This window comes from Myodes glareolus, chromosome 8 (assembly GCF_982192425.1).
Source record: "Myodes glareolus chromosome 8, mMyoGla1.1, whole genome shotgun sequence".
NCBI lineage: Eukaryota > Metazoa > Chordata > Mammalia > Rodentia > Cricetidae > Myodes > Myodes glareolus.
In genome coordinates this window covers 60,131,490-60,637,430 of record NC_142033.1, presented here as the reverse complement: position 1 = coordinate 60,637,430, position 505,941 = coordinate 60,131,490, and the positions used below count along the sequence as shown (strand labels likewise).

The 505,941-nt window shown below is 38.2% G+C and overlaps 3 protein-coding genes and 1 long non-coding RNA gene across 15 annotated transcripts; 2 read left to right on the top strand and 2 right to left on the bottom strand.

Moving 5' to 3' along the window:
* Positions 1-26,224: 26,224 nt before the first annotated feature.
* On the bottom strand, positions 26,225-27,361 carry Dcaf16 (DDB1 and CUL4 associated factor 16). The gene is given in 4 exon segments (XM_087909481.1): positions 26,225-26,424; positions 26,427-26,565; positions 26,567-26,751; positions 27,316-27,361. Coding segments are annotated over 4 exon segments (570 nt in total).
* A 4,276-nt stretch (positions 27,362-31,637) lies between these two features.
* On the top strand, positions 31,638-66,148 carry Ncapg (non-SMC condensin I complex subunit G). The gene is made up of 21 exons (XM_087909045.1): positions 31,638-31,815; positions 32,698-32,901; positions 33,257-33,485; positions 35,407-35,552; positions 35,778-35,862; positions 36,882-37,074; positions 37,499-37,648; positions 39,374-39,514; positions 41,189-41,312; positions 44,360-44,443; positions 44,694-44,873; positions 49,337-49,447; positions 53,400-53,519; positions 56,697-56,921; positions 58,289-58,470; positions 58,877-59,051; positions 60,709-60,871; positions 61,105-61,245; positions 61,589-61,663; positions 64,055-64,124; positions 64,982-66,148. The coding sequence occupies exons 1-21, from the start codon at positions 31,705-31,707 to the stop codon at positions 65,103-65,105; spliced, it is 3,033 nt and encodes a 1,010-aa protein (XP_087765171.1). The 5' UTR covers positions 31,638-31,704; the 3' UTR covers positions 65,106-66,148.
* On the bottom strand, positions 62,278-215,323 carry Lcorl (ligand dependent nuclear receptor corepressor like). Of its 12 annotated transcripts, XM_085691913.2 has the most exons (8): positions 215,020-215,318; positions 161,929-161,994; positions 142,105-142,184; positions 141,020-141,149; positions 111,068-111,319; positions 100,684-100,777; positions 87,942-92,716; positions 67,191-67,346 (listed from the first exon to the last, which is right to left on the bottom strand). In XM_085691913.2, the coding sequence occupies exons 1-8, from the start codon at positions 215,171-215,173 to the stop codon at positions 67,333-67,335; spliced, it is 5,565 nt and encodes a 1,854-aa protein (XP_085548039.2). In that variant the 5' UTR covers positions 215,174-215,318; the 3' UTR covers positions 67,191-67,332. The 12 variants fall into 12 exon arrangements, with proteins under 12 accessions (XP_048317602.2, XP_085548041.1, XP_085548039.2 ...); XM_048461645.3 differs by lacking the exon at positions 87,942-92,716 and having other exon boundaries at positions 62,278-67,346; positions 215,020-215,297; XM_048461636.3 differs by lacking the exon at positions 67,191-67,346 and having other exon boundaries at positions 83,806-92,716; positions 215,020-215,317.
* Positions 215,324-215,340: 17 nt separating this feature from the next.
* Positions 215,341-355,852, top strand: LOC125418031 (uncharacterized). The gene is made up of 3 exons (XR_015002735.2): positions 215,341-216,087; positions 218,165-218,261; positions 354,034-355,852. It is a non-coding gene; the product is annotated as an uncharacterized LOC125418031 (long non-coding RNA).
* Positions 355,853-505,941: the final 150,089 nt, after the last annotated feature.

The following is a 505,941-nucleotide window of genomic DNA, read 5'->3' as shown; positions in this document are numbered from 1 at the left end:
GAATGAAAATACCCTAAAATCCTGTGAACTGGTAGTAAATGGGACAGGTGAGACAGTGGGTCCAATACTTGCAGCCCTGATGCTGGAGGGTGAAGGTAGGAGATGGGATGCCCAGTGGCACGGGGTGGAAATAGGAGGTGCTGATTCAAGGAGGTTGGGATCCAGAGCTCAACATCGGACAGTGCTGGAGCCTCAGAACCATAGAGCAGGACTGACTGAGAGCTCCCCCCTCCCTCAGCTTGGAGAGGAGCCCGCTCAGTACTGAATGCTAGAGATCTCCAGCAATGTCAAGTCCAAGGCCAAAAGTGACCGAAACACGAAACAAAACAAAGCCCTACATAACTCTTAGTAGGGAAAAGGGTTAGCAGCAACACAGAGAAGTCATGAGGGAGGTAAAGAGGCTGGTAGTTGGTATAGGAAAGGAAGGCACAAGGAGCGTCAGATGTGGCTGAAAAGCCAAGTCTGTTCAGTTAAAGTGAAGTGGCCCATCAAACTGTGCCTTTACCTAGGACAGGCCTGAGGCTGAATCCTGTCACCTTTTGAAGTTGCTCCCTTTTAGTTTGGGAAGGAGATGGGTAGCGGGTGAGCTAAAGAACTGAAACCCTTTCTGACTTTCCTTGGTTTTAAGCAGTGCACTCTGGAAAACACGACAGGACCTTGGGCAGATGCTTCTGAAGTGTGAATACTGTCATTGTTATGAGTTTGCACAGCTAATATATTTTATTTTATAGACTGTCTGACCCCTCCATACTGAAGGTGACACTACTCATTTTTATAGGTGAGGTAAGTTAACAGTTGGGCGTGAAATGGAGACACGATACCTACTACTTTGGTTTTATACCCACTTCCCCAGGCAGTCACAGCACCCACAATAGCCACCAAGAGAATCTAAGGCCTTATCTTGGACTCCTTGGGACAAAATCTCTGACAATCAGTGCCAGCAGTCCATGTATTAAAACACAAGCTCCCTATTTAATTCCAAGTCATGTAGAATGGCATCTACAGGATCTTAATAACATGCCAGCTTTTACAGGAATTCAACCACTGTGCAAATGAGAAGAAAATTAGCCTTCATGGAACCACAACACAAAAGCAAAAATGACTCATCATTTTGAATTATCACACCAGTGGCCCTGTGAGTCATAGTATTTGGGTGTGAGTACACACGTGTCACAATGGCCACATTCCTGGTGAGTCTCCTAAAGTGTACTAGCATCTGAGTACTACATTGTAATAAAGTTAGTCATACATATTAATTAATTGTAAGCTCATCCCTTTCATTTCTTCTTTGCATTAATGTCGAGAAAGTAAAACAACTTTAAAATATGTGTCAAGGCTGGATATGGTGGATAACTCCTGAAATCCAAGCACTCTGAGCCAGAAGCATAGTTTCTCAATCTTCTCTCCCAAGGGAGATATAAAAACAAAACACCTTGTCACAAAAAGACATTTGCACTGAGATGTCATTTAACATATTCATGTAAGACAACAGAATATGGCATTTTGGAATAAAATGTGTTGAGGCAAAAATACAATTGGGTTATATAAAATGTTAATATGATTATTAGGGACACTACAATTTGTTTTGGAAACAGCTGCCTTTAAGTCCTTGGCAATATCATTGTTTCCTGCTTTCCTTAGACTTGTGCTAGAGGCCATAGGTGTGGAGCCCTGTGAAGAGAGAGGAGAGGCAGGCACACTGGCACAAACACCTTCTCCGTACAGGAAACAGTCAGTTTGCAAAGTACACTTGACTTTAGGGTACATGGGGAGGAATGGACCTGGCATTACTGTAGTTTTATTTCTGGTCTATTTTTAGAAGTCAAGTAAATGGAACTTACCAGTACTCAAAGGGGGAATAAGCTGAAGCTTCCTAGTTACATTTGTAACAAATGTTCCTCACTGAATGGAAAGCCAATATTTAAATGTAGTTAAGTATTGGCAATGTGGTTGATATACCTTTGAATATTGGAATACAGGTACATCATTTAAAATAAATTTAAAATTTAATATATATGGGTGTTTTGTCTGTATGTATGTCTGTGAGCCACATGCTTTCCTGGTACCTGCAGAGGCAATAAGGGAGTTACATATGGTTGGGAGCTGCTCTCTGAGTGCTTGGGAATTGAACCTGGGTCCTCTGCAACAGCCAGTGCTCATCACTTGGGAGTCATTCTCCAGCCCCCAAATTGTTATTTCTTAATTTCTATTTCTAGATCTGACCACCGCCTTATTGTGGTGTGGGAGAATTATCTGTATTCTGTCAATCATGTATTTTAATAAAACGCTGATTGGCCAGGTAGGAAGTATAGGCGGGAAAACCAGACAGGAAGTAGAGGTGATTCAATGAGAACAGGAGAATTCTGGGAAAACAGGAAACTCACTCCTCCATTCCCGCGCAGATCACCGAAGAGGCAGCATGTAACCTGTCCAGCTGAAAAAGGTACCAAGCCATATGGATAACATAGATCAGAATAATGGGTTAAGATAAGTCATAAGAACTAATAAGTAGCCCAACCTAATGAGCCAATCAGTTTATAATCTTATGGAGTCCTGTTGCTGGCTGTGGGGTCCTTGGCTGGACAGAAACCCCAACAAGCCGGCCCTCATGTTACATTATTGTAATCATTTTATACTGTCACTGTAAGGTACACACATGTGTATGTGAGCATCTGCATGCGTGCATGCTCGCACACGAGCGTGCGCTTGCGCGCACACACACACATACATTATCAAGAGCATTTACACGAAGCTAGAAATTTTCAAACCTCAGCAAACCCTCAAATCATTAGGAACTTGTTTATATGAGTACTGTGGTTCCTCACCTCAGAAACGTTGATTCCGTAAGACAAGGCTGAAGAAGTACAATTACTTCTCTTACACTGCTGCTGACACTGCAAACACTAATTTGAATATTGCTTTGATGACACAAGCAGGCCTTGGCACCTAACCCTATGTCTTCTTGCTTTGTAATGTTTCTCTCACCCCTTCTATTCCAGTTCCATCAACCTTCAAGCCCTGGCCAGACTGTGCCAGGCGGAGATCTTGGAGCTCCCACACAGGAGTCATTTGATGAAACTTTGGGAATATTACATTTTACTAATAGATTATAATTACTACTCTGATATTTTAGATGAAACAACAGAAACTAGAATAAATTAGAATTATTTTTTTTTCATTTTGAAATTTGTGATTCAGAAGTCTAGTTTTTAGTTCAGTTTAATTTCAACCCTGATTTTAATAACTGTTATAACTTAAATACCTATAAAATTTTATAAGCTCAAAGGATGGATTGCAGTATAAACACTTCCTAAGTTAAATGATCAACTATGCAACCATGTTCACCAATTTGTGTCAAAGAGTTTGTAGCAATTTTGTTCAAACTCAGTAGTTATGTCTCCCTTACCCAATCAATTCTTAGGAGTTATTCATAAACTATAGCATCTAAGAACATTTTTTTTTGTAATAGGTAATATGTTCACAAGGTACAGTATTCAAACACAAGAAAATGAAGTCTCCGTCAAAAGTGCTGTGTTAGTTTTCAGCTCTCTCTCCCGCAGACAGCCGCACCTGGACATTTAAAGCAAGATTCTGAACCGCTGTATATTAAATATCACATTGACCGAGGAGAAGCATAGCTCTCCCATACTGCATCACCTCCCATTCATCAGCCTTATTCGGTTAGAATTTCACTAGGGGCTGTGGGAGACATGAACATGAGGGCAGCAATAGCTATTCCTATTAGCTACATAACCTCTTCATTTACGATTTTTTTTAAAAAGTTTTTTTTAACCTTCTATTTTTATTTGATGTGAATGGTTGTTCTGCCTACATGTGTGTCTGTGTACCATGTGTGCATTGGATCCCCTAAGACTGTAAGTGTTGGGAATTGAACCTAGATCTTCTGGCAGAGCAAACAGTGCTTTTAATCCCTAAGCCAACCCTCTGTTATTAGGGTTAAATGAAGTCTGGGTCTGGGTTGGCATCAGGTTCTAACACTACCCTGAACAACTAGCTTTGACGCTTGCCAGGTGTAAATGGAGATTGTGTTTTTGTTTTCTGGTTGCCAAGATCCAAATAATCACACAGAAACTATATTAATTACAATACTGTTTGGCCAACGGCTCACATGTATTCCTAGCTAGTTATTAAATCTTTTTTTTTCTTTCTTTTTTTTTTCCGTTAGACATGTTTATTCAAGTATCCGAAAACACTCTTTCCACTTCCTCCCCTCCTCCCAATACCCTCCCGCTCCCCCCACTCCCCCCACTCCCTCTCCTCCTCCCTCACCATTCCCCAGAGAAGTCAGGGTTTCCTGCCCTGTGGGAAATCCAAGTTCCTCCCCGCTCCCTCCAGGTCCAGGAAGGTGAGCATCCAGACAGGCCAGGATCCCAAAAAGCCAGTCCATGCAGACAAAACAAGACCCAGTGCCATTGTCAATGGCTTCTTAGTCTTCATTTGGACCTTGGGGGCTCAGTCAGCCCCCATGTCAACCACATTCAGAGAGTCCGGTTTGATCACATGCTCGTTCAGTCCCAGTCCAGCTGGCCTTCGTGAGCTCTCATTCGATCAGACCCCTTGTATTAGTGGGTGAACGCACCCTTCGCGGTCCTGACTTCCAGTGCTCCAATGTGGGTCTCCGTTTTTATCTCCATCCATTGTCAGATGAAGGGCCCCTCTGATTTTGCTTTCCTTGCTCACGATCTCCCTCCCTCTGCTTCTCATTTGGGCATAGGGAGTTAAGTCCAGTGTTCCAATATGTGTCTCTATCTCAATCTCCATCCATCGCCATATGAAGGTTCTGTGGTGATATGCAAAATATTCATCAGTATGGTTATGGGCCAAGGCCAGATCAGGCACCCTCTCCTCTGCTGCCCAGAGTACAATCTGAGGACCTCTCCTTGGGCCTGGGAACCCCTCTAGAATCAAGTCTCTTGCATACCCTAAAATGGCTCCCTTAGTTGAGATATAAACTTCCCTGCTCCCATAGCCATCCTTCCTCCCTCCCCCCTCCCATTCCCCCAATCCATCCCCGATCCTCCCCCTCTCCCCTCTTCCTAACCATCTCCCTGTACTTCCACCCTCCCCCCGCCCCCCGTGCACCCAAGTTTGCCTGGCAATCTTGCCTACTTCTAATATCCAGGAGGATAACGATATGATTTTCTTCAGGGTCACCTTCTTATTCAGCTTCTCTAGGATCACAAATTATAGACTCAAAGACCTTTAGCTATGGCTAGAAACCACTTATGAGTGAGTACATACCATATTCCTCTTTTTGGGTCTGGGTTACCTCACTCAGTAAAGCGTTTTCTATTTCCATCCATTTACATGCAAAATTCAAGATGTTATTGTTTTTTACCGCTGAGTAAAACTCTAATGTGTATATGTTCCACACCCTTTTTAACCATTCTTCTATTGAGGGGCACCTAGGTTGTTTCCATGTTCTGGCTATTACAAATAAAGCAGCTATGAACATAGTTGAACAAATACTTTTGTAGTATGATAGGGCATCTCTTGGGTATATTCCCAAGAGTGGAATTGCTGGGTCCTGAGGGAAGTTGACTCCCAGTTTCCTGAGAAACCGCCACACTGATTTCCACAGTGGCTGTACAAGCTTGCATTCCCACCAACAATGGATGAGTGTTCCCCTCACTCCACATCCTCTCCAGCATAGGCTATCATTGGTGTTTTTGAGTTTAGCTATTCTGACAGGTGTAAGATGGTATCTCAAAGTGGTTTTGATTTGCATTTCCCTGATTGCTAAGGAGGTTGAGCATGTCCTTAAGTGTCTTCTGGCCATTCGAAGTTCATCTGTTGTGAATTCTCTGTTCAGTTCAGTACCCCCATTTTTTAATTGGGTTAATTAGAGTTTTAGTGTCTAGTTTCTTGAGTTCTTTGTATATTTTGGAGATCAGACCTTTGTCTGATGAGAGGTTGGTGAAGATCTTCTCCCAGTCCGAAGGTAGCCTTTTTGTCTTAATGACAGTGTCCTTTGCTTTACAGAAGCTTCTCAGTTTCAGCAGGTCCCATTTATTCATTGTTTCTCTTATTGTCTGTGCTACTGGGGTTCTACTTAGGAAGTGGCCTCCTGTGCTCATATCTTGTAGACTACTTCCCACTTTCTCTTCTATCAGGTTCAAAGTGGACAGATTAATGTTGATGTCTTTAATCCATTTGGACTTGAGTTTTGTGCATGGTGATAGATATGGATCTACTTTCATTCTTCTACAGGTTGACATCCAGTTATGCCAGCACCATTTGTTAAAGATGCTTTCCTTCTTCCATTGTATACCTTTAGCTCCCTTGTCGAAGATTAGGTGTTCTAGGTTTGTGGGTTAATATCCGGGTCTTCTATTCGATTCCATAGGTCTACTTCTCTGTTCTTATGCCAATACCAAGCTGTTTTCAATACTGTAGCTCTGTAATAGAGTTTGAAGTCAGGGATGGTAATGCCTCCAGAAGTTCCTTTATTGTATAAGATTGTTTTGGCTATCCTGGGTTTTTTGTTTTGCCATATAAACTTGATTATTGTTCTCTCAATGTCTGTGAAGAAGTTTGATGGGATTTTGATGGGGATTGCATTGAATCTATAGATTGCTTTTGGTAGAATTGCCATTTTTACTATGTTGATTCTCCCAATCCAAGAGCAGGGGAGGTCTTTCCATTTTCTGGTATCCTTCTCAATTTCTTTCTTCAAAGACTTAAAGTTCTTGTCAAATAGGTCTTTCACTTCCTTGTTTAGAGTTATCCCAAGATATTTTATGATATTTGTGGCTACCGTGAAAGGTGATGTTTCTCTGATTTCTCTCTCTGCTTCTTTATCCTTTGTGTATAGGAGGGCAACTGATTTTTTGGAGTTGATCTTGTATCCTGCCACATTACTAAAGGTGTTTATCAGCTGTAGGAGTTCTTTGGTAGAGTTTTTGGGGTCGCTTATGTACACTATCATATCGTCTGCAAATAACGAAAGTTTAACTTCATCCTTTCCAATTCGAATTCCCTTGATCTCCTTATGTTGTCTTATTGCTATTGCTAGAACTTCAAGCACTATATTGAAGAGGTATGGAGAGAGTGGACAGCCTTGTCGTGTTCCTAATTTTAGTGGAAAGGCTTTGAGTTTCTCTCCATTCAATTTGATGTTAGCTGTCGGCTTGCTGTATATTGCTTTTATTATATTTAGGTATGATCCTTGTATCCCCAGTCTCTCCAACACCTTTATCATAAATGGGTGTTGAATTTTGTCAAATGCTTTTTCAGCATCCAATGAAATGATCATATGGTTTTTTTCTTTCAGTTTATTTATATGATGGATTACATTGATAGATTTGCGTATGTTGAACCAGCCCTGCATATCTGGGATGAAGCCTACTTGATCATAATGGATAATTTTTCTAATGTATTCTTGGATTCGGTTTGCCAGTATTTTATTGAGAATTTTCGCGTCAATGTTCATGAGTGAGATTGGCCTGTAATTCTCTTTCTTGGTTGTGTCTGTGTGTGGTTTTGGTATCAGGGTAACTGTAGCTTCATAAAAGGAGTTTGGCAATGACTCTTCTGTTTCTATATTATGGAATACATTAAGGAGTATAGGTATTAGCTCTTCCTGGAAGTTCTGGTAGAATTCTGCATTGAAACCATCTGGTCCTGGGATTTTTTTGGTAGGGAGATTTTTTGATAACAGCTTCTAATTCTTCACGACTAACAGGTCTATTTAGATTGTTCACCTGTTCTTGGTTCAACTTTGGTATATGGTACTTATCTAAAAAAATGTCCATTTCTTTTACATTTTCCAACGTTGTGGCATATAAACTTTCGTAATAAGATCTGATGATTCTCTGAATTTCCTTTGTGTCTGTAGTTATGTCCCCCTTTTCATTTTTGATCTTATTAATTTGCATGTTCTCTCTCTGCCATTTGATTAGTTTGGTTAGGGGTTTGTCGATCTTGTTGATTTTCTCCAAGAACCAGCTTTTGGTTTCATTGATTCTTTGAATTGTTTTCTGTGTTTCTATTTTGATGATTTCAGCCCTCAGTTTGATTATTTCCAGTCTTTTACTCCTCCTGGGTGAATCAGCTTCTTTTTTTTCTAGTGCTTTCAAGTGTGCTGTTAAGTCTCCAATGTGTGCTTTCTCCGTTTTCTTTAATTGGGCAGTTAGTGCTATGAACTTTCCTCTTAGCACTGCTTTCATAGTGTCCCATAGGTTTGAGTATGTTGTGTCTTTATTTTCATTAAATTCAAGAAAGACTTTAATTTCTTTTTTTATTTCTTCCTTGACCCAGGGTTAATTTAATAGTTGATAGTTCAACTTCCATGAGTTTGTTGGCTTCCTGGGGGTAGCATTGTTGTTGAATGCTAACTTTAATCCATGGTGATCTGACAAGACACAGGTGGTTACTAATATTTTTTTGTATCTGTGCAAGTTTGCTTTGTTACCAAGTATGTGGTCAATTTTTGAGAAGGTTCCATGGGCAGCAGAGAAGAAGGTATATTCTTTCCTATTTGGGTGGAATGTTCTATAGATATCTGTTAAGTCCATTTGATTCAATACCTCCAATAATTCTCTTATTTCTCTGTTGGGTTTCTGTCTGATTGATCTGTCCATTGGTGAGAGAGGTGTGTTGAAGTCTCCTACTATTAGTGTGTGTGGTTTGATGACTGCCTTGAGTTCTAGAAGTGTTTCTTTTACATAAGTGTGTGCCTTTATATTAGGGGCATAGATATTCAGGATTGAGACTTCCTCCTGATGAATTGTTCCTGTTATGAGTATGAAATGTCCATCTCTATCTCTTCTGATAGATTTTAGTCTGAAGTCAATTTTGTTAGATATTAGAATGGCCACACCTGCTTGTTTCTTAGGTCCATTTGCTTGGAAAACCTTTTCCCAGCCCTTTATTCTGAGTAGATGTCTGTCTTTGTGGTTGAGGTGTGTTTCTTGTAAACAGCAGAATGTTGGATCCTGCTTTCGTATCCAATCTCTAAGTCTGTGCCTTTTTATAGGTGAATTGAGTCCATTGATTTTAAGTGATATTAATGACCAGTGGTTGTTGACTCCGGTTATTTTGGGGGGGGGGTAGTGGAGTGTATGTTTTTCCCTTCTTTGAGCTCTGCTTGTGAAGGGTCGCTAGATGCCTGAGTTATTGTAGGCAGTGTTAGGAATGTTGGATTCCTTGGTTTGTGATTTGCCTTCTAATACTTTCTGTAAGGCTGGATTTGTAGCTACGTATTGTTTAAATTTGTTTTTATCCTGGAATATTTTCTTTTCTCCGTTGATAGTGAATGATAGTTTGACTGGGTATAGTAGTCTGGGTTTGCATTCATGGTCTCTTAGTTTCTGCAGTACCTCTATCCAGGACCTTCTGGCTTTCATGGTTTCCATAGAGAAGTCTGGTGTAAGTCTGATAGGTTTACCTTTATAAGTTACTTGATCTTTTTCCTTTGCAGCTCTTAATATTCTCTCTTTAATCTGAATGTTTTGTGTTTTGATTATTATATGGTGAGGGGATGTTTTTTTTTTTTTTTTTGATCCAGCCTATTCGGTGTTCTGTATGCTTCTTGAACCTTCATAGGGATATCGTTCTTTAGGTTGGGGAAGTTTTCTTCTATAATTTTGTTGAATATATCTTCTGGACCTTTGATCTGCAATTCTTCTCCTTCTTCTACCCCTATTATTCTTAGATTTGGTTTTTTTATTGTTTCCCACATTTCCTGAATGTTTTGTGATGAGAATTTGTTGGATTTGCTCTTTTCTTTGGTCAGAGCGTTTAATTTCTCTTTGGTGTCCTCAGAGTCTGAGATTCTTTCTTCTATCTCTTGTATTCTGTTGGTTATGCTTGTTTCTGAAGTCTCTGTTCGTTTACCTAGATTTTCCATAGCCAGACGGCCCTCGGCTTGTGATTTCTTCATTGACTCCATTTCAGTTTTCAAATCTTGAACTGTTTCCATTACCTGTTTGATATCTTGGTTTCCCAGAATTTCATTTACTGATTTACTCATTTCTTCAAACCTTTTGGTATATTTCTCTTCCATTTCTTTACTCATTTCCTCAATCTTTTTGTTATACTTATCTTCCATTTCTTTACGGCAGATTTTTCAACTCCTGTTTAAGTTCCTCTATTATTTTCATAAAGATCCGCTTAGAGTCAATTTCTTCTATTTCTTCTGGAGTAGGGTGTTCATTTCTTCTAGTTTCATGATCCCTGGATTCTGGAGATGTCATGTTGCCTTTCAGGTTGTTGGAGGAATTCTTGCATTGGCGCCTGCCCATCTCCTCCTCTCTGGATGAAACTCCTCAGCACTCTCTGGATAGAACTCCTCAGCACTCTCTGGATAGAACTCCTCAGCACTGCAGCAGGGATAGCTGGTATTTCCAGGACCTCTCTGGATAGAACTTCTCAGCACGGCAGCAGGGCTAGCTGGTGTTTCCAGGACCCAGGAGACAAAAGGGTGGCCTAGTTATTAAATCTTAACCCATTTTTTTTAAATCTGTGTATTACCATGAGGCTGTGACTTACTGGTAAGGTTCTGGCATCTTTCTCCTTTGACAGCTACATGGCATCTCTCTGACTTTGCCTACTCTTTCTATATGTCCCTGTTTGGATTTCCTGTCTGGCTTTACTCTGCTAAGCCATAGGCCAAAGCAGTTTCTTTATTAATCAATGATAATAAAACATATTCATAGCATACAGAGGGGAATCCCACATCAAGCAGGCTATCCAGCAGCTGCCTCCTCTTATTCTGATACTCCCATAATTGAAAAGATCAAAAGCAATGGTTCTGTGTTAGATAAACACAGAACAAACTTAGTGACTGTATCATTTTATTCTCCCATCAGTAAAACATGGAAGTTTATTTTGGTATGTATATTTGCAAACACCTTATATTTTGACCTTTATTTGTTAAAAAAAAAAAGAGACTGCTCATTTGTTCCCAGCCACCCAGAACTGAATAATCACACAGAAATTATATTAATAACAACATTGCTTGGGTAATGGCTTACGTATATCCTTAACTAGCTCTTATATCTTAAATTAACACATTTCTATTAATCTATGTATCACCTCAAGGCTGTGGCCTACTGGTAAGATTTTGGAGCCCTTCTCCTTCAGCAGGTACATGGCTAGCTGAAGTGGTGAACATAACTCCACCATGTTGGATGGGGTAGAGCCAACAGGCAGGGTCGTGGTGTTCGTTCCAGTCATGTCTGCTTAGCATTTTTATAAAAAGGCACCCCTGGTCAGAAAATGATTACATATATGCAGTAAAGATGGAATCAGACAAAAATAAACCTCGGAATGGGTCACACATGTTTAAAAATTTACGTAGACTTGGGAGAAAGAGGAAAAGAGTACAGACAGTCATAGATGAAAAGAGTAATGATAATAAAATAAATATTAAAAAGTAATGGAGTTAAAAAACAAGCCATGTAAAGATGGGATATACACAGAGAGTCTAGATTGTGTATATTGTTGAGTTTTCTTTGAATTTTTTGACTGTGAATGAACTAAGTACATAGAGACATTTCATTGTACAGGCTGCTAAGCTAAACATATATAAATTAACTTTAAAATTTGAGTTTAAAGATATGTTACTTTGGAAAAGAGGTTTTTCTTTTGTTTCTTCAGAAGATGAGAACCAGTGGATTCCTTCCAGGCTAATGTGATTTGATGGAGCAAGACCCACTGAAAGATCACAATTAACCCTAAAACTACTTTGCCCAACAGACATCAGGAAGCAGTTTGGAGAAAACTATGACCAAAATCCCAAAATAATTGTTTATAAATTATTGTTTTCATCTAAAAGGGGTTGGGTAAAAATTGTAAATGGTCACAGTCAATCTCTTTTTTAAAAAAAATAGGGTGATATTATATAGAGATGAACACTTTGCATTGATATGGATCTTGGTCTATTGATATAAATCTAAGGTTGATTTTGTTACACTGTGTATATGTATTTCTGTTCTTGCTTAAGGTATTATGTTTGTGCAGCTAATTTAAAGTGTAATGTGTAGTTAAGAAATACAGATTAATATATAGTCATCTATATTAATCAAACATTTAATTACATTAGTTAGGTTTTCTTGATATACAGAGATAAATTTCAGTTTGATGGATATTCTTCACAAATTTCAAAGACCTACAGTATATGGTATTTAAAATGTTTTAAGAACTTAGACTTTGCTCAACAGTGAGATGTAACATGAGGGCCTGCTTTGTTGGGGGTTTCTGTCTTCCCACCAGGTCCCCACAGCCAGAAAGCCCCCCCAAAAATCACACAGAGATCTCCATAAGTTATAAAACTGATTGGCCCATTAGCTCAGGCTACTTATTAGCTTTTGTAGCTTATATTAACCCATTATTCTTATCTATGTTAGCCACATGGCTCGGTACCTTTCTCAGCAGGTACATTACCTCAAGGGACATCTTACATCTTGCTCCTTCAGTGGTCTGGGCAGAACTGTGGAGCGAGCTTCCTCCTTCGCAGAATACTTCTGTTCTCATCGCCCCGCCTTTAATTCCTGTCTGGTTGACCCACCTATACTTCCTGCCTGGCCAATCAACTTTTAATTAAAACATGATTGACAGAATACAGACAATTCTCCCACACCAGTGAGATATGTCTACTTCTGGCAGCACCAATTACTTCACAGAGGTTGATGGGCATTGAAGAAACTTGAAATTTGCCTTCAATGTAACAAGGCTAGCCATTTGGGCAAGAAACTGTTCTTTCCTGGACTGCTTGATGGTATGCTGTATGAACTAGACATGCAGAACCCACAGAAAAATGACTACTGAACTTGCCTAAAGAAGGTGAGACATTCCTTCAGGGTTCCTGCTTCATGAAAGAGTCTTCCAGACATTCTGCATAGCACAGAAGAAAATGCCTGTCGAATTGCCAATATAGGCAAAACAGTCTTTCAAATTTACTGCTTCATGGAAATGTCTGCCAGATACTATGAGTCAGTAGGCTGAAGATGATGACCCAATGTTACAAAAAAACTTTAGGTGGCTATCCTGGCAGCAAGATGTCTCTGTCAATTCTAGAGTTTTGGAAGTTGCTTACAATGCACTTCCTATTTACTTAGGTAATATTATATCCTTCTGTGATCTTTGATGGAGTTGAAAACCAGATAGTTATAATTGTAGTTTTCCTTAGTTATAATAAAAGATAAATTAGATACCAAACTTTAGACTCACAAAGATAGAATAGATGATATAGTATTGTCCTTAATTTGTCAAATAGTAAATAAACTAAATATTGTAACTCTAATTCTTGCTCAGTATCTGTTTTGTATATATATTTTTCTATGTTGAAGTTAAAACTCTCCTTTTATATTAGACATAAAAGGAGAGATGATGTGAGATGGCCTTCTGTATATGTGTTGCTTTGATTGGTTGATGAATAAGCTGTTTTGACCAATGACTTAATAGAGTACAGCCAAGTGGGAAATCCAAACAGAGATATACGTAGAGAGAGTAGGTGGAGTCAGAGAGATGCCATGTAGCTGCTGAAGGAGAAGGATGCAGAAATCTTATTCATAGGCCACAGCTTCAGGATGATATGCTGTTGGGGACTGCAGAGTTTTATAGATTTGAATTACACAGGAGAGAGTAAAGTGATGGTGGCTGCAGAATTAGGTATTGTAATCATCCCAGAGAAGGCTAGGATTGCTCATTTGGTGTTACTTCTATGTTTAAATCCAATAATCCTTTTGCAAAAGATCTAAGGGGAAATTTTGGTTTCAGCTCCAATGGGGAAACAGGTATATATTGAGTTTCAGAATTAGATAAGCTCCCCTCCTTGGAGTTAATTATTGATGGGAAAAAGTTTCCTGGTCTCCTTGATACTGGGGAAGATGCTTCTGTCATATCCACAATGCACTGGCCCAAGGCTTGGCCATTGCAGCAGGCACCTTCCATGGTACACTGCACAGGACAGGCCACCAGTCTAAAAATCAGTAGCAAGATGTCAACATGAGAAGATACAGAAGGGCATAAGGGAGTCTTTCAACCTTATGTGTTAGCTCATCTACCTGTAAATCTGTGGGGACGAGATGTGTTACAAAGCGTGGGGGCTGTGTTAACCAGGGAACCTGTACAGAGAATAATGTTTGATTAAGAGTATATCCCTGGGCAAGGGTTAGGCAAAGATCTTCAAGGGGATCTCCAGGCTGTTGCAGATGAAAGATTGACTGTGGGGTGTGTCAAGGACAAAGCAGGGTTAGGAAATGGATTCTGAGGGCCACTGTCGAGTCACAAATTGCAATCCCCATTGAATGAAAAGAAGCTAAGCCAGTATGAGTGGAATAGTGGCCCCTTTCAGAAGAAAGGTTACTGGCTGCTCAGCAGCTTGTGCAAGAACAGTTAGCTGCTGGGCATTTAGTCCCATCCACTTCCCCTTGGAATACCCCCATATTTGTTATCAAAAAGAAATCTGGCAGTTGGCGACTATTGCAGGATCTTAAGCAGGTTAACAAATGTATGGAAATTATGGGATCATTACAACCAGGGCTGCCAAGACATGTGGCTATCCCTAAGGATTACCACATGGTGGTGATTGACCTCAAGGACAGCTTTTTTACTATTCCTTTGCATCCCGAGGACTCACCCAAATTTGCTTTTAGTGTTCTCTCTATTAATTTCAGAGAGCCGCACCAAAGGTATCAATGGATTTTGTTGACCCAGGGCCTGGCTGGCTAATAGTCCAACTTTGTGTCAACTGTATGTTTCCAGAGCTTAATGTAGCCCTTAATGGAGCAACATACCCAGGTTTGCTTTGTGACCTAGTGTGTGGCCAATTTTTGAGAAGGTTCCATGAGGTGCTGAGAAGAAGGTATATTTGTTTATGTTTGGATGGAATGTCTCTTAAGTTCATTTGAAACATGACATTTGTTAGTTCCCTTATTTCTCTGTTAAGTTTCTGTCTGGCATATGTGTCAAGTGGTGGTGGTGGGGGGGGGGGTTGAAGTATCCCACTATTAGTATGGGCGTTTAATGTGTGATTTAAGCATTGTAGTGCTTCTTTTACATATGAAGGTGCCCTTGTATTTGGGGCATAAGATGTTCAGTATTGAGATTTACTCTTGATGGATTTTCCTATGACTAATATGAAATGTCCTTCTTTGTCTCTTTTGATTGATTTTAATTTCAAGTCTATTTTGATAGATATTAGGATAGCTACACCAGCTTTTTCTTAGGTCCATTTGATTGGAAATTTTTTTTTCCCAACCCTTTACTCTGAGGCGATGTCTGTCTTTGAGGTTGAGGTTGTTTCTTGTATGTAGCAGAAGGATGGCTTCTGTTTTCATATCCAATTTATTAGCCTGTATCTTTTTATAGATGAGTTGAGTCCATTTATATTAAGGGATATTGATGACCAGTGATTGCAGTTCCTGTTATCTTAGTTTTCATTGTTGGTGATGTTATTGTGTGTGTTTTCCCCTTTCTTTGGGATTTGCTGCTGTAAGATCATCTATTGTCTGTGCTGTTGTGGAAGAAGCTAACTTCCTTGGGTTGGAATTTTCCCTCTAGTACTTTGTGTAGGGCTGGATTTGTGGGTAGGTATTGGTTAAAAATGGTTCTGTCATGAAATATCTTGTTTTGTCCGTCTATGGAGATTGAAAGTTTTGCTGGGTATAGTAGTCTGGGCTGGCATCTATAGTCTCTTAATGTCTGCATAACTCTTGACCTGGATCTTCTGGCTTTCATTGTTTCCATTGAGAAGTCAGGTGTAATTCTAATATGTTTGCCTTTATATGTTACTTGGCCTTTTCCTTGCAGTTCTTAATATTCTTTCTTTATTCTGTATATTTAGTATTTGGATTATTATGTGACAAGGGGACTTTTTTGATACAGTCCATTTATATCTTTATATATCTTTATATTTTCAGAAAAGTTTTCTTCTATGATTTTGTTGAATATATTTTCTGTGTTTTTGAGTTGGACTTCTTCACCTTCTTCTATCCCTATTATTCTTGATCTTATAGGTTTGATCTTTTCATGGTGTCCCATATATCCTGGATATTTTATGTTAAATTTCTGTTATATTTAATGTTTTCTTTGACCAATGAGTCTGTTTCCTCTATCGTATCTCTAACTATTGAGATTCTCTTTGATCTCTTTTATTCTGTTGTTTATGCTTGCATTTATGGTTCTTGATTGTTTTCCCAGATTTTCCATTTCCATAATTCCCTCGGTTTTGTTTTCTTTATTGTCTCTATTTCTGCTTTCAAGTCTTGAATTGTTTCTTTCACCAGTTTGATTGTTTTTTTTCTTGGTTTTCTTTAAGGTATTTGTTTATTTCTTCCAATTTTTTTGTTTGCCTTTTCCTCCATTTCTTTGAGAGAATTTTCCATTTCCTCTTTAAGGGCCTCAAACATTCTCCTAAAGTTATTTTTAAGGGCATTTTCTTCTGCTTCATCTGTATTGGGATGTTCAAGTCTTGCTATTTTAGAGCCACTAGTTCTTGTTTGTGTCATGTTGTTCTTTGTGATGTCGAGTATGTCCTTAGCTTATCTAGCCATCCTTTACTCTGATTGGTACAGTTGGGACCATGTCTCTGGTGATCACTCTTCCAGATGTCAGTGGATTCAAGGCTGAGATAGTTGTTCCTTGTGGTGGAGTTGAGACAATGGTTCTTGTCATTCCGGATGTCAATTGGCATTCTTGGAGGTCACTTGGCACTCTTGGAGGTCGCTCTGGAACCCCGGAGGTCATTTGGGTCTGCTTCCATAGAGGTCACTTGCTTAGGCCTGCTCCTGTGGTGTTCACTGGCTAAGGCCTGATCCCATGGAGGTCATCACTCAGGCCTGCTCCAGGAGAGGTTGCTCATGGCCCTGGTCCTGCATGCATAGTTAGCTCACTCGGGCCTGCTCTGGTGGAGGTCGCTGGCTTGGGCTTGTTCTGGCAGAAGTCTGATGTGCATATCTTATATACAGTAGAAGTATGGGTCCTCTTTCCACAACCAGTCTGTTAGCATATGTCTTTTTTATAGGTGAGTTGATTCCATTGATATTAAGGTATATTAATGACCTGTTATTTTCTGACTATGTTGGTGGTGGTAGTGTGTTTGTGTTTTCCTTCTTTGGGATTTTCTGGTGTGAGATTTTCTATTGCCTGTGATTTCATGGTTGTAGCTTACTTCCTTGGGTTGCAGTTTTCTTTCTAGTACTTTCTGTAGTGCTGGACTTGTGGTTAGGTATTGTTTAAAGCTGGGTTTATCATAGAATATCTTGTTTCCTCCATCTCTGGTAATTAAAAGCTTGCTTCACTTGGTATGGTACTCTGGACTGGTATCTATGGTCCCTTAGTGTCTACAAAACATTTGTCCAGGACCTTCTGATCTTTAGTTTCCATTGAGAAGTCAGGTGTAATTTTTATAGGTTTGCTTTATATGTTACCTGGAGTTTTTCTTTGGCAACTCTAAATATTCTTTCTTTATTCTGTATGTTTAATGTTTTGATTATTATGTGGTGAGGAGACTTGTTTTGTTTTGTTTTGAGTCCATTCTACTTGGTGTTCTACAAGCTTCTTGTACTTTCATAGGCATGTCCATCTTTATGTTTGGAAATATTATTCTTTATGATTTTATTGAATATATTTTCTGTGCGTTTGAGCTGGAGGTCTTCTTCTACCCCTATTATTATTAGATTTTGTCTTTGCATGGTGTTCCCATGCAAAACAACTTCCTAGATGTTTTGTGTAAGAATTTGTTGGATTTGACATTTTCTTTGACTGATGAATCTATTTCCTCTATCACATCTTCAATGCCTGAAATTCTTTCTTCCATCTCCTGTATTCTTTTGATTATGCTTGTGTCTGGGGTTCTTGTTTGTTTACCCAGATTTTCCATTTCCATAATTCCCTCGGTTTGTGTTTTCTTTATTGCCTCCATTTCAATTTTCAAGTCTTGAACTGTTTTCTTTACTTTTTCGATTATTGTTTTTCTGGCTTTCTTTAAAGGATTTATTGATTTCTTCCATTTTTTATTCTTTTCCTTCATTTCTTTAAGGGAATTTTTTATTTCCTCTTTAATATTCATAAAGTTATTTTAAAGGTTGTTTCCTTCTGCTTCATCTGTGTTGGGAAGTTCGGGTCTTGCTGTTCTGGTGTTGCCATATTGCTCTTTATATTTTTGAATGTATTCTTATACTGCCTTCTACCCATCTGGGTTTGGGTAATTATAGTTACAGGCATTGATTCTTTCTCCAATTGGTACAGGCAGTGTCTGTACCTCATGGGGCCACTTTTCCTCCAATTGATGCAGGTGAAGTCTGTGCCTTCATGTGGCCTCTGATGCTGCTAGGGCTGGTGGTGGAATGGCCTGGCTGCTGTAGTCTTGCCTGCTGACTGGTTATTGGGGTCCTTCCTCCAATCAGCACAGGTTGGGGCTGTGTGTCTAGGGGCCTCTGATGAGGCTGAGGATGGTAATGGAATGTCCTCTTCCTCCAATTGATGCAAATGGGGTTTTGCCTCCATAGTCCTTTGATGCATCTGGGGATGGTGGTGGAGAGGTCCAGCTGCAGGAGACTTGCCTGCTGACCAGCTACTGGGGTTGGGTTGGGTGGGAGAAGTTATTTTTCGTTACGCAATCTTTTATTTTTGTTTTGGAGACAGGGTGACAGGGTTTCTCTGTATAGTCCTGGCTGTCCTAGAACTATCTCTGTAGACCAGTCTGGATTTGAACTTACAGAGCTAAACCTGCCTCTGCCACCTCCTAAGTGCGGGGACTAAGGCATTCACCACTACCACCTGTGATTACTGTTTATCTTTTCTGGATGGGCTGGGCATGTCTGGGTATCAACCCATAATAACCAGGTAGAGAATGCTGACAGTATCACAACATTCTCAATACTGGCGTTCCTAGTCACCTTTATTCAGCACAGCACGCAACTACCTTTAGTTCTGCTCTCCAGTTCTTGGGGTTTTGCTGTTATTTGGTTTTGTTTGTTTGTTTGTTTGTTTTTTGAGACAGAGTTTCTCTGTGTAGCCCTGGTTGTCCTGGAACTTGATTTGTAGACCAGGCTGGTCTCGAACTCACTGAAATCCACCTGCCTCTGCCTCCTAAGTGCTGGTATTAAAGGTGTGCACCACCGCCGCCCAGCCAGTTCTCAGTTTTGTTTGGTTCAGTTTCTTAGGAAAATAAGCGTTTTATATTTTGCTTGGACGTGGTCCTTGCCTGGCTAAAGATAGGCAAAAATGTTCTTTGAAAAAATTCCCTTGCTTTCAATTTTGCTTCTCACCTCCACCTTCTCAGGTCCTTCTCCCCTAAACCTTTGAATAGTCTGGAAAGCAGAACTTGCCTTCTAAATTTGTAGACCTTTTCCTTTTCTACACATTTATTTTTGCTATTTTTAAAATTGTGTTTGTGTATGTAAAAGGAGACTGGATCCCTTGGAGGTAAGAGTTTACAGGAGGTTGTTAGTCACTTGAGATGGGGGGAGGAACTGAGCACAGGTCCTGTGTAAGTACCCTTGCCATGGGCCCGCTCTCTAGCACCGTGTAGGCCTTTGCTGCTGTGGAACCTAAATGAACTTAGATAACAGGACACTGCTGCCTGTGCGTTTCAATATACAAAAGGGCAATACACCAGTTTTTCCCCCATGAGGAAAATGAATACTTTAACAGTCCACAAATAAGGATCACAAAGCTCACCTTCTTCGATGTACAACTGAAGACAGTATTGAGAATTGGAAATGATGTAATTGTTAATGAGGGTTACTTTGATTCAGTACCATGTATCTTCAATAAAGTCTCTGTTCTGCTTAACTGGATCCCCTCTTTAACCATTCAACAATTCTAATTTTGTATGATTTTCCCTTTCTACTAGTCAGGTATTTTATGACATCCAACCAAGTCCAGTGACATCAGCATATTCACAGGGCTGCCAGATAACACAGAAGCCAGTGATATCTGATTAGTATGTGTCCTTTATTTCATCATTTCTATGGCATTCAAATTTATCTGGGTGTCCTTTATATTTTTCCCCTCACTCCTTCCCTTAAATTAAAAACATTCTGTGATAGATGTTTCATTTTTATTTGCTAATTTTGCAACCTGGCACATTTAAAGGAAAACATGTATATTAAGTAAATGTGATCAACATATTGTGTTCAAAGAATAAAATTTGGCTCTGAATCATAGATTCATGCCACTATAAAGCCATCTTCCCTTCCAAGAAATCTAGAGTCCAATATGTAACACACTTTATTAAATTTTCCCGTGAAATTCACTGGGTAGGAACAACATTAATGGTCACCTTCAATGAATAAAGGAATTAGGATTCCTTCTGTAGTGATTGTCCCCTTGTTTGTGTTACCTGAGCTCTTTTACTCTGTCAGACCATTAGTTCATTAAAGGTACAATCACAAAAGTCAACCTATAGGGTCTTATTGGTGGAAGACTGTTATACCCTTGCACCCTTTCTGGAATTCAGAAAAAGAAGTTGTTGTTATTCGACCACTGCTCAATTAAGACACCATAAAACAACTGGTGTTGGATTTCCATGACCTGTTGCACAACAAAAATGGTAATGCAGTATTTGGCATGTGGTTAGCAGGTAAGCCAAGCATTACCCTTTACCCCTAAAACAGAAATACCAAACCTACCTACTTTTTAGTTTACTTACTTCTGGGCCCTGCTTTTCTCTAATGAGACACATCACTTTGACTGCATGTTTTTAGGAACTCCTTTAATCTTGTTAGGCCAAGCAAGATCCTGATCTACTGGAAGGCTGCTGGTTAAATGGTGTGGGATGCCCACATTCCCAAAAAAAATGGACTATGGATATTTTCCTTTGTTTAAAAAAAAAGAGAGGGAAGTGGTGTGCGATAATTGTCTGTATTCTGTCAATCATATTTTAAATAAATGCTGATTGGCCAGGCAGGAAGTATCAGCAGGTCAACCAGACAGGAAGTAGAGGTGGGACGATGAGAACAGAAGAATGCTGGGAAGGAGGAAGCCTATTCCCCCCAGTCCAGCCCAGACCACTGAAGAAGCAACATGTGACCTGCCCCGCTGTAAAAGGTACCGAGCCATGTGGCTAACATAGATAATAAGGGTTAATATAAGCTACAAGAGCTTATAAGTAGCCTGAGCTAATGGGCCAATCAGTTTTATAACTTATGGAGATCTCTGCGTGATTTTATTTGGGGTTTGCTGGCTGTGGGAAACTGGACAGGACATAAACCCCAACAAGCTAGCCTTCATGTTACAGTTAAATATGGCCTAATTTCTCAAGCAATTCCAGTAATTCTCCTGTCACATTTCAGTCATTTAACTTTTTTCACATAGCTTACCTCAATTGAGCCAACATATAATCCTAGTGCAGTCCTCCTACTATGTTGTTATTTTATTATTTTAGTTAATTACTTAATTATATATCTATTATTATTTTATCTCAAATCAGACATTTATTGTCCATATCTCCTTGACATGATCTGTGAAAGAAATAGACAATTTTCTGGATAGATACCACAAACCAAAATTAAATCAAGTTCAGTTGAATAATTTAAGTAGACCTATAACCTGCAAGGAAGTAGAAGCAATCATCAAAAGCCTCCCAACCAAAGGGGAAAAAAACCCCAGGGCCAGGTGGTTTCAGTGTAGAATTCTACCAGAACTTCAAAGAAGAGCTAATACTTATATTCTTAAAGTGTTCCACATAATAGAAACAGAAGGAATATTGCCAAACTCTTTCCATGAGGCTACAGTTACCCTGATACCAAAGTCACACAGAGATTCAACCAAGAAAGAGAATTACAGACCAATCTCCCTCATGAACAATTGATGCAAAAATACTCAATAAAATACTGGCAAACTGAATCCAAGAACACATAAAAAAAAATCATTCACCATGATCAAGTCAAGTTCATTCCAGAGATGCAAGGATGGTTCAGCATACAAAAAAAAAATCTATCAATGTCTTTCACCATATAAATAAATTGAGAAAAAAACACATTATCATCTCATTAGATGTTGAAAAATATTTGACAAATCCAACACCCTTTTATGATAAAGGTCTTGGAGTGATCAGGGATATAAGGAACGTATCTAAACATAATAAAAGCAATATATAGCAAATCAACAACCAACATCACATTAAATGGAGAGAAATTCAAAGCGATCTCACTGAAAACAGGAACAAGACAAGGCTGTCAACTCTATCCATATGTGTTATACATAGTTCTTGAAGTTCTAGCTAGAGCAATAAGACAACAAAAGGAAATCAAGGGGATACAAATTGGAAAGGAAGAAGTCAAACTTTCACTGTTTGCACATGATATGACAGTATACATAAGTGACTCCAAAAACTCTACCAGAGAACTCCAATAGCTGACAAATACCTTCAGTGATATGGCAGGATACAAGATTATCTAAAAAAAAAAAACAGTAGCCTTCCTATATGTAAATGATAAAGAAACTGGGAAAGAAATCAGAGAAATATTACCCTTCACAAAAGCCATAAATAATATAAAATATATTGGGGTAACACTAACCAAAAAAGTAAAAAATCTATATAACAAGAACTTTAAGTCTCTGAAGAGAGAAACTGAAGAAGATACCAGAAAATGGAAAGATCTCCCATGCTCTTTGTTAGATAGAATCAACATAATAAAAATGGCAATCCTGCCCAAAGCAATCTATAGATCTAATGCAATCCCCATCAAAATCCCAACACAATTCTTCACAGATATTGAAAGAACAATATGCAAGTTCATATGGAAAAACAAAAAACCCAGGATATTCAAATAGTCCTGTACAATAAATGAATTTCCAGTGACATCACCATCCCTGACATCAAGCTCTATTATAGAGCTACAGTATAAAAACAGACAGGTTGACCAATAGAATAGAACCGAAGACCTGGATATTAAATTAATCCACACACATATGAACACCTGACTTTTGAAAAAGAAGCTAAAATTATACAATGGAAAAAGAAAGCACCTTCAACAAATGGTGCAGGTATAACTGGATATCAACACGTAGGTTAATGCAAATTGATCCATATCTATCCCCTTACACAGAACTCTAGTCCAAATGGATTAAAGGCCTCAGTATAAATCCAACCACACTGATCCTGATAGAGGAAAAAGTAGGAATTAGCCCTCAATGCATGGTACAGGAGACCACTTCATAAATATAACATCAGTAGCACAGATACTGAGAGCAACAGTAAATAAATGGGAACTCCTGTAACTGAGAAGCTTCTGTGAAGCAAATGACATAGCCAATAGACAAAAAGGCAGCCTATTGGATGACAAAATATCTTCACCAACCCCATATCAGACAGAGGATTGATCTCCAAAATATATAAAGAACTCAAGAAATTAAACATCAAAATTCCAAGTAATTTAGATCTGGGGTTCAGATCTAAACAGAGACTTCTCAGCAGAAAAATCTCAAATGACTGAAAGACACTTAAGGAAATGTTCAACATTCTTAGCCATCAGGAAAATGCAAATAAAAATAACTCTGAGATACCATCTTACATCAGTCAGAATGGCTAAGATCAAAAACACCAATGACAGCTTATGCTGGAGAGGATGTGGAGTAAGGGGAACACTCCTCCATTGCTGGTGGGAATGCAGACTTGTACAACCACTCTGGAAATCAGTATGGCAGTTTCTCAGAAAACTGGGAATCAACCTACCTCAGAATCCAGTAGGTACTCTTACTTATTATTGGACAGATAACTCAATTTCTAAGAGAAGGCACTGTGCTAATACTGATGTCAAAAGCAGAAGGTCATTTTATTTTACACGCATTGGTATGAAAACAATGCAAGTCATTTGTAAGGCCTTCATTGCTTTAATTCTCCTCTAATACTGAAACATTATTTTCGTTACAGGGAAAATTTTAGGTATGTACATGATATGAGTCACAGTAGGAAATTCCCCTGGATTGTACCTATCTGTTGAGAGCCAGGCCAACCCAGGGCTTTCATAATACCCAAATGAAAGAACAAAGGGAACACTATTTCTGTGTCCTTACCCAGGGGCAGACTTGGCAGGGTCTGGTCTGGTGCCAGGTCTAGAGACTCTAAGGAATTAAGGTTTCAGTTCCGGGGAACCTGACTTTTCCTCCTGTAAAGACTGGAGTTATCAGTTCCAAGGCCCCTGAGTGCTTGGCCTGTCTGTGATGGACTTGATAGATACTGAGTTCTCTTTATGCAATTTTGCTTGATTAGCTTCCTGTTGAATGTGTTCCATTCCCCCTCCACCCCTCCCGCATACAGTGTACAAGGTGTTGGATTCCTCAAGAAACTTGCTTGCCATGAGCTTGTGGAAGAACTCCTGATTCCAAACTTCCCTGTTTCTTTACTATTTCTTATTCCTGCTTCTCTTTCCCATGAACTTAATCACTAAAGAACAACCTGCTGGTCCAGGTCACTACCATTTGTCTTCCTCCAGAGTATGGCTTTTTACTTTCCTTAGGAAACAGATGAGATTAAGACATGATTATGGATGTCTATAATTGAAGGTATCTGGACAACTTAACAAAAATATGCTTAATATCATTAAGAAAGATATAACATTTTGAAATTTCTTATTAATGTCACATAGTTAAGAAATCCTATTAGCGTACTTCAAGAACTATATTCATATATGTGTGTGTATATACATACTTTAAATATGGTATTATTTTCTTTTATCCTACTTGTAGTGAATACATTTAATCAGAAGCCCACATACGGGGAATGTGCAAGTGGCAAATTCATTCCAATATCCCAAACCCCCGGCATACAAGAATATGCAACAGTTTAAGGTTTTTCATTTTATACATCTTGAATTAAAATTCAGAAACAAAAATATTTTCAAACTTGGGTTCCAATGGAATGTGACTTTTTCTTCAAGAGTGTTTTTATTTTTCTCTTCTTAAAATACACCTCTTTATCCTGAAGACAGGGCAAATATGGTTCAGCAGTCTTTACTCTCCTAAAATTTGCTACATTACATTTACAGAATTATGATTTTATTACCATTTCAATTTTTACTTATTTTTGTACTCAATTATAGATTATATAAAAAACAAAACCAGAAGAAGATATATTCAATAACTTGTTTTCTGATTTCATTTATATGATCGGTTATCCAGGATCATACATAAATTTTACTATCTTATGGTATCAAAAGGATTTAACAGTCTTATGCATTTTCTTTATGATACTCGTTTTGACTCAAATAAACATAACAGACACATACACTAACTTTATTCAGCCAAAAAAGAAAAAAAGAAAAAGAAAGATCGAAAGCTTATCTACTTAGAAAACCATACTGCTAATAAAACTCTTAATTTCAGATCTGGATAGTTTTGCAGGAAGTATCTTTAGATTAGAGGGTTTCTGAAATGGTTGCAATGGATGCAAACAGAAACTTCTGTTCCAGGAAATTAATACAGGTAGAATATTTTAACCATTTTGCAATTAATACTGAAAACACTAGTTCTTTCTGGTGAAAGTTGGTTCTCTCCATAATCTGAATTTGTTTATTTGTTCTTGAAAAAGATCTTGGTAGGAAGATTTAAGAAAAATATCCCTTACAGAAGTCTGTTTAAATCTTGGGTATGATATAACAGGCCAAATTAGCCTGGTAGAGTCTGGTGGAGGCCTAAAATTCAGAGTGTTCATGAAGTATTTAGAAGTACCTTTATTAGGCTTGGAGTAGGGTAGGCTAGGTTTGAATTCACATTTTCCACATTCCACTCCCAAATATAAGACACAAGAACCCTTAAAAGGTGTCAGATGAAGATATCAATTATTTGTATAATTATTTCTGCTAATTCAATCTCCCCCCTAAGAATAATTTCTGAGAGGGCATGCTCAAACACTACCTTTTCTTTAGTTGGATGACAATATCTTGAGTCATTGAGTAGCAAGTAGCATTTTAGCTCGTCAGGAATACCATTTGGTTGAAAAGGCATCAGTTTTCCAAAGGGTCTGTGATTTACTTTGTAGTCTTTAAACATTTTCTTGGCTTTATTTACATGTTGAGTATTCTGCCTGCATGTCTGTATGTGTACCACATGCATGACTGGTACCCAGGTGAGTGTGAAGCATGTTGGCTCCTCTGGAACTGGAGTTACCGTTTTAAGCCACCATGTGGCTGCTGGACTTGAACCTGAGCCTCTGCAATAACAAGTGCTCTTAGCCTCTGAGTCACGTCTCCAGCCCCTATCTCCTTTTCTAAATAAGCAACACCAGTATCAAAGCAAATGCTTACTATTTTCATGAAGCAGTTAGAATTTTGTTAACTGCCTTCTGGAGATCAGTTTAGGAAATAGTGTCAAAAAGTTCAGTGCAGGCAGTTTCCTTTACTCCCTTTGTGAGGTAGTCACAGCAACAAGAAACACAAGAATCAGGGAAATGATTTACACATCCACGTTTGGAAATGGCTCTACTCAGTACTAGGCTTAGCTTTTTGGTGAAAACTGCAGTATTCCATTTAGAGTAACATGATGTCTAGTGTGCTGGTTGTGACTTTTAAGGGACTTTTGAAAAGCTGGGACCCCACAAGAGGCCAGAGAGGGTCACTCAGGAATTGGTTCCAGTTTGGGGACACAATGGGAAACAATGGAAGAGTCTTAGACCTGTCGCTTGAAGTTTGTGGAGTGTATTATTTTGTTCTAAGAGTTCAGCATAATACAATTAGGATTTGGGATCTAAACATTTCCAAGTTTTAGAATATTTTACAAGATCATTAACCTGGCAGGAAAGATTCTCAAGAAGTTTTAGGTTGGGCATCTTGGGGTCCTCTTCAGAGAGATTTCATCCTCTAAAATCACCATATAGGTAGACCATTCTTTCTTCTTCACCTTTTGATTCTGTTAAATGATCAGGAGATGAAATTGGGGGACCCACCAGAACAGTGGTTCTCAACCTGTGGGTAGCAACCCCTTTGCAAAAACCCTATCTCGCAAAATATTTACACTATGATTCATAACAGTAGCAAAATTACAGTTATGAAGTAGAAATGAAAATAATTTTATGGCTGGGGGCATGGTCACCAAACATGAGGAACTGTATTAAAGGGTCACAGTGTGAGGAAGGTGAAGAACCACTGATCGGGAACAAAATAGCATGTAAGCAGCAGAAAAGGTGACAATTTAAGGCAGAATGCAGACATTTACCCCTGGTGAACAGAAAAAAAAAAAACCTCTTCACAGATTTTAACTTGTCTCTCAGCCCATTACACATATAAGGCATGCCTCAGGCCCACATTGTGCAGTCCGGGAAGATAATGCTGCGTACTATCCATTCACAGGGAAGTATATTAGTCCTCAGGACCAGTTCAGTGTGCAAAAGTGCTAGTCCCTTACCAGTGAACTTCCTCCCCTCCGGACTCAAGCAGAGCTGAGTTCTCATCTAGGCAAACTGATTCTGAGCAGTCTCAGCTGGGAGTGATACTATGGAGAAACTTTGTGTACTTGGTTTTGTTGGCAGGGACAATGTATCCAGTTAGTAATTAAGGACCATTAGCTGCCAGTTGGGTGACTTTGCAGTAGCTATGATCTGGTAAAAAACTGTCAATAACATCTGTTGTTCAAAGATCTGATGTTTTCTATAGGTAATTCAATGACCTCTGAAATGGTATCTCAGTAATTGGACTATCTCAAAAGGTAGCCTCAACCTGTGACCTGTGAACAAGACTAAAGACATGATGTTAAGGACTGAATGTTCTAAGTAGCATTACCATCTAATTTTAGGGCTTTCAAGAAATGGACACAATTCAAGGCTTAGTTTTCTTATCCCTATCTTATTTTTTGAGGCAGAATCTTCCTGTTTCCCTAGAACTCACTATGTAGAACACACTCCCTTCAAACTCAGAGATGTATCTGCCTCTGAAGTGCTGGGATCAAAGAGTCCCATTTGTGTCTTACAGACTAAGACAATTTTGCTGTTGTGGATAGCTTACAGTCACAAAACTGGCTAAGAGTTTGGGCCATTTCATTCCTTTATTAATATATAACTGAACTGGTTTGTTTTCACCCCCAAAATTTTGTGGAAGAGCACATATGCCGCAAACTCTAAAGAATTTACCTTTTTACCTCAGATGTGTTTGTTGGGATGTTTTACTGGGCCTGTTCTGGTAGTAGAGTTGTTAGGTGTCAAGATTCTTGTGGTGACCTCTGAAGTAGCCGTCATATAATCAATTCTCTATAGACTATTAGGTTGTGAGGAAGCATAAAACTCCTTCTATAAGGGAGACACATTAAATGTAAATCTAGAGTCAAATCAAATAAAGGTAAGCTCACTTTATTTACAAAACTCAGGTGAGACAGTTTTATTATCAAGTAAGAGTTATCTAAGAAAGAACAGTAACTTCTTTGCATTAGTAAGGCTGACCAAACCTTGATGTGTGGCACTCTGACATACTACTGGAAATCTTAGTCAACGTTTTAAATAAATGATAATTTCACACTAAGAAAACAAAACCCTAAACATGTAATGGGCAGAGGAACCAACCAGTAACATGTATCTAAAAAGACATGCTCTCAGGCAGAATAAACGAGTACCTGGTATCTGAAGACACCAATTTTCTGTGATGGGAAAAGTAAAGGGAGCACTTGCCACCAGAGCAAAACAAGGTAAAATTCTATGACTTCACCTTCAAGAAACATGCTCTCAAATCTAGTAACATTATCTACTTCATTCTGAAAAGAATACTTTGTGATTTACCTTCAGTCGGCCTTTTAGTGAGATAGGAGGGGCTGCCTTTAAATTGGCCTGTCCTTTTATAATTTTGTTTTCATCTCAAATAGACTGCATCTGTAAGATTTCTCAAAGTACTCTTCAAAAGGCTAACTCAATCCCCCTTTTGATACGCAACAAAAGAAGTGTATTAAAAGACATAAATTCTACACATACAAGTGATCCCTCTGCTATTTTTCTTTTATAGTTCCTGTATACATTTCTGTATCAAAACAAATTATCCTCATCTATTCTAAACATTTTCATGCATAATTTAGTTTTCAAAAATTACTGATCTAAAATTCAGAATTCAATATAATCTTACAACTAACGTGTTACTACTTAGTTTTTGCTATCTAAAGTTTGTCAAAGACATGACATTCCTATACGTATTTGCTCTTTTCTCACAGAATAAAAGTAAGAGTCAAGACCTATGTAAGCGTTACAATAACACGATTATGTTGTTTGAATTCAATAAAGCATATTGGAAAAGCTCTCAGATTATAATGCTGAATAAGTCCCAAACCCATATAGTATTCTTTACTAAAACCCATGACTCCAATCAAAACAGTCATAGTGCCCTCTAGTGGCCAGACTCACTTTATTTCACTAATGGTGAAAAAGCCAGATAAAATATATTGTAAAGATGTATTTTAAGACATTTTTATCAACAAAGCAATAAAGGCAGCAAGTATCTACAACAGATAGAGACAATTAAAGGCCAAAAATTTTCATAAAATACTGGTATGTTCTGCGTTTGTTTGCCAGCTTATTTTACATTAAAAACAAACGATACATACTCACAGACTCTCATTTTGTTAGCATTTTTTAAAATTTTATTTTGTGTGTGGCACATGCATGTTTAGGACAGAGACTTAAACAGTGGGTGCTTTCACTGATTATGTCTTATTTTCTTTGAGACAGGCTCTCAGGGAATCTGGAGTTGCTTAGTTTGCCAGACTGGCCAGTCAAGTCCTGGGATCCACTATCTCTCGCACCCACAAGTGCTGGGGTTACAGATGGGCACATCTGATTTTTATGTGGGTGCTGGGCATGTGAGTTCAGTTTCTCATGCTGTCCAGCAAGCACTTTACCCACTGACCCATCTCCCCTCTTCTCTAGCGATCCCCAAAGTAAACAAGGTTTTGTATGTTCACCAGTCACATGAACCTACTAAGCATCTGAAGTAGCACTAGTGCAAAAATAACACCCAGAGATGCAAAGTCTTAGTAAGACAAGAAAAAAAAGCGTTATCTTTTTAATAATGTATACTGATTATATGGCTAGTGATTTTAAGCAGTAGCATCTAGGCATTCTTTCCCTGTCTTTCCTCCTCAGAATGCACATTCTTAACTTGTTTTTGCTCCCAGTGATTAACCTGGGGCATCTTTCTCCAGCTGGACATGGTGTTGGTTTCATTCCAAGTACCTAACACCACCACCATAGCTATCACTTTAACCAGCAAATTGTGTACCTATAATCTTTCAGAAACTAGGAATGAAACAGGAGGATGATCATGGCACATTCCTAGGATGAAATCTCGGGGCACCTTGTGTGTCTCAACTTACTCATCCTAAAAGGAGATATAAATAAAGGATTCAATGGAGTAAAGTGCTTAGAATAGTGTCTGTCACATGAAAGGAGTCAATAAATTTTGATAATATTAGCATATATGAATAAAGTTCTAAAACAGTAGGGGTTTTAAAAAGCCAGTTGCATTTATGGGTATTTATAGATGGTTAAAACACGAAAACCATTGAATACATTCATTCATTCCAACATTTACTTATGTGGATACAGGTAAAAATCTGGGTGGTAGAAATAAAAAACTTCATTCTAACAGGTTACTTCTGATAGGGGAAGGCATCCAAGCGGCTTTGGAATGTTCTAGCTTTCTGTGAAGACGGAGAGCATTCTTTTCCATCCTCACAGAGGATGCTGAGGTGCAGGACAAGTTCTTTGAATTATGAATTAAGTTGATATAAAACAAACCGCAAGGAAAACAAAACAAAACTCAGACAGGGGATTGCGGGGTGAACATGAAAGACCAGATGATCGAGGCATGAACACCACACACAGCTACAAAGCGGGTGGCACAAGCTACACAAAGGGAAGGAAACTCCGGTGAAGAAACATGAAGTCACCCAGTGAGAAGATAGTCTAGGGCAGCCCTCTTCCTGATACACTTCACCAATGGACACGGGACAGGAGGCTGCAGTTTTGTACAATCACCAGGCAAGACGCCAGATAAATTTCCCATTTTGGAGGGGTGTGTCCTATGCCCCAGCTGAGCCATTCCATGGGAGATAATTTTATATAATAACCAGTGCGTGTCTTCGCCAGGACCCCAAAGTCCTTTTGCACAGTCTGCGTTCTCCTCCGTCGGGAAGAGTTGTTACGCAGCGGTGTGAAGCAGACCCGGGAAGCTGGAGCACCTCCGAGCGGCTGCAGACTACATTTATTCCGCCTTTCTCTTCCAGGTCCCCCAGACTGCAAGGCCGCCGCCCCGCCCACTGCGTCCACGGAACTGCAGGAGCCCTAGTCCAGATCGACCTCAGGAACCCCTGGCTTTCCCGAACCCCGAGCGCGCCCTCCCAGAATCCCTCATTTGTCCCCTTCGCTCAGATTCCCGCGTCAGGCAGCAGGACTGGAGACCGCGTTCTCATCGCGGCAGGTTTTCTCATCTCCCGAGTAGACTACACCGGTGCCACCATCTCCGCGCAGAAAGTTGGACGCCAGCGTCAGCTCGGCTCCTTGACGACGACACCACTTCCGGCCACGCCCTCACCGAATCTTCACAGTTTGCCACCCCCTCGGCGCATGCGTGCCCAGCAGCGGCAGTTCAGATGGGGGTGGGGGACGGGTCGGAGAGTCGGGTGTCTCTCGGCTTCCGGGTTCCGCCTCTCGCGAAAATCCCGCGGAGCCTCGCCCTCTCGCGAGAGGTGTTTCAAAACTCTGGCGGTAATCGCGCCTGGGAGGCTCGCTGAGTGGTTGTGCGCGTTTGTCGTCGCGGCGCCATGGCGGCGGAAAAGAAGCGGCTTTCTGTGAAGGAGGCTTTTCGGCTAGCGCAGCAGCCACACCAGAACCAGGCGAAGCTGGTGGTGGCGTTGAGCCGCACGTATGGCGCGGTAAGCGGCCTGGCCTCGGCGCCGCCGTCCCCCTGTCCCCCCCACCCCGCCGCCCCCGCTCAGCCTTTTGCATTTGCGCGACCAGCGTAGGGGTAAGCTGGGCTCAGGTGCTCTGAGGCTTGCCCGAGGTCTCCTGGTCTCCAGCCAGTGATCGGGACTCCGGGCATAGTCCACACGGCGTCTTCCTTCAGTTTTCTCCACCCCCTTCCCTGGGCCCCCGGAGGAGCGATCCGTTATCCTTAGTTTGGCAGTGACTTGGAGACGTTGGGCTTCAAATTTCAGACGTCCTATTTTCCTTTGGGGTCTCTAGTTCATCGTAAGAAATCCGACTATGTTATTTCAACCAACTCCTAAGCTTAAAATCCAATTCATTTCACCAAATATTAGAACCTAGCCTTTCCTAGGTATGTCAATTGTTCATCGAGTGGAGCTGTGAGTCTTATAGGACAGCGAATTTGAGGCCGATAAATTATTTTGAAGTTCGAGAAAAGTAAATACGAACGTGATTAAGGATATGGACTAGGTTGTGGAAGTTAAACTAAAAGATAATTGCTGGATATTAGGAAGGCCTAAATAAAATGAGTTATTCTTGACGAAGTTTGTGTTGCATTAATATGGTAAGGAAAACATTGAGAATCCAAGAGGTTTGAAAGAAAAACAGTCAAAATTTATGCTTTCTACTTTCTCAGAGGTGCAGATTATATGCTGAAGAGAAGTTTGGGCAGGTTTATTTCCCCTTTTCTTGGTTTGGATAATTGAGAGTTTCCTAAAAATGATTTTAGTTTGCCCTAAGGCCAAAGCTTTCAGCAGTGTTAATGGTAGTGTGGGGAATAAAGAATCTTCATTACTGCAGCTCATGGAGGTGTTTCTTCCGTCTTTCAGATGGATGATAAAACAGCTTTTCAGGAGGAGTTTGTTCATTACCTTAAATATGCCATGGTGGTATATAAACGTGAACCTGCTGTGGAGAGGGTCGTCGACTTCGCTGCCAAGTTTGCTACTTCATTTCACCAGTCTGATCAGGAAGAAGAGGAGGAAGAGGAAGATGGTGGCATTTTAAATTATTTGTTCACTTTTCTATTAAAGGTACTGTGAAAACAGTACTTTGGGGGAAGTAATGAAGAGAATTTCTCCATGGTGTTTGTCATTTTCCACAGTGAAATATCAGTGGTAGAGAAAAATGTATGAGAATAAGTCTTTTATAGGAAATCTTGACTGTCATTAAGCTGAAAGGATAATTCTAGTTGTTGAGTTGTTAACTGCCTGTTTAAATTCTCATGTTTGTTGTGAAATTTTTCTGCCTTGAAGTAAAGCATTCCTACAGAGAAGAATATGCTTATTTTTTTAGTATAGCAAATATTTTTCCAGACCACTTGAGATTATATTGACTATTTAAGAAAGGAATGTGACTAGGAATAACTTTTTATCTGTTTTTGTGTAGTCTCATGAAGCAAACAGCAGTGCAGTCAGATTTAGAGTATGCCAGCTCATTAATAAGCTTCTGGGGAGTATGCCAGAAAATGCCCAAATTGATGACGACTTGTTTGATAAAATTAATGAAGCCATGCTTATTAGATTGAAAGATAAGATTCCAAATGTGAGAATACAAGCGGTTTTGGCTCTCTCTCGACTCCAAGATCCCAAGGATGATGACTGCCCAGTAGTTGATGGTATGTATGGTGTCCTAAGTCTTATTTCAGTACATTGACTTTGTTAATTTTTCAGTATTTGGATTTGATGTGTGCGTGTATACATGTGGGTGTGGGTGTGTATAGTCACATGGAAGCCAGAGGTTAGAATCAGATGTCTTTAGTTGCTCTACCTTATTTTTTGAGACAGCATCTCTCATTACATCTAGAGTTTATCTACTCAGACTCATTGGCCAGCAAGCCCCAGAAATCCTGTCTTCTTGTCCCCAGTGCTAAGATCATAGGTTCTTGCCACTATGCCTGGTTTTTTATGGGTTTGGGGAATGGAACATCTAGCCTCATGCTTGTACAGCAAGTCCCATACTAATAGATCCATCTCCCTAACTGAGCATTGAATTTCTACTTATTAATTATTTATGTCTCTATGTGTTAAGGAAGAATCAACCCAACAATTTAAAATGAGAACATATTTTAACTTTGCCTTGCTTTTACTCCAGTGGTATCCCTTTCTCAGAGATGGTGATAATTACAGTGAATTTTGGGTTAATTGCTCTATTTGCCTGAAAAACTAAACTTTAGACAATTGGTGTTTGTTTCAGTGTTAAATTTTGTCTGCTATTTTTTGATGGACCATACTACATTTTTGTGTCTTTTTTTTCCTTCAAAATTATTTCTAGTTTTAGCATGGTATATTTTTTTCTACTCTATTTTAATGTCTTATGGAGTTTATTCTGCATTTTAATGGCCCCTCTAGTTGTTTGCAATTGCTTTGCTTTAAAACAGTGCTAGAAGCAGGGTGTGGTGGTGACATGCCCTAGTCCCAGCACGCTGAGGCAGGCAGATCTCTGAGTTTGAGGCTAGACTAGTCTATGAAGTGAGTTCTAGGACAGCCATGACTACACAGAGGAACCATATCTTGAAAATCCATACCAAACCAACCAAACAAACAAAAAACCCCAGTGTTAGGATTTTTATACATGGTTTGAGTGCATAGATGAAAGAGTTTTGTAGAGTTATACTTAGGGATAGGCTCATAGGCCCCACTTTATTAGACTAGGTGGAGTAGTCTAAAAAACGATTTACTTATTAATAGTCTCAGTAATGGGGCATGAAAGTATTCATTGACCCATATCCTCTTTAGTTTCATCACATTTTAAAATTTGATGCCCTATATGTTATTGTTACCCATCTTCATATATTTATCATGTGATCATCATGAGTTGCTTAATGTTGGTGGTACAATTTGAGAAGTATTACTGTAAGTGATTTTTATAACACTGTAGCCTGTACTTGGACAAATGGATTGTAAAGTTCAATCACTCAGTGCGACTTCTGGTGCAGTCTAAAGTTCCACTAGACATGTATGAGATTACTGCCACTATATTTGACATGCTCTTGTATAGTCAAGTTTTTTTTTTAAAATAAATAGGAGTACACTCAAGCAATTGTAAAAGTGTATTGAACACATGAATTTATGACAGCCACTTATCAAGGTTAAAAGTGTAAAGTTAAATGTGAACCTTTGTAACTTTTCTTCTGAATAACTATTCTAACTGTATAGAAGTTCATTGAGTTGTATAGTCTTTGGGCTTGATTCTTTTTTAATTTTGGGGTATGATTGAGGGGGACGTAACATTTTTATATAAAGTTTAAAATAAATCAAAATAGGTTCTTACAGAAAACCATATCAATTTAAAATAAATTGCCTGCTCTAATCATCTCCCGACTTTTGAGGTTTTCCTTTTTAATCTCCAGTCACAGTATATTAATTTTTAGTTCCATTCTAAGAAAGTTATTAAAGTTTTCTTTTCCTTTTTTGCTAAAAGTGAATATATAAGAGTAGTACATGCTCTCTCTGTTATTTAAAAAATTAAATATCAGAGGGACATATCTATGACTTAAAGAGCAATTTTAATATTAAAATGTATTGCTTTATTTTTAGCATATGTTACTATGATAGAAAATGATTCAAATTCAGAAGTTAGACGTGCAGTGTTATCCTGTATTGCACCATCAGCAAAGACTTTGCCAAAAATTGTGGGGCGTACAAAGGATGTAAAAGAGGCTGTCAGAAAGCTGGCTTATCAGGTAAATAAGTTAAGCATCTTCAGAAGGCTTGTTTTTGAAAATGGCATTTTGGAAAAATCTTGGTAACAATGAATTTTTTTTCCAATTAGGACTTTTGAAAAATATAGGTAATTTAGGTAGAGTATTATTGTATTAAATGGGTTAACTTCCTGAATAATACAGTATTCATAAGTAATATATCTCTAAAGTGTATTGAGATTAATGGCTATCTTTTACCTTTTTAAGGTGTTAGCCGAAAAAGTTCATATAAGAGCTATGTCCATTGCTCAGAGAGTACTGCTTCTTCAACAAGGTCTTAATGACAGGTCAGGTAAGATACACATTTTTGTAAGTCAGACTTGAAGTTAATGAAACTATCATTTCCATAAATTTGATGAAACATTTTGAGGTTAAAGGCCTTGATATTTTGAAGGAGCAAGGCATTTCTTTTAGACTTCTCTGCTTTATGGAGGGGAAGACTATTCTAAATTTTATGTGGTTGCTTTTTTCAGAAGTCAGACAGAATCTTTCTTTTTATCTTGTCTTTCTTAGACAGTATTATTGTGGTTTTCTGTAACAACATAAATGTGTTCTGTGCATGAGAAACAACTAGGAATGAGCAGACCTGTATAATACCCCATCCTTCTCATAGGTCAAACTAGTGGATCTCCTTATATGAAAGATGTTCTAAAAATTCTTGGTTGGCTCTCATGAAACATTTAGTCTCAGTTTTGCTGTACCAAGAAAGCAAACTTGAGTTTGTGAATATGGATGCTTTTAACCTCAACCTCTGGGTCACAACCTCTTTGGGGGTTTGAAAACAAATCTTTACATTATAATTCATAACAGTAGCAAAATTAGAGTTATGAAGTAGCAGTGAAGATAATTCTATGTTTGGGGATCACCCCAATATGAAGAACTTTTTTAAAGGCTTGTAGCATTAGGAAGATTGAGAACCACTGCCTTAAATGATACAAATAAAATTTGTTTAGTAAAGTATGTTGTGATTTCAATACTGCAAGTTGAATTCATATAATTGAAGTCAGCAAGTGAAGTGGTAGATTTCTTATATTCTGATGCTTGATATTCAGTGAGGAGACAATATGAAGAATTTTTTATTCGGCTATATAGGAGTTAGGTTTTTACTGCTGAACTTCCATATGTATTTTGAAATAGTCATTATGACTTAGTAATACTGCATCTTTTGTTATCATGCTTTGTTCTGCTTATAATCTATTTGTATTGTTAATATCAGTGTTAACATTGACTCAATAAAAGTTCATTAAAATGGGGATAGTGGGGGGAAAGTCTGGAGTGTACACTGTTTACCTGTCTGAAATGACTCCCCAGATGCTGTGAGACAAGCAGTGCAGAAGCATCTTCTCCAAGGCTGGCTGCGCTTCACCGAAGGAAATATCTTGGAGTTACTTCATCGGTTAGATGTGGAAAATTCTTTTGATGTGGCAGTCTCTGTTCTTAATTCCTTATTCTCAGTGACTCCTCTCAGTGAACTGATCGGAATCTGTAAAAACAGTGATGACAGGTATATAATAAAGTATTTAAATTGAGCTTCCACAATTAAAATTGGTTTTCCCTCCTTGTACTTTCAGATTTCATCAGTACCTTTTATCTGTCCCTCATTTCTTTGATGAATGTCTTTTCCCCCTCTGGTACAAGAACTCATACTTTTCGTCAGCTATCGCTTCATTTGTGCCCTTTCATTTTGTAGTTTTATTTTTGTATTACATGTGCTGTGAAAACATCCCCAAATGGACATTCTTGCCACATTAAGCTTATTGGAAGCATCTTAAGTTTCTTTTCTTTTAATAATTTTTTGGATGGGTCATTTATTGACTTAGTAGTTAAAATACTTAGTAATTGAAGGAAATCTGTATCTTATTTCCATTCTTGTTCTGCTTTTCAACTGCCCGTAAAAATCCTGCTCTCTTATTCTTTTCTAAATGAAGGAAGTTGATTCCAGCGGAAACATTAACTCCTGAACTTGCTTTGTATTGGCGTACCCTCTGTGAATATTTAAAATCAAAAGGAGATGAAGGTGAAGAGTTTTTAGAGCAAATTTTGCCAGAGCCTGTAGTATATGCAGAGTATTTACTGAGGTAAAATTTTTCTTTTGGTTTGAACTGTACTTACATTGCTCGTGTGCTGATCTCATAGCCCCCTTATTTAAAGTCGTCTTTGGAAAAAAATTAAAAAAACAAAAAGGTTGTATTCAAGTAGGTATAAATGGGTGTGTTCATTGAGTGTTTCTCAAGAGTCTGTTGTGTGGTTAGTATATTGAATGTGTATACTATCCCTGTCACAGTGACTCAACATTAGCAGGTGATTAGTGTGGCTTTCCCTGATAAAACTTTACTTTTTCTTGGTTGAATGTGAATATTCACATATGATGAATTTTATTTTTTTCCCTAAGACAGGGTTTTAATGGAGTTTTAGAGCCTGGCCTGGAACTAGCTCTTGTAGACCTCTTGTGGCCTCGAACTCACAGATATCGACCTGCCTTTGCCTCCCGAGTGCTGGGATTAAAGGTGTGTGTCACCACCTCCCAGCCATGATGAAATTCTTAAAAATTATTTTGAAGTATGATTAATAAAAACTCAGAGAGAGAAATTGGGGTTTAGCCTAAAGGTCAGAAAAGCAAAATAGCCAGCCACTGGCTCTTACCTCTATCTTAATCTGAAAATGGCGATCCTGCCTCCAGGAATCTCAGAACGAGACTGAGTCAGCAAGCTTTCTCTTCCCATTTTATAATCCTCTAGTTTTGGGATTAAAAACAAGTACCACTGTTGCTGGTTTCTGTGGCAAGCTTTTATGTCTACTGGGATTAAAGGTGTGTATAATAGGTGGTTGGTTTTACTTTTCTGATCCTCAGACAAGTTTTATTTATTAAAATACAAGTGAAATGCCACTACATTATTCTTTGTAAGCTGTACAAAAACAGGTATCATGATTGTTAGATTTGACATATCCTATGTCAGAGTCATGGGATAGTGATGTATGGCCAGTTTTAGTATAATGTCTTTTTTGATTAATAATATACTAAAAATAAAACAACTTTAAAATTTTATTTTTCTAAATTATCTGTCTTGGCTAATTCTGTGTCCGCTTGACCTCAGCTAGAATCATTTTGGAAGAGGGAACCTCAATTAGAGTAATGCTCCCACTAGATTGGCCTGTGATGGTACATTTTCTTGATTGGTGGTTGATTTGGAAGGGCATAGCTTACCATTCTTGGGCTGGTGGTCCTGGTTCTATAAGAAAACAGGCAGAGCAAGCCATGGGGAACAAGCATTTCTCCATGACCTCTACATCAGCTCCTGCTAGGTTCTTGCCCTGTTTGAGTTTTTGACATAACTTGTGTGACTGTCGTGTGAAACAGGAAATAAAACATTTTCTCCCCAGTTGCTTTTTGTCATGATGTTTTATCATAATAGACACCCAACTAAGACAGTATAATTTCTACTTCACTGTAAAATTATGTTAAAAAATACTTAAAATTCAAATGTAGAGATAAATTTATTTTTTCATCCCCAGTCCCATCAATCATTGTAGAGTTAACGAAGCAATTAGGGTGTGCATTTTCAAATCTTTTTCTCTACGTGTTTTAAATGCACATGTAAGTTTCCTTTTGAAAATAGAGCATATTACATGTATATATGTATGTATGTATATGTATATATACTGTTTTCTGGTTTTTATTTTTTTTTAACCTGTATATAAAATCATTATTTGTTGGTATGTGGTATTACACTATTGTGAGTGCCTTGTGCGCTTTGTAAGTGCACTTCCACTGAGTTACATCTACTTTATTCTACTTATTTTAGTTACATCCAGAGCTTCCCAGTAGTTAATGAAGAACAGAGAGGTGATTTTACCTACATTGGAAATTTGATGACAAGAGAATTTATATGTCAGCAATTGATTCTAATTATAAAATCTCTGGATACCAGTGAAGAAGGAGGAAGGTATGTCTAAATGTTAACATTTGATCTAATTTCTTTTAATTTGATTTATTTAGTAACTTTCCTTGGTTTAATTTTTAAAAGATAATTCTGATTTTAATTTTAGTGTAACTATAAGTGATGAAGATGATATATCCTCTGGTTAATCAGGCTTTTTAAGTAATAATTTTTATTGAATAATTTTATATCCCTCTCAAGACTCTTCCCATTCCTTTTGATCCTCAATATGTTCCTTCTACCCTGGGCTCCTGCTTCCCCATTATGGGGAGCATTCCACCAAGTGCACTCCAGAAGAAAAATGATTCTCCCTCCCCTAGTAGCTATCTACTGTGGTGCCTTCTCAGCCGGGGGGTGGTAGGGCCTAAGGAGCCCTCATCCCATCTGTACTGGAGTGTTGGCTGCAGGTCATCTGCAGATAACCACAGCTGCTGTGAGCGCATGCGTGTGACAGTCAAGTCTTGTTTAGAGGGCAGCTGGGCAGCTTATCACTCCCTGGCTAAATCCCTGTGTTTAAATATAGTTTGTTACAGTATGACTAGATCTATCTAATCTAGAAGTGCTATAAAATTTTCTCTTTCCCGTTTCTGTATATTGAAACATTTACACACATATAGTTAGTTAATTAATATTAGGGTTTAATCTGAGAAATGTGTTAGGTGATTTTGTTGGTGTGCAAGCATAGTATATAAATTTAGATGTTATAGGTTAATTGTTCATTGTGGTCTTTTGGTATATAATTAGAAGATGACAAAGTATATATGAGGTTGCAAATATAACTTTCATAGTAGTAGTATGCTGAGTATATGCTACATTAATAGTAAAGATTACATTATAATAATTATATAAACCAGTAGCAGTCATTTAACATTAAGTATGATGTGTTGTATATAATTGCATATACTATACTCTTACATGTATGGCAACATATGTTTGTTTACACCAGCATCACTAGAGAAATGGCATTTACGTACAGCATTATTAGGGCTACTATATATCATTAAGCATTTGATATTTTCGAACTCCATTATGATTTTCTGGGACTTCTATTGGGTATGTGGCCTAATGTTTACTCAAATATTATGTGGCACATGATTGCATATGTATGCATGTTTCTGTGGGTATATATGTATATAATCCTAGTATAATTACCTCAGAGTAAGTAATTTCCAAGTTTTTGGTTTAAAATATTTATTGCAGAGAGAGCAAGTAGTGCAATCTAGAAGATTTGATTCACCACTTTTTTCCCCATTTTTTGTTAATTTAAGATCAAATTATAAAAATATAATTTATATGTGTATTTTTATATCAGTTGGAGAATATGAGTTTTTTTTAACATAAAGTTTGTATGTATGGAGTTTTGTACTTAAATTTATAAACAGAAGTAAAAACTAAAACAGATGTAAAGAGAAATGTTAGAGAAAGTGTATTTTCAGTTGGCAAGATGGCCTAGGGGTTAAAGGTGCTTGCTGTCAAACCCGATGACTTTCATTTGATTCTCGGAACCTTCAGGCTTAAAGGGGAAAACTAATTCCTATAATTTCTTCTCTGATCTCCACATTTAGTTCTAGGCATGTGCCCTCCCACATATACTCACAGAAAATAAAGAAAAAAATGTTTAAAAATATAAATAATGTATTTTGTCAGAGTGGTAGTTTAAAAAGGTCTTTTTGATTACAGGAAACGACTGCTGGCTATTTTGCAGGAGACTCTTATACTGCCTACAACCCCAATTTCCTTAGTTACTTTTATTGTTGAGATACTCCTCCACATCATCTTAGATGATAATAAAAGGATACAGATTGTAAGTGCTTTTCTTTTTGTTATAGTTAAGAAACTTTGATCAGTGACATCCAAGAGTTACAATTTCTCTTTAGCACCCTTGCCTTTGATTGTGTTGCAAAAAAGAAGAGTATAGAAGAAGAGTGTATTTTTCTTACACAGTTTAAAACACTTCTTTACCTAGCATGCCTGTTACTTTGTTGAATCAGTACAGAAGGTCTGGGAGGAGGGAACAATTGGGAGGAGGTTTTATTTATAATTATTGGGTACTAGTGTGTTGAAGGAAGACTTGAGCTATGTATTCCTCAGTTGTGGCGTTGGGCAAGTTTTTAAGCCTATTTTACTTACCTGCAAAACCTTTTTTTGTAAAAAACCTGATGTAACCTTTTAGTAATGCTCATAAAGGGTTTGATAGATACGCAAGTCTGTTGAATGTGCTATAATAGTTCCAGAAATGAGGTCTAACCCCTTGGGGATAGTTAGCAAAAAGAAATACATTTGTATTGGTTAATAAAACCAATTGCTTGTTGGTTAGTTCAAAATTAGTTTGTCCAAATCTCTCCTTACATATTTCTTTTTTTAAAGCTTTTTTTCATATTTTTTTTATTAAAAACTTTACTTTTTATTTTACATGTCAACCCTAGCTCTTCCTCTCCTTCACCTGCCTCCCTACCCTCCCCTCTTCCCATCTTCCTATACCATTCCTAATTAGTGGTTATCTAGAAATTCCTTATTCAGATGGGAGTTACCCTTTTTCTGAATTACCGAATTCCAAGTGACTCTGAAAGGAAAGTCATTATCATTGCTTATTGCTTATATATTGTGTACTAAAGGAAGAAAAAAAATTGTTTTTTTCTTTAAATTTAACTTCCACAAAACTGAAGAAGGAGTTAAAAATTTTAGATGATAGAGAGTAATCTTAGGGTATAATAATTCAGTTTTTCTACTTTTTCAATACTACATTAGTGATAATTTGTCTTTAGTATCCATATGACTTAAATTATTACTTGTTAGTCAAATAATATATCTGACTAAATTGTTCAGGTCTTTTGTTTGCTCATTTGTTTTTTTGTTTTGTTTTTATTTTTATTTATTTATTTTGAGATAGGGTTTCTTTTTGTGTAGTCTTACCTATCCTGGAACTTAAACTCACAGAGACCCTCTTGCCTGTGCATCCGAGTGTGGTGATATCTTATTTGTATAAATAAAGCTTGCCACTAGTTAACCATATCACTTCCTGTCTGTCTGTACAGACCTCCAGACCTCTATTGTTAGCTAGTGACTAGCTTCACCCTCTGATCTTGAGGTAAGCTTTATTTGTACAAACAAGATAGCACCACGTTTGAAAAATGCACATGGAATTGTGCCAGAAGAAACACTTGGGGCGGTGACTGCCTGAAGGCAGAGCCAGTCAGTCTAGGTAGGGTAAGTCCTGTGGCATTTGGAACCCAGGTGCCTGTGGAGTTTGAACTGTGGAGTTTGTTGCAGAGAGTCTGCAATAACAGCAATGACAAAAATCCCAAACTCGCTTAGATGCTTAGGAACAAAGTGAAGAACCTAGCCATCTGGGTGGTGACTCTGACGGGAGCCCTGCATGCAGCCCCAGTGGCTGCAAAGCCACAGACAAGTGACTTTTTTGTGCATTTGTGCCATATTGGGTGCCAAAATGAAGCGCAAGTTCTAATAGGTGTTAATAAAAGCTGAGAGTCAGATATAGGGTCAATGCTGAGAGATGAGAGAGATGAAGAACCAAACCATAGCTACGCTTCCTACTCAGCTTCCCAGCAGAAAAGAGACTGAACTCCCCTCTCCTCCCACCTTATTACTTCTTCTTTGTTGGTACAGACCTCCAGACCTCTACTGTTAGCTAGCGACTAGCTCTGCCCTCTGATCTTCAGGCAAGCTTTATTTGTACAAACAAGATAGCAGCACACCCAAGTGCTGGGATTAAAGGCATGCTCCACCACCACCTGGTGTTTATTCCAATCTTATTGTTGTATTAGCTGCTGTGTTGTTGCTATGACCAAATGCCTGTTGTAATGGTTACTCATATCAACTTGTCAAGATTTAGAATAAACTAGATGACAAACCTAGGTATGTTGGTGAGACAGTTTCTAGATTGGGTTAGACATGATGACACCATTTTATGGGCTAAGGTTCTGAGCTGACAGTGTAAACTGAATACCAGCATTCACTTGCTTTTTAATGCTAGTACAATGTGACTGTTCATGCTCCTTTTGCCATTCCCTTCCCTCAGTGGTAGACTGTCAGTTTCACACTGAACCAAAACAAATGGTTCCTTCCTTCAGTTGTTTTTGTCCCAGCAATAAGTAACTAATACAAGTGTCAAGAAGCATAAGGAGGAAGTGGGGGAAGGGAAAGGAGAGAGGGAGGGAAAAAGGGAGGGTTTGTTTTTCCTTGATGGTACAGTCTGTCATGATGGGGGAAGGCATGGTGCTGAGAAACATGAGGCAATTGGTCAGTCACATTTTGTCCACAGAAAGCAGAGAGGTGAATCTGATGCTCATTTAGGTTGTTACTCCTTTTTGTTACTCTAGCCTGTGGGATAGGAATGCCCACATTTAGATTGTGTCTTCCCTCAGTTAAACCTCTTCAAAACTACCGTTACTGGCATATCCAAAGGGCTGTTTCCTAAATGATTCCAAATGTAGCCAGGTTGGCGGTATGGATTAATTAACCTTTGCAGGCTATCTCTTCTCAAGCACAGTCACTTTACAGTCAGTTGTTCCCGGCAGGCAGCACTGCTCTTTTATTGCATCTGTATAACTGGGCTGCCCACTGAGAAGAGTCACCATCTTGGGGAGTATCTGAAAACACCCACAGTGACTATCAGGTTATACCAAGTCCAATCAAATGGACAAGATGAACCAGCACGGTCTTTACTTAGGATTGTGTAACAAATGAGTATGTATGACTTTTAGATAATTCTTCTGCTGTCTTTCAAAGATGACCTTTGCTTGTCAAGATGACAATTTGATGTAGCAGTTTGTTATCATTTGCTCGTATAAAACATGGATTACAGTTTGTATTTTGAATTATTACTCTCAGGTCACAGAAATTATTTCAGAGATTCGTGCACCCATCGTTACTGTTCATGTTGATCCATCTGATACTAGAAAGAAGGAACTCAAGGTAAGTCTCTTCTAAATCAAAGATATGCTCTAGTGATGTCCTTGCTGCCTCCTGCTGGACTGCTCAGAAATATATAAGTGTTATACTCTAAGGGTATACAAATCATTACCAGATTACAACAGATTCGCTGATCTGTGTTTTAGGAAAACAAAATCTTATATTTGACTGCGTCAATCCTGAGTCTTTTTGATACTGTGACAAATTTTCATGTTAATTTTTCTGTCGATGATCAATTTCTATCTTCCTTTAGATGGCTGAAATAAAAGTTAAGCTTATTGAGGCTAAGGAAGCTTTGGAAAATTGCATTGCTGTACAGGATTTTGACCAGGCATCAAAATTAAAAGAAGAGATAAAAACTTTGGAAGATGCCAAAATAAACCTGCTAAAAGAGACAGAGCAACTTGAAATTAAAGAAGTTCACACAGAAAAGGTATATGTCTTTTTTTCATACTAAATTTTAACTAGTATTATATCAACAAACTTATTTTCTTTAATTCATTAAACTACCTTAATGTATTTACTTTGGAGGGAGTTGTGTTAATAACATGAATTAAAATGAAAAAAGAAACTTTAATTTTGAAACTTCTGTTTTATATATTTAGACTTGTGATGTTTGAGACACCTCTTTACATAGCTCCGACTGGCCAGGAACTCGCTTTATAGACCAAGCTGGCCTTGAACTAATGAAGATCTACTTGTCTATGCCTCCACCTCCCTAGTGCCGGGATTTTAAAGTGGTATACCACCACACCACACCTGACATTTTTGGCCTTTGAAAAATACCTTTAATTTTTGTAGCTAAGACTTGTTTCTTTGTCATGTTTAACCCTGAAAATTAAATACGTTTTTCCTTCTCAGAAAACTGTTCCTCTAGTGATTTCCTTAGACGTTTATTCATTTATTTATTTTCAGTGAATGGTTTTTTTTTTCCGTGATTTGCATTTATCTTTCCCTTTTGTGAAAGGAGGTCCATGACCTTTTTATTGCTAGGATAAAACATCTTTGGTGAAGAAATACTTATCTTTTTTGGTAAATGGGCATATGCGTAGTTAGAAAAAAACAAAGCAGCTTTGTTATTTTTTTTTAATTTATTTATGTGTGTGAGTATTTTGCTTGCGTGTGTGTATGTGTACTGTGTATGCCTGGTGCTCTTGGTGGTCAGAAGAGAACATTAGATCCTCAGGAACTGGAATTTTAGAAGGTTACAGGTTGCTATGTGGGTGCTAGGACCAGATCTGGTCCTCTGCAAGAAGAGCAAGTACTAAGAACCACTGAACATCTTCCCAGTCACAACTTTGTTATTTATTTTTAATGAAACACTTGATATTTAGTAATATTTGAAGTTTTTCTATTTTTTTTTTAACTTAGCCATTTGACAAATTTTCTCTTAAAAGGATTATGTCTTTGGTCATCAATTTATTTTAGCATATGATAGAATGTATCAGTTTGTGTGTTTTATTTTTTAAAGATCTTGTCTTTGTATTGTACATACTTATAATTGCATCTGTTTTTGTTCATTTTTTCTTTGTTTGTTTTGTTTTTGTTTTTTTGAGAAAGGATTTCTCTGTGTAACGGTCTTGACTGTCCTGGAACTCGCTTTATAGACCAGACTGGCCTCAAACTCAGAGAGATCTTCTGCTTCTATCTTCCAAGTGTGTGATTAAAGCAATGCACCACCACCACCTGACTATAATTGCACTTTTGATTTGGGTAGTGCTTAAGACAGTGCTGAACAAGAAAGCGTACTGTGTATAAGTGAGTTTTAGAATTAACTGTGTATCTTTAAACTCCCTAGTTATAAACATATGCTAACCTAACACTTCACCTTTCCAGTGAGAATGTCACATTGATTTTTATGGTCAGTAGCTTATTTATAATCTGTGGCTTATCCTAGCCTATTAAATTTGAGAAAACAATAACAACAACAAAAATGAAAACAATTCAATGGTGGTGGCACATGCGTTTAATCCCAGCACTCGGGAGGCAGAGGCAGGCAGATCTCTGAGTTTGAGACCAGCCTGGTCTACAAGAGCTAGTTCCAGGACAGGTTCCAAAACTACAGAGAAGCCCTGTCTTGGAAAACCAAAAGTAAGTAAGTAAGTAAGTAAGTAAATAAATAAAATTTCAAATTGAGAAACTTTTTGAAAAAGTGTCCCTGGGTCAAGACCATCTTGGGCTATATAAGTGAGGCCCTGTTTTAAAGATCCAAGGAATGGAGAGGTACCTCCGTAATGAGAGTGCCTGCCTAGCACATGGAAGCCCTACGTTTGATTCCCAGCCCTGTCCTGACCCCACCTGCTTTCTCCCCAAAGATAAGGAAAGCATTTGTAAAAGTGGTCTGCCTGATTAATAATCTCTTGACTTCTTTGAATATTGAGTATCTTTTTGTCTTATTTGGGAGCCATAGCTATTATAATTCTAATGTAATAGATGTTGTGATATCAGGAAACCTGAAACTTTATTGAGAGATGTGTATATGTTGAATGCTACAGGTTTCCTCAGAGGAAGAAGTAGATTAGCCTGAGATGTGAAGAAATTTAACTTTCTCTTCTTTGTTATGAGACACTAGCTAAGAAAACAGTTGGGAAGAAAGGAGGGTTTGTTTTTTGTTTTTTTGGTTTTTTTTGGTTCATAGTTCAGAGGTTTCTACACATTAGGGTTGATAGAATGTGGTAGAATAGAGTGGCTCCTGTTGTGTGATGTTTTACTCTTTGTACTCTTTTGGGGTCCCGCCACCCAACTCCCAAATAAATTACACATGGAAGCTTATTAGTGAGAATGTTTAGCCTTAGCTTGGTTTATTTCTAGATCGCTTCTCTTAAGCATCCTGATTACCTTTTGCCTCTGGGCTTTTTTCTTTCTTCTGTATATCTTACTTTCACTCTTACTCCATGGCTGGGTGGCAGGCCCCTGATGTCCTCCTCTTCCTCGTTGCTCCTTCTATTTATACTCTCTGCCTGCCAGCCCCTCCTATCCTTGCTCCTACCTTGCTCTTGGCCATTTAGCTCTTTATTAGACCCTCAGGTGTTTTAAACAGGCAAAGAATCACAGTTTCACAGAGTTAAACTAATACAACACAAACAAAAGCAATATATCTTTATATCATTAAACAAATGTTCTACAACATAAAACAAAAGTAACACACCTTAAAATAGTATTCCCTCAAAGGCTCCCATCCTGACTGACAGGGAGCCAAAGGCCTAAGCTGTTTTTTCCTTTCCTGCCTTGTATTCTTGTTCAGGCGTCTACCCTGTGGGTTGGTGCCACCTGTATTCAGAGTGGGTCTTCCCTTCTTTGTCTTTTAAAAAACCCTCACAGATACATCCAATGATGTGCTTTACTAATGTTTACTAGCTGATTCTCAGCCTAATCCAAGTTATTTCAAGGTTAACTATCAGTCATAGTACAGACTAACAAGTTAAAGGATGGTTTTTCTGTAGTAAGCTAGTCAGGTGATTATCCCTTCAAGTTCTTTACAAATGTGAATTAATCATTCTAATTGCCCCAATCCTACTATCTTTCAAGCCTAAATAGTTAACTATAAATTTATACGTTTAACAAATGTTGTCTTGTCTCTCCTTAATGAGTAGTTAAGGAAATGTAGATGTAATGATAGTTTGATGACCCAGATTTTTAAAAAGGTGATTGCTTTCCTTCAAAACTTTAGGTTTACGTGGAGACAGTTTTGGATAGAAAATAGATAAATCAGAGGAACTATTAAGAACTATGTAAGGCCTCAGCTAGTCAATATTAAAAAAAACTACATTATTCAGAGATGATGGTGGATACAGGGATATTTTAAAGTGTAGAATGAGTACTCTGTCTTAGAAAGGTTAGTATTGTTTGAAAATAAAGAGTGATAAAGCCTAGATAGTCATATTGCTTGGCTGAGTTTTAGAAGTATAGCTTGAGATGAGGGCCCTGTGAATGAGGTGATGGTGAGTACAAATAGAAGAGAGGTGTGTCAGGCTATTTAAGATTTAGTAGTAGGAAGAAGAGAGAAATGAGTTTCTTGGCTTTTTTTGCTTTGGACAAATAGAGAGATGGTCATGATATGATAGAATGCATGAGTTAGAAACTTAGCAGTGAGTTAGTTCCATTTTGGATGTGAAGCCCATGGAACATGCAAGAAGTGTCTTATACTTGTATATAAGATGTTGAAATTTTTTAAAAAGCTGGCTATTATATGACAAAACTTTCCTAGGGAGATACAGTGTATACATCTTCTTACTCAGATAGAGATCCCACAATAAACTAAATAAAGTACAGATACCACCAAAGTCCAACTTGGTGAACCAATGAGTTTTATTGGAGTTCCTTACAGAAATATGAGTAAGGGATTACTTATAGGAGCAGAAATGACTCTCATAGACATCTGCATCACCAAAGCCCACCCTAGACTTGGTGACAGCTCACAAAGTTGGGAACCTGGAGCACACTCTACAGTCTACAGGTAGCTCATCAGGTTGGGGAATGTCTTTTCCAGGTGCCTCAGTTATTCTAATCTTCCAACAGGCAGCTCACCTGGTTTCTGCTTCTTCTGGGCTACTGGTCTGGTGTTTTTGCAGGTGACTTGTCAGAAAATATGTTCAGCTTTTACTTCTTACTCTGGCAGGGAGGGGCCTAGTGATTCTGGTCAGTTTGGGTAATTTCCTGTATCTATTTTGAGTTGTTTACCTTCTGTTTAAGGAGCTCCCCCTTAGAATGGACAGTTTCAATCTAGCAGGAAAACTTGACTAGCTCATAAATGAAAAATAGAATTGCATGTTTGGATAAAATAGCCTAGGGAACAAAGAGTGACTATAGCCATAGAAAAGTCTCAAGAGAGCAATTGTTTAAGTGATAGGCAAAAGTTATTCTTACTAATACTGGATATTTTGTCTTTTATTTTAGAATGATGCTGAAACATTACAGAAGTGTCTTATTTTGTGCTATGAATTGTTGAAGCAGATATCCATTTCAACTGGAATTGGTGCAACCATGAATGGGATCATTGAATCTTTGGTACACTGCTGGTCTCTGAGGCCTTTTACTCCTCTACCTTGTTATATAATATGTTCATTAATGCTTAAAATAATTAAAAGACAACCATTTGAAAAATTTGATAAATACAAATAGTGACTTATGTATATCCATAATGACTACTTCATAGTATGAGGAATAAATTAGATAATTCATTTTTATAGTCACCATTTAAAATAAAATATAAACTGTTTCTTTAGAATATGTTCATTGAATGCATATTATCTAAGAAATGCTTGAAATATAGTATACATAAAATATAAAACATATAGAATGCTATCCTGGATCCTCTGCTCAAGTGAGGGCAATATTGTTAAAAAAATAGATACTATGTATATTTATGTACTATGTATATTTATGTGTGTGACAATAGCAAAGAAGCCATCAATTTCTGAAGGGGTGTGGGGAGCATGCAGTGGGTGATGGAGGCATGAAAGGGGTTGAAGGGAGCAAAGGGAAGGGGGAAAGGTGATGTAATTAAAATATAAAAATTAGTTACTTAGGCTATTGACACTGGTTATGTAGATTTAAATGGTCACAAGTTAACTTAGTAATTGCAGGGTTTGACCTATTTGAGGATAACGATCCTGTTATATCTTAAGGTATGTGAAGAGAGGGAAGAACATTTAAAACCAGAGCTATATGTAAATATTAAAAACTAGTTTAGTGTAGCATGACGGCCAGCTTGTTGGGGTTTCTGTCCCGCCCAGTACTTCACAGCCGGCAAGCCCAAAGAAAAATCACACACAGGACTCCATAAGGTTATAAACTGATATTAGGTCAGGCTACTTATTAGCTCTTATAACTTTTGTTACCCCATTATCCTTATCTATGTCAGCCATACCGTACCTTTCTCAGCTGGGCAAGTTACATCCTGTCTCTTTGGTGGTCTGCTCAGGAGTGGCAGAGGAACTTCCCTGCTTCTCAGAATTCTCTTGTTCTCATTGCATCACCTCTACTTCCTGTCTGGTTTTCCCGCCTATACTGCCTACCTGGCCAATCAGCGTTTTATTAAAATATGATTGACAGAATACAGACAATTCTCCCGCATCATTTCCCTCTTTTTTTTTTTTAAACAAAAGAAAATACCCATAGTCCATTTGTTGGAAATGGGCGTAGTATTTCAGGCTACTTCCTGCTGGTTAGGGGCGCTGATAATCTTATGGGGACCTAAAGAAAATTTAGAATTATCATCAAGTCCTGACTGGAGTATCCTGTGAGTCTTCATCATCTCAGGCAGCAGTCTTGAATCTGTTCTGGATGTAGAATTCAGACATCTAGGCCATCTGTTCCTACTGGAAATTTCTCAGGTCTCCCTTGATCAAAGATGATTTTTCTTAACTCTGAATGAATCCACAACCTCTCATTTTCTGTGGAAACAAAAGCAAAATCTCTTCTCCAAAGTAACATACCTTTTGACTTCAGTTTTGAAGCCAAGGTATTTTCAAAATACCTATCTTGGATTAATTCTGCAGCATTTATAAGCAAATATCTTTTAGCAGCTGTTGCTCCTTCCTCAGCATTCAAACAATTCAAAGAGAACATAATAGTATACAGAATCAAGATTCTCTGTGTATTTTCCATCTTTATGTGGCTTTACTTTAACCTCTATTTCTTATATTTTTACTTTTACTTTTTGAGACAGGTTCTCTTTATATCTTTGTCCTGGAATAACTCTGTAGATCAGGCTGTCCTTGAACTCACAAAGATCCCTCTGTCTCTGCCTCCCCAGTACTGGGATTAAAGGCGTGTACTACCACACCTTGAGGTCACAGAGGTCAATCTGCCTCTACCCCTTGAAGTCACAGAGGTCAATATGCCTCTGCCTCCCAGGCATTGGGATTAAAGGTATGTACCACCACACCCTATTTCTCCCTTTCTTTTTTTATTTTTAATGACTTTAACCTTTAGCCTGCATATAGTTTTAACAAACTGTAAACCATTTAGAGGTTTTCTTCATCTTTAAATCTCTCTTTACTGCATGTCTCTCTTTTTCTGACCACGTGAGTCTTTAATGGGTAGGACTAAAGCCGTGACTTTGACAGTTAGATCCAGCCCATTTCTTAGCTTTCCAGCCTCACGGCTGAGATACCAGCCAGAGCTGTGTTCACTGCCACAACTCTATGGCGTTTCAAAGTCCGTGTCAGCAAGCAAGCTGCAACATTCTGCTCACAGACCACACTCAGTCATACTGCCTGCCTGAAAGAGTCAGAGTTTGCCCTGGTAGGTCGATCCAGAAAGTCGGCATTTTAAAACAATGGAGCTTTTGACCTGCTACGGCTGAAAACCCGAAAAGCATGCGTTCAGGTTTTCATCAACACCATTTAAATGTTTTGTGGCAGGACCTCTTAAAAGAACTGCAGGTTTTGCAGCTAAAGCTGAGTCAGGAAGCCTCTCTTAGATGAGAGCTCTTGCTTGCCTCTAGCAAGCAGAGCAGACCTGAGAAATTGCTGCTACCAAGAAAACATGCTTTAATCTATTCTTTCCCAAACTTTTTCAAGCTTTCTGTGGATTCAGTTATCCACGTCTGGGCGCCATATGTAACATGAGGGCCAGCTTGTTGGGGTATCTGTCCCGCCCAGTACCCCATAGACGGCAAAACCCAAAGAAAATCACTCACAATACTTCGTAAGATTATAAACTGATTGGCTCATTAGGTCAGGCTTCTTATTAGTCCTTGTAACTTATATTAATCCATTATCATTATCTATGTTAGCCACATGGGCTCAGTACCTTTCTCAGTGTGACGGCTTGCATGTTGCCTCTTCGGTGGTCTGCACAGGAATGGCGAGGGAGCTTTCCTGCTTCCCAGAATTCTCTTGTTCTCATTGCATCACCTCTACTTCCTGTCTGGTTTTCCTGCCTATACTGCCTACCTGGCCAATCCGCGTTTTATTAAAATATGATTGACAGAATACAGACAATTCTCCCGCATCAGTTTAGATTGATATATACTGTAATAATAGTATGGGAAGTCCTTCTGTATATGTGTTGCATTTATTGGTTAATGAATAAAGCTGTTTGGACCAGTGGCTTAGCAGAGTAAAGCAAGGCAGAAAATCAGAACAGAGATAGAGAGAGAGTCAAAGGGATGCTATGTAGCTGCCAAAGGTAGGTGCCCAAGAAGAAAGGTAACAAACCATGAGCCCTGTGGTAAAATGTAAACTAATAGAAATGGATTAATTTAAGATATAAGAGCTAACAAGCAATACACCTAAGCAATTGGCCAATCAGTATTGTAATTAATATAGTTTCTGTATGATTATTCAGGTCTGGGTGGCTGGGAACAAAGGAAAAGCAGTCTCCTTTTATATAGAAACAGTTTTAAAGATGGGAGAATATACATTTGTATAATAATTTTTATCATTTACATTCTGTAGCAATATTTAGAATATATAAGATTAATTCTATGTTAATCTTACGTTATGTTAAAAATAGTACTTTTACTGATTTCTTTTTACTTTAATGTAGATCTTAAAATAACCAAAATGACTTGTAATTTCTATTTGTGGCCTCTATTTTATTTCTGTTGGGTGGTACTGAAAAGGAGATATCAAAATCAGACAGTTGAACATGCTAAAATCACAGTGAAGCATGTCTGAAATGAGGATGTAGGAAGGATTACACCTTATATTAAAAAAGAATTTTGTCTCATTCTGTTAGCATTGGGAATCTTTGAATCAGTTTTAGCAGATGTCGGAATGTTACATATTAAATAGGAAAATTTCTCTGACTATGTTCTGTTTAATCAACTTTATAATTACCTCTTTTCATTTTTTTAACTGAAAACTTTCTTTTTTAATATCTGTAGTAGTATGGAAATGAAGTAGCCTTACAAAATCATATGGAAATCATCAATTTGACCTTGATTTTAATATGGCATTTTAAATTTTTTGCCTTGATAAAAATTATTTTAATTTTTACTTCATTGTAGATTCTTCCTGGAATAATAAGTGTTCATCCTGTAGTAAGAAATCTGGCTGTTTTGTGCTTGGGATGCTGTGGACTACAGAGTCAGGATTTTGCAAGTAAACACTTCATGTTATTCTTACAGGTAGGATTGATTTTTATGACAAAAATCATGTGTCTGTTTCCTGAAATACTCTGTATCTCTAGCCATATGTTAATATTCTGGATGTGTTCAGATACTTATTGATTGTGAATAATCTTTAGGGATTCAGTTTTTTCTTGATATCTTATCAAGACGTTCTTATAGAAGGAGATTGAAGTAACAGTTTAAGATGATCACGTACCGTGTATGAGTGCATATATTTGCTCTCAGTGTCCTCCGCTTAGGATAAAAACAGCAGGTAGGTGATAAAGAGAACCCACTTAAGTCTGTGCTGACGGGGAAACAATAGCATAGAGCATAGCAACAGCAGGAATAGGAATGAGAAGAGGGAGAGGAATATTTCATTGACGTGGCCTTAGTCATATTTTGACATTCAGGATCATAGAGAAAAGTTAAAAGAGCAGCCTTATAAATAACTTGGTTCCTTTTTTTTTCTTAAAGATTTTATTTTTCTGTGTATATCTGTCTGTGTGTAGAGTGTGTGTGTGTGTGTGTGTGTGTGTGTGTGTGTGTAGATGTGTGCATGCACCATGGGCCCACCATCCAGCTCCCAAATAAATTACACACAGAGAGACTTATTAGTTATGAAAGCTCAGCCTTAGCTTGGCTTGTTTCTTGCCAATTTTTCTTAAATTATCCTGACTACCTTTTACCTCTGGGCCTTTTATCTTTCTCTCTTTCTGTATACCTTTCCTTTTTACTCTGTGATTGCCTGGGTGGCTGGCCCCTGATGTCCTCTTTTTCTTGTTCTCTTGCTCCTCCGTCTCATTTCTCCTATTCTCTCTGCTTGCTAGCCCCACTTATCCTTGCTCCTGCCTCACTATTGGCCATTCATCTCTTTATTAGGATCATGTGTTTTAGGCAGGCGCAGTAACATAGCTTCACAGAGTTAAACAGATGCAGCATAAACAAAAGTCATACACCTGAAAATAATATTACCCAACAATTAATAGCTGAGCAACCTCTCCACCTCAGACGTCTCAGCTTATTAGTGAAGAGAAGAGCAGAGGAGAAAGATCTTGGGGTGGTACCTTGCTTTGCCTGTTGGAGGAACAGGAGGACATACCACTAGGAAAATCTAAGCAAAGTGATGGATAACAGGAGAAAGCTGGCAGGATGTTCATATCTTCGAAGAACTTACCCTGTAAAAATAGAGATTTCCACTATAAATGATTCAGGGAAGAACATTTATTTGGTTTTGATTCTTGACTCTAGCCTTCCTGCCCCATATTCTTTTACCTCTCATAACCCCCTTTCTGCCTTAATGTCACATGTGTCCTGTGTATCTTTTCTTGTGCATAACCCCACCCCACTTATATATACGTCCTATAAATACTGTTGGCTCGGGATTCAACAGATTATTTAATTATTATTAATTAATTTAATTATTTAATTTAACAGATTATTAAGTTAATCTCACTTAATACAGTTGTTGGGTCTGACCATGTTTTTAAAGTTAAAAGTATTTGTGGATGATAGATTGAAGGGGAGAAAACTTCTGAAGTTTGCCTATATTTTGTATACTATTCTGAGTTGTGATTTTTAATTTTTTTTATTTTTTATTTATTGTTTAGCCTTTTCTTAGTTTTCACAAGAGTTTGTGATCAAAAGAAGATAACTACTGAGTAGATTCAATCTTGTATCTTTATAAAGGTTGGATTATTTTTTTAACTTTTTTTTTTTATATTATGAGACAGGGTTCCTCTATGTAGCCCTGGCTATCCTGGACCTCATTTTATAGACTAAATTGACCTTGAACTCAGAGGTATGCCTGCCTCTGTCCCCAGAGTGCTGAGATTAAAGGCGTGCACCACCATGCCCAGCTCTTTGGTGTTTTTTTTTTTTTTAAAGTATTCTTAAGGCTTTCATTGGACAATTTTTAGATGAGTGAAATGTCTATACTGGGATTAGAAAAACTTGTTAGGTGCTAATAATAAAAATTGATGTAATATATAAAGATTTGTTATAAAATCAGAAGAGGGCAATTATTACATCTTAGAATCTCCTTAGGACTGAATATTGGTAGCTATCGCTGCATATTAGGGGCATGAGTGTAATAAGGAAACTGTGGACACTGAGGTAATAACGTATCTGAGAGCCATCAAAATGACATATTAAGAGAATTTGGTTTTGTTAGATTTACAGGATTCATTCTCAAAACATGTAGTGGATATGTTCTTGAAATTCTTGTCAGTTTTGAAAATAAGTCATTTTTCTAATTACACTAATTTGACCAACATAGAGGTGATTTTTGGTTATTTTAAAGATCAAATTACATTGAATAGTATAGTTGTTAATTCATAACAGAATCCCCCCTCCCCCCATGGTTTTGAAATTTACTGTGTAGTTCTCAGGATAGGCTTTAAACTGTTTGTGTACTTATGCAGAGATCTATGTTGGGTATCTTCCTCAGGTTATAGTCTGTATAACTTTGATACAAGGATTGCTCACTGAACCAAGACTCCCTTGATTTGGTTAGGTTAGTTGGCCAATGAGCACTAGGGATCCACCTGTCTGTTCCCCAGTGGTGGGGATATAGATGTGCACTGTGTAACTAGCTTCCTGTGTGGGTGCTGGTTATCTGAAATGCATATGTTTAACAGTCACTTAAGCAACTAAGCCATCTCCCTAAACTACTGTATTGAAGCATCTCGTTGACAGCTGAATTTACTATATGAAATCTGAATTTATTAAGTGAAGAGAAAAATTTTGCTTAAAAGGAACGTAAGAGTACTGACATTGTAACAAAGTTTTAAATTCATTAAAATGTACTGGTTTTTTTGTTTTTGTTTTTGTTTGTTTGCTAGGCAGAGAGAACAGTTTACATATAACTATATAGTTTTTTCTGGATCTTAGAAAATGACAAAATTTTACCATAGTTGAGTTCTATTTTTCTTATCAAAGGACGAAATAATACAATCAAGCTAGACTGTGACTTCAAAATCTTTTTCCACTGCAAAGATTGATTTAAGGACTAAAGTTCCATTATGAGATAAATAAATAATTTGTTTTTTAAAAGTGGAATTTTAACTATAATTCTGAAAAGTGTTTTGTTTTCACTTAACACTGTCATTGAAATTTAACTAGGAAAGATACTAATTTTACTTAGAATATAGTATTAAGTTGTTTTACTGAATTTTTGGGTGTTTCTAATTGTAGGTTTTGCAGATTGATGACGTCACAATAAAAATCAGTGCTTTAAAGGCAATCTTTGACCAACTGATGACATTTGGGATTGAACCATTTAAAACTAAGAAGGCTAAGACCGTCCAGTGTGAAGGTGCAGAAATAAACAGTGGTGATGAAGAAGAAGCAGAAGATGCTGAAGAGACCGCCACAGCTAAGAATGTCCTCAAACTCCTCACTGACTTCTTAGATAGCGAGGTAAGGGAGCATTCAGCTCCACAGTTATGAAACACTGCAGCCTGTGTTTATCTTCTTAGCTCTATTTTTTTTTTTTACCAAAGTTTACCTTTGATACAATATTATTTTAAAAAATATTAGTTTAAAATTTAAATTTTATGTCTTATTAGTTTTCATTATCAAATTAGTGTGCAAAGAATTGAAGGTTCCTTTGTCACAGTGTTTCTAACATAGTAACAGAAATGAATTAGAACAGATACTATTACAAATGGACACTTCTGTTTTTGAAAATATTTTTTAATATATATATTTTTTTCTTAATTTCCTTTTGGATTGTTCACTGTTCTCAGAACAGAAATTCAGCTAAGATGTGTGTGTGTGTAACTTTACATTTTGTGAATTGAACTGGCTTAGTAACAAGTAACTTTGGAAAGGGGAATTCTTGGGAGTTTTCCTCTGTGTAAAATTGTGTTGTTTCTGAATAGGTACAATATTTTGTTTCTTATTCAATTGCTCTGCTTCATCTTCTGTTTGATGGCTGAAGCAGATGTCCTTATCATATTCCTGGTTTTAAGGTGAAAGTTGTGAATCTTGTTAATAAATGTGGTATTGGTTATAAGGTTTTCAGGAATGTCCTTTATCATTTTGAGAGGATTGCTTTCTATTCTTATACCCCTGGCTATTTTGTGTTTGTATTTTAATAAAAAGATAATTTAATTTTGCTGAGTGTTCTTTCTGCTTCAGTCAATATGATCATGAGGGATTTTCTTCTTTGATTTGTTGATAATGGTATGTAACATTCATACTTGATTGTGGTATGCACCACCTGTGCATTTCTGTGATTAAATTCTTTTTGCCCATGATGCATGACCCTTTCACTGTGTTAATGAATTTGGTTTACTACTATTTTGATGGAAAATTTTTCATCTATTTTCATAAGTGACAGCATAGTTTTCTTGTTTGTGATGTCTGATTTTCTTTTTCCTTATTTTCTGTTGCTTACCTAATTCTAAACCTTGTTTGCTTTACAATCAGATTATTTGCTCTTTTCCTGTTCAGTGAGGCGTAATTTAGGTTATTGATTTGAGGTTTTTTTTTTTTTAATGTAGCTATGTCTTACTACAAAACTTGACTCTGACCACTATTTATTGTAATCCCCTAAGTATTTTATTTTAGTTCTGGTTTTTGAGACAACCATATTCTGTAACCCAGGTTAGTTTATAATTTACTTTGTAGGCAAGGCTAGCTTCAAACCTGCAATGATATTTCTACTCTTACCAAATTCATGATAAAATTAATGATTTTTGTATAGTTATTTTAAAATATCACACATAATCTTCAAAAGAAACTAGAGATAAAACTTTCTGATTGAGTGTCATTTTTCCTAGGTGTCTGAACTCAGGACAGGAGCTGCAGAAGGATTAGCCAAGCTGATGTTCTCTGGGCTTCTGGTCAGCAGCAGGATTCTTTCTCGCCTTATTTTGTTATGGTATAATCCCGTGACTGAAGAGGATGTCCGACTTCGGCATTGTCTAGGCGTGTTTTTTCCCATGTTTGCTTTTGCAAACAGGTATTGAGTCCTTGATAAAATCTTATTTGAAGTCAGATTTAGCCTCCCCTGAGGCACACCTGAATTATATCTATATCATTTTGTTGTTGATATACCTTCTTTCAGTAGATGAATGGTAAGAATGTAGCATATATTTTACATAATCAGAGTTTTTAAGCTTTTTCTGCATGGAAATATGCCTTATCTTCAATCGATACATTTTGTGCATATTTTAGAATTAAACTTCTCCCTTAAATAATGTTTTGCCAACATACTAATAAATGGAGTTTTTGGTATATCTTTGGTCAAATCACTTTATTCAGAAGCTTGAAGTTAAGGAAGGCCTAAAATGTCAAAGGGATCTGAAGTCTTTAGCAGGGCAGATGTCCTTGGCCTTGTACTGAAAGTTCAAATTGCTTTTCAATAGGACTAATCAAGAATGCTTTGAAGAAGCCTTTTTTCCAACTCTGCAAACACTGGCCAGTGCCCCAGCGTCATCTCCTTTAGCTGAAGTAGATGTCACAAATGTTGCTGAGTTGCTCATTGATTTGACAAGACCAAGCAGATTGAATCCTCAGGGGAAGAATTCCCAAGATTATCAGGTGTGTATGTTAGTCTGTGGGTGGCAAGTACTACTGCATGAAGATCATTGTTGTTGGATTAAAGAATTCCCTCTGCTGGGTTCTTTGAAATTGTGATGAATTACATTTATATTTGAGGTTTTTGTTTTTCTGGTTTATAAAGCAGGTTCAAGAGGGGAAAAGATCGTTGGGGAAATGTGGAGACATCATGAAAATAGAAATAATGATTTCAAATGTCTCACAACCTAGAAGTTACTAAAACTTAGTATTTCCATTACTTTTTTCCTCACCTCATGTGGTAATCCTCCTTGAAGTAATGACCTCTGTTATCTAAAACTCATTAAATCTGAAAATGTAATGAGGACAATTTAAAGGCAAGAGTTTATTTCAAGCTTATTTTGGCTCTCAAGTGGAGCATACAGGTCAACTGCTAGCTCATCTATAATTTAATTAATTTTAACTGGATTTTCAAATCCTTTAATGACATTTGCTTGAATATGTAGAAATTTGATGTCTTAATGATTTCAGATGCCAACTGGAAGTTGACAGTTTTGTTCTGTTTGTGTATTGTTATTTTTTTTTTTGTTATTAAGTGACTACTTTGTCACAGCATTATGTATTAGGAAGATTATATTAAAAAGGATATGAAGCAAAATATATAATGCTTTTGGACTTTAGGAAAGTATAAGATTTGTTATGAAGAATGATGAGTGTATCGTTAGTTTTATTTGCATTTCTGGGAATTAAACTAAGGTCTTATTGCTGCTAGACAACTCTTTTACTGCTGAATTATATCCCCAGCCCTTTTTATTATTTTGAGAAAGGGCATTATTAAGGTGCTCAAACAGCTTGGCTTCCCAAGTAATTAGGATTACAGGCGTGTATCATCAGACCTGGTTGCATTGGGCCTGGTTGGAATTTGAGAAGTGATTTGAGTAGATAGGAAAGATACGATTGCAAAGGTTGTAGTTGGCCCTATGTCATATGTCATCATATAAATGGACTTAGTTATTAAAGGATTAATAGGATGAGACTTGTTAACCAAGAAGACTCATTTAATGGTCACTGATGGTTATATGAGGTAAACTGGTGAGAAGATTTGGAGAAAACTTGAGAGGCAAAAGAGATGATGAAATCCAAGAAAAGACTACAATCTTAAGTGTGAGTAACAATACACTTCATAGAATGCTTGCAAGAGTGAGCAATGTAGTCAGGGGCATAGGTCAGATTGAATTGGAGTTTAAATAGGAGTTTCAGTTGATTATATAGGAGTTCTAGAACTGAGTTGGTTTTTTTTTTGTTGTTGTTATTTTCTTTTTTTTGAGTTGCTCGGGATTGAAATGAGTACCACTGTGGTACCTGTGCATTGGCTGGCTAGTCATTAGGTATGCACTGACCTTTAAGGGCAGTGCTGTGAGTTTGGAAGAGGTCAACTTTGATCAGCCTGAATCATTTCAAAAGCTGGGTGATACATCAGTCCTAAAGGGGGTAGATCTGCTCTTTGTACCATAGTACCCACTATGTCTAATAAAGAAAGGAGTTTCTTTTGGAGGCAAGGAGATACAAATTTAGGTTTAAGCATTTTGCAAGATCGTTAGAAATATTTTGTTTGATATATAGAACTGTATTATGATAAATTATTCTCATTTTACAAAGATTTTCCTTTTTAATTTTTTAGGCCTTAACAGTACATGACAACTTGGCTATAAAAATTTGTAATGAGATCCTCACAAGTCCATGCACACCAGAAAATCGGGTTTATACAAAAGCTTTGAGTTCTATAGAACTCAGTAGCAATGTTACAAAAGATCTCCTGCTTCTATTGGATGAGATTCTGAGAGGTTAAAGCAGTTTTTAATACTCTCAAGTAGTTTGTGTTCATATTTATCAGAATGGAATTTAGATAGATGTATTAAGTAATACCTGTTATTATATATTTTACTTGTTCATTAGAGAAATAATTGTTTCCTTCATGAATTTTATATAATTTTAAGAATGTTTTCAAACAACTTGATATATTGGCACATAACTTTTATTTATTTTATATCTACCCCCCCCCCCCCCCCCCAGCAAGTAAAGATAGAAACATGTTTGAGAGCTTTGGAGAAAATTAAGAATCAGTTAGAAAAAGGGAGTAAAGAACTGGACCCAGTTGTAGCAGCTCAGGACCAAGCACAGGATATCAACACGACTACAGCTCTTCAGAATGAAGATGGTAATTACATTCTCACCTGAATATCTGTGAAATTATATTTTTCATCTTTACTGAGATTTTTATTCTGTTTTGATTATATTTAAGAAATGAACAAGTCTTTTTCTTTGAATCTCTTGGGAAAAGCTATTATATGTGCATTTATTCCACTTTTTAATGTAATTGAGTACATTTCTTACTAACCATCTTGCCAGAGCTTCATTTTGTAGTATTCACACTTTTGGAATGGGGATTTATTGATGGCAGCTAATAGAACTATTTTCTATTTGTTTTGTGTGAGATAAAAGGATCACTTAAAGAAACAAGACTGTCTTTTGTTTGTATTTTTGTATGATTCCATGTATAGAAGCATATATGACTCCTCTGAGGGATGTAAAAGGAGCTCAAACATCAAAATCCACACAACGAAAGACTAACACAGGTAAGATATGGACTGACCTTACAACTTACAACTGTTTTCAATTTAAAATACTAACTTTACTCTCTTAGGAATAAAAATTTTCAAATGTCTTAGGTATACTTAACTTTCTTTTACTCTCTTCAGTTGATGGAAATTCTTGATTTTTCTGAGGATTATAAGATCATTATGCTCCAGATGCTTTTAAATAAAAAATATACAAAAAATAGACCATTAAGGGCTTTTTGTAGGTAAATCAAGAATAGGTTAAATTGTCAGGTCTGGTGGCATATGCCTTTAATTCCAGCATTTGGGAGGTAGAGGCAGGTGGATCTCTGAATTTGAGGACAGACTGTCCTACATAGTGAGTACTGAGACAACCAGGGCATGTAGAGAACCCTGTATCAAACAACAAAAGCCAACCAAACAATAAAAAGTTAAATAATAGTTTTATAGTTTTAGTAGTATTAGAATTTTTGTGTCAATGAGCACTTTTTTTCCCCTTTTACTTCCTTTCCCCCATCTAATTCTTTTTTTTTTTTTTCTAACTCAATTTCCCAAGAGGTATCCAACAGTAGAATATTTGTTAGAATAAATTCATGCTTGCTGGTAGGGCACCATGTGGAAAACATCTGAAATTCAAGGCCTTTTAAATTGTTTTATTAATTCCTTATTACAAAAGCAATGCATGCTTATTACAGAAGAATAAGAAAGAACATCCAAGCAGACCTACCATCAAGAACACTAATAGTCCCACCCATGAGCCAAACATGATTTTAATTATTGAAAATAGTTTTATGGCTCTGTTCTAAGTATATTTAATCTTTTCTAGAATAGAATCTGGCCATAATATTGTTTCATTGCAAACAATTATTTAAACACCAATTACTGGATATTGTTTGAAATTAGTTCCATATTCTTGGATGTCTTCCTGGGGCTAAATACATTAGTGAAAGCAAATAAATAAACTGAGGGGGAAATATGTAACAATGAATAGGGCATATACAGTTTTCAAATAAATTGTCAAATGAACAATTGATTTTGATCAGATTACTCTTAGTTACAGAATAAAGTATGAGAACTCCTTTTTTATTTTCTTTTAATATTCCAAACTTAATGTATACATGCTACATTTTACTTCTTCGAAATGAGGAACATTGTAGGCCAGATTTAGTATGTCTCTTTTTCTTAAATTTTATTTCCTTCTTTTTCTTCTTTCTTTCTTTCTTTCTTTCTTTCTTTCTTTCTTGCTTGCTTGCTTGCTTTCTTGCTTCCTTTCTCTCTCTTTCTCTCTCTCTCTCTCTCTTTCTTTTTAAATCAAAATAGGTTTTCATATATCTCAGGTTAACTTCGAACTCACTATTGACCTTGAACTTCTGATTACAGGTTGGGAATATAGGTGGTGTACCACCATGCTCCATTTTACATGGTCACTCAAACCAGGGCTTTGTACATGCTAGGTGAACACTCTACTCACTGAACTATATTCCCTAATCCTTACTTCTCAACCTTTTAAAATAGTCTAACAGGTAAACCCTGGTGTATAGAGATCTGTTGTTTTTTTTTTAACATTGAATTATATTTAAGAATACATTTGAACTTGAACTTGCCATGTATACGTTTAAGTACTTTTCAAGCAGACTGTATCTTGCTGTTTAAATTTGAAGTCAGGTATGATAATGTCAGACTATAATAAAAGCTGTTCTAGAGACTGTGTGGGGATAGCTTGAGCCCATCAGTTTGAGGCCAATCTAGCTAGGCAACATAGTGCTTCAAAGATAAATACATATAATAAAAGCAAAGTTTCATTTTGGAGCTCTTCATTGACTGAATTTGCCTTTGTAACTTTTTTGTTAGTTTTTCATATACGCTGTGTCCCTGTTAAAAGAAAAAATCGTCATATATGTGTGTTACCTTGCGTGTGTGCTTGCTTCTTAGTCACAGTCTACTTGTTTCTGAGACAAGAGTTCATCACTGGTCTAGAGCTCTTCCAAGTACGGAGCCCTAGGACTTTGTGGGTCTCTGCCTTCCCAGTGCTGGGATTATAAGCTTGTGCCACCACACCTGACTGTTGTGTGGGTTCTGGCATTTAAACTCTACTCCTCATCTTTAACAGAACCAGCACGTTGCCAGCTGAGCTATCATACCAGCCTAAAATGTTTTTATTACCACATAAGGCGAGCTGAAGTTTGCCTCTTTGTCATGTATTTGTAGTGTTCATCCAAAGAAATTTATACAAATTTTAGACTTTTTACCCCTTTGTGGTGTAGTGAAAGCATCAAGGTGACTCTAGGAATAAGGAAATGTGTTGAAGAAGATTGTTTTGCTTAAAGTAAAGATTTAGATAGCCTGAAAACTATATTTAGAAACATAAGACTATTCAAAATTTTGCTAATAAATTATACTGTCTTTAAGGACGGAAAAAAGCGCCACTTTCATCTAGGACTAACAGGAGGCGTCAGGCTCCTGAGACTGACTCTGAAAGGTATGTCGTATGTTTCTACAAGACACAGAAAATGCCAATCACTTTAATTTTGCTCAGAAAAGTGTAATTTTCTTGTGAGAGAAACTTATATTACAAGATAATAAAAGCCATAAATATCTATGACTTTGACAAATAATTAAAATTACCCATCAGGAACATTAGACTTAGGAAGAGGTGTGTATTTTTATTCGTTGGCATTGCATTTAGTGGTAGTTTAATGTGTTCTCAATTTTCATGTATTCTTATTCTCATTACCTGACTTTGTGTATATGACTCTGTATCTTTCAGTTACAATTCTGCTTATAACTTTAGTATATTAGTGGTTTGTATTAATAGTGTTTTTTTCTCAGTCAATGTCAAGCCATAATGGAGCCTGAAAAGTTTGTAGCTCTCCTTTTGTTTACTCATTGGTATTGGACTGTGCCTGTTCTCTTAGATTAAGTCTTAGTGGGAGGATTTAACAATGTTTTAGTGATTTACTAACTATATTAAGAGAACATAGTACTAGTTTTCACTTGAATTTCAAAACTCTCTTTAGGACAGATTGTTGTGGTCTCTATGTAATTACAAGTGTCACTATAAAAGCTTGGTGTTTGCTTCTTTCCCTGTATGACACCAGGCTTTACCAGTAGATTAAAACTTACCAAATTAGCTAGTTTTTCTGTGATTCATGTGGCAGGACAGCCATCCAGCCAGTGTTTTTTGGTTATTGCTTGGGATTTTAGTTTTAAGCTTAGTTAATAGACTTAGACTGTCAGTTATACACTGTTAGAATGTCAGAAATTAGAAGTTTTATTTATAAATATTCTGAGTTTTAAAGCTTATATCTAACTTGAATGTGTTTTCAATATCTTTAGTGATCATGGTGTTCCAGAACCACCGTCAGAAGTGAAGATGAGATTACCAAGACGAGCCAAAACAGCAGCACTAATGAAAAGTAAACTTAGTCTTGCCCAGTTTCTTAATGAAGATCCAAGCTAAGACAGCTGTTGAGGATGGAGGCCTTTGAAGTTGTGCTTATTTCTTTGCTTTAACAGTTACTGTGGTGATCCATCTGCATAAATACATGCTTGTTTTTATTAGACTGTTACGTGGACCTAGGAACCTACTTTTAAATAGGTTCTCTAGGTGAACCTTATGAAACTATGACATTTGGAAAGATTTGTAATAAGCCCAGTAGCTTATATTTGAGAAGCTTAGATAGAATAGATCTAACATACGTGACAGTGTCAGACACCAAACAAATGGCATTTGAAGGGTGAAGTATGTACGTATAGCTTTAAAGAACTGCCTATTACCATTGAGGACTGGTATAGTGAACCAAAGCATTCCTTAGTTACATTAAACAATGGCTTTGAAAATTGTAGGATTCCTATACTAAGTATTTATTTTATAATCTTACCTCAATGGGTAATTTTCTCTTCCTAAAGCTTTCCATATAGGAACCCTTGTTTATGAATGTTTCTGGGAGATGTCCACACACATTAATCATGAAGATACATTGGTTTTTGGCACATCAAAATATAATCTACCTGGAATAATAAGCAATACTAATGGGAAATGAAAATTATAAGAAGTCACCTTTATGTACTGATTTATGAGCAGTTTTTTGCTATCAATTTCAATTATCTTTTAAAATTGTTACTTATGAAACAAATGTTTTGAAAATTACAATATATAAAAGTAGTCCTTTATTTCTGCCATATCCAATGAAATACTTTTTATTATTCCTGGTAATGACCTTTTCTCTTTATTTCAGATAAAAATGTCTAATATGAATTTTTCATAAATTGTGCTTCTTTAAATTTATTTGCCAGAGGCTATTTATTTCAGCTGATGTTCTGAGATGGAGTGAAGGGAATATTGCTGGTTTTCAGAACCAAAAGGCTATTCTCTGTATATAATATGTGCTTTATAGAACTCAGAAAAGGAGTCAAAGTTACAAAGCGAGAATGCTCATTAAGTAAAAGAAAAAGGCATATATGTTAATGATATAAACTAATGAAAAACACTGTTGTTCTTCATCTCTTGGTTCTGTGTCTTTTCCTGTGCTTCATATTCCTTATTGTTATACCTCTGTTAAATCCCTGTCTTAAAAAAATTCATGGAGAATAGGAAGTAAACCTATTAAGAATGAACTATGATCTCATTTATATATGTGTAGAATATCCAAAAGGAAAGATGCCATGATCATGTAGACACTGTACCAAAGCTTGCTTTTCTAACTTAGGAAACGCAGCTTTTAATCACTAAACCATTAGTAGTAGTCTTAACCACTCAGATTTTAGACAATAGCCATGGCAGCAGGTATACTTTACATCATTAGAATTAGTAAAGAATATTGTCCAGCTTCTACAGGATATCCCTGTAAGCTTTGGAGTAAACTGCTAAAAGACAATAAAACCAACAGGTATAAAAACAGTTAACCTTTTTTTTTCCATTCAAAATTGTTAAATTAAACCAGTGTTCTTGTTTACCGTGAGGTACAAATTTGCTGAAGAGTAAACATGCAATTGTGCCATTGCTCTTATGGCTCACAGATGAGAGGTTTAAATGACAGAAAGAGAACTGATAACCTAAATTTTCTTTTTATGAATGAAAACATGCTATTTGATAAGCTAATCGACTTTTTTCTATACATATATAACTTTAGAAGAGATATACTTCCAAGTGATACCTTTGCCTTTCGCAGTTTGCTTCGAGGTAGTTAGTATCCACCTGTTACACAACTGTTCATGGGTTAGGTCATTATCACACACCTTTACAATACTAGCTTTCTAAATTACAGAATCTTAATATGTCAAAACTGCACAGAAATAGAACTGGGCAATTACCAATAGAAAGAGAAACATCAAAATCTGCTTTTGTTGCAAAATTCCACAATGGTCTTGCATAATGTTTGTAAAAAAACAGAATTATAATAAAAATGATTAACACTAATGATTTAATATAAAGACATCACAGGACTAGAAATATTTTAGGATCAATTGGTTTTTCATGAGAAAGAATATTGACATATAAAATAAGGATAGTGCAAGGACTTTAGACTATTTTTCTTCATGTTTGAGATTTTGGTTATTAACTGTACAGCTTGCTAGAGATGCTGCTGTCAGATTCCACTCAACAGGATGATTAAGGCACATCTTAACAGGGCTCAGTGGGCAGCTTGCTGTGTTCCCATCAGACAAATCCACTTTCTCATCAGCTTTCATTTGTAGTACTCTGTAATAAAAGAAAAAGTAAGACAAAAGATTTTAAGTTTAAATTTCCACTTGTCAACCTTGTGGAAGAGAAGTTTGGAATATTGTTTATACCCTAAAGCAAGTAAGCAAAGCATTTATCATCCTGACATGGTTTGGGAGGTCCTTCTGTCTATGTGTTGCTTTTATTGGTTAATGAATAAAGAAACTGGCTTGGCCTATAGCAAGTAGAACTTAGTTAGGCAGCAAAAGCTAGGCTGAATGCTGAGAGAAAGAGGGCGGAATCGGAGAGATGCCATGTAACCCCGCTGGGGACAGACGCTGGAAGGAACTTCACCTGGTAAGCCACAGCCACATGTCGATAACACAGATTAATGGAGATGGGTTAAATTAATATGTAAGAGCTAGCCAATAAGAATCTAGAGCTAATAGGCCAAGCAGTGAATTAATACAATTTCTTGGTGGTTATTTTGGGACTGAGCTGCCGAGCAGCTGGAATGACCAAGCGGCCCTTCCTACAACACTTGACAGTTCTTATGTATACTGCCTTAGTGAACTGTGATCAGTGATGCCATTTGTGCCTTGAGGTGTTCACTCAGATACTTCAGTATAAAAGACGTCAATCATTGCTTTACATTAGTCTATATAAGAAAGGTGTTTTACTTACCAGAAGGTTTAGCATCAGGACTACATTTAAGAGAATGAATATTTGTTAATTCCTGATGTATTCTAGGCTGCCTCATTTTAATTTCATAGCTAACCAAGGTTGTATATTTACAGTGATAATCTGAGTCTTTGAAAGTTAGGTACAAATATGATGTCATACTGTAACTGGTGTAGAACTGGAAACATAACCCCTTCTCTTGCTCTTGCTCTGTTAGCTTTCTAATGGACTGAATAATCATTAGGAGTAGATATAAAAAGTAGGCATGTTTTGGTAGAAGAATGCCAAGTTGTCTAGCCTATCTTATCTGGTGGCCAGCTTAACGCAGGAAGAGGCAGCTCCTATTACATAGGACTCCCTCCCTCCCTCCCTCCCTCTTTCCCTCCCTCCCTCCCTCCCTCTCTCTTTCTTTCCCTCCCTCCCTCCCTTCCTCTCCCTCCTCTTTTTCTTCCGCTCTCCCTCCCTCCTTTCCTCCTTTCTTCCTTAGTTTAATGAAGTTGATGGCTTATTTGAATTTAGGTTGGATTGGTCAGATGTCTTCCTGTAGTTAATCTCTAATGCATGCCCTCTGGTTCTTCTAGATCTTAAAGGAGATTGGCACACTTAACTCTGGAGATAAAGCAATGCTGAATATGTGGCAAGTTGCTCAACAAAAACAAAAACATGAAAATAGAAATAATGAAATGCCTAGAATAATCCAACTTCTTAAATTTATACAAGCTTGAGTCCAGAAGAAAAGTTATTCCACTTTAAACTATTAGTTTAAATGGAATTCAAATCTTAAGCCTTTCCCAGCTATGAATCTTCCTATTAGTAAAGAGAATATTGAAATATCTCAGTGTGACTTGATAGAGCTGGGCAGCAGCACATTCAGATCCCATAACCTATTTCTGATTCTTCTGTATAATTTACAGCTATTTAGTACACTAAACTTGCTATACCGTGTTCTAATACCACTGGCAATCTCAGTGTTTTGTGCACCCCCCCCCCGCTGGCACAAACATTTTCTACTAAAAGCATGATTTCAATTTATATAATTATACTAGACAAAAAACTGTTAGCTTGTTAGCCATAGAAACATATTAAGCAAAAGTGGAAACAGATGCGATTTGTAAATGTTAATATGTTTAAAATAAATTTTGCTTGATAATGACAGAAAGGTCTAAATGACTATCAGACATGTCTGAATGGGACTTAAATTTGGGTCCTCTGTGAGAGTAATATGTGTCCTTAACTGCTGAGCCTTCTTTCTAGCATAAAAAACTCTTTTGTTTTAGAGAGTGTTTGGTTTTGATTCTGGGTGGGGATTGAACCTAAGACATCACAGTTTGGCAAGTGATCTAAGTGATGTGCCACTGATGGAACTGACTGTAATTTCAAAGCAGGTATTTGATAGACACGTTTCTGAGAGCTTAAGGTAAGCTATATGTCAATGAAATGGGTTGGCAGCTAAACATATTAAGCATAAAGCTAAAAAAAGAAAAATAAGTCATAGTTATATTGTTTCACTTGCCATTTTTGATAATGATGCTTTAAAGTGAGTGCTATTATTACATAAATGACAAAGGGTGTACAAAATTATGTGTGCAGAAAAGACAAATAAACTCTTGCTATTAATTACTGTTATTGTATATACTAATGTTTAATTCACATATACTTATACTACTACAAAGTTCTAAAAATGCTAATTGTCATTCTCTGACCTTATAAAAGTAAATTTATCCTTCAGTCTATTTTTATTTGTATGAAAAAGTTGATACCTTGTCAACTTAAGCGAGCCATTTGAAATGCTTTAAAAAATCTGTATATATCAATTAAAACGTGTAGTACCTAATATTCTGGTCAAAGGAAGAAGCTAGAGAAGTTACTTATTCTAAGCCAGGTTTCTTCTGTCAAAGCAGGAGGCTAAATGGAAACAATGGTTGACTGAGATAAGAGAACTCTGAAGTGGCTACCTAGACATCTCAGGTTATTTCATTTCAGTACTAGTGATCTCACGAATCCCAAGGCAATTTAAAGAGTATGTATATGTTTTTGTAATGTGTTTTTTGAGGGTCATGGAACCTCAAAAATAATAATTATTGATAATTCTAATTGTAAGAATAAAGAAAATTTAATATATCTAGCTTTAAATTAATTTAGGCTTGCTCATTAGTAGAGCTGTGGTGTCATTTAGACAGGCAACTGCATTGCTATGTAACATAGACTCCCAATAAGCTTTATCATTAGTCAACATACAAAAACTCAGTAAATTTTGATATAATCTATATGTCTGAAAATACCATTTTTATAGAACATGGTGACCAGGTTCTGTATGAAGTCTCTTCTGTAGTCACCATCTACTAAATCTTAGAGATACAAGAATCATGTATTATCTGTTCCCCAGCCATCTGCTGTCTTAGTTATGGTTCTGCGACAACTCTCTCCTGTTAATAGCCACTACTTATTTGTCACTTGGGAGACAGAGGTTTATTTGCTTTAGGCAGCAATAGCCCCTTGAGAGCCCTGTTGAGTACATAAAGCTTCCTTGTAGAAGCAGCTAAATAAATGGCTTGATTCCTTCATTTCTATAAAGTTAGGGCATAGATGGACATGAGATCCATGTCTGTCTTCTCAGAGGGAGTTAGAAGTCACTGTATGCACAGATAAGCTGGAGTTTTGTACAGGCTTTGGATTGTACAGTGACTGTAATGTGCCTGATACCATCAGACTTAAACCAGATAACAATTCTACATTCTGGATGACTTGTTTACTTTCCTCTAAAAATATAAATGCATTAAATATTTAATACGGCTGAGCTTGAGTCTGTTAACTTATTGTCTTCATGAGTATTCAAATATAAAGTCAAGTTTAGGACAAAGCTAGTAAGAGAACCTTCACTAAGCAGTTACTCAAGTGAAGGATTTTTGATGTGCTTCAGTATGATTTCAGTAGTTACTACAAAATAAAGCTTTCCAACTCCTTGAGGAGCCTACACATGTGCACCAGCAAGTCTATATGGTGACTGCAAAACCTTAACCCAGATCTATCTAGTATATTAGGAATGTCAAGCTTGTTGTGTATGCCTTCAGGGCTCAGTAAGGACACAGGGAGAGAAGGTATTCATGCATTATTAACAGAAAAATAAAGCTGTAGTAAGTTGGTGAAGACTAAAAAGAAAAGTTGATTTGAGCAAATTGGGAAAGCTAGGGTAAGAAACATTCAAAATAGCTCTTGGATGATGAAGATTAAGATTCGGGGCAGAGGGTTTTAGAGCCCCGGTTCTGATCCTACACTTTGTTGAGTGTACATTTTTTTTTCTATCAGTGGGATGATTAAGTGTGTTTATGTCAAACATAGAATGTATGTAAAATTTCTGGGCCACTTACTATATACAGTATAGTTCCTCAAGAAATGTGAGCTGATGATATTCCTGTTAAATTAAAGGCATGTTTTCACTGATGGTAAAAGTATGGTAGATTTGTGTGTGATTGTGGTGTCTTAAGGTAAGAAGGTTTAATTTGTGTGCAAAGAGAATAAATACTATTAGGCCTAAAGGTATCAAGTGCAACAGAGCCACAGGATCTAAACTAGGTACTCAGGACTGGATTACCACATTGCAAAAGATTATGATTTTTTTGTTTGTATGTCTTAAGTGCAGATTTCCAATGATAAGGCACTGAGGAATTATAATGCATGGGTAGTAAGGAAGAATATTTTACATTCACTTTTGACTTGTTTATAATCTGATGTGATTATTTGGAAGAGCAGGAAAACATGGTAAGAGCACACTTTGAAGTTTAATAATTGTGGAGTTTAATCCTTGATAGGACTTATTTATGGTTCACTTCCTATAAGCATGTGTGCTTGATCCCCAGCCAGTCTATAGTTTTAAAAGATGTCAGAATTTTTAAATGTAGGGACTAATGGGATATAATTTCTCAAAGACATTAATGTTTAATCTTGTGTAAGGTTTTACAGGAGGCAAGATTAGCTGGTCTAAAAGAATATGCTTGTTTCTTTAATGGTTCAGTGTCTTGTCTTCTCCCTTCTTCCCCTTTGAAGTCCATGTTAGTATCATGCTCTTAAGTCTTCAGAACCATGAGCTAAGTGCTGTGGGACAAAGGTTTGTACCCTGCCAATTGTATTTAAATAAAAATGGTGATTGGCCAGTAGCCAGGCAGGAAGCATAGGCGGGGCAATGAGAACAGTAGAATTCTGGGAAGAAGTTCCATTCTGTAGTCGTGACCCAGCCACAGAAGAAGCAAGATGTGACTGCCTCGCCAAATAAGGTACTGAGCCATGTGGCTAACAGACATGAATAATGGACTAATATAAGTTATAAGCATTAATAAGAAGTCTGAACTAGTAGGCCAATCAGTTTATAACTACTGTAGACCTCTGTGTGATTTTTGGGGGGGGGGACTTAATGACTGTGGGAACTGGGCAGGACAGAAACCTCAGACAACAGCTAAGTAGACCCTATTTCATTTAAATACCCATTTGAAGTATTGTGTTACAGAAGCAAAACCAAGAATCTTATGATTTATTCCAACAAGTTTTAGATCACATTAAAGTTTTCTTATATAAAATGGCACAAAGCCTGTCATACTAGAATACAAGTGTGTGCTTAATAACTGGTATATGATATCAAAGTGTGTTAGGGTTAACCATGGTATAGAAATTCACAAGAAATGCAGAATAAAGTACTAGTTCTCTATTCTGCTAAGTAACAGACCCAGAAAGAATAGTCATGTGGATTTTGTCAAGTATTTGGATTTGTGTATTTAATTTATAGTATCTGTAGGAGTGAAGAAACTAGAAAGAGACCATTGGTCTGGGGAGAAGGGTTTTAAAGGAGAGGGACCTATTAGAACACAGCTGTTATCAAGAGAAAGATGGGAAGAAGGGTTGGGGGGTAGATTTTGAATACTAAGTTTTTCAAAAAGACTTATAGAAGCCTATTTTATAAGCATATATACATATACATGTTCATATAAGTTTAATTAGAGTTATCCTACACAGAAGATATGTTCTTCCTAGAATCCATGGACTGCCAAAAAACAAAACAAAACACCTAGTACCAGGTGGGGGATGCCCCCCTTCAAGCTGTTGCTGAGAAATGTCTTGGAGGACCCCCCTCTTCTTCCCCTGAAGCAATATATAGGCTATTGTCATTGCTCTTGGTTGTCCACCAGTACTTGATTTTAAGACCATATTGTTGAAAACACCACATGTTGGCTTCTGGACGCAGAAGAAACAACTTGGTACTAACCAAGAATCTTCCTCCTTCCTGGCTTGTTCTTTACTGGAATGTACTCTGTAAGGCACTGTGGGTAGGTTAGTTATTGGTGTTTTAGTCTACCGTGAACTTTATAAAATACAGTGATGACTGATGTGGCAGGATATGCATATGGATACAGCAGTGGCACATATATTACAATCCTGATTGGATTTAAGGCCTGGTTCACTGGTACTGTATAAACTGTCAAGAACCCATGGTTAGGTAGCTCACCAGAGCAATGGTAAACCTACTATGATTGTTCTGGTAAATGGATATAGTATCAAACTACCTCGAAATTTTTATCCATACCCATCTATTAGAGCAGGTTTCAGACCACATCAGAGGAGTCAGTGGACAGTGATTGACATGTCTGTTGAGTGTTCAGCCACAATTGATAACCCTTGCCCCAAGCTCAGCAGCCATCATGGAAATGGAGGGGGAGATTTTCAGGGCCAGAGGTTGGTGAGTATCAGCGTCAAACAGTGTCTTCTGGACATGACCGCAGCACTCACCAATTCACAGCAGCTGTGGTTTCCTACACAAGATAAGCCTGTCAACATTCTAGCATGGAGGGGAAAGGGTTCATGAATCCCTACACAAAACTGTGGACCTATGGGCAGTTAATGGCTTGTAAGGGAGAGTGAGTCAGTTTTCTTTAAAGTTGATCCTGATAGATCAATTGTCCTTCCCAGTAGACATCCTGCTGGGTATGTCCTGGCCCCTACCCAGCAGGATATAGCTAGCACAAATTAGACTTCATAGGTTAAAGATGAGGAACACAATGTGTGGGGGTTTAAAGGAATACTAGCTTGAGGTCGTGCCATGACTTAGAGTGTTTTTGCACTCTGTTCCCATCTGCTTTCTCAGGATTCATCTTGATATTGTTTCTCTTATGGCAAACTGAATTGTTCGATGGCTTAATTTCTTTACCTGTTTCTAAATTCACCCTTCTGCACTATAACCAGTCACTAGTGTGATTGCTGTCAAGTGGTTTGTTAGCAGTTTGACAGCTGCTAGGCAAACCTGCTGGAAGGATGTGAAAGCCTCATGGACCAGAGATAAGTCAGTTAACAGACAGTGAGGGAGCAAAACCAAAATCAACATTGGAGCTCTATTTGCTAAGCATAGACTCATGAGTAAAGTAAATAAATGCTTGAGGTTGTTAGATGTCAGTGCTGTTGGGTATTTTCACTTTTTAATTGGATCCTCACCATATGGTTTGAGTCAATGTAGTTTTAACCTTGAAAAAGAATGTACCACAATTCATGCTCCTCATTAGCCCTTTAGACCTAGGTGGCTTAAATGAATTATCTTATACTTGGTATTACCATCTCCTTGTGTCTTCACTCAGTAAATTAAACCTGTCCTGGCATCCATGAAAATAGTACTTATTCAAGTCACCCCTGGCCATCACATTGATGAGTGCATCTTTAGGTCTTACCTTGTTTGTTTTTTTTTTCCCCCCAACATTCATTCAATACATGGCCCCTGCTATGTCTCACCCTCAGGGATAGGGCCTTTGAAAAGTTAGATAAATCAGTCATACAGACTAGACTAGACTGGTTTTCTCCTTGAGGAAGAGATATCAGAGTCTCTGAATATAAGAAACAATGAGAACTTCTGTAAGCTACAAAACTGTCACTAGAAACCAAATCTGCTCAGCCTCCAGAACTGAAAGCAGATGACTTGTTTAAGCTGTAAATTTGTGGCATTTGTGTCAACCCAAGCACACTAAGCTAACTATCTCATCTTTCCTGAAACAGTTTTTGGTCTTTGAGACCAGACATATTACCTGGCTGCCTTTCCCACTGCATGCCACTTTATCTGAAAAATAAAGGTTGGACCTTGGGGGCTCAGTCAGCCCCCATGTCAACCACATTCAGAGAGTCCGGTTTGATCACATGCTCGTTCAGTCCCAGTCCAGCTGGCCTTGGTGAGCTCCCATTCGATGAGCCCCCAAGGTCCAAATGAAGACTGAGAAGCCATTGACAATGGCATTGGGTCTTGTTTCGTCTGCATGGACTGGCTTTTTGGGATCCTGGCCTGTTTGATGCTCACCTTCCTGGACCTGGAGGGAGGGGGAAGGAACTTGGATTTCCCACAGGGCAGGAAACCCTGACTGCTCTTGGGAATGGTGAGGGGGGGGGAGGAGAGGGAGTGGGGGGAGTGGGGGGAGCGGGAGGGTATTGGGAGGAGGGGAGGAAGTGGAAAGAGTGTTTTCGGATACTTGAATAAACAAGTCTAACAGAAAAAAAAAATAAAGGTTGGGATTTCTCAAAGTTGAGTTCCAGGCTCTTCTCACTCTGCAAGTTCTCCTTTAAGTTCCTCATCCATGTTTGTTGTGCTTGTAAATGCTATCTTAGCTCAATTCAACTGACAGCATTACAAAAGTTTCCCTATCTCGTAACCCAAAGTTGCTGCTAAGAAATTCATTGTAGTGTTCAGCATCTTCAACACAGCTTACCACTGCTTCATGTTTCTGTTTTTTCTCTTTCACTGAATACAAGCAGCAGGGATCATTGCTGTGTTTTGTTTAGCGTTTCTTTCCAGGACTGAGCACATAACAAGTAGGCAAATGCTTGTTGAAAGAATAAATCTGGAATTTCTGCTTTTGGCCACAATAAATAGAAGCCAGATTTATCTTCTTGCTTTGAAAGAGCTTAAACCATTCCTATAGGAAAGAAAGCCTACAGCTGATTTAGCACCTCACAGATTTCCAATCTGCATCATTGGGAGAGGAACCCAGGAGGCATTGGAAATATTTGAGAGTAAAGGAGACAGTTGAGAGCTTCTGAGAGAAACCCAGCAGGAGTGAGCAAGCTAGTTGTGCATACCCCAGAGCTAGATCTTTAGACATGCTGGAGAGCAGGGCATGAAAGTTTTCCAAGGCTGTGAAAAGGACCAGGTGCAAAATTATTACATCTGGATATAATTTGCAATCCCACCTATCAGACTTTGGGTCTTTTAAGAGTCTTTATGAGTTTTAAGACTGCTCCAAATGGAGAATTTTTCAATCATGCTATTTGGAAGCCACATAATTCTTTATTGTGAAGGGACACCCAATGCACTGGAAGATGTTTAGCAACATCCCTAATCTTCTAGATGTCCACATCATCATCTAAATATGACAGTAAAAACTGTTTTATATGGAGCAAATTCACCCCCAAGAACCATTCTTGTAGACTAAAGGTTATTCTGGCTTTTTCCAGCAATGCTTAAAACTAGACTTGAAATGATCAAAGCATTTCTCAGAGTCCAATGGTTATTCTGGCTTTTTCCAGCAACGCTTAAAACTAGACTTGAAAGGATCAAAGCATTTCTCAGAGTCCAAACATGTAAAGTGTCATGAAAAACCCAGCACAAAACAGTGCAAAGTTCTCAATGTCTCAATTTTACACATGTCACAGATGAAAATACGATTCCAACAAAAATTAAGTCCACAGGGACAGATAAATAACACAAAACTAGCACAAAAGGAGGTCAATACAGGTATTGAAAATATACTTAAAGTGTATTGCTTTTGTTTATGCTGCATTTGTTTAGCTCTGTGAAGCTGTGATTCTTTGCCTGTCTAAAACCTGATGGTCTAATAGAGCTGAAAGGTCAATCGTAAGGCAGGAGCAAGAAGAGGTGGGGCTGGCAGGCAGAGAATAAATAGAAATAATGGGAAGAGAAGGAGCAAGGTAGAACAAGGAGAGGAGGATGCTAGGGGCCAGCCACTCAGCCAGCCACGGGGTAAGAGTGAAAGTAAGATATAAGGAAGTAAGAAAAGGAAAAAGCCCAGAGAAAAAAGATAGATAGGTAAGTTTTTTAAAAAGCTGGTAAGCAATAAGCCAAGCTATGGCTGGGCATTTAAGTAAGAATAAGCCTTGGTGTGTGATTTATTTGGGAGCTGGGTGATGGACTCCCAAAAAGCAAAGAGTAAGAAACCAACAACACCATTTTGGCATTCCAATGTGGGGCTAGAGTAAAAGAAAAACCAACAAAAAACAGTACTATCTACAATCAGCATAGAGAAAATTGCGGTAACTACTGAATGAGTATTTGCCCTGTGTGCAGAATACATGATACATATCACAGAAGCAGAGTAAGAGAAATGGCTACTTATTGAAGAAACAATGATTATACAAATCTAAACTAAGCTCATATTCATGGTGTTCAACAAATACTAAATAGAGAAAATAAGGAATAATGCTAAGATTTTTCACAGTCAAACTGCTAACATAAGGAAAAATTAATGTGCAGAAGACAAACATTAACCATAGCAGCAGACTAAATTTCAGGAACAGTAAGGTAAAAAGTATCTTTAAAATACTAAAAGAAAACCAACCAAATTTGAAATCCATATTCATGAAAAAATACTTTGCAGTGCTAGGGTTCGAACTCAGGGCTTTACACATACATGCTCAGCAAGCGCCTTGCCACTGAACAACATCCCAGCCCCACTTGAAGAGGCTCAGGCTGGCCTTGAACTCATGTATACCTTCAAACCCACAATCCGGAGTTGAAATGCAGGTGCGTACCTCTGCCCAGCTCTAAAAAGGAATGTCAATAAAGAGTAAAAGCTGAATGGAAATAGTCCACAGCAGAAATGTACTCCAGAAAACTCAAGAAAGAGATTCAGGAAGAATGAAATTAGATGGAAATCTTTGTTTTTTTTTTTTAAAAAAAGAATGAAGAGCACCAGAAATAGAAAATTCATTAAAAAGAAAATTCATCCTATTTAAGGAAATCCACTTGGAAGATGACTGTGCATTACATCCTGGATATAGCTTGTGTGTTCCCAAGGATTCCCGCGCTTTAGAAGTACAGCAGCATTAAGGTGGTAAACCCTCCAGGGGGCTGCCTAGTGGGAGGACACTATCCTCAGGAGATTCATGTAGTTTTCACAAGACCCACCTGTTGTAGGTGGTCATATAATTTTCTGCCTCTGCATGCTGTGAGTCGGGTTTCGGGGCTCTTGACAAAGGCTGAATAATTGAGGCTGCTTGATCTTTCAGCCTCCAAGGCATGAGATAAACTTCTGTTCTTTATAAAGTGTCCATCTCAAGTATTTCGTTATAGCAACAGAAAACATTGTGTTGTGCAAAGGAAAAATAGGAATAGTAGTATTACTATTTATAAAACAGTATTTGTACAATTTGTACATTTACAGAAGTAAAATGTATGGCAGCACTAGCACAAAGACCTGGGGAAGGAAGCGAAATGTTTTGTTATAAAATTGTTATTTGTGCTAAGATTCCTGGCCTGAACTGGCCATCCTGTGATCAGATTGGTGACTACCTTGGCTGTTAACGGAGAGCCTTCTTCCAATGAGTGTTGCAGATAGATTCAGAGACCCAGAGACACCTGCTCAGGGAGTCCTGCTGAGGAAAGGGAAAGGGATTGGAGTGGGGGGGGGGAGGGGTGGCAGGGATATTATAGGAAAACCGAAAGAAACTTTGTCAGAATCTGAACTAACAACAGGGAGCCTGCACGGGGTGAACTTGCATATATAGCTATATAACTTGGTCTATTTGTGGGACTCCAAATAGTAAGAGCAGGGCCTGTCCCTGGTGCTTTGGCTAACTCTGGGGGACCTCTTTCTGCTGGATTTTCTTGTTCAGTCTGAATAAAGGGGAAGGTTCTTGGTCTTATGGCAGCTTGATATGCCATCTTTTGCTGATGCCCAGGAGAGACCTGCCCCTTTCTGAGCGAGTACTGAAGAGGGGTGGATTGAAAGGGGTGGGGCCTGCAGTAGGAATGTAAAATAAATAAATTAAAAAACTTATTATTCATGAAGTGGTATAATTGAAAGTGATAAGGAAATGATAATCTCGTGTAAATCTAACAGCACCATTTTAAATTGTATGTGTGGCCCTGGGGATCCAGTCTAGGCTATCACCCACATGAGCAGGCACTCTAAGCTATACCCTCAGCCTCCTTAAACCTTTCAAGGCTGGACTTCATTCAGCCTTTGGCCTCAACCTCCCAAGTAGTTGGGATCAGAAGCTGTGTCTACAGGCCCACTATAACAACCACTTAAAAAAAATGAAGAGATTAAATAGACTATTAAACTAGATGGACATTAAGAGAAGAAAAATAATAGGCTAAATAGAAAACAGCTGATTTAAACTAAATTATATTAATAACATGAGATATAAGTGGCTTATAACATGAGGTATACGTAAAAGGCAGAAATTATCAAACTTAAAAAAAGACTTATGCCTCAACCCTATGCTGCTTAAGAGAAACTCATCTAAATATAAAGGCATAATTGGAAAAAAAGTTACAGAAAAGATACCATAAAAATAGTGTAAACTGAATCAGAAATTATTACAAAATAAAATAGACTCCAGAGTACAGGGCATTTTAGGGATGAAGAAGTTCATTCTACAATGAAAAAGAAATCTTAACAAAGTAGTTAATGATTCTAATTATGTCTGCATCTAATAGAGTGCTTCAGAATGCATGAAGTGAGACGGAAACAACAAGAAAAGCTCAAAGCCCAAGCCTGACACTTTTCTAAGGAAAGTCAGTGAGAGTAAACTGACATCCTTAGGGTTATTTACCAACCTGCGTCACTGGCATTCAAAGGGCCCTCAAAAGATGTAGCAGCTACACCGTTTTCAACATCATAGATCATTTAAAAAGATTTAAATGGATTCTGGAGCCTAAAGGCCAAGGTGATAGCTCCATGAGCAACCAATGACCTGAGTTTGATTCCCAGGGACCTATATGCTAGATGGAGAGAACTGACTTCCAGAAGTTGTCCTCAGATCTTCATATGTGCACCATATGTGTACACTTGACCACCCATTCACACATACAGGTAAGTAAACAGAAATAAATAAAATGCAGTAAAATTCTGGAGCATAAACTAAATCTGTCAATTAATAAAGACTAGATTGATGTAAATTATTCATTAAAGCCACAAGTTAGAAATCACTAACAGGGATCAATAAAAATGTCAACTATTTGGAAACTAAACAACAAAGTTCAAAATAATCCATGGGCAAGATGAAATAACAAATTGACAAAACAGTAATATCAGATGAGGAATAATGGAATGCAGGCAAACAGACACATGATTTGGAAAAAACACATATAAAGCTAATAGTTTTTCTGGCTTTAACTCTGTTACAGTTTTCTTCTTTTATTGGGGAAGATAATTGCAAAAAATACAATTGGTAATGAAAGTGCAAAAGCACCAAGCCAAACTTCATGGCTTCAGAATGGTCATTCTAACTGTGAATTCATTGAAATATAGAGGTTGGGAATGAAAAAAAGTTTGTGTAGCCTCGTTAATCTAGCTGCATAATCTTTTTATTTGTGAACTCATTGCAATAAAATGATTTTTTAAAATTTGTAAGTTAAAATTTCAATTAATGAAAATACATCATAGCAAAATTTGAATACACCTCAAGTATTTAGAGTGAAAATTACAACATTATGCTAACATTAATAAAGAATTAATCTTCCCATCTGTAACATTACACTCTAGGGCAATAGTTCTCTTAGTCCCTGGATCAACAGTATAAGCATCCCTTGGGCTCCAGTCAAAATCTGCTTTGTTGATGATGCCCAAAACACACTAAAGACTATGTATGACCCATTGTTATAAGGTAGATTCATCTCTTTTGAGCTACCATAGGCTTTATGCCTTCACTCTTTCCTTATACCACTTCTTCTTCACAATGTAATCAGAGATCTTTTTAGGATGTCACATATCTATCCCATTCACATGAAGTCTAAATCTTCTGTGTGATGGGAAGTCAACAAGAGTGCTTCATGGCTCACAGAAGACCCTTTATCTATTCTTCAGACCTTACCATATCTGTTATGTTTTCTCCATTTCTCTTGACTTGAAACACACTGTCCATGCCTTTGTAACCTAGCAGAACTGTATCTGGTTTTATTTCCCATTGTTTCCCATGTGCTTAGTATACTGGCTAGCATAGCGAAGATGAACTTGTTTTTGAGACTGGGTCTTGAACTATGCCCAGCCTGGCCTGAAATTTGGGCCCCTTCCCAAGGGCTGAGATTATAGGTGTGTACTATATACATCCAGGAGTAACAAACACTTCTGAGTGAATGTATTAATAGAAAATAAAATCTAGTTTTTTTTATGCTCCTATAACAGAGAATCAACATAAACAATGGACTTTCCATTGCCTAAAATTACAGGAAGGAATAAGCAATGCTCAATTGATAATTAAACCAATATAAATAAGGAAAAAAATCATTCATATACCTCTCATTTTTTGACTTTTATCTTTTTGGTAAACCATCAATAGGTAACTAACTGTGTCAGGTTTAGTGTTGTAATACTATGATTCTTAGAGGTACAGTGATGAAAGCTGTTTATGGTCTAGCAAAAATGAGGGAAAGAAACTGGAAGTAGGAGAGCTGGCCTAAGAGTTCTGAGTTCTTTGTTTTTACTGTTATTACTTAGATCAGAGTAGAAAAAGGCAAGCTATTGAGCACACTGCAAGGAAGCACCAGGCAAGTTAGGTCATAGAAAAACTGCCAAGAATTTGGATTTCTTTCTTTCTTTTGGAGATTTTATTTATTTTATTTGTATACGTATTTGCATCTGTGCACCACATGTGCACAGATGTATACAATGCCTGCAGAGGCGCAAAGAAGGTGTCAGATCCCCTGGGACTTGAATTAGAGATAGTTGTAGCTACCATGTATATGCTAGAAACTGTGGGTCCTGTGAAGAGCAGCCAGTGCTTTTATCCATTGAATCATGTCTCCAGTCCACATTTTGAATTCTCAAGTGAAGAAACAAACATGGAGTGAGTTTGATTGCCACGTTTTGACCCACAGCCACTTGACTGGCAAGATTTCAAGGTAAGCCTGTATAATACAGCATGCCTGTCTCAAGAAAGGATTAAATTAAAATGAAGAAAAATACAAACGGCAGAGTCTAGTTGAGTTTATGAGGTAACAAGATCATACGAGGCAGATGTGAAACAATGAAATCACTCCCTAACAAATGACAGCAGCCGGCATCAGGAAGAGGATGACCTCTGAACTTACCTCAGCTAGATAAAACAAGGCTACAATCTGAAATAAGAGAATACAGATCTGTAGGATGGAAAATCTGCTGCCTATGGCTTCCCAGCACCATGCTGCTGGATAAGGATGGACTCTGTTCCAGTGGGACACAACACCACAGCTAAAGTAACAACTTTTGGGAGAGGGGAGGGCAGAACTGGGAATGAATAAAAGTGATTTTGATTTATGTTTTTTAAACTAGCCAGAATTTGTTTTCTAGCTATAACCTACCAATAAATGCAACAGTAAAATCATTTGAGCCAATATCTAATAAGCAAAACCGGTTACCAGAATATGATTCATCTTGGTTTGGATGGCATTTGCCACAGTATTCCTTCACTGCTGCATGTTACCAAAGCCCATTACTTGGGTTTGATTCCACGCAGAATAGCCTTACATATAGCACACACCTTATCTTTACACTCACATCCTTTTCTGAATCTATCAGAAAACTCTGAAAGGAAGTGCTCCCAAGTAGGTAAACAAAAAGTGACATAAAAAGTTTAGGAAATTCAATTTAACATGCTGAGAAGGAACTGTGCCTTAGGGGAAGCAAGGCAAAACTGATTCACTCCAGTATATTTGGTGCCAGAGTGCCTTGCACACAGGAGTGTCATACTGCTAATGTTCCTTGGAATCCACGTTTGGAAGCTTGTACAGAAAGTATAGTTTAGGTGACTGAACTATGTAGGAATAATTCACTCTGAACCTGAGTTTATCCGTTATGTGACAATTATGATATTAATAAATAATATAAACTACAATGACTATGCTACAATGAGGTACCTCAACTCCACAAACTTGAAAGAGTATTTTGTGTTCAATCATCAAAGTGACTGAATCTTCTGAGGGTATTGGAGAGGGTTAAAGTTTCAGCCCTGGTCTTAGGTAGCTGAAGGGATCTGTCACTTCAAAGTCACCCATTAAGTGATAAATTTTTGTGAAAAAGCAGCTTTTTGAACACAAAATAAATGAAAATTTTTGGTCATTTTTTTTCAGGACAGAAGACAAAATAGGAGAAGCTGATATTTTTAATATTTTAAGTTATGTAGGAATCCAAATCCTTGAGTACTTGTAGAAAATATAACATTTTAGGATGATTCAAATGAGTCTACAATACTTACAAGTCCTTAGTAGGTTGGTAGTCTTAAGTCACATATGTCCAAAGTCAGTGTGTGTTTACCCAGGCAGTTAGCAATTAGGGACAGACATGTTTGTTTGCTCTGAACTTGAGACACATGAACATCAGCAAAGGTCTGTATTACCATTTGTTGGCAACACAATCCATTTAGGCCAATATTACCTAAAAGTCCTAAGCACCTGGCCCTTCACACACCCCATTTTAGGGCTGGGGATGTAGTTCAGTGGCAGTGTCTTTCTGTCATGTACTTGGCCCTGGGTTCAAGTTCTAGCATTACATATACATATGTAAACTACATCTAATCAAACGCTCCTTTTCTTCTCCAACTCCCACGTTTTGTGCTACTATTAGAAGAGATTATTCATAACTCAGTTTGATCATATGATCTTTATTCAGAGGATGCTGGTCATAGCAGACTCATTCCTTTAGCCTTTTGCTTTACACACATGATGAACCAAAGCACACCCTGGCAGCTGAGATAAGAATACACCACTATTTAAATCTATATATCTAGAGACAGCTATTCAAACCTCATGTTTCCTAATCCAACCAAACTATTAGTATATAACAACTGTGAATGTGTGTACATGCTTGTGTGCATGCATGTGAGAGTACAGGTCAATAATGGGATCCTTCCTCTAATAGTTTGTCACCTTATTTTTTGAGGCAGGTTTTCTGGCTGAAACTGAACTCATGATTTGGCTATCCTGAAAGGGGCCCAGTGGATGACTGTCATCCACTCTTCTCTGCCTTCTCAGTGCTGCAGGTACAGTTGTACATACTTCTGTACCCGGATTTTGTATAGATTCTGGGGATTCAAATTCATGTCCTCATGCTTCCATAGGAGATACTTTACTAAACCATCCCCTAGCCTCAGATTACCTTGAGTCTTAAATATAACAAACTCTATTATCTCAAGATTCTGCCCATGAGGTACTGACTTTTATCCCCACCTATTGTTTCCCACTTTAAGAGAAATAGGAACTTCTGGTCTTATACTCAATTATCAATCCCAGGGCTACCCTCTCATTTTAGACCTTTTGTTTCTTAGCTGGCTTTTAAACATTTCAAATGTTGCTACCCACCATTCTATCTCCTGTCTCCTCACAGCTTCTTGGTTTTCTATATTCACTTTCTCCTTAAGCACTTAGCACCTGGCACTGAAGCTGGCTTTTGTGTCTATTACTCCATACATGTGTTTCCTCCTCCAGGAGGATAGCCCCTTTCTGCAATCACTGGACCATCTCAGCACTCATCACAACTGACTTAAGCACAACTTACACTCCTCTATTAAAACATTTTCCTTCCGTCTCTATCCTTTTCTCTTGACTACTTTCAACAGCGTCATTTCATGCGCACATGTTTCCTGCACCCTGGGGTGACTCTGGGATACTAGGACCCTGCAGTCTTGCCCTGAGGAATCAATCTCTCCTACTCCAGTGACTTGCTGATTTGCCAGTCTGTCTCAATTCAGCCCTCATGTCTGCACAGGACTCACATTATCTACCTTGTTTAACATCTCTTTTAGAAACCCCACTAACTACATCTAAACCCCTAAAGCTAAAACCGAGCACTCAAAGTGTAGTTAGATGCTCAATTCTGTTGTTTCTTTTTATTCCTCTATTTTACTAAGGCACTGATTTATCTCATAGACTTCTGTAAAATTTATCTTCTACTTAGGGCTTAGAACATTTTTTCCTATTAAATGATGTTGACCTCACCATTTAAACAATGCTTTCCCCAGTGATTCTGCCTTTTGTGATTTTATACCTTCAGCCTGACCGATGCATATTCCCTATTAGCTCTGACTAATAAGTCACTGTTCCAAATGACCCAACTTTATTGACTAAATTTTCTGCGTGTAATTTGTTCTGCTTAGACTCTGCCCACCACTTATCAGTTTCTAGTATTTGAGGCTCTTTCAAGTCTCACTACTTATGCAGCAGTGTTGGATGCATCTGAGTTCCATTTCCCTTCTTCATGTTCCATCAGGTCACTTTTTCCTGGTTACATCACTCAGTTTTCAATACATATTTAGTTCTATGAGAAAAACCTTAGTTTTCTAAGAGCAAGACCCATGACATTAATCACTGTTTCCTGCTCACAACATAAAATAATTTTATTTATATAAACGTGTGCATCTTTTCTCACTTAGATGAAACGGAACTTCCTGAACTTTCCACACTGACTAAGAACATATTGTAGCCATTCCCAAAATAGGAGAAATAAAATAGGATAAAACTGCACTTGCCTTTCTTCCCATGTCTACATTTAATACAGAGCAAAGAAAATGCAGTGAGATCTTTAGTATTAAACACATCTGGATAGTTAATATGTACAAAGGCAAAACATTCATGATAGAGACAAATCTTTTTCACCAATAGAAATATTTCAAAAATCATAACATACACTGCCCAAGAATTTTTCTAACTCCTGTGGTTAACAGTTCTTCAAGTCTCCGGTCATTAATTATTCTATGCAAAAGAAAACACATAAAACTAATGATGAGCTTTAGTGTTACTTCCAGAAAGGCAAAAATGAGTATGGACTGCCAAGAATAATGAGAAAAGAACACAACACTGCAAGAAACATTTAAAAATCACATAAACATAACAAATATTGTTATAAATACAATTTTATAAAAATAATGATCTTGTTGATTAAAAAGGATGTTAAAATAAAGAAGGAAAGTTATCAGTAAAGATGAATAAAATTTTAAGCAGAACAGGAAACAATACTAGCAAATTTTAAAATGGAAAAGATGAAAGACAACTCTTCACATGATGCTAATTTTTAAATACCCAAAAAAGACTTTTTAAATTAATTTGCAAAAGTAATATTTAAATATTCTCCATCTTCCTGTTTTAGGGTAATCTTATATTTGGCAGGGTAAAGAATAATATTAAAGTAAGATTGTGTTTAATTGTTAGGAAATACAATGGGTGAGAAGCTGCAAGGATAAAATATGGTTCTGTTGTAAAATGAATTAATGCAAATTACTTTTGAAAACCTGTAACAACATGAGATGAAGATGAAACAGAAGATGAAACTATATTTTATTCTTTGTGAAACTTGTATTCATATTTTAGGTAAGTTATAAGCTTAAAAATTCTCTATTAGGTATTTTTCAGACATGGCATTTGTTATAATGTTATTTTTAGCCTTCTTGAGGATCACAAGCAAGTTATTCTTTCTAGTTTTTATTTACCTTTCATAATGGAGATTCTACTTCGACCTCCTTTAAGCATGTTGTCATTTCATGATATTTAAAATTTTAATCATTATATGTTATATAGTACTAAATTTTGTATGTTAAAATTATTTACCTAGTTGAATTGGGGGTACACACAAAACCATTAGCATATTTAAAACTTTTCAACTTACTTGCTGCATTTAACTCCCCCCCTTCCCCCCCCGAGAGAGGGTTTCTCTCTGTAGCTTTGGCTGTCCTGGAACTCATCCTGTAGACCAGGCTGGCCTTAACTCACAGAGACTCACTGCCTCTACATCTTGGAGTGCTAGAATTAAAGGCGTTCACGACCACTGCTTGGCGTGTTGAATGTTTGAATGAGACCTGATGCTATCGACTCTGGTACTTCCCTCAGCCCTCAAAGATTTCTCTAAACTATAAAATGTAAAAATGAACACAAACCGTAAAATATTCTTCTTTCTAAATGTAACTTGGCTTTCTCTCTTGGTGAGGAGTAATCTATAAAGTCTCCCATCTCTAGTATCCTGCACTGCCCAGCACCTACTAGATAAAGAGATGGAAATGGCTATGTGGGCAACTACTATGTTCATGTTTTCACTTCATTTACATTATAAACGGGTAATAATCTCCCTGGGATACCCATGTAAGGTACCTTACTACAATTTAATTTGTTTGCATTCTAAATTTGACATGACCTTAACAGTGACTTGCTCAGCTACAAAGGAATTCTCCTCTTTATATCTATACATGTGAGCTCAATGTCTGAAACACAGAAGTCCACTTAACATACTTGTTGATCACTGAAAATCTTATAGTTACTGGTTTTTAAATAAGCAGTCTTGCAGCAGGTTTTCAAAGCAATATCAAATGGAGTAGCAGTTTAATAAGGAAGATTTACACCCTAGGATTAGTGTCACAGTCTTTAAATGAGTCTTAGCAGTTTTCTGCATATTGTCATAGTTAGTTTTGAGAAGGAAAAGCATGTATTAGCCTGCGGTAGTGAAGTTTTAGTTAGTTGTCACGGTCATCTATCAAATATACTCATGGGTATTTTCAGGAAGCTCTTCATGGCTCTTCTAATGTATTTGTTTGTTTGATACCGAGTGGCCAAGTGCACCACATCTAGCGGCACCTAATTTCAAGGGTTTCATACCAGGTGCCAAGAAATGAGATTGTTTGAATATTTTAGAAATAAATTAGAATCCAAGTAGCTCTTCCTTTTCTATCCACTAGCTTATGTTTTACTTAAGGCACCTACAATGGAACTTTAAGATTAAGGAGAGAAAAACTTACCTACTTGGGATTTTGTACAACAATTGGTCTTTTGTCCATTGTTGCAAGACTGTCGTTTATGTCTTTTAGGTGGCATTTCTGTGGTCTTCCATGGTGGTCTTTTTCTTTTGTTTAATTTGCTAAGAGCCTCAGAATGACCAGCATTCTTTTCAAAATTAACCAGCTTACTTAACTGACTACTGTAAAGTTCATCGGTCAATCTATCACTTGCAGGACTAGTTGCTTTGACATTTCCTCTTTCTTTATTATGTGTTTTAAAGGAATTTTGCCTTGCTGAATGGGACCTTAAATTAAAACGCTTTGATTCTTCTCCTTGCATCTGGATCTCACTGTCAACAGATTCAGGAGAATAAATAATTGTATTTAGCTTAAAAGTATTTCTGTGTTCAAGACAGTTGATCTTCCTCAAAAATATTCTACAGTCTTTTAAAGTTTTTGACTTCCAATTATTGGAAAACACATTTTCCAGTCTTTGTCCCTTTTCAGAACGAGTCTGGCCACACCCTGTTCCATTCTCCTTTGTTTCTGACTTCACTTGACTCTCCAAACTATCAGTTGTGGTGATATCGTTAACTGCCACCCTCTCTTGAGGAAAGTTGACTCTGGTTTCTAGTGGCAAGGCCCACTGGCTACCCACTGTACTTTTCCCACTGAGTGATGTCACTGCATTTGTCTCCCTCTCTGTCTTAGTCAAAAACTGATTCTGGCAGAAAAATTTTAAGTTCCTGCTTTTTGAGTTCCAATCAGTTGTTCTGTGGCTGTGAGGCTTTTCCTCTTTTCTCCACCTTTCACAATGCAAACTCTTAAACTCAGTCCTTTTCAACCTAGCTAGTGTTAAATTTCTTCTCACATTTAAGAGTGGTGAGCCAACCATTTTATGTAGTATATGGAATTTCCCTACTGACTTTGAAGGAGAGGAGACAGCAAATTTTTTAAAGTGCTTTCTGAAGGGGCTGGCATTAAACCCACAGCATTTCACCCCTAATTTAATGCCCTTGGTGCTTATCACTTCCAAAGGGTTTCGAGCATTTGCTTTTCTAACTAAAGAAAGGGACTGTGTTTCTGTTGTTTGCATAAACCAGGTACAAAGTTCATTCAAATTATACTTTTTCTGAAAAAGCATTTTTACAGGTGAGACTTCAAGTTCTACAAGACAGGTTTCCAGAGGGCTTGCTGCTTTAAAACCATCGCTTTCAGTGGGGCCTGCTCTATGAACGGGATTTTGAGCTTCATCTCTACTCACCTGCACCCATGCATTTGTTATTTGTTCAAATCTATTATTCAGTTCCTCTAACAATGAATCATTTGAAGTAGAAGTAGCCCACCACCTGAGTAAAGGGCTAGAAGAAATAACAGGGTCCAAGGATACTTCAGAAATGGGCATTAATTTTTTATCTTCCAAACATTTTTCTGCTTTCCTTGAACGTCTATATCCTGGGAATCCTTTGGAAGCTAGTTTAAAACTTGACTGCCTGTATTTCTTCTTTGGACTTTTGCCTTTCTGCAAATGGAGCTTACATGATTTATGACGCAAAGCACTTTTGTAAGTAAGTGAGCCAGAAGACGCAAGTGAATGTAAGAAATGGAAAGGTTTTCTGGCCCTGATTGAATGTTTTGGAGGTATAGAAACAACAGCACTATTTGATTCATTCTTAAATATGTCAGCATCAGTGGGTCTGACCTTATCTAACTTACTACACTGTTGGTCAAGCTTTTCTTCTCGGCAAGTTTTCTCTAACATAGTCTCCTGTTCTAAAGGAGGTAAGCAGCTGCTAAGGCATACTTCTCTTTCGTGAGGTGAAATTCTACTAATAGTCACGGATATACCAGAGATTTTCACTTTTGCAGGTCTCCCCGGCTTCCTAACAATTGACAAAGGCTTTTGATTTGGTCGAATAATATTCTTGGAAGCCTGAGGGATCACAGACTTGGTCTTGATGGGTCTAACATATTCAAAGTCAGAATAAAAAACCCTACTTTCAGTTGTCAATGTTGACACAGCACTTAGACCTTCACCACAGTCAGTCTCATATTTTTTAGCATTTCTGAGGCGACTAGAGTTAACTGCAAAGTCAGAGACATCACTGTTCAATGAGATGTTGCTGATGTTCACGCTTCCTTCAGAAACACATCTCTTAGTTCTTCTTGACCTTCCATAAACAACAGTGACAGTAATACTCTTTCTATAAATACCTTCTTTCACTTCTGATAGACATTCTAGATTTTTCTTTCCAGCATTAAAAGACTCATTTTGGCCAATACTGACATCTGTTTGATCAGCTTTAGGTTTGGGTGGTCTTCCAATTGGTCGTTTAGTCTGTTTCACAACTTGGGGGCCAATTTTTTTAGGCCTCCCTGGCTTTCTTTTATATGGTAAGTCAACACCACCACTTGACTTTTCCTCAGGGTCTTCTTGTGGCTTATTACTGTTTAAACTGTCAGTAAACTCTGCAGATGATGGTGTGGCCTCTTGTACACAGTTAAATTTGTTTAATTTGCTTTGAAGGCAGTTAATATCATGATTAGAACTGTAATCTTCAAAGTTAATGCATGGTATGTCTTCCTTTGCTTCTCTTTTTCTTCCACTTACTTGATGGGTTTTATGTTTGTGAGAAGAAAACTCAGCATTTGATTGTGATGTGCTGACTGAAGTTAAGGTATATTTGATTCCTTCAGTGCTTTTAATCTCAGATAAAAACATGAGTTTAATAGGACTAGAATAGTTAGAAACAGAACTTTCAATTCCTTCACATTTTGTTGGCACACTTTCAACACTGGATGTCAAGCCACCTCTCTCTAAAATGGGTGCTATTTTTGGATTATGAGGTCTCTTGTTCAGATTCTTTACAGGCATATCATAACTTCTTTTATTGCTAGATGGTATTACAGATTTTGATAAACCCTGACTTTTGCAAGCCATCCTACTTAAAGTACAGGTCAAATCTACCCCATTTTGGTCTTCACCATCTGTTCCTATCAATTTCTTGGAGGCTTTAAATCCTTCAGATTGTGCTTGATTAGTCCAAGACCTCTGAGCCATATTTATTGTGTCTTCCAAACGCTCCACAACAACTTGCAAATTAGAATTCATTGCAATTTTGTTTAAGTCTCTATTTTGGAGACTTTCGGTTGAATCTTTGCTGTGAGCAGAGTCTGATACTCTTTTGCCCTCGGGGAATTTTTTGGAAACAGAATTGTTTGTTACATATATAGAATACCACCCAGGAGGCACAATATTTCGTTTAGTTCTGCTTAAAAGACAAGGAGCATCAGTTCTCAAAAGTGTTTGAGTATTTTCTAGTTTTGTATTTTCACTGTTATTTTGTACAGTCAGTTTTTCAGCTGTACATTTCTCTGGTGATTTTCTTTGGCTCATTTTCTCAGATGAAGCTGCTCTAATGTTTTCTGAAAATTGATCAAAAACCATGCTAGCTCCTAAGCTCTCAAGAGGTAACTGCAGTGATGGCGCTACATCATTTGGTGAAGAAAGTGTTTCTGCATGATTTCCATCTTGAAAGCTCTTAGAATTTTTTAAAGGTTCTTGACAAGGCTGGAATTCTTTGTTCAGTGAAAGCATCTTATCATTGCATGACAATTTTCTTGGATTTTTTTCATTGTATCTTTTCCTCAGAAAGTTTTCATCAAGACTGGCAAGTTCCCTTTTTATCTGTAAAGACTGCCTTCTGATCACAGGTGAATCAGGAGAGTTGTGCATGGCAAATAAGGTCTGTTGACGCTTTCGAAATCTTGTTTGAATAATTTTATTTTCTACCTTCTTATCATGTTGACTCAGTAATTCCATAAAACTATAATCACTGGCTGTTGCACTGTGCAAGAGAGATGTTATTAAATCTCCCAATTTAAAATCATTATCTGAATCACAATCAGTGCTAGATAATTTTATGAGGTTTGATGTATCTGTGGTTTCTATTGATTTTAGTTTTTCATTAATACGATCCATTAAATCTTGAAAAATTACAGTTGTTTCACCCTTCTCATAATTTGAGGTACAACTACTGCTGGTATCCAAGAGCACAGAATCAAAGTTACCGGACTGCTTAGTTTTATTTATTTTGCTGTCTTGATCACATTTGTGAATGCTTATCTCGGCTGGTGTGAGAGATGGAGGCTGATTAGTGCTTGTCTCGAGTTTGTTATTTTCTAAGGTTGAAAGCTCTGAGACGATGTCTTTCCACTTTTCAAATCCAGTCTCCACAGGTGATAATGGTGGGGGTGAGGGACTTCGAGATCTACAGGTATCTTTAAGACTGTCTGAAAGATCACAAACTTCCCTTGACAAAAGAGGACTATGAAAGGCTGATTTTGTCGAGTTATTCTTTGCTAACTGTCCACAACAGCACCTGTGTGCATTATAACTGCTTTCAATACCACTATTCATTACTGTCTTAATGTGTTCAACAGTTACAGTTTGACAAGACAGACAATGTAATTCTTTAATACAGACTGGCAGAGGCATTAAACCAGGGTTTTGTCTCTCATTGTGTAAACACCCTCTTTCTGCCAGTCTATATTCACAGCTACAGAACAGACCATGAAAATCATCTTCGAATAGGGGTTTTTGAGATTCTGAAGACATAGTACATGATGAGTTACAACAGCAAATAGAAGCAGCATTCTGCTCTTGTACTAGAAATTTCAACATAGCCAAAACTTGTTGATGGTGATGTATGCACAAAGATTCCAAAACTTTGTTTAATGCTGATTTTCCTTTTTCCATTTTAGTAGCTTCCTCTGATTTTGCATCAACAGTTGAACTAAAAATAAAAATCAAACAAAAAATGATTACAGCAAAGATACCATGATAAGGAGTTATAATTCTTGACAGCGTTTGAATGACGTATTTTGATATTGCTGGACTCCTGACTCCTACAGACGGAACTGCAAGGACATCTTGGTTACTTTTAGCAGAAACAGTATGAAGCACTGGTAAGTAATTTCCTATGACAAAGTATAGTAGTCAAAGTGAAGCCTTTGCAATACAAGCTGGTGATTCCACATTATTACATTAACACATGGATAATATTAAGAATTTTGGATATATTAATAAATTTTAAGGAAAAGTGCTTCAGAAGGAATAAAAATTTCTGTAAAGTATGACACTTTGCCATATTTTATAATTATCATGTCCATATTAGTGCAAAATAAGGAAGGTAAGTAGTAAAATCTTATTTTTATTTAAAATACTTTGGTAGGTAGTAAGAAAGAAATGGAATATTAAGAGAGCTCTGCATAATCATAAAAAAGTTATCAAATTTCTGAGATTAAGTTGCAGTCATTTTAACCTAGGAAGAATATAAAAGAAAAAGGAAGCTATTTAAAAATTAAATCTACTTTTAACTGATTTAAAAAACTATGGAAAGCATAGGAAAACTAAAGGTATTACTTACCTAATTATTAAATTTCAATGGAAATTTAAAATTCAATGGAAAATGCCCCACCATAGAAACTAATACATATCTGCTTTTAACTAAAACCCAGGATTGCTTATCAACAATATAGAAGCCTATATTTTTAATTCAATACCAGCAGCAAGAAGAATAAAATATATTAAAGGAATTCTGTTTCAGAAAAGTATCCATTTTAATGAAACATCACCAAACTCTGTAGTGGGAACAGCCCTTCTCTCCTAACCCGATGTGCCTGTCATTTGTTCCTACTCTGAAAAAAATGTTATTTAAGGTTGTAATTGGGATATACTACTTACAACTGACCCAATTGAAGAATGTGGTTTTTTTTTTTTTTAAAAATAAACAGTATGTTCATGGTATTAAAAATTAAAGGGGTTTGTTTTAAAAGAGCAGTGAAATCAATATTTTTATATTACTACCTGACACTGGAATAACTTTGTCTATAGCTATTACACAATAATTTACTGAGTTTTATACAATTATGTTGTTTGAGTACTAAAAAGTACCAAAGCAAGTTCTGAGCATGTGATCAAAATTTCACTGAAAAAATTATCATATTTTACAAATGTTTTAGTGAGACTAGCAACATGTTCTGACATACAGAAGCAAACAAAGTGAAAATAAACCAAAATAAGCAAAGACCTTAAAGTTTAGTGCTGCCTCTAGACAAAAGAAGATACACAGCCCCAGTATTGGTCCTTCTGTAAAGATGTTTTAAATCTACTTTTATACTGTAGAGTGTACAATGATAAGAAATAACTCAAGATTCAATGTCAAAGTTTTAAAAAATGTAGAGCAAAGGTAACATCAAATGTTAGTTACCAAATATTAGAAAATTATATCCTCTTCCAGCAATTCAAATTTATGATTTCAGACAAGCAAAAGAAAAGTCAACACACCCTAAGAAGTAGATTCAGTTTCTGAAATAATGCTAAGGCTTGCTAAGCATACGTATTAAGTAGTAATAAGTAGAGTGCTTACAAACTTTTAGAGTATGTTTTATATAATTACAATATATCCTTTTAGCAGTTCCTAAAATGCTGCTAATGAAATGACTTGTACAGAAGCAGTGAGGAGATGGGAGAGTGTGTGCTGATTAGCATGTCCAAAGCCCAGGGTGTAATTCCCAATATAAAAATAAATAAGCCCTGTCAAAACGTAAATGATCAAAAAGCAGCTAATGCTAACTAATATAAAAATGTTAGAATTTCAATTTGATTAATCTCATAAAATTATGAAAACCACTGACGCCTATATGACTTTTCTGATCTTCCAAGGAAATCTTTATTTTAAAGGAAGAGTTTTCCTATTCAGTTTTTAGTTTTTATACTGGAAGTTGAAAAATATCAGTTGTGACTGATACTCACCTAGCAATATGAACAATAGATTAGTACAAAGATATTCAGATATTAGATTTTATCTTATATAAACGGTGGACAACTACATTAATAAATTACAGAATTTTAAAATAGTCTTATTTGATTTCAAAGCTTTTTTTCCTCTCTTTTGATCTACCTTAGAATCTCAAAGAAAAATGTAATGAGTGAACAGGCATATGTGTGAATCTCCAACGCAGAATTTATTCTCAAGTAATTATGTAAAGATATTAAAATTGTGATTTTGAGACAGAGTATCAGAATGTAGCTTTGGCTGGTCTGGACCTTACTACGTAGACTAAACTGGCCTAGAACTCACAGTGCTCCACCAGCTTCTGGCTCCTAAATGCTGAGATTTTTGACCACCTTAGTCTAACTGGTTTTCATGTTTTTTCTAGGTTCAACTCTTTCTAATTCTTTCCTATTCCTTGTAAGTCCAAACATCTCATTTCTGTTACTCTACCCCCTTTCTGTTACAAATTTGTTGTGACAATTTCTTTGAGAGTCAATTTCTAATACCGTTAAAAAACAGAAAACAAAAACTCCTCACAGGGAATCAAAGAATTCAGTGTAGTCAAGTTTTACTTTTCTTTTCTTTACTGAATGAGTAAATTAACCACACACCGACAGTGTTGTAAATTTAAGTGCAAAAGCATTGAAGTGCTTTACTACAAATTACAACCTAGAAACACGTTAACTGAACAATTAAAATTCATACAATCAGATTTAGATATATAACAACACAAAGTAGGAACAAAATTACAGTACATGTACAACACAAGACAGATACATGAATTCATTAGAAAATATTGTAATAAATAATTCATGAATTATAGTGCAATTGATTTATGCATAAATATAACTAATTGCCTAACAATCAGTTTATATTAACAAAATCTGTCAAAATCAAGGCAGCCACAGAGTTTTACTAAATTACTGCGACAATGGAAATACTGCAATTAAAAACAAACACAAGTATCTGCACTGTAAACAACTAAAAAATCAGTCTCACTAAAGTCAGTATACAGTTTAATATAAAATTGTCATCAGCTACCAGAAATGCTTTAAACAACTTTACTGAGCAGTAGTTTTCTAAAAACAGAGGCACTGTTTTTTTCTTTTCCTTCTTTTTTATTTTAAATATAAAATACTTGAGGAACATTCAAATAAGTAGAAAGCACATAAGGGTTGCTTTCATGTTCATTAAAAGTCAGCTGAAACTGTACTTTTCAGAATCTGTCAATTAAAGTAGTAACTGGTAACTAAATTTATAAAGTACTTTGAAGGTATAACATAAAGGACATCTTAATAGAATCAGTGGGGAGAGGGGAACCCATAAACTTCCCTGCCTTTCCTAGTTTGTATAATCAAAAAGTCAACTCAGTAATACAAACGTTATGTTTCTTTTAAAAGTTATGGGTTGATCATTACCTATAAACTATCAAAAAATATTTAATTTACTATTTGACCAAAAATAAATAATACAAGTACGAAAATGCTGCAAATTAACTATAATATTACCTATAAAACTACTGATCACTGTGAAGTCAATAGCAAAATGATCCCTGATATATGAATCCTGTAAAGTTTTTGGTCAGGTCATCTTTTAAATGATATAAAAGTGTTCTGTAAGTTTCCCTTTACTATAAACTTCTCAATCAATTTATCAATGTAAATATAGTGTGAGGAATAAAAAAGGTCAATACAATATAAATATTATGTAATGCATTCGAGCTCCCAAAGTTTTGCAAGCAAAATTCTGTATAAAGAGGTCAAGAAAATTGTTTCTGAAGCATTTACTTTTTAAGTTTGTTTTTCAATGGGAATAGGGGGAAATATAATAAATAATCCATGTTCCGGTCCTCACAAAATATGGCTTAGTTCTTTAAAAAGAAAGATGACCCTGACAAATGTTGTCCTGTAATCTATTATGTATATTTTCTTGGGGGAAGAAAAAGATGAGGAGGATTCATATCCTAGTAAGCAGGTAACATTAACAGCTGAACATGTTCAATACAGATCTCAGAGACCAAGTAATTACCTGGTTATATATTTTCTTATTTTTCAGTTTCTTTCAATATATGTAAGCAGTTTTAAAGTTTAGTAGCTGAACAATCACATATTCATGTGATTATTAAATACACACAAACACAAGTGTAAAACACAAGTATTTGAAAAGGTGCACTCATTTTTAAAATTCAGCTGTAAGAATTCCTTTTGGACTTAGAAAAAGCGGCTTAGGAAAATGACCAGAACCTGAATACTAACAGAGAAAAGGGGCACTGCGGGGATTCTCATCTATAAAGCAAATCTCCATTCTTTACATGGAGGTACATGCTTTTTACTACCAAAACTCATACTCCATAAACCCACATGAATACTCTGATCCATATTTTTAAAACTGTTTTTATAAAAATTACTGGTCTCATATGAGTAGTAAAAGTTAAAATGCACTGCCCAGCTTCTAACTATCCAATTAGTAAAGAGTTTACATTACTGAATGTTCAAAACAGCTTCAGTGTTAAATATCTGTAAATCTATTCAAGACCCTGAACAAACTGCAAATTTGGTTATTAGCAAAATGATAGTGTATCACCCACCAAAATGAAATCTGTAATTCATTTTGATAAACTGAAAATGTTTTGAAATGTCACAGCAGCAAATATATTAAAGTTACACTGAGGTTTTTCAATAGGAGGAGTGTGTCACAATCCTTAAAGTAGTCATAACATCAACTAACCAGCACATTTAACCAAAATGACCATTCTCAAGCTTGTTCTGTGCACATTATAAACATGCTCTAAGTTGCATTCCAACTTTCTTTTCTAACCTTACACATTAGCTTATTTTTCAAATAAAAAACAAAATTAAATTACTTTAATAATTAAATTTAAATTACTTTTTGTTTTTAGTATTCCATCTTATATTAAAGGATTCTATAGCTGCTGGGGCTAACTATGTCAGTTTTTAAAATTTAAATTATATACTTATAACCCCAACTTCCTGCTAAATCAACAATTAAATGATAAATATTAAATTTTACTATACATATCCTTTAAGGTTTTCTCTTCTATCCTGGTGGATGCACTCCAGTGCATTTTGTATTTCATAGAATGCACTGCAGTATATTAATACTGTATCTATTAGTTACTCTTGGTGCAGAGAGAACTATTTAACTTTGATGGGTTCTTTGACATACTCACAGTACTTGTAGGTATGTTACACAAAAGTGTTCACAAACTATTAATATCATATTCCCATTATAAGATGGTTCAACTGAATGGCTAGAATATTCTTTTACCAATAAAAATGTTATCACTTGACAATTACTTGTTTTCCCACATTTTATGCTATTGACTACTAAAGAAAACCTGAATCTTTTTCACCTATTTATACAAGGATTAAATACAAACTATCAGAATTAATAAGCAACTCTATAATTCTGTCCACAGTGAAAACCCTGAATAAAACTTTTTCAAAAGGCATGTAAGTGGTTTTTGAACTGTAAAATTTCATGTCTCCTGTCAGAGTGAGCATTTGTAATTTCCATGTGTGTATGTAGATACACACATACATACACACACACACACTCACACACACACACCTGTGCACACACACATGCGCACACAGACATTCTCTAACAGTAATCTACACAGGCTTGCTGCTGTTTCTGCAGCTGCCAGTCCCTGAATCTGTCATATATAACCCAGTGTCTGGTAATCGTAGTTTCTTCTTCGGAGGAGTCTTCAGTGTTCCAGATCTTTCCTTTACCTTGTATTCTAAAGTGCTGTGAGGTACCCCATAAATTCCTTGTGCTTTGGAAACACTCATTTTTCCACTCATTACCATTGCAATGGCCTCTTCCATTATTTCATGATCATACTGCCGATAGCGGCCACGTTTTTTCCTGGGCTGCTTATTATCTTTCCGGTCTAATCCATCTTCAGTGTTCTCAGAGGTTCCATCAATTGTTCCATTTTTAGAATTAAGACACAAAGGAGAGAGGTCCCCATGTAGAAAGTAAGAGTCAACACTTGAGTGAGTTACAGGCCCAGAACATTCTACTTTGTTCTGTTTAGGGAGTATATTTTTCAGTTTTTGGAGAGCTGTTCCTTCAAGGACTGAAGAGGTTTTGGAAACTTGATACATGACATCCAGCAGACCAGAACCATCAGGTTGTGATTTTGAAACTGAATTTACTCGTAGCTGAGGAATTTTTAACTGTACAGGAGGATTTGAAGTTTCATATTGAAGGCTTTCATTTTTTTCTTTAAACTGAGTAACCATTTTCTGTAGAGTTAACTGATGGAGGTAACTGGAAGCTGTTGGGAATTTTAATTCTGAGGTTTCAAGTAGGTTGAGTTTACTTTTTTCTGTGCGCTCTGTTTGAGCTCTTGCCCACAAGGCTACCTTTTGCAGCACAGCACAAGTTTCTTTACTGTCTTTATATGAGTAACTATCATTGAAATCTCGAGTTTTGTTTTTAAAAGATGCAGGCTTCCCTGCTGGTAAGGCTTCTAAGTGGAGAAGTAAAGTTTTTTGAGGTATGCCATAAAGTATGCCTGCTTTATTTATGTCCAGTGCTCCAGACTGAATGTCTTTCAAAGCTTTTGAGAGCAAACCATCTGCAAACTCAGCACTTCTTTCCACATAGTCCTCTCTGTTTCTGTGTAGTCTCCTGGATGGATGGAATGAAACGATGGTAAACTGATGTATGAGAGACTCTCACACAGCTATGGAAGGGGAGGGTCCACTCCTTTATTTTACTCCTTGCTTAGGTAACATCACTGCTTATGACACGTTAGGTCTGTGGAATGTAGTAGTTACTCCTTATCAAAGCAAACGCTACAGTCCTGGTAGGACAATGTGTCAATGATACGGTGGCCTCAATGGGCAGACCTTCCAAGAACATAAAATCCTAACTGAGTATTTGTAAAAATATTCTCATGATGTTGCTTTTCCTCTGAAAGCTGCTTGCAGAGCAACACTTATAATTTTTATTTACAATTAGAGTTCCATTATAAAAATACCCAAATCCTCAAGGAGTTTTGGTTAGTAGAAACGTGACGTTACCGCTAAACAAGTAATAAAAGAGTCAACCCATTTAAAGGGAATTTGCAGCAGCAAGAGAACTCCCAAACACACACCTCAGTTCCACAGACTCTTTCCTCTGCATAGAACTGAAAATTTCAACAAAGACGTATATGAATAATTCCATTTGAGAATGTTACTCTATTTCAAATGCAACTTTGTAATCTTCTAAAGCCTGTTACACCTGTGACTCCAGCTCTATTACAACCTTAGTTGAAATAAATTTATCTCAGATTTAATTGGGACAAAAAATATTTCTATGCAGGTAATGAGAAGATGCAAAAGTTACAAAAAAACCCCCAAAATCTAACAGAACAGCATTTCACTAGTAATTGTTTATTTAAATTAATTTAGTGACAGTTTTAAAGACATGAAAGGGCTTTTTTGTGGTGATTACTAGATAAATATTAAGTTGTTTGCCACCACACTAAAGCAAAAACTGTAAATATATATGCTAGTTTTAGAATTAGTAACTATAGCACTTTTAGAAATGGTTCATTCTTTTAAAAAACTAAATATTAAAGTTAAATATTTCCCTTAAAATTGCCTCCTGAGTATTTCAAGTTATCTCACTTGCCCTGCTTCTTAGTTTGTATCCCATAATTAAATTAATAGTTCATTTTAGTAACATGAATTGAAGTTTGGTGATTGTTCTGATAACTTTTCTTTAACAGAAAGAAAAAAGAAAGAGAAAGGACAAATGAAAATATGAGAAAGACAAACTTATGAGTGACAAAAATTCTGAAGGAAAACTATGTCAGTCCCACTCAGCACAGTATTAAGTGTTTTCTGCAAGAAGATATTTATATTGACATTGAATTATAATTCCTAGGTAATATTGCTTACCCAGCAACTGCATTTTCGGAAGAAGGATCACATATGGACGACTCTTCAGATTTTATGCTGGTTTTCTTTGTAGAGAGATCTAACACTCCATCCCCTATAATTATTGCAAGAGAAAAAACTTTATATTTTCAATAGAACACCAGCTCTTACATTTTCCTATCTTATTTTGCTGATGTATTAATGATATAAATTCAACACCTATCTCATCCAGTTTTAGGAATAGGACATAACTGGGAAGGTGCTACATAAGGAAAAAGGAGAGGAGAGCTAGTACTGCCAGGTGGTAGGGAGGAATGAACAAACACATGTTTTGCTTAAAATCAAATTTTGGTCACTTTTCCACGATCCTGCAGTGCTAAGTCAACTTGACAGCTCATCCATGATTGTTTTTCCCCAAGGCTGGCACTTTGGGAAATCAAAAGCAATGCAAGGATGTGTTATGAATGAGAACTGAATAATTTCTTATCTACTACTTTAAACTGCTGAAATGTACAAGAGTTGATTCTGTGCCGACATTATACTAAGACTAGATAAAGAAACTACAAATAGCAATATAGAAAGAACTAGGAAAGCCAATGGCTATAAAACAACTTTTCAGTATTTTTTTAATTAAAATATAGTTATCACAGGTATAATAGTGAGTTTTCACAAATAAAAAACTTAAATGATTCAGAAATTGTTAAAGGACAAGCCCAGCACAGAATGCATGATTAACTTAAAATCTAACAAGAAATAAGGCTAAGAAGACACATCTTTCTTTTTCCTCAAAAACTGAAAAATTAAGCCTTTGAAAAGGAATCATGGAGGAAAAAAAAATACCAGCTTAAAAGTATACCAAAAACCTAACAAAGTCAATCCTCATATATAATTGTCTGGGGGAATATAGAGATGAATGAATAAAATACCATATCCATAGCCTCCTCTGGAGAAATAATCATGTACTGAGTGCTCATAATGTACAAAGCAACATGGCAGAACGGCAGCACAAAAAGAAAAAAAAGAAAGAAAATCATGCAAAATGCCCATTTTTATGGTGCTCAGTAAAAGTAAAACAATCCAACTATAGAATGCTACCGCCGATGACAACAGTGCTGCCTAGGCGGGCACTGCAAAACAAGTTCATAAAATAATGAAGGTTGGGCTGAGCAGGCCATGCACATGTGTCTACATATTCACATATATCTTTTATTTATTTTTTAAAACATAGACTTACTACCTAGAAAAGGCTAATTTGGAACTTACTGACTAGCCCAGGCTGACCTCTAACTTGAGATCTCCTGCCTTAGCTTTCTGAGTACTAGGATTATAGCTGTTGAGAACCACACCCAGGTGTAGAACTGCTATTTATTAATAGGATTCTGAGCAAGGTGAGATTGAGAACAATCAAGCAGATGTACTGGAGAAGGCTCTAGATGGGATGGTTTCTACAGAAGGACCGACCACCATATAAAATTGCTTGAAGTAGAGGAACATCAGAAGAGGTAAGATCAGAAATGTAGCCGAAATCATACAGGATCACATGGCCATGATTTCATTTCTGAAGGAGACAGGAAGTCACTGAAGGAGTCCAGCAATCTGACAAGATTTCATCTTTATAAAGCATCAACACTGTGCGGGGAATGACCACAAAGGCCTGGTCAACAGGAACTCCATGTGGAAAGCTCTATGCTGTTTCTCATCTCTAAGGCTCCACAATTTAGTTGTTTTCTTTCCCCTATTCTTCTCCCCTCATAGTCACACTGATTCCTCCCAAATTTTAGGCATCGCCCAGTCAGCTGAGACATAATCTGGACTTGGTGGACTGTCATCACGCTAGGTTTCCATTATAGCATTCTTTATATGCATTAGTCATTATTTAGCAGGCCACCTTCTAGCTGCTATAGTTACACAGCCAGCACATCTATTTTATTCAGTAATACATCACTCTGTCTGCAAGAGTGCCTGGCCTACATGTTCAGAGAATATTTGCTAAATAAAAACCTGAAAAATTGGAAGAAACTTAGTGTTGACTTATAGGTTAGAATACTTAGATCAGAAGTGTAAGGAGGGAGACAAAGTTTCTACTATATAAAAGTTATTTCAAGTATCTCGGTCAGTTTACCAATTCAGCCTAATATGCTTCGTTTTCACCAAATCATGTATTTCTCATGCATTTAATCACCTGTATTTAGTTCTTAAGGATATTACACCTATCAAACAGCAAGAGAGCATTCCCTCTGTCTAAAAAGGGGAAAAATATTCCTAGTATTGTCTGAACCGGAAAAGAACAGTGGATAAGGAGGACAGCTTAGAAGGATGAGAAATGGAGACAGAGTATTTTCTTGATCCTAGCAATAATTCATATATTCAACGGTGGATCCATCTACTGGTATTTCTCTTTCATGTATGTACTTATCTGAAATATTAAAGACTAATTCAGTAAATAATTACTATGTATTCACTATGCTTTCATGACGATATACTTGAAGAAGAAATGCTTCACTATCTCTAATATATTACAGTTTGCTTTCCCTTCACCTGTTAGTATTCATGCACACTTTTCCTTCTTAGCAACTACGATGATGTAAGCACCTTACCGTGTGTCACTTCATGTTTAAGTTATAAGGACCTTCTCAAACTTATACCTGCAAGTCGAAGTGCTAGACAATGGGCCATGTTCATATTCAACATTAGTAGGTATTTCAAATAGTCATAATTAAAAACAGTACATTCAGCATACAATTTATGTGAAAAGAATAGAAAACTACTTTCCATTAAATGCATAAATTGGTGGTATCAACAATTAGTCAAATAAAAGATTTAAAGAGATCTTAACTATATTTCTAGACATTTATTTACTCCTTATGAGAAAGCAAATTAGAAATACATATGAGCCAATAGTACATTAATTAATTCTAGGTGTCAGTACACAGTTATTAAGCTGTATTTTTCTCTCTGTTTTAAAACTGCCCTCAGTTGCAGACTGGCATTTAACATTACAATTTAACATCCTGTGAGCAAACCCTACAGCAAAATATTCAGAATGCAGGCAACTAACATTTAAATAAGAATATATAGTTAATTGTACATACAGTACTAGCAGAGATAAATTCAAAAGTGGACTGATATTTGAAAATTTAAGCTATGACCATAGTGAATAATTTCTTTGGCATAATACTTTATCAAGTCTTCTGACAAAAAATTAAAAATTGTTTATAAAATGTCTTCATATTGCAAATTATTGACAAAGAATTCTTTACAACAAAATTTTCTACTCTTCAAAAGTCATGGTTCTTTTTCATTTCTGTTTAAATTTGTTACTCTGAACTCAGTTATATGGTATTCCAGTAGCCTTGCTAATTTCCACCAACCTTTCAGCATCATCCCCTACTTAGTTGCCTTTCACAAGTTCACAGCATCTTATGTATGTCAATTCTATACTATGTCACTTTCTTATAATTTGCCTAGTCTAAAACCATCAATCCATTAGGGTCTGAAGGGTAAGTTGGATTAGATTCTATTTAAGCTTTATAGTTAATACAGAGATTTTCTTATATTTGTTTCTTAAAATAATGACATGAAAATGGTAGTAATTCAATAATTATTATCTTAACTTATCACTGGCTTATTCAATTCTGTATTATACACAGCACATATAACCAGCACACAGAACTGTATACAGCAGATTCTTACTGATTAATGAATAGTACTGAGATCAGTGAACTTTGTTCACTGAATCAGTAATGATCATCTGGGAAAGAGTGTTAGCAGCTTCCCCAAAAGAGCTGAAAGTGACTTTTAATCAATTCCTTTACTGGCTGGATTCTAAAAATCTTAAAGACTTACTTCAGAAAGTCAAGATAACCATTACTGTTGAATTGAATATGATTATAAGTGAGAAAAACATCTGTTAACTTCTCACAATCTTATTGGCCTGTAGTTACTATATAATGCAAATAAGGAAGTTCAGTCATACTCCACTTATAGACACGAGTTCAAAAGTCTTTGAGCCATATCATGAATATTAAATTCATCATGAATATTAAATATATGAAACACATGATGACTTGTTTCATGAAGGACAGTGAATACAGATGAAAAGGAAACTATTTTATATTGTCTGGACAAAGAAAAACTATTTAAAATTAAATTCCACCAAAATGTTAAAGTTATCATTAGTAATGAAACTGTTATAATCACTGCTTGACACAAAGTGATGCCAATATCATTAAAAATTCCTTAGGCCATCTTCATTTTACCTCTCTGGCCATTCTTTAACTATCTCTTCAAATAGGACCCTTCCTCCCTCTTCACCCAATGCACTGTTTAGTAAGTCTTTAGCCCTTTTCTTATTGTACTCTTAGGAGAAGTCTTATGGTTTCAGCTGTTTAACCATAGGTATTTAACAGATAGCCAGAAAATATTTGTAGCTTCATAAAATCAAAAGCTACAATTCTTTTCTATGATGGGAAGCATGCAAAAGTGCCTTTGCTGGGTTTGACTGAATGGTCAAGGGACTTGAAGAAGCATGACTGGAAAATTGGTGAGAAAGACATGTGAGTGCATAGAAACTACACGGAAAGACCTCTTTAAATGGACAAAAGACATGAGGTTATTTCTATCCCACGTAAATGCTTATCAAAAGGTTACTTTAGCAGAGGAATTCAATAATCAAGTAGAGAGCATGACCCATTCTGTGCACTCAGTCTTTCTCTGCTCATCCCTATTTGTTACTGCACAAGGGCCGTGAACGAAGTGGCTATGTTGGAGAGATGGCTTAACAAGATGGACTTTCACTTGACAAGGCTGGCCTGACTACAGCCGCTGAGTGCCAAATTATCAAACAGCAGAGACCAACAATGAGCCCCTAATTTGATGCCATTCCCTGTTAGTGACTTGGTGGTAGGTTAACTAAATCAGACCATTTCCTTCATGAAGAGGGTAATGCTTTGTCCTTACAGGAGTAGATATTTATTCCGGTTATGGATTTTCTTTTTCTGCATTTAATGCTTCTGTCCAAACTACCATCCATTCTCACAATACTCCACACAGCATTACTTTTAACAAAGGAACTCATTTCATAGTCAGAAAAATATGACAGAATACCCAATGTCATGAACTCCACTGGTTATACCATGGTCCCCATGATCTTGAAGCAGTTAGCTTGACAGATGGTGACATTGCCTTTTAAGCATTTCCAGCACTAAATAGGTGGCAGTAGCTGGAGTTCTGGGGAATGTTATCTAGAAGGCAGTATATGCTTGGAATCAGTGTCCAATATATGGCACAGTTTATTCTATAGCTAGGATTAACGGGTACAAGAATCAAGAGGTGGAAACTAGGAGCTACCACTCACTATCACTGCTAGTGACTGATTAGGAAAACTTTTGCTTCCTGTTCCCGTTACCTTATACTTTACTGGCTTACAAGTTTTGGTTCCAGAGAAGGGAGTACTTCTATTAGGAGACACATTAAACTTTTCACTGAACAAGTTATTTTGGACTCTGATGCCCTTAACAGATGGATAAAAAGGAACAACATGGACTAGAGAAATTGACTAGTGATTAAGAGTGCTAGCTGTTCTTCTAAGACCTGGGTTCAGTTCCCAGCACCCACGTGGTCGCTGAAAATCAGCAGTAACTCAAGTTCTAGAGACTCTGATGCCCATTTCTGGCTTCTGCAGGCAACGCACACATATAATAACAAATATACATGCAGGCCAAAAACCTACACACATAAAGAAATCTTAAAAAAGGAGGAGGAAAGCAAAAAGAAAGAGAGAGAGGAATGGATGGAGAGAAAGAAGGAAGGACGGACGGACAGAAAGAGAAGAAAAAAAGGTGTTAGAAGGGGTGACTGCCAAAGAGCAATTGGAGGTAGGGAAGATTATATCTGTAGTGTATGAGATTCTTGGTGCTACCATATGATTAGAGCCAATGAGTAACTACAACAACTCAATCTAGGCTGGATGGCAAAGGGCACAGACTCTTCAGGAATGAAAATATGGGGCACAACTCCAGTGAAAGAACTAAGACCTGCTGAGGTGCTTGCTGAGGGTGGAGGAAATACAGAATGGGTGTTTATAAAGTTATAAATCAATTTACAGAATAGTAGTTATAAATACCAGATGAGGCCACACAACCCACTGCAGAATCAAGTCATATGATTATTTCTTTCTTACTTTATCAAGAACATGTTTATGCACAAATACACATCTATTAAAACAGTATCTGTTTTCTTTTGTAATGTAATATTGATTGAGGTTAAGATCACCAGTTGATGTAAATGTACATTATTATATTTAAGTTATGAGAAGCTAAAAGACAAGCATTCTTCAAGGGACTTTGCCACCTACTCTAAAATATATAATGCATTTGTGGTTGTACGTGGAATAGTTGTAGCATATTAGACAGAATTATGTCCTGGTTGGTGTTTGCATTTGGAAACTAAGCACAACACAACGACTTGTGGCTGAGTGCCAAACTGACAAGAGTAGACTTTTGACAATGAGTCTTGGTTGTTAACTTGATACAAACTTGATAGAAAGAGGGGACCTCAAATGAGGAATTGCCTCCATCAGACTGGCCTGTGGGAATGTCTGTGGGGAAATTTTCTTTATTAATGATAGATGTGGGAGGGCTCAGACTACTATGGGTAGTACCAACCCTTGGTAGGCTGTCCTGAGTTGTTTAAGAAGTAAAATGAACATGTCATGGAAAACAAGTAACCAAGATTCCTTGCCTCTGCTCCTGCTTGACTCCCTTCCTGTCCTGATTTCCCTCAATGATCAGGATGTGTAAGTCAAACACCCCCTTTTTTGTCCCAAGTTGCTTTAGGTCATGATGTTTATCACAGCAACAGAAACCAACTAGGACAGGCTGTACTAAGAGTACAATTAAAGTTCACATGACTTTTATTCATACTTTCTAATTACAGGACAAAATGATCAATGGCCTGCAAAGGTCACAAGTCTGTAAGTAGTGAAAACTGAATTCTCTAATTCAAGCAGGCATAGTCTAGAAACTTCATTAGCCAAAATTCTATTCTGTACAGTGTTCTGAACAGCAAATGTGCTTTCCAAATTTATTCCTTAACTTTTTAATGAATAGTACAAGGTAGAGATTGTCAACCTCCTTTCAGGTGTATAAGCAGTTGCCTTGGAACATTTACAGACTAGGACATCTTCCCAGTGATTTATACTGACATTTGTATCTTATCAAGAATTCAGTAATTCCTGGGGGAATTTCTGAGCTTTTACTGATTTATATTCTAACAAAAGGACCCAGTTTTAATTATTGCACTATAAATCCTTCACGGGTCTTAAAGCAAGCTTCACATTATCTTGGTTTTGTTATTACTTTTTTTTTTGGCTTGTTTTTTTTTCAAGACAGGGTTTCTCTATGTAGCCTTGGCTGCCCTGGCACTCACCCTGTACCATGCTGGTTTAGAACTCAGAGATCCACCTTTGCCTCCTGAGTGCTGGGATTAAAGGTGTGTGCCATCACCTCACAGCAATCTTGTTATTTTTAGCTCTTTAATAAGACTTTGCTTGTCAGTTTTAAGATCAGGAAGTCATTTTGCTTTAGTAAAATCAACAAGTTAGTAAATTTCTGAGTGAATATTAAATCTGCAAAAGCATTCTTAATCAGTTGAAATATAAGCACTTGCTTTGGAAATCTTACTTGTGACCTTCAAAAACTTATATGATATTCTCTGTAAGGTCTTACACAGTTTTTTAGTGTCATTGTTTGGTGTTTATTTATTATGAGTTTTCTTTCTTTTCTTCCTTTCAAACAGGTCTCATAAAGTCCAGGCCGGCCCTGAACTTCTGAACTTCCTGCCTCAACCTTCTAAGTGTTGAGATTATGGACATATGCAATATCTTATTGTATTCAATTTGCTGAAATTTATTTAGGATTTTGAACTTAATGTTTGTTAAGTTTCAATTTTCCTTTACTTTTGTCATCTGATGTAGGAGGGTCTTCTTTCTATGTGTTGCTTTCATTGGTTAATTAAAAAAGAAACTGCTTGGCCTGATAGGTCAGAACATAGGTGGGTGGAGCAGACTGAACAGAATGCTGGGAGAAGGAAAGAAGAGTCAGGCAGACAACATGATTCCTCTTCCCGAGATGGACGCTGGCTAGACTCATGCCAGTAAGCCACGACCTCGTGGTGGCATACAGATTATTAGATATGGGTTAGTCAATATGTGAGAGTTAGCCAATAAGAGGCTAGAACTAATGGGCCAGGCAGTGTTTAATTGAATACAGTTTCCGTGTAATTATTTTGGGTGTAAACTAGCCTGGGAGCTGGGATTCTGGCGGAAATACAGCCCACTGCTCCTTTTGCAACAGCCATCCTTTCTTATTTGCAACTCTTAAGTTTGTCACATAACAAGGCTCATGTTCTAGCCTGTAAAATGCTAAATTGCTTCTGTAAAATGAGAGGAGATATAAAATATAGACATCAAATAAAAATTCAAAAAAAACGTGCTTACAATGTACAAACGTCAAAGTACAGTATATTTCTCTTAAGCCTTATATTGCAGCTACATATTACCCTTCTAATAGACTAAAAACTTAATATTTCTTTTTTTTAAGATTTTTGTTTTTTTTAATATTTATTTATTATGTATACAATATTCTGTCTCTGTATGCCTACAGGCCAGAAAAGGGCACCAGATCCCATTACAGATGGTTGTGAGCCATCATGTGGTTGCTGGGAATTGAACTCAGGACCTTTGGAAGAGCAGGCAATGCTCTTAACCTCTGAAACATCTCTCCAGCCCAAAGCTTAATATTTCTTATAAACATAACTAACATAGTCTAAAATTAGGGACCAAATAAGGGACATTATATCTCTGCTTCAATACTGATGGATCTCACACACTGTCATGAGGTGGAGGTTCCCTCTGTGTGCTGTGATTACCACTGATGAATAAAGAAACTGCTTGGTCTGTTGATAGGGCAGAGCTTAGGTAGGTGGGGAGGTCAGGATTGAATGCTGGGAGAAAGAAGGATGGAGTCAGAGGGATGCCATGGATCTGCTGCCAGAGATAGACATGCTGAAACTTTGTTGGTAGGCCATAACCTTGTGGTGATGCACAGATTAACAAAAATGGGTTAAATTAAGATATAAGAGCTAGCCAGTAAGAAGCTAGAGCCAATGGGCCAAGTAGTGATTTAATTAATACAGTTTCTGTGTAATTATTTCAGTTGTGGGTGGCCGGGATGAACAAGTGGCCCCTCCTGCAACACTGTCGTCTCCTCTAAACAATGATCATGATGTGCTCACCCTTAAAGTCCTAACGCCAATACAATCTAAGATCACTTCAACAATACCGTTCTTTTCACAGCTTCAAGAAGTAACATGATCCCTAAACCACGCTGATAAAAGCTGTTCTCTCATCTCCAGATAAGCTGCTTATTTAGTATCCCCACCAACATTGTCTTTCTTCTGTGAAATCACAGATACAGTACACATGAACCCTACTTTATATAAATGCAACATGGTATAAATGAAAAACGTATTGCTGTTCTGCTTAGTCATGCGAGTGTAGTGTATTTATCACAGGTACAACTTCACCTTTCTCAGTTACATCATAAAAAAAACTGGATGGAGGGGGCACTGGAGAGATAGATGGCTTAGCAGTTTTGAGCATCTGATGCTCTAAAGAGGACCTAGTTTGGGTCTCAGAAACCACATAATGGCTTACAACCATCTGTAACTCTAGTTCCAGTGAGTCCAATATCCTCTTCTGACTTCTGAAGTCACATGGCATGCATGTGGTACACTGACATACATGTGGGGAAAACATTCATACATATAAAAACAAACAAATCTAAAAAATAAATAACAAAAACTTTCCAAATGGTAAAGTATCTATTTATTTCTCATCTCAGTGCAGAAACAAAAGAATAAATACTAAATTAATGTCTAGAAAACAGTTCTTTCTCATAGTATCTCTTTATACATGTCCTTTATTTTTAAGTTAGACATAGAGATACTTACCATTTTGAAAACACAAAACATCAAATTTTCTCTTATAAACTATGTAGTACAGGGCCTGGAGAGATGGCTCACTGGTTAAGAGCATATACTATTTTTCCAGAGGACCTAAGTTTGCATCTCAGAACCCACATTAACAGGCTGCCAACTGTGTGTAAGGTCATCTTAGATATTTGACTCCCTTTCTGGCCTCCCTGGGCACCTGCACATATGTGCACTAGCACCACACACACATAACTAAATCCTTAAAAAGTGTACTACAGAGCTTTACATTTTTATCTCTAGGCTATGCCATATAAATGAATCAAGGAAAGATGACTTCCCCTTTGAACATAAAACATCCATGTTTAAATGTTTTAAAACAAAAACAGTATCACATGATAAACAAACAACGTACCTTGCTGAGCGGTTTGCTCTTGCGTTCGAGTCACAGTGAGGTCTAAGGGGCCTTCCTGCTCATCCTGAATGCAGTGCTCTGCTTGGTTCATTTGGATACTTTTATATACGAGACTTGCTCCAATCGAACCATTTCTATTTTCTTGAATTTTACCACTTTTTGAAATGTACTCAATGGCAAACTGACGTATCATCTTTTTCATTAATTCCTGAGCAACTAAGGGAATGTTAGGATCACAGTTCTGAGGAAGATCTGGGAAAGAAATAAATGTAGATCATTAGAAGGCAAATAAAAAACAATCAAGGAGTTTCACAAGAAAATTACATTAGCAGTATCTATAAGCAATCCATAGTGGCCAGTGTGTCTTAGAAATGGCAACTATGTAGATGTTGTTTTTCATTTCTTCCAAAGGGATTTTTTAAAAAATTCATTTATTTCTACCCAAAACAAAAGTACAGATCAAAGAATTAGTCATCAAATCAGGAGTTACCTCCATAGTTAAATGTTCAAACATTCTATTAGATATTAAGATTAAGTTAGTATTCAAACACAAGCTTTATATATGAGCCAAGGGTAGGCCATATACAACACATATCAGTGACTAAGAAGACATCTGAACTGTTTGAACTCTTTACCAATGTTTGTTTTTAACACTCTGTCAAATGTGCTTCATATATTACTCTGAATGTCATCGATGATTTATTTTCTTTTACATAGAGAAATTATCACTATCAAGAACATCAAGCAAGTACAGTAGCACAGACAGCAGCAATCGAGATTTAAGATTTACTAATATCCTGTCACAATTGCTTTCTTTTCTTAAATTTGTGAAGTCACTGAAAACAAGGTATCTAGAACTAGGGTATTTCACTTATTAAAAAACTCACAACAAACTTCTACTATAAAAGGGTGGTACTAGTTATTAGTGGAGATCTTGATCCTACAAAACATGTTGGTCTGCTACAACCTTAATAGTTTCACACAGACACAGGCACACACACATGCTTACTACACAAATAGATACCCTTTTCTGGCATAACCATTAAAAAAAATCAAATGACTTTACTGTATCAAGTTTAGGATAATGGCAGGTTATCCATGAACACTGAGTAACAGCAAGACACTTTGGCCCAGTAGTAACCTTTTTTTTTTTTTAACAAACAGATCTGGCCTCATTTGATTCCCATTATTTGCTCTTCAGAGGTAGGAAGAATGAAAAGCTGTGAAAGATTATTGAACACACTTGGGAAGGCTTCCTGTTTCTTCTAAACAGACCTAGAGACTCTTACTTATGCAGACCAGGACTATATAGACAGACCTGTCTGGCCCAGAGCTGTATGAGTAATGCTCCCTAGCTTCATTGTTCAGTATCAACTAGTTAGAATACTTGTTAAAAAGACAAAAGAAAATCATCCCAACAGTATTTATCATAACAGGCTCATGGCTCTAAAATACAAGAAGATTTGAAAATATTAAAATTCACAGGGAGGAAGAAAACCATTCTTATCATGGCTACTATCATTTTTTGTAACAAAGTTCAACCTAAGTCAATATAAATCCAATTATGGACCAATAGACCATTATCAAATCATGAAGCATTCATTTAGACCTTGTGGAGACACTGCACAACAACATTCTGTTTATTTCAAAGCAAATACTTTTCAGTTATGAAGAATATTTGTGAAGGCACCATGGGATATAAGAGTAGCATTTTAGTCTTTGATTCTGCTTAGAATGTGGCAATGAACCAGAAGATCCAGCTATAGGCGGGAATCTTAGCAACCTTTGTGAACTGAGGCTAGCCTTATATATGTCTCCATGTTTGTGTCTCATTTATTAAAGTAGCAATGAAAGAATATGCTTTTATCATAAAAGTGCTTCATGATAAAATACTGCAGAAATTATGAGACTGTAGCTAAAATATGAAACTACACTGGTCATATAAGCAAATTAGTAAATGTGACCTGTTATCAGAGGTTATAGTTTGTAAGAATAAGAGAAGCAAACAGACATAGACTGAGTGGTATTTTATATAGAGTTAAAATGGGAAGTAAGTTTTCACACTTGAAATGATAATATATAAGCTCCAGAGGTTATATATGCTTCCTAATAAAAGCAAAATAGTTTCTTCATTGGACACAAAAATTACCAACACAATTAATTATTACCTTCATGAAAACTGGAAGACTTCTATAAAAATTCTTCACTTTTAAAATCTTAATTTTGCTTCACATTATCTGTTTTTAAGATGGTAGTTTCACAGTTAAGTATTTTTGTGTAAAATCCCTGCAGTCTATTGGTTAGTGTCACTCATCAATTCACAATGATTAAATTGACCACAGAAGGAACAAAAACAATTCAGTTCATTGAACAACTAGATCACATCTGAGTTTAAAGCTATGTTTAAATTCTGTTCTATCATTAAGTCACATTTGGTCCCCTTATGGTATTACTATGGCATATGTACAAGTGAAAAGGGATAAGAGACAAAGACATTTTTCAGCTGTTCAATAGTTAATATTACTCTGAAGATGCTTGTGGAACCATTATAACTCCAAAAAAAGTGTAACGTAAGATCTATATAAGCGAGTTTAAACTCAGGTTTATGGGCAAGTATCATCTGAAAGGATATGCAGGTTATATTGTTAATACCAAAGATGGGACGAGAAAAACCACTAACCCAAATCATCATGGCCAAATTAATTAAAGCAAGCTTTTTTATTTGTGTACATGGGCTGCGTCTCCTTAAGTAGGGGGGAGGGTTGAGGAGGTCAGCATTAGACGTGAAGAAGACAAGGCTTTTGTAGCTCAGAGATAGGGGTTTTTCAAATGGAGGGTTTAGTGGGCAAGACAGGAGGGGTTACAGAAGCAGAATATAAGTATAACAAGTTAGTGTTAATGACTTGAAACAAAGACATACTTGCAAGGTGGGCCTAACAAGGTAGTCATAGGTGGCTATATAACTTTTTGAAACAAAGATAGGATTGCAAAATGGTTAAGAATATCAAATCAAAGTGATATTACAACATCAAACAAACAAAACAAAACAAATCCCTCTGAAAATTAACCAGAGATTTGGTTCACCTTTTGGTTTCAGAGCATTTTAGCACCCTCAGCTGCAGGAGCTACAAACCTTTACATTCATCTATTCCCATACCCACTAACCAAGCACTGGGAAAGAATGAGTTTTATGGTTCTAGACATTGAAGGAAACCTCTATTATTAACGTGTATCGAAGCAGAAGTATCAGTGGGTAAACAAAGAAAAGAGTATTAACATAGAGGAAAATAGTGCAGAGGAGTTACTAAACAAGTCTGGCAATGGGGATCATCTGAGGCCCACACTGTCACACTGCTGATGTGGGATTCCCCTCTGTATGCTGGGATTACCATTAATGAATAAAGTAACTGCTTTGGACCTATAGCAGGGCAGTAATTTAGCTAGGCAGGAAAAACTAAACTGAATGCTGGGAGGAAGTGGGCAGAGTCAGAGAGAAGCCTTTTGCCCCACTGAAGACAGATGCCAGAACATTAGCCGGCAAGCTACACAGATTAATGAAGATGGGTTAAATTAATATGTAAGAGTTAGCTAATAAAGAAGGTGTGGCACATATACACTTTAGAGTTCTACTCAGCGGTAAAAAACAATGACATCTTGAATTTTGCATGCAAATGGATGGAAATAGAAAACACTTTACTGAGTGAGGTAACCCAGACCCAAAAAGAGGAATATGGTATGTACTCACTCACAGGTGGATTCCAGCCATAAATAAAGAATATTGAGCCTATAATTTGTGATCCTAGAGAAGCTAAATAAAAAGGTGAACCTAAAGAAAAACATAGTTATCCTCCTGGATATTGGGAGTTGACAAAATTGCGAGGCTGGCTTTGGGAGCACGGGGGTGGGGGTGAGGTGGGGATACGGGGAAATGGGGGGAGAGAAGGGAGAAGGGGAGGATGGGGAAAGCTTGAGGGAATGGGATGGTTGGGATGAAGGAGGGGTGGATGTGGGAGCAGGGAAGTATATATCTTAATTAAGAAAGCCATTTTAGGGTTGGCAAGAGACCTGACTCTAGAGGGGTTCCCAGGTGTCCAAGGAGATGTCCCCAGCTTGTTCCTTGAGCAGCAGAGGAAAGGGTACCTGACCTGGCCTTGTCCTATAGCCACACTGATGAATATCTTGCATATTACCATAGAACCTTCATCTGGTGATGGATGGAGATAGAGACAGAGACCCACATTGGAGACTGAGCTCCCAATGTCCTAATGAGGAGCAGAAGGAGGGAGAACATGAGCAAGGAAGAAAGGACCGTGAGGGGTGCATCCACCCACTAAGACGGTGGGACAGATCTAATGGGAGATCACCAAGGCCAGTTGGAATGGGACTGATGGAGCATGAGATCAAACCGGACTCTCTGAATGTGGCTGATGGTGGAGGTTGACTGAGAAGCCAAGGACAATGGCGCTGGGCTTTGATTCTACTGCATGCACTGGCTTTTTGGGAGCCTTGTCTGTTTGGATGCTCACCTTCCTGGACCTGGGGGGAACAGGGAGGTCCTTGGATTTCCCATAGGGTAGGGAACCCTGACTGTTCTTTGGCCTGAAGAAGGAGAGGGACGAGGAGTGGGGGAGGGGAAGGGAGGGAAGTGGGAGGAGGTGGAAATTAAAAAAAAAAAGAAGCTAGAGCTAACAGGCCAAGCAGTGTTTTAAATAATATAGTTTCTGTGTGATTATTTTGGCCTGAGCAGCCAGGAATCAACAAGCGGCCTCCTTCAACACACTGCATTATTTAAAAAACTCTCATTAAGACTGCATGGACTGCCATTTTCTGAAGAGAAATGAAGGAGTGGATGACGAGATTGGTGAAAGGGACTGGGAGAAGGGGAGGAAGAGGAAATGGTGGCTGGGATTAAAAAATAAATAAAAAATGATAGATGATAGACAGACAGACAGAAAGACAGACAGATAAAGGGAAAAATATAGTAAGAGTCAGAGGGTTAAGGGGTTGGCTGTGAGGCTGTCTATCCTAGGAATGAACTGCGCTCATAAAGTTTCATAAGCATGACTATCTAAACATGAGCTAACAAGGACAGCATAAGACATGTTAAAACAGACAGGGGAAAGACCACAAGGCCTCAACCTACACAAAGAATTATAGGTAACTAAGGACTGCTGAGAGTGGGAGAAATAGTCTTCACAGGGAAAGAACACACCAATTAGTTAAGCAATACTAAATGATCAGCTCTGAAAACATACATACAATTAACATTATTAAGAGGAGGTGTGTTTATATCTTTAGGAATAAATGTGTATCTATATATGTGTGTGTATGTATGTATATCCATGTAAATAATAATGAAAAAAGAGGCCGTGAATTTGAAAGAGAGTGAAGAAGGTTATATGAGGGATAGGGAAGAAGGGGTTGGAGGGAACAAAAGGGAGAAAGCAATTACATTAGAGGAGAAAGTATTATATTTTAAAAATAGAGAAAATAAAAAATACCTTTACTTGTAACATATTATAAGTTATACAAGGAAACAATTATGGTCCACATATGGGGGAAGAGTTCAATAAAAAAATGTCTATGAGGAAACTTAAAGTTTGCACTTAAGTTCTTCTTCTTCTGGAAAACACCAATGGCGGACAGCGGGAGGGCCTGGAGGACCGGGGGCCCAGGATTAGGAGGCCGTGGCAGCTTCTGCGGAGGATTCAGTAGCCGTCTGAGTGGCCGTGGCCATGACCTCGAGGCCGCAGGGCTCGCGGAGGTAAAGCTGAACACAAGGAGTAGATCCCCATCACCAAACTGGGCCGCCTGGTTAAGGGCATGAAAGTCAAGTCCCTAGAGGAGATCGACTTGTTGTTCTCCCTCCCCATTAAGGAGTCCGAGATCATTGACTTTTTCCTGGGAGCATCCCTAAAGGATGAGGTTCTGAAGATCATGCCCATGCAGAAGCAGACTAGGGCAGGCCAGCGGACCAGGTTCAAGGCTTTCGTCGCTATTGGGGACTACAATGGTCACGTAGGACTCGGTGTTAAGTGCTCCAAGGAGGTAGCCACTGCCATCTGAGGGGCCATCATTTTGGCCAAGCTTTCCATTGTCCCTGTGCAGAGAGGCTACTGGGGAAACAAGATTGGCAAGCCCCACACTGTGCCTTGCAAAGTGACAGGCCGCTGTGGTTCTGTGCTTGTGTGTCTCATTCCTGCCCCCAGAGGTACTGGCATAGTCCCCGCTCCTGTGCCCAAGAAGCTACTGATGATGGCTGGCATTGATGACTGCTACACATCAGCCAGCGGCTGCACTGCCACCCTGGGCAACTTTGCCAAGGCCACCTTTGATGCCATCTCTAAGACCTACAGCTACCTGACCCCCGACTTCTGGAAAGAGACTGTGTTCACCAAGTCTGCTTATCAGGAATTCACTGACCATCTTGTGAAATCCCACACCAGAGTCTTTGTTCAGAGGACCCAGGCTCCAGCTGTGGCCACCACATAAGGATTTTTATACAAGAAAAATAGAAGTGAATCAAGTCTGTTAAAAAGAAGTTTGCACTTAATAGTCAGAAACTAAATCACTGATTCAGAAATAGACTCAAAGTTCTAGAGAAGTATAAAGAGAATAAACAGTTCGCCAAACAATCTATAGATAACCAGAAAATATATAAAAAGCATAAATCTGGAGTTGAAAGAATACTATTTAAAACTAAGAGCTCACTGTAACAGAAGAATGAGTAAACCCAAAGACTGACCAAGTGAGATTATTCAGGCAGCGGGAAGAAAGGAAGAGCAAGAAAGAGAGAAAGAAGGGAAGTAGAAGATGAGGGCAACAAAGGCTTTAGACTCATGGAGTTTAAACATATCCTTGAAGACAGGAGACAGAGTAAGAAAGACACAGTCTGAAAACTGTGATACTGCCCCAATCTGATGAAAAACATTTGTCGACACATTCAGATACTCAACTAAATGACAAGCAGAGTAAGCTCTGCCAGGTTCATATTTAGATATATTCACATCAAACTGACTGCCAGAAACAATGGAAAACAATAAAGCTTAAATGTAATGAGAAATACAAATGAAATCATACAAGGGAGATTCAGTAAAATTAATAACAAACTTCACATCAGAAACCATGGAGGCCAGAAGAAATAAAGAGTACAAAAGTGTGGTAACCATAGAGTAACATGTAAAACAAATGTATTTCTGTCGCAAAACTATTAATGTATGTTTGTTTCTATGCTTTCCTTCTTCCTATCTAATTTAGAAAGAATGCATAATGGAAGTGTTATAAAACTAAGTTGGTGGACATCCTCTGTATAAAGATAAAATAGGATGACAGTAACAACATAAAGGAATTAAGACAGAGTGAGGACATATGGCAATAAACTATATATATTTTTTTAAAGGTGCTGGTATTCATTCAAATAGGACTATTTCATGTTAAGATGCTAACTGTAATCTCCATGATGATTATCAAGAAAATATTTGAAATAGTAATACTAAAAACAGCAACAAAATTAAATGGTCCACTACAAAAGCAACACAAAGGAAAGTCACAAAAGAGGCAAAGGGAAACCGAAAAGAAATAAGACATGAAGAAATCAAGTAACAACATGACTAATAGAAATTCAACTTTATCAGCATTTATATTAAATATAAGCAGACTAAACATTCCTAGCAATATACAGAGACCTGGAGAATGGATTTGAAATTAAATAATTATTCAAATGTATGCTATTAAAAGAGATACATTAAATTCAAAGACTCAAAACAGGTTTAAAGAAAAAAGCTGAAAAAGAAGCACAACATGAAAAAGATAAGTAAACTTTATAGAAAACTGAAAAGGATCAGTAAGATGATCACAGCTCTACCACACATACAGAATGCCGTGATATAACAGGAGAATACATATTGCTATCAAGTGCACATGGAAATTCTCAAGTCTCAGGTTGAAGAATTAAAAACATTTGAAGAATTTGCAAGCATAAGGACCCCAGTTCCATTTTCGGCACCCACATAAACCTGTGCATAGTGACATGTTCCTATATCCACAGAACAGTGGAGGAAGAAATAGTAGGATACTTGGGGTCTCCTGGCCAGACAGCCTAGCCAGACTGTCAAATTCCAGATTCAGTGACAGAACGGTCTCAAAAAGTAAAGTTTATAGTGACTGAGGGAGACACCTACCTCCACACACACGTATCGCCTTCAGCATGTGCACATACATTTGGAAACACACAGTCGAGAGTTAGGAGTATTATGATCAAGTATAATTTGAATGAAACAAAATCAATATACTAACAGGTAGGAGATGCAGCTAACAGTGCTTGGAAATTTATAATTCTAAACATATACAAAAAATAGTTCAAATCAATAACCTCATGTCCCACACTAAAAGAAAATGAATTAAAAACTGAATCAAATCAAGCAGAATGTAAATAAATGGCTAGAGAAGAAATCAATGAAATACAGAATGAAAAAACAAAATCAAAACTAAAAGTTCATTACTTAAATAAATAAAATTAAAAAGTGTAAAACATTAACTAGACTGATAATAAAAAACTAGATAAACTTATAGTTGCAAAAACTGGGGTGAAAAGTAATACCACTGATTTTAAGACAAACCCAGAAATATGAGAAAATACTACAAAAATGATACCTCAATATATCAGATAACCTAGACAAAAAAATCTAATTCCTAGCTGGCTAACTGACTCAAGAAATAAGTCTATGCAGATTTAAAGCAGGTAGAGATCGAATCAATAAACAAAAACATTTACTACAGGGGGGAAAAGTCCAGAAGCAGATGGTTTTGATGGTTATTTTGCCATCAGACATTTAAACAAGAATTAGTTTGAACTCTTCTAAAACTCTTTAAGTCAAAGGCAGCTATACTAACACATTCTTTAAGGTTATTAATCTGATGTCAAGACAGGACAAAGCAAGTATATTGAACACTATCAAAAGAAAATTAGCCAGGAAATGGTGGCACATGCCTTTAACCCTAGCACTTGGGAGGCAGAGACAGGCAGATCTCAGTGAGTTTGAGGTCAGCCAGGTCTACAAGGTGAGTTCCAAGACATCCAGAATTGTTATACAGCGAAACCATGTTTTGGGGGAAAAAAAAGAGAGAGAGAGAAAAAATTATTTTTACACACACACACACACACACACACACACACAAATATAATCAAATAGAGTCCTGCAATACATAAAACGGACCGAATAACAAAATAAGAGAGGCTTATCCCATGGACTGTAGTTTGGGTCAACAAATAAGAATCACCTAGTAACCGTAAAACTACTGAGTACATCACAGAAAAGCATCATTTCCTTAAATGCAGAAAAAACACTTAACAGCATGCAGCAATCTTTGGTAATAAAAACACTAACACACTAAGAATAGAAGACAACTACTTCAATCCACATGGCATAGTAATGAGGGTTGCAAACGTTGTAGTTTCCCCCTTTGTGAGAGAGGATTTTACTACGTAGCTCTGTTGGACACTGCAATCTTCCTGAGAGTTTTCCTTTTTTTTTCTAAATTACTGTACACTAAAATGAAGGAATGGGCCATAGGGCACAACTTCTTAATCCTGAGCTGTTGGAATTAACTAAAATATTAAACTCTTTATGATATTTTCTGGGTTCCATTTTTAACCTATATTATTTTGATTCACAGATTCAATTTGTTATTTGTTAGAAATTCATTATGTTTGCTTTTATTATGCTATCATATATGAATGGACAGTTTCTTATTGCTTATTTATAAAGACTGATTCATCTATAATTGTATGTATGCATGCCTGTATGTCTGTGTGGAGGTCAGTGCATTGGAATGCAGGTGCCCATTGAGGCCAGTAGAAAATGTCATATCCGCTGTAGCTGGGATTAAAGGTGGTTGTGAACTATCTGTAAGAATGCTGGGAATCAAACTCAGACCCTCTGCGAGAGAAGCATGCTAACCACTAGCCTTTTCTCTAAGTCCCTCAGCATTTATTTTTGATTACCTTTTTCATCTGTGCTAAAACTTCTATGAAGAACATTCAAGTGACAGATTTCATGATACTTGATAATCCATTTTAACAAATTAGATAATTGATATTTTCATTTACATTTTCTTTACTGCCAGTTTTTCTTTCAAAATATTCTTCTCCTTACTATTTTCCTTCTACTGGTTCATAAATAATATCTTTATTACTTATTGGATGTTTTCAAAAGCTTATCTTTCTTATCAATGTCTACACTTAACATATTTGTTCTATAAAGCGTGAAGAACAAGCCTTTAGTTTTAGTCATATTATGATTTTCAGGTACTGTTTGGCATTAGTCTCTGTTCTAATTCTTTCTCACTTGACTATCATTAAACACATAATAGCCATTTTATTCTACCTTTTGTTTCTTAGCACTTTTAATATTTTAAACTTTTAGCTCAATTATTCATGGTTTCTTCAGAATTCTTACTTTTAGTAACTCTTGCTATGTGCAACATACTGTTTAAAAGTTTTTTTAAATTTCCATTGTAGTGATTTGAATTTTTTGATATTCTGCTTGTTTACTTTAAATATGCTTCACTGTCAAAAAAACTTTTAAAATTTTTTTAAAGATTTATTTATATTTTTGAGACAGGGTCACTGTATCTCTGGCTTCCTGTGTGCCACCATGCCTAGCTAAATGTATTTGTTTTATGTGTATGAGTGTTTGGCCTTGCATGAATGTATGTGCATCACATACAAGCTTGGTGTTCAGGGAGGAAAGAAGAGAGCAGTGGATCTGAACTGAACAGGAGCTATGGATGGTTGTGATCTCATAAGAGAGTATTGGATACCAAGAACTGGATTTATGGATGCTTGTGAACCACCACTTTGTTGGTGATGGGAAGAGAACCCAGGCCCTCTGAAAGAGCTTTTCACTGCCTTGCCATCTCTACAGTCCCATGCTGTACTAGCTGTTAACCCATGTTTTCTTTCTTTATTATTTTAAAGAAAATCTTGTTTATTTAATGGATTTCTTTCTTTTATAAACACAAGTGTTTTGCCCACATGAACGTATGTGTACCATCTGCATGCTTAATGCTCATGGAGCCCGGGAAGGGTGTCAGATACCCCCAAACTGGATTTAAGATGGTTTTGAGCCATTATATGGAGGCTGGAAATCTAACTCAGCTCCTCTGCAACAGCAAGAGCAAGGCTTTCAACTGTTGAGCCATTTCTCCAACTCCAAACCTCATCTTTGATGATCTGGTCTTGCTCTTCATTATTTTCTGTAACATGGGGGGGGGGGCTGCCCGGCCCCTCAGCTGTTTAGTCCCAGAGAAAAATCACACACAGATCTCTGTAAGTTATAATGCTGATTGGTCCATTAGGTCAGGCTTCTTACTGGCTAACTCTCACATCTTGATTAGACCATTTTTCTGATCTATGTTAGCTATGTGGCTCAATACCTTTTCCAGTGGGGCAGCTCACATCATGGTCTTCGGTGATCTGGGCAGGAGTGGGAGGAATCAACTTCCTTCTCCCCAGAATTCTCCTGCTCTCCTTGCATCATTTCCACTTCCTGCCTGGTTTTCCCGCCTACAACTCCTGCCTGGCCAATCAGCGTTTAGTTAAAACATGATTGACAGATTACAGACAAATCTCCCATAACAATTTTCTTCCAGTTTTTTTGTTTGTTTTGCAAATAACCTTACTTTCTTTTGTATGTTATAATCTACTTATTTGGGGGAAAAGTAAATGTTTTAGAGAACTTTGTATCTGGGAATGTTCTAAGATTAATAAAGGATGTGTTCTTTGTTTCTTTTGTTTTTACCAGGTTTCTGGAGCAGATTGACCCATAATTTTATAATAAATTTCAGATTTCTGAATCAGTGTGAATTTGGAATCTTACCTGTTAAGGCACTTCCTGGACAAACCTAATGACCTGAGCTCAGATGCCCAGAATGCACATAAACAATGGATACAATGTGTCCCTGAAGGGAGATGGGACAGAGAGATAGGACAATTTCCAGAAATTTGTGGGCAAGGTAGCCTGGTTCTACATACAATAACAAAGAAAACCTTCCTCAAACATGGTGAGAAGATGGGGACACCCAAAGGTCTATCTGACCTCCACATGGCATGCACCTACCTGTGCCCTCTCTGATAAGTTACCAGGGAAGAGTCTCCCCTCTGGATACAGAATTCTCTTTTGTCTGTCTTACAGTTTTATTCTGTTTTTGTTACAGCATTTTGTTTAGTGAGACTCTTATAGTTCTCATCTTCTTTATTACTAGGGACAAAAGGGTTCCTTAATTATAAATACCCCTATTATATTAAAGGATATTTTAAATTAATCAAATTTCCAAAGCTCTTATAACTGATGATCCATTTAAAACCAAATTATCCATATTCATTATATTGAAAATGTACAATTCATTCAGACATGATAAACTCCAGAGTAAAACTCTCTCCACCCAGTCATTTGCCCTGAAAGCAGCATCTCCTCATCCTTCTCCTGACACCTCTATGCTCTAGTCAAGAAAGTCTATGCAAACAATGAAAGCAAAAACTTACATGATTTTACAATTTCTTTGCTTTAAAAACATCAAGAAATTGTATTTCTTGGACTGGAATAAAGAATATGGTTTGTATTTTACACCGTAAAAAATAAAGTTTATCTAGTTCTTTGAAAAGATAATCAGGTTGATTGCCCCTAACTATAATATAAAGAATAAGAAGACATACAGAAGCTTACTAGAACCAGAAATAAAAGGAATCATTATTACAGATGTCAATGAATTAAAGAGAATAAAGATATGAATAAGGTCATGCTGAAAATTTTACTAATAGTTGGGAATAGATTGATTTCTTGGAAAGTAATCTTCCAAAACTTTCAGAAAGAATCACAGGCTAGGTGGTGGCATGTCTTTAACTCCAGCACTCAGGAGTGAGAGAGGCAGGTGGATCTATGAATTGAAGCCAGCCTGGTCTACAAAGCTGGTTCATGACAGTCAGGGCTACACAGAGAAACGCTGTCTCGAGAAACAGAAAAGAAAAACCAATAATTAGAATGGCTTGTAGCTTTTGTTTAAAGAAACTTCATTAATAATGCAAGTCAAACACCAACTCATATAATTTCACCTGTGAATTTTACCAACATTTAAGGAAGATATTCACCAATTGCCTAAAATGTCTTCTAAAAAGCAGAAACAGATTGTAATATCAAAGAATCTCCTTTGTCTCTGTCATATTTTTTGAGACAGGGTTTCTCTCTGTAGCCCTGGCTGCCCTGGAACTTGGGCTGTACATCAGGCTGCCCTGGAACTCACAGAGTTCTACCTGCCTCCTCCTCTGACTCCCGAGTGTTGGGATTAAAGGTATGCACCACCACCACCATCCAACAAAATATATATTTTTTGTTTTGTTTTTCAAAACAGGGTTCTTAATGCAAAGTCTTTTTAACATACTGCACAGAAGCAACTTGATATCCACTTACAAAGACAGGAACTAAATATACACCTTTCAAAAAACATTAAGTCAAAGTACGGATATGCCTAAATGCAAAATGCAAACCCATTACAGCTCTGGACCATAACATTGGAGAAAATGAATATAGTGAACTTCAACGTTGGTGACAAGTAAAATGGTAGTTACTTAGTGCAGGGACATAGGTAGGTTTGTGGCTCTTTACACAGGATCGTAGCATTTTCTTACTAAATTGAAAAGGAGACTTAACCATAAAATGCAGTCATTGCACTCTGCGATATTTACATAAATCAAAAAACTTATGTCAAACACAAACCTATCAATACTTAAAGCAACTTTGTAACTACTAGAAACTGGAAGTAACCAAGATGTTTTTTAGTAAGTAAACGAATAAACAAAACTACAGTCTACTCTTACCATGGAGTCTTACTCAGTTAACAAGCAAAAAAAAAAAAAAAATACAGTGGAACCTTAAATGTATATTACTACATGAAAAAAAATGTATCCAAAAGAATATATATACTGGACAGTTCCAATGAAAGGATCTTAGAAAGGAAACAGATTGATCCTGACAGTGAAAAGTGCCACCATTCAGAGATGTTATGGGATGGAGTGTAAGTAGAAGGAATACAGAAGATCCTCAGGGTATAACGCTACTGTTGCCTGACACTTCAAAAGAGTATGCAAGTCAGTATGCTTTGGGTAAACCCTACAAAGAAGTTTAACAAGTCTGCACAACACATTTAAAATGATCCTAATGTAAATTATGGACTTTAAACATGTGCTGTTTAGTTTTATCTTAACTCGACCCAAGCTAGAGTCATGCGGGAAGAGGGAACCTCAAATGAGAAAATGCACCCTCCAGATGGGCCTGTGAGCAAGCCTGTGGCATAGTTTCATGATTGGTAATGGATGTGGGAGGGCCCATTCACTGTGGACAGTGCCACACCTGCAGTGGTGGTCCTGATTGCTGTAAGAAAACAAGAAAGTCAGGAAGCTTTCTTTCACGGCTTCTACTTCAGTTTCTGCCTTCAGGTTTCCGGCCTGCTTGAGTTCCTGCTTTGATTTTTCTCAGTGATGAACTGCTAAGAAAGTTCAAGATGAAATAAACCCTTTCATCCCCAGGTTGCTTTTGGCCATACAGTTGGTTTATCAACTGTATCAAATACAAAATGAATGAGCTGTTTATAATGGAAATTGAAGGCAAGCGAAGAAAATATATGAGAACACTGAGCTTTCTGCTTCATTTACAAACTTAAATCCACTCTTTAAAAAACAGATTTAACTAGGTGTCATAGTATATGCCTGTAATTCTAATACTCAGGAGGCTGAGGCAAAAAAATTTAAAGTTTATGATCAGCATGGCTAAATAATCAGACCCCACCTGAAAAAAAAGGTCTGTTAATTAAAAAATAATTTTAGAAAGATTAAGTGAAAAATCTGTATTTTGTTTTTATGTTCTTCCTTAAAAAAAATCATTCAGTAGATGGCACCAGAGATCCTTTAGAACAGTGATTCTCACCCTTCCTAATGTTGCAACTCTTTAATACAGTTCCTCATGTTGTAGTAACCCCAACCATAAAATTACTTTTCTTGTATTTCATAACTGTAATTTTGCTACTGTTATGAACCATAATGTAAATATTTGAAATGCAGGATATATTTTTATTGTTACAATTTGAACTTAATTAAAGCAAAATGATTAATCACAAAATAAGCTGTGAAATATTTATTTCTAATTACAAATAAATGAAATTTTATCTTGATAACAACCTTAATATAACAACAGTAAACTACATTGCTACATTTTGTAACAGTATGTGTAAAAAGCCAATGTCAGCGCAAAGGTTGAGATTGCTACTTTCTCACTAGATCAGAAATTCCCGGGGCAGTCTTTGCAAGAGCACAACGAAGATCATCTTCCACAACAAGTCTATCTCTGTATTTAGACTTGAAAACTAACAGGCTGGAAAACCCCATTTCACAAAGATATGTTGTTGGAAATGGAAGAAGGCACAACACAGTCTCAGACAGAACAGGCTATTACTGTAAACACTTGATCCAGAATTGACATTGTAGAGAAATTAATTCTTGCTGGATCACTGCTAATAAGCTCAGGGAAGTCCTCTGTGCTGTCTCAGAAACATCTTCAACTTTGACTGTGAATGCGCTTCTGGCAAGCACAAATGGGGTGTCAGGCAAACTTGGAAAATATGATCAAATTTCATCTGCAAGCATGTGCAAGTATTTTTTTCACAGAAATTATCATCATAGTCCCTTTGTCTGGTTCAATGTTATGTTCCACAAAGAAAGCATATAAAATAGGCAACATGTAATTTCACCCAACTTTTTTTTGTCAAAGCTGAAGTTTCCTTTAGAATGACTGGATCTTTTCAGACAAATAGAGGCATGTTGCATTTGGTCCTTGCAGTGATAAGTTTAACTTATTCAAGATGGCGAAGATGTCCACCAAGTAAGCTATTTTATGCAATTCATTTTTATTGCTGAAAAGTGTTATTTAAAATATTAAAATAATGCTGAAAAGTATTATTCAAACTGTGGTCTTGGTTTCTGATTAAAAAACGTTTTGAGTTCATCATGAAGCTCAAAAACTTGTTTTAAAACTTTTCCTCTGGATAACCATCTCACTTAGTCTGAAATAGCAGAGCTTTGCTTGGTGCATCCAACTCATTGCAGTTATGAAAACAATTGGCTGTTTAAAGTACTCACCTTGACAAAATTGACAGAAACTTATGACTCTTCTCATTACTTCTTGTAACTCTTGTGGCATTGTCTTCATTGCTAATATTCGCCAATGAATCATACAATGAGTTCCAATGACTTTTGGTGACTCATTCAGCACCAAATACTGAAAACCAGATCGACATCCTAGTATAGCTGGAGTGCTATTTGTGCAAACACCACAAACCTTTTCCCAAGAGATCTTATGCTCTTTCAGAAATGAACCAACTGCGCCAAATACATCACGTGCAGTAGTTGTTATTTCAAGAGGTTTACAGAAAAGGAACTCATCTTTAAAATCACCATCATTAATATACCTTACGAAAACAAGTAACTATTTACAACATCTGCAGATTCATCAAGCTGGATACTAAATATTGGAAGTGGAGCTGATTTACTTTCCTGGATTATTTGTTCTAGAATATCAGCATACATATCTATTCTTCTGTGGACAGTGTCATTAGATAAGGAAATTTCACCCAATGTATAACAAATTTGTCTCTAATCATAACTCCAACAATGTCTTTAGCTGCTGGCAACAGTAAATCCTCAGCAATGGTATGAGGTTTCATGGCTCTAGCGATTCTCAGTGCCACCAAATAGGAAGCTTCAATGGCTGTTATGTCTTGTTTGTGGTACTTAGTGTCAAGCCTGGCTTTTTTGGGTTCATCAGCATTGCTTCTAAAATAGCTGGTATTCTTGCCGGCGAAGCTCAGATGTTTGCTATCAAAATGGCGTTTTAATTTGTTCAGCTTCATACATTTGGCTGATAGAACTTCACAACAAACAACACATTGTGGTTTCTCAATTCCTGATGTAATTATTGAGGTAAAACCATACTGTAAAAAATCCTCACTATATTTTCTTTTCTTAACATTCTTCTCTACACGATCCAATGTCATGGGATGGTTTTCTAATGAAAATAATATATAATAATATCTTTAATAATACAAAGGATGACACATGGTATAGTTCAGTCAATAAAGTTCATTCAAGTTTTTCATGATTTACCATTCTGTTTTTTTAAACATACCTGTTACTATCACAAGGGGGCAGTATTCACATCAACCACAGCTAAATATAAAAAAAGATCAGCACCCAGATTAAGTTTCCATGGTACAGATTTTTTTTTTTACAGCACATGATTTTACATCTACCCAGTAATTACAATTCATGAAATGTTTTTCCTCCAATACTGCTGATATTAACACAGTAGTAGCTGCTCTCTACATGTGTGACTAGTCCCGCGTAAGTACATTATGGTGCTGACCCTGTCATATACACTTGTATCTGTTTGGGGTGTATGTGATGGGGTTGGCTGTAATAATGTCATCATATCAGGTATTTAAATGTGGGTGTAAAAGCATGTAGGTGGACTTGCCTGGAGACAATAGAATCGTGTCTTAGTTCCTAAGACCATCAGAAATATGTGTTTTCCAGATGGTCTTAGGCAACCCTTTCAGGGTTGTTTGACCCCCAAAGTGGTCACAATCCACAGGTTAAGTACAACTGTTTTAGAATAAATAAGAATCACAGTGCTTCTCATATTTCATTTTGATATACGCTTTTGAAATCCTCTTTACTCACTAATAAATAATATGACTGATGTTCTAAGAAAGAGGTATTATTTATCAATAATTCTACATTTAGGTGCAAGTGATGTCATTTCATAGTTAGGTACCTAATCTTGGAAATGTAGGAATGCCAATTTGGTGAATCAAGAAGGTGGTAGATGACACTATTTACAAACTAAATTCTGACTCACACTGTGGCAGCCACACAGCAGTTTCAGCTGACACTTTCCAACTACTAGCAAGCAAACCTCTCAGTAAACTTTCTTTCTCCATAATGAAAAGAATTAAACATGGCATGAAGACATTTTAAAGTTTCTATTCTCTTCATTCTGAAATATAATAATGTTTCTTTAAAGGAGGCTTTGGAGGGAGGAGATCAGGAAATGATGTAAATATAGCATACATATATGAAATTAAAAAATATATAATACAAAACAGGGTGCTAACACCTTAATTCATCAAGCAACTAGTCACTCACCCATAGGCATTCCATTGGATAAACCTGATGTACACTTTTATGGCCAACAAATGAAGCAGCTTTTATTTATCAGATAACTTATTCCCCCATAATTTGATTTCAGATGAAGGACAAATCGTCTTGTACAGGAGTCTTGTTATTTTACAATATACTCCCTGACAAAGGAGTAAATTGTACTATAGGCCACTATGGTGGGTCTAGGAAAAGACTACAAGCAAGGAATCAAAGTAGTATCTAGGGAGGAAAAAAAGGGGGGGGATCCTTATTCTTCTAGATAAGAAACTCCTAACTGGATATTAGGTATAAAGCAAAGGATAACTAGACGACAATCCATAGCTCCAGAAAAGCTAGGTAACAAGGAGGACCCTAAGAAGGACACATGGATGGCCCCAAGAGGAAATAAATGAGATTTCCTGGGTAAACTGGGGCAAGAGGTCGGTAAAGGAAAGGGAAGAGGGGTGAGAACACAAGGGAATGGGATGGTTGAGGAGGGAAGGGGTGGAGTGGGAGAACAATGAAAGAGAGATCTTTATAGAGAGAGCCAGTATGGGGTTAGGGAGAAACCTGGAGCTGGGGAAATTCCCAAGAATTCACAAGGACGACCCCAGCTAAGACTCCAAGGAATAGTGGAAAGGGCGCCTGGACTGGTCTCCTGTAATCAGATTGGTGGATACAGCAATTATCATCATAGAGCCTTCATCCAGTAACTGATGGAGCCAGATGCAAAGATCCACAACCAAGCAATAGGCCAAGCTCTGACAACCCAACTGAAAAGAGGGAGGAGGGAACATATGAGCAAGGGAGGTCAAGATCATGATGGAGAAATCTACAAAGACAGTTGAACCAAGCTGTGGGAACTCATGAACTCTAGACTGACAGTGTGGAGCCTCCATGTGGAGACAGTGGATAGTCAGTCCAAGTTTCATCACTGTCTCCTACACAATCTGAGAGGCCCCTGGCAGTAGGACCAGATCCAACCCTGTGCATGAGCTAACTTGTTGGAGCCTATTCCCTATGGTGGGATGTCATGTTCAGCCTTAATGTGTGTGGAGAAGGCTTCATTCTGTTCCAACAATGTGCCAGACTTTATTGACTCCCCAAGACAACTAAATACGGCACTTCTCTTTAACATACTGGTCACCAAGAGCTCAGGAAGCAGTGGGTGACTATAAATTTGCTTCACTGAGAATTAATAAACGAATGCCTAAAGAGGAAAAAAAAAGAAATATAGCTAAGATAAATAGAAATGATATGTTTATTCTATCAATTCTCCATTTACCTACTGGTAAACCAAGGTATGTATTTTCAACTAAAGGATGATATAGCAGAATAAAGTATGGTCCAGCTCTGTAGCTATCATGAGAGCAAAGAGGAAAGTCATTTGCCTTGAGCCCCACATTTATAAATTTTATACACACACTCTCTCTCACTTACACCCACATGCCCACATATGCACCCACACAATACCCTTTTAAAATAAGGTTATATATTTCTATATGGCAGGATTATAAGAAGCCTTAATCTTTTTAAACACAATTTTTTGGAAATTTCCTATCATGTACCCCAAACCCACCCATCTCCCAGTCTCTCCACATCTGCCCCTCACTCTTGTAGTATTTCCCCCAAAGGGAAGTTTTTGAGACCAGAGAAAAAGTAACCACACATGAAGCACATTTGAAGTCCCAGGGAGGCCAATCAGAAAGAATTTAAGAGCCAAAAGTAGCATACATATGTAGCCAAACACTATTTTCTGGAGATGACAGGAGTGTTGTCCATATCAACCCAGTGGCTGTACCTACTTGCACAAGATCAAGCCAGTCAAAATCCCACCAGGGATGGGGAAGAGCTCACAAAGGCCCACCCCTAGCTGAGAAGTTATTGGCAACTGATGGCTGCTGGAAGAGGGAAAGGTTGTTTTGTTTGGTTGCTTTTTTGGGTTGGGGGATAGCCCCAGAGAGGGTCTCCATGCTTTTACTAGATGAATATATGTTATACCCATGACCATACAGGCAGCACTAAGTAGAATCAGATAGTTAAAGAAAAAAAAAGAACACATTAAATTGAAAGGGGAAAGTGGGGAGGGGAGACAGGAGAGGAAATGGAAGAGAAAGAATGGGGAATGAATTAGATTAAAACATACTGTGAATGAATGAAATACACAAGACAAAACAAAAAAAGAAACTGAATTCTCATTCTCAAAACTAACCTTTAAAAAATAGCTGAAATTCTGTGGCTGGCTGACATGTTCTACTGTAAGAAAAACAACTGAGTTATAGTGTATGAAGAATATATCCAGGGGAAAGGAAAACGGCTGAGTTACCAAGACATTTCTCCCTTTTATTCTGCAGTTTAGGACACATGAAATATGTGAGTTGTTGGCTAATTTCTTTACCATCAAATTAAAGTCTCATAGTTAGAATAGAAAAAAAGATTAAGTTTTTAAAATTCTGTATTAGAACTTACAGGTATCTGTAAGGGCAACAATTTTTTTTTAATGCCTTGATAAAATATTTCTATTAAAAAAACTAAATGACAGAACTGTAACACTGGTTTTACTATAAAGCTTACTTAACCATCATGGGTATATTCAGAGATGGCAAACTACTAATACCAATTTAAAGTATACAAAACTAATAATGACTATTATAGGTTAACTGAAAACACTTAAAAGTTCCATGAAGAACATACAATATAAAAAGGAAAACAGAAAGACAAATCAGGCACAAGACGACCCCTAAGATTTGTAGCTATACTAATAAGCCCAAAGAAGACAAACCATTTTCACGGCATTTTCTAACATCTATAAACTTTGTGGCAAGAAAAGTGAATATGAAACCATGAGCCTTTATTTAAAACCAAATTAATTATACTTTGGAAAACATTAAAAAGTTCAAGATTTCTGAATACATGCTAACAAAAAGGGAATGAGGAATAGGAAATAACCTTTGTTTTGTATCAACGTATTTTTAAAAAGAGGATTTATTCTCATTTTAGTTATCTGTATGCTGTGTCTCTTGGGGGTTATGTGCATGTGAGTTTGTGCCCATGGAGGTCGGAGGGTGCGGCTGTCTGCTGGAGCTGGAGTTCCAGCGCTGAGTTGTGAGCTGCTGGGCAGGAGTGCCAAGAGCAGAGTTCCTGTCCCCTGCAACAACAGCAGGCGCTTGTAAACATCGAACCACCTCTATCAACTCAAAAAGTTTTTTGTTGTTTTTTTCATTTTTTGAGATTGTATCCTACTTATATTTCTCCCTTCATTTTCCTCCCTCAAAACATTCCCATATATCCATCTCCTTCAAACTCATGGTCTCTTTTTTCATTAATTGTTATTGCATGTATATACAGTATTTGTACACACACATACAAACACACACCTAAATATCACTTGTTGAGTCCATATAATGTTACTTGTATGTATGTTTTCAGGGTCGACCATCTGGGTACTATACAACAAACTGGTGTGCACCTCTTTGGGGGAGACCACCCCTTCCACTCCCAGCTTTCCTCAGTTAACTGTAGCTCTACGGAGGGCTGCGGCCTGATGAGCTCTTACCTACCCAGTTTGGCATTATTTTTTTTTTTTTAAACTCCTACTTCTACTTTACTGGCCTGGCCTAATAGTCCTTACATGTGAGACTCTAAAGCTCTGAGTCATACTACTGTAAATACCACAGATGAGAACACAGCATACAAACATATGTTTTTGTTTGTTTGTTTTTGTCGAGAAAGGGTTTCTCTGTGTAGCCCTGGCTGTTCTGGAACTTGCTCTGTAGACCAGGGTGGCCTTGACCTCAAGAGATTCACCTCCCTCTGAGTGCTGGGATTAAAGATGTGCACCACTATTGCCTGGCTACTGCACATACTTTTGTTTTTTTAAAAGACATTATTTTATAACTAAAATGTGTGCTTAAACTGCATATAAACGGAATGACATTCATAATAGCCCTTTTTACATATTGTAGATTCCACATCCTTAGATTTAAGATGCGAATCAAAAATATTCACAAAAAAACATTCACAAAACATTTATACCAAACCTGTACAGATATGTTTCTAGTCATTATTTCCCAGCAACAGGTATTTATACTGCACAATGAATTCTAAGAAATAAAGAAATGTCTGTTGTAGAAAGTAAATATGCAGGATATATGCAGGTTATATGCAAATATTGTACCATTTTATTTTATGAGACATGAGCAGGCAGGAACTTTTTTATCTGCAGGGGTCCTACAACCAATCTCTCATGGACACCAGGAAGTAATTTCTTTCCTTCCATTTTTCTCTCTATATACATATAAAGAGTCATACACAATATATCTTTATGAATGGCTAAAATACCATGTAACATATTAGGCATTACTTATTACATAAAAGACTAAAATATTAAATTTCTCCCTCTAAAAGTCAAAGTTTACAAAGATTAATACTTTCAATTGACATTTTGCAGTCAAAATTATTCTTAAAATTCTCTTAAGTATCCTACAAGTATTTCTATTTACAGAAATAACTACAGTTTATGTGGAAAGCAGAACCTGAAACTAATAAAAGAATAGTTGATTCATTTATTGCCCATTTCGTGGTCCCTATCAAGTGGATTACAGCTGGGTAGAAGAGTGAAAAAAATAACATGATTCAGATTTTAATTAGTTATTTTATATTCCATTTTGTATATGTAATGGTTTAGAAAATCTAGTATATTTAATTTTTGAGTGGAATTAAAAACAGGCCAAGTCTCTGAGAAAAGTAGAACATTTCTTCCTTCACAATTCTTTTAAATGTGTCAGAAAAGAGGAATATAAAATGCTATGTATATGAAAGGATTTTCAGTTGCCTTTGATACTAGTACTAAGCAGCAAAACACAGCCAAAGGTTTTCAAGTATGGTAATTATGCCTTTGTACTAAAATTAAAATTAGTGTCAAAATTTTTAAAAATTATTTTTTTAAAAACTCATTTTCAGGATAAAACAAATGGAGCCATGACAATGGTAGTTATAAGAAGAATTTAGCAGGTGGTGTCTTTTCAACAGAACTGGGTATATCAGTTAGCTGTGGTTACCCCGCCCCCCAAGACAGGGTTTCTCTGTAGCTTTGGTGCCTGTCCTGGAACTAGCTCCTGTAGACCAGGCTGGCCTCAAACTCACAGAGATCCGCTTGCCTCTGCTTCCCGAGTGCTGGGATTAAAGGTGTGCGCCACCATTGCCTGGCTTCAGTTAGTTATGTAAAAAGAACCCAATGTACATTGTAGGTTTTAAAGCCTTCCATTTCCTGGGAAATTGGAGAGAAAAAATTCATCCGCTTATACAGCATAACTTGATATGCTTAATATAAGGAAAGAATTAAATAAAACAAGGCAACAAAGAGTTTACAGTTTAACAGAAGAGAGATAAACTAAGGCATAAATTGGAAATGAAAAACACTGTATAGGATCTAACAGTGTAGCAAAGGGGATGTAGAAGAGTTGAAAATGAGTAAATAAAGCTCGTGTCACACCTAATGTCTCCTATGTGTCAATGTGGGCTATACCTAGAAAGAAGTAAACAGGAATATGAACTTGAGAACTCAGGACAGGACGCTGAAGAGATGACTCAACAGTTACAGAGCGCATGCCGCTCTTGCAGAGGACCAGAGCTTAGTTCCCAGCACCCATGTGAGGCAGTTGACAACACCTGTTAACTTTAGCTCCAGCAGATTTAAAGGCCTCTTCTGGCCTCTGTGGTAACATGAACACATAAACACAGAGATATATACATCTACATATAAATAAAAATAAAGCCTAAAAGCAGTCAGGACTAACAAGTGGTTTTTTTTTTTTTTAAATCTAAAATGAGAGCTTGAAGCTACAGAATTAGGTAAGATAAGGTACTGAAAACAGATGAAATTAAAAGGAGGCTAAAGTTCTAGCTTTAGAAGAAAACATTTCACAGACGAATTTGGAATAATGGAAAAAGCTGGCCCAATAAGGAGACTCAGTGAAGAAATGCCACCAAGCCTGAAGACCTAAATTGGATCACCAGTGTCCACATGGTAGGAGGGGACCTGCTCCTGCAAGCTGTCTTCCCACACCATCCACACACATGGCAGTACAACTGCACTTATAAACACACGAGTATACAATAAATCATTATAGCTTTTTTCTAAACAGAATTTCTTTAATCTAACGTATTCATTCTCTCTTCATTTCTTTATTGAATTCAGCACAGGAAGGAGGAAAACAGTAGAGAGAAAAACACAAACAGTGTACAGGGAGTAAAGAAAGAGGAAGGATACCATGCAGTAAAAACTCAGGGAGCCACAACATGTGTTTCTGAGGAGAGGATTAACAGTCAAACACTCTGGGGTTGAAGCAGTCAAAAGTAGACACTTGTTTCTGGAAATTAAAGGTTCATGGCAGGGGATACAGTTCAGAATAGTGCTTGCTTCATATGCTAAAGGCCCTTGGTTTACTATGTACATATTTTGTCCAATTTAGGCAATATTAATTAAAAAAGCAGCATATTTCATATTCTGGAACTATATAGCAATGACTTTTATACTGTAGGTGATCAGAGAATATGAACCTAAAATCCAAAATATAATTTAGTTTACATGATAACGTTTGACAAGGCCATATATAGCTACAGGATTATGATTATATAAATAAAAAACCTGACTACATGCATATATGTGCATATATACATATACTATTTTTAAATATAATCTAAAAATTAAAAAGTAAAACAAAATTAAAAACAACAGAACAAAATAACTGACTTAAGGGTTAGGAATATACCTCATTTATAGACTGTTTGCCTAGTATAGGAAGGGCTTGGGTTTGTATCCTAGTACTACAAAAGCAAAACACAAGGAAATGGGTTGATATTCATACTATACATAGTAATTTTAACTACAAATAGTAAAAGCAAACTGTATACATATAGGCACTAATTAATTTACTTCTTTAAATAAAACAAATGAAGCACTAACACTATTAAATGCTTAGAGAAACTTACATAATTGAACATAATTTATCTTATTAATTATTCATTCAAGAAATATTTTCTTAGAGGGGGCTTTAATTAGCGAGGAGGAAGAAAGATTAATATAGGAGGAAGGGGATAAAAAAGTCAGTAAGGGTATCAGAATAAGTCCACACAGAATCATATCTATCTAAGTTTATATATGATACATGTTAAGTCTGTGTATAGATACACAGTTTAAACGGAATTTTTACATCTGGACTGATAACGCACCCCACAAGAGCCACAGACTATCTAATAAACACCCTTATGACCAAGCATGAGAAGCTCCCTTTAAGTTGTTGGTCAGGGTTGTCCAAGAGAGTCATAAACAACGGCTGTTGCTATTGTCCACAGATGTCTCCAACAGCTTGAATGTAAGTCCCTACTGCTGAAGATAACACGTACTTTGGACACAGGTCCCAGAGGATCTGAGCTGGCTCCAACCTGAAAGATTTCTCCCAAGGACTAGCACTTATAGTATCAAAGGTGATATGCAAGCTTCCAAGGGAGGGAAGCCACTAGTAGTCCCATCCAGCTATGATGCCTATTAACTACAACAATGACCAGCATGGCATGGTATGTCTAAGGGTACAAAAGTGGCATATAGCTTGGTGGTGACCAACAGCTCTAACTGGACTTAAGGCCCATTCAACAGGAGGGAAGTTATGGATGGTACTGGAAATCCAGCCAGCTAGCTGGGACTAGTGAAAACATGAATCTTGAAGGAAAACTGAGAACCTATAACTTCTACTTTACAAAATCATCATAATCCCTAATTACATTCTAAATATTTATCCTTATACCCACAGATACATGTACTTCTTACCCTTCATTGCAGAAACTTCTTTGCAATAGATGCAAACCATTTGTAGAAAAGTACAACTGATCAAAATGCAGTTGTGAAGTCCAGTCCCAACTGATGCATCTACAACACAATTCCTATACCTAAGGCTCAGGGATCATTACAGAAGAGGGAGTGAAAAGACTGTGAGAGCCAGAGGAACAAAAATTTTGCTGTGAATTTTCATCTCTTAGAAATGTAAGAAAAGCCACACCCATAAAGTCTCATCAACATGACCCGAACAAGGACTGTACCAATAGATAAGCTAATATAGAAGGGGGAATCTTATGTGGTCTCAGCTCTAGACAAAACACAAAACAAAAACCTTGTAAGTAACTAAGGGATGCTGGAAGTGGGAAATCAGTCTTCTATAGGAAAGAGTGCGCAAACCTGCTATCCAATACCAAGTGGTCAGTTCTAAAATCATGTACACAAGGAGGAGTACAAGTGCCATTATACAGACTAATCAGGTTGTATTCATATATTTAGGAATGTGTGTGTGTGTGTGTATGAGTGCGCGTGCGCACGCGCGCATGTGCGCACCATGCACACGTGTGTGCACATCTTAACAACAAAGAAATAGAGGTCAAAAACTTGAGAGATAGCAAGGGGGTGCATGGGAAGAGTAGAAGGAGAAAGGGGAAAATGATACAATTATATTTTAATTTCAAAAAATAAAAAAAAAGATTTACTGGTAGTATATACTTGTAATACAAGTACCAGAGAGGCTAAGACAGGAGGGTTTTGAGTTTCTGGACTCATGAAAAAGAAAGAAAATTTTTACTAAGAGACTAAAATATTGCAGGTACTCTCCTTGGAAGTTGAAGACTAGAGTAAAAAAATGAAATTATTTTTAACATGAAACTTCATTGTATTCTATTTTATAGTTAAACTTCAGACAAAATTCATTTAGGAAATAAGTAAAAGCTTGTCTGTGAACTAAGGCATCCCTCTCCCATTCTATGTCAACCTTCAACAAGCTTTTCACTTGCTTCTAATTACAAGAGATTGCCCAGCCTGAATTTGGTTTAAGTAATAATAGAGATCCTCCATTCCAAAAAAATTATGTGCAGGGGCATCCTATATAAGGAACTAATCATGGAAAAGAGAAAGAAAAGTTCTCTAGGGGGAAAATATAAATTTATGACAAATACCAACATTTTCATAGTTCTTCTCTAGACTACTCAATTCAAATAAAACAATTCTAACATTATGCTAAAAAAATAGCAAATGTACTTTTTTCTCTTTTTAAATTGAGGTGCTCATGACACAGAACATTTTTTGTCTCATTCATTTATTCTTGAAATACTGAGATTTTGAAATGTTTAGACATTTCTCCTTATGTTCAAAACCCTGACCTGAGGTGCTATGTGACTTTGAGCACTACTTTCTCTGCTTTAGCATGGCAGTAACAACCTCTCCTTCAATACAGCTTAGAATCAGAGGGGGTGCAACACTGTAGTTGAACAGAGGTGACTCTCTAGGCTTGAGTCTTCCAACTTGTGGCCTCTAGCTGGTGATACTGTTGAGGGAAGCTGTGGGAAATTTAGAAGCGGGACCAGGATGATAGAAACGGGTGATGAAGGGAGGCCTTTAAGGCTTACAGCCCAGATTTTGGTATTATGCTTTGTTTCTTTGCCTGGCTGCTTTGCAAAGAGCTGTGTCCCATATTCCTACACAGAACTATGAAAGCTAGAGTTGTTTAAATCTCCATGCCTTCCCCACCACGAAGGACTGAAATCCTTGACTCCTGAAACAGTGAGTCAAAATAACTCTCTTAAGTAGTGCTGTCATTGAAATGAAGTGACTAACACAAGCTTTAAATGTTCAATCCTAATTGATGACATTATTAATCCACAATTATTTACATTTATCATTAACATATCCCTCAAATTTCTAAGTTAGAAAAATACAATAAATAAGAACAGAATAAACCTGTTGCTCAAATTAAGTAGCAAAGTAGCAATACTATTGGTGTGAATATCCAGAATATCTAAAAATGATCAAATTAAAGAATGTTTTAGAAAGCAAAAGCTTCATCAATATCTCAGCTGCTATTCCAAACATTCATGTATTTCCTGTCTTTGAAAACATTTATTACCTGTTATCTCAAAATATAGTTTATTATATTATTTTAAAGCAACAAACCAATTATTTAATAGAGTTTATACCATAAGAAAGTATTCTTTTCTTTCCTTATTCTGGTCAAACCAGAATGGAAATCTCTAAAACAGTTCTACTGAAGGAAAATAGTCAAACAATAATAACAAAACCCTAGCTAAATCCAGAAAATGGAGATGTACTAAAAATACAGGAAATATCAAACACCTGAAATAAGGCAAAAGTACTATACTAGTAAGAATCTTTCAATTAAATTCTTGGTAATCTTTCAAACAATCATGAAGAAAACAAGAAAGTTACAAATGGAGAGGTCACTAAATACCCAGCAACACTCACCCAACTATTGGTAGGAGACCTCTTGGAGACCCAGATGCTTGAATCAGCTGAAATAGTACCAAGTTTTTACTGATTACTCTTAACAAGGCAATGGAGCAGAGGCTAACTCCATACTATAATGAAGTGAAAGTTATTAATATTGACAACTCTACTCACTACCATTATAAATGACTCAAAGGAAGAATAAGGAATGACAAATTCCAGTGTAAATCAAACCACACTCTCTGTTAACTTTTATCCTGAGAGGTCCAAGACTGACCTCCTGATAACCACACTGGCAGAACAGTTTTCTAAATTAGTGTGTTACAAATTTTAAAGAAAATGCATCACTTAGTTTAACAATGGCTCCCATGAAAAACTGTGAAGAAATATACTTTTTAAGATAATCAAATTCTCCAACACTATTTTAATAATATGCCAGGAAAGGCTTTTTTTCTAAGTTATTTCAGTGTTTTTAAAAGTAGATTTTAGACCTTTTAATTATATTAGTGATATCTGTAATCAGGATTCTCAAAATTGAACCCAAAGAACTTAGAAGAGTCAACAACTCTTCTAATAAAAGACTCAAAGGTGAACAGTACTTTTAATATTCATGTTCAATATTTTAATATTCATGTTCAATATTTTAATATTCATGTTCAATATTTTAATATTCATGTTCAATATTTTTAAACTACGAAGCTATAACTTAGCAGAAAATATATGCTGGAACCAAACTCTAACAAGGAATAAAATAGAATCAGTACCAAGGTAAGAATACAGCAGTGTTTTCTTGATTTCTATTAAATTAAGGATAACTTAATCCCACACAAACCCAAACATTCCTTTCTCCAAACATCCACATGGGGTTGAAGAAAGACAACTTACAACCATGGGAATGGTTAGGTACAAACATGGAAGACCCTATACTTTTCCCAAGTAGTTTAAATACAAAAACTGTTTTACCTTATAGATATGTGTCAAGTATGAGCATAAGTGAAACAAAACATATTTGGTTGAAATACATCAGACGGACAAATATGGAGCAGACTTTTTAATGTCAATTATGCATACTCAAGCTGACACTAAAGCAGTATGCCAGTTGGCAAATGATGTAAGAGAAACATCATTAGGGATAGGTCTGCAATACAACATTCTGTAACTTCATCATCTAACAATTTTTTAAGACTTGAGAGCAGTGATAAAATAGTGAAGCACAAAAATCTTTTGAAAAGTGCCTATGAGGGAGAAATTTGAAAATAGGATGCTGAAAACAAATGGCTAGCACAAGAGAACTGATAATCTTATTGGCCCTATAAGAACAAAGGAAGAAGTAATTAAAAATAGAGACTGACATATAAATAAAAAGTCCTCTATGAGAAAAATTTAAACATTGCAAAATTTAAATGACAAAGCATGCCAGTATTACCTTTCTTTCGAAAGAGTGCATTTAGGTAATTTTCTGCTTGGCATTCAATCTTATCAGTGTGGGACTGGCCCTGAGATGATAGCTCCTCTGTTGGCGTTGACTGTGAAGAATCAAGAGATGGGAGACAATCCTAAAATTATAAGAAAGTAACAAACCTAATTACTTTTCATTTAAACCTGAGTTCCAACTAAATATGTTAAAATTGTTTCAATGTTTAAGTTGTTCTGCCTTTTATAAAATATAAAATGATATAAAAAGAATATAAAGTCTAATAGGATTCAGGAAAAAAATCACAAATGTATTTCTAACAGGGGCAAAATAGCCTTATTCCTTACTAAAACTATGATAAAATGTGTGAGGCGAGGGTGAGGGTGGGCAGGCACTGCTGAAATTTTACTATATGCATGCCAGTGAAGTAATCCTGCTAGAGGTTTAACAAAGTAGATGAGCTTAACAGAGTCTCAAATTCTTCTTAGCTCTACTCATCACAAAGATAAGAAATCAGGATTTCTCACCATACAAAAAGATGTTAGTTATATACATCTATGTCCTCCATATAGTAGGTACATATTTCATATCAATACAGGATATATTTCTGATAGCCAAAGACTTTAAAAGTAGTGAAAGGGCTACAGATAGTAACATATTATCCCCTTACTACCAACTGTTGAGAAACCAGATTATAGATTGGTCTTACATAAACTAGGTCTCCAAGTTCACCCTTGGATACCTAAATTACCAACCTGACCTAAGGTGAAGTTCATGAGTCAGGGAGTAATAAGAAGTAAATGTGAAGGAGGAAAGCCAAACCAAACCAAAGCCAATCAAATAACCAAACAAACAAAAAATAAAAAAAAAACCAAAACCAACCAAAGAAACAAAAAGAACTCCCCCCAAAAGGAAGAAAGAAGGAAAAAATTGTATGAATTCTAAAAGCTAAACTAAATGTTGGACATATTCTTTCCATTCAACAAATCAAGTATTTAAATTTTCACTGAGTCACAAATTATCAGAACAAATTAAGTTTAAAAACTATTGCAATTGTGTAATTATTTTTAAAATAATTTCATGGCACTAACACTTACACTGACTGCTTCTCTCTGTAGGTTACAAAATGAACATTTTTCATCCATAGACCAGTCAGTCAGCTCTTCTGGTTCACAGTCTTTAAAAGAAGGAAAATATTCATTAAATATACTAACTTTATAAAAACCAGCAAAATCACCATCTTCCACAGCAATGGCAAAAGAAAAAATGAAAAAAACAAAACCTAACTACTAAAAGTAAGGGCAGAAAGTCTAACTTTCAAATTAACCTCTTGATATCTAGAAAAATAAACAATGGGCCATGAGATAAAATATCAAGAAAATGAGCTGGTTATACATTAATAATTTTCTAACAGAATTTTAAGTATCATCTAATCACTTCAAGGATCCAATCATCACTATTTATTCATTTCCTTTTATTTTCATTATGACAGGCAGACCAAAGGGGGTGATATAAGGAAGAAAGAAATAAACTATGCACAATCTGAGAGAAAATATAACACAGAGAAATGGAAGAAAGAACCAATGTGTCAAGAACACCAAGTTTGAGAAAACGGAATGATGCCAACAAAAACAAGTAGCAATCCATTAGTTAATCAAAAATAAGGTCAGACTCTTTTATTTCCAAAAGCTTAGTTACAAGAAAGATGGAGTAAACAAATAGGGTATATAATCCAATGCAAACCATACACTATTTCCCACAGCTTAGTGCTGCTTTCAGCCTTGGTCAGAGAAATTCCTGTTTACAGTGGTGACAGTTATATAGAGACTCATAATTTGCCAAAAAGTGATGAGAACAAATGGTTGTTAAGTGCTTAGCCTTATGGGGCATCTATATCACATTCCCTCCACCCTAACACTTGGGGAACATCTTGGAAGAAGGAGCAAAATTTAAGAGTTGGAGCATGAAGAAATGTGTTGTATTTTGGCCGTGACAGAGCTACTGCCCCTATGTACTGGCAGAGGTAACAGTGGTTACCTGCAGAAGACTGGGCCTATCCACATTCCATCATAAATGCTAAAGAGCTCATTAAACCCCACTTCCCCATGATGAGTTAAAAATTAGTAGATGCTGGCAGAAGGGAAGAGTAAGATGCCCTTGCTCAAGTAAATAACCAAGTTGCAAGCACTCTAATTAAATGCAGAGGGGCATGAAAACCTTAGGAAAGGAGAGTTGGGCAGAGGGGCTTGGTGGAAGGGAGGTTAAGAGAGCATAATGTAGACAGAAGAAATATAAGCAATTAACAGCCAGGACAGTTTATCTCCATTAGAACCCAGCAACCCTACCAGAGCAGGCCCTAAGTATTGAAATATCGCTGCAGCACAAGAAAGAGACCTTAAAGTGGCATTTATAAATATGATAGAAGACATTAAAGAGGAATGAATAAATCCCTTACAGAATCTGTGAAAACACAAAGAATATAAAGAAATGAATAAAACACCCCAGGAACTGAAAGTGAAAATTGAATTTATAAAGAAAACCCAAACTGAGATAAATTTAGGAACTGGAACAGGAACCTCAGACGGAAGCCTTGTCAACATAATATAAGAGATGAAAGAATCTCAGGCACTGAAAACACAATAGAAGAAATGAATATCTCAGTCAATGAAAATGTTAAATCTAAAAAACCCCTGGTATAAAATAACAGGAAATTTTGGACACTACAAAATCTAAGAATAATAGGAATAGAGAAAGGAAAAGAAATCCAGGTCAAATGCACAGAAAATGTTTTCAACAAAATCACAGAAGAAAACTTCTCTAGCCTAAACAAAGATGTTTATCAAGGTACAAGAGGCATACAATACACCAAATAGGCTGGACTAGAAAACAAAGTCCCCTTGCCACCTAATAAATATAACACTAAATGTACAAAACAAAGAAAGAATATTGAAAGCTCCAACGGAAAAAGACCAAAATACATACGAAGGAAACCCTAAAAGTCAGAATGGCTCACTCAGATATGCTACAGACTCTAAGAGATCATAGATGCCATAAGAAAACACTATACCCAGTAAAACTTTTACTCACAATAGAATAAGAAAATAGTTCATGATAAAATAAAATTTAAGCAATATCTATCTACAAATCCAGTCAAACAAGAGGCACTGGAAGGAAAACTCCAACCTAAAGACGTTAACCACATGGAATAATAAATACACCTAAATCAGCAAATGAAAAGAGGGGAAACACACTCACCACCATCACCATATAACAGGAATCAACAAATAATGCTCACTGATATCTCTAAACATTAATGGTCTCGATCTCCCATAAAGACACAGACTAAAGAATAGATTTGGAAGCAGAATCCATTCCTCTGTTGCATCTTCTGTAGTATCTAGCAAACACACCTTAACATCAAGGAAAAACATCACCTCTGGGTAAAAGGATGGAAAAGATATTCCAGGCAAATTTACCTAAAAAGTAAGCAGGTATGGCTATTTTAATTTCTGAGAAAATAGACTTAAACCAAAACTAATCAGTAGAGACAGGAATGGACATGATACTCATCAAAGGAAAAATCCATGAGAGGACATTGAGATTTATAAAATCTAGGCACACCAAACACAAGGGCATCCAAATTCATAAAAGAAATACTACTACAGCTTAAATCCCTCACATACTGATAGTGGGAGACTTAAATATTCCACTCTGGCCAATATATAGACCATTCAGACAAAAGCTAAGGAGAGACAAGATCAAACAGATTCAGGGTGGTACAGCCATGGTTTCATCCAGCAACTAAAAAGAGCAGATGCAGAGATCCACAGCCAAACATTAAGTGTAACCTGGAAAACCTCACAGAAGAGGGAGAGGAAGGATTGTAGGAGTCAGAGGTGTTGAGGACGCCATGAGAACATGGCTTACAAAATCTACTAGGAAGGGTACATAGGGGCTCACAGAGACTGAATTGGTCTAAGCTAACTAAGTCCACTGTATACATGCTATGGTTGTGAGTTTGGTGTTCTTGGACTCAAACAATAAGTATGTGTGTGTGTGTGTGGGGGGGTGTCTCTGAATCTTTTGCCTGCTCTTGGGACCATTATCCTCCTACTGGGTTGCATCATCCAGCCTTGATATGAGGATTTGTGCCTAGTCTTATTGTAACTTGCTAGATTGTTATCCCATTGAGACCTGCTCATTTCTGAAGGGAAATGGAGGAGGAGTGGATCTGAGGAGAGGGGAGGTTTGGGGAGCTGAGAGAAATGGAGGGAAAACTGCAGTTGGGATGTAATATATGAAAGAAGAATGAACTTTAGAAAATTAAAAAGTAAACTAAACAGAGAAATGTTGGTGCCAACTAACATAAACCAAATGGACCTAACAGATACTTAGAGAACATTTTACTCAAACACAAAATAATATAGTTCAGCAGTTCATGAAACTTTCTCCAAAACTGACCACATACTTAGACACAAAACAAGTTTCAAGATATAAAAGAAAACTGATAACACCCTGTATCCTGTCTGACCGCCATGGACTAAAGGTTGATTTTAACAGCAGCAGAAAGCTTACAAACTCATGGAAACTGAACAATTCTCTACTGAAAGAAAATTGGGTGAAGACATAAAGAATGTCTAGAACTTAATGAAAATGAACACAAAAGAACACTCAAACTTATGGGACACAATGAAGGCTGTTCCATGAGGCAAATTCATAGCACTGTGGGCCCACATAAAAAAAAAAAATTGCAGAGATCTCATACTTAGCAATTTAAATAGCACACCAGAGAGTTCTAAAACAAACAAACAAAAAAAGTAATCAAACTCAAAAGGAGTAGATGATAAGAAATAATCAAACTGAGGGCCAAAATCAATAAAACAGAAACAAGAGAAACAAACATACAAAGAATCTATGAAAACTAAGAGTTAGTTCTTTGAAAAAGATCAATAAGATCAATAAACCCTTACTTAAATTAACTAAAATGCAGCAAGAAAAGATCCAAATTAATACAATTAGAAATTAATATAATAACATAACAAATATAACAGACACTGAGGAAATCCAGAGAATCATAAGGACATGTTTAAAAATCCTATACTCCAACAAATTGGAAAATTTAAATGAAATGGATAATTTTCTCAATACACGTTACTTATCAAAATTAAATTAAGATGAGCTAAAACAATTGAAACAGACCTATAACCCCAAGTATAATAGAAGCAGTCATTACAAATTCTTCCAACAAAAACAAGCTCAGGACCAGATGGTTTAAGTGCAGGCTTCTATAACACTTTCATAGAGGAGTTGAAGCCTATACTCCTTAAATTATTCTACAAAACTGAAACAGAAGGAACACGGCCCAATTCATTTTAAGACCACAGTTACTCTGATACCCAAACCACAAAGAGACCCAACCGAAAAACTAGAGAATTACAGACCAATTTCTTTTATAAACATAGATACAAAAATGCTCAATAAAAATACTTGCAAACCTAATCCAAGAACACATCCAAAGGATCATCCACCATGATCAAGTAGGCTTCATCCTAGAGATGCAGGAATATTTCAATATACATAAATCAAATATGTAATCCATTATATAAAAAAACCGAATAAAAAAATCACATGATCATCTCATTAGATGAAGAAAAGGTCTTTGACAAAATCCAACACCCCTTCATGATAAAAGCCCTGGAGAAATTAGGAATACAAGGGACATACCTAACCATAATAAAGGCAATTTACAGCAAGTTTAAAGACAACATCAAATTACATGAAGAGAAACTCAAAGCAATCCCATTAAAATCAGGAACAAGGCTGTCCACTCTCTCCATACCTATTCAATATAGTATTTGAAGTCTTAGCTAGAGTAATAAGAAAACTGAAGATCAAGAAGAAACAAACTAGACAGGAAGGAATCAAAATTTATTTATTTGTAAATGATATAATACTATATACATAAGTGACACTAAAAGTTCTACTAGGGTACTTCTACAGCTGATAAACATTTTCAGCAAGGTAGCTGGAGACAATATTAACTCACAAAAATCAGTAGTCCTCTTATACATAAATGACAAAGGGACTGAGAAAATCAGGGGAACAACACATTTCATTATAGCCTCAAATAATATATCTCAGGTTAACTATATCCAAGCAAGTAAAAGACTTGTATGATAAAAGCTTTAGGATTCTGAAGAAAGAGATTAAAAAAGATATCAGGAGATGAAAAGATCCCCCATGCTCATGGATTGGTAGGATTAATATAGTAAAAAATGGCCATCCTATCAAAAGCAGTCTACAGATTCAATGCAATCCCCATCAACCACAATTCTTCACAAATCTTGAAAGGACAAGTTCAGCTTCATATGGAAATACACAGACACACACACAGACACACACACACACACACACACATGCATACAAACAACAAAAACAAACAACAAACAAAAGCTAGGACAGATAAAACAATCCTGAATAAAAAGTTGTAGGAGGTATCACTATCACCAATTCCAAGTGTATTACAGATCTATAGTAATAAAAACAGCATGGTGTTGGCACAACAGACACACTGATCAATGGAATCAAACTGATGATCCAGACATCAATCCACATACATACAGACACCTGATAAAACCAGCAATACACACTGGACAGTATCTTCAACAAATGGTGCTGGTCAAAGTGGATAGTTACACATAGGAAAATCCAAACAGATCTGTACTTATAACCTGGCACAAAACTCAAATTCAAAGGAATCAAAGACCTCATCATAAAACCAGACACAATGAACCTGAGAGAAGACAAAGTGAGGAAGTGTCTTGAAATCATTAGCACAGGAAAAGACTTTCTGAACACAATACCAATGGCACAGTCACTAAGATCAACAATTAATGGAACCTCATGAAACTGAGAAGCTTCTGCACAATAAAAAACACTGTCATTCAAGTAAAACAGCAGCCTACAGAAAAAAATCATTTTTATCAACTATACATTAGATAGAGGCCTAATATTCAAAATATATAAATACCTCAAAAAACTAGATATCAAGAAAACAAATAACCCAATTTAAAATGTGGTACAAGTCTAAACAGATAATTTGTTTTTACTTTTATTGAGTTTTTTGTGGATTTTACATCACTGTATTCTGATCTCACTTATCACCCCATCTCCTCCATCTGCCCTCTGCTCTTGCAACCCACCCCCACCCCAAATCAAACCCAGGTTTATAAGAAAAACCAAACCAAAACAACAACAACAAAAAGACTCTTAGAACTCAAGGAAGTCAACAAACTACACACACTAATAGTAGGAGATTTCAACACACCTCTCTCACCAATGGACAGGTCAATCAGACAGAAACCCAACAGAGAAATAAGAGAATTAATAGAGGTAATGAATCAAATGGACTTAACAGATATCTATGGAATATTCCACCCAAATAGGAAAGAATGTACCTTCTTCTCTGCAGCTCATGGAACCTTCTCGAAAATTGACCACATACTTGGTAACAAAGCAAACTTCCACAGATATAAAAAAATATTACTAACCACCTGTGTCTTGTTGGATCACCATGGAATAAAGTTAGAATTCAACAACAATTTGAACCCCAAAAAGCCTACAAACTCATGGAAGCTGAACAGTCAACTACTGAATCACCCCTGGGTCAAGGAAGAAATAAAGAAAGAAATTAAAGTCTTCCTTGAATTTAATGAAAATAAAACACAATATACTCAAACCTATGGGACACAATGAAAGCAGTGCTAAGAGGAAAGTTCACAGCACTAAGTGCCCAATTAAAGAAAATGGAGAAAGCACACATTGGAGACTTAACAGGACACCTGAAAGCTCTGGATAAAAAAGAAGCAGACTCACCCAGGAGGAGTAGAAGACTGGAAATAATCAAACTGAGGGCTGAAATCAACAAAATAGAAACACAGAAAACAATCCAAAGAATCAATGAAACAAAGAGTTGGTTCTTGGAGAAAATCAACAAGATTGACAAACCTCTAGTCAAACTAATCAAACGGCAGAGAGATAACACTCAAATTAATAAGATCAGAAATGAAAAGGGGGACATAACCACAGACACAGAGGAAATTCAGAGAATCATTAGATCTTACTACGAAAGCTTATATGCCACAAAGTTGGAAAATGTACAAGAAATGGACTTGTTTTTAGATAAGTACCATTTACCAAAGTTAAATCAAGACCAGGTGAACAATCTAAATAGACCTGCTAGTCGTGAAGAATTAGAAGCTGTTATCAAAATCTCCCTACCAAAAAAAGCCCAGGACCAGATGGTTTCAATGCAGAATTCTACCAGAACTTCCAAGAAGAGCTAATACCTATACTCCTTAATGTATTTCACAATATAGAAACAGAAGAGTCATTGCCAAATTTTTTTTATGAAGCTACAGTTACCTTGACACCAAAATCACACAAAGACACAACCAAGAAAGAGAATTACAGACCAATCTCACTCATGAACACCGGCGCAAAAATTCTCAACAAAATACAGGCAAACAGAATCCAAGAACACATTAGAAAAATTATCCATTGTGATCAAGTAGGCTTCATGCCAGAGATGCAGGGCTGGTTTAACATACACAAATCAATCAATGTAATCCACCATAAACAAGCTGAAAGAAAAAAACCATATGATCATTTCATTAGATGCTGAAAAAGCATTTGACAAAATTCAACATCCCTTTATGATAAAGGTGTTGAAGAGATTGGGGATGAAAGGATCATACCTAAATATAATAAAAGCTATTTACAGCAAGCCGACAGCTAACATCAAACTGAATGGAGAGAAATTCAAAGCCATTTCACTAAAATCAGGAACACGACAAGGCTGTCCACTCTCCCCATACCTCTTCAATATAGTGCTTGAAGTTCTAGCAATAGCAATTATACAACATAAGGGGATCAAGGGGATTCGAATTGGAAGGAAGAAGTTAAACTCTTGTTATTTGCAAATAATATGATAGTGTATATTAGTGACCCCAAGAACTCTACCAAAGAACTCCTACAGCTGATAAACACCTTTAGTAATGTGGCAGGGTACAAGATCAACTCCAAAAAATCAGTTGCCCTCCTATACACAAAGGATAAAGAAGCAGGGAGGGAAATCAAAGAAACTTCACCTTTCACGATAGCCACAAATAGCATAAAATATATTGGGATAACTCTAAACAAGGAAGTGAAAGACCTATTTGACAAGAACTTTAAGTCTTTGAAGAAAGAAATTGAAGAGGATACCAGAAAATGGGAAGATCTCCCTTGCTCTTGGATTGGGACGATCAACATAGTTAAAATGGCAATTCCACCAAAAGCAATCTATAGATTCAATGCAATCCCCATCAAAATCCCATCAAAATTCTTCACAGACCTTGAGAGAACAATAATCAACTTTATATGGAAAAACAAATAACCCAGGATAGCCAAAACAATCTTATATAATAAAGGAACTTCTGGAGGTATAACTATTCCTGACTTCAAACTCTATTACAGAGCTACAGTATGGAAAACAGGTTGGTATTGGCATAACAACAGAGAAGTCGACCTATGGAATCGAATAGAAGACCCGGATATTAACCCACAAACCTATGAATACCTGATTTTCGACAAGGGAGCTAAAGGTATACAATGGAAGAAGGAAAGCATCTTTAACAAATGGTGCTGGCATAACTGGATATCAACCTGTAGAAGAATGAAAGTAGATCCATATCTATCACCATGCACAAAAATCAAGTCCAAATGGATTAAAGACCTCAACATTAATCTGACCACTTTGAACCTGATAGAAGAGAAAGTAGGAAGTAGTCTACAAGATATAGGCACAGGAGACCACTTCCTAGGTAGAACCCCAGTAGCACAGACAATAAGAGAATCAATGAATAAATGGGACCTCCTGAAACTGAGAAGCTTCTGTAAAGCAAAGGACACTGTCAGTAAGACAAAAAGACTACCTTCTGACTGGGAAAAGATCTTCACCAACCCCTCATCAGATAAAGGTCTGATCTCCAAAATATACAAAGAACTCAAGAAACTAGACACTAAAACTCTAATTAACCCAATTGAAAAATGGGGTACTGAACTTAACAGAGAATTCACAACAGATGAACTTTGAATGGCCAAAAGACACTTAAGGTCATGCTCAACCTCCTTAGCAATCAGGGAAATGTAAATCAAAACAACTTTGAGATACCATCTTACACCTGTCAGAATTGCTAAACTTAAAAACACCAATGATAGCCTATGCTGGAGAGGATGTGGAATGAGGGGAACACTCATCCATTGTTGGTGGGAATGCAAACTTGTGCAGCCACTGTGGAAATCAGTGTGGCGGTTTCTCAGGAAACTGGGAGTCATCTCCCTCAGGACCCAGCAATTCCACTCTTGGGAATATACCCAAGAGGTGTCCTATCATACCACAAAAGCATTTGTTCAACTATGTTCATAGCAGCACTATTTGGAATAGCCAGAACCTGGAAACAACTTAGGTGCCCCTCAATAAAAGAATGGTTAAAGAAGGTGTGGAACATATACACAGAGTTTTACTCAGCGGTAAAAAACAATGACATCTTGAATTTTGCATGCAAATGGATGGAAATAGAAAACGCTTTACTGAGTGAGGTAACCCAGACCCCAAAAGAGGAATATGGTATGTACTCACTCATAAGTGGATTCTAGCCATAGTTAAAGGTCTTTGAGCCTATAATTTGTGATCCTAGAGAAGCTAAATAAGAAGGTGAACCTGAAGAAAATCATATAGTTATCCTCCTGGATATTGGACGTAGACAAGCTTGCCAGGCAACCTTGGGTTTGGGGGGACGGGGGGGTTGTTGGAAGGGAAGATGGTTAGCGAGAAGGGAGTAGGAGAGGACTGAGGAAAGCTTGGGGGAATGGGATGGGGGAGAGGGAGGAAGGATGGATATGGGAGCAGGGAAGTATATATCTCAACTAAGGGAGCCATTTTAAAGTTTGCAAGAGACTTGATTCTAGAGGGGTTCCCAGGTCGAAGGAGGGATCCCCAGATTGTTCCCTGGACAGCAGAGGAGAGGGGGCCTGAACTGAACTTGGCCCATAACCATACTGACGAATATTTTGCTTATCACCATAGAACCTTCATCTGGCGATGGATGGAGATAGAGACAGAGACCCACATTGGAACACTGGACTTAACTCCCTAGGTCCAAATGAGAAGCAAAAGGAGGGAGAACGTGAGCAAGGAAGTCAAGATCAGAGGGAATCTTCATCCGACGATGGATGGACATTGAAACACAGACCCACATTGGAGCACTGGACTGAGCCCCCAAGGTCCAAATGAGGAGCAGAAGGAGGGAGAACATAAACAAGGAAGTCAGGACCGCGATGGGGGCGTTCACGCACTGATATAAGGGGACTGTCTGAGAAGCCATTGATAATGGCACTGGGACTTGTTTCCTCTGCATGTACTGGCTTTTTGGGATCCTAGCCTGTTTGGATGCTCAGCTTCCTAGACCTGGAGGGAGGGAGGAGGAACTTGAATTTCTCACAGGGCAGGAAACCCTGACTGCTCTTAGGACTGGAGAGGGAGTGGGGGGAGTGGGACGGTATTGGGAGGAGGGGCGGAAGTGGAAATTTTTATAAATTAATTAAAAAAGAAAAGACTCTTGTGGAAACCATAGCATGGCCCAAAGAGATACACAGTTTACCCTTTAGTTTATTCATCTTGACTTGCAAGCATTCATTGCCTCGAGTTATTGGTCTGGCTCAAGGCCTCTTATTTTTTTTTTAATATTTATTTATTTATTTATTATGTATACAATATTCTGTCTGTGTGTATGCCCGCAGGCCAGAAGAGGGCACCAGACCTCATTACAGATGGTTGTGAGCCACCATGTGGTGGCTGGGAATTGAACTCAGGACATTTGGAAGAGCAGGCAATGCTCTTAACCTCTGAGCCATCTCTCCAGCCCCAAGGCCTCCTATTTTTAACAGAGGATTCTTGATAGAGGACACTCAAATGGCTGAGGAACACTTAAATAAAAGTTTAACATCCACAGCCATCAGGGAAATGTAATCAAAATTCCTCTGAGATTCTTTCTTACACCTGTCAGAATGACTAAGATCAATAAAACAAGTGATATTAATGTTGGTGAGGATGTGGGTTCAGCAAGGAGAACACTTCTCCATTCCTGGTGGGAATGCAAACTTGTACAGCAACTCTGTAAATCAGTGTGGTAGTCTTAGGAAGATGGAAACTGATCTGCTTCAGGATTCAGTTATACCACTCTTGGGCATATACCAAAAGGATGCTTCATCCTACCAAAGGTACTTGTTCAACCATGTTTGTTCACTGCTGTTCTATTCATAATAGCCAGAAATTGGAATAACCTAGATATCTCAAAAATGAATAGTCGCCTTTGAAAACAATGAAATCATATTTTTAGGTAAATGGATGGAACTAGAAAAACTATTATTCCGTGGGAGGTATTCCAGACCTAGAAAAATAAATATGGTATATATTCACTTATATGTGGACATTAGCTATTAAATAAATAATAACCGGTAGGACCACAGAGGTTAGGTATATGGTAAATGACGGGGGGGGGGGGAGTGTTGAACAGAATGATCTGATTAGGAAAGGGAAACAGAAAAGACAGTTATGGATGGATGGGAAGGAGGATCAAGTGGGGGTAGAAGCAAAGGAGGGGCTATGGGGAGAAAAAGCTAAAATTAAGGGCCATTTGAGAAGCAGTATGGAAACATAAAAGAGTAGAAACCTCCTAAAATATATGCAAAAAGAAGGTCATCTAAAGTAAATCACCAAGTATTTAGAGCACTCCAACTAGTCATCTCTTGTCACCAAATGAAGCTTCAAGATCTGGGGTTGTGTTACATCTATGAGTTGTTGACCAAAGTGGTACCATGGGAATCTCCAAACAACCCAGGCTGTTATTAAGAGTACAGGTTGATTACCATAAACTGCCCACATGGCCCCATTTCTGAAGACAACACCAATATAACTCCTTGAACATGGAGAAGTCTAGAAAGTGCCTACATAGAGCCTTCACCCATTCATGGTATATCTTGGTACAGAAAAGTACTCTGCACTACTAAAAGAGAAACATAAACACCAACCCACAATGGTATCCTGCCTTCAAGATATGATAGTACATTAGTGGCACAAAGCTTGCAGGAGTAACCAACCAATGTCTGATTTAATTTAAGGTTCACTCCATGGGATGGAATCTGCTTGTGATGGGCCCAACACTGTTTGGGTGACCAAGAAACTGAGACTGGATAGCCCAGGAACATATCAGGGAAACTAAATACCATTTTCTTAAACAAACAAACAAACAAAAAGTAGCTATAAAATGATGCCTATTGACAGTCTACTATACTCACAGTTCAGGGCCTTGCTCAGCCATTACTGATAAGCTTTCTCCTTCAGCACATGGGAACAAATACAGAGACCCACACCAAGACATGATGTAGAGAGTTAGAGACCTTGGAACTCTCAGCCCTAAATGGGTTGCATCTGTCAAATGCTCTCATCAGGGTTCAGGGAACCCTGCAGAAGGGGAGGAAGAAAGAACATTAAGCGTCATAGGGGATGGAGGACACACAAGAAAACATGGCCCTCCAAATGAGCATGATTAGAGCTCCTATGAATAGTAGTGTTCACAGCACCTGCATGGGTCTGCACCAGTTCCTTTGTTTATATACTATGGCTTCCAGTTCACCGATTTTGTGGGATTCCTGAGTGTGGAAACAAGTGGGTCTGGCTCTTGTGCCTTCTCTTGGGCTCTTTTCTTCTGTTTGTTTTGTAAAATTTGTTGTGTTTTTGTTTTATATCTCATTTTATTATAATTTATTATTATCTTTAGAAGTCTGTTTTCTAATGAGAGACAGAAAGGGAGCACATCTGGATGGGAGGGGAAGTGGGATGGAATTGAAAGGAGTACAGTGAGGGGAAACTGTATGGATACATTATGTGTGTGGTAAAATCTACTTTAAAAAAAAAGAAAAATATATTCCTGTTAAACGGAAACACTTTTTTCTATTATTAGTCACTTCCAAAATCATTAGTGCCAGTATGACCAAGGACTTTCCTCCTTTGATGAATTGCAACGAAAGGCTCTACACTTTTCAGAACCTATGCTAGCAAAGAGGTAAATTTAGTTTTCAAAGGTATCATCACAAACACGTTACTTCCCTAAACTTAACAGAAACAAACAAACAAAAAACCTGTTTCCTGACTTCTAGTTAATGTTTGTTTTTGAACCTTTATCTAAACATTGTCTCAAAGTAGCTCTGAATCTATACCAGAAGAAATGCCCTGACAAAGAGACAGTAACTCCAGTGCATAAATTCCCTGTGCTCCTTTCTCAATATTTACAAGTTTTTCACCAAGCCAAAAAAATCTATATAAAAAATAAAGTGAAAAGTAAATAAAAACCAAAATACACCTGACAAAGCTCACTTAATTGGTCCCTTAAAACCTATGATTCCTTGAGTTGACAAGCAAGTATGGTCTAACAGACTCCAGGAAACAGTGAGGAAAGCTGGACAATGGTTAGTAGAAAGGCAAGTGACACTCAAATGTCTCCAGCTTCAATAGCACAGTAAAACAAGGAACTTTACAAAGTAGGAAAGAAAGTCTTTTAAAAGTCCATTCTGGCAGGATTGTCTTAGTTTGGGAGCTCCTGGGTGGCAGGGAAAGGAATGCCAATAGCAAATGGCCAGCTTCAAGGTATTAAGGCAGAGGGACTTAGAAAACCTGAAATATACTTACACTAACGAAACTATTAAGAAGCAGAAAAGAAGGGAGAGTCAGACAAGGGATGCACACTGGCACTGGCAGAGACTGGAGATGGCAGGAACACCTCTCTTCTTGGCACTCAGCACCCACCTGGAGAAGCCATGCAAGACCATGTTAAAAAGACTTCTAAGATCTATACTCACAGCAAGCTCAGCAAAGTGTCAGAGACTATACACCAAAGCCTGGTCAACAGAACACTTTTGACTACAGGGAAGAAACTGAATCAGAATCACACAATAACCATTAGTCATAGAGGCAGAAATTTAGGTTTTTAGATAAATACACTTAAGGTTCCAAAGACCTAGACTCAACCTTGCAAAATGCTGCTCAGGGGCAAAGCCAACATTCCCAATCATATTCCTGAAGGACTGCCCACAGGTATGACCAACATCTATGACTGTGCTTAAGAAGAAAAGCCCACTTACTGAACTCACATTGGTAACCCAAAGCACAGTCTGGAGAAGGGCACCTGAAAGGTCCTTGGTAGGTATAACCAGCATCTGAGAAAAAGAAGACCCAGGAATATGGCAAGCATCTGGGAACCCAGGATGGAATGCTAAGGGGCTCAACACTGGGCAAAACAAGCCAAACTGCATTCATAATATGTACCTCATCTAGTCTTCTGCTCTCCACAGTCCCTTACTTTATTTAACACCCAATGTTAATTTAGCAGTACAGATTTGTTCTGTGATCTCTCTATCCCAATAAGTATGACTGACTAACCCTTAGTGCTGTCTGAATGAAATGGCCCTCAAAGACTCATTATTGGAGGTGTGGCCTGGTTGTAGCAGGTGTGGTTTTATTGGAGAAAGTGTGTCACTGGGGGTAGGCTTTGAAGTTCCTAGTGTCACTTTGACTGCTGCTTGCTGATCCAGATATACAACTCGCAGCTCCTTCTCCAGCATCATGTCTGCCTGTGTACTGCCATGTTCCACCATGATGACATTGAACTAAACCTCTGAAACTGTAAGGTAGCTCCAGTTAAATGTGTTTCTTTATAAGAGTTGCTGTGCTCACAGTATCACTTCACAGCAATAGAAATCATAAGACACTTAGGGCAAACTATCTGAAAGAGAAAGACTTAAATAAATAGAATTTGAGATAAAAGGAAAATAATCTGAACTAGTATCAATAAAACTGAGAAAATAACTAGGGAATACCTTAAAATATATTTTACTAAACTGGAAAATATAAAAGAAACAAAAAGATTTCTAGATACATATAACTTATCGAAGTTAAATCAAGATAAATAATTTAAACAGACCTATAGTAAACAAAGGTATTGAAGCAGTAATAACAATGAAAAACAAATTTCCCTTCTAAAAAGTCTAGATCCACAGATTGCAAAATTCTACAGTAACTTTAAAGAACTGCCACCAAATGGTTTACAGACTATCCCACTTGATAGAAAACGAAAGAACACTATCAAGCTCTTTTTATGAAGTCAGTAATACCAATTTCAAAACCAGATAAAAACAACAAAAAAGAAAATTACAGACAAATCTATCTGATGAACTGATACAAAATTACTCGATATAGTATTTACAAAATCAAATTCAGAACACATAATCATTAACCATGATCAAGCTGACTTCATCCAAGAGATGTGTATTTATCTATAAATGCAGTATGACTTTCCCCAAGTACATGGTGATGGACCCTGACAGGTCTAGTGGATGGTGTGTGGTCAGGTGAAGACTCTCTCTTGATGAGACTGAAACCCCACAGCTTTGGCCACTGTGTGTCTTGCAGCTGCTAGAAAGTGTGACTTCTGTGAAACCTGCAGGATTCTGGCCCTTACATCCTAGCAGACATCAGAGAAAGATGAGTAGCAACAAAAAAAGCAGCAATTAGCAGTGTTTTAACCCTCTTTTCCCCATCTGTATAGCTCCAATATTGTCAATGAAATCTGCCATTACAACTCCTTGCTAGTCTACATGCATCAGCCCATCAACCTCAAGAAGTAGAACACCTCAATGGTTACAGCTCTAACACCCTCAACAGGATGATGCCATCCTTTTCGTGCAGTGTATGGTTACATTATACTAGCACTACAAGTTTCAACCACCTGTTGGGCATTAAACTATATCCTGGTTTGAATAGGCTGAATGTACCATTTCCATGATTAATGGACTCATCACTGGCCACTTAGTTAACATAGTCAACAAAAACACATTCTATGAAGTAACTCATTCCAATGCAATAGGCTGAGGAGGCCCCAGGAATTTGTCAGTAAGAACCCTGAAACTAGGTTCAGCTTTTGTTTCCCCATCCTTAACAAGATGTAGAAGCTCCAGGGCAGCCTTGTATACACTTCATCCAGTGGGCAGGCTTTGTGTTCTCCAAAATAAGAGAGGCCTATGCTATTGCTGTCGACCGCATGCAGCATTTGGAGACCTCTTCTAGAGTGAAATGGACAAGGACTGGAAAATGTCCCATTCATGGCTGAGCGTAAGCTCATTTACCATTTTGACTGCAGCAGAACTATGTGACTATGGCACGGTCCCTCTTGACCACTGAAGTTCGCAATCCCCCCTGCAGTACATGTTGTATCACTATTGTGAGCATAAGGGACAGGACGAGAGCCTCGACTATATCTAGCATAGCTGCAAGGGCAACCAGCCCCACTTTATCACTGAGAGGAGAGTCTTCTTGTCCTAGGCCTACCTTGATGACATCACCTTCTCCTTAGACAAGGCTTGACACCTGTCTTCCGCCTCCTGGACCCCTTCACTGCTTTTGTAACCTCACAAATTCTCTGACCTGTCCTTCTGATACCACCTACTCTACACAACCTTTCTGACACTGGACAACACCAAGTCTCCAACACCCTGAGACAGGACTCCATTGCCCCAACTAAGGTGGCAGTAATTTGGGGCCCATTCCTTGGATACTAAATCAATACATTCTCAGAAATGACATATTCTTAAACTCAAATTTACTCAGAAAGATCCCCATTCCCAGATTAACTATGCTTAGATTTTGACTAGACAAGAGGACCCTGTGATACCCAATTATCCAAAAATAATCCCAAATCCCCGATTAGCCAAGAAATACCCTGACTGGTTGAAGAACACACTACTATCAAAGTCCTGGCCAGGAAGCACTCGAGTCAGCCTGGATTGATCAGAAAATATCTATGGTTGAATGGCTGTGTCCAGAGTCACCTCCTGTTGTTGCTTCTGGATTTCATAAACAGGGTGGATAGATAGACCTAAACAGTTCATTTACAATCTTGGAATAAACCCGACCAAAGTGGGAAACAGGACTTCAGTCACTCAAGAATGATAAATGGGACATCATCCAGTTACTCAACTATAATTAATGGGACATCATCAAATTAAAAGAAACAACTGTGTAAAAAGAGAGCCTGCAGAACAGGAAGAGGCCTTTGCAGGTCATCCATCTGACAAAGGATTAATATTAGAACAAATAACTCAAAAAAAACTAACCAATAATAAGTCAAACTACCTAATTAATACAAAGGCTAATTAAATAGACAGATCTCAAAAGATAAAATACAAATAGATAACAAAAAGATTTTTTTAAAATGCTCAACCTTACTAGCCATAAAAGAAATAAGAGTCAAAACTACAGTGAGATTCCATCTTATACTCATCAAAATGGCAGTCATTAGCAAGTAACAGGCTGAAAAGATGTCTCCACAGTTAAGAACACTCGCTGCTCTTCAAGACGACCTGAGTTTTGCTCCTATCATGCATGTCAGGAGGCTCACAACCACCTGTAACTCCAGCTCTCCGATGCCTCTAGCCTTTGAGGACATTTGCACTCACATGTATATACACTTATACCTAATTAAAAATAATAAAAATAAATTTCAAACAACAACAAACAAACTGCAATGGCTTGATCTGTGTCAACTTGATACAAGCTAGAGTCATCTAGAGTCAACTGAGGAAGAAGTCTCAGTTGATGAGATCTAGTTGTAAGGCATTTTCTCAATCAGTGATCAATGGTGGAGGGCCCAGACCATGGGAGTGTGGTACCAGCCCCTGGACTGCTGGTCCTGAGTTCTCTTAAGAAAGCAGGCTGAGCACGAGGAGCAAGCCAATAAGCAGCACCCCTCCAATGGCCTCTGCATTATCTCCTGCTTCTGGGATCCTGCTGGCTTCCTTCATTGATGAACAACAATGCTGAAGCATAAGCTAAATAAACCCTTTCTCCCCAACTTGCTTTTTGGTTATGATGTTTCATTACAGCAATAGAAACCATAACTAAGACACAAACAAGTAAAAAATCAACACTTAGACACTGCTAGTGGATGCAAACTAATCCAAACATCATGAAAGTCAATATGGCTGTTTCTCAAAATAAAATTCACTCTACCTTATGACTCAGTTAGAATCATTCTCAGATATTTAGCAGAAAAAAATATTTACCAAGAACAAAAAACATCAACATATCATAGATATACTTGTAGATCAAAAGTTACTGTAGCACTATGCACAATAGCTTGAGTCATAGAACCAACCTAGGTGTTCAATAACAGAGAAAGAATAAAATGTGGTACGTATACACAATTAGGATTCTTTTCTGCCATAAAGAACAAAATTAGGTCATTTGCAGAAAAAAAAATGAATGAGTTAATCATCTTGAGTAAATTTATCCAGTCTCTGAAGGACAAAATTGCATGTTTTCTCTCACTTGTGGTTCCTAGAATTTATAGATAAAATAATGTATTAAGTAAAACTGTCTGTCTACAGAACCTCGGCACATACTAAATGCCACTTGACCAAAAACTGGATAAGGAAAATGTGGTATGCTGTGGGACAATGGTACAATAGTCTTGTACCCTGTAAAGATTTGTTCTTGTATTTTAATAAAATGCAGATTGGCCAGTAGCCAGGCAGGAAGTATAGGTAGGGCGACCAGAACAGGAGAATTCTGGGAGGAGGAAAGGCAGTCTGCAGTCATCACCCAGACACAGAGGTAACAAACTGAGAATGAGGTAACAAACTGAGAATGACTCACTGATAACAGGTACTAAGCCACGTGGCTAACATAGACAAGAATTATGGGTTAATATAAATTGTAAGAGTTAATAAGAAGTCTGAGCTAATAGGCCAACCAATTTATAATTAATGTAGATCTCTGTGTGTTTTTTTGAGACTGAACGACTGCAGGACTGGGTGGGACAGAAATCTCTGTCAACAGTGGTAAATTTACACAATGGAGTACTATACAACAGAAAAATATGACACCTTGAAATTTGCAAGCAAATAGATGGATCTAGAAAACATCACATTGAGTGAGTTAACCCAGACCCAGAAAGATAAATATCATATGTACTCATACATAAGTGACTTTTAGACATAAGTCAAAAAATAAAAAATAAGAACCAGCCTACAATTCACAATCCCAGAGAACCTAGACAACAATGAAGATTCTAATAGAGACATACATGGATTGAATGTACATGGGAAATAGAAAAAGACAAAATCTCCTGAGTAAATTGGGATCATGGGGACCACGGGAGAGGGAAGAAGGGAGGAGAGAGGATGGGAGGAGAGCAGAGAAAAATGTATAGCTCAATAAAAATCAATAAAAAAAATACTGTCTAAGGAACAAAGGACTAACAGGAGTAAGAGGGGAATGAAGATGGAGGGTGGGTGGCATGGGGTGGGGAGTGTGCTGAACATACAATACAAATTTGCATGAAACCTAAAAAGCTAAAATAAAAACTGGAATAACAGCTTTTTAGAAGACATTTGTTTCACAGAACACATATTTAATTCAATTTAAGTATCTTAATTTGATTAATCTGATTTGACATTTGTGTAATTTTTAATTTAAATCCAATTTAAGAATAGGTCAGGATATGCAATTTACAAAAGAACTGACACATAAAAATGAATATTACTAAGATGGAGACAAATTTCATTTTCTATTTGAAGTCACTGTGCCTTTCAAAAAATTATAACATATACATGTAATAAAATATATGAGTATTTTTATTACTTTATTTTAAAAATTGTCAAATTAAAAGTGATCATAAAGTTACGTTTAATATATAGTTTTGATAGAACAACTTTGTTAAACAGGGTAGGAGGTTGTAGCTTTACATATTCTTTAAAATGTGAATTACCTTCAAATAAACTGAGGTCTCTTCGTAGCCGTGGTCCATAAAGCCCTTCTAAAATACTCTCAAAACCTGTGTTTTCAAAGAGAGAAAAGTTTATTAGCTCCTGGAAAATCTTTACTTTTTAATGATCAAAAACTGTAATTCTATGTCAATCAGCGATTAATTTACCATAGCATAATGTTATTTTTACCCAGTTTAAAAAAATTACTTGCTATTATACTATATATAGTGACTGCCAAATTAAGATTGTAAAGTCATTAGAATTTCCAAATGTACATATTAACCCAAGCTAAAGTACTGTCAAACATAATCTAATATTTTAGACAAGAATGCTGATGAGAATACAGGAAAAGGGTAACAGTCATTCACTATTGGTTGGATCGCAAAACTATGTAACCACTATGGAAATTAGTGTAGAAAATTTTCAAAGAAGGAAAAGCAGATCTACCATATGACCGACCTATAACACTATGTGGCATATGCCTAAAGGACTTGACATCATACGCCACAGATACTAACTTAGCCATGTTCATTGCTGCTCCACTCACAACAGCAAAGTGTAACATGAGGGCCAGCTTGTTGGGGTTTCTGTCCTGCCAGGTACTCCACAGCTGGCAAGCCCCAAAGAAAATCCCATATAGATCTTCGTAAGTTATAAAACTGATTGGCCCATTAACTCAGGCTACTTATTAGCTCTTATAACATATACCAGCCCATTATTCTAGTATATGTTAGCCACATGGCTCAGTACCTTTCTCAGTGGGGCAGGTCACATCCTGCTTCTTTGGTGATCTGGGCAGGAGTCTGAGCAATGGGCTTCCTCCTTCCCAGAACTCTCCTATTCTCATCGCGCCACCTCTACTTCCTGTCTGGTTGACCCGCCTATATTTCCTGCCTAGCCAATCAGCGTTTATTTAAAACATGATTTACAAAATACAGACAATTCTCCCGCACCAGCAAAGAAATGGAAACAGCTTACATGTCCTATGCTAACAGATGGATAATGGAAATGTAGTATGGTATACTATAGAACACGAGTCAATTGTAAAGAAAAGTTCAATCATGAACTTTTGCAGGTAACTTGATGATGAAGCTAGAACACATGATACTAAATGAGGTGACTCAGACCCAGAAAGACAAACATATGTTCTCTGTTATTTTGAATGAATCCTAGCTTAAATAGTTAGATGTGAATATATAGTCTGGAGAAACCATACTGCTGAAACTAGTGAAGTAAAAATGGGACCAGGTACAAGGGGCTGGAGGTGGGGAGAGTTACAAAAAGGGCCATAGTAGGAAAGAGGTGCTATAAAAAGGAAAATAGGAAAAATAGGGAGGGGGGAATTTATGTGGGAAAGGGAGGTGGAAAGGAAAACACTGGATAGAGAAGGAGGGATAAAGAACACCAAAGACAGAGAAGGAAAGATAAAGAACAAAGATGACTAAAAAAGATGCTTACTTACAGATAATAAGCATGTATGTGTATAAATAAAATATGGAAATAATTTACCTAAAGTTATGCCACTCAGGGTGATATGCTCCCATAAGAGCCACAGACTAACAAAAACCTTGGTTCCTTTTTGAATTATTGATCAGGGGGAGTTCAACAGACTTCCAAGGCTTGTAGTTGCCTCCCAGAACTTGAAAGGTAAAGCACTACAGCTGAAGACACCATATACTTCAGAACAGAATTTTCTAGAAATTAAGCTGGAACTGCTCTGAATACCGTCTCCCTAAGAATAAACTCTTGAATATCAGAAGGTGGTATACAAACTGCCAAGGGAGAGAACAGTTGGTACTTCCACCCAGATGTAAGGCCTATAAATCTCAACACTGACTGGATCAGCAAGCTATCCAGTGGTGCAATAGTGGCACTTACATTCTGGGACAACAGTTATCTAATTGGACTTAAGCCAACTTAACAGGAAGTGATTCATGCCCGGTACTGTAAATCTTGCTAGCTTCCAATTGATGAAGGGGTCACAGATGGGGGTAGAACTCTCTACTGATAGTTTCCTAAGCCAATATAATTTCTAACTGTATTCTAAATACTTCTCTCTATACCCACAAATAACCATGACATCTTTTACCTTTCAACAAAGAAGCTTCTTTTTGCAAGAGAAGGAGACTATTACAGAGATCCACAATTGGTCAAAATAAAGATAATAACTGACTGTAGGGTACCCAAATCCAATTGATAGATCTCCAGTGCAACACCAACATCTATGACTCAGGAAAAACTGTGGAAGGGAAGGCAGAAAGATTTTAAGAGCAAGAAGCCCAAGATCACTGATGTTAGATAGTATCTTCTATATATGACAAGGAAGCTGTACCCATAAGCTCTTAATATACGGTTACATGAGCAAACTCAGCACAATGACAAATACAGGTGACAAGAAGAACTTCAGATGGTCAATGTTTGCTGAGGGATGAGATTCTGATGCCCCTAGGGACAGGCCCTCCCACATAGACTATCCAATCCCTATTGGTCATCCCTGGATAAATGTATGTATGTAAAAGCAATGATGAACTGGCCCAAAGAAATTTCTTTGTATTTCTAGCTTGGCAGGCATTGATTTTCTATCATGAATGTTACTTAATTTTATCAGATTTATTTTGGTTACTGAACTAACTACAGCAAACATCCCTGACTGATTCTGAATGTTAAATCCTAGGGATACAGAGTATCATTCCTAGGGATATTGAGTATCAGATGACATTTTTACATGCTGGTCAGGTTTCTGACTCTGGTATCTCCTTTGAAATTTCACCAATGAAATTGGCTTATAACTGTTTTCCCTTTAACATTAAGCAAGGGGGAGGAAAGATTGTTAGAGCCAGAAGACTGGGATGCCTTCTGTAAAATCTCAGAGAAACGACAGGAAAATTTCAAGCATAATCTCTCACTAGTACAGACGGCTGCCTTAGACATGATTTGAACAAGAACAACATGGAAGGGAGAAATCTCATGGAACCACACCTCAAAACAAGCAACTAAGGAATTCTGACAGCAGGAAAATAGTCTTTTCCAGGCATGATCCCCTAACTGGTCATCCAATACCAATGATCAGTTCCAAAAATACATGAGTGTAACACTAAATAGACTGAACAGATTATTTTTACACACACACACACACACACACACACACGCAACTAACAACTTAAGAAGCTATAAAATTGAGAGGGAGCAAGGAGGGACATAAGAAGGGGTAAAGAAAGAGAAGGGGAAAACAATGTGATAACATTTAAATTTAAAAGATTAAAACAAAATTTCTCTTGTACATGTTTTGACACTGCTCTGAGTACAGGAATATTCCTCCCTTCTCCAGTATCAAACAACAGATATTTGCATAGTTTTCACTATGTCTTTACTTCCTGTCACAGAATCAACACTGCTGCTTTTTATTCTTTATGCTTTCAATAAAGTTTAGTAGATGCTTCTCAATTTTTAAATTTATTTGTATTATTATGCTTATTTTCTTTTTGTTTTATGCTTTGCGTGCATGTATGTCTATATACTTACAAAAATTTTAATATTGTAATCAGAATATTGAATCAGAATATTTAATATTGAATCAGAAACTCAAGCAGTCAATTTTTTTGTTTGTTTTGGTTTTTTGAGACAGAGTTTCTCTGTAGCTCTGGAGCCTGTCCTGGAACTAGCTCTTGTAGACCAGGCTGGCCTCAAATTCAGAGATCCGCCTGCCTCTACCTCCTGAGAGCAGAGATTAAAGGTGTGTGCCACCACCGCCCAGCTACATACAGTCAACTTTTAACATTGTAATAATGAATCAGAACCTCATGCAAACAGTCAATTTTGTCCATCTGGGAGGAAACCTCAGTTCAAAAGAGGGGATTATTTCAGACATCAAGAGGCAGATAGGGATAGTAAGGGTTGCATTCCAGGCACTCGGAAAGGTTTGGTCAGCAAGAGACACAATGACAAAATTATAAGTATATGAGACACTTGTCTTGAGCTGCCTTCTTTACAACTCTGAAACCTGGACAACGAAATGCTCTTTGGAACAGCAGCTGAATGTGTCTGAGATAGCATGTCTCAGGAGGATTCTTGGGGTCACACAAAGAGATAGATTATGCAACGATGATATTTAGAAACATCTCTATCTACAGAAGGAAGTAAACTACAGGATATGACAACAGCGCTTAAGATACTTTGGCCATGTTATGAGAATGAATGATGGCAGATACCCAAAGATAGCACTGCTTGGAGGAGTACAAGGGATAAAGTGAAAAGGAAGGCACAAAAAACACAGCATAAAGAAAGACTGTGGAATCTTAGGTATGACAATGACTAAGACAGTCACATTTAGTTTAATATCACAATTTCATCTATTTTCCTATAGACATGACTCAAATATTTTTATGGCTGAATAATATAATTATAATGATATACAATATAATATATACAATAAGTCACATTATATTACAATATAATAATAATCTACTGTATGTATGTAGTATCTACTGTATGAATGTAGGAGTATATATGTGTATTCACACCCTCTCTTTTGTCCATTGATGGGCTCCTACACTATTTCACATCCTGGCTCTTATAAATTGTGCTCCAATAAACAAATGGGTATTGTGATGGTTATTCTTGGTTGTCAACCTGACTACATCTGAAATGAACTAAAATTCAAAACTGGAGTGGCACATCTTTGAGGGAGTTTTGCTTAATTTGAATCCATTTTTACTCAGAATCTTAGAGGTGGAAAGATACACCTTTAATTTAGACCTTTGGGGTAGAAGGGTATACCTCTAATCTTGTCCATGTCCTCGGTTAGAAGTCTATACATGGAAGAAAACTTTTGCTATTTTTGTCTGTTTGTTTGTGTTAGACCAGTTTCTGTTGCCTGAACAAAATGTAGAACTCTCAGCTAACCTTCCATTATCATATCTGCCTGCACACCATGTCTCACCATCATGATACTGAACCAAACCTCTAAAAATGCAAGTCACGGCAAGTAAATGCTTTTCCTTTGTAAGAGTTGCCATGGTCATGCTGTCTCTTCACAGCAATAGAAATCCTAAGGCATGTGTGTACATACATAATATGTATATACATATATGCATATATTGCATATATACACTCATATATATGTATACATACGTACATACACACACACACACACACACACACACAGAGAGAGAGAGAGAGAGAGAGAGAGAGAGAGAGAGAGAGAGAGAAGAGAGAGAATGAGATATTCACTCTTTAAGTTCTGTTACCTAATACAGGCATGTGGGTAGGCATTTTATGCTTACTGACTCCTTCAGGAGTTGTATGGCTAAAGGACATGATAGTTTGAGTTTTAGGTTTTGTTTGTTTGAGGGACCTCCATACTGCTTTTCATGCCATCTAGACCAATTTATATTCCTTCTAAAAGTTCATTAAGGTTTCCTTTTTCATGGTACACTCACCATGATTTTTTTTTAATTACTGATACAGCCCTCTGACTGGGAAGAGATAATACAATATAGTACTGATTTGCATTTTTCTTAAAGACAGAGATGTCGAAACATGTTTTCATGTATTTGATGGCCATTTTTACTTCTATCAAAAAAGTATCTGTTTATTTCATATACCATTTGTTGACTGAAATTGTTTGCTCATTAGGTGTTATGTTGAAGTTTGGTATTGTTTGCATGTTTTGGATATTACTCACCTGTCAGAAAAACAATTGCCAAAGATTTTCTCTTCTCAAGCAGGCTAAATCTTCATTCGGGAACTGTTACCTTTTCTCCTAGAGCCCATTTCTTATTCTATTTCCTGTGCTAATGGGAGTCTTATTCAAAACACTATTGCCCATCCCTGTAGCTTCAAGCATTTTTTCTTGTGATTGCCTCTAGTAGTTTCAAATATATAATTTTTATTTTAAGGTCTTTGATACAGGGTGAGTTTATTTTAGTATAGGATGAAATGTGGATATAATTTTTTTCTTCTACATATGACAAAGGGTTACTAATCAGAAAGTCAGGTTTAAGGGACCATGGCCAACTCTCATTATCTCTTCCTTATGTTATATACAATGAAACAAATTTCTTGTCCCTTTCATCCAACCAGGAAGAAAGGGGCTCTAGCATTCCAAGATTCTCTTCAGAACCTTGAAAATCACAGCCAACTGCAAAGCCCTTAGGAATATGCAGTGCTCAAAAGTCCCATCAGATGACTGGTATAAGATATTTCATTGATAGTATTTGACTGGTAGGAGAAAACTGAACCCACTATACATAGCCCAGAGTCAAATCAGTAATCTCCATGCACCTAAAGCATGACTGTGGTCTGTTATATGGCTTACCATAAAAAATGGCAATAATACTACATTCTTCCCCCTCATCAACATGTAAGATCATAAAAATCAATGTCTCAATTAATCCTAACACAGTCCTCACTGGCAAGGTTTTTGCACTGTTCCCTGGGATAAACATATGCTTATGTCTTCTCAATTACATCCTCAACCACTTGCAACTTTTGCTTGTTGGTCTTCTATCCGTATATACCTTTTTAAACTGTTATACCAAGAACCTAGACAGAAGAGGTCTGACTTCTTTAGCTGACCTCCCTATAACAATATGGAGATGCCCAATTGTCCTGGTATCACTCGATTAAAAGACTGTTCATTTCTCCAACTTGATCTTGGTGCTTTTCTACACACTGGATGACTTAGTTATGTGACTATTTCTGTGACCTTGGTCTACTTTACTTTCTTTACAGGTGTACTTTTGTGTCACTACCACTGAAGCTTTTGTTACTAAGGCTCTTACATATGTACTGAATCAGAAATTCTGAAAATTTCAGCATGCTTTTTTGTTCAAGATTACTTTGTCTATTTGAGGTTATTTTTGATTCTACATGAATGTGATGACTATTGATTTTAACTTATACACAACTCTTTGATTCAGTTTCTTTTTCTATGAAGTCAGACAAGAATGAAGTCTGACTGTTGGGATTAAAAACATGCACCATCACTGCCCAGCCTCGTTTATGATTTTAAAGGAAATGTCTTCAGTTGATGCTTTTTATCATAACGTTCTCCATGGGTATATCATATAGATAGATAGATAGATAGATAGATAGATAGATAGATAGATAGATAGATAGATAGATAGATAGACAGACAGACAGAGAACCATGTACACACACACACACACACACACACACACTTTATTATGTTTAAGAATAAGGTCATTATTCTTCCTTCCTTCTCTGTTTTTAGGAGATAATCTGAAAAGCATTTGTATCAGTTCTTTACAAGTAGTAGTTGCTTGAATGAGAATGGCTCCCACAGGCTCATATATTTGAATGCTTAGTTAGCAAGGAACTGCTTGGGCAGGATTGGAAAGTGTAGAGATGTGTCACTAGGAGTGGGCTTCGAGGTTTCAAAAGTTGACATCAGTCTAGTATGTCTATTTCTCTCTGCCTGTTGTCTTCAGTCCAGGATGTAAGCCTCTCAGCTACTCTTCTAGCACCATGTCTGTCTGCTTGCCACATGATGATCATGAACTAATCCACTAAAGCTGTAAGCAAGCCCCCAATTAAATGTTTTCTTTGGTAAGAGTTGCCTTGATCATGGTGTCTCTTCAAAGCAACAGAACTGTAACTAAGACACATGTCTACATTACTTTTCCTGTGGCTATGATAAAAACACACTGACAAAAGGAGGCTTATCTTCTAGAAGCTCCATATTCTTTGAAGTTGACAATATTAGTCACCACAAGGTTTAGCAGAATTCAACAGTAAGACCATCCAGTTCTGGAGCTTATCTTTGTTGGTAGATGATTAATACTTCAATATCACTGCTTTTGTAAATCTGTTTAGATTGAATTTATCCTGATAGCTTAATTATTACAAGCCATATGTCGAGTAATTTGCCCATCTCCATCTATATCTTCCAATCTGTTGGAACCCGATTTTTCAAAATATGCCATTAGTACCTCTGTATCTATGCATCTATTAAAATAAGTTCCCAGTTTTATTAATCAGGGTCTTCTCTTTCCATTCTGGGCTAGTTTGCTAAGAGTTTAACAATCTTGTTCATCTTTACAAAGAGTCAACTTTGTTCCATTGGTCCTTTGACAGTTGGTCTAAGTCATCTCAAATCAGTGAGACCACTGAATTCTTTGCAGAACTATCCTATCTATGGTACAATCTGAAAAGTATATACTGGTAAAGCTGAAGTAATCTAAGAGTTTGTAACTAGTTTCTGCTTCTCAGGGTTCATGATCCACAACATGATTTTCTTCTGTTCTTTTCATTTGAATTTCGAAGTTAGCAAGCAATGTAATAGGTTTCATTATGACACTGTCTTACATAGATCATTATACTTTTTTTTAATTCATCCTATGTCCTGCCCCACTACTCCCTGCCCCTTGTCTTTCAGTGCCACAAATTTTCTGCAAATAAATGCTCCATGATCTGTGAGATGGCTCAGAGGTCAAAGGCATTTGCTGCTATGTTATGGAACAGAATACTTGTTTAACAATGTAAAGATGTGCTGCATTTGTTTATGCTGCACTTATTTAACTATGTAAAGATGTGCTGATGTTTTACTTTGCCTGCCTAAGGCACCTGGTTGGTCCAACAAAAGCTGAACAGTCAACAGCAAGGCAGTAGAAGGATAGGCAGGGCTGACAGGCAGTGAGAATAAGTGAGAAGAGGAATCTGGGCTCAAGAGACAACAGGGGAGAAAGAGAAGGAGACACCCTGGGCCAGCCAGTCGGAAACCACCAACCAGACACAGAGGAAGCATGAAAGTAGGATATACAGAATGAAAGGTAAAAAACCAAAGGTAAAACATAGATAAGAAAAACAGGTTAATATAAGTTATAAGAGCTAGTGGAAAATGCCTAAACTAAGACCGGACATTAATAACTAATAATAAGTCTCCATGTCATGACTTGGAGGCTGGTGGTCCAAAAGAAGCTTGCCATACTGCTAAGCCTGGGATACTGAGTTGTATTCCTGGAGCCTACATGGTAGAAGGAAAGAACTAAATCCCACCAGTTTTTTCTGTCCTCCATTTGTGTGCACCATGGCACATTCACATATACAAACACATAAACACACAATAAGCAAATATTAAAAATATTTTTAAATGCATGCATGTGCATGTTTGTGTTCTAGTTTATTAGTTGTCAAAAAAGTTTATTCTCGATTTGTTAACTTGAGTAATTTTATTTAAACAAATTTTGTTCAGTTATTTCCAAATATTTGCTTTCTAATAGTTCTCTTTGCAAATATTTAGCACTATTAATTATTCCTTTAAGTGTGAAATTATATTGTGAGACGTAATGACTACTGGTGGCTCCTTACCATGTTAAGAAGATTAAAGCCATTGACTACTGACCAGCTCTAAATAATTAAAGAGATACAGAAAATAGCAAGGTCTACAGCACAATAACACCAATTTCAGACTGCTAACCACTAGATTTATAAGATTTAAGATATACTATGTTAAGCCACCAAACCTGTGATCTTTGTTACAATAGCAAAAGGAAACCAATACATGACTCAGACTAAATACAATGACTTGAAATTCTTTAATTGGCAGAAGTCACATATTTGCTAGAGGGCTAAATCAGCTTCCATTTATTTAATAAATGCCTTGCTACGTTCAAGTGTAAGTGTAAGAGTTTTCTTCTAGGTAGAAATTTATAAGTGGAATTGGGTGGTTCTGGAATATGAAATTAGTCAACTTAAATCTGATATCCTGTTTTCATTAAATGATCATCAAAGGCCAATATAAAACATTTTTCAAACATATAATTATAAAATTGTCATTTTAACTTAAAATTCCCAATTATTGAGGTGCAGAACATTTTCACATATTCTATATTCATACTTTCCTTCTGACACTTTATAATTTGGCTTTGGGTCTTTTATGAATTTCAAAGTAGTTTCATATACCAGTAGTAATTATCAATTTTTATAAAGCACAAGCATCCTTCATACAGATGCTTTGTACTTATATGTTATAATCTAACTTTGTCTTGTTTTATGATTTTCTTTTATACAAGAAAATTTGTGAACATAAAATCATTTTCTTTATCTGTGAACTTGGTTTTCACATGTAGCTCTTTAACCCATGATAATAGGTGTAAGATGAAAATAGTTTTAATTTGCATTTCTCTGATGGCTTAAGTTTTAAACATTTTAAAAGGTGTATCTTAGTGTTTTGAGAACTCAGTTTAGTTCAGTGCCACCTAAACTTGGCTTATCTATTTTCTTGATGTCTAGTTGTTTTAATACTTCTCTGCATACCCTAGATAATAAACTTATGTCAGATACATAATTAGAAAAAGAAAAAAAATCTCATTCTGTAGGCTCCCTCTTCACTGGCATGATGGTGTTCTGTGCTGTGAAGAGGCTTCTTAGTTTAATGTCAATTTATCAATTATTGGTTTGATGCCTGTACTACTGGGCTCCTGGATCACTAAGTCCTTTCCTGTTCTTGTAAGTTTAAACATATTCTCTATTAGATTCAGGCCATCAGGTCTTATGTTGAAGTCTGTGATACATTTGGAATTGAGTTTTTTGCAGATTAAAAAACATGGATTTACTATCATTCTTCTACATTTAGCTATCCAATTTGCCCAGTACCCTTTGTTGAAGATGCTGCCTCTTCTCCGGTGTGTATTTTTTTGTCTTCTTTATAAGCAAAAAAAATTAGATGTCTGCAGGTATGGGGACTTATGTATGAGTCTTCAATTTTATTCTATTGACCAATGTGTCTGTTTTTGTGCCAGTATCATGCTGCTTTTTTATAGCTCTGCAGTATAAATTAAAAGCAGAAATGGTGATAGCTCCAGAGCAGTTCTTTTGTTGCTTGGGATTGTTTTAGTCATACTAGTCTTTTTGTGTTTCCATATGAAGCTTCAGATTTCTTTTTTTTTTTAAAACAATTTCTGAGAACTATGTTGGCATTTAGATAGAGAATGCACTGAATATGATTTTGGTAAGATGGCCATTTTCACAATATTAATCCTACCAATTCATGAGAGGTCCTACCATCTTCTGCTATCTTCAATGTCTTAAACTTTTTATTATACAAATCTTCTTTAGATTGATTCTAATCACTTTTTGAGGTTACTGTGAATGGTACTGTTTACTCTGTTCTCAAATGTTGCTTGTGTAAAGGAAGATTTTGTGGATTGATTTAGTATTCTACTACTTTGTTGAGTGTATCTATCAGCTATGAATGTTTCCTGGTGGAGACTTTAGGCTCCTTTATGTATAATTCATATCATCTGCAAATAAAGGTATATTGACATTTTTCTTTTCAGTATGTATTCCCTTAATTCCTCTCACCTAGATTTTGTTAGTTAAGATTTCAAGCAGTCTAGTAAACCAGAATAGCTTGAACATTCTTGTTTTGTTCCTGATGTTTAGTAGAAATGTTTTGAATTTCTCTATGTTTAGAGTGATGTTGATTGTGGCCATGTATACTTGTCTTTATTATGTCGAAGTATGTCCTTATATCCCTAGTCTCCCTGTGATTCTGTGACTTTAATCAATAAGGGATGCTAGATTTTGCCAAAGGTCTTTTCTAAATTTTATTGGATGATCATATGGGTTCTGTCATTCTACTTAGGCAGTGGATTATGTTCATAGTTTTATATATGTTGAATCATCACTATATCTCTGAGATGAAGCCAACTTCGTCACAGTGGATAATTTCTTATGTGTACTTAAATTTGATCTATGTGGTGGTATGAATAGTAATGGCTCCAAAAGACTCATGAGTTTGAATGCTTGGCCCATAGGGAGTGTTTTGGGAGAAGTGTGTCATTGTGGGGGCGGATTTTGAAGTCCCAATACTTGAGATGTGCTTGTTGTGCCACAGTCTCCTTATGCTGATTACAAATCAATATGTGGAACTCTCAACTCCTTTTCTAGAACCATGTCTGCCTGTACACCAACATGTCCCACCATGATGGTAATGGACTAAACCTCTGAAACTGTAAGCCAGCCCCAATTAAATGTTTTCTTTTATAAGAGTTGTGGTGGTCATGGTGTCTCTTCATAGCAACAGAAAACTAACTAAGTCAGTTTGTAACAATTACTGGAAAATTTTGCATATATGGTCATCAGACATATTTGATCACATTTTTTGTTGCTATCAGGGTTAATTTTTTGGCTCTGTAAAAAGAATATAGAAATGTTTCTTCAGCTTCTATTTTACAGAGAAACTAAAATTTGAGAAGTATTGGTGTTACTCTGAAGGTCTGGTATAAATCTCTGCTTAGTCAGTGTGGCCCTGGGCTTTTTCCAGTTGGAAAACTTTTACTGCCTTGTCTATCTCATAAGATTTATGGATATATTTAAATTAGTTACTTCCTGATTTAATTTTGGTACGTCATATATATCTAGAAATTCATCCGTTTCTTTTATGTTTTCCAGTGTAGTGAATTATAGACTTTTAAAGTATAACCTTATGATTATCTAAATTCTCAGGTCCTGTAATAATGTCTCCTTTTTCATCTCTAAAATTAATAATTTGTATCCTCTTTCTTCGGGCTAATCTGGCAAAGGTTCATCAATCTGGCTAATTTTTTCAAAGAATCAACTCAATTTCATTGATCACATTTTTTCTATTTATATTTCAGTTATTACAACACTGACTTTGATTTTCTTTTTTCCATTTTGGATTTTTTTCTTATTTTTCTAAGGTTTTTCAGATGCATCATTAAGTTATTAATAAGATATCTTTTCAGCTTTACTTATGTAGGCCTTTAGTGCTATAAACGTTCTTATTAGGTCTACCTTCATCATGTCTCATTGACTTTGGTATGCTACATTTTCATTTTCATTCAATTCTAGAAAATTTTAAATTTCCTTCTTGATTTTCCCTTGATCCAATTTTCAGTAGTGTGTTATTTCTGCCACTTCCACTGTTATTAATAACTAGATTTAACTCATGCTGTGCAGACAGGATACAGGATGTTACTGCAATTTTCTTAAATTTGGAGAATGTTCTATTGGCTGATGAGAAGAAAGTGTCCTCTTTATTGTTTGGGTAGAATGATCTGTAGCTGTTCATTAGATTCACTTTATTAATAATGTCATTTCACTCCAAAGTTTCCATTTAGTTATTTTTTGTCCTCTTCCAGATATTCTATCTGGACATTAGTTAGAGTGAGGTATTGAACTCACTATCTCTATGTTAGAAAATATCTGTAATTTTCAATCTAATGCTGTTTCTTTTATGAAACTGAGTAGGGTGTATTTGGTACATAAATGTTTAGAATCCTAACATCCTCTATTTGAATTTTTCTTTTAGAAATTATAGAGTGCCCCTCCTTACGCCTTCATACTAGTTTTGATTTCAAGTCTATTTTTTCCAGATATTAGAATACCTATGTCTGCTTTGTTCTTAGTTCCATTTGCTTAGGATAACGTGTTCTATCCTTTTACTCTAATCTGTCCCTGATGGTAAAGTATGTCTCTTTGAGGCAGTAGAAGAATGGATCCTTTTTCCTAATCTGTTAGTTTGAATCTTATACTGAGAAATCAAGACTGTTAATATTCAGCTATGAAACAGTGTATATTAATCCCTGTTATTCTGTTGTACTGTTTTTTAGACCTCTTCTGGTTAACTGTTTTGGAATTACTTATCAATTTATCAATTTATTTATTGTGTCCTTGGGTATATGTAATCTTCCCTTTAGACTGAAGTATTTTCCTTAGTATCCTCTGTAGAACGATTAATGGACATAAATTTCTCAAATATTTTTTATTATGAATTGTTTTTCTTTCTCTTTTGACAATAACTGATAGTTTTGCCTTTCAATATCCTTTCTTTATTCTATGTACTTACCCATGTTTCTTTAGGTTAGGAATTTTTCTCCCATTACTTTGTTGAAAATATTTTCTTTGCCTTTGATCTGGGTTTCTTCCTTCTTCAATATCTATAATTCATGGGTTTGACATTTTTTATAGTGTTCCAGATTTCCTGGATGTTTTGTTCCTAGTTTCTTTCTGATTTTAACTTTTTTCCAACAAAATATTTTTATTGATTATTTGGGAGTTTCACACAATGTACCCTGATCACATTCACTTTACAATCTTCCCAGATCCACCCCGCTCTTGTGACTTCCCCAAAGAAAAAAAGAAAAGAAAAGAAAGACTAAGTCCAATTTGTGTTGCCCATATACTAACTGGAGCATGGCCAGCCCCTTAAAGAAAACTGAATCCTTCCCCACTCCCACCCTGCCAGAAGCTATGAACTCTTCAGCATCTCTATTACAATTTTTAAGAGTTCTCTTCAATGGCATCCTGTGTAGATATTCTCCCTTCCTCTCTCCCTCCCCCAATCTCTCAGTCTCTCTCTGTGGCAGCAGACCAGACATCCACATGGTCTTCAGTGGTAACACAGGCCATATACATCAAGATGGCCTCCTTCAGGAGTACAGACCATGGACATCCACATACAGACCTCAACGTGGTCTCCAGCAGCTGCACAGATCACAGGCATCAACAGGCATTGGTAATAACACAAACCACGGCCATCAATGGAAGCACAAACCATGGACATTTACACGGCCAGCATGAACCACAGACACCATCAGTGCCCTTGGTGGCAGTACAGGCTGCAGACATCAACACGGTCTCTGGTGGAAACATGCCCATGGACATTAAAATGGATCCATATGACAGCACAGACTATGGACATCCACATGGCCTTCAGTGGTTAACATGAACCACTGACATTCACATAGACTCCGAGAATAGGACCATGGACCTCAACATGGTCTCCTATAGGGGCATAGACCACAAACATCAACACAGCTTTCTGTGGTAACATGGTCCATAGATATCTATATGGCCAATACAGATCATAGATAACCATCATGGCCCTCAGTGGCAGTACAGGCTAATACAAATCAACATAGCCTCTGGTAGCAACTCAGCCCACAGATATCAACATTTTCTTTTGACTGAGTGATTGATTTCTTCAACACTGTCCTTCAGACTTGATATTCTCTCTTCAACCTTTTAAAAAGTTATTTTACAATTATATTACCACCCCCATTCTCTTCCATTTTATCCAATTTCTTCTGAGCACTTTATTTTACTTCCAGAGTTTTTCATTTTGAGTTTTATTTCAGTTAGGTGTTTCCTCAAAGATTCCTTCTCTATTAAATTCTATTTTAATATCTCAAATTGTTTTTACTATTTAATTCAACTGTGTGTCCCTGTGGTCTTCATTCAGGAATTTCTTCATATCCTCCAAGTTATTTGAATGTAATTTATAACTGCTATTCTGAAATTGATGGAGGAGGGTTATCTGTCTATTGTGTTATTTTCATTGGTCAATAAAGAGACTGCCTTGGCCCCTTGATAGGACAGAAAGTTAGGTAGGCGGAGTAAACAGAACAGAATGCTGGGAAGAGGGAATTGAGGCAGACGCCATGGAGCCAGCCACCAGGTCAGACATACTGAATCTTTTCCGGTAAGCCACCACCTCGTGGTGCTACAGATTATTAGAAATGGGTTAATATCAAGATATGAGAGTTAGTCAGTAACTAACTCTCTAGAGATAATGGGCCAGGCAGTATTTAAATGAATACAACTTATGTGTTGTTATTTCTGGGACTAAGCTAGCCATGTGCAGGAGCCGGGCGGGACGAAAAGCAGGCCTGCCCGCAGCTCCTTTCTACATATGGCGCCAACGTGGATAACTGAATCCACAAAAAGCGTGAGAAAGCTTGGGAAAGAATAGAGTAAAGCATGTTTTCTTGGTAGCAGCAATTTCTCAGGTCTGCTCTGGTTGCTAGAGCAAGCAAGCACTCTCATCTAAGGGAGGCTTCCTGACTCAGCCTTAACTGCAAAACCTTGCAGCTCATTAAGAGGTCCTGCCACGAAACACTTAAATGCTGTTGGTGAAAAGCTGAACACATGCTTTTCGGTTTTCAGTCATAGCAGGAAAAAGCTGTGCTGTTTTAAAATGCCGGTTTTCTGGGCTGTCCTGCCAGGGCAAACTCTGACTCTTTTAGGCAGGCAGTCCTACTGAGTGTGGTCTGTGAGCAAAATGCTCCAGTTTGCTTGCTGGCAGGGACCTTGAAACGCCATAGAGTTGTGGCAATCAAAATGGCTTCAGCAGTACCTCTACCATGAGGCTGAAAAGCTAAGAAATGGCCTAGATCCAGCCGTCAAAGCCACGGTTTTAGGCTCATGTGGTCAGAAAAAAGGAGAGATATACAGTAAAGAGAGATTCAAAGACAAAAAAAACCCTCTAAATGGTTTATAGTGTGTTACAAATAAATGCAGGATAAAAGTTAAAGTTCTTAAAGTAAAAAGAGAGTAGTTAAGTGTGGTGGTACACACCTTTAATCCCAATGCCCGGAAGGTAGAGGCATATTGACTTCTGTGACTTCAAGGGGTAGAGGTAGATTGACCTCTGTGACTTCAAGGTGTGGTAGCACACACCTTTAATCCCAATGCCTGGGAGGCAGAGACAGAAGGATCTCTGAGTTCAAGGTGTGGTAGCACACGCCTTTAATCCCAGCACTGGGGAGCAGAGACAGACAGATCTCTGTGAGTTCAAGGACAGCCTGGTCTACAGAGTTATTCCAGGACAAAGATATACAGAGAACCTGTGTCAAAAAGTAAAAGTAAAAATAAAAGAAATAGAAGTTAAAATAAAGCCGCATAAAGATGGAAAATACACAGAGAATCTTGATACTGTATGCTATTATGCTCTCTTTGAATTGTTTGAATGCTGAGGAAGGAGCAACAGCTGCTGCTAAAAGATATTTGTTTATAAATGCTGCTGAACTAATCCAAGATAGATATTTTGAAAATACCTTGACTTCGAAATTTGGATGTAAGGATATGATACTTTGGAAAAGAGATTCTTCTTTTGTTTTCACAGAGGATGAGACCCTGTGGGTTACTTCTATCCCAATATGGTATGATAGACCACGTCCTCCTGAAAGGTTGCTTTGAACACCTTCAAGAAATTACTTCACTCAACTGCCAACTGAGATGAACCTGGCAGACAGGTTATACCATGAAAGACCTGATTAACTGCGCCCCTATACAGCAGGAAGAAGTTTGGAGAGAAATAACTACGTCCATATTCCCAAATATTGCTTATAAATGTTCTTTTACATTTAAAGGGGGATATGATATAGATATGAATAATTTGCATTGGTATGGATTTTAAGGTCAATTTTGTTATATGTGTATATATTTCTGATTTTGATTGTGTAGTTCATTTAAAAATGCAATGTATAACTAAAAATATAGGTTGTTAATGGATAATCATCGATAATAGTCAAGCTTGTAGTAATGTTAGTCTGATTTTCTAGATGTGCATAGATATATTTCAAAGAGACATTCTTCATATCTTTCAAAGACTACAGAACATAGCATTTAATGTTTTAATAACTTAGGACAATGAAACACGTCTGCTCCTGGCAGCACCAATCTACTTTAAGAGGAAGATGGGCATCGAAGAGGCTCCTTATGGAGTTGTTTAGCCATTTGGGCAAGAAACTGCTCTTGCCTGGACTGTTGTATAAACTGGACACAGAGAACCCACAGAGAGAGGACTGCTGAACTTGCCTAAAGGTGAGATGATCTTTCGGGGTTCCTGATTCATGAAAGAGTCTACGACACATTCTGCAGGACACAGCAGATAATGACTGAACTGTCTTTAAAAGTTCCTGCTTCATGGAAATGTCTGCTGGAACTATGGGCCTGATGGCTGAAGATGGATACCCCAACGGTACAGAGGAACTTTGGGTGACTGTACAGGTAGCGAGATGTCTCTGTCATTTCTAGAGTTTTGGAAGTTGCTTACTTCTTGTTTACTTAGGTAATATATCCTTCTGGAGTCTTTGATGGAGTTGAAGAATGGATAGTCATAGTTATAGTTTTCCATTATTATGATAAAGATATAGTTATAAATATTGTGACTGTAATTCTTGCTTGATAACTGTTTTGTTATATGTAATTTTACTATGTTAAAATGAAAGCCTTTCTTTTTTGTTTAAACAGAAAAAGGGGAAATGATGGAGGAGGGTTATCTGTCTATTGTGTTATTTTCATTGGTCAATAAAGAGACTGCCTTGGCCCCTTGATAGGACAGAAAGTTAGGTAGGCGGAGTAAACAGAACAGAATGCTGGGAAGAGGGAATTGAGGCAGACGCCATGGAGCCAGCCACCAGGTCAGACATACTGAATCTTTTCCGGTAAGCCACCACCTCGTGGTGCTACAGATTATTAGAAATGGGTTAATATCAAGATATGAGAGTTAGTCAGTAACTAACTCTCTAGAGATAATGGGCCAGGCAGTATTTAAATGAATACAACTTATGTGTTGTTATTTCTGGGACTAAGCTAGCCATGTGCAGGAGCCGGGCGGGACGAAAAGCAGGCCTGCCCGCAGCTCCTTTCTACATGAAATCCTTGTCTTCTTGTGTTCAGCTAAGTTGTCTTCCTTGGAGAACTGGACATACTATCTTGGTTATTCATGTTTTTAGTGTGTTTTTTGTTTGTTTGTTTGTATTTGGGGGATGTTAAAATCTAACCTGGATTGAGGCTGTTTAAAGTGTTTCTTGTTATGGCTATTTGTTTTTCTTCTTGTTAGGTAGGTATTTGGATCTTAGTTTAATGTTTTTTTTTCAAAGTTTATTAAATTATAAAAGTTTCCATTTCCGCCCCTCCTCCCCCCACCCTCCCACTCCCCCTCTCCACCTCCTCCTCCCTCTCCATCCCTAAGAGCAGTCAGGGTTTCCTGCCCTGTGGGAAGTTCAAGTTCCTCCCCCCTTACTCCAGGTCCAGGAAGGTGAGCATCCAAACAGACTGGATCACAAAAATCAAATATGCAGAGGAAACAAGTCCCAGTGTCATTGTCAATGGCTTTTCAGAAAGACTCCGGGCCAGCCATATTCAGAGAATCCGGCCACATTCAGAGAATCTGGTTGGATCACGTGCTCGTTCAGTCCCAGTCCAACTGGCCTTGGTCAACTCTCATTAGATCAGTCCCCTTGTATCAGTGGGTGATCGCACCCCTCGCGGTCCTGATTTCCTTTTTCATGTTCTTCCTCCTTCTGCTCCGGTTTCTCAGGAAACTGGGAGTCAACCTCCCTCAAGACCCAGCAATTCCACTCTTGGGAATATACCCAAGAGATGCCCTATCATACCACAAAAGCATTTGTTCAACTATGTTCATAGCAGCACTATTTGTAATAGCCAGAACCTGGAAACAACCTAGGTGCCCCTCAATAGAAGAATGGTTAAAGAAGGTGTGGAACATATATACATTAGAGTTTTACTCAGCGGTAAAAAACAATGACATCTTGAATTTTGCATGCAAATGGATGGACATAGAAAACACTTTACTGAGTGAGGTAAGCCAGACCCAAAAAGAGGAATATGGTATGTATTCATTCATAAGTGGATTCTAGCCATAATTAAAGGTCTTTGAGCCTACTATTCGTGATCCTAGAGAAGCTAAATAAGAAGGTGAACCTGAAGAAAATCATGTAGTTATCCTCCTGGAGATTGGAAATAGACAAGAGTCCCAGGTAACCTCGGGTCCATGGGGGGGGGGGTGGGAGGGTTGTTGGAAGGGGAGAGGGTTAGAGAGAAGGGAGTAGGGGAGGAATGGGGAAAGCTCGGGGGACTGGGATGGGGGGGAGGGAGGAAGGATGGATATGGGATCAGGGAAGTATATATCTCAACTAAGGGAGTCATTTTAGGGTTTACAAGAGACTTGATTATAAATGGGATCCCAGGTCCAAGGAGAGATCCCCAGATTGTTCTCTGAACAGAGGAGAGGGTGCCTGAACCAGCCTTGGCCTATAACCATACTGATGAATATTTTGCTTATCACCATAGAACCTTCATCTGGCGATGGATGGAGATAGAGATAGAGACCCACATTGGAACACTGGACTTAACTCCCTAGGTCCAAACGAGAAGCAGAAGGAAAGAGAATGTGAGCAAAGAAGGCAAGACCAGAGGGAACCTTCATCCGATGATGGATGGCGATACAGACGGAGACACACATCGGAGCACCGGACTGAGCCCCCCAAGGTCCAAATGAGGAGCAGAAGGAGGAAGAATATGAAAAAGGAAATCTTAGTTTAATGTTATTCCAACTTGTCATGATGTGGATTAGCTGGATGGTTTGTTTTCAGTCTTTGGGATACTTTAAAGTTCCAGATTCAAATCCTCTAAGTACCCAGGTACACACAATGAGTAGGATGGCAGAGGTCGGACTCTAGATATCTCTAAGATTGCAGGTCAAGTACTGAACAGTCCCAGGTACAGTCCCTGTCTGGTGGTACCATCTGGGCTTCATGTTCAAACTTCCTGAGGTCCCAAATTAGCATGCTAGGTAAATGAGGTGGTTGACAGGCTGGTAGATAAGGGATGAGACTCCAAATTTAATATTCTGTATTTTTTCTTTCAAATTTCTAGCAAACTACCTACGAAAAACCAAAATTATAATTCTTTACAGCCATTTTTGTTTTATTGTATTTACTATGGCTTCTAGTTAATGCTAAACAGAACTGGCAATGGAGAGCATCCTTTGAATGTAACTAAGTACAAACAAAAATCTTCCAACATTTTGAATTCACATGTAATGTTCAGTGTGAGTTTCTGGTAGTTAACTTATATTTAATACCACAAATATTTCCTTTTGTTGCATCTCTTTTTTATTTTTTCCAGAGTAATAGAACTTGGTAGTTGGAGACATAAGAAAAGAGACAGGGAACAGGGAGACAATCTCATGGACCAGATATTTTGATGAGAGAAAAACAAAAGTATTTATAGTATAGTACACAATCCATGTGAAAAAATTCTATGTTCATCACTTACGTCTATTTTATAACTTGGAACATGAATTCCTAGTTGTTATTCCTTTGCGGTCCCTTTAAGGGCTAACCACGTCCACTCCCCAGTCACTTCTGACCTCCCTCGTCGCCATCTTTCCTCTCTTTTGTTTTTGTCTCTCGGCGTGTGCACACGTGTCTCTGTTTTTCTCTATGTTTGTCTTTATGTCTCTCTGTCTCCCTCTTTTTAAGTAATAAATGTCTCCCTCTTCTTTAAGTAATAAATGTTTAGCTTTATGTATAGTCTTATGTCCATTTACTCTGCCGTCCACTGCATCCAGCCACCTGACTCTGCCGCTTGCCCAGGGAACCTGCACTGCTCCGGCGGCAGCCTCTGCCTGGCTCGCTGGCCGCTTGGGGCATCCCAACATCATATTTTTTTTTTAAAGAACAAAACTAGTCAGTAAAAATTTGACTATATACCTCATATTCAAATTTTATAAGAGAAAAAAATTTCAGTTGGGAACTGGAGGTATAGTTCATTGGTAAAGTATTTGCCTAGCCTGCACAGGGTCCTATGTGTTCAATCCTCAGCACCATAACCTAGCACAGTTTACCTAGCAACTATACACAAACCTAAATATCTCATTTACCCTTTTTCACTAGCAGTAGGAAATTCTCTGTCTTTAAAGAACTCATTTGATTATATCAGGATCAACTAGATAATATGCTTCTTAAATGTCAACCTTGCCTTCTAACATAACCATCTTAGAATTTTGTTCATCATGATATACATTTAAGATAAGGTTCATTATTAATGAAAGTCATGCATAAATTATTAGATTCCTATCTTTATTCGTTTTATCCTTTTTCAATTTTAGTATTGCATTGCTATTACTTCGAAATATTCTAAGAACGCTATACTTAAAGCTTAGATTCTTGTTCACTTATACACACATTTTACTTCCACCTTTAATCTATGCCTCTCATATTGTAGAGTTCTCTGTAAAAGCTATTTGTGCATTTTGTAACCTTACCTTAGTGAACATTATTAATAAGAGGTAAAGAAGTAAAAATAAACTTTCCTAAAGCAAGCAAGGTCTATTATCTTTCAAGTGAGTACAAAAATGAATGTACCCTCAACAATCTTAACCATTGTAGACTCCATCTTTTTCATTCAGAACATCTCAAGTAACATAATTAAAATGTGGCTTCACAAAGAACTAGTATTTACTTCATTAAATCAGTATACTACAGTTTTGCTTAACAGCAAATATAAAATGTTAATTCTTTTCTAAAATACAGATTTATTGTCTAAAGTACAGTCTGTGCCCCACTTAGAATGAAAAAAGCTGTTCAGAATGTGATTCCACTCCTAGGAAGAAAAGGGTAGGTAATCTACAAAAAAATAATAATAATAAAAACAAAAATAATCAAACAAACATTTTTCTTAAATACACTAGAAGTTGAAGTTAGATGCTTTCTCAGCCCCATTCTTTGTCATTCTAGTTATAACAGTCAGGAAATGGAAACAACCTAAATGTTCTTCAACTGAAGAATGAATAATGAAAATGTTTTGGTGGTGCTTGGGGACTGAACCCAGGACCTTATGTATTCTTTAAACATATGCTCATGCTCCATCACTGAACTATATTATCTCCAAACAATAAAATTGCTCTCATCATGTTCACAAATACTAAAAATTCCACGATCCTCAAAATTAAAGTTATTTAGCCTTTTATGAGAACATAAATGGTTAGAAAACAACAACAACAAAACACCAATAATGTGCACACAGAAAAGCTTCTTTCAAGTAAAAAGGATTCTAGAGAGTAAAAGTAGTATGGTCATATAGATAGGATATTTCATGTAACAGCACAGATAGGGCATCAATCAGTCCTGTAGCGTCCTGCCCCATCCCCCTCCCACTTCCCTACCCTCACCCCTGCCACAAGTGCCACAAGCACTGATTAAAGCAGAAGTGATTGGGGCCCCAGTCCCTAGGTGCCCCTCCCCTCCCATCTCAGCCCCAGCAGCCAGTTAAAAGGTGAGAGTCCTATAGACATGCCTCTCCTATAGGTACAAGCACCTCATCCACCAATTGGAAGAAGAGCCTCCTCATGGACAGCCCTCTCCAGCAACATCAGCAGACCCTGTAAGTGCAAACACCAATCATAACAGGCACAGGCAAAACCTAAACTAGTTAGAAAATCAGCCCTATAACACAAGTAACACCCATACCAGCCAGAACTGAATAATACAATAGATCTAGGTACCCAAACCCCCACAAACTTCAGTTGAGACAACTCTACTCAACCTGACAAAGAGCCAATCACTAGAATGCCTGGCCATTCAGGCCAAAAGTCTATAGAGGAAACAGACAATAAAGGAACAATAGACCCATTCAACAAAGCCATCACAAGAATCAACACCAGTATCTATAATTACTACAAAACCAGAACCTAGTGGTTCCACAACAGCAAGACCTGAACACAGATGAAGCAGAAGAAAATGACCTTAAAAACAACTTTATAAAGAGAATAGAGGTACTTAGAGAGAAAATAAAAGAAATCAAGTAACAGACAAAAAAATAGGATGAAATAAAAAAAAATCCCTCAGAGCCTAGAAAGCAAAGACAATCAAACAGGTGAAAGAAATAATTCAAGACTTGAAAATTGAAATAGAAACAATAAAGAAAACACAAACCGAGGTAATTCTGGAAATGCAAAATCTGGGTAAACAAACAGGAACTAAAGATACAAGCATAACCAACAGAATGCAAGAGAAGGAAGAGAGAATCTCAGGTGTTGAAGATAGGATAGAGGAAATAGATTCATCAGTCAAAAATAAAGCAAAACAAAATCCAACAAAGTCTTAACACAAAACATCCAGGAAATCTGGGACACCATAAAAAGACAAAACCTACTCATAATCAGGATAGCAGAAGGAGACAAATACCAGCTCAAAGGCACAGAAAATATATTCAACAAAATCATAGAAAACGTGTTAACCTAAAGACGGATAAGCCTATGAAGGTAGAAGAAACTTAAAGAACACCAAATAGACTGGAAAAAAAAAATCCTCTCGTCATATAATAATCAAAGCATAATTAAAAGCTGCAAAGGGAAAAGGGCAAGTAACATATAAAGGTAGACCTATCAGAGTAACAACCAACTTCTCAATGGAGACTCTGAAAGCCAGAGATTCCAGACAGAGGTTTTGTAGACACTAAGAGACACGGATGCCAGCCCAGACTTTCAATAACCATAGATGGAGAGGACAAGATACTCTATAACAAACCCAGATGTAAACAATACCTACCCACAAATCCAGCCTTACAGAAAGTGCTAGAAGGAAAAACTTCCAATCTAAGAAATTTAGCTATGCCCATGAAATCAGAGGCAATAAATAACCTCTCACCAGAAAACCCCAAAGAAGGAAAATACACAAACACAATCACCACCAACAACACCAAAGAATAACAGGAAATAATAATCACCAATCATTAATATCCCTTAATATCAATGGACTCAATTTACCTGTAAAAAGACGCAGGCTAACAGAATGGATACGAAAACAGGAGTCATCCTTCTGCTACATACAAGAAATACATCTCAACCTCAAAAATAGACATCATCTCAGAGTAAAGTGTTTGGAAAAGATTTTTCAATCAAATGGACCTAAGAAACAAGCTTGTGCAGCTATCCTAATATCTAACAAAATAGACTTCAAAATAAAATTAATCGAAGGAGAAGAAAATTTCATATTCATCACAAGAAAAAAACTCAATTCTGAAATGCATTCCCCAAATACAAGGGCACCCACATATGTAAAAGAAATATTACTAAAGCTTCAAGCACATATCAGACTCCACACACTAATAGTGGGAGACTTCACTATCCCACTCTTCACCAATTGACAAATCTGCCCAGACAGAAAGTTCACAGAGAAATAAGGGAACTAACAGAATGTTATGACTCAAATTAACAGACATTTATATAACATTACACCCAAACACATAAGAATATACTTTCTTCTCAACACCTCATTGAACCATCTCTAAAATTGACTACATACTTGCTAACAAAGCAAGTATCTACAGACACAAACAAACAAACAAACAAACAAAATGGAATAACCCCTGTATCTTATCAGATCACCAGGACTTAAAGTTAGGATTCAGGATTCAACAACAACACAAATTACAGAAAGCCTACAATCTTATGGAAATTGAACAATGCTCAACTGAATCATCACTGGGCCAAAGAAGAAATAAGAAAAAAATTAAAGATTTCCCAGAATTTGATGAAAATGAATACACAACATACCCAAACTTATGGGACACTAGGAAAGCAGTGCTAAGAGGAAAGTTCACAGCACTAAATGCCTATATAAAGAATATGAAGAAATTCCACACTAGCGACTTAACAACACCAAAAAGCTCTAGGACAAAAAGAAGCAAACTCACTCAGGAGGAATAAACATAAAGAAATAATCAAACTGAGGCCTGAAATCAATAAAATAGAAACAAAGAGAACAATAAAAAGAATCAATAAAACAAAGAGTTGATTCTTCAAGAAAATCATCAAGATAGAGAAGTCACTATCCAAACAAACCAAAAGGCAGAGAGAGGATAGTCAAATTAACAAAATCAGAAATGAAAAGGGAGACATAACAGACTCTGAGGAAAGTCAGAGAATCATTAGGTCACGTTTCAAAAACCTGTACCCCACAATATTTTAGACTGGAAAATCTAAAAGAATTGAACAATTTTCTGGATAGGCAGCATAGATATGACATACTTGAATTAAATCAAGACCAGATAAACAATTTAAATAGACCTATAACCCCTAAGAAAAGAGAAGCAGTCTTTAAAAGTCTCCCAAGTAGCCAGAGGGCGGTGGTACATGCCTTTAATCCCAGCACTTGAGGAAGCAGAGTTATAGGCCAGCTTGCTCTACAAGAGCTAGTTCCAGGACAGGCTCCAAAGCTACAGAGAAACCCTGTCTTGAACCCCTCCCAAAAAAGTCTTCCAACCAACCAACAACAAAAAGTCCAGGTGGTTTCAGTGCAGAATTCTACCCAGAATTGCAAAGAAGAGCTAATACCAATATTCCTCAAATTGTTTCACACAAGGAACATTGCCAAACTCCTATTATGAGGTTACAGTTACCCTGAAACCCAAACTACAAAAAAAATGCAATGAAGAAAGAGAATTACAATGTTTAGCTTATAAATATCTCAGTAATGTTAGTAACCTATACAAAAAGGACATACAGGCAGGGAAAGAAATCAGAGAAACATCACCTTTTATAATAGCCACAAATAACATAAAATATCTTGGGGTAACACTAACCAAACAAGTGAAAAACCTGTATGACAAGAACTTTAAGTCTTTAAAAATAAGAAATTGAAGATATCAGAAAATGGAAAGATCTCCCATATTCTTGGATAGGTGGGATTAAAAGTAAAATTGACAATCTTATAAAAAGCAATCTATAGATTCAATGAAATCCCCATCAAAATCCCAATACAATTCTTCACAGATCTCGAAAGAACAAAACTTCATGCAGAAAAACAAACAAACAAACAAGCAAACAAACAAAACAGGATAGCTAAACAATTCTGTAAAACAAAGGGATTTTCGGAGATATCATCTTCCTGACGTCAAGTTCTACTATAGAGTTACGGTAATAAAATCAGCTTGGTACTGGCATAAAAACAGACACGTGGAACAATGGAAATGAACTGAAGATCCTGACATTAATCCACACACCTATGAACACCTGATTTTTGACAAAGAAACCAAAATCGTACAATGGAAAAAGGAAAGCATCTTCAGCAAATGGTAATGGCATAACTGGATGTCTATACGTAGAAGAACATAAATAGATCCATATCCATTGTCACACACAAAACTCAAGTCTAAGTGAATCATAGACCACAACATAAATCCAATTACACTGACCCTCACAGAATAGAAAGTGGAAAGTAGCCTTGAACTCATAGGCACAGGAGACCACTTCCAAAATATAACACCGGTAGCACAGATAATTAGAGAAAGAATTAGTAAATGGGATCTCCGGGAACTATAAAAGCCTTTGTAAGGCAAAGGATATTATCAATAAGGCAAAACAGCAAGCTTACAGAATGGGAAAAGACCTTCACCAAACCCACATCTGGCAGAGGGATGATCTCCAAAATACATAAAGAATTCAAGAAACTAGGTATCAAAATACCAAATAATTTAATTTAAAAATATTTGGGATACAAATCTAAACAGAGAAATCTCAACCAAAGAATCTCAAATGGCCAAAAGACATTTAAGGAATTGTTCAACATATTTAGTCATCAGGGAAATGCAAATCTAGAATAACTTACCTCAGCACTAGTCAACTATCAACCATAGGCAGATGCTGTTATTCGGTCTCAAGACTATCCTCAAATACACCCACATTCCTTTTACGGTAGGGGGTGGCTTGATAGACCTTTACTTCTCCATCCCTTCTTTTGACTACCTAAAATTTTGTTCTTTCATTCCTCAATAATACATAGTTAACATGTGTACTGTACTTATTGTTACACCATTTAAGTAGCCAAGTCAAATCAATGAAGTCTTTCTACCTCACCCTCAAGTTCAGCTAACTTCAACTGAAGTTAACAAAAATAAATAAATAAAAATAAAACAAACAAACAACAAATAAAACAAACCTGGGATGATCAAGTATTTCAACATAAAGCCTCAAACACTAAAACTGGGAGAAAACATAGATAAAATACTTTAAAAAAAAAAAAAAAAAGCATGGGCAAGATTTTCTGAAAAAGACTCAGTGCCACATGAAATAATCCCAAGCACAACCAGGTAGAATTTATAAAAGCTTCTGTAAAACAAAGGAAGAAAGCACTAAAGTAAGGGCTTAGCTTATGAATGGGAGAGGGTGTCTCTGCCAGTTATCATTGATGTCTAAAATATATGAAACACACATACATACACCATTCAAATCCATAAATGGCTAATGTACTAAATATGCAATTCTCAAAATAAAGAAATATAAATCACCAAAATCTGAGAAAAGTGTTAACACCTACAGTCATGGGAGAAATATCAATTAATATTGCCTTAAGATTCCCTCTCACTACAGTCAGAATAATCATCATTAAAACAAAAAGCAACCAATATTGGAAAGGATGCAGTGAAAGAGGAGCTCTATACACTACTGGTTTTAAGGTAAACTGGTACAGTCACTATGGAAGTCAGTGTGTGAATTCTTTCAAAAAAAATCAAAACAAAACAAAAACTGAAAGTACCACTACCATAGGATCAGATATACCACTTTTGGGAATATACTCAAAGGATTATAAATCAACAGAGATGTATGTGTATCCATTCTTAATGCTACACAATTCACAATAGATAAGAAATGTAACCATCCTAAATGTACATTACCAAAGAGTAGCTAAGTGCATACATACACAATGGAATTTTATATAGCCAAAAAGAAACTGAAATCATGACATTTGAAGGAAAATGACTGAACTGGAGTTCATTATATTAAGCCAAATAAACCAGACAAAGAGAAATAGTGCATTTTTATTGTCTTATTGCAGATTTAAATTTATATACACACATATGTGTGTATAAATATATATGTGGGGATATGAAAGTAGAAATGGGACCATGAAATAAGAAGAAGAAATTGTAAACCTAAAAGAAAGGAAGAGAAGACAAAAAGGAGAAAGTAATAGAAGACATGTGATATGAGAGCAAGAAAAGGAAACAGAGAGGAGTTTGGGGATGAGAAAGGGCAGTAAAAGAACGGGAAAATCAACTGACTCTGGAAAAAAAGATATTTATGGAACTGACAAAATAAAAAAAAATTTTTGTGTTGTTTTGAATAAAATGGCCCCCATAAGGCTCACAGATTTGAATGCTTGTTCACCAATGAGTTGCACTATTTGAAATGATTAGGAAGTATGGCTTCACTTGAGGAAGTGTTATCACAGGAGGTGGGCTCTGAGGTTTTCCAAGCCCAAGCCAGGCCCAGTGGCTCTGTCTCAGCTATTTCTTCAGCACCATGTCTGCCTGCATGCTGCCATGCTTCATGCCATGGTGATAATGAACTAAACCTCTGAAACTGTAAACACACCTCATTAAATGCTTCCTTTTATAAGAGTTGCCATGGTCATGATGTCTCTTCACAGCAATAGAACACTGACTAAGACACTTTCCTAATTTTAATACTTTAAGTCAGAAACACATGGGAAAACTATTAGTTTCCTAGTACTGTTTTCTAGTACTCAGAAAATTTATCCCCATGAAGACCTTACACTGCTTGATGTGTGTTGGGGCTGTGGACCCCCAGACCCTGAATTTCCTGTAAACAACCTGTTGTGCTTGCAGCTGCTCTGAGCAAAACAATTTGTTTTCCTGTGTTTGCAGCTGTTCTGAGCACGAGACTCTCAGAAGTTCGTGATGGCAGGGGAGTGGTTTCTGGTGGTTTTGGCTGGGGTGTGACTCTGAGTTAAGGATCCTATATAAGCTGCCCTGGAACACAATAAAGTGTCATTCTTGGGAAATTCAAAGATGACCCATGTCTCTGTCTATGTGTATTTCAATCTCTGGGCCCTTGCTGGGCTTGCGAACAGTCTAATGATCCGTAGTGCAGGCAGTATGCTACAGGCGCAGTACCATAGTAGGATGGCACTACAGGACCACAGTACCGGTAGTAGCATGGAAGTTACAAGTAGAGGCCCCAGAGAGATCGGGAACTAGGGATGTCGAGTCCGTCTCACCAGCAAGGAAGACACAACATCGGACTCTTCTAACTGGGGTTTATTCAGGACCCTTGAATAATCTTCTCACCCTCTAGCGCCTCCTGCCCCAGGGCAAAGCCAGCCTACAGCTTAAATAACCTCTTGGTAGCCAACCCCAGCAAGCCACATGGGAAACTCAGATAGGTTCAGAAACGCGGAAGCAAGCCAGATTCTTAGCATTAGCCATATATGGAGTTGTTCACAGGTGAGAGCACTCACTGTTGGGAAGGTGGAAGGCAGAAACCAGCGCCACCTTTAAGGCATGGCATCACGCAGCTCTCTACATAGGGAGACACTGAGAGATCGCCCTTGGGAATTGTGAGGGTGGATTGAAGATGCCTATGTGTCTATATGTGTTTTCCATGCCCTAGACTCTTGCCTGATAGCAATTCTGAGTGGTGCACAGGAGGCACCACTGAGATTGGGAACTAGAGGTTCTCTGAAGAACGCCCTATGGAAGGCTGGCAAGCAGGAAAGTAGCAAAAGTAATAAAAGAGGAGGTGGGAAGGTGAATTGGAGGCCTTGAAAAGATGTAATGTGCACAGATGTATGTTATTGTGTTTTCTTTTGGTTTTGTGAATTATTGTGTTTTCTTTTTTGACTGAAGATGAGAGCAGACCCCCTGAATGTCGCCATGAAGGGTCCCCAAAAGATACTTTGCCCAATAAACAGCAGAAAGTAGTCTGGAGAGAGAACGACGCCCAAATTCCCTACTGAAGGCTGTGGGCAATGCAGCGGCAGAGGAAGGTGGGGGCAGCTCAGTTTGGAGCCCCACCCTGCTCCCTGCACCATTTAGGACCTGGAGTGAGTGTGGCTCGGGCCAGAGGGCGGCTGGAGCAGAGGGAGGCAGCCGACTACTGTGGGTGCTCGCGGAGACTCACAGAAGATGGTGGTGGTGCCGAGGAGCCATGGTGGTTCCTGGCTCTGTGCACCCAGGAGTTTGCTGCGCAAGTGGCAGGCTTTCTCCCAGCTGTGGCAGGAGGCGCATTGCCCAGATCAGTCAGTGCCTGGTCTGGTGGAGCTGCCCTGGCTGAGAGAGACTTTGGGATCACCGTGGTCTGTAGTGGCTGCTACTCTCACCACTGGGGCCCCAGTGGCAGGTATTTGTGCCACACCCATGCCAGTCCAAAATCCTGGTCTAATTATATAGAAAAGGGGTATGTTGGGGACTGCAGACCACAAGTCTCTGGACTTCCTATAAACAATTTGTTTTCCTCTGCTCTGAGCAGACACAATTTCTATATTCTCTACTGTTTTTCACAATGGAAATAATTCAAGTGGACCATATCACTTCACTTCGAAGAAATGAAAAAATAGTTTTTCCCTGTAAGGTTATTATTTACTAATACAAAAATTCTAAGTTGCTAGATTCAACTCTCTGTTTCAAAGAGTTTTAAATACATGCTACTATTCTAGTTTGTATAGTCAATCTACTGACTTTATCTGCAAAATTATTACAGAGGCATAGTCTTTTCTTCAGGTCACAATTAACTAATTAAGTGATTCTTCAGTTTGTAATGAGGAAAGAAATCCATTTAAGTACTCCTTTACTTCCACAGTGGTAAATCATTCACCATGATCAAAATACATAAAAACTGTACACTGATACAAAACTTTCATCTCCATTAGATTTTACTATTAATCAGTGACTTCTGGATTTAAATATGACATTTAAAAAATACAAAAATACAGAACAGAAAAGACAGTATAGCTGGGATGAAAGGTGTATTGCTTACTATTCTTTTGTTGTGATAAAATACTATTAGGATTATTTTTGAAGAGACCATTCAAATAACAAGTAGCACAGACTACAGTGAAAAAGAAGTGGGCACAAAATCAGGCAGTCATGGGGATAGTATTTCAAGGGAAGGGCTGTAGAACATAGTAGTATAAAAAGAGAGAGGGAAATAATAGAATGGGGAGATAAATAGGGAGTGGGATGAAAGGGCAAGACAGAGGAAGGACTATAGGGAAGACTAACTAACACTAAAGATATCTAAAAAAAAAGTCATATGGAAACCTACTGTAGAAGAGCGAATACATGTGTGTGCGCGCGCGTACGCACACACACTCACATGCCAAAAGTTTAACTTACCCTAAGCCCCAAAAATGGGACAACAATGCTTATATTAGACACCACAATTAAAAAGCCCAGTGCCAAGAATGAGTTCCTTTTTTTGGAGTTGTTGCTAAGTAAAGTCCTATAGACCCCCCAAACATTATAGGCTCTTGCCAGTGCTACTGGTTGCTTTCCAGAACTTGATGGTAAGACTCTACTGCTGAAGACACTACACACTTCATGCTTAGAATACAGAGAAATCAAGACTTCACTCACCTGGAAAATTCAGCCCTACTGGCTAGCTTTCATACTGCTGGAAAGTGCTATGCATACCCCAAAAGCAGAAAAGTAATCACCAATCTTACGTAGCTACAAATCCTGTGAGTTACAATAATGACAACCCCGGCAAGACATATGCCTGTTGATACAGTAATGTCACAAACATCATTAGTGTAACCAACCACTTTCTGATTGGGCTTAAGTCCCCTTCTACCAGTTGAAAACCACACCTGAACAATCAGTAATAAGAACCTGTGGCTTCATGTCATAGATTAGATTGAATGGAGGGAAGAATCAACTATATCACAACATCTTTTCTGAAAGTTTTCAAACAAGAGGCAATGGTAGTGTAATAATGAGCATTTGCAACAAATGTCCGCACCTTTGATGACAAAGAAAGCCTTCATGCCTGTATAAATATGCTTTATAGTTCTTACAACACCTGTGTTGGGTTTAGCACCTTGTAGCTTGTTTTTGTTTCAGACACACACACACACACACACCCCTGGAATGAAATAAGCAATGCACAGTTACTACACAGCATGAGTTTTTATGACGGAGGAACAAACAGTATTAATGTAAACAGAAGAGTACAAATTACCAAACCTGGAGAGATAAAGAGGAATCCCAGAAAAAGTGAAATATAGTCCAGTATAATGGAAGGTTTATTTCTAACAATATATACTGGAAGCCAAATATCCCTGAAAAGATAATAAATATAATACTTTAGGAAAGTATTAGAAATATTTACATATTATAAAATTATGTAGAACTGAAAACAAATACTTATCTACATGTAAGTGTTAAGAATAAATCACACAGAGATCCACCTGCCTTTGCCTCCTAAGTGCTGGGATTAAAGGTGGATCTCTGTGAATTTGAGGCCAGTCTTGTTTACAAAGAAAGTTTCAAGACAGTCAGAGCTGTTACAGAGAAACTCTGTTTCAAAAAATAAAACAAGGAAGGAAGAAAGAAGAATAAATTACACAACACTGAGATAACACAAAAGAATATAAATTATATACTTCGATTTAAACAAAGTGTCCCAAACTTGGGAAAATTAATCCATTGTGTTACAAGATCAACATGCTGTGTGCATTCGGAGAGGGGAATAAAAAGCTGTGAATGAGAAGGGATATGAGAGCTGCTGTAGAATGTTCTTTTACACTGTGTGAATAAAGGTCGCTATGATTGGTTTAATAAAAAACCTGACTGGCCAATAGCTGAACAGAATAAGGTTAGGCAAGAGACCCAGACTAGGAGAACGCTGGGAGGAAGAAGGGCAGAGTCTAAAGTTGCCAGCCAGATGCAGAGGGAACTGGAGATGAATGTATCATGCTACTAAAGATACTGCTATGCAGCAAAGCATAAATAAGGAATATGGGTTAACTTAAAAATGAGTTAGCTAGTAACAAGCCTGAGCTACTGGCCAAGCATTTATAAGTAATTTTAAGTCAGTTATTTGTGAAGCAGCGGCCAGTTATTTGGGAGCAGGTGGCTGGAACAAAAAAGAAAAAAGAAAAAAGAAAAAAAAAACTCCACCTATAAATGGCACTCACCATCTGGCGTAGATTCACTTAAGAACTAAAAAAGCTTTAAAAAGGTTATAAACACACAAAAATGGAGCCAAATACAGCTTCCTAGTCTCATAGTCTCATGCCAGTTGCAATATGCATTTCCCGAAAGATGCCTGCGAGATGGAGCCAATCCCCACCCACCGAGAGCTAAGCAAGTGTGAAAGGTTCCTGCAGTCTCTCACAGAGGCCACAGTACAGAAAGGCTTCTCCCAGATGCTGCCTGCAGAATTAAGTTCCACCAACATGCTGCATAGTGAGTATGGGGTTTTTACTCATGCAGACCGAAAAGGTTACAGATATGCAATTAAGGCAGATTCAGATAAAACAAAACAAAACAAAACAAAACTCTAAATAGGTTACAGCATGTTTGAAAATATACATAGGCTAAGGAGAAAAAAGAAAATGGGTAAAGAAAATCATTAAAAAGGAATAGAGTAATAAAAATATGATGAATCACATAAAGATGAGAAATAGAGAATCTGGATCATGTATGTTATTATACTGTCTTTGAATTTTTTGTCTGCTAAGACATTGGATTATGTAAACTTTTAGGTTCAACCTATTTATTTTAAAGATATCTTGACTTCAAAATTTAGGTCAAAAGATGTGTTACTTTTGGGAAGAGGGTATGCTTTTATTTCCATAGGAAATGAGAAACTATGGGTTCATTCTGGGTTAAGAAAAATCAGGTTTGATCACTGAAGACCCCCTGAAAATATGATTATAAACATAAAGAAATGAACCTAAAAAAACCACAAGACACGTAATGTATATTTTGCTTACTCAAACATTAAACAAAAAAATCATCTTTGGCTGACATGTGTACAATCAGTCTATACTTGTATTAATGCAGATATTTATGCTACTTTTAAAAAATTATATATTTTCAAAGCAAGGGGACCAGATGTAGTTGTACATTTCTTTCCCAACTACCTGTTCCCAAATACCCAGGATCCACTTCCCAAATCCACAAATGCTTGTCCAATAGCTCAGGCTTATTACTAGCTAACCCTTACACTTAAATGAACCCATAATTCTTATCCATGTCTGGCCATGCGGCTTAGTACCTTTTCTCAGTACGGCATTCTCATCTTACTTCTTTGTGTTTGTTGATTCTTCTCTGACTCTGGCCTCCTTCTTCCCATCATCCTCAGTTTGGTCATCTTGCCTATACTTCCTGCTTGGCAACTAGTCAATCAGCATTTCATTAAACCAATTAGAGTGACAAATCTTTACAGAGTATAAGAGGATTATTCCACAGCATTTCCCCTTTTATCTAATTAAAAAGAAACATTTTAACATGAACATAGTAAAATTGTATATAATAAAACTATTATTAAGTAAGAATTATAGTAATAATATCCAATACATTTGTGTTTGGCAAAATTAGACAAAATAATTATCTAATCTTGGTGAGTTTAAAACTTTTATATCTAATTTACTTTCTATTATAACTAAAGAAAACTATAATTACAACTATTTAGTCTTCAACTCCACCAAAGCCCCCAGAAAGGTGAAATGTCACTTAATGACAGAAACATGAGGCTTCCTGGACAGTCACCCAAAGTTCCTCTGCAGTGTTGGGGCATCCAACTCTGTCTACAGGCCTAGAATATCTGACAGACATTCCTGTGAAGCAGGGAATTTTGAAGGTCTTTCTTATCTTGTCTTGCCAAAGTTTGGCAGTCACCTTTCTTGCATCCTGCTGGTCCAGTTTGGACAATAACTATCAACAACTAGGGCAAGAGCAGCTTCTTTGTCCACCCAGCTAGGTTTGCAACAAAGAAAGCAAACTCCATATGGAGTTTCTTCAATGCCCATTATCCTCTTTGAAGTAATTGGTGCTGCCAGGAGCAGACATGTCTCACTGTTGAGAAAAGTCTAAGTTCTTAAAACACTTTAAATGCCATATTCTGTTGGTCTTTGAAGTGTTTGAAGATTGTCTATCTGAAATATATCTTTGTATGACCTTGAAAACATACCTAACATGACTATAAGTTTAACTACTATAGATGACTACTGAAATGTATTTCACAATTATATACATTTCTAAATGAGCTTCATAAACAAAATACCCTAAACAAGAGTAGAAATATAGATACAGTACAAAAATAATTTTAAATTTGTATCAATAAACTGAAATCTATAAAATGGTAAAATATCCTGAGATTAATAGCTGTTTTTTAGATAAAAGTAGATTCAATAATCTATCCTATTATCCTATCATTTCTATGTATGTATGTATATATATATATATGTATACACACACACACATATATCTATCCTTTTTTTCCTTTAGAAAGTTATCTTTGATATTAACTCTTTTGTTTAGTCTTTTTTTCTTTACTACAACCAACAAAACTTTGTGACCAACCCCCCTAAACAAAGAAAAACATCCGTAATCCATATTTTGGAAATGTGGGTATAGTTTTCTAGGCTACTTCTTATTAATTGGGGGTATTGGTAATCATTGGGGAACCCTGAGAAAATTTAGGATTATAATTGTAGGAGTCATCCATGATAAGTTAAATAGAAACAGACCACCCAAAGGAAGTTCTTTACGTCTAACCATTATCACCTCCCAGAGTAGAACTCAGCCAGAAGGCCTGACTCTCAGTAGTTTACCCCGAAGCAATACCTGGTTGTAGGAAGAACCACAAACTGAGATTACTTGAGCACCACCCAAGAACAGACCATCCAAAGTAAACACCTAATGTTCCAACCGCTGTAGATAGGATCACCTGCCAGCACAGTCACCAGGACATCCCTAGACAAATGTCAGTCAATCAGGGGTCCTGAACCTTAGAAACCCCTCACTCCCACCTTTACTACTATAAAAACCCAACTCTAACTGAGCTTGGATCTCTCTGTTCATTCCAATGTGTTAGACATGCAGAGAGACCAAGTTTGCAAATTTGCATAAAATAAAGGCTCTTTGCTTTTACATATGGTACTTGGTCTCCTTGTTGGATTTAGGGGGACTTCACAGATCTGGGCATAACAATGATAAAGTTCTGACTTGAATATTCTGTGAGGCTGGATCATCAGAGAAAAACCGAAGAAATTCAGAGGAAACTGCAACAGAGGCACTCTGAGATGCTGGATCATTTAGGCCATTTGTTCCTACTGGAGAACTTTCAGGGGTCTTCTTTGATCAAACCTGATTTTTCTTAACCTAGAATGAATCCACAGCCTCTCATTTGCTGTGGACACAAGCATAACATGTCCTCCAAAGTAACATATCTTATGACTTGAATTTTGAAGTCATGATAATTTTAAAATACATAGGTTAGTTTAATATAGCGGTTTTTATAATCCAAGGTCTTCTAGATACCAAATTTTTTATAGACAATGCAATAATATACATTATATCCAGACTCTCTGTGTATTTTCCATTATTATGTGGTGTATTATATTTTTTACTAATCTATTTCTTTTTAAGGACTTTACCCTTTTTCTTTAAACAAACTGTAACCAGTTTAGAGGCTTTTTTGGTCTGAATCTGTCTTTACTGCATATCTGTAACCTTTTTGTCTGCATGAGCAAAAACAAACAAACAAAAAACAACAACAACAAACCTGCTGTGTAACTTAATTCATGACAAGCTCACTACTGGCTCTTCCCTCTTGGTTTCCTAAGTCTAGTCTCAAGGTGGAGGCATATTTACTGCCAGCTCTGAAAGGCATGTTTACCAACCCAAATCTGAGAAGTTTCTAGGTCCATGCCATCATCAAGTAGCGTGCCACCCACTGTTCATAAACATTTAAGTGGTTGGTAGCAAGGCCTCTTAAAACAGTTGCCCGTTTTTGCTGCTAGCACCAAGCCAGGAAGTCATTTTTTAAAGGAGTCACACCTCTGCTTGCTGCTAGCAAATAGAGCCTACCCTTGAAAAAGTAGTTACCAAGAAGCCAAGTTTGGTTCTGTTTTTGTGTGTTTAAAATTCTTTTTTAAGCTTTCTCGGGTTTTATGTAGAAATTTCAGCCACATGTTGCAACACGGTATGTAATCGAATGTTTCTCTCCCACTTGCCTGTTCCCAAATATCCAGCATATGCTTGCCAAATTACCAGACAGAGGCTTATATTAATTGCAAATACTTGACCAATAGCTCGGGTTTGTTGCAAGTTAACTCTTACACTTAAATGAACTCATAATTCTTATTTATGTCTAGCCAAATGGCTTGCTACCTTTTCTGAGTATGACATTCTCATCTTACTTCTCTGCCTTTACTGGCAACTCTGACTCAGTCCTCCTTCTTCCCATCATTATCAATTTGGTTGCCTTGCCTATAATTACTACCTCGCTACTGGCAAATCAGCATTTTATTAAACCAATTAGTGACAAATCTTTACCGTGTACACAAGGATTATTCCACAGCAACCAGACACCAATTAAAACAGCCCAGGTAATCCAGCATCCTAAACAGCTTCAAGGCTACTGACTGCGATTTAACAGAAAACTCTAGTCAAGACTTAACCAATTTTCTCAAGGATATCCAAAAGATGTGAATGCCTCCAAACAACAGGAAGTACTCTAGAGAACTATGCTCACATTCCCAAAATATGGGTTATAGATATTTATTATCATTTAAGGGGTGGTTCGTTACAGCTTATTGTTGGCAATGGTCAAAAACAAAGCTAAACAAAGATTAGATTCAAGGATCTCATTCTAAAAATAAAAGGGGAATATAGAAATGATAGGATAAAAGGTTAGATTATTGAATCTACTTTAACCCCCAAAACAGCTGTTAATCTTAAATATTTTACATTGGCATAGATTTTGGTCTACTGCTACAAATTTAAAGTTAATTTTGCTATACTGTATATATATCTTTACTCTTATTTAAGGTATGTTTATGTAGCTCATTTAAAAATGTAATGTATAATTAAGAATACAGGTCAACAGTCATCTATAAGAGTCAAACTTATAGTCATGTTAGGTATGTTTTCAAGATCATACACAGATATATTTAGATAGATGGTCTTCAAACATTTCAAAGACCTACAGAATATGACATTTAATATATTTAATAATCTAAAGTTTTTCATGATAGTGATACAGGTCTGTTCCTGGCAGCACCAATCTACTTTAGAGAAGATGATAGACATCCAAGAACCTCCATGTGGAATTTTATTTTCTTCCTGGCAAAACTAGCCAAGTGTGCAAAGAAACTGCCCTTGCCTCAACTGCTGATAATAGTTACTATCAAAACTGAACCAGCAGGACACAAAAAGGTGACTGTCAAACTTTGCCAATACAAGGTCCTCCAAAATTCTCTGATTCATAGGAAAGTCTGTCGGATATGCTATGCCTATAGGCCAGAGCTGGATGTCCCAACATTGCAGAGAAACTCTGGGTGACTGACCGGGAAGTCTGAATATCCCTATCATTAGGTAACTTTTCATCCTTCTTTGATAAAATGTTAAAGACTTAGATGGAGTTAAAGAATAAACAATTAAACTTATAGTTTTCCTTAGTTATGATAGAAATTAAATTAGATACAAAACTTTAGACTCACAACATAGATAATAGAATATTTTCTCTAATTTTGCCAAATACAAATAGACTAGATATTATAACTGTAGTTCTTATTCGATAACTGTTTTGTTGTATAGAATCTTACTGTGTTAAAGTTAAAATCTTCCTTTTTAATTAGACAAAAAGGGTGAAAGCTGTGGAATAGTCCTTCTATATACTCTGTGAATATGTCGTTATGACTGGTTTAATAAACAAGATAACTGGTCAATAGCTGAACAGGATAAAATTAGCCTGCAAAGTCCAACTGAGAATGATAGGATGAGGAAAGGGCAGAGTCAGGGGAAAGCCTGTCAGATGCCTAGGAAACAGGACGTGTAGAAAATTAGGTAACAAGTCATGAGTCACATGGCAGAGGGTAGATAATGCATTAAAGTGTATGAGTTAATTGGCTGAGCATTTGTACATAACCTTAAATCTCATGTCAGTTACCTGGGACTGACAGTTGGGACAGGAAAACTCAGTCTACAGAGGGCTTCGAGAGGTTCTATTAGATCTTGATCTGGTGGTAGTACTTAAGGGAATATGCTCACTTTCTTCACTGAGAAATACATTTATGATCTCATACTTTTCTTTATGTATTTATATCTGTAAAAGGTTTCCAAGAGTAACAATGGAACAGCTACTGAGAAAACAAAGTCTAGAGGCAGTGTTTGAGAATCTGAGAAGTGTTCAATGCTACTCAAAAATTATAATACTGATACCACTCAAGATGACTATAAGGATTAGAAGACCTAATACTGTAAAGCACATATTACACAACCTAAGTATTAATGGTGGTTAATAGTGTCAGCTGCTATGGTCACTATATCACTATCACTGTACTATTAATTCAACTGTTTAAGGAGTTCAGTGTAGAACAACAAGAAAAAGAAGTAGAGCATTGTAAGGGGGCTTCCTAAGACATTTTATAAATTTAACCTTTATCTAAAGGTTATTGAGAAACCAGTGAAGACCTTTAAACAGATGGTTGTCCAGTGTCCAAATGGTCAGCCCTGAAAACATATATACAAGTAAAATTATGTGGACTGAGGTTATTTTAAGGAGTGTGAGTGCATGTGTATCCGTAGATGCACATGCATACACACATATGTATATATGTACATATACATGCAATTAATAATTAGTTAAAAAAGCCATGAATTTGAATGACAGCAGGTAAGGGCTCTGTAATGTCACCAGTAATGAGTAAAAAATAAACTCATTAGATTCTTGCAAAAGCCACACTATAGAGAGGTTTGTTAGTACAATTTGAGTTAATTTTGTTCGCCTGCTAAATTGCTATGAATTGTCTCCTAGGGGTATAGAACTGTGCATTTATCATTGCTTCTATTTTCCCAGAAATAACTTTTGCCTGTGAATGCTGTGTGTCATTGTATAACTTAATATGATAAAGTCACTTTAGTTTCAATTACTACTTATGGACTGCAAGATTCTAGAAAAGTGTAAAGTTTTTGAAAGCTAATTTTAAAGTCAATTGTCATTTTCCGTGTGTATGTGAGGGGACAGAGGTGTGGTGAGTGTGTGTGTATGTCTGCATAAAGTATAATACTTTCAAGACTTTTCAGAGTGGAATTCTGTATTTTAGAACATTTAATACTTAAATTATCTTTTTAAAATACAGTTTTATTAGAAAGGGAAAGGGAAAAAATCTTTTCTGTTTGAAGTTTTAAAATTTGTTAATGAAGATTATGAAATGTGTATGTCTTCCAATGTTATATGAGATCAAATAAAACAACTCTCTCTAGAATACTAAAAATGCTTTTCATAATTAAATTTTGTACATAAATAAATCCTTCAATTTTCTTGGCAAACATGTAGTTATGACAATGACCAGTAAAATTAGAAAATTATGAACAATTCCTACCAATACAAAAACACAACATACTGACAATGACAAATTTTGTCCAGTGTTCTTCCTATTGATCCTTCTAGGTATCTTCTCAGCAACCAATATTAAGGCATGTGCTTATGTGGGTTTATAGATACACACTTCTGTATTTGTCTTATCCATAACTAATGAATGAGTTCCTGAAATACCACGTTTCCAAACCAACATTACAGACGGTAATTCAGTAGTTTACTTCTCATACAATAAACAATGACAACAACAAAAACCAACCATTTAGCTCCCACTAGTTTTAATATTCATTTACTCAATCAGCCTCCTTATACATGATCAACCTCTCATGACTCACTTTCTAGCACTGACAGTCTTCCCATCCATCTTGGTATTACTATTCTTACACCTGCCTGCCCAAATATATAATCTTCTCATCTGTTAAGGCTCCTATTCCTCAGATCTGGAACCCTTTTAACAAGTATAACCTTTATACGAGTATACCTGCTCCTGCCTGACAGCCCATAAAATATCTCCACTAAATTCCAGCTTACCTCCTATACCCCAGTTCTAATATCTTGTACTTAAAGACACACTTATGATTAGAGACTGATCTTAGTGTGACACAACAGAAATCTTGCACTCAGATATTTCCCTTGCATGGATGCTTCCTTTCCCCACCTGAGCCTCAATACAACACCAAGCTGTACTTCTAAGACAGATATACTCCTTACTTACTGGGGTCCTAAGCTCATACAGAGAGGGCTAAATCCTCCTCCAAGTCTATGTCCTCTTCTTACCTTGCTGAGAGGTTTGACCATCTCTTTCTGAGATCAAAAGACCCTCTGCTATGCTAGACCACTCTCTTCTACACAGGCTAGCATGTTTGCTAATAAAGAAATCCATCACCTCAGGTGGCTAAGTTCTTCATCCCGTCAGGCTCTTACAGGACACAGCCATGCCAATACACCTCACCCAGTGTGGACACCTACTCTTGGTTTGTCTTGTGTGATATTCTAGTTCTGAATATTCAGAAGAAAAAGAGAAAGTAGACACAGAATACCTGATTACGTTTTTCAAAAAATATAAATAAAAAAGAAATCACCAGCAACTAAATCAAATTAGCACCTACAATCAAAGCTAAAGAAAACAATAATTTATTTTTCAAAATATAGTTATCTTACAGTATCCTTAGAGAACTGGTTTTAAGACCCAGACATTTTATTATTTAAGAAAAAACCAAAATGGTACAATTTCCCCCAAACATTATGTTTGAATCCATAGATGGGAACACACAATTGGACGTGGGGGGGGGGGGAAGCAAACCTGCTACCACCACTGAGCTTCTGGAGTTGGAGAGACAGTTCTACAGTTAAAGCACATACTGCTCTTCCATAGGACCCAAAATCAGTTTCTAGCACCATCAGCAACTCCAACTGTAGGGGATATTTATGGCTTCGATGAACACCTGCACTCATCAGGACATAACTAAAAGGCAAAAATAATCTTAAAAATGAAAGATAACTTCTTCTAAATTTAAACATTCAATTGAGAGTTACAATATAGAAAAACACCTCTTTTTCCTCTTAATGTGCATTTTAATAGTCCTAACTAAAACTAATTAATAATATATAAAGAAAAAAAGTGAATTTATTTATTAAGAATTTTAAGAACAAGGTTGTTTAGAATACTAGAATTTAAAAAATTTTAAATGCCCAGAACATGTAAGCTTGCTTTCTATACAGTAAGATTTGCTGTGTTTCTGGTACACTTATCTACAGATACAATCTTTCAAAAGAGTCTTAAAAAAAAATCCGAGTGTTACAGGTTTCACAACCTTCCTCCTTCTTCCTGGTTTCTACCAGAAAGGATATTTCAGGAGCAGGACTTGAACCTCTCTTCATCCACAGAGAGGGACACAGCTTCTCTAATGGGTGATTTTTAGGAGTCACTGAGCAGACTAAGCCCAGTTCTGCCTCTCTGCCTTGGGAGAGAGTCATCCAGAGAACTGATGCCTGACAAGATGGGGTATGCTGCATTCCTGTAAAGCACCTGACGCCAATGACTCTATTCTAACCTGACCTCTATTCACGGCAAAGAGAGAGAGAGAGAGAGAGAGAGAGAGAGAGAGAGAGAGAGAGAGAGAGAGAAAGGGAAAAAAAAGATTTAGTATTTAGTTTCTATCATTAATTGTTCAAAACGGGGGGGGGGGGATGATGCCACCCAAGAGTACTTTGGCTATCCAATGTTTTCATTAGTACACTGTAAACTGCTCATTTCCCCAGTTGACATAAAATAGCTGGTTCAATTGAATTTCTTCAAACCAAAATAAACAAAAAAGTAAACAAAAATAAAAAACCCTGAAACTTACCAACAATATATGTTCCAAATAAAAATTAAGTGACATATTTGATCATGCTTATTATTACCTATCAACAAAGAATTTCAAAGGCTCAAATCTCTTCCCAGTCGGGAACAGAACTTATACTTGCATTCCTGCTCCATGTCCACCCTACACTCAGTGATTTCCATGCTAAATATTTTCAGGATATGTTGTTATTTGTGTGTTTTCTTACACTATTCCTCTCAGACTGTTCCATAAGTTGGTTTATATAGCATCTTTGAAACTTAGAATCATCAGCAAACTATGGCAGGCAAGCCAAATTCACTTGTTTATAAAAATAAATTCTTACTAACCCCAGCCATGTTAATTCATTTTGGCATTGCCTTTGCTTGCAACAGCAGAGGTGACTAGCTCCAGCAGAGACCAGCCGGCCCTAGGGAATGAACTATCCAGGCAGAACACACCTGCAGCTTGCTCATATTACACTGCGCTTCTCTAGCATATCTATGACTGGATGGGGAGGAAAGCTGCTTCAACCTCCCCACTTGACTATTGCCCTGACTTGGCAAAGCCTAATATTTATTAACCATTCTTTTATAGTTAAAAGATTCCTAATTCTTGCTGTCCCTCAATTCTATGAAACCTGGTCATCTTAGACCTTTCAAGTAATTGTTTCTTCTCTCTTTCCATTAGCTTATACCATGTCTAACACCCAGCACCCTTAATCATAGTTCAGTCTTCATAAACAAAATCTAATTACAAACCCACAGTACAAAGTGAGCATTTTAACTCCCAGTTCTTGTATATCACACATAAAATAGAACTACCCATAAAAGTTCACATTCTTAAAGGGAAAAGCTTCTGTTCTTTAATATTTTACTGTCTTCTCAAAAGAAAAAAATTACTAATACTGACTACATCTTGTAGCATGAAGGAGAAGCGGGCTGCATCCTGCCGCCTAGCTCCCGTCCACCCAGCTAGCTTAACCCCCGAAATAACCACATGGAAATTGTATTAATTAAATTACTGCCTGACCATTAGCTCTAATTTCTTATTGGCCAACTCTCACATCTTGATTCGACCCATTTCTAATAATCTGTATGTCACCACGTGGTGGTGGCTTACCAGGAAAGATTCAGCATGTCTGACCTGGTGGCTGGCTCCATGGCAGCAATCTCTGACTCTGCCTTCTTCCTCCCAGCATTCAGTTCTGTCTCCCCGCCTATCTAAGTTTCTGCCCTATCCAAAGGCCAAGGCAGTTTCTTTATTTGATCAATGAAAGCAACACATAGAAAGAAGAACCTCCTACACCAACATCTTTATATCTGTTCCCTACTGGAAAAGAGTGCCTTAGAAGTTGTTTTCCACATATGACCAACTCTCTTGCTAGGGTAGAGAGCTTCCTTTGGTTCAGAATGCCTGACAGCTCAGTTGTACTTCCAATAGGTAAGTCTTTCAGTTTAAGGAGTGGAAAGATAAGAAGTATAAAAGTTAGTTTTTAATTTAACTTTGTTGTTATGTTTTAATAATGCTTTACTTTTTGAGATTATGAAGTACATAATTCCCCCTTCCCTTCCTCCCTCCAAATCTTCTCATGTACTTGATACCCTGCTCTCTTTCTAATCGAAGGCTTCCTTTTTTCTTTGTTGTTGTTGCTGCTGCTGTTGCTGTGTATGTGTGAGTTCCTAAATACATAACTACAACCCGCCCAGTCTCTATAATGTTACCTGTATGCATGTTTAGGGCTGACCATTTGGTACCGAATAAGCAATTGGTGTGTTCTTTCCTGGAAAGGGTTAAGGCCTTGAGTTTCCCTCATACACATTAGCAGTGACACCTATTTTTAATCACAGTTTTAAGTCAAATGATTCAATACACTTTTTCTTAAGCCAAAAAGGTAAACATATAAGCAATGGAATTACCTCAATTTCATAAATTTTCCTACAAAAAGAATTTTTGCTAAGATTATACTGAGAAATACTAAAAAAGATCAGTGTTCTATATAGCTCTTTCTATTTATTAAGACTTAGTTCCTTGTCTGTCAATAGTTTAGTACATATGAGGACTAATGGACAAAGTTATTCCAATATCCACATCTTGCACACACCCATTAGAGGAGAAAAGGCCAATCTGACTTAATGGAGAAATGTCTCAAGGTATTATTCATAACTGAAGTTAAATTTTAAAGGTGATTAAGGAGCCAAGGTAAGGCTATATGGTTACGAAGATAGCAAAGAATTTGATTTAATCAGTAATAAATAAAATCAGATGAAAAGAGAAGGCTGTTCTAAAGAACCAACATGAAAGAAATACTCTGATAGTCCATGACTAAATAGTTGAATAAGGTGAGGAGCTTTTACTTGATAGAGACAAATGGGAGACTTAAATGCCTTGTGAACTATGAAATCAAAGCAGCTGCTCAAATAATGATTTACTATATGTTTTAAGTTATAAGTTACACCAAAAGGCAGTAAAATCAGTAATGCATCTACTGATATAAAACAGAATCTTATCTCAATTTGCCCAACAACTTTCACTATCAGAAAAACTAAATCCATGAACTATTTCAAGGAAAGTACTAACTTGCAGCAGATTAAAGAAAAAACCCCAAACATGCAAATGTAAGTAGGATAAGGTTACTGCCAACTACAAAAGGAAAGAAGATACAGAAAAAAAATGATTCATTTTATTTTTTTATTTTATAGCAAACACAAAAACTCTTACAAAAATTTTATTTAGCTTTAACTAAGAACAATGTGCTGTTCTTCAAATGCAAAGATAGCATTTTTATTAATTACATTTCTAGTAGTAGCAGCAGATTGCATTGGATTCATTACAATTTCTTCTCTAGATTATGTTACAAATAAAAATTTTTAAAGGATACATTGATTACAGATTTAATGCTAAATCTGTACTGTAATAAGGCTATGTGGGGGCCTCAATATTGTGATAAATGCTAGTCTGTATACAATATATATTCTTTGACTTATTATAGGACCATAGCTTAGACTTAAATGTACTCAGGACACTTAAACTGCCAACAGTTATAAAAAGCAAAATTCAAAACATATTTTAAAATAATAAAGAGAATATTTCACGTAACTTACTGAATACTATGATAGAAGCACACTGCAAAAGTATCAATTGTTTATGCCAATGAATATGTGAAGCTATGGTTCAAGCTACCACCTGCCATATCAAGAATATCATACTATTTGCTTGTTATATAAAATAAAATTCAAAATTTAAATGGTATCTGCTAAGTATCATTTTCATGATATTATAAGGTGGAGAATATTATGCTTAACCACTCTAAGGGTCATCTATATATCAGAAGAGTGTTATCAAAAAGGGAAAGTATAAACACACACCACACAAAGGTATTTTAACTGTGAAACTAGATGTACTATTGAAAAACACTTAAATAACCAAACAAAACAAAACAAAAAGTACACATCTTTGTTGTCACTCCCATGACTGCACTGAAACAGAACTAAAGACCAAGTAATGAAGGTCAGCGGAATATTGGGACACATACAACAACTAGTCATGTGTGCTGCCAAGACAGTCCAAGGAATACGATTCTGCAGGCTGAGAGATGACTCAGTGGCTAAAAGCAATTATTGCTCTTCCAGAGGAGTTCGTGATCTCCTGTAACTCCAGGATTCCACACCCTCCTCAAGCTGCAGAGGGCCCTTTGCACACATGTGGCATGGACTGATAAGAGATAGTAAATTCAGACAGATGGGGGACACAAACATACATGTGTACATGCACACAAATACATCTTTAAAAAAGACCTGCCTGCAGCCTGCCATTGAAAAAACATGCAAAAAATTTCAAAATTCATTCATTCATTGGTTTCAAAGACAGGAGAACATTACTCTGCATGTATAAAATGATCCAGGAGTACACAGAATTTAACTTTTGCATACAAAATTATCCAAAATGCTTTTTTAAAAAAATGAATCTGTATATATGTCTTAACCTATTCAACTACTCATCAGCATCACAGATTTTAACTATGCAAGGTATGTGATTAAACGGTATCCCAACTGCCATCACTTAAAATAAATGGATATCATTTTTGCTGGTGCTTGAAACAAGCTGTATAGTCAACACTTTCTGACAGTTGCCCAAATCATATTACTAACCCATCAATATAGATTTCAAAGTTCTCCCATGATTCAGGTGCTAACAATGACAAGGGAGAACTCATGGTAAGATAACAGAAGAGGAGCCAAGAAGAAACCAGAAGGAAGTATCGAGCTGACTAAATGGAAAGTGAAAATGGAGTTCATGCTAACGAAAAACAACCTCAAGATAATCTAATGTGACAGTGTTTTACTATTATGTGTTTTGTTTTTAACATGGGTTATTGCTATGCAGTCCTGCTCCACCTCCCAAGTGCTGGTATGAAAGGTAATATGTGCATCACCGCACTTGGTGATAAAGTGTTTCTAAAGAGCTACAAACTCATTTCTTCTATCAGTTATCACAGATTCCTTAGAATTTAGAATGGTAAAGATCTTTTGCTATCTTCGCACAGAAAGCTAGTACAAAGTTACATGATTTGAAACTCTATAACACTCTAAAAGGCTATAGAAAACTGGAAAATACAGATCATTTAAACTCTGTTTTTACTTTAGTATGCTCCATAATCTTTTTTTAAATTATGTAGCACCATTTCTACAAAAGTTAATTGACAAAAGTCATAAAGCCCAAGCAGAAAAATCATCACCAACAATAATAAGTAGCATTTATTAGGTGCTTTCTATACAGAAGAAACATATTAGTACAAATCAACAAATTTCTTCTCTAGTAACCTAGCTCTCTCCAAATCATTGATGATACTGAAAAACAAAAGAGAACCTTGCCCATTGATAAACAGTGCCACTAGGTTCCAACTCAGAAGTCGAGCTCTAAAACTTATTTTTTTAATGATCTGTTTGTTCTATGCTAATCAAATAAAAGATCTGGGTAAAATATATATTTCTTTATTATGGAGTTTTTTTTAAGGTAAATGATACCATGAAGATCAAGAAAACTAAACTGTCCAATGAGGTTCACTTGCCACGTGTTGCAGTTAAACAGATACTTCACATTGAAATGTAGCCCAAATGTAAAACACCCAATTTTAAAACATGAATAATAACCCAACTCCTTAACAATTTCTTCATGGATTAGTAAAAAAGGTACTGTTTTTAATAAAAAGGTAATAGACTACATAAATGTATTTGAATATGGTTATCAGAAGATTTAATATATATTCAGCTCAATTATTATTGAACTAGTTTTTGGGGGGTTGAGTTTTGTTGTTGTTGGGTTTTTTGGTTTTGGAAGACAGGGTTTTTCTGTGTATCTCTGGATGTCCCAGAACTCTGTAGAACAGGCTGGCCTCGAACTCACAGAGATCCACATGCTTCTGGTTCCCTGAATTCTGGGATTAAAGGTGAGTGCCACCATCACCCAGCTTGAACAGTTTTATATAGAAAAGACACTAGTGTTTTATAGAACGTTTGTAAGCCAACCTTTCCCTTGTTTTACTTTGTGATCTTAAGAAAAAAATATATACATTTGAAAAAAGAAATAGGGATTAAAACAGACCTAAAATCCGCTGCTTAGTTCTGGTATCTAAATTCATTTTTTTTCCTTTAAAAAGGTTGAAGGTCATTTTGGTGAAATAACTAATACCATACTCGGGACAGTAAATGCGTGAGTGTGGATTATCTTGTTTAGAAGCACAAGTGTACACACACGCATGTGCACACGCATGCGAACACACACACACACACACACACACACACACACACACATACTTTAAGTTTAGTATGCCAAAATTTGATAATCAATATAATGGCAGTAATATATTTTTATCTTTGTATAAGAATTTATGAAATCATACAAAGTATAACTGAATGAGTATCAATCCTTAAAAAGAAGGAACAAGGCCAGAATACTGACAGACGTTAAACAACGGCGAGATTCTGATGAGATGATGGCAATACCCTGTTCTTGACAGAACGAAATTTCCTATAAGTTGCATATTAATTGCAAAATGGTGAATAATTTTCAAGAAGAAATACGGCAAACAAAACCAAATCTTATGGTTGAGACACACCGACACTATGAAATCCAAGATATGATGTACTGGGAAGAACAGAACATTTCTTCAGTAGCATTCCCGCCAAAGGCACAACAAACTAATCATGAGAAAACAACAGATTCCAACTAAGGGACATCCTACAGAATAATGCCATGTCGTCTTGTTGCTCTTTTATTCTTTTCTTAAGAAAAACTGAACAAGTATCCCCAATTAAAAGGAACTAGAGACATGATAACCAATAATGCATCCCATGATCTTAAGAGTGATCTTGAACTAGGAGACAGACAGGAGATGGATAGAAAAAACAGATACAATTTGAAAATGAACTATAAAGTAAGTAATAGTATATGTAGACAGTGTTCTTGTTTGGGGGAACACTGAAGAGCTTGGGGCTCCAAATTACTCTCAAACTGCTCTCTCTCCGTCTCTGTCTCTGTCTCTTTCTCTCTCTGAGTGTGTGTGTGTGTGTGTGTGTGTGTGTGTGAATTTAGGACAAGAATAACAAGAAATACAACAAAATGCAAACAACTGGTTAGCACAGGCAAGAGTAAATATTAGTTTCTTATCCTCTAATATTTTAAGATGTAAACTGTACCAAAATAAAATTTTTAGAAAATTGTCCTGTCCCAGATTAAATATTCTAATTACTTTGTAAGTCTGAATAATGTTTTAAACTGTGTTAATACATTTATTTTATACTATGCTTAACTGTTTTTAATTTTATGAATCATTAGATACTAGTATTATCCCATAAGGACTATGTCAGTGTCATTCTAGTTAGTAGATACTAATAACATACTCTATAAAATATGTGACAGTCTATTAATGCTAAGTATAATTGTGAATACTAGGATAACAGTACAATATCCAATATGCACGCAAGCATTTGTTACACGAGGATATTCAAAATTATACTCTAGTGTAGGGAAACTATAAAACATCCATTATAAACAGACCATCAATTGGGACAAAGCTTGCAGGACACTTCTCCAATCTAAAATAAAACTAGGAATGAATCAGAGGAGTAAATCTAGGGTAAATACGTAAGTTTTATAATTATAAAGGAAAGTAAACACTTTTCTAGATTGTATTCCCTTCTCAATTACTATCATCATTCACTGACAATTAATATAATTTTCTTCCCAAAATTTTCAAATATACACGTCAAAAGATGAATCATATTTGTTTAAGTAGTTAAGCAAAGAAGAGAGATTTCAAGAAACTTCATTAGAGATTCAATACTAATAAGTTGTACAACCTGAAGATACTTATGATTTCCAACTCTCACTGAAAACCAAGACTTTTGAATGATTGGTTTTCTCAAAACCAAGAGAATATTTTATAAAAAAGTATTTCAAGCAATAAGAGCACACACCACTCAATAAAGAAATGTACACATTTACACATCTACACCGTATCTATCTCACACTCATACATATAAAGAACAAAAAAAGATTTTTCTGCAAAGTACACATCAAAAAAATAAAATTTAACACCTATTCACACCATAATTAAACATGACACCAAAAATAAATAAATAAATAAATAAACCCGACTAACAGGTGCACATCCTATTTAGAAGGGTTTTTAGAATAGTTAAGTAACTATTTGTTACTTAAAAATAACAGTGACAAAAACAATATATGAGATGGATCTCAGTAGGTCTCTCGACAAAGAACTGGGACTGTGTGAAACAATTCTCAAAGGATGGCTGTTGCTCAGGAAAACAATATTTTCATATACAGTACAATTATTTTACATATAATACAATAATTGTGTATATCATTGAAAGGGTGGTAATACAGATTACATATTAGATATTCAAAAAAACTAACTTCACCTCCTGTTAACTTAATTTGTCTCAATTAAAACTTGACTTTCAAAAGTACACGCATTGTTGTGATTCAAAACCATACTTAAATGTAATCAAAGACACAAGCTGAGAAAAACATCCTCACATTCTGTAAAACAAAACTCGGCCATGGTCACCTTTAAATCACTGTGTGCCTTATCAAAACTTAAGACAGTAATGCAGTGAGCTAGGAGTGCAATGCTGTCAGTGTTATTTGTTGGACTCCACGGGAATGAAGTCGACAATTTCTAGGCGGGTTTTCAACGGAACAGATACTCGCATGAGAAACTGTCAAAACGGGTCCACTTTGCATTCATAAAGAACAAAGTATCAACACATTCAGTATGAGGTGTTCGTCTTTGCTTTGTTTTTGCAAATACCCCCCACCCCCCGAGCCATAACTTTGTCACAGATCACACCAAAATTCTATAGAGGTGATACAAAACAGTAAACTGCTTAAACACCACCGAAATGTTCCTAAATCAGTCTCTCCCCTTCTGTTTTCCTATATATATTCTACACTGTACGGCACTGAAATTGCCTCTGGCTTAATCTATTATGATCTTTTTCACTAGTGAAAACAAGACAGACCTGAAGGCTCAAGCCAAGGGGTGGGGTAGGGGGACAGGGCGCGAGGTGGCGCAAGAACAGATGAAAACAAGGTAGGAGAGTTGTCTTCACAAGGAACTGAACCTACTCAACTCCCAATACTGACACTCATCAGAAAAGACACCGACGCTACTCCTAACACCGAGCAGGCTCCATTCCCACCTCGTCCCCTCAAAGGCTACCCTGTGACCCCTGCCAGGGCTCACGCCCTGCAGCCCCCTCGACCCGGGTTAGCCCCTCTACTGCACTGAACCAACCTGCTGGGTAACAGCTGAGGGGACACGTCTCACTCAGGGTGGGGAAAAGCGGGGACCGCAACGAGGTAGGGAGTCCCAGGACTTCCCGCTACCCAGAGCGGCACACTGAATGACAGACAGCCCGGAGCGCGGAAGTTTGAAGCAAAACCAGTTAGACCCCACCGAATAGGAAAACTGAATGGCATAAGCACGGGAATGGGAGGTGGGGAGGGCGATGCGCGTCCATCACATGACAGCGAAAGAGGACCAGAGTCGTCGGGGCGTCCTCAAGGAAAAGGGGAGGGGGGGCGCGGCACGGGGAGGGTGCCGTCGTCATAGCAACACCCCCCATCCGTCCAGACTTCCAAAGAGGGAGGAAGAACTTCAAATCCCAACCGTCAGCGCTCGAGCGGCTCCTTCTTAAAGGGGTACACACAGATCCGAGGCCGCGCGCGGAGGGCAGAGGCGGCCGTCCCCCCCCCCGCCCCTCGGGCGCCGCCCCCATCGACCCTCGGCCCTCGGCGGCCCCCGCCCCGCGAGCGCCCCGCAACCCCCAGGTCGGGCGTCCCGGGAACTCGGCAGCTTCTGCCCGTCCAGCTCCCCGGCGGCAAGAAGGGGGTGTGTGTGCGTCCGGCGGGGGGCGCGGACCGGCCCGCCGACTCTGGGTCCCCTCCGCCCCTGCAGGGAGCCGCGGTGACAGGGGGGGACGGGAGGGTGGCAAGAGGGACGCCGCGGAGTTTCTGGGCAGCGCGAGCCGGGGCGGGCTGCTTCCGCGGGGAGCTCGGAGGAGAGGGGGTCCGAACTAACAGTTCCTCGGGAGCCCAGAGGCGGGCAGGCGGGCGGCCGGGCGCGGACCGCGCCGGGCAGGGAGCCCCGAGACAAAAGGCGCCGCTGGGGCCGCCGCGCCGCCGCCGCCGCTCCCATTGCTCCCCATTGAACTGACCCGAACCGGAGCTCCAACTACACCCCTCTGCCACAAACTCCTCGGGCAGCCGCACCGCGGCGCCGAGCCCGGCCCGGCCCGTGTCTCTCTTACCTACACAGTGCATGAGGCGGTGGCGCCAAGAGTCGAGTTCCCGCCGGAATCCTCTCCTCTCCGCCGCGCACCGAGGGCTCCGGCACTGAGCGGCAGCGGCGGCGGCGGCGGCAGCAGCGGCGGCAGCGGCCATTCTCTCTCTTCCCTTGTCCATCTGCGTCCCGCGTCACGCGCCCTCATTTACATACGAGCGGCGCAGGCACGAGGCAGGGGCGCGAGCCCTCGGCGCGAGCCCCGGAGCGCGCGCCCCCCGGAGGGGGGTTGATTGACACGTGTCACTACCTTCCCTCTGCCCTCCCCCTCCCCCCTCCCACCGCTCCCTCGGGGAGAGGCGGGGAGGGAGCGCGAAGAGAAGGAAGCAACCTGCCGCTTCCGCTGACCCCGCCTCCTTCCCTATCCACTCCCTTCCCCTCCTCCCGCCGGAGTTTACTCAGGCGAGCCATACCGCTCCCGCCGTCCGCGAAAACCCTGAGCGGGAGCGAGAAACCCCGAGGCCAGCCAGGAACCCGCGTGCAGAAGGAACGGACTAGCGACGCCTCCCTTCTGCCTTCGCGTGGGGCGCTGCAAGTCCGCAGACTTCATTTCCCAGCCTCCATTGCGTGAGGGTCCCAAAGCGGAGCCCACGGGCGCGATGCTGTGCACTCTGGGCTTTGTAGTCCGTTCGCGTTGAGCGCTCTCTGAGCGGGTTCGCACTCTCCAGCTGGCAGCGGGGGCCCTAGACTTCAAAAGCTTGGCTGGTGACGGGATTAGCTTCTTACTCCCTCTGACCAAACGCCTGCAGGGCGGGCCTTGCCCTGGCCTATCTTTAGCTTTCTCAAGTTCTGCGTGGGGAGTTCGGTGGAAACCTCAAAGAGTTGACTGTGTCTTGAGCGGCCAGGCTACTCTTTAAGTGCTGGGAACTTTCCAGGGTCCTAGTCATCTATCTTCACTCCTCAGGGAAAAGGCAAGGCAGTCATTCCACTGTACTCGAGAAGGATGTACAGGGGCATCAATTTACGAAGCCAAGAGATATTGAAAAGTGAGACTATTTGCAGAGATCGAGGAAACCATCAAGGGCTTTTCACAATAGTGAGTATAGCTGGCCGAGAACTTGAGAAAAATTTCACATACTGCCCAAAATGTAAACCCTTGGAGGGTTTTGATTCACTGGGAGTTTGGTGCCTTGACATCTTTGACACCTTTTTTTTGGGGGGGGGGGGATCTGTCTAACCTTAATACAGTACGTGGCATGGGATTTAGCACTTTGTAATTGTTAAAGGTTTTAAAGAAAATTTCCTTGGAGAGAGGAGAATCTTTTGGTTAAGTATATTCTTAAAATTACTTTCCCCACCTCTCTCTTGCACCTGAGCCTACACTCATTTTTGTGTAGTCACAGGGAACTAAAACCAGAGTTTACAGAGAAATACTGTCTGTTACCCAGCATTTACGCTCAGCTCTGCCGGGAAATATACTTTAATCCTTGGGAACGCATAACTTCTCAGTTCTGCAGTAGTCTCTATTTTTTGTGGCATATCCTTATCTGTCATTCTTTTTCCTTCTTTTGAGAGAGCGGTTTGTTGCTCAGCATTGTCTCTCTAGTAAAAAATAAAAATGTAATATTAAATCTTCATCAAAAAGTTGAGTGTGAAGTTAGAAGTTATGTGTAGTAGTGTATATTCGCAGCCCTGTCTTTCGGGAGACTAGAACAATTTTGTGTGGGACGGAGATAGGCTAGATCGTGGCTCAGTAGCAGAAATTCAAAGTAACATTGATTTAACACAAACCTTTATTTTTCACTATGTTATCCCCATAGTTTAGAGTGGGACTCTGAAAGAATGTCCCGTACCTATTCAGGTCTCGTCAGCTACCATGACAAGAGAGAGGTGACACAAAATTGTGGCCTCCCTCGTAGGAGCTTCTGACCAAAGTCACACTTCAGCAAAAGCATGTGGTCATGCTAACTTCAAAGAAATGACACATTAAATAACTTTGAGAGCCTAACGAACCACCCCAAAACCTAACTATGGGCTAGTGAGGTGTCTCAGTAGGTAAAGGTACTTGCCATCAAGACTAGCAACCTGATTTTGATCTTTGGGAACCCACAGTGGAAGGAGAGAACTGACGCCTTCAAGTTCTCCTCTGACCTATCTCCACAAACACACTGCGGCACAAGCATGTACATCTGCACATACATGTGCTTTTATACGTACACATAATAAAAGATTAAAATTAAAAATAAATGACTTTAGCTAATTATGCTATGAAAAAATTTGTCCTAGGCTTGGCTGGAACTTTATGTGGCTGTGACTGGGGTTTTGTTGCCAGCTGTTGCCAGCTGTTTGACAGCTAGACAATTCCATTTCTGAGGGATAGCTGTCATCTGGGATCACAGAAACCAAATAACTACTTTTCAAGGGGCTACCCCTGACTTGTCCACGTGGTGACTGTCACGGGTTCCAAGAGTAGCATGAGGGCTACTGCATATTCATAAGCGTTTTTAAAATCAGCATGGGTTACATTTAGATCCCAATGCTTAAAACAAGTAACATCGCCAAGCCCAGTGTCAATATGGGTAATATATTATGCCGCACAATAGGAAAATGTGTAAGTCATGTGAAAAGGGGGAATTAAATGCTTCTCCCAAATAAAGGGGAAATGCAAAGAGGAATAGAACAGATCTCTAGACTTTGTGGCCAAAGGGGAAAACCATGACTATAAATAATGATGTTAATAGGATTAACTTTGGGAATCAGCTTCACTGACAATAGTAAAGAATCCTTCATTGCAAGTATGTCAGTGCCATATAATCACCCCGTAAACATATAGCACTCGAGTTATTTCCCTCTAAGCATCCAGCATTATTGCTGACACTCAGATAATACTTAATTGTTATCAATTGATTTGATGAATATTTACAATATCTATAAAGCCAACAGTAAAAAGAGGGTAATATCCAAGATTGTCTCCTACACCAAATATTCAGCTGAAACAGACTTTAATAAAATAAAAAATGTATGATATAAAGATGTTAATATTCTGTAACAAGACAGTTTTGCCCTATGCACTTCCTGTACCTATTGTATTATTCCCGTATTGTTACGCAAAAAGTCAATCTTTAACAGTGCAGTAAAAGCACTACCGTTCCTTACTGCTCTTACATTTACAGGTCAGATGGACTGATGTGGTGAGGTTCTGTCAATGCTGATTGGTACTGCCATTGCTGGAGCTTCTTTATGTAGGGCCAACATGTGAAACACAAGAGGGTAAGTACGAACACGCACATGTTTTCTCTGTTTGCTTGCCACTCTTTTGTTGGCCAAAGCAAATGCAAAGTAAATTCAATATGTGAGTAGAAGGGTACTAACAAACCAACCATAGAAAGGTTAATACATTAGGGTCATTCCTACAACCAAACCACCATGAATATCCACCCAGTTTCACTATTACCCACCAAAAGCTGACAGTACACCTGTGACTTCGTATATGAAGCTAAACTGCATGCCAAATCACTGATGTATTTATTTGAACATTTGGCATTCCAATTGAAGAGACATTTTAGAAAAGCAGGGTATAATGAAGATGATACAGTAGATTGAAATATATTTCCACAGTAAAAGGATAAAAAATTTGCAGAATAATATCACTAAAGCCATATGTTTTACTTGATTATAGAAGTAAGTAATCTAGTACACCAATAAGACTATAAAGTTCATATGCAATTGTAAACTTATCAACATGTAAACAAAAACACATACAATTTAATAAAATTGAAACACTTGTGTATATTACATATTTTTAATTATAAAGCATAACAAATACCTTAATTAATCATAGAAAGCATAATAGTACTGATAAGCTCTATTTTGAATATTTTTAAATAATCACACTTTATTTTATTTCCTTTGTCTCTGAACTATAATGTATTGTACTGATTGGAGATTTGGGAAAAAAAGTCAGAAACACTATGATTATATCATTCCACTTTGTATAAATGTATCCAATTAGCACACTATACTCTATTAATAATGCACAATTAAAATTACAATTAAAAAATCAGAAAGAAATTTGATTAATCAGTTATTAGTACATGGGCCTTAGCCCTTATACACAAACTTTCTGATTAGCCACAAATCTCATCATTTTAGACATTATGTAGATACCTGAGATTCATCTGTATTCATGAGCAGAAGATTTCACACTCTCCTTTTTTTCTTATGAGAGCACAGAGTATGGACAGTATTATATCAGATTTATACATATAACACATTTGTTATCAGTACTGCAGCAGAATCTTCTTTTTTTATGTGTGTTTTTGGTTCTTTTGGTTTTTGAGACAGGGTTTCTCTATGTAACAGCCGTGGCTGTCCTGGAACTAGCCCTTGTAGACCAGGCTGGCTTCAAACTCAGAAAGATCTGCCTGCATCTGCCTCCCTAGGGCTGGGATTAAAGCCGTGTGCCACCACTGCCCAGCTGCAGCAGAATCTTAAAGATACATAAGATAGATTAGTTTGTCTTCTTAATGATTGCCAAATGCCAACAACAGCTTTTTGTACATTTTGTAGGAACAATAATAAAATTTCAAAAGAGAATCATAATTCGGTAAACAGATGGGGGATGGTGATGAAATGCGTTTCTTGAACTGTACTATCTTTCCTATCCTAAGGCTAGCCCGAATGTGCACAAGAACTGGCTTAATAGCTGCTCCAATTCTATCATTTCTCTCCGGGTGGTTTCTCAAAAATTTTATACTTATGATCTGAAATAAGTGTAACTATTGAGAATTTTAAAAGCATTACTGAAGGATCTTTTTATCTTCATAACAAATATCATTTAATTGCATATAATTTTTACTTTACTAGTAGACTAGGTGATAAACTGCCAGTATAACCAATATTAAAATTAGGGTGAGCATATTTCCATTTTTTAAAAAGTAAAATTATACACCTCAGAGATTGGTATTTGAATTTAATACCAGTTGCCATCTTCTTTCTCTTGCATCCAGGCCTGATAATAGGACCCGATTTATCCCTACGTTTTCTGTCCATTAGAAATCACTCCCGTGGACTAATGCATCATTTTCACTTTCATTTTCAGTCTTTTAATAAAATCTCAATGTATTAGAGACTCAATAATGGCAATTTGATCAAATTTAGTCAAATTGTATGGCTCAATATCAAAGTCAAATAAAAATGTTATCTATGGCACCTAAACTATTAGTTTAGAAGAAATAAAGATTATATGGATCGACTCATAGATTTACAGATAAGGAAACTGGGATCCTGAGAGAATAAGCAATTTATGTCAGTCACAGCATTTGCGCATAAAACACTTCATCCAGAGTTCAATTTCCTTCTTCCTAGTCTGGGCTCTTTTGACTTTTGTTTTGCTTAATTTTTGAGAATTAGTAAGTGGGTGCTCTGTTTACATGATTTCCACCCATCCTGTTCCTACTTCCAGCTCCTTCCTCCTACTTCTCGAGTTCATATTGTCCTTAATTATTATTATTGTTACACACTCATATACATGTGTATATAATATATATAATGCTCCTCGATATTGCTAACCCTTTATTGAATCAGTTTCCCAATCCTGGACTGTCTTTGTTTCATTCATTTGTTTATTTGGCTTTACTTGAGCATCCCTAAGGCTCTTACTACTAGATATTCTCCTTCAGTTCATTGAGTTCCCTGTTCCTGTCTTCCTGGAATGCCTTGAAATCTTTGATCAAATTTATAATTGTTCTGTTAAATTCTCTGTCCTGGAGTTCATCTAAGTAACTGCCGTTGGAGAACATTTCTATAAGGCTTATGGATTTCTAGGGAGAGTGTGTTGTCTTGGTCCCTCATAATCATTGTTTTTCTTATGGTCATGTGAACGTCTTTTGTTGATTACCTGTCTGATGTGAGATTCAGGCCCGCCTCCGACTAGGTGGGTATAAGAACTGTGCATCTGTAGCTAGGCCTGGGAGTATGGAGATGGTATGGGCAAGTTTAGTTTTCAGGAACTCCCCACAAAAAAGATGTTTGCGACTGGACTAGGCCTGGCAGTGAGGGGATGGTTCTAGTGGGTAAGTCTGGGACGTTCACCCAGGCAAGGCTGGTGCTGTACCACAAGTGCTAGGCTGTAAATACAAAGATGGCACGATCAGGCCTTGTTCTTGACTCTTTTTTTTTTGCTTTAATAAGAGGTATCCATTATTCCATATTATAATAATTATTTTTCTCCCCTCTTCCCACTCCGTCTACTTTCTACCCACACCACCTCCCCATCCATTCCACAGAGAGGGTAAGGCTTCCCAAGGGGAGTCAACAAAGTCTGGCACATCACTTTGAGGCAGTTCCAAGGCCCTCCCCCCTATATCTAGGCTGAGCAAGGTATCTCTCCAAAGACAATGGGCTCCAAAAAGTCAGTTCAAGTACTAGAGATAAATCCTGGTCTCACTGTCAGGGACCCCTCAGACTGCCCAGCCACACAACTGTCACCCACATATAGAGGGCCTAGTTTGAGCCTATGCAGGTTCCCTCTGCTGTCAGTCCAGAGTCAGTGAGCTCCCACTAGCTCAGGTCAGCTGTTTTTGTGGGTTTCCCCTTCATGGTAATGACCCCTTTGCTAATACTATCACTCCCCCCTCTTTTGGATTGGACTCTGGGCGCTCAGCCCAGTGCAACTCTGAGTCTCTGCATCTGCTTTTGTCAGTTGCTGGATGAAGTTTCTATGATGACAATTAAGGTAGTCATTAATCTGATAATAGGGGAAGGCCAGTTCAGGCTCCCTCTCCACTATTGCCTAGAGTCTTATCTGGGATCATCCTTGTGGATTCCTGGGAATTTCCCTAGTGCCAGGTTTCTTGCTAGCCCCATAATGGTTCCCTCTAGCAAGAAATGTCTTTCCTTGCTCTCCCTCTCTGTCCTTCCCTTCTCTTAGCCATCCCATTTCCTCATGTTCTTCCCACACTTTCTTCTCCTCTCCTCCTCTCCTTCTGCCCTCCCTTCTTCCCCCCTCCATGTTCTCAATTTCCTCAGGAGTTTTTGTCTATTTCCACTTCCCAGGGGATCCAAGTACGTCTCTTGTAGGGTTCTCCTTGTTGCCTACCTTCTCTGGGGTAGTGGACTATAGGCTTATTATCCTTTGCTATACATCTAATATTCACTAATGAGTGAGTGCAAACCGTGTTTCTCATTCTGGGTCTGGGTTACCTTACTCAGGATGTTTTTTTCTAGTTCTATCCATTTACCTGCAAATTTCAAGATATCATTGTTTTTTACTGCTGAGTAATAGTGCTGGCATAATTGGATGTCAACATGTAGAAAAATGCAAATAGATCCATATCTCTTTCGATGCACAAAACTCAAGTCCAAATGGATCAAAGACCTCAATATAAAGCCAACCACATTCAACCTCATAGAAGAGAAAGCTGGAAGTAGCCTTGAATACATGGGTACAGGAGATCACTTCCTAAATATAACCCTAGTAGCACAGATACTGAGAGCAACAATAAATAAACGGAACCTCCTGAAACTGAGAAGCTTTTGTAAGGCAAATGATATAGTCAATAAGACAAAATGACAGCCAACTGAATGGGAAAATATCTTCACCAACTGCACATTTGACAGAGGGCTAGTCTCCAAAATAGAGAAACTAGACATCAAAATATCAAATAATCCAATTAAAAGATGGGATACAGACCTAAACAGAAAATTCTCAACAGAAAAATTTCAAATGACTGAAAAACACTTAAGGAATTGCTCAACGTCATTAGCCACCAGGGAAATGCAAATCAACATGACTCTGAGATACCATCTTACACCTGTCAGAAAGGCTAAGATAAAAGACACTGATGATAGCTTATGATGGAGAGGATGCAGAGTAAGGAGAACATGCCTCCATTGCTGGTGGGGGTGCAAACTTGTCCAGCTGCTCTGGAAATCAGTATGTCATTTTCTCAGAAAATTGGGTATCAATCTACCTCAGGACCCAGCAATACTACTCTTGGGTGTATACCCAGAGGAGGCACACTCATACCACAAGGATATGTGCTCATCTGTGTTCATAGCAGCATTATTCATAAAAGCCAGAACTCGGAAGCAACCTGAATGCCCCTCAGCCAAAGAATGGATAAAGAAAATGTGGTACATTTACACAATGCAGTACTACTCAGTGTTCACCATAATCTTAAATGAGCACTTTGAGTATTATATTAATATTAGAAAAATTACAAATTGGAACAGGTAAGTTAAATTAATTGACCAGCATTATGCAACTTGTTAGTGGTGAACTTAGAAATTGAATCTCTGTCCTTCAAATTTAACTATTAGTGTTCCTTAAAGAACAGGAAAAAAAAGATAGCAAAGCTATTTAGAAAGGATTCAGGAATTCGAGCTATATTTGTTTTTAGGGTGGGCCTACTGATGATCCCATTGTATTTCCGTAATGAAACAAGCGAACTTAGAGATATACAATTTGTCTCACAACCATTTCATCCTCATTAAGCCAGATGGGTTTTGCTGTGCACCTTCCCCTCTGTCATCCCATGAGCCCTTCTCTGATCAGCCCAGTACTTCCTACTGAATGGTGGTTACTTTTTCTGCACTTTCAAAATGCTTCCTTCAAACTTTTCCTCAGGTTTTAATCGTATTTTCCCGTGTATTAAAATTATTTTGTGACATGTCATATACTTCCAATTATTTTGTAAGTTATGAATTCAATAGCCGGGTGGTTCACTATCCTTATGATTATAGTTTGAATCTAAAATACCCCTTTTAGATTCATCTTTTTAATGATTGGTTTATAGTAAATGGCACTAGTTTGAGTGTTGTAGAGATTGTATGAGGTGGGGATTGTCTAGCAGAAGCTGTCACTCACGTCGGGTAAGTCAAGGTTGTACCTGTTCCTGGTTTTGGCCTCTCTGCTCCCCATCTACCCATTTACTGCTGTGTGAACAAACTGCTCCAGAACATTCCCACGACCTGACTGCTGCTGTGCTTTGTTCGTGGCAGTGGACGACAGCCCTATTAATCCAAGCAAATAAACCTCTGCTCCCTTAAGTTTCTTCTGGTCAATATTTTGTCACAATGATGAGTAACGTTACTAATATATCCATCTACCTGCGTCCTACACTCACAGGGTACAAACAAGACTCTTGATTAGTTGAAATGGGAGAACAAAAAATTAGAATTTTAGTAAGTAAACAACAACATGGATGACATTGAGCTTCTGTCATCTTTACCTACCCATATTCTCAAGACCTCCTCTAAAAGCCAAACTTATTTGTTATCCCTAATAATGAGAGAGGGGCTGAAGGAGCTGTCATGACCACATACTAACAGGAGTTATATTTTAAAGGAGAGAGTAAATACATTTAACCTTTTATTTTTGGACACAGGATTTCTCTGTGTAACACCCTGGCTGCCATGGAACTCACTCTTTAGACTAGGCTGGTCTCAAACTCACAGAGGTCCCCTGTCTCTGCCTCCCAAGTGCTGGAATTAAAGGTATGCACCACAATCACCCAGCAGCTTTTTATCATTTATATTAAAATTCCTGATAAAAATGACACTAGCTATGATTTCTTTTTATTAGCATCTTATTGGCTACATGCCTTGATGAAGCAGAAATATGCACCATTTATGGATCTGACAGCTATTTTCTAATGCTTTTGATAACAGGATTTGACCTTCAGTGTCAGATTACTCTGTGAAAGAATTGCACAGAAAGTTTATGGATTTGAGGCTGTTGAGCATAATGGAGAATGGGGCTAACACACACTGAGCACAGATTCTGAAGTAAACCATTTGCTGTTTTTTTTTCAATTTTTGAAATCATGTAATTAGATTTGTGCCTTTCACAGGGAAGCGAGATACCCTTTGAAGAAAAGCTCAACAGTTTTGCAGAAAAGACTCACAAATCCTGACATTTGACTGTTCTCTGATGAAGAACTGGCCTTGGTTTGATTACACCTTAGTAAAGCCAAACAACAAGCAGTCATCAAAACTTTCTCCCTTACATAGAGCTTGCCCTACACCCTGAAGGACTTTAGTCATGCCCACGTACTGCCATTTGCAGAAAGCACCTGACTTGAAAGACACAAAGAGAATACATCAACAGATAAAAAGAATTTGGAGAAAAGTAGAGACATTACAGGAAATAGAAGAAATGTTCTAATTATGACTAACATCATCCAAGAGAAAAGACATTGTATCATCAAAACAGGAATTGCTTTGAATGGAGATGCTATAGCAACGGAGAACAAGGAGAAAACAAAGAAAATGTGGAAATTAAAAATATGTCAGATGAAATTTAAAATTCAAAGGAAACATAAGAGATAAAGATGAGGAAATTTCTTTGAAGTATCTTTTTAAAAGAAGGATATGGAAAGAGATCACAGGAGATTCGAAAATTTTAAGATTAATATAGAGGGTGCACAATCTGACTGCCATTAATTTTACAAAGGCCATATATAAACTGAGGGAAGGATATTATTAAGGAAATAGTGAAAGAAATGTTTCCAGAGCTGAGAGAAATGCACCTCCAGATTCATTCTAAGACATATGATAGTAAAATGATAATGAAAATGTTATATCCTATAAATAATCACAAGATTCTAGAAACTTATCAAGAGAAATAGGCTTCTCAACAAATAACAATGGAGCAATTTCTTTGAAATTATTTCAGAAAATGATCACCAATTTAGAACTCTAAGATGTGTCATAGCAGTAGTCAACTGTGTGAATTGATTTTCAGGACTGCAAAATCACATAACATTGACCTCCAATAATCCTCTCTCAGAATACTGCTGCAAGATAGGCTTCTTTATAGCAAAGAGGAGGAGCCTAGATGGAGATAGATGCTTATAATTTCAATACTGGATGAGTGAAGTAGAAGATTCATGAATTCAGTGCCAGCTTGGGCTACAGATTGAGGCACTGTCTTAAAAAAAAAAACAACAAAGCAAAGAGTGCAAATGTGCCAGGAAACATGAATCTAATTTAAGAGAAAGGTCCAATAATCTCAAAGCTGAGAAAGGACACCCAGAGATGAGGGCCAAAAATAAACCCGGAAAGCAACAATTCCATGTCCAGGTAGGACGGTAGAGGGGAACCCAAGAAAGAATTTCCTGAGACAAAAGTGAACAGAAATGGTATAACCAGCAGGAAGTTGAAAATTGTTTTAAAAAGTAGTGTTATCGACATGACAGAATCTGGAACCACCTAGGAGACAAATCAGGCACACCTGTGAGGAGTTCGTTCCCCTGGGCATGCTTGTGAGGGATTGTCTTGATTAGGTTAACTGAGGTGAGAGACACACATGAAAAGAGGTGGCACTCCAGGCTGGATGTGAGTCTTGAGAAGGTAGCTGAGTGTGAGTTCTCTGCTTCCTTGCTGCCCCGGAGGTGCGGCAAGCTGCCTTGAGCTCTTGCCGCCGTGATTCCTCTGCCATGATGTACTGTCACTTCAGCTGTGAACTGAAATAAAGCAGTCCTCCCTTTAGGTATTGTTGTCAGGTATGGTAGTTAGAATGTAACTGGACTCCATAATCTCATAGGGAGTGGCGCTACTAGGAAATGTGGCCTTGTTAGAGGAAGTATGTCACTGTGGGAGCAGACATTGAGGTTTGCCATGTTCAGGATACTGCCCAGTGTCTCAGTTGACTTCCTGTTGCTGACAAAATGTAAGACTCTCAGCTACTCTTCCAGCACCATGTCTGCCTGCATGTCGCTGTGTTCCCTGATGTGATGATAATGGACTGAACCTCAAACTGTAAGCGAGTCACCCTGATTAAATATTTTCTTTATAAGAGTTGTCATGGTCATGGTGTCTCTTCACAGAAATAGAAACCCTAACTAAGACACCAGGGTAGTTTATTTCAAGAATAGTAACTAAGACATCTTATTTCTCCAGATAAACCATCCAACCTAGAAATAGTATTGAGAATGCTATGACACAACTCTGTCTCATCTCTGAGCATTCTAACTGTTATGCATTGTATATGATGCATGAGAACTGTTCATACTCATTAGAAATATCATGCAAGACAGAAATAAATGCAACCATGAATTTAAATTTTCTTGTAGCCGCCATTAAAAAGTAAAGTGAGAGTCAGGCGGTGGTGGTGCATGGCTTTAATCCCAGCACCTGGGAAGCAGAGGCAGGTCAATCTCTGTGAGTTCAAGGCAAACCTGGTCAACAAGAGCTAGTTTCAGGACAGGCTCCAAAACTACATAGAAACCCTGTCTTGAAAAACAAAATAAACATCAAACAAAGAAAACAAAAAAGTAAAGTGAAATTAATTTAAAGGATATTTTATTTAATGTCATTCCTCTAAAAATTAATCATTTCAACATAAAAGTTATTAATGAAATATTTTTCATTCTTCTGTTCTATAGTGCTTGAAATTCCCTGTGTATTTTAAATTACAGAGAGTTCAACCTAGATTGGCCACATTTCAGAGACACTCCGCAGAGACTCTTCTACTGAGCAGAGCAGTTCTGGACTGTGGAAGACTTTGTAAACTACCAGGCAGAGCACTCATCTTCTCCTTTCTTCAGCCAGTTCCTTATCGTAAAGACCTTCTCACTCTACTCTGCTTGGCTGTCTTTTTTTCAATCAAACAGAATAATGCTAATGTAGTCACAGAGTTGTAATTGGGAAAATAGAATAACAGGAAGTGTTTGCGTGTTTTCTACTTTTCAAGAATAAGAACTGAAATGAAATGGCAAGTAGCTCTGAACCTTTAATTCCGCCTGAATGACAGCAATGCGAAACAGATGATCGTATCCTGATGACAAGTATGGTACTACTTGGCAGGAGTAAGTGAAGGAAGAATTTGGCTTAGTAACATCAGAAAGCTGCCCGGACAAATTCTACGAAGAATAGGGAGTGTTAGAAGAGTCCAGCTACTCGCATGCAGTTAATGAAAGAATTGCATCATGCAGCTGGAAACTCACAGAAACCAGGATAGCTCACACCTCAGCACACCATTATCCTAACAGCATATCAGACTTGCAAACACTGGCTTTTGAGAAAAAAATCCTCACAAGTGCTTTTCTGTACATTAAAAAATAGGATTGTTTTCTATTATGTATCCCTAGGTTCAAACGCTCATTTGCTTCTTTGGGAATTATGTACAACTTATTGCTGAAGTAGTATTTTCATAATACTTCTCTCAAGCAGTCATTGAGAAAGATGAAAAGCTAAAATAATATATTCAAAATGTCAAATATTTTTGGATGGTTTTTTTCTTGATTTTTTTTCTAAATTCAAACTAAACTACAAAATGTACCAAAAAGTAATATGTTTTTATTTTGTAAATCTAGCATGATTGGGATTTATATGCAACTATAAAACTTTTACACAGGCATAACATGTATTACTGTAAGTTGGGTGCTTTAATCTCAAAATATCAATATTTAAAATGTATACTTTATCATAAAATATATTTTAGTCAGAAAGTAACATTTATTACATAAAAATTCAGTGAACGCTTTGGTCACCTTTTATTGGCCAGGTGCTGCAAGAATATTATGATAGCTCTCATCAACTTGATTGGATAAAGAGACACCTAGGATGTTAGCTTATACCATTGAGTATGTCCATAAGGTGTTTCAAAGACCATTTGCCTGTAAGACAGCAACTGATGTGCTACTGTCCAGTGTTCTGGGGACCTGGAAGGAACAAAGCAGAGGAAGGAAGAAGCCTATTATACCAGCTTATTTTCTTATTTCTTATTTCTCCCTCCCTCTCTCCTCCCTTCTTCCTTCCCTCTCTCCCTTCCTTTTTCTTTCTCTCCCCCCCACCACGTGATACCATGAGGTTAGATTCCTCTCCCACAATCAGTGCCATGGTGTGGCCTTGCCTTAGGTCCCCATTCTTGGTTTTGTTTGTTTGTTTCTTTTTTGAGACAGGGTTTATCTGTAGCTTTGGAGCATGACCTGGAACTAGCTTTTATAGACCAGGCTGGCCTTGAACACACAGAGATCTGCCTGCCTCTGCCTCCTGAGTACTGGGATTAAAGGCATGCGCCACCACCGCCTGGCAGAACCAGCCCATTCTTATGGTCAAGAAGAACAATCATATTTGATCACACCCCAAATAATTTGCATATTTCATGCAGCAGCCTTCGTAATGTCTACCATTCATTATGGATTTTGGTTTTACATGTTATCAAGTTATCAAGCTATCTACTTCCTTTTCATTTTTAAAAATATGTACTATGAAAATACACTGATCTTCAAAATATCTTTCCATAAGCTACTTATTTTAAGGGAAAATACTTTCTGACATATTGACAAATGTGAGTTATGCCAACTGAAAAAAAGACAATAACCCTATTACCACCAAAATTGGGACAAATAACAAATAAGTTGGGCATCCGTGCCCAATAAGGTACTCTGAGAGAGGAAGATACTCATCACAGTAAAGGTAAATCCAAAAGACACCAGCTACCCAGAAATGGGACATCTTATAGAGCAGATGACCTGCCCTCTTAAAAGATGGTTAAAAAAGAATGACTGAACAGAAGGCAGTATGTACGTTCAATTTGTACACCTGTGAGGTCAACTGGAAAAGTAGACAAATAGCTATATAATACATTAAATATCATTAATTTTAATTATAGCTGGATATTTAGGAATAAAATATTTCCTTGATTTTTTAAAAACTTAACTGTGTTTTGTAAGAAAATGTGCTTTTTCCTTTTTCTTTCTTATTGGAAATAGATTTTTTTCTCATACAGTATTCTGATTATGGTTTCCCCTCCCTCTACTCCTTCCAGTTCCTTTCTACCTCCCTTCCCATCCAAATCCATCTCCTTTCTGTCTCGCATTAGAAAACAAATAGACTTCTCAGGGATAATAATAAAATAAGAGAAAACAAAAAGTAACACATTGGAATGGGACAAAACAAGCCTTTAACTGTAGTTTATATCATTAGTTTTGTGCATGTGAAAAATAAGTTTGTGATGACTATGGGCTAAAACACTCCCCATGATCATGAGATGTTCATAGTCCAAGTACCTCAGATTGTGACTATTTGTAGATAAGCCTGTTAAGTCAAAATGAGGACATTGAATATGTCCTGGTCCAATATGACTGGTATCTTTAGAAGAGGCTGTTTAGACATACAAGGATTGGGAATGTAAGCCCCGACACATTCTGACAACAGACCATTAGACTTGGCTAAAGGCCAGTCATCCCCAAGCTGAGGAAATGACAGAAACTTCAGAGGGAAACCACCTCTGCTGACGGTTTCACCTTGGCCTTGTAGGCTTTAGATGTGCCAGAAGGATTATATTTCTGTTGGCATGGCGTCACAAGAAAACCATGATGAAATTTAAGAAATATATTAATTCTTTAAATCATAAATGCATGATTAAACAAATTAGGATTTGTTTCACCAACCAGCCAGGGTGTATTTTATTCTCCATTAGGTTTTGTTGTTATTGTTGTTGTTGCTGTTTTTAACTTTTAATTTTTAAAACCACCCTTCCCTTCTCTTTCTATTTGCTCTTTCTTACCCCCTCATTTTCCACTTCTCATCTTGTATACTTTCATATCCATTTGGATAACCCTTGGCATCCATTCCTTAACCATATTTAACTTTTCACTAGGTTGACCCTATAAATTGGCAAACCATAGGTGTTTACAACGTCTGATGGTGTTCTCTGAAAAGTCAAGTAATTTGTTTTTCATTTTCTCAAGGTTCCCAATTCCCATGTCATCTTCATGCATTATGAATCCTAACAGAATCGAAGTGATTTTTGAGGATATTTACAAATTGCATGAGTTCTTTCTTTCCCCAGAGGGCTCATCTGGCAGCCTTCTTTGTCTTCTAGGGAGGTGATCCAGGTAGTCCTCCCTGCCCTTGCCACGCTTCTCAGAAACTGACTCCTTGATCTCATGGCTTTTCTTTCTTCCCTTCATGTGTGGGAACATATCCTGCAGACATTTTCTGAAATGGTTATCTTGAGAAGTGAATGTTCTCAGCCTTTCTATTTTGAATATCTCTAGTCTACCTTCACCCTTACGCATTGTTTATTTAGAACTTTGAGGCGTGCTTTACCATATCTGGTAGCAACCTGAACAGTTGAAGTTTTGTGCAGTTTAAATGTTTCATCCCTTTGTAAGGCCATTGAAGAAAGCAATCTCTGGGACCTTTGAAATATTTATTTGAAATTTAATACTCCATCTGAATAAATAAGAAAGTACAGAACTCATACATTACACAGAATACTTAAAAAGAACCTTCAGTGTTAACGATGTATTTCTGCTCCGGGAAGTTCTCTTTTATTTAGAAAACTCCTTTCCTCTCCTTACCTTCTTATAGTCCTATCAGGGATTTATTCTCTGCCTTAAAACCTTTTCTCTCGTAGTTTTAATAGTTGGGTTTTTTTTTTCTACATTGTGAAAAAAACCCACTGTGTTCTACATAGTAATGATTCTTATTTTATTAGCTCCAAAACAGGCTTTTACAATTCATATATACATTGTTTACAAAGTGATTATTATTATTATAGCATCACACTCTTGCTTTATGTCACATCTTCCTGTTAAACATGCCTGAGACTAGCCATTAAACTTATTTTAAAGTAAACTTCTCTATCCTCAGTTGATTCCTCTGGGATCCTACTTCTTCTGTTATATAAAAAAAAACTTTCTCATATTCTTGTTTACAGATTCATTAAATAGCTGGGAAACTTTGTTACATATGTGTATGTTTAGTAAGGAAGCATTGTAAAAACTGGGAGAAAACATCGTTTCCTAGACTGGGTTAGGCAGCTTTCCAACATTGTAGCAAACATGGGTGACGATCTACTTATAAAGAGAAAAGATTTATGTTGGCTCACAGCTTTGCAGGTCATAAGCAACTGGACCTATTATTTTTGGCTTGATAAAAGCTGCACATAACAAAGGGAATGCACTGCAGATCAAAATGCTGATCTTCTTCTCAGGAAGCAACACAGTAAGGAGGCATTCAGGTCCTGCGATCCTATCCAAAGGCCTGCCCACGACCCAAGGAGCTCGCACTTGACGTTACTTATTAAAATTTCTCTGCCTTCTCATAGCACCACTTGGTATGCATACATGGACCTTTGGTAACCAGAGCACGGTTTCAAACTATAGCCCTGGCCTTTTGACTTGGCAATTTCTCCTTTTAGTTGCTGTGGCGAGCCAGAATGAGGAGGCCTGCACATCACCGTTATTCTGCTCCACATTAGCTCCCAACAGTTATGGCTTATGACAACATCAAGTCTGTCTATGTTTCTGTATCTGTCTTCTCTCTTACCTTGGACCTATTGGTTTTATAGGTTTGAAAGGTCTTGGCTTCTGTTTTTAAATTAGGTGTATGTATTTTTCATGTTTCTCATTCTGGGATTTGTGACTTTGAAGATGATGAAAGTACCTGAAGGCAAGCAAGACAACGCAGATCACTTAAAAGCCTCGCCTTTGTCACACCCATTGCAACGGATACATCCATTACTACAGTCAAGTTACATGGCCAAGACCAAAGATAGTAAGATACTATATATATATATATATATATATATATATATATATATATATATATTCATTCCACGTGGGCAAAACCTGGCAAGTACTTAGAAGAGAGAATTGTGAACCAACCATGCAGTTTCCTACAGCTACCAATAGTTGTGTTTAATTGCCATCGTTTCCCTTGAATTGTTTGATCATTTCCGTTGGAGGGGAATACTAGGAAAACACTAAGCCTCTTATTTTAATAAATCATATATTTGAGAAAAGGAGCTAAGTGCATAGAATAATAAGGCAGTAGCTCACCAAAGTGCCTTATGTAAAGTCAGAACGTAGTAAAATTCAACAAGTAACAAGTGAAATGATGCCAAGATGGGCCTGTGAGATAGCTCAGCAAGTAAAAGTAATTGCTACCAACTGATGAGCTGACTTTGGTCCTTGGAATCCATGTTGCAGAGGGAGGGACCTGATTTCTGCAGATTATTCTCTGATCTTTACTTTTTTGTGCTGTGGCATATACATAATTCATTTATAAAAGCCAATATATTAAATCAGTATTTGGAATGATATGAAACCTTAGAAGTATTTATGCTTTTTCTCCCCAAATACTTTATACAATTTAGAATTACAAGTATAAATATATGTTATTTACACTCTATTAATTCTCCTAAATTCTGGAATTATTCATGGGACACGTTCAGTTTTTAACTTTACCTTATACATCAATTACTTTCACTTCGTTCTCTAACACTGCTATGTAGGATGGTTGAAAAACTTAGGATCAAGTGCAGTTGTTATAGAATGAAATAGAAAATGCATCATATTGGCATGTTTTAAAAAGTAAATTTGTATTGACAATCTTACTTCAGAAGAAAAGCAGATTGGCTTAAAACACATGGAAAATGCTAGTCACTTTTTTTCTATGCTTGCTAGATGGCATCTACTGGCTTCAGCTTAAGCCTGACTTTGCGAACACCGTAAAATCAAAGCATTTGCCTGAATGATTTTCTTTCCTAAAAAGTTTAAAATGATGATTAGATAAAATATTGTACTTAAAAATGACTCCTTTGATTAAGTTTTTCAGCAAAGATGAATAATTTCTAAGGCTTTCAGGCCAAAGGTCGAGAATTCCATTCATTAATGAAGCCAAATAAATGACAACTCCAACAACCTTGGCTTGACTTTTTTTCTTTGAAGTGTTTCTTGTTATAAAATGATATATTTGATAATTCCACGATTGAAGTAATGTCAATGAAATGCGTGTTTCTATAGCCACAGTGGCATATCCTCTCTGAAGTATAGAATTTGTCTTCACTGCCTCACTTCTTTTGTTGAAATCGTTTTCTATCTTTGTTGGTGGGAGATTAGTGTTGGACGACCAATCCGGCCTATAGTTGCACCTTGCCATGATCTGCCACATTGTCTCCTTGGCTGTTATTCACCGTATTTCCTGTTACTTTTTCTCTCCAGAATGAAAATATAGATAAGTGAAAAGATTTTGCAGATAAATTTTTGTTGTCATGGAGTGTTTCAGGTATAGAAAGTTTTCAATTTCAGAGTTGGGGCTTAGGAATGAATTTATTAATTTTTTATTTATTTATAAAAGTTTATTAATTTATAAAAGTTTCCATTTCTGCCCCTCCTCCCAACACCCTCCCACTCCCCCTACTCCCTCTCCTCCTCCCTCTCCATTCCTAAGGGCAGTCAGGGTTTCCTGCCCTGTGGGAAGTTCAAGTTCCTCCCCCCTCCCTCCAGGTCCAGGAAGGTGAGCATCCAAACAGACTGGATCTCAAAAATCCAGTATATGCAGAGGAAACAAGTCCCAGTGTCATTGTCAATGGTTTTTCAGAAAGACCCCGTGCCAGCCACATTCAGAGAATCCGGCCACATTCAGAGAATCTGGTTGGATCACGTGCTCGTTCAGTCCCAGTCCAACTGGCCTTGGTGAACTCTCATTAGATCAGTCCCTTTGTATCAGTGGGTGAACGCACTCCTCACGGTCCTGCCTTTCTTGTTCATGTTCTCCCTCCTTCTGCTCCTCATTTAGACCTTGGGGGCTCAGTCCAGTGCTCCAGTATGGGTCTCTGTCTCAATCTCCATCCATCAACGGGTGAAGGTTCCCTCTGGTCTTGCCTTCTTTGCTCACGTTCTCTTTCCTTCTGCTTCTCGTTTAGACCTAGGGAGTTAAGTCCAGTGTTCCAATGTGGGTCTCTGTCTCTATCTCCATCCATCGCCAGATGAAGGTTCGATGGTGATATGCAAAATATTCATCAGTATGGTTATGGGCCAAGGCTGGCTCAGGCACCCTCTCCTCTGTCCAGAGAACAATCTGGGGATCTCTCCTTGGATCTGGGATCCCCTTTATAATCAAGTCTCTTGTAAACCCTAAAATGATTCCCTTAGTTGAGATATATACTTCCCTGCTCCCATATCCATCCTTCCTCCCCCCCCCATCCCAATCCCCGGAGCTTTCTCCATTCCTCCCCTACTCCCTTCTCTCTAACACTCTCCCCTTCCAACAACCCCCCCCCCCATGTACCCGAGGTTGCCTGGCTCTCTTGTCTACTTCCAATCTCCAGGAGGATAACTACATGATTTTCTTCAGGTTCACCTTCTTATTTAGCTTCTCTAGGATCACAAATAATAGGCTCAAAGACCTTTAATTATGGCTAGAATCCACTTATGAGTGAATACATACCATATTCCTCTTTTTGGGTCTGGCTTACCTCACTCAGTAAAGCGTTTTCTGTGTCCATCCATTTGCATGCAAAATTCAAGATGTCATTGTTTTTTACCGCTGAGTAAAACTCTAATGTGTATATGTTCCACACCTTTTTTAACCATTCTTCTATTGAGGGGCACCTAGGTTGTTTCCAGGTTCTGGCTATTACAAATAGTGCTGCTATGAACATAGTTGAACAAATGCTTTTGTGGTATGATAGGACATCTCTTGGGTATATTCCCAAGAGTGGAATTGCTGGGTTCTGAGGGAGGTTGACTCCCAGTTTCCTGAGAAACCGCCACACTGATTTTCCACAGTGGCTGAACAAGTTTGCATTCCCACCAACAATGGATGATAGTTCCCCTCACTCCACATCCTCTCCAGCATAGGCATTGGTGTTTTTAACTTTAACTTTTTAACTTTAGCTAATCTGACTGGTGTAAAATGGTATCTCATAGTTGTTTTTATTTGCATTTCCCTGATTGCTAAGGATGTTGAGCATGACCTTAAGTGTCTTTTGGCCATTCGAAGTTCTGTTGAGAATTCTCTGTTCAGATCAGCACCCCATTTTTTAATTGGGTTAATTAGAGTTTTAGTGTCTAGTTTCTTGAGTTCTTTGTTTATTTTGGAGATCAGGCCTTTGTCTGATGTGGGGTTGGTGAAGATCTTCTCCCAGTCAGAAGGTAGCCTTTTTGTCTTACTGACGGTGTCCTTTGCTTTACAGAAGCTTCTCAGTTTCAGGAGGTCCCATTTATTCATTGATTCTCTTATTGTTTGTGCTACTGGGGTTCTACCTAGAAAGTGGTCTCCTGTGCCTATGTCTTGTAGACTACTTCCCACTTTCTCTTCTCTCTGGTTCAAAGTGGTCAGATTAATGTTGAGGTCTTTAATCCCTTTGGACTTGATTTTTGTGCATGGTGATAGATAGGGATCTACTTTCATTCTTCTACAGGTTGACATCCAGTTATGCCAGCACCATTTGTTTTCTGTGTTTCTATTTTGTTGATTTCAGCCCTCAGTTTGATTATTTCCAGTCTTCTACTCCTCCTGGGTGAGTCTGCTTCTTTTTTTTTCCAGAGCTTTCAGGTGTGCTGTTAAATCTCCAATGTGTGCTTTCTTCATTTTCTCTAATTGGGCACTCAGTGCTATGAACTTTCCTCTTAGCACTGCTTTCATTGTGTCCCATAGGTTTGAGTATGTTGTATCTTTATTTTCATTAAATTCAAGGAAGACTTTAATTTCTTTCTTTATTTCTTCCTTGACCAAGGGATGATTCAGTAGTTGACTGTTCAACTTCCACGCGTTTGCAGACTTTCTGGTGTTCGAATTGTTAAAGATGCTTTCCTTCTTCCATTGTATACCTTTAGCTCCCTTGTCGAAAATTAGATGTTCATAAGTTTGTGGGTTAATATCTAGGTCTTCTTTTCGATTCCATAGGTTGATTTTTCTGTTCTTATGCCAATACCAAGCTGTTTTCAATACTGTAGGTCTGTAATAGAGTTTGAAGTCAGGGATGGTAATGCCTCCAGAAGTTCCTTTATTGTATAAGATTGTTTTGGCAAAATAAAATGACAAGATCCTATTGTGTTTGGTAATTTTATGTATCAACCTTAGCTGAATTATTTCTGGGTATGCAATTAGGAATGTTTTTTGATGTTATTAACAAGAATCAGTAGACCTGGTGAAGCAAATGACCTTCTGTAATGTGATATGAGTAGATATATTAGATCATTCAGTCTTATGAGGGCTGAAACAGAGAAGAAGGAAGAGAAAGGAAAGATTCCATTTTTATACTTGCTTAAGACTTGAAACTTTAGTCTTTTCTTGTCTTTGGATTGGGAATTATATTGTTAATATTCCTGGTTCCTATGATTTTTAGATATAGAAAGGAGTAGCTTTATTGGATTTTCTGAACCTCCAACTTGTAGGCAGCAGGTTATGGAATTTTCCAGACTCCATAAACATGTGCATGTGATTGTGCATGAGAGAGAGAGAGAGAGAGAGAGAGAGAGAGAGAGAGAGAGAGAAAGAGAGAGAGAGAGATATTTGTTCAGCTTCTTTGGATAACATTGATTTATATGTTTACATTTGACCATAAGAGGCAAAAGTATATTTTCAGGAGCAGATGATCCCTCCGCAGACTTCTGCATGCAGCACCTAAGTATGTACTTTAGCCCAGTATATCGGATGATCTTGTCTTGAATTTTAGCTCACTAGGGAGTGATGGAAAGAATCAATGGATAGTTAGAGATCATTATTTGTGGCAGAGTTATGGAATTAGAGACACGGAAGCAAGTATTGGTTTGGGGTGACATAAGGCCAGCATCCTTGGCAACCTGGCCTTAGAGTGGAGATGTAGTTCTCCTTGGTTCGTGCTAATTCTCTTGAGGTTGTTCCTCTAGACTTCCTAATGGTACTGAGTGCTAGCCCATAGGGTCTTAGAATCAATTGATTTTCTACTTAATGTAGGAGTTTGTTTCTTTTATTTAGAAAGATGGATGATGGTGAACAGAGGCTACAGTGAGTCAACAATGACTGACATTTCAGTCACGATGAATGAAAACAAAATAGAGTGTCAGTCCCACAGACGTGTCTAGAGTCAGCTGGATAAACAGAGGGGTACATGGAAGGGGTCAAGAGTGAAGGTAGAATATGTTGTTATCCACCTAGATTTGATCAAGGCAGTTATGACAGTAGATGCTTTTCTGGGGAGACAGAGTTTAAAGAAAGAAAGAAAAAAAGAAAGAAAGGAAAACCCTTCAGAATAATGCAGCCATCTCTACAGCCCCAGACATAAAGACATTCTTAGACTAGTGGGTGATACTCTGATGCTTGTTTATTTTTTCTTAATCATTTTTGTATTAAGCAGAATCAATCATCATAATTATGAATCCCTTTAAAAACCAGAAAGGTTGAGGTCTGTTTTGAGGATCCAGAGTTCATCAACTTGCTCATGAAAAAACAGACATCTAAATATGAATAAGATCATTGTTAACGTTTTTGTTGACATGTCTAGTAAAGGGCTCATTGTGACATTTCCTTATATGCTTTTAACACACGGTGATCACATTGAGTTCTCCTTCACTCTTTCTTACCCCAAGCTTTACCACCTTTCCCCTTTCCACTTCCACAGTACTAGTAGTTCCTTTTTCACTTTTATGTTCTTTTATTCGTCTCTTAATTCCACATGAGAGAAAACATGATCCCTGGTGTCATTGGACTGACCTGTTTACTCAGCATGATAACCTTCAGTTCCATCCATTTTCCTGAAGACACTGTCATTTCATTCTTGTTTGTGGCTGGGTATAAACCATTCTCTCCCTCCGCTTTCTCTCCTCACTCTCTCACTCTGTCTGTCTATCTGTCTGTGTATATCATTTTTTAAAAATCCTTCTTCTGTTGATAAGCATTTAAGCTGATTCTGTAATTTGGCTATTGTAAACATTTTTGAAGGAATGAAACTTTTTTAATATTTGCTTCCCAAAAGCTTCCAAAAATATAAAACAAATTTTTTAGTTCAAAATGCTTTAGGATTCTTGGACCTTTCTGTGCTTATAAAACTAGGCCATTGAGTAATGTTCAAGATCGAAACTGTTTTAAATTCTAAGAAAAGCTGTTGATAGTTGAGCTGAAGAGTTGTATTTTTTTATCTTGAAAATGTGATAAAGATGGCAAACTGATTTTTGCCCTGTCTGAGAAAAACAGGCTATTAGAGAACTTTGAGCCATGATATTCTCCAAACTACTTATCTGAATAATATCCCCATAATGCCAAGAAATAATAGAACTTTGAATCCTTTATGCTGTCTACTTTCTTCTTTAACACCCTCTCCAAGAAGAATTATTTAGGCCCCTGAGTGAATCTGACAGCCTTCAGAATCTGTCAATATGCTAGAGAATTCAAACAAACAATGTTTTCCAACCTGTAGAACCATGTGGGTTTTCTTTGGCTTCATTCACTGTGCATGGCAACATTTCCTGAAATTTGATCTCTGAAAGACTATTCTTTATTTAAAGATAATCCTTGGAAAATAGTGTCTACTGTTCAAACACACTTGGGTAAATCTAGGTGAAGTAAAACTGAAAACAAAAAACCACTAAGCTGTCAAAAATAAACACTGAAACAACTTTTTAGTGTTTGGTATTGAATATGCAACGAATTTTTCTGACCAATCCACATTTGTTAAGCAGCTTCCATTGTCCAGGCATGGAATCTAGGCTTTGGGCATAAGAAAAGCATCTTTTCTCCCTTCAGGGAAGAAGGACTTATGAAAATCTTTTGTAGATATTAACTAGAGAGTTTCTTCACTGTTTCTGCAGGAAAATGGCAGCATGTTATCTTACATTCAAGATGTACTGAGGGTTGAACAAAAAGTATGAATTAAAGGTATAATACAAAATGTGGTCTCTCTAAATATTGTGTAGTTATTACTGTGCTGGTTTTTTTTAACCATAAAATTTATTTTCTTCTCTCTTCTTCCCTTTCTCTCTATCACCTTTATTTCCCCCTTTCTTCTTCCTTCCTTTATATGCCCCCCTTTGGGTAATGTAAGACTACACCGACTGATTAATTTCCTGGATATTATTTTGTCAGGGTTTCCCTAAGTAGTCCAGATGTTCATGCATAAGGCCAGGATAAACAAGCAATGAGGTTGTCTTAACTGATGACCTTAATTATCAACATTGCCTGAGTGCATCCAGCCATAGTGAGGTCAGTTCTGGGAATAAAGCGAGATAAAGGGAACCGGAGTACTCAGAAGTGAAGATTCTCAATGTTTCAATGTCAGCAGGGATACAAAAGGACAGCACTAATGTTTATAAAACTACAAAATTATAATGATCTATTTAAATTGTAATTGGAGAGATTCTTTTCTTACAGAGGATTGATGATGGGATGGAGAGATACCGCCAGGATACTTGGTGTCCACAAAACTTAAGGATTTCAAATATCCTTTTTTATAGAGAAGAACTAAGGAGATAGAGATTTGAGATGGTGGGAATACGGTGGGAGATGAGCATGAATCAAAAATTAAAGTTAAGGAGCTGTGATGATTTCTAATCTAGAAGTCAAGTGCGTGCGTAGGTAGCATATTTCACATGTCAGTGTACGACTTGCTACCCACAAAACCCTCACTAATATTTTACAAAACACGTGACTAGATTATGGTGCTCAAGCGCCATCAGGAAAGGAATCAAGACTGACGTTAGATCACGATTCAAGCAAAACTAAGCTGGTTTGCTTTTCATTGAATGACTCTGCACAGGCTCTGGGGAAGTTACAGACGTGAAACCAACAGATAATTTTGTTGTCAAAGATCTTATCATATGAATATGAGACATGACAATATGTTTATGCATGAAATAATGCAGAAAATAGAAAAATATTGAAAGATTGTTTTGAAGAGTGATTTAAAATCTCCATTTTAGTTTACCATTTCATTCACTTGAAATAATGAGGGCTTCTCATCAATATCTGTAAACTATTAAAAACTTTTTGGAGGGTCCAGTGAGATGGCTTAGAGATTGAATGTTTTTGCCACTGAGCCTGACATCCCAAGTTTGCGCTCTGGGAACCACATGGTAGAAGATCAGAACTCATTCCCACAAGTTTTCCTCTGACCTCCATATATATATATCATGCTATGCATTCTTGTGCATGTGTGAAAGAGCACACTTATGCATGCACATACACTTAATAACAGTGAAAACATGTTGTTTTCAAACACAAACATACAATCATTACTTCAAATGATTATTTAAAAGATTATTATGTTTAATTCAAGTCAATAAGTGGAAAACAACTTTGTTGAACAAGTTATAAAATGACAGCAAACAAAAAAATAAAAAATAAAAGACCAAACAAACACAAAGCCAGAACAGCTTCCTCCCGGTCATTGTTTTGGAATGTCTCTTTATCTTCTTTGTAGTCTAATGTGCTGATTCTACTCCATATTCCAAAGCCTAGTGTTCTGTCATTGACACAAACAATGAAAATGATCAAAACTTCCTTTTGTTCAAATTATTGGTGGAACAAAATACAGAAGTCTCATTCCTATCTTTATTTGATCAGTACTTTTAATGACAGGAAACATTAGAATACTTTGACCACCTAAAAATAATCTTCCAATTTTAATCAGAGTGAATTAAAAACTGGTTCTGCTTCTGTTGCATTGAAGTGACAAAAATCTTTATATTTAACTTCTCAATTATATAAAGGAGCTTTTGCATTAGTTTTTGTAAAGTATGTCTTATCTTAGATCAGAAGAAAACAATGGCGGTCCGTGGAAAAGATGACCACACAAGAAAAACGTGAAGTAGAAGAATTGCGTAGCCCCACTTCCAGCCTTCTCTGGGTTCCCTACCATCATCAAGCCTCTTTTATTTTCAGTGAAAGGAAGGAGTCCTTTTCTTTCCCTTTCTTTCTCCTTGTCCAAAGCTGGATATTATTAAGCCAGGACCTCAAAGAAGTGCTCTTCAGAAGTATGTGGGTACATGCTGGGCAATTTGCTCCTGGCAAACTGGTAATCTCTTTCTTCCTCTTTATCCTAAGAGAGACAAACAGGTGTTAGGGTCAGTAATGCACACTTTTAGAATAACTGGATTTTAAAATTCATTTTCTACCCTCTCATGACCTTTGACTCCAGAATGAATTGCAAGCTTCCTAACTTCTCTGTGCAAAGGCAGCAAGAATAAAATTGTCCTTTAGTAGGTGATACTCCCATCAGCCCTGGGGTTTTAGGTCTTTCAAATGTCTCAACAGTACAGATAAGAGCTAGACAGAAGGAAGTTTTACCAGATATGCAAATAAGGGAGAACAATTGCAATAGCAGGTCATTTTTTGTTTTAAGAAGTACTGTGTTGCTTAATACAATTAAAAAAGAAATGACCTCTGAAAGGACATTTTTGTAGGAACAAATATTTTCAAAGTGTTGAAATAGTTATTTATCTTTAACTGCTTTTTAAATTTTTTTTGTTTGTGTGTCGATCCTTTTCACTAGTTAATTCTTAGTAAATTTCTTTTGAAAAGGTGAAAATGACTAAAAGCAGGTCAGCATTTCTGAAAAAAATAGAAATTTATTTAAGTTACAGAAGTTTGACTTGTTGGATTAAAAAACAGATTTCCTTTCATGAAATGGATGCTGTATTGCAGGTCCCTACAGAGGATTTCAAAAGCAATTAAGAAGATAATAAATCAAAAAAGAAAAGAATTCATAGTGATTTTTGCATAAAGAGAAAGCACATTCTGATTGACTGTCCAGGCAAAGCATTGGCTAAAAAGCACAAACCCCTCTTTTTGTGTTTTTGGTGCTTGATGGGCTAGCAATGGTACATTACATTTAGACGATTTCAACATCAAAAACCATGGAAACAGGATGGTAATGGTTAAAGAATATGCTGGCACAATATTTTCCAGTCCTTAAATGACATAAGTTGCTTTTTATCTGTGCAACATTACCTAGTATGTGATAATTTGTGGCCTGCTTGAGGGCAAACACTGCAAAGTCAATTTTTGATCTCATGATAGTTAAGTTACTGCAAACATTGAGCTGGTAAATAAGTACTCTGGCCCTTCAGGAAATACAAGTTTAGGTGCCCGTGAGTCTCTGGTCACAGAGTTTTCAATAATTAATGGATAGCCAATTTTGATTTATGGATGTTTCTATTTAAAGACATTTTGTTTAATATATATATGAATATATAAGTATTATATATAGTTGAATCATTGACATTGAACTCATGCCTGAGTGTAGCTTATCAAACATGTGTATCTTTTTTAACAGGCAACCATACTTTCTTGTGCTTAGGAGCATTAGACAGTATTTTAGTGCACTAGTTCGAGATTGTTTCAAATAGTGAGTGAAGTCAGCAAAACAATAAGTGGAAATCTCCTCAAATGAGAATGATCCATAGTAAAAGAATGATTAAGTTCATGCAAAGTTATTATGATATAGTAAATATCAAAAACAAAATTCAAAGTTGTATCTATGGTATGAGTATGATGAAGTTAGAAGGATCGCTTTAATTTCTTTAAAATATTAATATGAAATATGGCAAAATATTAATTAAATATCAGTAGTGGAATCCTAAAATGTATATCCTGTTTTTTTAAAAAGAAACTGATAGATAGTAGTTCAGCTAGTACCTATAATTCCTTACATGCTCTGATCCCTAACTAATATGTCACATATCTTGGATTCTCCTATTGGACTCTCAGCAATAGGCATATTTAGCTCCTTGAACACATTACACTTTTGTCTCTCTCTTAGGGCCATTTTCTTGCTGTTTTCTATTCTGTGCTACTATTTCCCAACAGATTCTTGAGGTTAGGCCTTTATTTTCTTCAGGCTTCTAATCTACTGTCACTTTATCAGACTATTGCATCAAAAATACCAATTTTCTTTTGTACACTGAGTGCTGCCAGTAAGTGTGTGTGAAGTTGGCAACAAATATAGAGCAAAGATTCAGGAGGGGTCGGAGAAGAATAAACGGGTGTGGGGGTGGATGATGTACATGCATGCAATTCTGTAAGAATAAATAAAACATATTCAAAATGCCAACCTTGTCTTTCCTATTACTCTCTGACCCATTGCATTTTTCATCATAACACAGTTTTAGTATACTTGTTTATTTCCCCAACATAATAAGCATATTGAAATAAGTGTCCTTGTCCATTGGTCCATCTCTGGAGTCTAGAAAAGTATTTAGCACAGAGTATATACTTAATAAATGTTTGTGGACTAAATTTACCAAACCAAATGAATTCCTGACATAAAAATACAACCTGCTAATCTATCCTTAACTTTATATTGGAGTTTGAAAATTTAATATGAAATATGTAGATGATAGTGTTTTTAAATATATATTTTTAAACTTAGCTTTTACGATTTGTATTTTGGCTTAGAATGGCTTAACAATATATTTAGTTCTTATTCTATTACAGGCTCTTAGTTTTGGCAAAATTAAATCAGGTAAATAAGTATATAGCATCTATTTGAATGCCTATCATATTGTGTTTTTCCATATAATCCTAATTACTCTGCCACAAATAAAGGAGCCAAGACCAAAGAGGCTGGACTAATCACCTAGTGTTAAGAAAAAATAAGTGATGGAGTTTATATTGAAATGAACATATCTTCAAACTCTAGGTCTCTACTTTCTTTCTGTCCTGATTCATTAATTAAAAAAAAAAAGGTGGTAGGGGGAATAACATGAAAGATGGTCACAGGAGTGAATATGAATAAAGTACATTATATGTTTGTATGTAGTAATGAAACCCCTTTGTAAAATTAATATATATTAGTAAGAAAACAAAAAGTATTGGGCTTTCTGAGCTAGGTTCTGTTATGTGCCCCAAGGAGAGAACAATGAACAACAGAGAAACTAGAAAGTTCTCGTGTCTTGTTATAGTTTATTGGTAAGTGGTAGGAGGGGAAGCAGAAAGATAATATACTAACAACTAGGAAATGTAACATTAGATGATGATTAGTGCTGTGAAAATGAAGCAAAGAAAAGGTGAGTGAGTGTTACGGAAAGGGAATTGGTGCTATACATGCCAATGTTTTAAATAAGATAGATAAGGTTGATGTCACTGGGGAAACAGTGCCTGCACTGAGTTAATCTCAGGGATACAGCTCCTTAGCAAAGGGCACAGCCCATGCAGTGGCTCTGGGGCTACTAGGTGTTCTATAGATCTGAGGACACGAGGAAGTCACTGTTTGAGAAACGGAACCTTCAAGGTGGGGAGCGTCAGAGACCAATATCAGAAAGGAACTGGATTTGGGGGAGCTTATGTGTACTTTATCTCCTCTACGAATGACATGTAGAATCCTGGGCAGGCTTGAACAGAGGCGTGAGGTGATTTACGTTTTTAAAAGGAGTAGTGTGATTTATGTTGACTGGACAGGATTGGCTTTCAATGCCAAAAGTTTGGTTTTATCCATCTTAGTTTGAGATGTCTGACATCTCAAGTAGAAACATCAAGCAGGCAATTACATAGAGCCTGGAATCCAACAGAGAGGTCTAGGCTGGGCATATAAATTTGGAAATTGTCAGCACATAGATGGTATTTAAAGTAATAAATTTAGATGAAGTCATCAAGGGAGGGAAGAGGCCCAAAGAACTGAAAGCTGGGGATCCAACTTTAAGAGGAGCCAACAGAGGATACTGAGAAGGGCCATCCAGAGAGGTGGGAAAACAACCAGGACAAAGAGTTTCCCAGAAGCCAAGAGGAACAAGCCTGGAAAGGAGGAGGGACTAGCCAGCGTGCAGAGCAGCGCAGAGCTTGCATGCATGGAGTGGAGAGGAGAGAGACTATCTGGGAAAATATTTCCTTGTTTAACTAAGAAACTTGCCTTTCTTCCTCAGACTTCCATGTCGTGGTATAAGGTGTCAGCCTGGGTTGGGCGCTATGTCTGATTTGCTTTTGCTATATGTAATCCCTCTGTCCTTACTCTGCCCTGATTACTGAAGATCCTGGCCAGGAACATATCATGTCCGTGGGGGATGTGCATTTGCTATGTCTGGCTGGTAGACAAGTGAATACGAATGCTGCTTCATCAGTTTGCAATATAGTCGCTCTGTGGCCTAAAGCAGAGTTGGAAGTCGGCCTTGCAGTCTCCAGAATGAAGCCCAAACTCGCTAGCATGCCTTATTGGCTTCAGAAGACACTTGGTTTCTCACTGTCCTCTCATTCTCACCCTCCCTCCTTCCCTTGCCTCTTCTACACTCACACACACCTGACACTCTATCACCAGGGGACAGCTTGCTGTTCTTTCAGACACATTGTTCTCGTCTATGTCTTTGCTCTCTCCACATGCTCTTCATTATGCTTGCCATACCCTTGCTGGCTTTTTTTTTTTTTGACCATGAAAGTGACGTGGCCCATATGAACTCCTACCGTGGAGCCCCATGTTGGTATATTTATTTATTTTTTCATGGCTTTATCCTCCTGTTGGATTTTTGCATCACATTGAAATGGTTTCCATGTCAGTTTCTCGTTGGGTTTTGTATGGTCTTCAAAGAGGCGGATCACAAGCATCTTACCTCTTTCTCCTACTCTGTCCGTAGGCACACGAGTCAGCTTTTAAAACCTCGAAACTTTATGCTGGCCTTTGTGCTACATACTTCTGCGTTTTCTCATTTTATCCTCCAACAACTTGTTAGGCTTGTTAATCATACAAACTCCAGCTGAAGAAACTCAGATTCAGAATGGTTATGGGATTGTTTATGATGGCTCATTTCAGTTGTCACCTTGACACACCTATAAAGAGGGAACCTGAAGAATTGCCTCCACCAGATTGGCCTGCAGTCCCTGTCTGTGAGATATTTTACTGGCTACTAATTGATATGGAAGGATCCTGTTCACTGTGGACAGTCAAATTCTGGGGACTGTGAACGTAGCCTGTATAAAAAATATAAGAGGAGTCAGGCTAGTAAGCAATATTCTCCCATGTTTTTTGCTTCATGCTCTTGCCTTGAGTTCATATCTTAGCTTCCCTTGATGATGAACTGTAACCTGTAAGATGAAATCACTCCACCCCCAAATTGCTTTTTGACTATGTTGTTTATCAGAGAAATCAAAAGCAAACAGGAACATTGCATAAGGTAATGTGACCTATATTCCTAACTGATTATAAGGGCTGAGCACTAATATCTATCGTGTGTATTTAAATCAAGAATAGGGAAGCAAGTATTGAGGGCCTCAGTTCTTTGCCTTCAGTGCTCCAACATTCCCAAATAATTCCTAACTAATGAAGTTTGTGTTTGTCCTGTTTCCACATGGCTATATGGCCTTCCCGTTTTTTGATGCATATTGCATTAGTCTGATTGTTTATCCAGGAGAAATTTTATCTTTACACCCTCCCCCATATTAACAGCTAGCCAGATCTGAGTGAGATGAAGACCCTACACAGTGGAAGGGAAGAAAAGTGAGAAGGGAAGTAGGACTACTGCCTTGTACAGCGTCTGGGAAAATCCTGCTCATTGTGATCATACCCACACTCAGAGCAGATGGAGGGAAGAGATGGGTGAATGTGGTGGCAGTTACGTTCATCAGCTTGGCTAAACACTAATCCTAGCTTATTCTATCTAAACATTATCTGGGTGCTGCTGTAAATACATCTTGTAAATGTGACTAATGTCTTTAATAAGCTGTCTCTGAATGGTCTGAGTTGCCTGATCCAATCTGTTGAAATGTGTGAAGAACAGAACCTAGGTTCTCCTGAGGGAACAGGAACAGTACCTGTGAACTGCATCACTATCTACTGCAGAAGTTTTTCTACCCATCCTTCCTGACCGCCTGCCTACAGATGTACCTGGCCAAGATCATGCAATTTACTGGACCCTCTTTCCTTGCAATGAACTCCTTTCTGTTTCTATTGGTGTGTGTGTGTGTGTGTGTGTGTGTGTGTGTGTGTGTGTAACTGTAGTCATATATGTATATGTATAGTTTTGTGTCACACTGGATCCTTTTCTCTGGTGGAACTCTGATAAGGAAACAAATAATAACAGTGATTCTAAAAGGATCCAAAGATCTCAATGTAGTAGAGAAAGATAATACAGTAATATAATAATGGATACTATGAAGATGAAGAAAGGCCAAAGGAGTGAGTGGTCCCTTGGTTGCCCCCCCAAATCTGGGTTAGTTGCGCTTAGTCTTTATGGTCTATGGTCACCTGTCATGGCACAGTTGTAATGTATTCTGATATGTTTGTGAGCCACTATTTTCCTTCCCCATATCCAATATTTAAGCTTTAGATCCCAGATTATAACTCATATGCTTATTTCTACATGTAGCTTAAAGTTTAACTCATGGGGTGAAATAAAAGTTTCCTGATAAATCAAAAAGAGTTTCTGGCCTTAGGTGCTCAGAAGTGCCCAGACAATCCCGTCTTTCCTATGGCCAGAAAGGATATTTTGGAGGATTCAGTCTTTGAATACCATCAGAAGGAAACTCCAGACAGTGAAAGGTCTTGATACCTTCGAGGGCACACACTTTACTAGGTCCTCTTTTCTGTAAGGGGATATCATTAACATCTCTGCTTTCCGAAAAGATCCTCTTGTCTCTTGATATACACTGGTGACTCTTAAAAGAGCATCTGAGTTGAGGGACTTGTGACTTTTTATTTTCATCGGAGGCTTTCTCTGGGCTCTTTTAATCCATTTTGTTACTAGTACCAAAGTCTGAGATGTGCTGGTTCTGCCAGATGGCGAGGATCTCCTCTAAGGATGCTCTGAAGTGTATCAGGTATTGACTTCGCTTGCACTTGCCTATTCCTTCCAAGACCATGAAGATGTATCTCAAGTGCTGGAGGCAAGCACCAGAAAGGGAGAGGTGAAATCCTTTTCCATTCTTTGGGAAATAAGATAGCTCGATCTTAATTTTTTTTTAAAATCTCTCTTTCATTATAGTGAAAGGAAAGAGGAACTTTGTGTTTATTTATTGAAAAAAAGAGTCACTGAAAGAATTAAACTTGATAATAAAGATGAAAATACAATTGGAGAAATGCTGGTTCTAGGACAGGAAACAGCACACAATCAGTCTGGAGTGTCTTATAGTATTAGAACTCAGGGAAGTACTGAAAAGCAAAGACAAAATAAACAAAAGCAACGCCATGTATGTCACATTGGGGTGTGTGCACACACCTGTGTGTAAGGAGGAGTTACCAGTAACCATAGCTGGAACAATTTGAAGCGATAAAGTAGATGAAAAGTATTGATTATAACTGTTAAGTTTTATTCACCCATTATAGATATATTAAAAAGCTATATGGAAGTCTGCCACTTAATAAGTTTATTAAAATTTAAGAAATAGTTTGAATGGAAATACTGTGCATGAGGATATGATGTTCCTTCTAGATGCAACAGGCTATGAAAAATCCCAGTACTACAGAGAAGCAGAAGGGAGTATAAAGTCTCAGCCCTAACCAAGAAACTATTTACAATTATTATCTTCTGGGAAAGTGAAAATAAGGTTTTTTTTTTCCAATGCAGTGACAGCCCACGTATCAAGAGCACTGTGACAGCAGGTGTGTCAAGAGCACTGTGACAGCAGGTGTGTCAAGAGCACCGTGACAGTGGGTGTGTGTCAAGAGCACCGTGACAGCAGGTGTGTCAGGCACACTGTGACAGCGGGTGTGTCAAGAACACCGTGACACAGAGGGTGTGTGTCAAGAGCACCATGAGGCGGGTGTGTCAAGTGCACTGTAGGGCAGGCCCAGAGCTCAGGGACAGTTGACAGATACAAAAATTAATCTATATTTTTGTGTGCTTTTTAAAAAAATAGTGTGTTTTGCTTGCTTGCTTGTTTTTGTCTTTTTGGGAAAGGAAAAATGTGAAATTTGGTAGTGAGGGAGGTGGGGGAGATCTAGGAGGAGTTGGGGGGAGGGAAAATAATACAGGCAACTTTATTGTATGGAAAAATTAAAGGCCAATAAAACAAACAAACAAAACCAAGTAAACCCTGGTGTTAGGTGTGGGACACTTTCCTACAAGTTGTTGGTCAGGACATCCCCAGAGGTCTCTAGAACAATAAAGTTTATTACCATCGGTTTTGGTTTCCCATCAAAACTGTATGGTGAGAAACTATTGTTGAAGACGCCACACATTTTGGTCATAGGGCATGGATAAATGAAGTTGGAACTAAAACGGCAGCTTCCTCCCTGATGGTTAGCTTTCACAGTGCCAGAAGATGCTGTGCATGCTACTGGGGAGGGAAGGTCATAAACAGTCACAAATCCTTTGAGCTGTAGCAGTGACTGGCACGGAAACACATACTCCTTGATGTAATGCTTCGGGGGTAACCACCCTCGTTGTGATTGGATTTGAGACCCACAGATTAGAAGGCATTCCTGACACTGTAATCTTGGTCAAGAGCTAGCATCTAGGGAGATCACAGGCTTTAGAGGAAAGCCCACTACCATTGTTTGGATAAATGAACGTTTAGTTAAACTGCCTTTTAAATACTTGTGCGTGCTAGTGCTTCTTCAGCCTTTGTCAAAGAGGCTTCTCTTTTTCTTTTTGGTTTAATGAGACAGGGTCTCTTTATGTAACTGCTATGGCTGTCCTAGGACTTGCTTTGTAGACCAGGCTGGCCTTGGACTCACTGAGATCCACCTGCCTCTGCCTCCTGAGTGCTGGGATTAAAGGCTTTTACCACCACCGCAGGGCATCAAAGAGGCTTTTTATTGTAGCAGGTGACAGTTAATACTGGGATTTATAACTGGTCAAAGTTCAAAGAGAGAATAGGGGATTGTAGAGTATCTGGTTCTGAATGAATAATTTCTGTTACCCCCATCCAGTGCTCAGAAAAAAAAATGTAAAGAGAAAGGAGAAAGAATGCAAGATTCCCAGGATGGGGAGGAGTGTTGAAAAAAAAAAAAAGAATGGCTTCTAGACACGCCATAACCAAACTCACAAACTCACCATGGCTTTGGCCACCAGCAACAAGATCTACCTGCTCAAAATTGAGCTTATCAGAATTTCATCATGGAAAGGAAAAGAGCCCATGAGGACCTACTCCTTGCTGAGAGAGTGTTGACAGTTAACAATGGCCGGGGAAGAGCTGTTCCTTTCATGAATGGCATAGACACTTGTAAGCTGTCTATGCCTCAGTAAATAGCCTCCCAGCCCTACTCAAGCGAGAAGCATGGGTCACACATATGAAAAAGGCATGAAAGTAAGCGAAAGGACTTGAAAGGAGGGGAAGAAGAAAGGTTTCAGAGGGAGAAAGAAGGAGGATGAGGAATGGTAACTGGAGTGAGGATTAATAAAACTGTTTGTGCGTGTATGAAGATGTCAAAGAATAAGAAAAAAATTAAACTATTTAGCTTGGATTTTAGCATGAGTTAAACACATAGTAGTGATGGTTATTATTTAAAATGATTTTTTAAAAAAATCTTTGCAGAGTGTAAAGCATTTTGCAGGACAAAGTCTTACTCTTAATACAACTCTGCCTATTATTAAAATACTATCTTTCATCTTGTCACTAAATATGGCTTCAAAACATAGGGCTGAGGCCTGGAAAAATGCTTTCATGGTGTTAGTGATTCCCTGTTATTCTCCCATTATGGAGCACTAAAGAGAGACTGTTAGTAGAAGAAGAACGTGGACTGGACTCTTGTCTGCTCCTACTGGAGTCTTTTCTGCTTCCTTTTCCTACCTCTAGTATGTTCTCCCATCCCAACAATGACAGTGCTTTCTGATATAGGCAATAAATCCAGCTGGAGGTTGTCCGACACTGTCTAAAACTGCTCTCCACACTGAGACACGAGTACCAGACCACGCTGATGGGGTGTCCCTTCTGCTTTTCCTCCAGCAGCATTTGAGCACTAAGTTTTATTTCTGTGAAGTCACACCGCCAAAGTGGTGATAGTAGTTTTCAGTCTCTTCCTTTTGTTCCTGAAGGTGTGGCCTGTTAGCTACTTGAAATTTTCATGAGTATTTCTAGTAGTGGTTAGAGTGGTTATTGGTAGCTGAAAGGCAGACATGGGGGAGTCATGGGATAATACTGAATAACTCTGGAAATAGGCAATTGCTTTCGGTCCATTTTCTTTGACATCAAAGCTAATTGGAAACATTTAGCAATGCACCCACTACTACTTTGGGTTTTTTTTATGACCTCTTCAGTTAACCTAGTTAATAACTTCATAAAGCATGTAGTATTAATTTCTTTTTGTACACATAACTTGTCTGGTTTCTCTGTTTTGGATAATTTTTGGCGTGGGAGTCAGGATCTCATCTAGCACCAGCTGGTCTTGAATTTGATATATAGCTCAAGACCGTCTTGCTTTTCCCTTCCAAATGTTGGGTCTGTAGCTATGAACCAGCTCACCAGGTTGGTATTCTACATAGACCTTGAATTATACAACAACCTTTTAGCTTTGTTTTGTGTTAGTCTATGCTTTATGCCAGAAAGACCAGTATGTGTGTATATGAAGTTTTGATAAATTCCTTTTGACTAATGTTTGTCAACATAGTTAATTTGAGCAGATGCTGGTTGGGTCTCCAGGAGACAGGTAGAATGTTGTTTTGCCTGCTTGCAATATGGCTTCTAACTCTGTCTCCCATATAGAAAGGGATCATATGTAGCTACTTAGCCATAGTTCTTTGCTGAGCACTAGATGCTCTTTGAAAAAAAAAAGTCAGTTCCTGCTTTAAATATGATATGGTACTTTATATCATAAAGCATGCCTCTTTTTTTGTAAAACAAGCAATTCCTTGTTTTAGCACTGATGTAGATTTGGTTTCCTGTGTCAGGTTTCTAAAAGCATGGTATACTTGATGTCTCTGTTTCCTTGAAATACATAGTCTGGCACAGTAGCGATATGCTTTCTATTAAGGCTTTGATCTCCATCTTAACTGCATAGTTTTGCTTACTAGACTTTCATTGGCTCTGCAAAGCTTTGATCTTTCCCAGCATGCCTATGTGAGGCCCCACAAAGCTATAGTCTGAAAAGAGATGCCAACATTCTACTATAATCATCAAAATAACTTGCAAGAAAAAGCAAACTTTTCACACAAATCCTATATTTAAAGATGTCTTCCTTCCAATAACATTCATTAAGCGACCATCTGTTTGCTTTTGATTATCATCTGGGCCACTAATAAGCGAGTTTAATCTGAGCAATGTTATTCGCACGCTACGTCTAAATTTAGTATGTTTCAAAGAAGTCAGCAAGGCTGGCCTCCAGGAAATATTGACTTTGATGTAACATCTGGTATTCAGGGGTTTTCTTTGTAGTTCCTATCTGGGGGGGAAGGGGGTGGACCAAAGGGCAAAGTGAAATCAAATGACTTGGGCAGAGTCATGTAATTACTTGATGACTTAATCTGAATTACTTGCTGTTTCTATCTTTGGTTGAAAGTTCTAGTATTGTATTTTTATTGTACAAATGGTACATGTGAAGTGTTCTTGGCATAGTTCTGCTATGCATGCCCAACTATTCACAAATTGATAAACAAGTGTATGTGGATTTGTAAGACTAGTTGTAGATTTATTTATTGTGCCATTCTTTTCAGTATGGCTCCCTATATTTTATGAAGAAAATAACTTTTCCTGCATTGCCTTCCCCTTTATTAAAACAGTCAATTGAAGTCTAAGGAAACAGCTATTCTTAGCAAAGCCTCTCTGATCTTTCTGTTCTCATGGAAGATGGAGGATGAAGTAGCCTGGACAGCTGACTTGATTTGGTGAGACTAGAAAACACCATCAGCATGCAACCTTTGTATCTTCTCAAATGCCCCTCCTCTCTTCCCTGTCTGGGCTGGAGATCAGAGAGATATCAACACCCAGGATGTGTAGTTGGAGTTCAAGGTTATGATGTTTTGTTATAAAGGAGAGTTTTGACATTTTACTCAGTCAACGTGTTTTTATAATCAATGTGTGATTTTAATATCCTTGTACCAATTATAGCCTAATGTATTCCATCTGATTAGTGCTTTTAACTTTTAAGATATTTTCACATTTATGATTTAATTTAATCTTCAAAGGTTTCTATTATAAAATAATTTGCATGTTATGTATATTACATATGCTTAGAATTGTTTTCATAGCACCAGAAGAACTGCTCCAGATTTGATACAATTCAACCATATTTTAATATTTTATACATCAAAAATTATACATTAAAATTATAATCTGACAAATTGACATTTAAGCCTTAAGATTACTGGATTTGCCTTGGGCAAACCACTAGACTTTTCCAACCACTCCCCATGTTCTCAGATGTGGACTATGTCAAGGCATTGACAAAATAAAATGAGATTATATGTAAAGCTGTTAGCATATGCTGTAGATCGCTTCTCTTTCAGCATAATAGCCATCATCTTCATCAGAACAGGAGTAAAAATTTTTAAGTGACCTCAGAAAACAGGCTTCTTAACTACTGACCTTCAGTCAAAAGAAGTGGGTATAGTGAGGCCACTGAGCCCTCACTCAAGATTTCTGTTGCTTGGCCTTCCACTTCCCAGTCTGTTTGTATATAATTCTGTCCTAAGTATGTGTGGCCTTGTAGTCTTAGGAGGTGCTGACAAGTATACACTGTAGAGGGGTAAGTGGAGGGGCGACTCTTATCTGTCTAGCCATGGGAAAGTCATCACCCACGCTGGGGTGATTGTCTCTGGTGGATGGTTGCTTTGGTATTACTCGCATTCTTGTGGACAATCCTTCACCCATGCCCTGTATGGAAGGCCAATAAGCTCATTGATTCCCTAAGTTGAACTATGGTTGGAATAGCATCAGTGTTACTCTACAAAGAGGAAGTGGATTTTATTTTTTTGGGTTTTTTTTTTTTTGTTTCTCCAGGGAAAGAGCTCCCACAGCAGTAAAGTGCACTGATACACATTAAACACATTAAAAGGCCAGGGGATAGTCTTCAGTTTTCTCTCTCTTCCTCCCACACCCCCCTCATGTGTATGTGTATTTGTGTGTGTGATTGATTCTTTTTTTGTTTGTTTGTTTGTAAAATACACTAGTGTCTTGCTCTGGCTCTTGTGTGACTGTTGGAGAGTTTATACCAATCAAACATGTATGGGATGAAAATTATCTTGACAATCTTAGAAAACTGGCATAAATGGTATGGTAGAGATTTCTGGTATTTTGATGCTTTAGGTTCCATTGGTTCCATTGTATCTTCTTTGTTCAGTCTTAAGAGCACTGTTAGAAATGTGGCCTGCTTCTTTCCTTGGGCCAGGTGTAGACATGAGGACCAAACTATCCGGATGTGCTGCTCCTGGAACTTGAATCCTGGTGAATTAACACAAACTTAGAAAAGTAAATGAAATCAACTGTGACCCAAAAGTGACCATCAAAGAAGCTGGAATTCTTTGGAATTAGATTTCCAGTGACTATAGTTGTTGTAATTTTTTTTTAAAGTAGTGCATGAGAGAAAGACACCATGCAACAGAGATCCAGTGGAGAGTTTTTTTTTTTTTAAATTGGGTAGAAAGTGAAAATGGGAAAAGGGGGGAGAGGAGAGGAGAGATGGTCTCTGGAGACAGGAGTGACAGAAGAGAAGAGAGTGGCAGAGAGAGAGAGAGAGAGAGAGAGAGAGAGAGAGACAGAGAGACAGAGAGACAGAGAGACAGAGAAACAGGGAGAAAGAAAGGGAGACCAGAGGTGGGTAAGGTCTACCTTTTAAAAGGAAACATAACAGCCATGCACAGAAGGTGCTCTCAGTGGCTGCAGCTGAAGATGTATCCTATCAGGACCCCAAGGACCCCAGTACAGATGCCTGACCACTAACAATATTCAGGAAGATTTAATTTTATGCCTCAGTTTCCTTATCTCTGAAGAGGAATCATTAATAGTACTTTGTTCCTAAGGCTGTTTGGAGAACTAAATAAATTACAATGTCTAAAGGACTTAGAATATTGTTTTTGGTGTGTATATATATACATATATATATACACACCAAACAATATATACACCATATATACATACCAATATATATACCGTATATATATGCCACATATATATAATATATATGTGGTATATATATTTATATTTATATTACCACATATAGTATATATGTGGTATAATATATATTTAATTTTCTAATCTTCCCTTGAATTCATATATATATATATATATATATATGGTATTTGTCTTAGTTAACTTTTTATTTCTGTGATAAAACACCACGAATAAGGGAACTTATAAAAGAAAACATTTAATTGGGCTTATGGTTTCAGAGGACTAGAATCCATGATGGTGGAGAGAGGACATGGAGGTAGGAGCAGTAGAGAGCTCACATCTCTTAGCCACAAAGAGGAGGTGGAGAGGACCGTTTTCCCCAACACACACCTCCTCCAACAAGCCCATACCTCCTTATCTTTCCAAACAGTTCCACTAATTGAGGAAAAAGTATTCAAACATATGAGTCTATGGGGGCCATTCTCGCTCAAACCAGCACAGTATACACAATAATGGCGATTGTAAATATTGGTATTATAATTAGTCTGGGCCCTGAGATGCCCAGACCTATCTTCTACTTGTTCTCCTGTGGTTTTAATTTTCTAATCTTCCCTTGAATTCATGGTTGGAGGGTAGTGAACTAGAAGACTTGTGAGGTCAGATGAGTAAAGGGAAAATCAAATAAGGCCTTGAATCTGCCGATGGAGTAAGAACTCGGCATTTTCTAAGTGTATTGGGAACAGTGGTGTCCCAGAGCAGTGGTTCTGCGACCCTAATACTGCGACCCTTTAGACCTTTTAATACAGTTCCTCAGGTTGTGGTGGCCCACAATCATGAAGTTACTTTTTTTGCTACATCACAACTGTAGTTTTGCTACTGTTATGAATCAGAATGTAAGCACGTGATATCCAGGATACCTGACATGCAACCCCAAATGGGTCATGGCCCACAGGTTGAGAAACACTGTCCTAGAGACTAGGTGTGCAATTTAAGAGATCAGTAGCATTACACTTCTTCCCAAACCTGTGTTCAGTGACTTCCTGCTGGCCTCTCGTTACTGACCTGGATGAGAATAATGGAAACAGAAGAAGAGGGCGCGTAGTCTCACTTATCTCTGATAAGGACCCTGGCAGCTCTGTGGAGAACAGTCTGTAGGAGGCCCCAGATGGAAGCAGGTTAGGGGTGTAACGTGGTAATCTTAAGTGGTGAGGCAGGCCTAAAATTTGTGAAGAGTGGCAGAACGATTAAGAAACAGAATACTGAAGGGTGCATTTTGGAGACAGAGTGGAAGTGTATGATGATGAATCCAGTGAAGGGAACGAGCGAACGAGAGGAGTCGAGCATGCGTGGTTGAACTGTGTTAGTAGAGCCCATGACTGTCGAGATGGGGCAGACAAGGGAGGTGGAACAGAAGCTTGTATTTAAAATGCACGGTTTATATTTGTTTCCAGACCTGAAAAGAATGGCGGATCAAGGAATCAGTGGGAAGGAAGACATAATTTAAAAGCATGCCATAGACTGGCTGACTTAGTGGTACTTATTTCCCTTCACTTTTATGGCTGAGACATCCAAGAATAAACAGCCAGCAGGATGGCTCACTCTTGGCTTCATGCGGTTGCCTTCTTTGTCACTGCTCAAATGGTGACGAGAACAAGCTTTGTTTCTTCTTATATGGATTGAATCCCTTCATAGAGCATGCCCTTGTAATGTTGTTTAGACCTAGCTACCCACAAAGGGCTCATCTCCAAATACCATCACACTGGGAGTTAGGGGTTCAGTTTTTGAATGGGGAGGCATAAACTTTAAACTGTTGATATAAAATGTAAATTTCATTACAAAAGGACTATGAAAGTTTATTCTGAGCCAAAGATGAATTGCTGTGGCCCAAGAACAAAAATTTAGGGTTTCCTCACTAATATGTTTCACCATGGAAATGGGGACATTAGCTTTTATAATCACAGAATAAAGGGCAGCCATAAATCAATTTATTGCTAAACACAGAGTTGGATTACAGTAAAGTAAGGAAAACTGTTGTAGGCTTCCCGTGTTATGTGAAGACATTCCTAGCTTTTGGATTGGTGGAAATCAGCAGTTTGTTAAGAATACATTCCCAAGATTTTTGCTTAATATCTACATGGATATAGGCCAGACACACAGAAGGGTGAGAAATGACCTTCTGAAATCATGTGAATCATGAAAAAGATTAAAGATAGTTGGAGATAATTTTGACTTTCTATTCACAATATTCCAATTTTCTCCAGTCACAAATTTCAAAGCCGTCAAAAAGTCTGCTGATTCTCTAAGATGGGCATGGCTTTTCTAGGCAACTTCTGCCCATGGGGAAGAGTAACTTTTACGGTGACACGCAAAATGGAGGGAAGAATTAGGAAGCTAACACTTTAGTTCCAAAGGCACTGTTCACAGTGGAGTTACTGTTAGGAGTGAAGAACTAGAATTGAAAGATAGGTAAGTATCACATATGCTCTTCCGTAAAAAATAAGCATAACTTTCCATCTAATATAAAGATGAACCCACTTCATAAAGAATTGAACAAACATAGAAAATACTAAAACTATTTCATTAACTTTTGTCCTTCTCGGTCGCCGCCAGATTTTCTCCAAGGCCTAAGGAAGTGTTGACAAGCTTTCCACTTACAAATTCTTCCTGTCTCTTTGAAGCCATGCTCTAATACTGGTAAACATACAGAATGATGCCTATGAGAATAGGTGCTGTGTTCAAATCTCATCTCTGTCCTTTCCAGCAGTGTGGCCGTCAACAACTTTCTGAAGCAGCTCCAACTAACAGTTTATGTGCCACGGGGAAAACGTATGTGGATCCCTGTGGCTCAGCCATTAAGTCTCATTCACAAATGTGACAAGAGTGACTTTTTTTCTCACATTTCATTGGTTAATGTGATTAGAGGGTGGGGCCTGACATAAGCAGAGTAGGGCTACTTCATCATTTTGCAGAAGGGCAACACAAGCCGTAAGACCATGTCTGATTTTGCTCTCTTTCACGGAATGGCAGCAAACGGAGAGCTCTCTCATTATCACCCAGAACGAACAGACCCGAGAATCATAGTCTCAGAAGCTCATTAGAAGAAAATGGCTTTTAGATCTTAGACTTTTAAGTTGGGTTATAATGGTACATTTCTTTGTGGGTCTTAGTTTCTGTGAGTTTAATGCCTGCATTTTCTAATTGCCAGGCACTGCTTAGATTTCCTTTCTGGCTACTTCACAGGCGTGGTGTGACATCTCTGCCACTTATTCTGCCCCCTGGGTCTCATCATTTTTCTGTGAAACAACATAGACCAGTTGTCATCCACTTCACTTATAATCACTTTGTGAGGATTAATGAGTTAAAGTTTGTAAAATATCTCCAGCTCCTGAAAGTGATAAATAGAAGCACAATTATTGATATTTTTCCACCTTTATTTAGACTTCAAAGGCCTTTCTCATCACCTTTGAGATTTTGACATAAGCTGTCTACAGTGGAGAATTTAATTTGTTTTACCTCCGTTCTGTCTGACATTTCTCTACCCTCACCCATTGCTGTGACTTTAAAGAAGAAATCTCAACCTTAACCTTTCATGTCTCCATCTGTTGAGATTTGTGTCTTTTCTTATTATTTTGTATATTTTATTCTATCATTTATAAGAACGCACTCTTAGACCTTTGCTATTAGCTAAATAACACAGAGACATAAAGGGCAATCTACAATAGCATGCCTATTCTGCATGGTGCCTGGTGAATGTATAGTGTGGGCCAATGATTAATCAACATTATTCACAAACTGCCTTCCCATGAGTTCTCTCATTCTAAAAGTCTCACTACTAATTTAAATAGAGTTCAAAGCAAATGTTGATTAATATATTCTGTGCATTAGCATATGGCTACTTCCCATCTTCATCCATCCCTCGTTTTGTCCGGATAGTAGAAACGGGGGGGGGGGACGAAGGGAGGGAGGTATAGGGAGAGAGAGAGAGAGAGAGAGAGAGAGAGAGAGAGAGAGAGAGAGAGAGAATAGGGCTGGGAAAGGAATAGTCTGTGTAGAAGCTGTCACTTCAGGGATGTCAATTACTATACTTATGTCCACTGTGAGCTTGCTTTAGGAGTACAATAATATAACATTTATTCAGCTAGGCAATTTAGTTCCTCCAAAGAACAGGATGATTTTTGCATTGTTATTCACTGTTGCCGTAAGAGAGGCTCCTTCTGTACACCCAAGTTTGCTTCTCTTTTAAATCTTGCTGCTGCAAAGAAAACTCATTAGGTCCACCTGACTCCAATGATGAACTATTTTGCTTTCACTTTTGCACTAGTGAAGACAGATTTACTGGGCAGATAGTATTCATTAAAGAGCTAGCTCATACAAAGCTTATAGACAGAGAAGCTAAAAAAAGTTACATGTAAAATATGAGTCTGAAAGATAGTTCCAGTTTAAGCTCATTTCTTTATCAATCACCACATATTTCTAACAAGTGTATTAGCAGTGTCCTTGCCATTCTGCCTCATACTATCTAGCATTTAGTGAGTCCTTGATTCACCGCAGCCTTTTTTCAAGATCTAGCTATCGAATGAGAAGTGGGAAAAGCTTGAATTCTTTCCATCAGTCATCTTTGTAGGGTGCGTACCAATAATAGACTGGCCATCAGGTAGGCCTTTCTAAGTGAAGTAACTAAATATATTTTAATTTCTACCTTGCAAGCACTTTTTCAAGAGTTAAAAATTGGACGCACAGTTGGAACTCTGCTTCGTTAAGCTGTTGAACTTCTTTTGCTGCTTTCCTGGGAGACTTCTTTAAAAGCTCAACAAAATTAATGACAATGAGCATCATTATTCGTTACTCAGCTTTGATTAAGCAGGCATTCTAAATTGCTCAATGCATCATTCTATTTATGCTTTCAAAATCCTGTGATTGATCTTGGGCAAGTTATCCATTTCTTGGGATCCTAGTTTCTTTGCCTATACAGTGCATAAAATTTTGGTTTAATCTTGGTTACCACTCAGGATTTCTATCAGTACTATATGAAACCATGGAGCCTTTGGGAATTTGAGAGTTTGCTTGGGTCAGGCACTGAGCCAGGACCTAAGGTTACAGAAACAAATCTGGTATTGCTTGGTTGTCTTGGAGATTACAGTCTACAGAGGTAAGTAGACATTAAATAGTACAGATTACTATTTTAACGCAGTTGTAATCAGTAGTACAAAGTAAAAAATAGGGAAATATTGACAAAGACTTTTGTTCCATCAAAATTCATTTTTTTTCTTCTAGGTCCTTCCATGGACATTTGTTTAAAACCAAGTTTCAACAAAAATTCTGAGAAGTCAATTTTTTTGGGGGGGGAGGATTTTCAAGACAGGGTTTCTCTGTAGCTTTTGGTGCCTGTCCTGGAACTAGCTCTTGTAGACCAGGCTGCCACAAACTCACAAAGATCAGCCTGCCTCTGCCTCCCGAGTGCTGGGAGGCACCGCCCGGCCTGACAAGTCAATTAAATGATTACTAGATCCAAATGGTTTGATGTCCTTTAAGCCCTCATCTCCAGTGATGTCTGATTATGCTGACCTTTTGTCAGCAAAACGTCTACCTCAATTTAGCCAGAATTCTCCTAGCTACCCATGTACTTACTTTTAGTAATTTCCCATTCATTCGTTCATTTCCCTTTGTTCTGTTCTATGTATCAGTTCTTTTCTGTTGCTGTGACAAAATGCCATAACCCAGGTGACTTACGGAAGAGTTCCTTTTGGCTTAGAGTTACAGAGGGAGAAGAGTCCCGGACAGCAGACAGGAGGTAGCAGGTGGACACGAAGGCTACAGCGGGGTCCTAGGAGCTCCCATCTTGCAGTACAACGTGAAGCAGAGACAGAACGCAGGCAATGGCACAAGGTTCTGAAACTTTAAAGCTGGCACTCACTGAGGGCCTTCCTCCACCAAAGCTGTAGCTTCTAAGTCTTCTCCAACAGGGTCACCGACTGGGAACCGACTGTTCAAGTACATGAGTCTGTGGAGGACACTTTTATCCCAGCCACCACACTGTATTTGGCATTGAGTAGATGTCCACAGAGGCCTTCTTCCCCCTGTTGAAATAGTCCTGAATCAAATCCCTGCTCCCAATCTCTTTAACTTCTCTTTGGCTCTGGTTTCTTGTGTGTCTGTGAGGGGGTATTGTAGAAACACAGACCAATAATGGGGAATCAGGGGAAAAAAGCTTCCTTGCAGGGAGTAATATTAAATAAGATCTGAAATAAAAGGGGGAGAGATTCAGAGAGAAGTTCAGGAACAGCGCACTACTGAGCTGAGGGGGCTCTGGGTCACTATTGCGGTGGTGGACTCTGTAAGCAAGGTTTGTGGGGATTCAGAGGCTGTTCTGAAAAACTTGCAGTCTGCTTTATAGATTATAGACAAGATGGACAAGGGAAGGGTTGGAGGTAGGAAAGGGACGTGGAAAGTGATATACTTCTATTCCAATTAATATATTTTTTTAAGAAGACAGGATGGAACTTGAATGTGTTGTCATGGGACTAAAAAGGTAGTTTTTAAGAAAACAGGCATGATATTTAAAATGGATATTTTTAAATGGGTAAAGTAGTTAAAAGGATGTTTTTTTTGAGATAGTGGAAATATTTCATAATTGGATTGTGGTGGTAATAATTATAATTCAAATTATAATTGAATAATTATAATTTTATTTTAAAAGAACTAGATTTCACACTTAAAAAGTATGAGTTTTAGTAAGAAGATTATTCTTCAATAAATTTCATTCGAAAGAGGTTTAGCAATTTAACTACAAAGAACAAGGAAAGACCTTCCTTTTCAGTACATGGAGGTCTGTTCCAAGGTTCCAGCAGGATTAGGATTCTCTGCGAGGTGGTACCAAGAGGACATTGTATGAAGCTGGGAAGGTGAAGTTGAAGTTACGATGAAAATCCAAGGATGCTGGAGATGCCTGAACCTTATGACATCTGCTGAGAAAAGCTGCACTCAGAGGTTCAGTGTAGAGCCATTCCAAGACAGCCTTTGTGGGCTGTAGGTAGCAGAGCTGGAGAGATGGGGCTACCCAACTCTTTTATTGCCCTGTTGATTTCATCACCAGCTCCAGATGTACAGTAGGGAGCTGCAGGATGGGGTGTTTTCCCTGATGGGTCTCAATCTTAATTTGTTCTGATCTTTTCTTGATATGTCCCCTTTGCTCCTTTTTGGAATGAGAATCTTTATTCTTTGCGATCGTATGTTGGTAGTATTTTATTTTTAACTGTATGGGGAACTCACCTTTATGAGATTGCTGGAGTCTCAGAAGAGATTTTGCACTTTTGAGAAAGTGTTGGAATTGTAAAGGACTATGAGGGTTTTTTTTTTTAAATCAAATGCATTTTTACAGGCACATATGAAGATGAAGGGTGTTCAGTTATTGCTTGACCATGCTGTGTTTGGGTGTCAGGTTGACCAGGGTAGAGTCCTGATGGTTAATCTTGATTGTTATCTTGATGGGATTTAAAGTAGTTTCAGAAATAATCCTCAGGTCGTGTCTATTAGGAAGTTCCTAGATTTGGATCACTTGAGGCAGGAAGAGTCAATCTGAATGTGGGTGAGACCTTTACATGGGTTGGAGTTCCAGACAGAATGAAAAGGGGGAAAGTGAGCCGAGCGTCACCATTCATCACCGAAGGAAACTCTGCCTTGGGAAGGAAAGAGGTCTTTCCATGTTCTTTGCAGTTAAATTGCTAAACCTCTTCCCACTGTTGCAGTTTATGCAAATATACCTCTGCCTACTGAATGTGGACACAGGGTTGGCAATCACCTCATGCTCCTGCCACCTTGTCTCCCCTGTCACAATGGACTGGAACCTCTTAGACCGTAAGCAAAATTAAAGAAAAGGGAGAGAAAGAGAACAACAAACAGGCAAATTCTGTAGGTTACATTACTGTGATCTAGTTAAATGAACATTCAAAAGTGAGCAAATTTCTGGAAAGTATATTTGCAAATAAACTACATCGGTAGGAAGAGGTTTAATAATTTAACTTCAGAGAATGTGGAAGACTTCCTTCCTCTCCATTACAGACTTTCTGTCAGCTTCAAGGAAATGTCTGACAAAGGTTTAATCTGAGTGGAATTTGGCTAAAATGTTCAAACAATCGCTGCTCTTTGAAATGTGAATTTTATCCATCCACTGTTGTTACTGGTATTATTGCCAAACTCTGTCCCATTTGTCTTCTATTATGCAATTGTATCTTTATGAACTGTATTTTCCAGTTGTAAAATGATCTATAAATCTCCTGAAGCCATGTATTGAAATAATCAGGACATAACATTGAATCTATGAATTGCTATTTCACAAAGCGTTAACTCAAGATTCCTAGAAAAATCCAGTGTAGCCAATGCACTGTTCACATCAAAATTAATGTTCATTGTATGCTTTGAATACTTAGAATTTGTTTATGATGTCCTTACCACACTGTAAGTTAGCAGAGGCGAAAACTGTGTTTAATTACACCCCTGCCCCTTCCAGGTCAAATTAGTATCTTCCCCCTGAGCTAGGATATTTTTTTTCTGATAGTCCTCCAAATTCAGCCAATGTGGGTTTATTCCTCTGGTGCTTATTCTACTGAGTGATTGTACTAGCTATGGGTGACAACGGGATCACTGAAACATGTCCTTTTTGCCCTGCTTGGAAAAGTATAAATTCATAGAGCCTGGAAATATCTTTAAAATTCTGCATAGCCACTGATTTCCAAATTCTGCTTTTAGAAATTTAATAAAAAGATATATTCACTCATTGTAGAATAAAAGATGAAACTTGATGAATGTCACCTTGCTGATAATCAAAAAGATTTTAAGCTATTTAAATATCTATTATTCAGAGTTAAATAATAATATATATATATACATATATATATATATATAAAATGAATATTGTTCAGCCTTTGAACCTGGTGGTATAGAAGAGCATTGAATGGCCAGGCTTGTTTTAATATGCATTATTTTAGTAAAGAAAGACAGTATAAAAATATGTATCTGATCTTACTATTTGAAAAATGTATAGAAAAAGACTTGAAAGAGATGTAAAGGGACTTTAAGAATTATGAATTTTTAATGTATTATATGTGATTTTTAATTTCTTCTTTGTGATTGTCTAGATTTTTTTCATTTTCTACAGGGAATATAATGTGTTATTTTTGTAAGGAGCAAAAAAGTTACTGAAAAGAAGGAAAAATTTTACTGCCATTTTTCTCCTCCTTTTCTACAGAAAGAGTCCAGGTGATTATGAATGTTAACCTTCCATTTTGATGACTGTTGGCAGCAAATGATATGGGTAGCTGATGCTTCCATTCCTTTCACTACAACCTAGGACCTCCGTTGAGAGCAACAGGGAGGGCCATTAGCTGAGAATCACCAGTAGTTACTGAGCAGCCCTCAGAGTTAATACAGTAGCCAACAGTTTTCTAGCCTTGACCTCAGGAATTCCACATTTCAGCAAGTAAAGACCATCAATCATAGATGAACTATAGAAGGAATCAGGTGTAACAAGATCTATGAAAACTATAATAGATTAAGAGGGCAAAGAATAAGTAGTGTGGTATGTGCATACCAATGAAATTCATAGACAGGGAGATGGAGAAGGAAGCCCTGGCAAGATATTTGAATAGACACCTAAAGGAAACTAAGAGCTGGATTCATTAAGTCTTCCGGCTATGTTAGACATCTAACTAATATAGAGAAATGAGGCCAAAATTAGTGTGTGTGTGTGTGTGTGTGCGCTATAAAGGGTTGGATATTATAACTGTCTACACACTAGAGAGGCAGACAACCCCGTACTACTTACTCATTCCACAAAGCTGAATGCCTGACAGTCTCAATCTAGTGCTCGAGGCCAAAGCTTCTTGGAATGTTGCTGATACTGAGTCCATATTGGAAGACTGACATGCTGGAGTCTGATACCAATGGATAATAATGGCAGCACTGACAGTAGCTTGACTCCTTCAGGGAGACACAGAGACCGGCAAAGGCATGCAGAAGGCAACTGCTGGAAGGTGCCTTCTACATTGAAAGTATGTGTTTACCCCTTAATTCCCTCTGGAAAAGTCCTCATAGAGAGACCCAAAAGTATGTCTTCTACTTTTCCCATTGAGTAGGCAAGATTAATCATTCCATTGGATATCTAGGATGTGGGAACAATCAGCAGACAGGGCCCGATATACCGGAGGATAGTCAGACTTGAGAAACTCGAGAGTTGGTGGAGTCGGAGGGTGAGGAGGTGACTGTCAGGAGCTAGGTCAGGCAGATTCAGAAGTTCCAGGCAGACAAAACATAAATGATAGGACACAAAATCTAAAAACATCATCCTGACTCTTCTAGCGAGACTGGACTATGAGGTTGCAAGAGTGGTTAGAGTAATCTCATAATTATTCAGTCACAAGATTATCATAAGTCACCATAGGATCTAGCAATTCCATCTAGGTAAACACTCAGATTCCAAAAAATGTGACCACCAGCTTTTATAGTTTACTGTGTACCACAGTCAAAAGCTGGAGGCAATCCGTACGTACACTGGCAGAGGAATGGGTAGCATCAACATGGAATAGACTACTGCTCAGCTTTAAAAGGAAAAGATGTTCTGACACACGCTACAATGTAGATGAACGCTCTAGCACTATTGTAAGTGAGATAAGCCAGGTACAATAGAAGCAATCTTGTATGTTTCCATTGATGCTGGGAAAATCAGTTCCATGAAGAGTGAAAACATAGAGGTTAGCAGGGGCTGAAGTGGTGATGGCGGTATGTCATTGTGAATATACCAAACCTTATGGAGTTTTATGCTTCAGTGGTTAAGGTGGTAAATTTTATGTAGTGCTTATTTTACCACAGTTAAATATATATGATGCTGGCTTGAACTAAGGAAGAAAAGTGGAGAGGTGGTAAGAAGTTCTGGATTTCCTATATATTTTGAAGATGAGATCATGAGATTTCAATTAGCTTTCATTTCTAAGAACAAGGCACAAGTCAATGATAACACCAACCTTATGGGTCTGAGGAACTGAAACCATAGAGTTGTCCTTTTCTAATATGAGAGGAATTGTGTGTGAAGAAGGTAAAGGTGGGGAAAGGTATGATGATTAATACTGTCATCTTGGCAGTATCTAGATTCATCTAGAAGACCTGTGTCTAGGCATTTCTATGAGGGATTAACTAGATTGCATTAACCGAGATGGGATACCTGCCTTAACTCTGGGCGACACCGTTCCATAGGTGGAGGTGCTGGATGAATAAAAAAGAGAAAGCCAGCTGCATGTTAGCCTTGACTGCTCGCTGCTTCCTAAATAGGTTTAATGTGCTTAGCCGCCTCAAACTCTGACAACCATGACTCCCCCTTCCCGAGGGACCATATCCTAGAACTGTGAGCATAAAATTCTTCTTCCTTTAAGTTGCCTTTGTCAGGGTGTTTTATCAAAGCATCAGGAAATGCAACTGATACAAAGGGGAAGGTTTAGTTCCAGATGTGCTAAGGGTCGAGATGCTTATGAGGCTTCCGATGAAAAGGGAGAGTTGTTGCCATAACAATCACTAGTTCCTCCAGCTAGGCTCCCTCTCAGCACTTTGCCACAAGAGGCTCAGGATAAGATCTACGGTTTGAAATACACCAATTAGATAAATGATGTCACATTCTTTTTCGAACATATTCAATGAAGCAAACAGGGACACATATAAATAAGAGAATTAAATGGAGCAAGTCAGCTCTCTAGGACAACAGAGAAGGAGCTGGGGTGTTCCTGTGATTATCCTGATGCAGACTTGTGACGGTGTAATCCAGGGCTAATTGCACTTTTGAAATCAGTACATTTTGTTCATTATCTTTTTATCAAGAGGTGGCCCTAATTTGCTTGCTCTTCAGATGAAGTTTAATGGAAGAATCTCAGAGTTGCCCTGTCCTCCTTTACTTGACAAATTAGGGTAATATAGAATAAAATCTAACCTGAGCTCAAAGTTGTTAAATACTTTAATTTTCATCTGTGTTTTGTGTTGGAAAATAAGTTTAATATTAAAGGACAGCTGTAGACTGCTAATGACTTGAATACAGTTTGACTGTTTTCATGAAGTGCTCTGTGGGATGTCAGAATATTTAATTCAGGATGTTAAAAACATCCCAAAATGTCACAATAATTATATCACAGCAGGCAATTAAAACACTGGAAAATGCCAACTGACTAAGAGTGTTCCTTGTTATTTAGGAAACTATTAAGAACCTGACATATAAAGTTAAAAAAAACTGGGTATAACTTTCTATGTCAACAGACAATTTTATCATCAGATAGGGAACCTGCGCATAATACACTCAGGGCCATGCTTAGCACGCAGCCTCAGAACTAAGGCACCCACTTGATCTTTCACTCTAAAATATCTATATTCACACATTATTAAAAAAAAACATTGTTTGGTTTTACATACCATACCATATGTGCTGCGATACCCTTCACACAATGGCTGTGTTAATTATATCTTATGTTGGCAGCCTTAACTGATCTGATTTTACCATCTTAAATTATGGGCAATAGAATTATTTCCTTTTTTTTTTTCTTCAAGCTGTACTTTTCTAAATCCCAATGGATTAACAATGTAATGCAGAAGACTAGGGGCAGTGTTTGCATAATTCCTAAGGATTAGAGTGTCATTTTCAATGGGGATGTTAAGAACTGACAAGGATGGGCTGAAAGGGAATATATTCAAACACAATGCATACAGAAAATCGAGTGTACCCCAAGACCCAGGTGTGGCAATTCAATCCATATATGTTTATTTTTAATACAGATGAACGATTTGCCCACATAACTGTAGCACCTGCAAGGTTGATTGATGTGGGATTTCCCTCGGTATCCTGTGATTATCATTGATAAATAAAGGAACTGCTTTGAGCCTATAGCAGAGCTATAGATGAACAGAGCTAGGCAGGGAAAACTAAATGGAATGCTGGGAGAAAGAAGTCAGAGTCAGAGAGAAACCATGTAGCCCTGCTGGAGCCAGACAAAACTTTAGCCGGTAAGCCACAACCACATGGCAATACACAGATGAATAGAAATGGGCTAAATTAATATGTAAGAGTTAGCCAATAAGAAGCTAGAGCTAAAGGGCCAAGCAGTGATTTAAACAATATGGTTTCCGTGTGATTATTTTGGTTCTGGGTGGCTGGGACAAGCAAATGGCCTTCTTCCAACAGTTGATAGTTGTGGCAAAGAACCCAATTTTTAAAATTCATGTATAAGTTTGAAATGGGTCCTTTGAAGGGTTAAAGCTTATCTTTAACAAACATACTTAAGCAGTACTCATTATGTTATATAATTAGCACCATAGCATTCATAGATAGCAAAAATTATGACAATTGGCATATTGGTTTGATTGGCAGGAAATAGTGTGGAAAACAATTGTCAACTTTCAAGACAAGGATGATTAAGTGAGGTTATGTCATAAGGCACCTATCAGAGAGTAATTGCTTAAAATATTTTAGTGCCTTCTTGCCTTGTGAAAACACACACCTCACCGCCATAAAGAACTATGGTATAAAGATGGCATTTGAGTAGGATATAAAAGATGAATAGATCAGACAGGAGGGGAAGGCAGTGTCTTGGAAAAATGTTCAAGCATAGGATAGGTTTCAGTCTTATCACAATTTTCAGAAATACAAAAATTTCACTACCAAATGAGAAATAAAATTGAATATTTAGCATGGGAAAACATAGTATATCTGAAATACTATTATTGTTAGTATTTTTATGTGTGGAGGTTAAGTATGTGTGCTTTATGGTTGTATGTACGCAATGGCACACATTTGGAAGTTAAAGGACAACTTTGTGGGTTGATTCTTCTACGGTGTAGGCTATGGAAATTGAACTCAGGACACTGGGCTTGCCAGCAAGTGCCTTTACCTACTGTGCCCCACACAGCAAGGTAAAGGCCAACAAATAACTATTTTAAAAATCTGAAAAATGTCACAAATATCCTCAAAAGAAAAAATATTTTATTTTAAGTGATGAACCATCTGCCACATAGCTAGAATACCTGCTTTGTCATTCTAGCTGTATATTTTTAATTATATTTTTATATGAGAATAATAATAATTTTGTGAATTTTTTCCTATAGTGCATGAAAGAAAAATTAATCAGTCTTTTCTTTGGCATGGTAGTCAAGTTTGATTTTTAAAATATAATTTTTTGAGATAACTTTCAGCTTCACAGCTCATTATTTATATACTGTGTACATATTTAATAATGCTGTCGAGTTTGGGGAAACCTCTACAGTTGCTTTCAAATACATGTTGTAAGATTCTGGACATTTCAAGTTTCTTGTTTGGTGACAAATCTTCAGTACTGGTAGAGCTAATGCAAGCAGTAAGCAATTTGCCCCTTTGCGTGGGAGTGTTAGCAGTCATCTTTGTTGATGTAAGCATTTCATGTTAAATCAGCAAGAAATTTAAGTGTGTTCCCAATATGTTCACATCATTTACTCTTCTTCATTAATTAGATTAGTGAAGTAGCCAAAAGACTGTTCATTACTTCATTTTGAAATGTATTTCTTTCTCTTGATCATTTTATTTGATACGATGTGGAAGATTGTTGTGATAATTTACTTATCAACGTCAGAACAATTCCTTTTGATTTCATTTTTTATTGCTCACTTTAACTTGAAATAGACCAACTGTTTAAAAATAATTTAAAAGTGGTAAGTAATAATACCCTTCCTATTCACCCACATTAGGAATCTATAGTTCTCAATTCCCATACCTATTTTAGGGAAATGAGTTTCTAAATGACAATAAAAATTGTGCCTTTAAATTTCATCAAACATGCCAAACCCATCAAGAAGAAAGTCCTGTTTCCACTGAGATGACTTGCAATGAATTTCCCATTTTTAGACACGATTGTGACACTAAACTCAGGTTGGAGGAATAGCTGATATGACTGATAAGACATTATCCTAATGTCCCCAACTTCCAAGTCAGTCCAACACCAGCTGACATGCGAGGAACTTTGAAGTAGAGAAAGTCAGTGTAGAGTAGACAGCTATTGACTTTCTGTTTAAGAATTCCAAGAACATGAGCTTATGACAACATCTTGCTAGGGTCCATACCAGGCCCTTGGAATGATTCTGAGGAAGTGGAGACCCCGAAGCTTCATCATTGATTTTGTGATGGTCCATTGTGTCTATGATCTATTTCTTGTCAGATGTTCCAGTATAGCGTCCAGTATCACTTCCTTCCTTTGCTTTCTCTGGGTGAGCGCTATTTAATTCTTTTAGAAACTCTTTGACTCTGACATGCTCTGTTTTACCCTGGGGCATTAATCAGTGCTGTCCTTGGTTGGCCTAAATCTTTCACCTGTCATCTGAGAAGTCACTTAGTTTTTCCTGGTTACCCAAGTCTGATATTAAAGTATCCCTTCACATTGTCAATATTGTTCATCAATATCTTAAATACTCTTAATAAAAACTGTGACAAATGGTATGATGTATCAAAAAGAAATCCACATCTTATCCAAGGAGTATAGTATGTATGTATCACCTTGTGTGTATTCACTCTTAGAGGCAAGTCTCTGAGATAAAGGACTTTGCCTTTCTTCTTTTATATGGTCTTACCTCTAGACCCAGTTCCTGGGACATCTGATAAATATTTCTTGAAATGTCAAAATGGTAAAAGGGAACACTCTAGGCTGAGGGCATGATATCAACAGAGAAAATCTAAAAGGAGTGAAAATCAAGGCGTCTAAGCTGTGGGGGTCAGAATTCAGTGTTGTAATTCCATGCTATGGAATTCAACTATGTAAGCACTGGGAGTTACATTGCATTCCTGTGCCTCAGCGCCACATGGGCTATGTAAATTTAATAAGTTAAAATATGTCCTTAGAACAATGTCTGATACACAAGAAGCAGACAGACCATTTTAAGTATGAAGATTTAGATATTATTCTATTAAAAACTTGTTAATGTCTTAGCCTTTGCATCTTTCACATAACCTGTCATTCATAAGACACAGGGTTGAGTCTGAGTAAAAGACTTTAGAGAGCATTAATCCAAACTCTCCATTTTCCAGGAGATTTGGTGGAGTAAACATCAGTCAGGGTTTCTTCACATTGCGTGGCTAGCTCAGCAGGACCAGGGCCAGAATGCAGCCCCTGCTGTATCAAGCTAGGGTGGGCTAGTTTAGAACTGGGGAGTTTGGTACTCTGAGTCTCGAGTGAAATGGGAAGTAAAGTGACTGGGCTGCCTCTGATGATGAAGTCTGCTTTGTTTCAACATGGATTGTTATCCACAAAGATGACTCCACACGTCCCATCACATGAGCCAAAGTGAGTGTGTAAGAGCTTAGAAGAACAAAACTAGAACCACAGGATTTGTGTCTCATGATCCAACCTACACACACCGTCTTTATTCAGATGTGCTAGAGGGCTGGTGCGAAGGGTGGAGAGCTGTCAAGGTAATTCTAGACTCTAGCTCTTAGTTTCTATATCAGAAAGCTGCAGACATAGCCCCTCCTTACAGTTTCTTCTGTTTATGCCTACATACCGAGTTCCCTAAACTGGAGGTGCCAATCTGTCTGTGGCATTTGAAACACAAACAAGAAGAATTCTGGGAGAACAACTATTTCAATTTTAGAGGCCAGTTATTAGAATACAGCACACACACCAAATCAGAAAGAAGTTACTTCTGAAGTTCTCAAGACGGGTTGTTGATATTAGAATCCATCCCAGCACACTGTAACTATTTTGCATGTTTACCCAGGTAGCAATTCCTGTTCATATATAGTCATGCTACCTCTGGGATTGCTATAACTTCTGCCAAAAGTTAAGTATAGACCTTACCATAAAACATGGGTTTAGCCTGCTCAATTCTCCCTTGAAAAGTAACTTTAAACTGATTTAGCGCAGATATTAGAGAGACAAAAGAGTGACTGAATAGTACAAACTAGACAACAGATAATTAACTGTGTTTGTTTTTTTCCAACCTCAGGATTATGTACCCAGAATACTGAAAACAATAAAAAGGTTAATAGATAGATGATATGGATAGAAACCTGGCTTCAGCTTCTCTTCAGAGTGTTGTTTTGCAATGAGTTTGTCAGAAGTGTAACCTAATATTCATTGTTTTGCAATGAGTTTGTCAGAAGTGTAACTGAATATTTATTGTCACATTTCATCTCTTCTCATCAAATAAAATGTATTTGGAAATAATTTTTGAATGACTACCAGTGATGGAAAGTGCAGTGTGCTAATGAGTGTAAGTGTGATGATAACTAAGGTGTGCATCTTGTCTTCAAACAGCTTTTTTGAAGGTGGTTGGTGAAAATCCTCTCTTTTTAAATTGCCTTTTGGGTAGGGGAGATGGCTCAATGGATAAAGTGCTTGCTTGACAAGTGTGAGGAGAAGGATTTGGATTCCCCAGACCCAACCAAAGAGCGGTAAAAGCTTGATGTACATGGCAGTCAGCCTGAAGACCCAATGTGCAGGGAGTGGAGATGAGGCATGAAGATGTAAAACCTGGGTGGACATGGTGGCCAGCCTGCAAACCCAACGTGCAGGAGGTGGAGATGAAGGATGGAGATGTAAGAGCTGGATGGACATGGTGGCCAGCCTGCAAACCCAATGTGCAGGTGGTGGAGATGAAGGATGAAGGATAGCCTAGCTAGTAGCTGCATAGCTAGGCTAGCTTAATCAGCAAACTCTGGATTCTGAGATTCTGTCTCAACATCTAAGAAATACAGAGATTGAGAAGACACCCAACACTAACTTTTGGTTGTGCCAGTACATATACATGTACTACCATACATGTAAACACATATACACCCTCACTACATATATACATATGAAAATTTTTCTTTTTTACTTTCATGTTGAATCATATCCCCTGGGCTAATTGCTCATGTGTCAGTGTTTTTTTTTTCCTTAATATAGAACACTTCATTTGGTTACATACAGTGTACTCTTCTACCGTTACTTAAACTGCAACTATTATGTATTGCATTAGCTCTTTTCATTTCCGTTTCCTACAGCAGACATTTAGGCAGTATAGGAAATGATAAGGTGGTGGTCCTCAGAATAATGCCTTTGCCTATGACTGCTTATGAGCAATGAAGTCGAAAGAGGCTTCCAGTTCATCCTGGTTTGGGGAAGGAAAAACAACAAAAGCAGACCTCTCCTACCTTGCCATGTTCAAGTCTGTTGCCTGAAGACTATTACCTATTATTTTATTTCCTGAATCCTATAAGCAGTCAAATGAACGTCCTTTAAACCAAACAGGATTTAGAATTAAGAGATGTTTCATATGCCACATCAGGTTTTTCTGATTTGAGGTACATGTATTCTGTATGTAGTTTACACCTAGATAAAAGTAGTGTTTTAATGTTAGCATGTGAAAGTTGATTTGTAACTATGAAGACTAGTGAATAATTTGATTTTCTTCCTAGGCAGTTTAGAAAAATTTCCAACTCGTACCGTAGAGCTGTGCATATGTATGCATCTAAAACTTGGGTTAATTGTCTTGTAATCTTCAAATCTGACTACTGACATGACTGAGATGAATTGTGGAGTGCTGACTTGTCCTTGGCAGGAGTTGGGAAGTAGCAGACATGGGACTGACTGGGTGTTTGTCATCTTAACTACTCTCCACTCTCTTCCAGCATCAACTACATTTGTAGGACACGTGGCGTCCTCATATTGTGTCTTTGTGACCTAAATGGAACTCTACTTGTATCTTCAGGCATTATCTTGTCCTGAAAGTCAAAGAGTCTGCTTTTCATTGATTCCAATCATAAGTTCAGAGCAGGCAGATGACCAATGCAGACTCATGTAAAATCTTCCCAGCCTTTTTGGAAAGAGGTTTAGGCAGCAGCTCCTCTTTTCTTTCCTCTTTTCTTATGGCACCGTCATTGGGAGGGGCTGGATTGGTTACTACTGTGTGGCCTTGAATAAAAGCCAAGAGAGCAGAAGGTAATGATAGATTAGGCGGAAAAGAGCAACTATGCTGCCAACACCATTTGGTCACCTGCAGTCAGCCACACCCAAAAGTCAGCCTCACCTTTGGACAGTCTTGTCCCCACAGGGAAAAGTTTTATTTGCTTGAGCCTACTTGGTTTGGTTTTTTAGTCCTAAACCATATAACTGCATAGGTGAGTAAGTTAGTTTCAATTTTCAAGGACACTTTCTCAATCTAGAAAATGAATTCTCTTTTATAGCCTACTCTGGCTCTGCAGTGATGGCCCCATCTTGCTTCTTGAAAGACCAACTACATATCACACTAAAGGCAATGAGTATTCTTCAGTGTCCGGCAACTACTACAGTTACCCTATGTATTTTTTGTTTCTTTTTCTCTCAGGAAATAGTTCACATTTTTAAGCTAAATGAGCCTAGGAAAGATGTGTTGTATCCCAAGAGTTTGGCTAAAGACTACTAGCATATCATTTTTTGAGCTATTGATTAAAAACATTCAAGAACTCAGTTAAAAGTTGACATTGTATAAAACAGATGATGTCTCCTCCAATTTGATAAGAATTTCCATTAAATCCATGTATTAGTTTGGCATGAAATAATGTGTGTGTTATACTATGACCATAGAAATTTCTCTCTGTAATTTGCTAAGTAGGATTATAAATAGTAGTCAAGAAAATGTAGTGTTTTAGAACTGTAAGGCTAAGCAAAGATTATCTATCTGTCTGTCTGTCTATCTATCTATCTACCTATCTATCATCTATCTATTCATCCATCATTTATCCACCTGTGATATATCTATTTTTACCATTATACGTATATATATAGTTTCACATTAATTTTTTTCAACCTTTATTTATTCCTCTTTATGTTAATGAATATTTTGCCTGCATGTATGTATGTTAACTGTGTGTATGCCAAAACCACATTTCTGCATTTAATGGATGTTAAGAAATTGATTGTTATGTAAAAAAAAATGTCTCACTCACAGAATTGAGGAAGAATGGAATGATGAGAGAAATTATTCCTACCACCACTTCTCTCCTTACAGGTGAGAATTAAATCTTTGAACCTGCCAAAGTGCTCACATAGGAATACTGAACGGTGGGTAGGAAAGAGTGACCAATTACTTTATAGTCATGTTTGCTTTGTGCATGGTGCACAATGAATGTTACATTGTGAGAAGATATTGCATTTGGTAAAATTATATGGACACCCTTTTAAAATCCTCATGACAAATGAAATGTTCAGAGGTTTCTAGGAAGTTATTATGTTCTCTAGAAAGAATAGATATTTTCTTGAATGTAAAATCCCATCCCTTTTTTTTTTCTACACTCATAACACGGCATGCCTTCTAAGATAGGCTCTGAGAACTTTGCTGCTCTGGGCTCCTCTCCTAGGCTTTAGATTGTTCTGGCCATGATTCCAGAACTGAGTCATTGGTTTTGCTGTAAAATCAGTCACATTATTTGCTCAAGTTCAAATCTCTACCACTGGGGGTCTAGGACATTGGATTTGAGGATTTTTTTGGTACTATAACTGTCCCCCAAACACATTTTCTGGATAAATAAATAACCTTAGTGATCCTCATTTGAGGGCAGCTTGTAATTAAAATTATTATGGCCATCCATTTTAAACATGTACTATAGGCCAGGCAATTGACTTACACTATAATTTATTATAATTTAATCTTTAACCCTGCCAAGTACATCTCCCTTCATATTTTGTAGATGACTCAGTGGAGGCTCAGAAAGGTACAGAGGGCTCCAAGATGTCGTTGGTAAAGGGTCGCACAGGAATTAAACTCTGTGTTCATTCCTTCACAACCTCTCTCTTATTTTGCTTGAAGTCATTATTGTCTTAAAAAAAATTCTACAATGCTTCCTTTTAATCATTCTCTGAACATTCTCTTGAGGGCTCTGCTTCCTGCTTGATTCATGCTACCTGCTTCCGTCTGCAAAATCAAATAAGCCAGTTTGTGCAGCTCCTTCCTCAGGAAATCTGGAAAACTGGGCTGTTCTTTCTAGGAACACTAACCATTTATCTCCATTTACTGGCCTGGCTTACAATTAACCCCTTGCAGCTCACATGGCCATGGGCTGATGGGCTTAGCATAAGGCTAAAAATAAGGTTTTATTTTTCTAAAGCTGAAGCAGGAAACAGAAGCAAATTTTGGGTAGGGCTGATTAACATAGAGCTCACTTGTATGTTATTTCAGTTTATCTTAGTTTCAATTCTTTGTCTCTCCATTTAAGACCTGCCTTACACCTGTTGCGTGCTGTGGTGCATGTCACCCCAATGATTGCTAACTACCACTCTGTGTTTTCGTTCTGTTGTGGATTGCCACCAGTCTGAAGGGAAGCTAAAAACAAAGGAACGGTGTTGTCAACACATCAGATACGTGTGTGACTCTATACAGCACACACACCCTTCTCTGTCTGCTTTTTTCCCCTGGTTCCTCTTTAACAAGGTTGTTTGTTATTCTAAGAGTATGTCTTCTTGTCTAATATTGACATTAAAATACCTTTTAACGGAGTTAAGATGTAAGTTCTATTAGTGTCTGCCCCTGACAGGATAAAAAGGTCTTGGAAAACTCTGTTTCTCTTCCCCGTTATTAGTGAACAAAGTTTATAGGTCCACAGGTTCTAGAGTTCTGAATCTATGTCCCCTATGTCCTTCTTTGAACCTTGATTTTTCTGGTCAACCCTCACGAAGCAGTTCTGTTTCCAAAGAGACTAAAGTTTTAAAAATAGTTTTACGTCTCCAGCACCTGTCTCAGCTGTTATCTTTACCCTTTATTGGGACTGGAATATGGTATCTTGCATTATAAGCAACTTACATGTTGTTTAAGTAGTCTCTCTTGAAGTAGTTGTTTAAAACTTTCTAAAATGCTTTCTTCTAATTGTGCCTTGAACACCGTCTTCAGGGCTCTGTCTCCTGTGTGGTGGGAGTGATATCTGTCTTTCATGTGCTTGTTGTGCTGACCTGAGTTTAACCCCCATCACCCATGGAAAAAGTGGGCATGGTGGTACACTTCCTATTCCAGTTCTGGAGAGAAAAAAGAAGGGAGGACCTGAGGGGCTTGTTGGTCAGCAATAAGTATAATTGATGAGCCCCAGTTCCCTGTGAGAGATGTTTTCTTACAGAACAAAGCAAAGCAAAACAACACAACACAACAACAAAAGACCTAACCAAACCCAAACCCAAACCAAATAAACAAGTAAAAGCCAAGATAGGCATCTCCTGAGGAATGTTGCCTGAGGTTGATCAAAAAAAGCATTGCTTTATTTTTATGTATTGCTAGACTCTCTACATCATGGAATCTCTGCTGTCTTCTTATAGATTTAGAATCTGGAATGTGGTGGCAGGTTCTGAAAATTAATAAAAAAATTACAACAGATAAAGAATATTTATTTCATTTTTCAAACCACTTTTTAAAGTGTTTTCATTCAAACTCATTTATTTCTCCTAAGAACCTAAAGAGAGGTTTCACTATCATATTTTGTCATACAGAGGAAACTGTGAAAAAAGGAATTTCCTAACCTGTCTGGAGTCACATAAATTTTACTCAGCCATGGTTCCGAGCAAATTTGAATTCCCAATGTTCATACTTATTTAGGGATGAATAACAAAGAGCAGTCACAAGTGCAATGACTGGGATTAAGATGCTCCAGGAGCTGCAGGTCTGCTAAGGGTTATCTTCATGATCTCAGGATCATGGCTCCATGCAATCTGGGTTCCTACAAACCTTTGAGATAGATGATGAAGTCAAGGCATAGAAATCTTATGGTGGAAACCAGCAGAATCAGAATGTAAGATCACTTTCCTCCAATATAAAGACCTGTGATCTAGGACAATGTGCTTGGAGAAGCCTAGTTTATGATCTGAGAAATTCCATTTCTAAGCCCTTCCATGGCTGAGTGACCATATCTATGTTACTGTGCTTTGAAGTTCATTGCACCCTCTCTGAAGACAAGGATATTGCTTAAGTGTAATTTATTTATGAATATGTCAGAGGCCTGTTCCAATTCTTGATCTTCTGGGTGCCTTTATGCATTCAGAAAGGTCATCATCCTTCTTCGACCCTCTTGGTAGCTTCTCACACTAGGAAGCCCCTCAGAAAGATTTGTGTTCCTGATCCCAAGTTGCTCCAGAAAATGCATTGCGAGTTTCTGAACACCTACAACAATAAAACAAAATTCAAGTTGACAGGCTTGCTGCTCATTAGGCAGATATTCAACTTAACCAGCCACAAAGTTATTAGGAAAAGATATGTATAGTTGACCTTTCAAGATTAATAATTCCTATGAGAAAGAGCCGGTGGCATCCAATACAATTGAAAAATTGCCTGGAATATGAAAGGAAATGATTATTTTACTGTTTGTAGTACAGAATGTCACATTTATTAAAATTTTAATAAAATGCATATGCACATTTACCATGCTTTAGTAACAATATAAAAATCATTTCAGTTTCCTTCTATAAAATTAGATGTGTGACATTTTCTATGCTTTCTAATTATTTTGATATATTCTTTAAAATGTGTGCATTAATCCTGTAAAATTCTCTAACAACCAATTAATAAGAAAGTCCAAGTTGAGTCTTTTAAGTGTGTTAAAGTCAAACGCTAAAGCATTCATGACTTTAAATATTAGGAAACAGAAGTAGAAAAATACAAGAGCTTTACATGATTCTTTTTTTAAAATGTTCTTAAAATTTTAACTGACACAGAACTATTATTTGTATTTATGAGGTATAATATAATATTTTGCATTGCATACAGTGTGATGATCAGACAAGAATAACTGGCATATAAATCACCTCAAACACACATCATTTTCGTGTTAGCAGCCTTCTGAATTCTCTCTTCTAGCTGTTTTGAAATATATGATAAATTGTTATCAACATGTTGCCTTTTCTTAACCTTTAATTTTCCTTTATGCTTGCTTCGGACACCACATCAACCTGGGAAACAGTCTCATACATTCATATTACATGCCTGATGAAGGTCTTATATTAATGTTTTGAAAAGATAATAACTTGGAAAGTTCATGCTGTCTTCAAATAAATGTGTTTTTAGGGAGGCGGCTTTGGTTGAAAATCTCAGATTGTAAGTAATTAAATACTCTGTAGTTTGAGCACGTTGTATTCTACAAAACACTCACCAGAATTCTAGATGGCAATGATTTGAGTTCTCTAGGTTGGAGGAAAGGGGAGAGCCTAAAGACACAGGATAAATAATCATTGGGGATTCAGAATCTAGTATGATGTATGTCTTGTTTGTTGTTTTTAATGAAAATAGAAAAGTTGCTATGAATTAAACTGGAGGACAATTGAAAATAATTTTGTAGATATAAAAGTGTTTCTGGAATATAGATATTTAATCTTTGCTTTTTAATATAGTGAGTTTTCATGAAAAGACTTTAAACTATTTTTATTGCAGCTAGAGAGATGGCTAGGTGTAAAGAGCTGCTCTTCCAGAGGATGTGGTTTGATTCCCAGCATCCCCATAGAAGCTCACAACAGTCTGTAACTATAGACTCAGGGGATCTGATGCCCTTTTGTTGAAGACCAGCCTTGATGAAATTCTTACGTTCCACGGTTGGAGCATGAGGATTAGAATTATTTAGCAAAAGGAACAGAGATGTGAGAGAAATAAGAGACAGAAACACAAAACAGCGTCGAGAGGGAGATTCAGTGAATACTGAATTCTGAATCCATCCATGTTTATTTTTCACAAGCTTATACATTTCAATCCAAAATGGGGTGGGGGAGAATGATGCACAGACTTCATTAACATGATACAAGTAATAGACTTGAATTCTCTGACCTTTGGTCCCGGTGGAGTCAGTAAGTCAGAATCTTGTTTGTAGCCACATCTGTTGTCATCCCCTTTGAAAACGCAAGAATAAGCTCATACGCTCTGATCTCCAGTCAAGGTGGAACAGGCTCAGATCAGTGGGCCCTCATACCACCTTGGGTCTCTTCAGATACCAAGCACACACATAATGCATTTACATACTTCCACTGAAAACACACATATACACAAAATTTTAAAAAATATTAACAAATAAATACCCAAAGCTATTTTATTTTGTGTATTCCTTTAGAGTCCTTGTTCATATGTAGTTAGAAAAGCATTCAATTTTATGTTATCTGAAGTTATACAATAAAATTATACTTTCTCTTTTATTATCATTGATAAAAACTTTATAAAAGCTTGATTTTGGCCAATTATCTAACCATCCAGAGAGCTTATATTGGACTGACCTAGGCCCTCTGCACAGATGTTACAGTTGTATAGCTTGGTTTTCTTGTGGGACTCTTAACAGAGGGAGCAGGAGCTGTCTTTGACTCCTGATACCTGCTTTTGGAACCCTTCCCTCTTACTGAGTTGCCTTATCCAGCCTTAATAGGGTAAGAGGTGCCTAGTCTTACCACAACTTGATATGCCATGGCTGGTTCATATATAAGGAGGCATGTGCTTTTCTGAAGAGAAAGGAGAAGGAATGGGTGTGGGAGGGGAGGAAAAGTTGGGGGAAGGGATTAGGAAGAGGGGGGGGGAGGGGGAGCTGCAATTAGGCTGGGTAAAAGTTAAAATGAAAAATGAACAAAAAGATTTAGTTCATTTGTTTTGCTTTTAAAGAAAGCAAAACACTATGTATTCTAAAGTATTTTGTTTTTACTCCTTCAGTTTTCTCTGCGTTTGTGTGCATTCCTTTTTAGCTTAAACTTCACTCTTTATCATTATAGTTTCTAGATCATTATAGGGGTGGATGTGCCTGCAGAGTATTTTTTAAATGTGTAGTTATTTCTTTAGGGTAAAATGTGTTCCTTTGCTTGCTTTTTGTGTGTATGTGCGTGCTATGCTCTCACCACAATGAATTATTTAATGCTCAATTTCAATATCTTTTCATTAGTATTCTCCAGCAGCGTTTGTCACTCTGTCCTTCATTCATCCCATATTTCCAGCTGAGGCTGCACTGTAGAACAGTTTTGTTCCGTTTCAAACGTTCACTGTCTTACTCTGCGTTGTGTGTCTGTATCCCAGTTCTGTGGGAAAGCTTTGCACAAATTTCCTGCTTCCTAAATGAGTGAATGAATGGATTAAATGAAAGCAATTATAAGGACCTTGATGAATGCAGGAGGAGGTATAGTTGCCTGTTAAAGGGGTTCATGGAAAGGTGACATGCTGGGACAGACTGAGTGGGAAAGGTAGGGAAACTGCCTTCAGTCGAGGAGGCACTTTTCCGGGTACCTTACAGGCCGCATCTCATGCAACCCCGAGCAGCTCTAAGTTCTGAAGGTGCCGTGTGTCGACAAAGAGATGGTTGCTTATACTCATTTTATAAGTGTCAGAGCCAGATGAGGCATTGTAGAAGAGTTTTGCAGATGTTCAAAAGACGACACGGATGGGTGGCTACTGCAAGAAGAAATGTTTAAGCACAGAAGCAGTGAGCAACTAGTGCTTACAGGGTACTGAAGAAGCCAACCTGGGTAAACAGTGTTTGGATGAAGGTGAAACATTAGCTACTTTGTTTATTGGGCCACATGCTATAAGAAGCAGTAAGTCATTAAGGCCACCATCAGAGGAGAAGGGGTTAAGGTTCTGTTGAAGGGTGTTTCTACATGAATAGGGTTGTAACTGAGTTGGTCCAGGAAACTCTGATACCCATGGCTGGTAATATTCTTGCTACAGCTCTGTCACCAGGTGATTATATTGGCCTCAGTGGAATTAATTTATATTGCCAAGAGCCTTGGGAATGCTCGGGTGAGGGTTTAATGAAACCAAAGAGAAAGCAGAGCTAGGAAAATAGCTCAATAGAAAAAAAATTCTTAATTACTTGAAGGGTGGCATAGAAAACAGCAAAATATTTTAAAAGACTAAAGAAAAATTGGTAACAGTTGTTACTTTGTTATTCTTTTTTTCCTCTTTGGAAAATGAATGACGTCTTTTATGCATGGAATCATTCTCTACCCATGTCTGTACCTTTTGATTTGGGGTCCAGACTGTTACTGCCACCTAATCAGTGTCCACTGACTTGGGCATCCTAATGTATACATACCTACACTCACCACTGGGTGCACTAAGAGGCATAAGGCCAGTCCTGATGCCTTCGGAAATAGGTTGTGAGGGAAGGCGGTAGTCAAACCAACTTTCATTTCTATATGCTGTCCACTTATACCAAGTACATCACATGAATAAACAGGCAGAAAAATATTGCTTTCTCAACGGCTGATTTTTAGGAAGAGAAAACTCTTTAGGAGACATTATTGCTACTTAGGTGGCAGAAAGTGAGTCCTTAAGAACTGTTAAAAGGGACACAGATGAAATGACATGGTAAGTCATGGCTCAAGAGTAGAGTGGTGTGGGAGGTCCTTCTGTCTATGTGTTGCTTTTATTGGTTAATGAATAAAGAACTGCTTTGAGGCAGGGAAGAACAGAACTAGGCAGGGAAAACCAGGCTGTATGCGGAGAGAAAGAAGGGCAGAGTCAAAGAGAGAAGCCATGGAGTCACTAGAGACAGACATGCTGAAACTTTGCTAGTAGGCCATGACCTCGTGGTGATGCACAGATTACTTGAAATGGGTTAAATTAAGATGTAAGAGTTAGCCAATAAGAAGTTAGAGCTAATGGGCATAGCAGTGTTTTAATTAATACAGTTTCTGTGTGATTATTTCAGATCTAAGCTAGCAAGGCAGCCGGGAAGATCAAGTGGTCTCCTTCCAATAGTAGAAGTTTGTATAGCTCCCTAGAAATGAAAATATAGATGATTTTTATTTGATAAACTACGTGACACTTGATTGTATCAATACAGATCTAACACTGTACTCAAACTTTCCATACAAGATAATCTAGAAAAAAAGAATTCTGAATTCTCCCTTGAAAAGGTGAGAGACATAATTTAGTAAATTCTTCAGCCATGTAAAAGCTGTTCAAAAGATGCTGTGGAAGACACAGTGTCTCAGACCTGCTATCAGTGCAATAAAAATGTTTCTTCAAGTCTGTTTTCATTTCTTTATTCTTACTTACAGAACCCTATGGAGAGCTGTTCTCTGGGCCACTGTGTATAGACACGATGGCTGTGCACTGTCAACAACATGGTTTCTCAGCTTGGTGGTGACATAAATGGCTCCATGGACTTCCACACTTTGGAAGTCTTTAAGGTACTCTTTGCATCCACAGTATTAATTCATTAATCATAAAAGTATAATGAATGCTCACCATGTTTATTATCATGAAACAGGGTAGCTGAGATCCACAGTATGAGCTCTGTGGTCTGCAAAACATGGGCTTGACTTTAACATTAGTTGTGAGGCCATGAACTAGCTAGCGACACTTGACAATCCTGTTTTCTTTTCAGTAAAGTGGAGGCTCAATACTTACCTTATCATGTCATTTCTGTCCCACGGGGAGGAACAGGAAATAGTAGCAATAATTATGACCCACAAGCGCCATTGTCTCTAATCTCCTTGGCACCCTTTAAATTTGAATTCTAACATATGGGGAAACTGAGGTTCAGGTAACAAAGAACATGCCAACATTATGACAATGTGGAAAAGGATAGATTCAAACCCCTTTTTGGAGCCTATACTCATTCTACAAAAGCAAAAATAAGTTGATTTTTCATGCATCTCCAAGAAGGAATCTCCAATTGAAAGTCTGTTTCTTCCAAGCCGTTCTTTATGTCCAGCATAAATATTAATGCAGCTCCCATCTGTCATCATGAAAAAACACTTGGTCAAATTTATTTTAGCAAATGAAGAAAATCACTTTTTGTTTGGTATGGTGTGATGTGTGTTATACTTGCTTTTGACTACCCAGTCCATTTCTGCAGTGGTTACCTAGGGAACTAGCATATAGCATTGGTAATTAAAAAGAGAGAGAGAGATGTAAGTTCAAAGTGGTTAGAATTGTTGGCTGAATTTCAAGTGGTGACCTCTGTATTGACTGGAAAGAAATGTAATTTCGCTTTCTATATAGAAATAGCATTAAAGGTGGGAAAAATTAGAGAAGCTGAGAAGAAATTGGTAGAAAATGAGAATCATCCAAGTTGCAGATTTTCTGCCTGCAGTTCAGTATGTTTATTTTAGAGTTTATAATTTGTACCTAATTCTTACTGCTTCTGGATGAGTTTTATGTATTTATAAGTAGGAATACATTCTGTGTGTTGTGTTATAGAAAATATATAAACACTAATGATTTTAGGCTTTATTCCGGAATGGAGCTATATAAAGTTATTGTCCCAACACTTATCTTTTTTTCAAAGAATCTTTGGCCTACTTTGATGATTCAAAACTCTCACAGTGTGCAGATTATTGTAGGAAAAATGGATATTTAAAAATCACTCCAGAGTCCCTTCTTTTTTTAGGAAATAGAACTTGTAAAGACAAAGCCCTGACAGAGGGATCCAGCCTGAGATGGGATGGGATTCAGGGAACTAAATGAATGAACTAAAGCATCACTTGTGTTAGAAAACTGAGGCTTATATATACCACAGGTGCTGGCTTCAAAAGTGTGGGGTTAGGGAGACTCAGAGGTTGTGAGCTTAGGTTGCCATTGAATGAGAACAAAGTTGAATGATGTTTTCATTTTACTCTAATAATGGAACATGAAATAAAATTTTTATTTCTTAAAATATGGATCCACAAGAGATTTTTATGCATGTAAGACAGTCTGGAGTTTAGGTTGGTGTGCACAGTATGTGCAACTAGAGAAGTGTTACTTAATGAGCAGGGATTGTCAGTCTCATGGTATGAGTCTGAAACACCACAATAGGTGGACTGGGTGCATCTAAAGAGGTATTTTCTAAAGTACCAGGATTTAGGACTGAATGTTGAACAGGAAGTTCTTGAGGACAATGGACCAAGTTAGGCTGATTGGATCTAACCCCATGTTGGTCCCGTGGATTCGGGTTAGGGTTAGGGTTAGGGTTAGGGTTAAGGTCATGGCCAAACACCTTATGGCAGGACAAAAGAAGGGAGCACTTCAGAGAAGTAGACTACAGATGGGCTAATATGAAAAGACGATTCCAGTGTTTCACAGATCTTTTTGACATGTTCTCTTCAGATATCTAAGGGTTTCTTGTTTTGGACATCTGTTTTGTTGAGCTTTTATCTTAGCAAAACCTAGTAAAGCCATGCTGATGCCTTGGGTTAGAAACAAAGCTGCTAATGTTTTGAGAGGTCTTCCTAACATTCACCAGAAATGTTTTTCTCTGATGGATGGTGAGCCACTGCTTGTATTATGTAGAAGATAATTTAGACATTTAGACAGAAAATAAAAACTGGTCTTCAAAGGAAGTTCTTTGGAAGGCAAAACATCTCCACACCGAAGAAGACACCGACAAGTGACAGCCAATGCCCAGACTGAGCCTATTCTGATAGCCGGCCAACTTAGATTTCAAACTTGACTGGATCAAGAATCATCTCAGGAATTCGTGAGGCCCATCTTTGGGTGTATCAGGGATGGTGTTTCCCCAAGGGCTAAATGAGAAGGAAAGACCTACCCTGAATGGGAGCAGTACCGTCCCTCAGACCAGGGGCCTGGATTGAATAAAAACATGAAAAGGAGAAAGCCAGTGGAACACTAGCTATTGCTTACTATTATAATTAGGGGCATAATGCTTTTTTAGCAGTGAGGTAAAAAGCTCATGGTACATATATTTTATCATAATATTGTTTTTAGAAGTTCATGATTCCAGCTGGAAATACCAGCAAGTTAGTGAAAGACTAGATAAGTTTGCTGGACAGGTGTCCCCTGCACCAGTGCCCTGAGCTGACAGCTTCCCATAATTTGTATCAACTTGTCTCCTTTGACTGGTAGGAATGATGGAGCTTTTTAATGCACTGAGCATAAAAAGGTCTTTGGCATAATGGAGTTGTATATAAATGTAGACAAGCTTCCTACACTTAAAAATACTTCACTTTCCAAGTGGAGAAAGGTAAAGTTAATGGCAAATTTATACAAATAAATCACTCCACAGCATTCGCTGAACTATGAATACACAGTTCTTTTGGAACAAATACAAAGAAACTAAAACTGTTTACATAGATGTGGAAATTCTTCACATTTGAAAAGCGTGATCAAGGACAATCAAATATTCATAGGGCCTCCTTTTCAACAGAGCTGACTTAAAGATATTTCTCCCTGCAATAGACTGTATGTAATTGTGGTAAGACAGAAAAGCCTATTTCTTTGACCCCTACAACAGGTGTGAAGGCCACTACTCTGCCCGAGGACAACACACTCCCAACCTTATTCTGAGAGAATTACTGATAGACCAGCAATCTCCTTGAAGTATTCAATTATTAGACTTAGAAGAGTAGGCATGCATAGTTCTTAAGTAAATGGTTTATAACTGAGTTATAGTTACATTTGGTACCCTTTGATTGTCTAAGGGGTATGGTGTAGGGAAATAAAATGTGTCTTTGAATTAGTGGCCAAGGAGAGAAAAGTCTTCAAAAGGTAGCTTCAATATTTCTATATGCATGTTTCTGGAAATCTATAAAGTATATCTATTTGCCTATTTATGTCTATTTTTTGTTGGTGTGCACAGTAAATGACATTGTAAATTATTTAGTTCTACACCTGTAGAGCCCTTGTAATTTGGGAGCGAGTTCATTTTCATTCCCGATTTTCTTAATTAAATTGCATGCAGTAATGACATTAGTAAGCTTTTATTATATATTAAAGGCCCACTATATGAACTAAGGTGTTAAAATAGGTTTCGTGTGTAATAGAAATTCTAGAGATGGATTGGAACCAATAACTGCAGATTGTCACTTGTACAGATGTGTATGTCCCATGAGTAGCGATAAATGGCCTATGTAACTTGCTACCTACCTGTAGCTGAACTAAGCAGTCATTTGGTGTTTAAGTCCTCAAGACCCAAAGTGAGCCCAACAAGACAGGAAAAACAAAACTTGGCCATTGAAAGGTCAAATTCAAAGTCTAGGCAAAGAATGGGAGCAATTGGCAGCCAAGGGAACGTGAGCATAGGCAGGGGGTGTGATGTTTAGCATGAGTGGTGAAAGTGAAGATAATCTGATGGCGTTATCATCACTCAGTATTCAGTCATCACAGTGCATGCAGTGAATACGTTCAACTTATATTTGACAGGTATTTGGGGGGAGAAGCATGAAGGTTGGAAATCAAAGAGTGATAGCAAATACACAAAATATAAAATAAAAAGGGAGATTGGAGGTTGTTTGCCCATAGTACAAGCCTGGAACTTTGTGGTCTGGGATTTGGTTCTTACTTTAACTATGAAAGAAAAGTCCTGAGAAGTTTTAAGTGGGAGTGAGGCTATCATATGTATATTTAAAAAAGATCAGCTTGACTGTTAGGATGTAAATGGATGTTGGCAAGACAAGAATATAGAAGAGGTGATACTTGGTTATCACCAGAGAGGTAGATGTTAGAGTCTTAATTCTGATGGTGATGATAGGGAGAGAGAGAAGTGAACATATAAGTGTGTGTGTGTGTGTGTGTGTGTGTGTGTGTGTGTGTGTGTGTGTATGATGGGCAGACAATATGGTATATAAGGAAAGAAAAGTTAAAGAAAATATCCATGTCTTTGGCTTATACTGTAGATAGATGATTCTCTTATCCTTGACATGGCAAAGGCATATGGACTTTTCCCCTTGGTATTTAAACATTGCAAGTGTTTTTGCCTTGCAATTAAACTGTAGGTGAAAGGCAACTGAAAAAGTTGTGAGAAACAAGCCGTTTATTTTGTGCATTGGTATTTTACCGATAAGACTCACAGGTAGAAAACAAACCAAAAACCAAACCAAAACAAAAAATCTGGGTACTGATGGCGCACAACTTTAATCACAGCACTCTAGAGCAGAGGCAGGTGGATCTCTTTGAGTTTGAGGCCAGACTGGTTGACAGAGCGAGTTCCAGGACAGGCTCCAATGCTATATAGAGAAACCCTTTCTAGAAAAACAACAAACCATCAAACAAACAAAAGACCCACAGGTAGTATTTAATGAGGATTTACATGTTTTTGAAAGTTTTAAAAGAACATTATAAAAATGTTGAGAACATGAAAAAGGAAATCAGGACCGTGTGGGGGGCGTTCACCCTCTGATACAAGGGTACTGATCGAATGAGAGCTCACCAAGGCCAGCTGGACTGGGACTGAACGAGCATGTGATCAACCGGAGTCTCTAAATGTGACTGGCCTGGGGGCTGACTGAGAAGCCATTGACAATGGCACCGGGTCTTGTTTTGTCTGCATGTACTGGCTTTCTGGGATCCTAGTCTGTTTGGATGCTCACCTTCCTAGACCTGGCGGGAGAGGGGAGGAACTTGAACTTCCCACAGGGCAGGAAACCCTGACTGCTCTTAGGACTGGAGAGGGAGGAGGAGAGGGAGTGGGGGAAATGGGAGGGTATGGGGAGGAGGGGAGGAAGTGCAAATTTTTATAAACAAATAAATAAATTAATTAAAAAATGTTAAGTGACTGGATAAAGGTTCTATGGTGATATTTAAGATATTCATCAGTCTTACTACAGGGCAAGGCCAGTTAAGGCACCCTCTCCTCTATTGCTTAGGTTCTTAGCTTGGGTCATCCTTGTGAATTCCTGGGAATTTCACTAGTGCCAGATTTTTGTTGTTGTTGTTGCTAGAAATGGCTCCCTCAAATCAAAATATCTCTTTCCTTGCTCTCATCCCTGGAAACAGAGTTAGAAACCCGCATCGGAGCACTGTTCTGAGCTTCCAAAGTCTAGTTGAAGAGTGGGAGGGGTGAGAATATGAGCAAAGAGGTCAAGACAATGATGGGGACACCTGCGGCTGAAACAGTTTACCTGTGATAACACCACCAACTCCAGTCGGATAGGGAAGGAACCCGCACAGGTTCAAACTAGTTCCTCTGAATGTGGGTGACAGTTGTATGGCTGGGGCAGGCTGCAGGGCGACTGGCAGTGGCACCAGGATTTACCCCTACTGCTTGTGCTGGCTTTTTTGGTAACCTATTCTTTTTGGATAGAAACCTTGCTCAGTCTAGATGAGTATGGAGGGCCTTGGACCTTCCCCAAAGCAATGTACCTTACCCTTTTCTGAGGAGTGGATGAGGGGTGAGGGGGAAGTAGGTAGAGGGAATGGAAGGAGGGGAGGAAGTGGGAACTGGAATTGATATGTAAAATAAAAAGATTGTTTTTTAAAAAAATTAAATAAATTAAAAAATTAAGTGACAAAAGAAAAAATATCCTGAGAAAATGGTCCAATAAGTGAAACTGATAAAGGGTTAATGCCATTAATTTATAAAGGACTCTTATGCATCAATGTGGAAATGGATTTGGCAAACACTTGACCGAGAAAATGTGCAAAGAAGATGAAAAGGCAATTCACAGAAGAAAAGATCAATAGCGTGAGAGAAAGCTCCAGCATGGGAATAAGTCAAACCCCTCATACTCAAACGATGAGAAACTGTTGTGTATCTGAGAAGACTCTAGAGCTTGGGTCCCTGAGTTTTAGGTCTCCCTCTAACTCTCACTGGCTGAGTAACTGGGCAAGCAAGCTAAGCTTTCTTTACTCCAGTCCCCTTATTAGTGAAAGAGCAGTCACAGCAGGAACCCATAAGATTGCACTGAATATTAGCTGAGTGTTACTTATATGAATCACTTAGAAAAGCTTCGAGGATATAGTAATTGTGAGAAACTTAGAAATGGCTTTCCGTTTCTGTTTAGTGTCTATGTTGATGTCAGTTGTTTATAAAGTAACAATATATGCTGACCTTATGTTTTTAATCTGTCTGTTCTGTTCAGAGAAACTATGCAGATTTTCTGCAAACAAAAACACTGCTCCTGAATCCCAAGAAATTCCACATGCTTTTTCTCACACTGTGCATTTAGGACACGTTCAACCTTTTATTGTCTTGGTGATTGCCAGTTTGTGTCTCTTACGTCATTCCCGTATTCTCCTATTTAGCCCTGTCTTGTGCTAAGCCTCCCTTTTGCTGTCCATCCTTGATGTTGATGCTCAAAACGTACAATTTAATGCCTTAATTGCGTGGGTAAGAGTCTAGAGATGGCAAAGCAGCTAGATAGAGCCTGTGTCTGAGTACAACTCCTCCAGGAGGAGAATGCAGTCATCTCAGTAAACCAGACATTGTCAAAACTGTCAAATCAGTACTCATGTTATGAATAGAGCTTTAAATTTTCTTTATCCTTAATATTAAAAATTGCCTTATAAGGCACTAAATATCTTTCCATGGCTATGAAACATTTTAGGTACAAATACAGTATGCTACTTCTGTGTACATGTGCTAAGGGTAGACCCTTTGGGATTGGATAACTTACAGAGGACTCATCCCTGGAGAAAATTGTTTCTCACTCCCTCAGGAACCATTAATTGCCTGCAGTTCTTTATCTATGGTTGGGGCTTTGTGAGATTTCCCCCATCTGTGTTAGCATGCCAACTGATATTGTCACTCAGGTCTTGTTTAGGTGACCATATGTATTGCTGACATATCATGGGTATAACTTACCTGTCATATATAGAAGACACTGTCTTGCAGCAGAGGGTCTGGTCCTCGGGTTTGTACAGCTTTCTACCCCTTCTTCCATGATATTTTTATATGGGTTGTGCTGTAGATATATCTGTAAAGACTGGGCACCCCACCAACAACTGCTGAATTTGACCAGTTGTGGTTTTCTGTGATGATCTCTGTCTGCTGAAAAAATAATTTTCATTCATGAGAGCTTGAGGGTACAGTTATCTGTGAGAAGGATAAGTATTTAGAGCGCAAATAGAGAGCGTAATGGTTTAGGAAGGTGTCAGTAGTAGGTTCTCCTCTAAAATGCATGACCTCATTGACATGCTAGGGCTTTTGAGACTGATTATCAAATTTACTGTCAGTATTTCCCCACTAATTTATTCCATAACTAGGAAAAGTTGTAGATTAGTGTGAAACACAGAGTTCATAAATATTCTTTTGAGATACCACTTGCATATAATCCACAGATACCAACTTCTCGGTTTGATATCACAAATATTAACAGCTCATTTCCATGTTATAATAATTGTATATATCCATGTGTCTTAGCCATGTTTCTGTTGCCATAAAGAGGCGCCATGACCATGATAACTCTTAAAAAGAGAAACATTTAATTGGGGTGGCTTGCTTACAGTTCAGAGTTTTAGTTCTTTATCATGATACAGCATTGTGGCATGCAGGCAGATGTGGCGCTAGAACAGGAGTTGAGAGTTTTTATACTTTCCTTCACAGGCAACAGAGAGTGGTTCTTCTCATTGGGTTTAGCTTGAGCAAAAAGGCAGTCTCAGAGCCCAACTTTGACACACCAGTGACACACTTCCTCCAATAAGGCTACACCTCCGAATTCCCTTTGGGAGGCATTTTCTTTCAAACCACCACACCATAGAATTGCTGCTCAAAAATATATGGGGCATTCCCATCATCCAGAAAGTTATCGTGTGCCAATTTTTCAACCACTGTTATACACAGGCTACCATTTTCTTTCTAGTTGCTTGTTTGGGGACGGAATAAAGAGAGAATTGCACAGCTTTTGACTTCTTGTTTCGAGGTCCATGTGCATTGTTACAAATATCAACAATGAAGAGGAGTATGAAGTTATTAAAATAAAATAAAACCTTTCACTTCTTTAAACATATTTGGGTTATTTCCAATTTGGGGGTTATTATGAAAATGACATTGTGGACATATGGTTTTCATTTCATTTCTCTTGGGTAACAATTTTAGGGTAGGGCTGCTGGGTCACTGGGTAGCTGCACATTTGGCTGTCACCAACAGATTCTTGGCTATGTACAATGTTTGCACAACTTAATGCTCCCACAACAGTGCATGAAAGTTGCAGTTGCCTGACATCTTGCAAACACTTGACATTGTCAGTCTGAGTTTTAACCATTTTAATGGTGAGTAGTGTTGATTTGCATTTTCCCCACAGCTGATGGCGGTGAACTGCTTTCTGTGTCCTAATGGAGTGTTGACACATCTTTTGTAAAAGGTTTGCTCAAGATTTTTCTAGTTCAAATTGAGTTTTGTTTTTATTTTCCATCTGTAGGTCTTCCATGTAAATTCTAGATACAAGTTCTTCATTAGTGTATATGTTGTGTATACTTTCTCCCAGAAAGCATTTTTATCAACAGATATTTAATTTAGGATAAAGCACACTGTATCATCCTTTTGTTTTTATAGTTATTGTAGAAAATAATATGTTTATTATGTATTATAGGAAATTTTTGCATCCCACATGGTCACTTCTCTTTTCTATTTGGAACTATCAATCTGAGTTTCCAATGTAGTCTATGATTCATCTCAAATTAATTATTATTGTAGTAATTGGTGCCAAGTTTAATTAATTACTTATTTACACAGATTTCTAACATTTTGGTTAAATATGTTTAGTTTTCTCAAATTGATAAGTAAAACTTGTCAATTATACTTATTATACTTTATTATTATTTTATATATTGATGGACTATCTTGTTTGAATGCTTTCTGATTTCCATGTTCCTACAACTTTGAGTTAGAGATATTAGTATTACATGGTAAGAGGGCTAAGTTATGATGATTGTTTTCTTTTTTGTAGAGGTGAAGTTAGCAGGACTGATATAAGGATGCCTATGTCAATTACAGTATAGGAGACTCGGAATTGTCAGCAGCTGTCAGAGACTTCAAATTTGTAAGGATTCAAACAGACTCCGAAAGCATTCAAACGACCATGTTTGGGGCTAAGGAGATGGGTCAGTGGGTAAAGTGCTTGTGCAAGCATGATAACCTGAGTTTGGATCCGCATTACCCCTATAAAAATCTGGACATGGCAGTGCTTGTCTGTAGGCAGTGCTGGCTATAGGGAACAGAGACAGATGGATCCTGGGGGAGGCTCAGTGAGAGACTCTGTCTCAGAAAATAATGTGAAAAGATTTCCTGCCCTCCACAATTAAATAGGGGTAAGTACACTTATATATACATATGAGCATGTGCATCTCTCTCTCTCTCTCTCTCTCTCTCTCTCTCTCTCTCTCTCTCTCTCTCACACACACACACACACACACACACACACACACACACACAAAGGTACACAAAAAACACAAACACATGGACCCTCTTCTACACACACACATACACACACACACACACACACACACACACACACAGAGAGAGAGAGAGAGAGAGAGAGAGAGAGAGAGAGAGAGAGAGAGAGAGAGAGAGAACCACATTTGTAATCATGTTGCTTAGCTTATATTCCTATTACAACAGATCTGCAAAGCTATGCTTGTTAGAGAAAAGGTAGCAACTTCACTGTACTTAAGATAAAGGCATCAAGGTAGCTTAGGTCCCTAAGTAAAACAAAATTTGCACTTTTGTCCTTATTGATTCCTGTGACCTCCAAAAATAAGAACCTTCTACTTGATGTCAAAGCCTGAGACTCTCAGAAAAGGGTAAGTCTCGACACTACTGAATATTTCAAGGATTATATTATACATAGACGGGCTACAATTCTAAGGAGAGGTAAAATATTCACATTCATTTTGGAAGGTTAATGTCTGAGAAAAATGTCTTTCTGAGCAGTTACAATAGTTCTGATAAAGAATGCATTTACACTCTTCTAATAATACAATTTCTACCATTCTTTATGCCACATAAATCCTTTCCACATACTTCCAGCTCTTTGGCTTCAGAATGTCCAATAAAAGCTGTAAAAATGAGTCCTAATCTCCTGTCCTCTGACATTTTTTTATATTAGTAGATGTCTTTCTATGACCTCTAGTGATGTTCTATTCTTTGGACTGCGAATCCTAAACAATTGTTCTTCTATTCTCTCTCCTCTCTTTTCTGTCAAACGCTAGTGGTAACTATTTACTTCTTTAAACACATTCCCTACATACAGGCTATGAAGCATTTTGCGTTTTGTAACTCACATCTTAGTTTCTTATTTTCTATTTGATGCAAACAAAAGCAAGGCTTCAATACAACAACAAGTAATTGCCACAAGGAGAGCATTGTCATAATTTCCCCCAAGGAAACCTAATCTTGTTGAAGTTTTTAAAAAAATTGTACAGCATATTTTTCTTAAGGGATTTAGCTTTCATCTTTTCAATATTTTATGTGACTAAGAATATATTTGATGTACTGACTAGAGTTCTGGTAATATTTGCGACAATAGTCCTGTTAAAACACGTGGAATGCATGCTCACTCATCATGGAACCTGGAAAGTCACTGTCCCTTCAAAGCTCTTTCTACTTTTGAAGCAGCTGAAATTTTGAAACTCTGGTGAGAATACTCCTCAGGGCAGTCATTTTAGTTCTCCAGGGAGAAATATTGGATGATGGTACAAGCAGCTACCTGGACAACACTTCCCTGCAAGACCACCCTAATAATCCCTCCCTAAAAGGCTCTGTGCAATCCCTATTCACGTCCCAGCTTTGCTGTGGTCATGTCCTGGCATCTAAAAGAGTTGCTGTGTCTCGAATGCAAGCCACTGGAGACCTAAATGCTCTGACTTGGTGCTTTTTGACAGGAGAGAAAAAGCCAATAAACCAGCCCGAAAAATGGTGTAATCAGGAGCAGTGCATAATTAAAAGCCATCTGCATGTCTTGTATGCCCCTTTCTGTATGTGAAATAGGACCCACACTATGCGAGTCCTTAAAAGCTCCTTTCAGAAATCTCCAATCCTTATTGAGACTTCACCCTGCAGAGCAGAGAACAAGACAGACCAACGCATTCATGATCAGCCCCTTCCCACTCCTTATTTTCTCATAAGATGTGTGAGCAATTTACAGCCAAATTAACATAATGTCTTGCCCCTACACTGGACATGTTTATTGTAGATTTAAAAAATATTCTAAGACTCTTGTCAGAAATAAGTCGAAGGAGTTAACAAAATAGCCGTTGTGTGTGTGCACGAAGACTACAGTATGAAGTTCTCTCTGGATTCCAGCAGGGCCTGTGTCCTCCACCCACAGACAAATTCTGACTCTTAGCCTTCAGATTCCAAACTTGATTTTTCAAATTAGGAATCTTACTTATTTAATAAAAGGCAAATTATTTTAGACCAATTTTGGGTTCATAGCAAAACCGAGAGGAAGGCACGAGGATCCTACATGTGCTTTCTGACCCCACTCTTCCTTATGAAATGAGCCTGATTTCTAAGCACACATGAAATGCTTTCCTGGCTGGAAGACATGTGGTCAAGAAGTCCCTCACTCATGCCCATAGCAGTTCTGACTCACAACAAGGGGGTGCTCCTTTGCACACCACTTTGATTTGAGGGTTTCAGGAGAGAACTTGACCTCAGTGGGCAGTTATAGACTATGGCTTCATCTTCCACAGTTCCTGGACACCGTGTGTTCCTGTGGTCTAGAGTGCTGTAGAGGGGAAGTGGGGCTTTTATAGTAAAGATGGGGGCCTTGCACTGATGCTTTTAGGGGTCCCTTCCAATTTTATTTTCTAGATTGTTGTATGTCAACAGTTTGTGAGAATATGCAGAACTGTGACATAAACAAATATAAGACTATTCAAAGCCTGGGATTTTAAAGTAGGGTATCTGTACAATTTATGTGACTTCTGTATGTGTTGTTAACGTGTCCCATGACACAGATGCCTGAGTCTTGATATTTCAAGTATAGCTTCTGATGTTAGAGATAATGCTAATACTCTGAATAGTATGTGCAGGTTGAGATACAAATGAGTCATACTCTAAAATGTATCCATTCCAAATTTCCACAGATCTGGAGCTAGCAAGCATCTTTTATTAGAATTTTTCTCATATACCCAGTGACTCCTTGGATTTTCTGGTTTCTGACTCGTCATTTCTGGTTGGCTTTGTCTCTCACAAATATAGCCAGAAATCAGTTTTCTTTCTTTTGAAGTCAGATGTCTTGGTAACCAGGAACATTATCCTAGGTGTTCTTGCCATAGGCTCTCAAGCCTTCACAGAGTCACTAGGTACCAATGTACATTAGATGTCACCAAGGGCTGCGGTACTTGAAATGTTCCAAACTTCTTTGGAGTTCAAAGTTTTTCCAGTGTTTTTTAGTTTAAATTTGTTTCTCTGATTAGATTACCCACGAACAAGTTTACCTTTGTTTATTTGTTTGTTTTGTTTTTACACATCTTTGTTGGCGTCTTTAAAAATGTTTTTTATGCAAAATATTCTGATTATTGTTTTCCCTCCCCCAGCTCCTCCCAGCTCCTCTCATCTTCTCCCTCCCAAATCCATACCCTTTCTTTCTCTTTCTCATTAGAAACAGTCATCTAAAGAAAAATAAATTAGAATAAAATAAATCAAATAAGCATGTGGTGCACACCTTTAATCCCGGCACTTGAGAGGCAGAGGCAGACAATTCTCTGTGAGTTCGAGGCCAGCATTGACTACATATTGAGTTCCAGGACAGCCAGGCTACAACTTGAGAAACCCTGTCTTGAAGAAGCAAAACCAACCAACCAAACAAGAACAGGATTTTAAAAAATCTCTAAACAAACAGGAAAAAAGGGACCCAAAGAAAAAGCACAAGAAACACAGAGATACAAAGACATGAGCATTGTACACACAGAAATCTCATAAAAAATCAGAAACCATACTATATAAACAAAAGATCTGTAAGGTTAAAAAATATCTCAGACAAAGCATTATGAAACAAAACAAAACCCCAAAATACCACTGAGTTTGTTTTTTTTTCACTGGCCAGCTGTTGCTTGGCATGGGATGTACCCATCAGTATGGTTTGTATACCCAGTGATATACTGTGGGAGTAAACTAATTTTTTCTTTGCGAGTAGTTATCAATTGAAGATAACTTCTGGTTAGCGATGGGAACTTTTGTCCATGTTCCCTCTTGTCATTGGGACCTCGTCTAGGTCAGACCTGTGTAGGTTCTGTGCATGCTGACACAGTCTCTTGAGCATCAGTCCTGTTGTGTCCCGAAGGCTTGTTTCTTTGGTGTCTTCCATCCTCATTGGTTCTTATAATCATTCAACCTCCTCTTTTGCAGAGTCCTGGAGGGGAATCCTGAGGGGAGGGATTTATGGAGACATCCCATTTAGAATTGGGTGTTCCAAGATCTCTAACTTTTTTTTTCAAAGTTTATTAAATTATAAAAGTTTCCATTTCTGCCCCTCCTCCCAACACCCTCCCATTCCCCCCACTCCGTCTCCTCCTCCCTCTCCATCCCTAAGAGCAGTCAGGGTTTCCTGCCCTGTTGGAAGTTCAAGTTCCTCCCCATTCCCTTCAGGTCCAGGAAGGTGAGCATCCAAACAAACTGAATCCCAAAAATCCAGTATATGCAGAGGAAACAAATCCCAGTGTCATTGTCAATGGCTTTTCAGAAAGACTCCGGGTCAGCCACATTCAGAGAATCCGGCCACATTCAGAGAATCTGGTTGGATCACGTGCTCGTTCAGTCCCAGTCCAACTGGCCTTGGTCAACTCTCATTAGATCAGTCCCCTTGTATCAGTGGGTGATCGCACCCCTCGCAGTCCTGATTTCCTTTTTCATGTTCTTCCTCCTTCTGCTGGTCTCTAACTTTTTGAACATTGTCCTGTTGGTCTCTGTCTTTGTTCCCATTTATTGCTGGAGGAAGCCTCTCTGATAATGACTGAGCCAAACACTGACATATGAGTATAAACAAATGTCTTTAAGAGTCATTTTATTGCTATGCCCCATGAGTAGAACAGTAGTATTTGATTTTCCCTTAAGTCCGTAGCCTATCTAATCTTAGGTTCTTGGCCACCTGTTTTATAGTTGCTATTGTTGTGATAAAACACTATGACCAAAGCAACTTAGGGAGGAAATTTATTATTATTATTATTATTATTATTATTATTATTATTATTATTATTTTATTACTTAAAAAATACCAATCCAAATTCCCACTTCCTCCCTTCCTCCCACTCCCCTCCCACTCCCTCCACACACCCTCCATCCACTCCCTCCAATTTTAAAAGAGGGCAAGGCACCCTGCCCTGTGGAAAGTCCAAGGCCCTCCCCATTAGGTCCAGGTTGTGCAAGGTATACAACCAAAGAGACTAGGATCCCAAGCCAGTACATGCAATAGAAACAAATCCCAGTGCCATTGTCATTGGCCCCTCAGTCTGCCCCAACTGTCAACCACATTCAGAGGGACTTGTTTGGTCCCATGTTTGTTCATTCCCAGTCCAGTTGGAGTTGGTGAGCTCCCATTAGCTCAGGCACGTTGTCTCAGTGGGTGAACCCCTAACGGTCTTAACTTCCTTGCTCATACTCCCCCTCCTTCCGCTCTTCAACTGGACCTTAGGAGCTCAGTCAAGAGCTCCAATGTGGGTCTCTGCCTCTGTTTCCATCTGTTGTTGGATGAAGGTTCTATGGTGATATTTAAGATAATCAACAGTTTGACTACAGGGCAAGACCAGTTCTGGTACCTTCTCCTCTATTGCTTAGGGTCTTAGCTGAGGTCATCCTTGTGGATTCCTGGGAATTTTTCTAGATCCAGGTTTCTTTTTAACCCCAAAATGGCTCCCTCAATCAAGATATCTCTTTCCTTGCTCTCATATCTGTCCTTCCTCCATCTCAACTATCCCATTCCCTCAAGCTCCCCGCAACCCTCCCCTTCTCCCTTCCACTTACTTTTCTTCCCTTCCTTCTACCCCTGCCCCCAAGCTCCCAAATTTTGTCAGGTGATCTTGTCTGCTTCCAATTTCCAGGTGGATCTATATATGTTTTTCTTTGTGTTCACCTTATTACTTAGCTTCTCTAAGATCATGTACTATAGGCTCAATGTTCTTTGTTTATGGCTAGTAGAGGAAAGGGTTTATTTAGCTTATGTGTACACATCACAGTTCATCATCAAAGGAAGTCATATAGGAACGTAAGAAAAGGCAGGAAACTAGAGGCAGGAGCAGATGTAGAGGCCATGGAAGAGAGATACTATTGGCTTGATTCTCATGACCTTTTCATCCTGCTTTCTTATGGAATTCAGAATTACCTGTCCATTGGTTGCCCAACTCTTGATGGGCTGGGCGCTTCCCCATAAATCACCAATTAAGAAAATTCCCTGTAGACTTGCCTTCAACCTGATCTTATGAAGACATTTTCTCAATCGAGGCATGTAGAGAGCTGCGTGGAGCCGCACCTTTAAGATGGCATTGGTTGCCACCCTCTGCGAGCCCAAAAGCGAGCGCTCTCTGTGATAAACAACTCCTTTTATGGTGATGGCCCGTGACCTGCTATGATCGTGTGATTGAGCCTATGGGCAATGTCCACGTGGCACTCCGGGATAGGCAACCATAGCCTATATAAAGGCTGGGAGAGGTCTGCCCCAGGTCAGAGAGAAATGGGAGAGAAGCGAGAGAGAGAAGCAAAGGTCCTGAATAAACTGCTCGCAAGAAGAGCTCCGTGGTCGCGTTGTCATTGCTGGTTCGAGGTGGCTCACGTCAGAGGCATCCTCCTCTCTGAAGACTTCAGCTTGTGTCAAGTTGACAGAAAACTAGCCAGTATACCACCTAGGCAGTGTCAAGTATGAGTTCCATCTATGGGGGGGTGTCTTAAATTAAATCAGGTAGCAGTTGGTTACTCCCACAACTTTTGTACCAGTATGCATTAGCATTTTATTCAGGTAGCTCATCATTTTAGGTTGAAGGATTTGTATCTGGGTTGGTGTTGACCTCTCATCCGGTACTGTGTAACATACCTTCCAGTACCATGAACATGTGTCAGAAGGGGTGAAGTCTCTAGTAGGTACTAGCTCAACTTCTCTATGTTCAGTGAGTTATGCAGGTGTTGTCTTCAGCAATAGGACCTTACCATCAGTTTTTAGAGAATAAACAATAGCCTTGGCAATAGCCTGGATTGTTTGGGGATTTCCTTGGGGCCCTGTTAGCCAACAACTCAATTAGACATAACCCCTTTCTGGCATTGAAGATTTTATTTAGTGGTAAAAGATACCTAGTTGGGTCTTTGTTCTAAGAGAAGAAGAAGTCATTTCATCTTCCTTTGTCCACACTCTACTTTATGGCTCAGGCTGAATCTTCCCATCGGATGACGCATAGATCTGTAATACCTTCTATTTCTAGAGTTTTCCTATTTAACTCTGCTTGTGATAAATCCCACTTGGAGAACAATAGGAACAAGGCTTTGTAACTTACTTAGTAATAGTCATGTGGGTCTGATATCCAACATTACATATATAAAGTATCATAATTTATTCACAAATATTTATTTCATGTCTGTGATGCATTGTCATGGTTGTGGGTCTTGAATATTCTGGAGAGAAAATCCTGAATGACATATTGACATCCAAAGCCTCAGAGTAAAGTGGTCATAAAATTTTTCACATTAGTTCAGAGTGAAGAGATTAATGATAATAATAATGTCAGACAAACGACTTACTAAGGAAATTAAGTTCAAATAAAATAATTTATGGAAATACAGATAAAATTCACAATTGCATTGGAAATTATGAAAATCTTTATGACTGTGGTTTTATACACAGCTACTTATTAAAAAAGCACCCACATTTCTGAGTTGTTCTCTCCTCTTAGAATGGCAAAGTGTTGCTGTCTTACCTCACTTGCTTCCCTAAGCTCTAACATGGAAACAAGGTTTTTATCAAAAGCAATAAAATGTTTAGCTACAGTAGTTCAAGCCAATGAAGCAAGGTCTATGGCTGCATTGTTAAAGCAGTGTTTTGTATAATTGAAAAGTACAGTTTCAAGGATGTTGGAGTGAAAGAAAATTTAATTGCTTATTTCATTTATATCCATAACTGCTGACATGAAGGGATTAACTCTTTTATTTCAAAGTGGATATTGCTTTTAAAATTATGTTTTGAAACATGTATTGAATTCAAGAGTTTATTCCACTTAATGTTTGCCACCAAAACAACATGACACCGTTCTTTTTGGTCACAAAGTCCTTTTTGCCATTTCTTTATGTTTTGTATTTGTTTTGTATTTCTTTATGTTATTTTCACAATGGTGGAGGAAAAGCAAGCTACCCACTACTTACCCACTCATCTACCCATATAACCATCAAACATTTATTTAATGCTCACTATGTACTAACCACACTTATCACGGTAATCACAATAGTTAGTATGTCTTGTGAGTAAAGGAGGGAGTCTCTCCAGCCATGTCTCTTGAAAAGTTTCAATAACGGAGAGCAGCTTATGAACTCAGTACATCACTGATGCAAACTAATCCCCATCCTACTCCAAATCCTGGAGGAGCTGCTATAGAGGGCTGGAAGAAAGACAATTATTGCCAATTTGGTTGTTAATTTACCAGGATGCATCTGTTGGTCTATAATTCTTAGCATGAGTTGAAGAAAGTCTGACAATGGTTTAGAAGGGAAAGGAAGGAACGAAGGTAGGTAGGTAAGAAGGAAGGAAGGAAGGAAGGGAGGAAGGAAGGAAGGAAGGAAGGAAGGAAGGAAGGAAGGAAGGAAGGAAGGAAGGAGAGAAAGACTGGGTTGCTAAAGACAAAGAAAGGAGGGTCTAATCTGGGAGCATGCTAGCAGATGTAGTGACTAAATCAGAGTGGATTAAGATGTGATAATTTAGATATTAAGAATGATCTCATATAGCGCAGATCAGCTTTGAACTCACTGTGTAGCCAAGAATTCCACTGATGTTCTGATTTTCCCATCTCTCTGCCTTCCAAGTGGTAGGATTACAGGTATATGCTACCATTCCTACTTTTATATAGTGAAAAAATATCCAGGGCTTCATCCATTCTAGGTAAGCTCTCTACCAACTGAGCTACATCCCCAGTTTTCAGATCCAGGTTTATGGTACCTCTTTTGACAGATTTTCTAACCATCTGTGGACATTTAAAATAAACTTAGAATTTGCCTTTGCTACTGCACACACACACACAAAGCCTATATAAAGCAGAACCCTTCTTGTAAGAGAAAAATATTTCATAAATAGTAAGAGTCATTCCAAGTTGTTCTCTGACTCTCTGTTCTTTGTTCAGGTTATAGTGTTCACAAATTCAGAGACAGAGTGTCTCTATGACTTAATTATGCTGAGTGTAATATGAAAGTAGGTGGTTTTATTATGCCAGAGGAGATAATTAAATAGGGAATTGCACTATTAGTTGGGCTTGTAGTATGTGCATCATGCTTATAAAAGATGATATTATGATTCCAGTATATATTGCTCAGATAAAAAATATCTACAATCAATTCTCCAGATCAACGGTCATTAAAAAGTACATTAGACGATCCCTTAAGGATGCTGGGACTTATATAAGCACAATACATGGCACAGGCTTCCCTTCTGACTACTCATTTTGTCAGTAGATTGTCAGTTCTTCCTTGCCCCTACAATTTCTGCAGAAATAAATTTATCACTGAAGTAGATAGGATAGGAGCGTAGTGGCAGCTTAGCTGAAAATCTTCACACTTTTTCCCCTGTAAATTGCATACTAGGAGGATAGAGAGAGAGAAAAAAAAAAACTACCCTCAAATTAGACTCTCAGCAAAGCTATAAAACAGAGAATCTGAAACTCTAAGCCGTAGTCTAAGTAAATGAGGTAAACTTGAATTTCATGTCTGTAGAGGAGTCATGGGGTCTGCCACTGGGGCAAGTAAACACTGGAAGTAAATACAGGCCTAGCAGTGGCAGATGTTAGAACTCAAAAGCAAACATTCTCTTCCAAAAGGACACGGGCCCTGTGTGAGGAAGAAGTTCTGTGAGGTGAACTAAGACATCAGGGAGTAATTGTTAAGGGAGACGAGAAAAGATCCTGAAGAACGCATCTAGGGAAAATCAAGAGGTGACTTAGCTCAGAAAATCCCATGTTCTAACACAAAAGAAGCAAAGAAACTCCTTGCAATATCAATGGCAAATAAAGGAGCCAAGGGCAATTAGAGATGGGTTAGAAGGTCTCCTGAGTCATTCCGGTACAAGACTAAGGGGCCTGTGAGCTGTGCTGTGAAAAGACTACGGTCTTAGCTAAAACCAAGGAAACTCTTGAACAAAAATTACTAGAAATCAGTATCCGGGATTTCTGGCTAATAGATGATCCAGGAAGATCCAACTGATTTAAATATGAGTAAGGACTGGATTAAACACATCATTAAGATAAAAATAAAGCCATCTGTATCTATTGCAGCTGGGCTTCCCATGATCCATTGCTCTCTGCACTATCTAGATGTAGTTTTCTATGATGGTCTCTATTATCTGTAAAGAGATACTTCTTTGATGGAGGTGTCAGGATAAGATGTAGAATGTTAGTTAAGAATTATGTTGGTTAGCCAGGTGGTGATGGCACTTGCTTTTAATCCCAGCACTCGGGAGGCAGAGGCAGGCGGATCTCTGTGAGTTTGAGACCAGCCTGGTCTGCAAACACTAGTTCCAAGATAGGCTCCAAAGCCACACAGAGAAACCCTGTCTCAAGCAAACAAACAAACAAAAAACCCAACAAAACAAAACAAAAACAACCAATTATGTTGATCTTGCAAAGTGGTGATAGCCAATTCTCTTCTCAGGCTCATGACCTCAATAGCTTCAGGAAGTTGGGTAGAATTCTAGTACCAGGCATTGTTTCCCTACCATTGATTGGACCTTGTCTCCAGTTAGGTAGCTGCTGGTTATTAGTAACACATGAGAGCCACATAAATATTTATTTTATATGCAGAGATATATTTGTAGCAATAATAATAAGGAAAGAAGAGGCTATCAATTTGAGAGTGGGGGGCATGAAAGACGTTGGAGCTAGGGGATTCAGGGGACCAGGTGAGGAAAGGAAACATGAATTAAGCATTAATTAAGAATTAAAAGTGTCAGAAATGTGTGCAAAGGAGTATTCAAACTCTGCCATATAGAAGAAAAGTCAGTAAAAACTGTCTGGGAAACAGTTGAAAATTACATATAAAGTAAAAAAAATCCTCTAATTCAAAGTTGTAATATAGTAAGAACTAATGTGGTAATTCTAGAGACAAAGGAACAGCATCAAACAGAAGGAAAAGAAGGCCAACAACTGCTGAGGAGTCACCAGCAGGCACCAGAAGGATATTGGAGTAGTTGAGGCAATGAGTATCAAGAAGAAAGAGAATAAAAAAGTATTGGGAAGTTAAGACCAAGCTACAAGGAGCAGAATAGAGAGATCATTTAAAATGCTCAGCAAGAGACCCAAGAGCTAGACACAACAAAGAGAAGCAAATACAAGAAAAGAACAACGAAAGAGAGAAGACAGAAGTAGAAAAAAGGTAAGGGGGAAGCACAGTAAACACACAACTGGAGTTTCTGAAGATTACCCAACACAGTGGAATGCAGCAAATGCAGGGAGTATAGCTCATAAAAAGCCCTCCTAGAAAAGAGAATCCAAGGTTACACACTGAAAGGGCACATAGTGTTTCATGAGAAAATGGCCCAGAAAAATGACTGTCAAGATACACTAGTTTAAGGCACAAAGATAATTCTTTATTAAACAAGTAAATTATTGTCCCATATATAAGTTAAAATAAATTAGACAGCCACTGAATGTCTTCCACTGTAATATTATAGAAGTATACAATGACATTTAGAAGCTACTCAATGAAAAGACAATTTTATATAACATTAAATCGTCTTACAAACTTTAGCGTTATAAAAATCAGGGCATCACATTTGTTCAGTTTTCCAGAGGATAAGACACACATACTAAATGATAATGTGAAAAACACATAGAAAGTTCTAAGGGGAGGCCATAGTTAAAATAGGGGGTCAGTGTTAAGTATGTTGAGTTAATATGTATGTTTTCTGGAAAGACTCAAAAAGTGTTTAAGAAAGGGCCTGGGGTGGCTATTCTTTCAAAAATCTTCCTATAAAGATTATTTCTTTTGGCTGGTACCTAGTAACTTGATTTGGAGAGAGTGTCTGCCATTTAGAAGTACGAAGACTTGCTGTGTTTACACTGTGAAATATGTTTTGTACTAAGTACCTTTGTTGCATTTGTGCTGCATTCATTTAATTATGTAAAGATGTGTTGCTGTTTTACTTTGCCTGCCTAAGGTACCTGCTTGGTCTAATAAAAAACTGAATGGTCAGTAGCAAGGGAGGAGGTATAGCTGGAACTTTCTGGCACGGAGAGTAAATAGGAGGAGGAATTGAGGCTTGAGGGAAAAAGGAAGAAATAAAAGGAGATGCCAGGGAGAACAGAAAAGTAAGACATGCAGAATGAAAGAAAGGTAAAAAGCCCTACAGCAAAACAGGGTAAATTAAGTTGAAAGAGCTAGTGGGACAAGCCTAAGCTAATTCATAATTAACAATAAGCCTCCGTGTCTTTATTTGGGGAAGCTAGTTGGTGGCCCAAAGAAAATTCCAAGTACACACCTTTCCTTCTGGGAGGCTGGTATTTTTTATATGTGCTTGGTAGAGGGTTGCTATATGATCTGCTACCTGTGGAACTCTTGGGTACAATCTCCAGTGAGCTTCCCTGCTGGACAGCTCCCATGCCATCCTTATTAGAGGTATTGTGTTTGTTCCTACCTTGTTTTGCTTAACTTAGGCCTGGTTTTCTTCCAGACTTTGCCTCCTTGCACCTCTTTTCTCTGCTGATTTTGTTCCTATCTTTTCACCATAATACCTTACAGAATGAGTGCAATTGCATTCTCTATCCTGTGAGATCTCTTTTAGAAAACTCCAGAGCCAATTCAGGTTGCCTTAGATATTAGTACTTATGCAGGGACAAAAATAAATAAATAAATAAATAAATAAATAAATAAATAAATAAATAAATAAAACCTTCCTAAGTGCCCAGAAGCACTCCTGTGAAAATAAGGGACTGTGAAGGCGTGCATCCCTGGTCTCTTCCGTGCTTCTCCCTTGAACACGACAACTAAAGCAGTTCTTGTAAAACAGTGTTTATAAATTGATGTGGGATTTCCCTCTGTATGCTGTGATTACCATTAATGAATAAAAAAACTGCTTTAGACCTATAGCAGGGCAGAACTTAGGTAGGCAGGGAAGAAGGAACTGAATGCTGGAAGAAAGGAGACGGAGTTAGAGAGAAGCCATGTAGCCCACCAGAGCCAGTAGGAACTTCAGCTAGTAAGCCACAGCCACGTGGTGATACACAGATGAATAGAAATGGGTTAAATTAATATGTAAGAGTTATCCAATAAGAAGCTAGAGCTAATGAGCCAAGCTGTGATTTAATTAATACAGTTTCTGTGTGATTATTTTGGGACTAAATGGCTGGGAACCAACAAGTGGCCCCTACCCCCTGAAACAGTAAATGTACCTTGTACACCTGTAAGAGAAAAATGGCCTCTAGATTGAGTTATTAAACAAGACTGAGTTCTGTGTTTAGATTAGTTCAGAAATGTTAAACATGAAGGCACGATCAATTGTACACAGTCAAATGAAGGAAAAAGGATGCAAAAGTTGCAACGTAAAATTTCTTTTTCTTTTTTTTTCTTCTTGCCAGAAAGAACTGATAAGTGTTTGAGGAGATAGATATGATTACCTTGTTTTCGTGTTACTCAACATATGTATGCATTGAAACATCCCATGGCATCCCGTAAATATATGTAATTTTTGGTGCCAGTTTTTTTATGAGTGAAAAAGGGGTTTTTAAAGCCTTCTAGCCACCTATGTTCTTCACAGGGCGCGTTACATGCTCCTCTGTTGGCCTCTACTAGTAGGGAGTGGTTAGACGAAAGCCCCATCTTTCTCTCTCCCCAGACCCTGCCCTGTCAGAAAACCCACCAAGAGTTAGCCCCTCCCAAGGGCTGTTCCAGACCATGCCTACTGCTATTTAAGACCTGGCCCATAGATCTGTCTTGTGTGCCCTGTATTCTGTACCCTGCCCTTCTAAGGGCCACCCGGGAGTGCTCTGCTTTGCATTGCCCTGTTTATTAAATCTAGACTTATTAATTCATCTGACTTGACTTATTGCATCAGTGGCAGAGGAATTCAGAAACCAGGGGACCCAAAACTTAACAGGGGGCACTAGGGGAGGCGACAGGCCATGGCCATGGAGAGGGCCATTAATTTATTTGTTGTTTCTGCTGTTGGTCCTTCCTACAGTTCCCCTGTCTGAGCAGGGGCAACTAGTTCCTTTCTCCTTATGTAGAATCTCTTGTAGCCATATCATTGCATCCCGAGGTCCTTTTCTTGATGAAGCTGGGCTCCTGCTCTAACTTCCTAGGTTGTTGTAACTCCATTCTCTCTTCCTTTGCTGCCCATCTCCTAAGGATGGGAACAGCTTCGGTTATATCCCTTGTTCTTCAGAGCTCCCTGCTTCTCCTGGCTTTTAAACACCCGTGTAATGCACTTCCTTTTTTTTTTTTTTAAATTTTTTTGTTGAAATGTGTCATGTGAATTTCTGTTGGACTTATTCCTTCTGTGTTTTAATTTTTTAGATGTGAAATGGAGATGATGATGATGATTAACAAGATGGTAATAACACTTGATTTGGTTATGCAGATTGAATTAGTTAATATAGGTAGGTTCTTAGAACATATGCTTACATATGTTTAGTGTTACTCAACATATGCATTCATTGAAATATCCCATAAATATATGTAATTTTCAGTTAATGTAAAACACACATACACATTCATATTATATGTATAGTGCCACATATACATATATAACATATATATGTATATACATAACACACATACTGTTATTATTGGAAAATCTATTTACCACTCTTCTCTCCTTCCTAAGGAAAAAATACATGGTCTAGGTAAACTTAAAGGGGACTTTAACTAAACATATAAAGTGCAATTTTATATCTTTTAAACATGGAAAAAAAGGAGGGATTCCTAAATAATTTTATTTTGTGATGCTAAAAACATTATAGCACAGTTCAAGAAATAGTTTACAAAATTTATATTATTATCTTACGTCAAAAATCAAGATAAAGCTGGGCAGTGGTAGCACATGCCTTAAATCCCAGCACTCTGGAGGCAGAGGTAGAGGCAGGCTGATCTCTGTGAGTTTGAGGCCAGCCTGGTCTACAGAATGAGTTCCAGCACAGCCAGAGCTGTTACTCAGACAAACTCTGTCTCTAAAAACAATACAAAACAAACATCCAGATAGAACATCCTAGTAAGGCATGAACAATGAAAACATGATAGTACAGTAAGGGTAAGCATCGTGACTAAGTCAGAAATTCACATTTCTCTGAAGTTATGACCTCATCATTAGGAATTCTAGTAACGCAATCGCCATATTAATGGGTGTAATTGAATTTCAGAGATCCAGAGCTTATTGAATCTGCGGTTTCTCTTTCCTATTTATATTTACTTGCCTGGATCCAAGTTCTCTGGACTTCAAATACTGTCCTGGCCTGTTTTTACAGTTCTCAAGTGAAGAGGATATTAGAGCCAGCAGAACATTGCCAGCAAAGGTATTTGGCATGCAGGCCTTGCAATGCGAGTTTGATTCCCAGGACCCATGCAAAGTTGGAAAGAGAAATGACTACAGGATGTTATCTTTCTCATCTGACACGTAGACCACGCATGTACATATACACACATTAGCGTGCACACACAATAATTGGAAATTTGAAAAGAATTTTAAAAATATTATCGGCATTGTACAAAACTAAAGATGAACAAGCAAAATCACCAGAGCTAGAGACTGCTGTGTGTGAATCAATGACCTAAAATGTTCACTGCTCACTTTCTTACTAAAAAAGCTTGACTGTCCTCTGGGTTCAATATAGTTGTGTTTGGAATAGACTGCTTTAACTTTAAAATGTTCTTTTGAATGTAACCCATATTCATAAATGTGCACACATTTCCAATACTCCACAGACTGATCCCAGCTCTTTAAACAGCACCCAGATAAATGGTATAATTTGTCTCCACTCTCTTTGGTTCTTGCAAATGCATACCCACATTTTCATGCCGCCAGTCTTTAGGCACTTTTTACAAATGTGATTCTCTTATTCTTGGTTATTTCTCCAACTCTGATTAATATTTTTGTCCACTGGAAAGAAGATCTTAACTTTATCATTGTTTTGCCCAATCTCTTTGAACAACTTGAAAACTTTAACAGAAAAGAGAATTCAAAACTACAAGTCAAGCAACATGAAACTAACAGAATTGTGTAGGATGGATGCAGTGAGTTTTTTTTTCTCCTTAAGCAGACAGAACATAACAGTGAGAAATAACATAGTACTTCACTTTAAATAGCTTAGAGAAAATGACACTTTGTGTCTTCAAGGTAGCATGCATACAATGGAATGGGCAAGTTGCTATGGAAACAAATGAATGACAGGGATAACAGTCACATAAATTTGTATAATTTATGGGTTTCTGAGAATTTTCAGTTCTAAGTTTATAATACACAGAACTTTTTACCAATAGGGCATTTATCTTTCTTGGTAAACATTTTTTGTCTGTATATGCACCAATATGTCTATTGATTGAATTACTTTGAAAAGCCTACCTGAATGATTAGAAATCTGCAAGGTTTTTAATTGTTAATTATATTTGCTTTCTTTGTTGCATGTGTGTGTGTGTGTGTGTCTGTGTCTGTATGTGTGTGTGTGTGTGTGTCTGAGAGGAGGTCTCATTATGTAGCTCAAGGTGCCCTTGAACTTGTGATCCTCCCACCCCAGAGTCAATACAATACCATTAACAATTTATATTCTTAGAAATTTAGAAGTGATACATATGTGTATAAATGAGGAAATAAGAATACTAGTCTAGAAACTAATACACTAAAATGCCAGTTTTTTTTACTCCAAAATGGTTATGAAATCAGTCTAGAAGCAATGGTAGGAATGTGTATTCTGATGGAATACAGAATCCTTAGCCTAGAGATATTTTCTTGTGTTTTTTATTCAAAAGAAAAACAAACATCAACATATAAACTAAGCATTTATTTGAGGCCTTCTCTGATCACAGCATTCTTCTAGGTACTGGGTAGAGGCCAGACAATAAAACCTCAGCAAAATCCCTGTTTTTACCACAGAATAGACGAGTGATAACCCCCCCCCACATTAACCAGTAGTAAGTTTCTAATGAGAATCAAGCAGACGGATTGTTTACTAGTGAGTGCTTGGGAAGGTCCTCATGGGTGTCTGAATCCTGCTTGATATGAAGGAGGTAGGTGGGTGATGGTTGTAAGAACACCCAGGTGAAGACAGTGCCCAGGCAGACTCTAGCATAGAAATGAACTTCTATTAATTAGGAGATGCATTTTTTATTCAGTACCCAAGTACAAGTGCACATCAGATCACCATACTGTTCATTTGGAGTCAGGTATTCAAATGGAAGAAGAATATTGCCTTTGACTTTTTCTGTAGCCATGGCCTTGATTCTTCAAAATCTTTTGCTATCAGACAGAAATCAGGTTTGCAGCAGTGTCTTTTGCCCCTCCTGGTCTCCTAACTCGTCTTCCTACATTTATTTCCTCCCTCCTTCCTCTACCCTCTTCTCTTCCTCTCCCATCCTTTCAGCTTCCCCTCCAGCCACAAGCATCTGTGATGTGCCCTGGGTGTGCACACACATGACACAGTCACCGGGAAGAATGTTTAAAGCCAACAGACCCATCCGTTGGAGTTCACAAAGAACAGGTGGTCCTCAGCCAACAAACTCAAATGCACAGCTTGCTTCAGCCTTGGCTGATTTTTCTGAGGCAGAATTGAAAAGTTCCAGATTTCCAAATTTCAAAACACAATAACCTCTTATGTTTGTTTCACTTATTATAGCAAATGTCTCATTTGTGAGATCAACATGTTTGGCGTGTGCACTAAGAGGTAGGAGTGTGGGGGAAAGTGTTATGCCAACAGTGAGGGGAAACTAAACTTTGTTCTCTGTGCATGAAAATAATGACTAATTCCTTTACACCAGGGCTGTCCTCTGGGATACTAGTTTTGAAAACTCAACTCGTTGGTGGGGAATAAATAGACATGTAAATAAAGCTACAGGATAAAAAGCACAAAGTAGATTATATGCTAGGGAGGAATATAAAAACCTCCTACAGTACACAGCAAATCCAGGATGGAATATATTTTGGAGCATTTTGACAAGTAAATAGGGAAGAATTGCTTTCCATTTTACTTCTCCAGATTGCAAAAGATTAAATACAACTGTTGAGGCAGGGGCTATAATTCCGTTGGTATGGTGCTTGCATGCACTGGGTTTGATCCCCAGCGTTATATAATCCAGGCATGATGGTGCATGTCTGTAGTCCCAGCCCTGTGGAGATGGAGGTCAGAGGATCAGAACTTTAAGGTTATCCTCTAGAGTTCAAGGTCATCTTGGATCACATGAGACTCTGTTACATGAGACCAAAAGTCTAAATAAGGGCCTAGAGAGAACATTAAAAAACATTATTGCTCTTGCAGAAGACTAGAGTTTGGTTCCTACCATCCACTTTGGGCCTCTCACAACTGCTTATAATTTCAGTTCCAGGGCATTTGACACCCTCTTCTGTCCTCTGTGGGTACCTGAATGAGTCTGATGCACATAGGACACACACACACACACACACACACACACACACACACAAAATATAGTTTTAATTTAAATAAATATTTTCAATTGTTAGTTGAGTCAGTACCATTTAGATATTACTATTATTAGTATACCAATTGTTTTTTCTTTTAAAGATAATTCTTTATTGATTTTTCAGATATTTTGCAACATGCAACCCAATCCTGCTCACCCCCAGTCCCTCCATTTCTGCCCTTCCCACTGCAGTATTCCTCCCCAAATTAATTAAAAACAAAACAAATAAGCAAATAAAAAAACCCTACCTCTCTCTTCCATCTTTTCAGTACCTCTTTATTCATCCTAGTCACATTGGGAGCTGTGGTGTGTCATGCAGTATATATACCCCTTTTGTCTAATCAGTATCACCTGCAAAATATTCATTTTGAATGCATCATTGGTTTGGTTTAAGGTCTCTGGTTTTTGGTAACTCATCATTACTGGGTCCTCATCAAAACTCCTTTTGGATATACTGTTGTATATTCCGAGTCATGAAGATCCTACTGTTATTGCTCTGTAGGACCAGTCCTTTTGTGCACTGGGGTGGGTGAACCCAAGGCCCAGGATGTGGTTCTGGGTGGTAGCTGAGCTTGTCATATACCAGTTGTTTTAATTAATGCTGCTTGTGTGACTTCATTAGAAATATTATGGGGCTGGTGGTGTGGGAAGTCCTTCTGTCTATGTGTTGCTTTTATTGGTTAATAAAGAAGCTGCTTTCAGCTAATAACTTAACAGAGTAAAGCCAGGCTGAAAGAGATATATAGAGAGAGTAGGTAGAGTCAGTGAGACCCCATGGAGCCTCCAGTGGGGATAGATGTGATTCACCAGCCAGAACCTTGCCAGTAAGCCACAGCCACATGATGATTCACAGATTAATAGAAATGGGTTAACCAAAGCTATAAGAGCTAGCTAGCAATGCACTTAAGTGATTGGCCAAACAGTGATTTAAATAATATAGTTTCTGAGTGATTATTTCTGGTCTGGGCAGCTGGGAGCGAACAAGCAGCCTCCACCAGCAGATTGGCATTCCAACATGTACTAGCTAAATCCACCTAAAACCTGAGAAGGCTTGGAAAGGAATTCTAGATACTAAAACCCAAAATTTATCTGCATTTTTTCTTGGGTGGGCTCTGTTTGCTAGAAGCAAGCAGAGGCACAATTCTTTAAGAGGCGGCTTCTTGACTCAGTGCAAATACTGCACTACTCCTTTAAGAAGGCTTTGTGGTTCCTCCCCCCTTCATTCAGGCCTAGGAAGGTGTGCATTCCAATAGACTAAGATTCCAAAATGCCAGTACATGCCATAGAGACAAATCCCAGAGTACCCTGCCCTCTCTTAGGATTGGGGGGAAGGGAAGGAGGGAGAGTGGGGGAGTGGGAGGGAAGCAGGTGGAAGGGAGGAAGTGGAAATTTTGATTCCTAATATTAATAAAGTAATAAAAAAAGAAGACTTTTTGTTACTCAAGCACAAAAGGCTCTGACTCTCATGGGTGGTCTGGCTACTGAGCACTTAAATGGGATCTGTGAGCAGAATGCTACAACTTCCTTAATGACAGCATCGACCTGCAGTGTACTAGAAATGGGCAATGAACATGGCTCTCAGAGGCAGCAAACATGCCTCTACCATGTTGGGCTGGGCAGAGTAGGCAAGCAGGGCTGTGTTGTCCCTAGCCACCCCCACTTAGCATTAAAAAAAAGTTGGGGCACTGCTGGTCAGAAAATTATTACAGATACACAATAAAGACAGATTCAGATAAAAAGGACCTCTAAATGGGTCACAGTGTTAGATAAATGTATGTAGATTTGGGAGAGAAAAGAAAAAATATGGACAGTTATAAAAAGAAGTAAATATTTTTAAAAAATAAAAAAGTCTTTAAAGAGACAGAGAAGAGTCATAGATTAAAGGGGTAAAGAAAAATAAGCCACATAAAGATGGAATATGCAAAGAGAGTCTGGATTATGTATATTATTGTGTTTTCTTTGAATTTTTTGACTGACTGAGCTAAGTACAGAGAAACATTTCATTGTACAGGCTGCTAAACTAAACCAACATATATATTTTAGAGGTATCTTGACTTCAGAATTTGGGTCTAAGGATATGTTTCTTTGGAAAAGAGGTTCTTCTTTTGTTTCCACAGAAGATGAGAACCGATTGATTTCTCCCAGACTAATGTGGTTTGATGGACCAAGATCCCCTGAAAGGTCACAGTAAACATCCTCAAAAATTACTTCACCCAACAAAAAGCAGGAAGCAGTTTGGAGAGAACTACGCCCAAATTTCCTAAATGATTGCTTATAAATGTTTGTTTACTTTTAAAGGGGGATATGCTATAGAGATGGATACTTGGCACTGATATGGAAATGTATATTTCTGCTCTTGATTAAGGTATTGTGCTTGTACAGATCATTTAAAAATGTAATGTATAATTAAAAATATAGAATAATAGATAATCATCTATAATAGTCAAGCTTGTAGTCATGATAGGTTTTCTAGATATATAGAAATATATTTCAGGTATGTAAATAATTTTCAGACCTTTCAAAGATTATGGAATACGGCATTTAAAATGTTTTAAGAGTTTAAGTAATTTTTTTTTAGTAATTTTATTAAATTATAAAAGTTTCCATTTCCGCCCCTCCTCCCACCACCCTCCCACTCCCCCCACTCCGTCTCCTTCTCCCTCTCCATCCCTAAGAGCAGTCAGGGTTTCCTGCCCAGTGGGAAGTTCAAGTTCCTCCCGCCTCCCTCCAGGTCCAGGAAGGTGAGTGTCCAGACGGACTGGATCCGCAAAATCCAGTATATGCAAAGGAAACAAGTCCCAGTGCCATTGTCAATGGCTTTTCAGAAAGACTCCGGGTCAGCCACATTCAGTGAATCCGGCCACATTCAGAGAATCTGGTTGGATTGCGTCCTCGTTCAGTCCCAGTCAAACTGGCCTTGGTAAACTCTCATTAGATCCATCCCCTTGTATCAGTTGGTGATCGCATCCCTCGCAGTCCTTATTTCCTTTTTCATTTTCTTCCTCCTTCTGCTCCTCATTTGGACCTTGGGGGGCTCAGTCCGGTGCTCCAATGTGGATCTCCGTCTGTATCGCCATCCATCGTGGGATGAAGGTTCTCTCTGCTCTTGCCTTCTTTGCTCACGTTCTCTCTCCTTCTGCTTTTCGTTTGGACCTAGGGAGTTAAGTCCAGTGTTCCGATGTGGGTCTCTGTCACTATCTCCATCCATCGCCAGATGAAGGTTCTATGGTGATAAGCAAAATATTCATCAGTATGGTTATGGGCCTAGGCCGTTTCAGACACCCTCTCTTCTGTCTAGAGAACAATCTGGGGATCTTCTTGGACCTGGGATCCCATTTATAATCAAGTCTCCTGTAAACCCTAAAATGACTTCCTTAGTTGAAATATATTCTTCCCTGATCTCATATCCATCCTTCCTCCCTCCCCCCATCCCAGTCCACCTAGGTTTCCCCATTCCTCCCCTACTCCCTTCTCTCTAACCCTCTCCCCTTCCAACAACCCTCCCACCCCCCCATGCACCCGAGGTTACCTGGGACTACATTAGAGTTCTACTCAGCGGTAAAAAACAATGACATCTTGAATTTTGCATGCAAATGGATGAAAATAGAAAACGCTTTACTGAGTGAGGTAAGCCAGACCCAAAAAGAGGAATATGGTATGTATTCACTCATATGTGGATTCTAATCATAATTAAAGGTCTTTGAGCCTATTATTCGTGATCCTAGAGAAGCTAAATAAGAAGATGAACCTGATGAAAATCATGTAGCTATCTGCCTGGAGATTGGAAATAGACAAGAGTTTAAGTATTTTTAATGACAGTGAGACACATCTGCTCCTGGCAGCACCAGTCTACTTCAAAAGGATGATGGGCATTGAAGAGGCTTTTTATGGAGTTTGTGAGCCATTTTGACAAGAAACTGCTCTTGCCTGAACTGTTTGACTGTTCCTGCAGGACCCACAGAAAAAAGACTGCTGCACTTGCTTAAAGGTGAGATGGTCCTTCGGGATTCCTGCTTCATGAAAGAGTCTTCCAGACATTCTGCAGGACACAGAAGAAAGCAACTGCTGGACTTTGTCATTACAAGGCAGAACAGATCTTCAAATTTCTTGCTTCATGGAAAAGTCTGCAGGATACTATGGGCCTGTAGGCTGAAGATGGGTGCCTATAATGTTACAGAACAACTTTGGGTAACTGTCCAGCAGCAAGATGTCTTTGTCAATTCTAGAGTTTTGGAAGTTGCTTACAATCTACTTCCTGTTTACTTATGTAATATTATATCCTCCTGGAGTCTTTGATGGAGTTGAAGAATAGATAGTTATAATTATAAGTTTTCCTTAGGTATGTATTGTAACTGTAATTCTTGCTTAATTCCTGTCTTGTTATATGTAACTTGCTATGTTAAAGTTAAAACCTTACATTTTATTTAAACAGCAGAGGGGAAATGGTATGGGAAGTCCTTCTATCTATATGTTGCTTTTATTGGTTAAGAAAGAAACTGCTTTCAGCCAATAGCTTAACAGAGTAAAGCCAGGCTGAAAGAGATATATAGAGAGAATAGGCAGAGTTAGTGAGATGTCATGGAACCTCCAGTGGGGAAAGATGTGATCCACCAGCTGGAACCTTGCCAGTAAACCACAGCCACGTGGCGATACATAGATTAATAGAAATGGGTTAACCGAAGATATAAGAGCTTGCTAGCAATATGCTTAATTGATTGGCGAAGCAGTGATTTAAATAATATAGTTTCTGAGTGATTTTTTCTGGTCTGGGCAGCTGGTAATAAACAAGCAGCTTCCCCCAACAGGCTGGGACTGATGAGATACGTTAGTGGTTAAGAGCATAAACTGCTCTTGCAGAGGACTGGAGTTCAGTTCCCAGTACCCATAACAGGTAGCTCACAGCCACCTGTTACTACAGCTCCAGGGGATCCAATGGCCTTTTCTGGCCTCCATGTGTGCCTGCATGTGCCTACACACACACACACACACACACACACACAAATAAAAAAATAAAGTATCTAAAATTTTAAAAATTTTATGGAGCTAAAAATTTACAGAGCTAATGTAAGAGTTAGCTGAGACTAACCAAATTCATAATTGCCAATGAGAAACATGTATAGTTTATTACACACATAACTTAAGTATAGTATTATTTGGTTCATTATAATTAATAAGCAAATATAAACTTCTTTTTTCCCTTCAGGACTAATGAAGCCTTTAGTTTTTCTTTGTCAGAAAAGGGGCAAAGCTTTAGGCTATCCTTTATTTTTCTCTTCTTCTCTTCTCTGGTGGTCCACCACATGCCAGTTGACTGTGAAGAAGCTGCCTTAGTGCATGAGATAGCGTAAGATCACATTGGAGAAATCTTAGTCTATGCTTCTCCTTTCATTATGTGCCTTTAGACTCTGGAGCCATCTGTTTCCAGATTACAGTGAAAGGAAGAAAATGGAGGCATATTGTTTCACATCCATGTTGAGTAGAAGAAAGTGGTTACAACACTGAGGAACAGTTGACTCCTGACTCCTCTTAGATGCAAAGGAAAAGAAGAAAAGATTGTCCCTGAGGGGTGGTGTTCCTTAAGTCATCTATGGTAAAGAGCTGATACTTCCTGAGTAACTTAACACAGACCAAAATTTTCAAAATGCAAGTAAAATTTATTCTATGTAAAAAATGAATTTGAAAACATACAAACGACACGTTTTGCTTTTAGGGTCTTACTATGTAGCTCTGGCTGGCCTGGAACTCACTATATACCCCAGGCTGGTCTCAAATTCCTAGAGATCCTACTACCTCTGCCTCTTGTGTGCTGGAATTAAAGTAATGTGCTATTGTGCCTGGCTACAAATTCTAGTTTTACTTAAAATTTAACAGACAAAACTGCTTCATAAAAATTCTCTATATTCATTAAGTTCTCAAAGTTTGCATGACCGTGCTCGTTTTTGTCATAAACACCAGTGAAAAGTTTGTAGCTGAGTACTGGTCCATGACTCATACTCTAAGTAGCATTGCCTTACATGGTAGAAAGGAATATATTTATCTTTTAGGTGGTGTCTTTGGCTTGCTCTGATAGCACTTACATACTTTTTTCATCACAATTAGATATAATTACTTGTTTTACATTTATCTTTCTTATTTTTTAGATGTTGAGTTCTGGAAGGGCAGAGATCATGGGTTCTGTTTATGGTCATGTCCTTAGCAAGTTGCATGCTTGGCATGCAGTTAGAGGTTAGCAACTGCATGCCAAAACTCTACTTACAGTCTCTTTCTGGAACAGTCCCGAAGAAACTATGTTTACATAGGCTGCATGATATTAATTTATTTAACAAAAGCCCTGTTGCTTTCTTCTGCTGATTAAACAATTTCCTAAGTCGTATATATCAAAGATTCATGTTGTATATCTCCATAATGCAGAAAAGAGGGATTTCCTTGGAACAATGGACCAAATGAAATGATAGGCAGATGGCTGTCATTTAGATGGTTGGCATTGGTTATAGCAAGAGTGGAGGCAATCATTGTCTCTACCCTTTTCAGAGAAAGAACAATTTAGTAACAAAAAAAATTAAAGAAATATTTTGCCATGGAAGTAAAGTACTGAGGAAAAAAATACAAAGGTTTATTTAGTACTCTTAACTGATGATATCAGAAGCAAGAGAAGATAGGGTAATGATCACTGAAGATAGGCAGCCATGGAGAACAGGGGGTACTGAGTTCTGAGAGGATAAACAAGGATTGTTTACTGCCAATTTCAGAATTGCCCCAATAGTCAAGCAAGCACCTGATATAAGATTTCAGATGATTGTAATTTTTTTTCCCCAATAGCTAGAAACACGATGACTTCTAAGGAAAGGAGCTGAGTGGGTTAGTTTCTATTTTGTTTCCCAGAGTCTTTTTTTTTTTTGAACTTTTAAAAAATTTATTTATTTATTAAAAATTTCCACCTCCTCCCCATCTCCCTTTTCCCTCCCCCTCCATCTACAGTCCTAAGAGCAGTCAGGGTTCCCTGCCCCGTGGGAAGTACAAGGTCCTCCCCGCTCCATCCAGGACTAGGAAGGTGAGCATCCAAACAAACCAGGCTCTCACAAAGTCAGTCCATGTAGTAGAATCAAAACCCAGTGCCATTGTCCTTGGCTTCTCAATCAGCCTTCATTGACAGCCACATTCAGAGAGTCTGGTTTGATCACATGCTCCATCAGTCCCAGTCCAGCTGGCCTTGGTGAGCTCCCATAAGATCAGTCCCACCGTCTCAGTGAGTGGACACACTCCTTGCAGTCCTCGTGATCCTAGAGAAGCTAAATATGAAGGTGAACCCAAAGAAAATCATATAGTTATCCTCCTGGATATTGGAAGTAGACAAGATTGCCAGGCAAAAGTTGGGTGCACGGGGGTGGGTGTAAGGGGAGATGGGTACAGAGAAGGGAGAAGGGGAGGATTGGGGAGAGCTTGGGGCAATGGGATGGGTCGAATGGAGGAAGGGTGGATATGGGAGCAGGGAAGTAAATATCTTAATTAAGGGAGCTATTTTAGGGTTTGCAAGAGACTTGACTCTAGAGGGGTTCCCAGGTCTAAGGAGATGTCCCCAGCTTATTCCTTGGGCAGCAGAGGAGAGGGTGCATGAACTGACCTTTACCCATACCCAACTGATGAATATCTTGCATATCACCATAGAACCTTCATCTGGCAATGGATGGAGATAGATACAGAGACCCACATTGGAGCACTGGACTGAGCTCCCAAGGTCCAAATGAGGAGCAGAAGGAGGGAGAATATGAGCAAGGAAGTTTCCCAGAGTCTTAAGGATCCGGTTTTATATGCAGAAAGGAACAATCGCTCAACATGTATACATGATAAAAGAAGTGTTTTAAAAGCTTCCTTGTGTCAGGTACCCGAGAGTTAGCTCTGCTTCCTCATTAACCCCACAATACTCCAACAAGGCATAATGTGTGATATTCGCTAGTCCTTAAGTAAGAAAATGAACCCATATGAAGGTCGGCAGTTTTTAGATGTCCCAGAACTTTAAGTGTAAGAAGATTTATCAATGGGTTAATAACTTCTCTTTAAAAATCTAAGTTACATATATTTATCTTGTGTGTATATGTGAATTGTATATATATATATATATATCAAATTCCACAAGTTTATATATATATATATATGTTACACACACACACACACACACACACACACACACATATATATATATATATGCACATGCTCTGTTCCACTTGTGGAATTCGAGAACAATTTGTGGAAGTTGGTTCTTTCCTTCCACTTTGTGGGTCCTGGAGATTGAGCTAAGGCTGTCAGGCTAGACAGTAAGCACCTCTACCCACTAAGCCATCATATTGGCTTCATAATTTCACATTTTAATAGTAAATCTGATCACACCAAAAGTAACCCTCCCTCTAAGCAAACCTTACATGTCTCTTGATTTTATAAAGATCAGTATGTTTTGTAAGCAAGGTTTTCCCCCGGAACCTCCAGGTTCTGCTGTGTTAGACTGTCTCATATGAAAATGATTCCCATAGGGAGTGGCACCATTAGGAGGTGTAGCGTTGTTGGAGTAGGTGTGGTCTTATTGGAGGAAGTATGCTACTGTGGGGGTGGGATTTAAAGTCTCATAGACATTTAAGATGCCACCCAGTGTCACAGCAATAGAAACTAAGACATTTATCTATCTATCTATCTATCTATCTATCTATCTATCTATCTATCTATCTACCTACCTACCTATCATCTATCTATCTATCTATCTATCTATCTACCTACCTACCTATCATCTATCTATCTATCTACCTACCTACCTACCTACCTACCTATCATCTATCTATCTATCTATCTATCTATCTATCTATCTACCTACCTATCATCTATCTATCTATCTATCTATCTATCTATCTATCTATCTATCTATCTATCTAACTTGTCTTTGAGACATGAGACAATGAGTCCTGCTGCCTCAGCCTGCCATGTACTGGTGTTACAGGCATGTATCTCCACACCCAGCTTCATATTGTGTTATTTGATTTTGATGACAAGCTTTTGGTTTGTCTGTTTTTCTGGTTAGGAAATGTGAGTACTGATATGGGTTCGCACAGTACTTTTTAGAACCATTGTAATTCAAACTCAAAGACTCAAGAGATTTTTAGGATTCTATTGACTTTATTCAGGATTTTGTAGTCAAATGGTTTTTACACATACTACCTTCAGAAGAAGGTCTTGAGCTGCGGAGAAAAGTGATAAATTCTAGGACCAATAGACCAGCATTATATTGCGGTTTATAAAGATAACTATCCTGAGAAAATAAAAGCTCTTGCTTCAAGAAAGAAAATAATGGCAGCTCTCGGTGGCTCAATTTCTTTCCAACACTAAAGGTGCCTTAAACTCTAAACTTCGGTTGTATGTTGGGAGGATTTCCTGTTGTACAATTTTACTGACTTGGAGCGGTGCAATTTTCCTTGTCTCCTGTAGCTCAGATCTGTGTATTCCTAGGCAGCAGATGTGTGCCCCACTGGATGGCCAGTGCTCTGAGGAAGCTGGAAAAGGGGTATACAGCCCCAAAGCACCTTGCTTGGTCTCTCCGACTGCTAAGTTCAGTGTACACTTGATCCAGGAGAGATATAAATTGTGTTCATGTAGTCAGGATTAGACTTAAAAGAAAAGAAAAAAATTGAGTTTGTTTTTTTTGCGGGGGGGGGGGGGAATTTAAAGGCACCAAATAAATGCTTGCTGAATAAATGAGTGAATGGAGAAATGGTTGAAAAACCATTATCAAACTGAGAAAAATGGACATAGTGGAGTTGAAAATTCTATAATTGTTTAATTCCTGGTGTACAACTTGTCAACTGTGTGTGTGTGTGTGTGTGTGTGTGTGTGTGTGTGTGTATTTATTAATGCATGTGCATGCTTGCCATGATACACATGTGGAGGCTAGAGAGTCACTTTCAGGATTTGGTCTTTCCTTCCAAGGTGGGTTCTAGAGATTGAAGTCAGGTGATCAGGCTTCTGGGTCAAGTGCTTTTACCTATTTAGCCAGTTCAAGTTCCCTTTGAAAGCAGAGTAAGCAAAATATAGTGTGATATATGTCAAATGGCTCCCACCAGTTTTTAAAGATATTTTCAGATATAGAATTAATAAAGGTTTATTAAGTTATGTAATTTTTAGTGCTCCAAATCAAACCTAGGGCCTTGTGCATGGTAGGCAAAGGCTGTACATTCAGCTCTATTACTATATCCTCTAAAGTCCTTCATTTTATCTAACTTTATTGATTTATAGTTAACAGATAAAAACTGAGTATGTGGGATGAAGATATATATATATATACATACATACATATGTATATATAAAAGCACAATACATATATTGTGATTAGTTGACATTATTGAGCTAATTAACCTTTTCATCTTCTCACATCATTACTATTTTGTGTATGATGAGAATATTAATCTATTATCTTAGCAAATTACAAGCTTGCAAAATACCCTTATCATCCTACAGTTACATTGTGCAGGAGATCTTCAGACATTACTTCTTATGCACTATAAACTCTGTATTTTTGGCAAATAACTCTCCACTTCCCCAAACACCCATTCCCCAGAAACAACCATTCTACTTTGCCTGTATGAGTCCAACATTTTTAGATTTCAGACATAGGGGGCTGTAGTTGTAGCTTGGCGGTAGAGCACTTACCTGGTTTTCAGACGTATGCAAAATCATGTACTGTTTTTCTATATTTAGACTACTTCAATTAATATAACGTCATCTAGCTTTATCCGTGTCATTGCAAATGGAGACACGATATAGAAGGAATATATAAGGCTATAAATCCTGAAGCAATGTACTTCAGCATAACATATTAATATAATCCTCAGTGGTGAAAAACTGGAATACGTTTCTCATATTTTAATGAGATAAGGATGGGAACCCTTGCTACTTTCATTCGCTTTAGTTAGGAAGTCTAACAAAAAAAATTTTTATAAAAGAAAAAGAAATGAAAGGGAAAAGAGGCACTGAGCACTCACTTCTTTCTTTACAGTCTACAGAAAACAGCAGAGTAAAAAGTGTATATCTGAGAAGGTGGGTGTGCAGAAAAAGGGAGGGAGACACAGAGAGGGGGACCTTATAAGATGCTATACAATAGGCTAGAACAGAGATCCAGGAAATAAAGCCAACCATCTACAGCTCACAACAAAGGGACCAAGGACATACGCTAGGAAAGGAATAGTGTCTTAGCATGTGGTACTGGGACATTTGGATATCCCTGTGTAGTACACTAATATGACCCTGTCTTTCACACTGTACAAAAATAAGCTCAAGATAGATCAAAAGACCCAAAAACCTAAAACCAGGAGAATAAAACAAGGTGAAGACATAAGACAGGCAATGATTTTCTAGAAGGGCTCAAAGCCCAGGAGACAGATGTCCAAACTGATAAACAAGATTGTATAAAACTAGAAAGTTTCTACATAACAAAGTCAAAATTAAGCAGAGCAAAGAGTTGACTTGCAGGATGGGAAAATATCTGCCTCCTGCTTCTCTGATCCAATTAATATTTAAAATTATGAGCAACTCAGGGGCTTACAAGAAATCCAAGTAATACAGTTCAAAATGGGAGAAGTCACATCAAGCAATGCTTCTCAAAAGAGAGATATACAATGAGCAAGTACTTTAAAAATACTCCGTATCATTAACCATCAGCGATGGAGGAGGGTTATCTGTCTATTGTTACTTTCATTTGTTAATAAAGAGACTGCCTTGCCCTTTTTGATAGGCCAGCCCTTAGGTGGGTGGAGTAGACAGGATAGAATTGTGGGAAAAAGAAAGCAGAGGCAGGCAGTCACCATGACTCTCCTCTCCAAGACAGCCGCAGGTTAGAATACTCCTGGTAAGCCACCACCTCGTGGTACTACACAGATTACTAAAAATGGGTTAGATCAATATGTAAGAGTTAGCCAATAAGAGGTTACAGATAATGGGCCAGGCAGTGTTTAAAAGAATACAGTTTCCGTGTAATTATTTCGGGGGTAAGCTAGCTGGGATCCAGGCGGGAACACAGCCGGTCGTAGGCTGAATAGGGGCGCTGTTAATCAGGTCTTTCATGATAATCTGTGTGCTAGGTTCATCTCAGTTGGCAGTTGAATGAAGTAGCTTCTTGAGGGTGTTCACAGCAACCTTTCAGGAGGACGTGGTCTATCATACCATATTGGGATAGAAACAATCAGCAGGGTCTCATCCTCTGTGAAAACAAAAGAAGACCCTCTCCAAAGCATCATATCCTTAGCCCCAAATTTGGAAGTCATTATACTCTTATGATATCCATTTTGGTTTAGCTTGGCAGCCCATATAATGAAATGTCTCTCTGTACTTAGCTCCTTCACAATCAAAAATTTTAAAGAAAACACAATGTACATAATCCAGAAGTCAAAAGGTATGCTACTTTGGAGAAGAGATTTTGCTTTTGTTTCCACAGAAAATGAGAGGCTCTGGATTTATTCAGAGTTAAGAAAACTCATCTTGAGCTTCTGCAGCAGGGCCTTTGATGTTCCACGGGACTCCTCCCTGCCCCCACTACTGCCGCCCTTTTGTCTCCTGAGTCCTTGGAATACCAGATGTCCCTGTTTCAGTGCTGTTCAGTGCTGAGGAGTTCTGTCCAGAGAGGTGAGTGGGTGCTCGCTGGGGCGGTCTGTCCTGGAAGAGAGCACAGCCCCCCCCCCCCCCAGCTTCTGCTGCAGGGTCTTCGGTGTCCCACGGGACTCCTCCCTGCCCCCACTGCTGCCACCCTTTTGTCTCCTCTGTCCTTGGAATACCAGATGTCCCTGTTTCAGTGCTGAGGTGTTCTATCCAGAGAGTGCTGAGGAGTTTTATCCAGAGAGTGCTGAGGAGTTTCATCCAGAGAGGAGGAGATGGGCAGGAGCCAATGCAAGAATTCCTCCAACAACATGAAAGGCAACATGACATCACCAGAATCCAGGGATCACGAAACTAGAAGAATTGAACACCCTACTCCAGAAGAAATAAAAGAAATTGACTCTAAGCGGATCTTTATGAAAATAATAGAGGAACTTAAACAGGAGGTGAAAATCTGCTGTAAAGAAATGGAAGATAAGTATAACAAAAAGATTGAGGAAATGAGTAAAGAAATGGAAGCATACAAAATACCGAATAGACTGGATCAAAAAAAAAAAAAACATCCCCTCGCCATATAATAATCAAAACACAAAACATTCAGATTAAAGAAAGAATATTAAGAGCTGCAAAGGAAAAAGGTCAAGTAACTTATAAAGGTAAACCTATCAGACTTACACCAGACTCTTCTATGGAAACCATGAAAGCCAGAAGGTCCTGGATAGAGGTACTGCAGAAACTAAGAGACCATGGATGCAAGCCCAGACTACTATACCCAGCCAAGGTATCATTCACTATTAATGGAGAAAAAAAATATTCCAGGATAAAAACAAATTTAAACAATACTTAGGTACAAATCCAGCCTTACAGAAAGTAATTGAAGGAAAATCACAACCCTAGGAATCCAACATTGCCAACACCGCCTACCATAACTCAGACATCTCAACTGATTCACACAGGAGGAGTAGAAGACTGGAAATAATCAAACTGAGGGCTGAAATCAACAAAATAGAAACACAGAAAACAATCCAAAGAATCAATGAAATAAGAAGCTGGTTCTTGGAGAAAATCAACAAGATTGACAAACCCCTATCCAAACTAATCAAATGGCAGAGAGAGAACATGCAAATTAATAAAATCAGAAATGAAAAGTGGGACATAACCACAGACACAGAGGAAATTCAGAGAATCATTAATCTTACTACAAAAACCTGTATGCCACAAAATTGGAAAATGTAAAAGAAATGGACATTTTTTTAGATAAGTACCATATATCAATGTTGAACCAAGACCAGGTGAACAATCTAAATAGACCTGTCAGTCGTGAAGAATTAGACGCTGTTATTAAAAACCTCCCTACCAAAAAAAGCACAGGACCAGATAGTTTCAATTCAGAATTCTACCAAAACTTCCAGGAAGAGCTAATACCTACACTCCTTAATGTATTTCACAATATAGAAATAGAAGAGCCATTGCCAAACTCTTTTAATGAAGCTACAGTTACCCTGATACCAAAACCACACAAAGACACAACCAAGAAAGAGAATTACAGGCCAATCTCACTCATGAACATCGATGCAAAAATTCTCAATAAAATCCTGGCAAACCGAATCCAAGAACACAATAAAAATCATCCATTATGATCAAGTGGGCTTCATTCCAGAGATGCAGGGCTGGTTCAACATACGCAAATCTATCAATGTAATCCATCATATAAATAAAGTGAAAGAAAAAAACCATATGATCATTTCATCGGATGCTGAAAAAGCATTTGACAAAATTCAACACCCCTTTATGATAAAGGTGTTGGAGAGATTGGGGATACAAGGATCATACCTAAATATAATAAAAGCAATATACAGCAAGTTGACAGCTAACATCAAACTGAATGGAGAGAAACTCAAAGCCATTCCACTAAAATCAGGACCATGACAAGGCTGTCCACTCTCTCCATACCTCTTCAATATAGTGCTTGAAGTTCTAGCAATAGCAATAAGACAACATAAGGGGATCAAGGGGATTCGAATTGGAAAGGATGAAGTTAAACTTTCGTTATTTGCAGACGATATGATAGTGTACATAAGCGACCCCAAAAACTCTACCAAAGAACTCCTACAGTTGATAAACACCTTTAGTAATGTGGCAGGATACAAGATCAATGCCAAAAAATCGGTTGCCCTCCTATACACAAAGGATAAAGAAGCAGAGAGGGAAATCAGAGAAACGTCACCTTTTACGATAGCGACAAATAGCATAAAATATCTTGGGGTAACTCTAACCAAGAAAGTGAAAGACCTATTTGACAAGTCTTTGAAGAAAGAAATGGAGGAGGACACCAGAAAATGGAAAGACCTCCCCTGCTCTTGGATTGGGAGAATCAACATAGTAAAAATGGCAATTCTACCAAAAGCAATCTATAGATTCAATGCAATCCCCATCAAAATCCCATCAAACTTCTTCACAGACCTTGAGAGAACAATAATCAAGTTTATATGGCAAAACAAAAAACCCAGGATAGCCAAAACAATCTTATACAATAACGGAACTTCTGGAGGCATTACCATCCCTGACTTCAAACTCTATTACAGAGCTACAGTATTGAAAACAGCTTGGTATTGGCATAAGAACAGAGAAGTCGACCTATGGAATCAAATAGAAGACTCGGATATTAACGCACAAACTTATGAACACCTGATTTTTGACAAGGGAGCTAAAGGTATACAATGAAAGAAGGAAAGCATCTTTAACAAATGGTGCTGGCATAACTGGATGTCAACCTGTAGAAGAATGAAAGTAGATCCATATCTATCACCATGCACAAAACTCAAGTCCAAATGGATTAAAGACATCAACATTAATCTGACCACTTTGAACCTGATGGAGGAGAAAGTGGGAAGTAGTCTACAAGATATAGGCACAGGAGACCACTTTCTAAGTAGAACCCCAGTAGCACAGACAATAAGAGAATCAATGAATAAATGGGACCCCCTGAAACTGAGAAGCTTCTGTAAAGCAAAGGACACTGTCAGTAAGACAAAAAGACTACCTTCTGACTGGGAGAAGATCTTTACCAACCCCTCAACAGACAAAGGTCTGATCTCCAAAATATACAAAGAACTCAAGAAACTAGACACTAAAACTCTAATTAACCCAATTAAAAAAAATGGGGTACTGAACTGAACAGAGAGTTCACAACAGATGAACTTTGAATGGTCAAAAGACACTTAAGGTCATGCTCAACCTCCTTACCGATCAGGGAAATGCAAATCAAAACAACTATGAGATACCATCTTACACCTGTCAGAATTGCTAAACTTAAAAACACCAATGATAGCCTATGTTGGAGAGGATGTGGAATGAGGGGAACTATCATCCATTGTTGGTGGGAATGCAAACTTGTACAGCCACTGTGGAAATCAGTGTGGCGGTTTCTCAGGAAACTGGGAGTCAACCTCCCTCAGGACCCAGCAATTCCACTCTTGGGAATATACCCAAGAGATGCCCTATCATACTACAAAAGCATTTGTTCAACTATTCATAGCTGCACTATTTGTAATAGCCAGAACATGGAAACAACCTAGGTGCCCCTCAATAGAAGAATGGTTAAAAAAGGTGTGGAACATATACACTTTAGAGTTTTACTCAGCGGTAAAATACAATGACATCTTGAATTTTGCATGCAAATGGATGGAAATTGAAAATGCTTTACTGAGTGAGGTAACCCAGACCCAAAAAGAGGAATATGGTATGTACTCACTCCTAAGTGGATTCTAGCCATAGTTAAAGGTCTTTGAGCCTATAATTTATGATCCTAGAGAAGCTAAATAAGAAGGTGAACCTGAAGAAAATCATATAATTATCCTCCTGGATATTGGAAGTAGACAAGATTGCCAGGCATACTTGGGTGCATGGAGGGTGTGGGGGGGTGAAAGTAAGGGGAGATGGTTAGGGAGAAGGGAGAGGGGGAGGATTGGGTATGGCTTGGGGGAATGAGATGGGGGGCAGGAAGGATGGATATGGGAATAGGGAAGTATATATCTCAACTAAGGGAGCCATTTTGGGGTTTGCAAGAGACTTGATTCTGGAGGGGTTCTCAGGCCTAAGGAGAGGTCCCCAGATTGTTCCCTGGGAAGCAGAGGAGAGGGTGCCTGAACTGGCCTTGGCCCATGACCATACTGATGAATATTTTGCATATCACCATAGAACCTTCATCTGGCGATGGATGGAGATAGAGACAGAGACACATATTGGAACACTGGACTTAACTCCCTAGGTCCAAATGAGAAACAGAAGGAGGGAAAACATGAGCAAGATAGGCAGGACCAGAGGGAACCTTCATCCGATGATGGATGGAGATAGAGATGGAGAACCACATTGGAGCACTGGACTGAGCCTCCAAGGTCCAAATGAGGAGCAGAAGGAGGGAGAACATGAAAAAGGAAATCAGGACTGCGAGGGGTGCATTCACCCTCTGATACAAGAGGACTGATCGAATGAGAGCTCACCAAGGCCAGCTCTACTGGGACTGAACGAGCATGTGATCAAACTGGATTCTCTGAATGTGGCTGATGTGGGGGCTGACTGAGAAGCCATTTACAATGGCACTGGGCCTTGTTTTGTCTGCATGTACTGACTTTTTGGGATCATAGTCTGTTTGGATGCTCACCTTCCTAGACCTGGAGGGAGAGGGGAGGAACTTGAACTTCCCACAGGTCATGAAACCCTGACTGCTCTTAGGACTGGAGAGGGAGGAGCAGAGGGAGTGGGGGGAGAGAGGGATTGGGGGGAATTGGAGGGTATGGGGAGGAGGGGAGGAAGTGGAAATCTTTATAAACAAATAAATAATTTTAAAAAATTAAAAAAAGACATTATCATTCACTTATTTATTGAACCATTTTCTTATCACTCAATGTGCTCCACTGAACTTATGGATATATCAAATGTTTTGTCTATAAAAAGTCTACTTTTACAGACTATTTCATATATAGGACCTTGATAACTTACAATAAAATATTTACTATTTAAAGTAAAAAATAAAAGAAAAAGAAAAATCATCTTTGGCCAAGGGAGACCACCTGAGCAATCTTCAGTAGGAACAGATGGCCCAGATATCTGAATTCTACATCCAGAACTGATTCAAGACTGCTGCCTGAGATGATCGAGACTCACAGGATACTTCAGTCAGAACTTGATTATAACTTTAAATCTTCTTTAGGTCCCCATAAGATCATCAGCGCCCCAACCAGCAGGAAGTAGCCTGCAATACTACGCCCACATTCCTAAAAAATGGACTATGGTTCTTTTCCTTTATTTTTTATTGGTTTTTTTTTTTTAAAAAAAGAAGGGGAAGTGGTGCCGGAGAATTGTCTGTATTCTGTCAATCATGTATTTTAATACAACGCTGATTGGCCAGGCAGGAACTATAGGCAGGAAAACCAGACAGGAAGTAGAGGTGATACAATGAGAACAGGAGAATTCTGGGAAGCAGGAAGCTTCCTCCACCACTCCTGCCCAGGCCACCAAAGAGGCAACATGTGAGCTGCCACGCTGAGAAAGGTACTGAGCCATGCAGCTAACATAGATAATGATAATGGATTAATATAAGTTATAAGGACTAATAAGAAGCCTGACCTAATGGGCCAATCATTTTATAACCTTTTGCAATCCTGTGTGTGATTTTCTTTGGGCTTCCCGGTTGTGGGGTACTGGGTGGAACAGATACCCCAACAAGCCAGTTCTCATGTTACACATCAGAGAAATACAAATTGTTTGAACTTCCTTACTGTAATTCCTGGCTACAGTAGCTGTTTAAAAACAATTGCTCACTCACTCACTCACTCACTCACTCACTCACTCAAGTAAACAAGCAATAGTGAAGTCTGGTGAGAATATGGAGAACAAGGAACTCCTACACTGGTGATGAGGATGTAAGTTTGCACAACCACTATGGAGACCTAGCGTATGATGTGGCCATTTCATACCGAAAGAAAATGATTTGTTATACCAAAGATATCTCAGCACATCCCTGTTTATTGTGGTACTGCTTAACAACAGCTCAGACACAGAATAAGCCAAGAGGCCCATCACTGGGGGGGGGGGGGTGGTTAATAAGGAAAACATGGTGCAAAGAATTAAATACTGCTACATGCAGCGAAAGAGAACTAGAAAGGGTTTAAATGAAATAAGCTAGACACAGAAAAAAGGCTCTCTTATAAATGAAAGCTAAAAGAAATTATTGATCTGAAAGTAGAATAGAATTTCATGGAGGTTGGAAAAGCTAAGATTCGTGGAGATGGTATGGGATGAAGGGGATTGCATTTGAGCATTATATACTCTATGAATGTACAAAGAAATCACATCCTACTACAATGTTTAATTGATATGTGTTAATGATGCCTTAAATTAACTCAAAGACTCAGACAAGTACAAAATTGCATCCAAACTGGAAAAGAAGAATTTAAATTGTCTGTTTGCATATGATCTCTCTGCTCTCTCTCTCTGTCTCTCTCTGTCTCTCTCGCTCTCTCTTTATCTCTCTCTCTCTCTCTCTCACACACACACACAAACATACATGATTATATTTATTCCATATATAGAAAATTCTAAAGATACTCCTAAAATTTTTTCAAGTAGATAAATCTAGTAAAGCAGTAGGAAACAAAATCAAAGATTAGTAACGTTTCTACATACTAATGATGACCCAGAAAATAATCCTGTTTATAATATTGTCCAAAATATTCAAGAATAAATATAACCAAAGAAATGAAAGACCCATGCACTGAATGCTATAAAACATTAATGAAAGCAATCAGAGAAAACAAATGAATTGTAAAATAGCGCATGATCATAAATAGAATTAATGTTATTACAATGTCCTTATTGCCTAAATTGATCTACAAAGTCAAGGCAGTCCTTATCAAAGAGTCAAAGATATTTATCTAAGAACAGGAAAAAAAAGACACAAAGTTTGGAGGGGAATGTGGACGGACCTGGGAGGTGTTGGAGCCTGGAAATGGTGTTTGAATGTGATCAAAACACATTATGTATCTATATGGAACTGTCAAAGGGTAAATAAAATTATATTTTAAGGAAGTGTATGGTGTATGATTGCTGGAAAATTTTCTTTCTTGCTGTGCCTGGAACCCTGGAACTACAAGGAAATATACCTGTGTTAGTCTTCTGATGATGGAAGTGTGTGAATGATATTTCAGATGCCATAGATGGTACTCCAGCTGACAAGATATCTGACCCATTAGCTGATGTGGACTCATGAGCAAGGTTTACCTGAGATTAGTTGAGTATGGTCCAAATTTCTGATCTAAAGGTCTATGAGTTAAATACATGATTGGTGTGTTAAGCTACTCAGTCCTGAGGTCTTTTGTTATGCAGCAAAGCTAGCAGACAGATAACCCCAGCTATGCAAATCCCTTGCCACAGAACTTTTTGCAGATCACGTACTCTTCGAATTTTAATTTTCTTCTTTGTCATGGGGATGATGATTACACTGATGACACTTGCATGTAAAACAGAGCCATAATATTGGTCACAGGATGAGTGTTCTGAAAAACTGTAGCTATTTGGATTTCAGACCCTTCCCGTATAGAATCTGTTTGTGACTTCTCCATAAATGAAAAAAAAAAGTGAGAGGGTTGTTATTTTACAGGGCACACAAAAACGCAAGTGTTTCAAGAAGGTGTTTAAATTTTCCTGCAGACATGAAACAAGTGAAGGATGCAGATATTTTTTTAAATTAAAAATTTAAATGTATATAATTCTTGTTTGGCAGTAAATCAGTATGTACCTCCACAAAGATAAACCTCTCATAGCAGGGAGGATATTCAGCCAGACACGGCTTGAATAACAATTGTGGTTCAGGTGGAATGTACATTTGTGTGAGAGACAGTGTGGATAAGATAATGTCAAAAAGTGTGGGATAATAAATGGCGGAAACTCATCAGTTCGCATTAAAACCGGCGTGCGTTGCCACATTCCAGATGCTTGATTGCCGTTCTTTAATATAACAAGTTGCCAATTCCTCTCTCTGGAGAACGATTGACAGATTGTAATGCAATCTGTTGATGTTCTTTGACAGCAAGATTTTCAGTCATTGACACCACTGCTAAGGAGCTGGGAACCTAAACATGGAGGCTTCATGCAAGGAACTGTGTGACTCTGTTGATGATGTAGATATTTCATTTTTTAGGGTATATAAATTATCAGGTTAAAAAAGGTGGATTTGAGGAGCCTCAAAAATCATAATCAGACCTGATTAAGTGTTCCAGAAAGAGCCAACAATGAAATTCCAGGTTGTAGTTCACTGAGAAAGACATCTCCATGGAAAACAAAGAAAAATTGATAAAAATAAATTATAGCTATAGATAAAAGACTGTAAAATCTCTTGCTTTGAAGCTTTAAATATTTAGATAGAGATGAGTAGTTGTAGTTGGGTGAGAATGAGTTCTGCATGTGAATTTTGTCTTTGAAATATGAAGAAAAAAAGACAAGGGGATGCATGTTTGTGTGTTATGCTATAAATCTTTCAGTATTATATGAAATGTTGGTTTCTGTTGATATTTAAATCCTAGTCTCTTTAGTTGATTTATAAATGTATTGCCTTTTCACTGAGAGGCCATGGTACCTTATGAGCCCAGTAGTTGAGTCTGTGTAAAATCTCCCATGAAAAAAAATTTCATCTCTCCAAGCCTTTACATACATAAATCAGAGACAAGATAGGCCTTCCCTCTTATGATTGAATTGAGTACAATATGACCTAAAATTTGGAAAGTGCAAAGTCTGGCACCTATTAAGCACCTTAAGAGTGTCAGCTGTTAAAAATAACTTGAAAGAGGTTCTAAGGAAAATAAACAAAAAAATATCACCTCACCAGTTACTCAGGAAACAATTGTCATTAATATTTATTTGTGTTTTTTTAAAAGGATAATGATAAATTCAGGCTGACTCTGAAGAACTGGCATTACTATTTCCCGAAAAAGTTTCTTTTAAGGAGAAAATGAACAGTGGCTTGTTACACTACAATGTGTTATACTACAGCAGATGAACTCAGATGATGCATCAGAATTGAAATCTACTTTTCATAAGTGTGTTAAAAGCCTGATCCTAACCGTCTACTATGCAAACTTGGGAAGTGCAACACTATCCAGTGTGAGGAGGGTGAATAAAAAGAATGAACTTAAGCACTGCTTTTTTATTTTATGGAAAGTTTCTTTTATTTTATTGTTTATTTTTTTAAAGTTGGTTCTTTGAAAGTTTTGAGTTTTGATCTCATTTAGCCCCCAACTCTTCCTAAATTCTCCTACCTTCCTTAACTAGCCAGTTCTTACCTGCCTTTTAAAACTTCAAGACTAATTTTTATTTTTGGATGACTGGAGTGTGGTGGACTACTAGGGGCTCCAGTCTTAGAGAAAACATGCCCTTAATTTCGTAGCAGCTAACAGTTTCCAGCCATTCCATAGCTGTATGCACAACCGTACTCTCCATGCTGGGACTTTGGTCTGGTTATGACTTTACAAAGGTTTTGTTACAATCGCTCTGAGTTCATGTGTGAAGCAGCTCTGCTATGTCCAGAGATATCTTCCTGTAATCTCCATGGATTTTGATTCTTACACCTTTCTCTCTTCCAGAGCTTCCGAATAGATAGTACCATAATATATTCTCTTTAGGTTTGAGGGTTTGGCCTCTTCTCTGCATCATGGCCAGTTGTAGATTTCTGAGTTAAACTCTACCTCAAGCAGAAGTGTCTCAGATGTGGGTTGAGATATGTATTGAGCCATGGTAGACTGATAAGTCATGTTCAGTACTATGTTCACTTAACAGCATAATAGTAATGGGTTCTTCTCTAGGACCTTGACAGTCATAGGTTCTTGTCCTGATAACAGTGTCAGGTATGTATTTCATCTTGTAGAGTAGGGCCTAAATGGACCTAAATCTAATCAGAAAGTAGTTGTTTATTTTAATGCTGTTTGTGCCACTGCTGAGTGAGTAGATGTGTCTGCCAGGACAGTCACTGTTATAGCTCACGGAGTTCACAAGGAAAGGTTGGTGATAACTTTTTTGCTCCAATAGCATACGTAGCATTTCCCAGCACTGTGAATGGTGGCTATAGGGATGGCACTTCAGTCTGTACCAGCTCTGTTTCATCATGTCCTTTGATTCAAGTATGTGGTGATTTTTAACAATAAGATCTTACCATCAAATTCTGGAGCATAGTCAAGAGCAATGGCTATAGCCTGTAGTGTTAAGGGTCCATGGGACCTCATTATGCAAAGACTCTAAAAGAGTCTAAAGGAGGTAAACCATTTTTGGCACTAGACTTTTTATTACAAATAAAATGTACACCAGTCTCTGATATGTTACAAGGGCATTTTTGTCCTGTTATAGGATAAGTCCATTTTAGCTCTTTTAAATATTTGGTAGATTTCCATGTTTTTTTTTAAGAAGGTCTTTTGAGTTATTTATACCTCTCTATAATTTTTTCCTTTACACAACTTTCCTCAACCCTAATTTAATCCTTAATATTTTATTATTTGTTAAGATTTTGCTAGTGCTTTCTCTCTCCCCTCTCCAGATTGTCCCTCCTCATGCTCCCTTAGTAATTTCTTGACATCTGTACATATACCAAATGAAGCACATTTATCAGAAGACTTAGAATTAACATATTGTAACATGAGGGGCTCGCTTGTTGGGGTATCTGTCCCGCCTGGTACCCCACAACCGGCATGCCCCAAAGAGAAAATCACACACAGGACTCCATAAGATTATAAACTGATTGGCCCATTAGGTCAGGCTACTTATTAGCTCTTATAACTTATGTTACCCCATTATCCTTATCTACATTAGCCACATGGCTCCGTACCTTTCTCAGTTGGGCAAGTTACATGCTGCCTCTTCGGTGGTCTGTGCAGGAGTGGCTGAGGGAGCTTCTGCTTCCAGAATACTCCCAGTCTCTTTGCTCCACCCCTGCTTCCTGTCTGGCTTTCCCGCCTATACTGCCTGCCTGGCCAATCTGTGTTTTATTAAAAAATGATTGACAGAATACAGACAATTCTCCCACACCAACATATACAGATAAAAGAAAATGTGACATTTGTTTTTCTAGATCTAGCCAGGGATTGAAAAAGCCTGTATACTTATTGGCTGATAAATAGACAATGAGATGTGCTGTATTTGCACAATGGAATATTATTCAGCATTAAGAAAAGTAAAATTATGAGTTTGCACATAAATAGATGTAAGTGGAAGCAATCATTCTGATTGAGGTAATACAGAATACTGCTTTTGAGAGTTCAAACTTTTGTAGGACTTGCGTGTCAATGCCATTTTTAGGACCCATTTTTAAGATTTACTTTATTTTTGTTACTTATGTGTACATGTGTATTGCATACATATATGTGCACATAGATGGGTTGTCTGCAGAGACTAGGGAGGACATTGGATCTCATGGCACTGGACCTACAGGCTGATGTGATCATCTGATGTAGATTCTGGGAATGGGAATTCTGATTCTCTGTAAGAGCGGTAAGCACGCTTAAATTCTGAGACAGCTCTCCAGTCACCAGAGTCCATTTTAAATGTGTGCTCCTATATACAGAAATATCATGCCTGAATCATTTTTAAAACATCCATAACTAAGGATGTTCATGGAGATGTGGTTAGCAATGCTAAAAGACCAGAAACAACATCAATGTCACTTTTAAGAGAGGGTAGTAATGATTCCAGCATTGGGAACAGTAAAATAAATCTATGTATGATGGCTTCCTTGAGAAAACCCAAACATAAGAAGTGAGTAAGGCCAGTTGGAAAATAATACAGGTACCCCGTGATATCATTTATGTTTTTTAAAAAAATAAATGCAAATTTCCCCATATAGATACTGTAAAATGAAATATAATTAGACTGAAATTACATACCAAATAAATGGTGCCTGCCTCCAAATTAGGGAGAAATGAGGTAGAATGGGGTTTAGGAAGACTTCACTTCATATTATTTAAATTATTTATCAAGAAAAGGCATCATCATCATCATCATCAATTAACTGAACATATTAAAGGATTACAAAAAACTGAGTGTAAACTTAAAGAAGTTTAAAAATGATATTTTGTGTTAAAAGTGTGTGATTTTATGAAAGACTGGGAAAACATATTTAGTACATTTGGCAAGCTATTTATGTATAAATAGAAAACCACAAAGAATTTCTTATGGTCTTGATTCTACTCTACCTTCATTGAAAAGCTTGTTTTTAAAGAATTATAATGGCTGATTGGAGGAGGATTTTCAAGTGTTGGTTGAGAATTAGTGGTTGAGTTTGCCCTTGAGAGGTGGAGTCTGTGAAATGGGGCTCTTGTTCACTTTTCTAGTTTGTTTCCAAATTTTCAAGAATCCAGGGATCAGCAGTTGTCGAAGTGCGGTTCTAAAAATCAGTATGTATACTGTTTTGACACTTGTTACAAATGCTAATTTTGCCCCACACCTCTGTCTTCTGAGTAATGTCGCTGCTCACTGACATTCAGAAGTCATTGCCTTAGACAGTCAACACTTGAAATTCATGAGCTCTTGTGCAGCTGAACCCTCACTTTGGTCCTGGAATGTTATCTATATTAAGACAATGAGTACGTTCAGGGGATAGAGATTTGATGTAGCCAGAATGATCCTAGCTTGCAAAGGACATGATGAAGAGCCAAACATGGAGTGCTGGCTTAGCATCTAGTGCATTGACAGATTAAACAAAAAGAAGGTCAATAAAGTACCCACTTTCATGAAATAGTCTTCCCAAAAAAAGAAGCTATAGGCGAGCTATTCAGAGACTCATAGAAATGCTGATTTCCTTGTATCTTATGTTGAGTATTAAAAAATAAGAGTTTTCTGATGGACTTCATCTGAATGTCTCCTTCCTTGACCTATTTAATGAATTATGGATTTTTAGATTATTAAATATTGCTTCTAGGAAGCCAAGAAAGGTTAAACAAATTGTCAGGATATTTTAAAATATCAATGCTACTGTGTCATTTGTCTTGATTTTTATAGCTATATTCCTATTTTCACAGTGATTTTGAATACCACCATTTAAAGATAGGAAATTTCAGTCAATTATTCATTTGCTTATTTTTCTTTTTTTCAGAACTATATATTGAGAATTTACCATATGCCACGCAAATACCATTTTTCTAAATGTGAATAATAGCTCACAAAGTGCTGAGCTTAAAAAAATGTAAATGGTATGTAATATAATCCTCCTTTTGCCTCAAGTGAAATCGCTCACTCATATAATCAACCCTATTATGTAGTGAAGATTTGGTAGTTATTTAATACATTTCAATCTCAAGGTCAAATGAACCGGTTAGCTGATGCTGCGGAGTTGATTTCCTGTATCAAAAGATCTGACTTTGATACCTATAAATATCAAGTAATTGGAGAAATTCCGAACATGCGCTGTGTGTTGAGTGAATATTGTCGAGATGGACAGCTGAATATAAAGAGGCGGGATGACTCCAAAGGCAGAAGTAATGTCTGTGGGATTGAACTTTGTGCTGTGTTAGAAGAACATTGATTGTATGAGGCCAGCAGGTACTGGGGAGGTAAGCAGGAAGACCAGTGAGGCGAGCCTTCGGAATGATCAAGTGGCCTCCAGGGAAGCAGAACTGAGGACTCTCGCCTTTAAGGAAAGTCCTCCACAAGGAGTCTTTCATGTGCCACCGAGATTTAGTTAGGTGGAGTGAACAGATGCCTCTGAGTCTTCTGACATTCCTTTTAATGGTGACCCCGAGTCTGTGGCTAGGAAACCCGGCCTTGGATTTGACAGTGGTTTCAGAATTCATCACGGTTTAAGGAGAAAGGTGAGTCCAAATTCATTCAGGTCTTCAAGATTTCAGTTTGACCTCTGCGAGGGCTGGATCTTTGGCACCTTGGCTTCCCGAGACCAGCTCACCACTAGTTCAGTGAGCCTGACGACCTGTTGTTAGATGGTTATGTCTCTTGCCTTTTCCCCTCTTTTTAGATAAAATTCCCTCCAGAGTGGACTCTGGCTATCCCTGGGAAGACCAGGACTACCTGAGAAAATACATTCATTTCTTCAGAGAGATCTTTATTTCATCATTACAATTGTAACAAATACCCAAACATTTCTGTAAAATTTAAGGATTTTCATGCGTTTTTAAAAAACTTAACTTCTTGCAAGAGAAACACTGATATACTTATCTTAACATTTATTAAATTAATCAAAGTTTACTTCTTAAAACTTAAAAAAGATGGTAGATCTTATGCTAGTCCTTGTAAGTGCCCACGCTCTGTGGCTTAGTTCACTCCTTTTGTCACAAAATAATACCACAGTTAGGCTGTTTGTAAGCAAGAGAACTTTGTTGCACACTGTTTGAGATGCTGGGTAGTCCAAAACCAGCAGATTTGTTGCCTTTGAAAGCTTACTTTCTCATTCAGATGGGACTGTCTGCCTGTTGCCTTACATGGTAGAAGAGACAATGAAGCCTTCATATGCCTATTAGAGGCACTGAGTCTCATTCCTGAGAGCTCTGCCTTTGTTATCTGATACCTCCATCACACCATGACCAAGTAGAAATACATGAATCCCAGGTTCAGGGCACAGATAATCAGACCAAAATATCTAGGTACCAGTTTAGGGATGAAAATAGGAGAACAAAATCTAGAAGACTAAACATATTTTAATTTCTTCCAAGAAGATTGTAAGATGTCTACAGAAAAATATCAAACCAAATCTCCCTCCTGCCCACAGTGTTAAGGTAGAAGACCCTGACCTGTGTTCTTTAGATGGACTTGAAGTTGATTGATTATGAAATTTGTCTTTGGATCTTCCATTATTTACTTTTCTCCACATAGAAAGAGAAGACTAAATGAAGCATAATGCTTCATTCAGGAGAGTATGCTTTCTCCAGCAGGGTGTACTGGTCTACCTCAGTGCAGGTGAACTGTAACAGTTGCTTGCTTCTTTTTCCCAATGACCTTTAGGTCTTAGTTAATACCTCATTTTCCCTTGAAGACATCACTTCCCTAGGTAGAATTTCCCTTCTGGGTATACTGTCTTGCAATTGTGCCTTCACATCTATGTTTCAATGACCGTTTTGTAAGTACATAAGGCATAATTTTTCTGGGTCTATTATATGTATGGTACAAGGAATGGCCTCCCCCACAAAGAATATTCAATAAATAGAATGAATAAATTAGTTGAAGCATCTGCACTGAGAACTTGAACTTTTCAAGCTTACACATCAGGAAGGGTCTACGCCATGGTTATAGTGGAGATGTGTTCAGTGTTAGGACTCTGGCATCATACCTGAGATACGGTGGAGCCCAGCTGCTGAGGAGAGGTCGCGCTAGTCAAAGAGCTCTGTAAAAGATGTTAACAATTGCTCAAAACAACTAACAAAGTGCCTCCTGCTGTGCTGTCTGAAGAGTCGATAGAGCTCTGGCCACTGCCCAGAGCTCTTGAGAGAATTGGGTGACAACGACACCAAATGACAGATTTATATAGTGCTTTACAGTTTATGAATCTTTTCCGTAAGCTATTGCATTTAATACTCATAAAACATCATGAAGTAGGCACAAACTTTTATTCTCTTATTAGAGGCGTGAAAGGGGGTTTAAAGAGTAAAAGTCTTACTGAGATCAGAGAACCCAGTGCTTTTCTTATTCCACATTGACTCTGAGAAGTTGCCACCCTTGCCAGTTCTTTATCTCTGAGCAGAGCCAGAATGTAGCTGCTATGACCAAATAATAAGAACAGCATCTATCAAGCGACCGTGTTGTGTCAGATGCTGGGTGAAGTACTGCTTGTGCATTGATCCATTTAATTCTCATAAAATACATTACTGCTGTCCCTGTTTTATGTGTGCAGAAGCTGAGGCACAGGATGTAGATTGTCTGTCCGTGGTTGCACACTGCCAAGTAACAATGCTCAATTTAGAACTCACGCTTTGACATCATCAGAGAACATACTCAGAACTGCCCTAATATACAAAAGCCTGGGTTCTGAAAGGAAATATCAGGCAAAAAAGCTGGCTGCTTTTCTGCCTAGCATGGTGACTTTGGCCAAGAATATATCTTCTTCATGCCTCAGTTTTCTAATATATGAACTGAGAAAGAAGACAAAACCTGGCACATGGTAAGCATTGAACAATGTTAGTCATTATTTTGGCAGTACTTTGCTGTCCATCTCTTTATGATGTAATGATAGACAATGACAGTCAGAACTAAAACTTGAAAATTAAAAGAAAATGAAATCAGAGTATGACAGATGAGAAAAAAAGCAAGTAATTCATTCTCAAGAGACAGACTGACTCCCAGGTTATAAAACCCTGATCATTACTTAAGCAGTAGAAAGTCATGGAATATAAAGACAAGGGTGTCGTGCTCAGTCTGCACATGTATACATACACACATGTGTATCCAGAGGCATACATCCATGTAGACATACATCCATATACATACTTGATTATGCATACATTAATTCATACCTCTCTATAAGCATATTATATATAAACACACACAAATATATGCTTACTTACAAACATATACACACATATTCACACTACTTGTCAAGAGGCAATATTTGGGTATGTGCAGCCTTCACTGCACAGGGAGGAGGTAACTCCATCTGACTGTTTTCCAACTAGTACTTGGGGGCTATCTCAGGGATTAAGTAGGTGACATTAAACAGAAATCTGACTCCCATACTTAACCAAATAGATTATTTTTTTGTATAAAAATTGTAGCCAAGGGCCTGGGCTGATGGTTCAGTACATAAAATGCTTGCTGTGTGTGCTCGAAAACCTGAGATCAGATCCTCAACACCCATATGAAAATCAGGGATGGCAGTATATGTCTCTACCCCTACTTCTGGGAGGCAAGTCAGGCAGCGATAGGCTGATTCCCAGGTCTTGCTAGCCAGCTAGTCTTGCTCAAACTGCAAGATCCAGATCAGTGAGAGATCCTGACTCAAAAAATAATGTGGAGGATGATAGAGGAAGATGCTCAATGCCGACTTTTGGCCTCTACATATGCCCACACAGGTAAGTGTACCTGCATGCGTGCACATGTCCACATGCATACACCACATGAACTGTGCCTGTAGACTGATCTGCTACCAGCAGAAACTTAGTCTTGCTTCATGTGTTGATGCTTTCATCCTTGCCTATCATCCTGCATTTTCCTTTCCTTATCACGACAATGTAGCTGTTCTTTCTCTGGTCTACTGTCCACACTCCAGTAATAAAAGGAAGGCATTAGAAAGGAGAAATGCCTGTGTTTGGGAAGGAAATTTGCCTTCATGTTCTAAGTTGTCCAACAATGTAGAAGCAGAGGATAATGGCATTGGGACCAAAAAAATATTTGAGCTGTTCAAGAAAAAATTTAGTTACTCTTGATCTACTGTTGTCTTGCCTTCTTCATCCTTTTCTTGGAATCTGACCACTATGTATTGCATCGTGGAGTCCCTGTGCCTTTGACTTCCCAATGGGCTTGGGCTGTGGGATGATGACAGGAGACTGGAGGAGATGAAAAGAAGAAAACCAAAAATATTCTTCATCAGATTCCCCCTTGCAGGATCATCCAAAGGCAACACTGCCCTTGATCACATATCAACATTTTCTCAAGCCAGCCTGTTGTTGGATATTTGTGCACAGTGCAAAGATGTATTGCTGTGATTGGTATAATAAAAAGCTGAGCAGTCAAGGCAGGAAGAATAAGTGGGATTTCCAGGGAGAGAGAGTCCCTGGCCTGGACCTTTAAAGTGCAGAGGAGATGCCAATGAGACATGGAGTCAGATATTCAGAATGAAAGAAAGGTCAAAAGCCACATGGTAAAATGCCGATGAATAAAAGCAGGTTAATTTAAGTTGTAAGAGCTAGCAGGACAAGTCTAAACTAAGGCTGAGCTTTCATCATCAGCCCTTTGTATACAGTTGTTTTCTGATTCCCAGCGTTCATCTCCTCCTTGTCTCTTGAGGTATATGGGTTACTGATAGCCGAAGATTATGCCCTTTCTGTATCCACACCTTTGTAGACAGTCCTTCTTTTGATATTGAATCTATTTGTGATGGTTGTATTAGCCCTCAGCTTGGCAAACTGTAAGACTACCCAGGAGATGGGCCTCTGGACATTAATTGAAGTGGGAGAACGTGCCCACTGTGTGTGGTGTCATTCTCTGGGTGAGATCCTGGCCTGTATTGATGAGAGAGAGAACTGGGCCCCATGCATTTATAGCTCTTTGTTTCTGATTTTGTGACAGGGATAGATCATTTAGCTCCTTGTGCCTTGCCTTCCCTGCCACAATGGACTTTACCTTGAATTGTGAACTAAAATAAATATTTTTTTCCTTAAGTTGCTGTTGCTAAGAAATTTTGTCACAGCGACAAACAAACAAACAAACCAATCCAAACCTTTTGGAAAGTGCCTGTCAGTCAGTCTGGGGACAATGAAGCTGTGTTCCTACTGATTGTTCCTGTTATTTTCTGTGTTCTACTCTTACATAAGCAGACATTTAAAGGTGTAGAGCAAGTATTAGCAAGAATAAGAAACAGAATTAAGAAGGCAAGGCTAGAATCTGGTATAGGCAGTGAGTGAAGTCTAGGGATGCCAGCATTCTCCACCAAGGTCCCATGTAGTTGATTTTGTCTTGAAAGAAAAGAAAAAAACTTCTTTTGGCTTGGATTTTTAATTACATTACAATCAAGTAATTCCAAGAGTCTCATCATTATGAACCAGCAGAATAAACAGCATTATACTACTACTATTTAATCTGATCTTTGATTATACACTGTTTTTAACTTAATAATACCTTCGACTATACAGCATACTACAGCTCTCAAAATGTTTTTACTTGGATGGTCTAATTTAATCTTTATTAAGCAGCACAGTGTTAATTATTATTATGACTCAGTTGCAGATTAGTTCAACCTAAGTCCACTGAAAGTTCGTTGAGCACCTACTGCACATACATTCTACTAACTGCTGAAGTTTCCTTTCCCACAAACACAGACCACCTAAGTAAGAACGAGCAATGAAAGTTTACTCATCATTTGCTAATGTAGGAATCAGCTGCCATTATTTTAATGTGACAGCTCCAAGGGAGGACAGAGATGTGGGGAGCTTCAGAGTGGGGCTTGAGGAGTGTTACTAGCTGTGTTCTGTGCTCTGAGGTGGCACCTTGTCAGAGTGAAGATGGAAACACACCAACGTGATAATGGAGATGAGTGAGGAGTGGCGGCATTTTATCTGTGCTTCTGTTAATCCCAGGAGACTGCCGTGTTCTTGTTTTCTTTGTTACCTGTGCTTCAGCTACAATTCCCTTTTTTGCATATGCGATTTTGAGTTGTCACTTTCAATGTCAAGAGTGCTAAGAAAAGCCAGCTCCATTTGAAAACGTACTGTTTTGTTTGGTGTGGTTCTAAGCAGTCTTTTAAGTCCCAGGAGTAATTCTCAGAGTTGGGTTGTAGCAGTGCTTGCTAGGCTTTGGCGTGCAAAGAAACACTGGGAATCCTGTCAAAGTGCAGAGTCTAATCCAGTTGGTCAGTATATCCAGATGGTCTGTATTTCAAGCAAACTCCCTGTTAGGGATTGCATGTGCAATGTTCTCCATAGGCTCATGTCATTGAGCACCTGGTCCCCAACAAATGGTAGTGCTTGGGTGTGGGAAGTCTTTAGGACAAAGTGGATCACAGGGGCAGCAGGCATTATGGGTCATAGCTCAGCTGTGGTTCCAGCCTATATTTTCTGTTTCCTGTTCACTGACCTGTGAGCAACCTATGGAGCGGGCTTGCACTGCTTGTAGCAGGGGCTGGTCCTGTCACTCTTTCCCTTGCCATGAAACAGTGAACCCAAATAAATCCTTTCTCCCTGAAGCTGCTTCCTTAAGGTATGTAGTCTCTGTGATGAGAAAGTTAACTAATGCGCTCCCAGGTGATGCTGATGCAATAGGTTTGCAGACCACATCCCGGGACACCAAGAACTAGATAGCATAGGTAAGGTAGCTAGGAGCCAGGCCTTGGTCACCAATGTCAGTACACTCTTCAATACACTCCCATGAAGCTTTCAGGTTTACAGTGGTTCGCTGAGGGTTGGATAATTAAATAACACTGCCATTTGAGAAAACAAAAAGATGGCTACAAGGAATTTTGACATTTACCCACCACAACACAACAGCAGCAGCAGCAACAACAACACAGTTATAGTTTTACAAGGAATACTGGAAAATGTGAATGATACATTGAAAACCTATCCTTTGACAAGCTGAGATGTTTTCTGTTTTGTTCTTTAAACAAGATGGTGCGATGGGAAGATTGCTCACCCTGGAGCCTTCCAATGCGGGTTGAAAATTTATTCTATTGTTCCCAATGTATGTGCCATGGAAGTTCCTTGTTCCTGCATATGTGTGTGTTATACGTAATTTTATGGCCAAATGTACTAATATGAGAACTCATTTTTCTTTATAATTGAACTGAGTTTGTATTTTTTAAAGAATACTTATTTCTCTAGGAGCAGAAAATGCAATATTATCAAATGTAGACAAACCCAGGCACATTTCTCTTAGTTGTTTTTGGATAAAGTTAATCCAATGAAAGATTCTCCCGGCCTTCAGTTGTCCTCTTGCCTCCTTATCTATTGAGTCACCTTTGCTTCTCGTCATTGACTTTGTAACTCATTCTTGAGAAGGTTATTAATGTTACTGCAGGTTGCACATTTGTTTCTTGTCAATATCTCTATAGGAAGTATCTATAGAGGGGGAAGTGTTGTAGTTCCCTGTGCATCTGCTTTCCAAGTCTTTGAAGGCTTTTTGTCATCTTTTTTCGCCCAATGGATGAGCTCTGCAAGTTAATATTCATTCTAAGAAAACCCCAAACTTTTTAATGATGTATTTTATCCATTTAAAAAATGTATATTATTTTATTTTGTGTGTTTATCTATCTCTATCTATCTATCTATCTATCTATCTATCTATCTATCTATCTATGCATGTCTGTGGATCACATGCATGAGGTATTCACAGAAGTCAGAAAAAGGTGTTTGATTCTCTAGGATTGGAGCTATAAGTAGTTGTAAACTGCCATGTGAGTCCTGGGAGTGATACCCAAGTCTTTGGAAGTCCAAGAAGTGCTCTTGGACTAAGCCAAATTTCTAGTTTCATGTTATCCATTTTTTAATGTGATTATTCAAGCAATAGCAAATGTCTCCTATACAACAAATACTATGTTAGCACTAGAACCAATATCTATAACTCTCCCATAATATTCAGTGTAGAGCCAGAATGAAAGCTTGCTAAAAAGTAATATGAACAGAAACTTTCGTATTATGTATTGGGCATATTTGAGTAGATAAACATTACCTAAAATAGCAACAGTCTTTTGTGACATAGAAATGCTTCAGAATACTCACTAGATCTTTGGTATACTTAGTTTTCTTTAAAGGTATCACTACGTTTAATGCCCCATTATTCAAATTTCTTATGGCAGGCAGTTCCTCTTTGGTTCTTTCCAGTTTACCTGGACTGTATCTCTCTGTTTTTTGTGATTTAGTAATAAACTTAGACTGTGGCTAGGTGCCCAGAACCAGGCACATTTATAGATAAGAAATGAGTCTAAGTCTATTGTTCTGACACTTCTTTCATACACTATCTTGAGGTTGTTGGGGATTTGTGTGTGTGTGTGTGTGTGTGTGTGCAGGAGGAATTGGAACTCCTCAATTTCCTTTGTGTAAGATGGCTTTTAGACTCCTCTATGGCAATAAGCTATTGAGTCATATGATATCTTAGGAAAAGGCTTCATCTGAAAGAGATTTATTGGCTGCCTTTGCTCAGAAAACATCTACACCTCCATAGAAGTTTTATCAGCCTTCCTGAGTGAGAGCCCTGGTAGGGCATGGGCAGAGGCTTCTCTCTCTTAAGATTGACCCTATTTTCTTTCTTCTGTCTTCTTTCCTCTATAAGCTTTTTGAAATATAATGGCTTCTTATTGAAAGACAAATGAGATTTGCATTGTATGATATATGCTTTTCTTCTCTATTCTGTTGCTGACACCACTTTTTCCTTGAGTCTCCCAATGCAATACCTTTTTGGAATCAAACTCCATTTTCATTCTTTAAAACTTGAGCCTTAGAAATTATTTTCTCAGCCTGAGTTTAAAAGCAAAGTTAAAGAAACACAGTTCAGCCAGAGATACATCCCTGTGTTTTTCTGTGCTTGCCTTTCTTGTGAAACTCTGGAGTCTTCAGGTATTATGATTTGAATATGAACTATTTCTCCAGAAAGCTCATGCACTGAAGGTTTAGTTCCTACTAGTGAATCAAGTCATTGACAGGTGATAACCTCATTAATGGATTTAGTCGTTGATTGATGCATAGCTCAATGAATCTAGTCCTTGATCCCTTCCTTCCTCTTTCCTTCCCATATGTCATGACACGAGCAACTTTTCTCACTCTTCTGTTACGATGCTCCAAGTTACCAAAGTCCAGAAACACAAACTGAGTGATCTCCTGAAGCCTCTGAAACAGTGAGGCCAGTGAACTTTTCCTCAATTAAATTATATTATCATCACGATGCAAACTCTGACAAACACAGCAAGGTAGCAGGGAGGTTAGGAGAAAAAACAAATCTCACACATTCTTCTGAAATTTCATCCCTTCACATATAAAAGGGGCCAAGATAGCTGGATAGGAGGCCAAGGGACAGGAGACAGCTAGACCTGGGGCTATGTGATGTTTGTTCTCCAAGAGGGACATGATACTTCTTAGGCTGAGGTATAAAGAAAGATAAAGGATAGAGATAACATGTAAGGGGACAAGCAGTTTTGACTAATTGGTAAGCAATTAAAAATATATAGTTGTGATAATATGTTATTGCAAATGTTTTAAATAAATGCATATAAACTTTCTTGAAATTTCAATAGAGCACCCCTCATTAAAATACTAAGAGTAGCATTTTACACCTCTTATAGAGGGTACCTATTGGTTCTTGCCAGACACTTTGGGCAAGAAAATTCTTTGGCTGTATATTGACTCAATTCCCAGGATTCTCTTGAATGAAACCCTCAATCTTTATCAAACAACTAAAGCCCAATCTGTGTAAGAGAGAGCTGGCTATGCTACAAGAAATCATGTTTCCATCCTCCGGGGTCCCATCTGTGTCCTGGATGTCACCTGGAGAGATAGTTTTTGAAGCAGTTAAGCAGGGCAAGTCAAGGACAAAACCTTGGATGAGTCAGGCAGGAGCCATCAGCAGTGGGGGAGGGCAATTCCCTGTCCTGCATTGTTCTGATAGGAGGGAGGGGCGCTCAGTTGAACTTTCCTTTTCCGTACCTTTAAAGGCTGCTTTCGGAGACTGTAAAATCCCGTGTGAGACCTTTAGAAACCGCATGGTTATTTATCTCTAAACCCTTTGGAGGTATGACCCCGAGACATTGCTTATCTCTCCAGGATTTCATTTATAATTTTAAGGTTATTTCTAATGAGCTATGGCTGAGAAGAAAGAAGGAAAAAAATTAATCATTTCCCAAGGAGTGCCCTTCCCCCAGCCAACATACACACACAGACATACATGCTGCAAATGGGAAAAATGTTCGAAATAGAGGCAGGCTCTAATTACTCAGGCTGGAACGGGGCCAGGATATTGGTCATTGGATTTTCTCTCTTCCCTCCCCAGTTTCTTTTCTCTTCCCTTCTGTCATCGTTCCCCAACCATCAGGTGGGTGGGTGGGTTGCTGGCTGACTGATGGTTGGCAAACAGAAATAGTTTGGGAGCAAGTGTTCTTGGGGTATGTTCACTGAAGAATGAACCACAGTAACAAAGAACAGTTTTTCTGTCAATGTTCAGCCAATTTGCTCTCAAGGCAGCAGTTAGGGAGATACACTACATTAACACACACACACACACACACACACACACACACACACAGAGAGAGAGAGAGAGAGAGAGAGAGAGAGAGAGACATACACACACTTAAATTTTGGCAAATGATAGCAAAGAGAGAGAATGTAGAAATCAAATAATCCTGAATGGGACAAGGAAGAGCAAAGACATAAAGGGTGTGAGTACTCACCTCTACTTAAAATAAATCATTTTATTCTAAGGAGCACAGGAGCAAATGTGACTGTCTTGAAAGACAGCATGTCCCATTGTGACATGGACAAGAGAGAAAGTAAAATCCACAAGGTGGAAGAAGTTGAGCAACTTACGTTGGCCAGGCGTGCTCAATAGGCCCTTTTCTGTTTGGTGATACGGCCCTCGTTAGCCACACCGAATCATTCTTGTAAAGAAAGTATGGTCACAGATGATCTCAGTCATCACGGAGACTCCCAGTAAGTGTTAGAGTTTGTAATCTGGATTTCTTAGCCACAGTCTGTTGACGTTCAGACAGTGTAAGAGGATTTGTTCAATAAGTAGAGATTTGTCTTACAACATGACTGTCTGGTTCACCTACAGAAGAAAACAAGCCACGCTTCTTAGCCTGACTTTGCAGCACGCTGGCAACTGGCTTTGCAGGTCTGGAGTTATACAAGCATCACTGCCTTCTTCTTGCCCCCTGGGTCCTTGGCTCTCAGCAGGTGTGTCTTCTGCCCACCTCTTTGCCTCATTTGGAGCAATGTGTCTGGATTGATGCACTTTCTTTTGTCTGAAAATCCTTTTTAATAAACTTAAGTATAAGTTATTGTGGGGACGGGTCTCTTCTTGGATGCACATCCTACAAGATACCTTCTAGGTGGCCAGATCTCTTCCTGAGTGGGGTGCGGGGTTTTCAAAGCTCTATTAGAACTCCGTAATCATGGCATGGTACAGATGAGAGCCCTTGCACCATGCTCTCCGCTTACAGTCTCTGCATACCCTAGGCCCTGCGTTATGTTGTTCACAGTCACTTTTTCATTTATTCTGTATAGAAATCCAACGAGAGAAGAGTGACGCTTAGAAAGTACATGCAAGTGTTGTACAAAGAGTGAGAAATTGGTCTAGAAGTGGAAGCAAAAAGTGTCTGATTCTTGTGCCTGATGTGAGTTGCTGTTCCGGTCTCTCTGACTTTTTGCAAGCTACTCCTGTTTCCAGGACCTTCTCAGTCATATCTGTCTAATACAGGAAAGGAGCAGAGACTGAATACGCTGAGCACAAATGCAAAGCCTGTCAATATCAGCTGCTTTCCGAGTGGTCATGAGGTTGGTATTAGTAGTCCTGTGGCTATGTCACCTCACCAGCCAGCTTTCTGGGTGGGTTACAAGTGCAGTGTCTTGTACTGGAAGAGCCGCTGAATCAGAACTCTGTCTTAACAAGAGTCTCCCGTGAGATTGCTATGAGCTTTGAAGTCTGAAGACCATGCTTGCATAGTCACTGAGAGCGAAATGCTCTTCCTTCCGAGTCTTACTTCTCACTTCCAGGAATGTGTCAGTACTGTAATGGACCTTGGTTTCTTTCAGGAGGTGATGATACTTAGGAACTAAAAGGCTTTGTTTTAGGTGTACTCGAGACCATAGAATTGTTTCCATTTTTCTCCATTTATATTTGTGTGGAAATATAAATTTCTGTGGGGGTGGAAAACCCTGGCTCCAACGTTCTCATAATAAGCACATAGCTGCTCCTTCCCTTTGCATGTGAACAATTTCCTGATCTATTTATTTCCCTGTTGATACCATCTTTGTGGGATACTGAACTTGGTCTGCTGGCTCAGGCTTCCATCCCACCTGGAGATCTATTTGTAACTTTTTTGGGGACAGCTCCTTGTGGCTCAGAAAAGTTCGTACCAAGAGAAGGTTCTTCCTCATATTTCCCTAAAGTCAAATCATTGCAACTGCTCTCTCTTTTTGCCCAGCCGCTGCTAGAAGTGGCAGGATATAGTTGAGAGACGACTGTCTTAAAACATGGATTTTTTTTCTTTTATCAATCATTTCTCTGTCTGATAAGTACTTAAACTATTTAATTTCTGATTGACTTGGGTTTTTTATTTGTAAAATGAGGGGCAATGCTATGAGAATGAAGCAAGAATTTAAACGTCTTAGGATTATCAGGCCTATATCAAAGGTAAAATAAAATGAACTCTTCTCTTCTTCCTTTCTTCTCCTAATAAAACACTTCTAAATGCCTGATCTGTGAAGAAAAGAGTGAGCAAATATTTGATTCATTTTCTTACAAAACAGAATAAAGGATAAAAGAGTATTTTTGACAATTACATAAATGTGCAATTAGAAATTTTGGCAACTATATACCCAAGACTCTGTAATACAGAAATTAGAGAGAGAACCTCTTGCAACTTGTTTTCAGGTAGAATAGAAAACAGTAGACAAGAAACAGGCAATTGAAGGCATAAGTTCTGAGAGACCCCGGAAAAGTGACTTCAGCTGGGTCATACAAAGCCTGTGATGCCTTGGGGATTGTTCTGTGCTAGATCAGAGATAGTTTTATACATAGTTTTCATTGTCTGTAAAAGGGAGATATGTGTATTTGCCAAATTGGATTTTGTGAGGCATTTTAAGAATATCAGGGAAGATGAAACCTAAGAAATGGTGAAGCACAACGTGATAGTTCTTGTCATATCTAGCAAGCATTTGATAAAACTTTGGGCAGATGAAGGGATGAACAGAACAACAGGGTGACAGAAAGGACAGTGACAGCCAGCAGTGAAGCTTTCTCTATCTTTTCTAGATGGCAAGAACAAGAGACATTTGGAGAAAGGCTACTAACTTTCCATGGTGAGAGAGAAAGCTTTTAGTACAGACATAATGAATCCTTAGGACACAAAGTCAGGAAAGCAGGTAGACAGCATTTAAATAAATGTCTTGACTAAAAAACATTTTAAAATGCAGAAGTAAAAACGTTAACCATTTGAATCTATCTTGACATTTCTGAGTTAGCCCAAGGGCTATTTTCTTCCTGCTCAAGAAGCCGTGATGTTTTCCTGAAATTGCTATTTCCTGGGCTGGACCACCATCTTGGAAGGGAGGCTGTGTGAAATTTATCGCAGCCACATTCCCCGTGTGTTCTCTTTCTTCCACACTCCTGTCTTGTGCTGTGGTGCTGGATAATCACATGGATGGGTGTGCTCCTGGACTGGATCCTCTTCTCATACTACAGGGAGCAGACAATGGGCGCAAGGCTATCTACTCAGCTCTCCAAGGATCCAGATCCTGGAAGCACATTGTTAGGTGATGCTGAGAAACTGGGTTGGTCTTAGGAAAACCGGGGCTGACAGATAAGACAATGACATCCAGCACTGGGGCTTTCTCTAACTTTTCTAGAAAGAAAGAACAAGAGGCATTTGGAGAAGTGCTACCAACTTTCTCTCACAAAAGAAAATGCCTTCTTAGCAGAGACACAATGAGTTTACAGAACACATTGTCAGGGAGGTAGGAATACAGACTTCCTTTCTCCCTCCCTCCTTCATTACTTCCTTCTCTCAACAAAACATTTATAAGCACTGGATATCTTTCAAAATGTCATTAAAAAAAGATCACCCCTCAAATCTCAGTACTTTACTGGCTATCTCTCATCTGTTTTTTTCATCTCTATTCTTTTAACTGCTGGAGATGCTGATGTCCATGGTGACATTCACAGGGCTGCTGTGGTTTCTTGTTGGGCTGCAACGGGAATGTAAGCTCAGGTATTTTGTTTTTTCAGTGCTGGGAATGGGATCAGCTCATGTTTGGGGCATCCATGTTTGCATCTGCATACAAACTTTATAATGTTTCTTGGCTTTCATTATACAGAAAGGATAATCACATCCCTTCACAGAGCTGCTTTCTGCTCATTTCTATGTTGACATGTAGCAGAGCCTCCATAAACGCTGGTTTCCCTCTATTTTCATAGGTATTTGCCTACCAGGAAAGAGGCCAGGTGATATCAGAAGACAGTTAGACAAGTGGAGGATAAGCAGGGAGAGACCAGCTGAACCATCAGCATCCTCTCCCCTACCATGTTCCTGCAGCTCTTGAGAGGAGAAAGAGCTCCTCAAGTCAGCAACTCTGTGTCCTATTGCAGTAGCGCTTCTTTTGCAGCCAGTCAGAGCAGGTTCAAAAGCTCTGCTGATGTCAGTTAGGCAGTTAAAGCCCCAGGTTCCCAGTGCTCTGCTAGTGGCTCAGAGATTTAACATGAGACGATTGCATTGCAGTCTACTACAACAATGTTAATGTCTATTCATTAGTGTTGATTTAAATTACATTTCTTTTTCTAGTCCCAAAAGCTGGAAGGTCCCAGGTACAGATAGCAGCAGATTTATGTTTGTGGAGGGTTCATCTTCTCCTTTCTTATTTTCTGGTTAAGACAATTACTATTAACTTACAGGAATTTGGATACACTCATGAAATAGCTGATTTTAGTTTTTCACCTTTCCAATGATCCACAGTTTTGCCCTACATAGGCATTATTGCTCACTTGTTTCACGTACCCAAATGAGCACACACTGAATGACGCTTTTATTAATGGAGGCGTCAAGAGTGTCTACTTTGTGCCAAGTTCAGCCTTAGTCTGTCAGTAAAGCAGATGGTTGTTCTCTCCTTCGGAATGTCTATGCCCAGGTACCAACCATCTCCTTTGCTCATCGACAACAAGACAAACAAAGGAAATCGAAAGAAAGAGAGTGGGAATTGGAGAGCTTGCTGTTGAGACTGTTGATGGAATCTAGACTATGTGCTTCTATCCGGGACCTGTCACTTTCCAGTGGGGTCATTTTGGAAAATTATGAGCTCCACTCAGTCTTGGATTCCTTGCTTGCAAAGTGAAAGCATCTCTAATGTCACTTGGGAGCTGTGAGGATTTAGAGAGCCAGTCCTGTAGGAGCATTCCAGAAAAATTCTCTTCAAAAAGCTCATAATGACTGTGTGACTGATGGCCAAAACTGCTTCCAAACGTGGTTCTAAACATCTTGTAATTGGCAGATAGGGAATATTGTTACAACATTTACTTCATTGATGGAGACATTAAGATTCACTTAACTTGTTCAAGATCACACAGCTCTCATGTGTCCAAGTCAGGCTTTGAACGTGGTCCATGTGGGTCCAGCGTCTGCTTTCTTCTTCATTATGCTATTAAAGTGCTGAGCCCTGATTCAGTTAAGATTGCTTTGGATCATTGGCACCATTTCCCTTTTCAGTCTGAAAGTTTTGCAGAAACAAACGAATGAGTATGACTTTAGTTTTTTTTTTTTAATTTGTGTGTGAATGTTTTGCCTGAATGTATATTCCTGTGTATCATGTATATGCCTGGTACCCATGGAAACCTGAAACACTCAATTGCCTGAAGCTAGAGCAACAGACGATGTGAGATGCCATGTGGGTGCTGGGAACTGAACCCAGGTTCTCTGGACTCTAAACCTCTGAGCCATTTCTACAGCCCAGACTTTAGCATTTTTTAAAATTATGACCTCCCAATGACTCATCTTCTCTTTTCCAGGAATGGGCACACCGAGGTATCCACTGGGAGTTTCAAGGGCACTAGGATCTGTACTCAGTTAAAAAAGGATAATGGACTGATTCACGTGAGTTTGCATGGACCATGCATCGTGTTGCTCGTTTAACATCAGACTTCTCACAGTGGTACCTTTGTGCCGCCACAACTGTGCATCTGTGTGTGAAGTTCTGCAGTCTGGATGGTATCATTCTATCTGTCTCTCTTCTCTGAGTAAAGTCATTTTTATCTCATATTGTGGGGACATCCTCTTTATTCCTGATATACCCAGGAGCATCGGATCTTGTTGGCTTTTATGGCAACCACGATGGGACTACTTTGCATTTCCTCCTATCTCTCCAAACATCTGTCTTTAAAGGGATTGTGACATGAGCTGAATGTATTATAGATCAAAGTGCAGATTCATCACTAGCTAATGTTACATCTTTATGGAGTTTTTTCATATTGCATATTCACTTTATGATATGGTATAATGAATGCGGTTTCTAACTGTTGCCATGCATTCACCAGCTGTCTTTATTGGGTTTTACCTAACAATGCTTAAATGTTTCTGGTGTTGGTATTATTGTTATTGATTAATTTGATTTACCAATATATTAAGTACATTTAGAATATTTTACAGCTATTTCTCCAGAGTTCTCATACAGAAACAAAAATGTGAAAGATCAACAAATTTAATGAATAAATAAGACACTTGTCATTAAGGTTGTCTATTCAAGGGCAATAAACTTTCCACATAATTATATTATAGTTTGGTTTGAGGATTTTACTGGTATTTGCTTGTAATATACAAAAGCCTGGTATGGCAATTTGATATTTTTTCACAAAGCAATTATGTCAAGATCTATTGTGAATATGTATCTTGAATGAATTAAATAGTCTGCATCTTTGTTTCAAATTCATACATACATTTGCTTTAGTTTTGATGTATTTTATTTTAATCAATATAGTAATTGCACATATCTATAAGGTATGATTATTCCATGTGTATGCACTGGTGAGATAGAGTAATTGGTATATCTGTTATTACAGACATATCAACTCTTTGTGTTGGGAATTTATAAACCTCTACTAGTTCCTCAATCAGTTGTTGTCCAGCACCATTGTCCTGCTGCGGCACGGAATATTAAAATTTATTGCTTCTAACCAGCAACACCTCTGTACTGAGTAGCTCTGCTATATTTGTTGATTCTCTTCCCCAGTCTCTGCTACTACTGTTTTATTATCTACCCTAACACATCTTAATACATGCACATGCCCTGAGTTACAACACACCCTCCTTCATATACATGCACACATGTGCTCATACAACAGTGCTAACCCTGCTGTTAGATTTCGCTGATTCATCCACATCACTCTTCTCGGCCATCACCTCTCTTGGGAATGTCTTTCTGTCTTCTGTTTCTGAGTACAAATTTTCGTTTTCCATGAACCCTGTCCTCGTAGGTCCAGCTCGTTATGCTCTTTCCTCTATTTCTATTCATATGGCATTCATATCCACAGCATGTCATTTGAGACCGGTGTGCTGTCTACTGCAGGAATGAGGTATGGTTTGAAATTACAGTTATTATCCATCCAACTCACTCAGCTGACTGGAAAGGATTGGGGATAGAACAGAGTTCCAAAAAAGTTAATTACTTCTAATATTCTTCATAATCATCTAGTACAATGCTAAGGCTATAACTGATATAAATAACTGACTTTTCATGTGATTCATTACTGATATCAATAACTGCTTCTTCATGTGATTCATTTCTAATTAAGTAAACACAATATCTTGCAATAAAGCAATATGTATAAAACAGTAGAGCATGTTTTGCATCAGATATTTTTTTTTCTGGAACAGGTAGTTTTCTTTGGTATGGTTTTCATAAAGCTCTACGCTCAGGAATAGCCCTTGGGAGTGTTCAAGGAAAAATATGTCATCGAGGAGTACCCAGAAAGTTGGCTTAAAGTCAGTATTGCCTCTGGGCTATACCCAGCAATGAGAACATGATGAATGCAGAGAGCTGGATGATGTGAGACCTGGGACACTGAGCATGAAGAAAAACATTGCTTACGTTGCCTGGTAAAAAGAGAAGACTGCTTTCTTCCACTCCTAGTATGGTTCTTAATGTTTGTTATTCTGTGAGGGTACATGTGCTTCACAAATACCCATGCCCAGCCACTTCTGTGGTTTTCAGTCACTGGTCCCATATACACCTGCCAGTCTTTCTGGAAGGAGTTTCATCAGCAGAAGGCAAAGCCCGATATGGTCTTTTTGTTAACCTATCAGCCATAAGTTTGTTATTAAACCCTGACATGTACAGCACATTACTTTAGGTAGGCACATTATTTGTTTTCAATACCAGTTAAGAACATGTTTAGAATCTGCCAGAATTTCGACCTGTCTCTCCCAAGCACCTGGTGGGTTCCTACTTACTGCTTACATCATTTCCCATTTTGCCCAGAGAAATGGCTTAGATTGCAGGGAGGCTTGTAACAGGTGTAGTGTATGTTCTTGTTTTTCCTAGTAGCAGATGGTGCTGAAAGATGATCATCTCGGTGGGACCATTACAGGATAATGCACAGGAATAAATAAGCACAATGATAGGTCTCAGCTAAGACAGCCGGGGATTGGGGTCGGTCCAGTATTTGAAAATGGTACAGAGAGCACTGAGTAGCTCTATCTACCAGCTCTAACACTCTGCTTCTCTTTTATTTTTTCTATATGTAAAGACTCCACCCCTCCCCCACTAAATTAACCAACCCACTTCTCACGTGAATTATAGGTAACATATTAAAGCAGATCTAGATAAAAGGGAGTTTCTGACAGTACTTAAAGGGAGGAAGTAATTTTCTTGGAGTTCATTCCCAACCCCAAGAATTTTCTGTTTTTATTTTAATAGATTTTATGGGACCTAGTCTTTGATCTTGCCCTCTTAAAAATCAGAGCAAGGAAAGGTTAATTCCAGCAATTCTATCCTAATGCACCTCGGCTGGTTTTCATGAAGACACCACATGAGTGTAATTTAACATGCTATTGTACTGAGAATATTATATTCTTTTGTGCACGAGTTCTTCTGTCCTGGAAAAGACTAAACTCCATGGGGCACAGTATATTCATAAGTGAATATATTTGTGCATACATATATTCTAGTTATACCTAATGTATCTCTCATATTTGAATACATGTTTAAGTTTTGCAATGGCAGAGGAGTCTTGCAGCCAGACTCAGGTTCATTTTTTTCCCTTTTCAGGTTTAAATTTTATTTCTTAATGTGTCAGCTTCAACCCTGCTTGCAGCATATTGTTATTTTGACTTAATGAAATTTTTTTTCCACATGATGTATTCTTAGATTGTCCCAGCTTCCTTTCGGTTGCAGACAACATTGTTTAGCCAATTTGGGGCTAAAATGCAGAGAAAGCAAAGGAATATTATTTTATCATTTTGTCCAATTCTTTTATGCACTGTATCCACTAGCAGCGGATTTCTGACCAGCAGTTTGCTTAAATATTCTTCATTCCTTGAAAGGGGAAAGAAAGGAGTAAAGAATTCTGTGATATCTTTGACAAATAAAAGGTACAAGCTTGCCAAATGTCATAACATTTCCCCAAACATCTAAATATGCATACACATGTGGGTTTGTGCATATAGATCTGTTTTCTTATTTCTCAACACTAAAGTGGTTGATGCTATCTGAAATCTTGTTATGTGTCTGCATCCAAGTTCCCAGAGAGCTGCTTCCATTCCTGTACTGAGAAAATAAGAATGTATATGTTGAAAATGAGACCTTTGCACGGCAAAAATCTGACATTAATATAGGCATTTGAACTATGGTTAACCTCAGCAGTGTAAGCATCTGCGGGGCCCAGAGGGTTAATTTTTGATTGCCTACTTTACCTGCACCCTAGAAATGAAAGAAGCGTGCATGCAAAAGAACAAAAACAGACTGTCTTTGTGATGTCACAAGCATCTGCCTCTGAATTTCACTATGGAGCATAAATGGCAGCAAGAATTGAAACGAAAAACAGAAGCAAAATCTCTTTGGTAGCGAGATTTTTCCCATTTAAAGCTTTAAATTTATTATGTTTGGTTTTTTAAATATCTGAAGCAGCAGAACATGTATGGGAGTTGATGAGATGTGTAGAGTCAAAGAAAAAGAAACCCTGGCCCACCCCTCCCCCAATTTGATTAAATTGCCAAAGAGCTCTCTGGAGTATAAACAAAGTTAGGAAGAGAAGCACACCAACGCAAAGATTATTCCTTTACTGATCATGTACACTAAGCTTGCTCAGTACAAACCATACCTTGCACAATATAAATACCCTTTATCATTTACCATGACTAATTAACCTTAGCTTCATGTTACGGGCAATATTTAATCCTTGGTATTTTTAATTTTTAATTTATCCCTTCCTTTTAAGTATTATCATCCATTCCCATCTAGCAATAGTAAATTTACTCAGGAGTTACTGCAAGATAAACATTGCTTAGAAACCATAATTTTTTCATTGTATTTGTCTAGTTAATAAAGGGAGGCATTTTATTTTCCTCTTGTGACCACTTGTACTTTGCTCAGTAATTAAGGAAGTAAGTCAGTGTTCCTAGATTTTAGCCTTTCTATAACCTCTGCAGATTTGATCAGGATGTCAGTGCCGGTTGCATTACAGTTTTTAGTAGTTTAGAAAAAAAAATCCTCCCTGAAACCAAGGAGGATTCACATAATAACACATAAACCAATATCCACATGAAACATGTCATACATATTCTGCCTGAGGAAGCTGTGGGTTTCTTTTCAGCATGTAGATTTTAGACTTTTCAGAAATACCTCCTCAGATAGCACAGAATGAGTTAACAAATACATTTGCTGATTGCAGAAGCTCTGTCCTAATTAGCAGCACGATCTTGGGCCTGTGGCCTACTGCCTAAGCTTTTGTTTTCTCTTCTGTAGATGGAGAAGAGTGGTATTGCTCACCTCATGATATTATTTTAAAGGTTAATCAGTCAATACCCACAAGTACTCACATGTTTTGTTTTATGTCTAATAAAATATCAAAACAGTTTTAAATATTAGCATTGTCAAAGTAGATGTACATATACTTTATGCACTTACGTGTGAGCATTCTCAGAGTATATTCGCAAGTGGCTTATACATTGCACCATGGAGTTTGGACATCTTTTGTGTAAAGTTCATGAGAGCATGAGTAAGAGTGACTCTTGTGACGTGGACCTCTTTGCCTTACTCTGTTCACAGGTTGCATGGCTGTCCTAACCAGATGTCTTTTCTTTCTGCTAGCATTTCCTCATTCTATTCCCTCCAGCACTCTGAATCCGTGTTCGTGCCAACTCTGTCATTGTAAATGTGCTGCAATTATTGGATTCCAAATCTTCCACTCTAGAAGGTGAATTTCATGGGTTGTTTATATCCACAGCCCCGATACTTTGCATATATGTGACATAGCTCAGTGGAGGCTTCTTGAATAAATAAGCGAAGCATGAACTATCACTGACAGCTCAGTGACTCTCTCAAAAACAGAAACTACCATTATAAAGTTATAAAATTCATTTGAAACTCTATGGACCCTGGATAGCCAAAAGCAATTTTAGAAAAGAATAGAAGGTATGCTTTGTCCTGATTTCAAAGTATTACAAAAAGACAATATAAAAAGTAGCTTGGTATAAAGATAGACCTATGGAATAGGATAGAAATCTCAGAAATATGTCTTCATGTATATGATCAGATGACCTTTGACAAGTGCTAAGATTACTTAGTAAATGAAAGATTGATTGTCTTCAACCAAGAGTATTAAGAAACCAAATATTTCAAATTAAAATAATAAAGTTGAACTTTTACACTATATATAAAAATTACTTAAAATACTGAAGATGACCAAAACCTGTAGAACTTTTAGAATAAATATATGGAGGAAAGTCTTGATAATATTTGGCTTAGCAACGATTCTCAAGAGAACAGGAAACAGGAGAAACAGTAAGTGTAATTATGAAAAAGTTAAAAAACTTGTGCATCAATGGTCACAACCAACTGAATGAAGACAGAATCTAAAGAATAAGTAAGTAGGCAGTTCACATATTTTTAGGGGTAAAGTCATAATTCAAAAATGAGAAAGCAGATAGTCTTATTAAAATATATATGTATATAAATATATATGAAGTATATGAATAAGCATCTCTGAAGATAATAAAAATGAGCAATCATCTGATAAGGTGTTCAATCACAATAACCATGAGATCACCAATGCAAACAAAACAACTATGAGCAGGGGGAAAAGATAGCTAAGCGATTAAAAGTGCTGGCCGCTCTTCCCAAAGACTGTGTTTAATTTCTGGCACCTACATGGTGGCTCACAAATATCCATAAGTAGTTCCTGAGGATCTGATGCCTTCCTCTGGTCTCTGTGGGTATCAGGCATGCACATGGTACACAGACATCCAAGCAGACAAACACACCGTTCTCCAGTGAAAGTGAAGTTCTCTCAGTTTGCTCTCAAAGATCTGAGGTCAGAAGGATATTGTACTTGCTCAAAACTTCCTTCAGCTCTAGATGTAGGAGATTCAGTCAAGGTCTGCCTGACTTCTAACAAACCTCAATATTTCTCAGTATAAAGGGTTGAGGTCAACACCCCCTTTCCATATGATATTAGCATGTCCCCTTTGATAGAGCCCTCTTGACTTTATCTGAAGAACCCATGTATTCCTACAGCTTTGCCAATCTGGGACTGGCAGGCATAGCCTCCCTTCCTCCAGCCTCTTCTGAGTTGGGTGGAGACATCAGCAGAGGCCAAGGGTTGCATTGCATAAAGAAGACACTAATAGGACCTGCCAGGAGGGCTGATCTGAAAAGAGATGGATATATCTGTACCTAATCAGTAAAACATAATATTGTCTTACTTTTTCCAAATAGATAAATAAACTCATTATGCCAGTATGTTTGTGTGCCATTTGCATGTGCTTAACGATCCATCTTTTCAGATGTGTGTACAACTGTATTGCTTCAGTTTACAGATAAAGCAAAAAAGTCTGAACCTGAAAATGCATTGACAATGAAAGCTATTGCCTACAGCTAGGGTTCTTTGTTATCTAAATACCTTCAATATGCATTGTCAGAAGGTTTCTTCCTTCTCACAAACAAATGAAACAAAAAAAGGAAGGAAGGAATAAAGAAAGAGAATGAAGAGATGATTTCAGGAAAAGTTGGGGACGTTCGATGTCTGCTTTCCCCCACCCTAAGCTTCTTAGAGTGATAAACTGTGATTTGGCTGTGGTTGTAAGCTAATAAATACATATGATTCTACAATTATTTTGTGTTGCATAAATAGAGTTGTATTTTTACATAGATTATTGATAAGATGAATCTTGCCTGCTTCCACCAAATAATTGTGTGGTGAAAAAATTTAAAAACTATCGTTTGGAGAGGAGTTGCTGAACCATTAGCTAGCTCAAAGAATCAGACTGTGGGAGTTTGGCACTGAAACCTGAGGAGGAAACTTTGCCTTTGTGGTCTTGGGGATTTCGAACCCCCTCAATCATTTCTTCTCTTCATCTTAAAAAACACCTTTACTCTCTATCCTGCAGCAGCGGCCATGCTCCAAATCTGAATATAAATTTTGAGCCTTAGTTTACCAGCTATGCCAGATAATCCTCACCAGAACGCTTATTGAGCTGCGTCTGCTTTGTACATTTGCTTGGATTCTTCCATGTCCTTTTCAGCACTTGGCACTGTCTATCTATCATCTACTCCTGCCACAAAGTGAACTATGTCCTCTGAGATTCACATGTGAAAGCTATAACCGCACATCTCCGTGTTGAAGCTTTAGGGATCACAAGAGTAGGGCTCTGATCCAGTGGAACTGGACCCCTTATAGCAAGAAGATACACCCAGGAGCTCACTCAAACGTGGAGCCTTGCGGAAAAAAAAATAGTTGTCTGCAGTCAAGGGAGAGTTCCCATCAGAATTCCACCAGGCTGGCATCCTGACCCTGAACTTCCCAATCTCCAGAAGTGAGAGGAAATAACCTTTTGTTTCTAGTATTTCCTATGGTCTCATGGACTGGCCAATACTATTATCTCAGCTCAGTCACCTGGGTAAGTATATAAACACCTGTATCCTCATTTCTAATATTATACTCAGTTCATTCAATAACATCAGTATTTAACCCATTAAGGCTCTTCTTACATTTGCTCAATAAGAAATGAAAACTGGTTCAGAAAGATTCATGCAAGAAAGTTAGAGAAGATTTATTCACCATACCCCAAATTGAAAATAGCTTAATGAACACTGGTGGTGAATAAACAAACAGATATTAATACAGAGGAATGTTAAATAGAAATTAAAAAGGAAAACATAGGAAGAAGTTGTAGTTTAGTTGGATGACTGTAGTTTATAATCAGTTATTGTCTATTTATAAATGACTAGAAGTGTTTGAAGGTTTCAGACATAGACTGTGTAAGGGGATGTAAGTGCTAATTACTCTGATTTGATTATTGCATATTGTGTACTTTTAGGGAAATGTTTCAGTGTATTGATATATATCTGTAATTATTATGTGTTAATTAAAATGGAAGAGAAAAATAGAACAATTACTAGCATAATTATATAGAGCAATCTCAAAAACATTGTTAGTCTGGGAGTTTGGCTTGATCCTAGAGCTCTTACCCAACGTGTGCAAAGCTCTGGGTTAAATCCCAGTCACTGTGGAAACATAATGTTCTGTGGGTGACATCAGCAAAAGAAGAGTATACATCCTCTATGGCTCAATTTATGCTGTGCTTTAAAATAGCCAAAACTAGGCTGTGGTATTAAAAATGGGAGCAATAGTTGTGGAGAAGGTATTGTTAAATATGAAGAGTATATGATATGATTATTCTTCATACTGACTGGAACAGTGAATGCATGGGTATGTACACTTTTAAAACACTTGTACACAAAAATATTGTACATCTTATGGTACTGAGATTATATATCAATTGAAAGAGGAAACATATAATTGCTGTTAATGAACTAAGCATACTTCGTCTCAAATACAAAAGTTATCCCAAATTTAATTTGGTCCCAAATGAAAGTATTCAGAGAAGTTAATACATCACTGTAATAAGTCAGGATATTTGTAATTTGATCCCAATAGTATTATCCTTTCTGCCTGCCCCGTCTTTTTGCTGTCTTCTTTCATTTACAGTGTCTTTCTTTCTCCTTTGGAAGGTTGCTGTCAACATTGCAAGTGACTGTCATAGAACTGTGAGACAAATGCATGCGTAGAACCTGCAATGATCAAATCAGGGTAATTAGTGTTTGCATTTCCTCAAACACTCCCAACCCGAGGTTGGGAGGAATACTCTAGGAAGTAGGTCAGTGAATCATTAAAGCACAATGGCCCTTGTGTAGAGTCTGTATTTCTGGCTGAGTTTCCCAGTGCTCCCTGCCTGCCTGCATTTCCTAATGCTGTGGTCTCACCAACTGTCACTTCTGTGAACTTCCTTCTATTTTTCCAGTCAGGCCATTGACTTCTCTATTTATAGAGCTAAAGTCACCATCTGTTATTTGTACCCAAAGAACATAATACGGCAGTCAATGACTTAACATTCTCTTGTTGACATTGGCCGCCCAGAAGCAGACCCTGAACTTATCGTTGTAAATCAAGCTTGAACATAGACACATTTGGACAGGATGGGTCAGCAGAGTCCCTACAGTTAGGGACAGACAAACTAAGACAACACAGGCTTGAGTCGTTCAGAAAGGGAACACAAGTAGCTCGTTTTGAATATGACTCCAGAAGAACTAGGGGAATTCGTTACCAGGGTTAAATTGTGTCTGCTGATTGACTGGTTTTTCAGTTCAGCAAAGAAATGTGGGGAAAGGGTAGGATACGATAAGAATGATCCTGATGGATGGGGAGCCTTAGATTATATATTTATGCCCCCACTCCCATTTGTCATAAGTCAAGGGCTGTCCTTGGTTAACTAAATCCACAGGACCTTGAGCCATCTCGTCTTAGGGCTCAGAGAAAACTCGGAGGTGGAGAGCTGCAGATGTGAGCAATAGGATGGGGTCATAGTGGACTAGAACAGCAGTGATTGACCTGCACGATGATGAGAACATCATACAGAAGAGCTCCTAGTGCCACCACAAAGAACTTCAAGTTCTGTTCACCATGCTGTTTAAACTCATTGCCTGCCCCCCCACTCTTCCCTCCACATCTGCAGAAGTGAATCTTCTTTCAGTCTAAATGTATCTTTCTTTCCCTCAGTGTCCCTTTCGGACTGACACTAGCCTGTCTCATCTTAGTTTATATGCCCCTACCTGTAGGGACTCTGTTGACACATCCTATACAAACATGTCCGTGATTAAGTTTGATTTGCAATGGTAATTAATAATCAAATAGACCAACAATAGTAATATAAAGAAAACATTTAAAATTTACAAAGTTTTTATTGATGGAATTTTCCATTTACCGTTTTTGGATTATGATTGATGGAAAATACAGCAAGAAAAACTGTGTGTGGAACAGGTGTGGTTTGCCAACCAAAACTTCATCCTTTTCATCAGAGTGACAAAATAGTAAGGAGCAGAGCCTGGTCTTCGAGAACTTAATATCTGAGTGAACCAAATAAATAAACACAGATGTGGTAGAAATGAAATAGAAGGGTTTGTTCTGGTGGGTACAAGAGGGTGGGCATTCTAGCACCAAGTGTCTGGCTGTCTGACATCTTTGCTATACATGCATGTTGCAGGATATTTGATCACACTGTGGACCCTGAAATTACATTATTTAAAAAAATCAGCCATAGGCCAAAAAGCAGAGCAAGCAACTAGTTGACTGAAAGTAACCATAGAGAGTGAGGGAAGTTAGGAGGTCAGAGAGAAAGAGAGACACAGGAAGTAGAAGGTAGGGACATCCAATTGGGGTTTTGTTTCAGACAGTGGTGTACGAGGAGGAAGGTCAGCCAACTGCTTTCTCTGCCTCTTTGAGCTAGCAAGTTTTCACCCCATGACCTGGCTCCCAAGATTTTATTGACAAAAAGAACTGTAGGGACTTAGTTAAAAAACATTTGCCTCCCCATGTGGAGGCAGCTGAGGCAGCTGGTGGCCCAAGCCTTGGCCTCAGCAGCAAGGTGGAAGTGGCTGTGAAGGCTCAGTCAGCAACTGAGACAGCAATAGGATCAGATACAGCCACTGTGCTGCAGATAAAACAATATGTGTATACAAATGCTAGCAAGAATTTTGCGGAAAAGGACCCCTCATTAATGGCTGGTAGGGATGTCAATCAGGGTAGCCCTTATTTATTGGGTTTCAGAAGCAGGTGGATAACTTTTCACAGCTTACATAATGGACACACTACGTTTTCCTGCTCATTCCTTATGTGTTACCATATATTGTTCCTCTTTTGACATTCTTGATTTCTTATGAGCATCTATGCTCTTGTCTGAGTGGGAGGAGTCTATTTAGGCCATAGCTGTTTCTCACTTCAAAGGCATTAGAATACCTTGCCTTCGGATAAAGTCTCTTTAAAATACCACCTTTTTTGTGTGTTTTGTTTCACCAAACTATAAACTTAGTAGTATAGATAAGCATTTAGGCTTGATATTTATAATGATTTCTTAGCTTAAATCATTAAAATATTACTTACAGATTACTAAATATGGAACTTTTACTTTTACAAGGACCTGTAAGAGCTTTCCTACAGTATGTATTTCAAGGTGCTATAGATGCTCATGTTTCTAGAAAAAGTCCAGCTTTACATATAAAATATATAAATATAAAATGTGGTCCAAGCCATGAAACTACCTGAAACCCCTTTGTTTCTAATAATATATGAAACAACTGAGAAAAAGGCTTAAGAAACAGATCAGCCTCTAGTGAATGTCAACATTAGATTTGAAAGATTAACCTGTACAAAGGTTCAAAAAAGCCCCAATGATGAGCGATTGTATATCCCAACTGGAGGGAGGAAAACAAGTGCTTAAGGGTAGATTTTATGTCATTTATGTAACGTTGATTATTTGTATTTTAGGCTTCCTTAAATAACTCAGTAAGAGTGGCTAGAGACTTTCTTCCCCACAGAGAAAATGTATTTCTTAGCTGTGGAACAACTTGCTAATCTCTAACATATTGTAAGTGACATTTTATGTGACAGCAAAAATATGTGAAAGTCTTTATTAGATACATTGTATTTTGAAAATTAGCTGCAAATAGAACATGCTGATTTCTGAGATGCTGTTTTACTTTTATAGATATGCTAATATCCATGATGATCATATTAAGAAATAAAAATGTAGATAGTCTGAGCTTAGAGATGAGGTTAAGTTTTTGCTTTTATTTTTTGTGCCCTTTGCACAATGTTATGAGGGGTGTCCTCCAAGATCCTCCCAGTCAAGTGGGAGAGAGCAATACTCACATAACCACAGTACCAGACAGAATATCACTGCGTATGCTGGTAGGGAGGCTAAGGTGTATGCAGGTTTAGCGTGCCGTAGCCTCTTTGTGTGTGATGTGACTTGGAATGACCTTTAGAGAACTACATCACTAAATGTGAGTAGGACTTTGCCACAGTGACAAAGGTGTCACATCACTAAATGTGAATAGGACTTTGCCACAGTGACACAGAGACATAAGCTCTGAAACAGGACCTTTGATTAAAACATTTCATATCATATCTCCGAGCGAGAAGGGCTGTTATATATAATACCATGGGGGTAAAGCGATTAAAGAAACTGCACGACCATCCAGCCACTTTGGAAATCAACATGGGGTTTTGTTAAAACAACAACAATAGCAACTGAAAGTAGAACCACCATGTGATCCAGTTGCACAAGTCCTGGGTACATACTTGAAGCAACCACTCCTTAATAGGGGAGACAGCTGCATGCATGTCTACAGTCATCACAAACAGTCACAGTAACTACAGGATAGTCTCTTTTTAGGTGCCCGTTGAGGGGTGTATATGTAAATAAAATAGGATATATAATACACAGTGCATTATCATTTAGCCACAAAGAAGAATGAAGATTCGTCATTTGCAAGAGAATAGATGGACCTGGAGATTTTCCAGTTAAGCAAAATAAGACGGGTTTAGTGAAATAAGTATCACACCTTTGCTCTGATCTGTGGAATATAAAAAAGAACATGGCGTAATGTAGAAGAGGGACTATTAGAGAATAGGAATACGGTTGGGGGATGGGGAGGAGGGTAATGACTGGGTAGGTTCATAGTCTGTTATGTGCATCTATGATAAAATCAGACTAAAACATTGGTTTGTACAAACAATACATGTTAAACCAAAGCTTAAAAAATGGGATTTGTGGAATCTAAATAGAGTTTTATATCACAGAGCATATGTAAACTAGCTATATCACAGGGCATATATAAGCTAGCTAGAGTAGTACACAGGGGAAGAATGGGAGAAACACCTGACTGTCTAGGTTAATCCCTACTAATGAGGATAATAACCCACACAGGCAAGGCATTGGAATTTGGTATTAGTGTCTATATTGTCATCGAAGAGGCCTATCCAAAGCAGTCTCAAGATTGGCTGTGTTTCTAGAAGCTACTTTTGGAGCTGTATGACGCTTTCCCATAGATATTTGGGGATAAAGCTCCAAAATCTTCATTAACATGGCTTCCAAGCTTTCTCCATTCTCTCTCTCCCCTTAGTTCCGTTTATTCTTCTGGCACATTTGGGTCCCCTTCATCTGGCTATGCGTTGAGGTTCCTCCTGCTTTCCCATGTTCCTATGCCCACCTGCATGGATGTAATATCTCTTACAACTTAAATAAATGCCATTCTCTAAGGGAAACTATCCCTGACCACCAAACAGCTTTTCCTTTTATCTTAATAATGGACTTAGTAGTTTGTGGTGCCATTGTGCCTATTATTGATAGGGAAATTGAGGCTCAGAGATATTTTCCCCATTATAACAGGAGACCAAAAAATGAGGTTACAGAAACGAAGACTTAGAGAAACATTTGTTTCCTAATAAATAAAAGGCTTCCACTGTTTGTTTTTATACAAAGATTTCTAGTTTGAACAATAAATCTCCCCCATAGGTTCAGATATTTGAAGACTTGGTCACAAGTAACTGGTGCTATTTGGAAAGGCTATAGAACCTATAGGAGGTGCAGCCTTGCTGGGGAAAGTAAGGCCCTGGGGGCGGACTTTGCGGGTTTACAGACTTCTCCCATTTCTCCTTTGCTCTCCGTTTCCTGGTGTGATGACAAAATGTGCTTCGCTAGCTTTCTCCTCCCACTGTCTGCTGCTGTGCCATCCCCGCCATTACGGACTCTAACCCTCTGGAACTACAAATCAAAACAATCGTTCTTTCTTAAGCTGCTTCTGGTTATGGTAGTTTATCACAGCAATGGAAAGTAACCCTTGTTGCTAGTGCAATTTAGGGCAGAGCGGCGACTCATCTCAGGACATTGGTAGCAAATCACTAGCCTGAACATTAGTTGATACCTTTGGATTTTGAACTTTACTTTTGACTGAGCTGCTTTTTCCCTCATAAATAGGATATCACAAAGAGTAATTAATATGAAGTACAAAAAATGCCGTGTAAAGTGCAGCCCTGTAAGTATCTAATATCAATTAACATATAGGAGCAACTCAAGTGCCAGAGCATGCTGGAAATACCGGAATGGAGTCACATTGGGATATCAGTGCACTTCCAAGTTGTTAAGAGAACATTTCTTGAAGTCATTCTGAAAACTTGGCCCAGGAAAAGGTATTTAAATCCTGCCGATATGACCTCAATTTATTTCCCAATAAATTACTTGTCTTCTTTGCAATTAGTCACACAGCCTGCCAACCATATGAAGGGAGGATTTATTTTCTGTTTCAGGCAGAGCTGTGGAACAGATGGGCAAGCTGCCATCATAGAACCTGGCTGTGCTTGCAGGTAATGTGGGGGAGGGGCAGGGGAGAAGCAGAAGCAATGGTGGTCATCTCAAGAAATGTTCTTGTGGTTGCCTGAATTCAGGCCTGAGTTTATATTCCAGCTTGGCTCTGATCTTTAGATTCAGGCTTGTTTGGAAGTACAGCGACGCTTTCTTACTGTTGTGTTGGCTGGCGGCCAGCTAGGCCGAGAGGAAACAGCATGTGAGGCTTAGTCCTAGAAAGCAGTGACCGGGTGACACAGTTTAGCTTCCAAGCAGCAGCTCTGAGGGACAGCCAGATTTAATAACACCGTAAGGGGGCGTGGTCTGAAGTAGGAGAGGAGCCGTCCATAGGGACCCAAAAAGACAGATTTAAGAGACTAAGCCTGAGGCTGAGGTGGACACAACTGTGACCGATCCCATCTGAGGATGCTATCATCGCCCAGCATTATGCTCCCGAGTGGTTGCTGGGACACTTGGCCTCACCTACTGGGTCTTCTTGATGCTTCAACTCTGGACAGTTCTTAATTGCCACAAACACCTCAGGTCTAGCTCTACACCTCAGATCCTTTTAAGACATTAGTCTTACTATGCTGTTAAACCCATATACTTTTCCGGGCACAGAAAGACATCTAACAAACATTTTAATGAGCAAATAATCTTACACTGGCTAGCTGTTTCTCCCTCTTACCTTTCCTTTGTTCCTTCCTTCTTCTCTCCCTTCCTTCTGCCAATCACTCATCTTTCTTGCAAAGATAATTGCTTTCTTTCTTATTCATTATTCCCAATTCTTTTGGCTTTCTTTTTATTTCATGACCAACCCACATTACATGACCAACCCTTCTGAGAGCCTGCACATGCCTTTCACTTTGATTGTCTCGAAGTGGCTCTGTGATACCATTCAGATCTAAGTTCAGATATTACCTTATTAGAGAAGTCCACTCCAAGGACCCTTCCCAAATCCTCCCTTGTCCTTCATCCCAGGCTCTCCATTCTCCAATGACCTTGTTTTTGATTCTTTATAAAAGAGTATCATTCACAATTTTCTGGGCATGTGTTTGCTTATTTGATTACCTCTGTGCCTCCATCTGTGATCCCTGGTAGAGAGTAAATTCTGCCAGATCAGAGTTCTAGTTGATTTGCTTCCCATTGTATGACAAGTTTCTAGACCTATACCCTGTTGCTTGCTTGATGCTTAATACATACATGTTGACTATTTAACCTGGGTTGTGCTTCTGGAGTTCTTCTACCTACATTGAAACTTAGGCCCCACCGTTGGAGAATGGCTTAAAGCAGTGCTTTGCTTGTCTTGGTATGTCTTCCCTATCTATGCACGAATACTGTAATAAGAAACATGCTGTATGTTATTTGTGGAAATTAGTGATTATCAATGACATTGATAATGGCTGCTGTATTGAGTAGTCACTATGTATCAAACACTGCTTTAAACTCTTATTTCATTATTTAATCCTCATTACAATCTAAGATGATGGCATCATTCTAATTTCTTGTTTTTGATGACAAAAAATTTGAAAGGGTAAATAACAAATAGTTGCTAAGAGGGGGAAGAGGGTCTTAAGGTGAGGCAGTCTGACTCCAGGGCGTGCGTTTGAGATAATACCAGGACAAGTCAATCTCTCAATAAATGAATCAATAAGTTTCACTAATCACCATCACTATCATTACCAGCTGTATGATATTACAAATAGGTGTATTGTAAATTCTGTTATTTTGTCAAAGATGTCTGCTCCCAAATAGATTAATATTAAATCACAAAAAGCAAGAGAAGATACATATTTATGTTTAGAAATTTTCATAGCATAATTCTCTCATTGCATAGGGAGATAATTATTAAATCTTAAGGATATAACATGTGTTGCATTACATTGGCAACTGGCATCTATTAAAAACAAGCTTCCAGTATGCCAGTTTGGCTTAGGCAATTCTGCAAAGGAGGTTCAATATCAGTGTTTTGGATTATTCTCCAACAAAAATGTCTTGGCAAATTATGACACAGTCTTTCAGACTTGCTTTTGAATAGTTAAAAATTTACTGAAAAATCCTCAAATGTCAAGGAAATCCCATGGTTTTGGTTCTATACCTTGAAATTTTTACTGCAGGCATTTATATACTTATCAATATTTATTAAACTAAGAAACTTAAATAACAAGCACCATATTTTTGTTATTACTTTGTTCACTATCCTAAATGATAGAGCAGAAAAATCAGATAGGATCTGAAGAATCATCACTCATCCTTAACTTGTGCATATTTTAGCATTATGTTTACCATTCAGAGATTTTTTTTGTGGAATTAACTTATGACATTGAATGATTGAGTACATATACATGTCAATTGTATATAGTTTATAGGAGACACAGTGACTCCAGATTGGGTCGGGGAAATGCTCTTTTCTTTTTTTTTTAACCATTTGAGTTTGTTCAATTTAAAATTATTTTGCTGATTTATAGAATTAATTTTCTTAAGCACACTAACTTTTTAGGGATAAATGTTTTAGTTAGATTATTTTCATAAAAGTATTTATCTTGCATTTCTATTTTTGTCATTTTTGTAAGTTCTTAATTTATATGATAGAGTAATATTCATTAATAAACCAGACCATATGTTCATGTAGAGCATTTAAAACATTATCTGACACACAATAAATAATATATAAGGATGAGATTTTCATATTATTCTCAGTTTAAACCGAAATTTTAATCAGTTTTTCTAGGAAATTTTCTTTGTTACAAACTTGACAAACTTATTTTAATGTTTTAAGCACTAGCTAAGATGAGTTCAGAGAGGAATATGGCTTTGATCGTGTGATATTTGCAAAGCAATATATAAGCTAGTGGGATGTTGGCACAAATTTAGAGAAACAGTACAATGGAAGATAAAAACAAATTCTGAAATAGATCCATACTTATGTGGAACTTGAAATATGACAGAGCTAGCACTGAAATTATAGACTACAGGAACAAATGAATTTCACATGAGAAAAAGTACAAAAAAAAACCCCCAAGTTCCAGATGATTTAAGGACTGAAATATACAGAAAAACATTTTAGAACTTTAAAAAATAAATTCTAGGATGATAAGTAAAATTGATATAGAAATGAGGAAAGGGAGTAGATTATTAAATCTCTCTTAATCTAAAAAAACAACTGTTAATCTCAGTATTTTACATTTGTATGGATTTAAGTTTAGTGATATAAATTTAACCCCTTTGTATGTTGCGAATATATTTTATTCTCATTGCTTAATAAAGTAGTTGATTTGGCCTATAGCAAGGCAGGGTGGAGTCTGGTGGAAAAGTCAAACTGAAAATACAGGGAAGTAGAAGAGCAGAGTCTGGAAGAATCCAGCAAGCCACAGGAGTAACAAGATGTGTTAGAGTGCAGATAAAGCACACATGGCAATACATAGATTAACAGAAATGGGTTAATTTAATTTGTAAGAGCTAGTTAGTAATAAGCCTGAACTAATAGAGCAAATAGTTTGTAATTAATATCAAGCTTCTCTGTGATTATCTTGGGACTAGGTGGCCAGAAAATTAAAGCACCACCTCTGTTTGCTTAAAATTAACGTACACCATTTTACAATGCAGAAAATGCAAACAACTAGTAAAGATTATCCAATTTAAACATCAAATTAGTAATTAAAACATGCACTCAATCTTGAAGCCACAAATTGGGAAAATACATTTCAATTCATGAAGCAGGCAAGATATTAGAGTCCAGAATAACAATAACCATGACAAAAACCCTGCTAAAAGTTTGACTGAGCAAAAACAACACATTAAGAAGAGTTCAGGAAACTTGAAATTTCATGCAAAGGAAACAAGAGCTCATGAACTTCTGAGAAGACATTAGGCCTCATTAGGAACAGAGAAGTCCAGTGAAAACCACAAGTAGAAGATATACTTCACACCCAACTACAGTAAATGAAATGTGAGGCAAGAAATTTATTGGCAAGACCGTGAGAGCTCTCATACTTCTAGGTGCTGTGGGTGGGAACATGAACACATATAGCTACTTTGGAAAACACTTTGGGGTTATGTTGTGATGCCGTAGATGACTCCAGTAGATGGTCTTGAAGGACAGTCTCAGTGACTCCTTCTTTCTGGAATTTGCACATTATTTTTTTTTTAATTATTGGGTTTTTTGCTCTAGTGGAAACTAGTTTTGAATACACTATACATTCTAGGCTGGCCTCAAACTTGTAACAACCCTCTTGTTTTATTTAGTCACCTATGAACTGGGACTATATGCATGTACCGGGACGATATGCATGTACCACCAGGGTTGACAGGCGTTTATTCATTTGTGTCAGTTCTTTCCCTTGAAGGTAATATGCATTATATATATTTTAAAGCTAACTTAATTTTTTCCTTTATTAGATTTTTAAAATTGGTATATAAAGAATCAGAGTTCATTATGGCACTTTCATACCTGCTTTCCTTTTATTGATCCTCTTCCTGCATTCTTATTTCCTAAATTCTTGACCTCCTACTCTTGTCCTCCTTCCTGTCCTCATTAATTCCCCACTTTGCTTCCATGTCACCTGTAGTCTATTATTGCCCTCTTCCTTTTCATCTCCTCAACTTTTCTTAGGACCTTTTTTTCCCCCTTCTCATAGTCTTCTTTCTAGCTCCATGACTTGTACACACACACACACACACACACACACACACACACACACAAATCTGGGATCTATAAATGATGCAAACCATGTTTTTGTCTTTCTAGATCATACCTCACTTCTTTCTAGATCATACCTCACTTAACATAGCACTTTCTAGCTCCATCCATGTTTCTTCAACTGTGATGACAAATTTTGTTGTAAGAAGTCCACTTGTTTGTTTCCTGACTGCCTAGACTCCGGAAATAACCACAAAGAAATTGTATTAATTAAATCACTGCTTGGTCTACTAGCTCTAATTTCTTAGTGGCTAGCTTTTATTCTTAATTTAACCAATTTTCATTATTTTATATTTTACCATGAGGCTCTACTGGCAAGGTTTCAGCATGTCTGTCTCCAGTGGTGGATCCATGGCTTCTCCCTGACTCTGCCTCATTTCTCCCAGCATTCAGTTTAGTTTTCTTCACCTAGCTCTATTTTACCCTATCATGGGCTCAAGACAGTTTCTTTTTTAACCAATGGTATTTACAGCATACAGAGGGGAATCCTGCATCAAAATTTTTTATGCCTGAATAAATTCTATTGTTTATACAAATTACATTTTTATATTTCCTTAATCTATTCATCTGTTAGTAGACATTTAGGTTTGTTTCATTCCTTAGCCATAAGTACATCTTGCTTTAAGCTGGTAGAACATGGTACAATGACAGCATGCTACTACTTTGGTAAGTAGATTACATAAAATTCTTTCTTCAAAATTGGTACTAGCCAATGGTGTCTTCCCCCTGTGATGTTGCAATGCTGTGTAAATTGGCCAATACTGAAGTTCACAATTAAAGAAGCTTAAGAAAGATTATCAGCAAGAAATTTAAGCTCTCGATCTAACCTTTAAAAAGAATAAATGCTATCAAAATTAATTTGAACAGTGAAAAAGCTATATCTATACTCAAAATGTTCACCAACCATTGCCAGCACCTTGATTAGTGCCTCATGAAAAGCCCCATGTTAGACAGCTTTCCCTCACATAAGAAAATACCTGGGATAATTAACTTAGAATTAATTGGCTCATTCTTCTGGAGATTCAAGCTTAAAATTATTTAATCATTGTTCTGGTCCTCTAATGCAGGCACCAAATGACAATCATGGAGGTATACGATGAAATGAATTACTTTTTCCATGGTCAGTTCCAAAATTCTCTTTGAAACCACGTAGGTAATGCTCCAAGGGACCACACCTTTTAGAAGAACCACTGCCTCTAGAGAACAGCATTCTGGAGATTAGTCCTTTAGCATGTAGGCCTTTTGAGACAGTCAATATCCAAATACAGTATAGTAGTCTTCAAAATGAATTCAGTTAAGCTGTAGCCAGATTTGTAATTCAAGAATCTATGAGCTATGCAATGTTTGCTTTGTTATGTTGCTAAACTGGTGTTAGTATTGCTATGCAAATATAGCTAGCTAATGCAATAAATTTCTGTGACTCATTAATTCCCTTAAGTGTAAAACATCAAGAAACTTTTTCACTTCTTGTTTCTCAGGAGTCATGTACAAGAATATATAGATTAGTACTGCTAATTATTAGATCCCTGGTTGCTGGGTTCCTCTGCTGCCGATGCAATAAGCCAAAATCAAACCAAATTCATAAATCCAGATTTAATAAACAGGGCAATGTAAAGCAGACGCCCCTAGGAGAATCCCAGGAAGGCAGAAAAGAGAACACAAGAGCGCACGTGGCAGATCTGTGGGCTGGGTATTAACTAATTGTTAACCATGGTCCCTGGCATGTGGGGAGGGAGCCGCTGATAGCAGGCTTCTCAGGGGCGGAGTCTGGAATGAGGTGGCTCCAAGGAGCTCCTGCTTGGTGTGCTAAGGGTCTGTTCTGAAATGTAGCCCCTGATGCTGGAGATTCCAAAGAAGTACCACTTGTGAAGGTAAAGCTAGAAACATTCAAAACTCAGTAATAGAAAGGTGAATAAATGAATTCTCATGGACCCATTCAATGAGAGGCTACACACAGGAAAATGAATGAAGTTTAAACAAAATGGTTGCATTCTATTGTCCAACAGTGAAAAGAACTAAATAATGTGGTTATGGGTGCATGCGCACTTTCGTGAAAGTGAGCTATAAGCACAAATTTGGGAGTTGTGACTTTTTGTAGTATTAGTGTAAAAATTGGTGTTTTGTAGGATTTAGATAAAAGAAGGGCACATATTAGGCTGAAAATATCTTAGTAGCATTCTTCTTACATAGAACTGTGAATACCTTGAATTTATTGAAATTTATCTTTTATTCCTAAATGTCTTTTTTATGTTATCTTTTCCGTATGAAATATTGCAGAAAATTTGATTTACAGCTTTTCTTGTCTTTAAAAATATGTACGAACTGTGCAATGACAGGCCTTTCATTTGCTTTCACTGAAAACTATAGTCGTGAATACTTAACAAGTTGATGAATTATTGCCCACCATGCTGCTACTTAGTGGGAATTGATGCCTCTTTCATCTAGTCTAGAGACTAATCCAGGGTGCTTTGAATATTCCGTGTTTTTAGAACTTTTTCTGTAGTAAGTCTAGTTTTACTTTCCTGAAGTTACTAGTGGAAGATAAAATAAAGGAATAGAATATACTCAATAAGAATATGATGGAGAAATTGTAATGAGAAGAGATAATGGCTGGAGAGCTTGTAGGCTTCCCGGTGGTTTAAATGAGAGCTACCCCCTACAGCTTTAGGTATTTGGACATTTGATGCCCTGCTGGTGGCACTGTTTGGGGAATTTTAGGAGGTCTGGCCTTGCTGGAGGAATACATCACTGGGATGTGCTTTAGAGTTTTCAAACACAGAAACAGTCTTAGATTAAGCCTGCCTGAGGCAATCTCCTGTGGTGGGATCTCCCCTCACCGAATGGACCTTTGTTGCAGAAATAGACTGTTCCAGGGCCTCTTCGCTCTGAACCTCACCCCTATTCTTTTGCATTCTGGAGCCAGATGTGTTGACTTTGGGGAGTAGATACATGGGGTGATGGAGAAGTTGGTAATGATCTCATAGAGATTTGGTGTCCTGATGACTTCTCCGGTCAAGATAGTCTGTCATTCTTTTGAATAAGGTATAGGCTACAAGTTGCCTCCTGGGTTAACAGAACATTGCTTTTTCTAGAAGTCACCTGTCAAGCCTGATGCTTTGCTCTGCATCTGTAGCCTCTCCTCTGTCATTTGCATAACTTGCCTCTTTCACTAGTCATTGAGTTATAGTTTAGTCATCTCACAATGACCAGTGGGATACTGGGTCCTAATAACCTGGAGGATATTAGCAGTATGAGTGTGTGTGTGTGTGTGTGTGTGTGTGTGTGTGTATAAAGCTTTTAACATATTAACTATTAGAGGGAAGATCTTAAGTAATGTTTCATGAAATGACTTCAGATTGAATGATTGGAATTACATGATTGGAAAAATTATCTGGTAACCTTGAAAAGGCTAGATGGGAAAAAATAAATGATAACAGACAAATTAACTAAGAACACACTTATTACAAGTAGAGAAGAATCAGAATGAGAACAGAATAGCAATGAGGTTATCAAGTAAAAGGTAAGAGATACTGGAGATATACGGAAGTGGTTTTTTATTCCATTCTAATCTTCCAAGCATTGGTAGACACAGCACTGCTACTTCCTGTGGTGGTTTAATGAGAATGATCCCTATCGGCTCATATATTTAAATAGTTCACCACCAAGACATGGAAACGTTTGGGAAGAGTTAGAGGGTGTGACTGTGTGGGTGGAGGTGGGACCTTGAAGGAAGTGTGTCGCTGGGAGTGAGCTTTGGGATTTCCAAAAGCCCATGCCAGGTCTGGTGTCTCTCCCCCCTGCCTGCTTCGCGCTGTTGGTCAGTGTGAAAGCGCTCAGCTATGTCTTCGGCACCACGCTTATCTGCTTCCCTCCAAGATGATAACGGATTAACCTGTAAGTAGCTCTCAATTAAACATTTTCTTTTGTAAGAGTTGCCATGGTCATGGTGTCACAGCAACAGAACTGTAAATAAGATACTTTCTCATCTATTTACTTTTATTTTAATTTTTATGAGCATAAATTCAATTTAATTCAACAAATATATGTTGGGCCTTGCTTTGGGCTAGGAAGGCTGCTAGTGGTTGTGACAAAATTTACAATATAGTAATGGATAGAGATAAACACTAAAAGAACCTCTGCCTGAACCGGGAGAGGTGAGGGATTGCTTTGTGAAGTTTCTGGCAATGGAAATGTGTTCGAAGGATTGTTTCTAAGTAAAGGAGAGAAGAAAGAAGGGAAGAGAGAGATAGCTTTCCAGCTATATACTGTGTGCTGTGACAAAAGACATTTAAATTTTCAGGTTGAACTATCCATAGGAGATAAAAACAGAATTTAGCATTCAGTCCATATTTCTAGAATGAGAACCTTTACTTAAGAAGGGACCACTGAAGTACATGCTAAGTCATACAATTTGAACTGTGTTTTAGGAAGCTTAGAATTTGGCACCCAGAGGCAGCATGGTATTAGAAAATGAATACTAGATTTGGGAGACATTACGGTTAGGCCATTGGTCTATGTATTTTATTCATCTTTGAACGACTTTACATCATTTAATCTCTGGATTAGTCCTGTCTTTCTCTTTGGATATATGACCCCCATCTTCTAGTTTGTGGTTTTGGAGAACAGGAACTGACTTGCTCCTTTAAAAGCCACTTACTGTAGCCTGCCTGGAATTGAAAATTTTATGGCTTATTCCATCAATCTACGTGATATTACCCCATCTGAATTTCGCTAACCAGGCTAATGTGTAATTAGCATTTCTCTCCACTTCTCCCCATGGCTCCCTAATGAGCTGGGAATTACGTTTTCACAGTGTGCACTGGGAAGGCAGATGTGTTTGGGGGTGACTCTCCTTTTTATACCCCGTAAACTCCTGCTTCATTATTTTTGTTATTACTTTTAAAACAGTTCCTTTGTCTGATGGACGTATTATTATTATTTAATAAACTTGGCAGGGTTGCACTTCCTCATAAACCCCGGTTTCAGCATTCTGACCTTCAGTATCAGCTTAATTAACCAGGCCTCTCCTGGTGAAAGCAACAGTGTTGTTTTATTTCTTACTGTTGAGACATGTTAATGATTTATCAGCGGGGTATTAATGTTCATTTTCATTCAACGAGGACTGAAGATACACCTTTCACAGTTTATTAATTTTAAGGTTCCCTAGATCAAAATCATCTGTGAAGGTTAAAAGCCACTTTAAAAAATTGTCATGCACTTACCTGGTTTATGGTAATTGCCCCAGTGTCTGTTTTGACAAAGTGGGGTTTACCAGCCCATGGAGGCATGATAGTGTGAGATCCAGGGATGGACCTTTGTAAGCTTTGGGATAATTCCAGGAGATGTCACCAATTAAAACTCCAGGTTTCAAGCATATTGTTTTGACCGGAAAGGGCTTCGCAATAACTATTATTGAGGTTCATTGTGAAAACAGAGCAGGGAGGTTTTATTGTGACCTAAAATATTGAATACAGAAGCCTTGAAATTTTCATTTTTCTAATGTTTTCCCAGAGCACAGCAGCAAAACTGTCATTGGGTTAGCTGTTGGATTATAATAAAATAACCTAATATTAGCTGTGTGGATTGACATCTTAGGCAGGGCACTGTAGGCCATTCTTCACTGGTTATTGGAGAGCATTAAATGTCTTTGGTCTGTTGGCATGTTGGCTGTGGGCTGGTTAGTCCTCAGATGAGAAGTTTGGTCTTTATTCAGTGTGCGTCTATAGAGTTGGATAGAAAAGTATAACTCACTATTTTAGTGTAGGCAACGTTTTACAAGCGAATTATAAGGAATTTTTTTAAGAGTGCATCTATGGTATTGAAAGAAACTTTCTGGAGTTAAATAAAAAACATGTTTGATTGAGCAAAGGAATCGAGGTTTGTTTAGTGAAGGACTTCTCATAGCTGTTAATATACCAAGAGTCATGGCGAATTTTCATGAGTTGATGTGGATTCCCCAAACTCCTTTGGCTATAGTCCTTTTGTTGTTTGGTTGTTTGAATCATGGTTTTAGGTAGCTCAGGTTGGGCTTGAACTCTTCCAGAAGTCAAAGGACGATGACCTATAACTGATCTTCCTATGTTGACTTCCAGAGCCAATGTAGCTGTGTTGAGGCTTGAATAAAAAATATACTCTATAGTCTCAGATATTTGAACATTGGATTCCCAGTTGGTGGTGCTGTAGGGAAAGGTTTAGGAGGCGTGGCCTTAATAGAGGGTATCATTGAAGCATACCATTGAAGGTGGCCTTTTAGAGTTAAAAAGCCTTATGCTACTTCCAGTTCATTTTCTCTGACTCCTGCTTGCATTTGAAGCTATGATTTCTCAACTTCTGTTCCTGCCTCCACACCTGCTGCTTGCTGCTGTGCCCACTGTGACGGGCTCTTATCTCTCTGGAACTACGGGCCAAAGCAAACTCTTTCTTTCACAAGTTGCTTTTGTTCCAGGGTGCTTTATCGTAGCCACAGGAAAATGAGTCATTCAGTGGCCAATGGAGGATAATCCTGACTCTTGATCTCCCTCACCACTGCTAGTGCTGGGGTTCTAAGCATGGACTATCTTACCCATCTTGATTATAGAACTTTGTATTCCAACTCCCCAACTGTCATGGATAATCTTTAGCCAAATAGGATCTTTAAAACATGCTTAATCTTTTTAATTTTTCAAACTTTGCTCCTTACAAGAGCCCTAACTATCCCTTTCCCATTTTAATGTACTCAACTTTAATGGAGCCTATTTTCCAAGTGTTTATATGGAAGAGTGAGATTTTTACTAACATTTGCTTTCAAGAAGAAATGGTACAAAACAGTGAGCACTGCAGATGGTCATGTCATTTTATAAAGGATCACTGAACCCTCTGCGAATGTCTTGGGCACCCATTTTCATGATAGTTTTCCTAGGATTGAATTTTCCTTATGGAAATTCTTCATAGTTCCAGTCTTTTAAATAGCACTCATAGAAACTAGGATGAGCAAAGAATCCAGGAAAAAAATGGTCTCCATAGCTAGTCTTTGGGAAGAGTTTACAGTATATTATCCATCCATTCAGTGCATAGTTTACTACAGTAGACAAAACTGGTAAAAATGCAGGGACTTGGGTGTCTCCACTGAAAATTTGGACTTGACTCTATCCATGTGGCTTTGAGCTACATGTCAACTGACTTGAGATTCTTATTTCTTAAATACAAAATGAATACAAAAGTATCAAACTTTTAGGATGTTGAAATCCCATAAACTGGTGTGTATACATTTGTAAAAGTTAGGGCTCTCAGAACACTGTAGATGCTTTATACATAGTAGCGGTTACTCTTGGAAATGGAATCCTACTGTTAAGGTAGAGGTCAAAGAAGTTGGGGAACTCATTACAGACTGGGAATTAGCCTAAAACTCTGATTTTACATGGTGATGTCAAAGGTTCTCCTGGAAGCCCAGAACCATACTGTTAGTGCGCTGTGTGCACTTTGTGCCTGAGGTGATGCTAATCTCCAGGTACGCACAGTTTCAGGTCATTTAAACTCATTTCAGCAGTCAGCTCCTCAGCCTTTCTCTGGCCACACCCCTAAAGCAGTCATCTCCTTTCCTTAATTGCCCCTCCCGTTTACACCCAAGCACTTTACTTTCCTTCAAACACTTAGCACTTTATGAGGTGACCTTATGCATTTATTTATATGTTTACTGACAGCTCCTGTCTGGATAGAAATTAATCTCTGTGGGTCCTTATATGTGTAGGGACTCTGGTCTGGCCTCCAGATGCAAGTCAGCAAATGTTTGTGATTGGATACAGAATAAGCAGAGGCCAGGTGGAAAGGTCATCTTGTGCATTTGGCAATGAAGGTGTTTTAAGAGCCAATCCCTGAGCCCCACTATCTTTCCATGGCTTTGAGTTTTACGTTGGGAGCCTAACAACATCCAGTTTGCCTGGCAGAGGAAGAGGAGAGTCAGCTGAGGACAAAGAATGGGCAGAGAGCTCTGAATAGAGGGATTGTCAGCAAGAGTATCTGCGAAGATCCAGAGACGTCAAAGATGGTAGAAGGTGAAGTAAGGCTGACCCAGAATTCCGCTAAGCAGTCAGGGCTATTTTATGGCTCAGTGCTTTTGCTCCAGGAAACAATCTCCTTGCCAGTGGATTAAAAATTCACTCACCTTCCAAGATGCAGGTCAAGCTTGACAAACCTTTTCTGCTTTTCTCTCTCACAAACAGAATTAGCTACTGTCTTCCTCTGGGTCCTCCCTGTGGCATGTCTACACTTCTCTAACCTGTGATCACCCGCAGGACCAGTTGTATAGAGAACTGTGGAGGGAAGCTGGCATTTTATTGCCAGAACCCACCCGTGTTTGCTACACGAATTTTTGTTTATTTACTCAGGTTATATTGCCAGTTCTGTTGGGGTTGACCACCCTCCTTCCCTGGGTCCTCTGCAATGTCAAATCCATGGCAAATGATTGTTTCAGAGACATATCTATATCAGAAAACTAGGAAGTCAATTGTGATGGGTAAAACTTGATACTTCCACTGGAATCATTAATGAAAATCAAAGCCAACCCCCACCCCAAAGACTCTTTCCTTTCCATTGCAGTTTTCAGGCTAGAGGGAGGTGGTAGACCTGCAATTGTTCTAAATGATCTAAGTGATCATATCCCTTAAACTACAGAAAAATAAACCAACCTAAGAAAGATATAACCTATGAAAAGGAGACTGTGTAGTGGCATTTCACTTGTATTTTAATAAATGAAACATGCCTGAGGATCAGAAAAGTAAAACAGCCACACTGGCCAGCCTTAAAGACCAGGCAGCAATAACACATACCTTTAATACCAGTAGCCACACTAACTTGCCATAGAAACCAAGTGGTAGTGGTAGACACCTTTAATCCCAGAACTAGAGAGGATTATAAAATGGGAGGAGACAGCTGTCAGTCACATTCTCATTCTGAGATTTCTAGAGGCAGGATCAACATTTCGGACTGAGGTCAAGGTAAGAGCCAGTGGCTTGCTGCTTTGCTTTTCGGATCTTCAGGCTGAACAACAGTTTTTGTCTCTGAGCTTTCATTAATCATGCTTTAAGACTGAATTCTGTTGGATATTTGAATATCTGAGTCTGGAGAATGTCTCACTGATTCAACCCCCCCCCTCTCTCTTTGGACTAAGTTGACTTGAAGTGGCATCTTTTTGTGATTATCATCCTGGCTAGCATAAGGTTTTTCTCCTATAACCAGAGTGGGAACACCTTGACTTCAGACAGAAAATGTCTTGACATCATGTCTCCCAGTACAGCTTAAGTGGACAATGAATATGTACTATAGTAGTAAGTAGCCAGTTCAGTGATTAATGGCAAATTTAGGAAATGGGATTTTTGTCTTTTCAGTATTCCCACATGATTCACTATGTTGTGAACTATGTCAGCAACTGGAGTTATTGATTTCTTGTTTCTTCCAAATGCTCATTACTTTCTTTCCCTGTCATTTGATTTCCCCCCTCTTTTTCATATGGTATCGGGGGAACAAATTCTCTTTAATTGAGGGTTCCTTTTACGAGGGTTTGTTTTCACTGTTGCTTGGTTTTAACAAACAGGGCCTTACAGCAACTGGTGATTAATGTGATGGAAGGCGTGAACATGTTGCATGAGTCATTACATTAGACTCAAGATGGTTAATAGTTTGTTATGCTGCAGAGCGAGTGGCCTGGTGCCTGATGGGGGCTGGGGTCAGAGAAAGAAAGCCCAGATTGTCTCATTTACAAGCTGATAACTGTCACCATTCTCCCAACAGCAAATGAAGGGGCGACTCTGAGGGACTGTTTTCCTTCCTATAGCCAATAACCACGAGTTCTAAGTAGAGTCATGCTGTACCAGAATGGTCTGAAGTGGTGCAGGGTAGTGCTGATGGTCAACTCTTTTTACCAGAAAAATTCATTTTATTAATATCCACTTTTCTGCCTGTAAAGTGAAAGTAAGAGATTCCGTTTAAGAAATGATGATGAAAACTCGCTGTTGTAATGAACACTGAGCATGTTTAACAGGTTTGTTTTTAGGGGAAAAACAGTGTACAATAGCAGAAAAGTATAAGACTGGGAGGCAGACACCTGATCTGATTTTCTCTGCTTCTACTCAGGTGATCATATGAATCACCATTGATAGTCTCTCTTGCTTTCATGGCCTAATGCTTTTTTGTTGTTGTTTTGTTTGTTTATTTTTGAGATTGTATATTAATAACAACCTCTTTCCCTTTCTTTTTCCTCTATCCAAATCCTCCAATATAAACCTCCCTACTCTCCTTCAAATTCATGGTCTTTTTTTCCATCATTTGTTATTAAGTACCTATATGCGTATATACGTATACACATATACACGTACACGTACATACAGTGGCATGGCATGTTGGAGTTTCCACACATGTACCATCTGTACCATGGAGCACACAGGGAAAGGCCCTAAGCCACTGTTGATCATGTAGTCATGATGGAGTAGAGGAGAATTGAGCGGCAAGAAATCCCCCTAAATTATTATCCCAGAAAACTGAACATAGAAGTAGAGGTGATAGTCATTGAGATCAGGAAAAGAGAGACACACTTTAAGGAATTTCAGCACTCAGTATGTCTGCTACGGCAGGTCCTTTGTTCAGAGCATGTGACTTCAGCTTTAATAGGGACTATTAACCTGGATGCAGATGGCCTTCTACCAAGGCACGTTTTATTCTACTTGTGTATAAGAAGTACTGATGGAATCATTAAAGTAGTAGAAGAGACCAGGAAATTTCTAAGCTCAGTGTTGAACAGGTGTGGGATGGCTTTGTAGTAAAGAGCAAGCAGAGGGCAACATCTACCCTGTACAAAGAAAACCATTGAAATACTGGTTTGTTCAAAGGAAGAATAGTTGCTCCTTTGCAAAGCCACCGAAGCTTCACAAGTGCAGGCTTATGTTTGGTATCCAGAGGATTAATGGGCTAAATGAGTGTTGTTCGTTTCTTCGCAAAGACCAATGGATACGTTGATGATTGTCTGAATACACCAGTCTATTCAGAGAGGGACACTCAGTAGACTCAGAACTGGGCTTGAAGGCATGGAGATGAGGTGGATCCTACCTCCATGATCTGCAACTGTTGTCTTGTCCTGTCTTGACGACATGCCATGGAGAACTGGGGACTGCAGTGCCCGTAGTGTCTCCGTTTATCTCCTGTATTTTTGCCTTGTAAGCTGTGATCAGTTTCTGTGTGAGAGGAAGGAAAACAGAGATGGATAACCTAAAGTGGACAAGTTTCAGTAATGTTTAGACAGATCTCTCTCTCTCTCTCCCTCCCTCTCCTTATCTCACCTCTTCCCCCTCTCATGTGTGTTAAGTATGCTTGTGTGTATGTATACCCACGTGTGTAAGTGCAGATGTGCTGCAGTTACAATTGTGTTGTAGGTCAGAGGTTAGTGTTGGATATCTTCCTTGATTGCTCTCCATCTTATTTTTCTACTTCTGTTTACATTAATTTGTTTAACGGTAGAGGGGATGCTTATCCCATGGTATTCATGCACAGGTCAGAAGATAACTTGTGGGCGTTGATTCTCCCCTACTATGGGCCCTGAGAGTTCAAACTAGGTCATTTGGCTTAGTGGCAAGACCCTTTATTTGTTGACCCATTTTGCCATCCCTCTACATTATTTTTGGGATGGGGTCTCTCACTATATCTGGAGCTCATGAGTTTTGCTAGATCGACTGCCCAATAGTCTCCAGGGATTCAACTATTTCTATTCCCCCAGTGCTGCAGTTATGGACACTCACTATAGTGCCTGGCTTCTTACATGGGTGCCGAGAATCTGAATTCAACTCTCAAGCTTGAGGGCAGGTACTTTAATGGCCTTAACCATCTTCTGAGTCCCTGGCTGATTTCTCATAACATGTAAGAAAGTATAACTCTAAAGTTTCAGTGATCTGGTAGCTTTGGCGTCACCCTGCTGGGAGGGACAGTGGCTTCTCAGAGGCCAGGATTCTTAGAGTAACTCAGTGTGACAGAAGAATTTATATTTTAAAATCATGGTTTGAATAAAACTGAAGTAAGTACAAAATTATTTTACAGGATGAAATTCTCATGTGAATCTTGCATTGTGCCATACACAGCACAGCCCCTGCCTGCCCACTAAAGCAAAAACTTGCATTATTAAATGTATTTCGTTGATTTGCATAAGCTTTTCTTAGTTACTTGAAATCTCCCAAATCATATTTTCCTGAGAGGATCTGGAGAAAGGGCTGCAGGCGATTTTTCTCCCTGTTGGGTCTTGGAAGCCAAACATTGTTGCATAAAAGACAGAATTGAGTTCATTGTGCTCTGCGGAAAAGATCAGCTATTTTTCTCTAAGCTGTCATGGTGACATATTTCCCCCCATTTATACTGAAAGTAGGACATTTGCCTGTAAGACAGGTTGAAAACAATTTATCTGGCATTTTGAAAAAGGTGGAAAAATGAACCAACCAACCTCCCTTTCCTTCCCCCGCCCTTCCTGGTTTTCTGACAGCATGTAGGTAAAGAATCTCGCAGCTGCAGAAAGGCTAATGAAAGCCAATTATAGCCTGACTGACCCGTCACCACAATGAAATTACCAAAAGAACAATGTAGCATGTTTGGAAAACAGTTTCCTCTAAAGCGCATATTTAAAACCATATTTCATTTTAGGGATCACTTAGCTCTAATACCATTTGTTCATTGTCTCCTGTGTTTAATTTTCCCGCAGTTAGGAACGTGATGTTAGGAGATCTAAAGGGAAGTGAAAAGGGTTTAAGGGGAAAATGGGAAGGTAAGATAAGGAAGTCAAGACTGCTTCGGATTAATTGGCATGCATAGATATTCCTGAAATGTCTTTAATTGCTATTCATATTGCCGTGTGGTTCGTAGATTTCTCCAGCTTGTTAGCACGCTATTTGGAGGCCCTGTGGTCTGATTACAGCACATATTTTCTCCAGCCTTTTTTCTTCCTCTAGCATGCCGTCCAGTTGCAACAATATTTCGTGACAGTTCTCCAGATTGACTGAACGGCTTCATCTCATTCTCCGTGATCGCTGTACTGCATATTCATATTTCATGATATGAACACATTATGATTCCTAATTCTATCGTTGCATTGTGAGTGACTGTTTACATGGCTTTCAGTGTTAACACTTTCAAATAAAACCCCAGAAAGCGACTGTGTTCTACGTATCTTTCATTCGTGGCTTGAAGAGATGCATTTGTAGTTTGAATTACCCCTCCAGGGGTGGGATTTCTATACAAAGGATATTGCAGAGTTTTAATTTTAATAACAGCAATTCCATAAAGTTATATTATCACCTTGCAATGGTTTGGATCTGAAGTATTCCCAACAGGCTCAGTTTTGAATGTCTCATCCCCAGCTTGTGGTCCTAGTTCGAGGGCCCTAAGAACCTTTAGCAACTGGGCTCCAACTGGCACAAACAGGCTACTAGATGCAGGCCACTGAAAGTTGTCAGGCCCTCTGCTTCCAGCCTGCCTCTTAGTGCAAACTGCTTTTGCTTCCTGCTCTCATGGCCATGCCTGAGCTACTTCCACTCTACTGTGCCTTCCCCATCATCGTAGATCAAAAGCCCTTGAAAGTGTGAACAAAAACAAGGCCTTTTCTCTTAAGTTGTTTATCAGTAGTCAAAACAACACAAAAGCCACTTACTATAACCCTGACTTCAGTGACGATACTTGTCATCTCTTACATGTTTGTGTGCCCTTGGATTGTTTCATATTCCTAGCAATTGTTATCTCCATTTGATTAAAGAGGTTTAAAGAATCTTCTAATGTGTGATTGAGTGGGTCTTATCCCATTGTTGACTGAACTGCATCATTTTTATGTTAATTTTATGATTCTAAATATCTTTGTGTTAGCTCTTTTCATCAATATCTAGTGATAAGTTGTCCCACTGTACTTGAATATGGCTTTAAATACTTCACAAGCTCATCACTTTGTGTAGATGCATCCTGTTTGTTCTCAGCGTGTATTTCTGTGGACTTTAGAATGAACAGAATATTTTTATTTTCTTTTTTGGAACTTCTTGCTCAAATAAGTTTATTTTATATACATTATGCATGTTACTATAGTATATACATGTACTATAATCAAAAGCAAAGCTTAAAATTATGGCAGTTTTAATATTGGCTATGTCTTAATTTTGTCATTTTCCTTCACCTTCTATAGAACTCTAGGTTGGAAGTATTTTACTTCACAACTTTAAGGATATTAATTCTCTTGCCTTCAATCTCGGTGCAGAACTTGAAGCTTAGTTGAATTATCCTTATGTGGTAGGCGAATTTTACTTTTTTTTTTCTCTAAGAAAGCATTTAGAGTCGATCTCTTAGTCTGTTATGCTCTGGAATGCTGCAGCTTTTGACACTGAGATGTCATTTTGTCATGTATTCCCTGGTAACTCACCAAGCCATTTCAATCTAGAAGTTTCTATTTCTCCTTAGCTCTGTAGATTTTCTTCTCTAAAAAACCTTCTAGTCAACCTAGCAATAGAGAAATTCCCAGGAATCCACAAGGATGACCTCAGCTAAGACCCTAAGCACTTGTGGAGAGGGTCCCTGAACTGGCCTTGCCCTGTAGTCAGATTGATGACTATCTTAAATGTCACCATAAACCTTTATCCAGCAACTGATGGAGGCAGATGCAGAGATTCACAGCGAAACACTGTGCTGAGATCCCAAAGTCCAGTCGAAGAGAGGGAGGAGCAAGAATACAAGCAAAGGGGTCAAGACCATGAGGGAGATACCCACTGAAACAGCTTTCCTGAGCTAATAGGAGCTCACTGACTCCAGCCTGACAACTGGGAAACCAGCATAGGACCAAACTAGGCCCTCTGAGTAAGGTGACTGTTGAATTGTTGGGGCAGACTGTGGGGCTACTAGCAGTGAGACCAGGATTTATCCCTATTGCTTGTTCTGGCCTTTCGGAACCCATTCTCTTTGGAGGGATACTTTGCTCAGCCTAGATATAGTGGGGTGGGCCTTGGACCTGCCTCAAAGCAATGTGCTAGACTTTATTGGCTTCTCATGGGAAACCTTACCCTCTCTGAGGAGTGGATGGGTGGTGGGGTAGGGGGGAAGATGAATGATAGAGGGAGCGGGAGGAGGGGAGGAAGTGGGAACTGGGATTGTTATGTACAATGAGAAAAGGTAGTTTTTGTTTCTTAAAAAATAAATCAATTAAAAAAAAAAGAAAAGAAAAAGCTTCTAATCACTTTTCACCTTTTCCGGTTTTCACTGTCTTGGATTTTTTTCTTGTACTACTATTGAGTCTTTGGGATTGATCCTCTGTATATTTCTTTTTAGGTTGTTTTTCTACAAACGTGAGTTGGAACGTAGTTCTCTTCAGTCAAATATTTTCACAGCCTGTTGCATCCTTTGTGTGGTGTATGAGAACCCTGTTTTTTGTAGGCTCTGAGTTGTAGGCGCTGTTTGGTGCACAGATATCAATTGTTGATGATAGAGTGGGTTTGTTCATATTTCTAATTGCTCTTTCCACAGAGTTGTCTCTACTCTTTTCCCTTGGATTTGCATTTCTTTAATTTCTCTAAGGACAGTAATTAATTTTCTGAAGTTCATCTCTTTTTGAAAAATGAAATGAAGTCATGGGCTGAGAGTATACCCAGTGGTAGAGTATTTGCCTAGCATATATAAGGCTTAGGTTCAGTCTTCAGCACTGTAGAAAAAAGAATTCATTTGTCTAAGTTTCTGTAAAAGTATAAATACAGAAATAGGATTGAAAGTAAAATAATTAAAAAGGATATATATATCCTTTATATATTCTATATATATCCTATATATATCATATATATATCCTTTTTCATCTATATAACCTTTTTTCATATATATATATATATATGAAACCACAAACATGAAAGTGAGTGTGGTAGGTCAATATTGATTACATAATTTTGACACAGAATATTGCCGGAGATAAAGGGACAGTCCTTCATGATACAGGGTAAGCTTGAATGTACAATGCACAGACAGATTTCTTTTTCATTCTCTTACTGAAAGGAGTGTTTTCTTTTCCTGGACTGACTTTTTATTAAAAACAGAGAGCCCCATCACAGGTCCTGTTCCTTGTCAAGATCTAGGAATTAACCATGGGCCCATGATGCCATCTCCCTGTGACCAAAAGTCTCTTTTTTGGTAGCTTTTAAAAATAACTTATCATCTGATTTTTAAAAATAATTTCTTTTGTTTCTGAGATTATAATATAATTGCAGAATTTACCTCCTTTATTTTCTTCCCTCCAAACTCTCCCATTTATTCTTTACTTTTTATCAAACCCATTTACCCACTCCATTTTTAATTTACATTATGTGTAGATATGTGTAGAAATATACATATATAATCCTAAATATAACCTTCTCAGTCTATAAAATGTAATTTGTATTTGTGTTTTTAGGACCGATCCTTTGGTATTCAATTACCAACTAATGTTCTCTTCCCTGACCATTTCTCCCACTCACAGCATCCCTTAGTTGCCTGTAGAATTTTTTAATGTAGAATTGAGGCTTCATGGTCTTTCCCCATCTACTTTGGTATGCTATTTGCCATTCTTTCTACATCACAAGGCTGAATTTGGTCCTTGGAAACTTTTCTTGTTTTTCATGTGTTCAGAAGTATCTTCTAAAGTAGGTTTCCCATACTACACTGAATAACTGCATGATTTTGGGGAGAAGGGCTTTTTAGAATGTCTGGTATAGGATCCTACCTAAAAGGGAAATCCTTTCTTACCACCTAAAGCTCAGCTATGCTTTTTATCATTAAGCAAACTTCATCTATTAAAGGAGGTACATTGTTCTACTTTAGAATGTGTTAAAATACATAGCAATGTGCTTGGTACACTGTGAGACAATACCTAATACACTGTATGTGTCTGATATACTGTAGTGAGCCAATAGCTGATATACTGCATGTGTCTGATACACTGTAGTGAGTCAATACCTGATACACTGTCTAATACACTGTAGTGAGTCAATACCTAATACACTGCATGTGTCTGATATACTTGTAGTGAGTCAATACACTGTAAGTGAGTTAATCATTTTTATGTGGTTTATATCATTAGTAGTACTAGATTCAGTAAATGCATCATGAATAAAGTGGAAATATTAAATGATACTAGATTCAATAAGTATCTTGAGTAAAGTGGAAACATTAGATATTTTGCTTTATGAACTGGCAAATAATTGTTTGCAGGGTGAACCTGTATTTGTAAATAAAGATTTAAAGGAACACAGTCTTATCTATGTACTGTATTTTGACTATATTGTCTCGGGTTTAAAGAAAATTATTGCTTGTCTTTCTTGTAGTATAAGAAGGCAAGGAGTTTTTAAAACTAAACTCAATGGTGCATGGCCTGAAGATGCATATCCCTAGTACTGTCTATAGTATTCTAAGGCATTTAATTTAAAAAGTAAGCCTCATAATTCCTTTCAATTTTCTAATTATCCTTCAAGATTTCTGTTTTCAAACCCTATTAGTCCTGTTGACTCCACAATAAAACATCTTTTCTGACTGTCCTACCGAGTCCCCTTGCTCTAGACCATCTTTTCCATCCTTTCACGTGACCATCCTCTGCTGTTGTTTCACACTTACCCCAAAGCAAAACCATACATGCACACCCAGTTAGGATGAACTTTTTCTACCTTTACTCCTATTCTTAAATCTGTTGGCTTTTTTCTTTCATTTTATCTGTCACCACCCCAGTTGATACATGTGTTTCTTCACATCTGGGTATCCCCCTGAGCTGTGTTCATGTCCCGTCCCACCCTTGTCTTCCATTGTCATATTTGTATTTAACCTGTCATCCTATTTGAAGACATTCAGTGTTCTTCAAACATTTTCATGCTTTTTCATATTCTCTCATTTCTGTGATGATATTTGGGATGTCATCAACTTTTTTATATCTTCATTCATCAGAATCTCTCACCTCATCCTTCAAAGCTTTCCTTTCCATGTACCCTCTGTCTTTTCCTAGAAATTTCCCACTATTTCCCTAGACAGAAATCTATGCCCTCATGCTTTTGACTATTAGTTCTCTTCCAGCACTTTAGTGTACTGAATCTATTATTAACAAATCAGTATTATCTGTTTGAACATCTGTCTCTGCCACTGATGACACATACAAGTGAGAGAATCTTGCATCTTTATGCTTAATGTGGTATCTAGTTATTAAACCTATATATAATGAAGTCTGGTTCAAAAAATGAACTAATTTTAAAGTTCTAAATGTCTGTAATCAATTTGTTGAGGCATAAACTTAAATGATTGACCATGCAGAAAAACAGCCACAACTCCCTACACAAGCACTAGAGAACTTGAGACAGAAATATCATTGGCCCATTTTATTTATAACCATAGATAATCCTGAGCAAAAATCTCTCTGAAATTTCCCCTTTCCTTTGGGAATAAGTAAGGGAAAGATGTCAGTTGTGAAAATTAAGAACAAATAAGCCAAAGCCCAGTTTGTAGGATAATGATTTGATTCTCTTGAACTTTGGTTTAAAAGTGGTAGTTTATCCAGTCATCTTAACCAGAATAAGATCATCATGAGATGATATGGAGTTCATCACTGTTCCTGAAGAATACATAGCCTCAACCTGCCCTCCCGACCTCCACTGGAACCATCCTGAGCAGACCGGACCTCTGGCAGTGCCAAGTGACCTCCACCATGTGGCTCTGACTCCTCCACGAGGAGAGACTATCTGAGCCTTTGATCCATTGGCACCTGGATGAGTGCTCACCAGAGACACAGCCCCATCTGCAGCAATTGGAGGAAAATACGGGTAGACAACAAGGTAAGAACACAATCAACAAGAATACATAACCTCTGGACATATGACACCTTCCATCATTATAAGGAAGACATATCTCTATTAGCAGCATTTTATAGATGAGTCAATCTGATGCCCTGGGTGGGAGGAATCTAAAAATAGAGACTGTCTGAAAGAATGGCAATTATCCAAAACTTATTGCATTAACTACTCTGATGATGAAGATGACTCTGTGGGCTGTGGCAGAAGGACTACAAAGTGAATGGTGGAGACCATGGAAATTGCAGGTTGTGGAAAACACAATATCTGACCGTTTGGTACTGCAGCTGTGAGCCCATGTATAGGATGGGCTGTGTCCTTGAATGCATTTCCTAGGAAAAAATTAGCCTACCATAGCAAAGAATGGAGCCTGACCCAGAGCCTGGATATTTTAGAAGATGCTCATGATCTGCTGACTGCTATTCTGTTTTGAATCCACCGGAATATATCTGATTCCAGAATGAAAAATAACTAGTCATAGTACAGGATGTGTACAGTAAAGGAATCTGTAGAATAAAGGGAAGAAGTTAACCCATCTTTTAGAAGAGGAAGTTAGAACTGTCCCTTCAAAATCACTTAGTCAATTATAGTCAGAATCAGAACACAGTTCTCTTTTACTTTTAACTCTGTTTTAAATCAGTATTCAGGCTACATTTTTGATAATACATATATTAATATACATATGCACATACTTTTTAGCAGAATATAGCATAAATATAAGAGGCTTACCACACACTGCAGGAATCTTTGATCTTTGTCTATATAATTAAGGATATGACAGTATTTGACTATTGGTATGTAACATTTACAGCTTTAAATAGCAGCTATCTATTATTTTGTTGTTTCTAGGGGGTCAGGAAACTGATAATAACTTATCTGGATGCTTTTTGCTGCAGTCAATCTGTTGACTGGGGTTGTGGTTTCATCTGGAGGATCAACAGGGAGAAGGCTCTGCTTTCAGTTCACTCCTGTGGTTACTGGCAAGATTCCATCTTTCACCACATGGTCTTGTTCACAGGAGCGCTTTACAACACATAACCATTGGTTTTTCATAGACAAGAAACCCAAGAACAAGGAAGAATGTGCTAAGAGAGCAGTTGCCACATCTTATAATCTAGTTTTTGGAAGTCATCTACTCTACTTTTTCCTATGCTCTACTCATTAAAATAGAATTGTTGAGTGTAACTCCCACTCAAAGGAGACAAGTGACTAGCACACACACCAGAAGATGATATGCACCATATTGACTGCCTACAACAGATGTTTCTTAGTCCTTTTATCTTTGGCCTCTTTCATGACCGTCTTCTACATATTTCTTGATCTTGGCCTTGGTATGTGTGTTTAGAGGATTCCAGAATCTGTACTGTTGGTGTCAGACAGAAGTCAGGGCAATATGGCATCATATTTTATCCCATAGTTCTGCTTTGGTAGCAAGCAGCAAAGTTCCCAAGGAATTCATAGAATTTCAAAGTAGTCAGTGAAGGCAGTTCTGCTGGCTGCTTGGCTAGCACTCCTTCACTCCGAGTAGCCAGAGCATCAGTGATGACTACAACAATTATCAGTTTTGCAGTCAAGTTGCCCCAAGCCCATAATATTATATTTTCTTTGAAGACTAAATAATCATTCAATTTAAATTATCAAGGTTAACTTCTGCCTTAAATGTCTTAAGAAATGGGTCCCCCTATCTGTTTTATTTCACCTAGGTTTGCCTTCTGTCTAGACTATTTATTAGCTCTGTGAGCTTGTACCAGTTGCTTAGCATCTCGCTGTTGTGGCTTCTTCATTTGTCAGATGGAAACAAATCCTATGTGGGATTGAAGACAAAATTGGTCAATACAAATGTCATACATGAAGTGCTCACAGGACACAGCGTACCTAGAATAGGTTTAATCAACTGCATTCATTGCTGTTATAACACTGTCCTCTGAGAAATTTAACATCTCACAAGGCCTCTCCCCTAGCACCACATGTGTTGAGATTGTGTTTGCTATGTGGTGCAGGAGAATTGTCTGTATTCTGTCAATCATGTTTTAAATAAACGCTGATTGGCCAGGCAGGAGGTGTAGGTGGGAAAACCGGACAGGAAGTGGAAATGATGCAAGGAAAACAGGAGAATTCTGGGGAGGAGGAAGTTGATTTCTCCCACTCCTGCCCAGATCACCAAAGCAGCAGGATGTGAGCTGCCCCACTGAAAAAGGTACTGAGCCACATGGCTAACATAGATCAGAAAAATGGGTTAATCAAGATGTGAGAGTTAGCCAGTAAGAAGCCTGACCTAACGGGCCAATCAGCTTTATAACTTACAGAGATCTGTGTGTGATTTTTCTCTGGGACTAAAGAGCTGGGGGGTCCGGGCAGGACAGAAACCCCAACAAGCCAGCCTTCCCTTCATTTCCCTTCATGTTACATCTATGGCGTTTTTCTTTCACAATCTCATGTTTTCTGGTTAGACTTCTTCAATTGTCCTTCCTTCCTTCCTTCCTTCCTTCCTTCCTTCCTTCCTTCCTTCCTTCCTTCCTTCCTTCCTGCCTTCCTACTGAATTTACAACAGGCAATTTCTTGTGGTAAATTCACTTCCAAGAGGACGGAAACTTCTGTTTAGGAGAGAGTCTGGTGTAGTTCTCCCCTTCGAAATTATGAATGCTGAATGGATAAGAATTCTTAGAGATGGCAAGTGCTTATCATTCTTAATATAGAAACTAGCTCCTGACTATGTTCCCATGGTCAGTGCAGTGCAGAGTTCTGTATATGGAGTTCAGTAATAGGTTGATATAGCTCTTACAATTGAAAATTTGACAGGAACATCCAGTCTCTGTCTCTTTCTAATGACACCCACTTCTAAATTTAGCTCATGTTTTATTCTCTTTAAAAGATGTCTTTTGGTCACTTGAAAAACCATAGGGAAACCTACTATTGTAGGAGATTTCTAAAATATATACATATACTAAAGGACTCTAAATAGTGTCACTAAATAATACAATGCCCCAAGGAGATATCTTATGCCATTATTTAAAGCCTCCAGTGCCAGGAAAGGATTACATGTTGTTGAATTGTTGGTCAAAGGGTCTCCATGGAAACCCGCAAACATCACAGACTATTGCCAAGGCTATTCCTTACTCTCTGCAACCCATTGATATGGCCCTGTTCTGAAGACAACACTTACATAGGTCATCAAACACAGAGAAGTCAAGCTTGTGCCTAACTAGAAACTTCACCCCTACTGACTAGTGTTCATGGTTCTTGAAGGTACTCTGCTTGCTGCCAGAAGAAAAAGTAATCATAGGTACTCCCAGATACAAACTGTGCTACCCACAACAGTGACCTACCTGTAAGATATACTGGTGCAAGAGTGGCACATATGTCACTGGAATAGCAAGTCACTTTCAGGTTGGGTTTCAGGCCCATTCCATGAGGCAGGATCCATACCTGACACTGCTAAAGTAGCTGAGAACCTGAGATTAGATAGGCTGTGAACTTAAAGGAAAAATTAATGCTATTATTCTGTTAAAAGAACATAACAATAAAATGACTCCCAATTACATACTGCTATAGCCATAGTTTAGTGCCCCACTCAGCCCTCTTCAGAGAAGCTTCTGCCTATAGAAGATGAGAACTAACACAGAGTGAAAGGATTTGGAATACTCAGTCTTAAAAGAAATGTCTTATGAAAACCCTCCCCTTAAATCTCAAGGAAGAGGAGGCAAAAAAATTGCAAAATCCAGAGATGATAAGTGATTCCAAGGAGACAGTGTTTTCTAGACACAATTATACTGATCTGTCTATCTATCTATCTATCTATCTATCTATCTATCTATCTATCTATCTATCTATCTATCTATCTATGTATCTATGTATCTATCTATTTATGTATCTATCTATCTATGTATCTATCTATCTATGTATCTATGTATCTATCTATCTATCTATCTATCTATCTATTTATCTATATAATGAATTTACAGAGACTGTGATTACCTACACAAGACTAGCAAAGGTTCAAGCCAGATGACTTCCCCACAATGAGATAGAAAATTGGACATGGGTTCCTACCCATAACCAAGAAGCTATCTGCAATTTTCTCCAAAGGAGTCTCACTGGTTATATTAACCACACTTTAGGTCAGGCTCCATGCTCAGGAGTAGCTGAACAACACAAAATGAACTCAACAGTATTTTTGTAGACTTTTTAATCTCATTTTGCTTTGTTTTATTTGGACTTTTTAGGGGGATCTTGTTGGTCTTTCGCTTGATTATTTTGATTTTTGTTTTTGTAAGGGTTTTTGCTTGTCTTGTTTGCTTGTAAAAAGCGAGCAAGAGAGGAAAAGAATATAAAATTGGACAGATAGGGAGATGGAGGGACCAAAGAGGGAGTTGGAAATGGGAACACATGCTCAAAATATATTGTATGAAAAAAAATTCTTCAGCTAAAAAACAGCAGAGAAAAGATGCTTTTATTTGATCTAGGATACACTTATCCTTCTTATATATTTCTGTACTTTCTGAAATAGCTGTGATTTTTGGTTAGGAACAAAGAATACTTTTAAGGTTGACTGCTGATTTCAAAATTGTTATTTAAAATGTCATTCTTTGTATTCTGTCTTAGGTCTACCATCACAAATATCTCCCGATGACAACAGCTAAGATCAGAACTACCTACCAAGTGGTCTGTTACAATATTTGACTGACAATAGTATATTCTGGCTTTTGTGGAATAGTTAATTCATAGTGTCCACATGTGGTAACACACTTTTAGTTCACACTTGGCATTTAACCAAGCAACAGTTCAAGGAAAGCTTCTACTACTGGAATGGAGCAAGAAGATAAAGAGAGGGAAGTAGAAAGGCTGTGTGATACTTTGGAGGACATGAGTTAGAGTCAAGCAGATCTAACTTGGAATTTCAAACTCTCTCTTCATGAGCTTACTGCATGTGGGCTGGTAAAAACTTCCCATTCCACAGGATTTCTATGAATTTTGGATGAGATTTTATAAATTCCATACATATGAATGTTATCTGAAAAATACTATTCACCCTACTACTGAGCCCTTTGTCTGAAGTAGATGAGGTTCTTCTACTCTGTGAACAAACTTGACATAGAATTAAGTATGGGAAGGCATAATGACTGCAGTGAGATGGAAAGGCAGTGAAACTGTTTGAAGCATCATGACAGACATAAACTAACAGAGCAGTGCACCTCTGACAGCCTGGAGGTGGCTGTGTCTAATATAATGAAGTTATGCATTCACATTGCCTTGGGAGGTGCGCTTTCACGTCACTGTACAAATGAGACAGTTGGGACTCCCTCAGAGCAATGAAGAGGTTGTACTTTACATGATGGGAAAATGATAAAGCCTCAGTGAATCCGAAGTGAAGTTCAAGAGTCAACACAACTCTTTTCAGGGATAGAAGCCTTGGGCCCATGGTGTGCTTAAGGGGTTGGCTAATGCTAGTTTGATTCTCATTGTTTTCAGAGACGCTAGTTCATTTCTCAAAGAAAAACATCTAGGGAAAGTTCCCGCAATCCTTCCAAGTGTTTTAAAACACACATGATTTCTTATGTGGTTTAACAGACAAAATTTTACTAGCTTTAGACTTTTGTAGTTTTGTTTCAGAATTGGTGCAAAGGAAAATATAAGTTTAAGGTGTATCTATGAACTCAATCTTTTTAGACCAGTGCTTGATTCCACCCTACCTATTCTCCAGAAGACTTTCACAGCTAAAAAGCTCCTGCTGTGTACTGGGTGCCACAGCAGGAGTTACAATCATGTGGGTGAAAAGGCAACACATTCATGTTGCTCAACCCTCACACTAGATGGGAAGGTAGAGCCTGATCTTTACTCAGATAACACTGTAATTTTAGTAAAGAGAGGAGTTATGGAAGGAGAAGAATGCTTTTTGAGGTGATTTTAATAGGAAAAATAGTCTATATGATGGGGAAGAAATTGCAATTAAAAAACCACTCCATAGCTGTGACATTTATTCCAGAAAGATCAGTAGAATTTCTTCAGCCCAAAAGGGAGGGACTCTCCAGGCAAGGGACTGCTAGGTTGTCACCCGGCATATCAGTTCCTGGCCTTTATTTTTTTAATACCTTACTCATGCTTTGTTTTCGATACCAATCTCATTCTACCCTGGGCATATTTCATTTCAGATAAGACATTATTGTCTTGGACTTCAACCAGGGGCCCTGCCCCCCCCTTTGCTGGCTTTGGGTATGGCTTGTAGCTTCTTCTGTTGCTTTTCATATGCCCCTTGGTTTCATTTTCCTCTCCTAGCCTTTGCTTGCATGTTAAAACTCAAGATGAAGAGGCTTTGGAAAAACACATTTTCCATTTCAGAAAACTCGAGTTGTGTTGAAGAGGGATTCTCCGAGATGCAGAGTAAATTTAAATGCATCTTCTATTGGGTACAGCTGCTTGTGAACATAGGAAAATATCATCCATTTATCAAGGAAACCATGCGAAAATGCAGGGCTTGTTTGCAAAGCCTTATTATAGTACAAAGGCAATTGCTGCTTTGTTTACTTGGTCTGTGGCTAAGTCATTAAAATGATACAGTTCCAGAAAATAAAAGTGTGTAGAATCAGATGTCTTCGACAGAATAATTGCCTCTATTTCATTTAAAGATAATCCACATCTAAACCACTGCTGCCAAGGACTTTGCTTATTTTGGGCTTTCCAGCACCCATTTGTCCTACTCTTAGACAGTGCTCCTTGTATTACTGTGTTGGTTAAAGTAATATTAATTGCTACAAGAAATAAATGGTAAATTTTCAATTCTGGGCCTGTGAGATGGCTCAAAGGGCAAAGGCATTTGCAACCCAGCCTGATGACCTGAGTTTCATCCCCAGGTGACACATGGCAAAAGTTCTCTTCCTGCCTCATCACCCCTTCCTTAAATAAATAAAGTATAATAAAATTATAAAATTCCAACATCTAAGTCTAATAAAAGGTATGTTTTGCTTATGAGATAGATGGTTACATTATGGATGGATCCTATTTACTCTATAATAGGTTGATGCTTTTCTATCTTCACAGTTGTATTGGATTCTAAGTTTTTAGTCTCTGTAGCAAAGCTGGCAGATAGAAAAATTAATTTAATCTATGTACGACTTCGTTAGGGGTAAGCCTTTCATGCCATCAGCCAGGGCACTATCATACGACCATGCCTAACTTCAAGAGAAGTTGGGATGAACATTTCAGTTGCCCACTGAGAAGAAAAGGACTTGTAGTCTGTGCTATAGATGTATTTCAGGGGATGCTAAGAACATTCTAGAAGGATCAAACATGTACCTCAGCCATCAAATAATTTGTTAGAAATAGTCTTATGGCCTAAGCTAGTTCAGGAAAACTGAGACCACATGCCTTTTTGGGTAGCTGTGTGGAATATTCTTACCTGTTCGGTCCTATTTCAGAATTCTTCAGCATGAAGGGAGGTTGAAGAAGGATGCCTCAGAGAAGTTAACATTGAAAACTAAGCTCAGAAAATGCAAATAGGAAACCAGGTTGTAATTGTTGAGTCAAGCTTTTCCCTGAAGTGATAACTTGTTTTTCAGTTGGAGGAACTGGTTTGTTATTATCTTTTTGGTTTAACTAATTTTGAAACAATTTTTCTGTTCTTGAAAGATATCTTGCAGATAGCACAATAAATGCATAATCTCCCAAAGACTTTGAGAATATGTATTATTAGGTAGCTTTATTTGGTAAGTTGTTTACTTGAGAGAAATGGACTGACTGTATCTTCATTTTAAGCATTGTGGTTACATCTGCCCACACACTTGCTAGTTCAGCAGAGCCTTTATATGTGTTTCTATTTTGCTTTTTAAACTCCTTCTGGGGCAGATCCTGCTATACACACTGAGTTCCCTGGTGGTCACTTCCTTGACTTGATCCTTATTGGAAATATTGATCACTTCACTGTTTTAGTCAGATCTTTAAATATATTGAGTTCCAAATGTAGTTCAAGGTATCAGTCTTCCCAAAGTGAGTGGAAACATGTGAGAGGTAACAGACTGCATTTTTATTCAACCTTTCCTGATAAGGATTCACCCAAATCTGTTTGTCAGATTTGCTATGGTTCTGGTAGTGCACACAGATCCAAATTATGTGCTGCCACAGCAACCAAGGCAAGTTGGAGGATTTCCTTGGTACTGAAAAGTAAGCAACGAATTGGAGGGCTCTACTCTACTCTAAGCTTATCTTAGAGGAGGGCACAGAGCCAGTTATATCTCCATAGGCTTAAACTGGAAGTTTATTTCTCACGCATGAAAATATATGAGCTCTATTACTAGACTTCTTCAGGGATTCAGACTCCTTCCATTGCTTCCATTTCATGGCCCACCCCCTGGTCTGCACTTCATCTAGCATGGAGCTGGAGAGGAAACACAGAATACACTCGTTAGAAGTTTTTGGAGTATTGATGGCTCCTGTTTTGCTTGTGTTTTGCGCTTCCCACAAGTGTCTGAGTTGATTCTTCAAGTGCCGCATGCTCAGTACCAGTGACGAATCTTCACCATTCGGAATTCTTCTGGGGTCTGTGGTGAGAAAAGGACAAGTTGGAAACTCTTGCTTCAGTAGTGAAGTGACTTTCCCTCCATCATTGGAAAGAGCTGACTCCACGGCTGCAGAAAATCTGAAGGAATCAGTACAATCCTACAGTGGAATGGGCAGAAGACGGCAGCAGTTCCCACGGAGCACAGTCCTTCAACGCAGTCAAGAAGCATGACCTGGAAGCTGCACAGAGCAGTTCTGGTTGCATACTGCAAACTGGAGTCTAGGCACATTATTACTCCCAGCCAAAACGGAAGCCGGGGAATATAGTCTTCATTCTTGTCACAGTGACTAAGATTCCTAGCGTTTCCTTTGATTCTTAGAGTTTCCGTCTTCTCACACTGCCCACTTCTTGCATAGTATCTATTTTTGTTGTCACAGAACTTAGCATATTAATAAGTTACATTTTTTCATGTATTTTTTTTATCATTTTCTTTTCCCAACCCAAACATCTCCAAGATCCTCCCCATTTCCCTACCCACCCAACTTCATATACTATCTCTCTCTCAAAAAGAAGAAAACAAAACTCTTAAGACAAAAAATGGCAACCTATTGAAAATAAAACCCAAAGCACACAGAACCGTGGAGTACGTTTTGTATTGGTCAACCATTCCTAGACCTGCCTGGAGTCTGGTTGATATATCCAACTTCATGTCATTGGAGAAAAGCTGATTCCCCCTCTTTCCCAGCAGATCTAAATTGCAAAAGCTTATTAGGGAAGTCTGAGACTTTGTTTCTGCTTCTTCTCGGTACTGTATTTTCATCAGTCTGAATCTGTGCAGGTCTTGGGTGTGATGCCATAGCCTCTCTGAGTTCATGTGAGTATCAGCCATGTTTTTTTTCTAGAGGACACTGTTTCCTTGGAGCTATCCACCACCTCCAGCTCTTACAACTTTTCTGCCTCTTTTTCTTTGTAGATCCCAGAACCTTGAGGCAAGAGATTTGCATCCCATTTAAGACTGAGTGCTCCAAGATTTCTCTCACTGTTGGCAGATTGTCCAGTTGTGGGTCTCTGAATCACTGCTGTTTTAACTGGTCTGATAACCCTGATGTACACCCGAGGAGTATTGGTTTTCTTCTTCGAATCACCATAGTGTATTTTTTCCTTTCTTGGCTCTGTCCCTTGTATATTTTTACTGAACATTAGATATGGTGTATTGACTAATAGAAACTGAGGTTTTAAGTATGAGATCTTGTATGTGTTCAAATATTATGCTCTTTACCATTTATACTAACTGCTCTTGCTTGATGCTTCCATTTCCTTTTGATGTCTTTGTTTTGTTTGTCTGCTGCAACCTTCTTAAAGAGCATGTTCACTATAGGGCTTAGTTGTGGTCTCCTTGTTATACAGGACGGTAAGGGGCTGACGAGGGAAACGTTTATGGCCCGTTGGTTCACTCTTGCTCTCTCAGTTAACATGTGCTCTGAGCTATGGCCATTGCAGACGTTTCTTAGCTTTCTGATTTTATTCTGGAGGTGAGACAGGCCGAGGGTGGGACGGGATAGTTCCCATTTCCTCTAATAATTGGGATTTGATTAGTTTACCTTAAGCATTTGTGAAGAACATAAAGGCCTGGATATATTCCAAAAATGATTACTCCTTCCCTCATCCTATTGTAAGCCAAAGGGGAATTTGCTGTGATATTTCCCATGAGAACTTGGTAAGATCCCTGCAGGTATAATTCATGAAAGTACAAGCCTCTCCCTACAACTGGGATCTCAGGGTTTTTCCCTCAAGCCAGTCTGTGGTCAGCTTGGTTATCAATTAGTTTTAAAAAGTTCCTAGCTGCTTCTGCATTCAGCAGCCCTGTACTTTGCAAGCTTTGATCCTCTGCGTCTGTTCTATCTTAGTTTGTTGAGGCATTTGTTTACCCCATAACCAACTCTGTAATGGGCCTTTGGAGGTGTGAATTTTCATCCTGTTTACCTTCTCCTTTTTGGGAGGACTTCTAAGTTATTCGTATGTCACAGTGGAGTGCATTATGGAAAGTGTGTCTGCCGTTCCGGTGGTGTCAGCTGGTTCTCTCTGAAGGCCTTGTGTCCATCCACTAATGCTCAGTGTTTGGTTACTGTATTCTAGGAAGGCAAGAATGGGTGACGGAGGGGAATGGCAGTCCAAATATACCCACTACAGTGCAGCCTCAGGCTCCACAGTTTAGGTATCTGGGAAGGGGCAACAAAACTAGAGAACAAGTCACCCTTTGAAATTTTTAAGCATGGAGAATCTGAATGCTAGTTTGCAGCTGTGTTAATAATGTTAGATGTGTCTGTGTTCAACCCCTCACCCCCCACGCTACATCCGGGAGAGCTATGTGATGTTTAATGAGTGGTCATCAGAGAGGGGTGGGGCAACAGGAGAGCTAACCTTGCCCTAGTCTCTAGCACATGTTGGGGAGGCACTAATTAGATGACATTTGAAATTTTAGTGTTGTAATTGGCAAAGCTTTAGTTACTAGTCTGAAGCCAGAGAACAATTAAGTCATTGGACAAGCTATCGAAGCTGTCGGGGAGTCTTTTTTTGAAACAGACTCAAATTTTCGTGCAGGCACAGTATCTGCAACCTAAAACAAACGCAAAAATGAATGAATGAACAAAAATCTATTTTATACTGACTTCTTTTGAAGTCTGGTGTGGCTACATATGTAAACTGATAGGAAACGAAGCATTGTGAGCTGTAGTGTCTAACTGTGCTTCTCATAAATGCCGTCACACATTGCAATTCTTTTAATTTTCTTTCATTCCTATGTGGCTGGGTCTCCTATAACCAGTAGGAACATGAGGACAGAGATTGATCATACTTTAGGTCAGAGGGGCAATTAGGTAGGCAAGATCAAATGCTCAGAGGAACATGAATCAAAAATATCAATCTTCTATATTTTATTAAAGACTTGTTTTTATGGTTTATAATTGTATAAACAAGTTCCTATTTTATTTAACCTACTCATTTTAATAGATTTTGTATTTTTTTCTAGTAAAAATCATTAACTGTATAAAATGTATTCATGATGGCATGCATGAAGTGTGCCTCATGCGTGGGGTAGGTTTGAAGGTCTGAAGAAGTAAGGAAAAGGAAACAGGATGCATTTTGAGTTTAGCTCATTCAATAAAGCATTCATAAAGGAAGAAGCTTGCAACCAAACTAGTTCTTCTACACAAACTATAAAGAAAGGCAGTTTTAACTCAGGTCCTATAAGGAGCAAGCAGGCATGAACATGAGATTAAATGTACTAGGTATTTGTTAGGAAAAATAGCTATGTGAGAGAAAATATTGTGGGAGCCAGGCAGGGCTGGATGACTGTCATGGACATGCATCTGGAAAGAGAGAGAGATGATATGTGTGGACATTGGATGGAAGCATCCTAGAGTGTCGGACAGCTGAAGGCATTTCGGAAGGCGTCAAGGTTTCTTGGAGACAAAACTGACCCTGTAGAATCCTTTATTTCTTTAGATAAGCCTGCCTTAATATCGTGTTGCACTAGACTACTTCCTGGGGAAAGCATATGCATAGCAATGATTCAGCACAATCCTTGTTGAGAATTTCAGAGCTCTACTGTTAGATCCCTTGAAATCATAACCTCTGAATTAGTTGGTTTGTGAAGTCCATTCTCACAGCCACGACAGAAGTTAAGAGTAAGTCTCTTCAAGCGCACCATGGGCCGCTGTGCAAGGAGGGTGGAATCATGGTGGAGTGGTTAGATTAGGATCATCTAAAGGGAAAACTTTCTACAAAAGGGTAGAGATCTTTGTGAGTAATGTCACCTCAGGAATCAACAGATGCCTCATGATCTTTCTGTGTGGGCTGGAAAGATGGCTCAGAAGGTAAAGTGCTCATAGAGTAAGCATGGGAATGTGAGTTCAGTCCCCAAATGGATATTAAGGGAGCTATGTGTGGGGGTGTGCCTTTTTATTCCAGAATTGGAGACAAGGAGACAGGCAAGTCCCTGGGGCGCAACTAGTCAGATCAGAGACTTCCAGGACAAGAGAGAGAGCTTCATTCAACGCATGCACACACACATGCATGCATATACCACCACCACCAAAGCAAAAAGAAAACAAACAAATGGAAAACGAGATTAGGACACCCAAAGAATCACACTGCAGCTGACCACTGGCATCTCGCAAAGGTGCGCCCATGAATACTTACTCACACATACAGAAAGATCCTTGTGTGGATGGAAATATGGAGGATGAGGTCCAAAGAGAAGACAGAACCCAGCTTCAGCTGTAGTGCAACATATTCAGTGCCGTCCTTGTTCCACAGAAGTGACCCAGCATCACTGCTTTAAGCTACATTTTAGATGTGAAAGGAAAGAGTTTCACAATGGTAATAGCAAGACAATCATAAAAGACATTTTAGAAACGTGCATATAGCAGCAATGTGGAGACTCATAGACAGAACTATTTTAACATTTCTACATTTTTAGGGTTCATAGACATTGATATAGCTTCAATCACATGATCAATGGAAAAAATCTTAAATTAAAAACTAGACTGCATTTTTGGGGCAGTGTTAGGTTCATGGAAACACTCAGAATTACCGCAGACAAGTTAGAACCTGCTCAAGCCCTTCCCTCCCACCTACACTTTCTGTTTTTCTGCTTCGATTCCAGGACTATTAAGTAAGATGTCCCTGACCCTGACCCACTGACCACACTCCTATTGTAGCTCAAGGCCTCACAAGGAAGCAGTCCTGAGGCCCTCAGTCCATGGCCCGCACAGACTCTTAGCCTGCTGACTCCAAATGCTAAAATCTCAGTTCAAAAACAGAAACATAAAAAATCCAAGACACCATATCTCCTCTAAGAATGACTAATCCCATTGCAGTGGAACCCAAGGAGAATGACCTCGAAGAACTTCCAGATAAAGAATTTGAAAGAATGGTTATAGCCATTTTCAGGAGAAGCAAAAACAAAGAGATGAAGGAAATAAAGAAGTCAACGGAAAGTGAGGAGGGTTTTCATTGTGCCTTAACCCCACACAGCACAGCTACTCTCAGAGCCACTGAATCTTAATGCCAACATTTACATTTTATTCTAATTTAATGCTTTATTTATTTTATTGAGCTCTACATTTTTCTCTGCTTCCTTCCCTGCCTCTCCCCTCCCCTTCAACCCTCTCTCAAGGTCCCCATGCTCCCAATTTACTCAGGAGATCTTGTCTTTTTCTACTTCCTATGTAGATTAGATCTATATATCTCTCTTAGGGTCCTCATTGTTGTCAAGGTTCTCTGGGATTGTGATTTGTGGGTTGGTTTCCTTTGCTTTATGTTTAAAAACCACTTATGAGTGAGTCCATGTGATAATTGTCTTTCTGGGTCTGGGTTACCTCACTCAAAATGATTTTCTCTAGTTCCATCCATTTGCCTGCAAAATTCAAGATGTCGTTATTTTTTTCTGCTGTGTAGTTCTCCACTGTGTAATTGTACCACATTTTCCTTATCCATTCTTTGGTCAGGAGCATTTAGGTTGTTTCCAGGTTCTGGCTATGACAAACAATGCTGCTATGAACATAGCTGAGCACATGTCCTTGTGGCACGATTGAGCATCCTTTGGATATATACCCAAAACTGGTATTACTGGGTCTTGAAGAAGGTTTTAATGATTTATTTTAATATATTCAGAAGATTTATTAATATGGCAAAAACTGCCAAACAAAGATACTCTTTTCTAGACTCAAATAGCTGGTCAGTGACAGGGCCAGGAACCTTCTTCTTATGATCTTTGGTTGCTGTCCCGAAAATGACTGCTTCCGGAAATCAAAACCTGGTGCTCCAGATCTCGGTGACAAGCGAGGGAATCAGGGCCAATATGGCATCATATACAGATCTAAAATGTGTAATTTCCAATAATGTTTTTATATCCCAGTGAGAAATGTGGAAGGGGAAGCTCCAATAATATCCGGGGAAGGTGGAGACTGGGATTTCTGCTGCCTATGGAAAGAGCAGCACTACCCTTCAGGAAGTCGTCTAGATCTGGAGGTGTCAGGATGCAGCTAGCGGGCCAGCAGGAGACAGAGGGAGAGAGCCACGGCTGGAATTTTGTTAAGACTATTTTCATAGGGCATTGACTTCGTGAATGTTGACTGGGAGGGGAGCTATTTCAGTAATACGGCTACTTCTAATAAAGACCTTAACATTGATGGAAACTTTTATGAGGTTTGTACTCTAAACTTTGAGATGTCAGAAAATGCCATCTATAGATCAAGCATGATCTTCATTAGTAGATAGAAGTCATGTTTCCTTGAAATTGCCATGCTAAGGGTGGCATGTGGTAGATTTGTGGAGCAGAAGTGATTTTCCGTTTGATATCATTCCTCCTCTGTAAGTGGAAAAACACTGTGACAACCTCTGTCTTTGATTTATAAATATTCTTCCTCTTTAAAGATTTATTTTTTTAAGTTATGCGTAGACATGTGTGGGTTTGTGCATGCTTATGTGGATACCCATGGAGGCCAGAATTATCAAGTCACCTGGAACTGGAGTTACGGGGAATTATGAATCACCTCATACAGGTACTGGGAACCAAACTCAGGTTCTCTGGAAAAAAACAAGTTGTATTCTTAACCTCCGAACTATCTCTCCAAGCCCTTCTTTTGTTTTCTAAGCTCTACTGTGATGGCTACATGAAAATATTGTCTGGTCTGAATGCCCTAGGAATCAGTCCAGAGCACACAATGTAGAGGGGACACAAGACAGTGACAGAAGAGTCTCCAGTCTCACACAGTTCAATATTTTCACTATTTAAGCCTGCCAAATAAACGAGAAGCTTCTATTACAGAGTGCAGACCTTACAATGATTCTCTCTCTCTCTTGTGAGTAGTCTAGAGAGCAATGGTTATGACTTGCATGATGCTTTTGTCTTGCTTTTACTTGACAGGAGATTTCACTGTCAGACATTCCTTTCAGTCAGCAAATACTACAGATTTTCCTCAAGAATCCGGCAGTTCTACTGCATCAACTCCATGACTAAAATACTCAAAATACCACCATACCATGCTCGCTTATGGCTGTGATCTTTGCTAAGAGGTATTTGAACCAGATATTTAATAAACATTTGTCAATTAAACGAGTAAGTAAATGTTTATTGTTCCAGTGGTGAGAAGTTGATTTTTATATAGTTGATCAATTGTGAGAATAATTTAATATCCACTGATAGTTTATACTGTTTTTTTGAAGCCGAGTGTTATTTACAATTGGTGTAATAAATTCAAAGAAGTAGTATGCTCTAAGAGTGAAGGAAGAATCACCAGATGATATGCCAAGGACTCTGAGCTTTACTTTGGATGAAAAAAAACAGTAATTTTAACTAACAACTATTGTATGAGTATGTTATGTTAGATTTAAAGTTTATATGAACTACCTTGTTCCTGTAATTGTCACTAACTACCTGGAAAGTATAGCTGGGTCTCCTGCCTCTCTAGAATGATGGAGTTCTGCTTTTTTCTTTTTTTGACATACTCACAGATCTCATTTTTTGTTTCCCCCCACTTTGAAGACTTGAGTATATAATTAGTCCTCCCCCTTGGATGGGAACACAGGTGTTGTGAGTTGCTTTGATAGACAGATAATAACCCAAATACCTTCTCCACCTATGCTCTTTCCCATAGAACCATAGAAAATGTTGAAGCTATTTGATAATGTTCTAAGTATCTTAACAATTTTACAGAAAGGGAAAAATGAGTCAGTAACATCAAGTACCCATCACAGAATTAGGCTGTGGGAAAACCAGGATTCTATTCAGTAATTCAGCTATCACATCTCTGTAAGTGCACAGATAGTCATATAAACTCATCCTTTGGCTCTCTAAGTCCATTTCTGCGGAGAAGTTAAATACAGATATTTAGTTAAGTAATGGGAAATAATGAGTTAACACATTTAGAAAAGATTAGAAAGATCATAACATAAAGTAAGTAAAAAAGGTGTGTGTGTGTGTGTGTGTGTGCGCGCGCGCGTGAACACACAGTTGGAACGTTGTCAGGTCAAGACTGCTTTTAATTAATGGCCTGTGGTTGAGGCCTGAGAATTTCTTCATCATTCAGAAATTTCTGTTCAGAGCATTTGTTGGAGAGGACTGACCTGTCACACACGTTATGCCTTCCTCTTAACAAGACTGCTTGGATGTAATTTACTTTCTTGCTTCTGTGCAATGATGAGTAGGAAGAGGGTCAGGAAACTTGAGTTCTTTCATGGCAACATCTGCTACTTGTCTAAAGGAAATGGTGTTTAAACTCTTGAGGAGAAGGAAATACAGTCAGCCTGAGGTTGCAAGGCAGGAGGGAGCAAACGCAGAACACGGCGGGATGCCTTGAATTTTGGAACTTTGGGACAGTGCTATCAAGATTTAAAGACAAGATTGATCCGGGTTCTATATATTATAAAACTGTTTTTATGAGATATAAAGAGCCTGAAATAGTAGGGTTCAAGCCATCGATTTAGCTACTCTTTGTCTTATAGTGTATATGGTAGTTTCTGAGGCTCAGTTTTCTTGTTCAAACACCTTGCTGAAATTGTGTTGAGGATAGAAAGCAGTCCCACCCATGGATGTAATCTATAGGTGCTGTACAAGTCCTTCTTCTGTGACATCCATATGGTTCAGTTGCATCTGTAGCTGAAAGACAATCTCAATACCAAAAAGAAAAATATTAGCATTCTCTTTCCAATAGGAGGAAGAAATGTGTGTGGTCATCGGGGTTGAGTGTCTGCTACTTCTGGTTCTTCTCAATGCTAATGGTTCTGTGCCCAGCACTAGTCCATAAATGACACAGATGTTCACCTGCAAAATTACCTAGATAAGACAGGAAAGAGATGAACTAACCATTAATTAATTAATTGGATTGTTTGTCAGTTCAATATTTTAAGAACCTAGTAATATGGTAGGGTTACAACAAAGTAATAAGATACAAACTTGACCTTACTCCACAGTGCTATGAGCACAGTGGGAAATAGATAGTTGAGTGGTTATTACCTAGTAAAGTAGAAGCTGTGAGTTTAGGGTACTCTGTCATTGTAAAGGAATGGGATTTATCATATCCTGAGGGATTAATGTAGGGGTCAGGTATAGGTTCCTGCTAAGATGACCTTTGGATCTGGAATAGTGAGTGGGAAACACTATGGTAAAAATAGTTGAGAAAGCACGGGAAAGGAAGGGCTACAAGAATGAGAGTTAGGTAGAAAAGAAGTAGCCAAGTACCTCATGACACCATAAATAGCTAGATATTCTTGGAGTGTAACAGGAGTGTGTTTGTGTGTGTGTGTGTGTGTGTGTGTGTGTGTGTGTGAGAGAGAGAGAGAGAGAGAGAGAGAGAGAGAGAGAGAGAGAGAGAGTTAGTAGAAGGTAAAGGGAATAGAGTAAGGATATTTTATTTTGCATGAAAACATTGCTGTTATTGAGAACAGGGTGCAGCTGAAAGCAGCTAAATGGGGAGGAATGCTGTTGAGGTAATTTATCTGACAGAATAGGGATTGGGATTGTGACCCTGGTAGGTAGGGTTCAGTTTTAACGGGACAGTGGGAGAGGAATCAGTAGGTATTCTGCATAGAAAAAGAGTGGGCTAAGAAGAGGAAGAACTATAAATAAATTCCAAGTTTCTAGTTATAATAGTCGGAATGATGTTTTTTTTTTTTTTCCTTCACCTGCAACAGAGAATGTTGAAGCCGTTCACACTTAGGAGAAGGCAGTAGGTTCAATACTGTCTTTATTGAGTGTGAAAGCAAACTGTGAAATGGCAGCAGGTATTTGAGGGCCAGATGGTTCCCAGTCCTTCGGAGCTTGTGGCTTCAGTTAATTCACTGTCAGAACTTCCTGGACCTTTAGGGATGGATCAAACACAGTAAGGAACAGGTTTGTGGTAATCCAGTGGGGACGGTTCATTCTTTGGCACAGACATTTCCTTGCATTCTGTGACAGTTGTAATCAAGATTTATTCTTCTTTCGAACTCTCCATACTTAAATCTAGGTAGCATTCCTCTGGTCCTCCTTGTGACAAGTGAAAATCCAAGTGCAGTGTTCTGCATCCTGTGGAAGGAATGCTTCTACTCTGCCTCTGATTGGGTTAGGCCTGTTTTCTCTTCAGGCTTCTTGTTCTCATCCTTTCAAGGATGAAATGGGATTCATTGCAGTCAAGACTTCTTCGTTCAGGTCTTGAGGTTCTAAGAACCATCTAGATTGTATTTCTGTTTCGTGATGCTGACTTTGAACTTTGAAATTAGTAGTATATGAAGCAATTGCCTATCTTTGAAAAAAGCAAAGGTGCAAGAGATTCTAAATGACTGAGTTCCTGGAAACTGGTCGTAAATCTCCAGGCAGTGCTTATTCGCAGCCTGGATTTCCATTAACCCAAGTCTGTTAACCAGCTTGCACACACAGTGTAATCTCTGTGTGGGACTGTACATTTATGCCCTTAGTGTGTTGATGATTGATATTCAGCATGGTTGCCTTGAAGCAATGTGGGAATCCAAAGTCATTAAAAGCAGAGGAAATTATGTCCAGCCCAGCTTCAAAGGTGAGCTGTATTGCTTTCACATGATTTGGAAGTCATTAATCTATGTGGGGCATATATCAGGACTCTCTGACCTTTTTGTGAAGAGAATTTTTTTAATTTCCGTGTGAAAGATACTCTGATTAGCTAGAACTTCCTTTAAACCTGAATATAGTAGATAAGAGGGTTTCATATTTACCTTCGAAATGCAGGGCTGTATTCATCTCAATTTCATTCTCATTGGATATTAAACAAAGGAAAGATGATGCAGATATTGGAGAAACAGTAAAAACACATTTGGATTAAAAGTCAGGAGACCCAGTTAGGGTCATAGTTCATAGAAACAAACTATGTGCCTTTGGATAAACCAGCATGTTTAAAATGAAAGGTTGCGGTAGATAATTGTTAAGGTCCCTGTAGTTCTAACTGGAGTACATATCTTCCAAATGCTTTAGTTCAGAACAGCACTCTTTGACTATGCCCTATTCTGTTTGCCTTTTAAGTTCTCATCCAGCCCACATAATGTTAGCCTCATTTCAGGAAAGCTAAGGCTTGGATAGAGTCGATGTGTTGTGAATGGCAGAGACAGTTGCAATTCCAAGATGTGCTTTTTGGGCCTGGTATTCTTTAATACTCATATTTTCCCATGCCTCTTAGGTTGGAGACTCAGAGATTGAGGGCTTGTGCCTGCCATTGTTTCTTGAGAGGATGATAGATGTGTCAGTGTCTTTTTTGTGGCTGTTGATTGTTGCTTTCAATCTTTTCCTGGATCTGATCATGTCTCTAGGCAGTTGTGATTTTATAATATGAGGATCAGATCTGCCTGCCTCTCTCAATAGCTGGCAATTTGTCTCTGGATATTTTTAGGTGCCTTGGATAAAGGTAATATAAATATAATGAAAGAATGGATTTCTTTCTGACACTTTGTGGCATTTGTAGAAAAGCATGAAAAATCTCCTTCAAAAATATGATTTTTAAAAGCAGCCTGTCTCCACATGTGCTTGGTAAATGTAACTTGATGTTTTAAGAATAAAATAAAATCTCAGTGGTCAAATAAATTTAGGAGGTATTTATTAATATAGAGAAAGCTCTCATAACCTTTAATACAACAAGGCTCATCACGAACATAAAGCTTAAAACATTCACTCTTTTTCCAAATCATAGTTCCAGAATTTTTTTCCCCACAAACTGACTCCGTTCCCAACAAGAATGTTATTAGGCTAGTTTCAAATAAAAGTTTTGTAAGCAGTGTTCTAAAGCAGAATGACTGTCTCATACACGGTTCTATTCTTTTACAAATGTTATTTTTATTTAGCTCTATTTGATAGCCCACTGGTCCATATTTGTATGAAGAGTGAATTGAGACACAGGTAGGCTAAGAAAATGTAGGGACACAGCTTGTCCCCAGCCCCACATTAAGCATCAAATCTCAGTTGCTCACTGGACTTCATAGGCATTCTGTAGATGTGGGCTAAGAGCACAGTGACCTCTTCTGCCAGACACCTCTGATTGTACTGAGATCTGCACAGAACCAGCTGGAGGAGACATGGTGGCTCACAACCAGCGACTCTCTCTACCCACACTGTTCCTTTTCCTTTTGGAACTTCTGAGGGTTTCCTCAGTTTTTTGGAAGGAAGGCTCATCTTTGGGTCTGTGAATAAGGAAGCTATTGTAGGCCTTCTGTTCTTTGGGAGACCTGAATCATAACAGTACATGTTCTGATTGTTATGTTACTTCCCCCTTGGAATGCCTGTTCCTGAGTGGTCTCTGTTGAGCTTATGACTGGGCCCTATATTCCCCTCTTCACAAGTACTGATGACAGGACCCACTCATGCTTCCAGTTTGCCCAGGGTTTTAAGGGGTTGATATCAGGACCCAAGAGCAGATTTTCATAGGGCAATGACCATAGTCTGTTCCCAAGCCCTGTAGCTCTGATCTTTGAATACAACCAAATTATAATCCTTAGTGACCTCTTTGATTCTGCACAAAGAACTGAAGTGTCTTATCTTATTATAAATCCATTTTTGTTAATCTATTAATTGACAACTCTGAGACTTTTTCATGTATGTCAATGGGTATTAGAGATAGCTATTTTTTCCCCATACCAGGAAGTTCCCCCTTGTCCCAGCACTTCCACCTATCTTGTGAAGAGAATACAGGATGACATGTTGTTTTCTGTAACTACTTTGAGCTGACATTGGGCATTGTAATCAAGGCCCAAGAAGACTGAAAGGCTAGTCAAAGGTAAGGAGGGAATTCAGGCAATGGGGCATTTATCAGAAGCATCTGTTTCACTGACTACACTGCAGAAAGGGAACATTTACATGGGCTCGAAAGGTCCACATCAGCTTTCCTTAAGTCCGGGGCTTGCAGTCATTTAGAGCAGGTTGTAGTCAGTAGCTGATGCTCCAATGTGTCTATCAGCCAAGTGGAAACATGTTGAGACAAGTTTAAACTAGGAACAGAAGTTAAAATTTATGAACTTAGAGGAAAATATTACTTTTGAAATTACAGCCCCATAGTCTTAGTAAGCAGGAAGGGGAATAGTCCCAAGACCAGGAGAGAGAAAAATATCATCCTCAGGAATAGATATGTGAAAAAAACTTAGACTATACTTTTCTGGAATCCTTTAGACCTGTGAGAAGTGTATCCAGTTTTTTTCCTGAAGCCTATATGAATTTTTATTTCAAAAAGATATCAAAGTTTTAGAGATATTGTATTACCAATCTGTACTGAAATCCACATTGTAGAAAAAGCAGGTAATGGGTATCTGTAAAACAGGAGGAATAGATGCAGACCTTTGAGTCCTAACAAAAACTGCAGATTTGGGTGAGAAACATGCACACTTTTCCTCTGTCCTGAGAGCCAGGTATAGATTGGACAGAAATATCTTTGGCCTGATGAGAAGTTTGTATTTAGATATCAAGCAAAACAAATTCAAAATCTTGAGCTTGTGACTGAGCAGTACATAGTCACTGCTCTACCTGAAACATTTTTGTATCTTAAATTATTTATTTATATTTTAATAACTTGTATTTACATCTCAAGTGATTTTCTGATAACCTTAAAGTTTATAAACTTTTATATAGTCAGACTCTTTGTTTTTAGACCCATATCAAGGCTTGCTTTTTATATATAAAATGAGTTAACAAGCTGATTATAGCTTTGGGGAAGAATCTGGTTGCTTGCTGATAAGCTGTCAAAGTTATCGCTAGCCTAGTTGTCAATACTATCAGAGATCCAAGAAGGATAAATTATGCCTGAGTGTAGACCAGATAGATGGCTTGGCTTCTGAATCTATTAAAATGACAGGGACCAGTCCATACCCAGTTAGGCATACCCAAGTCTGCCATTGGAGGCAGAAGTATCAGGACAGCAGTCTTTTCCAGTTCCATAAGGTGAGAGTTTTTCTTTTCCTGTGGAAGAAGGACATGGAAAACAAATGATCTTATTTTCTTTAGGCAAAAAATGGTGCAATCAATTCTTCAGTGTTCTGCTGCTTGTCCACAGTCTGGACCAGGTTCTGGCAGCAGGTGTTGCATTGGGGCATCTTGTCCAGTGGTCAGCATCATCATATCAATGTGGAGACTCATAGTGACCCATAGTCTTCTTTGGAGATCTTGGATCACTGTTAGGATCTGGGAGTCTCTGTCTGATATAACAAGCTTTTTAATCAATATTTTAAATGCCATATTTTACAGATCTCTGAAGTATTTGAAGGCTGCCTAGGTATATCTGAATAGAGAACTTTGTTTCTAGTTACTTGGTTTAAGCTTAACTTTTGAAATCATATAAGTAGACTAAGTAAGTTTTATCACTGTAATTGATTATATCAGTAGTACTTAGCATGGCTATAATTAGTGAACTTGATCATTTATAAGGATGGCTATTAACTTACATTTCTTAACATTTTACAATAGGGAAGCAATTGCTATAAGACTAGGTCTTTACATTACATTCCTGTCAGGTTTAGCTTTAAAAATAATGATTTTGAATTCAAGTTCTTTTTAGGAAACATAAACCATTTATATGACTCAGTTTATCCAAATAGCAAAAGCTTAGCAAAGTTAGCAAAGACAAGGAGGCTAGACATACATTCTTAAGCCTGAATAGACGTTGCATAAGGAGAGATATTTTCTAAGTCACTGGTTCTCAGCTTTTTCAATGTTCTGAACTTTTAATATAATTCCTCATGTTGTGATGGTCCCCATTACAAAATTTTGTCCAGTTGTTATTTTAAAACTGCAGCTTTGTCATTGTTATGAACCTTAATGCAAATATCTGACATGTAGCTGATCCTAGGCTACCTCAGAAACCACAAAGAATCAAGACTTAATGGACTGGGAAACTGTTCCAACACTTTTGTCAGACTACTTATTTCATTGTCTTGCTGCATCATAAGAAATGAGCATCCCAGTTTCTGGTTAGTATTTGCTGTTCATGGCTGTGATCCTAATTTTTAACCTTTTAGTTTATGTCCAAATATTAACAATAGAAAACATTTTATAAGAAAGAATGTCCCATAGTCTTATAAATTTAAATATTTTAATAATAATTCTTAAAAATATAAATCTTTTAAATGTCTTCCTGCAATATCAAAAAATTTTTTTTTCTAGAGGCTTGGATCACCTCCTTGGCCCCACCCTGGATGGCATATATATAGCCTGTCTTTTGTATCTCAGTCTGCTCCATTTCACTGTAACTGGCGCTTCTGGTGACTAACACCTGACATTGGTATTTCTAAAATTGTTCAGGCCCATCCTTGTAGCTGGACTGTTTTTGGGACTCTAGTCCAGTCATACATTTGCAAATCTCAGCTGTTTCCTATGATCCCTTCATGTCTTTAAAACATTTTACACCTGGTTGACTTTTAAATTACAAAGTTTAGCTGGCAGAGCAAGGTACATTCTTGAGTATAAAAGCATTGAGGTGCAGCTTTAATGTTTTAAATCTTAGTTTTTATAAACCTTGTTTTTAAGATAGGACATGAATTATGTCATATAAAAAATCTATCCCAATATAAACTATCTTGGAGATTTGTTGTTGCCTTGTAAGTGGACCCATTTCACGTGGTCACCTCTAATCAAGATGGCAGTGTAATACTGTGACATCCATCTTTTTTTAAATATAGCAAAATGGCAACTAGCCAAGTGACTGACTATAAAATAATGGCAATCCAAATTGAAATCATGTCATATGTTTTTTTAAAAAATTACCTATGCATAGATTTTAAATTATTTATTTCCAGTGTGACTAATTTTAACTTTTTAACTAATTTTAATTTTAACAGATTTTTAACCAGAATATCTAACAAAATAAACATGAATTTTAAAGTAGAGAATGTTTGCAAAAGCCAAGTCTAAATTTTTTGGCTGTTCTGTTTTGTTTTCTTCTCTCTGTCACTGTGTCAGGGAGTCAAACTAACAGAGCAACGCAGAGAAACTTTTAAATAAGCATGCCTGAGTCTAGTGAAGGAAGAGCTATAATCCAATTCTAGGGCCAGCTTTCAAATAAAGAACAGCATAAAACAGTTCTAATGTTATTTATATAAAAAGATATTATTCAGATGTTAATCCGACTCTGGTGACCAGAGCTCAGAGACAAATTCTGAGTCATGACTATAAATGGTAGCCACAACAGTGGTGGGTGGTGACTGGCTGCTGTCAGCAATAGTATCCAAACCATTCTTGTTTCAGCTTCAGGTTCACAGAAAAACATACAAACAACAGATAACATAGACCAAACTTTCCAACAAAATAAGCATATACAACTTTCTTGAGAAATAGACAAAACTTTCCAAGAAGACAAAGAATGCTTTTTTGATCAGAATTAACCTAATATGGTCAAATAACTTTAAATTTGCATCAATACATAAAAACCCATACCAGCACAAAGTATCTGAGACTAGGAGTTTTTTTTCTTACACTAATCAATAATAAATTGTAACTAACCCCTTTAAATGATGACAGATATCTAAAACCCATGGGATTTGAATGACCAAAGCAATCCTAGTGAAGAGAAGTGTCTGAATTCTAGCAGGCTAACACAGAGAGGGAGAGAGACAGAGTCATAGAGACAGAAAAAGAGGGGGTATTATTATTTCTCAATATATCAATATTTCTCAATATATCTCAATATATCACTGTTACCTTTACTAGATTATTCCAAAGAATTTGTATATGCATTTTTTGGAAAAACTGAACGCATTGCTTCTTCTTACTATAATTTCTGTCCAAGCATAAGTCCCTATTATGTGTTAGCTATTTATCCACAATACAGAGTATCTTGATAGCCTTACAGAGGACAAATTTGAAGGACCACACAAGGGTGTGCCTAGATATCTGGCTGCCACAGAAGGTCTAGGAATACATAGAGGAGTTACATAGTGGGGTGTAAACCTTAAGGGAGCTGTTTCACTACGATGTGACTTCTAGGAGTCTCACTTAGATGAGATACTTTCCAGGCCTTTGTTGGTTGGAGGGAATAGATTCAATAACCGAATATTCCAGAATCTTTTAGCTTTGTTGATATAAACCATTAACAGTCTTTAGTGGAAAACATAAATACTAGCTTTTAGTCTTTCAAAATGTAAATTATCTTTAAGAACCAGCTTTCATACATATGCCTTAAAAGCATGGGTGGTAGGGGATACATCAGACAAGTAGTTTGCTGGTGTTAGAAACTAACTGGCTATAATAACTGGAATTTGGAACATGATCGCTTGTGCCTCATATGAGATCACAGTTTGTCACTCATCAGCTTTCCTTAACCTTACTTTATCTCAGTTTTCCTACCGGTCATGTGTGACTCCGATTTGTACATGGCTTGGGGATTTAATAACCAGGATAAGTTGACAGTTGGGTGGTGTTGAGTGTATTTGCATGCTTATGCAACTGTCACCACCATCTCTCTCCAGAACTTTAATCATCTTCAACTATAAAGGGAGGATTTCACTGTCACCTTTACCAGATTATTCCAAAGGATTTGTATATGCATTTTTTGGAATAACTGAAGGCATTAAGAAGATAACATGTTCCAAATTTGGGCAGCTGCTCAAGTGTGTTTGATGCCTTTCTTATTGTATAATCCAAAGTTATTGTTGTTCCTTTGATAGTCTTGGAGGCCTGGAATAGCTTGGATATGGGTATGCTTTTGATAATTTATTTTATTTATGCATTATAATTGGAAAGATATTTCTTTTGCTTCATTCCCAGTACATAGGGGCATCAAGCCCCTGCTTTGTCCACAAACATATTTTCCCTAAAGCAAATGCAGCTAGGGCTGCTTCTATTCAACTTTCTACTCACCAGAAGAGGGGGCAGATCCAGATCCCATGCTGTTTTTATTAAGCTTTGTTTTGGAAAAAATTATAAAAAATTTATGCTACTGTGTCATTTGTATTGCATTTTCTAGCTCAAACCGTGTTTTTTAAAATTATTCCCAATATAATAGTGTGTCCAGACAGGGTCCTCATGCTTCCAACAAGTCTGATCTTCCTCTAGTGATCATCATAAATGAGGAATCATTTATCTATCCTGTTATTGATGGGAGTTTAATGAGAAAAGGGTATGTTGATCTTCAGTGGCAATTATTGATCTAAGAATTAACACATGACCAATTTTGGGGACTGAAGTCAGTTAGGGATTTGTAAGCAGTCCTTGTTCTTTTTTGGGGGATTCATTTCAAAATTAATTCTTTCTTCTGGTTCTTGTAGAAGGAAGGGCTTAACTTCTACAAGCATCTTATACCCAGCCTGAGCTCATCAGTTTACTACTGAGTATTGAGTTTAAAGTGGTTTCTGTTGCATTTGCAATGGTTAATTCTATATCCACTTGACTGGGCCATAGTATGTGGTCAGAATTTCTGGTCAAAAGTGTTTTTGGATGAGATTTGTATTGAAATCTGTGGACTTCAAGTAAATCATGTTGCTTGCTATAACATGGTAGGTCTTAGAATTCATCACCAGACATCCTCCATACTGGACCAATTACATCTGATTTTCTACCAAGCCCCCAGGCTTATTCTGCTGTGTGTGCTTAGATTCCTCTATAATTGCTGTGTTGGTTAGCTTTACACCACTGACAAAATGCATGATATAAAATAACTTAAAGAGGAGGGTGAATATATTTGGTTTAAAATTTCACAGGGCTTAGTATATGATCATTGTTCTTGGGTTGTAAGGCAGAACATTATGGAAGAATAGATGGGAAAGCAAAGTTTCTTACTTTGTGGTACCAAGGAATTAGAGGGTAGATAGGAGTTGCCTGACATAAGGTACAGCTTCCAAGAACATGCCTTCAACAATTGACTTCCCCTACTACTCCTTCCTCAAACAGCACTGCTATCTGGAGACCAAACTTTTAATATTTCAGCCTGTCTGATTCATGTCTGAATCATAATGATTTCTGATGGAGGAGGGTCATCTGTCTATGTGTTACTTTCATTGGTCAATAAAGAGACTGCCTTGGCCTTTTTGATAGGCCAGCCTTTAGGTGGATGGAGTAGACAGAACAGAATGCTGGGAAGAAGGCAATGAGGCAGACGCCATAGCTCTCCTCTCCGAAATAGACGCCGGTTACGGTAAGTCACAGTCAAATGGCAATATGCATTAATAGAAATGGGTTGAATCAATACGTAAGAGCTAGCCAATAAGAGGCTACAGATAATGGGCCAGGTAGTGTTTAAAGGAATACAGTTTCTGTGTAATTATTTTGGGTAAAGCTAGCTGGGAGCCGAACCGCAGCCCGTCGCTCCCACCACTACAGATTTCATGATATAGTTCCATAAAATAAGTTTTTTAAATCTCTCTCTCTTTCCTTCTTTTACCTATCTACCCATCTTCCTTTCTTATTTCTTTGCTTCCTTTCTTTATTTTTTCTATCTATAGTCTATCTATCTATCTATCTATCTATCTATCTATCTATCTATCTATCTATCTATCTATCCATCCATCCATCCACCCATCCATCTACCTACCTCCCTACCTTTGAAGAAAACCATAAAACAGCATTTGAAAACATATTTCATTTGTGGCTAGAAGCATGTTGTAATGGTTTTTTCTTAAATAATGTGTATCTTAATTTTTTAAGCTTAAAATTTTATATTAAATTTATTCACTTTTTATATATCAGTGTTTTCCCTGCTTGCATGCTGTTTGCAAGCTTGGTATGTGTGGAAGTCAGAGGAGGGTTTCAGAATCTCCTGTCACTGGAGTTATAGGTGGGTGTGAACCATATGGGTACCAGGAATCAAACCCAGGTTCTCTGCAAAAACAACAAGTGCTCCCAACAGCTGAGCTGTCTCCCCAGGTCTCTGACAGTTGGTTTTGACTGTCAATTCAGTTAGGCTTAGAATCACTTAGAAGATGGTGTCTGTGAAAGAGAGCATTTCCAGAGAGGATAACCAAGGGAGGAAAGACTCAGCCCACATGTTGGTAGCATTATCCTTTGGCTTTGCAGCTCAGTTGGGAGTAAAGAAGAGAAATGAAAAGGCTAGCTTAGCCTCTGCATTCCCTTTCATGTTTCCTCCTGGCTGCCGTGGAACGAATTGCTCTCATCTGCTGTGCCCTTTCTGTGATGGTAGAGTAACACCTCTGGATCCACAATCCATGGTCTGTTAGGTATTTGATCACCTGATGAGAGAATTTCCTGACAGAGAGCGTTTGCTTTTTAATTTATCTGCTTAGGGATTCCATAATCCTCTATCTTGGATTTTTCTTCTCATCTCTCTCTCCAAAATGCTTTCTTTACTGTTCTATTTCCTATACCTACTCTCTTGATATTGGGTCTCTTTGAAGGACAGTAACCAAGTTAATTGACTTGTCTTTGGTTACTTTTCACATAGAATTTTTTTGTATTTCAAATCATTTTTATTTATTCTTTGAGATGTTTTTGTTCTTCTAATTTATTAAAAACTTATTTTCTTATTTACCTTATTACATCCTAACTAAAGTTCCTCCAATTCACTCCTGTTCCATTATTTCTCTTTAGATACAAGCAAGCATTCCATGGATATCAGCCAGCCATGATATATCAAGCCTACAAGACCAGGCAGCCTCTCTTTCACTAAGGTTCAATGAGACAATCAGGGAGGAATAGGTCCCCAAATTAGCAACAGAGTCAGAGACATCACCTACTCTCATTGCTAGGAGTCTCACATGAAGACCAAGTTACACAACTGTAACATATATGCACAGTGCCTAGGTCAGCATGCTTTCTCCCTGATTGTTGGTTCAGTCTCTGTGAGTCCCTGAGCTTAGGTTAGTTGGTTTTGTGAGTTTTCCTGTGGTGTCCTTGATACCACTGTCCTTCAAGCCCCTCTTTTGCAGATTCCCTTAGTTCTGTCTAATGGTTGGCTTAGGTCTCTGCATCTGTTTCCATTAGTTGCTGCATGAATCCTCTCTGATGGCAATTGGACTAGGCACTAACCTATGAGTATAGCAGAATATCATTAGGAATCATTTCATTGATCTCCTTTTTTGCCATTCATATTTGTATCTATCCTAGATCTCTGTTGGCAGAGATTGCTAGTTTGTTTCCTAACTGCCATAACTCCAAATAATTGCACAGAAACTATATTAATTGCTACACTGTTTTGCCAATAGCTTAAACATATTTTTAGCTAGCTCTTATATCCTAAACTAACCCATCTCCATTAATTTGTGCATCACCACGAGGCTGTGGCCTACTGGTAAAGTTCTGGTGGGCTTTGGCAGAGGCATCTGTCTCCTGCAGGCAGCTACATGGCTTCTTCTTCTTGGCTCTGCCTACTTTCTCTTTATATCTCTTTGAGCCTGACTTTACACTATTAAGCCATTGGCTGAAAGCAGCTTCTTTATTAACCAATGGCAATAAAACATATTCACAGCAAACATCACCTCCCACATCATCTTCCCTTTTCTGTCTAAATAAAAAGGAACTTTTTATTTAACTTTATTTATTTTTAACTTTAAAACAGCAAGATTACATATAACAAAACAGGTATCAAGCAAGAATTACAACATTTATATCTACTTTATCTTTTATCATAACTAAGGAAAACTATAATTATAACTATCTATTATTCAACTCCATCTAATACCCATAAGAATATAATATTACCTAAGTAAACAGGAGATGCTTTGTAAGCAACTTCCAAAACTCTTGAATTGTCCAGACCTCTCGCTGCCTGGACAGTCACCCCAAATTCTTCTATAACATTGGGTCATTCATCTTCAGCCTACAGGCCCATAGTATATGGCAGACTTTCCCATGAAGCAGGAAATTTCAAAGACAGTTTTGTCTTTATTAGCAATTTGCCAGTCAGTTTTTTTTTTCTGTCCTGCAAAATGTCTTGCAGACTCTTTCATGAAGCAGGAATCCCAAAAGCCTGTCTCACCTTCTTTAGCCAGATTTAACAGTCATTTTTCTATGGGTCTTTAAAGTCCAGTCAAACAGTTCAGGCAAAAGCAGTTTCTTGCCCAAATGGCTCACAAACTCCATAAGGAGCTTCTTCAGTGCTTATTATCTTTTTGAAGTAGATTGGTGATGCCAGGAGCAGATGTGTCTCATTGTCATTAAAAAGCCTTAAGCTCTTTAAACATTTTAAATGCCATATTTTGTAGTCTTTGAAAGATCTGAAGAATATCTATCCATGTGAAATACATCTCTGTACATCTAGAAAACCTAACTAACATGACTACAGGCTTGACTATTACAGATGACTCTCTATAACCTATATTTCTTAATTATACATTACATCTTTAAATGGGTTGCACAAACATGTGAACTTGTGATGTCAAGAGCAGAAATATACATATAATAAAATTGACCTTAAATTTGTATCAATAAACCAAGATCCATACCAATGATAATCTTTATAGCGTATCTCCCTTTAAATGTAAACAAATGTTTTTAAACAATATCTGGGAATTTGGGCATAGTTCTCTCAAAACTGCTTCCTGCTCTCTGTTGGGTGAAGTAATTTTTTTGGGTATTCATAGTGACCTTTCAGGGGGTCTTGATCTAGAAAATCACATTAGTCTGGAAGGAATCCATAGGTTCTCATCCTCCGTGGAAACAAAAGTAGAACCTCTTTTTCAAAGCAACAAATCCTTAGACCAAAATTTTGAGGTCAAAATACCTTTAAAATATATATGTTGGTTTAGTTTTGAGGCCCATACAATGAAAAGTCTCTCCGTACTTAACACTTTAAAAGTAAAAATATTCAAAGAAAACATAATAATATACATAATCCAGACTCTGTGTATATTCCATCTTTATGTTACTTATTTTTCTTTTTCTTTTAATCTATGACTGTCTGTACTTTGTCTCTTTAAAGACTTTATTGTATTTTTTAAATGATTTATTTCCATTTCTAACTGTCTTTACTATTTTTATTCTCTCTCTATGTACATTATAAGCCTATGTACATTTTTTTCAAACACAATGTGACTAAGGCTGTTTTGCCTTTTGGCTCTACCCAGTCCAGCATGGCAGAGATCCATTCATGGCTTCTGAGAATGCATGGTGGAAGAAACACTCACAACCTCAACTCTGGTAGCCAACTGTCCCATGCTGCCTCCAAGTAGCTTGCAGCCACGAAGTAACTTGTGCATGTTGCCCAGAAATCTCATTTAAGTGCTCTGCCTCCTGAAGGAGGCAGAGTTCATGCTGGCATCATGGCCCAGAAAGCCACTGTTTCAAAAACATGTGTTTTTCCTGCTACTTCTGAATCAGAAAGATCTCTCATAAAGGAATCATGCCTCTGCTTGCTTCTGGCAAACAGAGCCCTCCCAGGAAAGTGCTGCTACCAAAAAGCCATGCTTAACTCTGTTCTTTTGTGTCTAGGATTCCTTTCCAAGCTTTCTCAGGTTTTATATGGATTTAGTCAGTCCCACATTGGCAAGCCAATTGTTGGTGGAGACCACTAGTTTGTTTCCTGACTGTTCTGACTTGAAATAATCACACAGAAACTATATTATATGAAAACTGTTTGGCTAATAGCTTAAGCATATTTTCAGTTTACGTTGGGCGCCACTCTGTTGCAAAGAAGGAGCAGTGGGCTGCGTTCCTGTTGCCCGCTCCTGGCTAGCTTTACCCAAAATAATTACATGGAAACTGTATTCATTTAAACACTGCCTGTCCCATTATCTGTAGCCTCTTATTGGCTAACTCTTACATATTGATCTAACCCATTTTTAATAATCTGTGTAGCACCACGAGTGGTGGCTTACCAGGAAAGGTCCTAACCTGCATCTGTCTCTGAGAGGAGAGTCATGGCGACTAACTCACTTCTCTTCTTCCCAGCATTCTGCTCTGTCTTCCCCGCCTACCTAATTTTCTGTCCTATCAAAGGGCCAAGGCAGTTTCTTTATTAACCAATGAAAGTAACACATAGACAGATAACCCTCCTCTATCATCACCTAGCTCTTATATCCTAAATTAATCCACCTCCATTAATCTGTGCATCACCACAAAGCCGTGGCTTACCAGCAAAGTTCTGGTGGGCTCTGGCAGAAGCATCTGTCTCCTGCAGGCAGCTACATGACTTCTCCTTGACTGTATATATTCTTTCAGCCTGGCTTTACTATGTTAAGTCACTGGCTGAAAGCAGCTTTTTTATTAACCAATGGCAATAAAACATATTCACAACATACGTCACCTCCCACATCATCACACTTCTGGGTCCTGGAGATTACATTCAATCCATATCTGTATGTAGAGGCTGTTCCAGTGTAGATCACACACTTTACTTTTTTCTATGAGTTCTAGATATAGATACTTGCTATGATTTGGTATGCTCAGCATGCATTCCCAGTGTCATACACCAGGATCTTACTTCTTAGTGTTCTAGTGAAATTCAAGTTTTCAGTTCTTATGTTCTGGTGGGAATGAATTCAAATGAACAACAGCACAAGTACAAGTTTGTCGAAAGGAAGAGCAGTACACTCCATGGTGGAAAAGTGGACCAGTAAGCGAAGAGTCAGCAAGCTACTCCGGGGTGTGAGTTCTTCTATTATCCTAAGCCCTTTTTTTATAACCCCAGGGTGGGGTTTTGAGGTTTGATTAACAATTTCAAGTGCTGTGTAACCTGTTACTACAATATGGTTCCCCTGGAATTTAGTTTAAAAGGCAAGGAGGGATACAGACATCAGCAATATAAGTGATACAGTAAAGAGAGTATACTGACCTTCTGGCTCTGTTGGTTAGGAGGCTGCATTCTATAGGTTCAATCCATTTATTTGTACCTACATGTAGATTTTGAAATGCCTTCATTTTCATTTCTATACCTTGTAAGGAATTTGAGGGAATATTCTTACTTCAACAGGAACGGAGTCACAAGACAGCCATGAACCATGAAACAGAAAAAAAAAAATCCTGGCAGATGTCCTTACTCCAACAGTCACAGGTATACAGGACAGCTATAAGGTGTTACATATCCTTCGCATTCTGTGTTTTAACCTCTTATTGCCCATTACTCACGATTGATTGACTACCTACATTATTACTTGTTGGGGTGATCTTGAGAAGTGGTAATGGAACTTTAAGAGGGGAACTCTTTTGTCATTGGGAGTGCTGTGCTTGGTACGTGTGGGATACTAGTCTCTCTGGCTTCCTATCTTGAAACGGAATCTCTTTTTCTCACATTTGTTCTCTCCAAGGTGCCATTTACCATAAGGTCTTAAACTAGGGACTCAAGCTGTTAGGACTGATGTAATTTGGACTTTCTGTCTCCAAAAGTGTCTAGAAAATAAACACATTTCTTATAATGTTACCTAGCTTCAAGTACTTCTGTAAAAAAATTGTATTATATTTTAATTAATTTATTTTTGAGGACATTTGTGCATAGCATGGCACATACTCATAGAGGCCAATGGAAAATGTATAGTACCATTTTCTCCTTCTACTGTGTTGGTTCTGGGGATTGAACTCATTCCAACAGACTTAGTGGCAATCACCTTTACTCATTGAGCCTTGTTACCAGTCCAGTTATTTCACTATAGTAATGCAAAGCAGGTACAACATCCAGCATCCTACAAGGTAACTTTGCCTGACTATCTCACAACCTCAAAGTTAATCTGGCCAAACAGAATTTATTTCCTTCCCTACTTCAAATGTTGTATTTCATTAGCAATTTTTGTGCAAGTTTATATAGTCTTAGAGTCTGGTCCATGAAATGAGTTTAAAATAATGTAAAGAGTAATAAGACAACACATATAAATCATCCCTATTTCTTCTTTTATATCTTCAGCATAGTCTATAAACTATAAATACAGAGACATTTTCTGCAGATCACAGAGTAATATCATCCGTATAAGTACTTGTAGAATATTTGATGAAGTGAGAATATATACCCTGTTATTGAAACCCAATATTTGTCTTTGATTTTCCTCCCATTATTGTCCAACTGAGGTAATCAATCAGTAAAACTGTTAATTTTACTTTCTAAATTTATTCTATATTTCACTTCTAGTCCAGAAAATAATCAACATTTTATTAGACTATTATAATCATCTAGGTTTGGTGTGCTTTTTTGTTTACTGCTTTTTAAAAACATGTTTCAGTACTGACTTAGTAGGAAAAAGGGAATGGGGGAGTACACGAAGGAGATGGAATGTGAAGGGTTTCTCCTTCCAGCGTAGAAGGAGAAAATGGTGTCACAGAGTCAGTTACTGCCCACTGTCCACTCTAGGCAGGAACTGCACTCCTGCTGGCTGGGGCCGGATCATGGCCAGAACCTCCATGGCATGGCTGGAGGTAAGGAAGTTCTTGTGGTGGTTCTGGGAAAATCTGTTTAGGGTGTGAGTCAGTGGCTTCTGGTGCTGCCCTATGGCTTGTCTTCATTCTGTGCTCAAAGTCCTGGCTCCAACGCAGCCTGGTGGAACCTTATGTTGTAGTGCAATAAAGTTAGACCAAGACCACACAAGTTCCTCTGATGATTATGGGGGCAAGCTTAAAAATATTCATTCTCTCTGTCTCCATCCCTTTCTCATTCTGTCTCCATTTCCTCTGTGATTATGTGTGCATATGCTTGGTATTATTGTTTTTGAGGCAGTGTTTCTTTGTGTATCTCTGGCTATCCTGGAACTCACTCTGTAGACAAGGCTGTCCTCGAGCTCACAGAGATCCACTTGCTTCTGCTCCCCTGAGTGCTGGGATTAAAGGTGTGCACCACCACCGCCTGGCTATATGCTTATTTTTGTGTAAGGCTGCAGGTACTCCCATACTGTCGTGTGTAGACGGAGACTAGAAGACAGTCATGGATGTCAGCCCTCACCTTTCACCTTGTCTGAGCCTGTGTTTTTTGTTGTTTGCTGATCTATATTGTCAGGCAAGCTGAACCAGGAGTTACCAGGGATTCCCCTGCCTCTTCCTCCAATCTCACTTTAAGAGATTGGGATTACAGATGTGGTCTATCCTATTTAATCTGAAATGGATTCCGGGGAATCAAAATTCAGCTCCTCAGACTTGCAAGGCACTTATTTAATGACCATCCCTACAATTTCCCTCTGCCATTGTATTTGTGAACAAAAGCAGTCTCCCTGGTGGCAATGTGTTTAACCATCATCACCATATAACCTCTCTATATTTCTATTAAACACACATTGAGGGCTCCCAGTACAAACATCCGTTCAAATTGTGGCAAAACTATAATAAAATCCCTTTTGAGAACAACCCACAATTGGTTTACATTTTAGTGGGAGAGGCTCCTGGAACTTGTCCTCATCCTCTGATGCCTATAATTCCTAGAGGAAATACATTCACTATAACACAATGAATAAGTAATGATCACATCATCTAGGGACACCTTAAGAGTGTACCATGTTATCTTTCTTAATAGCTTAAAGTGTTTTGTTAACAATTCATCTTCATAGGAAAATACAGTGTACCACAGTTTATTTTTTAAAATGTCTTGTATATGGTTTAAAATCTTCATGATTGACTGAACAAAATTGCTAATAAAAATTCCACAAACTAAAATAATTTGAATATTCTCATAGAATCCTTATCAATATCTATCTATCTATCATCTATTTATCTATCTAATCGATATCTATCTGTATGTATATATGCATCTATCTTATCAATATCTAACTGCATGTTTGTATGTATATATATATCTTATCAATATATCTATTTATCTATCTATCCATCATCTTATCAATATCTCAATTTATCTATTATCTATCTGCCTATCTATCTGTCATCTATATATCTGTCATCTATCTATCATCTATCTATCTATCTATCTATCTATCTATCTATCTGTCTGTCTGTCTGTCTGTCTGTCTATCTATCTACCTACCTACCTATCATCTATCTATATATAATCTCTATATCTCTCTATTGCACAGTTACATTGTCTTTATTTAATACTTCTAATACATACTCATGTATATATTGACAAAGCACCCTTTTCTGCCATGTGTTAATTTTATCTAATAATTTGATTAGCTGTTCCATGTGAGGATAGGTGCCATCTATGAAAACATTTCATTCTTTCCATCTGATGAGCGTCATCAGAATCTCCATGTCTCCACAAGAACAGAGAACTAAAATCATATCCTGTCTGACAGTTCTTATTTACATCTGTCTGTACAACAATTAGATAGGATATGGTAGTTGTGGGTAGGGGTACTTGTTTCAGAGAAACAAGCCAGACAGGAGTCATCCTGCCTATGTGTTTATGCTATAAGAATATAATATCCAAGCTCCTATACTTATTACACTTCTAAAATATTTGAAATTCATGGCATACAATACAACCAAATTTTTGTGCAACATGCATTGATTTTCTTGTTAGTTCTATTACTCCAGCTAGGAGGTAAGCTCCTTGAGGGGAAAACTGTTATTCATTTTCTCTGCAGCATGCTCAAGAACACTAAACATATAAGGTGTTGATTTATTGATTTCTGTAAATAAGAGATGAATTGGCTACAAAACGTGGCTCATATTCCTGAAAGACTCGATTTTGTTTCTATTGCTCTGAAAATCTCACTTCATTAGTGTGTCCCCGGCTTCATCAGCAGGACCATTCGCTGTCAGCGTCCTCTGCTCCTTGAACTCCTTGACATGCTTTGCCAGCAATGGAGTCCCTGTAAGTAAAACTCCATCATTCTGCAGACCAAGACCCCAGCCAGCTCATGCAACATCAATAGCTGGACTCCAGCAATGCTCGACAAACCTTGCTTTTTCATATGTCTCTGTGGTGCTTGGTACCTTGCAATATCTCTTTTCTTTCTCTAAGATGATAAAATTTTGAGTGACAAAAGAACAAAGGTGTGAAATACAAAGGTGAGCTGTACTGGAACTTAAAAATATGGCTAAGTGACATTTGCCCAATATGTTAAGAAAGTACCAGCAGAAGGCTGTGTTTGTGTTTCTGTTTTGGTTTTAAATCAAATTCTTCATGCACATAATTTGATGCATGGTGTTGGTGAAGTAGACTTCACATAACAGAAAGAATGCAAACTAATTTTAGTATTTATGTTGATTGTACAATTAAATTACAAAACTGAGATACATTGAGTTAAATAAAGTGCATTATTAAAATAAATTTTCCCTGTTTCTTGTTAATGTCTCAATACACACACTACGGGATTTTATATCTGTCATGTAGTTTAAACTTGGACCAGTCCTTTTTGACCATCACTGATCTGGCTGATAAGACAGGTGGGCTTAGAGGAGATGGCCTGCTGTGCCTGCATTTACTTGTTCTGTAGTTTTTAGACTTAGATGCACAAGAGTGTTTCAGACATAAGCCACAGAACATGGAGAAAGAATTTGGAGCTCTTCTGACTTGTGCCTAAGAGTGTCTAAGCAGACCATAGATGGTCAAGGATAGAGTCCTATCAGTCAGGCAGTGTGGGGACTTCTGTGAAGCCAGGAATGGCAGCAGCAACTGGAACAATGCAGTGCTTCATCCCAGCTGCCTGGCTAGCTTAGCCCACACAGAAACTGTATTAATTAAATCACTGCTTGGACCGTTAACTCTGGCTTCTTATTGGATAACTCTTATATTAATTTAACCCATTTTTATTAATCTATGTAGTGCCAAGTGGCAGTGGCTTACCAGGTAAAATTCTCAGCTTCTGTCTCTGGTGGCTCCATGGCTCTCTGATTCTGCTTTCCTTCTCCCAGAATTCAGTTCCATCTTCTGCACTACTTAAGTTCTGCCCTATCAACAGGCCAAGGCAGTTTCTTTAATCATTAACCAACAAAAGCAACACACAGACAGAGGGACCTCCCACACCGTGTGTGTGTGTGTGTGTGTGTGTGTGTGTGTGTATGTGTGTGTGTGTAGATGCATGTATGCATGCTACAGCACACACATGTTGAAGTTAAAGGAAAACTTTTAGGAGGCTTTTATTCATTTCACCATGGGTTCTAGCAATCAAACTTGGGTCATCAGGTTTGTGTTGCAAGAGCTTTTATTTATTAAATCATCACACTTACTCCCTTATTTATTCATTATTTTTGTTATTTTATGAGACTGTTGAATCTTAAATTCTGTTGGACTCTAGAACTAATATGTGAGATCCCCTTTCTGGTATAGGGGAACATGAACTGTAAACAAATAATTCACATGTAAAATTCTCTGTGATGCAAGCAGTATGTAGAAAGGGCATGGTAGAATATGGTCAAGGGCACACATTGTGCTTGATTGTGCTTGGTGGTCACTGAGACCATGCCATGCCCAGTACAGGTCCCAAGTTGGACAAAAGCATAACTCTGGCACATGTTTTCTTCCTAGTTTTGACATTTAGCAGATTAGTCTAAGAATAAAACACATTCTTCTTTAGCTAATCCTTCATTTTATGTTATTCCCTCTAGGGGAAATCTTACCTCTTTTTCTTTCTTCAGCCATTGACTTTGGGGACTTCACTAAAGAAAGGAATTTACATACCATGGAGTAGGTTAAATGCCATTTCTAACTGCATTCATAGCTCTTGATTTGTCCCTTAATGTAATGTTTATACAACTTCAGTTTCTAAGGTTTGTTTTGTCTAGTAGGCAGCTAGTCCAGTCTGAGTATATTTTGGTAATTGCCTTATATCTAGAAACTAGCTTTGTATATAAGATATTTAAGAGTCACTCAGTAAATGTTAAGTAAATCAAACGGGATTGGAGTAGCCCAAGATTTGTTATGTGTGTGATAATAGTCAAGAGTGGGAGATGTGCACAAAATTTTCAGAAAATTTATAGAAGATCAATGTATAACCTGTGCTCTTGAACAAAAGGCTCAAATGGCTACTCAAGCTGATTTTTGGATATGGAGAAACAAAACAAAAACAAGAACAAGAACAACAATAACAAAATAGCCTAGGGTGTGAGTCTGGGGCCACCATGGGAGTAGGCCTGAACCAGGACCTCTGTAGTCTGGGTGCAAGTCTGGAGTGGCTGAGGGAGTAGACAGGAGGCAGAGACCTTTGTGAGACTGGGTCTAAGCCAGGGACCTCAATGAGAGCAGGCCCAGACCAGGGACATTTACAGAAACAGGTCTGAGTCAGCGACCTTGGCTGGAACAGGCCTGAGACATTCAGCTCCACAGGAGCAGGCACAAGGGAGCAACCACTGAGGGAGTTGTCCAGAACCAGAGACCTCTGTAGGTCTGTGCGTGAGTCTGGGATCTCTGAGAGAGTAGGCCTGAGCCAGGACCTGTGTAGGTCTGGGTACAAGTCTGGGACCTCTGAGGGAGTAGGCCAGAACCACAGATCTATGGGTTCAGGTGCAAATCTAGAACCTCTGAGGGAGTAGGCTTGAACCAGGACCTCTACCAGAGTAGGTCCAAGGCAGCAACCTTAGCAGAAAGAGCCCCAGGCAAGCAATCCCCTTGGGAGCAGGCCCGAATGACCCCTGGTATTGCAGAGTGAACCTCAGCAAGTGCCAAGTGAACTCCAGGAACACAAAGTGACCAACAGGGGTGACTGGAATGGTGGCCCTGACTTCACCATGAGGAACAATTATCTGAGACTTGGATCCACTGGCACCTGGAAGATTGTAGTGTGATCAAAAAAGTTTGGCAACCAGAGTCACAGACAGCCTCAACTATACCAATCAGAGGAAAAGATGAGTAGATAAGATAAGAACATATGCAACACCACAAATAGCAATACGAAACAGCAAGACTTGAACAACCAAATGAAGATGAAACAGAAGAAAATGACCTAAAATAACTTTAGGAGAATATTTGAGGCCATTAAAGATGAAATGAAAAATTCCCTCAAAGAAATGGAGGAATAAACAAACAAAAAATTGGAAGACATCAACAAATCTCTTAAAGAAGACCAAGAAAAACTAATCAAACATATGAAAGAAACTATTTAAGACTTGAAAACTGAAATAGGGACAATAAAGAAAACACAAGTCAAGGGAATTATAGAAACAGAAATCATGAGAAAACGATCAGGAACCACAAATGCAAGCATAACCAGCAGAATAAAGACATGGAAGAGAAAATCTCAAGCACTGAAGATACAAAAGAGAAAATAAACTCATTGGTCAAAGAAAATGTTAAATCTAACAAAAGCTTAACACAAAATAACCAGGATATATGGGACACAATGAAAAGATCAAACCTAAGAATAATAGCTGTTATAGCTATCCTAATATCTAACAAAATAGACTTCAAACTAAACTCAACCAAAAGAGACAAAGAAAAACATATCATATTAGTCACAGGAAAAATCCATCAAGAGGAATCTTCATACTGAACATCTATGCCCCAAATACAAGGGCATCCTCATATGTAAAAGAAACACTTCTAAAGCTTAAATCACACAGTAAACCCCACACACTACTATACTAGTGGGAGACTTCAACACTCCACTCTTGCCAATGGACAGGTGAATCAGACAGAAACTTAACAGAGAAATAAGGGAACTAACAGATATTATGACTCAAATAATATCTTAACAGACATCTATAGAACATTCCATCCAAACAGAAAAGATACCTTCTTCTCAGCACCTCATTGAACCTTCTCAAAAACTGACCACATACTAGGTAAGAAAACAAACCTCAACAGATACAAAAAATTTGGAATAATCATGTATCTTATTGGATTACCTTGGTTTAAAATTAAAATTCAACAGCAACACTAATAACAAAAAGCCCACAAACACATGGAAAGTAAACAATGCTCACCTGAATCATCAATGGGAAAAGGAAGAAATAAAGGAAAAACTTAAAGACTTCCTAAAATTCAATGAAAATGACCACACAACATACACAAGTTTATGGGACACAATGAAAGCTATGTTAAGAGGAAAGTTTATAGCACTAAATACCTACATAAAAAAGCTGGAAAAAAATCCCACATTAGTAAATTAACAAGAACATTTGAAACTTTAGCATAAAAAGAAGCAAGCTCACCCAGGAGAAGTAGACTGCAGAAAATAATCAAATTGAGAGCTGAACTCAACAAAATAGAAACAACGAAAGCAATACAAAGAATCAGTGAGACAGAGAGTTGGTTCCTCAAGAAAATCAACAAAAAAATAGACAAACCTTTATCTAAACCAACCAAAAGTCAGAGAGGGAATATCCAAATTAACAAAATCAGAAATGAAAAGGGGGGACATAACAACAGACATGGAGGAAATCTAGAGAATCATTAGGTCATATTTCGAAAACTTGTACTCCACAAAATTGGAAAACTTAAAGGAAATGGACAACTTTCTGGATAAATATCACTTATCAAAATTAAATCAAGACCAAATAAGCAAATTAATTAGACCTATAACTGCTAAAGAAATATAAACAGTCACCAAAAGTCTCCCAACCCAAGAAAGCCCAGGACCAGATGGTTTCAGCTCAGAATTCTACTAGATATTCAAAGAAGAACTAATACCAATACTTCTCAAATTGTTCCACACAATAGAAACAGAAGGAACATTGCCAAACACTCTTTATGAGGCTACAATTACCCTTAATCCCCAAACTACATAAAGACATTACTTAGAAAGAGAATTATAGACCAATCTCACTTATGAACATTGATGCAAAAATACTCAATAAAATACTGGCAAGTTGAATCTAAGAACACCTCAGAAAAATCATCCACTATGATCCAGTTGGCTTCATGCCAGAGACGCAGGAATAGTTCAACCTGTGAAAATCTGTCAATGCAATCCACCATATAAACAAACTGAGAAATAAAACCAAAATACCCTAAACAAGCAAAGCCATGAATCTCAAGGTAGAACATACTTCTGTTACATTCCTAAACCAGTTAAGCTCCTAATTGTACTCTAAATACTTATTCTTGCACCCACAGATAAATAACTCTCAATCCCCATCACAGGATCTTCATTTTCGTCAAGTGAACAGAGACCATTACAGAAATTCACAACTTGCCAAAAGCAGTAAACAACTGACTGTGGTTTGTTCAGCTCTATTTGTTACATCCACAATGTACCATGCCTGCACCTAAGGCTCAAGGAACACAGAAAAAGCAGAAGAAAGCAAAAAATTGTAAGAGTTAGAGGACCAGAAAGACTTTTGGAAAGGTATGTCTTCTACGTATGATGGGGATGCTACACTTATAAAATCTCAACAATATGGCCACCTAAACAAAACCTGATCAATGACAGCACCAGTTGATATGGTAAGTAGATGAGGCAATTTTCATTGGGCCCCACCACTTGTTGAGTAGTTACAGCTGATTATTAACTGCCAAGGAAGGATTAGTCTTTCCAGGGATGAGTCCCTAAATAATTATCCAATGCCAAGCGGTCAGTTCTAAAAACAACTGCATAGAAGCAACACTAAACTCAACAGCTTGTATATCTATCTATCTATCTATCTATCTATCTATCTATCTATCTATCTATCTATCATTTATCTAATTTCTATATATTTTCAATAATAATAATAAAAGATGAAAGAAAAAGCAGCCATGAATTTCAGAGGAAACATAGGGGTATGCAAAGAATTGGAGGGAAGGGGCAAAATTATGTAATTATATTTTAATTAAAAATGAGAGAGACACACAGAAAGGATGATGCACACACTGAGAGAAAGAGAGAGAGGGAGTCAATTATTCAAATCCAATGATCCATTTTTGATTTCTAAGAAGTCGAACAGCACTTTGAACCTCTGAGAATTCTCCAACAGCCAGACAATCCCACTCCTGAGCAGTTGGCCCTGCTTAGGGCTCATAGCACAGGCAGTGTTTGATGGACATTTATTGGAACTGATTAATTATCTGCAGTGTGTGGGGCTCAGGGCATGCTTTATTCAAAGGAATACAAAGCCCTTGGCAATGTGGTGCTACTTTTAAAATGTAGAGTGCAGAGCAAGGCCTTGACTGCTCCAGATTGTGTCCCTTGTTCCCAGAGAACCTGTTCCCACTGCTCCTGTATTCTCTTCCCATCATGGCAAAATGATGTAACTTTTCTATTTGGAAGAATCAAATAATAAAAATATTAAAACCCTTACCTCCTAGCAACTAAGCTTCCTTTTCAGTTTCAACTAACATTTTTTAAATCATTATATACTTATATATCTTTATAGGGTACAGTATAGTAATTTGACACACATACATGATATATAATAACCAGATCAAGAAAGTAAATATTTCTGTCTCTTCAAACACTAATCACTTTTATGTGCTGATAATTTCATACTATTTCATTTGTTCTTCAATATATACCATAGATTGTTTTAACCAATATTTACCCTGCTGTGTGATAGGAAAGCAAGACTATTGCCCCCACTCTTGGGCCCCTCCTTCACTTCCTTTTGTCCCCTGCCCCTCCCATTGTTCCATTCCTAGTTTCCAGTGGCCATACCACATGCCACTTGATTCTTCTACTAGGCTAATCTGTTATTTTCCTCCAATGAGTGAGAATCTACATAACTGTACAAAAATTGCTAAGGGTACAAAGTAGTATTTTGTATATCAAATATTTATATCCTTGAGTTGTGTCTAGACACTATGCCTAGATGAACTTAGGTATGAAAAGACACAGCTGAAATATGTTAACCTTCACCATGTTACCTAATTCAAATAGCTTCTCTCATAGAAGTGGACAAATCAATGCCAGCAAGTTTTTTTTTCTACAACCTTCCAAGTAAAATAATTTTTACATCGTTGTATGGTTAAAAAGAGTGGCATTTATCGGTGAACAAAAAAACAGGTGAAAGTCACACTTTGCTTTCTATTAATAACGCTCTATTCAGCCACATTATGCCTTTTTGCTGCAGTTGTATATGCATGACTGCATTCTTACTGCAACCAAAGTGCTAAAGAGTTGGGACAGACAAATTAGAGAATGGAGACCCCAAAATATGATTTGCCATTTTCTTAGCAGAAAAGGCTTGCTCACCTTTAAACTAGAGGAGTGTGGAGTTTTACTGCACCAGGCCTGAGTCAACTGGAGATGGGCTGAAAGATTGACCTGGTGTCTTCTGTAGGTTTTTCTGGTCTGCGCTCACTAAGGTAGGAGGCATAGCTGTAGGTTTTTCTGTTCTTCAACTATTCTTTCTAAACTGCTTTGGCATTATGCAGTGTGTACCATAATCAGCAACCAAAGAAAACAATGGACTGGGCAGGACCACTGTTGTGCACTCTTACTCAGAAGTCTTTTAAGAACCTGCTAAAGGCCTAAAACTTATCAAGAAATTATGTTACCTGTGATTTTTGGCTATAGAAGAAACACAATTTCAATTTACTTATAATCTTTATTTGCCAGACAAGAGAATTTAATCTCATCCAATATGGGATTATTCTTTGGGAAGGCAACAAGAGTCTTAGTAAATTATGATGCTGTGATTTGAAGATTGGTAGCATTCTCCCTGGGCACTACCATGCACAAATGCTTCATCACCAAGGTGATATTCTAGGGACACGCGAAACCTTTTGTGGGCAGCACCTTATCTAATACATGTTACAAGGGCAAAAGGTGAACTCATGTTTAGCAGAGCACATGGACTGAGGTGTGATCCTTGCTGGCATTGTCCTTGCTTCCAGCTGCTCTTCAGTGGTTTTGCCTAGCATGTCATTCCTCTACGCTCTGTCTGTCTCTTAGCTATCTTGTTCCTTTCTGCCTCCCTCAACATGCACTGGACCACCAGAATCTGGGCTGGGCAAGCTCTAACCTTTCATCACTCTTCGTTTAGCCTTGGAAGCAGTTCTAATCATGCATCATATACAACTCATTTGCTGAGAATTCCATGTTGCACATGAATCTTAAATTATTAACGTTAGCATAATTGTAAGACATTGATCAGGGTATAAAGCAGTAAGGAAGAGAGGGTAAAGTTCACTCCTGTTGTTTGAGTTGCCAATGAAGGGAACGGAGAGAAGAGTGGGTACCAGGTTATAGAATATCAGCAGCAGCAGGCGGCAGCTGACAGCCATTCCCAGCCATGTGTGTAATTCTGTGGCTCTTTTGGTGGTACTCACAAGATGCTCACTGAGTACTGCTGATTTTCTGGGAAAAGGAGTTCAGAAACAAATGCAACAGCTAGGATCATGTGTTTAATGGAGGTAAGTAAACAGATTAGCCAAATTGGGCAGGCAGGATCAGGGCAAAGGTGAAGGGGGAGTGCCTACCTGTAGGACCCCGCCTTCCTGTGGATACCCACACCGGATCCAGGCACGCACTTTTCCCAAACTCGGGCCCACGAGAATGGACGACTGTCCTGAGGGTTTAAAACAGACACACACAAAAAAGAGACCTGCTCACTTACCAAGAGTAAATGGCCACTTTATTAAACTCAATTCGGGTATTTATACCAGTGAGCAAGGGGGGGATCAAAAGGGCAAGGCCTCCTCCCATCAGGAGCAGGAGAAGGAGATTAAAGGCCCTGGCGCCTCAGGCAGAATCAGCTGGGAGGGACAGGCTATGGGCCCACTGCTAGAACCTTGATTACAGGTGGAATCACCATAACAAAGAGAGCCAGGTTCTTCCTAAACTATCCCCTCAAGTCAGTGCTAGTGCAGAATCTCCAGGGAGCCGGAGGTCACACGGCCCTGCAAATCGCCAGGAAGAAGGGAAAAAGACCTTGGTACCTACACCTACCTTGATATGGGATCTCTTGAGATGGTCTGAGAGGGTACAGCAGGGAAACAATCTGTCCTCTACACAGACTAAATGTCACATTTGATTGTCTCAGCTTTGTATTTATGGACTTACGACCGTCTGTTCTTTATAGTTACCCTGCCTGACAGCAACATCCTGGCTAACCTGTATCTCTTGTCATTCTCTTCCCCAAACCTGTCAGAATCAACTGTCTCTTTGCATTTCTGGGTGTCACTATAGAGAACTCAGCAAAAGAAAGCATTCTGTGGCAGAGAAAATGTTTGATGTTTCAGTTATTGAACACAGTGGCCCTCAGTCACATGTGGGATTTGAGCACTTGAAATGTAGCTAAAGGACCTGGGCAACTGGATTTTCAATTTCTCTATGATTCTGGACAGGGTGGTTTTAGATTCTTGCAATATCATGGTGTGAAGCCCAGTAGTTGTACCTTCTGCTATAGGGAGATTGTGAGAAATACAATATATTGGACCTCTCCCTCAACCTGAGGAATGAAACTCTACATTTTAATAACATCTGCAAACATAACATGTACGTTTAAGTTTGTGAAGCTGTGCTTGAAATGATCCGGGAAAATAGGTGTTATCAGCCAGAGATGTCTGGGTTATTCTGCCATAGCAACAAGCGCTGCATCCAATTGGCTAAATATTTTTTTTCTTTCACTAATGCTTCTTGCCCATCCTGGGTCAGAGTGAATTCCATTCAATATCATTCTGCCTCTGGGGCCCAGGTTAGCAGCGTAGCACTCAGGTCATTCTTTTTTGCCATAACAGAAGAGAAAGCCGACAATCTGGGGAAGCTTGTCATTTCTACTAATGTTCTAGTGGGTAAATGAGGTCTGATGGCCATAGCGAAATCCAAGAGGGTGAGGAAGTACATTTTTTTTTATCATGCACCAGGAGATGGAGAAACAGAATATTGGATGAATTTATTTGATGAGAAGAACTAATGACTGCCACAGCTGACAACAATCATAATTAGACCTGCTTTCTTAAAAAACCAATCTGCAGAGCACTGCTTCAAGTTTTGACTTGCAATAGTTTTCTAATTGGTCCCTCTGCCATCCCTTCTTTCTTTGCACTGCCACAGGACTACATTAATTTTCTTAAGGCACAGCCCAGTGTATGCCGTTTCTCTGCTTCAAATCCTTCAATGAAGCCTCATTGCCCACCAAATTAAATAAACTGTATTTAGCATGCTGTAGTGGAAAGAATGTTGTCAACATGTCTGTGTGATCTCAGGCAGCATTACTTAAATTATCTGAACCCCAAGTTTTTTTAGCATTGAATTTGGATATAAAGCTATCTGAAATAAAAAAAAGTCTCCAAAACTTAAGTTAAACAATGCCTCTGTTTAAAAGAATTAGCATGCTTTCAGACTCTTTGAGCTGATACTATGTATCTAGGTGGTAATATTTGCCAAAAGTATATTGGCAATCATATATCCATTTTTATTCCTCAAAAGACCTGTCTCTGACATTACTTTACCAGGACTAGTAAAAGGCTCTATACAGAAGGCATTATTAAATGTTCTTTTAACTGCAAACTATTGGTTAAACACTTAGAAATGTCTATAATAGGGTTGTCCTCTGCACATATTCTGTGCTATCATCAAACTGTTTTTTGAATGCACAGTAGCTTCCTTGCTTCTCTGTCTTTGCCTATGATATTTCTGTTTCTGATATATGCATTTGTTTGCCACTGGCTAAGCTTTAAAATATTACTCATCACTTAATTCCATCCAAAATAGAATCTCTGCCATCTGCATCTAATCTCCAATCTAAAAGCAACATTGTCATTCTATGAACATCTGTAGTATGTCGGGAAAGTTGTACACACCAAGGTGTAGGGGAAATGACAGTCAGGGAAACAGGGCTTGGGACAGGGATATTTCAGAATGGTCAAAGGGACATTTCGAAAGATGAATGAAATGCAGGGCATGTGGGGAGGAAGGCAGAGACAAGTTTATGAGATAAACGGGAGAACATTGGCCTGACAGCTGTGCTAAGGACTTTGGTTTTATCTTAAGCTAGTGGAAACAGCTGGATAAGGAGTGTGATCATGTTTGTCACTAGAAGACTAGTTGACAGAGAGTGAGAGTCTCAAATGAAAAGATAGAGCTAGGTATGAGGACGCATGCTTCTAAACTCAGCACCCTGATTGCGAGTTCAAGGTCAATCTGGGTTGCATATCAAGACCCTGTCTAAAATGGAAAAAAAAAACAACCTAGGAGACTGGGCCTTAATTATTAATCTACAATTGTCTATGACAATTTTATGTTTTGTTATTCTATTTTGACCTTCCATTGGCTTTCTGGTATTTATATTATTATTATATTACTTATTTACTTAATAAAATTGTCTACATATCTCCTGAAGATGAATAGATTTTAAGGTCCTTTCTTGGATCCAAATTAGAAGTATTGTTAACTGACATTCTAGGTCTGCTCTCAGTTAGAAATTGTATTTGGCCACTGACAATGCAGACCTATCCTTCAATAGTGGGTTCACACAGTATAGGGTCATTAGTCATGTCCATATGGATGCGGTTTTACGGTCAAACTTTGCCATCTTTGCCAGGGACTGTGCCTTCTGTTAACTTCTTCTCTGTCATCATGGCCTTGGCTTTTGTTGTCAGTAACACCTGATATAAGAAGACTGCTTTAGCTCTTACCTTCCTGTGTCCACTTCAGGTAGCAGAAAAGAGGAAGTGGGAAAGAATGCACACTTTCAGAGAGTGCAAATACTTAGGGGCTTCAAGGGAGGTGGGGAAAGTAGACTTTTATTTCAAATGCATTGTGTCCTGATAAAAAGTGAAGGTGCTTCTGTTTGATTTTGTTTAAATAAGAAAGAAGATAATTGTGAGTGTATGAAATTGGTGCCTGTGCTATATTAGGTAACCATGGTTTCTGTGCAGTAGATCAGATCTTCTGAAGGAACCATTTCCACTAGTACATATTGTAAACACATGGCTCTGTCCTACAAAGTCTTTTAAATACTTAGTTTTCTTCTTGTGCTTCAATATCAATTTCAATAGATATTGCTTATACCGTGCATCTGGATGGCTGCATATCTGTTTTTAAACCTGAAGTCTTTGCCAATTCCATCCTTTCTAAACCTTTATCTCAGTAAGGGAGCAAAGGAGCAAGGAGTGCCGTGCAAACTGAGTGCAGAGTCTATAAACAGATTGAACAATCTCAGTTCCTACCTAGACAGTGAATAAATTATTTTCTTCGTACACATTTACTTAGGGATCTGATCAGATATGTCTCCTTGAAAAAAAAACCTAGAAATATAAATATTTTAAGGAGGAGAGGGCAGTATGTTAAATATTGGAAATAGTTTAACTATTAAAAGACTAATCAAACTACATTTGCTTAAGGTTAGACTTCCTTGTATGACCCAGAATCTCATTGTTACTATTTTTAATGAATGCAGGAAGCTATTGTTCTTGAATTCCACCTATTTCCTTGTTTCTGGAAACAGTTTTCTCTTTTACCTCCACAGGGCCTATCACAATTTCACATCCAAGTGTAGGGATTTGACTTACAGAGGGATAAATCAGATTCTGGCCTGTAGCAGAAGTAGATTGTCATTCTTTTAAAGAATGGTTGTGTTGCTTATTGGTTCTGGTGTTGCCTGGAGAAAGCAAAATGTTAGAATTGAGCTATAAAGGGAGAAGATAAAGGACAAAGACAGAGGTGAGCAAAGAGTGAGACCCAGAGACATGGCAGCATTGAGGACTCTACTCATGGACCTATGGCTGTGTTACTACTACTCTGAGCTGTCATAAACTGTACCCCCAGCAGCCAGAACCAATGGAATTCTTATTCTTTTTGTTTGATTACTTATTGGTTTCAATAACATTCATCTAAAAGGACTACAATGATAAGTGAAAATAATCATAGTAGTAGAAGCAAACTTTGATCATTCACTAAGAATTTTAGAAATAAGATAACTAATACTTTTGATTTTTTTTTTTGTTTTTTTGAGAAAGAGTTTCTCTGTGTAACGGTCCTGGCTGTCCTGGAACTAGTTCTTGTAGACCGGGCTGTCCTCGAACTCACAGAGATCCTCCTGAATCTGCCTCCCAAATTCTGGGATTAAAGGCATGTGCCGCCACTGCATGGCAAAACTTTTGGTTTTAATAAAGCTACCCTTCAACTTCCATCTTCTGGGAAGGGTTCAACTTAAGAGCTATGCTAAGAGGTTTGGCATTTGGCATCATATGAAGGTAAACACAAAACAAGACTTCTCACCCTAACAGATGTCAGCCCTTCTTCTCTCTAACCCAGGATCTCTTCATAGTTTTCTTAAAAGTTTTTCATTCTGTGAACAACTCAATAGAAATCTATTTTCCTAGAACAGAAACCAAAATCACAGAACTGAAAGGAAAGATTCAGTAGGCGCACTTCCATTATCTGTCTGTGATAAGTACCAATTTGATGTAAAAATGGAAAATAATGTCTCAGACAGAGCACTTTGTAAGACTCAATAGGTGTATTTGTCTTTGGTAAATATAGCTTAAAAACACTGCAAGCCAAACTAGGAAGGGGAAATGAAAAGATGTAGAATATACACAGGCTTGATAAAGAAGATAATGTATGGGAAAGCATTTAGGTGTTGAAATGCCTTCCATTTGGGGTAAGAGGGCATTATCTATACTGAAATATGATTAATTAAAAACTCAGAGGCAGTTTAACCTGAAGGTTAGAAAAGCAAAGCAGCCAGCCACTGTTTCTTACCTCTACTTCAGTCTGAAATTGCAATCCTGCCTCCAGGAATCTCAGAATGAGACTGAGACTGAGAGTTGTCTCCTCCTGTTTTATAATCTTCTGTAGTTCTGGGATTAAGGGCATGCACCACTACTGTCTGGTTTCTATGGCAAGTTAATGTGGCTATTAGGATTAAAGGTGTGTGTTATTGCTGCCTGGTCTGTAAGGCTGGCCAGTGTGGCTGTTTTACTTTTCTGAACTTCAGGCAAGCTTTATTTATTAAAATACAAATGAAATGCCACTATCCTAGACCTGGAAGGTTGAAGAGAAAATTTTGGTTGAGGGGAAAAATTATATTGACTTTAGGACAGCAGAAAGAGAAGTAATTTCTGACAATGAACAACCATTTTACTTTAAATTATTTTCATAGCAATTATAAATTTTAGATATAATAGAGGAAAACATTTTTCCAGACATAGCCGAGCAGAGCTATGTCTTTTGAAATGGTGAAAACTTATGCTTGTGCATTTTTGAGATGCCTCCAGCCCCTTCCTCATTCATATGAATGCCTTTTTTTATTCCAGAGTCTTTCTGAAAAAGAACCTTGGATGTCACAAGAGAGCAGCAACTGTAAATTCTGTGGGTACTTGGGTTAGAAAACCCCAACAACCTTTCAAGACTCAGCTCCCTAATTGGGATTGGTTCAGTGAAGTGAGCCACTGTGATCCCTGTCTCAGTTAATTATGCAAACACATTTATATGCCTGGAGGCAAATTTATAGTTCTTGCTCAGACTTATCCTGAAAATATGTTATGATGCTCTGAAAACAATGCCAAGATATTAATTATAATCTAATTTTGTGGTATAAAATATGCCCTAAATTGATTGCACGGTAACATAAAAGGACTAATTTCTGACATTATGGCATCCCATGATGCAACACAGAATTCTTTGTTGGAATTTCAAGCTCTACTTGGCTCTGTCATGTCTGTAAAGGTTCCTTTACTTTGGCTTGCAATACTAAGATCTAAGTTTTCAGTCTGACATCAGCTGCCGTGGTTGTACCACTCAATTGCCTCGTTCTGGGCCTGAGTGCACCCTCAATGCTGGCATGTAAGAAGTGCTGGTAGGAGGAACATATTTGAGCTATGAAATTCAAGTGTGAGTCCCATTTCTCCAAACTACAAAGTGGTCAGGTGTTGAGCTAAAGTTGTTTCTCCAGCTCCCAGATTTGCTTGCAAAGTATTGTGATTATGGGAATTAAATGATGCTTTGATAGAGTGGATATGGCATCCAGGTGTATTCCAAGCTTTCCATGACTCAAAAAGACTGTGCCTAAATATTCCTGAAAGATTCATGGGTACACTGCTATTTTTTATAAGGTTAATTCTGCAAGTTTTATCATGATACATTCTGAAAAATTTCACTAATATTCTATACTTGAAGGGCATGGTTGATTGGAGTTAAAAATTAACCAGACTAGCTTAATATAAAACATTTTGCTTTAATAAACAGAAGAGAGGGAAATTTACAAAATCGGGGTTCCAGCGATCTGGGAATGCAGGGGCCAAAGAGAGGAAGCAGCAAGCGCACGTGGATCTTTTATTTGTTTTGTATGGCCCCAGGGGGACACACCCTAAGTAGAATGTGATTAACTGAAGTTCCCCATCATATACTGTACACAATTTTCGTTGCTTGGTAAGTAATTTTTAAAAGTTTACAAGGGGTTTATAGCATGGTTTGACAAGGACCAGATACACAGGGTAGGTGCTGGTTGTTATGAGTTACAGTGTCATAGCAACTATGTGGCATGCTTTTAAAAACATTTGCTGGGATGCAGAGATCCACAGCTAATCAGTGGGATGCTTCCAAGTTGAAGAGAGGGAGGATGGATTATATGAGCAAAGGGGTCAAGATCATGATAGGGAAATCCACAGAGACAGCTGACACAAGCTAGTGGAAACTCACTGGCTCTGGACTGATAGCTGAGGAACCTGCATAGAGTTGAAGGTGAGTGAGAGTTCTGTGGCTTGGGCAGTCTGTGGGGCCACTTTCAGTGGGGTCAGGATTTATCCCAAGTGCATGAACTGGTTCTTTGGAGCCCATTCCCTAGGGATACCTTGCTTAACCTAGATACAATGGGGAGGAGCTTGGTCTTACTGCAACTTGATATGCCAAACTTTGTAGACTCCCCATGATCTTACTCTTTCTGAGGAATAAATGGGGGATTTGGTGGTGGTGGTAATATAGAGAGGAACGGGAGAAGGGGAGGGAGGGGAAACTGTGGTTGGTGTGAAAAAAAATTTAATTAAATAAAAAATTAAACATAAGGAAAATAATAAATAAAAGGAACACTTTTTGAGAAAAAAGAATACTTACTGGTAGTCAGGGGTCTGTGATCTAGTAGAAGAAGAGGTAGACTACTAAAGCAATTTCAAACATGGAAAGATTAAGTTTAACAGATAGAGTAAAAAGTTTATTGGAGGAGGTGGTTTTTCAGCCAAGACTTAATAAAGAATTCTACTAAGATTTGAAGTTGTAAGGAGAGTGAAGGAAATCTCAGCGGTAGTGACGATTTGAGAATGAAGACATTAGGCATGACTACAACAGTGGATATGAGTAGAGGTGTAACTGTTTGGCAGCATGATTGCAGAAGTACTTATGGAGAAGTAGGCACCTGCTAGGTCTCTGAGCCCTTTAAAAGACCAAAATAAGTTTTGTGCTATTTTACAGCAATAGAGGAAACGGTATGATTGAACTGTACTAACGGATGACTGTGGAGCTGTATGAACAAAGAGAGTGGCGCATTCTGAAGGCTGTCCCGAATTCATGTAGGTCATTCGAGTTCAAACTGGTGAAGTACTGGAGTAGCCCTGAGAAAGTAATTGACATCAAAGTTGTGATACTTCCTAACTGTGGAGGACAAAATAAACTAAGACGTAGGTGTTTAGCAAATTTTATCCAAGTGTCTGGGAAGGTACTAATACTAACAAGAGTAGGTATGGAGGTACTTGGAATAAGTATGCATAAGGGAGCCAGAGGGGTCGAGGACACCATAAGAACACAGCCTATAGAACCAACTAAGCAGGGCTCCTAGGGGCCCACAGACACTGAAGCGGCAACCACAGAGACTGCATGGATCTGCCCTAGGTCCTCTTCATATATGTTACGGTAGGGTAGCTTGGTGTTCTTGTGGAACTCCTAACAATGGGGGTAGGGGATGTCTCTGAGTCTTCTGTCTGCACTTCGAATCTTTTTCTCCTACTGAATTGCTTTATCCAGACTTAATATGAGGCTTTGTGCCTAGTCTTATTGCAACTTGTTATGTCTTGTTTGGTTGATATCCCTGGGAGACCTGCTCTTTTTCATTTCCTTTATAAGGGAAACGGGAAGGAGTGGATGTGAGGGAGAGGGGAGGTAAGGAGAGGGACTAGGGGTGCAGGGAGAGAGGAAACTACAGGTGTTGTGTAATGTATGGGAGAAGGATAAAAATAAAAAAAATTAAGAGGTTGGTAAGAGTGGCTAGAGAGGTGATTCGATGGTTAAGGGCACTGGGTGTTCTTTCAGGGGACTCAGGATCAATTTCAAGCTCCTGTGTGGTAGCTCATACCTATCTGTAACTCCAATTTCAAGGGTACTGAAGCCTTCTTTGGCCTTCAAAGGCACCAGACATGCATGTGGTACACAAGCTTACATACAGGCAAAAACTCATACATATGAAACTAATAAAATAATTTTAAAATAGAGGTTGGAAGATAGGCAGGTAGAGATACCCAAAATCCAAAAAATACATGGGGTGCATTTGAATATGAGCCTTGAAAGAGCCATCAGCAATTGCAAAGACTTACAGATCACTCATGTAGAAAAAATAGTCAATGCCATAAAGGAACAAGAGGAGCAGATGTGGGGAGGAAGAAAAGAGCAATCAAGTCAGATTTGTCTGGAGGAATGCATCCATTTAGGGATGAGTATGTATTAGATAAGGACTAGCTGCAGAGGAAGGAAGAGAGTCACAATGATGCAAGTCTCAGGTATCTTAGGAAGACTGCTGGTTTGAATAAAAATGGCCCCCATAGGTTGATAAGGAATGGCACTATTAGGAGGTGTGGTCTTGCTGGAGGAAGTGCATTACTAAGGATCTGGGTTTGAAGTCTCAAATGCCCAAGCTGGGTTCTAGTGTGACATTCATTTCCTGCTGCCTGTGAAGCATTTACAGAACTCTCAGTTCCTTCTCCAGCACCATGTCTTCCTGTATGCTTTCGTGCTTCCTGCCGTGATGATAAAAACTAATCCTCTGAACTGCAAGTTAATGCCAATTAATATTTCCTTTATAAAATGGTGGTGCTTACCTTTAATCCCAGCATTTGAGAGGCAGGGCAGGTATTTCTCTGTGAGTTTGAGGCTAGCCTGGTCTACAAAGTAAGTTCTAGGACAGTGAGGGCTTTAGAGAAATTCTGTCTGGAAACACCAAGAATAAGTAAATAAGTAACAGAGTTGCTGTAGTTATGGTTTCTCTTAACAGCAATAAAATCCCAACTAAGACAAGGACTGATAAGGATAAAGGTTGGGAGACATTCATCATCTCTTTAATAAAGCAAATTGATGGTCATTTAAGAGAGCTCATTTTGAAAAACTAACTCTAATTAGTCTCATGAGATTTCAAGTCTGAAATAAGAATAGAAAATTTTGGCAAAGACAAGGTAAACCATACATGGTAATCATTGAATGAGGAGATATGAGTAGAGAAAATGTAGTTGATGTCTGAGAAATTGCAAAACTCATAGTTCTAGAGAGTGATTGGGGTTGTACAAAGAATATTATTTTTTAAATAAGGGTAGGTATATGTTAGATATGGAAAGATTGAAGATGTGCTAGCAAAGCTTTGTATCCTTTCAGCTTTCACTGGGATACGATTGTCCTATGATTTGGCTCAACTGCCATCTTCTTCAGGTAGACTTCTCTACCATCTGTATGCTGTGATGCTGTGATTACCATTAATGAATAGAGAAACTGCTTTGGACCTACAGCAGAGCAGAACTTAACTAGGCTGGAAAAACTAAGCTGAATGCTGGAGGAAGAAGGCAGAGTCAGGGAGAAGCCATGTAGCCCCACTGGAGACAGATTGAACTTTAGCTGGTAAGTCACAACCATGTGGCAATACACAGATTTAATAGAAATGGGTTAAATTAATATGTAAGAGTTAGCCATTAAGAAACTAGAGCTAATAGGCCAAGCAGCGATTTAATTAATACAGTTTCTGTGTGATTATTTTGGTTCTGGTCAACCTGGACAAACAAGCGGCTCCCGCCTCCTCCTGCAGCAATCTCCAGCATGCTCCTATCTTTTTATGTATATTCCTATAAGAACCTGAACATAAAACTTCACACGAGGATAATGGCATTTTTAATTTGCTTTTATATTTATAGCACCAAGTGTGGTACCTGAAATATATAGGCAGTAAGCAATAAACAGTTAATTTAATAATAAAAAACTAATGTTGTTTAAGTGTCTGTCTTTTATGAAGTTGGCACTCATCAAATACTGATTTGCCTTTAGAATAAGCTGACAGGCAAGCAAATAAATGAAAATGTTTATTAAGCTTTTTAAAAGATGTTCAGTGTAGACATGAGGAAATGGAGAACAGGAAAAGGAAGAGAGAGAGAGAGAGAGAGAGAGAGAGAGAGAGAGAGAGAGAGAGAGAGAATCTTGAACTTGATATGTTCAAAATTAAAATGAAGAATAATAAACACAAAGTATGAGAAGGCCACGTTGCTTCATTTTTAACTCTTGGTTGTAAAACATGTATGCTAATTCTCTTGTGTTGAATGTTGAAAATCTAAGCTAACTCATTAAAAAAAAAACTACTTTTAAACCCGAGTTGCCTGTTATGTTACTTAGGATTTTATCTCTGCAACAAAAGATCTGATAGAAACAACTTAACCAAAGGAACAATTTGTTTTGGCTTGTGGTTTTAGAGTTTTCAGCCCATCATCTCTTAGCTCAGTATTTACAGGCCTGTTGTAAGGCCGAAATCATGGCAAGATGGTAGAGAAAAACTACTTACCACATGTTAGCCAGGGAGCAAAGACAAGAAGCAGGGAAGGGGCTAGGAATAAAAGTACAGCCCTTTACCCCTGTGCCATCAAATTGTTAATCAGGAGCAATTACATCCTCTAATCAGATTGTCTCCATGATTCATTTGTTTCTCAAAAGCATACAGATTATCCTTTTAATCTGTGAATTTGTTTAGGGTAATTATAATCTAAACCCTAGTACCAAGGATTTTCTTTATATTTTTACCCTCACACAGCTTGTGAATATTGTATATGAATTAATGAATTATCATATGGCAGGTAAATTATATAGCTTTAATTTATATAATAATTATATTTTTTGTGCTTTAGGTTTTTAGTCTTTGCAGTGGAGTTAACATTATCTATCACCTTTACAATATTCCAGATTCTGCATGTGATCTCATTTTGCCTTTTCTAGGTAAAAGTCTGTCCTTGTATGACTGAGTCTTTTGCTGATCTCATGATTCATTTTCAATTCTTTCCTTCTATTCTTCAGTTTCTGGATTTTTGGCTCTTTAAAATAACTATTACTAAACGTTTTGTGCATATATTATTTTCTTTAGGTGTTTATCTGTGTCTTCTTGCATCTTAACGAGCTTATATAAATTGATCATTTAAAAAAATTAGAGATCAATTATCTATCTTTTCTGGGGGTTTTACTTCCTTTCATGGTGTCACGTGTCCCTGAGTCTTTGCTATATGTTCTATCTTGTGTTGCTGCTTGTTTTACTACAGGAATATATATGTAATTTACATATATATATATATATATATAATTTATACACACAATTGGCAAGCACAGACCCTCCTTTACTTTCCTTCCTATCCTGAACCTTGAATTAATTATGTAAGTACTTTTATAATCATGATGATGAAATCATGATTTGTATTTAGGGATATGAATAGAGCCCTCCTTCTCAACTATTTTGCTCACAAAGTACATTGAAAAATAGATTAAATTATAGTTAGCCTCCTTGTGTTTTACTCTTAATGACCCAAGATGGCACTTATCTGAAAAGCTGTTATTCCCTTATAAGACTCCTGTTTTATACTGTTCAGATGAGGCTGTACCTTACTCTGAGTGAGTCCATTTTACAAATATCCCTTGACTTCATCTTGACCACCCACACAAAGGCTTTATGACCCTGTACCTTGTCAGTGTAGACACTAACACCTACCTCTCCAGCACTGTCATGAGACACTAAATAGTAAATAACATATTCCTAAAAGTAAGAGGAATAATAACATATTCCTTCTATGTTTATCAAAATAAATTAGGATATATACTCATAGGAGCACATGAGTATATTAACACAATGTCAGGAAAACTAGGTCCAAGAACTTATCAAACACAGAAGACTGAGAAAAGTGTGCAGCACCCTCTCCTGGACCCCATAGAGAGGACACCTAACCTTGCCATGGTAATGGCTCTACTGACGTCCGACCAACGGGTGTGCGTGTCAAGTGTTTGACAGGGAAATAAATCCCTAATGTCCCAGATGCCTAAGCTTGGCACAGCTCTCACTGCTGACGTGGCCTACTTATATCGCTGCCTGCCTGTCTGCTCATTTGTCCTTCTGGACCTGGTTCATCTCTACGGCCTCTGTGGTGCTGTGCCTCCCTCCTCTGGCAGCTGGACTCCACCTCCGAGGTTCAGGTCACCTCTGATTTTGTTGCTAGACTCTGAGGTGGCTTCAGCAAAGCTCTTTTTTTTCTAACTCTTTCAGAGATTCTGTTTGCATCTCTACTAGGCTTTTGCCTCCAGAAGAACTTCTTTGAACTCATTCAACTAGATTATTGCCTCTTTAATCCTTTGTCGCTATTCTGTAAGTCTTGCGCCTACTACTGAATAGTTGTATTGTTTGTGTAATATGTGAGTTGAGTGTTAATATTAGTAATCAAGATCGGAATAAAAATGATAAAAATGTACCGCAAGTGAAAACAAATAAACAAATAAACAGCATTCTCCAACTTTTTCAACACTAAAGGAAAAACTGGCTCTGACAGATTTAGTAAAAAATGTGATTTCACATGGGCTGCAAAGTAGCAGTTTCATAGATTAAAAAAAATGTTTTGACTTTTGTCTTATGGTCTAGTACAATGTGTAAAGGAGTGGTTCCCACTAGACCTTTCTTTCTCTCTCTCTCTCTCTCTCTCTCTCTCTCTCTTTCTTTCTTTCTTTCTTTCTCACTTTCTTGTCATCGTGTGTGTGGTGTGTGTGTGTGTGTGTGTGTGTGTGTGTGTGTCTGTGTGTGTGTGTGTGTGTGTGTGTGTGTATGTGTGTGTTTGTTTGTTTGAACACATAGGTGCTCTAATGCACACGTGGAGGTCAGAAGACAACTTGTGGGAGTTGATTCTTTCCTTCTACCAAGTAGGTCCTTGGTATCCAATTCAGGTCCTCAGGCTTAATGACAAGCACCGCTGTGCCCCTAAGCCATATCTTTGGCTGGACCCTTAAAAACAAAACAAACGAAATCAATTCTAAAATGCTGAAATTGATCCCCAGAAAGACTCATCTACTTTGCTGGAATCAGCCAGGAATAAAGGCAGAGTTGGGTGGCATTTGAATTTGAGCTGCTTTCTTACTTCCAAAGCTGTGACGCTGTCTGTTCGTTTCCTCATTCAAATTACAGAGCAAAGGTCGGAAGGTGTGCTGCTGTAGAAGCCCGATGGCTGGCAGTCGCTGCAGTGACTTAACAGGGCTGGATAGGAAACCAGTGCTGCACTCAACCCTAAACTTTAACTTCCGTAAAACAATCCGTTCCCTTGGATATCACTTCCCTTGACAGAAAAGCTTCCTAGGGCTTGTTTCTATTCCCTTGAGGGAGGACACTGAATTCTCTTGAAATAAAACAGGACTGCCACTTAAATGACCCAGTGACCGGGGAAGAGCTGTGTTTATTTCTGCAATTTGTCTTTCCCTTGTATTCACTCGGGTCATCTGGGTTTAATATCCCAGGCGGTGGGAAATGAAAGGCCGTGTGTATTTTTCCTTGAGATTTTCAAATTTGAATTTCCTGCTGTGCATGTTCTTGCTCCTCATCTGAAACTAGAGCAGAACGAACTCGGACTGTCACAAGGGAGCTGTCACCAGCCTGGCCAAGGGTTGACTTCGAGACCCGCAGAGAAAGCTCCCTGAGGGGGCAGCATGAAATGTTTCTGCAGGAGAGATTAAATGGTTTAATAATGTCCTGTTAAACCACAGCTTCCAAGCAAAACCAAGCCTTTCTGTGACACTTGCCACCACAAATCTCCCATTTAAGTGATGTTAATCTCAGATGAAGATTTTGCTGTTAGAAGACAAGGTGTTGGCTACGATATCACTTCTCTGTCTTTTGGGGGAGGGGGATGATAGGTTGTGACTAGATTCCCTGAAACAAGTTGCAATGACTGACTGTGGGTAGGAGAAAAAGAATACATTCTGTGGGCACATAAAAATAAATAATTAAGTAAATAATTGTAAAATATAAAGGAGGTATGTGCCCAAACAACCAATGTCCTGTGAACTATGATGCTTGACTGCTTCCGTTCTTTGAACATAAACGAAAGAGTTAGAGGCATGGCAGAACAGAGCCAGGAGAGCAGGTCCCATCCTGATATAATTATCCTGTTTTCTGTTCCAATGAAGAGAGCTTACCAACAAGTAAACAGTTCTTATAGGAGATCTACAGACAGACTCCAAATTGATTTTAGTTCAGTTTTAATTCAGTGTGTTTTATTTCATAGCTGTTGAATATTGTTTATACCTCTTTTCTTTCATAGAAGGACTAAATGTCACAGATTTTTAGCATGATCTGTTGTGTCTATCTCAGTTAAGTGACTGTAAAAGCAAATTTATTTGGGACCATTTTATAAATTATAGAAAAATGACAAAAAGTAGTACATAATTCATTTAAACTTATACCCTGGCCCTTTTATTCTTATCCTAGCCATTTATCCCTGTATTTGGGTCACACTTATGAACCAATATTGATGAGTTATTAACTAATGTCCGCAATTTGTTCAAATTGTCATAGACTCTACACAATGCCTTTTCTCATTCTAGGATTTTATCCACATGACAATTAGCTGTGGTCTGTCCTTAGGTTTCTTCATATGAAAACAGTTCTCACCTCAAAATTACATGTGGGACCCTGTCTTGAAAACATACATGAACACACATACATGCACACACAGAATAAGAGACAGAGTCATAGCTTCAGATGACAACTTGACACAAACCTATGTATTTTGACTGATGTCTCCCACTTTATTATGAAATCTTCATTACTCTGGACTGTTCCCTGTATTGTTAGTTCCATATCCAACGTTAAGAATAATAGTTCAGGGTAAGGGTGAGTGGAAGATACCACTCCCCCACACTCTGCCTTGACTCTCACTTGTGGTGAGTGAGGGAGCTGACCTTACTAGCTGAACTAACTACTCGGGAAAGTAGACCCTGCATCTCGCATGGGAAGCACAGTGGAGTTGACCCTGTTGGCGGTGTGGGTAAACCAGTCCTGATGGTGTGAGCATAGGAGAGCTGCCTCCATTACTCATCTGTCATGTGGTGATGTGGGTGAGGAGAGATGCCCCCATCAACACCCGAGGCAGGTGGAAGAGCTGATTCTGAGTTCATAAAAACAGGAGAGCTAGTCCTGCCCCTAATCAGCTTCTGCACTCGGGAGAGTGGCCCCTACACCACTCCTGGGTCCCACAGTAGAGCTGGCCCTAAAGGTGAGGGTGTGGGAGAATGACACCAAGGACAGGAAAGCTAGAGAACTGGCCCCACCCCTTGTTCATTGCTGCAAGGAGTGAATTAGACAGTGGAGGTGTCACAGTTCAGAAGGAAAGGGATCCTGGCAATCAGGAACCAGGGAATATTGAGTGTTATGGCTCGGATGGGAAAGTGCTCTGGCAGTGGGAACCAGGAAATAGCACAGATCACAGTAAGCTAAGTGTAGCAGCTTACAGCCCTGTTCTAGGGAAGGTTTCCCCCAAAGTGACAGCTCTGCTCTGGCAGGAGAGGGCTTCCCCAGCAAAGTTGTTACAACTCGGCTCTGGCACTCCAGAGTGTAGCAACTCTGCTCTGCTAAGGGAAGGCTCCCCCAGCGAAAATGTTACACCCCAGCTCTGTTCTGTCTCTGCTCCAGCGAAAGAAGGTCTTCACCCAAACCTTGTTCAAGAGATTGGGAGGGAAGAGTCCAGGAGAGTGGCTGCGTCTACCAGGGTGGAAGAAGAGCAGCCAACTGAACAGGTGCAGGGCTTCTTAGGGCCAGAGTTTTTCCAGGGAGAAGAGGGATAGGTTAGGTTTGCCCTGCTCAGGGATTGGTTAGTTTAGTTAGGCAGGGACATAGATGGCTGATCTCAGAGCCAAGCTGAATTTCTTTCACTGGCCCTTTTAAACTTTTTGTCTTTAGTTTTGGGACCAGGGCATATTTCTTTCACTGACTCTGATTCTAAGGACAAAGTGTGTTTCTTTGACACTGGCTTCAGATTCAGGGTGCGTTTCTTTGGGTTTAGATTCAGGACTGAAGCATTTCTTTCACTGGCTCAGGTCTCAGAACCAGGGTGTGTTTCTTTCACTGGCTCTGGTTTCAGAACCAAGGTGGGTTTCTTTGGCTGGCCCTTTTACCCTGTAGTTAGGGCAGGGATAGAAAGCTCCCCTTGGTGGCTAAGACAGTGGGGAGCTGGAGGACTAACCACTCCTGCAACTACTCAGGCCCAGAACCAGGGTTATGGATTGGCCCACCCCAATATCCAGCCCATCTGTGATCTGCTTGAGCATGTGGAAGGGTGAAAGGTCCTGCAAACCCAGTGCAGCAACAGGATGTCCAGGAAGAGTCCCAGTGAGGGCATAGCATCAATGTTGTAGCAGAGACCAGGGGCCTTGAACCAGATCAATGCATCTTTGCAATGAACACCTGCATGTGAAAATATATGGATAAAGGAGTTTACTATATGACTCACTGTGATACACTGCAGCTTCAATGGTGAGATTTTCCACTCCTTCCTTTTTTTCCTATTCTCATTCTCTACAATTTTGATTTTGTTTTATTTTTTTGGGGTGGGGGGTTTGGTGGGATTTGGAGGTATGAGGTGAAATATTCTAAGAATAAATAAAAAGAAAGTTAAAAAAAACAAAAACAAAGAATGTTATTTCAGGTTGAAGAGTTGGCTTAGCAGTTAAGAGCCTTGAAGAAGACCTGAGTTCAGTTCCCCAAGCCCACATATTGTGGCTCACAATCACCTGTAATTTCAGTTCCATGACCTAGCACTTCTGGCCTATATCAGAACTGTAATCACTGCACGTGTTTGCATGTAGATCCACACACATACACATCATAAAAAAAATAAAATCTTTTTTTTTTTTTAAAAAAACGAAGTTCTCTTCCTCCATCTTCCCAAGTACCTCATTGCTTGATTTCAATATCCAGGTATGAGAAGTACAAACTAATATTGCTGTAGGATGGAACTTGATGGGTTTGACCACCTTACATTATTGCAAATTTGTTTTGTCTTTAATCTTTGAGACTTGGCTCATTTCCAAAGTGATTTTGATTCCCTCTTTGTTTTACCTCTGCCACAGAACTTATTTCACACACATGTAATGAAACTGGAGTTTTTCCATCGCATTCTTAATTTATCCTTGGATCCTGCAATTTTTATTTTCTGTTTTAAAATGTACATAGGAGTTTCTGTGTTAAATCGTTATGGATCTTTATGTAAGTGTAACATATCCACCATCACCATGTCGTAAGAAACAGATCCTCTGTCTCAAGAGGATTTGTGCTCCACCCTTCAGCTCTTTAACTCTCCCTCCTCTCATCCCCTTCCTGAAAACCCACAGGCTTTTAATGAAACCGCCTGCTTTGCTCTTACCTGGATTGTAATATAGTTTGACTGAAATGGCGTATGTCCTTTTCCCACTGGCTTCCTTCATTTAATATACATTTAAAGCTCATACATGTCTTTTCATGACTTGAAAGCTCATTTTCCAGCACTGATTAATATTTGATGAAATGGTTATGTCAGTTTGTTTATTCATTCACCAACTGAAGACATTTCAGTGCAGACTTTTGAGGGGAAAACGCCTTCAACTCATTTGAGTGATATGAGCACTTTGCTGAATTATATAGCACAGAGTGGCAAGAAGTTCAAGTTGTAAAAACCTACCAAATTGTTTTGCAAAATATTTGTACCTTGCAATTTTTGCTTTAGAAATTCTGGAGAACATAGAATGTGAAGAATCTTCCCACATACTTACTTTCCACTTATGTGAGTTCTTTGGTGAAACATCTGTTTAGGTCTTTGTTTCACTTCAAGTTTTTTCTTTTTTTAAAAAAAATTGCTGAATTTTAACTGTGTTTTGTCTGTTTTTTATTTTATATATTTACATTTTAACTAAAACTTGTTGGTGTTTATTCACTGTACCTAGTGCTGAGTTCCACAAGGTAACTTTACTTCAACTGTATCATATACTTGGATCACACCTGAATTCAAAACCCTCTCCTGCAAGTCCTTGAGTATCTAAAAAAGCATCACCAAAAGCAAAATCCACTTTATGTTTTCTTGTAGAAATTTCATTTCACATGTAAATTTATTATCAATTTAATGCTAGTTTGTATGAAACTTATAAGATTTCTATCTAGAATCAAAAATACATGTAGATGTCTAATTTAAACAGGATGGTTTGAAGAAGGGTGTCCCACACCTTCTCCATGGAACTGTGGTGTTCTCCTGCCACTTTATGTAAAGGGAACAGTGGGCTGCGTCCTGCCACTCGCCCAGCTAGCTTTACCCGAAATAATTACACGGAAACTGTATTCATTTAAACACTGCCTGGCCCATTGTCTTCAGCCCCTTATTAGCTAACTCTCACATATGAATTAACCCATTTTTAATAATCTGTATATCACCACGAGGTCGTGGCTTACAGGGAAGATTCTAACCTGGGTCTGTCTTGAAGAGTAGAGTCATGGCGACTGCTTCACTGCCTTCTTCCTCCCAGCATTCTCTTCTGTCTACTCTACCCACCTAAGGGCTGGCCTATCAAAAAGGCCAAGGCAGTCTCTTTATTAACCAATGAAAGTAACAATAGACAGATGACCCTCCTCCATCAACTTTATTGTATTTGTCAGGTCTGTCCATGGGCCCAGGGGTCTATGGATCTGTTCTGTCACCAGGGAAACAACCTCTTAATCATTGTAGTTTTATGTTAAAATGGATAAGCTTGAGTCCCTCCCAATCTGTGCTTCATTATTGTGTTGGCTAGTCTAGAGAGCTCCCTTTCTCTGTTAGTTTTAAAATTAACTTGTTATTTATAAAGTTTTATTGGAATTACTATGGATTAATAGATCAAGATGGGAAGAACTGTCCTCTTATTTCTGCCATTAGTCTTTTATCATTATATGTATATAGTTACTAGACACATGTATGAATACACTTAAGCATCTCAATTTTGATGATGTAACAAATAGTATTATATATAATATATATTATATATGGTTTAAAGTATTAAATATTTGGTTGATGTACAAAAATGGCTTTTCTTATGACATTTTCACACATATATCATTATACTTTGTTCATATTCATTGTCCTCCTCCGTTGCTCCCTCCATTTCTGTCTCCCATGTTAGCCTTGCTTCCCTCAAACTGTCCTCTCTTCTGCTCCCATGGCCTTGATTCCCTTCTGCCATTTGCTGCTTCTCGTTGCTTTAGGTATTGTGGTATTGTTTTATATTAACTCAAAATTATTTTTAAATTTGTTTACTTTATTTTATGTGTATGGGTATTTTGCTTGTGGGTATGTATGGTTTTTTACTTTCCGTTCATAGGGAAAGTTTCACAAAGAGTAATTGTGTCATTTGGATAGGCAGTTTCTCCTGTTCCTTTATAATATATGTACATTTTACTGTTTGTGGCAGCGTGGGTGGGTGGGTGGATTGTTCCAGTGCCATAGCAAAGATTTCCAGTGTAATGTTGAACAGACACAGCCTTATTTTATTCCTGATTTTAGGGGGTGGAAAATATAATTTTTGCCATTTAATATAATGTATCCAGTCAAATTTTCAAGATGGTCTTTGTTGAACTCTTAGCTTCTGAAAGACATTTCTTTAATTATTAATTGTGTGTTAAATTTTTGTCAAATGCTTCTTTTAAAAATCAGTAGACAAGATCAGTTGATCTTTCTTTTCCATCATGATATGACTACATTAGTTTGTGAAACTAGACTTGCATGCATAGAATAAACCCATTTGGTTTGTGGGAAGTAATAGTTTTTATACTGTTGGATTCTGTTTGGTAATGATGTGCCAAGGACTTTTGATTCAAGCTCAATTTGCTCAGTGAGAGATATTAGTTTACACGCTTTCTTTCTTGTAGTCTTTCATGTAGTTTTGGTGTTAGAGCATTAAAGGTCTCATAAAACAAATAAAATGTTCTCTCTGCTTTGATTTCTTTTTAAAATGCATTTTCAGACATGCACTATGTATGTGTGTATATATATGCATATATACATACACATGCAAGCGCATACACACCCACACACATATTGATCATATTTATCTTCTCTCCCAACTCTTCAAAGAGAATCTCATTCTGTGTGCTCCCAACTTCATGTCTTCCTCATTTCTGTGAAATGTTCACAAAGTCCAACTAGTGCTTCCATATATGCACAGGGACATATGCATAACCTACCAGGGGGCACATCTCTTAAGGAAACTGGTCTCTCTCTTCCAGCAGTCAGGCATTGCCAGTAGCTCCTCAGTTAGGGGGTAGGCCTCATGAACCCTACCCCATCAATGCTTGAATTTGATTGGTTATTATTTTTCATTTAAGATATTAAATTGATAATTTCATCTTTAAATAAGAGACTGACTTCCCAAGTAAAAACTTTTGGATCATGTCATGTGCATTTTAATGTGGAAGTTTGTTATCAGTTTGGATAACTCACCGTCTTTGTGTATATTTGACAGTATTTTTCCTCAGAGGATTTTATCTAAGATGCAGACTTCCTTTATTATCCTTTAGAGGCCCGTGGGCTCCACAGTTACGGTCTCTCATTTCTGATATCAGTAATATGCTTTGTCTCTTGTTCTTCATCAATTTTACTTTAATGTCCTGAAAACAACTTTTGTATTGTGTAGACTTCATTTCTTCCTGGTTGGAGTTTCATTGATTTGTGTTCTAATATTTTATTGTTTCTTTTCTGCCCTCTCTCTTCGGTTTAAATTATTCTGCCATCTCCTGATTTTTAAAGTAAAGACTTTGGGATAGATTTTGGATCTTTCTTCTTTTCTAATATGTATTCAATGCTCTACAATCCCTCTCTAATGATATTGTTGTAGTTGCTTCTAATGAATTTGGATATAATGGAGTTCTTAATTTTATTGATTATATTTTATTTCAATGCAATTTATTCTTTTACTTAACATTCTTTTAGAAGCATCTTATTAAATTTCCAAATATTTTGGACGAATTTCCAGCTATTCTTCTGTTATATGTTTCTAATTTAATTTAATTTTGGTCTGGGAATGTACTTCAAATGATTTATATATTTTTTAATTTGGAGAATTATTTTACGACGATGAAACAGATATTTTGTAGCTTTAGGATGAAGCACTCTTTTCATAGAAGTAGACAATTAGATCAAGCTAATTGATCGTGTTATTCAGTCAAACGGGTTCCTTCCTGACTTTATGCCTATCGATACATCAATTACTATGAGATGTTTTAAAAAAATCAGTGCCAAAATATATTTGTCTATTTCTCTTTTCAATTCAATCCATTTTTTTTGTGAGTTTTGACATACTTGTGTTAAGATTATTGCAACTTAAAGGAGTACAGGTCCCTTTATTATTGTGTAATATCTATTTACTATTGATGAGATTTTGTTATTGCACCTGGCCTTTCTGAGCTGCTCCATCTTTCTGTGGCATTTTGTTAGTATTGCATGACTTTCTCCACCTCTTTTTTTGACCCAAGTCATTCTACTTAAAATGTTTTTTATTTGTTTATTTTTTCTTTGTGTGTGTGTGTGTGTGTGTGTGTGTGTGTGTGTGTGTGTACATACACAAAACATGTGATTGGATGTTGGATTTTGTCTTTGAGTTAATATGTTTAGATTCATCATATTTAAGATGACATGTTATTAGTGGGATTTTAATAATACATATTTGTTTATTGGTTCTATTTGTTCTATTTTTATTCTTCCATTTCTATTTCTTCAGATTTATTTGAACAGCTTAGAGTAGTCTCATTTACTTCCTGCCTTAGACTATTTTATACTTCTTTTAAATCAGCTAAATGAACCTTTAAATGTCACTGAACTGCTTTACTGAAGTACCTTGCAGTGACATTGCCAGCTTCGTCCCCCAGAACCCAATGATGCTGTTCGCTCCACTTGTGCATATGTTGGATCTATCTAATTGACTGTAGTTAAGGTTACTTTACCAGATCTACATGCTGGCTCAATTAAGAATAAGGAAAGTGAAAGACACCATTTTCACCAATGATTTAATAAGTTATTGTTTTAATGGTTTCTGAGAAAACAAAATAACCCCCTCCTCTCTCTTCTGGATATAAGTTTTATGTGATTGTGTATCTTCTGTCATCTAAAACTTTGTATTTATATCCCTGATGTCTGAATATCAAATGCCTCATAAAAACTTCAAAATTAATCCTGGTTGGTGTTCTCTGGGCATTCAGAATATGCAGTTTGTTGTCTGCCATAATTTCAGAAGCCTTTGACCATCAGTCATAGGCTTCGTTTGTTCCATTTGCTCTTTTCCTCCTGGTACTCCATCTTTCCATGATGCGCCTTTTGAAAATTTTTCATAGCTCATCTTTGTTATTTTGTCCACATCCCCCATTCTGTTCTCTTTGCATTTCTGCCTTGGAAGTTTCTCTTGACCCGTGTTCAGTCTCACTGATGTTCCTCTGAACGATTTTTTGGTCCAGTGTGAAACTCATCAAAACATTCTTCATTTGTGTTACAATGTTTTTAAATTTTGCAATTTTGAGAGTATTTTCTTGGAAATTGCACTGGACATTTACTGTTATTCATTACTTTTTCCACCATCATTCTTATAGTTCCAACCATCTATAGTTATTTGAAATATGTGAGTTATTTAATGAGCATTTTATTTCACCTTTTCAGGCTGTTATAACAAAGTGACTGGATCACTAAAAAAATATTTCTTATATTTCTGATGTTTAGGATGTCTAGAATCAAGAGACACCTAAAAAGAGAGATTTTATCAACAACTGAATCTACCAACCTCTAGAGTTGTGGGAAACAATTGTTCTTTACTTCCACCACACTGTCTATAGTTTTCATCATTACAGCTGAACTAAGTAAGATGCAACTGGACCTAGGACAATGGTTCTCAAACTGTGGGTCAGGACCCTTTTTTGGGGGGTCACATATCAGATATTTTGCATATCAGATATTTATATTACAATTAGTAACTGTATCAAAATTGTAGTTCTGAAGTAGCAATGGAAATAATTTTATGGTTGGGGTCAGTACAACATAAGGAACTGCATTGAAGGGTCACAGCATTAGGAAGGTTGAGACCCACTGATCTAGAAGTACAGTAAGAAACCTATTTTCAGTAACAAAGCCTGTCTGCTCATTTCAGATGTGAGACAGCTCACATCTAAAGAGGATCAGTTCAGTCTTCATGTCTTCAGGAAATCTTTCTGGTCAATCTAGCCCAGTGAGCTTTCTCAAGTCAAAGTTTCTGTGGTGATATTATCAAAATAATAATGAGAAATATTTTAATAGAAAACATATTGATTGCTGACTCTGTGCTAGGAGCTATGTTACATCTTACTTAAATTGTTTAAGCTAACCCGCCTAACAGTGCTTTGAGCCTTGTGTTTTTCATTATGTATTAGTAAATCCATTTAACATAGGAGAAACTAAGGCATATTGTGCTGCTTTTTCAATGTGGCATTGTTGGTATGTGCCGATGCGCACATCAACCTCTGCTCTTGACCAATATTCTCTCTGGATTTTATGCATGTAGAAATAAAGCCAACAGGTACAAAGTTTTGGCATCTGCTTCTTCAGTGCCACATTTAAAAAATATATATAATTCCCCTTGGAAACATGCAAGAGCTACTACTTTAGTTAGGCTGGTCACTTCTTTATAGATTGGGATGCAGGATTTGGAATGACTTTGTGTATATAGATAGGGTTCAGAAAATATTTGTAGGATCAGTCATCAGAATAATCAAATGTCAGAGCAGTGTATCTGGAGAACACTGTCTACCTGCTCTTAAGTGCTATGGTTCTTGTTTTCCATCTGACCGAATTTCTATAAGATGCTGGGATTTGTATTTTGATTTTTTGGCTATAAAAAAGGCATTATTTGGTATTCTCCAAAAATCATGACCTACAGAGTGTGTGCATGCTTATGTACACATGCACAAATATGCATGTGTGGTGTGTGTATGTGTGTGTGTGTGAGAGAGGGGGGGTGTGGGGGAGAGGAGACAGAGATAGAAAGAAGAGAAGAGAGAGAGAGAATAAACACTTTTGGAGACATCTCATGTGATTTGGGAACTTAAACTCATGTCTGCAATGGGCCAACCGAGGGAAGATCCATGTGATTATAAAAAATCCATCCATGTAAGGTAGCATCTTTTACCCAAAGACCATGAATTTCAGTATTAGTATTATTCTGGAAATATCCTCATAGAAATATGCAGAATGACATCTGGCACAATATCTGGGCATCTGTGGCCCAGACAAGTCAACAAACACACACACACACACACACACACACACACACACACACACACACACACACAGGAAAACACACCCAAACCACCACGGCCAGAAAATCAACCCTCCCCAAATAAACAAACAGACAAGCAAAAACTCCCATAAAGATTCTATTCTCTTGCACCTATTCCTTTACCTTGTATTCTCAAGGCCTGTGGGAGTATTCATGGAACTTTGTTTATATAAAGAAACAGAAGCTAGTTATTTGGGAATAATTGATGGATGAAAAATTGAAAGATTTTCATGCTCAATATTGAATTGGAAGGAAGGGTATTGGATTTTCGAAGACTTGGGATTTGAATCTAGCAGGATTTTTAATGAGGTAGGGGTCTGACCCCTTCTCTAGGGCTCTGGGTCATGATCAGACACATGGTCTACAAATAAAATGCCATAGGGTGAAGGAGTTGGAGAAACATGGAAAGAATAGACATAGTCTTTTCTAGCAGAGCACAGGAGAGTGGGACACAAGTGTCTGAACCACAACAATGCAGACCAACAGCCAGATGCTCCCTTCCCATTTCTTGAGGGTTACTCAAATTCCTTGGACATTTGTTGAAGCCCTGAAAGGAAAAGGAAATGTAATGGGAAATGTGACTGGAATTGATTCTCTTGCTTTCCTGGAGAGTGGAAACTTACGTTAAGCAGATTAATGACAATTTGGAAAGAAGAAAGGGGTTGCATGTTGCTTCTCAGTGTGTGGAACCAACTACGTGGCTATAACTTCAGTCTTTATAATCATTTCTTGGTATTTTTTTTTGGTAACTACTTTCTTTTTAAATAACTGTAATTTGAAAAGTCTAAGAAATCCAGTGGAAAATTTCTACTTTTCGTGCTGCAGAAGGAGCACTGTTCAGTGTCATACTGTGAAGACCCAGGGTAGGACAAGCCTGCAGGTCCCCCCTCTGTTATTTTCTCTGTCTGTCGCACAAACCTGGTGCTTCCAATTGTAAAGCACAGTTATTTAATCTTTGCATAATTGTAAAGTACAGTTATTTAATCTTTGCATAAAATAGATTTTTCATATTTAAAAGCTATTATAAACTAGATTCTTCAAAGTTCATATATTAAAACCTTAATCACTATGGTGACCGTGTTGGAGGATAGAGGCTTTAAACGGGTAGGAGGGGTTATTGAGATTGTAAGTGTGAGATTCTGATTTAATATGGATGTTGTTTTTAAGAGAAGATAGAGAGACCCTGGTGATGGATCGGCACTATCTGAGGCCATGTAAGGGCAAGATGAGAAGGTACCCTATCTGTAGATAAGCAGTTTCCTGAGAAACCAAACCTGTAGGGATTTTATTTAGGGCTTCCAAGCCCCTGAACAGTGTGGAGGTCTGTTATGTAAGTACCTCTGTGAGTTCTTGTTACTTAGCACACTAAAAGAAACAATTTTCTGTACCACGCTTTTAAAAATAAAAAATTTGGTTAATGAACAAAGTTGTCTTTTTGTAAAACATCATTTTTAAATAGTTTCTTTGGAGATTTCACATCATGCACCCTGATTCCACTCATTTCCATGTCCCTTCATCCACCCTTCACCTTGCAGTGGCCCATCTGTAACATGAAGGGCCGGCTTGTTGGGGTTTCTGTCCTGCCCAGTTCCCTACAGCCAGAAAGCCCCAAAGAAAATCACACAGCGTCTACATTAGGTTATGATTGGCCCGTTAGCTCAGGCTTCTTATTAGCTCTTGTCACTTATATTAACCCATTATTCTTATCTATATTAGCCACATGGCTCAGTACCTTTCTCAGCGGGGCAGCTTACATCTTGTTTCTTGGTGGTCTGAGCAGGAGTGCCGAGGGAGCTTCCTGCTTCCCAGAATATTCCCGTTCTCTTTGCCCCACCTCTACTTCCTGTCTGGTTGACCCACCTATACCTCCTGCCTGTCCAATTAGCATTTATTTAAAACATGATTGACAGATACAGACAATTCTCCCGCACCACCCATCCAAAAGAAAATTTAAAAGTTAAAAATATTGATTAAAAACCTGAACCAAATCACTCCACTCCACCATCTTTTCTGCCTCTCCACCACCTCTTCATTCACCCAGTGGCATTGGGAGTTGTAGTGTATGGCACAGTTTACCCTTTTGTCCAAACAGCTTTGCTTGCACATCTTCATTGTAATAAGTTGTTCTTGTTCAAAACCTCTGACTTCTGGTACACCATCATTACTGGACCCTCTCTGAAACTCTTCTTGGATATTCAGCTGTTGCCCCAGTCATGGAGATCCTTCATCTATTGCACCACAGGATCAGATCCTTCGTGTGCTCCAGCAGGTCATAGATGACGCAGAATGGGACAACTCAAAGCACTGGATGTGGGAGTGGGTGGTGCCGAGTTCATCAGGTCAGGCCTGCACTAGGACCACCACTCAGGCTAGGGTCAGAGCCAGTTCTTTTATGCCCATACCATTGGTGTCAACTCTCCCATGCCCATGGTTCTCAGCAGCAGCCCAGGCCTGGATGTCACCATGGTCCCAAGTGACAGTCAGGTTACTCAGATGTGTATGGCCCTAGCAATAGTATGTCCTTCAGATACCAACACCAGCATGGCCCCAGGGAGCAGGTTAGACCCAAGGTATCCATGTGACCTTTGATGGAAACCTGGGCCATGGGCATCAACAGAGACCCTGGCTTTAGTAGAGTCATGCAAAAATCATCTTTATGCCCACCATATACTATAATTTCTTCCTTGTACCAGTGTAGTACTTCGTATAAATGCATATTTTACATATACCCTTCACTTTTTTTTTTTTTTAAAAAAAATTTGTTTGTTTATTTTTGGTTTTTCAAGACAGAGTTTCTCTGTAGTTTTGGAGTTTGCCCTAGAACTAGCTCTTGCAGACCAGGCTGGCCTTGAACTCACAGAGATCAGCCTGCCTTTGCCTCTCAAGTGCTGGGATTAAAGGTGTGTGCCACCACCTCCCAGCTACCCTTCACTTTTAGAGCTGTTTATACCCAAGTTGCTGTAACCTGTTGCTTCTGTTCCAGCTTCACCTTCTGTTCAGTCTCACCTTTGAAGTTTGGAGGGGTGTCATTGTTCCTCCTTGTCTGTTCATTTGGGGGCATAGTACAGCTGTTGAGAAACATTTGTATGACTGTAGCCCTACATTCTTCCAAGGTACCAATTCCAGGGGCACTACTGATAAGCCAGACCACAAATTTTCTCTGGCTCAGTTCTTCAAGGGCAAGAGCATCACATTTTACCCAATCACCAATGTAATGGTAAAAATAAAATGCTGCAGATCCCTGAGTGGGTAGGGGGCACAAGACCACATCTTGAATGTACCATACAGCGTGTGCAGTACTAGTGCAAGAAGACCAACCCTCGGTTGTATGGTCATGTTTTTAGCTTTGAAAAGCGACCAGAGATGAATGTTAGCAAAGGGCTCAACCATAGCCATGAATGCTGTGGTTGGACCCTGGAAGGGGAAAACTCACCACCGAATCTGCTGGTGCACATAGAGGTCAGCATTCAGGCAGAAAGAATGCAGAGTTGTTGTAAAGAAACCCTGTTTCTGGAGCCCAGGGTTCTACACATCCTCAACCAGCCTGCCCGTGGACTGGAGGGAATGTGGAGAGAACCTGGCTGAGTGACAAGCACCAATGTTATGGTAAAAAATAAAATGCCGCAGGTTCCTGAGTGGCAGTAGTGGACAGTGGGCCATAGACCATGCATGAAGGCAGTTGGTCCCAGGCAGGGGCCCCCCGAGTTACCTGAGGGCATGAGTGCCAACAGGTCCTACGCAGGAGCCTAGGCAGGGAGCTGCATGGTGGGATTTGGGGCCCAGGATCCCTGAATTTTTCTTTCTCTTTTCTTTTTTTTGGACCACTTATAAGTGGTCCCCACCATGAGAGATCTCTGAGCGGCCTCTAGTGACATCTACTTTCTTTCGGAAGATTAGGAGTTTATTTTCAGATATGCTGAAAATAAAACCAACACTTGTGTGATTATCATATCCTGTCTGCCTCACCTGACTGAAGAGGATGGATAGTTAAAAAAAAAACCTATCCATCATAAGAAGTAATTTCAGCCATATTTTTTCATTAGTTTTCAGGATCAGATCAATAAAGAACTTTGTTGAAGTCTACAGACACTTGATAACCTAGGCACAGTCTCAGCTTCCTGTGAGCTGAGATTTGTCTTCTACTCTCATAAATATTTTTGTGTTTGAATAAGGACATTACAACAACTAAAACAAAAATCTAAAGTAATGAAAGTAAAGTTCCATTTAGATGTCAGGAGCAGGTTCTGGACTTCTGCTGCACAGTCAAATGACTATGTGACAGTAGTATATCAAATATTTCACAGAGAGGACTTTGAATATTCTTACAGCATGGGAATCTCAAATTCCTGAGGTAGTGGATATGATAAATGTCCTTATTTAAATATTAAGTATATATAGACATATAATGTATAAACATAGGTATACATATATATCAAAACATTATTTCTCATACCATAAATAGGTATCATTTATTACATGTCAAGTAAAGAAAACATTATAAATTTAAAATTTGCAAATAAAAAGTCCCCAAACAAGAAAAGAAAAAAAGATGTCCAATGACTTCTTCACACATGACAGGATCATCCTTTGAATTCTCCACCCCCTCTCTCCCTGTGGGGTGTATGTGTGTGGTGTGTTTGTATGTGTATGTCTCTGTATTTGTGTGTATGGTATATGCCTGTGTGGAACATGTGTGTGGGTATAGGAACTCATGTGCAAATCTAGAAAACAGAGGTCAAGGTCAGGTGCCTTCTTCTATCACTCTTTACCTGATTTTTGAGATAGAATTTCTTATCAAACATGGGGATCACTAATGAGTTAGAAGTGTTTGTCAGTAGGTCCCTGGGATCTTTTGTCTTCACCTGGCAGTGTTGAATTTCAGATGTGCACCACTGTGCCTGAATTTCATACAGTGTTGGGATGGCAGATGTGCACCGCCACGCCTGGTTTTTATACCATGTTGAGACGGCAGATGTGCACCGGCATGCCTGGTTTTTGTACAGCGCTAGGGATCTAAACTCAGTCCCCACGCTTAGTCATAAAGCACTTTACCAATGGAGCAATTTACCAAGTCCTAATTCTGTGAAATTTCAAAGATTAAATGCTAAAATGAAGCAAAACCCCCAAAACTTTTTCTCAATATTTTCTTTAAAACTTCAGGCAGTTCTGTTCAAGGAGACCCTTAACAAAGCTAGAATCTTTATTACCTAGAGATTCCAAAAATTCTTCCAAAATGTGTCACTGGGTCTTTGAACAGTTTTGCTGTCTGTACCACTTAGGGTAGGTTTGACCTGGTCACTATGGAGTCTCTTCCAGTGTTAATATCCTAGGATAAAAGTGTCATTTGGACAAATAGTAAAGCAGTGTTTAATTATATGCTTGCAAAGTCATCTGGAGGAATAGTTCCATCTGTGCTTTACATTGCAAACCATTATTAATTACCAGTCTCCCAAGAACATTTCTGTTGGTGGGAGGGGCAGAAAACACCTTGAACTACAAACTTTTCATGTCTGGTTCTCATGGCACAGGATTTCCCAAGATTTGTGGGCCAGATGGCAACATGTTTGAAGATGAACTAAGGATTTGAATTCTGGTTCACAGTAAATATCACATGTAAATTATTAATCTATAGCAGAAGAAAATGTATATTATTACATTGCATTAAACTTTAATGTTGCAAAGACCTGTCTCAGCATCACATAAAGATACTGATGATGGGGGAGCAATCTGGTCCTCCAACTAACAACCAGATTTGGATTCTAGGTAAATTAAACAGAAATCTTTAGAAAGAATTTTTTTTACTAGGTTTATGCAGAGAGATTATGAGCACTTTACCAAACTAAATGATAACAACTATCATTTTTTAAGGCCCTATTATATACCAAGTGCTCTTCTAAGTAGCTTAACCATACTGGTAACTCTCCAGATATTATGTAAGGAAAGGCATTCACAGTAACTCTGTTAGAGATTACACTTTAAGTACCATTTATGTATCTGGAATTGTTTCAAGAGGTAGGGACACAAAGACGAGTTCAAATATTGTTATTATTTGTAGAGAATTTATTTTCTGGTGAGATGACATATATAATATTCCCCAATCAATGAATGAACACTTAATTTCATTGAAAGCTATGAATAGAAAAAAGTTGGTTACTTAATACTGGAAGGGAGATTAATATACTTGGCTTGCCTGGAAGGCAGATATTTGGGATAAGGGTTTTTTTTGGCCAATTACTTTAGTAGCAATTTCCTAGAAATAACTGGATACATTCAATTTTTTGTTTTGTTTTTTTTAAATTTATTTATTTATTTATTTATAAGAATTTCCACTTCCTCCCCTCCTCCCAATACCCTCCCGCTCCCCCAACTCTCTCTCCTCCTCCCTCTCCAGTCCCAAGAGCAGTCAGGGTTTCCTGCCCTGTGGGAAGTCCAAGTTCCTCCCTCCCTCCAGGTCCAGGAAAGTGAGCATCCAAACAGACCAGGATTCCAAAAAGCCAGTACATGCAGACGAAACAAGACCCAGTGCCATTGTCAATGGCTTCTCAGTCAGCCCCCATGTCAGCCACATTCAGAGAATCCGGTTTGATCACATGCTCGTTCAGTCCCAGTCCAGCTGGCCTTGGTGAGCTCTCATTTGATCAGTCCCCTTGTATCAGTGGGTGAACGCACCCTTCGCGGTCCTGACTTTCTTTTTCATGTTCTCCCTCCTTCTGCTCTTCATTTAGACCTTGGGGGCTCAGTCCAGTGCTCCAATGTGGGTCTCCGTCTCTATCTCCATCCATCGTCGGATGAAGGTTCCCTCTGGTTCTGCCTTCCTTGCTCACGTTCTCCCTGCTTCTGCTTCTCATTTGGACCTAGGGAGTTAAGTCCAGTGTTCCAACATGTGTCTCTGTCTCTATCTCCATCCATCACCAGATGAAGGTTCTATGGTGATATGCAAAATATTCATCAGTATGGTTATGGGCCAAGGCCAGTTCAGGCACCCTCTCCTCTGCTGCCCAGGGAACAATCTGGGGACCTCTCCTTGGGCCTGGGAACCCCTCCAGAATCAAGTCTCTTGCAAACCCTAAAATGGCTCCCTTAGTTGAGATATAAACTTCCCTGCTCCTTCAATTTTTTTGAATGGCTGTGAGTTGGTATATCCACTAGTCAGTCAGAAGTTTGTTTTTATTGGCTACCCATGGGTTTTTTTTTGTATTTTGTATTTCTCCAAACACATTTCAAAATTTGTAGTAACTTGTAGTAACCTCTCTCTCTCTCTCTCTCTCTCTCTCTCTCTCTCTCTCTCTCTCTCTCTCTCCCTCTCCTTCTCCTCCCTCCATCTTCCCTCTCTCTCTGCTTTTTTTGTTTGTTTTTCAAGACAGGGTTTCTCTATGTAGCTTTGGTGCCTGTCCTAACTTTCCTGGAACTAGCTTTCGTAGATCAGGCTGGCCTCAAACTCACAGAGATCCGCCTGCCTCTGCCTCCAGAGTGCTGGGATTAAAGACATGCACCACCACCATCCAGCTTGAAGTAACTTTTCTGAGTGGTATAAATGCCCTGATTTCAAGAATATTATAAACAGTTGAATGAATTTGTTTCCCCAAGCATTTTCGATCTAGTCTACTGGTCTTTGACTTCTCCTAGTTACATCTCTGGTTGTGTTATTCCATTTTTCTATTTCACTGCAGCTTGTCTGTGAATGACTTGAACTGATTTGTGGAAAGACAAACTGAGCAGCTATACCAGGAACATAAATATTATTAAACAACACAGAGACACTGCCTGGAAACAGCTCCTGCCATGCCTCCTGCTCTCCTCTGATTGGTTTGACTCTTTTCTCCCAGAACACCACCAGAGAATAACTTATATTAAAAATTATATTAAAAATTGATTTTTAGCAGATGAAAAACATGAAAACTTTGCATGTTTGTTAGGTACCACATGATTTCTTATACTTATATTCACTGTGTAATATTTACATTTCAAGGAGAACACCTCACTCAACTCAAATCTTAAAGAGTAGTGCCTTTGGGCCTTTCCTCTTCATTTTGGGCATCCTTCTTCTCACTCATCTGCTTCCACTTTCCTTTGGAGCCAGCCACACCCTCAGCAACAGGTCTCCTGAGAATTTATCTCCATTCATTTAATAACTACTAAAAACTTAAAGCCAAATTGTTGCACCAGCAAAGCTCCCAGCCCACCGACAATTGCTTTCCTTCAGTCTAAACATTGCTCTCACTTTTTGTGGTTACGCTGCAGGTACATGACCAATGATCTGCCAATAAATGGACCCACTTATTCAGAAATGAAAATAAATTGAAGTAAATGAAAGTAAGCATAAAGATCAATATTCTAACTAGTGTGGTGGGGGAGGTGGGCATCTAGAACAGTGTTTTCTAGATCCAAGTTCTACATGTGTACATGTAGTAGTCACCATGGTTGTAGGAGAGTCAATGATATACATGACATGAATTATTTTTGTGTTTTACCTAGTTCCATCTGTCCTGTCTTGGACAGCATAAGTTTCATGATTTGGGTATCCTAGTTATTTTGTGAGCCACACATTATCTTTTAGTAACTTCATGTAAAAACTAAAGAGTGCACCTGGTTGTCTGTCTCAGAACTCTGACCAACCGACTTGACATGTTTACATCTTACTGTGACACTCAAGGATGGAAAAGCATTCAGGGAAGATGGTTGTGGTAATGGAATAACTAAGATTAAACTTGCTCAAGAATAAATAATTTAAACTATGTAGAAGGTCCCCCATGTCTCTCATTTATCTAGTTTCTCTCTCTCTCTCTCTCTCTCTCTCTCTCTCTCTCTCTCTCTCTCACACACACACACACACACACACACACACACATTATTTAATGCAGGTTTCTTTGTCTATAATCTGACATTATAAGCATATCCTCTTTGTAGTCTTGTTTAAAGTTAAATGAAAATCTCAGGACAGCACATGCCACATGGAGTGTTTAATGATAAGTGTTTTAGTCAGTATTAGAAGGGCATGATAAACACTCTGGGACGGCTTAGCAGAGCTGATATGTTCAGTCCATGATTAGCAGGGCTTAAGGGAAATGGCAAGGATCCTCTAGATGATTTTAGAGAATTAGGTCTGTAGAAGAACACAGTATGACCATGACTTCTGCATTGCTGACTGTTGCTTAGGTTAGGGTGGGGACTGTTGGAAACATATATATCAAGGATAAGGAGTGGCTGAGTAAAGCAGGGGCTGCATCATAGAAACATTATCTTTGATGATGAGCTGTTGCCAGTTTCAGTTTCATTCTTCCAGGAAATTGGAAAGATTGTTTTCTAGACTAACACGGGCTCATTTAGTCATCTGTAACTTTCTGATATGTGCACAACCCTCCATTAGCTAACTGGGTGCATAGTTCTAACCTAGCTTTTTAATTTGTCTAATTCACATTGTGAGTGATTAGATACATGCTAAGGCTAGGTCAGAGATGGGAAGAGTTGGTTTAAAATCCTAAAAAACATATGGCTAAAATTTCTTGCTGAAGCCAGGCTTTTAATCCCAGTAGTCGAGGAGGCAGAGGCAGGTGGATGTCTGAGCTCAAGGTCAGTCTGGTCTACAGAGTGAGTTATAGGACAGCCAGACCTACACTGGGAAACTCTATTTTAGGAAATAAAAAAGAACAAAATAACATCAAGCATTTTTACTTAGTAAAAATTGTCAACATTTTTTGACAAAAGCTGTGAAGTCAATAACAAAACTCTATTTTCTCACTCAATAGTGCATTGATTGATGAAATAATTCTCTCTCTCTCTCTTTCTCTCTCTCTTTCTCTGCCTTTGTCTCCATCTCTGGCTTTGTACTTTGTACTAAAATTAAATGTAAAATTAATTTTTAAAGAATTTTGGTGGGGCAGTGGTGTCACATGCTTTTAATCCCAGCAGTCGGGAGGCAGAGGCAGGCAGATCTCTGTGAGTTTGAGGTCAGCCTTGTCTACAGAATGATTCCTAGGTCTGGCTTCATAGCTACTAGGAAACCCTTTCTCAAAAACAAAACAAGAAAAAAAATTAATTTTGAAGCTACACTCTTATTCTTTAATTTGCAATTATTGCTTCAGTTCCTGGAAATGGTCCTTAATTTAGATGATTTACCAGGAACTATTTATTTCATGGATTTGGGAAAGGCTGACTATTTGCCTTATCAAAGCTACCATCTCATTCAACTACTCAAGAACTAATATAAAAATTTATATCCTGTGAAATAATTTAAAAGTCTTCATAGTTCTTTGCTAGTGGTAGAAAAATGACAAACTATATAGGCTGTTACCAACCAACCATAATTTTTTATTTATGTTTTTTAAGTGTTAAAGCTGAAAACATATTTTTCAGCTACCTCATTCTTGACTTTTTGAAAGTCCATATGTTCTTTAGGGAAATTTAAAATTCAGCTTTAGTTGAGTGTTTGCAAAAATTTAAAGGAGATATTTGATGTGCAAGATTTATGTCTTCAGAAATCAGATCTGAGTCCAACTGCTTGGATAAAGTTCAAACTAAATCTCCCTAATGGTTTAAAAAATTATTTAGGGCAGGTTCATGAGTTCAATTCTGTTCTGATGCTGGTGGGAAGGAATGTTATGCACTACTATTGCATGTTTTTATTTCACTTTGTTTCCAGAAAATATTAAGGACCCATATAATCTGTCAATTTTCAGCATTTAACAACCACATTTTGTTTGAATTATCATCTAGGGGCTGAGACTTTTGTGATCCTCCAAACGATGGAGTTGTTTGGTTTCCCTGATAGTAGAACATATGCTTTACAACCATCAGGCAACTTGAGAAAAAAATTATCAATGAGAGTCATGAAAAGGCAAGAGTCTTCTGAAATCTTACAACTGCTCCAAGTTGGACAGGAATTTTACTGTTTTAGTTTTGGATCTGGTTCAACAAAGAGGCAACTTTGCTAAACTGGAAGTTAGAAAGACTCAGGGTCTCATTTTTTTTGGTTTCTTAACACTTGACTATGTGACTTCATATAAGGCATATCCCCCTACTTCAGGCTTGAGTGTTCTCATCTGAAACAGAAGACAGACCACTGTAGTACTTTCAAACTGAATCATGTTGTTCCAAAACAGATCTCTCCATAGTGTCTCGGCTTTGATAGATCTTGTGTGGGAGGAGCTTGCAGAAGACTCTTTAGAGTAAAGGATTGTTTTCCTGGAATACCATTTTCCTCTGCCCTCTTGTTTAAGATTTTAAAATCTGTTTTAACTTATTGAATAACTTTTCTGCCTTATCACTGATTTTAAATGCCCTAGACGAAATGATAACTGGATACCAGCTGTAGAAAAAGAAATTGATTCTGCTTTTTTGTGGACAATGAACTGTTCCATCCCAGAGACAAAGACAAACAATTGCTCCTTTGCTATTAGGTAGGACCAGACCACAGGGTTTAACTGTGACTTTTATAACAAGGATCTTGGAAGACTACTTGGCAATGTCTCTCACAGATGGGTATGTCCTTAATCCAAGAACAACACTTTAGTAAATGTCCAACAGAAACAAGCGTACGCTTATTTACCAAGTGACAGGCACAAGAAGATTCACAGCAAAACTACTCACGATTGCCTTTTGTGGGGCTCCCCAAATGTCCATCAGTAATGGAAGGGATAATGAACTGGAGCTGCATGTTCACAATGAAGGAAGGTGCTCACCAATCAGCATGAAGTATGAATCCACAACTGTACACAATGGGATAGATGCCTCTCACAAGCACAAAACATGATATAATAATAAATTCATTCATAAAGTAAAAATTGGAAAATAATTCATGCTTTTAGAAGTCAAGATTGTGGATATCGTTGCAAAAAGAAATGGAAAAGTTCTAGTGGATCTTGAATGGAGGATTCTGTGTATATTATTTCTTAACCCTGAACTGTTTCCAAACCTGGGTGGTGAAACATGTTTCCAACTTGTGAAAGGTATATTCAGTTGTACCTGTGACCTGTGTACATTTCTGCATGTGAATTACGTTTGTCGAGACAGAGAATTCTAGATTGTCTTCTTATAACTGCTTCCCAAGATTAGTCAGTGTTAAGACAGCAACATTGTCATCTTTGGTAGTACACTATTTCTACATAATACACCAGACATAGGTATTAAATGCCAGGATATTAAACTGGCGTAATATTGGGTTAATGGAATTTTCTTAATAAATTACCCATCCTCTTTGCACCTGTGGGACTAGTTCCCCCACTTCTACCCTTGTGCAGCTGGAAAGTACTGTTCAGTCACTCTCATGTCATCTGACAAGCAGTGTTTACTTTCCAGTGGATTAGTTTAAACTTGATTCTGATAGACATGTCCAATCAATGGGGTGTGTGTATCGTCCCTGGGTAACAATGAATTTGGCCTGACATGTCTGTTGATTACAGCACCATGTTGAAATGTCAGAAGGTTGAACTCAAGTGTTTTCTATTGCTCTCTATGAAGGAGTGACTGACTACTATAGGAATTTGCCTCTTACCATAGACAATTGTAATTGGAAAAATGCTCTTACTTGCTCAGTACTTAAGTGGTTCAAATCGATGGTTGAAGGTTTACTCGTAGTTGTTGGTTGCTTAAGTAGTTAAGTATTTTTTGAAAATATTTAAGCTGGGTGTGGTGGTACATACCTCTGATCCAAACATTTGGAAACAGAGCCAGGTAGATCTCTGAGTCTGAGGTTATCTTAGTCTAAAGAGAGATTTGCAAGACAGCCATGGCTACTCAGAGAAACCCTGTCTCCAAAACAAAAACAAAACATTTAAACATATTAACAGTTTCAAATAAACCTATGTATTTTTAGCTTTCATCATCTTTTATTATTGTATATCTATATTTCAGAGTGTCTGATTATATTCAGTTACTCCTTTCAAGTGACAACCCAAGACACCCATTGAGCATATCTAAGCTAGAAAAATTGTTTCAGGTACCCTGTTTGAGATGGTTTGATTTGGTAAGTACAAAGTTGAAATAGGAATAACATAAGACGAGGCTTAGCTCCAGTGCTCCCTAGATCCTGTGACTGTCTGTGCCACACAATAGAACCATTAGGCCCTTTAACATCTGAGGAACTAAGGACAAAATCTTGTGTCCATTATTGTTCAGTTTTACTTGTAGCATGAATGTTAGCCCAGATGCATGGCTGGCACATTGCTTTGCAGTCTTACATGTGTGTCAGTTTGTGAAAACAGAAGACACAGTATCCCAATGAAGACCAGTTCCAGGTAGCTTGTCTTAATAAAACCACAAGAGCCACACATAACAAAGAGGAGTTTATTCCTAGAAAAAGTTCAAAATGGACATTGCACATAGTGTGTCTATATTTGAAAGACAATGGTGACTTTCTCCCCTGTAGTTGTACTTTAAATATAGCTTTTTGTTTGTTGATTGTATCTTGGGAGATGATTGCTTTTGCTTTCTTAAGGCAAAGCTTTGTGTGTGTGTGTATGTGTGTGTGTGTGTGTGTGTGTGTGTGTGTGTGTGTATGTATGTGTATGGTGATGCTTGGCATCATACCGAAAGTGGGAAGATGGTTTAATGGACCATAAAAATCATAATAGTAGTTCAATTAAGGAATAAGAAAGTTCCCAGAGTTGAGGAGTGTTTGGTTGGAGACGCTTCTGTTGTGAAATGCAGTTTTTCTAATCTACTTTTCTACTCCAATCCCAGCCCAAGACTGTTTGAGTGGTTATGTTTACAGGTTTCCCAGCATCTCGCTAGATCCTAGATCTCCCATCCTAGTCTTCACTCTTCATTGGCCTAAAATGAATAAATGCAAATTACATGCAAATGTAGAATATTCATACATTTAATTATTTTCCAGGGACAAATAGAGCCATTTAATTTTAGCTAAGCTATTACACTGATATACATTTTCAAAGCTGACAGTACAATTTGACCACACTCCAATGGATGGCCCCTCCCCTAGGAGCATACAGTAGCACAAATTGAAATCCATGGGTTTTTTAGAAAACAAATAAAAAAAAACCATGAAGTTGAGGGTACCTGGTTAGGAGGCAGGGCTGGATCTGGAAGGAACTAGGAGAAAGAAAATATGCTGTATGAACTTATCAAAGAATTAATTTAAAAATAGAAAAAATGTTATTTGACAGAAATTATATTTGTGGAAATATGATTTAAACAAGAAACAGATTTTTCTTTCAGTTAATTTAACTTGGTTTCTTTGGAATTTGAAGCATTGAGACTCTGAAAATCAGATAGACCTGAATTCAAATTCTTCACAGAGGAAATCTGTAATGGTGGAGAAGCTGCTTTTATTTTCTTCACTGAAATTTCTCTAGGTGTGAAATGTAGGCAATAATAGATGTCTTACAATGGTTCTTATTTTTTTTAAATCTCTTGCTGAGGATTAAAGATATATTTATAATGTACCCAGTTTAATAATCAAATGTACACTGTGCAAACAATAGTTGATTGTTAGACTGTAAACATAAGATGGCTTCACGACTTTTCTGAGATCACCTATTAAGGATGAAATTAGAACGAAGAGTTTTGTTTCCTCTTCCATCTTCTGCCCCCTGTACTCATTCTTAATTATATTCATACCTATTATACTTTCCTGAGCTCTTTGTCACTCGACAAATGAGACATTAATTTTAGCTTTCATGGTATTGGTCCTTTTGGGAGAATTCTTCTTATCCCCCCTCCTCCAGCCAGGTTGCATTTTCCTTTGTTTCCAAGCCAACACAAAAATGTTGGCTATGGGAAATATTTATTGGGTGCCATTTAGACAAATATGAGAATCTGATTGAATACTCTCCACGACTGCCGGTTGAAACTAAACACGAAGTTACCATGGATACCGGTTGCTTGGCCTCTGCTCCAATACATTAGAGCCTTTTTAGTTCAACAGTGTGCAAACTACAGATGTTGCCTTGCATTGTATTAATAATCAGCTTGGATCTCTTAGCAAAAGAATAGCGCAGGTTTGTTTTCGCAGAGAGGGGTGGGAATTCTCAGATGCTAAACAAAATGCCTTGTACTTGAGGGGCTGCTTCTGTGTTCAGAGGTGGACCTTCACGGCAGACTTCATTCTTCACTCTGCTTCATTTAATCGGTACCCTCTACTCTTTGTTTCAGATTTGTTAGAATAAGAATCTCTGCTGTATTTTTTTTACAACCCCACAGGGGTATCTGCTAGGAAATCTGTGCATACTTGGTTACAGGACTTAAAACCAGAAATTAAACACAGTAGGGAAGAGGGGTACGAGAAATCCCAGGTTCCATAAGAGACTAGACATGAAGTCACAGTGGGGGGATCTCAGATTTATACAAAACCTCTGGCTTTTAACACACCACCTGTGTGTTTAGGGGCAAATGAAGCAATACAAACCCTGGTTTCTTCATTTCTATGATTCTTTCTCTAATAAAAACCTTGTGATTACACTGGGTCCCCCTCAGCAATTCTGTGTACTCCTTGTACTTTAAAACCAGTCAATGAGAACTTTAATTTCACCTTGAGCTAAACCCTTTGCTTGCCACTCAATGCATTCAATGTTTGGGGACTCGGAAGATGCATGTGACATTCTTGGGAGGGAAGTAGTTTCTATAGTTGAGTGATGTAAATGGATTGGCTTTATTTTTCCCCATAAAGGTATGTGTCTCCATGTGAATTTCTCTCCACTGCTAGGAGAAGGAGCTCTAGTTCTCTGTGTTAGATTTTTTTCAACATCTTTTGCACGTGTTCAGTTAAGCTCCTATCCAGAGCCTGAGTTCCCATCTTCCATAGTCAGATTCCCTTTTCCCTCTCAAGTGGATAGATGAGCATGTTAAAATTCAGATGGCTTCATAATGTCAGAGGTCTCAGAACTGCATTGTATCCTGGAGTGAAAAAGAGGCATCGGGAGATGAGTGGGGAATCCACCCTTCCATACTACACTACAAATACTCACCCCCAATTATCTTTACTCTCCCAAGGCTGCATACACATATTAAAACTGGGAAGTGAGCCTTTCTCTTCTAATGCATATGGTGTGTTAAAACAACTTTAGATTATTGAGCAACTTGTAAAAGATTGCATCCAAAAATAAATGCTCTTATCAGCAAAACTTTGAACCTTGCAATGTTTTGCGCTAGGAATGTGTACCTTTTCCATTATCATCCTGCTTGAGTATGATATCTCAGAGTTGCTGCTGTGGCCCTACTGCTCCAAACCTTACTAAACTACTGGATAGATGGTTCATGAATAAAATAGCGGTACAACTTTTGCCTTGTTCCTACAGCAGACAAGGAAATAGAATTCCACACTGAGTAATACTTATAGGAAAAAGCTACTTATTCTTCCAAAAAAGATTGTGGTTACCCTGAAGAGAAGGGAGGTCTAATTTCCTCACTGAAGTCAGGTGATCACAAACTTCCTGGAAGCAACTCAATCCAAACCATCCTGTTCATGAATTTCTGGATGTCAGGAAGAATTATAAGTAAGGGTGTTGTCTAAGCAGCACAGTGAACTGCTCTCATCTGATTATTTTTCCATGCCGAGTGGCCTCATTTTGACCACTGCATCAGTTACTGTTAACCGCAGGCAGAGGAGAGGAGAGCATTGGATGAGTACGTTAGTCTAGGGCAAGGTATGTGATGACCATGTTGTTTTGTTTTGTTTTATTTCCTGAATAATGGCTCACTTTACCATGCCTTCGTCCCACCATCCCTAAAGATAAGACAATGACGGAATTTGACAAAGAAGGAAATTCGGTGGTTGATGTCAGCATGACTACAGAGCGATGTCAATGGTGACAGAGTAGAGTACAGAGCTAACATTGCTGATCTGATTAATGGGATGTGTGGCGTTTCTTCACAGACGAGCCTTACTGAGCATGCCTACGAGTCTGTGAGGGAAGCAGAACTGCGATAGACGTAGGCATGGTAAGCTGCATTCGCTTCCTCTTGTTCCCTACATTTGTCTATGGCAAGCTCTAACAGGGTCTGTGCATTACTAGTTTTACCACTTTCACCTAAACCCCTGTTCACATTTGTTCAAACACTGTGACAATGTTTCTTACAGGCCTCTTTTTTTCCCCATTTAGGTAAAATAAAGATGAGTCATTACAACTTCTAAGAAAACTGCAATTTAAAAAAAGTGCTTAAAATAATACTGTGGAAATGGGTTCTTTGCATGTGTCTATGGGACCACGTGATGGTCCTGTCAGTTTGAAAAACATTTGGACAAGTCTTCAAAAGGTGAAACACAGTTACCCTCTGATCCATCAGGCCCATCCCAGATATGTATACCAGAGAGCCAGATATATTCACATGAAAATTCATATGTAAAGTTGACAACAGCACCACATATGATATCCAAAACTTACAAGCAAGATGAAAGTCTATCATTTCATGATCAGATTACACCTACATGACTCACTGAACACAGAGAAGTCAAGCTCATGCCTACTTAGAGTCTTCACTCCTACTGACTAGTGTGTTCATGGTAGGGGAAGATACTTCGTGCATTACAAGAAGAGAGAGGAAAATTCCAGCCCAGCTACAAACCCTGCTAACTACAATGGTGACCCGCCTGCCTGCAAGTTATGCTGGTGAAATAGTGGCACAAACGTTGTGGAGTAACCAACCATTATGTGATTGGATTTAAGGTCTACGCTATAAGATGGAACTCATGCCCACTACTGCCAAGGTGGTCAAGAATCTGAGACTCAATAGGCCATGGGCCTATTTGTTTAAACACATTTAATATTTAACACATTTGAAAAACCAAATAGTACTGTTCTGTTAATGGAACAACAGTAAAATGACATAGTGACATTCTAGCATAACATAGATCAGTGACTTTCTCAGCCACCATCAGAGAAGCTTCTTTCTGCAGTAGATGGGAACAAATACAGGAACCCACAACTGAATAATGTGCAGAGAGTGAGACCTTGGAACCCTTAGTCCTAAACTGGATGTCTCTATCAAATCCCTTCCCTTCCGGCTCAGGGAACTCTGTGGAGGAGGAGGCTGAAGAGTTGTAAGAGCCGGAGGGAATGGAAGGCACTTAGACACAACAGGACTGATGCACCTATGAACTCACAGAAACTGTGGCAGCACACACTGGACCTGCACATATTTAAGTGATACGGAGTCATAGTGCAGAGAAGGCATGGGGGTAGACACATACACCATCTCCAAACCAGAAGTTATGTCCAATCACTAGATGCTCACAGAGGAAGAGTTACTTTTCTCCAATGCAATCTCACTGGGTAAACAAACCACACTTTAGGGCAGACATATGCCCAGCAGTAGATGGTCAACACAAAGCAAACTCAAAAACTTTGAAAATCTTTAGTTTCACAATGCTTTGTCTAGGCTTTGTTTGCTTCAGACTATGGTTTCCAATTTTATAAGTAAAACACGTTGGGTTTTCACTGTCTATGAATATATGTGTCTGAGCATCTGTATGTGCTTCTTGTGCTTTTCTTGATTTTTTTCTTCTTTGTTTTCTTCTGCTTTTTCTTTGGCTCATTTTTTTTCTGTTTGTATGTTTTGTCCTATTCTTACTTGTTTTAATTTAATTTTATTATTATTGTTATTATAATTTTTAGATGACGGTATTCTAATAAGAGAAAGAAAGGAAGGAAGGAAGGGAGAGAGAGAGAGAGAGAAAGAAAGAGGAAGAGAAAGAAAGGGTGTGGATTTTGGTGAGTGGGGAGGATATGGGAGACATTGGGGAAGGGGAACCATAAACAGATATATTGTATGGGGAAAAAATCTAGTCTCAGTAAATATATAAAGCTGATAAAATTAATGTTTCATCATCATTTGTCTATAATGGTAATAGTAATGGCCAAAAGGTGCTCACTTTGTCAGTTTCTTAGTCTCCACATATTCAATAGATCAAAATAGACTAATTTTACTTGTTGAAAATGAAATCGTTCTCTATCGAAAATGAGAAAAGTAATAACTGTGCTATATTGATCTTCATGATAAATTTTTCCCTTACAAGGTTGTTGATCAATAGTTTTTACTATAAAGCTGTCGGCAGTGTTTGTATTCATCTGCCAGATGTCTTATGTTCCTGTTTTTACATTTTCCAATTGTCATGACATTCCAGGCTCCAGAGACAGCTCAGCTTCTTGCATTGTGATCTATCTCCCCCGCCTTCCTTTTGTTCTTCTGACCTTCTAACAGATTCTCTGGGCAAGGCTTTCCAGAAAGGCTTGCCTCCAATCTCTCATGGACGGCCACTTCTTGTTTGGAGACCTAGTCTTCTGATGTCACATCTGCTTTGAGGCCTGTATCATGTAGGATTGTTGATATCTTGGCTTCTTTTTGTCTCATGTGGTAATTCCTTACCTTTCTTTTTATTTTGATTTTTATAGCACTTACGTTCATTTGAATGATCTTGCTCCTTAGCTCAGGTATATATTTTCCTTCTGCCCTCTAGGGAATACCGAAGATAACAGAGAGTGTACCTTTCTCTTTCGTTTCTACCTCACTGGAACCTTTAGCTCCATCCAGCACTGCCAAGGTCTCAGCAAACATTCATGGAGGGGATTATTGAATATGTGCCACTAATAAAATTCACTTAAAGAAATCCAGACAGATGTGGAATGCATACTTCTATCCTACCACTTATTTAAGATGACAACCTCCCCTTCAGCCAACAATATAAACTCTCTGTGACTCAATTTCCCATATTTAAAATATGGCATGGACATATTGATCCTATTTTATTAATTAATTTATTTTCAATATGTCTTAATTGAAATAAAATCATACCACTTTCCCCATCCCAGGTACCCTCCCTCTAACTTCTCTTATGTCCCCCACTCTCAAGTTGATAGTCTCTTTTTCCTTCTATTATTATTGTTACACATGTGTACATATGTACATAAATGGATAAATACAACCTGCTGGTTGGGTCATTTCTGTGTATATCATGTCAGGGATGATACACTTGCACTGGACAACCAATAAGGAGGCTCATCCATGGGAGAGGCTAACTTTCCCCCTCTCGTCAGTCATTAGTTGCCCGAGTTCTCTTTCTAAGGGTAGAAGCCCTTAAGAATTTCCCCCTACCATATTAATGTGTTCATTGATGTTTTCATTGTTCTGGTTTTGTTTTTTTGCAGTCATTTCTAGGAAAGAACATTCCACTGCAGACTTCCTGGTATTCTGACCCTGTCTTAGTCATTGTTCTTTTGCTGTGAAGAGACACCATGACTCTTATAAAGGAGAGCATTTATCTGGAGACTGGCTTACAGTTTCAGAGTCTTAGTTAATTATCATCATGGTGAGGAGCATGGCAGCAGGGAGCATGGATGCAGGCAGGTGTAGTACTGGAGAAATAGTTAGGAGCTACACACACACACACACACACAGAGAGAGAGAGAGAGAGAGAGAGAGAGAGAGGGAGAGGGGGAGGGAGAGGGGGAGAGGGAGAGGGGGAGAGGGAGGGGGAGAGGGAGAGGGGGAGAGGGAGAGGGAGAGGGAGAGGGCGCCTAGGTCTGTTTTGGGCTTTTGAACCCTCACAGCCTACGCCCAGTGACATACTTCCTTCAACAAGGCCACAGTCTCCTAATTAATTCTTTATCAAGTAGTCCTACACCTTATGACTGTGCATTCAAATATATGAGCCTATGGGGGCCATTCTTTTTCAAACCACCACAGACTCTTAAAATCCTTACTCTCTCCTCTTTCTGTTTTCTGAGTCATAGATCCAGGAACTGTGATATAGCTGTCTTTGGAGCCTGGCCTTCCCCACTATGTATCCATCTCTTTCTTGTTTCCAGTGTGGTTTTCTAAGATGGCTGACCCCTATTTGCTGCAGAGAGAAGCTTTTTTGATTGGGGGTGAGGAGGTGAAAGCTGCACTTACCTTTTAGTACAAGAGTAAGATTTAGAATGTAGTAAGGAATTATACTCACCTAACCAATTGAAAGTAGGAGATATTTTCCCAATGTTTATGACCTCACTAGCCCTGGGAAACTCAAGGTTAATGGTACCAGGCATGATTCCCTCTTGGTGAGTGGGTCTTAAGTACAAACAACTGTTGTTTGCCAATGACATGTGAATGTCCCTTGCTGCACCTTTATGGACGTCTTGCCATGCTGGTTACTCATAGGTTTTGCAGCTGGTTTTGTTGCTTACTTCCTTGGGCAGCTTGCATAGTATATTCTAGTACAATGGATCCCAGGAAAGAGACTTTCAAGGCAGATCCAATTCAATCCACCCTAAGTATTATGTGTGTATGTATGTGTGTGTGTATGTATTTACATGCTCGTGTGTGGGTATGTGGGGGACAGAGGAGAACCTCAAATGTCACTTTTCAGGTGTTTTTGTGTCAGAATTTCCTGCTTGTGGGGAACTAGACTAATAAAAGGGGGGTTGGCCCAGGAGTCCCATGCAGCTATTGCTTCTGCTTCCCCACACTGGGATGACAATCACATACTACTTTTTAAGTGTTGGTTCCGGTCATCCAACTTAGCTCCTAGAGCTTGTGAGGCCATAGCCATCTCCAAGAAAGATAACTGGAACCTGAAGAAAGACACCAAGTTGTCATCTGACTTCTACAATCGTGTACACACACATATTAGCAGCCTTACACTCTCCCATGATCCACATGAGTATGAACATCACAAACACACACACACACACAACACACACACACACACACACACACAGAGAGAGAGAGAGAGAGAGAGAGAGAGAGAGAGAGAGAGAAAGAGAGAGAATTTCTTGGAGGAAATTGTAAGATCAGCAATATTTGGTAGGAAAAAGTAATTTCACACTAGCACTTATATTAAACATTTGCATATAAATAAATAATGGAGAGGAGGCAACACATGTGCACAAAGAAGAAAAATGTTATTGTGAATGAAAAATAGAAAGGACCAAAATACGTGCATCCTGAGTACTCGTGGTAGGGAAGTTTGTCTAGCTAGAACAGTATATTCAAGTGCAACGCTATGAAGACCTGTAAGATGCTAGTCTCTGTTCCCTGGGCTTCTCTTGGGCTCATTTTCCTCTGGTTTTTTGTTTGCCCAATTCTGATATGTTACTTTCTGTTTTATTCAATTTTACTTTATCATTATATCTTAGAAGATTGTTTGTTTCCTGTTGAGAGACAGAATGGAAGTGGATCTTGATGTGAAGGGAGGTGGAGAGGAAACTGAGAGAAGAAGAGGGAGAGGGAATTGTAATCAAGATACAGTATGTGAGGAAAAGATTTAATTTCTAAAAAAAGGTAAACAGACCAAACACTACTCTTTAATATCTCTTAATATAAAAAAATGCTTGTTTAGGCCCATGTAAAAAACTATTTCTATACATATATTTTGCACAGTATTTATATGAATATAAAATAACAAAATTTCACTAAAAATCAATAATAAATATGAATGACTGAGAGAGTGTATATGTAAAGACCAGTGGGAAGTTGGACAGGAAATTCAAGTGTGGAGACATAGGAAGAATGGCCTGTAGTTGGGATCAAAAGACATCAGTGACTTTTTGTTTTCACTCTGTGATCTTGTGGGTACGATGGTTCGTATCGACTGTCAATTTGATAGAATCTAGATCACCTGAGGAATGGGCTTCTAAGCATATACGTGGGGGATTTTTTGGACATGTTAATTGATAAGGGAAAACTTATCTCTCCTTTTTTTCCCTTTAATTTTTGAATTAGTTCTTTGAGAATTTCATACAATGTATTTTGGTCAATCACTCCCTACCTCTAGTACTCCTAGATACAATCCTTTTGCCTACCTCTAAACTTCATGTTTTTTATATTTACAGCCAGGAAGTCCAATGTGTGCTACCCACATTTTCTTGATTATGGTCTTTTCCTGGAACATGATCAACTTACTAGGGACTGCACTCTGAAAGAAAACAGTCTCTCTGTCTCCTAGAAACCATCAGTTGCCAATAGCTCCTCAGCTAGGGGTGGGACTTCATGCCCATGTCCCTCTCCATATTATGATTTGGGTTAGGTTGAATTTGCACAGTGTGTGCAGATCCTATCACAACTACAGTGAGTTCAGATGTTCAACTTCCCTGACATGTTTGAAAAGTTTCATTGGAGTCATTTACCTCTTCTTGCGTTTTGTTTTTTTCATTCCTTACTCCCCCATTTTGCAATGATCTCCAAGCCTTCCAAGGAGGGGTGAGCTATTGATGTCTGATTTAGGTCTCAACATTCTTCAGTCTCTTATTGTCTGTTCCTTGATCATTGGGGAAATTCTGTGTTAATCAATATCTATTACCAATAGAAGCTTTCTCCAGTAAGGATTGTGATGTATTCATCTATGCATTCATCTGTGATAAATCATTAGAAGTTGGTTTAATACTGTGGCAATTCAGCAGAAAATATTAGTAGATTTTCCTCTAGGTCCTATGATGTGTGTTCAGTCACTGCTTCTTAGTCTGACAGTTTTGCCAGGTATGGTGTTCAGCCTGTGATATGCTACTGAAATCCCATCAGAAAGCACATTGGAGCACTGGACTGAGCTCCCAAGATACAAATGAGGAGCAGAAAGAGGGAGAACATGAGCAAGGAAGTCAGGACTGCAAGGGGTGCGTCCACCCACTGAGACGGTGGGACTGATTTAATGGGAGCTCACCAAAGCCAGCTGTACTGGGACTGATGGAGCATGTGATCAAACTGGACTCTCTGAAAGTGACTGGCAATGAAGGCTGACTGGGAAGCCAAGGACAATGGCACTGGGTTTTGATTCTACTGCATGGACTGGTTTGTTTGGATGCTCACCTTCCTAGACCTGGATGGAGGGAGGAGGACCTTGGACTTCCCACGGGGCAGGGAACCCTGACTGCTCTTAGGACTGGAGAGGGAGTGGGGAGGGGGAAAAAAGGGAGGTGGGGAGGAGGTGGAAATTTTTAATAAATAAATTAATTAAAAAAAGAACATGATCAGAAAAAAAAAGAAAAAAAAGAAAATGGTTGGTTGCTCCCATAATGTTCATTCCATAATGTTCTTGTTAGGTTGGTCATCATTATAGTTTTTAGTGTCCATAAATGAGTAGAACTGATAATTAATTACTTTTCTTTTCCAGTAGCTTACATATCACTTTTCATTACTATGGAAACTACCCAGTAGGGATGGAATATCCAGGTCAGCAGCAGTTTGATAGCGCCACATCAATGACTCAGATATGTTGTGTTGTGTCTTCAGTCTGAAGTGTAACCAACACCTGTAATATTTGAGGTTGGGGTTAGGGAACATCATTGGCCAACAATTCCAAAAGAGGTAATTCATTCCTAACATTGGGGGTTTTCTTTCTTAGTTTGTGGTGTCTAGTAGGAATATTGTCAGCCACTATAGGATATATCCTTTTCCACTCTCTTTCTCTATGCTCATGGTTTGGTTTATCCATAGATGTGAGGAAATTAGTAATAGCCATGCTGGGAAACAAGGGAGTGTAGATAGAACATAGTGATCTAAGGCTTTCAGAGGAATAATGGATCAGGAGTTACACTGGGGTGGATGATGGGAAGGAAGAGCAGAGGAAGGAATACATAAAGGGATAATAAGTAACACTAAACACCTTTGAAAAACACATGGAAGACCTGTCTTAATTGTGGGGAAAACCCTTCCTTGGGAAGGCATCCTGGGCTATATAAAATGGAGGAAGTGAGCTATCACTAGCCTGTATTCATCTTCCTGTTTTCTGATTATTGTTGTGACATGGCAGCCATTTCAGGCTCCAGTTGTCTCCTTTGCCCCACCTTGAAGGGCTTTCTTTACCTTTGAGCTGTGAGGATGAACATATTCCTTTTCTCTTGGATTGTTTTCATCAGGGTATTTTGTCCCAGCAAAAGGAAAAGAAACCAAGACAATGGGCTTAGTTCACCTGTCTCTGGAGATTATTTTCATATTTAATGTTTACTACACGTCAGGTTCCCTGTGATGTGATCATAGTCCCCCTGTGAAGCCATCATCACCATCTCTAGCTTACTGGCAGGTGGGGAGACTGAGAATCATGTTACCTTTCTCTAATGTAGTCAACTAACAGGGAGTCACAGCAAGAGTCTAGTCTATTATTCTATCCTGCCTGGACAATTGTAGAAAAAAATATTTATGAACTCAAAAGTGTTATTACTCAGTACATTTCTCAACCTATATAAACAACAATTATAATAGTAAAGAATAAACACACAACTAGTAACTTTCTATTGCAGTTTTCAGTGTCATAAGTTTACTGGAAGAGGAAGAAAACTTTCCAGAATTGAGACTTTTATGGTCCTCACCAGCTCTGAATAAATGAGTTTCTATAGGTGGCTGGTAAATAGATTCATGAACAGTCATGGTTCAGAGCAGTCTGTGCATCTCCAAGGTGGGGAGTTGCCCATAACACAGGGAAGAGAAGAAAACACAGGGCCCTTTAACCTTAGAACAAGATGCAACCTCTGTCACATTGACCAGAAGCTAACAGAGTGTGCAGGACTGAGCTCAACACAGTCACTGGCCATCCACATTCTTCTCCACGTGGGGCTGACACAAATACAAGAGGGACATTACCTTGCACCACAGAGGACAAGAGGGATTCCTTTTGTCTTTTCTCATTCCACTTTTTTTCCATTACATTATTTACAGAATTTTTATTTACACCAATTTATAAACCAGCCTTCAGCCTCACTTCAGACTCAGCGTAAAACACTTGAAAAGCTGCTGATTTTATCTGAGTCTTGGTTTCCTCATCTGTATCTTGAGCATATTAGCATATCCTCCTACTTGACTATTGCACTTAAGTAAAATGAGATACATAGACATCTGGAACATAAGCCAACAGTTAACCGTAGTAGACAGATTCTATTTTCCCCTGCCTAGCATCCATCCTTGTTTCTCATTTGGGAAGCATTCCACCTATTCCATGTGCCTTTGTAAGAAACCAGAAAGAAAGTTGACCAACTTTCCATTCCCTGGTAGCAAAGTTTCGCATAGGTAACCTTGCTGGAGCTAATGTGTTGCTTGCATGCAAGACTCTGAATTAGAAGTGAATACTACAAAGGCCAGTAGAGTTCCACGGATGTCAGAAGGGGAATTTTATTACCCATAATTGTTACATGATAATTTTTTTTTAAAAAATGGACTTTTGACATTTGTATTCTTGGCCCCAGGGAACCCCATTTTTTTCCTGCCATTATTCATGTCTGTTTTATCTAAACATCTTTTGATCCTATGTTACCCTGATAAAATTCAGATACAGCTAGTTCTTTTGAAGATTTTCACCATGTTCTGTAATTTACAGCTGAGCATAGTACAGATACCCTCAACTCTCAGAGAGGCTAGTGTTGTAGTCCAATTAGTAGGGGGAATAGTCAATGAATCTACCCTGTAGTCTGTTTTTTTCTGGGGGAATAAGACTGACAAAACAGTTCATCCTATGCTTTTGTTTACTTATTAGTATTCTTGTTCACTGACCTTCCATCAGGATAGTCTTGGTTTCAGTATCCATCAACTCAGATTTCCTTCTGTTGCCTGGTGTTTCCCAGTGTGTTTTAAGATACACTCTTTGGCTGCCTCTTATCCTAATTCTGTGAGGTGGATAATCTCCAATTTCCCTGTCTTTGGGGATGAGGATTTTGTACTCAAGTGACTGACTGCTTAGGCTCCTATAGTTTGTAATGAAGCTTAAATTCCAAATTTCCCGATGTTAGTAGTTTGTAATGAAGCTTAAATTCCAAATTTCCTGATGTTAGTATATAACTCATCTCTTAATTTTTGTAGTGATAAATATGGGACTCATCAGAATTGAATCTGTAAGACTTATTTAACATGTTCGAGAGCAACTTTTCTCAGCATGTTGGTTTACAAGGGATCCTGTTCCGTTAATACCATTAAAGTGGAGTGCTGTCTAAAAGGCAGTTCAGAGACTGCTCCCGAACTGACGAAACGACCACCTAAGATGAGAAGTTGGAGCTTATTCTATAGTGAATGACTCTGTCACATTAGACAAACGGAATCACCAGGGAAATGCTTGCTGAAACTAATAAGGGACTGATAGCTCCCCCTCCTCCAACCATTAACCCTGCCTAAGGGGATTTGTTCTCAGAGCTACGAATGAGTGAGTGACAGCCAGGGGAATAAAATAGAGACATTCATACAACTAGGCATTGCTAGATAATTTTTCTCATCATGGCGTGACTTTGTGACAGACGCAGTGTGCTTTTGTTTTTATCTTAATAATTTTCTTGTGACATTCTGCTCTGCAAAGGGAAAATGCCAGCGGGACACACTCTTGTGGCATGCACGCTGGGTTGCGAAACCAGGTTAACTGCGTCTTAAGATTTCTGTGTCAGGGTAAGTCTTGTTTGAATTGATCTGGGGAGAAATCCCCGGTGATGCTCTTGTTAATCATTCTCTAGTAGGAGAAGTGAAGACAAGCACATTCCCTTGGTGGGACTTAGATCCTTAAATGCTTTAGACTTCAAGTACTAATGAGCTAACACAAATCTTCCCTACACAGTTTAACCTACTGCTTCTTAAATGACACTCCTCGGGGTCTTCCTTTCACATCCAATCTCTGATAAGATATTTTATAATTTCCTGATGACAGTTAAATTGAGTCGCATTGTTAGTACAGTTACCCAATTTGCTTCCAACCATTCTGCCTTAAGAAATTTCTGATGTCGTGGTTGTGGTAGTGACACCTCCAGCTTCCCCTTGAACGAGTCAAGAAAATGAGATGACTGATTTTCAAAGCAAAGAAGGGGAAAGAAGTCCTGGAAACTACTTTTGTCTTAAACACACATCTCTAAACACAGGGACGCTTTCCCAGGCTTTTATATGGTTAATGAAAAGTCAGACAGCAGGTGACATTTACCCTGCTAAATGGTGATGATTAAGAAGGAAAAGGTTATACCCTGCTTTTTTTCCCCCACTGAGGCTTTTGTATGAGGGGTCAACACAAATGTCTGCACAAAAAGAATTGCCTGTTTGTGAACAAGCGAGCTCGACTCTGGTATTGTTGCGATTGCTCTTGATGATGGTAATTACTTTGTGTTCCCCTGAGTATTCAGCCTTCTAGCCTGCAGACCCAGCTCCCTCCTGGACACTCGCCAGCAGCCCATAATTAAAGTGTTTTCTGGAGGGAGCATCTCCATGTACTACCCATTGTAGATGATGTCCTTGGAGTCTGGCTGGAGTAATTGAAAAGAAATGAGACCTTTCCAATTTGTCTCTCTTTTTGCAGCCCCCACCCTACCCTTTGCCCGGGACAAAACCATTGTGAAATGACACAGAAAAATAAAAGGATGCATTTCTGCAAATTAGACAGCTCAAGCATAAAGCACAATACATGTCCTCCCACCCCCCCCCCAGGAGTGGATACTTCAAGTATAACCTTCCTATTACAATTATTCTTGCATGATTAAATAGAAACTGTCCTCGGTTACACTCTTTGTTGATATATTAAGCATTCCAATGAGACATTAGATTCTATCAAAGCATGTCTGGAGAATCAAATTTTGAATTAGGTATGTCTTTGAGGATTACATTTATTGAGATTCGAGAGTAGACTGTTGATTCTAAATAAACATTATCAGTATTTCCTTGTATATATTTTCTCATTTGATATTGATGATAATTTTTGCATCGTTTTATGAATCCAGTTTTTTAACTATAAACATTTTTTCAACTCAGAGAAGTTAAAGAGCTTCTCTTAAGGCCCTTCCGTTCCATGCATAGCTGAGCCACACATCCAGATTTTTCACATCAAAAATAGAAGTATTAAGCTATTCCATAAGACTATTAATTAAGGTTAATGTACTGAATGTGTATCTTGATTTTCACAAGATTTTTGCAAGTGTACCTCCTGCTGATAAGACAATGGAATGGAAAAATCATGGTGCTTTTCTTCAGAAGGCAGAGTTTTGATTGAATTGTGCTCTCTTCTTCCAAGGAGCTCCAATACACAGAGGGAGAATAATTATGTTACCAAAGCCCATTCTCGACAATGCAACCCATACCCGCAGCTTGGGAGAGAATTAAAGAGGTTTGCTGGCTTGTGTTCCATAGCAAACGTGGGAAAAGAGATCAGTGTTTACTTAATGGAAACTGTAATTCAAATTTTTAATTGGGGATAACGAACAGACGAGAATGCCCCAAATGCTTGAAAATTGTAAACAGGGCAGTGTTCTCGTAATGATCAAGTGCTCATTATGTTAGTGCTAAATGACAGGTGTCCAGACACTGCTGGGAGCAGCACAGAACCTTCTCGATGCTCCCAAGCCACTGGGCAGAGGACTTGGAGGCAGGCTGGGGGTCGGGGTTCTCGCTAGATGAGTTTCAGGGTTTCCAGCCATTTGAAAAAACACTTTTCAAAGAATTACAATAAAGGAATATTGAACAATGAGCTATCTTAATTTAAGGCATGGTCTTAAAACCTTAGTATGAGAGAAAAGGTATGATTCATGTTGAAAATATCTGCTTCCAGGGACTTAGCCACTAGTACTACAGATAATGGGGGTCATTTTCGGAACCGACATGTGGTTGACTTTAGAGTTTTTCACTTAATGCACTTGCAGTTTCTTTGTCCACGAGGTGCAACTTGTCTGGAGGAAAATATATTATTTACAATTAGCACATGTTTGGTGAATCGTGTTAGGAGATTAGTGCTTCACTGTCATTCTAAATCAGTAAGACGTGTGTGCAATATGGACAATCACTTTTTGTAAGCTCTGTTCATTGTCTCTCAGAGCAGTCACAGGGAGGACCATGAAAAAATTTTGGGAGGTGGAAACACTAAAGTATGATATCAAGCACATTTACAAATTACTTTCTCACCAGGCAGTGGTGGCACATTCCTTCAATCCCAGCACTCAGGAGGCAGATGCTGGCGGATCTCTAAGTTTGAGGCCTCCCTGTTCTAGTACAGAACAGGCTCCAAGTAGTACAGTGTAGGCTCCAAGGCTACAGAGAAACCCCATCTCAAAAAAACCAAACCAAAACAAAAAAATTACTTTCTCATTATAAAAATTATATATATATACATACATGTAAACAAATGATATACATACATATTCACATTGCATGCACACAGACAGACAGACAGACAGACAGACAGACACACATACACATACACACACACACATTTTTTTGTCCGAAGCTTAAGATACGAAAAAAGAAAATTACCAAGTAGCATTTACCCACCTCTTGGTATGTGTTTTGATCACAGATGAATATACTTGAGGAAAGGCAGAGCAGAGGTTAAACATTTAGGTGGGAGAATAAGCATACTTAGGGCCAGTCATCATTATACCTTCTAAGTAGTTGTCTAATTTTTTCCAAGCTACCCAAACTCTGTAAGCATTACTCATCAATAAAATGGAATTACGATTTACACGAACCTTATCATGTTGCTCATTTACTTTTATGCTCATTTATTTTTTTACTTTTGTTGTTGTTGTTGTTCAACAAATGCTTGCTGAGCACATATTCTGTTTGGCTTCAATGCCCCAGAGAGCATAAGAGGGCTGGAACACAAGGGGTGTACTAGGAAGGGAATGCAAAGTCCTCATCAATATATTGAGATATGCGATATCTGTGATCTTTGCACCAGTCCCTCTGTTGTGTTGACCACAAGGCAATGCCGAGAGAGGCAGAGAATAGATGCACGTGTTAGGGCTTACATCATAGGAGAAGGATCATGAACCTGGGGAGTCTAATCCTTTATAAAGGTTAGTAAACCTGCTTGACCTTTGTCCTAGATAAAGACATTGCCTGCATTAGATAGGACAATAAATAAACTTGACTTTTTCTTTCTTCTTTGGTTATTTGCTCTACAGCCATCCTTGAAAAGTAGTCCTCAGACAGGGAGTACAGTAGTCTGCGGATCTGATGTGCTGGATGATGCAGGAGACCGCTGGAACACTGGCTCTCAACAGCTGTCTGAAATACAAATGATTAGGTATTGAGTAGCTTTGCTGGATCTGAAGCTTGTGGGTGGAGCTGAGGGGTACAACTCTCAGAAGGTGCCCATCGGTTTCTGCTGCAGTTAAACTGTGTTTCTACTGTCTAGAGACTAGGATGAATCAGGGGACTGATGAGGGAATTGGGGAGACGGGGTGGAGTCAGTTGTGCTAGGGAAGTGCTTGCGGTAACCAGAGGAGGCTGTGCCTGGGCTCTCTTTAGTGGAGACAGGAGATGAGGAAAGCTAGTGCAGTGATTTAAAGAGAGAGAGAGAGAGAGAGAGAGAGAGAGAGAGAGAGAGAGAGAGAGAGAGAGAGAGAATTTATCTACAAATCAGAACTATGGGTTTTAGCCGAACCTTTGCGATGTGAACTTGAACAAATAACCCCATTTCAGAGACTTTGTAAAAATCTGAAAAAGTTTTTGTAATATCTTTTTCTCAGATTCAAAATAGGAATTTCTTTTGTGACAATCCTAATCCCTGGATGCACAGGCTTTAGGGATTTGCAGGTGTTGACTCTGGATGAGGAATGGGATATGATGATGTCCTAAAGTTGACTTATCTAATCCCCCCAAATGCTTTCTTTTTCTTTTGAACAGAGGAACTGTTTTTGCAAAGTTCCACATTCGTTAGCTTTCTGTTCTCTGTGTTCTTAGCAGGCCACCTCAGCACTAACTTTCTTTTACAGCCTTAATTTGTTAGAATTTTGCCTTGTCTGGGTGATTTGCTACTGGGGCAGCTGGGGAAATATTCCCGTGTTTAGACCCTTAGGCTGTGAATTTGCAGGAAAAACTCAGCTCGGATCAACAACTTCTAGGGCACAATGAGTTGTTTGCTTACGTTCTCTGAAGTTTTATTTCTTCTGAAACCAAATGGATTTCTTAGTCCACCTGTGATCAGAAGCAAATAGTGAAAAGATGAACAATAATGACTATTGAAAAAGTTTCTTGGAAATCAGTTCAAAGCTTTTATCAAGTTGGACATGTCATTAACCACCTCATGAGCTCTTAAGAACATCTCTGGAGCTCTTAGACTCTTGACTATTTTCTATATTTTAATAAATATTTTTAATCAATTAAGGATGTCACCGAAAGGGGAAAAAACATGTTTTGAATTGCAGCAATTTCTTTAAGGTGTATCTTTAATTCTAAGTGGGGCTAATACTTCAAAATAGAATTAAGTGATATTAGCAGATAATGATTTTGATCTGTTTCCAAGAAAAACTAATTTATAGCAACAGATTTATTGCAGTCCTAATTAGTTATTGCACCAATGAGCAGAGTGTTCAGGAAGACAGAGAGAAAAAACAAGCAAACAACGTTATCCGCGATGAGGGAAGAGAAAAGAAAAGAGGAGGCAGAAGGTGAAGGGGAGATAAAAAATAAAAGCAATATAAAGGCAAGGAGGGAAGTGAAATGAAGTTTAATTCATGGCTTGAACCTCCCTGAATGTGTCCTCTCAGCACATATGGATTCAGTTGCTACTCTTGCCTGAGTGAGAAGTGCTTGAGTGTGGACAGTGGGGGCCCAAGACAGTGTTGTGATCTCTACGGTACTCATTGTTGCATGGCTTGCTAAGGATAGGAGTGCTGATTGGAGGTTGGCACTTCTACAGATCCTTTTCCTTGACTGAAATAATTACTGGAGCCAGAAAAGGTAGCACATGCTTTTAATCCTAACACTTGACAGGCAGGATCTCTCTGAGTTCAAGGTTAGCTTGGCCTGTATAGCAAGCTCCAGCCCAGCAAGGAGTATATAGGGAGACCATATCTCAATCAATCAATCAATCAATCAATCGATAGATAGATAGATAAATAAAATATATGTTTCTAGACTCTGTTTAGAAGTCTAACATGAGCTTTACTCCTAAGCTCATTTGTGTTGTGGAAGAATCTTTTTGTACACTGTGAAAATATGTCAGTCTGATTCATTTAATAAAAAGCTGAATAGTCAATGGCTAGACAGGATTTGGGGGGTAGAGAGGATACTGGGAAGAAGAAGGCAGAGTCACCAGACAGACAAGGAGGAAGCAAGAAAGCAGCATGGGCAATACAGAGTAAAAGTAATAAAACCACGAGGCAGAAAATAAATTAAAAAAAATGGGCTGATGTGAGTTATAAGAACTAGTTAGAAACAATCCTAAGTTATTGACTGAGCTTTTATGATTAATAATAAGTCTTCGTGTCATGATTTGGGAGCTGACTAGTGGGACAGAGAAAGCCTCTGTACATATGGTGCTCAATGTGAAGCAACAGATGAAACCTTTATCTAATTATTCTTTATCAATAACAACTCAGAAGTCAGATATTAGGCGGTGCCCTTGGAAACGGCAATCAGAGTTTCTGCTCCTTGGAGTGCTCTTCTGAAAACGTTGACAGTGACGAAACAGTGTGAAGGCCGGTGGAGTAATAATGCAATGGAAATAAAATGCTTAACAGAATGCCTGCAAAGCACCACGGTAAGTTTAACCGCCTTTATTTGAAAACTTGCCTGTATGTTGTCAGCTTTTGTTTCATTGCCAGAGAAAGTACAGGAAGCTCTCACTGCTGGTACTCTAGGTTATAAGCAACCTGGGAACAAATGATGGTCACCAGGGGCTATATTACTCAGGTCTTGGGAACAAAAATAGGCAGAGACCAGATGGTATTGAACTACCATCTTATCAATATTAATAGCTACCACGCATTTATTGTCATTTTTCCAATGCTCACATTCATCCTCCAAATTCAAGGACAAAATTTTCCCTTTTTAGTCCACGAAGTGGTAAACACATAGAACATTTATATCATAATTAAGAACTCAAGTTCTTATCCTAAGGCTTGTGGTCTTTCTATTGTCTCCACACTTCAAGTGAATGATCTCTGAGACACTGCAGATATTACCTGATTCTGACTTCCTTTCTATTTTTCCTTTTATATTTATAAAGATTAGAATTTTTGGTCTGAGAGAAAAGTTCTGAAGTCTGTTTCTCATCCCTTTTCTCTTGGTTCCTTTTTCTTTTCTAGTCATGGTTTTAATTTTTGTTGTTGATGAGTCTTATTGCGCTTATGAACACTGAGTATTACAGTAAGTTACTGTGTATAACAAGTGTATCCCTCTACAAAAAACTATCATTCATTCATTTTATAATTATTATTATTGTGGGTCTGCTGATGGTTGATTGGTCTAGGTTGGGTTTGAGATCTTCCTACTAGAACGACCAGACAAGCTCAAGCATGTTGATGATATGGCAATTATACCACAGCTTCATTTCTAACCAGTTCTTTGGATTGAAGAAAATCAACTGGTTGAGTTCAAAGTTAAAGAGTGGAGATGATACCATTTCTTCCACTGGAATGGCACTGCTATTGTATGGCAAACCATGGAAATGCTATGGGATGGGTGGAGTCATTGAGCAACTTATGTCAGAGATGTGTCAAACGTGTAATCATTTCGATATCTACTATTGGCTAGTAGATTCTTTTCCTCTTTCTGACTTTGACTTGAGGGTGAGTTAGCTTTCTTCTGATTCCTAAAAATGTAAACAAGATATCTCTCTTGGGGCTGTTGACGCCCAGTATTGATTTTCCACATATCCAATTCTGTTCTTTTCTATGTGAGTTTGTCTCAGAAAAAGAATATCCTACTGGAGCGTATGTCACTAAGTAGTATGTAATTATGAAGTAGATGACAACTTTTGCTTTTGCTGTTTAAAATGAACATCCCAAAGTATTCCTTGCAGCATTCCATATAGTTTAGTGAATTCATATGCAACCTCAGTGAATGTACTCATGAAACCCATACTAGAACTCAGTATTTTTGTGTCATAACTGCTATTATACCTCTGTAAACTTACCTGGTGTTACTTGATTTCTGCTAAAACTTCAAGATACAATATTTTTTGTCTGTTATCAGGAGACTCACAGGCAGCAAATATCTGACTGGGTAACTGAAGGGCTCTAGAACTGAATTTACCTGCTTTCCCTGGTCAGGGAACCTGATTATTACACAGAGTAAGTGAGCATACATGGAACTGATTAGATACATGAAGGGAAGTCTATAGCAGCACCTCTGCAGCGTGTTGCCCCTTCAAGAAGAGAATATGAAACTCTGTCATCTATCTATTCTTGGGAGAGGTTAATGCCACGGAATCAATATTGTTACTATCCTCAAAGCCATGTCATTTTCAGTCCATATTATTTTGCAATTTTCTCCATTTCTGAAACAGCGATACTCTAGAGTCCCCCTTTCTTTCCTTCTTAAAAAAATGCCACACTCCTCCATGCTTTGGATCTTGGATTGTTAGTCTTTCTAGAGTCCTATTAAACAATGACTATGGATGGGATGGAAAGTTGATGTCAGGTGACTGTAAGATATCCTTCCTCCAGGGAATGCAGAAGGGAAATTGGTAAATATTTTGCATTTCTTACTTTCTGCATTTCTGTGAGAGAATGTCTAACATTGATAACTTACAAGGAGAATTTATTTTGCCTCCAAGTTTCAAAGGCTTGTTGCTTGCTGCTTTGATCCATGCACTTGAGCAGGACATCATAGCAGTGGAAATACATTTACCTCACAGTGGACAGGAAACACACACGCGCGCGCGCGCGCGCGCGAGAGAGAGAGAGAGAGAGAGAGAGAGAGAGAGAGAGAGAGAGAGAGAGAAAGAGAGAGAGAATGATCTTGTCTTCTACTAGGACAAGATTACCTCAAAGTGATCTTCTCCCTCTAGCTTGATGTCACCTTCAGATGTTTGCAGAACTTGCCAAATAAGCACCAGTGTCTAGGGAACAAATACTCAGTCTATGAGCTTGAAGAAGACAGATACTCAAACCATTACTTTCCAAGTCATAGCCTTTCCACACACCAGTTTCAATGGCTGACAATATATGCAAAAGAATTTTCCTGTATTTAAACATTTCTTGCAGTCGTGTGGCCGAGTCTAAAGTCTTAATCTTTTATTTTACTTGTCTTTTTCAGTTCATTTCAGAGGTTTTACTTTGTACTTTTCTCTTAAATGTTGTTCTAAATCTCAGTTAACATCATCTTATTTTCATCTAAATTAATAATACTTTCTCACTGTATTTAAACCTCTCTTGCAGTCGTGTAGCCGAGTCTAAAGTCTTAATCTTCTATTTTACTTGTCTTTTTCAGTTCATTTCAGAGGTTTTACTTTGTACTTCTCTCTTAAATGTTGTTCTAAATCTCAGTTAACATCTTATTTTCATCTAAATTAATAATACTTTCTCACTAATCTTGCATTAACTAAAATGGACATCCTAATTCTAATTTAAAAGCTTTTAAACTTAAACACTGTGATGTTAATGATTCTCTACATGGAAGTAGTGAGTGGCAGAGCAAGATTTAAACTCAAATCTTTTGAATTCCAGAGTTTTCTTTTGTTCCTTGGATATGTTGCCTCTGAAATTGGGATAGTGATATTGGCTAGAATCAGTTAATGGGTAAGTATTCCTTCGCCTACCACAATTGTTCTTACAATCTTTCTTAGAAATTACTCCATGAGAAGCTTGCTCTTCACAGTCAATGAATAACTGGGTGGTTATTTGCATAATTTGTTAATTATTATGGCAATGTTAAAATGCAAATAAAGCTTCCTGATAAGATGAAGAGGCCCACTGATTGTGGGTTGATCATTAAAGCTGCCAACACTGATTTCAGACCAGTCATAGTGGGAAATAAATTCTTATCCCAAGCTGAGTTAACAATCGACTGGCTTGCACCTGTACCAATGCCTTTCACTCTAGAAAGGCGAACATTCTTGAAGGATGTGTGTCACAGTCATATTGTTTTCATTTAGAGCCAAGCATTCTCTTGTCCTTTGCAAAGACTCACCTGATGACCTCAGGAGGCTTTCTGTTTCTGTGAGCTTCTATTCCCATACGGTATATAGCAGCTCACTGTTTCTCGTGAGTATTCACTGAGGAAAGGTGAAGAGGAGGCACAGTGTGATGATGGGCAATCATGGAGCCAGACAGACTTGGGTTTGAATCCTGACTAACCAACTTAACAGTTATGCATAGGTAGATTGGTTATTTCATCTCTCTGAAGAGAGGAGGTTCCAGATTTGTATAGCTCCTAATAATAAAAGGTAACAAAATCCACCTTATAGTCTTCTTGTAGGGACCAAGTGAGGTAAAATATGCAGAGAAATTCAGTGCAGCAATATAGTCAGTATATGTGCATAGGCTTGGCAGGGACAACTACCAAAGATGGAGGTTAAAGGGCTCTTGAAGACTTTTCTCACACCATGATCAGCGCTGTACACTCAATATCCTATCCAACAATAGTCACACTACTGAAGCCCTTAGCGTAACTATCTAGTGCAAAGAAAATGTCATTTAAAAAGTTACCTATTATTATGGAATTTCATTCTGGGTGCTTGCGCTTGATTCTATCTCTCCCAATAGTTGACCATTTTTTAGTAATCTATTTAATTACAGTTTGTTTATTCCTCACTGGACACTGCTTCTTCAGTCTTTCTTTGATCCATCTCCATTTTGACATAGAGACCTGTAAGTTCTGATGTGGGTTCTTGGTATGCTTTTCTAGATTATCTGCTTGTGAGAGAGAGTAAGGGGGCACTGATGGAAAGTGTGAACTCTGCTGCTGGAAGTGAGAGGGTTTCAGAAAGCTGCACTTGAGCACAGGAATGATGGTGATTCTCATGGACCCCATAGTAGTAGGAACACAAAACACCCTTTGAAAGAGCTTGCAAAAATTGTTCAAAAGTCAATAGAACTAAGTCCTCAGGGGATTTTCTGCTTATTTGAAAAAATGCTTATGAGAGGCACAATTTATAATTAGATTGGCAACCATTAATCCAAATTAATGCCGGATTTCAGGTTCAACGAGATTCCATTTTTTTAAGTGTTTGGAATTGTAGCTACCGTTATCTGCATGGGGTGGGGGTGAGGGAATGAAGAAAGGCCAGTCACACATACACGTGCAAAAAAGTGGGATCCAAGTGGGCTGTGTACACTCTGAAAGAATAGCACTCGCTTCTGCAATAGCTCAGAATCTCAACACAGGGAAAGTAAACTAGTCTTGGTGGAAGGTCTCTGTAAATGATAAGTCTCAGTCCCTAAGCAGTCAGCAGGAGGAAGCTGCATTGCTGGTCCCTGTAGAAACTTGCCAATCATTTATAAACACTTGCACTTGTACTCACGGTCAGCATTCATAATCATACCAGAGGAAGGTATCCCTGAGCCCGATGTGTGGGGGAGCTTTTCCAATTCCCCATAAATCTGAGGCATTGTCATGGCTGTGCCCATGTCACTCAGGACCTCACCCCTTGTACACATTCTCTCTAGGCTTTTCTGCTCCCCACAATTAGCTGCCTTTTCATTGTATTGATTTACACTTACATTAAAAGGCAATGTCTTACTCAAGCTAGTAGATGCTCATTCTTTTCATTCATTCTGTTTTCTATCTTCATTAATTCTTTTCTTTCAAGAGTGCACAGGGAGAAAGGAAAGGGAAGGAAAAGGGGAGGGAATTGTATCCACAAAAGAAACTATAAAAGGGCTGAGATTTTTTTCCTTTGTTGGTGGTGAATTCCTTTTGAAGTAGTTTATTGGTAGGTTGGAATTCTGTAGATCGAGAGAAAGGGAATGAGTGAAAAGAAAAGAATATCTGTGAGGAATATGAGTATCTGTGTCATAGAGATTAAACATATATACGCAGAGCTTGCCATTGAGTAAGTGTATTTTTGTTTAATCTTTATGACATTCCATAAAGCTGAGGTTATACAGCAAGAAGTAAAGTTAGGCTCAGAGAATATAATTAGTTGTTTAGTACTATCTTAAATACCTGCAGAATTTAGATCGCAAATCATGTTTTTAGACTTCAAACAATTTTAGGAAAGGGCCAACTTCATATATTAAGCTTTGTTGGGACGATGGTATCTGTTTTATAATTTCAATAATAATAATTGTAATTATGCAATATGCCAACATAGAACAAAACATAGTCCCTAACTATATGTGAAGGATTGTGTTCCAATAGAACTTTACTGTATGTAAAAAAACAGACATCAATGGGATTTGACTTCTCAGTCTAATTTCTGACTTCTGTTTTTAATCCTTAGTCTTATAATAAGTATTCCTTCCTCAAAGACAAAAGATCCAGATAAGGGCAGGGCAGAGTTTATAGCTGAAAAGTCAGCTTTGCAAAGGGTGTTATAAACATGGCCTGATTGTTCTCAGATACCAGGTATTTCAGATATGCTATTTTATGCAGTTGTGCAGCTGTGTCAGTAAAGTGACTGTATCAGTTTCCCTAAAAAGTCTTTTTAAAACACATCCTCATCAAGCATTGAAGGCATTACATCTGAGCAAATGAGTGAAGGCTGTGTCCCTGACACACACGAACTGCTACAGCCTCTAGCTGAGAGCCTGGTTCCACCTGGTTCCTTCCCTTGTCTTCTCACTTTTACTGCCCCGCTAGAATTCTCATACAGACCATGAAGTTGTTGGAGCAATTACAACATTGTGGTGCTGAACAGATAACACCTACTTTTAAGATTATGATTTTTTTCTACTGAAGACATCACGACGGATATATTTCTATGTTTATTAATTATGTGTGTGTATGTGTGTGTGTGTGTGTGTCTGTGTGATCTCATGTGTACATGTTCACACACATCCCACAGTGCCTATGTAGAGGTCAGAGGACAGCTTGTGGGAGTCAGTTCTCTCCTTCTATCATGTGGGTTCAGGGGATCAAATTTAAGTCATCAGACTTAGAGGCAAGTACCCTTACTTACTGAGCCTCCTCCATGTCTTCCTTCAAAGATACACTTCTAAAAGAAAATTCCTGGACTATTTGTTTATTGGTTTAATTTTGCATGTTGTACATTGGGATGACCCAAACAAAATGTGAACTAGAAATAGTGGAAAAAATGCTTACTTCCAAAAATTAGTACATGAGTTTGAAAGCCATGGTAACAAAGAAACAAAAGCTGCATCTTATCTTCTTGATCCTAGCCATATTTCATAGACAGCAACCTATTTGTTCTCCTAAAAGAAGGTGTCAGATAGTAGGAAACAATAAGTAAGTGGAACAACGTCACTAAGGAATATCAAAAGACCAGAATCAGGGTTCAGGTCAGGTAATTTAGTATTCTGGCTCAGCAGTCTTATTCCAGAAGTCAGGATGCAGATCATGAGAGTCCAAATTGAGGCCATAATTACAATAGTGTCAATAAAGGGATGGATGTGAGAAATGTTTATAGTGTTGATACAATTTTGTATAATAAAGTGCATTGTAAATGATTGATGATGGTGAAGATGATGATAAAGATTTAAAAGAAATTGCTTAACTTAAAGAAAGGGGGAAGAATTCTCTGATACTTCTTGTTGTCTACTGAGTTTCAATCTATGAAGATTAGTTCTGTTCATCATTTTAAGCTAAAGCTTCGTTATATCCAAACTCTTTGTCTTATAACTTTATAGAGTCCTGTCCCAAATGTTATCAAAATCACTGTGCATTCTGCTAACCATGGATATCATGAGGTTTTTTTTTTTATAAGAAGGTTTTTTACAAGGTAGCCAAGAATGGAGACTGTAGAGCAAATTTTAAATATGTCTCTTCAAGGATAGAGTTTATGGATAATTATGAGGTTATGGAAACAGGATGATATTGCATGTGTGTGTATCTCTCTCTCTCTCTCAAACACACACACACACACACACACACACAGAGAGAGAGAGAGAGAGAGAGAGAGAGAGAGGTCAAACTTCATGCTCTACATAGGAAGCATGTTTAGAAAATGGTCACATTAGCATGATCCATGGGTAAAAATTTGGCCCTTTCATATCAAAATATCACTCATTTGATAATTGTGTAGTGCAAACTGAAATGGTAGGGAGTTTTAACCATGCCTTACTCATATCTTAGAAGGAAACTAAAGTTATTGAAAAAGAATAAATTTTGTTATTTATGCCGGTTATTAATGTAAACTACCACTAGTAATATTTTCACCTGGTAATCATCAGTCAGAGAGCAAGGTGGTCTGTGGGCTGTGGTATTAACGCTTATTTATTGTGTGATAGCATCTCTGGTTTGGTTTCTGGAATTATTAAATTATTTGTTTATAATATTTAATAAATGTAGGCATTGTCTAGCCTGCATCCAGCCAGAGGCAGTCCCAGCCTTTCCGTTTTCCAGGGTGTGGTTTTCATTTGGGCCTGTCCCAAGTGGCAATGAAGGCAGTTGGTGGTTCCTGGGTACCATCTATTTCACAAAGTGGTCTGCAGTCTGCAGGAGTCTGAGAGCATTTTCCCCATGAGAACCTGGGCTCTTGAGTTGAGAGCCTTTGCACAGTTACTATTGCCGCATAATGGGATAAATTTTCTGTCCATCAGACAAACACAAATAGTGTTTGTGGTAAGTGAGGAAGGCCAGGAGGAGGTAAACTTCTTCAAGAGTAAACCATATCCAAGTGTGAATGCCAAATACTATCTTTCTGAACGAAGAAACCAAAGCAGTGGAAGGAAGGAGGCTGAAGTTGCTGTTAAAAGCCGAATATGAAATTGCCTAGTTAAACCTGAACACATTCTGCAAGATTCTCATGCTTATTTAGTTCAGCATAAATCTGTGAACATCAATTGGTTACAACCAAATTCAGTAGATATTTCTGTGACTACTTTCAATAGTCAAGAGACAGACTTAAATTCAGAGATAAATGTGATATAAACTCTGCCCTTAGGAAAACTTCAGCTGGATGCTGAAAAGACGAGTCAGCAGTTGTTACTGCTTACTGCTTGCTCTTGAAGCATCCAAGTTGAGTCCCCATCACCCACATTGGGCAGCTCACAACTGTGTAAGTCTAGCTCCAGGGGAACTGACAGGCTCTGCTGTACTCCGAAGGCACCTGTGCTCACACCAGCACACACACACACACACACACACACACACACACACACACACACGCACACACACACACACACATGTACCTACTCATAGCGCAAAGTAAATAAATATTGAAAAGAAAGATACTTTCTTTTTAAGTTCATAGGGAAATAATCTTCTATAAAGTCAGTGCAGGGACTCATAACTGCTCGCTGTGCCAAGAACAAGTGACTGTTGAGTGTTCAGCCCTAAATGAGAAATCTCTATCGCACCTGTACGGCTCGGTGAAAAATCTATGATGAGGAAGTGGGAAAATATAAGAGCTGGAGATTAGGAAAGAATGCTATTAAATGCTGTCTTCTGGACAGGAGATGATCGTTGTACCCATGAGCTCAGCTACCTGTGTAAGGTCTGTACAATACTTGGCCCATCAATGTTAATATTCTAACAAGAATGGGGGTGGGTAGTGATCATAGTGTCCCTCCCACCCCTCCCAGAGGAGCCAGAGACAGAAGTTATAAGGAGAGAGAAGTAATATTCCTGAAGGGTGTGGTGACTGAAATTTGCTCCAAGTCAAGAAAATTATCCATATTCATACCCACATAAGCTACCCTAATTAAAGTCAGTGGGTCACAAAATAGAGACACGAAGAGAAAATGAGGACCAGGGAAAAGGCATTTGGTGGCAGGAGAAAGGAATAAGAGAGCATAGCAGAGGGGACTCTGATTAAAGACCATTGTGTGTGTCTGTCTGTGCGCGTGTGTGTGTACGAATGAACCATTTCCTACCACACACACACCTACACACACACTAAAAAACACAAACTTAGACTTGAGATATGTCACTGAGTCTTCCCTGTCTGTAAAGAGACAATCTTGTGCATCTTAGCACTTATTTAGTTGCAATCAATTTACTTACAGCTTTTGATTAGTTTTATTTTTAGTGAAATGGCATGGCAGCCATAAGGAACCCGTAGATACGCAGAAGAGGCAGACATAAACAAACAATCACAAATCAATGATTTATAATAATTTTGAAAACATCCTTATCTAATATATTGAAACACTATATTCAGGGCTTGTGGGATGTAGGGTAATGGAGGAGGAGAGAGTACAATGTTTAGGGTGCTTAA

Excerpts from the sequence above, each read along its gene's own strand:
- Lcorl (XM_048461636.3), bottom strand. The coding sequence starts at position 215,173 with ATGGACAAGGGAAGAGAGAGAATGGCCGCTGCCGCCGCTGCTGCCGCC. Across the intron at positions 161,995-215,019 it reads CCGCCTCATGCACTGTGTAG|GTTTTGAGAGTATTTTAGAA; the intron begins GTAAGAGAGACA and ends TTGAAAACACAG. Across the intron at positions 142,185-161,928 it reads AGACCTCAGTTTATTTGAAG|ACTGTGAACCAGAAGAGCTG; the intron begins GTAATTCACATT and ends CTTCTTTTAAAG.
- Ncapg (XM_087909045.1), top strand. The coding sequence starts at position 31,705 with ATGGCGGCGGAAAAGAAGCGGCTTTCTGTGAAGGAGGCTTTTCGGCTA. Across the intron at positions 35,863-36,881 it reads AGGTCTTAATGACAGGTCAG|ATGCTGTGAGACAAGCAGTG; the intron begins GTAAGATACACA and ends ATGACTCCCCAG. Across the intron at positions 39,515-41,188 it reads ACCAGTGAAGAAGGAGGAAG|GAAACGACTGCTGGCTATTT; the intron begins GTATGTCTAAAT and ends TTTTGATTACAG.